Genomic DNA, 460765 nt, shown 5'->3' with positions numbered 1-460765 from the left:
CCTACGTGGTAAAACTTTTCTAAACTATATTTTGACTCCGCATTTCTGATTTTTCTTTTAAAAATACTTTTAGAACCCAAATTTTTACCATTTTTTTCAAAATTATTTTTAATTTCATCATCCATCACATTTTCTTCATTTTTACACTAAATTAAAATTAAAAAATTATATTTATAATTAATTTAATTTATAATTAAGTTAATTTGGGTATTGCAACTCTCCATCTCTTAAAAGAAATTTAGTCCTTCAAATTTATTTCTCTCACTCTCAATCAAACAGCTGAGGATATTGGGCTCTGAAGTTTGACTTTAGCTCCCATGTAGTATCTCTCGGTGTGTGATTCTGCCACATGACCTTAACGGAGAAAATTTTTCAGTTGCGGAGTAATAAGCTTTTTTGATCCACAATACCGACCGGTACTTCCTCGTAGGACAGATACTCCTAGAGTGAAAGATGCTCATTGGCCAAGACATGAGAGGGGTACGGGTTGTACTTGCATAGCATGTACACATGAAACACATTATGGATCCTAAAAAGTTCTAGAGATAGGGCCAGTCTGTAGGCGGCGGTACCAATTCTATCTAAGATCTCGAATGACCCAATAAACTAGGGGGCTTAGTTTCTCCCTCTTGCTAAACCTACTGATTCTCTTAAAAGGAGTGACCTTAAGGAACACTCGATCGCCTTTCTCAAATTCTAAATCCCTCATCCAAGCGTCTGCATAACTCTTTTACCTGCTCTAAGCCGTCTAAATGTTCTTCCTGATCTTAACTATTTTGGCTGCAGTCTCCTTTATAAGGTCTGGGTCCAACAATTTTCTATCACTCACTTCTTCCTACCAGATCGGTGATCTACATGGGCAGCCATACAATGCCTCATACGGAGCCATGTTAATACTTGCTTGGTAGCTGTTGTTATAGGTGAATTCTATCAGGGGTAAATGGTCATCCCAATGACCCCAAAGCCAAGAACATAAGCTCGAAGCGTATCCTCAAGTGTACGGATCGTCCTTTCTGACTGTCTATCAGTCTGAGGGTGGAATGCAGTACTAAGGGACAATTTTGTTCTCATAGCTTACTGAAAACTAGACCAAAATTGAGAAGTGAACTTGGGGTCCCTATCAGACACTACTGTCATTAAGACTCCATATAATTTGACTATTTTTCGGATGTACATTCTTGCCAACTTGTACAAGGAATCGGTTATCTTAATGGCCAAGACGTGGGAAGACTGTGTAAGCCGATCAATAATTATCCAGATATGCATGGCAAACTTTGAGCTATGAGTCTGTGTCATGATATTCCTTTTCAACTCATTATCACCTAGAACGCATACTCTGTCTTGAAATCTAAGTAACTCATCAGCAGAGACTCGAAATTCTGAATCAACTCCCTGTTCTGCATCTTTCTTGAGGGCTGCCAGGGTGGAACCGACGGATTGAGCTTCCTTTATTCTTTGGATTAACTCTGACTGAACAGTCAGGTGACTCAAACATGTGACTCTCTTCAGGTCCTGAAGTCGTACATGTTGTGCGGTCCCTATCTGCATGCATTCTAAAACCATCAAATGAGTTAATGTACATGTGATTTTCCTACTAAGTGTGTTGGCTACCATGTTGTCTTTACCTAGGTGATACATGATATCACAATCATAGTTTTTGAGAAGTTCTATCCACTTTCTTTGACGCATGTTGAGATCTTTTTGAGTGAATATGTATTTCAAGCTCTTATAATCGTTATAGATCTGAAAGATCTCCCCATACAAATAATGACGCCAAGTCTTTAAGACGTGAATAATTATGGCAAGTTCTAAGTCATGGGTGGGGTAGTTTTTCTCATGATTCTTCAACTGCCAGGACCCATAGGCTATGATCTTTCCATACTGCATCAAAATATAATCCAACCCTAGGTAGGAGGCATCATTGTAAACTGTATATCCACCCGATCCGCTCGACAAGGCCAACACAGGTGCAGTAGTCAGCCGCTTCTTTAGTTATGAAAAACTTCTTTCACAGTTTTCGTTCTACTCAAACTTGACATTCTTCTTTGTGAGCCGAGTTAGAGGAGTAGGTAGACTAGAAAGCCTTTCCACAAACCTGCGGTAATACCCTAGCATCCCTAGAAAGCTACGGATCTCATTAACCGATGTCAATATTTTCCATCCGAGCACTGCTTCAACTTTTTCGGGGTTCACTAACACTCCATCCTTTGATATGATGTGTCCTAGGAAGGTAGTCTGCTCAAGCCAGAACGCACACTTACTTAACTTTGCATACAACTTCTTCTCCCTAAGAACCTGCAAAATCTGAGTCAAATAGTGAGTGTGTTCTTCTTTCTTCTTTGAATAGACCAAGATATTATCGATGAACACAATAATAAACTGATACATAAATTGTCTGAAAACTCTGTTCATCAAGTTCCTAAAGATGACTGGAGCGTTGGTTAGTCCAAATGGCATGACCAGGAACTTATAATGTCCGTAACTAATTCGAAAGGCTATTTTGAGAATATTTTCTGCCCTAATTTTTACCTGATGGTAATCTGAATGCAGGTCTATCTTGGAGAAAACCTTGGCACCCTGCAACTGATCAAAGAGGTCATTGATTCTGGGGAGTGGATACTTGTTCTTGATCGTGACCTTGTTCAGAAATCTATAATCAATACATAACCTCAACGTCTCATCTTTCTTTCTTGCAATTGTGACTCCGGCACCCCAAGGGGACACACTATATCGGATGAATCCACTGTCCTGCAATTCCGTTATCTATTTTCTCAGTTCCTCTATCTCAACGCGGCTCATGTGGTAAGGAGTAACTGAAGGAGGCTGGGTGTCTTGCTGAAGGTCTATGGTAAATTCGACTTCTTTGTCCACTGGTAGTCTAAGTAGCTTATCCGGAAACATATCTGGAAAGTCTCGGACTAACAGAATCTCTTGAATACAAATTTTTTTCTTGGATTTGCCTAATTAGAGAAAACAGCTGAGTTAAAATACTTGATAATAAGAAAATTTACCATAAGGGAACAAATGTTAAATAATTTTATTAATTTGTAAATGATTCTTCATTAGGAGGGTTGAATACAAACTTCTTGCTAAATAATCTACAGTGGCGTGATACGTCGCTAGCCAGTTCATTCCTTAAATTACATCAAAGTTTCCCATGTCAATTTTTATTAGGTCCACACTAAATTTTCTATTTACTATATCTATGACACATGCCCTGTATACAACCTTCCCAGTAGTATTCTACTCCCAAGAGTAGACATAAACAAGATAGAATAAAGTTTTTCAGCTAATACATCTAATTTTGATGAAAAAACATATGAAATAAATGAATGCGATGTACCACTATCAATCAAAATATGAGTAAGATGGTTACATATAGTGTACATACCATGTACCACGTCCGGGTTGGCTTCTGTATCCTGCTGAGTGAGATTATAAGCCTTGCCCTAGATAGGAGGTCTGGCCTGGTTCTGGTTCATCGGGCACTCCCTTGCATAATGTTGGACGCTACCATATATGCGTCAGGTGTTGTTGCGGCGATAGTAGAGTCGGTCCCTATGATCCTTGTCGCAATGCTGACAGATCTTGCTGCGTTCTGCTACTAGAACTTGAGGGAGAGCCTGAGTCATCGGCCTGTGTCTCTTCTTCTGTTGAACAGGTGCAATAGGTGCTGGTCTGCGGTGTGGGGCTGAGGACCTGAGGTTCTCTGCTGCTTGAGGGAAGGTGCGAAGGCTCCTCTCCGCTAACTGTACCTTGGCTAGAATCACCGAATAAGTACTAAGCTCGAGCACAAACTGTCTGATCTTAGGACGAAGACCCCACTTGAACCTTTTAACCTTTTTGCATTCATCTATCATGCTCTCAGGAGAATATTTACCTAACTCTAAGAATTTGTGAGCATATTCTGATAAAGTTATGTTCCCCTGGACCAAATGTGCAAATTCCATCTCTTTCAGATGTCGGAGATGCTCTGGGAGGTATTCTGTATGAAAGGTCGTCAGGAACTGTTCCCAAGTGATTAGAAAGGGCAGGGTGGTCTGCTTGAGTTGCTACTAGCAGTCTGCTTCTCCCACTAACATGTAGGTAGCAAGGATAATCTTCTGTTCGGGGATCACCCCGATGGTTTTGAAGGCCTTCTCTGTCTCAGATAAACAAAACTGGGCCTCTTTAAAGGAGGATCCCCCTGCAAAAGTAGAAAGATTTAGTCTTTTATACCTTTTTATATAGTTTGGGTCCATCATGAGAGGAGCTAGGTCCCGTGAATAAGGGACTGAGCTAGGCTGAGGATGGACTGGATGACCCTGCAGTGGTACTTGATGATAAGGTGGAGGCACCAGATTATACTGTGGTAGTACTGGGTGATGCAGTAGTTGGGGCACCGAATCATATTGTGGTGGTGCCTGGTGGTACTGTGGAGGAGCGGAGTTATATTGGGGTGGTTCGAGATCATCCCGCTGCAGGGGCGGCTCAACCTGTGGCAACGAGAGAGGGTCAGGTAGCTTCCTCATTTCCTCCCGGGCCTATTGGACATCAATGAGTCTGTCTAACATCTCAAATAACCGGTCAACATCCTCTCTAAGCGAACCCTCCCGGGCTGCTCGGTTTAGTGGGAGTCTTCCTCTCATCGTCTATTTGTATCTGCATTTCACAAGGAATGGTTAAGTGATAATTTATTATTTTTTGTGTAAGGAATGGGTCCGAGGAACGCGACTCTGATACCAACTGTAATGACCCCGGAATGTCTAAGGAAATAAATTATAACTTAAGTGCGGAAGTGAAATAAATAGTTAAGGTTTACATTCCTTACACATAAACTTAAAGTCCCAAATAGTTCTACGGGAATTAACTAAAAATAAATGGAAAATAAATAAAACTGGTATCCTACTTGCAACCCTTTTGTGGATCGGGCTCTGGATCCTAGTCCTCTTGATCTAAAATTGTTAAATAAGGAATGAGTTAAACTAGCCCAATAAGAATATTACGTTATTCACTGACACAGAAATGAAGGTTAATAGAAAATCAAAACAACTAATAGAATACTTAATTAAACAAATATATTTCTTAATAATAAAACTATTTACCATCCACTTACCGCAGTGAGATTTATAAAAACAACCTATAGAGACAACAACATAGCACTTATCATGATTCCATATGCAATTGGTAACAAGCACACATTATAAATTCATATTCAATAAATCAAATAACAACCTTTTCTTTTCTCGGTCTACCAGTATCCATAGGGGTTCATAGCAATGTCCCCGCTACATATGAACAATTTCTTTCAACATTCTCAATTAAAGGGCCGTCTCTATACCTCATCCGATATGAGTGTCAAACCACTAAACCTCAATATCCAATTCGGTATGAGGGTAAAACAGACCGTTCCAATATCCCGTTCGGTATGAGCGCCAAATTACCAAGTCTTGATACTCCGTCCGATATGAGACAACGTTCACGGTAGGGTTCTCTATTATACCCAATCCGTCCACCATCTCCCAAGATATCTAGTAAGGCTGTTGTTCCATCCATTCACTTAATCAAACAATTTTTTTCGTTTTTCCTTAATCTCTATTTTCTAAATCAACCGTAATAACATAAACAAACAAACATGCATCAGGGAATGTAATCATATCTCGGTTTTTCAATTTAATAGTAGTCACGTAAGACAGCAATACATGCATTCAAATCATAAAATCGATAAATCAGATACTATCATGTATTTAAACTACAAAATAAATCAATAGAGAATAATTTTCAGTTTTGGCTCCATTAATAACCCGTAATTAATTATAGATATTTTTTAAGTTTCACGAAATACCATATTATTTAAAGTTAAGTTTCAATTTCATAACAAAGGATAGGGTGAGAGATTTTTACTCGATTTGATGCCCGAATGGCTAAGTTATGGCGTTATGCCTACTAACGACCCCCGGGTTCTCTGAATTTTTCTTCGGGGATTAAAACGTGCTACAAGTACCTACAAATATCCAAAAAAAAAATCATAAAACAGTGTCAGGACCCACTTTGGCCAATTCCAGCATGACAAAATTCTGAAATTCTGTTTTTGGCTTAATTCGGCCGATTTTGCATCAATTACTACGAGAAAATACGTTAAGGAACCTCGATTGGCCAGAAAAATATAAAAAACTGAAACTCACTGGCGGCGGGGCTCTCCGGTGCGGCGACTCCTTCGGCTCACGTTGTGGTTGGGTGTTTTGCTCTGATCAACTTGTAGAGAAGGAAACGATGATCACAACAGTAGAAAAGTTACGTCGAACGAGAATCAGGAAGGGCCTCATCAGAGGCGTTTTGTGAAATTCTCGGCGGCGGCGCTACCGAATTTTGCCTGTAATTTTTGGCCAATTGGCTGGTTCTTTTGCTCTGATTTGATCATGAAGGTGTTTAAAATTGAATTCCGAGCAAAGAGAGAAATTTTTACTTTTTTTGGTGGTCGAAAATAGCTTTGGTGCGGCGGGGGGTGGCGGTGGCTGGGTCTTTTTCTCCAGCGAGGGTGGCTGGCAGCTAGAGTTAGGGTTTGGTGTGAAGGGGGGTATTTATGTCATTCCCTATTTAATCTAGGCCGTCCATCGCGCCTTATCTGAACCGTTTGATTGCGATTAAATAGGAAGTGAATCTGCACCGTTCATCGCGATCTAACCTGCCCCGTTCATCGTGATCTAATCTGAACCATTTGATCGCGTTTAAATTTGGCTATTCGATCGCGTTTGGAGAGTAAACGCATCTAGGCCGTCCGTGCGCGCGAGAACAAATCTGGGTTATTCGATCGCGGGTATGCGGATTGCCTGCATGGCCTCCCACGTGGCACCACGTCAGTGTCTGTTGCCAAGCAGAGCGTCCTAGTTCGTCGGGGATACTGACCCGACATCCTACGTGGCAAAATTTTTTTAAATGGTATTTTGACCACGAGTTTTCAATTTTTTAAAAAAATATATATATCAAAAGAACCCAAATTTTTACTTATTTTTTCCAAAATTGTTTTCAATTTCATCCTCCATCATATTTCTTTCATTTTTACACTAAATTAAAATTAAAAAATTATATTTATAATTAATTGAATTTATAATTAAATTAATTTGGCATTACACATGTCAAACACGTTCTATAAATTCTCCAATAATACAAATTTTTTGTCAAGCTTAAAAATGTGTGTTTGGCCAATAAGAATTTGAGTATTTAGGGCATATTATTACACCACAAGGAGTAAAAGTGGATAAAATAAAATTTAGGCAATGGAGTAATGGCCTCATCCGACCAGTATTACCGAACTCCGTGGATTTCTAGGACTCACAAGCTATTACAGAAATTTTATTTGTAATTATGGCATCATTGCTCGAGCCTTAACCAATCTCTTGAGGAAATGACAGTTTGGATGGTCCAACAAAGCCAAACAAGCTTTTATTCAAGTTAAGCAAGCCTTTTCATCAACTCCAACTTTAGCTTTACCTAACTTTAATATTCATTTTCTGATTCAGACTGATGCTTCAGGTGATGGCATTATAGTAGTTCTTTCTCAAAATAACAACTTATTGCATACATAAATAGAACTTTAGGTGTTTCTAAACAGGCCTGGTTCACCTATGCTAAAGAAATATTGGCTATTATTATTGCAATCAAAATGTGACGATCGTACCTCTTTGGTCACAAATACAATATTTAAACTAATCAAAGAGGCTTGAAATATCTGCAACAGCAACACACTTACACTATAGAGTAACAGAAATGGATTATTAAATTATGTGGTTATGACTATGAGATTATCTATAAGTCAGGAAAAGAGAATTTTATCGCCGATGCATTGTTTAGACAAGAGGATGATCCAACTCTTAATGCCTTTTCCATTCTTCATACACAACTATGGGATGATATCTATCAGTTTTTGGTAACGAATCCCTATATGGAAAAAATTGAGAAATTAACTGTGGACAATCTTGGTCAACTATACAGTAAAAAAAAGGGATTAATCTTCTTCAAAGATCGTATTTCCATTATCCCTCACTCCAGTATCATGCATAAGCTATTATAGAAATGTCATGACTCACCTAGCGGTGAACATGCTGGTATTGAGCAAACATTCAAGCACATTACTTAGCAGTTTTATTTGACACCAAGCATAAAATCATTCGGGAGTATGTTTTCTTTTGTGATATTTGTCAACAATCGGAGATAGATACCTTTAGTTTGGCGAGACTTTTGCAACCATTGCCCATTCTTGATCAAATATGGGAAGATATTTTAATGGATTTCATTGATGGGTTGCCTATTTCCTATGTTAAAATTGTAATTTGTTATCGTGGATCGTCTTACTAAATCAGCTCACTTTGCTGCTCTAAGTCATCCTTATATTACCAAGATTATTGCCGAACTCTTCATTAATACCATAGTTAAGTTACATGGTATGCCTCAGTCTATCGTCAGTGATCGGGATCCTGTCTTTATTAGTAATTTTTAGCAAGAATTTTTTAAGATGTCGAGTATCAAACTCAAGAGTTCAGCATACCACCCTTAAAGTGATGGTCAAACTGAAGTGATTAATTGCATTTTGGAATAAAATCTCCATTTTCCTTGCCACGAACAGCCCCGTAGTTGGCATTCTTTTTTATCTTGGGTCGAGTTCTAATATAATATGACCTATTATTCTTCTATCAAAATGACTCCCTTTCAGGCATTATATGGTCGACCTTCGCTTACTGTTCCTTCTTATCATCCAGGTGCTTCTTTGGTGAATGAAGTTGATGTTCAATTGACCAACCGCGATGTCCTACTACAATAATTCAAAATTAATTTATAGAATGCAAATGATCGCATGCACCAATAGGCCAATACCAAGCGCTAAGACATTGAGTTTCAAAAGGTTGATTGGATCTTTCTTAAATTACAGCCCTATTGGCAACACTCCATCTTCAAAATGGCTTTTTAAAAGCTCGCATATCGCGTTTATAGAATTTTTCAAATCATTTAGCGAATTGGACCGGTAGTATATAAGCTTCAGTTACATGCAAAATCCATCCGATTTTTCTTATTTCAATGCTTCACAAAAAACTTGGAGGCGTCACAAACCACACAAATATCCTACCACCTACAACTGAAGATAGTGTTCCTATTCTCCAACCAGAATCTATCCTTGAACATCGATGGATTAAACGCGACTCCAAAATCATTGAAGAAAGTCTTATTAAATGGCGTAATCTGTCTAACCGATGATGTTTCTTAGGAACCTACTTTTACCTTGCAAGAATAATTTTCTGATTTGAATCTTGAGAAAAAAGTTCCTGTAAAAAGGGGGAATAATGATACAATTTGTCCTTCACAAAGACAAAGGATATCCAAGCCCCGTTACTTCAACAACCAATTGATGTGAGCTACTGGTTATCAAACATGATTTCCAGCAATTCAAAATCAGATAAACTTAAGTAGTTAGCTACAGTTATTTATATATACAAATTAGTAGGGAAGCAGTTGTATTCTACTTTCTGTTTTAAGTATGTATACAAAAGAGAATGCAAGTATGAATTATCACTGATAAAATCAAGGTTGTTTCTCATCTTAAAAAAAAAAATTACAAATTTATCTCTGTTCCACATTATATATATATTAGCTATGAGTAAAACAATCACTTACAGGTCATATGTGTATAAATATATATTTTTCATATACATCAATAGATGAAGATGGGTAAGCCCGACAAGGAGAAGAGATTAATCATCGGTCAATATAGCAACAACATATATATATATATACTTATCCTCTAACGCCAATCCCGCTGTTGGCAGCATCAATATATATATATATATATATATGTATATGCGCAAGCAAAATTTACTCTCGTGTATGCACGTCATCTTCCTCCCCCAAACTCCAAATTATGCTCACCAAAGTGCCCTTCACTTCGTCTTAGTGCTAACTACCTGTGCATTCAGCACAGTACAGTGTGCCGATCCACGGAGCAGTACATCGGCGTATATATATATACATAAAATATACATAAACTTATATATCTTTACCATCAATCACAATACAATGAAACGCAAACTAAAAACGGATAATTCAAATCTACAAAGTTTTATATAAAAAAGGCATAATAATCATTAAGAAGTGGAGTTAGTGATTAGTATATACACACATATATATAAATATATATTAACTTACAGGTTGATGAAACTAGGAAGAGACAGACAATAAATGTAGAGATTAGACATCGTCCATCATGAATAAAAACAATAAATCCGACGTCTTACCATACGGACTTCCCTACTAAGCAGACGAAAGATATTACTGCTGGCTGTATTAGCATGTAAAAATCTACGTGTTAGCTTCATATACCACCTTCCAAAACTAAGCTAGCCACCTCATGTTACACGTTCTTTCCATGCAAACGCCCTATCTCTTCTATATATATATATATATCCCCATATTCATACATCCCCCATTTTCAGTACGTAGAATCAAACGATCTTCCTACTCAGATTAACTACAGCAATGGTGAAGTTGACTCTCCTTCTAGCTACCCTCACTCTCTTCCTCCTCCTCGTCAACGCCTCCATCTACCAACTCGAAGAAGACGAATATGAAAACCGATTAACTGAGCAACAAACATGTAGACAGGAGTTCATGAGGCACGACCGTCTCAGGGCTTGCCAGCGATTCCTGATGAGACAAACCAAGAGGACGAGACAACTGGAGGTGGAGGAAGAAGAAGATGAATACATCAGACCTTTTAATCAAATGCTTTTCCAACGGTGTTGCCAGGAGCTACGTGGTGCGCATGCTCAGTGCCGGTGTCCGATGTTGAAACAAGCGATGAAGATTCAGCAGCAGATGGGTCAGCTCCGGTTTGAGGAGATGAGACAGATGTGTTCCATGGCTAGGAATCTTCCCAACATGTGCCAGTTGGAGCCGATGACTCCATGTCCCTTCCGGGAACGTAGATCGGAGTAAATTAAAGTGATGGGTTGGCCATGCAAGAACGTACGTTCCATGCATGGATATGTACGGGGAGAATAAAGATTTCTGTTCTTGAGTTTGAGGTTGAGATGAATGAAGTTAAGGGTGAACAAGCAAGATAGTTGTACTATATAAAAAGCACACAATCGTGTGTCCCTAGCTATGTATTTATATGTATATATAGAGTTTGATGCAAATGAATAAAAGTTCGCCCCCGTGTAGATAGCAGAGAGTCTTTTGGAATTTTTGAAGAAATTCCTTTAAAATAGGAATAACTATTCTTAGGCCCTCTGAATCACAGACAAACTGGTATAATTTAGATTAATTTATATTTAACTTTTACGTAATAAAAAAAATTATACAAATAAAATTTAAATGCATAAATACTTCAATAGTTAATTCTGTCTAGTTTAAATTAGGTTTGTACTTTGAAAATCTATTCAAACAAATTCTTATTCCATACTTTTCTAGTACAATTTTTGGTTATTTGTTTTTAATTGTATTTCTCGTTAACTCAAGTCTCTCCTTTCGCAATGACTTTCTATTACTGTTTTAAAATTTCTTATCTTATCCTGCATGAACACAAACATCAAATGTCAAGAAGAAATCAACACTGTGTAGACAAACATCGAAAGCATGTGCTCCGGTCATTATAAATTTTGATTTATAGTTATACGTCTTATAATCACAAATTAGAATAACTTTGTCGTGCATAAATAAAATGAAAGTATCACATAAATCAAAATAGTATTCATCTTCCATATGTTTGCATGATTCAATATGATAACAACAACAATGAGCTATATGGATATATGATTATATAAATAACAAATAGTTAAAAAATATTGCGATAAATTTATATGGTATTATGAAAAAAGGAAAAAAATTTCTATTTCTAAAATAAATTGTGTAAATATGTAGCTAGATTCTTTACTTTGTTTAATAAGTACTTCTTTATATGTCTAGGACTTATTCCTTGGTAGTTATCAATTGAACCTAATATAAATACTTCACCGTAGTCTAAATTCGAATAGACATGACCACTCAAGAAAATCCTCCATAGGTGATTGACTAAATAAATCAAGAGGCCGATTTCCTTACGCAAAAGTAAATAATTTTGCCTCTAAAGTAAGGATTCAATGGGATTGCCTCCTAACTAGAAATCTGCAGGAAGCAAATTTTTATGCTAAATCATGATTTCCTTGTGATTCGTGTTAAATTATAATTTTGAACCAAAAAAAAAAAAAGAAAAAGAAAAAAAATGACTTCATTTTTCTTACATAAAAATAATAACTTAAAAAAGTTGAAAAAAGTAATTATTTTTTACATTGACCTCTGTCAATTTAAGGTCCATGGGTAAAATAAGCAAGATATGTAAAGGCTCAAACTAAAAGAAAAAGATTTATCATCTAAAGACGGAAGCAAACAATAAATTAGAGTTTATATTCTTTATATAGTAAATTAAAATATTCAATAAAATTACGAGAATGTTCCTACTACAACAGCTCGTAAAAAAAAGTAAATAAATGATTTAAAACAAATAGATAAATGTCATACCAGTTAACCTCTACTAGTTCTTGAAGGGGTCCCAGAGGTAAACTAGTTACAACTTCCTTACTTATCGGGATCTATGTAACAGCCCGCGTACTAGGAAGGAAATAAATTATGAATTAAATGCGGAAGCAAAATAAATAGTTAAGGTTTACATTTCTTACACAATAATTCAAATTACTCGATAGAATTACGCGAATAACCATTTGAAAAAAAAAATAAAAAATCAAGGAAATAAATAAAAAATAAACGACTGAGCATTTTAGTCGCAACTCTCTTGTGGATCGGGTTCTGGATCTTGATCCTCTTGATCTGAAATAGTTAATGAAAGAATGAGTTACATTACCCCAATAAGAATATCACGCTACTCACCAATACAGAAATAAAGGATAGTAGAAATTATAAAAATAACTAATGGAGCTCTTAATTCAAGTAAATTCGTTTATCATGAATAAAAATCATTTACCACATGTTTACTGTAATGAGATTTTCAAAACCAACCTGTATAGTCAAGAACATAAACAACACCATAATATCATATGCAATCATTCGAAACAACAACTTTTCTCTTTTATCAGCCTACTAGTATTCATAGGGTCCATATAGATATTTCCACTACACGTGAACTTTTATTCAATATTTTCAAATGACAGATCGTCCCCATAATCCATCTAGTATGAGCGCCTAATTACCAATTTTCGAAACTCCGTCCAGTATGAGGCAACATTCACAGTAGAGTTACTTATGTACCCGTTGTGTCTACCATCTCCCAAAATATCCAATAAGGCTGTCATTCATTCATCCACTTAATCAAATAATTTTTCGTTTACCTTTAATTTACAGTTACCCAATTTAACCGTAATTATATAAAACAAACAATCCATGCATCAAGAAAATACAATTGCATCATCATACCAATTCTAGTGTATTATCATGCATTCAGAAACTGTAAAATCAGACAATAAGTTAAACATAGCAACAATAATAAGTAACCAGTTCCGGCTCCATTAGTAACCTGTAATTAGTTACGAATATTTTTTAAATTACACAAAATATTGTATTATTAATAATTAAATTTCAATTCTACAACAGGGAATAAGGTGATGGATTCTTACTTGAACTTGTGTCTTAATGCTAAGTTTTTAACTGCACCTACTAGCGGTCCACAAGTTCTCTGAATTTTTATTTAGGGATTAACATACGTTTCAAGTACTTAGAAATACCCCAAAAAACTCAAAATCAGTGTTAGAAACCCTTTTTAGCAATTGTGAAATTTTAGTACAGCGACTTTGCCGTGCTCCGGCAACAGCACCGCCACCCACAACGGCAGTTTGCCTTGGGTTGGCTATTTTCGGTATTTTTCGTCGGTTTTTACAAATCCTTGCTAGAAAATATGTTAAGGGGTCTCGATTTGCCAAAAAAAATTGAAAACCCGAAGCTTACCGGCATACAGGTTCTCTGGTACAGTGGCTCCGCCGGCTCACCTTTGCGATTGGGTGTTTTGCTTCAGTCAACCTGTAAGAAAAAGAATGGTGATTACAATGGTGAAAAAATTACACGAAACGAGAATCAGAAAGGATCTCGTCGGAGGTATTTTTGTCTTTTTCTGCGATGGCACAATGGGGTTTACCCACAGTTTTCGGCTCATCCCTCGATCTTTTTGCTCTGATTTGGCTATGGGGGTATTCAAAATTGAATTTTGAGTAACTGAGGAAAATTTTACCTCTTTTGGTGGTCGGAATTGGCTCCGGCATGACAGCAGGTGGCGATCAGATCTTCTCCCAGCGATTGGCTCTTCTTCTCCGGGGAGGGTCTGGCGGCTAGGGATTAGGGTTTGGTGTGAAGAGAGTTATTTATATTCATCTTCTATTAATATGGGTTGTCCATCGCATTTGATCTGAATTGTCCCATCGTATTTAAATAGGTAATGAATTTGGACCGTTTATCGTGATTTGATCTGAACTGTCTAATCGCGTTTAAAGGAGGAATAGATCCGAACTGTCCGTGCGTGTGGGAACAAATCTAGATCGTCCAATCGCGGGTACGCGGATCACTAGCGTGGCCTCCTGCGTGACACCGCATCTGCGTGCCTTGCACGTGGCGTGCTTCAGTTCATCGGGGCTGCTGACTGGGCGTCCTATGTGGCATAATTTTCTTAAATTATATTTTGACCTCCGATTTCTGATTTTTCTTTTAAAAAATCTCCAGAACCCAAATTTTTACCTATTTTTTCAAAAATTATTTTTAATTTCATCATCAAATTAATTTTCTTCATTTTTACATTAAAATAAAATTCAACAAGTAAAAAAAAGTATATTTATATATAAATTTTAATTACATTAAATTAATTAATTAAGGGTATTACAACTCTCCCCCTTAAAAGAAATTTTATCCCTCAAATTTGTCTCTCTCTCACTCAATCAAACAGTCAGGAATACTGAGCTCTGAAATCTGATTCTAGCTCCCATGTGGCCTCTCCTGCTGTGTGATTCTGCCATAGGACCTTAACAAAGGAAATTTTCCAGTTACGAAGTACTCTGCTCTTTCGGTCCACAATACCGACCGGTACTTTCTCATAGGACATATCTTCCTGGAGTAAAAATGGCTCGTGGGCCAGGACGTGAGAGAGGTCCGGATTGTACTTGCATAGCATGGACATATAGAATACATTATAGACCCTGAATAGTTCTAGAGATAGTACCAGTCTGTAGATGGCGGTGCCAATTCTATATAAAATTTCAAATGCCCCAATGAACTGGGGGATTTAGTTTCCCCATCTTGCCAAACTTACTGATTCCTTTGAAAGGACTGACCTTAAGGAACACCCGATCACCTTTCTCAAATTCTAAATCCCTCATCCGGATATCTGGATAACTCTTCTGCCTACTCTGAGCCATCTGAATGTTCTTCCTAATCTTAACTATTTTGGTTGTAGTATTCTCTACAAGATCTGGGCCGAACAATTTTTTATCACTCACTTCTTTCCAACAGATCATCAATATGCATGGACGGTCATACAACGCCTCGTGCGGAGCCAAACCAATACTTGCTTAGTAGTTATTATTGTAGGCGAACTCTATTAGGGATAAATAATTATCCCAATAGCCCGTGAAGTTAAGAACACAAGCTCGGAGCATATTCTCTAGTGTGTGGATCGTCCTTTCTGATTGTCCATCGGTCTGAGGGTGGAATGCAATACTAAGGGATAGTTTTGTTCCCATGGCTTGCTGAAAATTAGATTAGAACCGAGAAGTGAACCTAGGGTCCCTGTCGGATACTACTGTTTCTGGCACTCCATGTAACCTGACAATCTCCCGGATATACATTCTTGCTACCTTATCCAAGGGATCGGTCATCCTGATGGTTAGGAAGTGGGAAAACTTGATGAGCTGCTCAACAATTACCCAGATGGCATCATATCCTGAGCGTGCCCTAAACAACCCTATCACGAAATCCATTGTGATATTTTCTCACTTCTATTCTGAAATTGGTAACGACTGAAGTAGCATGCTTGGGCATTGATGCTCTGCCTTGACTTGCTGACATACAAAACATTTGGAAACAAAGTCGCCCACATCTCTTTTCATCCCGTTATACCAAAATTGGAATCGCATACTTTGATACATCTTAGTGCTTTCGAGATGCATGACAAACTTTGAGCTATGAGCCTCTGTCATGATGTCCCTTTTCAACTCACTGTCATCTAGCACACACACCCTATCCTGAAATCTAAACAACTCATCAGCGAAGACTCAAAATTCTGAATTAACTCCCTGTTCTGCATCTTTCTTGAGGGCTGTTAGGGTGAAATCGGTGGACTGAGCTTCCTTTATTCTCTGAATTAACTCAGGTTGAACAGTCAAGTAGGTCAAGCATGTGACTCTCTTCAGGTCCTGAAGTCATACCTGTTGCGTGACCCCTATTACTCTGCATTCTGAAACCATCAAGTGAGCTAATATGTCTGCATTTTTTGTGTTGAGTGCATCGACTATCACGTTGCCTTTACCCGGGTGATACAAGATGTTGCAATCATAGTTCTTGAGGAATTCTATCCATTTTCTTTGTGTATGTTGAGATTCATTTGAGTGAATATATGCTTCAATCTCTTATGGTCGGTATAGATTTGGAAGGTCTCTCCATACAAGTAGTGCCAAGTCTTCAAGGCATGAATAATTGCGGCAAGTTCTAAGTCATGGGTGAGGTAGTTTTTCTTATGACTCTTCAACTGTTTGGACCCATAGGTTATGACTTTCCTATGTTGTATTAGAATACAACTCAACCCTAAGTAGGAGGCATCACTATATCGACTCGACCTGCTCGACAAGGCCAACACAGGTGCAATAGCCAACCGTTTCTTTAGTTCTAAAAAACTCTTTTCACAATTCTCGTTCCACTCAAACTTGACATTCTTCTTTGTGAGCTAAGTTAGAGGAGCAGTTAGGTTAGAAAACCCTTCTACAAACCTGCGGTAATAGCCTGACATTCCAAGAAAGCTACGAATCTCTTTGACCGATGTCAGTTTTTCTCAACCAAGCACTGCCACAATCTTTTCGGGGTTCACTAACACTCTATCATTTGATATGATGTGCCATACGAAGGTATTCTGCTCGAGCTAGAACCTACACTTACTCAGCTTTGCATACAACTTCTTTTCCCTAAGAACCTGCAAAACCTAAGTCAGATGGTGAATGTGTTCCTCTCTATTTTTTGAATAGAACAGGATATCATCGATGAATATAATGACAAACTGATCTAGGAATTATCTAAAAATCCTATTCATCAAATCCATACAGATAGTTGATGTATTGGTTAACCCAAATGGCATGACTAGGAACTCATAGTGTCCGTACAAGGTTCGAAAGGCTGTTTTAGGAATGTCTTCTGCCCTGATCTTTACCTGATGATAATCTAAATATAAGTCTATCTTGGAGAAGATCTGGGCTCCCTGCAATTGATCAAAAATGTCATTGATCCTAAAGATGGGGTACTTGTTCTTGATCGTGACCCTGTTCAGATCTCTGTACTTGATACATAACCTCAACATTCCATTAACTTTTCTTGCAAATGTGACTCCAGCACCCCAAGGGGATACACTATGTCGGATGAATCTACTATCCTGCAATTCATTGATCTATTTTCTCAGCTCCTTCATCTCAACACGACTCATGCGGTAAGGGGTAACCGAAATAGGCTGGGTGTCTAGCAGAAGGTCTATGGTGAATTCAACTTCTCTGTCTATTAGCAGTCTAGGTAGTTCATCTAAGAACATATCCAGAAAGTCCCAGACTACTGGAATCTCTTGAATACAAATTTATTTCTCGAATTTTCCTAGTTAGAGAAAACAGTAGGGTTAAAGCACTTGATAATAAAAAAATTTCCATGAAGGAACAAATGTTAAAGAATTTTATTAATTTGTAAATGACTCCTTATTAGGAGGGTTGAATACAAGCTTCTTATGAAAACAATATACGGTAGCGTGATACGTCGCTAGCCAGTTCATCCTTAGGATTACATCAAAGTCCCCCGTGTCAATCTCTATTAGGTCTACACTCAATTTTGTATATGCTATTTCTATAATACAGGCTCTGTATATAACCTCTCCCAGTAGTGTTCTACTCCCAAGAGTAGACATAAATAACACAGAATCAAGTATTTCAGATGATACATTCAAGTTTGATGTAAAAATATGTGAAACAAATAAATGTGAGGCATCGGTATCAATCAAAACATGTGCAAAATGATTACAGATAGTGTACGTACCCTCCCTGTACCACGTCTGGGTCGGCTTCTGCATCCTGTTGGGTGAGGTTGTAAGCCCTGCCCTGAATAGGAGGTCTGGCCTAATTCTGGTTCCTTAGGCACTCCCTCGCATAATGTTGGGCACTCCCATATATGCGGCAAATATTGTTGAAGCGATAGGAGGGTTGGTCCCCATGATCCCTACCACAATGTTAACAAATCCTACCGCGTCCTGTTGTTGAAATCTGAGGGGGAGCTTGAGTCACCGGTCTAGGTCTCTTGTTCTGTTGAACAAATGCAATAGGTGCTGATCTGCGGTGTGAAGCCGAGGGCCTGAGGTTCCCTACTACTAGAGGAAAAATGCGAAGGTTCCTCTCTACTAGCTGTGCCTTGGCCAGAACAGCCAAATGCGTACTAAGCTTGAACACATACAGCTATTGTCTAATCTTAGGACAGAGATCCCATTCGAACCTTTTTATCTTCCTGCCTTCATCCATCATGCTCTCAGAGGAATACCAGCCCAACTCTAGGAACTTTTGAGTATATTCAGATACAGTCATGTCACCCTAGACTAGATGTACAAACTCTATTTTTTTCAGATGTTGGAGATGTTTGAAAGGTACTTTACATTGAAAGTCGTCAAAAATTGTTCCCAGGTGACTGGAACAGGCAGGGTGGCTTGCTTGAGTTGCCATCAGCGGCCTCCCTCTCCCACCAGCATGTAAGTGAGAAATATGACCCTCTGTTCGGGAATCACCCCAAGGGTTGTAAAGACCTTTTATACCTTAGTTTATCAATACTCGGCCTTTTCAAAGAAAGTTCCCTCTGCAAAAGTAGATGAGTTTAGTCTTTTATACCTTTCAATATAGCTTGGGTCCATCATGGAAGGAACTAGGTCCCGTGGAAGAGGGAATAAATTGTGCTAAGGATGGACTGGATGACTCGGTGGTGGTACTGGATGATATGACAAAGGTACCAGATTGTACTGTGGTAGTACCGGGTGATGCGGTTGTGGCACCTAGCTATACTATAGTGGCGCCAAGTGGTACTGTGGCTGGGGCACTGGATTATACTGTGGTAGTACGGGATGGTATGGTGGAGGAGCAGAATCGTACTGGGGCGGCTAACAATCTTCTCGCTGCAGGGGTGGCTCAACCTGTGGCAGCGGAGGAGGGTCAGGTAACTCCCTCCTTTCCTCGTGGGCCTGCTAGGCAGCAATGAGTCTCTCTAGCATTTCAAATAGCCAATCAACATCCTCTCGAAGTGAACCCTCACGGGCTGCTCGGTTTACTAGGGCTTCCTCTCCTCATCTATCTGTACCTAAATTTCACAAGGAACAGTTGAGTGATAATTCATGATTTTTGGTGTTTCTTAAGGATTTTATGCAAGAAATGGTTTCGAGGAACGCGATTCTGATACCAACTGTAACAGCCCGTGTACTAGGAAGGAAATAAATTATGAATTAAATGTGAAAGCAAAATAAATTGTTAAAGTTTACATTCCTTATAAATGACTAGGCATCTTACTCGCAACCCTCTTGTGGATCGGGTTCTGGATCTTGGTTCTCCTAATTTGAAATAGTTAATGAAAAAATGAGCTACACTAGTCCAGTAAGAATATCACGGTACTCACTGACATAAAAATTCGTTTATCATGAATTTATAAAAATAACTAATTGAACTCTTAATTCAAGTAAATTCGTTTATCATGAATAAAAACCATTTACTACATGCTTACTGTAGTGAGATTTCCAAAACTAACCTATATAGTCAAGAATATAAACAATACCATAATCTCATATGCAATCATTCAGAATAACAACTTTTCTCTTTTATCAGCCTATTGATATCCATGGGGGTCCATAAGGATATCCCCACTACACATAAACCTTTATTCAACATTTACAAATAACGGGCCGTCCCCATATCCCGTCTTATATGAGCGCCAAAAGATACTATCCCTCAATACCTCGTCCGGTGTGAGGGTGAAATGGACTGCTTCCATACCTCGTCCTGTATAAGTACCAAATTACCAATCATCGATACCCCGTCCGGTATGAGGCAACGTTTACGGTAGGGTTCCCTATGTATCCGATCAGTCCACCATCTCTTAAGATATCCAGTAAAGCTGCCGTTCATCCATCTACTTAATCAAACAATTTTCTGTTTACCTTTAATTTTCAGCTATCTAATTTAACCGTAATCACATAAAACAAGATATCCATGCATCAAGAAAATACAATTGCATCATCATACCAATTTCAATGTATTATCATCCATTCAGAAACTGTAAAATAAGGCAATCAGTTAAACATAGCAACAGTAATAAGTAACCGGTTCTGGCTCCATTAGTAACTTATAATTAATTACGAATATTTTCTAAATTACACAAAATACTGTATTATTATTAATTAAATTTCAATTCCATAACAGGTAATAAGGTGAGAGATTCTTGCTCGAATTGGTGTCCGAGTACTAAGTTTTTTATTGCACCTACTAGCGGTCCCCAAGTTCCCTTAATTCGTCTTCGGGGATTAAAACACATTTCAAATACCTAGAAAAATCCCAGAAAATCCAAAATCAGTGTTAGAAACTCTTTTTAGCCAATTTCAGAATTCTGGCACGGCGGCTCCATCGTGCTCTAGCAACGGCACCGCTGCTCGCGGTAGCGATTTACCTTGGGTTGGCTGTTTTCGGCCGTTTTGGACCGATTTCGGCCGCTTTTATATCAATTCATGTGAGAAAACACGTTAAGAGGCCTCGATTGACTAAAAAAATCAAAATATCGAAGCTTACCGATGGCGAGGTTCTTCGGTGCAGTGGCTCTGCCAGCTCACCTTCGCGGTTGGGTGTTTTGTTTCGGTCAACCTGTAGGAAAAGTAATGGTGATTACAATGGCAAAAAAAATTACATGAAACGGGAATCAGGAAGGACCTCATCGGAGGCAATTTTTTCCTTTCCCGCGGCGGCGCCGCAGGCTTTACCCGCGATTTTCATCTCATTCGCCGATTCTTTTGCTTTGATTTGGCCATGGGGGTGTTCAAAATTGAATTTCGAGCAATTGAAAAAACTTTTACATCTTTTAGCAGTCGGAATTGGTTTCAACGCGGCGACAGGCGGCGGTCGGATCTCCTCCCAACGACTGGCTCTTCTTCTCCGGCGGGGGGTCTGGCGGCTAGGGTTAGGGTTTGATATTAAGAGGGTTATTTATATCTGTCTCTTTTTAATCTGAGCCGTCCATCGTATTTGTTCTTGACCGTCCAATCGCGTTAAATAGAGAGTGAATCTGGACCATTCATCGCTATTTGATCTGGGCTGTCCAATCGCGTTTAAAGGGGGAACGGATTCGGACCGACCGTGCGCGCGGGAACACATACAGACTGTCCAATCGCGGGCACACGGATCGCCAGTGTGGCCTCCCCTGTGGCACCGCGTCTACGTGCCTTACCATGCAGTGCGCACCAGTTTGTCAGGGCTGCTGACTGGGCGTTCTACGTGGCACAATTTCCTTAAATTGCATTTTGATGCCCGGTTTCTGATTTTTTTTTTCAAAAACACCTATATAACCCAAATTTTTACCCATTTTTCTTAAAATTAGTTTCAATTTCATCCTCAAATTAATTTTCTTCATTTTTACATTAAAATAAAATTAAAAAACTAAAAAATATATATTTATATATAAATTGTAATTACATTAAAATTAATTAATTAAGGATATTACAATGTAGATATTGGTTCTCTTGATCTGAAATGGTTAATAGAAGAGTGAGGTATACTAACTCAGTAAAAATATCATATTGATCACTAATATGGAAAATAAAGGTTGGTAAAAATCGTAAAACAACTAATGAAACTTTTAATTTAAGTAAATTTATTTAATATCAAAACATTATTTCTATACTTACTGTTACGAATTTTCCAAAACCAACCTATAACACAAATACCTATATAACATTTATAATTTCATGTACAAGTGAATAAAGTCGGTCATTCTCCCCCTTTACCTGCTTGTTGAGACTCCTGGAAGTCTATAAGGATATCTCTCTACTCGTGAACCCAATATCTAGATTTGCCAATTTACTCGGTCGTCCTATATCCCGTCTAGTAATAGGTGTCAAATATACCATCGCCTCGATACCCTGTCCAGTAATAGGTGTCAAATACACCATCGCATCGATACCCCGTACGGTATGAGATTGAACTATATCTCTCAATCCTTCCGGTATGGGAACCCTTAGTCTCGTCTGGCTAAGGTATTATCTATGGTAGGGTTTTTCCTATGTACCGGATCCGTCCACCCTTTCCCAGGGTACTCAGTAAGCATTTCATATATTGATCCCCATCAACAAACAATCACCAATCGCCTACTAACATCTAATTTTATATTTACTGATAAATCAAACTACATTTAAGCAAATATTGCATTTTTTATACCTTAACAATTAAGAAACGTAATTACAGTCTCTATTTCAAATCAGTCAATCAAATAAAAATTACAATCAGACAATCAATAACAAAGAAGCAATTAAATATAATAATTTAAATCATACGACATAACAATGAGTAATTTATGCAGTATAGAAAAATAAATAGACATATAGACGACTTAGGGCAATCGTACACTAACCAATTTTCCGGGTCCACTAGTTCCCTTTAATTATTATTAGGATTTTTTTAATTTTTACAAAACACAAGATTACCGATTTATTAAACCCACATTTATCGTAACAGGGAATAAGGTGATAGATCCTTACCCTGAATTGGTATTTCGAAACACTGTGTTACCCACTACGCCTCCTGATGGGCCTCGGGTTTCTTTAATTTTCTCTGCAAAAATTAAAATACTAGTTACGTACTTAAAAATACCCCAAAAACTAAAAATTAATGTTGAAAACCTTTTTCGAAACAATTTTAGGGTTCTGGCATGACACCATCGCTGTGCTCCGGCACTGTCTCCGCCACCCACGGCGGCAATTCACCTAGACTTCGCCAGTTTTGACTAGTGTTACATGTATCTTTGTGAAAAAATACATTAGGAAGCATTGATTAGCCAGAAGAATCAAAAAACCAAACCTACTGCGGGGTTCTCGGGGTGCGACGGCTCCACCAGTTCTCCTTCGCGGCTGAGGTTTCTTCTTCGGCTAGCCTGCATAGAAAAGGACGATGAACACAATGGTCAAAGAATCGTGTGAAACAGGAAAGGGAAAGGGAGTCATCAGAGAGGGTTTTGGGTTTTGGCTGTGGCGGCTCCGCCGAACTTTACCCATAATTTTCAGCTCACCCACCATCCATTTTGCTCCAATATGGCCACAGGGAGTCTCTGAATTGAATTCTAAGCAGAGATGAGAAAATTTTACCTTTTTTGGTAGTCGGCGGTAGCTCCGATGCAATGGCAGCTGGGGTTCGACCTTCTTCTCCAATGTCTGGTTATTCTTATTTGGCGAGGGCTGGTGACTAGAGTTAGGTTCTTCTGCGAAAAGAGGTTTAAATACTCATTTCCTCTTCAATCCAAGCCGTCCGTTTAGGTTGACATAGGGCAAGGAGGACCATTCGATGATTTTCTGTTTAGGCTAATAGTGTGAGCGAATTCGGACCGTCCATCACGATCCATCTCGTCCGTTTGATCGCGTGTAAAAAAAATGCATCTTTATTATTCATGCGCGCGGGATGAAGTCTGGACCATCAGATCACCAGACATGCGGATCGCTCGCGTGGCTTCCCACGTGGTGCCGATGTCGGTCTACCTGCTACGCGACGTGCTCTATTTCGCTCGGATTGCTAACTGAGTCGTCCCACGTAGGCGAATTTTTTATTTATGTTATTTTACTCCCTGTTTTCAAATTTTCTTTAAAAAATACTCACCATATTTAAAATTTTACCAATTTTTCTTAAAATTATTTTCAATTTCGTCCTTAATTTATTTTTTTTCTAAAAAATTCAATAAAACTAATTTAAAATAAAATAAATTAATCATTTATATAAATTTTTTATAAACAACAAAAACTATCCCAAACTAATTTTCCAACCCAAATATTACAATATACTTAAGTTTTATTTAGATGACTTTCATGATGATTCACTAATATACAATATTATATACTAAATACAAATTACAATAATGTTCAAGTTATACCATTTTAAAAAAATTATATATTAATATACAGTAATAACATCTATATTTGTTTGAATTAACATAATAATATAATTGTATATTTTAATCAAATTACTTCACCGATATTTTATTGTATATAATAACAAATAAAAAATAAAAATAAAAGATAAAAAATATATTTATAATTAAATAATATATATTATATATGTAGATATATAATTAAATATATACATGTATATATGTAATTAAATACATTATATATGTATATACATAATTGAATATACAGATACATGCAAATATATATAATTAAATATATATATATATATGCAAATATATAAATGTATATCTATATATATATAATTAAATATATAGATATATGTATGCATATAATTAAATATTTACATGTATATATATAATTATATATATTATGTATATATATAATAAAATAAACAAATTTTATAAAAAGAAAATTAAGTGACAATACCTGTATGTATATACGTGTGTGTGTATATATAATTAGATAAAAAATTAAAGAAAAAGAAAAATAGTTATAAATGATAACAAAATCATCCATACATATTAGACCCTTAAACCACAAATTGGTTAGTTTGAAAAAATTATAAAAATTATAACTTTTGAATCATACAATAATCATAAAAAAATTATACACCATGCATCTAAAAATACAAATAATTACAATAAAATCATAAAAAAACTATCATATATTAATGTCTCATCATTCAAACGAAGTCTTAAAAAGAGAGAATATTTCAGTACATGCAGGTGAGCGATTAATAAAGGGACGAACTAGCTTATTCTATACCCTTCATGATTTTTCACGCTATATGGTACCCAACAAGATATGTATCCATTAAGGAGGGGGCTTTGTCCATTCATCAACGAAAAAACAAAAGAACATAAACCCGGATGCTATATCTATTCCCCTCAGCATAACTATTGTTTAATATCCTATTTATATAGAGATGCTCTGTTCAAGCAAGAAACCTAATGTCAAATATCAAAAATCCCAGTCTCCTCGAATCACATCCAACCTTAGTCAACGAATCCAGTCATATACTACTATAATGACCGGAACTACTGACATTGAGTAAGAATAGCACATAAGGAAATATAGAATTACATTCAAGAGACTATATACTCAGATCAGATGGATAATAGCAAACAGGACATACCAATATCACATTCATAAGTCCGAAAATATTGTTCAAATCAATGACCTTAAAGTCATGTAACCAAGCACAGTAAAGACATTTGTAAAGATACTTATTGGAGCCATTACCAATAGCTAGGCATTCATATAGAAGGACAACAGTTTAAAAACCACCACGAAGTCGGAGGACAAGATGCAGGGTGGACTCCTTCTGGATGTTGTAATCTGCCAGGGTACGTCCATCCTCCAGCTGCTTACCTGCAAAGATCAACCTCTGCTGATCAGGAGGAATACCCTCTTTGTCTTGGATCTTAGCTTTGACATTATCAATTGTATCAGAACTCTCAACCTCGAGAGTAATGGTTTTTCCTGTCAGCGTCTTCACAAATATCTGCATTCCACCACGCAATCGAAGCACCAAATGGAGAGTTGACTCCTTCTGAATGTTGTAATCAGCTAAGGTCCTCCCATCCTCCAACTGCTTACCAGCAAAAATCAGCCTCTGTTGGTCTGGTGGAATCCCTTCCTTGTCTTGGATTTTAGTCTTGACATTGTCAATGGTATCTGAACTTTCAACTTCCAAGGTGATTGTCTTCCCAGTAAGAGTCTTCACAAAAATCTGCATACCTCCCCGAAGTCTAAGTACCAAGTGGAGGGTGGATTCCTTTTGGATGTTGTAGTCTGCAAGGGTACGACCATCTTCAAGCTGTTTTCCTGCAAAGATAAGCCTCTGCTGATCTGGTGGGATTCCTTCCTTATCTTGGATCTTGGCTTTTACATTGTCAATTGTATCAGAACTCTCGACCTCCAAGGTTATAGTCTTCCCTGTCAGAGTCTTAACAAATATCTGCATACCACCACGAAGGCGAAGCACCAAGTGAAGAGTAGACTCCTTCTGAATGTTGTAGTCAGCAAGGGTCCTGCCATCTTCTAGCTGTTTGCCCGCAAATATCAACCTCTGCTGATCAGGGGGGATTCCCTCCTTGTCCTGAATCTTGGCTTTAACATTATCAATTGTGTCAGAACTCTCCACTTCCAGTGTGATGGTTTTCCCAGTGAGGGTTTTCACAAAGATTTGCATACCACCCCTAAGACGAAGAACCAGGTGAAGGGTGGACTCCTTCTGAATATTGTAATCTGCAAGAGTGCGACCATCTTCAAGCTGTTTGCCAGCAAATATCAACCTTTGCTGATCTGGTGGAATACCTTCCTTGTCCTGAATCTTTGCTTTGACATTGTCAATTGTGTCAGAACTTTCAACTTCCAATGTGATAGTTTTACCGGTCAGGGTTTTCACGAAAATCTGCATGCCACCCCTCAGACGGAGAACCAAGTGGAGGGTTGACTCCTTTTGGATGTTGTAGTCAGCCAGAGTGCGGCCATCCTCAAGCTGTTTGCCAGCAAAAATCAATCTCTGCTGGTCTGGAGGGATTCCCTCCTTATCCTGAATCTTAGCCTTGACATTATCAATAGTGTCAGAGCTCTCAACCTCGAGGGTGACGGTCTTGCCAGTAAGTGTTTTCACAAAGATTTGCATCTGTTGAGCAAGTTAGAAGATTAGGCCCTAATTCACAATACCCGTCAAACATCCAAAATTTCAAAATACCAAAACTTTCAACCTGGGGGTAATAAGGAACATATTCATCATAAAAAATTGAACAATATAATTATAGATCATGTTTTAGACCATAAATTATAACAAAGGACAAACTTTGATATCCCAAGAAAAGGCAACAAGGAAAAATGAAAAAAGGAGTTCAAACAAATCGTTGTTCTTTCACTTATGAAGATAACAGTAGATACCAATTAAGGGAAAAGTATAACCTAAAACTTCAAACAAATCAAGAAGCCCTAATCTATACAGAAGACCTAATCCATACAGAAGGAATCCTAATTAAGGTATGTCTATTACAATATAAGAACCAATCAACAAAAGATCTTTGCAAATGAAATTTTGGTTAATAGAAAACTGTAAATCAACATAAAAGAACAGATTAGTGACGATAATGAAAGAAACCCGTAATTTATAAAATCATTAATCAAGAAGCCCTAATCGATACAAAAGAAACCTCAATCCATACAAAAGAAACCCTAATCAAGGCACGTGTATTACAGTTTAAAAACCAATGAACAAAAATGTTTACAAACGAAATTTTGGCTAATAGAACACTGTAAATCAACATAAAAGCTTAGATTAGTGAAACCCGTGATCTATACACCGTAAATCAAGAAGACATAATCTATACAAAAGAAACCGTAATCCATATAAAAGAAACCCTAATAAAGGTACGTGTATTACAAAATAAGAACCAATCAACAAAAGATGTTTACAAATGAAATTTTGTTTAATAGAACACCGTAAATCAACAAAAAAGCACAGATTAATGACAATAATTAAAGAAACCCGTCATCTATACCCCGTAAATCAAGAAGCCCTAATCTATACAAAGGAAACCATAATCCATACGAAGGAAACCCTAATCGAGGTACGTGTATTACAATATGAAAACCAATTAACGACAGATGTTTACAAATGAAATTTTGGTTAATAGAACACCGTTGATCAACATAAAAGCACAGATTGATAACGAAAATGAAAGAAAAATCACTGCATAATATTAAAATTGAAAAGGGATCTGCTCAACAGTTATAACAAAATTCTCGTATGAGCGAAAGAGAAGCAGATCTAAGCAAGCAACAAGAAAATCCAGAAAGCAGATTCAGGACTTACCTTGAGTTGAGAATCGGAGAAAGAGATTTCGAAGGTAGATCGATGATTACCAGTTTTTGCTTTGCGAATATGAAAGGTCGAGGGGTCGAGCGCTGTTTATATAGCGAAACTAGAGCCTTAGTGATTAAGAAAAATCTAAAAGAAATGTCCAATAATATTTCGCCACGCGTCAATGGGCTTTTCTTGATGATTTCTACACGTCAAGATTGGGTTCTTTCCTTCCTCCAGATTCTTCTCGTGACACCTAACGCAAGCGCAAGCGCAAGCGCAAACGCAAACGCAAACGCAACGGCAGCGTATTGACTTTACAAAAACGGTGCGTTTTAGTGTTTTCGAGTTTTATTTCTTATCCCCGTTTTTTCTTTTAAATCATTTTCCATTTTCAGGGGATTCATATTTTATAAAGGTGACGGAAAATCATAAAAACCAAAGGCAAGTCATACTTCCCTTTTACATGAATATATAAATATATATGTTAAAAAATTAATATAAAAAGGGATGATTTCATAATTGTTTTGATGAAGAATGTTATAGTTTTTATATAAATAGAGGCGTTACAGTTACCACAATTATTGCTAGAATATATATAATATTGTTTTGGTTTATTTGAAATTAAAAAATAAAATTTTGTTTTTGTTTTGAAGTAATTATTTTATTTATATATTTAATATTTTAAAATTTTTATTTAAAAAATATAACTGTCGTAAAGTTACCTCAATTATTAATATATGTATACGCGCAGAATTGGATTCTTTAATTATTTTATGAATTTTTAGTTCCATGGATCTAACCGCAAAAACATAATTCATTCTCTCTTTTGCATAAATATATATTTATGCATATATGTTAAAAAAATTAATATAAGAGGCAAAGTTATTTTACAATTGTTTTGATGAGATATTTTGTGATTTTTATAAAAATAGAAGCGTACACACCGGATCCACCACAAATCATTTCTAGAGTATATATATTTGATTTATTTTTGAAATTAAAAGATAAACTTTTGACTTTTTGTTTTGAAGCAATTAATTTAGTCATTTAAATTATTTTATTTATATATTTAATATTTTAAGAATTTATTTCAAAAAAAAAAACTGACACACACACACACACACAGATGCAAGATATAAATAAATATTTTCTATCTAAACATATATTATTAATTAAAAAATTAATTACAATTTCAGCCTCCAATTTATGAAGTAAAAGAAAAAAAAAATAAAAGAAATGAAAAACAAGGTGTACAAGTAAAACGTTAAACATGTACGACAAGCGCTTGTACGACATAGACTATTGGAATTGAATTCCTAATTACTTTATGAATTCTCAGTTCAATGGATCTAACCACAAAACCTTTTCTTAATTACTTGAACCTAAACTCCATTCGATTCTCCAATAGCACAAAACTTTTTTCTCCTGAATTAAAAGAAAGATCTCAAATGCAGATACTACAGTGAACTGCATTGCTCTGATCCCTACAATGAACTTGATTGTCTATACGACCAGCAACTTGAACCTAAACTTCAAATCATCCAATGAAATTTGACAACCAAAGAGAGCTAAAAGCAATGGATGCCAATATGACATAGCATACTATAAAAAGATTAAAAAAAGAGAAAAGAAATGGAAGAGAATAAAAGATATTGTAAATAAATATTTATTCAAATAACTATTTTGCTTGCAACAGAGAGACTTTTAAAGTCTCCAAACATAACAAATCAACATCTTGGGATGACAATACAATAGCACTTGATAGTATCTAAGCCATTCATTAAAATGGCTAAAGAGTACGACATAACAGAAGTATAAGGACACCAAAGACAACCAGTTAGATATATAGCATTATCTCATCACACTTAGAATCCACCACGAAGACGAAGGACAAGGTGCAGAGTTGATTCCTTTTGAATGTTGTAGTCTGCCAAGGTCCTCCCATCCTCTAGCTGCTTCCCAGCAAAGATCAACCTCTGCTGGTCGGGTGGGATTCCCTCCTTGTCTTGGATTTTTGCCTTTACGTTATCAATGGTGTCAGAACTTTCCACCTCCAAAGTGATAGTCTTTCCTGTCAAAGTCTTAACAAAAATCTGCATGCCACCACGAAGACGGAGCACCAAGTGGAGTGTAGATTCCTTTTGGATATTATAGTCTGCAAGGGTTCTTCCATCCTCAAGCTGCTTACCAGCAAATATGAGCCTTTGTTGGTCTGGTGGGATACCCTCCTTGTCCTGGATTTTTGCCTTGACATTGTCAATAGTATCAGAACTCTCAACTTCCAAAGTGATGGTTTTCCCAGTAAGAGTCTTAACGAAAATTTGCATACCACCACGGAGTCGAAGCACCAAGTGTAGGGTTGACTCTTTCTGGATGTTGTAGTCAGCAAGAGTTCTTCCATCTTCAAGTTGCTTACCAGCAAATATTAACCTTTGTTGGTCCGGTGGGATTCCCTCCTTGTCTTGAATCTTGGCCTTAACATTATCAATGGTATCAGAACTTTCAACTTCCAAAGTAATGGTCTTTCCAGTGAGAGTCTTCACAAAAATTTGCATCCCTCCCCTAAGACGTAGGACAAGGTGAAGAGTAGACTCCTTCTGAATGTTATAATCAGCAAGAGTCCTTCCATCTTCAAGCTGCTTACCAGCAAAGATCAACCTTTGCTGGTCGGGTGGGATACCCTCCTTGTCTTGAATCTTGGCCTTGACATTATCGATGGTATCGGAGCTTTCTACTTCCAAAGTGATTGTCTTTCCTGTGAGAGTTTTGACAAAAATCTGCATCCCACCCCTGAGGCGTAGAACAAGGTGAAGGGTAGACTCCTTCTGAATGTTGTAATCAGCAAGAGTACGTCCATCCTCAAGCTGTTTACCAGCAAAGATGAGCCTTTGCTGATCTGGGGGAATGCCCTCCTTGTCCTGGATCTTGGCTTTCACATTATCAATTGTATCGGAGCTTTCAACCTCAAGGGTTATGGTCTTTCCAGTCAGGGTCTTAACGAAGATTTGCATCTAATAGTTCAAAATTTTAACCAATTTAGATGTAAAATACTAATCAAAATAACTCAAAAACTGATCAAATTCTTTCCCCAAACAACATTAGCCTCATACTAGTCATACAACTTTATGAGATCAACCAATCAACACAAATTCAAACAAAGAAAAATCAATTTAAAATTCTTAAGTTACCAATATCACTGGCTTTGGAGCTTTTAACCTCGAGGTTGATGGTCTTCCTTTCAGGGGTCTAATGAAGAGTTCCATCAAATAATTCACAATCCAAATCAATTCAGAAAAATAAAAATAACCAAAATAACTAAAAAACTCATTCAATTCTTCCGTCAAACAACATCAAGCTCTGATAGTCGTACAACTTATACAAGATCAACCAGTCAATAGAATACGAAACAACAAGGAAAATCAAATTTAAAATTCCGAACCACACAACGCCCAAATTACCTCAACAATCGATGATCAACCAATAAAATCATAACCCTAAGAATCTCATACATCCCAGATTCAAAATCCCTAAATCTATATGAAAATTAAATATACAAAATACAACTAAAACATTCAATCAGATCGAAAGAATTAACCACTAGAAAAAGAAATCAAATCAAATAATAAAAAAAAGAAGATTACCTTAACGAAGAATACTCAAAGCGCACAACAAGGACAAAAGATATTTCTACAAAACAAGGAAATGCTCTTCTTGATGCTAAGAGATGCTTTTCTCGATGCCTGTATTTATATCGTTTTGAGAAATTGTCAAATGACGAAACTAACCCTAAAACAGAGTCCAATTGGATTGGATAATACCGAGCGTTTTATTATATATATTCAGTATGTGAATGCTTTTGCCACGCGCCATCTCGCGCGTGCACAACGCGCTATATTTTAAGGCTATAAAAATGGGTTCCCAATTATTTTTTTCCTGTAGAGTGCAGCCCAAACGAAGTAGAATAGGCCCATTTCAAGCCTCTGTGTACCTACCTTGTTCTTTCTTGCTAGATCAAATTTTAATGGAGCATTGAGCAGCAAGTTCATTTTTGGGGGCGAGCAAATCATAGCAAAATTGGCCTAATCGACACAAGGATTGTGTATTTCGCGATTTCAAATAATGGCTCCTGCTGGTCCTCGATCCGGTGATGCAATCTTCTCCAGCATCGAGAGAGTGGTAAGCGAATAAGAGTATTTTTTTTAGTATTTACTTTCCTTTTCTTCTTTATGTTCGGTTGCTCAGAAAGCTCGGGGAAACAGAAGCGGAAATAACTGAAAAGTAGTTCTGGAATTATTGATGGTTTTATGAGTTCACGCGTGGTTTTAGTTACTTAGTACCTGATTCGATAGTTTTGAATGGTCTAAACGGCTTGAAATACGAGTTGAACTGGATTTAGCTTTCTGTTTACTTTCCTGGAATCTGTGCTGCTGAAGTGGCATGATACCGCTGTTCGATTGAGAGACTGACATTTGAAACTGATTTGACTTTTCCATTTTCCCTTATTTTAGTGTGTACGACTTAAGACTGGGATATAAATTTGACTGTTGAATTGTGTTGTAAGGCTTTCGATTGAATTATTTGAACTAGATTCAAGTAGTTTTTGTTAGTGGAACATTATTGATCCTTATAATCTAATCTGTGCAGAATGCTGAGTTGTTTACCTTGACTTACGGGGCAATTGTTCGTCAATTGCTTACAGATCTGGAGGAGGTGGAGGAAGTCAACAAACAGCTTGATCAAATGTATGATCTCTGTTACTGCTTATAGAATTCTATAGATACGTAATGGTTTTTATTCATTTTTTTTATTTGCTTATTTGTTGTTATTTGGAACGTATTGATATGCATTTTGTGCTTCGTCTTGATTGCTTGGTGCTGCAAAGAGAACGATCATGTATATTCTTTATCTAAATTTGATAAGAGACAAGAACTCTAGCTGCTTTAAAGCAAAGCTCTATGAAGAGAAATTTAAGTTACTAGAAAGATTAGCCTAAGTGTGTCTCGTGAAGTCTATTTATGTTCAGAACTTCATCCTTAAATATCCATTAATTATGGCTTTATCCTCGTTATTTCATTCTTATACGATCCACTTGTCATGATTATCTAGTTTTTCTTCTCGATCCCTCTTGGAATCCCCTTCCTCTATTACTTTTACCTGTCACAAGCAACCTTCTCTTTTAAAGAGTGCAGAGCTTTAGCATATGAATAGGGATATAAGATTAAGGGACTTGAGCAACCAAAAGAATTGTTTTTATTCTCAAATATGTTTGAGATCAAATTCCCAGGTTGAACTTGGATGTTATCTCAAAGTCGAACATATCCTAGCAAACTTACAAGCTGAATTTTTTGAGCTTGCTTTATCATTTGGAAAAGTTTACACCTCCTTATGAGATAGCCGATAGACCTATCATCAGTCTGTACCTGTAAGCAAACTAAGACGCCACATCTTGGACCTCAGAGGAATTTTCTTTTGAGAAGGACCTCAAAGGATATATTAATGTGGAGGATAATTATAGAAACACTAGTATTTTAAGTATTTTAAGTATTATATTCCTAAATAGGTCAATATTTTGCATGATTTTTTATCATATTTCTGACTTAATTATGATTTATTTTCTAATTAGTTGAGATTATTCCCTATTTAATTTAAGGATTATAATTAATTAGTTAAGTGTTGGATTCTTTTCTACTAATTATCATTCTTTTAGGATTGCTATCAAGAACACTATAAATGTATAAGCCATATGAGTTGTGCAGTGGATAATTCAATTTTTAATAAATTTTGTATTATTCTTCAACGAATATTTTCTTATTGGTGGATTGCAAGAACTCTTAACTTCCAGATGGATTATAGTGAGACTGTAGTAGATTACAGTGAAACCTTAGTGGATTCTAGGCTGTCTATCTAGCTCGGACATTATAGAAGCATTTTCATAAGTTTGAATGACATCAAACAGATATATCCTGCTTTCATGTGGTGTCTTATATAAAAGTTCTATCTAGAAAAAAGATATATCAAACTGATGTTTGACGGAGCTTTTATATGTGGGGACGTTCATGGAGAGAGGATCTCATTCTCTTCTTATCTTGTTCAAGCAATTTTGGATTCCTTTAAATCCTACATGTATCCCAGTCCACAGCTAAGAAAATGGTAAAGGGGACTTCTCTTCAGAAAAGAAATTGAGTACCTGTTGTTATACAGGCTCCAATAGAAGATATCTGCTGGTAAACTGGCAGATAAGGTTATTGGACAGGTTGTTTAACTTATACTCAATCTTTTTATGGGTTATATGGAGAGAAAGGAATAGAAGAACATTTAAAAGTGTTTGAGATATATGGCTTCATTCTCTTAAATATGCTTTAGTAGCCATCCCATTTGTGATTTTTATCAGCTATTGGATTTCTAGATACTTTGGTCTGTACTTAATGTACTTTCTCTCCTTTGTACAGGGGTGACATCCCCTTAGTGCCTCGAGTATCAATTTTATTCTACTAGGTAAATGTATTACATTTTGAGTAAGGATATTTGAGGGAATTGAGCAACCAAGAGAATGGTTATTCTCAAAATTCAATTGAAGTACTAACTAATCTCTGCTTGAACTTAAAAATTCTCAGCTTGAACTTAGATGTTATCTCATATTCAAACATATCTTGGCAAACTTAGTCGCTGTATTTGGAGCTTGCTTTATCCCTTGGAAAAGCTTAAACTGCTTCCTTATGAGACATCCAATAGATCTGTCATCAGTCAATGTCAGTAAGCAAACTAAAACGCCAAATTCCTTGGATGTCAAGATCTATATATTTTTCAAGAAGGACCTCAAAATGTGTATCAATTTTGATCATGGAGAGGAGACCTCATTCTCTTATTCTCTTGTTCAGGCAATATGAGATTCTTTTGCGTCCTAGATGTATCCTAGTCCACAACTAAGAAAGAGGAAAATGGGACTTTATCTCCGCGAAAGAAAAGGAGGACCTCTTGTTATACAGGCAGATCAGGCTATTGGAAGCGTTCTTTAACTTACCACCCTTTTGGGTTATTTGGTGAGGGGAATAGGAGGTTGTTTAAAAAATCCAATTCTCTTTTTGATAGTTGGAAATATATGGCCTCATTCTCTTAACCTATGATTTAATGGCATGCTATTTCTGATTTTTGTTAGCTTTGGGGCATCATGATACTTTAACTTGTGTTAGGACTAGCATCCCTATGGTGCCTTGAGTGATAGATTTTGTCCTACTAAAAAGGTGTCTTATAATTTGAGTAATAGATTACACCATAGTTTCTAAGTTGTTGTTAAAGCCAGGTGGTTCTAGAACTAAGCTTTATTTAAGCCAAACTCAAAGTTCACAATCAATTGACAACATCAGTGATGACTATTCCTTTTTTTCATGCAAAAATAAGGACTACGGAGGAATTCTGAGCGCTCATTAGGGGAAAAACAAGGACAAAAGAAGAGGTCAACATAAAGAGTCAAATTATTGTGTCAATGATAATTTTTTTGAGAGAAAAAAGAATGTGTTAATAGAGCACCAAGGGGTTCCCACCTATGTACAACTTGTTAATGATAAGTGATTGCCTTGCTTTCTTTTTTGTACTCTTTTTGGGTCTTTCTCACTGACTTCCATTCTATAGGCTTTGTTGCTTTTCTCTTCCTCTGAATCCAGATTGTGTAGGGACGTTGAATTTGCTGTTCTTTTTGTTTACACCTTATTTTTTCTTCGAGTGCCTGCTACTTTATGTTCAAGCTTGATATTTTTAGAACTTTCATTTGTTTGTGTTTCTTGTATTTATTAATGAGCTTCTGTTGTTCAGATGATTAGACAACAAGGAAACAAGATCATGGAGAATTGACTATTCAATTACCTTGCAGGGGCTATAATATTGGAATTCGACTGATTGATGAGTTTCTAGCAAAATCTAACATCTCCAGATGTGTTGACTTCAAAGAGACCGCTGAAGTTATTGCAAAGGTCATTATTTGTCTAATATGAATTCAAACAATTATACATTTTCCTTAACAGCTCTAAAGCCATTAGGTAGTGTTGCTTGGCATAAGTATTGCTTATGCAGATCAGTTAACAGATTGTTTCCTTTCTTAGTTGATTTTTTGGTATTAGCTCTGCTAGGATTATTGTTGCTATCATTGTTATTATTGGTTTCTTTTGTTCTCGTTTTAATTTTTAAAGTTGGGCTGACAGATAAAAAGATATATTTTGTATTAAACTGTATCTGTACATATAACCAACAAAAATGAAGATGAAGACATGTAGACTTGAGCATAGCAGCAAATGCACTGGTAGGATTATTCTCTTTTGGAGATAAAAGGAATATCATTGAAAGGCACCAAGAAGATGCCGCCCAATTTATAAGGGATCACAGAAGATCCAAAACTAAAATGTCTGTAAGGTTTCCGAAACCTCACCATTTAAAATAGGATGCTTTGTAAACAAATTACTGGCGTGTGGAGCTGCTACTCTAATTCTATCAAAAGGAGAGCAAAGCAATTGAAAACTCTCTCTCTCTCTCTGATCCAGAGTATGGACATAGGAATAAAAGCATAATTTGTTTCCTAGATTTGTGTGCTTTAAGTACTGGACCAAGTTCAACGTTTAACTGCAGCCTACCTTAAGCAACTGAAGCCAAGTTAAGTTGGTCTAAATCAGAATTCCACTGTCTTCTAACCTACAGACAATAAAAAAGATGTTGGGGGATTTGCATTCATGAAGGCACATAGAGCAACAGTTTCTCAATTATCTGTGGTTTCTTCCTTAAGTTGCCCATGGTAAGAATTCTATCCATGCCACTTCCCAAAAAAGAGGCAATCCTGGGATGCCTTAATTTTCCATATTTGCTTTCATGGGAACCTAAAGGCTGCTCCTGTCGAGCTACTCACACAGTAATAGGTAGATTTCACCAAAAATTTCCCATCTCTTTTCTTTGAGAAGAGAAGATGTATATAGCTGCTGCACCAAGAGGTTGCAACCCAAATACAAGAAATTATAAAGATCTCAAAGACAAGTAATCGAACAGATTACAAAATCAATCCAATCTTGGATTGGCTTGCCTTTTAGCAAGATACTGAAGATCCTAATAAAAAATCTCTAATATAAGAAAAAGACTACATTCTCAAAAGCTCTCTTATTTCTCTCATTTCAAATAACCCAAACAATATACAAGGAAATTAAGGTCACTATACCAAAGTCATCTAGTCTTAGACCAAGTGTGGAGTGGATGATTTGGGGATTCCCACCCATTCAAACACAAAAAATGATTGTCAAGTGTAGTTCTACCTCATTTCACCAGGTTGTCCAAGGTAAGAATCCTCGCCAACACAGCTTACCATGCAAAAAACACAGTGTGAGGCGAGGCTTTAGTCTTCTTCACTTGTGTCCTGGGGAAACAATCCAAATCTGATTAAAGTGCTAAATTAAGAGTATGGTTAGAGAGGTCAATGGTTCAATTATTTCAAAAAAAAAAAAAAAAAATCCAAATCTGATTAAAAAAATTAGGATCACCGAAAGATTTCACCAAAAATTTGCCACTTTGTCTTATCTTCTAAACAAGCGTATATTCATGATTCGGATGTACAATAACATCACCCAGTACAAAAAGAAGATTAATCTTATTTCAAAAAAATAAGAAGATTGATCCATTGGTCATTCTCCCAATCATATGGATCATGAAGAAGAGAAATATTCCATTGGATTGCACTTGCATTCACCTCATAACACTCCCTAATCTTTGCATTTTCTAACCTTGCAATCAAAAAAATTCTGAGGTTAGCAGTCTTTCGGTGATAACAGTGATCAATCCAAAACCTGATCCTTCACTCGCTGCCTACAAAGAAATTTGTGCAACTCAAAATGTTGAATCATTTCCTATTAATCCAGCTTCATGGACTACAGCCAAAAGTGCCTGTGCTTCAACTGCTGGTCCAACCATTATCTGCACGACTGAGTTGGCAGCAATAAACTTTCTCCATAGATCATTAGAGGAAGACAGGAAGTGCCATATCCATTTAGTGAGAAATGCCTTGTTGAAGGTAGAAATGGACCTTATGCCTGGATCTTCCCGGGACTGTGGCTATTCTCAGGCAACCAGATAATACATTTTGCTGTGCACTATTACCCTGCAATATCTGCACTATAAAAACTCAAATCTCTCATTGTTTGGAATAAGAAAAGGAGAAAAAGTAAATGGGAAGATTAGACAGTGCTGCTTTAATCAGACTCACAACTCCCCTCCTGCAGTTCGGATAAGATAGGGCCCTGTAACTCAATATCCCTTGTTTCATAACCGAGTGGAAGGCCAATTATTAATATGACAAAGAGGCAACCTTGCAAGCAAGAACATTAACTATCTCGTTAGCTCTAATGCCATTCCCCATAGGAACCATTTTGCAACTTATTCAATTGAACTTTGCGACTCAAACAGCTTGGAAACAAAGGAGAATAATCTCAGGTTCATGAGCGACTCGTCCCATGGCATTAAGGATAAAGTTTTCATCTGCAGTTTTTGAGCTCCATCTCCTGATTCTTCCCACCAAATTTAAGGCTGTGAAACAATTTTACCTTTCCAGCTCTTATAAAGAATATGGTTGAAACCTTCCATAACAAGGACGACTGAAAATTTTCACTTTTTCATTAAGGCCTTCATGGGGCAATCATCCTCAGAATGTTCATCTCAGCACTTGGATAATAAGGCCATCAGATCCAAAAATTCATCTACATTCCAATCATTGAGGCTTCTAGATAGGTAGATATTTCATATAAACTTGTTGGCTGGATCAGATTCTACCAGATGAAAGTCTGTTAGACATTTGGTCCTGGAAAATAAGAAACACTAGGGAGAAAGGACATCATATTTCTCTCATCAGCTATTTTCAGTCTAATTGCATGGTTTTGTTTTCATCTAGAATCCTCTATGCATCTGTGTTGGATTTTATAGATGAAAAGTCATATACATTCATCAACTAGGTAGGCAAACAAAAAACTAAAGGATATTGTTGATAAAGAATCTGGGAAATCTTAGAAAAAAGGAATGTGAGAGTTTATTTCTTGGATGCCTTTCCTTTGTGATTTTCTGGAGAATATATGCCAAAAAGATCTTAGCATCAGGAATTGCCAGCTTTTTGTACCATGAATTTCGTCTGTAGGAACTCTTTTGCATTGTCATTCTGGAGCTGGACTTAATAAGCTCGATGTAGAATCTTGGTCAAACAGTTGCTTTGGGTGTTGGGTATGCCAGCTTTTTGATGTTTAGACATGAGAAGACACAAATGTTTATGGTAATGTTGACTGGCGAGATGCATTTATATGTGTCTGAGATAATACATTCTTGTTTTGGGAAATAAACAATCTTAACCGTCTTTTAAGGTTGAGTACATGCCAAATAATTTAATTCATGGGATTTTCGGAGTGTTTTGGCTATAACTATCTTCCTTATAACATCGTGAGCTGTGTTAGAATCTAGGAGGTCAATTTCTTAATTTTGCAATTTGCTTCGTAGAAGAATTTCGGGGCCTACAGCCCATGCTGGACCACTCGTTAAATTAGATAACGAATCTTTTGAAACTAGGCCATGCTTGATGTACTGGTTATGATTGAAATGTAAAGTGTTGCCTGGGTAATATTTTTGTGCTGTGCTTGAATTGCCAACTTTTGAAATATTTGGATAATATTATGTGTTTTCGGACTGCTTTGACGTATTTGGTAAATTTTTTTAGAACTATGGGAAAGGCCTTATTCATATATCCTCGTAAATATCTTCTTTGATCAGGTGGGTTTCAAAATGTTCTTAGGGGTCACTGCATCTGTGACCAATTGGGATGCTGATGGGACTTGTTGCAGTATTCTTTTGGAGGATAACCCTCTGGTAGACTTTGTAGAGCTCCCTGATACATGTCAAGGTCTATACTACTGCAACATCTTGAGTGGGGTCATTAGAGGAGCCCTGGAGATGGTGAGTATTCTTTATGGCACATCTTTTAACATTTTTCTCTTAATTTCATAACATAATGTCTCCTTTTCTCTTGTTTCAATGTCCTGTAAACAGCAACATGTATTCTTGTAACTGGTCTTTGTTGTTTGTATCACATAAAAATAAATAGCTCTTTGTTTAAAGAGTTAATCACATTGCAATGCCGAAGAAGCTAGTCCTATGATGGAGTTTCATGGTTCAAACTTTAAACTTCCTTTTTTTCTGTGTTAATTGATACTCTGTGTACTTCTAAACCACCTCATGTTAGCAAGTCATGAGTGCTCAAAAATGTGTTTTGTGCTTAATGCCTGCATATCTGTCAGTAATTTTGATAATAGACGAAGATGCTGTTCATACGACTTCTAGTATCCTGCTTATATTACAAGATGTCTGGTTCATGAATACTGTCCTCTCCAAAAAGTATCTGCAACAGGGGTTAGGAAACAGCAGATTCTTTTTGCCGGGATTATCTGTTGCTCATCTTGACAAGGGAGTTTGCGCAGCTATTACTTAGTTGTCATAAATTGTCCTTGTCCTTCTTGAGATGGTATTGCTTAATTCTAATTTTGTTTCTCTTTCTAAATCGTGCTCAGGTGTCAATGAAGACTGAAGTGACATGGATCCGGGATGTGCTGCATGGTGATGACGCATATGAATTACAAGTGAAACTTTTGAAGCAAGTTCCAGAGGAATATCCATACAAAGATGACGAGTGATGGGAAAAAAAAGAAACACTTGCCTTCAATATATGCCTTCAATTCCTCTTGTAACATCTGTTTCTATTTAATCATCTAACAGTAAGATTGATTAGATATTACATGTTCGATTTATGCTGTTATGATTTATGGTGTTCTTTTTTGCCGTCCTTAGTTTATGTATTCCCGTTCAATTACTGAAAGAAATAGGTTAGTGGACATTTTCTTCTAGAAAATATAAGGGTATGTTTTCATTCTCTGTAAACAAAATGAAGATGGTACCATAGAAACGTTAGTATTCAAACCTGTATCTTAGAAAATAAAAACAGGTCATGAATCTGAACATAATAAAAACAAAGTTACAAGTTGACTTTGAAGTTTTAGCAAAGGGGAAAAATTCCGGTGCATTGGAGCCATATTGACGAAGAGCAATGGCCACTCAGAATATTCAAGAGATAACATATTAAAAGGTCCGTTAAGTACACATAATGTTTAAGTGTAAATATAATTTGTGTTTTTAAATTTTTATCACTAATAATATATCTAATATAATTAGACAGATACTAATATAGTAGAAGATCTGTTCGTACAGACATTAAAATTTAAAAATATTGTCAGTATAACAATCACGTGATTAATTTTCTCATTGTCAGTATGTTCTTTTATAATACTGTATTTATAAGTATTGTTAGAAGAAAATTTGAGTGGCATTGTTGTAAAAGATTTTTTTTCTGTTTTTATGTCTATTTTGTATTTTTATAAATTTATATTCGATTTCTAATTGTTTGGAGATAAAAAAAAAAAAATAGAAGAAAAAGGAAAAACAAGAGGAAATATTTGCTAGTATGGTGGCCACACGATGGTCACGTGACTGTTATGTTTGTAATTTTTTTGAAACATGATAATTACTCTGTTTTATGGTATTTGATACAAATATTTAAAATTTAAATAAATTGTATTTAAATGGGAATTTTTTTTTTTTTTGGATGTATTATCAGGAGAATGGTTGTTAAATTAAGTGCATGTACATAAGAGTAATTATGATAAATATCTATCTAAATTTAGTGGCACAGAAATAATATGCTCCATTACATTTTGTCTCCATGAAAGCAACTCTTTCTATACCTGGTCCAAAAACAGTAATTTGACGACGACATTTTTATAGGATCTGTTCTAATCGGACAAGTGGCATTCTCTCTTTGGTGCCGACACCCATGTATTCCTCCCCAAACGTTTCTTGGTTACAAATTATCTACTCGTTGCAAAATGTTACAGACTCCTATATTTCAATTATGCTCAATCATATGTAACGTATTTTATGGGTAGAATCTATAGATATCTAATTTATTTTTCTTTATTGCTTCTTCCAAAGACAACAACAACACAAGTACAGAGAAAGATGTCGACCCACCCAGAATATCTACATACTTTTATACGAACACACACACATCAAATTTTTATATAGTTATGCTTTTCATGGAGTCATGGGATCTCACAATATATATAGTACAAACTTCTAAAGAAGATGTGGTCCAGATTGATTTATTGAATTAATTATAGTTTACAAAAATAAGCAGATATAAGTTTATAATGAAATATATAATTTACCTGTAATAGCAAATTAAATGGAATGAGATATTTATTTCCTCTGAATTCTGTTTTCTTTTTTCTTTTCTCTTTTTTTTTTCTAAACATTTGAGATTATCCTATGCTTATGTTACTAGAAGAAAATGCATATAAAAGTTAGTCATTACATATGCAACGATGCTATAATTAATGACTCTGTTTTCTTCCCCCCTAAAGCTAAATGGTTTTTACCTCCTTTAGGATAAGTGTTCCCATGGAAAATTTCTAATATTTTAATTAAAATTTAAAAATATAATTTTTTTATAATATTTTTTTTTTATCTAAAGTAATTTAATCTGAATTAAAATCGATAGGTTTATTTTTATATAAAAAAAAACAATTTTTCAAGAACTCCACAAACAATTTTTTTTTTATCTTATTCAATCCTTGTGGCTCAAGTCTAATTTTTTGGTCCAGTTAAAAATTTGATACGAATATGAATAAATTTATTTGATACTGAGTATATATGTTTTGATAAATTTAAAATTTATTAGAATTTTTTCAAATTTATTAAGAACAAAAAAAATTTAGAATCATCTGTGAAAAAAAAATATTTATTCAGATACGTAATATTTAACATTTTGGTTAAATTTTCAAATCATCAGGAAGATGAATTATGTATGGATTGTTGATTTACCTACTCTGGCATTAAATATTTTGAAATATTTCAGTTTTCCTATGAAATTTGTAATTTTATATTTTCAAAATATTTTCAAAAATAAGGAATAAAGAAGAAATAAGAAATAACCAATTTGAAAAGAAATCTAAAAAACTGGGGTTAAAGTAAAAATAATAAAAATTTAGTCACGTGAACCGCCACGTCAGCAGCGCGGCCGGTCGCCATGTGCCGCGTGGCAGACACGTGAACACGCGTCCACGCGGGAAGCCACACAGACGATCACGTGCCAATAGATCCAACAGCCTAGATCTCCTCTCGCGCACACAGACAACCTAGATTTGTTCCCTCTTCAGGTGCAATCGAACGATCAGATTTAATCCGATCGTACTATCTAGGTTTATTCTCCAAATAAGAGCAATCCAACATATGGGAGAGGGCTACGTGTCCCTGCACAAATGGCCTAGATCGACGCAAGGGAGGGGGGGAGATATTTAAGCGTTGCATCCCAGGAAGCTCTAACCTTAGCCGCATATGCCCTCGCCGGAGAAGAAGAAGAAGGGTGGTCGGAAAAAAACCTATCATCGTTGATGTCGCATCGAAGCCACCGCCGACATCGGAGAGATAAATATTTTCCCCTCTTTCGTTTGAAATTTGATTTTAAGCCTCCCCACAACCATATCAGAGCTAAAAATTCAAAAGAGAAGCCAGAAATCGAAAGCAAAGCTTGGTCAAGCCGCTGCGATCATGACTTAAAAACTGCTCCAGTGAGCCGTTTTTCGTTTTCCATTCCCTTTGATTTTTCTACTGTTATGCTTATAATCTTTTTCTGGTGCAGATCGACCGAAGATAACCCTTAGCTGCTAGAGAGGAAAGGCAGAGTTGCCGCACTGAAAAATTTTTCGCCGTTAAAGCTTTGATTTTTTTCTTTTTTCGGTCAGTATAGGCTACCTAACCCCATTTTTTACATGTTTACGTACAAAATAGGCAAAAAATAGGCTAAAACTGGCTAGAAACAGCCAAATCAAAAGGAGACATCGTCGTGCTGGAACCCTAAACCAGTCAAGAAGTTTAAAAATGCCTTTTTTTGGCATTTTTAGGGTATTTTGGAATAAGTGATGTGTGTTTTTTATTTTCACAGAAAAAATTCAGGAAATTCGAGAACTACTAGAAAATGTAATGAAAAAGCGGTGTTTCAAACACCAACCCAGTATAAGAATCTCTTACCCTTTTATCCCATTATAGTAAATTAAAGTCTAATAATTAATAACAGTATATTTTGTAAATATTTAAAATCTCTAATTAATTGAATACAGGTCATCAGTAGAGCTGGCAACTGGTCAGTGTATGATATCGCCCTAGTTGTGGTGTCTATTTATTCCTATACTGCCTAAATTACTTATTGTTATATCGTGTGCTTTTATTTATTAATTTTAATTGCTTTCTCATTTATTGATTTCTTAGTTGTTATTTCCATCTATTGGCTGATTTGAAGTAAATGTTTTAATCACATTTTCTTAATTATTTATATTGTGTGTTTACATGTCATACTATTAATATGAGATGGTTGTGTATAATTAGTGACTAGTTGATGATGTGGATATGTGTAAAAAAAGCTTATCGGGTATCATGTGAAAGGTTGTACGGACCAGGTGCATAGGGCAAACTCAATAGTAGACATTGCCTTAGTCGAATGGGGCTAAAAAATCTCATATCGGAAAGGGTTTGGAGATATAGTTCACCCTTATACCATACAGATTATTGAGACGGTGGTACATTCGGCACTTATTACTGGACAGGGTATGAGGACAGCCAGTTAATTGATAAATTCAATATTAGGTCTGTACGTAAGAGAAACCCTATGGACTCCTAGATGTACCGGTAAGTAGGTAAAAAAATAACATTTACTATTATTGTTCCTTTAAAGGTATAATAAATTGTTATCCTAATTATTACTTTCATAAGCCAGTTTTGGAAACTTAAAAATGGTAGGTATGAAACTTATGTTTTTATATTATATGAATTTATTAAAAAAGAAAATGGTTCAATTGGTTGTTTTAATATTTTTTTACTAACATTTAATTTTTCGTATCGATGTTAAGTGTTGACATTTTTACTCGGCTAGTATATCTCATCCTCATTATTTAATCATTTAAGATCTGGAAGACCAAGATTCGAATCTTGAACAGTAAAAAAGTTGCAACTAGAAGTTGCCTCCTGCATCCCATCAGAGTTGTCTAGCTGAGGTTGACTCTATAAGAATTTAGTTACGTATTTATTTATGTTATTTTAAATTTTCTAAAAGAGACATTCTCATAACCCTATTTGGTATCCCAATTTACTGTGTAAAAAATGTAAATTCTAAACTCTTAATTGCTTCTGTTATTATTTTACTAATTTAATATTCTCGTTTTCATTAAGTTTTGGGTATTTACAGTTGGTATCAAAGTCACGTTTCTTGAAACCATTCATTGTATAAAAGTTAGAATCGTTTAATGTAACCCAACACTCAACCATTCATTGTGAAATACAGGTACAAGGACATGAGGAGAGGAAGACCCCCACTGAACAGAGACACCTGGGATGGGTCGCTTCGAAATAGATGTCGGTTGGTTCTTCAAGATTCTGGAGAGACTCGTCTCTGCTCAGCTGGTTTGGGAAGAAATGAGGGAGCTGTCTGACCCTCCACCACTGATACAGTATGAGTCACCCTTACAACGAGAAGATCCAGTGCTACCTCGATACAACTTTTCTCTTCCACTGTATCATTCAATACTGCCATAATACAATCTGGTGCCCTTATTATTCAACCAAGTGCCACCACAAGGTCACATGGTTCCTCCTCAGCATAATCCAGTTCCTCTTCAACATGATGTAGTTCCACCTATGATGGACCTGAGCTATATTAAGTGGCACAAGAAACTTAACTCATCTAATTTTACAGGGGTATTCACGTTCGAAGAAGTTGAATACTGGCTGGCAGGGACAGAGAAGGTCTTCGTAACTCTTAGGGTAATTCTCGAATAGAAGTCATATTTGTTACTTACATGCTCGTAGGTAAGGCAAGTCGTTGGTGGCAACTAAAGTAGGCCATTCTACCTATTCCGGTCATCTGGGAACAGTTCCTAATAGCTTTCAATATAGAGTACTTCTCAGAACACTTTCGGCATTTTGAAGGAGATGGAGTTTGCACATCTGGTCCAGTGTGATATGATAGTGTTTGAGTATGGCTGAAAATTCCTTGAGTTGGGTCGATACTCTCTGAAAAGCATGATGGATGAAGGCAAAAAAGCAAGTAAGTTTAAATGGGGCCTCCGTCCTGAGATCAGATAGTAACTGTATTTATTCAAGCTCAGTACCTACTCAGTAGTTTTAGCTAAGGCACAGCTGGTAAAAATGAACTTTCACATCTTTCTTCCAGCAGTGGCCAATTTCAGCCCCTAATTCTATATCGCAGATCAACACCTACTGTACCAATTCAACAGAACAAGAGACCTGGACCTGCGACTCAAACTCCTCCTCAGACCGCGACAATAGGACGCAGCAGGACTTGCCAACACTATGAAAAAGACCATGGGGACCGACGCTACTATCGTCTCAACAATATATGTTGCATACCTGGAATTGCCCAATACTATGTCAGAGAGTGTTCACAAAATCAGAATCAGAGCAGATCTCCAATCCAAGGTAAAGCCTATACCCTCACTCAGCAGGATGCTGAAACCAACCCGTACGTAATACATGATACATACACTATTTGGAGTCACGTTTGCAAGAAAATGTGATGGGTCCTTGAGGTTGTGTATTGACTACAGGGGATTGAATAGGGTTACAATCAAGAACAAGTACCCCCTCTCAAGAATTGATGACTTTTTCGATCAGTTACAGGGTGCTCAAGTTTTTTCCAAAATTGACTTGCATTCAGGTTACCATCAGGTAAAAATCAAGACAGCGAAAATTTTCAAGATGGCATTCAGAACCCGGTATGGGCACTATGAGTTCCTGATCATGTCATTAGGGTTAACCAATGCACCTACTATTTTTATAGACTTAATGAACATGGTCTTCATGCAGTTCTTGGATAAGTTCGTCATAGTATTTATTGATGATATCCTGATCTATTCAAAGAATAGAGAGGAACATGCTCACCATCTGGCTCAAGTTTTACTGATTTTTAGAGAAAAAACTATATGCAAAACTACATAATAGTAGGTTTTGGCTTGAACAGACTACCTTTATAAAGCATATAATATCAAAGGATGGGGTGTTAAGGAATCCGGAGAAGGTTGAGACAATAATGGGTCGGGAGAAATTGACTTCGGTTAAAGAAGTTCGAAGCTTTTTGGGTATGACAAGCTATTATCGTAGGTTTGTGGAAGAGTTTTCAAGCCTATCTACACCCCTGACCTGACTTATGAAAAAGAGCGTCAAGTTTGAGTGGAATGATGAATGTGAAAGGAGCTTTACAGAGCGCAAAAAGCGATTGACTATCGCGTCAGTTTTAGCTCTACCGAGTAAAATAGGTGAATATACAGTATACAGTGATGCTTCCTACCTAGGATTGAGTTACGTTCTGATGCAACACAAAAAGGTCATAACCTATAAATCTAGACAGTTGAAAACTCATAAAAAGAATTATCTCACCCACGACTTGGAACTTGCTATCTAAAGGTACCAGTAAATAGGTAAAAAGGTAACGTTTACTATTATTATTCTTTTAAATGTGTAATAAACTGTTATTCTGATTATTGCCTTCATAAGCCAGTTTTGGAAACTTAAAAAGGGTAGTTATGACACTTAAGTTTTTATATTATATGAACTTATTGAGAAAGAAAATGGTTCAATTGGTTGTTTTAAGATTTTTTTACCAATATTTAGTTTTCCGTATCGGTATTAAGTGTTGACATTCTTACTGGGTTAGTGTAGTTCAACCCCCCTTATTTAACCATTTCAGATCATGAAAACTAAAATTTGGATCCTAAACAGTAAGAAGATTGAGACTAGAAGTTGTCTCCTACATTTCATCAGAGTTGCCCAGCTGAGGTTGACTCTATAGGAATTTAGTTACGTTTTTATTTCCATTCTTTTAAATTTACTAAAAGAGATATTCTCGTAACTCTATTAGATATTCTAATTTACTGCGCAAGGAATGTAAACCCTAAACTCTTAATTATTTTTGTTATTATTTTACTAATTCAATATTCTCATTTTCATTATATTTTGAGCCTTTATATATTACCTCTTATATTATATTTTTCGCAATATAGTCAAGATACTTACCAATTATTTCTTCTTGTGTATAGTTCTGTTTTTGGAATGACCTGTATTGTTTGTGTACTTTCTATTCATATATAACTTTAATATTGGAACTTAAAAAAGAATAAAAATAAGAATAAAGTTAGAGAATACTATAAGAAAATTGGATATTGATATGAAATTTTCAACCAAATTATAGTAAAAAATAGACACAAATTTTTATAAATATTTATCGTCTTCCTAAATAATAGATGAAAATTTTGTAAATAAAATTATCATTTATCAACTCTCTATATATATAGGTAATTTAAATTGAGTAAAATTTTAATAAAGAATATAAAACATTAAATTTATTTCACAATTTATGCATAAATATAAATAAATATATAGCTATTATAACACTATATTCTACAAAACAAATGTACATTATAAGTAGTTCAATTCCACTTAGATACAAATACTCTAAATATTAAATGAACACGTTTAATTAAGTAGATATTGTAATAATATTATAAAAAATATATATAATTTATCAGAAAAGATGAATTGGTAGTGGTGCACCAAAATAGACATTGATTTTTCAGAAAAAGCCAAGCGGAGGATGCTGGAAGTTTGCAATGAAAAGATCCATGAAAAGAGAATAGAATTGGCGAAAAGGAAAGCTCATTGAAAATGCATATATAGGGTAAAGCAGGTGGGGCCATGGGGTTTAATCGTACGAGTTAACAAATAGACATATGTATATATATATATATATACATATCCAGAATTATTGGGTTTTTCTCATTCATTCAAGGGATCATTTACTATTATTGCAAGTGCTCGACCTGTCCTTCTCATCGACTTTCCTTTCTCTGATAACACATACAGCCGCGTGTTCTTTGCTTTAGCCATAAATTCTAAATCTCTGATTCCATCCAACTTTTGTTGTTACTCCCCTATCCACATACCATCTCTATATATACCCACTTCCCACTTCTCTTCTTTCCCAAATCCCTCCAAACCCTACCTAGCTACCTACTCTCCCGTGTAAGTTCTACGCTTATGATTTTCACTTATGAATCTCATTGTCCTACAGCTAATAAAAGCCCTTCTCTCATTTTTCATTACTGTCTCCATGCATCTCTCACTCTATATATATACACACACACACACACATATAAATCAAATTAAGCTGAGTGTTTTGCCATATATATGGAAACTAACCAGGATCACAAGCTACTTGGCAATTGTACTGTATGATTCAAGTTAATTTGACTAGTGATGCATCGCTTGAGTTTTAGTTATCAAATCTTTTTGAGAAAAATCAACCGATGACTAAACCAGAGTACAACCGCTGATAATCCACTTGGTATTATATATATATATATATATATGATATTGAAATTAATGAAGCTCCCTGTCGTAAATATATACTAACATCAAAGCAGTAAATTAGCATGTTCATATATGTAGAATTAGAGCAATGTTTACTTTTTTTTCTATAATTCATGGTGACTTGGTGTGTGAGATGGCTTCCATTTATAGTATAACAATACCCATATGTTCACTATAGTTAGTCAACATTTTTTAGTTTTCTCCCATATATATACACGCACACATGCATATACGTGTCTTTGTATATATTACTGCATAATTAAAAGAAATTTTTTTCTTAATTTAACGATTTTACCAAGAGAATTAGCGATTGCACTTCATAACCAAAATCTTTCCTCGCTATCTCCTTTGGTATTCGGCATGAAAATTAATTAGTGGTTGTTGCTGTTTTGAATAGAGATACATATATACATTGAGAGGTGAAAAGCGTATATATATATATATATTATAAATGATCTCAGAATATAAAAATCCATGCATGATTTTTGCTGTTTTAAACTCCTGCGTTCAGGTTTCAAGATGGAAATGGAACCTCCATTTGAAGATTTGTACAAGGCCCTTTCCAACAAGAGATCTAGCATTAATTATGATCAATCTCTTCTAAAACCAAAGGATGATGTTATTGTTACTGAAAGTGTAGAACTGCCTCTGATCGATCTCGATCGTCTGAATTCTGGGCAATTGGAGTACGAGAATTGCTTAAACGACATGGCTGAAGCTGCAACTCGCTGGGGTTTTTTCCAACTCATAAATCATGGGATTCCAGAGGACGTTTTAAAGAGGATAATACACGAGCAAAAGAAACTATTCCACCAACCATTCTCCAACAAATCTCAACCTAATTTCTTGAATTTATCTGCGAATAGTTACCGCTGGGGTAACCCTAAAGCTACTTCTTTAACGCAGTTTCACTGGTCAGAAGCATTTCACATGTCTATCTCTGATATTTCAAGGATTGATCAATATCATTTCAGCAGTCTCAGGTACTTGATTTAGTAATTTTTATTAATTTTAGAGATTTTTTAATTTGTTAGGATTGGTTTGTTTGGAAGTGCATCTAAATTTATTATAATAAACTTTGAGTATATAAAGCTTTGATATATGAAAATATTGAACATCTCTTTAACTTTTAAATTATAATACATAAAATTGTCAGAAAATATGTTGTTAAGTAGTAGAAGTAGAATTTTAAGACCAACATTTAGTAAAACGACTAAATTATGTATAAATTGCTAGTTACCGTTTAGCAACACTTTTAGCGACAACTCTAAAACTATTATTTAAATGCATAAATTAGATCAAATAGGATACCAACTGTAAAAAATGTTGCCGAAAGAGGAGGTAGAAATCAGATCAAATTAGCATCAAAAGAAACTATTTAGAGTTTGGTTAGCTCTTATTTTGCTAGTTGATTTTCTAAAGAGCTTTGATACTTTGAAACTTTTGAGAAGATGACAATATCTTTAGTTATTTAACTCAGATTTCTCATTAAAACTAATTTTAATTGTATCACCATGAAATTATATAAAATCTACTGTAACCCAAGAAAAAACTACAATTAAGCTAGTCTTTATAGTGATCATTATAAGCATGACCAAATATATCTAAAGCTTTTTAAATTGTTAAGAACTGAGCTAAAGTCAACTCTTCAAAGCCAACATTTAAAAAAGATCTGAAACATATTACCTACCTCATTTTTTATGATATCTTTATTTTTCAGTAGACTTGATTTTTTTAACAGTAGAGGTATGAACATTAAATTTTCACCATTTATCTAAAGGTGAACTAAAGTGAATTGTTTTAAAATTTTTGATTTTTTTTATTTTTGAACAAACAAGAAAGTTACCATGTCTGGACAATGAAAAAAATAAAATTTTGCAATTCTCATTTGTCTTTAACCCACCAAGGAGTTTTTACTTCAATTATATTATTAATCAATCCTCATAAGACTAAAATTTCTCTTGAAAAATAATTTTGTTCATTTCTACCTAAATTAACTAATTAGTTAAGTAGAATAATATCAATCAAACCTTGCTTGAGTTAAGGAAAAATGTAAAAGATGACCATGAGAGAAACAACTACTTGATAAAACTTGGAACGACGATTTAAAGATCTACACTTTTTAAAAAAAAAATTTCAAAATTTTCTAAAACGAAAAACAATCCGAAGAAAAAATGTAAAAAAAATAAGTGACAATAAAATTCAATAGAACTTGATAAAAAAATGACTATGATATCTTCCCTTGTAGCCTCTAGCTTTTGCTTCAATTATTGTCAAGAAAAAATCTCCATCTTATGAGAAAAACAACAAAGGTCTCGTAAAAAGATATATTTTTTCACATGTTATAGAAAAAATATATTTTAAATTCGATTTCTAAATTAGTTTATTGGCATCATTTGGATTCACTATCACATTATTTAGACTATTTAAAAAAAAAGTCTAAATATTCTTTTTTCATCAAATAAAGGTCTTGTGAGATTTGTTTTACATATTAAATATGAATATCTTTAATTTAAAAGACATCATATTACTTAAAAAAAGCAAGTTTAATACTAACTTCTATGTAAGAAAGATACATATATGAAATTTATATTAGTAAAAAGTAAGAAATATTTCTAAGTAAATGTATTATGAGATCGTAACTTTTTTTAAAAGACGAATTTTTTTCTCTATGCTAAAACTCTAAATCTATTCAATAGAGAATAGATGTATTCAAAATTTTATCTTGAATTGATGTATTTGCCTCTTATAGCCTTAGTTCTACCTTTCTACAAGACAAGTTTATCGTTAAAGTTTTGAACTGTTGGATTCTAAGTGTTAGCAAAACTTAAAGAGTTACACCCAAAAGAACACTAAAAGAATACATATAAAGAGTGCTTGTCCAATATTTCACAACAAAATACAATTTTTGCAGAGTTAGTCTTTAATTCAGAAGCCAGCTAAAGATCTCAAGATTCACTTTACACTTGTATTTTTATCTTTAATTTAAGATTACAAAAAGTAAAAAATAACATCTGTAAATTCCAGATGAGAAATTTCTCAAACAAACACAAAAAATCTAACCCTTGTTAAATGCAGTAGTAAGCATGAGGGACAAATTATTCACAGTTAAATTATTAAGGCAAAAAAGAAAAAAAGAACATGACACCACTTTTGAAATTGATAAGACCTATTGATGAGCCATCAGACCAACTATTATATACATGTATATGTATATAAACTTTTCCCTTTTTGGTTCTTAATAAATTATTTTCTAAGTTGGTTTTTGTGAATGTAAAAAGTTCTTTTGTTTTTTTTTTTATGAATGATGAATTTATAAAGTTAAAATTAAATATCATTTTGGTAAATTAATCATTAAATAAAAAATTACAATTAAAGTAAATTAAATATACTCCAAACGAAAATTCTAAATTCTAATTCTAATTTTTACAGTTTAAAAAATAAAATATTATAAATTTAAATCAATTTTGGTGTTCCATATATCATCATTTAATTTTTTTAATATATATTATTTTTGAAAAAATTATTTAAATGATACATTTACAATATTGGTCAACATCATAGCATTGTAGTAATTATGTATGGTCATCAACGTGATAAATATTGGTCAACATCATATATATATGTGTGTGTGTGTGAGTGTGCGCGCGCGCATATATATATATATATATATATATATGATGGAAAGAGAAAATATAGTATGATATTGTGATGCCAAATTAAAGCAGTGGTTTTGTCGTACTACGCTTGTCTATCTGTGTTTTGGGAGTGAATACCCCACGGGGCATGGTTTTGTCACGTGGAAAGTTGGGATGCCACGTGACAATTCGTGAAGCCCCACGTGATATATCTCCTAAAATTTCCCACCTTTTGTCTCACTTTTTTCTCATTATTAGAAATAAACCTACCAGTGTTTTGTCTTTTCCTCCTCTTATCCATGTCCTACCCCACCAATATATATATATATATACATATCAATCATATTTTTTAAAATTAAAAAAAATCTGCTTAGTTAACTAATTAAACTTATTCATTATTTAATATTTTTTACACAAAAATATTATAAACTAGTTAAAATTTAATTAAATTTAATAATAATAAATTTTTTATTCTATTAAAAATTAAATATTATAAATATATTATCGTTAGTTCATAATATATACACAAAATGACGAATTTTAAATTTTTAGTAAAATTTAGATGGTCGTATTCTTATTATATATATACACTCATATTCTAAATAATATATTTTTTATGCAATATTATATAACAATTAGAGCAAGGAGAATGCTAAGTATAAAATTGAGGTTCAGCCCATAAAAATGTAATTTCTATGCAAGAAACTAAGTTCTAATCCATTTGAATATTAGTTTGTATGAGTTGGGAGAAAATACTCTTTTTTAAATTGGTAAAACTATGTAATTAGGTTTGGTTTCAAGAATTTTGAGAGAATAGAAAGGAAATATTTTTCTAGGGATTGCTATTTCTAATTTTAGATAGTTTTTTAAGATAATTATTTTATAATCTCTCAAAAGTTATATATATTTCTCAGCTCATGCAAGTTAATATATTTTAAGCTAATAAAGTTTCTAATAAATTTTTTCGACGTACCTATTAGACAGTCTCCAATAATCAAGTCTCTACCAAATCATCATTATATGTTTGCTATGTGGGATGTGTAGTTTCTTTTCAATATATGAGCTTGAATTTTGAATTTAAGAAAGTAAAAAACATAAAAATCAAGTATGTACTAATAAGTGAGAGTGAGTAACATATGCAGGTTGAATAGAGAACATGGTAACTGTGAAATTTGAATTTTTAATATTTATTTATCAAAAAAATTAAGTAACACGTTTAATTAATTGACCAAATTACATTCCCCCACATGTTAGAATTGAACTTAGAATCAAATGTTCACTTATTTCTAATAAGGAGAAAGTATTGATTAAGTTAAAACTTGTTTATCATGACTACTTTTATTTGAATGCAATTATGTTTTACTCATCTAACTATTTTTGAAAAAATTTCTTCGAGTAGTAATATTTGATATTTCATTCCACATGCACATTATCTCATCATTGTTGAATGTACTTCACCAATAGGAAAACAATTGAAGAGTATTCAGTAAAAGTTGACAACCTTGCACAAAGAATATCAGAGCTTCTAGCAACGAAGTTGAGTAGTATTAAGTCGAGTTATTTTCGAGACAATTGTAAGCCAAGCTCTAGTTATATTCGAATGAACAGATACCCCCCTTGTCCTTATTCTCCCAATAAAATTACAGGCCTTCTCCCTCATACTGACAGTGATTTCCTCACCATTGTTTACCAAGATCGTGTTGGAGGCTTACAATTAAAAAGGGACAATGGTTCATGGGTTAGTGTTAAACCCTCTACAAATGTTCTTAGTGTCAACATTGGTGACTTATTTCAGGTATGTACATATGTATATAATTTATTTTTAAAGAACTAACTTATCAATATTTTAATTAGCTAACTTTGTAGTATATTATTATCTTTAAAATTTCATCTCCCTTAATTTAATGAAGATAAGGTATGAGTTTTGGGTAATTATCATGAAATATCTTCATATTTTTACATTTACATTAAAATTGATTTTGGGTGCATGCAGGCATTGAGCAATGGTGTTTACAAAAGTATCGAACATCGAGTAATTGCTCCTCAAAAAGTAGAAAGGTTGTCAATCGCATACTTTTTATGTCCTTCCCATGATGTCATTATACAAAGTTGCAGTAACAAGCCACCCATTTACAAAAACTTCAGTTTCAAAGAGTATACCCTACAAATTCAACGCGATGTTGATTCAATTGGTGATAAAATTGGCCTTTCAAGGTTTCTCTTCTAACATATATATATATATATAGGTATAAAATTCAATACCCATATGTTCAATTAAAATTGTAGTCTTTTTTTACAGTTATGACTATAAAAGAAATGATATACAGTAATGACTATTTTTAGTAACAAATAATTTTTGTTACTATAATTAGATCTATTTAGACAAAATTTTCATTTATATAGTTCTTACCTTTATAAACGAATATTTTATTTGTATATGTCAACCTATACTAAAAGAAATTATGTTGACATAGGTAAAACCTTGTACTAATGGAGAGTTTCTACTTGTATAGCCCGAGAACCTATTCCTGCAGCAATTTAAAGCCCTTTGGAAGAATTTCACAAGGGGATGGAAGAGACTTTCGTTAGTATAGCTTCTATGAGGTTATACTGATGGAATTTAATGTATTGCAACTGTTTTTTCCGTTAATATAGTTGAATTTGTTGTAATAAAAATTCGTTTCAAATCCATAGATATGTAAAAAACTAAACACATAATCTCATACTGAATTAATGATAAATGTAAACGAAAACATACCTGAATCCATCGCAGAAAAAATTTTCGCGTCCGGTGATAAAATCTTCCGAATCAATACAGTGCTTAAAAACTAGTTTTTTCTGGTGACGGAATTTCAAAAAAAAAAATGGTAACCTTATGATTCAGGTACCATAATCGTATTTTATATTGATAAATTTTTACAATTTTTATTTTGTTCATCATAAAATAAGAATATTATTAAAAAAAATCATATTTAAACTTAATACATTAACGTTCAATACTGTTTAATCATATTTGATAATTTTTAAACGAATTTATTAAATTGATAGTTTGATATGTATATTAAAATTCATATTAAACCTACATGTTACGAAAAAAAAAAATCCAATAGAATTTCCTTCCAGCATGCTCTTAATTTGATTGGATAATTATTTTGACGACTAGAATCCTTTCTACTGTGTGGAATTTCGTCCTCTTTTGTATATATATCTTTGATAAAGCTTAAATTTTGAATCTACATGTATATATACATATGGCCGGAGTATAATACGCTGATTGGACAACTTGAGTCGTTACTTTGCGAGGGGAAACTGTTGTGTTCCCTGGTCCCCATTAATGAACAAAGTCCAGAAGCTTATAATATCAATAACTGGTTCCTGATTGGACATTATCAATCTTCCTCAATCAGTGGATTATACATACATATATATATATATATATATACTGATATATCTAAGCTAAGGTTAGTAGTGTATACACATGAAAACATACATACATATATACAGGAAAATACCAGAAATTTTAATGGTTTAATTTCAAAGATATGGTTTGGAATCTGATAGGTTTTGGTCTCGGATCCCTTTGATTATAATTATCTTATCTCATCTTCTTGGCCCTATGCTTAATTTGACCTTGAGATGTAGGGTAAAATAAAATGTTTTATGCTGGCAATATGAGGCATTTGGTGTACTGAAAATATATGGATCTGTAAAAAACTGTGCTTATATATATATATATATATATATATATATATAATAGGGCTTTGATAAAAGTTATATGTGTGGGCATTTGAAATATTCTAGACTAATTAATAAGTTAATAAATTATAAATCAAATTGCAGTAAGTGTGAGCCTCTTTCTTTCTCTTAAGAATTTGGGCTTTGTTTTAATTTCTTTCAGGTGGATATGGGCTGAAAAAGGAATGCGTATTAATAGTATTTTAGTTTATTTCTCGATAATTTTATAATAAGATACTTTTTATTTAATATAATTTATTTAAAAAATACATAATTTGAATTCGAAAAAACTAATCACATCAATTTTATAAAAAAAGTATCTTACTTTATTAAATTAAATAATGCATATATACATATAAATACACACACATAATCCCTTATATTATTGAGATAATATTTTATCCAATTATAAAATTAATATTTTCCGATATACTAATTTATAATCTTGTTATTTATTAAAATTTATTAAAAAAATAAACAGAAAAGTGAGAAATCTACCTCACATTTTTTAGAGAGGCACCAAACATAATTACCTTGAGAGAGAAAACCCTAAAAGAGTTTTGTAATTGGCTGATCGAATAAAGGTATTTACACCGTAGGCATAATAGGTGCACATATAGCGTATTTGTAACTTATCATTATCTTTGCTAGTTTAATGAAATATTGCATTTTGAACTCTTTTTTATTGCGAGTTTAGACACACAGTCTATTTCTTAATCAAAAGTTAATTAATAATATTTAAGAAAATATATGATAGCTGCAAACTTTAACATGTAGAATTGGCAATTGTCCAAAATGCCATATAATTAAGATATCAATATTAACTCTATAGCTTTTTTTCATTAATACGATATCTGAACCTTTGCTCACAAAAAAAGTGCATTTAAATCTAACTTGAAAAAGGAAAAAAAAAAACTAGTTTCTAATCAAGACAGTTTTCACAATGCATGTAAAATTCATACTTTTTCTCATAATTACATAAAAACTGATAATAACAACTTCAATTCCAGCTCGTGATTGATCAAATTGATCGATAAGGAGATGTATCGCTGTTTTGCAATTTAACGAATCTGTAATATGCTCCATCATGGCCTAAAGAAATCAGTTCATTATGTGATCCTTGTTCGATAACTTTTCCATTCTTGATAACAGCTATGGAATCCGATTTCTGTATTGTTGATAGTCTATGTGCAACAACCACACAAGTTCTTCCGACCATGACATTCTCAAGTGCTTCTTGAATTAAGCTTTCAGATATACTATCAAGTGCACTTGTTGCTTCGTCTAGTAGCATGATTGCTGGATTCTTGAGTATGGCACGAGCGATTGCAATCCTTTGTTTCTGACCTCCCGAGAGCTGAACTCCTCTTTCTCCACAATACGTGTCATACCCATCTGTCATTCCACTGCAAATAGTCACAAAAACAGAATCAGGAAACTAACTGTTAGAGTTCAAGTTCTTTTAGGCATGTTCACCATATCAAGTTTCAGTCTTTATGTATGGTGATGATATAAAATATCATTTGAGAATCATGGTTTCTCGTACCTTATGAATTCATGAGCATTGGCGAGAACTGCAGCTCTTTTAATCTCAGATTCTGTTGAATCTTCTCGCCCATAAGCAATGTTTTCACGGATAGTTCCAGCAAATAGTGTTGGCTCCTGACTGACTAGTGCAATGTGCGTTCTTAACATTTTCAAGTTATAGTTTTTAATGTCCTGACCATCTATCAAAACTGATCCCTTTAATGGGTCATAAAATCTCTCAATAAGTCCAATAATGGTAGATTTACCAGAGCCACTCTGCCCCACTAATGCCATTGTTCTTGCTATATCAATTCTAAGGCTCAAGCCCTTGAAAATCATCTGTTCAGGTCTGGAGGGGTATGCAAAGAAAACATTTTTTAAATCTACACGACCTTTTATTTCTTTCTTTATATCTAACCCCCACATGTGTTCCGGGTCAATCTCACTTTTCCTGTCAAGGATTGCCAAAACTGATGCAACAGCATTGCTTCCCTTGGATAAATCATTGGTCATGCTTCCAGCTTCAGCAATGATATATGCAGAGAATACCAATACCAAAAATGCTTGGAAAAGGTGCTCTGGTGATATTAGACCTTGCGTTAAGAGTCTCCCTCCGTACCAGTAGGCTAATGCTGTAGAAGCTGTGTTGAAAAATTGAGAGCTAAAAAGGCCAAGACCTGAGAGCCAAGAGTGTCTAACACTTTCTTGCTTCGGACCTTTGAGAGTCTCCATAAAAAGTGCCAAAATTCGTCTCTGAGATGAAAATGCGGTAATAGTTCTGTGATTAGTAACAGCTTCACTTGCTAACTGACTTCCTTCTTTTTGTGCTTTTTGAGCTTTGCTAGCCATACTCTTCGTCACCATACTTCTCGCGTAAAAGCTCCCGATCACTAATGGCTGCACTGCAATCATCACCAGAGACAACTTCCAATTTAGTATAAGAGCCACTGCATAAGCAAAGATAGATCCGAAAATGGCTTGAACCAACAATGACATCCTGTCCCCAACAAGGGACCTAACCATGTTGGCTTCGGTGGCTAGCCTTGTGCAAATGGCTGCACTTGTGTTTTCTTCTTCATCAAACCAACCTACCTCGAAAGTCATCAGCTTTTGCAGCATTTTCTCCCTTACCCTTTTGGTCAATTTCTCTCCCATAACAGCAAAATTGTAATGTTGAAGCAAGCTGGAGGTGAAGTTGAGAGCAGCAATTCCAAGGAAAACATATGATAAAGTTCTTGTTTCGGACTTGATTTCACTTTTCTTGGGGCGGAAGTAAATTGATATAAGTGATCCGACACAGTAGGCATTTATAGGCTGAACTGCTCCTGACCCAATTGCAGCCACACATCCAACTATGGCCCTTCCCCATTCGGGTGCGTTCATTTTCAGCAGACGCCATTGGGAGGGACGACGATTAGTTAGTTGTTTCAAGTTTTCGTCAAAACTATCAAAATTAGGATCATACTGTATGGAGTAAGAATAGGGTGTGCCAATTGATAATGCAGGGCTAAGGGGGTTTATCACTGGAGTATTTGGTACACTTGGTATAAAACTCATTGGACTCGCTGCAACACTAATTCTATACTGATTTCTCACTTCCATTTGATTACTGGTATCACTTGAAGCTTCATTTTGCAATGCTGCTTGCTGCAACTCTACCATCTTAGCATATTCTCCGTTGATTTCCATAAGCTTGTTATGTGAACCCGATTCAATTAATCTGCCAGCTTGAAGAACACATATCAAGTTTGCTGTTCTTATCGTGGAAAGACGATGGGCAATGATGATTGATGTCCTTCCTACAGATGCTTGATCAATTGTCTGTTGTACTAATCGCTCAGATTGTGCATCCAACGCACTGGTAGCTTCGTCCAGTAACAAGATTTTTGGATCTCTGATCAGAGCCCTTGCTATGGCAATTCTTTGCTTTTGCCCACCAGACATCTGGAAACCAAACTGGCCAACCTGAGGGATCCAAAGAAATTTGTCAGAAAGAAAATTTTCAAAAGCTTAAATAATATTCCTGACTTGACAAAGTTCATCAATTCATATATATCTTACTTGAGTTTCATATCCATCTGGAAACTTGGTGATGAAATCATGTGCATTTGCAGTCTTAGCTGCATTTATCACATCATCCATTGAAGCTGCTCCTTCTTTCCCAAATAGTATATTTTCTTTAATACTTGTGGCAAAGAGAATAGGTTCTTGATTAACCAGACCCATCTGAGATCTCAACCATTTTAGTTGAAGTCTTCTGATCTTGGACCCATCCAAGAATATTTCTCCTTCAATGGGGTCATAAAATCTTTGGAGCAAAGCAAAAGTTGTAGACTTGCCAGACCCACTACCCCCAACAAGACCTACAGACTTACCTGCAGGGATCTTTAAATTCAACCCTTGTAAGATTGGTGTATCGGGCCTTGATGGGTAACTAAAATGGACATCTTTGAATTCAATTTCTCCTCTCACATATGATAAAGCCTTTCCCTTTTTGTCTTCTGTATCTATAGATGGAACCCGGTCAATCATTTCGAAGATTCGAGTTGCAGCAACTGTTGCCTCAGTAATGGCAGTTAGATTAGGGAGTGCACCCAAGATGCTCCTGCAAGATTATATGTTGTTTAATTTTAATGATTTTTTTTATAATTTTAATAAAAATGTAAAGTCAAATTTTTAATTCATTGTAACTATTTTAATTAATATAATCATCAAAAAATATAATAAGTTTGCTGAAATTAAGTTCAACTTGATTTTTATAGTTCCGTCGATATATAAATGAACTAAATTTTTGATCTTACTGACTAAAATATTATAATCAATCGAAACATATTTGAAAGAAGAAATTACAGGGAGAAACTTACAATCCACCCATGATGACATTAATCCCAGCTACAAAGATAGAGCCTCCTTTTTCTCCTTTGTTAGTGACTAAGTAACTTCCAATCCAAGCTTGAAAAGCCCAGCCAAGGTAAATGGCTCCCATACTCCCCATCATCAAACCCTTTGCGAAACCTTGCTTAATTCCCAGTTCCAGTGTCTTCTCAAGAGCAGAACTGAATCTATTCGATGTTTGATTCTCTGCTACATATGAATATACTGTTCTTATGGAGGAAATTGCTTGTTCTGCAATTCCACCAGCAACCCCATAAGCTTCAATCATCTTCATTATCACATCCATCATGAGCTTCCCGAAAACAAGCCCCGGAACAATGAACAAAAGGGTGAAGGGAAGAGCTGCCAATGCAAGTCTCCATGACAAAATAAATGAAAATAGCAAGCAAAAGAAGAATGTTGACAAATATGCAAGGCAATCAGGTATCTGCATCCAAAAAAGAAAACATATTATAACCAAATCATGCCATCATTCAAATGAATATACATATATATATTGATATTTTGTGGGAATTGGCCTTTTCTCTGGGAATTTACATTCAATTATTCATTGTCTTGTTTTGCAGGCTACCTAGGCAGAATTTCATATTTGACAGCATTATGTTCTTACAGAAAATTTTTATTTTTATCGAAGGGTAATGATCTAACCTTCTCGCATATTGCAACTTGAATTGAATTGGCATCCGAAGATATGGTTGAGACAACTTTGAAAGTTGTGGAAGAATCAGCAGCTTGTGTGTCAAAGAAACTTACATCCTGTCTGAGAACAGATTTGAGATATCCCAGTCTCATTCTAGAAGTTTGTCTCTCCGCGGTTCTTGTCCAGCAAATTCCTTCTGCAACAAATACCAACACAGACCATATATACCATATATGTTAGATAATGGTGCATAAATAAGTTTGAAGTCTTCCGATTCATTTTTACTTTTAGAATACTCGAATTTTAAAGTGGTAACTTACCAACAAAGGAGGAAAATCCAACGAAAATCGCGACATAAAGCAACCTAAGTGCATGCTGGATTCAATAAGTTCGAAAACATCACCATTAGGATAAAGAAAATCAACCCATTTCACATAAGAGGACAGAACTAAATACATACACACATATCTGGAACTATAGAGATAAAAGAGCATGTATATACCATGTCAACTGTATGATTAGATAATGAGACAGTATTCGAGTTTCCATAATCATTGATCACATCACTGAGTACAAACATGGTGAGAGGGTACTGCATTCCATCTCCAATGCTGCCTAAGCTCCCGAAGAACATCAACAATTTATCTGCACCATCTGCAGACCTAAAAATGACATTTTTAATCCCCATTGTTCTTTAAGAAGCTGCCTGGTTTTTTTTCCTAATCTTCTTCAATTTATATGCAGTGAAATATGTGGTGCTGACAGAAGATTAATAATTTGCAGGCCAGTATCTCTCTTGTGGAATAAAGTTTTTACAGTAATGACAAATGGGGTTAATTCTTATCTTGTCTTCTTTTGTATATATACATATATATGTATATAACAGCTGCCGGCTCTGTGGGGATCTTTTAGAAAAGGAATGAATGTTGGTTTTCCAAAATTCCAATTAGACAAGGTGGCCAAGAACAGTTCTTGACCGTTGACTACTTCATCTATATATATATATATATATACACTTCATTGTCCATGAAAGTAACTAAAAACTGGCTTTGTATTAATCTGCCTTCTACTAAATAATATAATTAGTGGTGTTTGTGCGTATATGTATATATATAAATATATACTGTAATTTGCATTTGTTGTTGGAATTTGCTTTTCTAATTACATCTGTTAATATATTTCATTTCTTTAATTCATATTTATAATATCGATTATTCCGAAGCAGGTTTTATTCTCTTTTAAACAGTTTGGCTATATATATATATATATATATATTTGTATAACTATTAAACAATAATATAGAAGTGATGATAGTAACGTCTGAAGACAAATTTCAGGTGCCCTATGCGTTAACCAAAATTGTAAAACAAGAAGAATTAAATATATACATACATATGTGTCTGCGTCTATATATATATATATATATATATATATATACACAAATGATGACGTGGTTAAAACAAGATGTAAACTATTGGAAGTTTGTAATATATTTTGTGCTTTGGCCAAGAGCAAATTACGATAAAAATGAGAACGTTGTCCAGATAAAAGTTGACAAAATCTTAACCTGCCAGCTGCTTCTTTCATGAAGATTCTGTTTTTGTACAATTCTTATATCTCAATATACATAATTTTTTTCATATTTATTTAAATGAATTACAAGAAAAATAATATAATTGATGTGTATAATTTGTCATTTTATATAATATACTATCACCGTTTTATAATATTTCATTCAGCGAAATTAAAAATTTAGATCACTAAAGCATTAATGAAACTGTAGTAATCAAGTCGAATTTAGTTTCTACAAATTTATTATGTTTTTAGGTGATATAAACATTTTAAAATTTTTTAAAATATTTCATTCGGTGAAATTGAAAATTTAGTTCATTAGTATATTAATAAGACTATAACGATTAAATTATAGTTATTTTTTAAGAACCTATTATATTTTCATGTAATATAAATATTCTGTAACAATTAATTTTTTTTAAAATTAAAATAATCATAACAGATTGATATAATTATTTTTTATTAAAAAAACTTTTAAAATTAAACAATACATATAATATTTTATATAGATTTTTCCTATACGTGATGAATTGTTACAATAACTTATCCAAATATCTCTTTTTATTATTTAATATTAATTGTTATTACATCGATAAAATTTTATTTTCTATTTTTTTAATTTTTTATTCGTTAAAATCCTGACAGACTTCAAACGGAACTCGGGACGACCAGGTCAAATAAACCCAGTTGGCCCGACTTCGCACGGCCCAGCCCACCAGCAAAATGGGCGAGGCTCACGTCGCAGATGGGAGCCCAAATAGACGGGGAAATAGCTTCGCCATATGCTCTGGATTGCTGGCGGCGGAGCTGGCATGCTCAACGACGAGCTTGTAGGAGAGCGGGAGAGTGAAAGGGAGAGGAAGCGCATGGTTGATACTCCTCGTTTCAACTTCACTGTAGATCGACGCCAACTGTCGACCCTCCGTTGGCTGGCCTGCCGGCAGCTATGCCGCCATTAATCACGAAGGAAGGAGTCATCTTTTTCGTTGGTTAAACCTAATAGCTCTTTGATATCTCTTTCGCACTTTCAGTTCAACCTTGTTGTCAAGTAAAGAGCACAGAGTAGAAAGGGGAAAATCCACGGCCTGAATCATATCTTGCTGCTGTAAAGCTGAAATGGCGGCCTCTAAGGCTAAAAGCCTTAGTTCTCTCTTCCAAGAAGGACTCAAACTGAAAGCGGCCACTAAGTCTCCATCTTTGTCATCTTCTTCTACTGCTTTACTAATCTCATCAGTCGAGGACGGGACTTGTAGACAGGTTGTTTCATCTCCATCCATTAAATCCTCAGAGCCCAAAAAACTTCCTCAAACATACTATACTCTTCCAAGCTTGAACCTTGACCCTGCCTCAACTTCTGGTATGACTCAATTTCCCTTTTTTTTTTTTCTAATTTATTCTTTCATTTATTGGAAATTATAATCACAAATCTCTGAGACATTTCTCTGCTCAGTAGTAAATTTGTTTCATTAGTGAAAGTTTTCTTTTTTTCTTTTTTTTTGGGTAATTTGATCCTTTTGGAGATGGGCAGGTAATGGCAGAAGGAAATAAAAAACATGGGTGTTGCACTTTTTTTATTCTTTTTTTGAGTTAGTGGAGAAATATGTAGGGAACCGAGGAAAGGAAAGGAGAGGAAGTTTTGATTTTCTTGTTGTCTTTCAGTTTCTGGGCCTGGAGGAATATGTAAAGGATTTTATTTCGTTTTTAAAGCTTACCAATATATTTGATACCTCTTTATATGTCATGTCCGCAATGTAGGTGAATCTGCAAAGCCTTTATGTGAGGAGATATCATCCATGCTAGCTGGTATGTACCAAAAGTCTTGTTTAATATCAGCCACAATGTCTTAATTCTGTTTTTGTTATTGTATCAAGGAGAAAGAAGATAAATGGTGAGGAACTTGGGGTTTTGCAAATTTATTAAACTTGGATTAATTGCAGAAAATGGTATTCTCATATTGGGATTCTCTTATCAAATTGCAGGGTGATAATACAATATACTTTAGACATTACACTTGGATAGAATGGTACTCTAGTTGACAATTTCACAAAAAGCCTCCAATTGTTCACTGAAAAAAATTTGATGATGATTTAATTTTGAATCATAATATCAAATTCTCCATGACGATATTTCTTTCACTAATATTTTTTCCCTTTCTAGGCTACACTGTTCTATGTTGAGTTTTCACTTTATCTTACATGCAACCTGATGCTATTAACTTATTGTGTATTGTTCTTGTGCATTCTGTACTTTGCTTCAGCTGGTTCTCCTGATTCACTCCAGGACAATAAGGGGAATTCAATAAAGAAGTTAGAGATCCCATGGTTTCCAAGTGTGTCTTCCATTAACATATCAGTGAAACGAAAGGAAATATCACGTGAAAGGAAGCGAAAATTCATTTTCAATAATAGCCACGTAAATCGCTTTAAAAAGCTGGTTACCAGTTGTGCAGACAAATTGGGTACAGATGCTACTATTAAGATATTTGGTAAACTGGGACGAGAAACTGGCATAAAGGAGTACAATGCACTGATTGGAGTTTATATAAGAAATGCTAGGACAAGTATTGATCTAGAAGTTGCATTGGAACAAATTGGAAAGGCTTTTGAACTTCTTAAATTAATGAAAGAGCAGGGATTTCAAATAGGTGATACAACTTATGGTCCATTGCTAATGTATTTAATAGATATGGGCATGATAGAGGAATTCCAGGCTTTCTGTGAATTTATCAAAGACGGAACATCTGGTTGTCTTCCAAGGCTAGGTTATTATGAGATGCTATTGTGGATTGAAGTTGATAATGAACAGAAGATCCAGGAACTCTGCAATTGCATTGGCAGTGACATTGGGGAAGATATTTCAAACCTAGAAGGTACCTAACCCACCATCAATGTAGTTTCCAACTTATTTCTGCTATAAGATTTTCCTCTTTTATTCAATTCCCGCCACATCTGTCCCCCACGCCCCTTCCCCTCCCTCCCCCTGAAAAAAAAAAAACAGAATCCAACCCGCTTCTTTCCTTTCTTATTTGTATGTAATTGACTGTCTGGGTTAGTTTTCCCTCTGAAAAACTGTATCCCCCTTCAACTGCTATCGCTTTCTTTATGTAATTACTGGTACCCTTGTATGGAATTGTATCATAATTATCATGTCTGAATCAATTTCACTTTTAACCTTGAATTCCTTGTGGATGGACTAGGAATTGGAGACGGTTGAAGGTGGAACTAGAATTGATTCAGGCATGATATCAAGTAGAGGAATAGGATAGTAATTGACAGAGAATCAAACCAAATGGATCATAATTGCTGTATATGGTGCATATGTTGACTCAAATAACAGATAAATATTCGATTTTTGTTTCTGAAACCTTAAAGAGATCTGACTTCTGCTGCAGAAAACTATTTGGTTGCACTTTGTGAAAAAGACCGGAAGAGGGACCTTTTACCACTGTTAGATGTTATAGACATAACAAAGATTAAGTCACAGGATCATGTGGCAAGCATATTTAAATCCTTGGGGAGATTGTCGTTGAAGAGCAGTGCAAAGAAGTTCCTCCTGTCATTGAAGAATAGTGGTATGGTCATTTGATCCGTGGATTTCTTCTCCTTGATTTAGATTATCCTCTATTGGTGAACTAATTAAGGTTGCTGATCTTCATTTTAGAACAAAGTTTTTATTTAACCATTCTTCCAGTCGGGATTCTATTTAGACATGGTTTTTAGTTCTCACAGATTTAATTCGGAGAATCTGACAATTCTAAAGAAATTGGACTAAAAATCTCTTTGTTGTTTTTCATCCAGAGTTTTCTTGGCCTCGGAAATCTGTGATTAGTTGTGAGCATCTATGATCTGATCGAAGAACAAGTTTGCATTAATTAATACTTTGTTTCATACTTGCAAACTAATCTAGGTGTCTTGACAACTGCAGGTGCTGATGTGGAGAATATCTCGAATCTTATTTTTTGTTATGTTACTAGCATTCCAAACTTAGCGGTGAGGAACTTATCATGAAATTGCTGGTAATTTTCTTGAGGTCATGATCTCTATGAGGTGCTTGTATGTTACGTGCATTTTACTTCTTAAAATATGTCATGCTGCTTTTTACCTGAATGGCCACTAGAAATTTGTTTCCATTATTTGTGCTGGTTGAATAGTTGCATGGTTCTACAGATATTTTGAAGTAGTTTCTGCTTTAATATGCTCAGCTCTTCTCCTATAAGAGAGTAAGGTGCTAAGATGCTTCTACTTAAGTTTACCATCTTCTGTAGCTATCAGGAGCACAAAACAAAGCAAATCATTTATAATCCAGAAATTGGGCGGAATATCTTCTTTTAAGGAAAAAAATATTCATGTACAAAGGAAGAGAGAATTTACAAATTAGTCAAAATATCAATTAGGTTCCCTACATCCTCTGAACAAACAAAGATGGTGTCTACCTGATTTAGTTTCTTCTTTAGTAATGAGGAATATAAAAGAAAGAAGATCATTTTATTATCAAGAAATTAGGTGGATATTTTTTTCCTTTAAATGAAAAGGTATTTATAAACAAGGCACGAAAGGGTGCTGGCCATGTGCAAATTAATTAGAATCTCAATTAGATTCCCCATATCCTCCTCAAAAAAAAAAGGATGACCATTAAACAAAAAACAAAGAGCACGGAACCATTAGTTCATTACTCTCCCAAAAGGAAAGGCAACATCCTCAAAAGCCATATGATTCCCTTCCTTCCAAATAATCCACTAGGGAGCCAAGATTTCTTATCTTATCATCTCGAACACCTTAGCCGTGCCTGAAGCTTCTGCAAAATGACCTGAAAATTACCCATTTCAGAGTAAGGAGCTTAAAAGCAGCGCGCCAGTGGTTGTTAGTTCATTGTGTATTCTCTCTATTACTTGTTAGAAGAGAAGATCAATGAACTTGCTTTCTACCAACAGGATATAGGTTGTTGATTTGCTGAGAAACTTGAAGGACTAGGTGATTGACAAATATCTGAGTTTTTTTCCAGCACCTCTCTAATTTCTTCCATGTTGAGAGGGGATGATAAGCTTATATGGGTCTTAAAAGCTATTTTTTTTTTAATGTGAAATCTTTTTACTCTCATCTGGCTTAGGATAGTTCGATCCTCACTAACTTCCATGGAAGCTCAATTCACACCGTAGAATTGTGCTCTCTCTCTCTCTTCTTTTCTTTTTTTTTTTTTTTTTGCAGGGGAAGTAGTGAAAGGTAGGAACCTCTCAATTAATAATCTCTAATGTATTATGTTTTTGTTATATCCTAATTGTATTATTATTTATTGTATATTAGAACAACAATTAAAATAAAGAATGATTTTGAGGCCCATGAACTTGAAATGTCAATGGTTAAAAGGTCGGAGATGGGGAGCATGTGGAGGAGATTACTCACTTTTTTTTTACTAACTATACACTGCTTTTCTGTGATCCAAGTGATAGAGCCTTGCTAAATATTAGATATATTATGTTAAGCATCCAAGCAATATCGAACCTTAATATAAGTCTTGTCAAGTGTGAGTTGGTGAGACTAGTGGATAGGAGGGATACTAAAAGATTAGCTAGTACTCTTAAATCTAAGAGTGTTTGTTGATAAAGATTTCATACTAAATAGAATATTATATTAGTTAGAGTTCTAATAGTATAAATTATATTCTATAATCAGAGTACAACTAGAATAAAGATAACCATTTTATATATATCTTCTAAATGTAAACACAAAAAATAAGAAATAAAATTTAAAAATTTATTTTTTCCAAAAACTTTATAGTATCAGAGTCAAAAGAAGACTATTTTAGGATTTTGAAAAAAAACCATAAAATAAGCAAAGTAGGCCAAAGTTGATACTCAACTACCAAAGAAACCAAACCCAACATCACCCATATGGAGTCACTGCTCAACCCCGGCCAAAATAGCCACAGGTTCCGTGCACGTCTGCCACACGCGCTGTCGGCAGCGAAGGTGCGTGAGCCACACACGCCGCCGGCTTCATCCCATTCGGTCCGAAAAACAGTGGAATACTGCCAGAAAAGCCCGATTGAGACAAATCTGGTTCCTTTCCGCACAAAATCCGACTTGATCGTGATTATCCAGCTTTTTTTCATGTGGCTGCGCGCATTTGGATGATCTGCTGTTCTGCGCTCTCCACCGTTCCGATCCGGCCGATTCGCGTCTGGAGACGGGACAACTGATTCTCCTGCACACCACGTTGATCTGGTCGCGCGCTGAATCGCACTGCATTGACCGGGCAGAGCCCCTCCCTCGCGCCAGTCCGCTTTTCCACGCACAGGACGTTTGGTGTGGCCAGTCTGCACACCAGACCACTCCAACCTGGTCCGTTCGTGCTTGAGCAGAGCTGTCCGCATCCGAGCTAGTGCTAAGCCAAGCTTAGCCGAGCTGAGCCGAGCCAAATCTGGTTTCGGTTTTTTTTGTCATTTTTTTTATTTTTTAGATCCCTTTTAGCTCCTTGTTGCGGATAGGAGGTCTGTTTTCATTACTGGGTATTTTTTCTTCTTATTTTTAACATTCTAAAATGACATAAGCAAAAAAGGTAAGTGTTACTAGTTTTGATAACCCTTCATTACAAATCAGTTCTATAAAATTTGATGGAACGAATTATTTTGCTTGGTTGAGATCTTATTTATTTTTCATCAAATTTAGAGGATTGAAGGGTTACATTACTGGTGAGGTGAATAAACTAGATGTTGGTAGTTTAAAATATAATTGATGGGACTCTGAGAGTTGATTGGGAATGTCATGACTCATAAATTCCATGCAACCCCATATTGTTAAAACATATCTGTTGCTTAACACTTCTGAAAAAATATAGAATGCAGCATCTTTTACATATCCACAAATGGGTAATGACGCTCAGATTTATGAACTTCGGAATAAAGTTCATGACACAAAATAAGAATAGATGACTATTTTTCAATATTTTTCTGAACTGAATGGATTATGGCAGAAGTTAGATTACTATCAAGATTTTCAAGTAGAGTGTCCTATAAATTCAATCAAATTTTAGAAATTGATAGAAAAAGTGTGAATTTATAATTTTTTAACTGGTCTGAACATCGAATATGATCAAACATGAGTCCAAGTGCTTGGTAAGGATATTTTTCCTTCATTAGAACAAACTTATGTTTATGTTCAGTAAGAAAAGAGTAGAAAAAATGTCATGCTTCACATTGCAACAGTTGAGAAGGCTGGATTAGTGGCTCAGTCTGATCAATCCAGAGATATATGGAAGTGTGACTCTTGTGGCAAGCCAAAACACACGGAAACTTGTTGGAAGTTGCATGGAAGACCAATTAGAGGTTGGGGAGGAAGAAGAGGTAAAACCATAAGAGGTAAAGCAAATTTTGTTGAAGTTAGGGAAACAACTTATTCACTATCCGTTGGAGCATTTTCTACAGAAGAAATTCAAAATTTGAAGCGTCTTTAGAGTCAACATAACTCTCCATCAATTGTTGACACATCAAATATAGTAAAATTAGGTATAGCTCATCTTATTTCCACTTCTGGTAATTGGATTATAGATTTTGGAGCTAACAGACACATGACAGACTCTTATAAAGAATTTTTAACCTATTCTTCTTATACTAAAGGGGATAATATCCGTTTAGCAGATCGGTCTTACACCCCCATGTCGAGAACAGGTTCCATTAATTGTACTTTTACTATTACACTGTCTTCAGTTTTATATGTGTTTAGTTTTTCTGACAATCTTTTATCTATTAATATCATAACTAGATATCTCAACTGTAAAATTGAATTTTTTTTCTAATCATTACATCTTTCAGAATCTTCAAATCGAGAAGAGAATTGACACTGGTTGATTGCAAGATGGCTTATATGTCTTGAATAGACGTCTTAACTTAATTGGAAATCAAGCAACCATTGGAAATAAAGAAGCCAATATGTAGATAATAAAATACGATTGGGACATCTTTCCTTTTTTGTTTTAGAAAAATTATATCCTTAGTTATTTAAAAGAACTTTTATGGAGTGTTTGTTTTACGATGCATGTGAACTTGTTAAACATAAGAGAATCTCTTATCATTTAACTAATAATAGAAGTACTAATCCTTTTATGACTATTCACTCTAATGTATGAGGATCTACTAAGAATATCTCTCTTTCTAGTTATAGATGGTTTGTTACTTTTATTAACTGTTATATTAGATTAACATGAATTTATATGTTAAAAGCAAAATGTGATGTATTTTTATGTTTTCAATCTTTTCACCAAATGATATATACACAGTTTGGTGCCAAATGGGATAATTCATCAGACAAGTTGTGGCTACACCAGTGAACAAAATAGGATTTCTGAAAGAAAAAATAGACACATACTGGAGGTAGTTCAGTCATGAATGTTCGTCATGAATATACAAAAGAGTTACTGGGGAGATGCAATTCTCTCAGCTGTCTATCTTATTAATAGAATGATTTTGCGGGTCCTAAATTTTAAAAGTCCTATGGAAGTTTTTGAAGAAAAAAATTTATACATTGTTCCCCCAAAAATGTTTGGATGTATGTGCTTTATTCATACTAGAAATATTGGTAAATTAGAATTTAGAGCTCTTAAGTGTATATTTGTTGGATATTTTTCTACTCAAAAAGGTTACAAGTGTTATCATCCACCATCTAGAAAATATTTTGTAATTATGGATGTTACATTTAGGAATAATGAGTCTTACTGCAACTTAAATCCAACACCTCTTCATGGGGAGAGTGAGAAGGAAGAAGTGATACCTAATTGGGTAACAATTGAGGGTCATATCCATGAGGAGAATTCTATTGCAGAAAATCTTAATCAAGAAGATAATATTGGACATCTAGATAAACTAGACTTGAAAAGGTATTCAATGAGAGAAAAGTCTGAAAAAGCCATCATGTAGTCTGTCCCAGATCAAGAATCATTTTCTCTGCTTCTAGAAGATACTAATGAGTTATCTTTCTTTTGTAATTTATCAGATAAACCTATTGCTATTAGAAAGGGAATGAGAACTTGCACTAAGCACCCTATATCTAACTTTGTTTTCTATGACTCTCTATCTCCCTCCTAAAGAGATTTTGTCTTATCTGTTTCTTCTGTGTCTATTCCACAGGATTAGAGAGAAATTTTAGGAGATCCCAAGTAGAAGAAAGTCATAATTAAATAAATGAGAGCATTGATAAAGAATGAAATATGGGAACTTGTTTCACCTCCACAGGGAAAGAAGATATTTGGTTGCAAATGGGTATTCACCGTAAAACACAAAGCAGACGGATCGATCGAAAGGTACAAAGGTAGATTGGTGGTTAAAAGATTTACTCAGACTTATGGGATTGACTATCAGGAGACATTTGCACATGTTGCAAATATGAATACAATTAGTATACTTTTGTCTTGCGTAACTAATCTTGATTGGGATGTACAGCAGTTTGATGTAAAAAATGCATTCCTCCATGGAGATTTAGAAGAAGAGGTGTACATAAAAATTCCACCTGGATTTGAAGATGAGAGAACGCAAGGAAAAGTTTGCCAATTAAAAAAAACCTTATATGAATTGAAGTAGTCTCCAAGAGCATGATTTGAACGGTTAACAAAAGTTATGACTTTTTTAGATATCAATAAAGTAATGCGGATCATACCTTATTTATCAAATATTGTGAGAGTAAGGTCATTCTTCTCATTTTTTATGTGGATGATATTGTGGTGACTGAAGATGACATAAAGGAGATGATTCAATTGAAAGAACTTTTTACTCAAGAGTTTGAAATAAAAGATTTAGGAAAATTGCAATACTTCTTGGAGATTAAAGTTGTTAGATCCAATAAAGAAATTTTCATTTATCAAATGAAGTATATTATAGACTTGGTAGAAGAAATTGGTATGATTGATTGCAAGCCGGCAAAATCACCTATTAAGAGCAATCACAAATTGTAAACAGGTAGTGGTACATCAGTTGACTTGAAAAGATACCAGAGACTAGTTGGAAGACTCATTTATCTCTCACATACCAGACCTGATATAGCATATACAGTTAGTCTTGTGAGCCAGTACATGCATGATTCTCGTGAGATTCATTTACATGCTGTTTTCTGCATATTACAATATTTGAATTCTGCACTAGGAAAAATTTGCTCTTTTCTAAGTATAGTCACCTTAAAATAGAAGCATTTATAAATGCCGATTAGTGTAGGTTCTTAAATGATAGAAGATCAACTACAGGTTACTACACATTTGTAGGAGGCAACTTAGTTACATAGAAAAGTAATAAACAAAGTGTGGTTGTCTGTTCTAATGCTGAGGCAGAATATAGAGTAATGACTCAAGGAGTATGTGAATTACTATGGTTACAAAAGCTAATGAAAAAGTTAAAACTGCTTAAAGACGAGAAACTATCCCTGTTTTATGACAATAAAGCAGCAATTAACATTGCTCATAATCCAGTTCAATATGACAGAATAAAACACATTGAGATTGATCGATAGTTCATAAAAGAGAAGGTGGTTGGTGGTTCTCTATACTTATATTATTATCTTCTGACAACCAGGTAGCTAACATTTTCATTAAAGGATTATGTGACAAATTTTTTCAGAACTTGATTTGCAAGTTGGGCATGTGTGATATCTTTGCGCCAACTTGAGAGGGAATGTTGATAAGGATTTCATATTAAGTAGAATAGTATATTACTTAGAGTTCTAATAGTATAATTATATCCTATAATTAGAGTTTAAGTAAAATAAGGATAACTATTCTATATATATTTTCTAAATGTAAACACAAAAAATAATAAATAAAATTAGAAATTTATTTTCTCCAAAAACTTCAGTATTAATATGCCAATCAAGTATTCGAGTCTATTCCTGAGGGCTAAATACAAGGAAGTCTCAACTTGGGATTTGGTGGTAGCTTGTTTCGAACAACGTTGACCAAATGGAAAAGAAATGTTTTATTCAAGGGGAGAGACTCACTAAAGCATGTTGACCAACATCCCAATTAATCCCTATTTTAACTATTGACAAGCGGAGAGCAAGAGGTCAGATGTTGGTGAATGGCTGCTACCTTTATCTGCAGGTGAAGAAATCCTGCAACCACTTACTGTTGTGGTGTCCTACTGCGTACAGCTTTTGGTGTATGGTTTTTAGTTTATTGGGGATTAATTGGGTAATTGCCAGTTCAGTTGGTGGGAAAATTTGGGCTTGGGATGGCTTAAGCGTTAAAAGAAATGTAGCAAATTTAACTCTTTTGACTATTTTAGGATTTTTGGAAAGAGAAAAATGGTAGAGCTTTTGAAGGCTTTGAGGGAAGCATGTATAGATTAAGGTAGTTGGATACATTATTTTGGGGCTACTTTATTAGATTATAACATTATTAATGATGTGGATTTTGGGAATGTTACAAAGACACTCACTCTATTGTAAATCTTTTGTACTTGTATGGTACCCTTCGTTTTTGGTACCTTGTTAATATATATTTCACACGTTTTATTTTTTTAAAAAAATATCTCTATTTATTATGCGTCTCTCATAAAAATCCCCATGAGTATGGAAAAGAGATTAGATTTCATCTAGTGCAAATTTTTATAGGATGATTATGAGGAGAAGAGGAAATATCACCTTGTGACTTGGAACGAGGTTAAGATGCCTTTTTACCTTGGTGGGCTGGGGTTGAGATCAACGGTGGAGGTCAATAGGGCTCTTTAGGGGAAATGGATCTGGAGATTTATGAATGAAGATAGTAGTATTTGATGGATAGTAATTGAGACGAAGCATGGTACTGAGGAAAGAGGTTGGTTCACTAGGCTGACATCTAGACCTCATGATAAAAGATAATGGAAAAAGTATGCGTAGGAAGAAGACAGTTTCAAGTTGCATTAATTGGAGGATTCATATGGGTAATAGGGTCAGGCTATGGCATGATAATTGAATGGAGGGGGGCCCTCTCAAAGCTCAGTTTCCTCATATATAATTGCTCGTAACAAAGATGCCTTGATACAGGATGCCTACACTAACATTACAAGGTTTGGGGAATGATCTGTGGAGATTATGAGAAACCTTAATTACTGGGAAGTCAGGGAATATGAGACATTACTCCTTGCCCTTATGAGAGTCAGGATTGATGGTGTAGAGACTGACCTCTTTGGAGTCTTACTGCTAATGGATCTTTCTTTAAGTTCTTTCTACGACCATCTGACTAATAGAGAGATTATGGGAAGAGGCTTTCTGTACAAACAAATTTGGACAGTTGATGCATTGTCTAAAGTTGCTTTTTCTTCGCTTGGGAGGTTGTTAGAGGTTGCATTTTTACCGTAGACAAGCTGATCAGAAGCGGCAGGGTTTTGGTGAATGGTTGTTATATGTGCAGAAGGGATGCAGAGTCATTTAACCATAAGTTATTATGGTGCCCCAATATAGAATTTGGACCTTGCTTATGACCTATTAGGTATTAATTGGTTGATGGCTGGTTTAATGAGGAAGGAAATTTAAGGATGGGGAGGGATCAGAGGTGAGACAGGACATGTGAGCCTTATTCCCCTTGCTACTTTTTAGCTGATAGGCAAAGAAAGGAACAAGAGAATTTTTTAGGGTGCATATGTCAACTTTGATAAGATTAAGAATAGTTGGTTTCAGATCCTAAATCTTTTATTAAGGGTCATCCTCTTTATTCTTTTACCTTATTGATATTTTGATTTATATGTAAATATTTTTGTTCATGAGTTTGCATTCCCTTGGTGCATGTGAATGAATGCACATATTTTTTATATTTAAAAAAAGATTAAAATAACGCAAAATAAAGAAACAACTTATTCTTGCCTATATGTTTTTAATATTTTTGTGTTATGAATTAAGTCCTTTCGCTGAACTTTATCAATATTCCTCCAACAAGAGGGGGAAGATCCTTGTTAATGGGAGCCCTTTGTGTATGAGGGCAGTAGAGACACCAGATCATCTTCTCTTGCAACACACCTTTTCTTACCCCCTATGATTCATTATTTTTGAGTTTCTAGGGTTGAGTTGGGTGTGACCAGGTTTTATGGCAAAGAATTTTGTGCTAGGAATGGCATCTGGAGAAATAAGGTCGAGAAAAAGAGTAACTTCTCTTATCCTCCTACCTACCATGTGGGCTATTTGAAAGGAAAGAGATAGAAGAGCTTTTGAGCGATCAAAATTTTCTTTTAGTAGAGTTAGAAGTATTGGTTCCATAATCTGGTTTTCTTGTTTAATGATTATCCTCATTTTGGTGGAGAATTTGGTGCATTTTATTGATATATTAATTAATTTGTAAAGTTTGTGTACACTGATGACACCCCCTTGGGCATTGTGTTCACATAACGTGGAATCTTTTTTCTCTTAAAGAAAAAAGATTTGTACACCAAAGACGATGTGAAAAGGGGGAGTCATAAAGCAAGTGCTTTGAGGACTCTGGTGCCCATTTACACATATTTTCCCTCTCTTGTGACGATTGTCAACAATAAGGATCTTCCCTCTTGCACCTTCTCAAGTCTTTTTTTCGGAAAAGAAAAAAAAGGCAATTTTGAGTAATGCATCCATCTTCAATTTTTGTTTCCAATACTTTTTCGGGTGGGGTGGGATCCGGGAGCTATGGCCATATGAGGTAGGCAAGAGCATATAAGGGAAATGCTAAATCCAGTTTTACCCATACAAATGGTTTCACGGTTTGACTATTAAGTTATTTAGGTAGCATTTCTTTGTTCTCTTTAGTAAGCTATCAGTTAAAATCTCGATATCAAATAACCAAGTTGTATTTGAAATTTAATTCCTCAAGTAAAATATAGATTGTTTTCATGTGTTTGCTAGTTGTGTTACTTAGCATATACAATACATAACCATGGTAGACGCCTTGCTATATGTGACTTTTTTTTTCCATGTATTGTTTGCTATTGAAGGTAGAGGGTTTTGCTTCAGAATTCAAAAATTTGCATGAGAAGCTGGAAGTTACTCCTGCACCTACATCATATGAGAAGCTCATTACATACAGTTGTGTTTTACTTAAGGTATGAATCAGTGTTCTTAAGCTATAAGAAGTCAGTAAAAGGATGATTAAGTCAAGTTTTTCCAGATTGATTGATGATTATACATTTAATCACAGGTCCATGTCGCTCTTGATATAATTGACCAAATGTGTGAAGCAGGATTGACGTTGTCAATAGACATGCTACACTCCATATTGCATGCCAGTGAGCAGAGTTATGATTTTAATCTGGTATGTGACTGATCCTTATACTTTCTTAATTGATATCACTTGATCTTTGGACAAATACTTATTTTCAAGAATGGTTGTGTGTGTATTTTATTGAATATCAGAGCCCTATATATACAGGTTTTCTAGAATAGAAAAGAAAATAAACAATTAACTACATTAATTATATAGGATATATTTTACCCTAATGCATTTTGACTTAATTATATACTCTCTTTAACACTCTTCATCAAATTAGGGAATAGATATTTGTCGATTTCTATCTTGCCAATGAAAGTTTGGAATATTGGATTGCTTAAGTCAACACATCTGCAAGTTATAAACTGATCGACATGTATATGGAACATATTAAAACACTATCTAGTTTTTCTTTGATGAAGTGTTTATTAATCTCAATATATTTTATATAAAGTTGCACTGGGTTATGAGTAATGTTTATGGCTTATTTATTGTTACAATATAAGCACATGAGATTGTCCTAATTAATTTTCATATCTTCTAAATTCTATTTATCTATAGTAATTCACGTACTTCTTGATCTATTGCTCAAAATTCTGATTGTATATTCGACCTTGCAATTATATTTTACTTCTTACTCTTCTAAGTAAATAGGTTATCCTCAAGGAAGGTAAAATAACCGGTGGTAGATCAATTGTCGACCATTGACCTTGCGTAGTCTGTATCAACATAGTCTTCTAGGAGCAAAGAACCTGAGAACATTGGAAGGAAGCTTTTCCTTCCAAAAGGTTCAAGATAAATTCATGATCTTTTGTTAAGGATCCTATTCTTTTTGGTTCATGATCGCTATATACTTCTTTTAGATCAGATAGATTTTGAATTGTAAAGCTTCTTTAATCTGCTGTACATGGGTGGCACCCACTTGATGCCTTGCCTACAATATACTTCTTTTTCTATAAGAATAATTATTCTTATCTGGTAAGAAGAAGTCACCTCCTTGACTGAGCAATCCATAACCTATTTGCTTGGTTGTGTAATAAAATCTCTTACTTTGCTTGTTCATGTGATCATTCATGTGAACCAAGTATTTAGGTCAAGTGGTTAGATACCTAGATGCTTGACTGCTTTTTGCCACCAGATATGTTTCCTGAATTTGAATAAGATAACATGTGTTTAGATAGTCAAAGAACAGTTAAGCTTAGACTTATAAATGTTTAATCATTAGTTTTCTCATTCTCTTTCATGACGAAGCAACTGGAGGCAAATTGTTGATTCAATATGCAAGGCAGATATATGCTATCATTCCTGTACTCATTCTTGTCCGAAATTCCCTAGTTTGTGTTTTACTAGATTTGTTCTCCTTATTGCTGTCTGTTTGATGTTAAGGTTCGACAAATTCGTTCAATTATTTCCCAACATGACTTGAAGCCAACTAGTGAGACCTTCAGGAGTATGATAAGCTTGAGTGTGAAAATGAAAGATGTAAGTTCCTATCTAGTCCCTATTGTTCTCTCTCTGCAGTCCCATTTTTATTCATGTGTGGCCATATGCATACATGGTTTCATGTGGTCATTTCCTCTGCTGCTTTCTTCTTGTTTGTGATCGACTGATGAACCACAATTTCTTTTTCTCATTAATGCAGTTTGAAGGTGCATATTCTATGCTTTGTGATATGAAGGAAATGAATTTGACACCCACAGCTTGCATGTACAATGCTATAATGGCAGGATATTTTCGAGAGGTACCATTTTCTCTTCATCAGCTTCTCTTGCTGTGTGTGATTTGGATTATTTGTCTCTGGATATCGTTTCTCTATTTAACAGTTAACACCAAACATTCAACTCAGCTCCTTTCTTTTTGATGACCGTCTTGGATAATTTCATTAGAACTGTTCAAGACGATCTCTTGTTTGTATTATTGTACAAGATATGCTGCTATTTCATGAAACTGGTTAGTTGTCAACTAAAGCCAGAATAATGTCCTGATCAAATCTGCACTCTTTAGTATGACAAAATTCAAAATTCTGAACAATACTAGAGTGTCCCATGTTATCTTCTCAATTTTATTTGACTGATTCTAGTGCTGTATGGTGCACAGAAAAACATAAAATCTGGATTAATGGTTCTCAAACAAATGGAACTTGAAGATATAAAGCCAGATTCTCAAACCTTCAGCTATCTAATAAACAACTGTGACCGTGAAGAGGATGTTGTTAAGGTATGTTTTTATTTTGGTCATGATTTCATGTCTTTTCTGCTGCCTGCAAACCACTGTGTGGCTGCATCCTTCTCTTTCTGACTTTTAATATAATACAATATTGCTGTATCTGAAATATGTGGAAGCATAAACTTCCAGATAACAAAAAGATATAACAATTCTTTTATTTCTGGCAGTACTATGAAGAACTGAAGCATTCTGGACTCTCCCTCACTAAGCAAGTTTTCATGTCACTTATTAATGGATATGCAGCTTGTGGACAGTTCGAGAAGGCAAAGGAGGTATTTATGCTTGCAAGATATCTCTTCGGCTAGATTACTATTTTTTTGAAAATAAAGTGTGAATTATATTCACAAGCACTAAGGAAATGCAACCCATATACAAATGCTAAAGCAATTTCTGTATACTTCCCAACAAGAAGTTTTACTATATCCCAATTATTAACTGGTATCTGGTAGAGGAAATTATTTTAGGTTTTTTGTTTTGCTCTCTACTTGAGAATCATGTTGACTTGCTACAATGAGATTGTGCTTTCAATTGTTTTCTAGACGGCAAAGATTGGATCAATATTTTTGGAAACTTTGCTGTTGGAATCATTGGTGTTTAAGCCAATTGCATAAAAATTTTATATGCTTAAATTTTGGCATCCTCTTGATTGGTTTCTCTAGGAAAAGAAGGTTCTTTACTCGTCATACTAATGAAACAAAATACATAAGTGGTTCCTTAAGAATTTCATTTTGGCTTACTTGTGATATAGGTAATCTTGGACAAAGGGATACCTGTTAAGAGCTTAAACGAAATCAAAAGTGTCCTTGTCTCAGCTCTTGCAGCAAATGGGCAAATGTCTGGTGCCCTTAATATATATGAAGAAATCAAGCAAGCAGGATTCACTCCGGAGCCTAAAGCTATCATATATCTGATTGTAAGTTTTTAATTATAGGACCCTGGTTTTGCATTTAACATCATCTAAAGATAATTTATTTTCTGTCCTTAGGAGAACCTTCAATCTGAGGGGCAGTTGGGTAGATTGCTTCAGCTACTGGAGGAACTGAATGATCCAGATTATTGGATTGATGGTTGCTGCAGAGTTATCTTATATTGCATCCGACATAAGCATTTGAGGTCAATTAATACAATATTTCTTGTTTTTGTCAGAGAATCCATTTTTTTTCTTCTGTTAGTTAATTTCATTCTTTCTTTGATCTAGTTCTGCAATTGATTTGCTGAGGAAACTCAATGAGAAACGCTGTGATAACGAGTTGGCCATGGAAGTTCTTTTTGATGAGGTTTGTTCTTGTTCTCACTTTCTTGGAATATGGGCATTTTGGTTAAAATCATAACATTGAGATCCTCAAACCTGGTTGGTCGGATTAATTCGCTTTGAATATGTAAGGACAATGAAAGATTTTGATCAATCAAACTTTCTGCTTTTCTATCTTTTATGATTTATATAATCAAAGGATGAACTGATAATAGGCTTGTGTGATCTTCTTTTTATCTAGTTGAACTGACTTGCATGAACTTTGAATGTCTAGGTATTTTCCCTAGTTGCAGAGACAGAGCCTGTCGATTTGGAGATTGGCCTAGACTTGCTTCGATTCGTGAAAGATGATCTTGGCCTTTCCCCTTCACGAAAGTGTCTTGATTTTCTTCTCAACGCATGTGTCAATGCCAAGGATTTGCAGAACTCTCTTTTCATTTGGAAAGAATATAAGAGAGCCCACTTGCCTTACAACATTCTTAGTTTTTTAAGGTAGGCAATGGCCTGACAATATGTGTCTATATTGCCTATATTAGTAATAGATTTCATTTATCTGGTGGTGGTTGTTGGCCATCTGCAGGATGTATCAGGCACTTCTCGCTTCAGGTGACCATAAATCAGCAAAGATTTTGCTATCAAAAATTCCTAGAGATGATCCTCATGTGCGGTCCATTGTCGGTGCTTGTAAAGCTACTTACAAAAGAGAAAAGAAGATTGAGGAACAAAAATTAGATAGAACATTTATTTGCAACAAAGAATGAAGCCAGATTAAAATGGAATTTACTGAGGGCATAGGCAGAAATGCATGTATCTTGATATTCAATTCATTTGTAAGTTTAGAATGATGATATGTTTCTTAAAAAAAATAAAAAGTGTGGAATATGTATTAATATAGGCATACGGTCATAGATGCTCTCCCATATATAAAAATGTATAATTTAATTAAGTTGCCTAACAAAGTTTTCTCAACTCTCTGGATGCCTAAGAAGGAAAAATCAAGGGTCTAAAATCACCTATTCTTGAATAGGTGAAAATCATCTAATATTGTAAAAGAACGAATACTGTGATGTTCCATAAGTCCGTGCATGCATACGTACATCCAAACATACAGAGAGAGAGGCAGTCTTAGGTGAATTTACAATATATATAATTAAATTTCATCTATATGACAGAACAAAACAGAGTACTGCTCAAAAGGAATTAGCAACTAGAATGGCCTGCCTGCATCTTGCCTTGGCCTGTTCAAGTCTCTGATTCAAGGTCTCTTCTTTAACTGCAGCTTTAACCATGGCCAAATCCATCTCCATCAACCTCAAAACTCTAAACAGCTCTGTGACCATCCTCTCCTCTACGTTCCCTTCATCTCTCAGCACTTCAGCCTCCTCCCTTGCCCTCTCTGCCACTATTTCCCCTGCTTTCGCCAACAGCTCTGTGGACCCAAACTCCTTTCCCATCAACTCCTCAAGTTTCTCCAAGAAATCCATTATCACATACCCTTTTGGCTTCTCAAAGTTTATCGGCTTGGTTCTCCTCCAACCAACCTCGAAATTTGGTGGGTCAGGCTTTGCAAGCTCTGTCGATTTTCTCTTCCTGATAATCTCGGACCTTCGTCGTTTTTCAATAGGGAAATTCTCTGCACTGGTTGTGGTGCTGGTTTCAGAGCTTGGAGTTGGATATGGAAAATCAGTCTGAGGAGGAGGAGAAGAAGAAGAAGAAGAAGAAGAAGAAGAATCTGAAGTGCATTTTGGGGTGAAGGAATGTGATTTGTGGAGAGTGTAGATGAGTGGGTGTGATGGGATTGTGGTGGTTTGGTTGTTTATAGGGAGAATAGGGTTTGGAGAGGAGAGGAAGGGGAGGAAAGTGGAAACCATTGATTGCAGCAGAAGGTTTGGTGTCAAGAAATGGAGGAAGAAGATAAGGATGTTTGTTTTGATGAAAAGGAGTAAATTTGCTGCAAAATATCCCAACTTTGATATTGTTCAAAAAAAAAAAAGTAACAAATAATAAACATATATAAAACATTCTCTCAAATATATACACCTTAAAAAAACAATAAATTTTTATTTTAAAAAATACAATAGAGTATAAGATATATTTTTAAAATTAAGATCGTTATAGGACAAACTCGCATATGTAAACTTAAACTCTTCCTCATATCTAATTAATAAAAATTATTATTTTGATTTTATATTACTATTTTAAATAATTTTATATTAATGTATTAAGAGAAAATTAATACATTTATCATTTATTATTTAAGTTTTAATTAATTATTCTAATAATTATTTGATTTATAAAATTGAGATTTTTTAATATCATTTTTAAGAATAAGTTGAATTTTCAAAAAATATATATATATATCATTAATTTGATGAGAAATAAAAAGGGAAAATCGAAAATTGAAACGGCTACTTGTGAAATAATAAATAAATAAATAACAACTGGAGTGAGAGAGTTAATTATTTATTATAACGAATTAAAAACTCGGGTCTTAATGAATCTTCTACGAATATTATTTTTTTTTTAGTTAAAATATTTATGACGGGTTAAAAAATCAACCTAATTCTTTTATTTAAAGAAAAAAGTAAAAAAAAAAAAAAACCCAAATCTGAATATAAGAGAAGACGTTGTAGTAGGTGTTTCCCAGAACAGAGTAATCATAAGAGAGAATCTAACATGGCCAGAACAGCAATAGGGTGCGAAGCAGTGGTAGGATCACTTACTCCATCAAAGAAGAGAGAATACAGATTCACCAATCGACTCCAAGAAGGCAAGCGTCCCCTCTACGCTGTCGTTTTTAACTTCATGGACTATCGCTACTTCAATGTCTTTGCCACCGTTGGGGGCAATCGGGTATCCTCTTCCCTCACTATGCTCATTCCTAGCTTCCCGTTTGTTTCTTGGAAAACCTCTTGATTCTCTATTCTTTGGGTTTGTTTGAATGCCAAATTTGATGGCACAATATAGTGGTTTTCGTGCTTTCTTTACATTAATCATTAAGGGTTATCAAGCTGCTTCTGGTTGTGTAAATGAAGCCTCTTGGGTTGCTTAAATGGAGGATATGCTAATAAATTATTCTTATTGATTTTAGGTTTTGTGATTTATCTATGTAAAAGATACTGTTTTGTCTGAGCCATTTACTTGTTTTGCGTTTTGAGCTTATGCTCGGGTGAGAGAGAAGATGATTTAGAATTTCTGTTCCTGGACTTGCGAGATAAACAAATTTTATTAGTTTCTATTCAAGCTAGTTCAAACCTCAAAAGGATTCTGCTGAAAAGTTGTCTCTTTCACCTGTATATGTTGTATATGTTTTGAGAACACTGAAGTTCTATAGAGAAATTATTTATTGTTGCCTGTGAAGTTTTTATTTTTGTTTCCTTTATCAGGTAACGGTTTACCAATGTCTCGAAGGGGGTGTTATAACTGTCTTGCAGTCTTATGTAGATGAAGATGTAAGGACAAGATAATCAGTTTCATTCTCTCTCTGTGGAATGTTTTTACTAATTGTAGTTTTTTTGCGTCAAACCAATGAGCTTTCTTAAAGAACCTTTGGGGTGTCCATGTGCTTTTTAGATCAGAAGGATGAGTCTTTTTACACTGTAACCTGGGCATGCAACATTGATGGGTCCCCATTTCTTGTGGCTGGAGGCATCAATGGCATAATTCGAGTTATTGATGCCAGCGCTGAGAGGGTACACAGGGTATATTTGCTCAATTATACCTTTAATTTTTATTTAGACGGATTCACAAGTTGTTTCCTTTCCATCGGATCACATGCTCATGTATGTGCAGAGTTTTGTTGGCCATGGAGATTCAATAAATGAAATCAGGAGTCAGCCACTGAAAGCATCACTTGTGGTGTCAGCAAGCAAAGTAAGTGTCATGATTTGTCTTTTGTAATTTTTGTTTGATTAGATCATGAAAAATTTGTTCATTTTTTGAAATTTTTGCTCGATTAAGACAATAAAATTTGTTAAGAATGAACCAGGATGAATCAATTAGGCTATGGAACGTCCACTCTGGGATTTGCATTTTGATATTTGCTGGAGCAGGGGGTCACCGCAATGAAGTTTTAAGTGTGGTAACTGCAGACAACGTTATGAACTCCGATTTAGTTTCAGCTTAGCATCTTTTGTGCATTAAGTAACATTGTGGTGCTTTTGTAGGATTTCCATCCTTCAGACATATATCGGGTTGCTAGTTGTGGTATGGATAACACTGTCAAGATTTGGTCAATGAAAGGTAGGACTCTGAGACCCTGTACCTATTTGGTTTTCTTGTTAAATCCTTTGATACACTTGGCTTGCTTGATGAGGAAATCATTTTGCCATCAATTTTGCTACAGAGTTCTGGACATATGTGGAGAAATCATTCACGTGGTCTGATATTCCATCAAAATTCCCCACAAAATATGTACAATTCCCTGTGAGTAGCTACTTATTTTCCTTGTCTTTAAACATAAGGGACAACTGGTTGTGGGTCATTGTTTCTAAGATTAGTGATTTTCAGATATTTATAGCTTCAGTTCATTCAAACTATGTGGACTGTAACCGGTGGCTTGGTGATTTTATTCTCTCAAAGGTATTTCACTGCTTTAGTCTATTAATTTTTTTTTTTTAGATAATTTAGTCGATTAATATTTAATACGTACTCTTGCCTTGACCCAAGGTTCTTTAAGTTAAATGCTTATTTTCTTTCGATCACTTTACTCAAACAATTTATTTTAGAACCAAAATTTGATGTACTGCTTATGGGAAACAGAACAAAGCAAATTTGTCTTTGGATTAAGATAATGAGCACAATGGATAACAATTATGCCTGCTTAAAATTAATAGAAACATTGTTAATGCCATTCTTAGTGGTAGCTTATGATTTATCGATGTTCTGATCAGACAACCTAAATGTACACGATTTTCTCTGATTCTGGAAATCCGTACTGTATGTATGCTCACAGGCAGTTTTGTTGCAAAATTGCAGAGTGTTGATAATGAAATTGTGCTGTGGGAACCAAAAATGAAAGAACAGTGTCCTGGGGAGGTTAGAGCTTCCTAATTTCTGTGTCATAAGTTGTATCTGTAACCAGACAAGAAAAATAGAATTTATTTTTTTGCATATCTTGTAACGAGCCGATTTCTTTTTCATTCTCCTTTTTTGGCTGGTGTTCCACCATGCATGACGCACACTTGCCATATGCCAAAATCCACACCAAAGAGCTCAGTAAGAAGCAATTGCTTATTGAGCCAGGAATGCTCTTTCATTCTTTGGTTTTGGAGTTTAGTATTTATTCTTTCTACCTGTTGCTTCCTCATTTAACTTTTTTTTTTATTAGGGTACTGCTGACATTCTGCAAAAATACCCTGTTCCGGAATGTGATATTTGGTTTATCAAATTTTCCTGTGACTTCCATTATAATTCAGCTGCTATAGGTATCTCAACAAAAACTAGGACTTATCTGCATGGTTTTTCATATTATAATCAACTTTATATACTGTCAACAAGTTTGGAAGTTATTGACTATGCTGATTTGTGTTCCAGGAAATAGAGAAGGGAAAATATATGTCTGGGAACTACAAACTAGCCCCCCTGTTCTTACTGCAAAGTTGGTTCCACTTTTTTCTTATTATGTCAACCGCCGTTTAGCCTTATTTGTTTGAGCTTATCAAAATACTTGCAGTATCTAGAAATTTCTCCATTACAGTGACCTTCACCTTGTTTCTCTCTCAGGTTGTCTCATCCTCAGTCAAAATCTCCTATTAGGCAGACTGCCATGTCCTTTGACGGAAGGTAACTCCTCTGTAAACTGTTGTATTTACTGTCTCGCATCTATTATCTACTTGACGGTAAAACAGGAAATCCTTTGAACTTACCATATGTTTTGCTTGTCGTAGTACCATTCTTAGCTGCTGCGAGGACGGGACAATATGGCGCTGGGATGCAGTAGCGACAGAAACCTAATTTCATGATAGCATGTTGAGTAAAAGAGCTTTATTTAATTTCATGGGGATTCTATTGGAGAGTAATACCAGTTAAATTTTGTTGCCCTTGTATTTATTTTAAGAGATGAATCCATTTTATCATCTTTGTCAAATCGGCAGTGCAGTAACCACGTTGCAACAGATATTACAAGGAAAAGAAAAACACATTTGTCTCGTTGCTCTCAGCACCATCTTGCTAAGACAGATATTCAGTAGTGTTGAGAAGTGGATATTTTTCTCCAAGTTCTTTGGCTAGGGTACAGATGGTCTACCAGAAATGGTATGCTGCTATGCAAATAACCTCTTCCAAGTGAATGCATTATGAGTTACGCCAGGGTTGCAGCGTACAAAACATTCTCTTTCTTCTTAAGAAATATTGAAATCTGTATAGGAAAATTCTCTTTTACAATACAAAATTTCCAACTAAACATCAATGATTCTCAGTTTCGCCTGGATGGGTGGATACGCTCAACATGCTTTCTATATAATTACTATATACAGAAAAGAATCAACAGATAAAACTATATGATTGGGAATCATTCTTTATCCCAAGGTTGTACAGGAGTATTAGCAAGAAAAACATCATTGAATCCGAGACCTTAACTGCATCAATAGATTCTGCATACTCTCAAGTTTCTGGCTGATCTGTTTGATACTATCAACATGCTCTATTGAAGCTTCAGAAGTAGCCAAGTCAGAGATAAGGGCATCACATTTGGTCTGCGTATCTGACACAGTCTCCTCAAGTAAAATCACAGTTGATTCCAATTTTGTTCTTGGGGCTTCATTGATCAGATTTGCTGATGGTGAGAACCCAAAGCTGGCAGGACTACCGCTCTTGGTAGGTTTTGGGGAGAAAATCTTGTCAAAGCTCTCAGTCCCTGCAAGTCACCAATTTATTAATTCCAAATCTGAACTTGGAAGTGATAAACCACTAATTCATTGTAAATTTGAAAGAGCTTTTCAAATTAATCATACCAAGGTTGTTAAGTTGGTATAGAGCTGCCTGGCCAATTGAATGTTCTAGCTTGAGGATCCGTAACACCCCAGCAGCCACCCGACCCATTGAATCAACTTCTGACTTGCACAAAAGAGCAAGGTGTTGTAGCTCGTCCTTTGTCACAGCAGCCTCAATCTACCCCAAAGAAGCACCATTTAAACATGTTTTAAAAAAACTAAAGTAAAACAAAAAAAAAGGACAGGGCATCAATACTTGGGAAGTTCAGCGATATACTTACAGGCTGTTTAACAGATAATTTCACATTTTCTACCACCCAGTTCACCATATCTTCATTAGCATCGTCCGCTGATGTCACTATATGAGCTTCCACATTGATCCCTCCGGTCATTTCAAGACTTCCTTTCACTCCATTTGCAGGAAGAACTGGCTGAAGATTGGTGCCTTTTCGGGCCTGAGGCTTCAAGGTCTGCAAGCCTTCCACACAAACCTACAAGAATTCCCAAGTGAAAAAGACAATTAATGAAACTGGAGACATGAGAACAACCAAATCTGACCCGAAGTTTAAATTCTTGAATGGGCATAACAAGTATGATAACCATACAATACAAGATTTAAATCAAAAAGCAGTTTCCTCACCCAAGTTTCAACCTTCTCCTGCCACACTTAATTAGACAAGAAAGAAATGCAAATCAAACCTCAATAATATGTTTGATTCCTTTACCTCTGCCTTAAACAAGTTGGAACGCCAAATTGACATGAGCTAACATTTAGGAAGGTAAAAGGTACTACTACCTAATAATGTCTTGAAGGGTATAACTACCTAATGATGCCTTCCCTTCCTTTATACGATATATCAAGTATACCAATAACATCCTTCAGAATTATAACATACTAGGTTTGATATAGGTAATATCAGTTATACTGCTGCCACCCTAAAAATAAGAACAAAAACTAGGTTTAATATAGGTAATAACAGTTATACTGCTGCCATCATAAAAATAATAACAAAAACTAGGTTTTATTGATTCTTACCGTGATGGATTCCACTGGGTATCTTGGCATAGCATGTAATCCTCCTTTACCATTCAGAGCATCCTTTGGATTACTTTTTGCCTTTACCTGCAAACTCCTGAAAGTTGTGTGCCAGCATCTCTCTTCTCTGTCCATATTTTCATGATCATGAAACCACCATCTTTCAGCCATTTCTTGCCTCCCTTCAAGAGCAAATAACCAATCTTTCAATTCTATAGATACATCCACATCATCAGGCTTTCCCAATTGTGAAAAACCAATGTCTTGCCCGACTCCTGAATTTCCACCTGGATGGAAATTTAAGAGAAATATAGAGTCAATACTTAGTGCAGAAGAAAGGCAACAAACAGCGTCACAAATAAAACATAAAAAGCAATCATGCAAAATTCCAAAAAGACTTCACTCCGTACCCTCTGCTAAGTCATCAACAATGGATGTCTTGAAAAGTTTTGACAGAGGTCCGGCTGATAAATTCTCCAAGCCTTTAGATAGTCCTTTCCCAGGACCGCCATCAGGCCCAAGTATCCCAAAACGATGCAGTAGGGCTTCGGCATAGTTCATTCCTCCACCTAAACAAATACCTGAAATACAAGCTGAAATGCTTAAACTATGACATTCTCTATCCCGTTCACTTAAGGGAATAACATGCACCGTGCTTATGTCCAGAAATGGAGTAACAAAAACACTGCCATTTGTTTGATGCTTCCTTTGGTTGTGAACCCAAAAGACAGGCCTCAGTTGAGTATATCCATTCCCAATCACCAGAGCACCATTGTCTCCTGAATTTAAAATTGAGCCATTCTCATGTGCAAGATTTTTCTCAGTCTCTACACAATCCACCTCAACACTCTCCCAACACAAAGTGAAGGATACAGCAACAGCGCCACCGAGGGTTCTATGAGTAACCTTCACATAGAGATCTTTACCATTAAACTGAACAAGAGGCATCTCCTGAATGTTCAAAGATGAAGATTCAAGAAACCTAAGCTGAAGGTCCTTCATATCTAAACTTACAGCAGTATCACCAGGAACCTTTTCCATGAACTGTCCACCCAAAGAATCATTCCTAATGGTCTTCGGTACTCTAGTTTTTCCAACTAGAGCAATCTTCTCACTGACTCTACCAAAGTACGCATAAATATCCAGGACAAAAAATAACTGCTCAACTGAAGTGTTGGACAAATACTGTCGACAAGCAATCCCTATTCTTACAACACCACCAGGGGGAGGAACGACTGTTAGTGGACTCCCATCAGCAGAGACCATAGCTACTTCAACAGAGAGGCCTTCCATTTCAACGCATCTCCATAAGCCTGATGTCCAACCTGAAGTATTCTGAAGTTCAATTAAGCTCGTGGATGTTTCTAAGGACAAAATAAAGTTTGATGCTCCAGCAGTCCATTTCCTCTGGCTAGCATCAATTGGTTGACCTTCCCAAAGAGAGAAGCAAGCAGGATCTTTCTCAAGATTTAGAGACCTGAGTTTTAGTAAAGGTGACTCAGTGAAGAACAACTTTTCAATATGAAGACTAGCTCCAGCAAATGAGTTCTGTGAATTAAGGTTCCCTTTGCTGGAACAATTATCTAGTCTACTCATGTCCAATGGGACAATGACATCGAGTTCCTTGAGAACAAATACAAAGGAATTAACTGAAGAATCTGACAAAATGGAACCAGGATTTACAACTATTCCATCAGCTAAGAAAGAAGATATCCTCAAGCATGATTCTTCCTGCAGATGAATCTGAGCAAGGAATAGCAAAAATAAACTTAAAAAGTGATACAGTTGGTCGAAATAATTGAATAATATAATCTTCTGAAATAATTGAAGCTTACCATAAGAGGCTGGCAGCGAATAACAGTTTTTGATGCAAAATATGGAGGATCAGGGGAAGGCTTTAGCTGAAGAGAGTAGAGACATATTAAGGGAACACCCTCAATTGAGTGGTTTTGAAGGTTTCCTAGGGGATATATTGGAGGACAAAAATTCTGGCCTATTCACAGAATTAGAAAGATAGCAGTCAACTATAAGGGATATACACCAAATTGCCAAATCCCAATTAAGATACATCCACACAAGGACTTTTAATTTTAATAATAAGAATTAATTGAACTTGTACCAAAGTCAGGAATGACCAGAAGATCCTCTGTGACAGCATGGACCGATGGTTGCACTAAGGTGCATGGAGGATGCGAAAAGGTATTCCTGCATTCCAGTGGTCCACGTACTAAATAAATGACAGGTATATGGTAATAAAAGCGGCAATCATGTTTCTCTCTTGTTTCAGAAAAGAATGAGAATAGGTAAAAAGGAAACCCCAATTAGTGAAATTCCATAGTTAAGAAAACCTAATGTACTTCCTACAAATAGAACAGAATACTAAGTTTAACATGAACTTAAAAGTTTTGAGCTACAATCATAATGAGCCATGCATCAACATCTCCTTAGAAACAAAGTTCACTTCTTTGTGATAGTTGCCAATTGACAAGTCTTCCTGGTTAAAAGGGAAAATATTATAAACAGGGAAAAGTAATTTCTATAGAGAGTTTGCGAAGAAGTTATGTGGTGCTTGGACAAAAGATAGAAGTACTAAGAGAATAATTGCTCCAACCTTCAAATGTTCAAATCAAACAAATTATACATGCACCAGTATGAAAGTTCTATAGGTATAATACACGGGTATATCAAGAATATCCCTGCCATATGACAAACATCCCCCCCCCACCACCCAAAAAGAAGTGGGGGAAGCATGGAAAGTTTTAAAAAGACAAAACACAAAAACAAATTGTAGCACTTATACCATGACATTAGAAAGATTCCCAAAGTTTTCAAAACACATTTTAACTTAACCACCATCTGGAAATCTTAAAGAGATCAATATATTTGATAGCTTTGTTGCCAAAATTTCTGAATTTTAAATTTTAAATAGCATGTTTTAGAGTTGCAAGGTAGAAGACCAAGTTTTTAGAGTTGGATTTATTAAGCATACTAAGTTCTTTGGCTGAAGTTGGATTCATTTCTGTATTTTTTTTTGTTCTTGGACAAGATTTTATCCTCCGGTTTTCATGCTAATTATCTTTCTAACAAATCCTCTTTTCGTACTTAAAAAAAATGAAAACTCTCTTTTCCATAAAAGATAACAGATTAGTATAGAATCAGCTACTTGAAATTATGAAAGACAAATAAATAAGGTTTATGAATACACCAGCGCATACTCCATGAAAAGAGCAATTCACCTTAAAAACAGCCCCCCGACCATAACTTTGGTCAAGTATTTCGCATTTTCTCCATCGGAAACACAGGCCTATTAGAACAAGATGCATTAGGATGAGAGTCTAATTGCTAAGAGTAACATGATAGTATACATAAATGCAGACAACATGATATTGTAAGAGTGGAAAAAAAATCTAGAGCTTCAAAGAGAAAAGAATGCAAGCAGCAGAGTAGACTATTTATTGCAAATAAACTGAATAATGGGATTAGAACTCTCCATATAACAGAAAATTGTTGTATAAGAATTAAACTGAGGAGACTGAATCATCTCTGAAAGATCTGATGCATTAAGACTACTGATAGTTCTCCTCATATAGGTTTACATATCTTATCACACTTTGCGAACTACAACAATGAAAGTTCATGTTCCTCTATATATTATGTTGATTAGATTTTCATGAACCTGGGATATTGATAGCTGCTGATGAATACACTGACTAAAAACATTTAATCATTTCATGATGATGTTAAGTTTCTCAGGACCATTAATTGTTTCTCTTAAAATATGATGGCTTTCCAGTACTGTAAATAGAGATCAGAAAAGCAAGATGATAGTAGTAATTAACACAGAATTTGTGTGTCATGGTAATATACCCGAGAAAAAAGAAGTGATTGCATCAGTAGTTCAAGCCGGAATTCTGCACATAAAATTAAATCAGAAACTGTAGCTAGCTTTTTCAATGAATTAAATAAAGCATAATCCTTTTAAGCATTTCATAATATTTGAAATAAAAAAATAAAATCAGCCTCCAAAAATTTCTAAGACATTCAAACACTGACATCAAGAAGGAAGGATTAACAAAAATTATAACCTATAAACAAAGTCAGATAAACAAACCAGCATCTTTAATGCAGAGAAATATATGGTCCACAACAATCGAAACCAGAGAACGCCCAGCTGCTTCGGTAGATCGCTGACAGGATTGCACATGAGAGAGAGAACTCAGATTTATCCTTTACAGATAAGCCACATCATGTTAACTATTATGAAAAAGACTGACTAGACAATTTTAAACCTGTTGAGCCTTTAAATCCACATCTCCTCTATTTAGGCATACATATAATCCCGTCAAAAAGCGAAGAAGGGCACGCAATCCTGCACACAAAGTTATAGCAAATTCATCACGAATTTTATTTGTCTAAAGATGAAATTTATCAGAAATATATACATCCGCACCTGGTTCACTTAATGCCGGGCAAACAGCTTCATTAATATGCAACTGAACCTCAAGCCCTAAGGGACTGTTTTGCTCTGTCCTCTGCACTGTTATCTGAACATAATTATGAGTCAGATTATAAATATAGTGTCCCAGATACCCAAAAAGAAAAGAGTTCGCCCATGCACCAACTTCTATTTATAATAAAAACAAATTTATCAAGGTATGTAAAAAAGTGAATTTTGTGCATCTTTTGGAAACTAAAAATATATCTGTGCATTACATGAGCCTCTCCTGAGATTCCTTCTAGAAAACGTTCTCCACCAAAAAAAACCCTTTTTGCACCATCATCATCTCTCAGATTTGCTCCCTCTTGAGATCTTGCCAAGTTAGCATCAGCGAACATATCAGGATGAGGCAGAAGATCAACAGATAAAGCTCCCCACTCAAGTTTCTGGCAAGAAATGATAAAGCATCACTAAATACTAATGCACAAATCAGCAACATATTAACAAAGTAAAAAAGAAGCCAAAACCCAGACACTTACAAGAATTTCTGCGAAAACCAGAAATACATATGTCAGTAACAACAATTTCATTCAGCATGTTACATCAGACATGAAGATCTAAACCTCCAAACCCCCAACCAAAAAAAAAAGAAATAAAGAAAGAAAACAACTGATTAATTTTGTTTCCGTATACAACCTACCTTGAAAACATATATAAACCCTTTGTTAGAAGAATAGTCCCTTGCCTCCTTAAGATTAACAACCTGCAATGGAAAAAAGAGAAGAAAGCGAATAAGCAGTTGTTCTTAAGAAAGCTTAATGAGATAATATCAAAATACTCTTGAGGAATTACCTGCCATTTTTCATTTGTTGTACACAGAAAAAGGTTGCGGATGGTGATAGACGCTAGAGGCGATGCCCTAAAAGTAGAACACAATTAGATGTTCACGTGGACTTTTGACCGTAGAAAAAGTTGCCACATCAACATACAACATCCATACAAAAGGGGTTTATCTTTGCAAATGGGAAATTTTATCCAATAATAAAGATCAATTTAATACAGAAAGCCCAATATCTAAGCCGAATCAGGGTTGAAATTCTCCAAACAGCAGAACATTAAAAACTAATTGCCATGAAGAAGGATGTGAAAAATTCAATAGAGTTTAACCACAGAGATATATTTTTGGTCATTTTGGTAATATTTAAAGGTTGCATTAAATAACTACAGAAACCATATAGCAAAATGGCAGCAGGGAAAATTTTAATACTTCAGAAAGGCCAGCTAGAGCTTAAAATGCTCATAGAAGATTGCGGGTCCAACAAACTCCTTCAATCTATTCATTTCAAAAGGAACCAAACATGAAATGTAAAACAAAGCATCAATTTAGAGAATGATCTACGACTAAACATACAAGATCAAACATTGACTAAGAAGAAGAAATCATATTTAAGTGAATTAAAACAGCTAATATGCAGATAATTATGTTTCGACACTGCATGTAAATAGATAGCTCGATACAAGATATTTGCTTTAGGCAAACACCTAAGGAACTTACCAAGCTGCTCCTCCTTTCCTGTGAGCACCCCCACGAGTTTCAAGAAGAAGGTTGACTGTGCCAACCTGTAGACTCATTCCATCTGCAATCTGATAATTGCAAAAATTAAATGTATAATTGCGGCATCCGAATATAGAATATATAATAAACATCCAAGTAAAGGTTCATCCACAAATTATATTTTGTAGTACCACATCACTTTTTAAGTAATAATAACAGGAAGCCCATAAAAGTTGTAAGCACAAAAATTAAGACAAGGATGGAACAAGAAATCCCCTTTCATCTGGGAAAATGAATTTACATAAAGTAATTCTAACTTACGCTGCTTGATACTGGGCCTAAAACATGCATACAAACAACACAGCTGATATTACAATATCATACTGGAAATTCTACATAAATAAATCTACGTCCATTTACCTGATTGTATCAATAAGTATCACAAGAAATTTCACGCTGTGGTATGTGATATGAACTTGCTCTTAGATGCTTCCCTGGGTTAGAGGTGGATCTATTTTATAATGAAGATCTTTTAGAATTCAAGGAATTTCCAGAAAGAAAACTTTCTGCAGTTCTGCATAACTCTATTTTTTTCTTTCAAGGCAAAATCATCTTCTAAAACGTATGTTAACTCAATTCGATAGTTTGCAGCTAGCACCACAAAGAGAATAAAACTAACAAACAATCACATGATAAGTTCTTAATTTTCTTTTTCATCAACAAATACTATAGCTACTGAATCTTACTACAATCTGTTGCATAGCAGCAGCCTGAGCAGAATCTAACCTTATCAGCAAATCCATAACCACTACTCTTCCCAGAGCTTGCAGATGATTGGGCACTGCAAGTGAAAAATGAAAGCAAAAGCTGTCAGCTAAGACCACAGGCATTACTTTATGCTTAAATAAAATGATTTATGAAACTTAACCTTAAGATAGTAAGTTCCATTACCTGCTGGGACTCTTACATGCTTCCATATCTTGGTTCTCCTCCAAAACCAAATCAAGCTTATCAATTTGCACAACTATTGGCTCGACTTGTACATTGCTTACATAAGGAAGCTATAAAGTAAACAAGTTATCTTACATAAATTTGACAACAAAGAAGGGAAGAAACCCAGCTCTATAGCTAAAATACAGAAATTAAAGAAAAAATAAGGACCATCTTAACCATAACGTGCTAACACTTTATTTGCAAGTGATAGAACATAAACCACTTGATTCAGTCATTTATAACAACCTCGATAACTCGAAGTTCCAATTTCGCAAGAAAGAAGCAGATGGAGAATTTAACACTTTCTCCTATCATTGTATTCAATTTTTCTGGTGAGCTAAAGATTTGAACAAGAGAATTAATCAAAAACAAAAAGAGAAAAGGCTACGTGTGAATTTTCTTGTTGTCGAAAATAACCACCGCAATCATTTTAGTGTTTTGCAGGTTCCTAAAATTCCTTATTCAGTCGAATTTTCCACTTTTTGGAACTGAAACAAAATACCACATTTAATTCCTTTCTTTTTAAATCACGATCCTAGTGTTTTTCAGCAACCATAAGAAACATCAATTAACAAAAGCAAGTGAAGAACTCTCCCCAAAATCCTAGTACACGCCAAAATTATTAAAATAATTCCAGAAATGATTAAAATGATCGGCTTAATTTTAGCCAAAATCATCTACTCGACAACTCCACACTCCACATTCGTCTTCTTGTAATTGCCTCACTCCTCTCAGCAGCACATTCAAGTAAACTAATTGCCACTGTAAGAACAACCTGATCATCCACTACGATCCAAAATTTCAATTTTTTTTTTAAGAGAGAGAGAGAGAAGTAGAAATAACCAACCATAATCTCCAATTTTCCAACTCTTGCGGTTGTGACATTTAACGCCGGCGGTAGTCCCATACTCGCATGCAACGCGTCCCCATTGATGTCTATCAAACGATTTCAACAAAATCACCAAACAAAAAAAAAAATCACTATATGCACCACTAGAACAGAAATATCACGAAATTTAGACAATTAAGCCGGAATCTACCCAAATTGGAAAGTTGTACAGTACGGCCTTGCAGCTTGAACTGATCTCTGGAGAAGGATTTAAGCCAGTACTTGAGAGTGTACTCCAAGGCGCGTGCCAGTATCGACTCCATTGCTCCGTCGTGTCCCGAACCTTCCTCGACACTAGATCCGCGATCACATCAAAATCTGAAAAACCGTTTGCCTAAACTTGAAGTAAGAAATGCAAAACCCTAACGTAGAATTGGAGAATTTGGGAGCGATAGCAATGAGAGCATTCCTTCTGGTGGGGTTCTGCCCGAGTGTAAAATACTAAAATTAGCCTCCCTGTTTCAGGTCGGAAGGAATCTTAGGACAGGGAAAAGGATGGCAGGCTCGCACGTGCGATGTCTTGGCGTGGTTTGATTGAAACGTGTGGCACGTGCGAGAGAGGGAGAAACGGTGATTTGGTAATTATGGCTCTGTGCGTCGCATTGGATCTTGGCGCTGCGTCAGTAGAGGATTTGTCAGTTTGTCTTAAGGTCCAATTTTTCTTTTCATTTGTTTTATTTTCTTTAAATGAAAATTCTTAAATTAATAATTATGAATTTTAAGTAATAATAAAGGTAAATAGGTAATTATACAGAATACTTTATTATATTTTAATAATTAATAATTAATATATCATTTTTAAAAATAATAATGATATCCGGTAACTTTCATCATAGCCAAAGTTGCATTTCAAAGATATCTATTTGAGTGAGTTGTTTAAATGGATCGGATTGAATATTTGGGCCTGGGGTGATCCAAGGCCCACGGTCCATTCGGGTATGGTCCATGTGACATATTACAATGGGTTGCGTTTCGGATTCATAAAAACCACAAAAATAGAAAGAGAGAAATGTGAAGCAAGAAATGAGCCATTCCCCACAAGAATCAATTAATCAAAGAATGAGGAGGCTTGGATTTTTTTTTTAACAATAATTTCCTATTAATCGCTAAACAAATTTTGATTAAAAAATATTTTTAGTAAATAATTATTCTAATAATATTTTTAAAGCTTATAGTATAATTTACGATCGTTCTAAATACTCGTTTATTAGTTTATGTTTTGACCGACTTGCTAAGTTTATAATGTTTTAAATTTTAATTATATTAAATAACTTATTTTTTGTATTTAAAAAAATAACTTTATTTTATAGCTTAAAAGGACTTAAATATTTTTAATTATTGAAAAAATAATTAAAATTAATATTTATTCACATTTATTTGAAATTACTTATATTTGTAATTGGTATTTTTACTTTGAGATAATTCATGGTAAAAATAGTAAATTTGATTTTTGTAATTAATTTTTTTAAAAACAAAATTGGTGATTATAAAAAATTTCCAAATAAATTGTAATACCCGAAATTTTATTTGTAATATTTAAATTAATATATATAATTTAAATTTTATTTTTTATTTTTTTAATTATTATTTAATGTAAAAAATAGAGAAAATTAAACTCGATGATAAAATTGAAAACAAATTTGAAAAAAATATGTAAAAATTTGGGTTCTGGAAGTATTTTCGAAAGAAAATTCAGAAATTGGGGGTCGAAACATAATTTAAAAAAATTGTGTCACATAGGACGCTCAGTCAGCAGACCCGACGAACTGAAGCGCGCTGTGTGGCAAGGGACGCTGATGCAATACCACGCGGGAGGCCACACTGGCGACCCACCTGCCCGCGATCGAACGGTCCAGATTCGTTCCCGCGCGCACTAACGGTCTGGATACGTTCCATCCCCATACGCGATCGGACGGTCAGATTTTAACGTGATGAATGGTCCAAATCCACTTCCTATTTAAATGCGATCAGACAGTCCATACTAAATAGCGATGAATGGTTCAAATTCTCTCCCTATTTAATCGCGATCAGATAATCCAAATCAAACGCGATAAACAATCCATATTAAAAGGAGAATGATATAAATAACTTTTTTCACACCAAACTTTAACCCTAACCGCATGACCCCCCCCCCCCCCCCTCCCCCGCGCTGGAGAAGAAGACGTAGCCGCCGGGAAGGAAGCCGACCGTCATCGCCGCCACGCTGGAGGCACTTCCGACCGTCAAAAGAGGTAAAAAAATTTCTTTTACTTGAAATTCAATTTTAAACACCCTCATTGTCAAATTGGAGTAAAAGGACCAGCGGATTGGTCGGAAACTGCGAGTAAAGCCCCTCGGCGCAGCAGCGACAAAATAAAAAAAAAAACACCTCCGATGAGGCCCTTCCCGATTCCCGTTCTGCATAATTCTTCCACTATTGTAATCATTGTTTTCTTCTCTATAGGTTGACCGAAGTAAAACACCCAACCGCAAAGGTGAGCTAGCGGAGTTGCCGCACCGGAGAACCCTGCCGCCGGTAAGTTTTGATTTTTTAATTTTTTTTGAGCCAACCAAGACCCCTTAACGTGTTTTCTCGTAGGAATTGATACAAAATCTGCTGAATTTGGCTAAAAACAGCCAACTCGAGGTAAACCACCGCCGCAATTAATAAGAATACGGGCATCAATTTGAGTAAGAATCTCTCACCTTATTCTCTTTTATAGAATTGAAGTCTAATTAATAATAATACGATATTTTTTATATTTTAAAAAAATCCATAATTAATTAAGATTACTAATGGAGTTAGAATCGAAAGTTATTTACTGTTGATCCTGTTGATTAATTTTTACAGTTTGAATGCATAATAATACCTTATTGATTGATTTTGTAATTTGAATGCATGTATTGCTTGTTTTATGTTATTACGGTTGAATTGGAAAAATAAAAATTAAAGATAATCGAAAAATTATTTGATTAAATGAATGGATGAAAAAGCAGTCTTATTGGATATCCTAGGAGATGGTCGATGAACCGAGTATATAAGGAACCCTACCGTGAACATTGTCTCATACCGAACAGGGTATCGAGATTTGGTAATTTGGCACTCATACCGAATGGGGTATAGAGACGGACCGTTTCACCCTCATACCGGATGGGGTATTAAAGTTTAGTAATTTGGCACTCATATCGAACGAGATATAGGGACGTCTCGTTAATTATAAATGTTAAAAAAAATGGTTCACGCATTGTGGGGACATATGTAACTGCCCCGGAAATGACCAGATAAAATATATAATAACTTAAGTGTGGAAGCAAAATAAAAGGTTAAGCTTTACATTTCTTACACAATAACTTAAAAGTACTAAACAGTATTATGGAATTCATTCTTTGAAAGAAACACGAGAAATAAGGAAACAAACGAAAAATAAAAAATATCTAGCATCTACTTGCAATTTTCTTGTGGATTAGACTTTGAAACCTGGTCCTCTTGATCTGAAATAGTTAAATAAAGAGTGAGCTACACTAGGCCAATAAGGATATCACACTATATCACCGACACATAAGTAAATATTAGTATAAAATCAAAAACTATTAATTGAGCATTAAACTTAGCAAATTCATTTATCAATCATAAAATCATTATCGTTCACTTACCATCGTGGAATTTATGAAAACAACATGTAAGAACAATAATATCATACAGACCAATATCTCATGCATAATCAATCATCATAATACATGTTATAAATTCATATCCATTATCAATAAACTAAATAATAACTACCACTTTTTTCACCAGTCTGCTAGTATCCATGGGGGTTCATAGGGATGCCTCCACTACACGTGAACCCTTTCATTTATCATTCTTAATTATGGGTCGTCCTCATACCCCCTCCGGTATGAGCGCCAATTTACCAAACCTCAATACCCCGTCCGGTATGAGGGTGAAGCAGGTCATCCTCATACCTCATCCAATATGAGCGCCAAATTATCAAGTCTTTATACCCCGTTTGATATGAGACAACGTTCACAGTAGGGTTCTCTACGTACCCGGTCCGTCCACCATCTCCTAGGATATTCAGTAAGACTGTCGTTTCATCTAATCATTTAATCACACAATTTCTTTACCGTTTAAACTTCATTTTTTTTTATTCAGTAGTAAACATGTAAAATAAACCATATATGCGTTGAAGCCATAAAATAAATAAATAAAATACCATCATACAGGTAAACTGAAAAAAATAATCAACAACAACAGTAGATAATTTTCAGTTCCGGCTCCATTAGCAACCTGTAATTAATCATGCATGTTTACTTAAATCGCATAAAATACCATATTATTATTTATTTAAACTTCAATTCTATGATAGAGAATAGGGTGAGAGATCCTTACTCAATTTGACGTCCGAAAAGCTAAACTGTTTACTGCGTCTACAGGTGATCCCTAAGTTCCCTGAATTTTTCTCCAGGAACTGAAACACATTAATAGTACCTACAAATGTTCCAAATAAACCCAAAATCAGTCACAGGGCCCACTTGGCTAATTTTGAAAATTCGGCACGACGGCTCGGCCATGCTTTGGCGCCGATCCACCTCGGGTCAACAGTTTTTGACCATTTTGGCTGAATTTGGCAGATTTTGCATCGATCCCTGCGAGCAAACATGTTAAAGGGTCTCAGTTGGCCGGAAAAATACGAAAAATCAAAACTCACCAGCAACAGGGCTCTCTGGTGCAGCGGCTCCTCCAGCTCACGTTACGGTTGGGTGTTTTACTTTGGTCAACGTATAGAGAAGAAAATGATGATCACAACGGTGAAAAAATTACGCAAAATAGGAATCGGGAATGGCCTTATCGGATGCATTTTGTGAAATTTCTCGCGGCGGTGCCACCAGGCTTCACCGGTGTTTTCTGACTAATGGCCAGTCTTTTTGTTTTGATTTGGCCATGGGTGAGCTTAAAATTGAATTTCGTGCAAAAGGAGAAGTTTTTACTTTTTTTAGCGGTCGGAAAGGGTTCCGGTGCGGCAGCAGGTGACGACGGCCGGCTCTCCGGCAGTTGGGTTGTCTTCTCCGGCGAGGGGTTCTGGCGGCTAGGGTTAGGATTTGATATGGATGGAGGTTATTTATATCCATCTGCTTTTGATTTGAACCGTCCATCACGTTTGATCTTAACCGTCCGATCACGATTAAATAGAGAGTGAATCTAGACCGTTCATCGCGATCCAATCTGGACCGTCCGATTGTGTTTGAATCTGGTCGTTCAATCGCGTTTGGGAGGGAGCGCATCCAGGCCGTCCGTGCGCACAGGAACGGACCTCAGTCGTTCGATCACGGGCATGTGGATCGCCCGCATAGCCTACCGCGTCAGTGTCTCTGCCACTTGGCAGGTCCTAGTTGGTCAGGGCTACTGACCGGACATCTGACGTGGTGAAACTTTTCAAAATTATATTTTAGCCCATGTTTTTTTATTTTTCTTTCAAAAATACCCAAGAATCCAAATTTTCACCTATTTTCCCCAAAATTATTTTCAATTAAATCCTCCATCAATTTTATTTCATTTTTTTACTCTAAATTAAATAAAACAAAATACAATAAAATAAAATAAATTAATAAAAATTATATTCATTAATTATTTAATTAAAACAAAAAATTTGTGGGTGTTACAACATATCTATGGACCCCCATGGATACCAGTAGGCTGATAAAAAAAAAATGTTATTCTAACCGACTGCATATGAAATTATGATATTTGTTATATTATTGCCTCTATAGGTTATTTTTATAAATCTCGCTATGGTAAGTAGACGGTAAATGATTTTATTTATGATAAATGATTTTACTTAATTAAGAATTTTATTAGTTATTTTTATGATTTCTACCAACTTTTATTTCTGTGTCGGTGAGTAACGTGATATTCTTACTGGGCTAGTATAGCTCATTCTTTCATTAACCATTTCAGATCAAGATGACCAGAATCCAGAGTCCGATCCACAAGAGGATTGTGAGTAAGACATTCAGTTTATTTACTTTTAATTTATTTCCTTGGTTATTAGTTGTTCTTTTAGAATGATTATTCCCGTAAGCTATATTTGATACTTTCAGTTATTATGTAAGGAATTTAAACCCTAACTATTTATTTTACTTCAGTACTAAATTTATAATTTATTTCCTTTATAATTTCTGGGGTCGTTATAATTGGTATCAGAGTCGCGTTCATCGGAACCATTCATTGCACAAAATCTTTAATAAGCACAAAAAATAATGAATTATCACTCAACCGTTCCTTGTGAAATGTAAGTACAAATAGATGAGGAAAGGAAGACCTCCACTAAACCGAGCTGTGCAGGAGAGTTCGCTTTGAGAGGATGTTGACCGATTATTTGAGATACTTGAGAGACTCATTGCTGCCCAACAAGCCTAGGAGGAAATGAGGGAGCTACCTGACCCTCCTCCGTTGCCATAGGTTGAGTCACCCCTGCAGCGAGAGGATCTCGAGCCACCCCAGTATGACCCTGTTTCTCCATAGTACCACCCGGCACCACCTCAATATGATCTGGTGTCCCAGCCACAGTACCACCCGACACCACCACAATATGACTCGGTGCCCCAACTGCATCACCTGACACCACCATAGTATAATCTGGTGCCTTCATCGTATCATGTAGTACCACCACAGGGCCATCCAGTCCATCCTCAGCATAGTCTAGCCCCTCTTCCACGAGATCCAGTTCCTCCCATGATGGACCAAAGCTATATTGAGATGTATAAAATATTAAACTCATCTACATTTGCAGGGGGGATCTTCCTTTGAAGAGGTCGAGTACTATTTAGTTGAGGCAGAGAAGACTTTCACGACTCTTGGGGTGACTCCCAAACAGAGAGTCATACTTGCCATCTACATGCTAGTGGGAGAGGCAGACTGCTGGTGGCAACTCAAGTAGGCCACCATGCCCATTCTGATCACTTGGGAACAATTTTTGATGGCTTTCAATGCAGAGTACCTTCTAAAGCATCTCTGACATATGAAGAAAAAGGAGTTTGCTCATCTGATCTGAGGTGACATGACTGTATCAGAATATACTCGAAAGTTCTTAGAGTTAGGTAGGTAGTCTCCTGAGAGCATGATATATGAAGGCAAGAAGGTAAGAAGGTTCGAATGGGGTCTCTGTCCTGAGATCAGACAGTAGTTGTATGTGTTCGAGCTCAGTACTTACTCGGTTGTTCTGGCCAATGCATAGTTGGTGGAGAGAAACCTTCGCATTTTTTCTCCAACAGTAGGGAACCTTAGGCCCTCGGCTCCACACTGCAGACTAGCACCTACTGCACTTATTCAACAGAACAAGAGACCCAGGCCGATGACTCAGGCTCCCCCTCAGGTTCCAGCAACAGGACGCGATAGGACCTGTCAGCACTGTGGCAAGAATCATGGGGACGGACCCTACTATCGCCTCAATAACACTTGCCGCATATGTGATAGTGCCCAACATTATGCAAGGGAGTGCCCGATGAACCAGAACCAGACCAAACCTCCTATCAAGGGCAGAGCTTATAACCTCACTCAGCATGATGCAGAAGCCAACTCGAACGTGGTACAGGGTACGTACCCTACATGTAACCATCTTGCACATGTTTTAATTGATACCGATGCCTCGTATTCATTTGTTTCACATATTTTTGCATCAAAATTAAATGTATTCATTTGTTGTATTATTCAACAGCCTTATTGGATATCTGATAGATATTGGACGAACTGAGTACATAGAAAATTCTACCGTGAACGTTACCTCATACCGGACGGAGTATCGAGGTTTGGTAATTTAGCACTCATACCAGACAGTGTATGGGACGGCCCGTTTTACCCTCATACCGGATGGAGTATTGAGGTTTAGTAATTTGGCACTCATACCGGATAGGGTATGAGGACGGTTCGTTAATTGGAAATGTTAAAGGAAATGGTTTACGTGTTGTGATGACATACTTGTGGACCCCCATGGATACCAGTAGCCTAATAAAATAAAAAATTGTTATTCCAACCGATTGTATATGAAATTATGATGTGTGTTATGTTATTACCTCTATATGTTGTTTTTGTAAATCTCGCTACGATAAGTAGATGGTAAATGATTTTATTTATGATAAACGATTTTGCTTAATTAAGAGCTCTATTAGTTATTTTTATGATTTCTACCAACATTCATTTCTGTGTCCGTGAGTAGTGTGATATTCTTACTGAGTTAGTGTAACTTATTCTTTCATTAACTATTTCAGATCAAGATGATTAGGATCCAGAACCCGATCTACAAGAGAATTGCGAGTAGCACATTCAGTTTGTTTACTTTTAATTTATTTCTTTGGTTGTTAGTTATTCTTTTAGAATGGTTATTCTCGTAAACCTCATTTGATATTTTCATTTATTGTGTAATGAATGTAAATTCTAACTATTTATTTCGCTTCCGCACTAAATTTATAATTTATTTCTTTTAGAATTTCCGGAGTCGTTATATAAGTTAAGTTAAATTCACAAAGACATAAAACTATGTCAATATCATCATATTTTTTAAATAGATTTTAGAAAAATAAGTGACCCACATTTTTATTATTATTATTGTAGAATCTATAAAGTATTAATATTATAAGTATAGTTGGCATGTTGTGGTGATATCATCAAACATGGATGCAAGTATTCTTCATGTTGATCCACATTATCAAGACGGTATTTGTTTGTCTCTTTTTTAAATGGGATTTTGTATTTTCTAATATTTTAAATATAAGATTATTTTTATTTTATTTGTATTTGTAGTGAATATATATAGTTTTAGTATATACAGATGAATTGTAATATTTAAATTATAAGCTACAAAATTTTAATAGTAATAATTCAAATATTACTATAGTATTTTAATATAATTATTTAATTATACATTATTTTTTTATTATAATATAATTGATAAATAATATATATAAGTCTGCTATCAATTTGTTTTATTTTTTAAAAAATTATGTTGTATTTAATATAATAATACGTAATAATTATTTATTTAAATATTTTTTAAAAAATAATTATGTAATTATAATAATATTACTATACGATTAATTTATAACTGAATATAAACTCTAGAATTATTCACAATATAAACACTTAATCATTTATGTTCTCTCACCATTCTAATCATTATATAAATATTTCACCAAAATTAGTGATAGTAAATTTTTTTATATTTTAATTATAATTTTACTTATTTTTGTATAAAATTTATTCATATAAAATAATATTATATTATTTTTATATAATTATAAAATTATTGCGTGCAAAATACAAATGTACAAATTTAATAATATAAATAATTCAAATTCAAATTCTAAACTATTCATCTGGGTAACAAGTGACACCCACCCAGATAAAACCTAATCATAAGCTAATATATAGATAAATGAGTTAATATATTTATTAATTAAATAATATATATTAATTATATTATAATATAAATAAATTTTAAAAATATCACACGTTTAAAATTACAATCTATTATAAAAGAAAGAGCTTAGATCTCATCTAACTTAAGCTGGCAGCTATAATATATTCATATACATAAAACATATGTGTTTGTGCATGGCAAAAGTTGCAAGAATAGTATATAGTACATACTAAATATATGCTGCTTTTGTTGGGTGTTTCATTTTAATCTCTGCTTTATTTAATGATTTCCAGCTAAATGATAAGAAAGCTTTTGTTTAGGAATTGAGATGTGAAAGAACCACACCTCAAAAGTTGATAGACAACTGCCACATCTATACGTGCTTTATGTGTTCAAATTATAAAATTTTTATACCGTAATTTACCAATTATTTATTTAATAAATAGTTATTATTTTTTATTATAAATTTAAATGTTAAATTATATTTTTTATTTTTTTAAAAAAATTATATTACTATTATTATTATTATTATTTTCTGTGTAAATATTATTTAATCTTTATACTAACATTTTATATCAAATCAATTTAGAAATTAATTTGTTTTTTTTTTAAAAAAAAAAAATTCTTCATTGCCCGGTGACCCAGCGAGAAGTCGACGACAAGAAGAAAACGGAGTCATATTTTATCGCAAAAATATCGGGAGAAACTGAATATTGAAACTAGTCATGACTGACAAGAAACGTACAGTTTCCCGACGATCTAATTCCCTCGTCATCCACGGAACATTTAATTTCATGATCAGAAGATCTGGACCGTCCGATCTTCACCAAATCGTCACGTATCTCGAATTTCGCACGCATGATTGGAGAGTCGTTACGCGCTTTGTTTACCCAGCACGTGCGCATGAGGAAATAATTTATTAATATTTTTATTAAATTTATCGTTTCTGTAAATTTTTTTGTTTATATAAAAAATATTTATATTAATTTTATTTATATTTGATGTAAAAAATTTTAAAAATTAATTTCACTTGGGAGAAGACGCGAGGGGATGTTTGGTTCAACAACAAGTGAACCAAAACCAAACTGAAAAGCAAAGAAATTAAAAAATAATAAATAATTATTTTAAAGAAAAATATGGATGCAAACAGTAGAGACGTAATGGGAGACTCTTTTTTTTTTTTTTTCGGCGACCGAAATATGTTTTTTTTTTAAAAAAACACAAATATTTTTCTTTCTTCTTCATTATCCAATCTCTCTCCTTCTCCTCGGATCTCTCCTGAATTTACGTTTCGAAAACCCTAAACATCCTTCGTGATCATCTTCATTCAAATTTTTTCAGATTAATTTCCTATCCCAATTTGATTCAAATTATTTGTTTTTGTAAAATTTTAAAATTATTTTATTGCAAAAATTACGATAACTAGCTTGGTTTAGTAGAGTATCAAAGCTTTAATCCTTTCATTTTTAATTCTTTCCTTCTTTTTTTTTTTTTTGGAGTTGGATTGTAGCTTCAATCTTTTGATATTTGATCATCTGTTCCAGTGTAGAAGGTTTTTCTTTTTTGAATTTGTACTTTCCCAAAGCAAGTTTGATTGCGTTTGTGTGGTTTTTGTTTTTTAGAATCAGCAGCACAAAACGACGGGAAGTAAAATCAAAGCAGCTTTTGTTTCGATTTAGAACTTTGTTGGTTCCAAAAAGTTTGTGCGTGTTTCTGACTTCGATGGAGACACTCATAACCTAGAATTTACTGGAATTGGGGCTTTTGTTCCATTTTTTTTTGGGTTTTTTGATTGACAAGAAAACCCCTAAGAGAAGCTTCTGAACCAGAGGTTAGAAGAAGAGAGAGGAAACAGCCTCGTGTTATGCTTGGAGGAGAAATTGGAGAACCAGTCTTCCTGTTTTGGATTTTTGGTTTGGTGATTTTTGTGGTAATCGGGACTATGAAGAATAGTAGCGATGGGCAGCAAAGAGCGCAAGGAGGAGGTGTTGTTTCAAGGTCTGCCCGCAGCTCTTTTCGAGCAATTTCGAGTTATCTGAGGATTGTTTCCGCCGGGGCATCAACGGTGGCAAGGTCTGCCGTGTCCGTGGCCTCTTCGATCGTTGACAGAGAGGACGACTCTAGCCATGACCAGGTACGAGAAGGGGTATTCTGTTTCTTATTTTTGTCAAATGAAAAGATGAAGAGTATTTTTGGGATCCCCGCGTTGATTTGTTGTGTTTGTAGGTATTATAGAGAGTTTTAACGGAATTTGCTTGTATAGTCAGGCACACAATTGTCATGAAATTTGGTCCTACGCAAGAATGATTATTCTGTCAATGAAAGTTAAAACGATATTGACATTTATGATATTTGAACTTACTTTTGGTATGTGGTTAAGAGCTCTATATGGTTCAAAAAGTTTCCACAGGGGTTGAAATTTCAGGTTCAGGGTTTGGACATGACAGTATTAGAATTGCCTTTCTCGATTCCTTTGCAGGAGAAGCTAGGTATTCGTTTGCTTATTCTGGCATTTGTGTTCAATCTAAGGAATTAAATATCAAACCAACGCTATGATAGAAAAATAACCTGAGTCACACCTAGGATCCCTTAAGCATCACATTAAGGTAATTTCTTAGCTTGTTCGGGAGCTTTATTTTGAGGATAAGTAGAAGAAGTTAATGTAGACAGCATATCAAATCTTGTTTTGGAATTTTTTTAAGAGAGCAATTGAGAGTAAAGTTAAGGAAAGAAAGACTTATTGTAAACCTTCCTAGCCCTTGAAAAATTTTATTCAACTTCCAGGATTGGTGGATAGGAGCTGACAGAGTTTTATTAATATTTTTCTATTCACTTTCTTAAATATCCCCACCTTATACGTAATAAAACAACTTTCTTTTAATAGTAAGTGTGTTTTTAACTGGCTTTTAATAAATAAGGGGTATTTTTAACATATTAGCTAACTTCCCACTCTATTTTGTCCTTCGACCAAACAACACTGGAGTTGAAACATTCTTTTACTCTGTTATAATTAACTCCTATCCAGGATGTCCTAAATATTTGTTATCATGAGCTACCAAATTCTTCTTCATGCTCCTCCACTTGTTCCTTTTTGATAAAATCAAAAGGTTCAAAGTTTGTTACTTGTGTAATTTGGAGATTTTGAGCAGCTTGTTCTAGATGAGTGTTTCAAAGTTCTTCCACTAGTGCGTCAGTTGTGCTTGACATTATCTTCAATTTGCCATTTAGAACGCCATGCCTTTGTTTAAGATCGTCAAATTTCGCACTTGTTTTGGCATGGTCACAATTGTACTTGATTAAGCTAGCTGCAACCAGAAACATAGCATGGAAGCTTCAAAAATTTCAGTTTGAAGTGGTGAACAATTGTGTGGCAGAGGCTTGAAGCAGTCTGGTTAAATCCAGTTGTAAAAATGTGAAAACGTAGGAGATATGGTGAACCTAGTGAGTGTTGGAAATTTTGAGCAGCTTGCCAAGCTTATCCTATATGCAAATTCTAAAGTTCTTTCACAGTTGCATTATTGTGCTCGAGATGACCCATTTGACGTTTAAAACTTTATGCTCTTTGTATAAGAGTGTCATATTTTCTTCTTATTTTGGCTATGGTCACCATCATACTTGATTAAATAGGCTGTAAGTCAATAAATACCATAAAAGCTCTGAAAATTGGTTTAAGTGGTGAAAAATCCAGTGGAGAGTTGAACTGGTCTGGTCAAATTCAGTGGGAAAAATGTCAAGCAGATATCTGAAGAATCTTCTGTTTGTTGGTTGCTAGTAGATGTCTGGTCCGGCGAGCAACTCAAATTTATTAGAAGTCTTACTGTCCCAAGTTTGGGATAGCGTTACACTTATGTTGGCTGGAAAGTCCAGTAGGAAGCGCATAGCTTCCTTGTTAGATTTGTGACCTTGACGGCCTATATGATTTAGGGTTGTATGGCAGGACTCTTGATCTAGAGATTAGGTTAATTTAATGTTTTTTTGGATAAAAAGTATGGAAAGTTTTAGTTGTCAGATTTCTTTATTCATGATAGATGCAAATATTTATTGATAGCTATTGCTCCTATAACCTTGGATCCAAAGAGCTACTTCCATAACCAAATCCAAACATAGGCTATACTTGGAATTCTAAAGTAATGCAGGAGGTATTCTTAGGTGCGCTTGTGCAAATGATTAAAGTGAGAATTTAAGGCTTTGTTTGGTATGTGGAAACGGTTTCTAGTTTCTATTTCCCAAATGTATGTGTATTTCGTCAATAAATTATATATATTAGTTACAACGAAGAGAATGATAATGAAAATAATAATGGAGTTTGAAAATCTTAAAAACATTTTTTTAGTGCTCTCTAGAAAATTATGTTGTTTGTAATTCGATTGTTCTACAATATACAACTTTTACATACTTTCGTGTTTCACATGTATAAACACATGAACTTAGAAAATAAAAATTAAAAACTGTTGTCATACACTAAAGGAAGCCCAAGTTTCTTAAAGGTTTGGTAGGTTACTCTACTTTGTATTCTATCTTGTTTATAGATAGAATGTTTAGTTTGAAAGTGGTGGATGCTATTACAGCTTTTCTTATTCAGCTTGCAACTCTAGAGAAATAGAAATATCACAATTTTCAAATTTTTCAGAGAAGTTAAATTCTTAAGGGAGTTAATTTGTTTATCATTTGGCATGTTCAATATGGATTTAAGTGTCTTTAGCATAATCTATAAACTTATGCTAATTATTCTAGCATTTAGAGAAATTTAAGGGAGACTACCTTTTACTTAGGCAACTGATTGAGAAGCAGAACCATTCTGTAAATTCATGCTTTCAAACTTTAGAAATTAATGTGAGACCAATTGCCGATGCTCTACTTGAGTTGACGTGCCTGTTTTGCTTTTATACATGCACGCATTTTCTTTTTTTGTTTGAGTAGAAATATCCATGCATCTTCATTGGAAGGATGGAATGTGAATATGTTCAAGCAAAGTTTTAAGTCAGTCATCATGGTGGTATGGGTTACCTTCTGTTTGGCATTTGTGGTGTTTCTTGTGCTCTGCTGAAATTTCACATTATATATTTACCATAGCACAAAGTCGGCTATTCTAACTGATAGGTACACATAATAATAATTTTGGTTGTTTAGCAAAGGTCGCAAATACTTCATATCCCAGGTTAAACAGTTATTTCGCTCTTTTCTATTACTGTATATCTGTAGCATACTCTGAATATATGAGACAGCTTTTTGTTAGAATCTCTTGGGTAAAAAATTACTTAAAGGCATTTCTAAAATTCCATAAAATATTATTTAGTTTGGTGTTATTAGCATGTGCATGTGCATTTACATTAAGAGAGTTAATTCATGAAAGAATTATTATTTTCATTTAGATTTCTTCAGTCTTAAGAGCTGGGAACGGAGATGACTCAATATATTCTATATCTATGATGTAAAGGTGCTCTGGGCTGGGTTTGATAAATTGGAGGTTGAGGGAGATATTACTCGGAGAGTTCTCCTTCTGGGATACCGATCAGGTTTCCAGGTCTGGGATGTTGAGGAAGCTGATAATGTTCATGACCTAGTTTCCAAACATGATGGCCCTGTTTCATTTATGCAAATACTACCAAAACCAGGACCATCAAAAAGGTCAGGAGACAAGTTTGCAGGCAGCCGTCCGCTTCTGGTAGTTTGCACTGATGGTGCCCTTCCTGGAGGTACAACACGGGATGGGTTAGGCAACACAAATGGGAGCATCCCAAACTACCAGGACCCGGGGGATGGTGGTTTTGCTCCAACTGTCATCCATTTCTATTCCTTGAGGTCTCAATCTTATGTACATATGCTGAAGTTCCGGTCAGTTATTTATTCAGTAAGGTGCAGTTCTCAAATAGTGGCTATATCACAAGCAGCTCAGGTATATTCTCTTTATATATAATAAGTCTTTTTTATATTAACCTTCTGTAGAAAGTTTGATAACTAAGGACATACTTGCAGATACACTGTTTTGATGCTGCAACGTTAGAAACAGTATATACCATACTCACAAACCCAATAGTTATGGGTTGTACTGGTCCTGGAGGTGTAGGCTATGGGCCTCTTGCGGTTGGCCCGAGGTGGCTAGCTTATAGCGGGAGTCCAGTTATAGCATCCAATTCTGGACGTGTTAGCCCACAGCATCTAACACCCTCTGCAAGTTTTCCTGGTTTTAGTTCAAATGGGAACTTGGTTGCACATTATGCAAAAGAATCAAGCAAGCATCTTGCAGCTGGGATTGTGACTCTGGGAGACATGGGATACAAGAAGCTTTCTAGGTACTGCTCTGAGCTTCTACCTGATTCCTATAGCTCTCTGCAGTCGGGGAGTCCTGGCTTGAAAGGAAATGGAACTGTTAATGGGCATCTTGCAGATGCAGATAATATTGGAATGGTACTTACTAACCTCCCTAAGCATTTTTTTTGGGAACTGACATTTGGTTTTTCAGTTAAAGTTTCCCTTATATTATCGAAAGCAACCTTACATATAGGACAGAATTATGTTTGTTTTCCAGCATTGAGCCATTTGCCAAAAGGAGTTGATCATAATTCTTGATGTCTCTTATTTCCTGGATTTATCAGGTCATTGTCAGAGATATTGCGAGTAAAGCTGTCATCACTCAATTTAGGGCACACAAGAGTCCTATTTCAGCATTATGCTTTGATCCTACTGGGACACTGTTAGTGACAGCTTCGGTTCAGGGGCACAATATCAATGTCTACAAAATCATGCCTGAACTCTGTGCAAGTTCCTCTGCAAGAGATACTTCTTCCTCTTATGTACATCTTTACAGGCTTCAACGTGGTTTAACTAATGCTGTAAGAGCAATTACCTTCACCAGTTTTTTGAATTTTAGGATTATGACGTGATCTAATTGGTTTTTTCTCTGGAGAAATTTCAGGTTATACAGGACATCAGTTTCAGTGATGACAGTAAGTGGATTATGATCAGTTCTTCTAGGGGTACAAGCCATCTGTTTGCCATAGATCCTTTGGGAGGAGCAGTGAACTTTCAGTCTGTGGAGGCCAGCTTTACTGCTAAAAATAGTGGATTGGGTGTTACAAATAAGCCAGCCGTTCGTTGGCCTCCTAGTTTAAGTTCCCAAACTCCTAATCAGCAGAATTTTTGCGTTCCTGGTCCTCCTGTTACACTGTCTGTTGTTAGCAGAATAAGGAATGGAAATAATGGTTGGAGGAGCACTGTAACTGGTGCAGCAGCGGCTGCAACAGGCAGGATGAATTCACTTTCTGGGGCCATTGCTTCGTCTTTCCATAAATGCAAAGGAAAAAAAGATTTTTCCACTGAGAATAGCTCTTTGAAGACAAAATACCACCTTCTAGTTTTCTCTCCTTCTGGATGCATGATACAATATGCATTGCGAATTTCCAGTGGTCATGATTCTATGGCAATTGGATTAAGCAATGGTTACGAATCAGTTTCAGAATGTGATGGTAGATTAGTAGTTGAAGCAGTGCAAAAATGGAGCATATGTCAAAAACAAACTAGAAGGGAGAGAGAAGATAATATAGACATTTATGGTGAAAATGGAACATCAGACTGCAATAAGATATATCCTGAAGAAACAAAAGCGGGAAATTACACTTGTCCTGTAGCTCGGGAAGCAGTTAGGAAAACAAAGATCAGTAGTGAGGAAAAATATCATCTGTTCATTTCAGAAGCTGAGTTGCAGATGCATCAACCTCGTTTGCCATTATGGGCAAAACCAGAGGTATGCAATCTTGAGTTGGGAATTATCCAAATTCTTTGCTTTTAAGTCTGACATGTATTTGTTCTTGTTCTATTGCTTGCCAGATAAACTTTCAGTCAATGGTGCTAGATGGTAAAAAGGTAGATGAGGCTAACAGTTTGGGAGGTGAAATAGAAATTGAAAGGATTCCTACTTGCACCGTCGAAGCAAGGTCGAAAGGCCTGATACCAGTTTTTGATTATCTTCAAACCCCCAAATTCCAACAAGCAAGGTGTGGCGGCATTTAATGTGCTTTTTGCCCTTGATGTGTGTTCTTGATATCATTCTACTTAGGGAATGCATTTTGTATTTAGAGAAGATAGGAATTCATAGTTCCTTTAGTTCTTTTTGGCTTTAATTCACTTCATGAAACACTCTTACATTTTCTACAGGCTTCCTTCTGTAGATAGCGATGGCAACGGGCAACTGCAGCATCAGAGATCTGGGGATTCTGAAGATAGCAAACTTTCACACAGGAGCAGCTCGGGCTCCCTTGGGTCCATATCCAATAGTAATGCTGCAGGTGCTGGATCTCACAATGATCTTGCAGGTACTGGATATAATGGCCCACAGACACCAATAGAAACTGTGGGCTTTGTGAATAATGGTAGAGCTAATCGCAAAACTCAGCTTGAGATTGTAAATAATAGAGAGAGCTTAAGGATGGAAGCTCAACTCAACTTTGTAAATAACAAGGAAGGCCTGAAGATAGAGAATCATTTTGAAGATGAAGGCGATCAATTTGATTAGAGGTAATTCTCTTATCCCAGTGTCAATTGTTTTGAGATTTCAAACTGGGCTTATCTATTATCATTTAAATGCCCCATCTAATGCATTTGATCAAGTTATATTGCTTTGTATTTAAATGCCCCATCTAATCCCAGTTTAAATTGTTTGTTATGTTAGTGAGGTTTTGAGATTCCCAATCGGGCTATTCTTGACTAATCTTCTGTCTATCTAAATGCCCATCTAATGCATTTGACCAAGTTGTTGCTTTGCATTTTAACTAGTTGTAGGAAAGCAAATATTTCAAGATTGCACAACTTACATAATTTTAATTAATTTTTTTTTTTTCTAAATTCAGTTTTTATTTTTATGATCTTAAACTAAGACATGCATAAGTTCAAAGTTTTAGTTATGTCTTGGTTATATAATTGTGATTAAAGATATGCACAGGGGAAATTTAGGTTGGCTGTGCAAACAGAGCTTTGAGTACTATATTCATGTACCATGTTTGTTTCATGTGGTAGGGTAGGGGAAGGACTTACCCTACTTGTTTTATATTAGTATTCTATATTTAGGGCTTTATGATTGTTTTCTATATATCTATTCTCTTGCCAAACTATTGCAATGAAAAAATCGATTTCTCACTTACTACATACTACCTTTACTCGGTTCAACTACCAAATCAATGTGGGCGAGGTTTTCTACCCAAATAGAGAGGAGAATGGTAGGGCCATATCTCTTCAACCTGCCATTTCTTATTCATCGTGGAGCATTGGAGGCACTGGCAGTTTAAGAAATAGTTCTTAGCTCTTCCCATTTATTTTATATACACGCACACACACAGAGTTATATCCTTATGATCATTTGCACCAAGAATACTACAACCTGATGCATTTGGTAACATCTTACGACAAGAGGTGATAGAAACTTTTTTGGTCTTTCTAGGGGTTGAATGGTTGGGGGTGGTTTCTGGCTTTTGGAGCCTTAGCTCAATTTCTCATAGATTTTTGCTATGCTTCTTCCCATTACCTATTGCAGTGTTGAACTAAAAAAACTGTGTTTCTTTCTGATTCAGGTGTTCAGTTATTCTTTCATTCTGCTGGAAGGTTCATTAACGGTGTGATACCATGAGTTTGACTATGAAGCGGAATTGTGAATATTATGTTGGTTTTCATCTGTGTTGAGTTTGTAAATAACAAGCCAATATATCCCAAATAATCAGTCTAATATGTAAATAATAGCATCACCATATCACTCACGGTTATGAATTATTCTACTCTACGAATTTTATTTTTTTTTAAACTTCCCATTCTTATGGAACGCAAGTCACTGGTCTTTCTGGATGTTCCGACATTCCCTTTTTTATTTGCATGGTAATACGGTCGGGTACAAACATTTTGGTCAGCTTCTCAAAATGTTCGCTGAATGAATTGTCATATATGCAGTTTGAGATGCGGATTTTTTTATATTTGAGATTTCTCTCTAACCGAATTGATGTGATAATGTACAATTGAGGTTTCAATTGGAATTTGGATGAGACGTGTAGAATCTAGAAAACATTCATGGTACTTAATGTATCAAACCTCTTTCAGTTACTAGAAGAGAAAAACTTACTCTCCTTTCTTTTTATACCCCCTACAGTCTCTCCCACCCAAACCTAACGTAAAACATTTTAACAGCTGAAGAAAACAGGAAATTTCAACTAGGAATATGCTTAGACTGTTTGTAACACCCGCCAAAACTTTTTTTTTTTTAATTAATAAATATAATTATTTATTTATTTAATTTAATTTATTATATTATATTTTATTTTAATTTAATAAAAAAGAATAAAATTTATTAAGAAATAAATTAAAAATAATTTTGGAAAAAAGGGGTGAAAAATTAGGTTTGGAGAGTATTTTTTAAAGAAAAATTAAAAATTGGAGGTCAAAACGTAATTTAAAAAAATATTGTCACGTCAGACGCCCGGTCAGCAACTCCGACCAACCAGGACGCGCCAAGTGGCAAAGGCGCTGAAGCGGGAGGCTACGTGGGCGAGCTGCGTGCGCGCGATCGAACGGTTGAATTCCGTTCCTACGCACACGGACGACCGAGAGTGAATCGCGCATGGATGGTTCAGATTGAATCGCGATGAACGGTTCAGATTTACTCCTTATTTAATCGCGATCGGACGATCCAAATCAAAAGCGAATGAGTATAAATAATCTCATCCGTACCCAAACCCTAACCCTAGGCGCCAGAACCTCTCGTCGGAGAAGACAACCCAGCCGTCGGGGAGCCGACCGCCACCACCTGCCGCTGCACTGGAACCCTTTCTGACCACCAAAAAAGGTAAAAATTTCTCATTTTGCACGAAATTCAATTTTAAACCCACCCATGACCAAATTGGAGTGAAAGAACTGGCTAATTGGCTGAAAAACATCGACGAAGCCTAGCGGCGCCGCTGTTGGAAATTTCACAAACTGCCTCCGATGAAACCTTTTCTGATTCCTGTTTCGCATAATTTTTTCACCGTTGTGATCACTGTTTTCTTCTCTACAAGTTGACAGAAGCGAAACACCTAACTGCAACGTGAGCCAGAGGAGCCGCCGCACCGGAGAGCCCTGCCGCTGGTGAGTTTCGATATTTTATATTTTTTGGGTTCATCGAGGCCTTTTAGCGTATGTGCTCGCAGGAGTTGATGCAAAATCGACTGAATTCGGCCAAAAACGGCCGACCCGAAGCGGACCGCTGCCGTACTAGATTTTCAAAATTGGCCGAGTGGGTCTTAAGACTGATTTTGGGTTTATTTGGAACATTTGTAGGTATTATAAGCGCGTTTCAATTCCTGGAGAAAAATTTAGGGAACCCAGGGACCGCCCGTAGGTACAGTAAACCGTTTAGCTTTTCGGCGTCAAATCGAGTAAGGACCCTTCACCCTATTTCCTATCATAGAATTGAAATTTAAATAAATAATAATACGATATTTTATACAAATTAAATAGATGTGCATAATTAATTACGGATTGCTAATAGAGCTCGAACCGGACATTGTTCTCTGTGATTTATTTTACAGTATAAAAGCATAATAATATCTGATTTATCTATTTTATGGTTTAAATGCATGTATTACTGTCTTAACTGACCACTGTTTGATTTGAGATTTGAGACATGATTGTATTATCGGATGCATGTTTATTTGTTTATGTGATTATGTTTGATTTGGTAATGAAGACTAAAGAAAAACAGAAAAAGGGGTGTGATCAAATAAATAGATAGAATGACAAACTTCCTAGATATCCTGGGAGATGGTGGACGGACCGGGTACATAGGGAATCCTACTGTAAACGTTGTCTCATACCGGACGGGGTATGGAGACTTGGTAATTTGACACTCATAACGGACGGGGTATAGGGACAACCCGCTTCACCCTCATATTGGACGAGGTATTGAGGTTTGATATCTTGACATTCATACTGGACGAGATATGGGGACGACCTTGTAATTGAGATTGTTAAGGAAAATGGTTCACGTGTAGAGGGGACATCTCTATGAACCCCCATGGATACTAGTAGGCTGGTAAAATGAGAAATGGTTATGATTTAGTTTATTGTTAATGGATATAAATTTATGATATATTCTATGTTGTTGGGTGTTCATAAAATTATGATATGTATGGTACTATTGTCTCTATAGGTTATTTTCATAAATTCCATTACGGTAAGTGAACGATAAATAGTTTTATGATTGATAAACGAAATTGATAAATTTAGTGCTCCATTAGTTGTTTTGATTTTATACCAACATTTACTTCTGTACCAGCGATATAATGTGATATCCTTACTGGGTTAGTGTAATTCATCCTTTATTTAACTATTTCAGATCAAGAGGACCTGGTTCCAGAGTCCGATCCGCAAGAAGATTGCGAGTAGATGCTAGATACTTTCTATTTTTTATTATTTTTCTTATTTCTCGTGTTTCTTTCAGAGAATTCATTCCGTAATGTTGTTCAATACTTTTAAATTATTATGTAAGGGATGTAAGATCTTAACATTTTGTTTCGCTTCCGCACTTAAATTATTACATATTTCTTTTTGGATTTCCGGGGCCGTTACACTGTTTCTGCTTGATAGTTCTTTATTAATTATCACCAGACTAAATGGAAAATAAAATTCAAACTCGAGTTGATAATTCTAAAATAAAAACATTATCCGACATGCTTTTGGAAACAAACTATATAAATTAAGAAGAAATAATATTAAATTATTATTAAACAAAACAAAAATCTAAATGTAACACAAGTTGAGAAGCAACAATAACACGATTTTCAGAATCTTCATTGGGTTTGGAATCTCTCTTAGAAACAGAATTTAGTTTCATCATCTTCCCATCCAAGGTTATTCCACCTTCTAACTCTCCTCTTATTTCTTTAATGGTTAATAATATATTGTAAACAAAGCGTTATGGACAAATTTATAAGATTTAAATAAGATATTAAAGTTCAATTAAATACGAAATTCTAAGTAGCATTAAATTTTTAAATAGTAAATATGAAATCCTAATTAATATTATATTCTTAAATAGGATATAATTTTTTATTAATATTAAATTTCTAAATAGTGTAGAATTTTCAATATTTTAGTAGGATATTCTTAATTAAATTAAAATTTCTAAATAAAAATTATAATCTTTATATAAAAGGATATGCTTACTATTAATAAAATAAGTCAGAATATTATTTAAACTACAAGATTGGAGCTCTTTGTAATGAGATCCAAGATAGTAGCTCCATTTGATGAGGCATAATATATTTTCACAAACTAGATCACTCTTACAATAAGAACAAAAATGTTAACAATTTTTTAGAAGACGACTTTATTGTTAACCGCCCGGTGACAAGATCATGATTTCAAGAACATAATAAATTGGTATCAGAACCTAACATAATAGGCGACTCTGCAACAAAAGAATATTTGCAATTGTTGCTCCAAGAAGCCCTAATCGCAAACGAAGCATGGACCATAGAGATTGAAAGGTGATTGAGCAGCTAGTTGCAGGAGTTATCCAAACAAATCAAAGGGATACTAGTCAGCTTTAATCATGATAGACAAACAGAATCAGAAGGAACTGCAAGCAACAACCACCTTCGGGAACAACCACCTCAAGCACTTCACACCGAAAGTCAGTCGCAAAATGCAAACAATCATCCAGGTAATGGAGTCGTTGCCCGCTGCACCAAATTAGACTTTCCAATGTTCGATGGCTCTGAAGATCCTCTAATATGGTTGCATCGATGTGAGTAGTTTTTTGCCAATCAACACATGCTGGAAAGAGGTAAGGTGGGATTGACCGCCTTCCATATACTTGGAGAGGCATAACTGTGGTACCATCAGTTAGAATCTGAACAACCTACATTCAACTAAATTGAATTCAATAACTAGTAAACTTTAAACAGACGGGATCGGTTGCAGACTACCAGAGGCAGTTCTAAGAAAAACTAGCAAGAACAAATAAGTTCATTTAGATTGATCAACATGTAAGTTTGTTCACAAGAGGATTGAGAGATTTCCTCTGTTTAGATGTCGAGGTGCAATCACCCATATGGCCAGAGGTTTTAAAAGGAAACAACAATTGTAGGATATGACCGAACATAATTATAGTGATCATTCTCAGTTCATAACCAAGCTTAACATTTCAGTTAAAAAAATCGACTCCATAGAACAGCAACGTTACAACACAATCTGGTAACACTTCATCTCTATTTATAAAAAAATTAATAATGACAAAGATGATAGAAATGAGGCTAAAGGGGTTGTGCTATAACTGGAATGAACTATTTGTTCAAGGTCATTAATGTAAACGACTGTTTTGTCTCGAGATGAAATGCGACCTTGGTCCTGAACAACAAGAAAAGACCGAGAAGAAAGCTATATCCACATATCAAGCTTGTGGACAAGTTTGAAGAACAGAGGGAGTAATATTATGAACGAATTTATAAGACCTAAATAAGATGTTGAAATTCAATTAAATATGAAATTCTAATTAGTATTAGATTTCTAAATAGCATATTATTGTTCATTAATATTAGATTTTTAAATAATATATGATTTTTAATATTTTAGTAGAGTGTTCCTAATTAAATTAAAATTTCTAAATAAGAATTATAACTTGTATATAAAGGGACATACTTGTTATTAATAAAGAGAAGTCAGAATATTATTTTAAATTAGGAGATTGGAGTTCTCTCTAACAATGTCAAAGGTAGCAGCTCTCTTTGATGAGCTGTAATCTATTTTCACAAAATAAATCGTTTTTGCAATAAAAATAAGGGTATTAACTATTTGTTAAAAGACAACTTTATTGTTAATCACCTGGTGACAAGATCCAGATCTCAAGAATATAACACATATATTGGAAGTTTTTTCAACCTCGTACAATTGCTCACCTCAATCCTCTACAAAGTAGGCCAAGATGTTGCCCTGAACAAACAAACCTCAATTTGGTCAACTTATATAACTTTCAAACTTGCGAGCACCAAGTTTGGCACTTTACCTACAATAAGAGATCGAATCCTTCTGCAGCTACCAACCTTGGTCTCCTCAAGATTTGGCAGCTGTTGAACCAAAGCAAAAGATATGAGGTTCTTCAGTTTGGGGGAATCCATTACTTCGATGTGGTTTTTAGCCTCCCTAGGCATCCTCCTTGAGGGACCATTCCTTCCAAAATTATATCTAAATTTCCCAAGCTGCTAAGTCTTAAGTGCTCCAAATTGGGTAGCATGCTTCTTATGGTATCCCAACTTAGAAGATTTGTGATGCAATCACAACTTGATATATTGACTGACTCGAGGCTTGGCAGGTCATAGGCTGCTCTTGGTAATTAGCTTAGACAACCCACTTAGGCCATCATAAATAACTAGGTCCACGACATTTACAGTGCATAACAACCTTTTAAGGCCTCTTATTGATGAGGTCAACTCCTTTGTGAATGACCCTTTTTCCATCATGTTAGGTGAATGACTCATCCAAATCACAGCTCCTTAGACTTTTATATGTTGAACTTGCTCAATCTTCTCAGCCAGGTGATATTTGAAGTAAGATAATCAACCTTATATAACCTTATGTATAGAAGGGAGAGTTTCTCCAAACTTTTAATCACATGGAATAAAGCTTTTCTTTCTTCTACGTGATACTTAACCTCTCATTTGCATGCACTGAAAGACATGTCCAAGGCCTCAAGATCAGACAATACTGACATGGTTCCAGGTTCGATCTTTTCTAGGTTGTATGTATAGGACAAGTCTAGTTCTCGGAGAATACTTAATCTAACCATATCTTTTGGTAGTTTTCGGAGTCTAGTGCCAGAGAGATCAAGGAATTGGAGTTTATTGAGAGATCCAAGTTGAGGCAGTCTCTCAAGTGACTAACAAGTTCTCAGGAGAAAATAACGAAGCTCCCCTAATTGAGCAAGTGTTGTGACAATGAAGTGATGAAAGTTTTGCCTAAGTTCAACACTTTAAGTGCTCTAGCTTCTAGAAAGAAGTTACCATGTATTTTATAATAGGGTTGCCTTGGAGGAAAAACACTATCAGCTAAGAGTATCCCGAGAGTTGATTGGGAAACTTCCTAAGTTTGTTGTTCATATATGAAATCCTCTTGAAAGATTTCTGCAACTTCTATGACATTTGAGATAATGCAATACCATATTAACAGAGATATCCATATGGCTAAATCCCTGACTAAATCATGCATTTTTATAGTTCCAATGTCTTCACCTTGTTCTAGTAAGCAACAATCCTCCAAATTCTCAACAAAAACAATGCCATAATTGAAAGATTTTTCCAAGTTTTGGTGTTTATATGTGATTCCATCAGCTATCCAGGATTTTATTAGTTCACTCGATTTAATTGAGCAGTTTTCTGGGTATAAAGAAGAAAAAAGAAAACACCATTGAAGAATCATATTCAGCAACGAGTTGTAGCTCAACCTTAGGTGTTGATAGACCTTGTCTTTAATGCTCATAACATGAGGCAAAGAGCAATGCAATTGACTAAGTGCTTTCATCCACAATTCCACCATTGTTTTGTTCATCATTGAAGAAAACAAGGAGAGACAGTTTGTGTGACGAAAAAAAATCCCCTAATTTTCTTCAATCTTACGTGGGTACAAATGTGCCAAATATATAAGCCTTTGGCCAAGACAAAAAACGGTTAAAAGATGCTAACAAAAAACTAAAAAAGTTAGTGGAGAGAGCACCTAGTTGTCCTAACAATACCAGCTGTCCTTAATGTAAGTATACATGTATATATACATTCCTACATATGAACATTCTACACTCTCCCTCAATTTAGGTTACGTATATGTTAAGTAACCCTACATTGAATACAAGATTATTGAACTCCCTTTTTGGTAGTGCCTTGATGAGTATGTCAGTTGTTTGTTGACTAGTCGGGATGTATAGGAGTGACACATCCGAACTTTTAATTTTTTCTCTGATGAAGTGACGATCAATTTCAATATGTTTAGTTCTGTCATGGTGTACAAGGTTCTTGGCCATGCTAATAGTTGATTGATTATCACACCAAATTCTCATTGCAATAGGAGCAGAAAATCTTAGTTCTAGTAGAATCTTTTTAAGTCATACTCCCTCACATATTCCATGTGCAAGTGATCGTAATTCAGCTTCAATGCTGCTTCCTGATACAATATATTACTTCTTACTATGTCAAATGACTAAATTACCCTAAACATAAGAGGAGTAACCATATGTAGATCTTCTATCTGTTACAGATCCAGCCTAATTAACATCAGTATAGATCTCAATATCTCTGACCATATTCTTCTGAAAGAATAATTCATATCTAGATATCATATTTAGATACCTCAGAATACGATAAACAGCACACATGTGTTCTTCAGTAGGTTGAGACATGAACTGACTCACAATACTAACAGTGAAGCAGATGTCAGGTCTTGTATGAGTTAAGTACATAAGTTTACCTATAAAACTTTGATACATTTCTTTATCAAAGGTTTACTGTCACTTTTGGAACCAAGTTTAGTGTTTGTTTCCATAAGAGTCTCAGCAGGTTTACAACCAAGTATACCTGTTTCATTCAAGAGATCTAAAATGTACTTCCGTTGAGATATAGAAATTCCTTTCTTGGATATAGCAATTTCCATTCCAAGGAAATACTTGAGCAACCCAAGGTCTTTAATTTCAAATTCTCTAGCTAGAAAGTCTTTCAGTTTTTGAATTTCTTCACTGTGATCAACTGTAAGGATAATATCATCCATATAAACAATTAGTATAGCTCTTCTCCCTGTGATACAATGTTTGACAAACAAGGTATGATCGGATTGACATTGCTGATATCGCATGTGTTTTACTGCCCTGGTAAATCTGTCAAACCAAGCTCTTAAAGACTATTTGAGGCCATACAGTGCCTTCTTTAATTTGCATAGCTTTTGAGGATTCATTTTGAGTCCAAGTGGGACTTCCATGAACACTTCTTCCTCTAGGTCACCATTAAGGAAATCATTTTTTATATCAAGTTGATAGAAAAGCCAATCAAGATTAGATACTAAAGAGAATAATACCCGAATTGTGTTGTGTTTGGCAACATGAACAAAAATCTCTTTATAGTCGATGTCATATGATTGAGTAAACCTTTTAGCAACAAGTCGAGCTTTGTAGTGGCTTACACTACCATTAGGATTGTACTTGGTGGTGAAGATCCACTTGCATCCAACAGGAGCCTTTCCTGAAGGTAGATTAGATAATTCTCATGTCCTATTTTTCTCAAGGGCTGAAATTTCTTCTTGGATAGCAGCATTCTATTCAAGAATCTTGAGAACTTCATGAACTGTTCTTGGTTCAGGAAAGATGCTATCAAACTTGCTAACAAATGCATGATACTTCGAAGATAGCTTGCCATAAGAGACATGATCCTATATGGGACGCATAGTACAAGAACGAATACCCTTTCGTAATACAATAAATAAACCAATATCATCAGTAGAGTAAGAAATCTCATTACCTGTGTTATTATGGGTGCTTGGTTCAGGAGTTCAGTCATGACAGAATATAGATGGTTTAGGTACTTTATCTTTACCTTGAGTTTTGTTCCTCCTTATATAGACACGCAACTCACTAACTGCAGGTAATGTGTTATAAGTCTCTGTGATAAGTTCAAGTTCTTTGGTGGTTTCAGGAACATGATCTTTTTCTGAAGTTGTCAATGGAGTCTATAGAGGAAGGATATTCACATCCTACAAATTGATATTTCTGAATTCCAGATGTCTCCCTCTGAATATCAAGAGTGAGATAAAAATGTTGGTTCTCAAAGAAGATAACATCTATAGTGTTATAGAACCGGCGGGTTACTGGACAAAAATATTTGTAATCTTTTTTAGAATTGGAATACCTGACAAAAACACATTTGAGGGGTTTTAAGATCAAGTTTTTCTCTAAGATGACTGTGAATGTGAACATAAGAAGAACAACCAGAGACTTTAAACGGAATTGTGTGAAGGATGTGCGATGTTGGGAATGCTTGAAGTATTGAATTATAAGGTGTTTTAAACTTAAGGATATGGGAGGACATTCTGTTGATCATATATGTAGCTGTGAGGATAGTCTCTCCCCAAAGATACTTAGGGATATATATGGTAAATATGAGTGAATGGGATACTTCAAGAATGTATTTATTTTTCCTTTCGACCACACTATTTTGTTGAAGGGTGTAGGGACAAGAACTTTGATGGACAATACATTGGCAAGAAAGGAATTTGACTAGGTTGGATGCAAAATATTCACATGCATTATCTATTTTCAACACTTGTATTTTTGTTTGAAATTGGGTTTGAATCATAGTGTTGAATTTTTGAAAGATTTCACTAACTTTATATTTTTCTTTCATCAAATAGACCCAAGTTATTCTAGTGTGATCGTCAATAAAGGAGACAAATCATTTTGTGCCAGTAATAATTTTTACTCATGCCGATCCCCATACATTATTATGAATTAATGCAAAGAATTTTGAGGGTTTGTAAGCAATACTGGGATATGAATTGCGAGTATATTTAGAGAATTGACATACTTCACATTAAAATGAACTTGGATTTTTATTTTTGAATATAGCAGAAAATAGTTATTTTAAGTACATATAGTTTGGATGTCCTAATCTATAATGTCATAACATAATAGATTCGTCAATATTAGAACATCCTACAGATACTAAATTAACACATACTGCACTTGAAGTTTGTCTATTAAGAGGTGAAATTTTGACTAACAGAGGATAAAGTTCTGAGTCCTTCTTAGCACTATCAATCATTGTTCTCGTGGTCAAGTCCTGAAAAACACAAAAATCACTGTCAAATTTAACAACACAGTTCGAGTCGTTACATAATTTACTTACAGATAGCATATTGCAGTCTAGATTAGGCATATAAAGAACGGACTGCAATATCAAATTTGGTGATATAGTAGTTAATCCAATTCCTGCATCTCTAGAACTTGTTCCATCAGCAATTCTGATGGATGAGATTTCCTTACATTCACTGTAACGATGAAGGAGTGTAATGTCTCCGGTCATATAATCATATGCTCCTGAATTAATAATCCACATTTGCTTTTTTACAGAGTAAGCAGATAAACTGAGTAAGCAATTACCTCTCTAAGCAACGGAAGCATTACGGAGAATACCCTAATGAGAAAACATTTACATGAGGGCCTCTAATTGGGTTAGACTGAAGGGAGAGCTCTCGGTAGTACTGGCTGCAGGGGATAATTCTTCTAAAATTACCATATTACTCTAAATGTCATTTTTATAATTTTTCCTATATGCTGGCTTGCCATGTAATTTCCAGCATTTATCCCTAATATGACCCAATTTTTTGCAATAATCACACCAAGGTCTCTATTTATTTCCTCCAATTTCAGAAGTACGCCCGACGAAAGCATAGGCGTGCTCGTGATTTAGGGCACTAGGCTAAAGTCCACCGAGCAGCGGCTTCCTCTGAGCAGCAAGGGCAGAAGTTGTGTTCGTCGGGTTCGTGACAGAGTAAAAATCACCCATCATGATCTTCTTTCTACTCTCTTCTTGACGGACTTCAGAGAAAGCTTCTCTGATATTCGGCAGCGGCTTTGTACCTAGAACGCGACCACAAAACTCATCCAAGTTTTTGTTTAGTCTCATAAAAAATTTGAAGATCCTTTTATGTTCAGTGTGAGTTTTGAAGAGTTTCGAGTCTTCAGGACAATTCCACGAGTGTTCCTTGAAGATGTCAAGTTGCTGCCAGTACCGAGAGAGTGCATTGTAGTACTGTGTTACATTGAGCTCCCCCTGTCGCAGGTCGTACAGCTGAGTCTCGATCTCGAAGGTGGCAGAGATATTGTCTCGGCTGGAGTAAAACTTGCGTGCGGCTACCCAGATGTCGTATGCGGTTTCATACAACAAAAAATTTTCTCCAATCTTTGTTGTCATTGAGTTGACTAACCATGACATTACCAGATTGTTTTCGGCCTTCCATGAACGAGCACTTGGATCATTCACTGGTGGTTGAACAGCTTCTCCCGTAAGATATTCATCCATGTTCCTCCTTCGGATGAACATGAGAACGGATGAAGACTATTGGAGATAATTACTTTCATTCAGTCTATGTCCAATGACAAATGAAGGTGTCTGATCAATGTGAGAATGGTCGATAGGTATTGGATTGAAGGAACCCGAGACATGATCAATGTGGGAGGAGTTTTGCTCATCCATGCCCATTTCAGCTTGAGTTGGATGATGAAAGATTTTGGATTAGAGTTGCCGCTCTGAAACCATGAAGAAAACAAAGAGAGAAAGTTTGTGTAACGAGAAAAAATCCCCTAATTTTCTTCAATCTTATATGGGTACAAATATGCCAAATATGTAGACTTTTGGTCAAGACAAAAAACGGTTAAAAGATGCTAACAAAAAACTAAAAAATTAATAGAGAGAGCACCCAACTGTCCTAACAATACCAGCTATCCTTAATGTAAGTATACATGTATATATACATTTCTACATATGAACATTCTACAATCATGTATAGTCTGGATTGCTAATGACAGGCCACAGCATTCCTAAGCAACTAATCTTGCTAGCGGGTTTATCTTTTCTAACTCAACCACACTGCCCACATTCTGTGCAAACGATTTGCAGGAAACCTTTTCATTTAGGACATGACGCCTGATATGTGTGTCCGTCATTGTCTCTCCACATATATCAAGAGATCTAGTTGTCAGCAGGATCTCACAGCTTCTTCATTGTCGCTTCTAGGAATACCCACAATGTCCAAATCAATTTTCTGCCAGATATCATCTGGAATGAGCAGAATCTTCTTCCTGTTAGTTAATCTTTCAAGCAGCATCTTACCCTTTTTTTGATGGTCTAATCCGCATCTAATTCTACCTTCAATATATTGGCAATTTGAGATTGAATTTTCTCCAAATCCAAGTCCTTCGAGATGGTGAACCAGATGATCAATTCAAACAGATTATCCATCAGAGAAGAGGCCTGGAGCTCATTGTTCAAGTTCTTCACCAGTGTAGTTTTACCAACTCCTCCCATTTCCCATACACCAAATTCGTTTAATCTCATCATCCTCCAGGAGTTCAACGAGTCTTTTGGTCATGTTCTGTAGTCCCTCTTGATCAACGAGGGATGGGCCTTAACAGCTTTTATGGGAGACTTCCTATCAACAATCAAAATGTGGAAACTGGATGAGTCTATTAGATGCTTTACTGCTTCACACTTCTTTGCAATACTCCTGCTGAGTTGGTAATGCAAATAAATATTACAACTCGCACTGCATTCTTGGACAGTGAGTCTATCAGCCTCCTCCAACATGGTTTGTTCTTCATGACCAGCCATGAACTTGTGCTGTTGGTCATTTGCCTTCTGTTTCAGCTAATCCAACATCTTCTTCAATTTCACTCTTTCAGCAAGTGAGCCTCACCAATTCCTTCTGCAGAGCTTTGATGTTACCATGAGATTTGAAAAGGATGCTCTCTTTGACAAACAGAGCTTATTCATGCAACTATTGCCAACTTCAGCAATCACAGCAGCCGAAATTTCCATGGCTAGAGAATGAAACTGTTGTATTGGAGTAGTCCTTATAGACTTTTTGATACAGACAAAAAGCAAACTAAAAGCAGATCAACAGAGGAAGAAAGGTAAAAAGGACAAGAGTTTGAATATGCTTTTGTCACCAAATCCAACCCAAGAAACTAGCATGAATTTCCTCAATCCGGCTGCTTACTTGGGTTTTGCCTAACAAGTGATGGCTTGGTTAAAAAACTCCTTGGAAAGCACTGGACAGTTAAACTGCTCCAATGGCTGAAGCTCTGTGGGGAAATCCAAAGTTAAGGAAATGACAAATAAACAAGAACCAGTACTGGACATTCCTTGTTGATTTGGGCTTTTTGTCTTTAAGTTCAAGACAAAATCTGAAAACGTTTCTACACCAGAAATGGAATTACTTTTGATGTCAATCATACTTAAACACTCTTGTTCCGCCTTTTTGTCACTCTAGATCTATACCTACAAAGAAAAATAACTTACACAATCATCAACTGAAATTGACTTTACTGAAATTTTCAGAAATTTTCATGATTTCTGTTTAGCATTGAAACAACCTAAAAAGTGTATTAACTTAATCGAACATGGGTTCAAGATATTGTCAGCAGGATTTAGTTTAAAAATAAATATAAAATAGAAATAAAAATCTCAAACGGATTAGAAATTTGACCAAAAGCCTTTAAGTGATAGATAGTGATTTGATTCATGTTCCTTGCCAGAACGCTCAACTCATTCATTTTTCCCACAAATTAATTCATTATCACTTCAATGAAATTGAATTATGTGTAATTTAGTTTTAGGAAACTTTAGTCATCCAACAAGTCATTATGTTTCTTTATTACCAAAAAAAACCATTATATTACTTTCATTTTTTAAATTAAAATAAAAAAGTTTCCTTTTACATCAATTATTGCTTAATTTTCTCAGGAAAATTTAAAATTATGTAATCCTATTCATGGGTCTTTCGACTTACTTGTTCTTCTGAAGTACTGATTCTTACTCCGAGTGACAACATTTCTACTCACTTTCAAGCTCAGTTTCTTCACTTCTTGATCTTATCCTTCCTTTATTACCTCTCATTGCATCTGCCAGCTCCTGTATGGAAGAAGAAGAGCTATGCTCCATCTTCTCTGCTAGAATCTCGACATTGTCCCGCAATCCTAGCCCTATCAGTCTGTCCCTCAACAGCTCAATAGTAGAAGAATATGGTGGTATTCCTTCATCAATCATCATCTCAAAGTATTTACAGGCTTCCTCTAATTTACCTTTCTTCTTACATAGGCCATGAACCATCACTGCATATGTCGAAACAGAAGGATAAAATCCATTATTCCTCATTGATTCCCAAACCTCGGTTGCTCTGTCGAACCTCCCAACCCTAATAAGCAACTTCAGCACCATATTGTAAGTATGCTTATCAGCCAAGCAATTATATTTCTCCATTCTAGAAATTAATCTAAGAGCTCTATTGACCTCACAGTGATCACAATGGTAAGCTAGGACGGCATTGTAACTCCATGTATCCGGGCCCGCTCCCCTCTCAATCATCTCCTCTAAGAGTAGGTAAGCATCGTCCACCTTTTCGTGCTGACAAAGTTTCTTGAGAAGATAATTGTATGTATACACATTAGGCACAAGATTGTATCTCCTCATTCTGTCAAGAACCCGAAAAGCCGAATGGATATCATCTGCTTCACAGTATGAACGAATGAAGATTGAATAACTACAAGCATCCGCCTCAATTCCATGAGAACGCATTTCTCCAAATATCTTGTATGCTTCATCCACATTTCCTCCTTTGCATAAAGCCTCCAACAAGCTATCATACGCAGGCAAGTCAACCGAGAAACCTCGTTCGAGCATTTCATCGAACAGCTTGCGTGCTTCATTCGATTCTCCTATATCCCCCCACCCACGAATCAAAATGCTGTAAGTTTTTGCATTTGGTTTAAATTCAACCTTAACTCTGTTAAAAAATTCTTGGGCATGCTTAACATGCTTCCTTTTGCACAGAACATATAAAAGCTTATCTAGATCATCAACACTAGGCTTAATCCCAAACTCAATCATTTTATTAAAAGCTCTGATGGCATCCGCTGGTAAATTAGCTTTGCTATAACCTCTGAAAATAATCCAGAAAACCTCTGGGCTTATAAGGAAGTAGTTATGTTCTCTGGCTTCAATCAAAAAATCCCACAGTATAGCAAACTGCCGGCTACTACTCAAAATATCAACCAAAATGTGATAGCTTTCCAAACTATGTTCAAAACCCGGGATTGTTTTAGCCCAAAGAAAGAATCTGTGAGCAGAGAAGCCGAGATTTTTGCAGCGTTTCAACACCTGCTCAACCAAGGTTGTGGATAATTTGGAAGAGTAAGGACTAAGAGGGAGATCCAGGTCATGATGGGGGTATCTGTGATCGCTCAGTACGCGGGAGATTTCGTTCACAAGGTACAGTAATGGCGGGTCTGCGAGTTGCTGCGCGCAAGAAGAGAAAAAGTGAAAATGAGTGTGTGAGTTGGGTTTGTGGAGAGAGAGTAAGATTTTCCTGGGTTTGAAGAAAAGTGATCTGAAAGCCATGGTTGAAGACTGAAGAGTGACACTTGATAAAGAAAAACGATGGCTCATAGTTATGTTCCCGTCGAAGAACTGTCTGAACCGGGCGGAGGAAGCTTGCCGGCCCGGTTCTGTCAAGGATTTTAATGGGTTGGGCGTGAACCGGTGGTCAGTCTTAATGACAGATTCTTTTAAATTTTTTTTTTAAAATAATTTTTATTTAACATATAAAATTAATCTAAAAAAAATGTTATTTAAATTTTAATTGTAATCTACAAGTTTGACCGACGAAATCCGATGACTTTAGGGTCAAACTGAATTGACAAGAGATCTGTCAAATAAAAACTCACCATATTTTTATATTAATGATTTCAAATTATTCTCTGCAAGCCAAGCATGTTATAAACTCTTTCCTCATTTTTGTTTTTTAAACAAATATAAATTTAGAGTTAGATAGTTTGATTAGGAAATTCAACCACATAAATCTTATTCTTTTATGTGTGTGTGTGTGTGTGTGTATATATATATATAGAATGAGACTATTTATTTTTTTTATGAGAAGTAAATAAAAGGCTTATTTGTTTGTTTATTTATTTGAAGAGGTAAAGTAAGAGACTCAATATTAAACTTATTTTGGTTTTTAGTGTATCAAACAAACAAGAGCACATATACATACATACATATATACATGTAGTATAATTTTTTTTTGCAATATTTAGTGCATCAAACAAATAAGACTACATTCAATTTAAGAAAACACAAATAAGACTACATCTATGTATATGTGTGTGGTATAACATTTTTTCAATATTATAATATATCACATCTAAGTACACTACCTATAGATTATTACACAATATGATAAACCCTTTTTATAGAATTGATAATTTTTAATTAATATATTATATTATTAATTTTCTGTCTTTTTCACTCCAACAATAAAATTCTTCACACAGATACCCTACTTTGGAAGTAGAGAGAAAGAGTCATTTTCCATTCAGAAACCCTGTATGTATCCATACAAGTCTCAGAAAGAAACCCTGTTTTGTATTCTACACCCAAAAAAAAAAAAAAAAAAAAAGAAAGAAAAAACTTCATGTGCAGGCAAAGCTAAGTAACAACCAAACAAATCCTCTAATCTTTCCTTTTATTTTTCTCCAAAGGAAAAATAATAATAATATGTAAACTTCCCACCTTGAAAACTCACCCAAATTACATCAAACATATATGATATATATACATAATAAGATAATGAAGCTACATGCCATGTCCTGTAGAGGTTCTAAGTCTGAAGTCTCTTTCTCCATTAACAACTTCCTTCTTCCTCCATGTATCTTGTTAATAAAACCTCCTCAAGAAACATGATATCTAACCTAAACACAAAGCAAGGTTAGGTGACTGATAGCAACTTTCAACATTTCCTTCCTTTTTTTTACAACTCTTCACCTCTGCTTCTTGCAATTCCATACTCTTCTCTTTCTTTCTAAATTGAGGAAGCTGATAATCTCTCTCTGGGTTTTCTTGGTGAGTTTGTTTTCAGGTTATAGGAGAGAAATGCAGCTGCATATATCGCCCAGCTTGAGGCATGTCACGGTGTTTCCGGGGAAAGGAGTTAAAGAATTCATCAAAGTAAATGTTGGGTCGAGAAGGGTTTCATATAGAATGCTCTTCTATTCACTTCTCTTCTCCACTTTCCTCATCCGCTTTGTGTTTCTGTTAACCACTGTCGATGACATTGATGGAGATGTCAAATGCTCGACAATTGGTAACTTTCTTGATTTCACTTTACATCTATCTTTTTTATCTATCTATCTATTTTTATCTCTCATTATATTTCACATAAGTATGTATAGTACATTTAAAATGAAACAACCACATTTGTAAATTCTTCCAACTCCCCAAGAGAACTCAATAATTTGTCATATAACAAATATATATAGATATGCCACATTCATGTATCTAAATACTTTCACATTAGTATGTTTCAGTACTCTTAGTTTCATTTTAAATTACTAACATTTCTATTACAATAGCACTTCACCTCAAAAAAAAAAAATTTACAAATAGCACTCTTTACCCAGAAAAAAACAAGGTTTACGGTAGTACTGTATCTTTTGTTATTATTATGTCAAGAAAGTTGAGACCAACAATATGATATCATGTCAAAAGTTACTAACACAAATTAGATTCATTGAGACTTGATTAAATATTAAGTTTATCCATGTAAACTACATGAAGGTACATGCATCAAGTTTTAGTTTTGTATAGAGAATATATCAAAAGTTTATCATTAAAATAAAAAACATCGATAAAAAGTAAGCATCTGGTTTATTATAACTTAAAAAGTTGTCTGCTTTTTCCCTTGGGAAAAGTGAACATGTCAGTTTAAGTTTTTCTTGGTTTGGTAATTCCTTCAATTGGCTTTATCCCCTGCTCATTAGTAAATAACCTATAATATATTATCTACTTAGACTGGATATATAATATTTAGTGATTTGAGTTTTAGAATAAAATCCAAATGTCTCTTGGCGGTTAATTTTTTTGGTAAAAGAAAGGGATAGATTAGAATATTGCTGACATAATTAAAAAAATTGTTTCTGATTATGTATGTTTTTGGATTCATGTGAATGCACCGACCATAACAGAAGATGTGAATCTCAAATCTGAAATTATGAAAAAAAAATAAATAAATAACCAGGAAGAACTTCAAAAACAATTGCTATCTAATCTCTTGGTTATTTGTCAATATCACCTTAAAGTTCAAGCTACAAAATATTCACGTTTAAGAAAGATCAATTAAAATAGATGAATAGTTAATTTACTTGGTGTTTGGTGCAACAGCAACTCTGTTATCACCACCTGGCTATATCTTCTTAATTACTAAAAACAGTTGCTATAGATAATAAATAGTTATGATGACATAAAAAGTTATTTTTTTTATTGGTTTGATATTGATATCTATAATGGTAATGGTAGGTTGCTTGGGAAAAAGACTAGGACCAAGGATTCTGGGGAGAAAGCTGGAGTCAAATGTAATCTACCAACCTGTAAATTTGCTACCCAAACATGACTTAATTGATTTATTAAGAGCTTGATTTAAACTAACGTGGGTTTTCTAAATAGGTCCCGGAAGTTATGTACCACGTACTAGAAGAACCGCTTAGCCAAGAAGAACTAAAAGGAAGGTCTGACATACCTCAGTCACTGGAAGAATTCATGGCTGAAATGAAAGAGACCAAAACAGATGCAAAGACATTTGCGGTCAAGCTTAGAGAAATGGTACATCCTTCTCTTCTTCCTTTCATATGATAACTGAGGTTGATGAATATATTTATCTGGAAATAAATTTGGCACTTCCTCAGGTCATCCTTCTTGAACAAAGAACAAGAACAGCCAAAATCCAAGAATATCTATACCGCCATGTAGCATCAAGCAGCATACCTAAACAGCTCCACTGTCTGGCTTTGAGACTTGCCAGCGAACACTCCACCAATGCAGCTGCCCGCCTCCAGCTCCCGTCCCCAGAGCTTGTCCCAGCCCTTGTTGACAACTCGTACTTCCACTTTGTCCTTGCCTCAGACAATGTCCTTGCAACATCTGTGGTTGCTGCATCCTTGGTGAGAAACTCGTTACACCCCCAGAAAGTAGTCCTGCACATCATAACAGATAAGAAAACTTATTTCCCGATGCAAGCATGGTTTTCGCTGCATCCTTTGACGCCTGCAATCATTGAGGTTAAGGCACTTCATCATTTCGACTGGTTGTCCAAGGGTAAGGTGCCTGTACTGGAAGCAATGGAAAAAGATCAACGTGTTCGGTCACAGTTCAGAGGGGGATCATCTGCAATTGTGGCAAACAATACTGAGAAGCCTTATGTTATAGCAGCAAAGCTTCAAGCACTTAGTCCTAAGTACAATTCAGTAATGAATCATATCCGTATACATTTACCAGAGGTGATCAAGATTCTTATCCATTCTATTTTTGAAAGGAAAACACAGTAAAGAAAAGGGCTTGACCCATCTTTCTTTTAGTTCACAGCCCTGATACAATTTCTTCTGCAGTTGTTTCCCAGTCTCAACAAGGTGGTATTCCTCGATGATGACATAGTGGTGCAAACTGATCTTTCACCTCTATGGGACATTGACATGAATGGGAAGGTTAATGGAGCCGTGGAGACATGTAGAGGTGAAGACAAGTTTGTGATGTCAAAAAGGTTCAAGAGCTACTTGAACTTCTCCCACCCTCTGATAGCAAAGAATTTCAATCCTGACGAATGTGCATGGGCTTATGGCATGAACATTTTTGATCTAGAAGCTTGGAGGAAAACCAACATAAGCTTGACATATCACTCCTGGCTTGAAGAGGTAATTCCTATTGCCAACCACATTGATCTTATTTTCTCAAAACAAGATCTATCAGGTTGGCCACTGCAGATCACCAAGAGACTTTCAATCATCACCCATATTATTGCAATATCCTTCAAAAAAGACCGGCCATATTTGTGCTATAAACTGAAATTGACTGTAAAAGCAACATCTTTTTTTCTTACCTTGCAAATTGAAGTTATTAATTACACTTACCAATCTACGTACTTCTTTTTCATGCAGAACTTGAAATCAGATCTGAGTTTGTGGCAACTTGGTACTTTGCCTCCTGGTCTAATAGCATTCCATGGTCATGTTCATGTTATAGATCCTTTTTGGCACATGTTGGGGCTAGGATACCAGGACAATACAAGTCTTGCTGATGCAAAGAGTGCTGGCGTCATCCATTTCAATGGCAGAGCAAAGCCCTGGCTAGACATAGCATTTCCTCAACTTCAGCCACTGTGGTCTAAGTACATCGACTTCTCGGACAAATTCATCAAAGGCTGTCATATCAGAGCATCTTAACAAGGAATTTTCAGAGGAATATACTCATCTTACAGTGATAAAGCATATGTCTATATGAGAAAATGAAATGAGAAGAGTTCTTCAGACTCTGGAGGTCTTCAATACCGAATGTAAAATGAAAGCAGTAGCAGTCTTTGCATTTTTGGAACTCCTCATGGTCAAATATACCGGATCCCATCTTTCCCCTTGACTCTCTATTTTCTTTTTTCATTTCTTCTCCTAATGGGAAGAGCATGCTGTAGAGTTTAGCTGCTAGTAATTATGAATGTAGAAGAAGTTTTCTCGATATTCAGATTACTCTGAGATGCAAGCAGGTACAAATTATTAGTAAAAAATAAGAATTACATCAACAGATAGCCTGCTCAGTTGTCCAACTAAAGCACAACATAAAAAACTGCATTTGGGTCTAAAGAGAAAGAAAAGCTGCATGTCTCCAGAATATTTGTGCTACCTAGACAGTTTCCTAGGAATGATTCCCGCATGTCACATTGACAGGTAAATCAAATTCAAAGCTCACGGGTCCAGCATCTTGCAGTCAAAGCCGTAGAGACACAAAGCTCGTGTTTACCAAAAATGAAAACATATTGCTCATGTTCTGTGCTAAATGCAAGTTAACAGTGCGTTTATTGCTTAATCCACACAAACAAGAAGAATGCTAAACCAAGGGGCAGTAATAGTACCTGGTTTCCCAAATATGACTAGAAAGACAGTAGCACTTACCTACCAATGTGCCTCGTTTCTTCCTCCCAAAAGATCAAATAAAGAAGACAGCTTAACTTATCAGATTCTTTCAAGAAAAGGGAAACCATTTGGCCAGTATCCAAACAGCATTCATACAACGAAACATTGTGAATAAACCTTACCAAACATAGGTCCTTTCAGGGAAAATCTATAATACATCATAGGCATGATGCTTGTGTTAACTTTCTAACATTTTATAATAATTTGTTAGCCTTGCGCTGTACTAAGTTAGCAAGCAATATTAAGCAATTGCATCACGCAGTTGCTAAATTATTATGAAATATTAAAAGATTAGCTTAAAACAAACTGCCTCCAAGGCATCATAAAAGAATCCTTCAAATGCTACGACTAATGGGTTTTCTAAGCCTTACTGCATAGTAAATTTATGGAAAATTGTGTCTCAAAATATTAAGTGGAAAATAGAGAAACTAACTGGAGAAAAGCTCAAACTTGGTGCTGTTTATGGATGAATTGAACCACGTAAGAAACTGAAACTTACATATCCCATTTCTTGGTAGTTACACAGAGTCAAGATTCTAGATTTAGCCATAACAGAAAAACATTTCATTTACTTACCGTCATTATATTATAAAAGGAACAATAGCTTAATTCACATTGATGATACCAATACATCTGAACAAATCTCTAGAGTTTCCCACTCTCTCTACTGACTTACCTTTATATAAAAAGTGGGATACTCCTTTGGATGCTATGAGAGCATGGTTGTTCATACTTACGTGGGCAACATGTTCTCCCGGCAAATCAACAATCTTCAGTGGTGATGAATGGATATTCTCCATGATCTACAAAGATATCATTAGTAAAACTCGATGGTTCAGCTATACTTATTTTTTCCCTGTTACATTTGAGACCAAATCCCTCAGGAACTTAGCGGACTTGGCGATCGGTGAATTCATGGCCATCAAGTTATACAACACTGTCTCCACTTCATCTATGGAGGGTCGAGCCTTGAAACTCGATACTGTTTTCAGCTCTCCACCTTCTTCTTCAACAAGAACATTCCATCTCTCGCCGCTCAAAACTCCATCTCTTACACATTTGAAGATCACCCCCTTTCGCCTGCTCAAAACACCCTTAACCTCCAATCCCATGAACGAGTAAATCACCTCGAATGACTCAACAAACCCACCAAATTCTCCAAACCCACCTTCCTCCTCAAACCCCCATCTGGGATTGAAAATCACCACCGGCTTCGGGTACATAGCGTCGGTGACCATTTTCATAGCCGCCAACTGCGAGCTCTCAGGCGCCGAAAACACTGCCACATCAAAAGAGTTCCAAATTCCGGTATCACCACCGGAAACTGAAGAGATATCCGTGTGATCGAGACGGTTTGAGGGGAGTGACTCGAAAGCTTGAATTGCAGCTTGTGTTAAGGCGATATTAGGCCAGAGGATGAGAATGTTAGCAGGAGAGCCCTTTCTTTTAATGGATAGGTCTCTGAAAATGTCGTAAGCGAGACGAGAGAGGGAAGAAGGTGAATCATCGCTGAGGGGAATCTCGACGCGGAACCTGGGTTGTTTTAGTTTTTTGAGTTTGCCTGCAAGTTTGGGGTTGTTGAGGGGTTTTTCTAGGGAGGTGGAAATACAGGTTTTGGCTTGAAGAATGGCTTCTTCTCTGGAAGAGGGAGGAATGGAGGAGGAGGAGAGGGAGAAGTGGAGAGTGAGAGTGGGGATTCTGGGCTTGTGGGAGAGACTTGGAGGTGTGGAAAAGTGGTTGTAGTAATGGCGGAATGCAGGGAATTGAAGAGATGGGAGGAAGGTTTTAGAGATGGGAAATGGGGTTGACAGGTCTGTGATTAAGAAGTTTTGTGATTGTACGGGAAAGTTGACAAGAGGGGAAGCCATTTTTGGCAAGAAAGTGGAGTAGTGATGATTTCAGAGACGATCTCCGGAAACAGATAAGGCTATTACAAGTACCAATAACGAAAAAACAAAAAACATTTTTAAAGCACTGTTCTTTATTGTTCTATACCAGGCCAGGCAATACTTGTTGAACTAACTCTGTTTGCCTTCAGAATGGAACCAGCTTAAACTTAAACAGAATGAAAGTAAACAGCTTTAGTTACCTTTTAATCGCAAACAAATCTGCACTTAACCTTTTTGGGAAAGTTGTATACTTTTTCTCTTTATAAAGTTTAAAGCTTGAGTGCTCTGAAGAGTTTTTGTAAGTTAGGCTTGAGTGTCCAATAACCAAACACAATGGTCACGTGTTCCAAAATCTCATGACTTCCATGTTACAAACTAAAAGCTCTACACACACTATTAGTCCACTGGAAAACTATGAAACTTCCCTGCATACATAGACAATGAGTGGTGGCACACAAGAACACGAACCTATTTGTTTCAAGGACACTGCCAGGGGAGGAGGGAGAGCAGTAGGCAGCTGCAAACTCCCAATTTAGGTCAACCTAAGAGATCTACTTATTGAAATTTACATGTAAATCCCATCTTCGAATACCATAGTACACAAATTCAAAATACAGTCACCCAGCAAATCCAGTTAGAAAGGTTCAGCAAAAGCAAAAAACTACTAAGGTCAACAACAATGATAAAACAAATACACTTGCTTGGGCCAAAATTCACCCAAATCAGATTATGTTGCTAACTTAAGCAACTGGGGGTCGAAGGACATGATCCTGCGAGGTATCCACTGCAGCAGGTGGCATGAATTGCCACATAGCAACGCCAGGATAACCAATGAAAGGCACCAACTTGTTACCAGGTGCTTGACCTTGAGCAGCAAATGCTGCAGGAATTGCAGGAGCAGGCAAGAAGCTCGGTTGAGAATTCATGGTCTTAAGTTGCTGCTCCAGCTTCTCCTTCTCTGCCTTCAGCCTCTGCTTCTCATCACGAAGCTCATTCTTCTCAGTCTACACAGTAGCATGTCAGGAAAAATACATTATTACAGAAAATTCTTAATATGAAAGTGTTAGAATAGTTTTTCAACTGAAAGCAATTAAGAGTAGATAACCTTCAACCCTTTAATCTTTTCTTGAAGACTTGAATTTGCCTCCTTCAACTTCTGAGCTTCACCCCGTAACTGAGTCACTATTCGGACAGCATCAATCAAAATGGCAGCCTTGTCTGTTTTAGGAGGCCTTCCAGGCTCTAGGATTGAACCCAATTCCATAAACCTATTATTTACACCAGATTTTAGAATTAGTTGCCCAGAGAGAGAAACAGGAACAGAGAGGAAGAGACTACTTGTCATTTAGCCTATCCCGGCGCAACTTCTCCCTACATGCTTTGGAGCTTGAGCCACTGCATGATTCAGATCTACCCCTGCGGCAGGACAAACATGTGAGAACAGGGAAAAGATAGATTCCTCTAATGTGCCATCCTTGTAACTACATATGTACCAACTGTAGCAAACATAAACATATTGTTGAGCAAGAACATAATGTCTATGCTATCAAATCATAAGCACTGAATGCGCTTATAATAATTGCACCTGTTATGTATATATCTTTTTGAAATAAACAAGGAATGGAAGAAACATGTAACCAACAATCCTAGCATGAAACCATAGATAATTTAATGCTATCTTCACAGGTAGAGTTTCTGTGGGCTCCAACCAGCAGACAAGGTACCATGGAGGCGGCACCAGCTGTTGACTCAAATATAAAGCCATATTTAATGTTCTTTGTTGCCTCCTGCTAATAATTTTTTTAAAAAATAAATAAAAGTATAGTATAGTATTGTATTAACAATTTACCAAGGGAGTACCGCTCATATACAAGATATTTACAAGTCAATCAAATGGTTAATGACATTTCCAAAATCTTACATCCTATTAATGTCATGACCCCAAATCATAGAACCAAAAATATGAATCCATCTATCTCTAATGTTAACAACCTCCCTCTCAATATCCTCAATAGTTCTAGCATTTCTGCCCTTCCAAACCACCCAAAAGATAGATAAAGGATATTGCTTCCTGCTAATAACGAGTGATTCACAATCTTAATTCACTTTTAAAAATTCAGTTCAATTCCTATTCTATTCCTTACTATACTTTTTATCTCAAAAAAAAGAAAGAATATAATTCCTTATTCCAACCCTTATCATTTCTATTGCGTTCCTTTTCTACAGTCATCTGCAGTGTACTCCTATTCCTTTTGAAATTAGCATTTTAAACCAAACCTAGCCTTAATGTACATCTACTTCGGTTCCATATCTACAAATAACCTTGGGAAACGAAACTAGTTTACCAAAGCACAAATACACATGTTAGGAATTTTCAATGATGATGCAATCTGTTTCCCGATCAAATCATAGAGAATAAAAGTCGAAAAGCATACCTCTTTTTTGTACTTGGTTCCTTAATGCCCTCTGAATCCCCAAATGAGCCCTCAATCTCCACACTTCGAAGAGATCATACAACAGAACAAGAAAGAGAACAGAAATTAAAACAGGCACACATAATAGAGAAATCAAAAGAACATTACAACCGAATCTCAAAAGCTAAGCAGATGGACTTTGTTCATTAATGGAAAAGTGCAAGAGGGTTGACTCCAGCAGTCCACTCAATGGTAACCAGTCCCAGGGTCCAGACCCCCTCAATCATATGCCTAAGAGCCAATAAGACCCACACAAAAAAAGTGCAATAGGATGCACAGTTCAAAGAAAATAAGTTTTCTTTTTCTTTTTTTTTTTGTGAAAACTAACAAATATAATAAATGTAACCTATAATTGTTTCTTTGAGACAATCAAACATAACCAATAATATGCGATTTCTTCTTTTAAAAAATGTGATTGCCATCAATATGAAATCAAAGGTCATAGGGAAGGCACAAACTTAAATTACTTTCAGTCTATTTGCAAAAGAATCATATTCACCTTGAAGGTCTCTAGAATACATATAAGAACAGGCCAGCATGCGGGAATGTAGTCTAAGAAAGCATCAAACTTAAATTACTTTCAGTCTATTTGCAAAAGAATAATATTCACCTTGAAGGTCTCTAGAATACATATAAGAACAAGCCAGTCTATTTGCAAAGGAGATTGTTTTGTTTAATGCAGATGAGGCTGACATAAATTGGTATACTGATATGGTGGAATCTGGAAGAAATAAGGATAGAATGCTGGTTGAAGTTTGCAAGGTGTTGCCTCAGCAGGTAAATGACTCTGTGAGTCACTCAGCACGGGTTAAATCAAATTTCCAAAAAATTAGTAGGTTGCTTGGAATGTCATTTTTCGGTTTTGAAGATAGAGTGATGGAGTTGATGGAAGAAATGGAAGCAAGGAATGGATCGGATCATCAAAACGGGATGCTTGCTATGAAAGGGAAGAAAAAACCGGGGAATAGCTGTAGTAGGGAACTTAAGAGGTTGCACTCAAATATTAAGTATGATTGCAGAAAAAGGATTGAGAAGAGAGGCGAAGGAAATGGTTTAACTAATTAAACATGATTGGAAAAATAATTTCATGGAATGTGAGGGGGATGAATGATAGAAGTAAACAAAATGTCATTAGAGGGTGTATTAAAAGGTGGAAACCGAATGTGATTTGTATTCAGGAAACAAAAATGGAGATTATCAAGGAAAAGGAGGTACGGAGTGTGTGGGGGGAGAACAACATTTGTTGGAATTTTCTGTCGGAGGTGGGAACAGTGGGAATACTTGTGATGTGGAGGGGGAAGAAATATAAATGCAAGGAGGTAGCGGAGGGGAGAACATCAATCACATGTTTTTTGAATGTTGTGAAGAAGAAATGGAGTGGGCTTTTACTGAGGTCGATTGCAGGCTTAGGGGGGAGGAAAAGAAAAGACTATGGGAAGATTTAGATAGTTGCAGCAGAAGATGGGGGAGAAATTGGGTGGTGAGGGAGAATTACAACATGATTCTTAAGAAAGGGGAAAGATCAGGAAACAATAGCCGTGTTAGTCAAATTGAGGAATTTACGGAGGCTGTGAATAGTCTTAATCTGGTTGATTTACCTTTGAAGGGGGGGCAGTGGACATGGTCGAATATGCGATGCAATCCTTCATGTTCAAGAATTTACAGGTTCTTCATTTCACATAATTTTTTGTTGAAGATTGCTGGGGCAAAACAGTCAGTACTAGAAAAACCAATCTCGGACCATTTTCCAATCTGTCTTTCCTCAGATGGAATTAAATGGAGACCCATACCATTTAGATTTGATAACAAGTAGTCAAAAGTTGAGGGGTGCAGGAAATTGATAAAAGAAGTATGGGAGAAGAATGGGGTGCAGGGAAAGGCTAGCTTTGTATTTACGGAAAGATTGAAGGCCGTTAAAAGTGAAATAAAAATATGAGCCAGAGATGAGGATGAGAGATTGGATATGGAGTTCAAAAAGTGGTTAATGGGCATTGCTGAAATTGATAAACTTGAGGAGTGCGGTACTGTTGGGGTGGCAGACAGGATTAAAAAGAGAGGAATTGAGGAGGAAGGTTGCTTTCAAACTGAATCTTGAGGCAATTTCATGGTGTCAAAAGTTTAGAGAAAAGTGGTTAAAAGAAGGGGATCGGAATACAAAATATTTCCATGGGTTAGCAAATTACAGAAGAGGAAAAAATTATATTGACAAATTCGCGTGCAATGATAGAATTATAACAGGAAATTGGAGATGAGAGAGAATGGAAAAGACCAGTTTTGAACAACTGTATAAGGAAGGTATGTCGAACAAAGTTCACATTAGAGGAAATCCATGAAGCACTTTGTTTGAGTAATGGGGATAAGGCTCCGGGACCAGATGGATTTAATATGAGGTTTCTTTAGGAATTTTGGGAAGTACTTAAAGGAGACATTGCTGCTGTTTTTGAAGAATTTTATGATTTAGGGTCATTTGTCAAAACTTTAAACTCTACGTTAATAACCTTGATTGCAAAAGTTGATGGGGCAAAAAGCATGAAAGAATATAGGCCTATTAGTCTTGTGGGTTGTTTGTATAAACTAATATTGAAAGTTTTGGCTAGAAGATTGGCAAAGGTGCTTGGGAAAGTGATCGAAGAGAGTCAAAATGCTTTTGTTGAAGGTAGACAGATTCTTGATACCGTTTTGTTGGCAAATGAAGTGGTTGATGAATTTGTAAACAACAAAAGGGAAGGTATTGCGTGCAAACTCGACATGGAAAAGGCTTATGATCATGTAAATTGGAATTTTGTGGACTATATGTTGGGCAGATAGGGTTTTGGAGATCGGAGGAGGAAATGGATAAAACAGTGCATTTCTACTAACTCGTTTGCTGTGATGGTTAATGGGGGAACTTCTTCCTTTTTTAAGGCTTCCTGTGGGATAAGACAGGGTGATCCACTGTCTCCGTTGTTGTTTATTATCGTCATAGAAGCTTTTAGTAGATTGTTGGAAAGGGCTAAGGAACTTAATATGGTAAAAGGGGTATTGTTTGGCAAAAAGAATACTAAAATTGAGGTATTGCATTTGTTTTTTGCAGATGATGCCATCATTTTTTGCCAACCAAGTATTGGGACCATGCTTCATCTTCGATGTATACTCCTGCGCTTTCAAATAATTTCGGGATTAAAAATCAATATGGCAAAGTCGGAATTGGTAAAAATTGGGGATAGGAGAGAGGAGAGACAGCTGGTGGATGTGCTGGGTTGTAGAGTGAGTGATTTGCCTTTGAAATACCTTGGTCTTCCTTTGGGTGCAAAATTCAAAGATTCTAGAACTTGGGATCCGGTCGTTGAGATGTTTGAGAGGAGATTGGCGGGCTGGAAGAGGAATTTTCTGTCAAAGGGTGGAAGACTAACACTAATTAAAAGTACTTTAGCTAATTTACCAATTTATTATCTTTCGATGTTAGCTATTCCATCCAAAGTTGCAAAAAAGCTGGAAACAATACAATGCAGATTTTTATGAGGTGATGAGATAGATAAAAAGAAATATCATTTAATACAATGGGGGAAGGTAAAAAACCCTATGGAATGTGAAGGATTGGGGCTAAGATCTATTTTTCAAATGAATAATGCTTTGTTAGGAAAATGGTTATGGAGAAACTGTAGGGAAAGGTGACAGATTATGGTGTAAAGTGGTGGGGGCTAGATGGGGTGCAAGGGGTGGGAGAGATGGTTGGAGTGTGGATTGGAGAGCCCATGGCTGTAGTTTATGGAAGAATATATCAAAGGGTAGGAAAGTTTTTGAGGAATGTACTAGATGGTGTGTTGGAAATGGTTTAAAGATAAGGTTTTGGGATGATATTTGGGTTGGAAATGTTAGACTTTAAGACAGATTTCCAAGAATTTTCGGGATTGCTCAGAACAGAAATATGACGGTAAGGGAGGCGTATGTGGAAAATGGAGACCATAGCTGGTGGGATGTGCAGATCAATAGAAATTTGAATGATTGAGAGATTGATGATTTTTAGCAACAATATATATTATTATCTGAATTAAAAGTGGGGGGCCGGGATGATTATAAACAGTGGACGATGGAGAAATATGAGATTTTTTCTGTGAAATCCCTATACTGTCACCTTCAGGGTGGAAAGGTGAATGCAGATTCTGTGTTTCTGTTTAAGTATGGAAGACTAAAGCACCTCCAAGATTGGCTTTTTTTGTATGGGAAGCGTGCAGAGGAAGTGTTTTAACAATAGATATGCTCATGAGGAAGGGGCGATGCATGGTGAATAGATGTTATATGTGCAAATGTTATGCTGAATCTTGTAACCATCTATTATTGTGGTGTCCGCCTGTTTATGATCTATGGACTTCTATTTATGGAATGTTAGGAATCAAATGGGCTATAGCGGGGCTGGTTAAGAATGAATTGTGGGCTTGGGCTAGATTGGGGGAGAAGAAGAAATATCTAATGCTGATTCCATTATCTCTAATGTGGGTTGTGTGGAAAGAGAAAAATTCAAGAGCTTTTGAGGGGATAGAAAATGATTTTAACAGCATCAAGGATAGATGGTTTCATCTTTTTGGTTCTTTATTCTTGGGACATAATATTCAGGATCTTTAGGATTTGGGAATGGTTTTACATCATTTGATTGAACTGTAACTGTTGTATATTGGACGGCACTCCCTTTGTACCTTTGGAATGATACCTCTTTTTATTTCAAAAAAAAAAAAGAACAGGCCAGCATGCTGGAATGTAGTCCAAGAAAGCGCCAAAGCCCATCCGTAAACCCCTGTAATTCCCCAGCCAATCAAGTTTCATCTCAAATCATTAATCACATTAATACCAAATTTTTTCAGACCCTGTTTCCAGTTCCATTGTATATTTCTTCTGCAAACCATATTAAGGGGCAGAAAAAAAGAAGCTTGCACTTTGAAAGCCATTGCCATGGCACCCACCAAAATGTTAAAATGAAAAGGGAAGAATCAAGGGACACAATGATGTAGCACATGTAAGAGTGAATACCTACTTATGGATTTGGGATGAATTTAGAAATTGTTAGACATTAAAATCTAAGAATTAGGATGGAAATACCACAAAATTAAGTAGGAAGTACACCTAATATCCCTTAAACATGAGACACGCATTTGAAGTTTCTTAAACAATAGCTAAGAGTTGATTGTATTACACAACCAAGATGTTGAAAGAACCTCACAATATTTATTTCACTCAAGGCTTGATCTCAAAAGTGAAATTAATAAAGTATGTATAATCTTAAATATAAAATTCTAAATCTAATTATAATAAAAGAATCCTAATACAAAACTTAAAACTTAATTTGACCTGTAAACAAAATTCCGAGATCCCAAAAGACCTAATTTTCTCCATATTATTACATTAAGTTATTGATTAGCTAAAAGTAAAATTTCTGATCTATTTAAAAGTTCTACTTCATATCCATCCTTCATCATCCTTCCATTCTTAAAGAAAACACAACCTCGAGTTTTAAAGCATCAAAATGTCCAAAAAACAAGATCTTGCAATATCCCAGAAGATATTTCGCAAACTACCAAATTCGTCACCCTCATCCACAGACAAAAATAAGGTAAGGATACTTGATAAGGAGAGTGAAATTTTGTAGGTAGAATAAAATCAACATATTGAAAAATTGGCGTCCAAGTCCCTCGTTGCATAGAACATCAGTAAAGTCAATCTACGTATCAGGTTCCTCCATATATTGAATTACTATAGAACTCTCTTTAGACGGAGCCTTGAATAATCTTGAAATCTAGAGTCGGCAATTCTTCTTTTTGCTCCACTTATTCATCTGTCAGGAACTCCAGACATGAAATCTGACTTGTCAGTGGTATTCTAATTTTATGACTGAGATAAGAAGTTGAGGAGATGAGAAAAGACACAATAGAACTAGGCTGAAAGAGAGAAAATGAGAGAGTGTAATTGTACAGTATTATTAAGTCTGCAAAAATTATCCTCGATCTTCTCCTACAAATTATTTATAGTTGACTTAGTACACTTAACAACCTGATAACAGTCACAACAGATTCTATTCAGCTACTAACTAATACCGTTCAACCGTCATAATACTTAAAGTTTCAACAGATTCTGTTCAACTACTAACTGATACAGTTCTTCTTCCCAAGTTGATGTTAAACCTTTAAATGTTTATTGACACCATCCATCACCTTCTTGATATCTAGGTCAAAAGTTAGTAACTTATGCAATTTGGAAATTTTGAGTAGCTTAGCCAACTTGTCTCATATGCATATTCCGAACTTCTTCCACAAGTGCATTATTACGCGCACTGTGATACTAATTGATGTAGGAAAAATAAGATATAATTTGCCTACTTAAGGATCTGGGAAAATTTTAAGTGATTCTTGGATATTAAACCTAGGATCTCTTAAGAATTATACTTGTAGTGGGGGTTTCGTAAGTATCAGACATAAGAGCTGAACGTACCACACAACCAAGACATTGCAAAAACTCTCATGATAATTTATTCGGTCATGGCCTGTGCTCAACGATAAAATTAAAAAGCTATTTATAATTTTTAAATAAAAAATCCTAATCTAATGATAACTAAAGATCCTAACAGAAAACATTAATCTTAACTTAAACTATAAATATAAAATCCTAAAGTTACTAAAGACATAATCTTTTTGAAAAAAATTACTAAAGACGTAATCTTATCTATGCTATTACACAAAATTGTAGACTAGCTAGAAATAAAAGTCTTAATTACTTAAAATCTTTGGTTCATGTTCATTCTCCACCATGCGATATACATATTATTGGCTCTACTTGCCTATTCTATCAATATAATAAAAATCATCCAAATTACAAACTATGACAGACCATAAGAAATTCTTCCTTAAAGCATGTGCTAACTGCTAAAAAAAAACCAAATTAGACAAAACTTGCACTTGAACATAATATGAATAACAAAAGATGATCTTGAGTACGGTGCTTTAGGACAATTCCATAACAAGACATTTCTCGTTTGATTCAACATATTCCCATCTGAATTGAAAGCTCTAGGCCGAGCTACAGCTATCAGATTGGAGAAAAATGAACTCGCCGAAGCTTAAAAAGAAGTGTACATAAAACTTCTCACTATGAAATTACTTTAATTCCAGATATTTTTCTGATTTAATCCATCAGTCAGAAAGAAAGTAGAGCTAATAACAATTATGTTGTGCTAACCTTGTAATATCATATAAAAAATCTGGAAGATCCTGAAGTTGAAATTTGGCGGAGAATGAAGAAACAATTTTCACTCACTCCAGCGGACTCATTAGATATAATTGAAGTCAACTACCCAAAATTTACACTAGGTCCTATACTATAATAAAAGACCAAGCTTTTCCCCTCCAACCCTTCCACACCATTTACACCCGAAGCTATTCTAAGCACTAAAAAAGTACCTTTGATGGAATCTTCAGCTCCTTCTATTTTCCTTTCAATCCAAGGATATGGAGTAAAAAATAGATAAAAAAGTATGCTATCTAAGTGAATTTTGAACACCAATTTCAGGATGTACCGAACTTTTCCCCTTATTACGTATCTACATAATATGAAAAACTGAATTCGCTGGCACAAGGAAATCCAATTCCGAAGCAAAAGCAGAAAATCTACCATTACAATTTTTCTTACAACTTGAAGTAAGTAAATACAAAAATAGCACCCCCAGTCCCACGATAATCCAGCGAGAAACTGATAAAACCCTAAAGCAGGGATACATAGATTACAGAGATAAAGAAGGAGAAGAAAAGACAAAGTGTTTGGTACCTGACGTTAGAGGAACCATTCATGGGCTGAACGGGCCAAGAGAAACCCGAATTGGGGACTGAGAAACTCCCATCCGGGACAGGGATATCGTCGATCAAGGGGTAGTCGTAGAGCCAATTGGTGTTTTCAGGAGACACCATTCTGCGACTTTCGTCGAGGGAGAAAACTTGGGAGGGTTTCTCCAGCAATGATCAGATTTTCCCGGAAAACAAATAGGCGAAAGAGAGAAAATTGGGGGTTAGAGGGGAGAGAAAACGAGGTTATTTTCCCCGGAAAATGGAATCTATGGGCGACGGGTGGAAAATGGAAAAGGGAAGGATGGGGTTGTGATTGGTGGCAGCTGGTGGTGTGGTTTTGACGAGGTTTCGTCATTCTGCACCCAATTACGGTCGGGTTTTTTGTGGGTAATCGGGTGGGCTTTTTCAGCCCAGTACCCGAAAATAATCGGGTTGTAGGCCCAAAAACCCATTAATAGCAATTAAATAACTACGTAGTAAAATTGACATTGGATTCCTTTTTTAAGTTTTAGAATATATATATATATAAACATATATTATATATAATTATTATGGCAGTAGAATGAGAATCGTACGAAAAAGACACGTCTTTTCTATAGTTATGTGTGTGTGCGTATGTATACTTATGGCAGCATGAAACATGCCAACATCGTTACTTTCAAGCAAGAATATTTAATTATTCTTAATTAAATATTTTATAGAATGAAAGTAAGTTTTATCTCCAATATGCACTTTTTTTCTATTTTAATGGGCGCACTAAAAATTTTATTCATTTAATTACTTAAAAGAATGGATTGAAAATATGGTTATAAGTGCATTAATTTAGTAATAGTGTTTACAAGAAATTAAAATGTTACTATTTTCCAACTCCTAATCAAGAGAAGTAGAAAATGGGTCCAAGAGAATTAGGAATGGCAATATACATATATATATATATATGTGTGTGTGTGTGAATATATATATATATATGTGTGTGTGTGTGTGTGTGTTAAGTGGTAAAACGGTTTATATTGTTTGAAATTATTGTGAATTTAAGATAAGATTAAATTAAATTGAGTAAATTAAAATAGATTTTTTAAAATTGTATAATCAGAACAAAACTGTAACGGCCCCGAAATTTAAATGAAATGTATGTATTAAAAAATTTCAAATGCGGAAGCGTAATAAAAATTTTGATTAACATCTCTTAAACAATAATCAAAACGTACTCAAAACATGAAAGAACAAACTGACTAAAAGAGATACTCGAAATAAAAACTATAAATATAACTATAAAGTCTTTAGGCGTCCCCTTTGTCGTCTTCCTGCAGAACGTGCTCGGGAACAACGTTTTACTGATCTGAAATAGTTAAATAAGAGATGAGTTACACCAGCCCAGTAAAGACATCACACTATCTCACCGCCACGAAAGTAAAGGTGGGTAGAAAACAAAAATGACCAATGGAGCATAATTTATAACAAACTCATTTATTAACATAAAAACCTTTATTATCCACTTACCTCGGTGAGATTTATGAAAACAATATATGAAAGCAATAACATTATCATCATCATGAAATCATATAAACTTTATAACATAACACTTACCACGCCTTTGCATTTCGATCATTAAACAACATATTTTCCTCTTTTACCAACCTACTAGTATCCCTAGGGATCCATAAGGGGTCTCCACTACCCGTGAACTATTAACATTACAACCTGATTCTAGCACCGTCCCCATAATCCGTCCGGTATGGGCGCCAAAATACCTAAAGTCTCCATACCCCGTCCGGTATGAGAGATCACGTTCCTGGTAAGGTTCCCTACGGACCCGGTCCGTCCACCATCTCTCAGGATATCTAGTCAGGCTGTCCACATTATCTATTTATCAATTCACATAACCCTTTTGCCTTTTTCCTTAATCTCAATCATACAATTCAGATTTATATTATAAAAATATATCTATATTTGATTTGATACTATTTATTTATTAATATATGTATATAATAATTAAAAATATAAAAAATAATAAAATAAAAAATTCTAAAAATACACACACTGAAAACTCTATTTTATCTCTTTTTTATCTTATTCCTTTCATCTTCTTTATATTCCTTTATCTTCATCTTTATCTTTACATTCAATCGTTTAGTGAAAAAGTTATGAGCAACTTCGATTTCACAAATCGTAAAATTATCACTTTTTTTTGTAATTCCTCACTTTGTTATTCAACAGTAATACAATATCTTTATTTGTTAACTCGCGGTATTATTATCTCATTTGCGACTTCACACTCTAATATCACTCAGCAATAATACTGAGAATGATATTGCTGAATGATACTATTTTTCACTCAGCAAGTTTCACAATGGATCCACATGGTGCAAAAATACTTTTTTTCTTGTAAATTTATTTTGAATTTTAGATAATTTCAAAATAATATATTATATACATTAAAACAAATACGATTTTAGTAAAATTTGTCTCAAACTTACCCTATTGACGTTTGTAAATGAAATCATTGCTAAAAAAATCACATGTAAAAATGAGATCATAAATTTTTTTTTGCAAACAAGCTAATAAAGGAACTTAATTTTACTTAATTACAATAAATGAAATTGAGTGAAAATTAATTTATAATTAATTACATCATATATACATAAAACATTTAAATAAAAATTTATACACTTACTAATTATATAAATATAAATATATATATATATAGATCAATTACAACATAAATTCTTAATCACCCAAATGCTTCATCAATTCTTTTCTTAATCTCAAGTGGGTTGGCACCAACAAGCTTGTCAACTTGACTCCCTTCCTTCATCAACACAAATGTTGGCATGGCCTTTATCTCCATCTTTGATGCCACCTCCTAATTAATTATTCTTAATCAATTGTATTAAATCCTACAAATATAATTATATATTTACCCGTATAATTAATTAGTTTGTATATGATTCGATATGTATATACACATTGAAAGAATGAGAATAATTCATATTTAACACATAAATTAAAGTAGGATAATCTACGAGGGACATGAACATTTTTTATAATTAGAATAATTATTAGTTGGGGTTTATGTGGATAAGATTTAGCCTTGATTTTTATAATACATACACCCATGGAATATATGTATTTGTGTGTCTCCATATGAGAATAAAAAAAGACCCATGTGACATAACCAGCTTATAGAGAAACTACAAATTAAAATATTTTAATTTTGACTTAAGGTGCATAAAAATTAAATTTAATAATAAAGAGAAAATACCCATGGAGACAAATTATGTAATCCCCCCCAAATTAATTACTTATTTATTAAATTTAAGAAAATAATAATAATGATATAATAAATTATGATCGTACGAGTAAATAAATTTTCATTAATGGCTAAATATATCAATATATATATATATATATAAAATACCGAAAATTGATACATAATAATTTTATATTTAATATGATAACACATATAATAATTATCTATTTATTTTTATAACATAGAAATAATTTTAAATATATTAAAATAAAATTAATATGATGAGATGAGTAATAATCATCCATAAAAATAAAATTTAAATATAATCAGATTTCCATATTATTTATTACAAATTCTAAAATAATAGCAGATTTTTTTCGCTAAAAATTAAATCGTAATAACTTTTTATATATTTTTTTTTATTAATTTTTTATTTCTATGTAAATTTATTTACATGAGATAATATTTTATATAAATATAAAAATTATATTTTATGCATAATACATTATAGTTATATGTTACCTTAATTTCGTCGACATCAACAAGGAGAAACAAAATATTTTTGTAGGTCAAAGCCAGTTCTTCAAAGAAAGGATTCATGGCGACCGAAGGCCTGCACCATGATGCTGTAAAATGCACCACAACCTGCGATTTCAACCTTTTAATTCTTTATTTACGTCTACAAACTCTTAGTACTAATTAAAAAAAAAAATTATAAATACTGACGTTGACTAAATAAATATTTTTTAAATACCAAAATTAATAATCTATAAATTATATATATTTTTTTAAAAAATACGAGAAATAAAGTAAATAGAAAAAGGAAGAAGAAGAAGAAGAAGAAGAAGAGTTACAGAGGATGTTTGAGTGACGAAGGAATCCCAAGATTGTGCAGAGGCTACTTTGAAAACTCTCGACTTCATTTTCTGTCTTTCCATTCCCTCTTCTTGCCATCTACTTCCTTTGTTGATTTGTTTTTATAGAGGGTTTTTGGTTTACATGGTGATTGATATTAATATTTATCTGCTTATATATATATATATATATATTATCTCAACTGGGATTGGAATGATTGGAATTATATGGCCCAGTTTTTGGTGGCAGACTATTATTACATATCTTGAAAAGAGTTTTGCATTATCCAAATCTATGGTTGCCACGTACAATCATGAATATATCAATTTCATCTTATTCACTCTGCAAATATCACTTTATAAATATCTTGAACTCTATTACAAAAATTACGACTTTAAACTTTAGTAAAAATTTTAAATTTTTTATTTTATAAATTTATTATAAACTTACGAATCATAATATTTGATTTAATAAATTTAATATTTAATTTATTAATAAAATTATAAAAATATAAAATTTATTATTTTATATATGTATTATAAACTATCGGGGTGCCACGGGTAGGAACCAGGAGACAAAAGAAACAAGTTCAAAATGATCATATTGCCCTCAATAAGGATAAACCCTTTTGCTGGTGGCATCCTAGACTTCTCCTTCTCTTATCTTTCTCCTCTTATCTCTTCTTCACTCACTTTCCACTGCAAAAACCAATGGCTCATTTAGCTAATGTAAATGGTGTCTCAGACACCTTATTAAAGTTCCCAACCATTCAAAGAATCCCTAGAATATTGAAAACAAATGGAGTTGTCTGCAACGGAACAGATGAATCTCAGCAAGTACAAATCACAAGGAGGGTGGCCATAGGCCTTGCCTCATCCTCCATACCTCTTCTTGCCAATTCCATCAACAATGTCTCTCTTGCACAAGACAATGCTTACTGGACCACTGATCTTTTACGTATTCCTCCTGTACACAACAGTAAGCAATTTCATTCAAGCAAACTTAAACAATGTTGCTGTTCCATTAAGCAAACTTCTTGTTGATTACAGATATCGCAAACGAGAAGACGGGAACCCGTTCTTTCTTGAAGAAAGGAGTTTACATAGCTGATATTGGAACAAAAGGAAGAACATACAGGATAAAGAAATATGCATTTGATCTATTAGCCATGGCAGATTTGATTCGACCTGATACATTGAATTATGTTAGGAAGTACTTAAGACTCAAGTCCACTTTCATGTACTACGATTTCGACAGCCTCATCTCTGCAGCACCAGTCAATGATAAACAGCCTCTCACCGATTTGGCCAACAGACTGTTCAACAATTTTGAACAGGTAAAAATTTCTTGGCAATAAGTACCCACTATTATATAACTGATTCAGTGGAAGTTCAACTGGAAATGTTCAGAAATATATTATGTATTAACAGCTTGAAGATGCTGCAAAGATGCAGAACCTGTCACAAACAGAATCATACTATAAAGACACAACAGTTCTTCTCCAAGAGGTCATGAATAGAATGGCATAAATCTGGCTGATTGCCACATTCAATCATCAGGGTATGTTGCTGTTAACTACATTCGCCATTTGTTATAATTCAAAGTTGTAATCTCAAATCTGCTTTCGATTTCAAGGTCCAATTCAATTATAGAGACTAGAAGAGACAACCAGATGCATAGACATTTATGATATACCATTAGAATATGACAAGGGAGACAAAAACCCTCATATATTAAGTGACTCAAGTGCACCAATTCGTTCACTATACAAACTACAACCTGCTCATGTTAGGATCACTCTGTGTGTATCATCAATACTAGTGATATAGATACAGATTACTTAGAAAATTTGGGAGGAGATAAGTGAAGAAACAACTCTTATTTTGGGATTCATCCAAGGCTCAATCGAGATTCTGAGGGACGCATGTTGGTTTGACGTCTAGGTGTCCCTATCTCGCAAGCATTTACCCGGGCAGCAAAACGAAGTGAACATAGGGACTCATTGACTGAAGCATGTTCGGGAGAGATATTTACAAACATCAGTGTCTTTGAGTCACCACCTAAACAAGGCTGATTAATCATGCAATAAAAAAGAAATTAGAATATCTTGAATGACTGAGTTCCGAAGACAAGAAAATTGTGAAAAAGATTTCAACAAACTTGACTACCAGAGTATATGATTCGATACAATTACCTGAAGAAGATATGTAAGCTTTGAATTCCTAAATGGTACATGGTCCTCTTTCTTTGCCAAGGAAAATATGACATCACTTAAACATGATAAACTTTTATTGATAGCCTGATTAAGATCAAGAAACAAAAATAGTGATCCAGACGCATAAGGAACATCTTATATACATAAAGAAATAAGTCACAACAGCTTTGTTAGCATACTTGAGTTTCTCTCAATCGATCTCCAGTTGAACCACTCTTGGAAAGACGCTCACTTCCCGCAAGATCAATGAGATTCAAGATACCTTGCACTTGTTGCTCAGTGCTCTAATGAACATATGATAAATGGTCAATTAACTGAAGTACAGCAAAGCTGCAGCAAAAGGACATTAACACAAGGGGAGGGGAAGAGAGGTCTATTTATGATTTATATATGGATATTTGCTCAAATTACAGGAAAGAATTTGCATAAAATACCTCGTTAACCCCAGATATCCGCAGGGTGAAAACAAAATGGCTTCTAGATGACTGCTCATTCATCTGGGTCTTGCCTACGGACCTGCATAAAAATATTAAATCAATCATCTTTTTTGTTTGTGCTGAATTTTCATACGTAAAAACTGCTACAAGAAACACCTCAACATTAAATTGTTTACTAAAAGAGATTTAAAAGATGAACAGTAGCATTATCTACTCACCTATTACGAGCAGCATGTTCCAAAAGAAAGGAGACCTCTTTGGTACTTCGAACATCCACTACAGTAAGATCAGAGACAAGCGTGTTCCCATTTGCGTCATGTTTGATTGCATGCTGTTTTGCAGACAGACAATTTTCTCCCCTTGATGTATCTCGGTTTGTTGACAACAAATCACGAATTGTTTCATTATATATTTCTAACAATGACACCTACAGAAAATTTATAAAACATAGAAGCTTAATGTTTACTTATCATGTAGGATAGCAAATTAATTAAGCTAACCAAGGAAAGCTAAAAAGAAGAGGAGAATATTACTTCTCACCTGCATTTCATATTTCCACCCTTGAGATTGAAGAGCTTGCCTAGTTTGAAATATTTGTTCTAATGATCGCGGGATTAGTCCCTTTTCCTCTGGGTTTCCAGGCCTACCCATCATGGTATAAGTTTTGCCTGACCCTGTTTGCCCGTAGGCAAAAATGCAAACCTGGAAATTGTAAAAAAGAATCTTCTTTTAAGTGACAAGTGCTGCTGATACTAGTGAATCAAGACTAGTTAAGTAGAAGAATGCATTATGCATAGAATAATTCATTTACTAGCTATGAAAAGCTTTAATCAGATTGTGGATACCATTAGAAACAAATTAATTTAAGCAAAGTGTTAGACTACAGATATCAAGTTGGAAATTTAAATACTTGAATGAACACTCGTCAAGCTTATCCACCAAGTCCTTTTGCAGGACATTCACACACTTATAAACTGATTTCGATAAAATAAAAGTACCAGAAACTTAATAAATTACCTTATAACCATCAAGAGCACTTTGCACAAGCTGTGAAATTTCTACAAAGACCTCCTCTTGGGATTCATCAGGAGTAAAAACTCTATCAAATGTAAAAGAATGCCTTTGCCCTGATGACGATCAAACATGACATAGCTTCAGTGTGAATTGAATAAAAAATAAATAAATACATATTGCATGTAGCAAATAGTATTTACAATATGAAATCTATTACTAAGTTGCATGTAGCAAATAGTATTTACAATATGAAATCCATTATTAAGTAAATACCATTTTGCGTGATATCAATTCCCCGTCCAAGTGCTTCTGCTGATGTAGGATAGGATATAACCTTCCCTTCCGTGCTGGAACCATCATCAGGCAATAGGGGGCGCACTCTACAAAATACTCGAATATTTCCTTTCAATTCCTGTAACATAAAGAGAACTTTATTAGATGAAAATATGGTGGTGATGGTAAAGTTTACAGTAGAAGAGATTTACCAAAATGGTATTATGCAACTTTTTACGTAGTTTTTCTCCTTCAATAAGTTTAAATTCTGCATCTCCTAAACGATTTTGCAGCTCACTTATGAGTTTTCTTTGCTCTTCGAACTCAGTTTTTGTCTCCAGTGCAGATAAATCAGATACCTATCAAAATGTCAAAAGTGAATCTGGATGGTATAATGATCTTTACTTTGCAAATTACTCTGCCAGTACAAAGACACTAATTTTAGTCTACAATCTGCCAAAAAATTATGTGGCAAACCTGCAACTTTCTCTCCGCAGCTGCAAGCTGATCTTGTAATGTCCTAATTTGGTTACTCTGTGATGAACATCTAGCCTGCAAAAGAAAACAGCATACCTTAAGAAAATTATTGAGTGAATGCATGAGATGATTAATGGAAGAAAGAAGTAAATAAGAAGGTGAAAGAAAGCCTACCTCTAGGTCACGTGAGTTTATTGCCAAATCTTTATATTTAGCCACCTCGGCTTTTAAAATTTGAAGCTGCAGGAGCTGTTGATCACGGTCATCTCTGACCTGTTGCACTTCTACCTTAAGAGAAGCAACTTCATTCACCAATGTATCTTTCTGTTTCATAACCTCCTCCTGAGCAGCCTAACATACATTCCAACCATATACTTTGTGAGAACTCAAATATGCGTAACAAACACCAAAGAAAGAATCCACTTAAATGGTTCAGGATTAGAGCAACATACTACATTCTGCGAAACGTTTTAAAAAACTCTTTACAGTACACAGACAATTTAAGTTCGTAAAAGACTAGAAAGAAAATAACTTGATATGCAAATTAAACTGTTGAGAATCCACCACTACTTCTCACAGAGTTGACAATATGACAAGAAAGCTATAATATGCTTTATAACCTTTTGAAGCAAGAAGAATCTATGATGACTAAAATCCAAGGAACAATAGCTCTTAAATGCTACCTATGCCTATATCAGATAATGCCTCGTGCTAAAAATCCCTAATTCTTCTTCCTAATTTCAGTTTCACCTTTATGCAACTGTGTTCCCGTTTAATCTATAAACTTCACTTTCAACAAAGCATAAAAACTTACCTTAGATGCAGCAAGTTGATCTTGTAGGGATCTGAGCAGGTATGGGGATTAAAATCCAAGAAACAATAGCTATTCAGTGCTACTTAGTCACATGATATCCCACAATCAAATCCCTAATCTTTTCTCCCTATTTTCACTTTCATAAATTCCCATTTGATCAATAAACTTTTTCGACAAGGCATAGAAACTCACTTTAGATGCAGCAAGTTGATCTTGTAGGGATCTGTTTTGACCCCGGAGGATGCCGAGGTTCTCCACTATCGCAGCTCTCTCTTTCTCTCCACGTTTAACTGATTCATGTGCTGCATCAACATCTGTCTGGAGTTTACTATTGTAAAGTTGTAAGCTTGAGTTGTACTCTTGTAGCAGCTTGTACATGTCATTAATTGATTGTATCTGCAGAATTCAAGAAACAAAAGTTGAATATCTAAATTGAGAATTATTTATATTAATGAATATTGAGGGGAAAAAGGTAGGGAAATAGGAAGTTTAACAAATGCAAATAAGATTTGCTTCTTTATTACCCTTTGATTTGCCCCTTGGAGTTCTGCTTGAGATTTTCCCAGCTCTTCCAAGAGAGAAACTTGTGACTTTTCAATACTAAGTCTAGTCTCCTTTTCTCTGGCGAGAGAATCCATTGCCGCCTAACCAAAAAGGATAATCACTAAAAACTAAAGATCAAACATCACTGACTGAAAATATTGACCGCGGAATAAGATTTCTTAGTTCTTACCAACTTATCCTGTTCTTCTTTTCCAAGTTTCTCTTGCAAAGAAGAAAAGCTCCTCCGCAATTCCACAATTATCATATTCAACTCCTCTTCTTTGTTTTTCAAAATTATCTCTGTGATTAAATGCATCAGAATACAAACACACCAGGAAAAAAAATAATTTGCTACAAGAAAAGCAATTGTTCGATCAATCCTACCCATATCAGCACAGTTCCTCTCTGTCATTTCCAGGGCATTCTTCAAATTCTCTTGCTCAAATGCATAGTCTAACTCAAGCTCTTGAAACCATTTGATACAAAGCCTAAGCCTTTTGATATACTCTATCATATTCTCACATCTCTCCTGAGAAAAACACAAAGAAGAAGCCAATTGAAATTACTTTCAACTTTACATCACACCTCAAAAACCCCACTTACACTAAATTAACTATTGCATCTCCTTTGCTCATCCAAAAAAAGCAATCAAAATTGAAGAAAGAAAAACAAAATAGCTAACCTTGTAGTTAAATTTGTTCTTATACTTCATTCTTTCACTCAACAACGCCTCAACATCCTCTCTCGTGAAGTCAATGCCACCGCATTCAGATCCCACGGTACTCGCCGGCGCGCTATTCGGGCCAAGATCTTGCGCCCCATTTACCACCGAAAACGCATGCCGGAATCTGCCATTGTTTGGAGTCCCCAGCATTTTTTTCACTTTAGAATTTTGTAGCGTATCTCCACTCAATTCATCACTGAGACCCTTCTGGAAAAACCCCGCAAGAATTCACCAAAAGGAAGACTTAAAAAACACATTTTTCTATGACCCAAAAGAGAGAAAAAAAAAAACTAAAAATTCCCAATAAAAAAAAAAAGCATCAAGATTACATTTTCAACGGGAAGATACAATCTTTGATCTAAACGAAACACACCCACTATAAATTTAGCATGATATCAAGAAGCCAAAGATTCGAACTGGCAAAGAGTGTAAGTTCACATACACATAAATAACACTGACTGTTATAAACAAAGAGAAAAACGCTTACATTCAAGGAGAGTCTTCGTATGTTGTTGAGAAATGGAGGGTTGTTCTGGTTCAGTGAACCCATTTTGAAGAGGAGAGAAAGAGAGACACAGAGGAAGGAAGACGAATAGAGCGAGCTTGGATACAGTAAGATTGGTCTAGCAGAGTGGGGCCATAGATTGCATCCGAAGCTACCGATTGCAATCACAGCCGTTGCTTTTACGAGCAGGAAGATGGAACATGGAGACAGAGAAATGAATTGTTTTAAGAGAGAAAGAAAATGAAAATGAAAAACCCCAAAATTAATATTATTATATTTTGGCCTGTTTAGGAAATTTTTAGGTTTTTAATTTACCGTTGCGAATAGATTTGAATATTTTTTGTTTGAAAATGGGATCTGGCGGTATGCTAAACACAGCAGATTCCTTCTGTTTATCTGTGATTTTCCTATTTTGCCCTTGACTTATGTCCAAAACTTGATATTTTGCATTCAATTGAATCTCCATTGGAGGTTAGGGGTATTATTGTCAAATAAACCCATAAAGCCACTAATCTTCTAGATTCCTTATATATATATATATATATGTATGTATCATCCTAGCAGTCAAAATTTGCAGAAAAAATGAGAAAAGATGGAGAGAGAATGAGAGTTTAATAGCAAAAAATGATTTACCCATCTCAGTTATTAATATTATTTTTTCTATAATATATCCATATATATATATATATGTATATATGTGCGCGCAATATATAAAGAAAAAGTATGTGGGAGTGTATATAATTTCTCCATTACCAATACATGCTTACATAAAGATTGCTTGATTGATTATGTAATCATGATCTAATTAAATTTTTTAACTCATAATGAATGCTTAGTTAATCTAATTAAGTTTGGTTTTCTTTCCTTAATAAGAAGATAAATGAACATTTTCTTCAAGTTACATTTAGAAGGCAATTGGGTCAATCATAACCTGAATTTCAACTACCTCTCTAATTCTTTATATATTTTTTTTATTATATATACATAAGAGAATAAAACTTAATTTTTTACCATAAAATTATGAGAGAAATATAAAGAATAATATAATTTAAAATTAAATATATAAAATGTGGACTCTAAAAGTAAAACATATCTTGCCACCCAACCTTTTTATTTAATTATGTAAAAAAATAAAAAAAAAATAAAAAAAGGAAGTTTGTGGAGCTTGCGTCGAATGGGGTTCAAGGATATATATATATATATATATATATATAGATATATGTGTGTGTGTATATGTGAGCTGAAGAAAACTTGAAGATTACTTTGATTTGGCAAAAAGTGCATGGAGAAGAGAAGAGCTCATAGCAGTTAGTTGCCATATCCATTTTATATTTTGGTTCTCATCTTTCCTACCACATTTTTTCTTAAAAAAATTATGGTAATAATCATTATTAATATACTTTAATATAATATTATAAGTTATTTTTATACATCTTTAAACCAACAATTTAGTTTATAAATGACTAATCAAATTAATAAACTAATAAAATAAATTTTGATTAGTTCAATAATCATTTGAAGTACAGTAATTCTGCATATTATATTAATTATAAATAAAAAATTATATTATAATTATTATGTATGTGTTGTATAAATTTTTAGAAAGTGTTATATGCTAAACGTGTCCGGGTAAAACTTCCACTAAAAAGGGTGATGTATCATATAGCATGGAATCATCATACAGTTTCTGTTTGTGTATATAATATAATATAATATATATATATATATATATTATAAGTGCATGGTCATTTTCCTACTTGGTTCGAATCCTCTTCACCTAATGGAACAAAGGAAAAATGATATTTGTTTATATATATATGTATATTTTATAAGTGCATGGTCACTTTCCTCCTCTGAATTTGAATCCTCTTCACCTAATGGAACAAAGACCAGGCATCCTCCCTTTATTCACACCTCTCTATAATTTTATTGCCAAAGCCCCCCTAATTCAGATTTGTCTGAATTTTATCTAATACAATTTTTTTTTTTGTTATATATAAATTTTTGGATTGAATTGAATCTAGATTGAAGAAAAATAATAAGATAAATTATAGAAAATTTAATTTAATATTTTAAAATTTATATTAAATTCGTTCTGTTATTATTATTCTATAAAATAAAATAAAATAAAAATATTAAAAACTATACAAAAACATTTTGATTGCATAAAATCTTTTGTAAATATGTAAGTAATTAGTGAAGATTTATATACAAATCAAACATATTTTTCACAAATATAAGAATTTCCCAAAAACAAATCATAAATAATTATTTTTTTTTGCTAGTTTTGTTGGGATGTTACCATTTTAATATTTTTCATATATAATTTTTTATATAGATATTAGAGTTTATAGATATTAAAATAAAATAAACTCGTCGATATGTTTTATGTTCTTATTACAATATGAGTAAAAATTTATTTTTTTAAAAAATAAATATTTTAAAACATTTGCAATTCAGTAGTAATTTTATCTTAAAAGAAAAGAATGCCCTCGAACATAGATGGTGTACAATTATCGTCAACTCGTGTCATAAGATGTTCGATTAAATTTCATAATGAGCAAAATTTACGTGTTTAATTTTAACCGGACTTTCAAATGATAGACCGAAAGACAGGTGAAGCTACAATAGCCCGGGGCAAAGGGGGAACGGTTGTTGGGTGTTGCAAAAGAATTTGGCAAAGTACGTAATTAAGAAATAATTGGAAGTACACAACTAAAAGTTTAAGAGTTAAAGACCCGTATATCATCATTACAACTCTTCATAATACTTTAATCCAATAACCCCCCTCACTAGATGCTATATACATACATATATATATATATATAGTTTGTCCTGTTTTGGCTTGAAGATATATTATCATCTTGATTAATTTTGTATATCGTTGTCAGTAATCACATTGGTTTAATCAAATCATATTAAACTCCCTTTCTGTTTCCAATTTATTAAGCCAATATTAATTAATATAAGTCAAGACAAATAATTAAGATGTAGTAAACCATTGGAGGCTGTAGAAAAGGGCCTGCAAAAACTTAGATATAATTTATATTATTAGTACATAATTAAATAAAAATTACTTTCAGCAATGATATATTTGCATATTTCCTTACTAATAATAAAAATTACAATCTCACTTACTTTGGGCCAGAACCCAAAGCCCATAATAGGGGAACAAAAAAGGGAGTGGAGATGCGGGGTATCGATCCCCGTACCTCTCGCATGCTAAGCGAGCGCTCTACCATCTGAGCTACATCCCCCACATGCTGACTGGCATTCCTATTTTCAAATTTGATGGGAAGATGTCGAATTCAGGTAATCCATTTTGGTTTCTTCTCCGTAGTTTCTAAGATTCAAATCTTCTTCATCGTTACACTCGCAGAGTTTTGCATTGTTGTCTACGGACAAGTTCTCTGCATTCCTGATTGTTGCCAGAACATAGTTGTTCATTGTTCTAAACTAAGTCGGACATTTTTTTTATGTTCTTTCACGAAGTCCAATTCTTCACCGTTGGTTTTTTCTAAATACGAAGTCTAAAGTTATTTCTGGCATTTGAGTTTACTGCGCCAAGATATTACAATCTATATTAGGCTTTTTCTCAGCAGATGATAAACTATTTTATGAGATTTGATGTATTATGGCTCGGGATTAGAAAGATAATCACATTGCAATTTCCAGAATTCTCTCTCCGTCGGAATAAGTTGCTTTCACTCAATTCAAGTAACTTTCTGGAAAGCAACTCCTCTGGTATGAATTACTTGCTAACATATCGTATTCAACAATTTTAATTTCTGTCTCCGTTGATTTGTTTTCAACTCATCTCTTTTTTACTTCGCTTTTGCAACTTGTGATTGGTATTCTGTATAATTATCATAAACGATTTCAGATCTGTCTTTTCTGCAGACAGTATTTTATGATTTTACTACAGATAATTATTTGTTTCAGGCGAATTTCTAAATGGGGTTAAAGCCGAATACTCTGATCAGATCAATAATTTGACTATGTTATGATTAAGGTGAAGTATTTTCTGGTGATTATATCAAGAATTTCATAGTGTTATGGTTAACATGTGACACAGTCATCATATTCAATTTACATGAGCTCAGAATTTTTTCCTGCTGCATCGCTAGCTTGAGTATCAGAAACCAGATTGCTGTTCTTTGGAATTCTGATTTCTAAGAATATGTCATTGTACAAGTATACCTCCATCTTTTTGCAGTCTGCATCTTCTGGCAACTCAAGCCTTCTGACATAACCATTTTCCCACCATTTCCCACTTCTCCAATCCTTCGTTTTATTCTCTCTCTGCTGCTTCCACTCTCCACTAATTTCCATCACCTTCCAATTATCAACATAGATTTGTACATTACTTTTCCCACTTCCTGTTTCCACAATCAAATTGCTTGATTAGTACTCTGCAACATAAGTTTTTAACTTGTTAAATCGAACCTGCCAAACAAAACTGATGAAGGGCACCCCATAGATTCACTGGTACCACCCTGTTCAATTTCAATCTTGACAAATTTTAGCTGTAAAAACCCTTGGTTGTGTGATATTAAGAAGTTAGGTTTTTCACTATTGGTCTAGCTTCTGAGATAACCAATTCAATGACTTATTGAAGAAATTATCATTGGACATGATTAAGAAGAGGTTTGAGCAATCCTTACCTGGAAGTTGTGCTTTTAGTACATATGCTTGATCTGTCTGAAACCAATCGACGCTGCAGTGACCCGAGCTCCGAAGACTTGACAGTAGGATATCCGACTCAAACTCCCATAGAGGAAATGCATCGGAAGGATCAAAATATTTTCCAAACAAGAATGGACTGAACAATGATCCATCCCCAAATACCTTATGAACTGCTGGACTACCCTGAGCCAGAAACTTCCTGAACACGTCTTCGGTCAATGCCACACTCCATTTCTGAGGCGTTTTATCATTAGTATGAATTTCAAGCTTAATGGTGTTACTTGTCATTGCAGCCTAGGAGAAGAACTTTGTTTTGGAGAGAGTTTGGGGGCTGGTTTTAATTCTTTATAGGGTAAGCAAAGCAAGCAAGAAAGTAATTTAGGACAAATTCTCCGGGAATATTTGGAGGCTGTAAAGCAAATGCGAATATATTTTTTTCTTCTAGACCTTGTTCAAATACACATGAAATGATGCCATGTGGCCACTCACTGATCTTTATGTGTATATATATATATATAGCCTGTGTTAGAAAAAGATGATGATGTCCAAACTTGACTTAGAATATTGAGTAGGAATTTGGTGAATACTTGCTCAGCATCTGGGCCTTTGCTGTTCACTCATCATGAATATAACACTTTACAAGATATGTCTGCAGCCATTGGTTTGCTTCAGAGTTGACACAAAACAAGTGTCAAGCACTAAATTTAACCCCATCTGATTTCACCTTCTTCTTTCTGCAGCCATAGAAGCATAAGAACAGAATCTGGCGTGGAAAATCAATGTGTGTGAAAGGAATAATTTTTGGTTTGATTCTGTCTTCATTCTATATTATGCACGTACATCAATCCTTTCCACATATTCCTTTCTGGGGCCATAGATTTCCTTCTGACCAAAATGAAGCTCTGGCTGTGTTTAGCAAATTAGCACTAGGGTATATATATATATATATATTTTTTTTCGTTTGGAATATTTGCAGAGCAACTTTTCTGTAAGAACAAAAATTGGTGTTTGAATTTTCTGGTAGAGATTGAAACACTTTTCATAGTGGTGGCAATAGGTGGGGTATAATCCAAAAAAAAAAATACATATATAATACGTGTATATGTGTATATATGGATGTAAATATAGTTGCGATTATATCACAGAAAGCCCAGGTAAAGTCATTTGCTTAAAATGTTTAAAAAATACATATACGTATGTGCATGTGTTAATACATGTATGTATGTATATAAAAGAAAGATGATTTATTATTAATAATATTACATTTGAATCTTAAATTTCTTTCAATCGTTATAATTTAGTATTTATAATTTTTATAAGTAAGTAATTTAATAATTGATATTTTTAATATATTAATTTTTTTTTTTGGTTTTCTTAATTTAGTATTTGTAAATTTTACGAACGAATTGTTTTAATAACTAATATAATTAATTTTACATTTAAATCTTAAATCATTTTATTTTTTATGCTATAGTATTTAGAATTTCACATTAAAATATATAAATTATTTTAAATAATATTAATTGGAATAGTTTTTAGGAATTTATTATTACATTAAATAATCAATAATTATTGTATAGACTGTAACAGGAATTATATTTCGATTATATCAATTATTTAGTAATTTGAACAATGTATCTAATTCTAATATGGCCCATCAAGTTTATTTCTCAACATAACTGAAAATTTTTGTTTAAAATCCTTAAAATATAATGAGCTAAATCAGTATAAATTCAAGTAGTAATTTGCTTCATTACTTTTATTTGGTAATTCATTAATTATATTAAAAATTTATTTTAAATATAAAATAAAATTCATAATTAAAAGATTTACTTAAAATTATAATAAATTTATGGAGAAATTATATATAATTAATTTAAAATAATAAATAAAAATCTTAAAATACTATGTTTTAGTACCAAAAAATATACAAGTTTTATGAATGCAAAATTAAAATTCGTATAAAAATAAAAATGAAAAGGGGGCCCATAAGCCCATAAAAATAATCTGGCCCATTAGTGTGACAGTGTATATGCGTTGTTTTTCACCTTCGGCTTGCAGGAAAATTCTCTTCTGTTCTTTCTTTCGGCTGGCAAAGAAAGACACTTTTTCCGGGATTCTACGCAGCAGGCGTTTGGATTGCAAGAAAATTCTTTTCCTTTCTTTCTTTCGGCTGCAACAGAAGAATGTTTCCCCCATATTTAACCCGGCACGCGTTTGATTTGCAATTTTTTTTTTTTTTCACTTTCTTCCTCTTTCGGCTACAAGAAATAGACGTTTGGATTGCAAGAAAACTCACTTTTTTTTTTCTTTCGGCTACGAGGGAAAGAAATTTACCGGGATTCAACCGAGCAGGCGTTTGGGTTGCAAGAAACTCTTCCTTTTCTTTCTTGTAGAAAATATTTTTGCTTTGTTTCATTCGGCTACTATGTCAACCTTCGTCGTGCTGGTAGGATCAAGATTCAATCCGAAAGATTGGGGAGTTTATTTCGTATTACCTTCTGGGTTTAATCCGTGTCGAATCGGGACGAAAATGGTGGACATTGTAGCGGAATGGAAGAAAGGAAACGAATGTTTTGTAGTTGAAAGAGAAGGAAAGGGAATTTCTTTCAATCCAAACTTCTGCTATGTTGAAGGAAAAGGGCTAAATTTAATAAAGCACAAACCTTCTTCTTTCTGAAACCATTGAAGTACAAGAACAGAATCTGGTGTGGGTGAAACACTTTTCTGTAAAAACAAAGATTGCTGTTTGAATTTTCTGGTACTGATTAAAACCCATTTCCTGGAGGTGGCAATAGGTGGGATATAATCCAAGAAAAAAGCTTACAATTAGACATATATATATATATATATGCATGTAAATATAGTTGCAATTATCTCAAAACCAAGCCCAGGAAAAAGGAATCAGCTTGAAGTGTTGGAAAAAGATCATAATAGGGCTCTATCCTACACTGTGGAAATATTTGCAATTCACACATAAATATATATATATATGTATCTATCGGCCGAAGTAACAGCAACTGAAAAGTGTATGTATATATATTGAAAAGCTTGGATCATTTCTGGGGAAGGAGATTTATTAGCACAGCAGTTCTGGTTTGGGGTATAATCAAGCCTTCTGTAGATTGAAAAGAAAAAGAAAATCAAAAGGAAGATGATGGGTGTCATGCCCATACCCTGTATTATCTTAAAGGCATCTGCAGAGTGCAATCTTTATTATTATTATTATTATTATTATTATTAAAAATTTAAACATGAACTTAATTAATGTGTGTATATATATATACATATATACTGAAGCTATAAACTAACTCTATTAGCCGCTCTAAATTGATGAACAAGAGTGAATTAATGGATAACCTGGTTGCAAAAACTATTTTATGACTTAATTGTATTTTAAATAATAAAAATACTATTTTAATCGATTATATCTTGTTGGAAGTTTAAAAGATATTATTTTAAAAAACACGTTAATCAATCGGTGTATTATATGATAAACAAATTTTTTTTTTTTTACCAATAATATGCAAATTAATTTATCAAATATGGTGAAATGTAAAATCCATTATAGAAAAGTCATAATAATCTATCATCAATAATATTATAATTTAATAATTAAATTTTTATTTTTTAATTAAAAATATAAAATTAATTATTTTATAAATATATTATGGATAGATAATATATATTTATAATGTTTAATTTAATAAAATATAAGATTTAATTTATTAATATATTGATAGAAATATTGTGATAGTATTTTACTGAGTTTATTATTATTATTTTTTTTAAATATATATATATATATATATATAGAGTGTAAGTATTTAAATTTTTTTAATTAGAATAATTATTTTTTAATATAAAATAAAAATCGATGTTTACTCATGACAGCTACAGTCTGACCTGGTAATTACATTATTTATTATTTGTTTTTGCCTGCAAAAAGTCCCCTGCTTTCTCTCTCCCATTCCGCGTCTTTCCTTCTCTTTCCTGGACAAAAGTACAGAACTCTTCAAATTTTCATTACCTCCCTCATAAAATTTTTAAATTAATATATGAAAATATAAATTTCAAATCCTCCATTACCACTTTTCTACGAAGCTTTGCCGAAAGCAATAAATTTCTCCTTTTAGGAATTGCGGTCAACTTTTACATGCATCAAACACCCTATATTCTAAGCTCTTGTTGATTGGATCTGGTCGTAACTAAATACCCATTTGCCATTTTCCTTTCTCTTTGATTTCTTCTTATTTTTCTCCGGGTCTCTTTGATTTTGAATTTAATTCCGATGTTAATTTGGTGTTCTTCTAAGCTCGATTTGAGCTCCCTTCCTTTCTAGATTCCCTCTTAGATTTCTTTTTCCCTCAAAGGGGAAAGTCGGGTTGTCGACTTATCTTTCATTTAATCCATTTTCTCTCCTAAGTTCTGATTTTTAATCAGAATTTTGAGGTGGGTCTTTCTCTTTCATAAGTTGTGTTGGTGATTGGGTTTTCTTAGCCTCTTTCCTTGGAAATTGGATTGTATTGGGTTTAACGTTTAGTCTTAGGTGGTCTTCGGTGGTCTTAGGTGATAGAGAATTAGTAGGGTTTTGCTTGGCTAGGGTTTAAAGTCCTCATGAGATGAAAAGGATAACATACTCCGGTAAAGCTGATGAGTTCTCGAGAAATGGGTGCCATAAGAACAAAGTTTTTCACTGTCTTGGTAATTCTGCTTTATGCATTGGTGACTAGCGGCTCGGAATATGAAAACAGGGTAGATCAAGTGATTCTTGACCAACTCGTTGATCCAGCAACTGGGAAGTTCGATGAGAACATGGTAGGAGAGTAAAGATCGTTTTATTTCAGTATACTTCGTTTTTCTACAGTTTCTTTGAATTATTTTTACTGTTATTTGTTTGGGAGATGACTTATGTCGGGATTGTTATAATATGGTCTTAGTTTCTATGATCAAGAAGCAGGACAGAACCAACTGTAGTTTCAGCTTGGAATCCAATACCTTTAGCTTCTTAAGTTATGCAGCACAGGCTAGACAGGAAAATAATGATATATAAATGATTTTCTCATAGGAGTATAAATGTCTGGAGAGGATGGAGTATGGAGTTGATAATTGTTTATGATGCATCACCTAATATAAGGATAAGCACTGGAGATTGTTTTGAACAGCCTGTTATCTTGGGCATTCAGTGGACATTATGCACCTATTATACAACAACCCCTCAGAGGCAGGTCCAAGCAGGGGGGGCAGCGAGTTGGAGAAATGGAGGTTTGAGCTCTGGAGGGATTTGGGTTTATACTAGTTTCTTATTCATTGTAAATTACGCTGCAATGAGTCATTTCACAAGATGTCATTGTTTGTCATTGCTTTATTGGGAAAGGATATAATTGCTTCAAGGATGTACCATCAATCGGATATAAGTGTCATGGTATATGTTATTCATGGAGTTCAAAGTGAAATACTCCCATGTACCAACTGTTTTTTTTTTCTCTCAAGGACTTTGTGTAGTGGGAGACTTGCAGCTGATGGTGCAGTAGCATTGGTTTTGCATGTATGGAATTTTTTGCTTGTGATATATACTACCTAGTTTTATTTTATATTTTTCTTTTTTTTCACTTTCTTTTTTATTTAAAAAATATACATATATATATATATATACACAACCAAGTTTCTCAATTTAAAAGAAATCTTAGGAATTGGGATTTAAAATTAATTATTTCTGTAAGTTTCTGCTATATGATCCTGTTATGAATATTAGGTTATCATGTGCACATCATCCTTACAAGCACTGTGCCTGTTTTGTTGAGAACATATATTTATTTCCTTAGTTTTCAACATTGCCAACTTCTACAGCTTGCTCTTCAGTTTTCTCAGTTTCAACTTCTCCAATTACTCTTCATTTTCCTCTCTGTTTTCATGTGTGCATTGATGCGATTTCACTTATTTAGTTCATTGTCCTCTCAAGCATTACCTGGAGTTGCATTTAAACAGCATTAATTAGAAATAAATTTCTCTTGTTGCAGGCAGAGTTATTATGGGTCCATTGTGGATCAGACATTATCCATTTGAAGAAAGCTGTTGAAGATCTCAAATTATGGTTTCCCCAAAGAAGCACCAGTGATATCAACAGAGGAAAGCAACCAGGGGCAAAAGGAAACATTGAGAAACTGATTAATGAACTGAATCCGCAGTTGAAGCAAATTTTTGTAGATTGTATAAGAAAAAACAAGCTTCCATTACCTGTAACGGGAGAGGAAGGTGCCTCAGAGGCTTGGTACATGGAGTATCTTAAGTTGTTATTTTCTTGGCATGATGCTCCTAGGAGGAAGTTGGCTACAGAAGGGCCTCAGAGCAGTTTAGGACCATCTGCCTCTGCCCCTTCACCTGGCCCTGCCTCTGCCCCTGGCCCTGCTCGAGCTGCTGGATCAAGATCTCAGTCACCTGCACCGCTCCCTCCTGGTCGCCGACGTCGCGGTTCAAGTCCCCCTGCTCCAACTCCTCAGAATTCTTTTTTCCCACCAATAGGATTAGAACCTCCACCACCTGGTCCTTCTGGAAGTTCAAACTCTGGTCCAGATGTTCAGCCAAAAGAAAGGAATGACCATAAACCAGTTATTATTGCTGTTGCTGTAACTGCAGCAGTAACATTTATAGTTGCAGCATTATTCTTCTTATGTTGTAGTAAGATTTGTAAGAAGGGTGGAGGTAGGCGAAATGATGAGAGGCCTCTTCTCAGCTTAAGTTTAAGCGAATACTCTATTGGTACATGTTCTTTGCCCCTTCTTGCTGTAATCTACAGTGTTCAAAAAATTCCTCTAATCTACAGTGTTCTTTCAGGTTCATCTCTCGTGTTGGGAGATTCTATTAAAGAAGAGAAACTTGGTCATCAACCATTTGGCAATAACACAGACCACAACAAAACTCCCTTATCCTTTTACTTGGAATCTGATGTTCAACCTAACTCGCTTAATGAAAAGCTATCGCTAGAAGCTGTCGGTACCACTACCAAAACTACAACAGAATCCTTCAACTCCTCTAGCAATATAAATGGACAGGGAATACCTCCTTTGAAGCCTCCTCCTGGAAGAATGAGTAATGCACTTCCAGGACAGCCTCCTCTAAATCCACCTCCTCGTCGAGCACAACCTCTCCCACCCAAACCACCTGCTTCTCTTAAGCCTCCCCCCAGCATGGCTGCTCCACCACCACCTCCCCCTCCAGCACCACGTCCTCCCCTAAAATCATCAGCAGCTAGTGCAGGCCCACCACCGCCTCCTGCACCACCTGGTCCTCGTCCACCACCCCTACCAAAGAGTGGTCTTGCTCCGCCTCGACCACCTCCACCAATAGCCCCTGGTGCAAAGGCACCTCGACCGCCTTTTATGCCAAAACCTCCATCTAGCGAAGGAGCTGCCTTAGAGAATGAAACTGATGCTACTAAAGCGAAGTTAAAGCCATTTTTTTGGGACAAAGTCCTAGCAAACCCTGACCATTCAATGGTTTGGCATCAGATAAAATCAGGATCATTCCAGTATGTCACAAGTTCTTCATCCTACTTCTAGCATTGCATTCTAATTATTAAACAAATCATCTGAGTATGCTTCCCTCTGGTTTGCAGGTTTAATGAAGAGATGATAGAAACATTGTTTGGATATGCACCTAGTGACAAAACTAAAGTTGGACAAAAAAAGGACTCTTCTTCACAGGATCCTTCTCCTCAGTTCATTCAGATCCTTGACCCAAAGAAAGCACAGAATTTGTCAATTCTTCTGAGGGCATTAAATGTTACAACAGAAGAAGTTTGTGATGCACTTCATGAAGGTGGTTCCTCATCTTTGTCTATTTGTGGTGTTCGATAAAAATTGACTTAAACTATTGGATGTTTATGTTTTGCATGTTTTCATGCCTTGTCTGTGGTGGTAGGATTTAGTAATTCAGGACATGGTTCTGTAAAATTCACTGCAACGCTATTGTCCAAGATAAAAGGAGTTGATGCTTTAAATAATCTTGTGCTACATTTTTCTTCATCAAGAAAGAAAATATGTAGAGATTTTCGTATTTCTAATATCACTTATGTGCTAAGACCCATCAGTTTTCTAGAGGAAGTTCTATAACCTAGTGATATGGAACAACTGCATTCTATTCAAGTATATAGTATCATCGACTTGATTAGTTTCTCATTAAAAATGGTGGAATAGATGTGTGAATGTGTTTGCGTGTGCGTGTGCGTGTGCGTGTGCGTGTGTGTCTGTATCTGTGTCTATGCATGCCTCTCACATACTATTTCATCCTCAAATAGTTTTTCCACCATATAAATTGAAATTAGTAAATAACGGAAAACATCTATGAAAGAGAACATTTTTAGAAATAAAACATATGGTATAAAAAAGGCTATTTCCCCATCTGTTGGTTCTGATATGTTAATGTGCTTGTCATTTTATGCCATGCTCCATGTTTCTCAGTTGATGAATTTAATTACTAATTTCTGGCCTTTGAACATCATTGCACTAATGTGTTCTAATTAAATCAGCTAATGAGCTTCCTGTGGAACTCATCCAAACTTTGCTGAAGATGGCACCGACATCTGATGAAGAACTGAAGCTCAGGTTGTTTAGTGGTGAACTATCTCAACTCGGACCTGCAGAGCGCTTCCTAAAAGCCTTGGTTGACATTCCATTTGCTTTTATGCGACTGGAAGCACTACTTTTCATGTGCACTCTCCAGGAAGAGGTTGCCACGACCAGAGAGTCATTTGAAACCTTAGAGGTAGGCTGTTATATCTATTGTTTAATGGGACGTTATTTTCCTTTCTGGGAATGGAATTTTTGGTGTTTTGTGACGTACCCAGCTTAAAATCCAACATTTCACCCTTAAGCTGATATCCAACTTCAAAAAATCTCAAGTTTTATATTATTTGTCCGGATTAGTGGTAGCTCTTCCACCGATTGGTTGACGTATTTTATGTAATTCACATCCTATTTTCTAAGGAATATTCTGTACTTTAGGAAATATGGTACATGTTTTCTGTAATAGTTGATGAATATATCTTCTGGACTCTCAGTCATGTGGTTATCTCGGGAGTTTATACTATGGCAGGCTGGTGGGAATTGTGGTGTTAATCAAGTAAATTTAATTCTTTTTTTCCTGTGGAAGATTATAATCTATATGGCATAAGCATGGTGTAAAGTGATGTTATAGTCATTGAATAGAGAGGGAGGTGTTAATCCTCTATAGAACATTCTATTTGGGACTAATTTTTTGGACATACTGGGAGCATTCCATAACATACAATTTGTATGTCATGTCCTTATATATAGTTCTTTCATCCAAAATTATTTGTTGATGCTCAGATTTCCAATTTGGAAATTTTCTGAAGGCTACCCATTCTCTCCGGGTTTTTTAAGTTCCATTTATTATATAGAAAAAACTTTACGAAGTTGATATATATCCACTACTTTACATTTTAGCACTTTAAAGAAGTGGGGGAACATACAGGCTTATAATTCAGTTTGTAGCTAAATAAATAGATAACAGATACTCATTGATTGGTAGCAGTTTATTCAAATGTTCATCTTCTTGTATCAAATTATGTTGATATAATATATATATATGTGTCCGACACAATGGCATACTGACATGTGTTCATGTACTATGACATGTTTTCTGTACACTCAACTGCCATATGCATCTTCTATGACAGATTGCTTGCAAGGAACTCAGAAACAGTAGATTGTTCCTCAAACTCCTAGAAGCTGTTCTTAAAACTGGCAATCGGATGAATGATGGAACATTCCGTGGTGGTGCTCAAGCATTCAAGCTGGACACACTTTTGAAATTATCAGATGTCAAGGGAATAGATGGGAAGACCACCCTCCTGCACTTTGTTGTCCAAGAAATTATTCGCTCTGAAGGGCTGAGGGCTGCCCGTGCAGCTAGAGATAACAGGAGTTTCTCCAGTGTTAAAACAGATCTTTTGCTCGAGGAAGTTAATGAGGGTTCTGAGGAACACTATCGTAGTCTTGGTCTTCAGGTGGTTTCAAGATTGAGCAGTGAACTTGAGAATGTCAAGAAAGCAGCAATTTTAGATTCTGACAGTTTAACTGGAACTGTTGCCAAACTTGGCCATGCATTGTTGAAAACCAGAAATTTCTTGAACACAGACATGAAGAATTTACAGGAGGAAAGTGGTTTCCACAAAACATTAAAAAGTTTTGTGCAGGATGCTGAGGTAGATGTCATGTCGCTGCTGGAAGAGGAGAAAAGAATAATGGCTCTGGTGAAGAGCACTGGTGATTATTTCCACGGGAATTCCGGGAAGGATGAGGGATTACGTTTATTTGTCATTGTGCGGGACTTTTTGATAACTTTAGACAAGGCATGCAAAGATGTGAGAGATGCACCAAGGAAGACAGCAAGAGCACAGAAGAAAGAGGCTTCTACTGCATCAGCTTCTGCTGATCATCATCGTCAGACACCTTCTATTGATCTTCATCAGCGACTCTTTCCAGCAATCCAAGAAAGACGGACAGATGATTCAAGCTCGGATTCAGATGACTAGACTCCATACTTTCACTTAGAAAGGTATTTTTTCAGTTTCCTGAATCCTGGTTAAGCAGATCATTTCCCAACATTAGTGTCTGCAAATGTTATAAACTAGTCTTTATTGGATATTCTACTCCAGTTTTTGGTGTCTGAATTACATTGACATATAGATTTATTCAGATGGCTGTGTAGATGGGAGTTTGAGGACGATGGTTCCCACTGGTCTCACTCACGGTTGTGGTGATCTTTCAACAAACAAGACGTTCTTCGATTCTGATAAATGGAGAGTGAGGCTGAGTTTAGAGCCGGTATGACTTAAAAAGTTTAGAGAGCTGTCATGTTCGGGGAACTACTGTATATGCACTCATGTTGGAAGAGAAAGGAATTTATTCATAAAATTCACTTGATTCTTGCTTTGTGCAAAATCCCAGATTGTGCATTAGCAGTTGTATAGGAGTGATGTACTTTATTAATTTTTGATACCTTTTAAAAAGAATCACGTCTTGTTCATAATTTTAATCAAATGTTGCAAGTCAGAAATATAGGACAAGTTTCTTATATTGTACGTATAATTATTTCTGGTAGATAACCCTGAATAAATTCCACGGTCATTGGAGATATGCTTTGAACGCTTTGTGCAGTTTCCATTTGTGGAAAACAAAGGAGCTTTCCTAGTCCTTGGAACTGACAATTACCTACCCGTGTAACACACCAATCCCAAAATCATTAAACCACACGAACACCATCCCAATTTTTGTCTCGAATTACTATTCATATTAGTCAGCATGGGTAATTAAATTTTCAAAAATTACAAATTAGAACATGAAAATTTGATGATAATGTAAAAATGTATTATTCCTATCATAGCCAAAATGCTAAAAAGCTAACTAGAGTGACTTATTATATAGTCTACTAAAATGTCATGTTGACTGAACTACCTATTAGAAAATTACCAAATCAAAATATCATAAATCATGAACTCAACTCTCAATCCTTTATGTAACAGTTTCAAGTAAATTTTAGTTACTGCAATTAATGAACTCCAACCAAGGAAATACATAAATAACCCTAATGATGAGAATTCTACACATATTTCTACTTTCTTCAAGCATTGAAGCCAAGATGCAGAGCCTTCCAAATCTGTATAATCCAGAACAGTTGCATTCTCAAGTGGTGCATCAGTTAATAAAGCCATTAATGGAAAAAGGAAATGAATTCCACAATTCTTCTATTAGTAACTAAAAGAGTTGAGATTTACAATCCACATGAACTACCCTGAAAGATCCTAAATTATAACAAGCTACAGATTCCACAACGGAGAGATCCCAACACTATCTCCCAAAAATCTACCCCAAAAAAAAAAAAAAAGAAAAAGAGCAAGCAAATCATCAAGAAATAAAAAACACTACTGATTTAAATCTGCTCGTGGATGCTGATCCATCAGCAAAAGAGACCATCTTTGTCTCTGAACCTCGTGTCATCAAATATTTAACTGTCATCGTCACCACCAGAGGCCTTGGATCCTGAAGTTCCTGTCTTTTTGGGGAGGAGGAGGTTATGGATGTTGGGCATGACACCTCCATTAGCAATTGTAACATCTCCCAGAAGCTTGCTCAGCTCTTCGTCATTCCTCACAGCTAGCTGGATGTGGCGGGGAACGATACGGGTTTTCTTGTTGTCTCTTGCGGCATTTCCGGCCAATTCCAGAACCTGTAAATACAATTACGCAAATAAACATCAGCCGCCGAAAACCTATTTAGCGCACAGATAATCACTAACCCTAATATTTACAGAAATGATCCAGAAACCATGAATCCAACCTTAAAGATAACGAAACAGAAAAAACAAGATTCGGAAGGGAGAGAAAAAGCGAAATCCCTGTTAACTACGGAAAGAAAAGATGGAAACCCTAAATTTGGTAGAAGAATAAATTTCCCAAAATTACGAACACACATACAACCACACACCGTAAAGCAAACGCAGATACTACCTGTACACAAAAGCAGCTCTGTTTTAGCTTCGAATTAAATTCGAAGAGAACAAAAATAAAAGAAACGTAGATTTTGAAACCCTAGACAGATGCGAGGAAACGCCAACACACACGCAAACAATACATCAACGGATAAAACTTCAAAAAGAAAGACGTGAGAAGACGATAAGTACCTCAGCAGCGAGGTATTCAAGAACGGCGGCGAGATACACCGGAGCACCGGCTCCAACTCGCTCGGCGTACTTGCCGGCCTTCAAGAACCTAGCAATACGACCGACTGGAAACTGGAGCCCAGCCTTGCTACTCCGCGATGTTGCCTTCTTCGCTGCGCCTGAACCGAGAGTCTTGCCACGACCCGCCATTTCAACAGCAAATCAAACCAAAATTTTCAGGAGAAGAAAATAGAGTGAGGAGGAGTAAAGAGGGAGGGAACTATTTTAGGAGAGTGGTTTGTTATAGATCGGTTTTTATAGGTATATATAGTGGAGGAACATTCGGGAAGTAACCAATGATATGCGAGTACGCGGATCGATCAGTTAACCGTTAGATTTGAAAGAATCGGACGGTTAAGATTTGATATCGTGAATATGCACCGCTTCTGCGTTTTGTTTTTGGGGGGTTTTCGATTTTGATCGCGTGTGGAGGCGAGGGAATCTGAAATTTTCGAAAAACAAGTTCTTGGGATTTTCTAATTGACGGAAATGCCCCTTCTGTATTTTCCTAATTTGTTTTTCTTTTTCGGTTTCCTAATTTAGTTACATAAATAAATTTTTTTCCCCCTATAATTCGTAATTTCTTAATTAGCATTTAAGTTGTTAATATTTTTGCAATTAAATCCTTTAAGTGTTTAGACAGCAAAATAAGAAAAATTATTATTTTCTTTTATGTTCTTTTTATCTCCATTCATTTACTTAAATTTATCCGAACATAATATAAAATACAAGTTAAGGGTTAGGGTTGTATTGATAATTCGATTTGTCATATAGTATTGTTGTTTAAGAATATTGCTACCCAATTTCCTTAAAACTCAATTATAAATAAATATGATATTAACGTACTTATATAACAATCATGATTATCTATCACGCCAAATAAGTAAATAGTTCAGCACTCTTTATGATTTTCGATGTTATTCTACTATTATTTTTTATATTAGCACCACCATTATTGTGAAGTTAATAATAATTTCATAATTGAAATTCATTTGACTTACATCTTGATAATCTTGTTACTAGTTCCAAATGAAATTAAAAAATTAAGCAATAAGAATATACATAATCTATAATGATATAAAATATATTTATAATAAAAATATATATATAATTGTATGATATTAATTATAAATAGACATTTGTTTGATCAGTATGAATCCCTAATTCTTGTTATTAAACACTAAAAATTGTTTCAAATAGATGTTAAAAGTGCATTTGTTGGTAGAAGACTTTATGAACAAGTTTGCTTACAATATCCTTCAGGTTATGATTATTTGACTCATGAAATTTGCTCAATACTCTAAACCCTACATGGCCTCAAATAAGTCCCTCAAGCTTAGTTCTTCAAATTTAGCTTTGTTATTATCTAACTTGGCATTCAGTCTAGCCTTATAATCTTGTCTTGTTTATTGAAAAGCCTTTTTAGGCTTCTATTCTTCTTTTACTCTATTTTGATAAATAATTATTATTATATATTACGTTTTAAAGATTTATACATTAAAATATTTTATTGACCAAAATATTAAAATCAAATATTTTAATTTATTCACTTATTTCTAAGTTGGTGTCTTATTAGACTCAATCTAAATATGACTAATTTCATTTCTCATATAAGTCTCATTTATAACAAGATAATTAAAACTCTTGTCTATCATTGTCACACCCCAAAACCTAATAATGAGGCGCAAATCTATTCCTACCATTATTCCTACAATGGACCCACAAAATATGCATATATACATCTCAAATATTTAACATAAAATCTAACATCTCATGTGATATATACAGTAGTTATATATGTAGAACATGATGTCAAAATTTAAAGCTTAACAAAACAAAACGAAATTTTGTAGAATATTAACAAAATATATATGCACTGGAACCCTTTCACAAGTTTTACTTGTCCAGCAACAGTTATGGCTCTTCTTTTTTTTCTGAAAAATATCAGGATAAAATTTAATGAGTTTCACCAACTTAATAAGTGTTTTCATTCTTCCAAAATCCAAATCAGACATCATGCAAAATACACAATATGTGGCAAATGCAATAATAATGTTTTCAATACTAAATTTACTTATAATTTTTACCATTTTCTAATTCAGAATTTACTTATTAAACATAACTGTTTCAGACAATCTAATTTCACATTTTTTCAATTGAATTTCTTAATTACACTCAAATATCATTTATAGTCTCGAAATATCACCACATACACTCGAAAGGTTATCTCAAAGGTTTCATCGCGCAATGTCATTTATATCATCGTCGAGAATAAGCGAAATGGATCCTTTCATCACATGAATAGCACACACACAAAATCTCACACTAGTCACATCAATTACGTATGTTAGGTGATCCACGCTCACAAACCCCTATCTATGTTTGGATTATGTTTCAAACTCTATTCATGTACAAGTTTACCATCCCCTCCTCGATTCAAACTAAACGAGAAAATATACAGGATCCATACACTATTCACTCACATTCGCTCCTTTTTCAATTTCTTATTTATTTTCCTTTTATTCTATTTTTCTTTTAAATATATTTAAGTTAATTTGTTTTGTAACCATAATTAACTAATTTTCTACTTTTATTTATTTTTTTATGTTATTTTTTTTTCTCAACCTTTCACTTTATTGGTGGTTTATTTTCACTTATAAATTTCATTCATTATCACACATTCAAACATTTATCAGTTCTTAAATTTTTCTGGTTTTCATATCTTCATGATTTCTAAATAAGTTAGGATTCACTCATCATATGTTCAACAATCAAATGAAACCATGTCCAATGATACAAAGACCAGGAAAATCAAGTGTCCTAAAGTCATTTATGGCAGTGGGACCAGGTTTTATTTTTCATCAAGGAATCGAATCGGTATCTGTTTTATACTAAAACATACAAAAATTTAAAAATACACATGCATAAGCTTTTAAAATCTCAATCCAAGTTTGGAATGAGGAAATACTTACCAAAATCCCTCAAACAAATTATATTCCACTTGATCAACAGCCTAGAATCACTATACATGCATATAATCATATTTAATTAACGAAATGAATTAAACCTAAGAAAAACTACTAATAGTGGCCGTTTTAGGAAAACTACTAACAGTGGTCGTTTCACACCTACATGCCCGTTAAAGTGAAACACGAAAAATGAATCTCAAAAAGACGGAAAGGGACGAAACTCACCTATTTTCAGAACATTGGTGTTGCGTGCAACACGACTTCAGAATCCACCAGCAACACGACATTTCTCGATCGCGGTTCCCATCCCCTTTCCTTCCTTCGGCCTTCCACCTCTGCGATACTCCTCCTTCCTCTTTGGTTGCGTTTCCTTCTCTCCTTTTGGTTTTCTTGCTCGTCTTTCTCTCGGGTAGTGTTCTTTTCTCCCTATCAGCCTGACTCTCACTCAATCTTGGCCTCCTCTCTCACCCACTCGACTCATGGATCCTCTTCTCTCATTTTCAGCTCTCATTTGCTGAATTAAAAAAATCCTAATTGTTTTTTTGAATACCAATTTCCCTAGCCACCTAATCTTGCAAGACTCAGTCTGGGCCATTCAACTAAATGAGATTTCAAGCTGTTGGATCTCTCAGACGGTGCGATCATGACCGTTTATTTCTTGATTTCTTTTTGCCTCCCTTTTATTCTTATTTAATTAGGCATCTGACCCTTTTTTCTCACATATTTTTATTTATATCCTTAAAATTTATAAAAACCCTGTAATTTTTTTTTTAAAAAATATTTAAACACTAAGTTCTAATTTAATTTATTTATTCACACACTCTTTATTTTGAAAACCGGATATTACAATCATAGTGTTTCACTGCTCAGCCATAAATGACACTCCAATTAAAGATTTTATTCTTTATTTGCACTTAGTTGAAAGTTTTATTTGTCTTATTATTTTGCTTATCTTACTATAATTCAGTACATATGTCAATAAGTTCATCATGAACGTATTCATTTTGTTTCACATTGTTTACTATGCTAAGGACAATTATTTCATAAACTTCACCCCTCTAGATCCTCATATCTTGCCTCATAAGCCTATTACGGTGTTAATTGGTTTGGCGATATTTTAGATAGACAACGTACTAATATCTAATGCTTCTTTTTTCATAATTCTTTTACCTCTTAAAGTAATAAAAAACAAATAATTCTAATATGAAAGTTGATATCATGTTTGTACTCATATCGCCTTTGAGTTTCTTCTCTAAGATAATTATCTTACCGCACTAAGAGTCAATGACTACCATTTTATAAGATGTGCGTGAGTTACTATCTACTTTATTTTCATTTCATCTCGATACAAGTATCTAACAAAACTCACTTAGTAATATTTTATTAGACTTATTTGTAAATTCTAATTGACTAATAATTTGTTATCTAAATTTTAAGGAAAATGCTAAGAAAATTAACGAGATTATAATTATTATATTAGTAAAACTGTGATTAAATATTTTTTTTTGTTATATCATTAAATTAAGCTTAATATATATCATTTAAATTTCCTCATTTGTACCTAGTAACTAGTATGAATAAGTTTTACATGCAAAGACAATCCACAAATAAATAACACCGAAAAAAGGTATATTCTTTAAATTTGTGTTTTAGATGTATTGCGGTTCATGAGTAAAAAAGACGATTCAAGTAGAACCAACAAAAAAAAATGGTTAAGAGGGCATGTAAAATACAAAGTATCCCTCCAATGAATAGAAAATGATCATGTTCTCCCTCTAACGCTCCGCATGATTCTTTTGATTTCGAGTTTCTGTTCTCTAACATTCCCACCGTCAACATTGGAAATCCAACGGCTACTACAATCCTACATCCAATGAAACGAAATAAATATTAAATTAATTTATGTGCTATTTTTGAATATTTAAATTAATTTATATACTAATTTTTTATTTTGTTAGTCTCTCTATTATTCATTAAATAGTAGTTGGTTACGTGAATATTTATAATTAGATAAACTTTCATATTAGATATTATATGTCATTTAACGTATAGAAAATAATTTAAATTTAATTATTTTTAATAAAAATTAAAACATAAAATTAAGAAGAAAAAAAAAAAAGCTTCCTCCTTCTCCATTTTCTCCCAAACCACCATTAGACATCCAACTTCTCTTTACAGACATTCACCAATTCTCAAACTCATCCAACTCCCACACGAAGCACCTCTCCACCTACCATCATCAACCTCTCATTCCGCCATGTCTCTCCACACCCATCACACTATACACCCTTGTAGAGGCTGTCTACTAAAGATCCTGAGTGAAGTACATGCTCTCGTTGGGTGTCTACACTGTTAGTCTCATTGCAAAATTCCATTGGCATTAGGACTCATTATCGCTCATGTTTTGTTTCCCATTTATTTTTAATTTTTATTTAAAAATATTTAAAAAATAAAATTATTTTAAAGGTTAAATATTACATAATATTTAATATAAAAATTTATTTAATTAAAAATAATAACTTATCTAACTTACTGTCAGACGATAAAAAAATTAAAAAAATTAAAAATTAATATGAAAAATCAATTTAAATATTTTAAAATAATATGAAAACTAATTTAATATTTAGAATCTAAGAAAACTCATATAATATAATTATTATGAAAAGTATAAAATAATCAAATTAAAATGCTAAATAAAAAACTAAAAATACCCAATTTATTCCTCCGAACTATGCACTATTTCAAACTAAAATATAACATGAAATCAGGTATTTGTTCAATTAAAAATTACCAGGAGAGTATAAGGCAGGCAAACAAGAATTGCCTGTTAGCAGATGATGTTTCAAGCTCTGGGGCGTAACAAATGCAGACGCAGCCGGCCAGCAGGTTGGTGACAAGGTGAGATACGCCCAGCAATGCCGCTGCTGCTAAACCAAGCCTGAATACTTCATCACTTGTCTCCTTATCCTTGCACTTTATCATCATCTGTAAATTTCAACAAAACCCATTTACCCATTTTTAATTTTTTGGTTTTCTCTTCTATATATGTACATATATTGTACGTACCTTGTTTTCAGTAATTTCATCACAACCCATTTACCCATTTTTAATTTTTTTTTTTTTTGTTTCTGCTTGTTTTTCTCTTCTATATATGTATATATATGTATATGTATATACCTTGTTTTTAGTGATTTCTGCTTGAATCCCGAGCATGCCAGCAGTAATATCCATAGCCACAATCACTAAGCACATAGCAAAACCTACTCTTGCCATTACTTATTTCTGCAATAATTTTGGACAAAACAGGGATGGTAAAAAATTATGTTTCTTTAGTAACCGAGAGAGGGAAGAAATCATGAATTCCAGGGTTACCATATTATATACACACACGTATATGCGCATATATATATATATGTGTGTGTGTGTGTGTGGGTGGGAGTATATATACATATAAACATAGAAAATTTAACTGACCAGGATGAGATGAGTAGGACACTACTTGTGCCAAAGCTAAACTAGGTATTATTGTGAATCTGTGAAAACGAAATGCCAACCATACATATGTATGTGTGTGGGGTGTGTACATTTAATTCTTCCTTCTCTGAATTTGGTTTCAACTTTTTTTTTTTTATAAATCAAGTTTTTCATATTTACGGTATCTATATAAACTCCATATGAAATATCATAAATCAAAAAGTGGTAAAGAGGGGGGAGGGGGAGATGTTCGTCATGATCGGACGGTTGTGACTTGATGGGAAGTGAAGATTAAGGTGTATGTAACCGAGTTTCTTAAATCATTTTGTCAAGGGGGTAAATGCATTTTGAACGGGTTAATTGGATTTGGGTAATGAATGACGATTGCTTCTTGTTTTTATCATCATTTTCAATTATTCTACGGCTGAGTTGATAAATTGAAGTGAATGTTATTTGTTTGGATATTTTCCTTTTAAAGATACTACGACAAAAATATCAATTAATATATGAAATTTGATACTTGTTACAGATTGAATATTTTTCTATTTGATTTAGATGTTTAGTTTTCTTTTTTTTTTTCTTTAAATAAAAAAAAAACTAATATATATATATATGAATTATATTAATAAATTAATAACAGTAAAAAATATATCTAATGGTATCAGTTTATTGATTTATTAACTTAAGTAATTAATTAAAATTATTTTTTAAGTTTTTTCAAGTATAATTTTTTCGTTAAAAATAAATAAAAATTGTTAGTTTCAAATAAATAGAAAATATTAAAGTTAAAAAAAATTAAAAACAAAATTATAATAATCCTGAATAACTACTTAAAAATGTACTCAAAATAATATACCTGTAGTAAAGTTTTTAGAAGCTTCTAAAATGGAATTAATGAGCTTTTATTATAATTTGGGCCTCAAATTTTTAATAATCCAACAGTGACCCACTGAAAATGTTGATCCCAGGGGCTCTGCACAAAAAGAGCATGTTGTTGTAAAAAAAAAAAAATGTAAAGCTCTTTTGTCACTTTGGGTAGATGGGTAGGGCCTAATAATGTGTTTGATAAGAAAAGGCAGAAAAATAAAATGCTGATAACTTCAATTTTTATAATAATAATATATATATATATATATAATTTTTATTCCGTCGGTTTTTGCTCACTCCTACCAACTACATATTTGCATGAACACCAATGACAACTTACATCATAACATATTGTCCAGCATACAACAAAACTCAAGCTAAGATTCTAAAGGTCTTCTCAATTGCAATGAATGAAGAATATAAGTAAACCTACTTTTATCTCATACCCCACAAAAAATTAGCCCTAAACTGAATTTAGAGCTAAGTGAGCATTTATCAATTTATGTAATCTAATTCATGGTTTATCTGCCATAAAATTGAAACTAAAACTATTAGGGTGACCTGGCAACTTGAGGCAGTGTTTTGAGAAGCGCCACTGATGGCTTCCTAACAGTGTGATTGAGCAGAAGCATGAATGTCAAAAGAGTCAAAGCTCCAGCTTGATGTGCAGTGCCAAGTGATACCGGTACATAGGACAGAAGGGTTGATATCCCTAAAGTCACCTGCAATGACAATGTAATCAGTAAATGGGAGAGATACTCGGAATTCAAAGGAGAATATCAAACTGGTCAACGAAAGAAATGGGATAATCTACGGCCAGCAGCCACCTGAAGACCAGCCATGCCTAGTGTGCTCCCAATCAAAGTTTGAACAGCCGGGTGTATGTCCAACTTTCTAGTGAACCACCACATTGTTCCGATAGAGATTAAGCTTGCAGCAGCTAGAAGACGGTGATCAAGCTGCAAACAACCAACAAGAAATTGCATTTTACTTCATATATAGAGTCTGAATCCTTTTCAAAAGTTTCATACACATTTGGTTCTGTGAAAGATTCAGCTTGTCTTTGAGATTTTGAATGGTAAAAGCAGGCATGCCTCTGGAAAATTAAAGTTAAGAAACAAACTCTAAAATTACCTGCACAGTTGATGTATTCTCGAAGAAGTTGCGAATTAGTGGCTTCATTTCAAATATATCCTCAGGAATCCATGCGTCCCCCATCTTGGGAAAAGTATTATATGCATGCCCCTAGAATTTAAACACATAAACATAAATTATAAATTTTCGTACCATTATTTTTTAAAAGATAAAACCAGAAAGTTCTTGCGGCACTTATGAAAGAATTTCAGTTTTCACTTACAGCATCATTTCCTGCCACAAATGCCCCTGAGACAGCCGTAAGGCCCACAACTAAGCCCACAGGAAGGGCAAATCTCTTAACTTTTGCAGCCCCACCGACCCAAGCTATTGACTCGGCAGGAGGCTCAGGCATAACCACAGAAAGAGCAGTCCAGAAGAGGCCACTATAAATTACAAAGGCCGAGGTAAGATGAGCAGCAAGACGGTAAGGACTTACTCTTGGCTGAGCATATTCAGATGCTGGCTCCTACGTGAAGAATATGTTTATGAGGTGAATAATTTTTCATTCATTAGAATCCAAAGGAAGAATAAGAAAACAATGTTCTCACCTCTAAACCACTTTTGACCATCCACCATCCGATTAGACCCTGACCAGCACCAAGGGCAAAGAGAGCAGACAGTCTAAGTCCAAGACCTAGTGTAATATATCCCTTACGAAGAAAATATGAGAATGGTAATGCAAAGATGATGCCCAATCCCCTTCCCCACATACGGTGGCCATACTCCATCCAATATATGAATTTGAAGTCTTCTATCTTCATCCCTTTATTTACACTGCAAATGGTTAAAAAACTCAGTAGGACTGTCAAAATCACACAAACTTCCACCTCTATCGGAAATGAGAATAATTTTCAGTATACAGATTTGACGGAAAAAGTGTGCAGCCGTACACAATCACACCCATTCGTGTATATAAGCATCTTGACTATCAATATAAAAATTACCAACAGAAAATTGCTTTTTAAAGCAAATAACTTTTTTCTTGCCACTTTTCATTAATGCACAATAGAGACATAAGAAACTACACCATGTATCTGGATGAAGCTATATGAGAGACGATTTAAGTTATGAGCACAAATTAAGGCCTGAAATACAATTTATAAGTTCTTATTAGACTAAAAAGTATTGCAGTTTGTTAACTTACCGCTTATACTCAGGTGATTGCATGTATTTCTCAAACTCCTGATCCCACTCCTCATCTGATAGAGGAGGAAGGCTACCTGTAAATTTCCAGTCAGTCATTGAAAGACCAGACCGTGTTAGGCGGGTAAGACCCCCAAGGACCACCATACTAAAAACCCATGCAGCAGAACCAAAAAGCCACATCCCTACCACTTTCTGAGCACGAGGTCCTCCAGTGACTAATAATCTCAATCCTTCTTTACTTCCCATTGTATTAGATGCCACAGTACTGGACATATTCCTCAAGGTAGACATATGATGGCCCTAAAGTAAAGAAGAATTTTCATTTTCATCAGCATTACAAAGAATCCGTACAAGTTAAAAATTGCTTGAATATTCTGTAACACCGCCATCAGCACCTTTTGTTATTTCATATGTTTACAAGGTCCAGAAATCAACAACAAAATGATGTCCATTAGGCAAAAAAGAAATTTTCTTTTTTCCCAAAATACTAAAACCAAACTCAAGAACATCATGTACTCCCCTAGCGAACGAAACAAAGGCATCTAGATGTTTCATGGCATATATCCTCACTTGAATTGCTTGTCCCTCACTTTTTCTCTTTTCACTTTTCCTTTCCAATTGAAAATTCATTATTATTCATCAAATTCACACCTTCCATCCTTAAAAAAGATACCGAATGAATCGTGCCAATAGGGGTGTGCCTCAATATCACCCGTGGATGAATTTAGTTGGCGCGTGAAAGCTGTACCAGGATAACATTATCGCTAAACCCAGGATAACATTATTGCTAAGGCATCTCTTCTAGCTCTACAATAGTTAGCAACTAATGAAAAGAAAAACTTTTTGTAAGCAAATTATGCTGAGTTAGGTTGTGAGTTTACAAATTGTACAAGAATTCTGATAGGTATACTTCCACCGAACAATTTTCATCAGCATCAACACCATTATTTTATTGAGCCTTTAAAACTGAAAGTGGAATCATAAATAAGTTCTCTGGCAATATTCCCATTTTTGGAATAAACAAATTCTAAAAAAAGAGTTCATTTGGAAATTTTAAGTTTTTATTCAAGAAAAATGATGTTTAAAATGGAGAGTAATGAGAGAAGGGTAGGAAAGGGTACCTTGGGGAGAGATCTAAAGCCATAATAAAAGCCCCTAACAGTTGCAGTAGTAGTAGCAGCAAAAGAAGAAGTACTACTAGTGAAAACTCGATATGAACTATTTCCAGAGAGATTAGATACGATGCCACTGACAGCTTCTCTTTTACTTTTGAGAATTGAAGTTATTATTCTGCACTTGAACATGGTCACTCTGTCACTCTTCAAAGTAGAACAAATTTTGTTCGATTTTAGGTGAAGTTTTGACTTTGTATACAGGAGAACAGAAAGTGGCAGACAAGTCACGACCAGAGTTCTTGTATGGATTAGATTGTGTCAGAGCAAGTTACCTGCCTACAGATTTCCTGATAAAACAACAAGAAATTGCATTAGTATTATTGAACAAACATACATAAATATATATGTAGAAAATAGTTTGCTTTTGTGTTTATTATTACTTAAAAATTAGAAGATTTCATGCACTAGGCTGCAGGTTTTTTTTTTATAAAAAAAATTAAATAAATATTTTAATTTGAAGAGATATGAATATGGTTCTTGTTTTCTACGCTATCAATATAGTAAAGTGAATCAATTAAAAAACTAAGGGCAAAAAAAGCATAATGCAAAGAATATACATTTTGAAGCTCCCCTATCTGACATGATCTTCACATGTGGTCTAAATAAATAATAAAAAAATCAAAATCAGGAAAATGAACATTTGAATTTTGACAACTATTGTCACCATATACACCAGTACTATGCGGATCAAATGTGCCAAATTTGGTAATAGAAAAGGAACCAATCAAAATTTTTTTATGCCACCGAGACTTAATAGATTTAACTTGGTAATGCCTAATTCTAAAACAAATGATAAAGCCAATACAATGAAGTCTATAATGAAACAATTGTAACTTACATAATAATGACTATAAATGATTGTCTGAGGCACTGTAGGGAATCAAATAAGATCTAAAGTTTGAATGTGTTTTACTACTCGAAGGCACTGCTAGTTGGAATCAGATCTTGAGAAGGCAAAAACAAATTCAACCAAAAGAAATAATCTAAAACATTCAAATCAAAAAAAAAAAAACCCAAATAAAAGGAAAAATACTTCAAACTTGAATTATTATCATTAAGTTCAAAAATCATCAAATTCTTAGCGAATTATATCAAAAAGAACTACATATATACACACATATAATAGATCTTCGAGTTTTAATTTGTAGTTTTCCTCGCAAACACTACCGGTTGAAATCAAGTTTCCTAATTGGCATCTGTCTATGCCAAAAATCATTATCATCCTTTTACTTTTGTCGTTTAACAAATGGGTGTAGAACAAACTGATTTCAAGAGGTGCATTGACTCAGTAGTTATACAACTAAAGAGAATCCAACTTAGTAGTGCTAGAATGAATGTCCGAGAGCCTAATCAAGTTAGTATCTGAGGGTGCACAATTATATTTCAGGTTTGTAATTCTATTACCAAGTCATTCAAAAATATAGAGAGATGAAACCCAAAGTTTAGCTACGTAAATGAGAGAAAACTACTCAAAAAATCTTTTGGACAGACTCATACATCCAATCACACACCAGCCAGTTTTAGCCCTTCATTATCAGCTTTAGTTCACAACATACAGTATCCTTAAAATGTTTCGACTGGATACATATGTGCAATAGCAAGTTACCACAACTCATGCTTCTCAACCAAAGAATCAGATCCACAGTATGTATAGATCCAAGATTTCGGGCCATAGAAAAACAATACTTAGCAGTTCATTTAATCAAGCACGATGGCTGACAAGGTTTGAGAAGGCAGAGTAACTAGATTGCAAAATTGTCTATTAATCAATTGCATTCATTAGCACTGGTTTCCAAACATTTCTTATCAAGCTTTCCTGGAGCCTTGTGAGGTCTTTTCGTTTAAACAGCTTATATGACTTCAATAGGTGTATGCTTGGTCAAAATGGAAAGCAAAAAGTTTATCCTTCTGTTAACACCATCAGACCGCACAGTAAACAGAAATGCTAGCTCCTAAATCACAACAATATTCAAGATAAATCAATCAAAAGATTCAGTCATACAATACAAGTATTCAATTACAAATAAAGAGATGCCAATCACACAAAATCGTCACTGTCTCACAGGAATTTCAACGAACAGGTTATGTGCATCCCTCTTCACATTGAGAGAAAAGTAGAGAAAGCGACCAAGCCTATCTACATTTCAGACATCCATTGCATGATCGAGCATTCTAATCCTGGAAATGTTCTTCCGTAGCTCTAATGCTCATTAGAGAAATCAAATAAGGACTCAAGGTATCCTAACCTGTTTGTGAAGCTACTTAAAATTCAGTATGAACAGAGGAGGGTTTACTTTGGTAAGCCTCCGACTTGGGAGGTGAACGACATTTTCGTGGTCTGCCTCATGAATGATCCCTTATCTAAGCATCCTGATAAGGAAATGAAAAGGCGAAGAAACTTACCGCGAAACCAGTCGGCTTTTAGTTTATCGGGATACAGCTGTTATGGCAAGTAACAGCCTTGGGTCGCAACTGAAAGAGGGACTCAAAGATTGGAAGATGCCGGGTGAGAAGGAATAAATGGCGGTGAGAAGTGAAGAGACAGGATACAGACGATGAAAGGGGCTGCCGGGGCAGATGGGTGAACCGGCGAGCGGCGATGCTGAGTTGTGAGGAAAGTAGCCGAGACAGGGAGAGGGGAGTTGTGAGAAAGTAATTTTAAAACTTATTTATAATTTATTATTAATTTTTTATAAAAAAAATAAACTTATAATTTTTTTATATTTATACTAATGAGAAAACCGATATAGTAAGAAATTTAATAATTAACCAAAAAACTTTATCCCAATAATTAAATGGGTAAACTTACATAATTAAATTAATTATATATCATAAACATATTTATGTTTATTAAAATATTAATTAAATACATAATTAAAATATATAAATAAAAAAGTAATTAAATTAATTTATATACTAATTATTCTATTGATTATGTACCTTAATATGGTAACACTTACATCAAATTTTGCATAAGATTATACAAGATTAGGTCACTTATTATTATTATTATTTTTTAAAAAAAGTACCTTATTTTATCTCATACATAAAATTTCGTGTAAATTTTATCAAATATCATATTATTAATAAAATATTAATTATTTAATAAATAATTTAATATAAAATTTATTTTTTAAATTTCAAGTATGTATTTTAATTAATATATTTTAATAAATATAAAAATACTAGTCATATATGATTGATTTAATTATTTACTGTCCCAACTGAACTAAGTTAATTAATATATATTGTGCTTCATATGTTCATTTAATCGATACATATTTAAGTAACATATAATTGATTTAATTAATATATATTATGTATTCTTTATGTAATATTTGAGTTTGAAAATTGGTCCATGATAAATTTTAGCAATTTAAAAATGTCTAAAAAAATATTTTATAATTTAATTTAATTTAATTTTTATTATATTTTAAAAAATTAATTAGGGACGAGACTAAAAATAATTTGAGAAAAATGAATAAAAATTTGGGTTATAATGATGTTTTTAAAAGAAGAATTAGAAATAGGAGATCAAAGTGCAAATAGAAAAAGTTCGGTCACGTAGGACTGTCAAGTCAGAACCTCCACGAACTAGAACGCTGACATCAGTGCCACACGAAAGACCACGCTAGCGATTTGCGTGCCCCGCGATCGGACGGTCCAGGATCGATCCCGCGCGCATAGACAGTCCGAATATGTTTTTCCTTTAGACGTGATCGAACGGTTGAAATCAACCGTGATGAAAGGTCTAGATTCGTTTCTTCCTTAAACATGATCGGACAGACCAAATCGATCGCGATGGACAATCCAAATTAACACGGGATGGGTATAAATATTTCGCATCATACGGAACTCGAACCCTAGTCGTCAGCCCCCCCCCCCCCTCCCGGTCTGTCGGAGAAGAAGGATTAGACGCCGGAGAAGGAAGCTGACCGCCGCTGCACCGGAGCCACCTTTAACCTCCAAAAAAGGTAAAAATTATCTTACCTGCTCGATATTCAATTCCGAGCACCTCTGTGGCCATACCGAAGCAAAACAAATGGCGGATGAGGTGAAAACTACGGGTAGAGCCCGGCGGGATGGTCGCGGTCCAAAACTCGCAACCTCCTCCGATGAACCCCTTCCCAGTTCTCATTTAGTGCTATTTTTCTACCATTGTGTTCACCATTCTGTTTTTTATAGGTTGACCAAAGAAGGAATCCCAGCAGCGAAGGAGAGCTGGCAGAGCCGCCGCACCCAAAAATCCCACCACCGGCAGGTTTTAGTTTTTTTATTTTTTGGGCCAATCGAGGCTCTCTAACATATTTTTTTCGTAGAGGTACATGTAAAGTCGGCTGAAATCAGCTAAATTGGCCAAAAACAGCCAAGCCGAGGCAAACCGCCGCTACAAGTGGCGGCACCGTGTCGGAATTCTAAAATTGATCCGAAAGGATTTTTAACACCGATTTTAGGTTTTTAGGATATTCTTTAGGTACGTGAAACGTATTTAATCTCCGCAGAAAAATTTAGGAAATTCGGGGACCGTCAGGAGACACGGTAGAAAGTACAGTGTTTCAGACATCGATTCGGATAAGAATCTCTCACCATATTTCCTATTATGGAATTAAAACTTAATAATCAATAATATAGTATTTTGTGAAATTTAAAAAATTTTGGAAATAATTACAAGTCACTAATAGAGCTGGAACCGGTTAGTTATTTATTTGTCACGTTGAATTGATTAACTTATAACGCTTTAAATACATGATAATATATTGAAATAGTTAAATGATTTAGTTGTGTTTCCTTTATGCATATATCGCTTGTTTTGCGTGATTTACAGTTGATTTGTTAAATGTGAAATTAATATACAAATGAAAAATTGTTTGATTATGTGAATTAATAAATAATTGTCTTACTGAATATCTTGGGAGATGGTGGATGAACCGAGTATATAAGGAATGTTATCGTGAACATTACCTCATATCGGACGCGATATCGAGATGTGCTATTTTTTGCGCTCATACCGGACAGAATATGAAGACGACCCGGTTCACCCTCATACCGAATGAGATATTAATAAATGACATTTTTTGTCATCATACTAAACGGGATATAGGGACAGTCGGTTAATTAACAATTTTATATATTAGGTTCACGCGTCAGGGTATATCCCTATTGACCTCTAGAGGTACCAGTAAGCAGATAAAATGTAACGGTCCAAAACTTAAAAAGAAATAAAGACATGAATTGAATGTGAAAACGGAGTAATAGAGTTAGGGTTTACATTCTTTACACAATAGTTTAAAATACCCAATAGGGCTACAGAAATATCTATTCTAAAAAAATAAACGAAAATCAAAGAAATAAACGAAAAGTAAACAACTGAACATCTTAGGATGACATTCACTAGCGTTTGAATGGGTCCGGGTAGTGAACTATTCATAATCCTTCTATTGATCGGGATCTGGGTCTTGATCCTCTTGATTTGAAATAGTTAATGAATGAGTGAGCTATACTAGCCAGTAAGAATATCATACTACTCACCGATACAGAAAATGAAGGTTGGTAAAAATTATAAAAATAACCAATAAAGCATATTTATCGTTGCTAGATTTTCAAAACCGATCTATAGAGACAATAGCTCAACAACATCGTAATCTCATATTTAAGTAAACAATAATAACAACTTTCTCTTTTTATTTGTCTACTGGTATCCATTGGGGTCCATAGGGATGTCTCACTGTACGTGAACCAACATCCAACCTTATTAACTAACCGACCATCCTCATACCTGGTCAGGTATGAGTGCCAAAAATACTATCCCTCAGTACCTCGTCCGGTATGAGGGTGAAACGAGCTGTTCCTATACCCCGTCTGGTATGAGCGCAAAAAATATCAATATTCGATATCCCATCCGGTATGAGACGACGTTCACGATAGGGTTCCTTATGTACCCGATCCGTCCACTATCTCCTAGGATATCCAGTAAGGCTACCATTCATTCATTTACTTAACCAATAAATTTTTTATTTACATTTAATTTTTAATTTCACGATTTGATCGTAAATCAACGCAAGACAAATAATACATGTATCAAGGAAACACAATTGAATCATTTTACCAATTTCAGTATATTATTATGCATGTAAAGTTGTAAACTCAAATAATCAGTTAAACAGGACAACAATAATAAATAATTAGTTCTGACTCCATTAGTAACATGTAATTAACTCTCGAAACTTTCTAAATTACGCAAAATACCATATTATTGATAATTAGACTTCAATTCCATAACAGAAAATAAGGTGAGAGATTCTTACCCGAATCGATATCTGAAATATCAAACTTTCAACTGCGCCTACTGGTGGTCTGCGAATTTCTTGAATTTTCCTGCGGAGGTTAAAACACATTTCATGTACCTAAAAATACTCCAAAAACCTAAAATCGGTGTTAAAAACCTTTTCCAATCAATTTTAAAATTCCTGCACAGCGGTGGTTTGCCTCGGACTGACCATTTTTGTCTAGTTTCGGCCAGTTTTATACTCATCCTTTCGAGAAAATATGTTAGGGAATCTCGGTTTACCGAAAAAAGTTGAAAAATAAAAACTTACTGGCAGCAGAATTTTCTGGTGCGACGGCTTTGCCGACTCACCTTTGTGTCTTGGTGTTTTTCTTTAGTCAACCTGTAAAAAATAGAATAGTGACCACAATGGTAGAAAAATCGCACAAAACGGGAAAATTGGAAGGGGCTCATCGAAGGTGATTTTTTATTTTGCCTGTGGCACCGCCGCCGAGCTTTACCTACGATTTTTGGCTCATCCGCCGTTCTTTTTGCTTTGATTTGGCCATGAGGGTGTTTGAAATCAATTTTTGAGTTTTTAGGAGAATTTTTACCTTTTTTGGCAGTCGGATGTGGCTCCGGTATAGTGACGAACGACAGTCGGCTCCCTTCTCCGGTGACTGGTTCTTCTTCTCTGGTGGGGGGCTAGCGACTAAAGTTTGGGTTCAGTGTGATGAAAGATATTTATACTCGTCTCTCTTAAATCTGGATCGTTCATCGCATTTGATCTCGATCATCTGATCGCGTTTAAAAAGAAAAAGAATCTAAATCATTCATCCCGATTTGATCTCGACCGTATGATCATGTTTAAAGAGAGAACGAATCTGTACCGTTCATCACATTTACATCCGATAATACCTGAAGAGGGAATGGATTCAAACCGTCCACGCTCGTAGGAACGCATATGGGCCGTCCAATTACAGGTACGCGGATTGCCAGCGTGGCCTCCTGTGTGGCATCGAGTCAGTGTACCTTGCCACACGGCGCGCTCCGGTTCATCGGGGCTGCTGACTGGCGGTCCTAAGTGGCGCAATTTTTCTTAATTACGTTTTGACCTCCTAGTTTCCGATTTTTATTTTAAAAATACATTTTGAACCCAAAATTTCACCATTTTTTTCCAAATTTATTTTCAATTTCATCATTCACCTATTTTTTTCTTAATTTTACATTAAACAAAAATTATGAATTTTAAAAATTATATTTATTTATATATTTTTTAATTTTAAATTTAATCTCGGGCTAAATTTCGAACTCAGGTATTACATAAAAAGAAAAGTTGTTGTTTACATAAAAAAGAAAAGTTGTTGTTCTTACTCACTTATATAAAAAATTATAATATTATTTGAATTATTGTATTTATAGGTTGATTTTGAAAATCTCATAATGGTAAGTATGTAATAAATGATTTTCCGTATGATAAATGAACTTACTTAAATTAAGAGGTCTATTAGTCGGTTTTTTTTTTTTTACCAACCTTCAATTTCGTATCGGTGAGTAGTGTGATATTCTTATTGGAATATTATAGCTCTCCCTTATTAATCATTTCATATCAAGAAGATTAAGATTCAGATCCTAATCAGCAGGAGGACTGTGAATAGGTGTTCCCTATATCTTATCAAGAGATAGTGGAGGTTAACCTTCATACAACATTTATTTACTATTTTCATATGTTTATTTCGTTTTTTTATGAATCAATATGAAAAGGACATTTCCGTAATCCTATTGGACATTCTAATTTATGTGTAAAGAATGTAAACCCTAATATTATTATATGTTTCCGTATCTTTAATTCAAATTTATTTTACCCAAGGTTTCGGGTCTTTACACTTTAATTATTACAATTTTTTATAATTATTATAATAAATATTTTAATTAATAATAATTTAATTTAATTCTTATTTTTATAAAAATATGCATTCAAATTTATAATTATCAATACTTACATTATATATTATTTTCATTTGTCATATATTGTTATAAGTGTATACAATTCATTTTAGATTGAAAAATCAAATTGAACCAAACATACTATATCTAGTCCTTTATAGGATAAATTTTTTTTGTTCAAATTTGTTTAAATTTTATATAATCTCAGTCTAAACTAAAAGTAACCCTAAATCTACTAAAATCAAGTCTTCACTTTATGTCTAGTACTTATGGCCTATTATGTTTCATTCATTTATATCAAACGAAAAGTAACTCTATATATACCATAATTAAGTCTCCATCTCATGTTTAGTGCTTCTTACCACTTCTTTTCTATTCATTCACATAAAACTAATGCACTTCTCTTGCACGCATGTGTTTCCCTCCTACTAGCACTAGCATAAGCTCTCCAACATGCATGTAGCTAGTCTACTTCCAACCATGTAGCATCAAATGCTTTAACCCTCACGTATTGTCGCTCTAACCTCGAGCTTCTCCAATAGACAATAGTTGTTTTTCTTTTGTATATGTGAAACATATATATATATATATATATATATTCACGAGATAAAAGATTCATCAAAACAATAATTTTAATTTTAAAATAATTTTCTGAAAGTAGTTATTGATCATATTATAAATAACATTAAAGTTTAAAAAAGTTTGCACGAATCTTAATTTGAGATTTTGAGTTTAAAGAGATACGAACTAAGAATGTGTGAGTCATAGACCTCGTGATATAAGTTAATCATCAATTAAATTCGTATTTAATTAAAAATCATAACAATAGTGTACATACATATGTGACATTCATTTAAAATTGAATTCACTGATTAAAATATGTACAAAGTATAGGAGAATAGTGAAATTAAAATACATCCAAAAGAAAAAATTAAAACAAATAAATCATATGACATCCTCCGAATGACCAATTCTCCCTCATGTTGTGTTTTTGGTGATCTTCATAATATGCTTCTTTTATTAAAAAGTCTTCAATGTTGTGCAATTAGCAAATTTGATTTATTTAATATTTTTTATTGCATCATTTTAGAAGTCATTTTTATCGTCATTTTTTTTAATTCCTGTTACATTTTAAAAGAATTACGATACTAAATAAAGTATTAAAAATAAACACTATGTAATGGTCCCGAAAATTTAAAAGGAAATGCATATAATAATTTAAGTGCGGAAGCGAAATAAATGTTAAGGTTAACATATCTTACACGATAACTTAAAAGTACTAAACAAACATCACAGAATAAATTCTCTGAAAGAAATAAAAGAAATGAAAAAAAATAAAAGAAACTATAAAGTATCTAGCTTATACTCGCAGTCTTCTTACGGATCGGGCTCGGGAACCAGGTCCTCCTGATCTGAAATGGTTAAATAATATGTGAGCTGCACTAGCCCAGTAAGGACATCATACTATATCGCCAGCACAGAAATAAAGGTTGGTAGAAAATCAAAAACAACCAATGGAGTACTAAATTTAAACCAATACATTCATTAAAAGTAAAATCATTTACCCTTTTACTTACCATTGGGAAATATGTGAAAACAACCTATAAAGACAATAATATCATACAGATCATAACTTCATGCACAATCAGTAACATAGAACATATCATAAATTCATATTCATTGACAATAACTAATCATCACCGTTTCTCGTTTCACCAGCCTATTAGTATCCATGGGGATCCATAGGGGTGTTCCCGCTATACGTGAACTATTTTCCTTAACAATCTTAATTCCAGGGCCGTCCCCATACCCCGTTCAGTATGAGCGTCAATACATTAAACTTCAATATCTCGTCCGGTATGAGGGTGAAATGAGCTGTCCTCATACCCCGTCCAGTATGAGTGCCAAATGACCAAGTCTCCATACCCTGTCCGGTATGAGACAACGTTCACGGTAGGGTTCCCTATGAACCCGGTCCGTCCACCATCTCCTAGGATATCTAGTGAGGCTGCCATCTTATCTGTTTATTAGATCACATCATTTTCCTGTTTATCCTTAATCTTCGTTACCAAATTAAACACAATCACATAAACAATGAACATGCACCCGGTAATACAATCATATCTTATGTCCCAAAATCACACAGTGATTAAGTAATACAGTAATACATACATTTAAAACTCTAAAACTAGATACCATCATGCCTTTAAACTGTAAAATAAATCAACAGAAATCAACAGCGAATAATGTTCGATTTCGGGCTCTATTAACAATCCGTAATTAATTATGCATATCTATCTAACTTGTACAAAAGATCGTATTATTATTTATTCAAACTTCACATCTATGATAGGAAATAGGGTGAGGGGTTCTTACCTAATTTAACACCGAAAACTAAATGGTTACTGCGCCTACGGGCGGTTCCTAGGTTTCCTGAATTTTCCTTCGGGAACTGGAACGCGCTTACGATACCTACAAATGTCCCAAATAAACCCAAAAATCAGTCCCATGGCCCATTCGACCAATTTTGAAAATCTAGCACAGTAGCTACGCCGTGCTCTTGCGACGACACCGCTGCCTGCGATGGTGACCCACCTCAGATTGGCTGTTTTCGGCCGAATTCAGCCAAACTTGCATTGCTTCCTACGAGAAAACACACTTAAGGCCCTCGATTGGCTAAAAAAACGTAAAAAATCGAAACTCACCGGTGGTGGGGCTCTCCAGTGCGGCGGTTCCTCCGGCTCACATTGCGGTTGGGTGTTTTGCTTCGGTCAACCTGTAGAGAAGGAAACAGTAATCACAACGGTGGAAAAATTACATCGAACGGGAATCGGGAAGGGCCTCATCAGAGGCATTTTTCGAAACACCCCGCGGCGATATTTTTCGGCCAATTGACTGGTTCTTTCACTTTGATTTGGCCGTGGGTGGGTTTAAAATTGAATTTCATGCAAGAGGGAAAATTTTTACCTTGTTTGGCGGTCAAAAATTGCTCCGGTGCGGTGGCGGGTGGCGGCAGTCGGCTCCTCGGCGGCTGGGTTGTCTTCTCCAGCGAGGGGCTCTGGCGGCTAGGGTTAGGGTTTGGGTGCGGATGGGATTATTTATACCCATCTACTTTTGATTTGGGCCATCCATTATTTTTAATTTTGACCGTTCAATCATGATTAAATAGGGAGTGAATCTGTACCATTCATCGTGATTCAATCTGGGCCGTCCATGCGCGTTTTGAATCTGTGTCGTCCGTGCGCGCGGGAATTGATCTCAGCCGTTCGATCGCGCGCACGCAAATTGCCCACGTGGTTCCCTCCGTGTGGCCTCCCGCGTCAGCGCTTCTATCACTTGGCGCGTCCTGGTTGGTCGGGACTGCTGTTCGGGCATCTGACATGACGTAATTTTTTTAAATTACGTTTTGACCCCGATTTCCGATTTTTCTTTGAAAAATATCCGTAGAACTCAAATTTTCACATCTTTTTCTCAAAATTATTTTGAATTAAATTCTTAATTAATTTTTTACCATTATTATTATTATTATTTTCGTTAAATCAAAATAAAATAAAATAAAATAAAATAAATTCAATTAAGAAATAATTATATTTATAAAAAAATAAAAATAAATGTTGGGTGTTACACACTAAATATCAAATGCTAAATGAAAGAAAATGACAATCACCCTCAGCTACTTAAAATACAATTGACATCTCATTCATTCAAAGAAAAGTAGTGATGGAGTTGTTCTTTCCACAATTAAAACAAAATTTTTCTTTACTAATATTATAATAATCAAAATGTAAGAGATTATATCTGTATATAAATTATATTTTTAAAAGAGTTTAACGGAGAAAAAATATTCTATCAATAGAAATAGAAATATATATGAATTAAATGACACATAATTATTTATAATAACATAAATTTTCATCAAATACATATATATATATATATATTTTCAAACCCAAATATTTTATTTTATTAAAAAGAAAAAAAAAAGATGTATTGACTAAATAATTATAAGACTAAAGAAAATTGTGGGGTTCTCAAGAAAACTGAAAAATCTAAAGGGAGCAATCAATAGACGGACCAACCTCCTTTATTTGAAGACCCCGAGACTCACGCACTTGCCGTCGTCCCTCTTAATACTATTCATCCATATCATTATTATTTTTCACATTCTTAATTAATTAATTATTTATTTATTTACATATACATATATATATATAAAAGGGTCCAATAAGGTTAAAGTATTTTATTAGTCCCTTTATTAAAAAATAATAATTATAAGATCCTCTTTTTCACCGCTTTCTTTTGGTTTCTGAAGCCATAAAGTTGCACTGAGATTGGTTTTGGGTAAATTTTGAAGTTTGGGTTTCATTATTGATTTTCCTCCTTTCTCTCCGTTCCACACCATTAATATTTCATTAATTAATTTATAAATCTCTTATAAAATAGTTTTTTTTATATTTTATTTTAATCATGATCTAATTTAAACGAGTAACGTATAAACTATAATATAAATTTTATATTTTAATACATATTTTTTGACATCGCATATTTATAATTTATTATCTTGTATTATTATTAATAAATTGTTTAATAATTGACGTAATGAATCGTATACATACTAGATTGGTTTAAATTTATTTTAATTATATGATTTTAAAACATTTCTACCAATAGTATATTAAAAGTTTGCTTTTATTTTATGTATAATCTTATTTGTTAATCCAATTTAGGATTCAATTAACACTTAGTATGTATATTTTGTCTTCCATAAATTTATGAAGCTTTCGTTTTATCTTTTATACAAAAATAATTGTTGGTGACCAATAACTCGTAGAAACTTATATTCCTAATTCTCTGCCTCTACCAAATTCCTCTTCTTTTGACTATTTTTATTTCCAATTCTAAGGAATGGTATAAATGCATCATTTGACACTTTGTACCGAGTTTGGAATTTCTTTTTTTTTTTTAATTAATTAAATTATAATCACTAAATATGTTAATTTATAAACATATTATGAATCGTAATATGCGGAATTATAATTTTTAATTTAATAAATATAAAACTTAATTCATTAATATATTTATAAAACTATAATAATAAAGTTAAAAAACATTATAACAAGATATTATAAATACGATAAAAAAAAAATTATCTTAATTATTACTAAATTTTTTTAGTTGATGTATAAGCCTACCAACCAAAAAATAAAATAAAATAAAATTATTTATTATTCTTAATCTAGATAGTTGGTACTTCAATTTATACAAATTCAAGTTGGATTATGTGTTTTGTATATTTTCTTATTAAGAGTTTTTTAATAGAATTTTTTTAATAATGTTATTACTAGTGTGAAAATAAAACATAATTAATAAAATATATAATTTTTTATTTATAAACTAAGCTTCAACGAATTTTGTATTTATATGTAATTGAATAAATTTATGTATTGAGTTTAGAAGTCATTCACTTTTTGAGTTCAACTTTGAATTGGCTTTTAATTTTCGAAGTCTATTCAATTGCAGAGGAGAGAGTGATGATAATGGTATGTATGTTCATGAAAATGACAATGCGTCCTGCATATTAATGTTTTTATGGCAGAGTTCCTGTAGCTGGACGCCCTACAAATTTTTTCTTTTTTACCTCGTTCATATTATTACTATTTGCATTTACCAATTCCAATTTCTCCTTTCCCACTTCATTCATTTGACAGGCAGAGTAATACATCATATACATTTGCATATACATATATAATCTTCTGGACTTTTTTAATTTCAAATTTTGAATACCCATATAAAATTAAGGGTAGCCCACAACTTTTACCGCAAAAAGTTTGGATCTTTTTTTTTTATTTTAACACCGCATCATCAATGGCATTGCGGAAAACAGACACTCCTGATCTACTAGTTACGCAGTTTGGCTGGTTACTGGTAGCATTCACTGGTTTTTTCTATTTCTTTTTTGTTTTGATATAGGGTTTAGAATTAGGATAGATAATAATAAGCTAGCAATCTTGTGAGAGGACATGGCTTCCTTTCAGTTTGGTTGTCATGTTCCCCACACAAGAAAAGATTCTCTTCCACATTCAAAAGAGAACAAAAAGAAAGAACACTAATTTTTTTTCTTTGGTTAGTCAAAAAAAAAAAAAAAAAAGGCTACTTATGTTGGTATTTATGTACCCTCCCTTTATTTACTTGTTTTTAGCTTTTTTTTTTTTAGCCTTTCTGGGGATACCCATCTTGTAAAAAGCTCCGGGACATGTTTACTGTGATGAAGCTTCTTCTGGGTGGCTAAAGCTTTCACTATACACTTGCATATAACATTACTTGAATCCTTGGTTCTGTTGAGCTGCTTTCTGGAAGCTGCAGAGGAATTAGTGTTCAGAAAACTTGAGATTCTTCTTTGTTTCTCTTTTCAGCTTTAGGGTAAAAATGGGTAGGAGACGCCATTTTGCTTTTCAAGATCGAGAATGGAAGGGTACTTAAAGTGAGAAGCTTTGACCTTTGAAGCAAAACAAGAAGCAGAGAAGAAGGAGGAGGAGGAGGAGGAAATATGCCAACAGTGTGGTTTTCTTTGAAGAGGTCTTTACACTGCAAATCAGAGCCATCAGATGTTCATGACCCAAAAGCAAGGAAGCATTTGAGCACAATCTTGACAAGAAAAGCAGGAAGGTCAGGTTGTTCAAGGTCTATAGCCAACCTCAAAGATGTTATTCATGGGAGCAAGAGACATCTAGACAAGCCGCCTAGTTGCAGCCCAAGATCCATAGGGAGCAGTGAGTTCCTCAACCCCATAACTCATGAGGTTATTCTCAGCAACTCAAGGTGTGAGCTTAAAATCACTGGCTATGGCGGTTTCCAAGATGGGTCTGTCAATGGCGGTGGTGGGAATGGTGCAGGTAGTTGTGGAAGTGGAGGGTCAACTTTTGTGGGTACATTAAGGCCAGGGACTCCGGGGCCTGGAGGACAACCTACAATGCATTATTTTAACCCTTCCTTTAGGCCATCTTCTGCAACTCCACCAAGAAAATCTCCTTCTCTTCTATTCGAAAGAGAAGGTTCTGGTTTTGGAGGATCTGGGGCTTTTGGTGGTGTTCATTCAAGCAATAGAGTCTCTTTACAACAAGATTCTAATGGGTCTTCTACTGTGACCTGCCATAAATGTGGAGAGCAGTTTAGCAAATGGGAGGCTGCTGAAATTCATCATCTCTCTAAGCATGCTGGTCAGTAAAATTCTTACTTAGATTCTTCAATTTTCTTATTTCTCTGGGCTAATTTCATTTGTTCTTTAACTTCTTTGCTTCCCTGCTTCTCTTTGGAAGCTTTTAGTGAAGTATCTTTTGGGAGGTTGCTTTATCTTCACTACTTTCTTATCCTCCCGCCACTAAAAATCATTCACAGTTCTCTGTCCACAAAATCTAGTAAACCCACTTTTTGAAAGCAAATATACAGAATTTTGGATCCCCTCTTGTAATTTACACTTTCACTTTTAGGAACAAGATTACTGCTTTTTATTAAAGAACAATTATTATGTTTTATAAAATTTATGTGCTTTTGGACTTTACAGAATGTCTTCTTCTTTTTCTAGTCAATTTGAAGAAATTCTTCATTTAGAATTTTAAAATAAAGTGCCCATGATGTTCTGCAGAACTTTTGGTTTGCAATCTCCAAATCTCATTGAAGCCAAATCTAGCTATTTTTTGACCAAAAGGTCTCTAACTGCTGAAATGTGGGGCATGTCCTGGGACTGTGCCAACTATTTTTAAGTTATTCTGGTTCTTGATATCTTAAGCAAGTAGCTTTAGCTTCTTATTCCTCAGTGTCTCACAATTTTTGTCTGTTCAACAGTAACTGAACTTGTGGAGGGTGACTCGTCTAGAAAGATTGTGGAAATTATTTGCAGAACAAGTTGGTCAAAGTCTGAGAATCAGTGTGGCAGGATTGAGAGAGTGTTGAAAGTTCACAACATGCAAAAAACTCTAGCTCGATTTGAGGAATACAGGGAAATGGTGAAGATCAAAGCCAGCAAACTCCCCAAGAAACATCCCAGGTGTATTGCGGATGGGAATGAACTCTTGAGGTTCTATGGCACAACTGTGTCATGCTCTCTTGGCCTAAATGGTTCCTCAAGTCTCTGCATTTCTGAAAAATGTTGTGTCTGCCGGATCATTAGAAATGGATTCTCCACCAAGAAGGAGCTAAAGGAAGGCATTGGAGTATTCACAACATCTACGAGTGGAAGAGCTTTTGAATCCATTGAAATTTTTGAAGACAATCCATCTGTAAGAAAGGCATTGATAGTATGCAGAGTTATTGCTGGGAGGGTTCACAGGCCTCTGGAGAATATACAAGAAATGGCTGGTCAAACTGGGTTTGATTCTCTGGCTGGTAAAGTTGGTCTCTATTCAAATATTGAGGAGCTTTACCTTCTCAATCCTAGAGCCCTCCTTCCTTGCTTTGTGGTAATCTGCAAACCTTGAAGAATTAATGTGAAAATTTTAGATTTATATTTTCGTGGGAATTCTTTTCCTTCTGTGGTAGATTCTTTCTTCTGTGAGGAGAATTCTTATCCAAGTCCATGTTTTTTGTTGTCACTTCCCTATATATCTGATTTTGTGCATTTTTTTTTTTTAAATTCCATCCTCTTCTCCAACTTGAAGGCTTTTGTTGTTGATAAGAACATTTGTAAGGATCTGTATATTTTGTTGGCTGTATTGGAAACCATACATTTCTTGTGACGAATTTGAATCTTGATTCTTGGAGGTTGACATATAACAGAGGACAATCCTCTGTAATGTTGGATAACATAATTACCATGTTGATTTCTAAGACCAAACATCGAAAGATTAAAGATGAAAACTAAATCCCATAGACACCAACAGATTAAACTCGAATCATTCAAGACATGTGAGGAGCATGACTCCATCTTGATGAAGAAGAAAAATTATAGGATAATTATAAGTAGGTGTTTTGTTTTCTAGTATGCATTGTGAAAAAAGGGCTAATGTATACAGCAGGAAGATTTAATTATGAAAAGAGCATGTGGTCCATGTTGGAGGGCTGATTCAAACAAAGCTTAATTCAAAGCAGAGGACAAAAAATCAAGTAGGATTTCCCATGTGTTCGCTATCTAGGCTACAATTATCTTGTCTTCATCTGTTCTCACACTAACTTTCACTTGAATTTGTGCTGTAAATGCATTGTGTTACTCCTTAAATTGTCAGGTTTTGGTTTTCTTGTGGAGCTGATGTATTCTCTTGATGCAAAAGCAGCTAATATTGAAGATAAGGTCAGGGATTTCTCTCCCTATCTTGAATTTCAAAATGGTAACTTTTAAATTTTTTTTGGTATATTTAGATGAGTTTTTACTTTTTAATCAAGATAACTTTTAAATTTTTTTTTGATGAAATATTTAAATGGGTATTTACTCTTTACAGCATCTATCTAGTTTATATTTCTCATCTCCCTACTGCAACATCTGTACAGCTTTTTGTGCCCTCTGGCACATGCACCTCATAAATGTACACTGCTGACCTTCATTACAATCCAGGATAGAATAAATGTATTTGAATGGAGTAGTTTGGGATTGGATAAAACCCAAATTAAGATATTTAGCACAGTCGGCATGGCCCTCTGATTTAGACTGTTCCTTTTCTGGGCTGCAACTTGCTGATCAGCCATGTTCAGATGATGTTAATCCTTTGATTGGTTTGACGAGCATTTTTTATGGAGACTGGTTGTTGATGAAAATAATATAAACAAGTTATAAGCAGAAAATAAAAAATTATACCCAAACCTTGAAATTTTCCATGGATTTTATATATTTTTTTCTTCTACCCTGACTTTCTGCAATTAAATAATAATCTCTTTTACATGTGCTAATTTAAGTAATAACAATAGCTTCATCAACCGAATAAAATACAATTCTTGAAGTCACACTCACATGCATCTCAGAAAAAAAAAAAAGAGGTCAAACTCACATGTTAATCAACTATGGCTTCAAGAGAGCAACTTTTAGGGAAGCAGCTTTTGCTTTGAAACCCAAATAGCCAGTTCCATTCATTCTGCGAAAAACATTCTCTCAAAATAATTAGCACTTGTTTATTGCTTAGATATTTTAGTTGGTAATGGCTATAACAAACCATCATATGCTACAATCTGCTTTTTGGCCCCAGCTTGCTGCAGAAGTAACTACTTTCTGGGTCCTTTCTATATATAAATATAAAGAATGCTTTAAGCTGTTAGATAAGACTGCTTATGGTTATTAAAAACTCAACTTTCACTTTTTGATTCAAACTGACATGGAAATTTCAATTAAGCTTGGTGCCTCAATTGACGCCTTTAGATCAGTCTTGCCGCTGATCCTGCTTGGTTTGGTTGGTGATCATGTCACAGCATTGATGATGAGTAAGAATTTTTGCACGTTGAAGATTTTACCAAACATAATGTACAACTGAGATAAGCTAGACTAAGATCCTCATTTATTGCAGGCAGAAGATATTATCAGAGCTTAGTCTATTTAAGTTAGTTAGTACTTTCAACGATTTTAGGCATTACTTTGTAATTGGAGGTAGAAAGCCATGTTCTAGACAAGCTTCAATTGTTTGACCAATAATAACTTGTAGGCCATGCTTGAAATTAAAACCCAAATCTCTTAGCTTCTTTGAGGAAATCACAGGTGGGGATAAGTTTTGACTCTTCTCCTCCAGCCTGGAACACAAGATAAAAATAAAAAAGATGAAGGCATGTGATGAAAGTTATCTTATTCATTGTTAACTAGTGATATAAAATATGATGAAGAGAATTTACCCCATTATTTTTTGGTTGGATGGTCAGTATTTCCTTCACTCTATAAAAAATTGTGAATTCGAGTAAAATTATGTTTTTTTATATATGTATATATTATGGCGCATACACACTATATATAATCAACTTAGAAAATGAAGGAAACTTACTTGTGTAAATTCTGTTGTCCATAAAAATCTCGAGTTAGATGATTAGTGAAGTCAGATATAAGAGAAGTGCAGGCACAGCAAATGTATTGACCTTGTGCTTGAGGCTGCTCCATAAGAAAGATGTGGGCATTGCATATATCGTCAATATGAACTAAAGCAATTGACCCCATTCTTGCACTAACAGCAGACAGGATTGAGAAAAATTTAGGGTCACCTATCAAAAAATCAAATTCACAAGTTGATCATACTTGTTTTGTTTGCTACTGGGCAACATGTTATATACTCCAGGTAGAGCACTTTACCCACAGACAACTACAATTTAGACTTGCATGCTGTGATTAGATTAGAAGTTTGGTAGTTAATTACTCTGATTTACAGACAGAGAAATGAAATTTGCAAGATTAAATTTGATCTTTTAGTTACCTGTTAGTGGTGACAAGAAAACTTGAATGCTTGATGGAACAGTAGAAGTTAGAAGTGGTCCTGCAACAGTTGGTGTTATCACTGAAACAAGATCTATGCCATTTTCCTTTGCAAATCTAAATGCTGCTTGTTCTGTAAGAAGCTTGGAGAGCACATAAACCTGTAAAATTCTAGGGTTTTTTTCTTAGTTTTCAACACTTTCTCTCGTATGAAAAATATATTACATAACAAAAAACGAAACTAGGAATGAATAAATTCATTTGGTGTAAATAGACTAAACTATATACGTACACAATCTCTACCGCTAACACATTAATTTCACTAACGCACTAACTTCTCTACTAACAAATTCATTTATCTACTAATACACTGATTTCTCTATTAATATTCTCTTGGCTAAAAAAAAAAAAAAATCATGTATTCTTTGGTGTTGTTTGTTTGATTCTAATTTTCTTTGTAAATGAAATATAATTATAGATTTCTAACTCTATCATCACCTTAAATAATATAACAAAATAATTATTTTAAAAATTTAAATTAATAAGAAAGAGTCCAAACTAGTATTTTATATACTAAGAAAATGGAAGTAGAGGCTTCTAGTTTACCCATCCTACTGTTCTTGTCTCCCACACATTGCCAATAGTTGTCTGGCAAGATTCGTCGACGAGTGGCTTCCACTTTCCAGTGCTATCTTTGGCAGTGAGGGTGCTAATGGAGGATGTAAAGACAACCCTTTTCACAGACTTGGATTTCAAGCAAGAATTGAGGAGATTCAAGGTACCCTTGATTGCAGGATCTATGATCTTTGATTGAACATAACTCTCTTTCAAATTGAAGAAACAAGCAATTCAGAGATGTTGAAGAGTAGAGCTAGGGTTTATTACAAAGCTTTAAATGAAGTAAAAAGAAATACCCAGATTGTGTTCGTCAATGTGAGGAATATCAAATTGCATAGAAGCTGCAACATGGAATACACCATCACAACCCTTTATGGCCTCATCAAAGCTCCCTTCTTCTTCTAAATCAGCTTGGAACAGTCTCAATTTATCTCCCCCATTCCATGATGATAACAGATGCAATGACTTTCCTGAGATAAATTTAATCTAAAACTTTTATTTTCAGTCAATTACAGTTTTCAGATGATATGTCTATACATACACATCGTGAAGATGAAGTTGTATGCATACCATCAATAAAAGGTAGTTAATTCTTCGGCTGAAAGTTGAGGACTTTCAATCAATCAAAATGGTGAATTTTTTGACTAAAATATATATATATATATATATATTCATTTGCTTTCAATCAAGCCCAAGACAGGTGGAAATAGTAGAGGTAATGGCTGATGGGCCTGACTGAGCCCAGATTGCTGATTTACCGTAATTAACAAAGTTATAAAGGGAGAAGAAACTAAATTATTTTTCTTTAATCTTTTTTAATGAATATCCCAAATTGAATAAATGAAAATATCATTTGAAAAATAATGGAGTTACCATTACTTTTAATTTTCCAGAGCTACCACTAATTTTTTGATTAGTTAATATAAAAAATTTAATTATTTTTTAACTAGATAATTAGTATTGTAAGTACGAATGGAACTGTAAATTTAGAGTATGTGTGTCATCTAATCAAGAAAACATAGAAAGGATTATTTAAAAAAAAAAAAAAAAAAAAAAAGAAGCATTTTGAGGAGAGAGAGAAAGAAATTAAAGAAAGAAGAAGAAGAAGAAGAAGAAGAAATGAGTGGACAAACCAGGGTCCCTGAGAGTGGCATGAACCTTGTAGCCTTTTTGAAGCAGAGACTTGACCAACCACGAACCAATATACCCAGTTGCCCCTGTTACACAATATCTTCCATTACCACTCTCATCATCTCCCTTCACCAATTCCTCCATGTCCAACCTCTCAACCCAACCTATATATATATATATATATAATATAAAATACGTACGTATTTAAAATTGCTTATGGCTCGCTGAAAGTACTGAACGCGAACGCGCAGGCATAAACACACACGTGGATATGCATAGCATGATATGTAAAGAACGGAGAGCGGTGTATGTATATAAATGCGTGTATGGTTTTGTAGACAGATTTTGTTTGAAGCCGTTTTTATACTGTGACGTGTTTGTTTATGCGATGAAAACGAATTGATGCGTACGCCATTGCTTTTAATTGATAATGCATGCTTGCCAAATGCGCCTCTCTCTCTCTCTCTCTCTCTCTCTCTCTCTCGCTCTTGTCATCATCCATCTTTTTGCATTTTTAGTAAAAATTTAATTAAAGAGAGAAAAAGTATCACCAGTGCAACTAAAAAGTAATCTACGTTCACGTCCTACTTCTTCATGTATTTATTATTAAAAAAAAGGTCAATTACTTAATTAATTGCGCTTAATCATGTGGGTTCGTTTCTAGACTCTTCCCAATTGCCACAGTTTGGAAGGGGTGCGCAGTGCGCTACTCTTATCATCATTTGAGTCCCTTTTTTTTTTTTTTTCCTCTATTCCTCATGCGGGTAGTGGATGAATTAACATTATTATTTCTTTATTTTTTTTTTAAAAAAAAAAAGAAAGAAAAATAAATTAGCATCGTTAGAGAAAAAAATAAAAAAATAAATATAAGTTGGCTGATAAATTGGACTTTTTGACATGCTCTTATTATGAATTTTGTGGTTTGTTAGTTGGATTCTTATTTTAAATTTTAAATTTGAGTTCAATATTCTGTAAGAATTAAATTTTTTTAATTAAAATAAATATAACAAATTAAAACTTTAGTTTTTTCCTTTTAGATATAAAAATAGTAATCAATAAAAATTTATTTGTAGATATCATACGGATATTAAGAGTGTCGTGAAAAAGACATCCACAGGGTATGTGAAACAGAATACGGAATTATAAATTATATTGCTTTCCTTGTAAATAATTAATTATTTTTTAATAAACTGCTACTGATGATGTTTTTGTTTACGATGTTAGCAACTTAGGGAGTTTTAAGAAGCCAATATAAATTTTCCAGACTTTGATTTCCTTTTTCTAGAGAGTCTCACACGAACAACGGCGGGTACCTGTCTTCTTCAGGTCATCAAATCACCCAATCTCGAACGCCAAATATGCACCATCATTACCCTACCCTCCGAGGTAGTTAACTGTCCTATCAAACAATAATTCAATCTTGCTCCTTATATATATATTTATAAAAATTCATATATTTTAATAATTACGATCGTTCCTAACAATACAATTAATCTCAACATAATTAACTTTCTAATAAGAACACATACGAATGATCGGTATAAAAAAAAAGTGAAAATACCATCAACCCAACTAAGGAATGATCGGTCGTTATATTCAAATTCAACACAATCCTAACCACTCCAAGTGATCATAGTAATCCGAAACCAAAGAGATAAGTTCAGAATTCGGTTTGCAAAATGACCAGTACGGGTGATTAATTTGCATTATATAACAACGACAAAGAGCTTAAGCACTTGATCTACATACCCAACATTCTTGATCACCTATAAATCAATGGACAACTTGGAGAAACTACATTAACTCTGTTGAAAACAGTAAAAAGATGGACAAGAGGACAGAAATTTACCTATATTTTCAGAAAATGCATTGACGATCTACTTCATTTGGGATTACTAGGATGTAGCAGCTACTTCTCTCTCTTTGCTCTTTGCTTCCTTCAGTTTCTTCCAGTTCTCCGCACTATCAATTATTTCTCCCGTTTTTATGAGGTATCGAACTCGTTTCCCATTATCAAGGATCTTGTGACCCACCCGGCTTGCTACATCCTGTTCTTTCGAGTAGAGCATCACATTTGAACTGTGAATAGGTGCTTCAATCTAGGATACCATGCCCAACAGCATTCATCAATCAATTAATACAGCAGGCAAATGAAAAACATACATAAACTCAGAAAAAAAGGTTCTACTAGTCTTGCAATTATAGCTTTTCTTATAAATTAGTCTCCGGTTTCCGGGTTACAATTAGATCTCTTAATTGACAGATACGTTTCAAGTCACGTAGAAAATTGTTACCTAATTTAATTTTTTTAAAAATGGTTAATTATAATACAAGTGATGCCACGATTAATTTGTAATAAAGGTTATAACACAAAATCGATAGTTAGCCAAAAAAGGTATAGAAGCCCAGGCACGGCTGGCAGCAATCATAAGTTCACGACTAGCAGTGATGCTATTGATCTGAAAGGAGGCAAAGGAAGATGTTACAGAGCAACAAAATGCGATTAGCATGGCAAATAAATCTGCCCTCATGATAGTCCATTTATATAGATCTAGAACGTACACACTTAATGGCAATAAACAAGAGCATTGATAAAACTTAACATCAGTGAGTTCATGAACCAAAATGAGTTTAAACCAACCTTAGTTATCTGACCAGGTTCACCCTCCCCTCTGCTCTTCATGTGCTTTGTCTTCAGGTTTATCTCTTTCACAACAATGGTGCTGTTGTGCTTGAAGATCTTAGTTATCTCTCCAATTTTACCTTTATCGCGTCCAGATATTACCTTGACAGTGTCCCCGACTTTAACATGCATTTTCTGTAAAGTTGGAAGGCTGTTTGGTTTACATTCTTTTCGTTCCCATTGCTTTAGCTGCAAAAGGAAAGAAGAACAAATATTGACCCAAACCCCATGCTTAGCATTTCAAAAGAAAAGTGTTAGGTTATGTAATATCAAACATCAAGACAAACTGACAATTTCTGGGCTTTAATCTTGGTTACAAGAAACTCATTTATTGAGCTACTAATCTCATTCATTATGAGCTGAACAATTGGAAACCCCATTGCCATCTAAAATCTTTGGAGGAATACCCTTTTCCTTACATCATTATCCAAGGTTCAGATACCATCCCCATAACAGAGCTAGCACAGTAGGGCTAGACTAAAGGATGTATATATATTCCATTCTATCTCTTTGCTCTCATGGTGTCAAGTTTTACACTATTTCCCAGTCCTGTTATCTTATGCCCCCGGATTTCTTGCTATAAGGACCGAAAAAACCGACTACATCAGATTAAAAAACCATAAACACTGACCTTCACAACAATTTGGCATGGCTTTCCCGTCAGCTTGGCCTGCATGTAACCCAAAACAGCAAGACCTTATCAGTAAATAAAGTAGTATCTATCATCTGAATTTTTCAATTAATTACAAGACTTTGAGAAAGAAAGTTGTCAAATCCACTTACGATAAATGGCTCCACAATTTCACAGACAAACAAGGACATATAGTCAACAACAATTTAAAGTATCTAGAACAGTCATAACAGTTAAGGAAATAACTACTTTAGAATGTGGTCTATTCATAAGAAATTTAGTACTGTTTGGCACATCAAACCAACAAAGCATATTTAAGTTACTGGAAAAGCTAGTCATTTTGCTTACATGGGTAACGGGTATTAGACACTCCCCCTGTATTTTCATATTTACATCAAATTACTAATTTACTTTTTAATTGAATCAACCACCTCCATGTACTTTTACCATGTAGCAAATTGATAATTTACAACAGCAGTCATTATCTTCAACAGAATTTTGTTGCAGAGAAAATGTAAGGGCACCAAGGGGGTCCAAATGCAACCAGTATGTAAAATTACAAAGAGAAAGTAACAAAAAGATCAATAATATCCACATTACCCAACAATGACAAAACAGACACAGATACCAGATAATGGAGCTTCGTTTCCCCAGAGCTTCCAGAGGCAACATGCATTAATATAGTTAAAGAAACTGGGAAAGGGATAAAAAATCAGAGAACAAATTCTTCGTCAATGAAGTCAACACAAGGTCTTCTTTAATTAACTGACAAAACATCGTCTTATTTAACAAACAGGAAGCCATCTCTTTTACTTCATAATGAGAAATTCTAGCATACATACACTCCAAGTGGGAATATCTCTTCAACAGCTCAACATAATGTGATCAATAAAAAAGGCAGCAAGTAAATGGATGTCTGAAACCTATGAGAAAGTGCCCTATGCCAAACAAGAAGTTCTTAATTTAACAACCAGATGCCAACTTCCTCCCCCAGAGGTGTGAATTGAATACTTTCTTGTTCAGTTAACCACTAACTACAAATTACCTAAGTTTGTACAAATTCATTAACGCCGACCTGGAATGTTTCAGTGCCAAACAAAAGAAATATCAATTTCATCAAACTCCATGTCAATAATATGGAGAAAAGGCAACACACACGACGTAGTTTCTTCCTCAGTGATGCAACTAAACTAATTACCCAGAAAAGTATATTGCCATTACCAACCAAAAGAAATTGTTCCAATTTGTAACAACTATGATTCGTTTAAGAAAACTAAGAAGTTATTAATCGAAGCCAAATCCATTTCGGTATCAAAATAAATAAATAAATCAGAAGTATGATGAAGCTGAACCAAAGTTACTTGCATGTATAGCTGGCTCTTAACTAGGCACTAAAAGAACAGTTAGTCAAATCTGGCATTACAATCAGTTTCAAAAAGCATTATCTGAACGAAACTAACAAGGAAGTTACAAGTTTAAATACAAAACTAATGAAAAGGAAAAATCTATAATACGTGCTCCAGTTTCTTTTATGCTGAAAATGTGCTCGAATTAGACCAGAACAAAGTACAGTTTCTCCAATTTGAAACAATCGAATTTGAACATAATGAAAAATCGATTTATAATATACATTTAAATTACAAAATAAAATAAGAGCAGAAAATGTAGTAAGAGAGAATTTTAGTCTGCAAGAAATTGGATAACATACGGGAACGGGGCAGAGAGTGGGTGGAGAGAGACGTTGACCCAAGAAGGAGTTTGAGGAGAGAGAAAGCGAAGTAAACGAGCTTTGAAGAGCAGCCATGGCTGCCATTATGGCTTCTTCTTCTTGAGTTTCTGTTAACTTTTGGTGAGAGCGAAGGTCTTCTCTGTTGAGATATATGGATAAAGCTGAGCTACAAGGACGAGGAGCTCAGAGTGGTTGCGAATCGAATATGGGCCGGGTCGGATTCGGCCTTTGCCGTGGGGAAGCAATTATTTTTTTCCCTTACCCTAAAGGGCTCATCTTATTGAGTTCAAAGCATTTCACAAGTTTGATGAAAATCTCCTTTAAGACTTTATTTTATTAAAAATTACGAATATATTTAATATATAATTAAATAAATAATCTATAACGTATATTACATATTATGTATTTTAATAAATATATATATATAAGATGTAATTTATTAATAAACAAGCAAATAATTTTGAGCTCAGTTTTGTTTGTTCAAGAAAAGTTCAAATTCGAAGCGTAATTTGAGTTTGAGCAAATCGAATGAGCGAGCTTTAACTTAATCGAAACATAAACCATTAACAAATATGTTTTGACTCATTGTTTCTCCGAGTAATATTTACCTAATTCAAAACAATAGAAAAATTTAGTACCCAATTAATCAGCCACAAAAAATATTACAATGATCCAAGTATTTAAAAGTAGTAAAAGATAGAGTATGCAATTTACAGAGAATAAATTTCTTTCGTTTCCATTTCTAGAGTATTAATATACAAATCGGGGTTCTGCCATTTCAACCAAACAGATGTAAGGGCCAGAAATAAAAAGAAGCAAAATTGGAAGTGACCTATGTATGTTACATTATGGAAAACACCCCTCTTAAGCCTAACTCACTTGAACAATCAGAAATTGCTGATGAACTATAGAGCTCTGTTAGTTTCTTGAAGAGGCCTATATAGTTCACAAACACAAAAAATCAAAACCAAGGAACCAGACAAAAATAGCTTCACATGTCTAGAATCCATCCTCTAAACTTCACAGGCGTCAGTCATGCTGCTGTCAATGGATTCATCTCTTCGGTGTTGACTGATTTGGATCTTTGTTTCTGGTTGTTCAAGATCAATTGAAACCTCATCTGTCGCAGAAGGGGACTTCTTGTGATGTTTCCTACTGTGTCTTAATTTAATGATTCTTGACAGCACTTGCACAATATCTCTCATGGCAGGTCGTTTTCTTGAGACACGGTTCACACATTTGTATGCAAGAGCCGCCACTTCGTTTAGATCTTCCATGTCAAACTTCCCATCCAAACGGGAATCAACAATTTCCTCCCATCCAACTTTTCCTTCCGTGTTCATTGCTGCCTGTTCATATTATTTATATTAACAAACGGTAAGCATATATGCAACTACTTTGTACCTGTCTGTGAGATGGGAGACAGAACGAGTATGAAAAAGCTTACTAGTTCTACGTATTCCATAAGACCCTGTTGAGGATTTCTGCCTGCTATAAGTTCAAAGAGCAACACTCCGAAGCTATAAACATCACTTTTTTTAGTGAAGGTCCTTGTTGATATATACTCAGGATCAAGATATCCGAAAGTTCCCCGGATATTAGCTGCATGACTATCGACCATTTCTTCTCTTGAAAGGCCAAAATCCGCTACCTACTTGGATCCACATGATCAGATGCAATAATTTAAGAGCCAAGCCATTTCAGTATATATATACAGGAAACGATATGATCAAGCAAAGCAGAAATATCCAGGAATCAATAAATCCTAAGGACCATTTGTGCATCATTATGTGCTACCCCTCAGACACAAACATAATTTGCAACAAATGAGAAAAAAGGACATACCCTGGCCCTCATGGATTGGTCCAACAGAATGTTGGAAGATTTAATATCGCGGTGTATTACAGGTGGAACTGCCTGGAATAGGGATAACAATGAAAAAATCAGATATTAATCTTAAGTATTAGAATGCATACAGATCCAAGAAACTACATGCAAATGCACCAGCAACAAAAAAAAACATCGACTGGGTAGTCCAATAAGATCCATATGCCTTACCCCATCATGGAGATACTCCAAGCCCCTTGCCACATCCAAAGCAATATAAACCCTCAACTCCCAGATCAATGGTTCATGCTTCTCACCTGCAGTGAAAAGCTAATGACATTACCATATAGTAGAGAAGTGCTTAACTAGAAATAGGGCCTTCTCAAATGAAGAAGCTCTTTTTTTTCTTTTGGAAAAACTTTAAAGAAAACAAAAGAGAGGACTAGACATTATCTTCCTCAAGAATTTATGACTTTACCAGATTCGGTACAATCTGTAATTTCAGCATGACAAATGAAGGATATAACTAATATTGCCAGGAATAAATTATTTTCCTATAAAGCCTATATCTAAGAGTTGAGAGCTATCTTACTGTACAAATGGGAAGCCAAGCTGCCTTTACTCATATAGACATACACAAGCATATGCTGGCCCTTTTCTGCACAATATCCAATCAAATTCACAAGGTTTCTGTGATGCAGCCTTCCCAATAACATCACCTGAAAATGGCAGAAAAATTAATTTAGACTCCAAAATTTCCAAAGAGAAAAACAGAAGTAATAAGACACTGCACTAAGTCAATTAGATGACATACAATCAAATTGATAGTGCTGCTTACAGGAGCTAAATAATACACGTTGCTATTAAGAACTGAGTAAATTTCATAACCACGATTTTGTGCTGTGAAAACTGGCTAGCAAATTCCTATTTTTCAAACCCAGCCACTCCCTAATTTGTAAATCTTCAGTAAGTTTCTTTTCTTGAGATCAATCATAAAATGGTTCCCTTTTGCTCAGATCTTCAGCCAAATCTATGCACCGATGCCTGAGGCAGTAAACTCGGGGTTCCTCCGCTGCAGTACTTTAGCTTACAGGAGGAAAAAAAAAACATATATTCATTTGTGAAGTCTAGTCTTATGTGCTATGTATTGTTTCTTTTGAGAAACCCAAAAGTATGGCAATTGCCTAGCAAGCACAACGGTGAGAGTTAGAACCCAGAGATAATGTTGTTACGCCATGTCAGTGCAGATACATTGCTTATAGTTATATAAAAGTTATGATAAGTTATAGATCAATATTTTTCCAAAATATTGAAAGAAGCAACTATTAAGAAATGTCTACCTCAGTCTGGAACTCTCTCTCCCCTTGCTTGGAATCAGTAGCGAGAACTTTGACTGCAACAGTCTCACCGGTTGACATCTGAGCTTTGTAAACGGGACCAAATGCTCCTGATCCTATTAATGTAGTAAAATTACAGGTTGCTTTTTGCAAATCCCTGCATAAGTGTAAGGGAGAACAGCAATAAGCAAAAGGAAAAGCAGGTCAAAAAAACTTCAGCTTTGCAAGATAGTATACTTTAAGAACTGGGAAGTACAACATATATTATCGATATAGTTAATGGCGTCAAGATTTTCTTTCAGTAGTAATATTCATATTAATTGCCACAATGGCTATTCAAGTCATCCTCCTAGTTCTGAATGAGTCATCACCTGACACTAAGAAATATTGAACAACTTGATCTCGTTGACTAACTCAACAGAAGTTTCTCCCCCTACCATTTGGTTCAACTGCATATTATATTGATGCAGAGATTCTCACACTTGAAAGTCCTATTTATATGTTTACTAAGAATTGAAAACCTTTTTACAAATTATCTATAAGACCTAATACATACTCAAGAAAAAAGCATGAAGCTGTTACATGATTAAACCAACCCTGTTCAATTTGGAATACCCAACTTCGGTACAAATATAATTTACGTAACAAAATTGATCCCGATTATGCTAACACCCTAGTCACATTAAATTTTTCATTGTTGTCTTCTATAAATTGGAAGAAAATACTTGTTAGATGACATCTAAATCTAAAACAATTTCTACAATGTGTTACTACTTAGGTTTTCCGATAAAAAGTCAGCATCTTTAGTTATAAAGATTTAGGAAATCTTATTGATGTTTGACAGACTCATAAAGGTCTATAAATGCCTTGCAAACTCTTGATGCCAATATATAATATGCTAATTTAAAAAAAAAAAACGTTTTAAGAGCATACTTGTAAGAATATTCCGGTATGCCAGAGGCTGAGACCACATTATTCCTCTTAAATCCTTCAAGCCACAGAGACATGCCACTTCGTCCAGATTTCACAGGTGACTCTGGTCCTATTGTCGAGTCTGATAATATAGTACAAGAATCAGCACCATTTGTACGGATGGGGATAGTAACAGCCCGCCTAGAACTGCTATTCCCGATCTGTGATCTCTTTCTGTGGTATCTGATACAGAACAAAGCCGAAATAGCCAAAAGCACACCAATCACCACCCCTATTGAGATACCAATGATCAACCCTGAGGACTCTCCTTTCATCTCTGTGCTTCTGCTATTTGCTATTCAAGCCCCCGGCCCATTTACACAGCTGCAACAACAATACTTGGTCAAGAAATGTTACTTATATTCTTTGAGATTTTAATAATGTGAGGTCAGAATATTTGAAATTTTTTATGAATTTGATTTCCATGAAAGAGGAGAGAGATAAAGAGAAAAAGTCAAATGGAGATTAACACCAAAGGCAACAACAACTCAAATAGAATAGTCGTATTGTGAAAACGATTGAAGATAAGCTTGCAGTAATCAATTTATATAATAATTTCCAAAAAACTAGTAATCGTTAATAATTTTTCTCCCCGTATAATGAATTCCATTAACATCTAATCTTAATGAAAGATCAGAGAGAAACATGACTCTTCAAAAGGAAGAAACGGTAACAGCTGTTTCTGATAAACAATGCAGTGGAGATTGCTGGCTTAACTCAAGATGGAAAGATATATTTTATCCGGTCTAGCCCGCATTAATTGGATTTATTAAGACGAGATTATCTAAACCAGTACTCTAAAAAAAATTATATATGAATTTTACATATAAGACTGAACAATATTCTTTGCGGCCAAAAGGCTAACTGATGTGAAAAGAAAAAAATCAGTATACAATAAAAGCATTCAGGATCTGTTTGATTGCTAAGAAAACAGGGGAAAAGCAGAGAGCAAACTGGAATTTTAAATCTTAAAAAAGTTCCGGTAATAAAACGTTACACTTACACCTTGCTAAGCAAAAAAAAAAAACAATTTAAAATTTCTCTTCAGTTTTTTCCTCTTTTGACCATCTGAATCCACTTTCTTTTCCTCAGCCTTCTCAGTATCCAAACAGAATGCAGAGATAAACCAGTCAAACCAAAAACAAAAAAAAAAAACAAAAAAGTAGCTCACCTGTTAAAATGAGAAAAGCGAGTTAAAGCTGAAACAGCTACATGTTTCCATGGAAGCAAACGAAACAACCAAAAAGAAGAAGAAGAAGAAGAATAAGAAGAAGAGTGAGAAATGCACGGGAATGGTTTTGAATTTTGGCAGAGATGAAGAGAAAGGAATCTGGAAAATCGAAGAGAAGAAGCAAATGGTGATCTGCTGCAGAGAAATCAAACCGAAAAGGAAAAAGGAAGAAGGAAAAGCAGAGCGAAATGATTTCAATTTTTTCAACAGTTACTTTTAGATTCGGCTACTTTAAACTTCCGTGAGCCGCCGTTTGTACAATAAAACGCGCCGGCTCGGCTGGCTTCATTGAAGGAGCTTGCTTCTAAATTGACGAATATGCCCTCCGTGCAGAAATTAAGCTGTAAACTTTTTAAACAAAAATATTATCAATTTATTAATAACATAAAAGTAATTAACCCTCCTCACTTACTGCCCTTCCTACGAGACTTATTCATTAAAAGCATTAATTATTCCACTACTTTTTCTTTCTTTCATAAGTGAAATATGTACCATAACTAAAACTACAAGTTCCCAAAAATATATATATATATATAAATTATTCAAATTTAATAAATTTTTTTGTACATATATAAATAAATGAATTGTATATTATATACTAAAATATGTATATATACCCCACATATATTATCCTTAACTCTCATAAAATATTTTTTTAATTTAAAAATATTATAAATTAGTAAGATTTAATTTAGTATATTATTTATTAATAATAATTAATTTTAACGAAATTGAAGTATTAAATTATATTTAGATAGTTAGTTATGTATTGATAATTAATGGAAGAGAAATTAAATTAATAAAGGTTTAAAAAATAAATAAATATATATATATATATATATAAGTGGAAAGTGAAGCGGTCGTTGAGATTGAAGGTTGCCATGTATGAAGAAAATACTTGACCAACTGTCAACCTAACTTACCAAATCTTAATAATAAAAAATTCACTTACCATATAAATCAAATTAATTTTTTTAAAACTCAAAACATAATTTTTTTTTGTTTATAAAAAACAATAATAATAATAATAATAATAATAAAATTCTAATATGATTTATATTAATATTTTAAACTCAAAATATAAATATAAATATAAGTACATGTGATATATATATGTGTAGGGTTAAATTTGTAATTCTACGATAAGCTACCTTGCACGACCCAACAAAAGAAAGCATGTGACATTAATTCAGCAACGTTCACACGAAACATTTAATGATTTACCAAATAAAAAGAGTTGCTGACATGAAAATTCACAGAATGTTTTTGACATTTTTGGTTTCCTGATAAATAAATTGTCCACTTGAATATTAGAGTTGAGAAATTTATATTTTCTGAAGTCAATTTTTAAGACTAATTTTATATTCTCATTCCCACAACAAAAATAAAAAAAATAAATAAGACAGAAACACACTTGCGATTGCTTTAGTTGTAGTCCTGTGGAAAAACGGTGTCGTTTGTTTCACCAGCCCAACAACTGCAATGCCCCCAGAAAGTTAAGAATCTTAAGAATTTATAATCCATCACACACATACCATGCACGTAGGGTTTTATTCACTGGTCGCCATTTGGGTGTCTGTTATACATACATACATACATATATATATATTGTATAAATATAGGGTTTTATTTATTGGTTGCAGGGCTCTATGCCATGAAAATAAAGTTTTTTATTCAAAGTGGTATAAGAAAGACAAAAGGGTAATCAAGAAAATATGGTTTTGGCAACTTGTGTTTGGACTTTTTAACATTATTAAATTTTGAAATCATCAAGGGGTTTGATGATTCACAGGTTTTTGGTAAGAATTTGATATATTTATCTGATTTTGAAGGAACCCAAGTAAATAAATATATATATATTATATTATATTATAAAGGTCAGTGTGATAATTAATGAGTTTGGGCTACTATTTAAGAGAGCGATGCATGTATAGGAACCTAATGATATGACTAATGAGGGAGAAAAAAGACAAATCTTGGTGTAATCTCATTTTTTCCAAATCATTTTGTGAGAAATGGTAATATGAAATAAAATTTACGAAATTATATATATGTATGTATGTATATGGTGTTTGGAGTTCGGGACATGGATAGATGTATACAGGAGTAGTGGAGCAGCAGTAAAGTAGCAATACTCGGGACAGCATTGACCATTTATTTGGAAGCAAAGCCATGATTTGAGTGGCACATGCAGTGCATGTGCTTATATGTATATGTGTGTGTGTGTGTGTGTATTATTATTAAACTCTCCAAATCAAGATTACCAGAGTAACCCGCAAAGACTATCTAAAGGCTACATATTATAATATAATTGTTTAATACATCATTCATACATACATAGTTAGTTCTTCACATTTTTGTTTGTTGTTTTAAGATTATTATATATACCTGTATATATATATATATATATATATGTCGTACGTGCCAACATCAAACAAACAAGATGAATATTCTTGCCATTGTCCCTCTCATGACATTCATGTCTACACCAATGAAAGCAAAGACAGTCCCATAAAGAACAATAATGAGGAACAAATTCATAGCTCTACGTACTCAGAGATCCATACATACATACATATATATATATATATATATATATATATAGAGAGAGAGAGAGAGAGAGAGAGAGAGAGAGGGAGAGTGATGCGTAAGTGGGCCTGGGTAAATTGGTCCATTATTAAAAAAGGCGGTCCAAAATTTATAACGAAAATTATTGACAATAGGCCTTTTACTAGTCAAAGCTTACTTCAAGTACACAAACGAAATCCTCTTAATTGAAAGTTTAAACTCATATTTTTATAGAGATTTAATTTATTTTAAACTAATTATGTAACAATCACCTCTACATACATTCTAAAATGTTAACACACTCAGACACATAAGTACTAAACCATTCAATCATAAAATAATTTGTAATTAAAACAAAGAAAGAATAAATAACCTTTAAAAAAAATTCATTTACCTTAACTGCATACATTCTCGTTTCTAAATCTCTATTAAAGTCTTAATTCTTTCTAAGTAAATTATAAAAAAAATATTAACCAATAAATTTAACCCAAATTATAATTATTATAAATTCTTAATTTATATATATATATAATCATATCATAACAAATTGGTCGACAGGGTCCCCTCCCCGTCCAACAATTACTTGATGGTCAGAACTCCACCAATGTTTGACTATCCTACGTGTCAGCGTATAGGCGAGTTCACGGTCAAACGGGCCCAGCCATAACTTTTCAGAATCAGAGGTCGAGATGAAAGCATTATGTGGGTCCCATGGATGGCTACGTTGCGCCGAACCGTACGATTTCCAGAAACGAGCCGTGATTGAGGTGAGGAATGAGAACGCAATCACTCTTTTCGGCTCTTCAATCCCACGTGACAAATTTAACACATTAATCAAAACTAAATTATTACTTCGATTATTAGTATTTTTTTTTTATTTTAGCATAGATTTATATTTACTATATTACTACTTGTGAATAATTTTTAAAATTTTAAATATAAGATATATATTTTTTTATTTTACAATCACAAATATATCCAAACTAATAAAAATTAATTAAAAATACTTTATTATCTTGATCATATTTCTTTTAATAATTTCAAAAAATAAAAATAAAAATAAAAATAAATATTTTTGTCTCTCTTAATCTTTATACAAGAATAAAAACACTTTAATTTTTTTTTTTATGAACGTGGAGATGTAATTGATATGGGATTGTATTATTATTTTTTTTCCGTTTAGAAATTATAAAATATTATTTTTAAACAATTATTTATATTAGTAAATTTTAAAAAATAAAATGGAATTCATTTCTCCACGAAGTGGAAAAAGGACAAGAAATAAAAGGAGAGATTCTTCGTTGGAATTGATCGGTCGATGTGCGCATAAAGAATATATATATATATATATATGTATATACATCACATATATCCAAATTGACATGTAATGATTTTTAACCCATCAGAGAAATTAACTTATTAAAATAGTGTAAACTATGAGTAGGTTCAAAGAATGTTGAAACTTGAAAGTGCGCTTATATCTATATACATATATATATATATTAACCTCTCAAAAAGTATTACCCTCATTTTTATTATTTCATTTTTTAGTAATAAAAGTATATATACTCCTTTATTCTTTAATTAGATGCATGGTTTATCTTTTTTAATAAAATATTAGGAGTATATTTTGTTTGTGTATTGTTATGAAATTATGTCATATAGTTATTAATGTGAATATATTAACTAAGTAGTCAAGAAATATATGTAAAATTTGAAACTTAAAAAAAAATAAATTATAAGTTCAATGAGGAAACAAAATAATAAAATTAGAGTTTACATTTCTTATACAATAATTTAGAATATCCAATAGGGGTATAATAATGATCATTCTAAAAAAATAAATGAAAAATCAAAGAAATATATAGAAAGTAAACAATTGGGCATCCAATTCACAATCCTATTGTGGATCGGGATCTGCATATTGGTTTTCTTAATCTGAAATAGTTAGCGAAAGAGTGAACTACACTACCCTAGTAAGAATGTCACACTACTTACCGATACAGAAATGAAGGTTGGTAAAAATCATAAAAATAACTAATGTAGTTCTTAATTTAAGTAAATTCATTTATCATAAATAAAATTATTTATTATATACTTACTGTAGCGATATTTTCAAAATCGACATATAGAGACAATAACACAAACAACATCATAATCTAATTTTCAATTAATCAGAACAATAATTTTTTATTTTTACCTGTCTACTAGTATCCACGATGGTCCATAGGGATGTCCCCACTACACGTGAAACCTTATTCAACATTATCAACTAACCGGTCGTCCCTATACCCCGTCCGGTATGAGCGCCAAAAGTATCATCCATAAATACCCTATCCGGTATGAGGGTGAATCGAGTCGTCCCATACTCGATTCGGTATGAGTGCCAAAAGCATCATCCTTCAATACCCCGTCTGGTATGAGGGTGAAACAGATCGTTCCCATACCTCGTCCGGTATGAGTGCTAAAATACCAATTCTCGATAATCCGTCCGGTATGAGGCAACATTTACGATAGAGTTTTCTATGTACCCGATCCGTCCATTATCTCACAGGATATCCAGTAAAGCTACCATTCATTCATTCACTTAATCAATCAATTTTTCGTTAATATTTAATTTTCAGTTTTACAATTTAACTGTAAATCATGCAAAATAAGCAATACATCCATCAAGAAAACATAATTGAATCATCTTACCAATTCCAATATACTATTATTCATTTAAAACTGTAAGATCAAACAATCAGTTATAACAAGACAAACAATAATAAATAATTGATTTCGGCTCCATTAGCAACCTATAATTAATTATCAAAATTTTTTAAATTATGCAAAACATCATATTATTTATAATTAAATTTTAACTTCATAACAGGAAATAAGATGATGGATTCTTACTCGAATCGGTGTCCGAAACACTAAACTTTCAACTGCGCCTACTCACGATTCCCTGATTCCCTGAATTTTTCTTTGGAAATTAAAACACACTTCAAGTACCTAGAAATATCCCAAAAAATTCAAAATCGGTGTTAAAAATATTTTTCGGCCAATTTTAGAATTTCAGCACAGCGGCACCGCCGTGCTCCGGCGACGACACCGCCGTCTGCGACGGTCATTTGTCTCAGACTGGCCGTTTTTGGTCAATTTTAATCGATTTCGATCGATTTTATACTCATTCCTGTAAGAAAACACGTTAAGAGGCATCGGTTAGTCGAAAAAATCGAAAAATAAAAACTCACCAAGGGTGAAATTTTTCGGTACGGCGGTTCCGCCGGCTTACCTTTGCAGTTGGGTCTTTTTCTTCAATCAACCTGTAGAAAATAAAATGGTGATTACAATGGTGAAAAAATTGCACAAAACGGGAATCGAAAAGGGGCTTATCGGAGGTTTTTTTTTATATTTTTTCCACGACGGCATCGTCGGGCTTTACCCATGGTTTCCGGCTCATCTACTGATCATTTTGCTCCGATTAGGCCATGTGGGTGTTCAAAATTAAAAATTGAACGAATGAATTTTTTTATACCTTTTTTGGCAGTAGGAGGTTGCTCCGGTGTGGCGGGGGGCGATAGTCGGCTCCCTTCTCCAGTGAATGGTTCTTCTTCTCCGTGGGGGGTGGGGGGGGTGGGGGTGATGGCTAAGGTTAGGGTTATGTGTAAAGTGAGACATTTATATCCGTCTCACTTTAATCTGAACCGTTCATCGCGTTTGATCTCAACAATCCGATAGCGTTTAAAAAGAAAATGAATTTGAACCGTTCATCGCGATTTGATATGGACCGTACGATCGTATTTAAATAGAGAATGAATCTGGACCGTTTATCGTGTTTAATTGCAACTGTCTGATCGCGCCTGAGAGGGGGACGAATCTGGACAGTCTACGCGCGCAGGAATAAATTCGGATCATCCGATCGCGGGCACGCGGATTACTAGCATGACCTCCCACGTGATACCAAGTCAGCGTGCCTCGCAACGCGGTGCGCTTAGGTTCGTCGGGACTACTGACTGGGAGGTCCTACATGGTACATTTTTTCTAAATTACGTTTTAACTTCTAATTTTTTATTTTTCTTTTAAAAATACCCCATGAACCCAAATTTTCACCCATTTTTCCTAAAATTATTTTTAATTTCATCATCCATCTATTTTTTTCCTATGTTTTACATTAAATAAAAATTTATAAATTTAAAAATTATATTTAAATATATTTATTATTATTATTATTATTTTTTTTTAAAATTAATCCCCAGCCAAATTTTGGGCCCAGTTATTACAATTCTCCCTTATTTAAAAGAAATTTATTCCCTCAAATTTGTCTCTCTCTCACTTAATAAAACAGTTGGGGATATTGGGTTCTGAAATCTGATTCTAGCTTCCATGTGACCTCTCTCTGTGTGTGATTTTGCCACAGGACCTTAACGAAAGGAATTTTCCAGTTGCAGAGTACTCTGCTCTTTTGGTCCACAATACTCACTGGTACCTCTCGTAGGACAATCCTCCTGGAGTGAAAGGGGGTTATGTGTCAAGACATGAGAGAAGTCTGGGTTGTACTTGCGTAGCGTGGACACATGAAATACATTATGGATTTTGAATAGTTCTGGAGGCAGTGCTAATCTATAGGCGGCAGTGCCAATTCTGTATAAGATTTTAAATGGGCCAATAAACCGGAGATTTAGTTTTCTCCTCTTGTCAAACCTACTGATTCCTTTGAAATAAGTGACTTTAAGGAACACTCGATCACCTTTCTTAAATTCTAAATCCCTCCTTTGAGTATCTGCATAACTCTTATGTCTGCTATTAATTGTCTGGAATTTCTTCATGATCTTACCTATTTTGGCTGTAGTCTCATTTAAAGATCTAGACTGTACAATTTTCTATCACCTACTTCTTTCCAACATATTGGCGCTGCATGGGCGGCCATACAACACCTCGTATGGAGCCATGTCAATGCTTGGTTGGTAGCTGTTATTGTAGACGAGCTCTATTAAGGGTAAATGATCATCCTAATGGCCTCCGAAGTCAAGAACACAAGCTTGGAACATATCCTCCAGTGTGCAGATCATCCTTTCTGATTGTCCGTCAGTCTGAGGTTAAAATGCAGTACTAAAGGATAGTTTCATTCCCATGTCTTGCTAAAAACTATACCAGAACCGAGAAGTGAATCTGGGGTCCCTGTCAGACACTACTATCACTGGCACTCCATGTAACCTAACTATCTCCCAAATATACATTATCGCTACCTTGTCCAATGGGTCAATCATCTTGATGGCCAAGAAGTGGAAAGACTTGATAAGTCAGTTAACAATCACCCAAATAGCATCATGTCCCGAGCATTCTCTTTTTATCTCGTTCTACCAAAATCGGGATCGCATACTTTGATATATCTTAGTGCTTCCAGGATGCATGACAAACTTTGAGTTATAGTGCTCAGTCATGATGTCCCTTTTCAACTCACTGTCACATGGAACACATACCTTATCTTGAAATTTAAGCAACCCATCGGTAGAGAGTCGAAATTCTGAATTTACTTTCTGTTCTGCATCTTTCTTAAGAGTTGCTAGGATGGAATCGGCGGATTGGACTTCTTTTCTGGTCAATTTCAGAATTCTAGCATGGCGGCACTGTCCGAGGTGGCAGTTTACCTCAGACTAGCCATTTTCGGTCGGTTTTATACTCATCCCTGTGAGAAAACATGTTAAGGAGTCTCGGTTGGTCGAAAAAAATTGAAAAACAAAAACTCACCAGCGGTGGAATTTTTTGGTGTGGCAGCTCCACCGACTCACCTTCGTGGTTTGACGTTTTTCTTTAGTCAACTTGTAAAAAACAGAATGGTGATTACAATGGTGAAAAAATCGCACGAAACGGGAATCAGAAAGGGGCTCATCGGACGCAATTTTTTGTTTTTCTCGTGGCACCACCGCTGGATTTTGCCTGCAGTTTCCGACTCATTCGTCGATCCTTTTGCTCTGATTTGACCATGGGAGTGTTTAAAATCAAATTTCGAGCGAATGAAAAAATTTTTACTTTTTTTGGCGGTCGAAAGTGGCTCCGACGTGGCGGTGGATGACGATCGGCTCCCTTCTCCAACGACTGATTCTTCGTATTCGATAGGGTTGGGGGGGGGGGGGGGAGGGACTGGCGGCTAGGGTTAGGGTTAGGTATGAAGTGAGATATTTATATCCGTCTCCCTTTAATTTGAACTGTTTATCGTATTTGATCGCGACCGTCCGATCACATTTAAAGAAAAAATAAATCTAGACTGTTCATCGTAATTTGATCTGGACAGTACGATCGTGTTTAAAGAGAGAACGAATTTAGGCCCTTTATCGTATTTAATCGCAACCGTCCGTTCGCGCTTGATGAGGGAACGAATCCGTACCGTTCATGCATGCAAGAACAAATCCGAACTGTCTAATTGCGGGCATGCAGATTGCCAGCATGACCTCCCGTGTGGCATCGAGTTTGCGTGTCTTGCTACGCGGTGCACTCCGGTTCGTCAAGACTACTGACTGGGCGATTTTACATGGTACATTTTTCATAAATTACATTTTAACCCTCTGTTTCTTATTTTTTTTTTTCAAAAATACTCTCGAACCCAAATTTTCACATCTTTTTTCTAAAATTATTTTCAATTTCATCCTCCACCTATTTTTTTAATTTTAACATTAAATAAAAAATTATAAATTTAAAAATATTTATTAATATTATTATTTTTTTAAAAAAAATGAATCTCATACCAAATTTCGGACCAGTTATTATAATATATATTTTTATTTGAAAATAAATATTATTTAAATCAGTTTTATGATTTAGAAATGAAATTTTTCTCCAAGATTTTTACCTTTTTAGTTATTTTTTGTTTTTGAATAATTAGTTTTCAATTTTTGTCATGCACAAATTCTATGTACAATATTTTATATAAAAAAAATTGAATATATTAAAATTTGAACTTCTAAATTATTATTTGAAAAGGTAAACCAAAACAATAAAATTATGAACAACATTAGTTACTCTATTTAATTAACAAAAAAAAAAAAAAGTGTGTATATACATATATATATGGTTGATGTGAAACATCATTCAATATATATCCTCCACTAAATAATCGTTTGAATTGGTTATTATTATTCTCAGTTTGAACTCGGACTAGATACATTTGCTTCTAACTCCTAACTTTAGAGATCCACCAATATTTGTTCTGCTTCTTCTTCTTATTTTTCCCATTTAATTTATTTTTTTAATAAAAATATTGAATTTTTAATTCAATATATTTATCTCAACTAAAAAATATATAATTGTTATGATTTTATTAACATATTAATATTAAATTAATTATTATAACTATAAGGTACAAAATAATGATTTCTGTAACCCTAAAGATCGTTACAAATATATCCAACTGCTTTCTAAGTGCAACGTACATAAGAATGCGTGCCACATTGAGTCAGCGCGGTCTATGATGAGAAATTTTATGCCACGTGTCACCACTAAAGCCATATTATCTTGCGCGTGGTGTTGTAACTCCCCACAGCTGACCGCATCCCTAACGCACTGTACAACTACAAACGCAGTGGATAATACGTGCTTGACACGCGGTCATTTTCCGTCAAACACGTTAAACCTCGCCCACGCTCACCACGCTATCTCCTCTATCCTTCAAGCACGTGCGCCCTGATCTGTCACGTGTAAAATTATTTTACCACCATATTTTCTTTTTTTTTTTTTTTGTAAAAAAAGAAAGGTACAATCTGAATTAATATTTAAAATTTCAGTATTAATTAATATGACTTTTAATTAGGTATATTTTTAAAAAATTATTTTAAAATTGGACACACTGGTATTTAAAATTTTACTAAATAGTTTATACGATTTTTATATTTAAAAATAATTTTTAGAAAATAGAAAAAAAAATTTGGTGAAAAAATTGTATTGAGTTGAGATTCAATATAATTAAAAATTATATTTTAATGAGACAAATACATTATATAGATCTAATTTTATTAAATAATTTACAAGTTTATCAGTAAAAAATATTTAAAATTTAAAATGAGCGCGTGAAGTACGAACAGCCGGGATTGTTAGAGATGATACGGGAGAATGTCCAACTTACAGGTGGGAAGATGTGGTCGGCGTGGCCATCCGTTATAACGTCGTTATTCAAACGCCTCAAACGCAGTACAAAAAAGACCCGTTTCAAAGTTCCAGTCCCCCACTCTTGCCGTTAAAAACCCGATAAAGAACGCCGCTACCGTTTATGTCCATACGGTTATAAATGCCGCTGTGAACTGCCATGTTTTTCTCTGTAAACTCTTCGCAAAACATCTCCAACCAAAATTTCAAATACGAAGACCAAGGATTAGGAAGAGAATTCTCTGTAGAAAAGAAGAGACGTCAGGTAACCAGAAAGCAATTTGTTTCTGCTTCTGACCTGGGAATTTCAGGTAATTGCAGAAATGATCACCCCCTTTTTTCTTTTCCTTTTCGAAAAATTTTACTCGTGATTCGTTGATAATGTTTGGTGTTCATTTTCATGTTTTTTTCCTATTCTTTCAATTTGTTGGTTTTAAATATTTTTAATGGATATCTTTGGTGGTATTATTCTGTTTGGTCTCTGAGAAATAATTATAGAAACAGGGTAGAATAGTAAAAGCCAAGCTTCTGATGCTGCTTGGAGATTAGCTAAGCTCATTTAATTGTAAGTTTTCGAGTAAGACTTAAGAGCTAAGTGTTTTTTCTTTTGTTTTTGTTTGAACTTTCGGGATAGAAAGTTTAATTTAGAGAGGAAAAGGAAAGTTATCAGCAGATCAACGGGGTTTAGATGTTTAATTCATAGTTTCTTTTTTTTAATGCTTTAATTTAATTTTTTGGGGGTCCAAAAGAAAAACTAGTGATAGAATAGCTTGGGCTTTTGAATTCTAGTAATTTTATTTATTTCCTTGTTTCAAAGTACTTTTAATTTTCCTCTCTTTGTTTTCTAAATGATGTTTAAGGATGGTAATAAGCTGCTGGTTTTTTTTTTTTCTTTTTGTCTTTTTGGCTAAATCAAGTTCAATATACCATCGCCAAACAGGTCTAAGAGCTAAGATTTTAAGCTATGGCTGTGGCTTTCTTAAGATTGGGAAGAGTGTTTATATGTTCTTTTTCTTTACTGATTTTATGTGTGTTTAAGACGTTTAGTTATTTTCCTAGATTATCAAAAAGAATTACATAGGATAGGTAGCAGAAATATTCAGTGATAACGTTTTGTTTGTTTTTGGAGGAGTTTTCTTTTCATGCTGATGAATCTGATTCACTGAGAAAATTATTAGCAAAAAAGAACTTTGTACTTTTGAGGTATTTAAATCTGTATTTAAGTATGAGGAGGATGAAGTGGAATAAAGAACATGAGTTTGTTAAAAGAAAAGATTCAATAGCTGATGAAAGAATGTAAATCTTCTACTTCACATTGGGTATCAGTACTTTTTTTTTCCTCCTTTATTCCTTTCCAGGCAAAAAAAGGGGGGGTTGCTTGGATGTTGACAGTTCTTTTAGATCTGAATAAAACTTGTCTACCCTAAATGAGTTACTGATCATGTGATGTTCTTTAGATGGTAGCAAATGCCCTTTACATGTCAGAAACAAATAGTTGTTTAATGAAGTTTTATTTTTCCTCTTAGACTTAATCCTAATTTATTTCATTTGGGTTGATATCGTTGATTACCGGGGTGTGAAAGCATAAATTTCATAGAAAAAGGGACAAACTTTTTGTGCAGTTGGTCATTCATAATGTTGGTCAACTTACTTTCTATCATTTTCATACAAATTGTCAACCAAGCTATAGTGGGAAGTGAGTGGTTTTCAATATTAAGTCATACCAATGACTTGGACTGCTCTCAAGCATCTTTAATAGCGCGGACAAGGCCTTTGAATATGCTTCTTGAATCTTGTTCTACATCTCTTTCTACTGGGATGTCTACCACTATTACTTAGTTCTTGGAATTTAATAGTTTGATTATTGGTAGAGTTTGTTGATTTGATTGCAAACCTAGAGCTTCAATTGAACTCATGGGACATGAAATGAACAGTTCACCGAAAACTATTCTTTCATAATTTTTCCTGCAGGTTGACTTTGTTTTGGTTTGAAGATTGACAAAGTTTACATTGCGGAACCTCATATCATACAGATAAGATAATGAGTCTACTGATAATTGCTAACAGAAGGTGAACTGGCTATTTGTTTTCTGGATCACCTGTTTTCTGAGAACTTGCATATATTAGGCCATCTGATGCTAAACTAAAGCATGGACTCCCACCAGATTTTTGGATACAGTGTCACTGGTGCGGGCCTGTCGTACTCTCCTTCTCATTCTCACACTTCTTCTCATCCCAGCTGTCCTTCAATTCCTAATAGGCTCTTTGGGTCCATAAAAATTGACATAGGAAACTCACCACCCTCTGCCTTCTGGACTCAGTTTGATTGTGATACTGTAACTAAATTAAGTGACAGCCAAGAGCAGAACAGCTCCACGGAGAATCTCTCAGGAGTCAGCCATTCTTGTAACTCCTCCTTTGCATCCAGTAGTTACTTCTGCCAGTTAAGCCCTTCTCCGGACTGCCACCAAGACAGCCTGCCATTCAAGTCCAGTGAAATTTCATACACAAAGGATGTCAGTTGTAGTCAGAAAATAAAACACGTTTTAAAAGAATTAGAGACTGTACTGATGGCTCCAGATGAAGATGAAGTAACAACACCAAATCCATCTTATGGAGGTAATACCAGACAGCAAGCACCTGGCCAGATATCTAGGGCATGGAACCAGGATCAGGATCACCAGGGATCACAGGTGATTTATCCTCAGCCATCTGTTGTTTCAAGGTATAGACAGTCAACTGAAGTTGCACGTACAGAAAAACGTCAGAAATCCTTGGGTACTCCACCGAGTAGTCTAAAGCAGTTACTGATTGCATGTGCTGAAGCTCTCTCTGAAAACAGGATGGATGATTTTGATGAACTGATTGAAAAAGCTAGAGGTGCTGTCTCTATCACTGGAGAACCAATTCAGCGTCTAGGTGCTTACATGGTTGAGGGTCTAATAGCTAGGAAGGAGGAATCGGGTTCCAAAATATACCGTGCTCTTCATTGTGGGGAACCTGAAAGCAAGGACTTGCTTTCTTATATGCAGATTCTTTATGAAATTTGCCCCTACTTGAAGTTTGGCTACATGGCAGCCAATGGGGCCATTGCTGAAGCTTGCAAAAAGGAGGATCGGATCCATATCATTGATTTTCAAATTGCTCTAGGAACACAGTGGGTAACTCTCTTGCAAGCACTTGCAGCAAGACCGGGCGGACCTCCTCACGTTCGAATCACAGGCATTGACGATCCTGTTTCAAAGTATGCCCGCGGTGAAGGACTGGAGGCAGTTGAAAGGTGTTTGGCAACTCTATCGGAGAAATATGACATCCCTGTTGAGTTTGATGGAGTTCCAGTTTTTGGTCCAGACATCACCCAAGATATGCTTGATGTCAGGCCAGGTGAGGCTCTAGTTGTGAATTTTCCTTTGCAGCTCCATCACACCCCTGATGAGAGTGTTGATGTGAACAATCCAAGAGATGGTCTTCTCCGAATGATCAAGTCACTTTCTCCTAAAGTAGTCACTCTAGTGGAGCAAGAATCAAACACAAACACAGCTCCTTTCCTCACCCGGTTCAGTGAAACTCTTGACTTCTACTTAGCAATGTTCGAGTCTATCGATGTCACCATGGGAAGAGACCGAAAGGAGAGGATCAATGTGGAGCAGCACTGTCTGGCCAGGGACATCGTAAACATCGTTGCATGCGAAGGGAAGGAAAGGGTGGAGCGTCATGAGCTGTTTGGCAAGTGGAAATCTAGGTTGACAATGGCAGGATTTCGACAATACTCGTTAAGCCCTTACGTAAACTCTGTGATAAGGAGCCTTTTAAGGTATTACTCTGAGCATTACAAGCTAGAGGAGAAAGATGGGGCTATGCTGCTTGGATGGAAGGATAGGAATCTTATATCAGCCTCTGCTTGGCACTGAAAGACTAATTTGATATATTGTAATAATAATCATGTAGCCTGATATCTTATATATAGAATTCATGTTCTTCAATATTTTGTAACTATGATGTATATCATAAAGATATAATGTTTGTTCGTTTATTCAATTCTGTTAAATTATTTTTCTGCTTTGCTATTTTACGATATATATATATATATATATATATATATATTGGCGATCTGGGTTCATAGAGCCACTTTCAGTTAATAAGGTCACGTGATTAATTTTATTATATTTAATAAATTATAGCGGTGTGTGCACATACATTGTCAAATGTCATCAATATTTTTGTTGATTTCTTAAATTAAGGGAAAAACTATGTACTTTTTTATATTTATTAAATATAGTATGTTGGTAATATATTTATTTATTATCATAAATATTTAACACATTTTATTTATTTTAGGTAAAAAATTGTATTTTCTTTTATTTTTTTTAGATCTTTATATATTACCGTACAGATTATATTTCAATGTAGATGGAGTAAATTATAGAATGTAACATCCGTAGTAAAATCTTTTGATAGTAATTTAACTGCGGTAAAATCATATTTATTTTTTAAATTTTAAAACAAAAACTAAAGATATCAACTTTTTAGAGGCGAAATTGAATACAGAAGTCAAACTTGAATAATTGGTTTCAGCAAAATTGTCATAATTATATTTCTCAATTTTTATTTTCTAAATTCATAAATGTTTATATAAGGTCTCTACATTCATAGTATAGTTGTAAAAAAATTATATTATACATTTAATTCTTTTTTTTAAAAAAAATAAAAGAATATCTTTATATACCAAATGGAGCCTTAGTGTTTATACTATACACTTATTGTATTAATTTATTTTATCAATACTACTTTATCATTTATTATTATTATCTTGTCACTAATTTTCTTATATTTTGAGATGATAATTCTTTATTTATATTTTATTAATAAAATGATTAGATTACGCATTAATTATTTGAAAACATGTTTGTTTCTTAAAAGTTAAATTAAAGTAAAATCGTCTTAAAATAAATTAATATTAAATATTTTAAAAATAAACGGTATGTTATTAGTATTACGGACTTCAAGTTCACAAAAGTTCCTAGATATTAAATCTAAATACTTATACAAATTCAACAATTTTGTTTGAAATAAGCTTAAAGGACAAAATGATCAATTTGTGTATACTTAATTTAATAATTAATAATGTTCGCTCTAAATTAATCGTTCGATGATTGATTCCAAATACCTTATATAGATGTTATATTATTTCTGAAAATAAACATAGTTAATAGATAGTTATTTAAAAAATAATTAATTATTTTTGAAAGAATTAATATAAAAATACAGTAAACATTTATGATGTGAGAGATATGAATAAACATTGATTTAAACCTCTAATGAATTAAATTTAACGGAATTAGACTAAAACTAAATAATTTTTTTTTTTTCTGAACCAACAACTAGACTAATGTAATTCTAATATGAACTAGACCAAATAGAAAATTTTGGGTCGGTCCAATCTTAAACCAAAGTTGATTAAGATTTATTTAAAAATGTAGTTTTTAAATGTATTATTTATATATTACTATTTTAATTTAAAATATTAAAGAATATATAATATTTATATATTTAATATTTTAATGTTATATTTACATAATATATAATATGCATGGTAAAAATAAAAAGCATAAAAAGATATTGATCCGAAATTGCTAACCGATAGCAAATTGCATGTAGTGTTTCTTAATATTAAAAATTTATAAATTTTTATGTCGTGATTATAAGAGATACTTATACCTCTAATAACTAACAAGTTATATATATATATTAATATGTAAATTCGTTTTTCTCTTTTTATATGGTCCTATGAACTATCAAATTTTAAAAACAAACATATTCATTCTATATTTAACTTTGATTAATTTTAAAATTACACTTATATAATTTAGTAGGTAATCTAGATATATATATATATATATATAATGTGTAATAATTCATTTGAATTTTTTTTTCCATTGACTTCTCTTTTTAGTAGATAATTTGAACTTATCATAAAAGTTGATATAATAAATTTAGCAATAAATATCATAATCATAACTAGGTAAAATATCATATAACATTAAGTACATATATTAGTATAAGCTTATATGTTCTTCTTGCAACGTTTCTTCGTGCTACTTACGTATACATATATATATATATATATATATATATATATTTTTTTTTTCTAAAACTAGAAATTAATATGATATAAATTATATACTATATAAAAATAATTTCTATATGATTAAAGAATGTAGACTAATCAAAACCATTATATGTAGAATATAATTTATTATAAAACCCATGTATGATTTGAATATGTTGAATACTTGAGTATGACCATTAAATGTGTATCCACATATATAGATATAGAAATCACAAAATAAATATGTACAAATACAGAGGATTTAGTGTATCATAAAAAAAAAATCCAGCTACACAGAGAAGATAAAAAGGAAAAAAACCCAGGTTTGGTAAACCTTCCAAAATTAAGCATGGGAAATCAAAGGGGCTACTGTAATCCGCGTTCTATATGTTGTTTCGCAAAGAAAAAAGAAGGGGTAGAGAAGACAAATGGACAAAAGTGGAGTGGCCTGAAGGAGGAGGGATAAACGAGTAGTAGTACATAAAGATTAAAGCTTGACAAGGAGGCACAAATGGAGAAATGTTGAGAGAGAGAAAGTGAGAAAAGGGAGTTACTTACATGACATCTGTAAACCAGTGAGTGAAATTCGGGACTTTCTTCTAAGCCCTCTTTACTTGTTGGTTTTTCATGTGTAGCTTATGAAACCGAATAAAACCCCATTTCTTGCTTCTTTATATCTCACTTTCTTTTCCCTCCATTTCATCAGGTTTCAAACCCTAGTCACTGATTTTCTGGTCCTTGTTCTTCTTCGCGTTTTGATCGGTACATGCATTTGGTGAGGTGAGCTGCCGTCTGGGTCTTGTTTTTGTTTTTGAATTTTTCTTTTTTGTTTTCTAATTTGATCAAATGGGTTGGAAATGTAGGTTTGGAGAAGGGAATGTGCCGTTGTGAATGCTTGTTTCTTCTGGGTTTTGATCCGACTGAAAGGTGAGCTCCTCCGCTGTGGTAATTCTGGGTTTGGAGTTTATCAGTGATTTTTTTTTGAATGATGGTGAGCTGATTAATTTTTGTTCAATTTTCACGAATTCTCTTGATCTCCTTCTGATCGACTAACTGGTTGGTGTTTTGTTGGTCATTTTTTTTCTTTGAGGAATTCAGCGATTTCTCTCTCTTTCTGTATCCAACATGAACGCCATTAACGGATTTTACAAGCTTTGTCTTTGTTTAAAGTATTCATCAGATTCAAAATTTCAATTGAGTGTTGATCTTGGTCATATATTTTTGAGAAATTTCAAAGTTTTAATCCATCTTACTGTTGTTTTTCTTTACTGTGATACTTGTGAAGGAATTGCAGTGGAGGAGTATAATGTTTAGTGTGATAATGGGCGCTTGGTTTTAGATGAAAGCATAATAGACAAATGCATACTTCTATAGATAGGTTAAAACTTGTCATGCATCTAGGTTTATTGGGTATTTCTTTGCTACTTGTTTACTGACATAAACGTGATTTTTATCTTAGCTTTTTTCCATTTCTGTCGTCAACGTTGATGCTTGCCTTTTCCTGTGCTAATGAGGGCTTGTTTTTATTTCAAACTGGTTAGAGTAATTGTTTGTATCCATTTTGAATTGAATGAGTTTACCGTTTCTATGAAAAATAAGGAAAAGGGTGTTAGAACTAAGAGAGAGAGATATGAAATGGGTAACAGTTTGTTTGGAATATTGAATAGATTACATGGCTGTTAGGGCTGACGGCACGAGTAAGTAATCTAAGTTTTCTTTGTTGCATTTTAGGAATTTGATTGATTACTCTTATGTTACTTTTCTTTCTTCCTTTTTAGATTGGGTTCCAGGAATATTGCTTGGCTGTTGTTGTTATTAGCATAGCTAAGCAGATTCACCTTACGTGGGTACAGATGTTTGTCGTTTCTTGTATTAGAAGAACTCCAAAATAAGAAAAACACTAAATCAGACATTTTGGGAAAGTATCCAAGTACTGTAATTATTCTCTTACGTTTTCAACGAGAAAATTGGTCAAGGCTTTAAATGTGCTGTAAATTTGAGTATACATTTAAGGATCTAAGTTCTTGAAATATTAGAACGATAAACTGGTTATCACATGAACACTGGGTGCTGTATCTTATTCAAATAATTTTAAGGCTATCTTTTGATGGTTGATGATCTTTGCATGATGAAATCATTCTGTCAGAACTTTACAATACTATTTCCAGAAATTCTTACTAGTCGATACAATCTATGTCATATAAAGTACCTCTCTTAATCTTCCTTGTATAAAAGGAGACTGGAAAGAAAATATTTGAGGTCAGCCGAATTGGGTCTAGCAGTGATTGGCTCCTCACCTTGATCAATAAACCATAGAACAGAAGGGAAGAAGAAAAGACAACCATATAACTCCTTTTTATAAGAAACTCCCTGTTTTACGGGCTCTTTGTACTTTAGTAATTTAAGGAAGTCAAGGACAAGGACATCTTGTCCTCTGTGGGTTCGTTCTTAATATAAAATTTAAAAATTTAGGCTTCGATTTCTTGTTCCTTGTTTTCTTTCTTAAGGGATGATATCTCATCCTCAAAGGTTCTGTTTCTCTTTGTCTTTCTAATAATTCTTATTTTCTATTAGAAAAAGAAAGAGCTTCTGTATGCAGATGTAATAGTTGGCAGCGGTATTTGTCTCCTAAATTCTTGCTTCTGAGATAAACCTGCTAAGATTCTGTCATGAGGACAGCCTAATGTTAGGATACCGCCCTTTCTTTTTTTCAAGAAAAAGAAATGTCCAAATACTACTGTTTATGGCAAAGTTAGGCTTTTGGTTTCTTTTCTTCTCTTTTTTTTTTTAAATTTTTTTATTCTTTTTAAAGCTGTCATTAAATGTATTCACCAACTTCTACTTTTTTGGGCTTTTATTTCCAAAAGTATAAGAATAATCTTGGCTATTTGGCTTAGAAGTTTGATCTCTCATATATTTTAGGAGATAGGCATTATATAACACTGCTGCATGCTCATGGGATGGTCGCTTGTTTGCTATTTACAGTTTTATCCTCTATGAAAACGATGTGGCTGTTGTCTCATTTTTTCCCTCCAAAGAATTGGACTTTTTTTGGCTATCATTTGCTAAGATAGTATGTCCAGGGATGTTAGGATTCTCAAGCTTTTATCTGATGCTAAACTTCTGATTTTACTTTTATTTCTTCTCGGGAGCTTTGTAGATTGATTCCACATACTGTGTTCACATGCTTATGGCTTAGTCATTTGCATATTGTGTGATTTCTTTATGGAGTCATAAATTTCCTGTTCACTCTTGTAAGTTTGATATTTTTCTTTGAAATGGATATTCAGACACCAAGGATTTGTATAGTGGCTGGTTAAGTAATGGTTTGCTCACTTTTTCTTTTTTTATTTCATTTCTATGGTTTTTTCTTTACCCTTTCTTGTTTGATTGTGTGTGTGTGTGTGTGTGGAGTGGGGCAGGGGAAGTCACTTTTTTTCTTTTTCTCAAATAACATATTTGATATTGTTTTACAGGAATGTCGCTGAATAGTATTACAGATACTACACTCTATGGTGCATTGTCCATTTATGCATGCAATAACGGTAAGATACCATGCATACGACATGGATATAATGATGTGGAAAAACATTCCGAATTGGACGTATGTTAATCTGTTTACTTTTCTGATTGAAAGTTAGTTTTTGGAAGCTATTGAAAAAGTTAGCCTTTCAAGTTTGGTAGTTCTACGTATATTACGTGTTATTTTCATCTTCTTTTGCTGGGTAGCCTGGTGAGTAATGGTAACCCAGTTTGTCTTTCCATTATTCCCTGACGGATTTAGGAATAAAAACAAGGTAAATGGCATTTTAGCTCTTTTGGAATGCTTGATTTTATATTTTAATCCTAGAGAATTCCATTCTTTCAATAAAATCAGCCAAGATAAGTAGGTTATGAAATTTGGTAATACTTTTTTTTAAAAATAAAAAGTATGGTAGGATATATTAATTCACAAGCATCAAGAGGATGCTAACCGATGTACAAAAAGTATTTATATATCAATTAAAATATCAAATAAAATCCTGAAAATCCTCCATTGTATAAAGAGAATGGCCCTAAGAAAAAATATAGGATTTGGAACCACCTATCTCTAACCCTGTCAAAGTCATTTTCCATGCCCTCAAAAGCTCTCATGTTCTTCTCTTTTCACACTACCCAACAAACAGTAGGAGGAATGAAACTCACATGTTTCTTCCCTCTGCCAATACCTTTCTAAGTCCAAATCTCTTCTCTCATTGATCCAGTTATCACTCAATTGATTTCTAGTAACTCGTAAGCCATGATCCATAATTTTTATACTCAAGCGAACACCAAAGAAGGATGTGATTACAAGACTCCGCCTCCCTCTTGCATAGAAAGCATCAATTGATCAATATTTTCCCCTCCTTATATGCTTATCAATAGTAAGGATACACTCACCACCTACTTACCATGCAAAGAAAACAATTCTGGGTGGAGCGTGAACTTTCTGTATTTGCCTAAAAGAAAAACTGGTGGGATTATTCTTAATCAGAGAATTATAGAAATACTTGACCAAGAAAGACCCTCTAGTATTGAATCTCCAAATTGGTTGGTTATTAATCCTGTTAATTGAGGCAAACAAGAGTGTATGGAGGAGAGTCTCATAATCGGTAATTTCGCAATCATTGAGGTTTCTCTGAACTTCTACATGCCACTCCCTTCCCCTCCCACTATCTCTAAATGACTCATAAACCAAGATACTTTTGTTCCATGCAATAGCATAAGTTAGATGATTCTTATTTTCATTTTATTTTGTTTGATATGATATGGGTACGAATGGTTACAGGACAGCCGTGTGAGTGTCATGTCAGATCATGTTACTCTGTATGAACTGACCATGTGGAATAATTGTCAATAAAATTTTAAAAAAAGATTTATGCATAGAATTCACGGGATTTCAAAGGGGAGAGTATGTGAATTCCACTCCTCCGATTTTTTTTTTTCAATATCTGGAATCTTCTTTTTGTTTCATATCACTGTCTTATATGGATCAGTATCATCTAATATGGTGCCTATATAGCTTTCAAATAGTCAGTGGCAGCCAATGATGGCAACAGAAACAATCTAAAGAAAATAAGTGAAGGGTCCTAAGTGAACTTCATATCTTGGCTGGCTTATTGAAAAATATTATTTTCGTAAGGACCAAAGGAAAACAGGACTCCAAAGTACCTAAATGCTATTTGCTTGAATATACAGCATCGGGGTTTTACAGTGTTCTATCTGCCACATTCGACTTTCATCAAATTTTTTTCACTAAATTTTCCATAAGAGCCTTTGTTTAACATATCTTATTAGATTAACAGAAGTTTCTAAGTTTGAAGTGATAGAGATATATGCACGAGTGCAGTATAGTGACTGAAATGCAAATTTGCTATTCCTGGCTTCTCTTTGCATGGTTATCTATTCTTTAACAAGAAATGTTGCGCAGTTGTACGTACTAGGACATGAATAAAACTCTAAGAACAGAAAATAGAACTGTGCTCGAACAAGCTCATTGTTCCCAGTTGAATTCATCAAATCCCATGATGTCAAATTTCCATATATTGTTATGGTCCCTAGTTTAAGATCCAGGTATGGATTTAGCTACTGGAAAATGTAGTTGGAGGTTAGAATGCTTTTGAAATTTCATTTCTTTATGAACTCTCTTGGATTAGTAAGGGCTCGTTAGATAGAAACCTAAAATCTTTGAGTTTAGTAGGAACTCAAATTGTGCGATAAACTACTGTTTACCTCTTCTTTCCTTAACTAGCGACTTCGGTACCACATAAATCTTAGGTAACTAATCATAAAAATGGAAGAAACTAATACCCATTCTTAGCTGTAACTGTAATAAACTAATTTCCATATTCTTAGCTACTACCAAAAATTCTATAATTACCCTAGGAAAACCGAATTAACATAAAACTACTAAATGGTTTGTAGACTTTTTCTATTTTTGAAAGCGAAAGTGTAGTATCAGACAGCACTAAGGAGGTGCAAACCCATGTACAAAATATTTATAATTGTTTGGTAGAGTCGCCTACAAAATAGGAGCCATAACAGATTTTCAGCCAGTTTCAAGAAGCAGGGTAGAAACTTTGCTATCTTGTGTGCATATGTTTTCAAAACAAGTTCACCATGAAGAGAAGATATAGATGGGTCCAAATATGTGACCGTGAAAGGAGGGAGCATCAGGGATTTGTAGAGTAATTCCTCTGAACCTCCAGTCATCACACACATACACACCGATACATAAATAGACAGTATATCTAAGCGTAATTAATAAAATTTGGATCCTCTGGCAGTTTGAAAGTCTTACATTTGAAAAGAGGGGCCTTTTGTTATTCATATGATCATATCTATATCTGTTTTGGATACACATTTAACTATTTATTTTTGGTTTGTTGATGCTTTTCCCTTAATTCTGGATTCTATTTATATATATATTTTTTAGATAAAAGTGTGCTGGGTATATTGATGTGCCGGTGCTAAGGGTGTGCCACCTATATAGAAAAAATTTACAAGTCGATAAGTATATCTACAATTGAACCAAAATCATCAAGGTTGACAAGGTTGGGATTTATATCTTGTTTATGACAAGTTAGGTATTTCCTTAGTTTAACTAAATGCTAATATTTTTTTCCTTTTCTTTCCTTGAATTCTAATTCCCTGTTTCATAATTGTTAGGATGCTAGTATTTTTTTTGCCTATTCTTTCTTTGAATTCCTATTTCCTATTTTATGATTTATAGAATGATTAATAGCTACTTTTCAATCTTATGGTGGTTGCCTTTCCTTTTAAAAACATCAACACATAAGGGAAAGTCTGCTTCTTTACCTATTTGCAGGCTTCTGAAGGTTAACTTAATGTGACATTTCAGTTGGTAAAGATGTTGTCGGAGACAAATCTTGCAAGTCTTAAAGATGATGGTTTTCAGGCATCACATAACAACTTTCATATTTTTACAGAGGCTTTCTTAGGAAATGATACTGGTGACACAAGATGCCTTGTTACTGGAGCCATCAATTTTGAAAGTGACTCCAGCAAGAATACTGATACGTCATTATGTTCTAATAGCGACACCTCAGCCATAACAAGTCCATCTTCCTCAAAAACTTTATGTCTGGAAGATTCTCATATTGGAAATGAGAATTCTGGAGAACCATTTGCATCAGGATGCTTATCAAGGTTTGCTTCTGTAGATATCCATGATCAAGTCGAGGGAGGTAAGAGAATGAAGTTTTCAGTTGATGAGCTTTGTGATGCAAAATGTGAAAGTGGAGGAGTTTCAAATCCACAATCACAATCTGAAGGAAGACTAATAGGTGCTCCTAGTCCAGCTATGGACTCTGTGTGTCAAACAGTTACTCTTCATTTAGTTGAAGCAGCCAATCAAGGGGTAACATCTAGTTGCTATTTGTTAAAGCAACGTGCAAATATGGACAGAGAAGTTGCTGTGGACAGCCTAGATGTAAAGGAGTGCAGATTGCAAAATACAGACGAAGATGATAAAAAGAAACTAGTTGCAGTTGAAGCTATTGCTTCTCCCATTTCCCAGGAGAGCTCTGCAACGAAGTTGGTGGTTGCAAGTCCATCTATCAATGTGGCAGAGAAATCTTATTCTCCTCAAAATTTTGAGAACTGCTCCATTGGGTTCAATACAGAAGGACTAGAGATATCTAATCTTTTACCAAAGACAGATCCTAAGGAAGATCCCCGTCCTCTGCTCTACATGCATGTTGTTCAATTACTTACTGGAGCTGGCTGGAGAGTTGAGAAACGTAAAAGGCCATGTCGAAAATATGTGGAAAAAGTTTATAGGTCTTCTGGGGGTAATTTATATCGTGAATTCCCTAAAGCTTGGAGGGCATTTATTAATCATCTGGATGCCAATAGATACATTTTAGTGCAGGAGGCTGATGGCAAGCAGTGGACTGATATTCATCACTTTTGGAATGATCTATCAGGTGCGTTGTTGGATATTGAGAAAGAAGTGAATAATGCTGATCTTAGTAACAGCTTGGCACTTAGGTGGAGTCTACTAGATCCCTTTGTGAATGCTGTGTTCATTGATAGGAAGGTTGGCTTCCTGAGAAAAGGATATGGAGTTAAAGTAGGACGGAGTTTAGTGATTGACAAGCTTGAGGAAGGTAATACTAAATGTCCCCTCAAACTTGTGGATAGTGCTGAAAATCAGTTTGCTCAGAGGCCTTTGCTACCTCAGCTTTGTGATTCTTCTATTGCTGCCAAAAGTGGATTGACAGTTTCTGAGGGGAGTCAATGTGCCTATGATGAGCAATCTGGCACTGGAAGCTTCTTTAAGCATGGGGAGAGTAGCAAAAATATGGCTGCTAACTGTCTTACAGGTGCGTGTACTCGTACAGTTGATGAAGAAGCAACATATGTTGTAGACACTGCTGTTGGAATAGAAACTTGCTTGGTAGACGCTGCTGCTGGAACAAAAACTTGCTTGGTAGATACTGCTATTGAACCAGAAATTAAGTGCTGCACAATGTCTAACAGTAAAACAAGAAAGACGGATTGGGCTTCATTATCAGCTTGTGGGTCAGATAACCCTTGGATGCAGTCAGGTGCTTGCCTATACAGTGACACCAGTGCATTCGTTGATGCTAATTATGTGTTTGGGGGGTATGAATTCGGTGCTCTCTATCAACACAGTAATACAAATTCCTCAATCAATGGTAGACAATTTTCTGAGATGCCCAAGGAAATTATAGGAGATATATTGACGGGTTCTTGGGAGAAAGACAAATTGATTGAAGTTCCAAAGACTGATAAGGAGAGAAGTCAAAATGACCCCAAACAGGATGAACCAATTTCACTTGGTCCTCTAACTTCAGGGAGTAAGAAGAATTCCAGACATGATGAACATGAGGTTGGAAAGGGCATTGAAGCTCCAGAGGTCAAAGCTGATGATGGAGATTTTCCACCAGATGTTAATTTGAGAAAAAAGACTAGGAGGAAGTCTAAAAGGATATCTGAAATAAAAATGCATACCTTGTATGAAAGCAATGTTTTAGGTTCAGATAATGCTCATAACACAGGATGGCCAGATATAGATTCAAATGGGTTTCAGTTAGAATCAAAACAAATTCAGGAGTGCCTTGTTTTCGATCAAGCTTCTAAAGAAAGCCACAGAAATCTATCATCTCCTATGCCTCTCCTGCATGAGGTGGAGAAAAAATGCTTGAAGGTTGATAAGGTTCAAGATAGTAGCAACAGTTCTGAAAGAGCAAGAAAGAAACCAACTACATGTGCTATAGAAGATGATGACTTGTTGGTTTCTGCAATAATAGGAAACAAAGATAGTAGAACCCAATCAATTGCAAATAGGGAACCCCGCAAAAGAGGTCGACCAAAGAAGAGGAAGGGCGGTTGCAGGTTGCTTCTCCAGAACTTGGTTAAAGGGAAGAAGCATTTTACTAATGGTAAATGGACTGGAATAGGCTCGAGAACAGTATTGTCCTGGTTGATAATGGCCGAAGTGATTGCTTTGAATGATATCATTCAGTATCGGAAGCCAAAGGCTGCTACTGTCATCAAAGAGGGTTTGGTTACCAGGGATGGCCTGATGTGCAAGTGTTGTAACCTGGTGCTGTCACTTTCAGAATTCAAGAAACATGCTGGTTTCAGGCAAAACCATCCATGTTTGAATCTTTTCACGGAGTCTGGGAGGCCTTTAACATTATGCCTGTTGCAAGCCTGGTCTAGTGAGTACAAGAACAGGAAGAGTGGGTTTCGGAAAGTGGAATCTGATGAAGATGATCAAAATGATGATTCTTGTGGAATTTGTGGCAATGGGGGCGAGTTGGTATGCTGTGATAACTGCCCTTCTACTTTCCATCAGGCTTGCTTGACTATGCAGGTTTTTTCCCCCCTCATTTTGCACTCTTGTTGCATTATTTGTTTCTATCTGTCTTTTATCTTTTTTGCTCCTATGATTTTTTAATAAATATCTTATATTGCCTGTTGCAATAGATTCGTTTTTTTTATTGCCTCCTGTCCAAATGCAATACCTTTGTCTCAATTCTATTAGGATGTTCTAATTAGATTTCTTTTGTAAATTTCAGTCAATGTTACATATGCCTCCCAGCTGTAGCTTGTATTGAACAAACATATTCTTTTTCTTAGTTCGTACTTCGTAGTTATAGCTCGGAAATGTAGATTGTCTTTGTAAGGACCACAAATTCTAATATTTTGATATTATACTTTTTATTGAAAAAAAAAAAAGAAAAATTCTAATATTTTGTGGGTCACTCTCTATAACCAATTGTAATTGTTTCTAGGTTTTCTAATAAAAATTTTGTTCACATAAGACTATCACATTCAGATTTCTCATGGTAGGAACAGATTTCTCATGGAGCAAACCATGTCTGAGTAAAAGCTTTTTGACCTAAAAATGCCAGAAGGTGGAAGAGTAGCTCCTTATGAACCTGGACTTCATGTCTAAAATTTGGCCCATGATCTGGAAATGAAGAAAACATTGATTTTTTTTCTTTTCTGTTGGGGAGTTGAAGAAGTATATGACATAATGAATCCTTATGATGTATAGTGAGCATTTGATGGTGTAGTTTCTTTTCACTCTGCTATAATTTGACCATGCAGTTTCTTTTCATTCTTGTATAATTTCATTTGTGCTATATTTTTGTAAATCTAAGGAATTTGACTGTCCATTCTTCTTGCTTTTGCTTGAATAGGAAATTTTCATGCTTTGATACTCAACTATATTACTTCTTCTTTTGTGGGGATTGATATTTGATACAGGAACTCCCTGACGGTTGTTGGTATTGCTCAAATTGCACCTGTTGGATATGTGGAGAATTAGTTAATGTTAAAGATGCTCCGACTTCTTTTCACGCATTCAAATGTTTCCAGTGCGAGCATAAGTGTACTTCTCTATCCTTATTGGTAGCTTGATTATTCTATTTGGTTTTAAAATACCATAGATCTTCAATCACTTAAAGATTTCAGATTTAAGATACAGAAGTTAATTATGACACACAAAGTAATCCATGTTTGATTTTTAGTTGGATTCTTTTCTATCCAATTTCTCTTATTTTGGATGAACCCTTGCTGAGATATGACTGGAATTCTAAGTTTGGATATGTAAGTCAAAACATGCATATAAAGTGAGATTGGATTTGGATTTTAAATTCAAATGTCAGAAGACACATATTCCAGATAATTCTGAAGAGTGTTACTGGGAAGTTTGTTAGAGTTAGAAGGAATTTGTTCTGATATTTATTTTTCTCGCTAAATTGAATTCGTTCTGGTATTAATAGGATACTTTGTTGTCATCTTGACAATTTTGCTCCATTTAGGAATTGCTATTTCAAATGGTAATCTATTTGAGATGTTAACTAGTTTCCTATCTCCAAAGGTTTTTCCACTAAATATCATGTATTTTTTTTTTTGTTTTTTCAGTGTTTAGACTAAGTTGGCTCGTACACCATGCTTTGAAAAATATTGTAACTTTACTACAACTTAGAAAGGAATCTCTACACCAAGAAAAGGAAAAGTATGATAAGGAAACTTAACTGTATAAGAAAGATCTATAGTTAAAAATAACTACTAAAAATATTCTATATGTAAAGAGATAAATTTATTATAGTGTTGCTAAACTCTCTAATACAATCTTCAGTCAGTTATTTGCGAAATTGTAATATTTTCTCATTATTTTTTTTGTATTGTGAGTTTTTTAATGGTGTTTTCTGTTTCTAATTTACTAAATAATGTTGCTAACAGATCATGAGGTGTGCTTGAAAGGAAAAAACATACTTAAAGGAATGGTCCCTGATACTTGGTTTTGCAGCGCAAGCTGTGATGAGGTACTTAAACATGAATTTACAATGTTCTTAAATTTTAGCTCCAGCTTTTCTTTTGAAGTAGCTTTTTGACCTAGTTAATGGAGATTCCATTACATTAAAAGAGTTTCAGTGTTTGTTTCCTGAATTACTGACACTTTTCTTCAGCAAACAGGCAGGGTGCAGTTTGGACTTGTTTTCCAACCCTTGCCTGAGAAGCTTGAGCTTCCTAGAACTGACTGCACCAAAGTGAAAAGGTTTTGGGTAATGTTAGGTCAAGCCTGAGTTCAGTCATACAAGTTTTGGGTCTTTATCATAACATTTGTTATATACTTTCAGCCTTTTTTGGATTGACATCCGGCATTTATAGGAGAGAATTTCCTCCCTTAGAAGTTGTTCATAGAACTCCAATGGTTGAAGCTGAAGATGCATATATGCTGGACAAAAGGAACAATTCTTAGACATAATAACTATCGGTTCCCATGTTGAAATGGATTAAATTGGCCCTCCCAATACTGCCTTCACTGACAGTTTAAGGGCCATAAGACTTGGAAACTGGTCTGCCTCTTTAGTACATAACCTTAAAAATAAGTAATCATTTTAATCTATTCTTGGAATTCCTGAGCCTTGTACCTAATTTTGATTTTACCTTGCATTGATTACCTTGCCTTGTATAAATGGTTTTATTGGTCATACTTAATTCTCGTATTACTGATCCGATTACCTCCTTTTGCATTCTCATTTTAAGGTTTGCAATGAATGCATCTTTAATAACCCGTTTTAGTAAACTTCATGGACATGAACAATCTTAGTAAGAGGAGTAACACACTCTTTTCTTCGACTGTTCCCAACAGTCCTGCTCTGCTGTTTCCTCCCTGTTCAAAATTCTTATCGCAGAAATATTCTGCCGTGGTTTCCCAGCATAATTGCTTTGTGCAAATCTTACAAGTCTCAAGATCTACCTTATCATATCGAAGCTAAATTAGACTTAGTTATCCCCTTTAAAAAAATGAACTTATTTACCCCAATAGTTGGCAAATTTAGTGGTTACTTTTTCAAATTGCATGAATTATATATTTTTTTTCCGGTGATATTCCTTCTATGTTGTATGTGTAGGAGGTTGCTACTACTTTCCTCTCTTGTTTCATTAATGCCACAAATTTAAGGAAATGGCAGTGTGTATTATCTCTGATTTTTTATCACCCAATACACGGTTCTGTGCAGATTTATTATGGTCTTAGTTCTCATGTTGGAGTTATTAATTATATGGCGGATGGATTCTCTTGGACGCTTCTTAGATGTATTCATGAAGACCAAAAGGTTCACTCTGCACAACGGTTTGCCCTGAAGGCAGAATGCAATTCAAAATTAGCTGTTTCTCTTTCTATTATGGAGGAATCTTTTCAGTCTATGGTGGATCCAAGAACTGGAATAGACATGATACCTCAACTTGTATATAATTGGGGGTAAGCTTCAAGTTTCAAATTCTCAGATTTTCATTTAATATATTTTCTTTTCTTGCATCCATGCCCTTGGTTTTTTGTTAAAGATCAACTTCTTTGTCGATATTATGGAACTCATTCTTTTGTGATTGGGTGGGACCCCTGGTGCATTGTTAATACCATATCTTTTTTTTCTGAAATTCATGTATATATTTTCTTTCTCTAGTCCCCATATGTAGTGGATTTTGATCATTTATTGTGTTAGATTTGAAAAAAAAATAATTTTTTGTGCTAGAGTTAGAAATTGCAAAGTTATATATTCGAGAGGAATATTGCCATGAATGTGATTTTGCTTTTTTAGAAATTTCAGTTAATATTGAATCCTTGCTGGTTTCTTCTGTCTGTTTATTGAATACCTTAGCTTATGTAAGTTATGTTGTTTAATCGACTGTTCCTCAAACTTATGTGAACTCTTAAGTTTATTCTAGTTAAGTTTAAATAATTGTTTAAACTTCTGCTGGACAAGATTTTAAGTTTAAATAATTGTTTTACTTTTCTGCATTGATCAGGTCAAATTTTGCTCGTCTAAACTTTCATGGATTTTACACAGTGGTACTTGAGAAGGATGATGTGCTGATATCTGTAGCATCCATCAGGTATCATATAGCTGGTGCTCTTTTGAACTCTGCATGAGGATAGCTCCAAATCAGTCACAAGCTTAAAACCAATTGATCCTATATTCCTTTTTGCATAACCAGCAAAACCCAGTAAAGCTAACCTCATTAATGTGCAGTATAGGCCTGTATGTTGTTTTTGGCTCGTAAAACTTGATTTTACAAATAGTAGTAATGGCCCTTCTGGTGTAGAACAGGAAGAGTTAAACAGGAAAAACAGAAGAGAAATATGAAATAACCGAAGGTGAAGACCTTGGATCTCAAAATAACTCTGAAGCTCTTAACTGCATGCAATAATTATCATAATCTATATAAAACTGCAATATGTATCTCTTTGCAGGTGCACACCAATGTACATTCAATTAAAACTAAACGGTCATATAAAATAAATCCGAAAATGATTCTTAAAGTCCTAAAGCTACTAATATTTCTGTTCTAAAGAAAAAACTATTGATATTTTGTAAATAATCAATTAGAAGACAGTCTGAATCCACAATGTATGTAGATAATTCTTAAACTTCCTAAAAGAACAATAATCAAGATCTAATTGTTGAACTGTCAAGAAATTTTTTATGGTTAATTTTCCTTTGGATAATTAATTATCTATCTTAATGTGTCACTTACTATAATATTAATTCCAGGGAATCCTCCTTTTAATATCTCTATACCAACTTTGGGATGGTTTAATATGTTGAAAATATTATTCCTTCAGTAACTTTCCTGTTGAATCTTATCTACTGACATTTGTGGCAATTGTGCTACCTTCTGTGTTTCTTTAATACTTATTTACGCCCAAACCTTTAATCTTTACAGGGTGCATGGGATGACAGTTGCAGAGATGCCTCTCATTGCAACTTGTAGCAGTTATCGTCGGCAGGGAATGTGCCGACGCCTTATAACTGCTATTGAGGAGGTATCTTGTTGTATGGCTATGCTTAGATCTGTTTAATTTATAGCAAGTGGCTGTAATTTTATGTGCAAGAGATTTTTGTACTTTGAATCTTCTAACTTCCCTGTTTCAAATGGTTGAACATGTTTTCTTGTGAGAAATTTGTCATTCATGCAGTTACTTATTTAGTCACTGGATGTTGATCCTAGCATCATATTTAAAAATTATTGTATTTCTCATAGGTTGCCTTCATAGCCGACCTGTAACTTACTGTTTTCCTCTTTCTTTGTTTTTTTGTTCTCAATGGTGGTTCTAGATGCTTATCTCTTTCAAGGTGGAAAAACTTGTAGTAGCTGCCATTCCAGCTTTAGTGGAGACCTGGACAAAGGGATTCGGCTTCGAACTTGTAGATAGTGAAGAAAAGAAAAGTCTGAATAAGATCAATTTCATGGTGTTTCCAGAGACACTAATGCTAAAGAAATCCCTTTACAAACCTCCATCAGGTAATCTCCGTTCCCTAATGGTTCTGGCTTATTATCTTTAAATTTACTGAAGAACTTCTAACTCTGCTGGTCAGGTGACAACTTACCCTGTGAAAAGGACAAATCAATTAGTATTACTTGTCTGAATGGGAATCCCGTGGATACATCTATTCCTGGATTTGGTGGTGAATTGGGCTCCTATGAAGTTGGTAAATGGATGGAAGACAGACCTACAGAGGAGAAAGATTTACAGGAGTTTGAGATTGGCAATCAAATGGAAATTGCTGACAGTGATGATGAACCACCTCCAGGTTTTCCAGTGCCCTTCAAGATTAAATAAATGAAGTGTAGATTTTTTTAAAAAAAAAAAAAAGAAAAAAAAAAAGAAAAAAAAAAGAGAAACTGAAGTATATACCTTTTCCAAAGGTAAGTCTGCCATTGTCTCCGTACTTACAATCAATGGAAACTGTTGCCATAAACTGAAAATTAGATTGAACCTGGAATGAAATCAGAATTATTTGGAGGGAAAGAGTTGTCTGAGAAGTTCTTTTATAGCTATTTCATGGTTACTGTTTAGTTAGGAGAGCTGGTAGCAGAGTGGACATCTGAATCTTTGCAGCAAGCTGGGATTGACCAACTTGAACATGTAGATGTTGAATCTGAGAAGTAGAATTTACAGATAGGTAAAAACCGAGAAGCCGGTTTGCAGAGACAGTTTTCAAAGAGGTCCTGCAAAGATCTGGTCTCAACTCCAGGGAAAAGTTAATTGTTTCTTGATGTTCGATCTTTTCTGTATCTATGATGAAACAAAAACGTTTTTCAGATAAACAGCTATGGTCACCCTGTTGGGTTGGATTAGATATAGAAATGAAACTGTATATTTCGGAAAATTGCAGGGCCATTTTCTTGCATTTTCTTTTTGGTCATTTATATGGTTAACTTATCACCTATGATCATGTGCTTTCTTCCATTCCCATTCGTATACGAGCTCCATCATAGGACAAAAAATCAGCTTTTGATCCCGGTACTAGTAGTGCTTATTGTCTACTGGTGAGTTTAAAAAGTAAACCTTAGCTTGCTATATATATATATATATGTGTGTGTGGGTGTGTATAATAGAAATATATGTATATGTATACACGCACATCCACAACGACTCGCAATCTGTCATAAGTAACTGAACTGTAGGGGATAGAGGCCCCTTAGTATAATTTAGGAAACTCTTCACTATCTTCGAAAGAATTGTATTAAGTATACATGTATATATATATGTATAAAACTTATGTTTTCTTCAAACTTTTTTAGTGGATGTTACAAGATTAACTTTTCCGGCAACGAGTAGCTCACAACTCAGAACTTAAAATCTTGATGAAAGTGGTAATGGATATAGTTCTGATATAATAATTTAAAGTTTCTTTATAGAAAACTTACTTACACAGTCGCTTCAATTTATTAAACGTAGGTGAAAATATTTTTAAAGGTAAAAATATTTTCTTTAAAATTTTAAAAACCTAAACTGTTTTATATGATTATAAATAATAAAAATAGTTACTTTTTTTTTATTATTTAAAAAATCCACTGTTGTCACTTCATTTTTAAATTAACCTTTAAATTTTCTATTTTTAAAGAAAAACATAAAAACTAGTTTTTTAAAAATTTAATTTATTTATTTATTTTTTTTTGCAAACTAGAGTTCTGAAATATCATATTACAAGCAACCGGCGTCACTGATCAGATTTTGCGCAGTAAAAAACCATAGCCATCAACGACGAGCTGCGGAAGCTCAACAACTCAAAATCCCAGCTTGACTCACTGAGTCTCCCCCCTTTCTCCTCGCTTCCTCTCTACACTGCAAATGAAGTGAATGAACCCTAAGATTTTCACTTTCATCTCTAGAACAATGCCATCATCTCCTAAATTCTTCCACGCCCGCTCATCACCCTCCACGCGCAGATCAACCGTCTTGGTTGTCTCCGCCTGTCTCCTCATCGGAATGGTTGGATTCGCCGTCGGACTCGCTACCATCCTCTCCGCGAGTTACCGGCAGGGCTACAACTGCCTCACCAACCGCCAGCCCACCTCAGTACGCGTAATTTGGGACTCTAACAGCAACTATAAGCTTAACAATGGCATTGTCGATGTTGAAGTGAAGAGACACAAAGTGATGGCGTTTGTGGGCATTCAAACCGGGTTTGCATCAACAGGTCGCAGACGGTCCCTTAGGATGACATGGATGCCGTCCGATCGGCAAGGTCTTCAACGGTACCGATCTCTTCCCTTACTCACAATCACTTAGCGATTCGTTGGTTGATTTGTTCTCCATTTAGGAGTTGATTCTCATTTATTCATCTCTATGGGAAAATTCCGAGCTAATGTAATAATAGAATTCATTTCTCGCTCTGAACTAATTTGTTAAGGAATGAGGTAGGGCGAAAGGAAAATTCTAAGGATTCTTATAATTGAGGGCTTTCTTTCCAATTAACTAATCATTCATTTGCATAGTTCTTAGTTTTGCTGTTGCCATAATTTGTTAAATTGCTTTAGCCAAGTGGTTACTGCTTGCAGCTTGGAAGAGTCTACTGGTTTAGCTTTCAGGTTTGTTATCGGTAGAACAAAGGATAAGGCAAAGATGGAAGAACTCAGAAAGGAGGTTGCCGAATATGATGATTTCATGCTACTAGATATTGAGGAAGAGTACAGTAAGCTCCCATACAAAACGTTAGTAGTAACAATGATATTACAGTGTAATTTCTTTTTTGGTTGGATCTTGTAATTCTTTTTTGGGTAAAGTCGGATCATGTTTTTAACTGTGGATATGATCATTCACAGGTTAGCCTTCTTCAAGGCAGCATATGCTCTCTTTGATTCTGATTTCTATGTCAAAGCTGATGATGACATATATTTGAGACCAGGTGACAGAATTTACTGATCTTATACACCCAAATTTTGTGTTATATGTTGGTGCATGTGTATATGTGCATGCTGGCATTTGTTTTGATGAGGTGCATGAGTTGGGCGAGCTTTGTTGGACTTTTTCAGATTTCTCATGGTTCACCGTATTTTCTTGTTTTATTTATTTTTAGACCGCCTTTCATTGCTATTGGCTAAAGAACGTCCTCACTCTCAGACTTATCTTGGATGCATGAAAAAGGGTCCAGTTTTTACTGATCCAAAGCTTAAATGGTTAGTCTAGCTATCCACATTTATATTATATAATTTTCACTCTCCCTTTCCTTTTCTTTTCCTCTCCATTCAACTTCTTTTTCTAATATCTCTTTAGTTGAATCATAGCTGATGACTTAAAACTTCGTTTAAATGCTAATTTTCTTGTTATCTTTGATTGTATGATACAACTACTTTTGTTAAAGACATTAAGTCACTTTAAATGGAAGTTTATTGAAGGGTTACATTGATGCAGTGCCAATTTGATCATTCTTAGGGTTAGGAGATGATAAAAAATATTTGCTATCAGATTATTGCATATAATCTGATATATAGATTTATTTTAGTAATTACTAAGACATTGTTATTGTGTAAGTAACCCTGATAAAACAAAAATTATCCTCAATCAAATATCACCAAGAAATCAATTTTTGTGTGTCTTTCTCTTATAAGAAAGTAAAGGTGTACCCTGCATATTCGTTATGGAGGTCTTGATGTTCAAAGAAATATGTATTTGATGAATTTACCAGATCATGTTTCATACAGGTATGAACCTTTATCCCGTTTGCTGGGGAATGAGTACTTTCTTCATGCTTATGGTCCAATATATGCTCTTTCTGCTGATGTTGTGGCCAGTTTGGTTGCTCTCAGAAACAACAGGTGAGTTATTTTCCCTCAACAATTAACTACCCTAAATCATTTGTTATCATCTAAATAATTATTGGTATTACATTGTGGCTTTTATTTATGGATAATAATTTACCTAGCTAAATCAATTTTTTCATTTTGAGAGATGATGGCATTTAGTGGAGTTAGCCTTGATGTTTCTCTTCAGTTTATGTACCTGGTCTGCACCTTTAGTTGGACCTCCGTTTGAGACATTGCCAGCCTACACTTGCAAATAGCAATTCTTTTTTTTTTTCTTTTTTGCCCATTTTTCTCTCTATTATTTAGCCTCTTCTGGTGGCTTGGGGATAGTCGGCAGGCAAATTGGTTGTGAGGAACTCCATTAGATTTTATATTGAGATTGGACAATGATTTCAAGATTTGCTATCCAGCCTGTGCTTGGCAGGAATTTCTTAGACTATGAAAGCTCTTTGCTTGACAAAGATAGAGAAGGTTATCAAAATTCATTGCTATTATGGAATCCTTGCTTGCATATGACATTTATATGTTTTCATTTGGGACTACAGTTTCCGGATGTTCAGTAATGAGGATGTTACAATTGGTGCCTGGATGCTTGCAATGAATGTTGACCATGAAGACAATCGAGCACTATGTGAACCAGAGTGTACGCCATCTTCTATTGCTGTTTGGGATATTCCCAAATGTTCAGGTTTGTTGGCTTGTAAATTGACAATATAGGCAAATTGGTCCCTTAGATAACTATAATTGTTCGTTTTCCTGGTAATGTACTTTTCTTCCTGAAGTCTTAGAACATCCTACTGAAACCCTCTAAATTGCTGCGTATGCAACAGAGTAGAATTTTGGAAGAACATAGAAAAGCTCAACCCGGTTGTATTTAGTAGATTAAATCCAAAAGAGAGGATTTTGTACTTTGTAATTTAATGCATACCATATAATAGCAATCTATTGCAACAGAAGGTAGAGCATCTCAATTGTCTAAGATTTTAGCTCGCGATTCCTTTTAACTTGAGAATAGCTATTCCTTGAGTGAATTACGTAAAAATACCTTGTCCTTTTAAGATTTAAACTTTTAATTGCATTTTTTTAGGACTTTTAGTTTTCAATTGATTAGGACCTTCCTATCACTTTTTGGGTACACCCACAAGAAGGGAACATAACATACTGTTAGCTAGAAAGCAAAGGATTGAGCTGATTAAATGCCTTTCTTATAAAATAAAACGGAGCTGATTTTCATGGGATTCAGTATTTGGAGAAAATAAGTAATGAATCTAATTAACTCATTATGAACTAGATGTGTGAAGTTTGTGAGAGAAATTAAAGATTGCAGGTCCGAAATAAGCAATTGGAAGCATAAGTTGCAATTTGATACATTTACATGACATTTTTGCATGATCTAATGGTATCAATGCTACTACTTTCTCATTATTAATGTCATGAAAACTTCGCTTTAATATGAGCTTTTTATCAAATAGGAGGAATGTTTATTTATTTCTGTTGGAAGTTCCACTGATTGATGCATTTTGTTGTAGGGCTTTGTAATCCAGAAAAGAAGTTGTTGGAACTCCATAAAATAGAGAGCTGCTCAAGTAGCCCAACTTTTGCATCTGACGATGAATAGTAGTGCTGCTAAACTTTAATTTGGTCAAACAAACAAGGTAACTCAGGAAATTGTTCTTTCAACTACAGTGTAACCAATTCTTTATAGTCCCAAATCCCCAATCCGCAATTATCTTTTCCTTTTTTTGTATGTAATATATTATTTCTTCGGATGATATGCAAGTTGGGAAAAAATGAAACTTTTACACTAATTTTCTTTTGTCAGAATTTCAGTTTTTTTTTCATTTTTTTTTTGGTGGGGGGGAGTGAGGGGAGAGGGGGGCAAGTGTCTCAAGGAAGCCGATTTCCTATGTAAACTAGTTTCTTTGCAAGAAGCAGTTCTCAGCTATAACAGTATGTTGATTTAAATAACTTTTCTCAATTTGTTTGCTGGAAAAGAGAGAGTTAAGATTGTTTATTTATCTGATATCATGGGAAGAATTTGTCCTCCAGATCCCTTTCTCTTCTATCAGGTCTCAATTTTCTTTTCTTAAAGCCTCCTCAACATCTGACCTGTGTTTGTACGGAGTCTGAGTAGCTCTTAGGATGTGCTTCAAGTGCTTCCAATCTTCCCCGGATATAACCCAAATAATGGAAGAATTTTCCCTTATGTAGTAGTAGTATCTGCTTTATAATTACTGAAAATTGTGCTGGGGGCTAAACTAATAATTGTGCTAATCAATAACCAAGTGGTAACAGGTTGTGGTTTAGGTAACACCTCAAAAGCCTGTGTCTTTAGTGTAGGCTCCCTTTGGGATACAAGAGCATGTGCTAACTCAAGCTTTTGTACAAGTAGGGTATGATTGCCCTGATAAATGCTCTGCTTTTGTGGAATTTATTAGTCATCCAAGTGCCAAAAAGAACAAGGTACCCTCATTAAGGACAAACAGGGAAGAGAAGGAAGACGCTGTATTGGAGGATGTCTGTTGTCATGTTTTCCAGCTTATCTACTCTAACATTGACCATGCTAAAATGCTGTTCTGCTCCCTTAATTTTTTCTTTTTTCAAATTGCTGGGCATCATTTCACCAGATGGCTTAAAAGTAGATAGCAACTGTATTTACATGGTGATGGGATAATTTGTGCAAGGAAACAAAATTCACAGAAAAGGACTATTTAGTTAAGCAGTGGCATAAATGCAATTACAAGTGCCACTGCTTTGAGGAAATCTGGTTTCTCATTCTATCATCAAGCCCCATGTGACCACCTCTCTCTCTCTCTGATCCACTTAGTTTGATGGTTGTTATGGGTGCCCATGTGTGTTATGGCAGTCCAGTAGTGCTTTCTCTGAACAATGCATATACATATATATATCTATATGTGGGCTTGCCAATGCATGTGGTTGACGTTCTTAATAGTAGCGTTGTTGCTTTGTCGTGCCTTTGATAATGTTGTTGATTTATATGCTTGCAAAGTCATAGTTTGCTATACTGGCATTTGCCATTTCATGGAGTCATGGTCCCACCCCTAAAAGACATGATCCATTGGTTTGAATAAGAAACCTTCTATGTTTTCTGCTGTTAAATAATTGACATTATTTGATTTGATTAGATTAGCTTGAGGATCTCGTAGAAAATCATTTAGGTTTAAGGTTTATCTTCTTTTAGGAGGGAGAGAGAGAGAGAGGTGTCAGTGACTCGAATTCAAGTTAACTCTATTATGGTGATGCCTAAACAGGGTCTTTTTTTTTTTTTTTTTTTTAGAGATACCAGAAAGATCATATGTAGAAAATACATAACCCATTACTTTAATTAGGGTTGAAACGAGAGATGATTTTGGAGGGCATTAATAATATGTCTGGTGAAAGAAACAAGATTAGTTAAATGAATTTGAAATTAAGAAGCATCTAGGTTCTACCAAACAAAGGAGTAGATTCAAAGCCAAGGTTTACTTTACCCACACCTCATTATTAACTTAATTAGGATTAATTAGAATGATTAAGAGGGAATTAAGGGTAGTATGGAAGGCAAATCGATGAGCAAAATTGGTGTTTCGAATGATTGATGATTTGATTGGACATCTCATGAAGTAATAATTATTTTCATGGCCCTTCCCATTTTGTTGTTACTATTATTAAAAAATTATTATTTAGAATACATTAATATATATATATATATATATTTTTTGAAATATGTACTTATTTTGTTTGTTAAAATTATAAAATTCTTTCCAAAATGATAAAAGTTGACAACAATAAAATAAAAATATATTTCTTCTCTCACCAACAACACACGGGGTTGCTACTAGTTAAAAGACAAGTCTTACACTTTAGTGAAAATTATAAATTTAAATTTTACTTTATAAATAAATATATTATAAATTGACGGGGTTGATTAATAATATTTAATTTAATAAAATTTAAAATTTTAATTTATTAATATATTAATAACACTTCAGTTACCGAACGAAATAAAAAAATATGTATATGTTTCCTATCTCAAGTGGAAGTCCAATGATGTTTTCTTGTATGTATCATGATTATATGTACGTCCAAATATGTATATAATTCAATCTAGAGTGCATATAATATAATATATATTATTGTGGATGGTGGTAAATTAGGTTTAGTCGGCTAACTATATATAAATAATTATATCACCCTGTAAATTCAAACCAGATTGTATAGATAAGAGTACTGCTGATTAAAATACATATTTATAATTTAGAAAGGCTGAGGAAAAACTTGTAATTACAAACCATATTTAATTATGAATTTCTTATCCATCCAAAACATATTATTTTTGGTGATCAAAATGTTGTCATGCGAGAACATCATCCTCATTTCAAGGGAAGTAATTAACAACTTATGTATATTTATATCATATATCTATATATATTTATATCTAATCTATCTTGGAAGTTTATAATAATTTCAATGGATGGTGATGTTATATGTTTGTGTGTGTATATATATATATATATATATATATATCCTATATGCATATATATGTATGTATAAAGATGTTTCCCCCTTTATGAAAAAAAAAAAAAAAAAAAAAAAAGGAAGGAATCCATGTGACTGCGGCAACATAATGATTTCTCACAACAAAAAATGGAGTTTGTAACAGCATATGATCACAATATTCATTATTTCTCAAATCTAAACAAAATGGGCATCGCTCGCCATTACACCTCCTGAATTCCCTCATTTTTATGTGTATACGAATGTATGTATACAGACACACACATAGAACAACGATAATTATGAGAGCAATACAGCTACATGATTAATATGACTCTAAAGTTTAACCAAGTTAGTTTTTTATGAGAGGATATATATATATATATATATGTATGTATGTATTGGGTCTATCAGAGACAAATACATATATATGTATATATAGATTATGAATGATAAACATATTAATAAAATAATATTAGAGAGGAATGTAAATAAAGCTAATAAATAGGAAACAAAAGAAGGTGGAGTAATGACAAAGTACCAGCCTAGCCATGGAGCAACTTTTCATTCATCATCCAAATCTCTTTCGTTCAGGAATCCAATGTCTTCCCTCATCACATATATAATCAATTCCATATATACAGTAAATTTCTTAGACAGCTTAATGAAAATAAAACAAATTTAATCAATTATATATATATATAGAGAGAGAGAGAGAGATAGAGAGAGAGAATAAATTAAGCACTAAAATCTGTGCTTCTCTTCCATCATATATCCATATATCTACTGACACTTGTATACTTTATACACCCATATAAATGTATGTATATATATGTGTACATGTATGTAGAAGGGTCAAGTATAATAGTACCGTGACAGCCATATTTGTTTTGGGATGATGATGATGGATGACGATGCATGGCTTAGACTGGAGGTCTCCTTTTCAGCAAGAGTGTCAGTACTGGTTTTGGCAGGCTCTATACATATATTATATATACGAACTCCCATATACTTATTCCTTCTTTTTCTCGAGTGACTCAAACCCAAAAATTAATAATAACACCAGAAATATTTTTCTTTAATTCCAGGCTTTAAATCTCTTCATCCAGCTCAGTCAATATCTATATATTGCTAATTTTGTATATAAACATATACACATTGAAGAATAATTCTATATATATATATATATGTACACTACAATGTACATATAGCTAGGTTAAGGACAAGCTGGCAGCAACACCCAAGAGAGGAAATGAAAGTTCATCACCCTTACCCATCAGCTTAATTCTCCAAAATCCTAATAATAATTAATTATATATCAATAAAATTAGAACTGCTCTTTATATATATATATATATATCTCTATCCATTATGTTAACGTCATAAAGATATATATAGATATAAAACACAGATATCCATGTGATGAAGATGATGCGTGATTATTGGCTGGGTGGCCTCTGCTCGCTGCAGTGTATATAATATGTATGAATGCGGGTGAGTGTATATATATACGCGTAAGAATACGTATATAATTATATCTACGTATATGTATGAATGTGGGTGAGTCTATATGAAGTACAGAGATATTGTATAAAATAATTAATTATATATTACCCATTATGTTAACTTCATATAGATATATTATATATATATATAGATATAATACACAGTTATCCATGTGATGAAGATGATGGATGATTATTTGCTGAGTGGTCTCAGCTCGCTGCAATATATAGATAATATGTGTGAATCTGGGTTGGTGTATACGTATATGTGTAAGTATAGGTATATATATATATATATATATATTAATCCTTAAAATATCTTGTGAAAGTCCGTACAGAAGTCACAGAGCATCCAAAGTTGAAGACATTCTAAGTTGTAGCAGCTGCTTCTCACATGTCTACTTCACTTCTCTTCTATTCTTTGGAAATTGAGCGCATCTTCTCTCTTACCCTCTGCAACTTCTGTAATTAAGTGATTAACAAATTCTCCCAAATATATGTTTAATTTAATTAATTCACTTATTTACTGTAGATTTAATTAATTCACTTCATGTAAATAAGTTAGTTTTAAGTATATACATACTGTACACCAATAGTATATATGTATTATTAGATATACAAGATGGGTCTAGTAAAAAAAAAAAAAAATTTGCATATCCATTCATAGAGGAAAGTCCTTAATTTATATATGTGTGTGTGTGTGTGTGTATGTATATATTATATAATATGCATCTTGTCAAGTTTGACTTTGGATTCAACTATACATATAATTGGTTCTAAATATCATTTCATTCACACATTATATACATATTTCTTATTTTTAGTACCAATTAATTGGAGGTAGCAACAAGAGGGGAGATATATATATGTGTGTGTGTGTGTGTGTGTGTAAATAGCCTATAGCAACATATATATATATATATATATGTATTTTTGAAGGCATGAAAGTCTAAAACTGACACCATAAATATAATGGCAGATGAAAACCCTAAGAAGAATTGTCTATATCCTAATTCCCCACTAATAAATTATTTTTGACCAAGTAACTATTCAAGATCTAATTCAAAATAAAAATTTATTCGAGAAAAAATTAATATATATTATATTTTCTAGTACGTTTAAATATATGTTATTCTTGATTTAAGTAAGAATTGAATTCTTAATCTTTAATTTAAACCAAGATTCAAATAACTACATAATTAAAATCTGTTAACTAATATATATATATACTATAATTGATATATGTATATTTATTATGTTGAGAAATACTATAAAATAGGCATACAATCTCTGTCACTAACTTCAATATTAGTATACTTACTTTTCTACTAAAATTTAAACGAAATTTTAGCATCTACTTTAATAAATTAAACTACAATGAACAATAAATTCAGTGCTTGTTGGTGTTAAAAATTAAACAAGTTAATTAATTAGTAAAAAGTAGACGACGGTTCCGTACACATTCCTCCCAAAGCAACTTCTTCTTTTGATGTTTTTTAATGGCGTTATTCTCCTGAGAAAGAGCACCCAACTACATTCATCAAAAAAGAAAACCCAACTGTGTCCTGTCTTTCTCCGTGGCATGGATTTCGCTGCAGGAGGAGTCTCTCCCCCGATCCTCTGCTGCCAATGTAAAGACTTCAGCTTTTCTCTTCTTTTTGTCTTTTCTTATAATCTTACTACTGTTTGCGTATTGTTTATGAATCTATCCTTCATCTACTTGCTCCGAAAATGTTTTAGGTTTAAATTCAATGAGAAATACAGAATATGTGGGGGTACTGGGTTCTTTTTTTTTTTTGAAATCAGATTCTGTTTTTTTTTTTTTTTTGGGTTTGTCTGTTTTTTGAATGCTTATGTTCTTGTCACCACAAAGGAAAGTTTGTATAACAGATTCTGACTTGATATTCGGCATGTACTGTAGCTTAATTAAGTTGGTCTGACCAGTATGTATGTAGACTTTGATGATACTGATTGTAAATCCAATTCAAGTTAGATAAGGTGTTAGAGGCAAAATGGCAAGTTCTGAGATGGAGGGTTAAGGGTGAAAAATGTGATTTTGTTTCGTTTATCTTTGCTCTGAATGAGGTTAAACTGTGAGATGGTTGAAAGGAGCAAGAGCTTTGGTTCGTGATTCCCTATGAAAAAGCTCATCAAGCTTTTATTTGATGTGTTTTGGTGGGAGGGGAGGTTATTGCACGGGCCAGGAACTATGTTTCACATGGTCGATCTATGAAATTTAACTGGTCCAACTTATAATTCTGACAAAATCCCATCTGTAATTGGATGAGAAAATGTTGTAGTCAACCATGTTAGTGTGGACCAGACAATGCAATAACGTTTCATGAGGAAAAATATAAGAGAGCTGACATCCGAGAGAGATAGCAATAGATGGTTTCTCAGGTTGAGTCTCTGCCTCACAAGCTTCTAAGAGGGCTTTTTTGTTTAGAGGTGTATCTTTGATTTCACCTACTTCTTTTTTTCTCTTTTCTGCACATACTAACCTAAAAGTCTTGAAATGGTTAGATTCTCATAAGCTAGTTTTGAAATTCATAGTGTTTATGATAAAATTGATGAGAGTTCAATCAAATCTGTGATTGGAATTGAATTTGAGAAACCACCTTAGATGTCCATTCTATTTTGATTTGTCGAGTTACATATGGTGTTCGAACCAAAATATACGAACTATTGCATATGAGGAAATTGAAACTCTCAAAGTGATTGCAGGATGTGAAAAAGGGTTTGTGTGGGGAACTAGACATGGAAGATCCAAACAAATCCCTTCAAGACTAAGTCTACCATATTGGTCCAATCATGTTCCCTACCGTTATATTGGGTCAATATATAAGTTATATCCCACTTATGACTTTGCTGTTCCTTTGTTGACAATATAGAAAGTGTTAAACAGACGATCCTGCAAGGCAAAGTTTGGTTCGTTCACATTTATTTGCATCTGGCCAAGGCGCAAAAAGACAGGAAGTGCTGGAGGGAAGGCCAAAATGTACATGAGAGATTATGAATAGATCAGACTAATGGAAAATTGACGCAGTAACATTAATGTACTGGGAAATGCTTTAGAGAAAGAAATTAGGAAAGACTAGGATGGAAATCTCATGCAGTTGACACGCGATTTTGCATCTTGAAGAATATGTCTTATGTAGCTGAAGTTCACACGCGATCAACCTTGTCTGGATAGAATTTATCTATCTAATGACAGATAAGAATGTAATTCCTACAGGAATTGTAAATTTTTCATCATTCTTTCCTTTTATTTCTGGAGTACATGTTTTAATTAATGGAGTGAATTCACTACTGCTGGACTACATTCAATTTGTGTTTTTTATACATGCCATTAGGATTAGGAGTATGTGGGAGGGAGAAGTCGATTTGCAACCGTCAGTTCTTCTGATCTAAAAAGGATCTGGCTTAAGGCCCTATTATTTTGAGTTTTGTTGACATGGAATTTGTTGTAATACTTCCACTTTTCTTGATATAAACTGAGAAGTAAGGATGATTTACACGTGGATTATGAAATCTTTTACAGATCAGAAGTGTGCCATGGATTTAATTTCATTGAGCTGTAGTATCTTTCACATATTAAGCAGTGAGGTCGATCCTCGCGATTGTAGCCGGAGAAAGATGGTTTGTCTTTGGATTTGCTGAAGGCATGCATAAAAGGAGAAACTGCAATTCTCAAGGGATTCAAACATGGAAAACTTGAGCACAGACAGATAACTTGTTAGAGAAAAGAAACTACTTCCTGATATTCAGAATCTCTGGTACTCAAAATCACAGTTCCATGAAGTGTTGGCGTCCAACTTTTTTGTATACTACTTCCCTTTTTCTCTTTTTGATTTCGTAAGGTCTCATTATTTGGTCTCAGACGAAATACCAATAAAGGTATTCGATAAAATCATTGCTCGGTATGTTAGGTTCTATTTGTCTCGAGAATTGATTAATGGTGGAGAAGAAGATATGAATGTTTCAGGTTAGGCTTCAAATCAAGAAGTCATTTTCAATCTATTTGGAATTTGTATTTTAACAACTAATTTGATATATATATATATATTTTTTTCTGTCAAGCTTTTGGTCATTTAGTGAACTAACTTATGCTTAAATGAGGATGAGGGTTGGATCCATGACATTGTACCTAAAAGGAATTTAGAATATTATTCTCACACCATTTCCATTTCCAAAACCTATTTACCTTCTCTTATTAATATAATTTCTAAATTATTTTTTAAATATAAATAAATCGAACAGAAAAAAAGATAATGTTTTTTTATTTTTTATATTTAATAATTTAATCTTCGTGTTGTTTAATGCTTATAACACAGACAATTTATGTATCACTTTTTATTTTTATTCTATATTTAATTATGAAGTCAAAAATAAAGTACTTAAATCATATTCATACATATAGTCTTGACGTTAAAAAAAAAAAAAAAAACAATAATTTTTTTAATAAAATAAAAATTAAATCAGGTTTTTAATTCATTTTAATTACTTCAATTAATAAAATTTTATCATCTTAATTTTAATAATATGTTAATGAAATAAATTATTAATTATTTAAAAGTTATTTATAGTACGTGTGTATATAATTTAATTAATAACTATAAACATTATCTTTTAAAATTTTTTATAAAATTAAAAAAAAAAAAACTTTTTTATTAAAGATGTCACCATAAATCATGATATATTAAAACAAAAGAGGTGAAATTACATCTGTAAAACAAATAAATCCAGCTCAAAACAAATTTATAGCTTCATCATTTTTTTATTTTCCTGGTCAAACCACCTTTTGGACAGGGTTGAAACGGTAAAGAGCAAGAACTAAATTGATGCCACGTGGAGATCGAAGGTTGTTCTTATGATGAACCGCGAAGCAGAGGATCACACAAGCTGCTTACCTGGCACGAATTGGATCGCCCGGTCATCATTCCCCTTCTTCTCTGTGCCACCACTGGTTTATGGCGCTTCTTCTCTGCTGTCACCATCCCGTCAAAAACTACCTTTAACCATCCATCTGCGTGTAGCGTGGAAGTCCCGACGCCGTTGTCCGTCTCCGTTATCTGCTTAGCTGGATGCGACTGTTGTTCCTACCTCTCTTCTGAATGGAGCCAGCTGGCAGGCCACTCTCTCCCGCACATGGCCAGCTATTCTGTCTCAGACTGGTTCTCTTATTTTACCAAACCACCCTCAATCCTCCTCCTTAGTTACAATAATACCACTGCGACCCCAGTCTCTGACTTTGGTAATAAACGGCACGTTCGAAGGGTATTGATGTCAATGTGTTTATTATTAATTTAATTTAATGGAGAAAAAATTCAAGATAAAAAGGTCGTGTTGCGGACATAATGGACCTACTTTGAAGTGGGGCCAAAAACAAATCTGTTTGACACGTGGATTATTAGTTAGCTTATTAGAAACGGTCGCCCTAAACAGCTTGGTCAAATCTTGTAATCTGAATGTATCAACAAATGATGTGGGAGGTAAATAATTATTGAAGATTTGGGATTAAATGAATTAAATTCAATTAATAAATAAAAAAATGAATTATTTAATTAATAAAATAAATAGGAATAAAAAAAAAATTATTGGAGGAGAGTGACGACGAACATTATATAAACCCAATTTTACAAATGCAGAAAATTTATTTTTAAATTAATTAAAAAGATGGAGAGAAGAGAAACCTGTCTCGTGAAGCACCAGCTGAAGAACGAAGAAAAAAAAAAAATTAATTAAATAAATAATTTATTAGTCTTCTTCTTCTTCTTCTTCTTCTCCTTCTTCTCTCTCTCTTAAAACCCCCTCCTCTCTCTCTCTTAAAACTCTCTTACCTCCTCTGTCTCTCTCTCTCTCTCAACACACTCACATTCATTCTTTGCTTCCTCCTTTTATATCACGAGATCCCCATCTCTTTCTTTCTTTCTTTCTTTCTTTCTTCCTCTTCCCTCTCTCGCTTAATGTCTTCTTCAAAGTCCTTGAGTCTCAGTTTTTCCTCTTTCTTTGCCTTTGTTTCTTGGAGCTTTCTTTCTTCTACTTCGATTGACGGATATTGCTGATAGTCTAACATTCTTTAAACAAAGTGAGACAGCAAGGCGGAGAGAGGGAGGGGAAGAGTACTTAAAGTGCCCTTTTCTGTCGGTTGGTTGTTTGCTTGTTCAGAAAATGTCGCATTCTGGAAAACCTATTTCGGACCCAGGGTTAACTGAACTTTCCGATCAGCTCCGTGACTCACTCGGTTGGGATACTAACAAGCCTGATTTCCGTGAACTCGATCTGGGCTCGCCGGTTTCCCCACTTCGGACTCGTCAGACTGGACTTGCTCCAACTACCACTACAACTACTACCACCACCAGTAGCAGCTCTAGCTCATCCGGATCTGTGACTGGTCGAAATGCGGCCAATCAAATTCCGAAAAGGCCCGAATCCTCCCGTAACAACTCCGGCGAGCTATCCGGCTCTAGCGAGAATAGTCCGACAGCCACGACCCGGAATCCTAAAACTGGTCAGACCAGATCCGATTCGGGGACCACCCAGCCGTTAATCTACTCTGGGCAAGGCTCTGTTACCTCCCCGCCGGTGAATGTACTTCCCACTGGAAACATCTGTCCGTCAGGGAAGATCTTGAAAACCGGCATGGCAACCAGCCGGAGTCCAAGAAGCGACATGCTGGGATCCGGGTCGGGACTCTACGGCCACGGCAGCATAATGCGAGGGGGCGTCAGTGCAGCCAAGACTTCGAATCTTGAACCTGCGAACCCCGCGGCTAATACGCGAGGAATTGGCAGCAGTCATAGCGGAATAGGTGGAGATACTTGGCTGAAAAGAGGAATGGCGAGTATGGACCCAGAGACGGTGAAGAGAGCGGGGAATGAGATGTATAAAAAGGGCCATTTTGGGGAAGCGTTGAGCTTGTACGATAGGGCTATAGCTTTGTCTCCGGCCAATGCGGCGTATCGGAGCAACCGGGCGGCTGCATTGACTGGCTTGGGACGGGTAGCAGAGGCGGTAAGGGAGTGCGAGGAAGCAGTGAGATTGGATCCGAATTATTGGAGGGCTCATCAACGTTTGGGATCTTTGCTTCTAAGGTGAGAATGTAGAAGATGAATCACCGTTTGGTTACATGGATGGCTTAAGTTGATTCTTGTGTTTTGGCTTGCTTGATTGCTGCGGGTTCATGCTAAATTTAGTGAATTATATTTTCACCTTTTTTTTTTTTTAATTCTTGGGCTAATGTGAGTCTTTATAATGTTCTTTCGATCTACATTGATGAGAAACAAGGTTGATATTTTCTCTTGTTGTGATGCTCTTCACTTGGTGGTGGTTACTTAATATTTGGGAGGTTTGTGAATTATCTATCTATTGGCAGACTGGATTTCTGAGAATTTCTCCTAAGTACATTTTCATAGTATTCTTCTTTGTTGATGTGTTAGATTTGTTCATCTTTCTTTCTTTCTTGTGGCTCTACTTACATGGCTTTTATCCTTAAACATTTTGTGTGGGGTTTTTATTTGGAGTTCATTTGATCTTGTAGTCAATTATTTTGCTTCATTTGGAATATAGATTGTGTTGTTTAGATTTTGGTTTTGGCACAGAAGCATGTGATGGCCAGTTCTCAGTTAGGTCTTTCAAGGACAAGTGGGTTTCGTATGTAGCCTTCTTAGTGATTGATTTTGATTATTGAGAAATCACAGCAACTCGGTTCAGGAGGTTAAGAGTTGAATGTTTATATTCGTGCTATATCCTAAGGTTCCCTTCCTCATTTTAAGGCCACGAGGTTTTTATCTATCCTTTGTTGGATGGTTTAGATTCAAAGATCGACTTTCTTTCAGTTTTTCCTAATGAATTTTAATATGGTTTGGGGAGGTTCTTTGATGCCAATTTTTGCTGGTTAGTATGACATTAGGTTGCTTGAACTTTCTGTTGTACTATGCCACCTTAAGCAGTTAATAATCAAATTCTTTAGATTTCTTAGCCATATTTACTCAAACTCTATCTTATTGCAGATTAGGACATATTGACGCCGCCAGGAAGCACCTTTATTTGCCAGGTTTGCAGCTAGATCCCATTGAGTTGCAGAAGTTACAAGCAGTGGAGAAACATATAAGCAAATGTGCAGAAGCCCGGAAAATTGGTGATTGGATAAGTGTATTAAGGGAAAGTGATGCTGCTGTTTCTGCTGGAGCTGACTCTTCCTCTCTGGTAAAATCCACATATAAGATTTTCTCTTTTTAACTTTTCCAATGTTGAAGCATGACAGTGGCTGAACTGGTTCATATTGAATTTACAGCTCTTTCTGTGTAGAGCAGAGGCCCTTTTGAAGCTGCACCAACTTGATGATGCTGAATCAGCCCTATCAAACATCCCAAAAGTGGAACCACCCTGTTCACAACTGACCAGGTTTTTTGGGATGGTTTCTGAAGCTTATCCTTTCTTTGTCAGAGCCCAGATTGACATGTCACTTGGAAGGTAAGTGCGAAAATGCTCTTCAACGGAAATAAGATAGCATTGAGTTTTTGGGTAGAGTGAGGACAGATGATGGATGTCTTGCAGGTTTGAGAATGCAGTTACAGCTGCTGAGAAAGCTGCGCAGGTAGATCCACGAAATGCTGAAATTGTGGCACTTCATAAAAATGTGAGATTGGTGACAAGGGCTCGTGCCCGTGGCAACGATCTCTTTAAATCTGAGAGGTTCACTGAAGCATGCTCAGCATATGGGGAAGGGCTCAGACTTGATCCTTCAAATTCTGTTCTGCACTGCAATAAGGCAGCTTGTTGGTTTAAGCTTGGGAAATGGGAGCAGTCCATTGAAGACTGCAACCGTGCATTAAGAATCCACCCTAGTTACGCAAAGGCTCTTCTTCGAAGGGCTGCTGCAAACAGTAAGGTAAACTGTCTGGTGTTAGATGCATTTGTTGCATTGCTTCTATACCCGTTAGATAGCGGACTCTAATGGATAATCTCACTGGAATGCAGCTAGAAAGGTGGGCAGATGCTGTGAAGGATTATGAGCTTCTAAGAAAGGAACTTCCAGATGATAATGAAGTTGCAGAATCTCTATTTCATGCCCAAGTTGCTTTAAAAAAGTCTCGTGGGGAGGAGGTTTATAACTTGAAGTTTGGTGGTGAAGTGGAGGAAGTATCAAATCTTGAGCAGTTCAGAGCTGCAATATCGTTCCCAGGTAAGTGTTTCCTTCCACATTCTTAGCTTACCTGCATTTCATATTCAAATTTTTAATCTGCAATTCTGTTGAGATGCAACTTCAAATTTCAGGCATTTCTGTTGTCCACTTCAAAACAACCTCTAACTCACAATGCAAGCAAATATCTCCATTTGTGGACACACTGTGTAGTCGTTACCCATCACTTAACTTCCTCAAGGTAAGTGGTTTACTTGTTAATCACGGAAGTCCCAAAGCAAACAGATGCCCGGAATTTCTTATGTGCAAATAATGTTGTTTTTATTAGGTGGATATTGATGAATGCACAGCAGTAGCAAATGCTGAGAATGTGAGAATTGTACCAACATTCAAAATATACAAAAATGGGAGCCGAGTGAAGGAAATCATCTGTCCAAGTCGAGATGTGTTGGAACACTCGGTGAGGCATTATAGCTGTTAGAAACTCATGACTGTATTGTAATTCTTCTTCTTCTTCTCTTCCATAATTTGTGCATTTCTTTCTTTCTTCCTGCACAAATTCTCTCCCATTTTGATGGGAATTCTTCCACTTCCTTCAAACCTTTTTCTCCCACCACCATACGAGGATTACCTGATACTTGTGACATAAGTCGAGCTACAAAATAATAATTAGCACCAATGCCAGAAGGAACCCCAGAGAGGTAGTTTAGTTTACTTTTTGCAGTTTCTATTAATTCATTCATTCCTCATTGCTCTGTGGTTCCTTGTTCTTCCTCCGTCCTTTTGTTATTCTTTTTTTCCCTTCCGTTTCTTTGTATTTTTCCATACCTCCGCATAGGCCGGCCAGCCTGTATCTGCGAGAATTTTGGGAGAGAAAAAAAAAGAATGGAGGACATGTACAATTTGATTAAAGTTGGGTTAGTTAGCTACAAATTAGAATGAAGGGATGAGGAGGGAGATGAAAATATTGAATAAAGAGAGAGGAGTGGGAGAACAGGCTGGTAGAAGAGGATCTTTACATGTATATATCTGTGATGATATTGTTGCAATGCAAGAACATTGGAAGGCATGAGGAAGACATGCTAGTTTGGTGGGTACTTAGTTACGGGGTTAGTGAAAGGAGGATGAAAAATGTTGCTATTAATACTGTTGTTTCTCTTCTCAACCATTTCATCAATAAAAATTCTCAATTTTTTCTTTCCTTGTCTTAACCTTCCCCTATTTTTGTTGTTTGGTGAATATACGTATATGTGTGTATCTGAAATCTCAATCATGAAGGTGGAAAATTTCCACGGTACAAAAGGGTTACACTGGTCTTTTCGGGTATGTAGAGGTGGGTTTTGGATGTTGATGAAAGACAAAAGGGATTTGATTTGAATAGAGACGGGAGATAGAGAAATATTTTTGTTAGTTCATCATGTTTATGTGGGCATTTAATAAATAAATAAATAATTGAAGGGCGCATGTGGGCATTTAATTTAAATTGAAGTATCTTATTCTTGCAAGAAAGAAACCACCAAAGTCAATAAAGAAAAAGGGCAGAGTGGCCGGTGGTCTTGGCTCTGTTTTGACGGTGACCTGCCACCACCCTCTTCTCTTCTTACATTGATTGTCCTTCTGCCACCCAGCTTGTCACTTTGGTAATTGTCCAGGGATAGTCTTGGTAACTCATAGATTCCCTTTTTACGTATCTTCTATGGGTTTGTTTTTATTTATTTATAATATATATATATATATATATGTTCTACAATGAACATGAAGTTACAGAAAAGCACAAGAAAATAATAGATAGCAGCAAAGCCAGGCCAGAACTAGAGAAAACATCCGTTGCCAACCCAGTTAAGATAAGAACAGCCAGAGAAATCGTTCTTTGACGTTTTAAATAATAGTCGAGAAGACCTATGAAAATTGTAGGCATTCGCACAAAAGCAGCTATATACTCCGAGGCAAGAATATAAGCCTTTAACTCATCATGCTGGTCTTAGTTTTATCAAGTCTAAAAACTCCCAAACCTCGTCATCTTTTGTTCATCCCCAAAGAACCCCAAACACTAAACACACCCCTAACTGTTTTAGAAGCTGTCTAAACTACCCTCCACTTTAAAAACAAGTCACCTACACTTTCCAACTCCACTTACAAAGCAAGAAAACATGGTCAACTAAACCAGCTCCCTAATCACACAAACCACAAACATTAGCAGCCTCTAAACGTGTAGATATTCTATAATCAGAAACTCTCTCTTTTCAGTGAATGCTAAAAGAACTTCTATTTTATGCGTTACATTTATTTTTCACACATTAGTTTTCAAATTCCTAAGCTCTCCAACCTACAAACTATAACCCTAACCAATGAACGAGATGATTTTCATTTCCTTAATGCCACTTAACCCTAACTCTTCCTCTCTTTTTGGCAAATAGATTGGCTTTCAAGATATTGAATGCACTTTACTATGATCTTATAAATTGCCTCATAAAATTTTTTTAATAATTGACACAATTCATACTATCCGCACTCGTTTCATACAAACTTTTAATTCTCCATTTTATCAAAAATCAAATACCATGTCACAAAAGATGATAGATTGGCTCCCAATAGAGATGGGCACAGAGGAGTATGAAAGGAGTACATCAGTTATCATCAATTTTCATACTTAGCTCTGCTAATAAAAATATAAACTTATATTCACTCCATATCCAAAGTGGGTAAAAATTTATTTTCCTAAACTCACCCCACAAGTAAAACTTTGTACCTGTTTAAAAAATATTATACACAATATTTAAATAATTTTAATTACAAATACTAATATATTTAAAAATAATATTTAAATATAATCCTCAATAGTAAATATAAAATAATATTATAAATATACAACATTAAATATTTATCAATCAAAATTTAATTAACTTAAAAGTAAAATTAAAAAATTTATTATTATTATATATGGAGCATAACATATATATAAAGTGGATAAATTATAAAATTTATATCTAATTCATACTTGTTTCCAAGTTTTTAATTTTTTTACCCACACTCATCTTATGTTTGGTTTACTTACAAGTTTTTAACTGATCCTATCTATCTAGAGCTTAAGACAAGAACAAGTTAGCGACTGACTTTTTCCAACATCTCAAAAAGAAACCAAATCATTTTTATAAGGCACCACTATCAACCCCAATTCAAAAAATTTTGCCTCTTACAAAGGCTATCTTAAAAAAGATCATTTCCCAATATTAAAAAATAAAGAGAGAAAAAAGTTAGAAAAAATATATCAGTTAAAAATTCTAAACAATTTAGCCAAAAAATTAAAAAATATAATATATATATATTTCCAATTTTATTTTATAAAATTATTAATTTCCAAGGTTTTTATATATTTTGTTTACATTTGCATTATTTATGTTCATTACGTGCCACCGTTAATGCATGGAGAAGAAGGGATGAGCAACAGAAACTATTTAATCCATAAAATAATAAAGTTTTTATTTTTTAGAAAAAACAAAAAGTAGAAAGCGAAATGATGTTACGAAGAAAGTACAGTAACATCGTGCATAATTAGGAGGGGGGCGTACGGCGTACGATAAAAGATGTAATTTAAATGATGATTGGACAAAAATCAAATGTAGCCGTTGCCGATCAATTTTGGCCTTACACACACACACACATATATATGTATGCATGTATGTATGTCTAGATAGTAAATATAATTCAAGTGTTGGGGTTTTATTTATTCAAGACGAAGTTGCTCTGCTGCTACAAGCTTTTACCGGCCGCGACCATTCAAGCTGATTATCATTTTATAATATATATATATATATATATATATGTGTTTGTGTGTGTTTACAACATTTGAAAAATGATAAGGTACTTGGCATGCAAGGTAAAATTATACTTTTGGAATTGACGGGGACGTAGTGGTCATTTTCAAATATTATAAGTGGGAGAAATTAGACTGGAAGTTTCGTCCTCAGTCGTTTTGAGGAAGTAATTATCATCCCCTCCCACATGAGAATCCCAAAGCTCTCATGTTGCGTGCAGAGGAGATTCCTTATAAGAAATTCAAATTGATCAACTGTTAACACTAGGGTTTATGTTCCCACTCTGCTTAAAGACATGAATGTAATGAATTTAGGGAACCACGACTCAGAGAGATCAACCACCACAAGTCATACAAACCTCACAACTCCGACGTTAATTAAAGTAAGTTTCATACCTCAGAATCATTCACATAACAATGAATAACAACAAGTCATGGCCATTCTTTGTTTTTTACCTGGAAATACTCAATAACCAAAGATCCTAGTGGTACTAGCTCAGCCATGAGCTGAACCAGGTTTTTTGGTCTAAATAAAAATCTGAACCATAGTTATAACAAACTAGACCAGCTGATCCAATTCCGAACCAGGTCCTTAGGCAGTTTCATCCTCAACTATATCAAATAAATATAAACTTTGATCAGAATTCGGACAAACTTGTATTCATCCTTCTATATGTGACTAAGAGCAGCATACACGCACAAAAGACTACTCTCTACATGGTCATAAGATGGTTCCACTTCGAGCGACATCAATAATTAAAGAGAAGGAATAAGAGGCAGCAAGGAGTAGGAGATACTAACTTATTCACATTATACCACCAAAAAACAAAACTTATTCACAACATTCACACCATGGTTTCACAAATTCCATAGTTACTATATGGTTTTAGAATATTCCGTTTAGCACTGAACTATACGGAACAACTTGTCTCATCTAATCATAGTATTCAATGACAAGACTTCCAAGAGAAGAAAACAATTAACAGGCGGTAAACCGGAAGCTTTTGAAAATAAAATTCTGTTTCAACATTCTTCTACTTTGCATTTGAAATCCACATGGAATACAATACATTGCTTGAAATGTTTGTAAAGACAAGAGTTCCAACCAAGTTATCACGCGCCACTTGCATATAAACGGGTCCATTCCTTTGCTGCAGGATTCAGTGAGCGTGTATACATGGCGCCAATTAAAATGGACAGCAGAATTAAACTTGTTAGTTGTGACTTCTAATATAAAGCAGCCAGGTAATAACGTTTAAGAAACTTACGCAAAAGCTAATTACAAACTTTACCTGTTTCAACAGCCTCTGCCTCATTCGTCTTCCAGTGCTTAGCAATGTTCTCAGACAGTGGATCATCTGGGTTTGGAGCACTTAAAAGCGCTTGAATACTTGAATCACAAAAAAGACAAAAAAGGTCAACCAGGAAAAGATCAAGTACGAGTAATATTTCTTATTTTCTGAAATAAAAAATATAAGTATTTCACTAGTTACAGGCATCAAGGGATGTCAACCCATATACAAAAGATATTTACAGTCTATACAGATTTCATTAAGGTAACCAAAGTCCTCAATAGAGATTAACAAGTTGCCAGTTACCAGACAACCCAAGAACGAGTAATATTACACTGAAAGTTGTTTGTGCCATACTAGACATTCCTTCAGCAAATGAGTTTTTATGGCCACATCGCTTAAAATCAACTTTTTGCTTTCCCACATATATAAAAATGTGACTCTCGTGAAATTTTTCTAAAACCACATAAACACAGTCCTTTCCTCTTCAGTCAACAATTACCATCTTAGAGAAAATAAATTAAGACATAAATTACACTCTACTACCATAAAATTACATCTAATGATACCTCAAAAGCACAGTCCGTATCTGGAGTGCTGGGCTCCACTTGTCTTTCAGAATATCCAGGCATATCCTTCCAAGCTGCATGAAGAAACTCATATTATAGAAGGCAAGAACCATGAGTTACAAGTGAAGATTAAATATAGAATACTTAAGGATCATAGCAAACCTTATCAATGTTAGGATGATATATCTTGGTCAAAAATCGAACCTGTTACAACTAAAATAATTAGAAAATAAAGTACTACGTACACACTGAGGAAACAGTCAATCAAATTATGGGAGAAAACTTAAATGCAAACCTAAAACCAGAATAAAACACACCGGTGGAAAAAAACATAACTAGGAAAGAGATGAAGAATCAGCCAAAGAATCACTTCAAATGCTGTTCTAAGTGAACTACCAACTCTGCTCAATACCTGCCCCAGGCCTAAGTAGATTTTCCTTTACATAACACCTAAAAACCCAATGCCTTAAAAATGCCAGACTCACGAGAACATGACAACTCCATAACAAGCTCAAGCCATTTTTGCCCTTTCCACTTAGACATCTTGAGTTTGATAATGTTTTAGGATATATAAAACAGATCCATCTATATTCTACAATGCTAGATCACGGCTTGGAATCACCCAAATCAGATACATTTAGAAACAAATTTTTAATGACAAAGCAAACGCATCAACCCATGCAAAAATTTGAAAATAAACAACGGTTATTGGAAATGTCAATTCCGGAGATCATTTTCTAGGATGAAATACGAATCATTTACCTAGGCAACATTTAAAAAGGTCCAAAGATTCATTTTCAATTCAATTTGCCTAGGAAAAATGTATTTTATTTTAAGTGCTTCTAAAAGATCTTTTAAAAAATTCAACATCATAAGTCAAGTTTAGAAGGATGTCCCAATCTAAAAGACAACCTAACCAAATTCATAATCAATGCACATAACAGATCAGTTTTTTGTTACCACATCATGCCTCGTATGGTACTATGTCTTGCAATATACGAGAATAAACATGCTCATGTTAGGATCAAACCTAGATATCACACCTATGATCTTTTTTAAAAAAATAAAAAGTGTGAACTTTATATTGATATAGGCACAAAGAGGATGCTGTCTATGTACAATACTTACAAATCAATTAAGGTTCGCTAAATCCTCCCTAGAATACTTAGGATGACCCTTTAAAACAAAACCGAAGATCTGGAACTATCTATTCTTAAGAATATCAAAACCATCAACATCTTCAACCTCATAAAAAACCCTTCTATTCATTTCCTTTCACACCATCCAAAGAATAGTAAGTTAAATAACCTCCACTTGTTTCTTGGTACCAACAATGCCCTTCCAAGCCTACAACTCTTCCCTCATTGATCCTGCCATCACCCAATTAATATCAAGCAACCCATAAACTATGCAAGAAATGATTGCAAGTCTCTTTCGCCCTCTTACACAGATAGCAAGCATTGACCAGTACCTTACCCCTTTTTCTCATGCTTAAACAGCTTCTTGTAGAATGATTTCACTGTGAAGACCAACTTGATACCAAGCTCAACTGAGGAATGTCAAGAACACCGTCCAGCATAACAGGGGAGAGGATGTGCAATAATTCATCATATTCACTGATCTCCCAATCATTCAAGTTTCTTGACACTACCACTTGCCATACTTTTCCCCACATGCCTAGGATCTCCTAAGCACCATGCTTAAGGTGAGGATTTGATTACATCACAAATCATCCAGAAGTCCTGCTGAGAAAATTCTTTCGATATAGCTCTCAGTTGTCGTGAAAGAAATTAGAGTATCTATTCCCTATTTAAACTAACCTAAACATGAATAGAAACCCTAATAGGAAACATAAAAGAAGCGATCACAACAAACTGTACATTAGCAAAAACATAAGTACACAAAATCTGCCAACCCCCAAGCTACAGTTTACTGTTAAAAAGTGTTAGCACAAAAATTAGGGCTGCAGTCAAGAAGGCATAGCTCATGTCATCTGATGCAGATTTGTCTTTGGGTGAGATGTGCCAGACGGGCTGATTCAGGTTAAAAGCCAACTGAAAAACATACTTGAGAATGTTGAAAATTTCAATTACATGAATACATCCAACAAAAAACAAGACTATGAACAACACAATTTATTTTACTTCAAAAAAAATGAACACCCCAATTTAAACACAATTAACGGAATTCCAAAACCTAAAAGAATTGACACTACAAGGCTTTCTCTTGGAGATAGAGGGTTTTCTGGGCGATTTTCCTGGCAAAAAGGCTTTGAGGCAAGGTGATCCTATGTATCCATACTTTTAATAGCTATGGAATTGCTTTCTTTCTTCACTTCTAAACAAGGCTGCCAAACAGGCCAAACATGGGATATAACATAACTTGACAACATAACCTATAAACATCGGTAGGATATGTCATGCAATTTGAATAGGTGTGGGGAAGTCAAATTGGATAGAGTAAACTACTTATGGCTAAGACTTTTTTTTAATTGCTTATTTGGTGTACATTTAGTAAAAAGGTAAGTAGGACAGCATAAAAAAGAAAATAACTATTCTACTAAAATAAACTACCTATGGCAAAGACACTTGTTTTATTACTTGTTTGGTTATACAATTAGTAAAAATGTGAGTAGGACAGTATAAAAAAGAAAATAAATATCACTCTATGCTCATGTATAATTAATATAATACCTATAAAATATAATAAGATAACAAATCAATAATATAATATATACTAAATTTATTAGGAGAGTAGAAAAGAAAAAATAACTGTAATAACATTTATTATATACTTGTGTATTGATGTGATACATTATAATACTAATAAAATATAGTAATATGATATGTTGAAAATATTTTCCAGTTAAAATATTAAATTTATTACATTATATTAAGGAAAATACATTTAATATCTATACTAATAAAATGAGTAGAAGTTCAATCTCATCTCCACCCCAGAGATTACATGACAATAATCCTACACTATTGTTAAGAACCCATCAGATATTTATGAAACCAAATGACTAACACAAGAAGGAAAAATCATTTGGCTGTCAAAATAAGGATCCAATTATTGACAATGAAATTGAAAATGCAAGGATGACTGTGGCAACTAAGAATTCTAGGGGAGGCCTAGAATCAGTGGTCATGAGGCAGTATCAATGGGGGTTAGGGGAAGGCTTAGAACTAGTGGTATTGGCTGCTTAGGAGCTGGGCGTGAGGTCATCTGGTGACTCATATAGCAAAAAAACAGGCTGAAGTTTGAGACATGGGTTAGATATGTGGCTGCTAATGACAGAGGTCCAAATCAGGGGTAGCTCCTCATAGCTTTTAGTGGGGCCAATTGACACAGTTAATTTTTCCTTTAAAAAGGGGTTTTTCCAAAATAAGGTTTTTCTTCTGTAACTCAAGATATTTTATTAAGGTACCAATACCTCACAATTTTCGGAAATATTTTGTCACCAATTGGCTATCATTTTGTTACCACTTTGGCTATTGATTGTCAGCCAGGGGCTTTGTGTCAAAAGCCAATAGTAACAAATGATAACCAAAACAATAAAAATATAAGCAAATAATGACAAAATAAAGCCAAATATGCTAGTACTGCTGCTTCCAAACAGGAGAAAGTACTTCAAAATACCCAATATATATATATATATATAATATGTGATTATTTAATAAACAATAGTTTCTATAATACAGGTTTGGTAATTTTATTATACTGATCATAATAAAATGTATTTTGACCCCAGCAACCATGATAAAAATGATGTTGACACCACAATAATTTTAATCATTCTAACTCATTTATCGTTATAAATTAATTATTGACCCTACGTCTAAAGAAGTTTTGCTCCACATCAGGTTTCAATATATTATTTGAAGCTCGGGGATGATGTCAACCCACTTTGTCTTCTCTTCTGGACATTAAATGGATAGGTAAGTGATGTAGACATGGGTCCAAAAGGCATCAAAGAGAAGCTTGAAGAAGATATTACAATGTCAGCTGGTCTAATTACAAGATTTCAAACCAAGAAGATAAAACATACATTTCAACACTTTGTACAAAGATAGATACAACAAGAACTTAGCACATGTAAACTATTTGAAGAATCAAATAAGCCAAAGATCATTAATTTCGTCCAATTGTGTGGGCAGAATTTAGAATGAATGTTTAGGATCATTTTGGTAATTTCCTAAATAATTAAATTATATTCATGTTTCCTTAGTTCATTTTTCTCTAGGTTATTTAATATTATGTTCCCCTAAATCATTTAATACTATATTCTTCTAAGTCATTTAATACCATGTTTTCCTAGGTCATATAATACCATGTTTCTCTAAATCATTAAATTACGTCATGTTTCCTTAAATCATCTAATTATGATCATTTGACAAAATCCAGATGTTTTAGCCTATAATATCTTTTTTTCAATGTAATATAACACACTTCAATTATTTGAATGAATTTCATTGTCTTTGGTAGAACTTTAACAATTGAAAATTCTTATTTTTCTTGTTGCATCAAGAATTGAGTCAACTTATCAAGTTATCTTGTTGTGTTTATTCATTCTTTCTTCTTTCGTCTCAATCACTCAATTTCTCAATTACAGATTAGTTGCGAGTTTGGTAGAGAGGACTTGTTTAGGCTTCTAAGTTATTTATGCTAAATGTATATGTGGGGTTCTTTATGTAATTTTTGATCCTCAGATTCCGCATCAGTAAGACTCTATTACGCTACCCAAATAAATCAATCAACCAACCAAACATCCTCATAATGTATAATGTAAGCAAAAGGGCCCATAATCAAGGCAGGTCTGCCATCGTCTCCATGAAAAAGTATTCTCTAGATTAATTGGTGATTTGTGTTCATTCTCTAATAGAATATGCAATTATTTAGTGAAAGATAGTTTTTTTATTACAGGTTTGGTAATTTTATTATACTGGACATAATAAAATGTATTTTGACCCCAACAACCATAATAAAAATGATGTTGACCCCATAATACTTTTAATAATTCTAACTCATTTATCGTTATTCTTAATTTGCACTTTATTGACCCCACATCTATAGTAATCTAGCTCCACATCAGGTTTAAACAGATTATTCGAAGCTCGGGGGTCATGTGAATCCACTTTATTCTCTCTTCCAAACATTAAATGGATACGGTAAGACTCTCTTACCTATCCAAATCAATCAACCAAACATCTTCAAATTGTAAGCAAAATAGGCCCATAACCAAGGCAAATCTTGCCTCGTCTTGACAGAAAGGTATTCTCTACAATTAGTAAATGACCTGTGCTCATTTCTGATAGAAACTTTGGACAAACAGCCAGACAAAAACAATTTTAGAAGTTACAAGTCCTTACCAAATTAAATAACAATTAATGTGGGTTTCATATATAGATAAGGATCACAGACCAGTGATGCACACAAAACATAATTTTGGATATCCTAGGAATGCTTCATAGATCTTTCCTTAATTTACACAAATAAAGTATTAGAATAACCCAGCATTACTATTGACCACATCCCAAGAAAGCTGCTCTGTCACTTGTACTCTGGATAAACTTCAGATTAAGGTTTAACTGACCCATTAAAATACAAGTGTCCCTAGAGACTCCACCCCTTGCTTCTATATGCTTAAAGGCCAAAGTAACTGAAACTCAAGCAAACAAAAATATATATCCAAGTACTAATGAGCACATCCACCAAATATTTTAGAGCAAATATTTCATGTTAAAAGCAAAACCAAATAAATCAAAATAACTTCCCAAAGCCAAAATAGTCAAATTACCAACAGAATGTTCTTAAGTTCAAGTACCTTGGGAGCAGCCATAGGATATTCCTCAGGCAAGAAGAGTTCCAATTTGAAAACCCCACCTAAATAAAAGAAACATGCAAAAACAAATATATGCATCAGAAAACGAAACATAGCTAGCCAATTAATTATAGAATAATTTTGAAAAAGCAAGAGAGAAAGGAAAAAGGCACATTTCACTCTAAAAATCCTAAAATATAACGGCCAAGTAACAAGAGGACACAGAACAGTGCCTAACAACAGTAAGAATAATCGAACTTGCATGCCTCAGAAACTACCATAAAAGAAAGCAATTGGACAATATCATCCCTCTTATCAAAGTTCCTACAGACCATTCTTCGCCGAAGCAGTTTCTAAAAGTTAAGCGGTCTGGATTTCATAATATAATACACTCCACACGGGCCTAAAGAAAATAGATTACTTGGCTCAGAGGTGCATTTCAGCATCTTCCTGCATCCTATTAGTCCTTAAGATATATTAGGTGATGCTACCAAAACCATAAAAATGATTGACATTAGTCCATGTCCTTTAAAAATGAATTAATAGAAAATTAAGAAGCCCCGCGACACTTTTTATTTATTTTTCCTTAACACTATAAAATGTAGGCCAATTAAATTAAAACTGTAGTGTGATAAAACATGGATTACTAATGAGATTATCTTCGAAGAAGTTGAGCAGACAAATGACCAGCAGGAGAATTTTCTTAGAGCAATAAGATTCAAAACTCGTATAGAAAAAAATCAATAAGGTGGAGTATGCAAATATATGAAATCTAACTACCGAATCAAGATGAGATAATCTGTTTTCTGATTTGTCAATATTACCAATCAACAACAAGATTTATACCTCTGTGACTAAGTCCGCGTCTTCCACACCACAGAAGGAGAAAAAAGAATTGACAGCATGAAGAAACATCTACTTAAATTTTAATTACCCCTCACGAATCCTACATATTTGCCTTTTCATCTTTGGTTCCCATTTTTGCACCAGATATATCAAACATTTACTTTCAAGCCGTAAGCTCATTGAGTTAAAAATATACATATATACATACCAGAACAAAACCAGCCGGTTCATTTTTTTTAAAGGAGGAAAATGGAATAAAATGACAAGAAAACGTGCTTTAGGAACAATGTTCTCAAAACATGTTGCATATTATATGCCTATATACTCTTTTTCAGAAACAGAAGTACAAATCATTTTACAGCTAAAAATAGCGATCCCGTGAATGATACAAACAAAATGAACCATAAATTTCAAACTTAAAATAGATGAAGCAAGGTAAAATCCATCCATAGATACGCTACCTTCATATGGTGATTGTGTAGGACCAAGTATCATGACATTAAAATATCGCATGTTGTCCTCTGATGGAGAAGCACTTATTCCCGGTGCTGTATTAGCGGATCAAATAATTTATCAAACCCCTTCTTTCTCAAAAGAGATTTTAACGTTGAGAAAACCCCAAAAGAATTGCAAATCCAAGTAAATTGTGACATGTAAAAATCGTACTTTTTTAATGAAATAACTTAACGAAAACAAACAAAGCCCACTAAAACCCCAGACAAAGAGAAAGAATAATACCCGGCTCACTGAGGAGACGTTGAGTTTCCTGTTGGATCACAATAAAGACAGAGTTAACAAGAAAATCGCGGCATAAAAATGAAAAAGTGGAACACGAAATGACCCAAGAAATGATACTATTAGTCCCTGACAACGATCCTCGCGCTGATAACTTAACGAAATTCAGTGATAAACAAAGAGAGAGGCGGGGAATCAAATAAGTACGTTTTTGTTGTATCGATAATCGTCCGATTCTCTTCGGAACCAAACAGGACCAGCGATCAAAGGAAAATTGTGCAGGGGATCGAGAATAAGAATGACGATAGAGAGAACAAACCTTGATGATTCTTCGAGGGAGATTACTGTTTGCCATTGTTGAGTGAGATTGATTGCAGACAACGGGAAGTTAGGGTTTTTAAGAGAGAGAGAGAGAGAGAGAGGGAGAGGGGGGGAGAGGGAGAGGCTTTTATCCCGGTGAAGAGAATAAAACTACTCCCAATCTGTTGGCTTTTATTACTTGTGTTTTAAAATGCCCAAACGCAACCATTTTCAAAAAGTATTTAATTAAATATAATTTTTAGAAATGCAGAAACTGTCTAATTTTCCAACTCACAAGCAGTTTAGATATGGTTAGTTATTTAATAGTAATAATAATTTTATTCTTATAACTCTCATAATCATAATAAATTGGGTTATTTTAAATTAATATTGTTTTCTTATTTAATCATTAAACCGTATTCTAATAAATTGTTTTAAAATCCAAACTTGTATGGATTTATTTCTTTTTCCCTCAAAATCATAATCACATCAATTCATATAAATGATTAAAATATTTATAATACGATGAATGGATGGACCGAGTGAGATTAAGAAATTCGGGGGCCTCTTCTAAATGAATAGATTTAGCATCTCGATGTAGTATTTTTTTTTTAATTGCGGCTTGATTATACGATTTGAGAATAGATGAAAAACATGTATAATTTAAAATTATTTTTGAAAGAAAACCTATTTCAAAAATAGAAAAATATATATATATAATTAAAAATTATCTTTATATATCATTTCATTATCGAACATATCTTACTTGTTAGCTTTTAATCTCGATTCATAAATCAAAGTTATACGTTCTGCAATAGTTTCATCACTTGAATTAAAAATTCTTATTGTTAAAACCCTTCAATTATTTAATAAATATTGTTACTTTTGTACTCAAATTGAACATGTTATATTTATGAAATTCTGTATGTCACTTTAAATATTATTATATTTTACTAATTTTTCTTACATTAGTTTTTTGAGAATATAAAAATGTTATCAGTTAACTATATAAAATTATATCAACAACAATAACAAAACAACTATATGATAGTTTTGATCACTAAAATTAATAAGTAAGGCGAAGAGCTAACCGTAATCAACCACCACAATTAATAGTACATATAAAGCTAAAAGGTAATCCTCTACGCACAAGATGAATTCGAAACAAATTTTTCTAAAATTAGAATCCAATTTGTTGTTGTAAAAAGTAGACTCGAACCTACTCTAAATAAAAGATGAGTTAAATTTTTTGAATGTTTTATTTAATTTATAAGTTATTCAAATCAAATTCAACCCATAATAATATATGCTAATTATATTTATCTAATTTATTGATATAATATATATATATATTTATTAATACTTTAGGTATATTATTCTAAAAAATATCTTAGGTTTATTACATTTGTGTTGTCGGGTAATTCATCCAATCCATAATAACGATAATAATTTATCATTGATAATAATAAGAATAATAGAGACAACATGGTTTTGAAAGTCAAGATAGGAGGCAGCTCGGGCTCGCGTTGCTCTAACGCCAACTCCGAGAATGGTATTTTGGGATGGTAGATGTGGCCCACAATGCCACCATCCTATTTTCTTCATATATATATACATACATACATGTATTATATAATACATATACGTATGCTATTTGAAACCTGGAATTAGGTTTCCCCAGTTAATTTTAGTCATGATAGTAAATATATCATATCAAAACCAGGATATGGCTTCATTCATTATTAGTTTAAAAAAAAAAAAAAACTTGAACTGGTGCAAGTACTCCAAATATGTTTTAATATTCCAAGAATTCCCCTTACATTAGTACAAAAAAATGGGCATCACAATACATAATTAATCATAAATGCCAATACATGTCTGAAGATATTGAAGGTTAAAGAGAACCCAAATGGAATATAATTATATATGTATGTATAGAAGATGATGGAGCTTAAAAGAGAACGTCAACAGGAACAATGTCCATTTCTTTGAGAGCTTTAACACAGTCGGGTGAGACATTCTTAGTCATGAACCCAAGAGGATTTGCATAGCGAACCGGCTCCACCACACCCACATTGTTGGTCAACACAGGCCTGTCGCCAGGAACTCCTGTCATGATCTCACTGCACTCTGTGTTTCCACTAATCACCGCCTTGATTTCGCATATTTCGTCTTGGTGATCGCCTTCCACCGCCAGTAGGTACTTCCCGTCCTTGTCCGTTGCTGCCTCTATCGAGTAGCTCACCGTGTCATTTACCGGGTTTCTGCATTCTAGTCGAACCTTTGACCCTGCATGTCACGGCATGTACTTTTTTTATTTGTTATAATTCAATTTTTATTTGTATCCATATAAAATTAAGATTTAACAGATATTATAGGAGAACATATATGGATCTAACGTGGGTTATGATGAGATTATGATTGGTCAATTACCAGCGATGTTTTGGCTGAGTTTGGTCTCGAACATGACACGACAAGGATCGCAGTAAATCCTACCTTCCACGAAGAGATAATCTTTAGGGGTGGCAAAAGCAATGGCGAATAGGGAAGAGAGGGCAAAAGCACCGGCAATGACGATGGCGGGGACCGGCATACGCTTTGCCATTTCTTTTTCTTGTTAACTTAAAATTTCCTCTTGGGCTCAAGAAATTCCTTTACATGTTCTGTCTCTTCTTATAAGAGATATGCTTTTTACTAGAACCATTCAATTTTTACTATTAACAACGATGAAGACTCGTTCTTTAAATTTTATTTTGATTTGTATTGCATTGTTAATATAACTAAATTAATTACTTCTACTAAAAATAGAATCAATTAAATAGTTAAAGCAATAACTGATAAAAAAAATTTAGTAAATCGATTTTATTAAATACTAAAAAAATCAAATCAATGTTTATAAGATATAAATTTAAATTTACGTGGAACATACTATTTTTGTAATCAAATTGAATCTCATTTAAATATGAAACAATCAAAATCTCTTTTCTCCAAAGTCTTCGAAGCAATTAAACTTCACATATGCAAAAAAGTTCACGATCAAAACTTACCAAGCAATCAAGTACACAGCGTTCTTCATGATTAAAGCAACCAACTTACATGAAAAATCAAGTGTTCAAACCCCTTAACAAGGACAAAGTTGGTCACACTTCAAATGTACTTTAAAAAGAAAAAAAAAAAAAAAAAACAAACAAGTCTCTGAACATAACATTTTTTTATCATTAACCCATCATGATTCAATCTTTTTAAAATTAAGTGAGTCCATCATTTAATAAACGAATATATTTAATTCAATTATATTTTATTTTTAAGCAAAAATATACAATATTTAATATCATTGTTAAATAATAATAAAATAAAAAACCCTTATAATTTTATTCATTATCGACAACAGTTAAATAAATAAAAAGATGTATATGATCATACCTACCAAATTGTCTCTTACGAACAATGGGATAAAATAGTAGTATGAAATAGAAAAGCTTTTCGAATAAAATGTGTTTCTCATTTTTGTTAAACAAGATGGTTCGTTGCTCATTGCTGTCCTAAACGACATGGTCTCTTCGATAAAACGAATTTTCTTTGAAGCTTCACTTTGTGTAATGAACGAGATACCAAGATGAATATGGGAAGTGGAGTACTGGATCCTGCTCGTGTATTCAATACATATAAATTGGATAACTTCATTGTATTTCTTCAAGGAATTGAAGCACATGAAGGAGCACAGGTTTCTGCAGATCCATTTATTTTCTGAAAGTCTTGTCCTTTGCCCTATACTCACCAAATCTCTCTCCTCCGCCACTGTTCTCTCACCCATGGCTTCTTCTCTCAACACAGCAAAACCTCCTAAACCCTTTATTTCCTCTCTTCACAAACACATTTCTCCACATTCCAAGACCCTAACGCCTCCCCAGCAATCAAATATCAACGAGCCAAAGCTCATTATCACCGGACCCTCCTCTCTTTCTGGTCATGTCACCATCAGCGGCTCCAAGAACTCCTCACTTTCTATACTCGCCGCGACCCTTTGCTGTTCAGGCATGTCCAAGCTTCAAAATGTGCCTAATATATCAGATACCAAGGCCATGCTAGCCATCTTGAGCTCACTGGGGGTAAAGCTCGAAGTAAATAAAAATGAAGTCTTGGTGAATGCCGATGAGATTTCGTCGGTTGAGCCGGATTTAGACGAAGTTAGTAAAATCCGAGGTGGGTTTTTCGTTCTTGGACCATTGATAGCTCGGTTTGGGAAAGCCATTGTGCCGTTGCCCGGAGGCTGTGATATTGGGCTGCGTCCTGTTGATTTGTACATACGAGGGTTGGAAGCTCTTGGCGCTGTTGTCGAAGTGAGGAAAGCATATTTTTAATTTTGATCTAGTTAGAGATTGTGCACATAATTCTTTCATTTGATTCATTGAAATATCTCGTTTAAAAGTTGATTTTGAGCGTTTTTCTTGCTTGTGATTCGTTTGGATATGGGGAAAGTGGAGAGTTGATAAAGCTACAAACTTCCTTTTGCTAAACGTTAAAAAAACTATCTTTGTGCCACTAAAACGTTCTTGTCTGAGAAAATCAGATTTGATTCAATAAAATATCTCGTTTATAAGTTGATTTTGATTGTTTTTCTTGACTTCTGATTCTTTTTTGGATATGGGGAAAATGTAGAGTTGATAGAGCTACAAACTTTTTTTCCGCTAAACGTGGAAAAAACTAGATTTTTGCTACTAAAACGTTTTCGTCTGAGAAAATCAGATTTGTCGTATCTGGGTCTCTCTTGGGTTCTATAAGAAAGGACATGATTTTCTTCTCTGATGATTGGTCAATTGCTTTGTTGTCTACTGGTTGCTCTAAACTGTGAATATAATATCATGAATCCACAATCAAACAAACAGAATGGGAATCTTTCCAGGTTAAATATTATTTGTGAATAGGCAACTTCCCTTGATTAATAAAACTCAAGTTAATGCGGATGGGATGTCTTTATGTGTAGAAGTTCAATTTGCTGAGATGTTACTAAGGTTGATCTTGTACATCATTACAGGGATGGGAAAGTCCTTGCTCGTACTGCGAACGGCAGAGGATTGGTTGGTGGACGATTCCGACTTGATTACCCGAGTGTTGGGGCAACCGAAACACTTATGATGGCGGCATCTATGGCTGATGGTATAACTGTGCTTTCAAATATTGCCAAAGTATGACTTGTGAAATCACATTGGATTTTCTAGTTTCTGATTTTTTGAGGGTAGACGCTTAAAATTGCTTTGTCTGATAAATGGATTCGGTTTTGCCACTTGTCTTCATCACAGGAACCAGAGGTGATTGACCTTGCTTGGTTTCTGAATAGTAGTGGGGCATGCATCGAAGGAGCAGGAAGTAACAAGCTAATTATTAAAGGAAAGTGCTGTTTACATGGTTCTGAGTTTGTTATAACACCTGATCGTATCGAAGCAGGAACCTTTCTGCTTGCTGCAGCAATTACTCGCTCGTGCCTCTCCATTTCACCTGTCATCCCATCCCATGTGTCATGTTTAATCGACAAACTCTCAACTGCTGGCTGCAAAATCAGAAAGTACGAAGATTGCACAATGGAGGTATCTAATGAATTCTTAGAAGTTTTCTCTCATTCGTTTCCTTTGCTATTTAAAGTGTGAGTTTAACCATTAATTGGCATTCCAGGTCTCAGCTGTCCCTGCAAACATTGGTTTCAATTTGCTGGCATTCGATGTTAAGACGTGCCCATTTCCTGGATTTCCAACAGATCTCCAACCTCAAGCCATGGCATTACTCAGCACTTGTAGGGGTTTAAGTGTAGTGGAAGAATCTGTGTTTGACAATCGAATGGGCCATGGTTCGTGGTGAATCAATCAAATAAACTTGCACTGGAAATCGATAATCATTTTCCCGTTTTGATATATCTATTAGCTGTCAACATCTTGAGTATATCAAATTAGTACTTCCTTTTTCTAATCTTTTTCCGTGATCTATAATTATGTCTTATACTTGTCTTCTCATTGGAACAGTAAGAGAACTAAAGAAACTTGGAGCAAGAATTCAGGTGCATGGAAGAACTGCACTGATTCATGGAAGTGATAAAGGAAGGTAGATTATATTTGCAACAAGGTGTTTTTCATATTTTTCTTTAACTTAGAATTATATTCATCATCTCTAAGTTCTTTTGCCAGTGCATTATATGGTTCTCGCCTTCTTGCAAGAGATTTGAGAGGCGGGATAGCATTAGTATTAGCCGGATTAGCTGCAGAAGGAACTACAGAGGTCAATGGCGTTGCTCATATTGACCGAGGTTACGAGAATTTAGAAGAGAAGCTTCAGTTTCTTGGAGCTGATATTAAAAGGGCAACTCCAGTTTCTTGAATTTGATTATGTTTCTCGTTAACATGGAGCCATATAGGAGCATATTACGGTACCTTTCCTCTGCCCTTCCTGATTACCTCCAACAAGTGGACATATAACCGGATATTATTGTAGCACCCAAAACTTGTAATGATGTGATATGAATATGGACCCTGTCCTTTGAGGGAATTCATGTAAATTTTCTTTGTGAACGTTGTTACTCAGCTAGCTCCTTTTGGTTACATTACCTTGATAGATGTCAGCGAGTATAGAGAGAAATGGTGCATTTACTTGCTATCTGGCGCATCTGTATGGAGGAAGAGAATGTTAGTTCTCTTCTTTTATGACCTCCTGAGCCAACAACTATATACACTAGTTTTTATATGCTTTTCAGTGTCAACTTGAAATGAAGATACACTCTGTTCCTTTTACTTGTGGTGATGATTAATCACGTTATAGTTTATGCATCATCCATTCTCCAGAAAGCATGATACCACCTTATCAGAAGTCTTATGATTTTGGACCTGAGAGAAAGAAAATAGATTTCTTGAGGTAAATATGATTTTTGGATGATATCATTTATGGAGAAAATGTCTATTCATAGGTTATAAATTGAAGGGAAGTAGGGACCGATTGGAAGTTGCAATGGCCGAATGGTTGGCAGGAAAGGCTCATTTTCTATTAGTTTCAGTCGGTTCTTCCTTGTTACAGCAACAAATATTAACCCTGATTGGTTATAGAGGGGAAAGGCTCTTTCGTCCCCCGCTTGCAAATTTCTTTTTGATGGGACAGTAACTATCTTCAATATCGGCAGAAATACACAGATCAAATAGAAGATATCACGTATTGTCAAATTTGGCATATAATCCCATAATGACATTAGCTGCTGGTTAAGGGAATGGACTAAATCAGAAATTTTTTCAAAACTACAAAGATTAACTTATCAAAATTAATAGTACAAAGATCAAATTATTATTTTAACCATTTATGAACTCATCTCTCTAAAATTAAGGAATAGAAGTATAAACTCAGACTAGAGTTAAAAGACAAATAATGTGATCAGTAATATCTTACATTAGTAATCCTCAAATGAAGTCCACTATTATTGATGAGAACAAAAATTCAAGTTTCATGGTATCTATAATGGAATGTGTATCAAAATATGCTATTAGTTTCGTCATCATCAATAAAATTTCGCAATCAAACACGTGCTTTATCAAGGCAGAGTACACCCATTATTACTTTTTCTCAAAACTAGAATTAGATCTCATTGTGTACTCAGCTACAAGCTGTGCAAAAGATGAAGACTTGTCTTCCAATAATCTGGATGGAGAATTATATTCCTCAGTAAGACCTGCATGAAGATCAAAATTGTCAAGGAATGCTGAATAATAGCGACAAACTCCAAATGAGAACTAAGAAAGAATATGGCTTCCTAACCATTACTTAGAAGCAGAACCATGTCACTGTCAAGTACAGAAGTTATTCTGTGGGCAATGGTTATGAGGGTACATTCAGAAAAGTATCGATGAAGGGTATGCTGAATTAGATTATCAGTTGCAGTATCGACGGATGCAGTGGCTTCATCAAGTATCAACACCTTACTTTTCTTAAGTAGTACCCTTCCAAGACAGACCAGTTGCCTCTGACCCATACTCCAATTCTCTCCATTCTCAGTTACTGCAAAATCATCCGATAACATGCATAAAAAAATTAACTTTGTAAGGTTTAACATTTTTGGTTAGCCTAGCATGTCTAGATAGAAAAAAACAAACCTAGTGAATCTAGCTTCCTTTCCTTCTTCCTAACTTCATCTCCAAGCTGGCACTTATCTAGAGCCTAAAACAACCGAACATTTGTTAGCAAGTGATAATGATACTCATTTGCTAGCCAAAAAGGAATGTAGAATCTTGAAGAATAATAGAAAACCAAACTACCTTCCAAATCTGCACATCTGTGTACTCTTCAAGAGGGTCCAGATTGCTTCGAACAGTGCCTTCAAACATGGTTGGATCTTGAGGAATAATGCTCAGCCTTGATCGTAGATCATGCAATCCAATAGTTGAGATATTTATGCCATCTATCGTAATAAAACCAGCTGAAGGTTCAACAATTCGGAAGAGTGTTTGAATGAGAGTCGATTTACCACTTCCTGTCCTTCCTACAATTCCAGTTTTCATCCCTCCTTGAAAAGTGCAAGTTAAACCTCGTAACACAAGTGGCATATGTGGGGCATAACGAACCTAAATGGTATCCAAAATAATGATTAGACAAAGGAAACAAAATTTAGCAACATTACCTAATAAAAAAGGAAGAAAATTTACCTGGAGATTATAGATACCAACTTCTCCTTGTTCAGGCCAGGAATGGCCAGGTTGATTTTCTTCTATCAGAAGAGGTGGCTCACTAGGAATGTTCATGTATTGCAGTACTCTTTCAACTGATATAATTTTATTCTCGAGATTACAAAGATTCCATATCAGCGATGCTTGATAGATATTTAAATTGAGTCCATAAGTCACAGCTAAGCCTGCAAAGCCTTTAAAAGGAGGAAAAAGAAACACATGGTTTCACAAGTCTCATTTTCTCGGTGATTTGTTGTCAACGAAAGGGAGTAAGATAAGAAAAAACAGCAGCCCAATCACTCACTTGGATCAATAACTCCATCTGGAATAGAGATCAAGAAAATCAAGGAGAACAAAAATGTGATAGAAGATAGCATGTTCAGGCGGAGGCATAGCCATTCCATTGCACCTGCACTATGGAACAATGGCCGAGAATAGGCATCAACGAGCTTCATATTGGTGTTGCAGAATCTTGTCTCTTGATCAAAGCTCCTGATAGTTGTTGATCCTGAAATCGTTTCAGTAAAATGCTGTATCACAGGAGCTTTAGATACTCCAACCAATCGCGAAAGCTCTCGTGCTGAAGATATGTAATATTGCTGCATGGTTGTAAGCTTGTAAAATTAGCAGTTAAGTATGATATGCTTAGAAATTAAAACTCTCAAAGAGAGTGAATCCTCAATTTAAGCTGTCTAAGGAGGCCATGAAGATTACCTGGTACCAGATGCTAGTAGCAATGACAGGGATAAAAACAAGGAAAACCTGCCATGCAACCTGAGACATCACTGCGATGATGCCTAGGAGCTGGATTGTAGCGAGGGCAAACCCCCCAACTTGATACGGAATGGTCATATCTAAAGCACTTTGGTCCGTTGAAGCCTATAATAATAGAAAAAAAATTGGGACAAGTACATGAAAGAAAAACAGACTATTAAGTTATCATACACTGCAAAACAAGGTAGAGGTAAATGATCAATATAAACATATGGGACAATTGAAGAAAAGACCTATGTTAAATGATCAATATATAATTCACTTACCCTGCTCAGGATTCGTCCACTTGGGGTGGCATCAAAGAAAGACATGGGGGCTCGGAAGATGCACAAGTGCATTTTATTAAAGAGTAGAGTTGCAGCTTTGTACCCAGCTGTTACAAGAAGAGTGGTTCTTGCAAGGCTGCAAAAAGAACTTCCAACTGCCAAACCTATATACACAATTATAAGCGTAGAGTTCTTAACTGCGGGTTTCATATCTGCAGAAACCGGAGTTGCCCAGGCCATCCAATAGTTGCTTCCTATTTGAAGAGCCAAAAAGAGAATCTGTGCCAACAATATAAAGGGCACAAGAGCTCCTCCATATGCTGTTGTGATATATTTCCAATGAACGGAAAGCCCAACTCTACCTTTCTCTCTCTCTTCTTCTTGAATGAGCTGTCCTTTTGGCCCAGCTGAATCAGCTGTTTGGCTACTCTGAGTTTCATTATCTTCATTCTGCATATTTCCATTAGCAATACTCACACCGCCATCGTCTTTACTGCTATTTGCATTTTGGGAGACGGATCCTTCCTCGACGGAGTCAAAGGCAGACATTGCTTTCTTATGTGCAGATACTAGTTCAATAAAATCAGTTCCTGAACCAAGAAGATCTTGATACATCCCAGCCTGGGTAATCCTTCCATCTTTCATAACCTAACAAGAAGGTTCAAATCAAAATTCCACTAGATTGATACTTTGACATTGAAATAAATAAAGGAGAAAGTTTGATATGAACTACTTACCAAGATTAGATCAGCAGCAGGTAAGAACTCAACTTGATGAGTAACATAAACCACTGTTCTTGAACTCAAAAGACCCAGTAGAACTTCCTACACCAAAGTAAATAAACAAATATGATATAGGAGAAAACTACTCATTTGACAAGCAATAGGAATACAATGTGAAGCAGGAAGAAAAGTAAAAACAGCACTACCCCTGATAATATTTTACCTTAAATAGATGGGATCCAGTATGTGCATCAACAGCACTGAAAGGATCATCAAACAGATAGATATCAGCGTCTTGGTAGAGAGAACGAGCAATCTGTATTCTTTGCTTCTGACCACCGCTTAAATTTATTCCTCTTTCCCCTATGATTGTCTGGTCACCAAACGGGAGAACCTCCAGGTCCTTCTTTAGGGAACATGCATCAAGAACCTTATTATAAAGTCCCCTCTCCAACTCCTTGCCAAACAAAATATTCTCTTGAATCGTGCCACTTTGAATCCAAGGAGACTGAGCAACATAAGCTTTTGTTCCGCATACCCTAAGAGTACCTGAAATTTTTGGTACTTCTCCCAAGATAGACGATAACAAGCTTGACTTACCTGATCCAACAGTGCCACAAACAGCTACTCTCATGCCATGAAACACTTTGAAATTTATATCTTCCAGAGTTGGATTAGGGGACAACACATCCCAGGAGAATTTTCCATCAACCATTTCTACTGCTGTCTCTGAAAGACCTCTAGGAAGTTTCTCTACAACATCAGCCTGTAAGTCATCAAGACGAAGGAACGATGCAATTCTATCAAGAGAAACCTTGGTCTGAACCATCATTGAAATTGTGTCAGGAAGATTATAGATAGGCTGTTGAAGAATTCTGAATGTTGCAAGTGCAGATAAAATCTTTCCTGACTCAAGTGGGATTCCCAAAAGGATACAAGCACCAAATGTGGATACAGATACAAAAATTGGTGCACCCCAGAAAACAAAATTTGTAAGAGCCAAAGAGTACAGAAATTTTTTTAGCCATCCAGTCTCAACATTCCTCAGCTCTACAATCTTAGACAAGAACTTCATTTCCCATCCCTGAAGCTTGAGAATCCTCATGTTCCTTAAAATTTCGGATGTCACCTTCATCCTTTTATCTTTTGATTCCATCAAATTATCCTGAAACTTCTCTTGAAATCTTCCCAATGGCAAATTCAACAACATAACAATTATGGTTGAAATTAAAGCCGCAATTGATGCTAGCCCAAGATTTTTATACAAGATCGCCAAGGCCAAAGCAACTTGCAAGACCACTATCCATGAATCATGCACGTACCAACTGAAGTCACCAACCCTCTCTGCATCAACTGTCATGAAATTAATGATCTCCCCACTAGAGTGACCTTGCTTTGACTGGCACGAGAGGGCCAAACCCTTGTTGTAGACCATTGCAACAAGTACAGCACGCATGGTAATTCCAACCTTCTGCAACCTAAAGAGCCAATGTCTTTGGCATAGAGACTCCACAAGCTTTGCAACAAAGAATGTTATGACCAAGACATACCCTTCATTTTTGTATCGCCTACGCCCATTGAGGTACTGAACAAAAGTGTCAATAAGATAGGGGCCAACATATGAAGCCACTGTATATACAAACGCTAAGAAAGCTGTCAAAAGAATTTCTTTCCAAACCGAAAAGAATAGTGCCTTGACCAGACTAAATATCGTAAATCTGCTCCCTTCACCCCTATCTGATCCAAGATTATCCCTAAAAACTGGAAATGCAGCAACCACACAATTACGGCAATCAAGTTGAGGAACATCCTCGAGGTCTAAAGTTTTCTTATTCCCCAAGGCAATCAAGGGAGTCATCCAAGAGAAAGAAAGATTACTAAAAATGCTGGCATTCGAGTAAGGGGTTACAGTAGCATCTCCTCTAGGTTTGTTTGACTCTAGACTAGTACCTCCACTACATGTACTACCATTCAAAAGGGGCTCCTCCAGAAGGGTATCCTCACCCTCAAGTTTCCTCAAAAAGCCCACATAACAGAGAAACAAACCGGTGAAAACAGAGACGATATCAGATACTAGATATTGAATAGATAAGGATATATGCTTTATGTAAAGAATAACGTCTATAACAAGGCAATAGCATGAAATGAAGAAATAAAAAGCCCACCATGTTCTCACCCAAAGTGGGAACTTTCGCTCATTAGAACTGAAGAACTGGATGTGCAAGTAAGCAGAAAATGCACCCCACGCGACTGTTCTAAGGAAAAAATCCAAAAGGGTCACTATCTGATTATTCGACCAGTTATTTCCATACCAGTAAAAGTAACTCCATAAGAACAACACTAGGTTAAACATAGAGATAACTGAGCAGCCAAAAAGGATCTGTTTTTGAATCTTCCTAATCCTGAAACCCTCTTTTGAATCCTCGCCATCACCCACTCTCAGTTTCTTGCTCACCCATGAAGCAAATCCAACTACCAGCAGAATAACCAAGTGTAGGAAACCAGAAGACCCGCGTAGAAAAGTGGGTTGAAGAAGAAAAAGTTCACCTGAAAACATGGGTGAACCCAGATGAAAGAAGAAGGCTTTTAATGTGCCATGCACTGTCGTCGAATTTAGCAGCTCCATGTTTTGGATTGTTTAGGTTGTTCCTTGAAATGGTTGTTCGAAGAATTTCATCGCATTGTTAAAAATATAGATTGCATGTTGAAGAATCTTATTGTGGAGTCAAGCAAGGAGAGTGTCAAAGTCAACGTCGATGGCGTAGAATAACGTGGCGAGCAAGATTCAGGAGACAGAAAAGCAAAATGAAAATTGAGAACAACATATATTTTTCAAAATACCGTATCTGTACATTTATAGATATAAATATATAATTATTGTAAAAATCGAAAATTGAATATGTGAATCTCTCATTTATTAAAAAATATTTTACATTTAATATAGTAATACATGATAATTAAATTTGTCACGTATTACATATAAAATACAATTTTTAAAAAATTAATCATATAGTACATACTTAAATATAAATTTTATTAATATTTAAAAAATTTAAATCAATAATGATTGCATATATTAAAAATTATTTATATTTAAAAATTATATAATAGATATTTTGTAGTCAAATAAAAATAAAAATTTATTTTTCTATTTAAAAAATTTAAAAATATTATTATATATATCATCACATTGATCTCATGTTTGTATTTAAAAATTTGAGTAGATAATAATGTCAACAAAATTTTATCTTTGTATAATATATAAAATTATGATTGATATTAACACTATCTTTATTTTCTTTTTCAAAAGTACAAGAAACATATCATGAAACGTTTTTAAATATTACATATATATATATAGATTATCTATTTAAATTTTTTAAATATAAAAATATTTTTTAGATATCTCAAAATAAAATTAATATGACAAAATATATAATAATTATTTATCTATTTAATATAATAATATATAATAATTATATAGCTAAATATAAAAATAAACTATAAATAGTTTATTTAAATATTTTTTAAAAATACTAAAATTTTATATAAAAAAATATATAAATAGTTTAAAGGTTATTAAAATCTTCATAGCTGATTTTAAATTTTAAGAATCTGCACTATATATAAACTCTTCATCATATATTTTTTCTTTAAATTTTATTTGTCTTATAAATTTGTTATCAAACATTAAAAAAAGTATGAGAATTATTTTATATTTTTATTAAAAAAAATTATTTATCGCATAAAGTAATATTTTTATATTATTTTTTTAATTATAAAAATTATATTATGTGGATTGTATAAGGAAGAACCTAATTTCATTAACTAAGTGATCCATATGACACACAAAAATGCAATACTAATTTTGTAAATAAACATTAATCAAACTCAAGATCAAACACATGAAATGAAACAATAATATACTCTAGTTCGTGGGATAAAACTTTTAACTACAGTTGATATCAATAACTTCGAGTATAATTAGATTAACTAATGCTTATGTCATGAGTAGCTAAAAATATTGATGTCAGCATGAATAGTTTGGATTTTTCAAGTAACCAACCAAGTCAAAGAAAGAATAGACCAATAAAGAGTCCAAAATTCCAAAAAAACTTGAGAGTAACACATGGAAAAATCTCCCTTGCCGGTGAGAGATTTTTTCTACTCAAGAGAGATTTTTTCTCAATAAGAAAATTTTTATTTTTTTCTCCATATCCTTTTCAAATAGTTAAAAAAAAATTAAGATAAAGGAATTTCAAAAATCTATTCAGGGATAATCAAGATGGTATCTTTACAAGTTTACTAACCAAGTTCATATAAATAAATTAATATTATAAATATTTATTTATTATAAAATATTAACTTTCCTAAAAAATCAATAAATCTTCTTTAAACTAAGAGATATTCAAAAGATTTAAATTAAGAAATCTTCAAAAGATCTTCTCACTATTTAAGAATTTCTCAAATGAATGACATATTTATACTATTTTGATTGTAATTTTTCTAATTACAATTTTATTCCTATTTTAGTTTTGATTTAATTTCTTATATAATTTAATACAATTAATTTAAGAGATTTATTTTCTTATATTTCACATGGTCTACAAGTATAAATAAACTTTTAATTTATAATTCTACTCATTTAAGTTTAAAGTAAATAAAGTTTAAAACTTTTTAACTTTTCAACTAACAAGATTTTCTTCAACTTTCTTGTTGAATAAGGAATTGGTATTTATTTATCAAAATAACTTGTGACAGTAATGTTTTCATCAATCTCTTTTCTTAAATTAATTTTAACTTATTAAAATTTTTCTTGTAACATTCTAATTAATTCATTAATAATTTATTATCTTAATTCTAATCACAAGTTGATTGTACGTTATGTATATAGAGTTTATTCCATGTAACACCTTGTTTTTTTTTTTAAGGGCATAGTCTAAGACAATTCCGCAACCACACACGAAAACGTCATTCCAAATCCACCACAAACATAAAAACCTTACCGCAAATTTATTACTCAAAATCACAATAAACCTGCAACCCTACATGAAATATCACAGTGAAGAATAATTTCACCAACTCCCAACAGACCCACTATCTACACTACTACTAGTTATTACACACTCATTCATGCCAAATAATGAAAATATTATTGCCATATTCCTCTATCTGCTAGGCTCGTAAATCAGCAACTCCGATCCCGACTTCATCCCTACTCCATCTGTAAATGATACGGAGTGAGTATATACAACTCAGTACAGTAAAAATTAAGTTACAGACATCATATACAACAATAGGGAACTTAGAGGTCCTATATGTACTCCACCTACTTAACCTAATACCTACCCTTGGTAATTTTAAAAAATAATGCATGTTAATTGTGACCGCCCCTCGACATCCTCTAACCGTACAAATACTCTCACTCGTCACCAGTATCGACGATCACCAATAAATCGTCTATCTCTCGACCCCTAATAGGCCACACACACATATAGATACCATTCTCACCCGTCACCAGTGTCAGCACTCACCAATAAATCGCCTATCTCTCGACCCCTAATAGGCCACACACACACATACACACACACACACACAAATACCATTCCCACTCGTCACCAGTATCGGCGACTACCAATAAACCGCCTATCTCTCGACCTCTAATAGGCCACACACACATGCAGATACCATTCCCACCCGTCACCAGTATCGGCGACCGCCAATAAATCGCTTATCTCTCGACCCCTAATAGGCCACACACACACACAGATACTATTCCCACCCGTCACAAGTATCGGCGACCGCCAACAAACCGCCTATCCCTCGACCCCTAATAGGCCACGCACACACCCATATACCATTCTTTCCTGTCACCAATATCGGCGACCAAACCCCTTCCCGTCGAAGTCCCCCGACCATCACCAATATCAGCGATCAACTTACTTTTTCTAAGTAGCGACAACCAATATCGGCGTCCCCCAATGCTACCAACTCAACACAATATCATCCTGTCCGTGCAAAAGGCACACACTAACACTTCACACACTCACACCTGTAACGTTCCCTTGCCAACTGTCACATTTACAGCAGCTATACCAACCTATATACAGCCCATATTCTCACACCACACAGCTACACCACTCATCCCCTCTCCCTACACAGAGAACCCCCACATCTCTATTCCGACACTTCATTCCCACGGTCTACGACCTCTTTTTCCTCCTCCCAAATCTTCTACATCCACACACTCTACTTCCTCCCTTACACATATCCACCTCACTAGCCAAATCTCTTCTTCTCTCCCCCTCCACGGCCTACTCTAGTTACTCCACTCTCAAATCCTGAAACCACCTCTATCTCCTCCCGTGGTCCCCTCCGCAAACCTCCATTCGTACTCACACCACATCCCCTTCCTCTCACAAACCTCACTCACACACCACACATCTCCCTTTCTCTCCTCCCGCGGCCCCCCCTCGATAAGCCTCCATTCGCACTCACCAACTCCTCTCCCTCACAGCCCGCACTCACACATACCGCACTCATTCCTTTCTCTCCTCTCGTGACCCAGCCTCCTCCATACGCCCCCGCTCTCACACCACATCAGCTCTCCCTCACAAACCACACTCACACACGTCGCACACCTTCCTTCCTCTCCTCCCGCGACCTAATCTCTTCTATGCGTCCCCGCTCACACACGACCTCACCTCTCCCTCACAGGCCTCTCTCCCATGCCACACTTCTTCTTCTTTCTCCTTCCACGGTCTCCTTCGCACACCTCCACTCACACTCATACCAACTCCTCCACCTACGACAAGTTTTCGAATCCACATCAACTAAAAGGAAACTTAAAATCACCGTACCTCCCATTTCCATCTTCCTTCCTCCCGCTGATCGCACCGTCGCCGTCCTCTTTCTTCTTCTCTCTCCCTTCTTGTTCCTCTCCGCTTCGTCTCCTCTCTCTCTCTTTCTTGAACCTTTTTTCCCTCCCTACTCTCTCTCTTCTCTGCTTTTTCTTTTCTTTTTCTTTTTCCTCCCCGTTCTCTCCCTTCTCGTTCCTCTCCGCTTCGGTTCCTCTCTCTCTCTCTTTCTCGAACCTTCTTTTCCCTCCCCACTCTCTCTCTTCTCTGCTTTCTCTTTTCTTTTTCTTTTTTGTCCCCGTTCTCTCCCTTCTCTGTTTTCTCTTTTTTCTTTCTTTCTTTCCTTTCCCTCCCTTTTTCTCTTTTTCCTTTTTTTTTTCTTTCCTTCCCGTCTCTTCCTTTTTTTTTTCTTTCCTTCCCGTCTCTTATTTATACCCCACCTGTATCCCATCCTGTCCGTCCATCCTGCCTCATCCCAACCGTTCACTCCCTCTCCTCCAAACAGCATCGTTTGCTCCTCCTCATTATCACCAAACGACACCATTTCTTTCAAACGACGTCGTTTTCTCTTCCTCTTCTCCCAAACGACGCCATTTGCCCCTCCCCTTCTCCAAACGACACCGTTTCACTCCAACCCTCTCCACATACCCATATATACATACACGCCAGGATCTTCTCTCCCCCCTTTTTTTTTTGTTTTTTTTTTCTTCCAGTTATCACATTCCAGAATTAAGTTTTTGGCATTAATTGAAATTGTATAAATTTTTAATTACATTGTTGATCCTAAGTCTCCGCATTAAATATTATGATAATGATTTTTAGTAAAATCATCATTTAAAATTTAATGTGAATATAGCATAGTGGTTGATAAATTTTGATTTTAAAAGTGTTATCAATTAAAAACGTATTATTATAATTAATCAATCATATTATAAAGTTAAAAATAAATGTTAATAAGCATCCTGTTTCCTGTAGTACTAAATGAATGATACTTATTTTTACTGTTGGTAAGCATTGAATAAGCATTCCAAAACACTGCACTCGAGCAGCTTGAAGGAATGGGAAGAAGAAACAAAACCCAGCTGCCCTTCCTAAAATAGACGCGTAAAGGTGTCAAATAGAAAGAATACACGTAAAGATTCAAAAACGGTAATGAGCAATCACAAGGATCTACTTCGCAAACGACATGTATTGTGCGTTCAAATGCTGCATTGGAATTCAAATTGGAGGGTTTAATGCTACACTAAAATCTTAAATCTGACATAGACCAGCCTCCCTTCCACTGACCTCAGTACTCTAATGGACACCTGTATCCAATTTTTAGAATGGCACATAATGTAAATGCCAAAGAAAGTAATTGGAAGAAGGCAATTGAAACGACCAAAGATCAATGCTGCAGGTAACTCACTGAATAGCCCCACAGTCTCTGCCTAAATGAAGACTAAGAAACAGACTGATACCACCACATGATGGAAAAGATAGCATCTAGGGAATTAGACCAACAAAAACAGAAAAGGAGAGCCAAAATCGTATCTATCTTTCTTCAGTTATTCATACATCAGGTTCTTATAAGGAGGCTCCCTCAGGTCACTGCATTATAGGTTAAAAGATTAAGGTGTTAACAAAAACTGAAATTCAAAACATTAAGCAAAATCCGTGATAAATATCGGACACATGAAGTACCAACCTCTGCATCTTTATCAGAATTTTCAAGATTGGGATCATCTGCAGTGATTTAAAAAAAAAAAAGTTAAGTCACTTCCACCTGCAATGTCCTTTTTTTGCCAGATGCAATCAAAATCCAACTAAACACGTGCAACCCCTTGCTAGATACTTCTTAGCAAAACGCTTAAAATTCAGAGAAAAAGAATAAAGGTTAAACAAAAATGAGATTCTGATTTCTGATACTTCTCGTGCTTAAGCTGACCAAGATGTGCCATGATCAGAGTTATCACAAATGGTAGTGCACTGTGCTAGCCTAGAGTCTCTTTGAATTACCTCCATCCTCTGGGATGTCAGCATTCCACAAGGTGAGATTGTCCCTTAATAGCTGCATAATCAAAGTGCTGTCCTTGTATGATTCTTCGCTCAAGGAATCCAGCTCCGAAACAGCTTCATCAAAAGCTTGCTTTGCCAGGTGGCAGGCTCTATGTTATAAATTGCTGTAAGATACAATATTTCATATTGCAAAGAATTTTCACTCAAATAGTAGCTATTTCTGCCTACCGCTCAGGAGAGTTCATGATCTCATAGTAGAAGACAGAGAAATTAAGAGCCAAACCCAGCCGGATAGGATGAGTAGGAGGTAAATCTTTCTCGGCCATTGTAGAAGCTGTCTGCAGATCGATCCATAACCCAAAAGTTAGTACACAGCATTTGAAATATAACCATCTAGCCATTTTCAGGAAATTAAAAAATAAACTATTGAGAAAAGATGCATTCCTATACAACGATGTCCCACACAAAGGTCCATAAAAGGCACACTTGAGCATTGACTAGGGAGTTAAAACACTTAGACAGGAGACACAGGAGTAGGAAGGGAAATGACTGCCAATTCAGGAGAAAAAACATAACTTAGAATGCAAACAGTTTCCTCAAATGATGTCATCCAAATTGATTCGTAGTTCCAAAAATATCTATAAAAAATATATTGCATATCTTAAAACCAACTCATAGAATTCATGCCTCAGTGCCCTTCACAATTAAATTTGAAACAGCCATCAATAATAGCCAGAAGAAGAATCTCAATATCTTTTTTGATACAAAAGAGAATAAGGAATCTATGGAAGCTAGATATTTCAAATAGCATGGTGCCTTAAAATTTCAGAATTCAGATATCACCACATAATGAAGGAGTGAAAGACCTCATCTCACAAATCAAAGTCCTTTGAATTCTGAAATTGAGATCCATACTGATAAACTACTCAACAAAGAACACCGTTACAACAAAAGACTGAGTTCTTAGTTACTTCTCCAACTGCATGCGTGGGGATAACAAGCACCAAAGAAAGGCCATATTCACTGCAAATAACCTTTCAGTAATGACCATTAAAAAACACTAAGGAGAATAATTTCCTAATTTCCATATCAACAGAAGCGATGTATGAAAAATTAAGATTAATTTGCCTATTTACAAATTTTAAAAATTAAGATTAATTTGCCTACTTACAAATTTTGAGTATATTTAGGGATTTATAGATATCACACCCAAGAATTGGCATAGGAAACAGAAAAATAATGAGTCACACCTAGAATCCCTTGAGCAACATATTTAAGGTATTTATAGTATAAAAGGTGTATCTAAGGTTTTTGTAGTGCTTAAATATAAAATCCAATCCGACTACAGAACTCCAATATACAACTTAAAAATAAAAAGAATGTAAACCATGACCTATATCCTAAAGTTAAGGACAATACTGTCCATACTCCTACAATAAACAACAAACTAGATAGAAATATGATTCACAATCTATTTACAAATTCTAAGTCTAATCCATTTTGTGTCAATATATTTAGAAATTTGAATTAAGTAGATGATTCTCAGTCAACCAATGAAACTATCAATTGTCTCAGATGCAGGCTTAACGTAGCAACAGCCACATATCTCTCAACTTGGACATTGACATAAGTTCAAATCACCACTCGCCCACATTACATCCTATCAGAATATAGCTGCTAGCTACACGAAGATACTAATAGTCCCATCAATGAAACACAGTAACTGAATCAACATTCACAAGAACCATAGCACAAATCAAACCATCAAATGATATATAGTTGGCAGTTTGATTTCAAAATGATCACGCTGATGACATGAAAGTAGTATATACCTGATATGCTTTTAGAGACTGATCAGCAACCTCTTTCTTCTCATCACCAGCCTTAAATTCTGCCAAATACCGGTAATAATCTCCTTTCCTAGAAACAATAACCTCATTATAAAACCTTGAAACCATCAACCAAAATAATATTGCACCACAATCAAGAAACTGAAACACAAAGAAAATGAAGGAAAGAAAGAGCAAAAGATAATATGATCCACAAACATTTTATAGTAGAAAACAGTTGACTCTCCGGCCGTGGAAGATGGTATTAGATGCTCATCAATTGCTACTATAACATCACTGCAAATTTTTGATAGTTCTGACTCCACCTTCTCCCTGTATTCCTGGATTCGTTGGCCATTTGCTTCATTTCCTTTTAAATCCTCTTTCTGCTCAATTGACGACAAGATCCTCCACGATGCTCTCCTTGAACCAATCACATTCTTGTACGCAACAGACAACAAATTCCTTTCCTCAACAGTCAATTCAACATTAAGTTTCGCAAGTTTCTTCATACAATCCACCATATCTGTGCACCATTCAATCAGCATTACAAAGACCACGAACCAAGAGTATCATATCAACAAAACACTAGTCACAATTAAATAATCACGACAAAGTAAACCGAATCCCTCCGTCTCACACACCGTAGAAAGAAGCACAACTTTGATATGAAAAATGAGGATGCTGTTCGTTTCTTGATATTTTCTCAAGATTAAAATGACTAAACAGTTCAACTCATAACGGACAAAAGATTCATTGCATGAACATCACGATACCAATAAGCTGAAATGGAGATCAAATTTTTCCTTGTTAAGAAAAACAAGATTCGAAAAAGGACTGAGAATAACAAATCAGAGAGAAAAAAAAATGTTCAAGGAATAATATCGTCACCGCTTGGACTAAACTAAATCGCAACAAGATTTATGAAATGAAGCCTTGGAAAGTGAAAATGAGCGTCAAAATCACAGATCTAGAGAGAGAAAGCGTGGCATTATACATGAGCAAATAGGTGTGTGTATAACACACATAAACACACACACAGACAGGAACCTACCGTCATAACGTTCGGCTTGCTCGGCAAGCTTGGCAATGTATGCTAAATTCTCACGATCCTTAGAGGAAGCCATGATCAATCTTGCTCGCCAAAGAATCTTGCAACCTTCAGAGTCTGCACTTCCTAACTTCTCTTGATTCGTGCAGTTGTACTTTCCCTCTGCTCTATTTGAAAGCTTTATGTGTGGGATGAGAGAGAAACCTTTCTTCTGTAGTTGGTTATTTATAGGTGACCTGCATTTACCGGTGCCGGTAGAAGGCGAGGGTTTTTTATGGGCAGTTAGTAGAGAGCATGGTCCAATCAGGAACTGTCACCTGGCCAGCGCCTTGGCCTCTTAAGAATGTTGTGACCGCCTGACAATTACAGTACTCTTGCTTCTTTTCTTCTAATTAATTAATTAGTTTTTAGCTCTAAGAAGGATTTTGCACTACTCTGTAGAAATGTAAGCAATATTTAATTAGTCACATAAAAAATTATTGATAATCAGTTAACTGATAAATAATTAGACAAACTTGTTAATTAATTAGACTTAATCTACATTTAAAAGATAAAAGATATTGAACTAAATAAAATATTGGACCAAATAATTTTACTATGTTTTGGCCACTTAACCAAAAAATCAAAATTGTAAAGAAATTTTTATATTTGAATTCAACTAATTTCATGAACTTATGAATTTTCTAGTAACTTATAAGTTGTCTAGAATTTTTCTATTGAAAACGGTTGAATTGTTGGACTAACTCAAATTTATAAATACTCTGGGATATTTAGTTCAATTGAAAAATAAAGATAAAATAAATAAATACTATAATTTAATTCATAAATATAATAAATAAATATAGATACTAAAATATATTATGTTACTCTCCGATCTACTGCATAGTACTTAAAAAAAGAAACATCATTTCCTCCACATAACTTATCATACATATACAAAATACATGGCATATAATTCACTAGCATGGTTTAAATCAAAGATATCAGTGCTAGCGACGACTTGGTTTTATAAAGCACATGGTGTACCAATTGCTTAAAAACTCATTTGTGCAAATACCATGGTTTTGAAAAGGATAAATTTAGCTGCTAATTAAAAATAAAAATTGTTGCATTTTCAACTGAGATAACCTAGATTGTTAAGGTGTTAACCATTCAGGTACCACAAACTTTCTGATCTTTAGTGAACATGCGGAGTAATCAATTGAGATGAGAGGAAAGAATAACTGCACTAGATCTCCATCGAATACACTGTCTTTCTGTCAAAGATCGAAAACTTCAAACAGAGGAGACTTCTCTCGAATATTTGCGTGTTCACTAGTCTTGAAAAGGGAAACTCACTGGTGTAAATTGGGTTCATAGTAATAGTCAGGTCAAACCTTCCGGTCCAAGAGTAGGTTAGCATCACCTACCTTTTTGTTTCCTTTTCTCATTAAACTTCTGTTTATGGAATACATTAAACTCCCAACAGTCGTCACAGTACAGAAATGGAGACTTTTGATTTTGAGTAGATGATTCTGTTGATTATATCATTTGGGTATTCTTTTGAGCAGTTGATACTTGCCAAAGACATTTTTTGCCTGCCACTTGTGAGGGATGAAAAATGACCTATATAGGGCAGGTGAAAGTTCTCTATCCAAGAAAGGCAGTACTGCAAGAGGCTGAAGTAGATATTGATTTTAGTATACAATCATGCAAGGAAAGTGAAGAGAAACTGCTAGATTCAGAGATTTTACCTCCCACTTTGACAAGTCACTTCCCCGATAAGGGTAAGGCCGGTCAAGTTGCAGCTCAACAAGCAATGTGCAAGTTTCAATATCCCGGAGCTGAGATGTGGACGGCAGATCAACCAATTAATAAGAATACTCAAGGCCAGAAAAGAGATGTTAAGGCATTACATATGAGCTTCTTTAGAAGGGAAAGGTAAATTTACATATTGTTCATCTGATGCCTTATTCTTATTGTTGAAGTATGGTGGTGCAGCTGAAGTCCCGCCTAGAGAGGAATTAAATGGGAGTGGAAGAAGCCCACGGAACCCATCATCAATCCACCGTACTTCACCCACATAATTAGGAACGATAAAAGAGGATGGGTAACGGTGCCACTCACTTCCAACACATAGTACAGCATCTGCAATACAAAGAAAATACAAGATAAGGAAACAAAATAGGGGACCAATAGTTAAGATTTTGAAACAAAGTGTAGGTAGCTTTATCTCAATGCTTTCCACCATGAAATCAAACATGATCATACACCACCCAAACAGCAATACGTATACCTCTTCCTACATCATCATGGTGCTCCAAAAGCTTGTAAACCTCCAACGGGGCAGAGTAGCCATTAAGCAAAGAAAATGTACGGCAATGTGAAGCAGCTAATATGAGGCTAAGAGCAATAGGTCTAAGACTTTTCGCAACCTGCATATGCAAGAAATAGTGACTTTGAGAAATTGATGAAAATCTAGTGAGCCAAAAGAAATATAAGAAGCTCACCTTAACCAACAGAGTGCTATCATAGAAATTATACTTATCCTGTAATAGATCAGGAAAGCTCTCAATAACAGCTGAAGCAGCAACACAAATAAGAGGGTATATGGGATAAAGGAACCTACAATAAGTGAGCAACATATTCTGGTAAGATCTCAAGGATTTAAATTCTGGAAATGGTAAATTACTAAATTAGTTCTCAAAGTTTGACACTTATAATAATTTAGTACAAAACTTTTTATTACAATTTGGTTCATAACCTTTTCTGTTTGTTCTAAACGTTTAGTGCATTTTCTAACATAAAAAGATAAAATGATTAAAACATATGTGGATGCTTTAAAAACCAGATAAAAGAATGACTTTAACTAATTAATTAAATTAATAGTGATAAATATATTTCTTATTTTGATTAATTTATTAATTTAATTAATTAGTCAAAGTCATTTTTTTAAGTTATTTTTTAAAGCATTCAAACATAGTCTGACAATTGTAGCTTTTTTCATTAAGAAATAGAAGGAGAACAGGCATTTGAAACAAATAGAAAAAGATAAGAATCACATTGTAATAGAAAAAAAGTATCAAATTTTAACAAGTGTCAAACTCCAAGGACTACTTAGGTAATTTGTTCCCCTGAAAATGCCAAATTATGATAGAGGTTTTAGGAAACAATTAAATCTTCTTGTTTTTTCTCAAAAGAAAAGAAACTGTACTCATGAGCATCAAGGTGATGCTGCTACTTAAGTATCTATTGTTTGGTATAGTTCTTTAATCATACATGCTAACATCCAACATTAAGTAAAATAAAGGCATGATATCCTCAAGGATACTATAATAGAAGTAACTTTAAAGAAAACTATAAAGGATAGGTTTCAAAAGAAAAGACCTTTCTTCCTTATGTGGCTGCAAGGACATAAATGCCAGCCAAATATAAAGAGGTGAGACAACAATCAGCAAGTCCGGGGCATATTTTTTCCTTGCAATGGGCAAGATTGCAAGGAAAAGTAGCGCAAGAACAAAACAAAAGTTAAAGTTGTTAAATCCATTCCTCAGATAAAATGATAGCCCTTCAGTTCCATACAAATGGCTCTCACCACCTCCTACGACGTTATAAACCAAGAGATTCAAAATAGATGAAGTCCATCTTCCATAGTAATAGTAATCAACAACTACTGAAAGTGCCTGAAAAAGAATTCTAATTCAGTAACTTACACAAACGAACAAAAAAAAGGAAAACAAGAATCTCCAGGGTCAATTGATACTATAAATCAGAGCTTGAAAAAGAGGTCAGAAGGGACTATTTGGATTAACTCACGATAAGAAAAACAGATGTGATAGCACCAGCAAGAAATGCTTGTTTGAATCTTCTAGCTAAGCAGTAGAAGGTGATTGGCAAAAAGGCCAAGATGGAGAATGGCCAGCCAAGGATCACTCCAACAGCTGCAACTGAAATAGCCATGGCAGGTTTCTCAAGGAGAAATAATCCTGATGAGAGACTCATTGCATACATAGAGAATGAACTAGGCAGAAAACCTGGGAGTAGTTTGAAAACAAAGATATTAAGAAAATCACGAGGAAGAATAGATGGAACCACGATAAACATAGGAAAATAAAGAAAGAATAATCATACTTAACACGAGAAAATAAAATAAAATTCTAGATAAATGACTTGACTAACTAATAAAGAATGCATAATATACAAGATATCCCCAGTCCCTGTTCTTGTTTGTATTGTGGTTTTCTTTGCTCTTAGTAGGACACCTTATCCTCTCCAAATTCTATTTCTCGTTTAATATTACCTTTCTTCTTTTCTTCTAAAGAAAAGACTAATCTAGTAAAAGGCACTTTGCAAAAGCAGAAAAGAAGATTTAACTAACCCACTTACTTGTGCTAGCGAAGAAACAACCACTGGTTAAGCAGAGCATTGCAAGTGCATAAGAAGCAAGACGCTTTCCATACTTTCTGGAAAGTGCAACCACCAGAAAAGCATCTGAAATAACAGAGATAAGACCCAAAAATAGCCTCACTGCATAGAAAACTCTGACCTGGGAGTATGATAAGAATGCACATATAAAAATAATGCCAAATCAAGAAACCCACAGAAGTACAGTATTCCTTAAGGAACAAAAAATTTCTTACTTTTTCATCATGAAACAACCATGAAGCTGGTAGACCTACTAGTTCATGCAAAAGAATATATAAATATGACCTGAGTGCGAACTGGGAGCTGAAAAAGATATAGAGGAATGATTAATGTTCAGTTAGCACTCTCTTAACGAAATTCGGGGGCAACCATCTAAGTATCTGACTAATAAAGATATATTTCATGTCAGCAACATAAGTAACAAGAGCTACTAAAAGAATATCTACGAGAACAATGGGTTCAAATTTTTGTTATCTTCATCAAGAAAAGAAAACAACACTGCTTCAGAGTCAAGTTTCAGTGGAACAAACCTAAAGCTCCATTTACCTAGGAGTCAGGTTTTAATGGAGGACCAAGCTCCATTTATATTTTCAACACCAAATATAACTCTTAGTATGACCAACTGAATCAACCTCGAGCTACATTAAAGAATCAGCTAACTAGAAATTTACAGCTAAAAAAAAACTCAACTCAACTATAGCATCAACTGTAGGCTTAACAACCAGATTCGGTTAAGAATTCCAAGAAAAAATGAAAAGAAATCAAAATTTCATATATTAGATTTCTCATATCAGGAATGAATTAACCTTAAAATCCTCCAATCATTTAACTCAAATTTCACTTCCCAAAACCAAAAACCAAAAAGAAATGACATTTCCTTCTTCTCTTCACTTCTTTTTCTCCAATATAACCAATTCATCTACATCCCAAAAACAATACATAAATTCTATTAAAAAAAAAAAAAAAGAACAACACACATAACCTCTTATCCTTCAAATTCCATACAGCCTCCCCAAATGGAAAGAAAACCTACACTAAAGGATCACAAAAGCGAAACAGCAGTAGCTAATGCCATTCCAAAAACATAAAATAATAGCTAGAATATTTTTACATTCTGTACACACAAACAGATATACATATCTAAAGCAACTCGAGCATGTACAAACAGTGTGTAAATGTACGTAGGGTTACCTATATTCCCAGGTCTGGAAGCCGGTTTTATAGAGAAGGTAGTGGAGAGGCTCCCAGTAATTGAAGACCTCGTCACAGTCGTGTATGATATTTGATGTGGCGCTCATGTATCGTAGCATTCCTAGGGCCAGCAAAGGCAGAAACCATCCTAATCCGCGCTCGGGTTCCTCCCCCTCCGCTCCACCTGATCTCCGAGGCTTGTCAAACTTCGAGTAAGAGGATGACGTTGATGATGATGATGAAGGAAGATCGGACGGCTGTGTACGCCTCTGCCGCGTCGCTAAAGCCATTTCGGCAGTTCGTCTGAAGAAAATGACTTGTCTAAGCGAGAGAGAGAAAACTGCAAAGCGAAGTTTCAATTTTCAGATGCAGCGATGAATTATACTTTTTATTATTAAAATGTCTTAATGGGCTTTTCGTGGGCCGGAGAATACTGGATTATACCTTTCTTATTGGCAAAGCATTTGACTCTTTTTTGTACTTTAAAAATTAACGTCGTTAATTTAAAATATCAAGTATTAAATTTATTAATATATAATATTTTTTATTAATTCAATAATTAATTGAATGAGGAAGAAGAAAATGGCAGCTAGATATTTTTGCATTTTATTTTATTTGAACTCTTTTAATAAAAAAGATTGATTTAATTTTTTAAAAAAATATTAAAATTAATTTAAATAAAAATAAATAATACAAAAAATCAAATCATACGTCAGTTCCCAAACTTTCTTTTTAGGTACATTTTTTTATAATTTTATTATAATGTTTTAATCTAATATATGTTGTAGGAGTGTGAAAGTTTAATCATTATATATTACAAAACTAGCTTATGATTTTTCCTACAAGTGAATATTCCCTTTCTAATTCTCTTTTTAAATTGTTCTTTTATACCCTGAGTCAAACTATATAAAACAACCAAAAAATCCCACACAAATGGCAGAGGAAATTACTGAATCAGATTCGGGATCATATCAGTATTAAAGAACAGAGTAATGAGTCACAGATCTTTGCCCGAGAAGATGATATAACTGGCATTTGATAAGTGTATTCAAGTACAAGAAACCGATAATACATTTAAAAAAAGGATCACCCAGAATTTAATAAGCCTTATGGTGGATAAACTAAAACATATATTTCCACTTAATAAAATTATTGGCTTTCTGGGTAGAACCTATATATATATATAGAAAAGTACTGTAAAGAAAAGAAGAAGGTAGAAACTGGATTTTCAGCCAGTGTTTTGCATGCCAGCAGCTATACCCTTCATGGTCAGGATTAAGGTGTCTTCCAGTCCTGGTGCATATTCACTTGACAGGTTCAGCTTCACCAGTTCATCACCTGGTTTGCTTGATTCCGTTATCTCCTTTGATATATGTGGCCTCACCGTCACGTGGTAGTTTGGATCTCGGATACGTTTCAACGTGTAGGCTTGGCAAACATTAAGTGTTGTGATGTAAGAGTCTCGGAGTCGGAGTCTCTGCTTCAAGTAGGGATCTCCTTCGAGAAGATCCTTGTGACCGGCAATCTGCAAAAGAGAAGACATGAATATATCCTTCTAACCTATCAAGACAATATGCATGAAGACTAAAATATTTACCTGAAGAAGAAGGCTCTTGGTTTCTTCATAGTTAGCCCTCAACTTTTCTCCAAATGACCAGAGATCGTCCGAAACAAGAAGTTTATCGTACAAGGCGGCAATTCCTGGGTCACCCTTAGCAAACACCATTTCAACTAAATCAATAGTGACCCTGAAGAAAGGCCAGTTGTTGTACATCTCCTGCAACACAAGTAGATTTCTGACATCCTTCTTTAAAATATGTCTGAATGCTGCTCCAAAGCCAAGCCAAACCGGAAGATGGAATCTTGTTTGTGTCCATGCAAAGATCCATGGGATTGCACGAAGAGATTCGATACCACCACTTGGCTTTCGCTTTGATGGGCGGCTTCCAATGTTCATCCGACCATACTCCAACTCCGGTGTTGCCTAAAATAAGCAGCAGAAAAGGATTATTTTCCTGAAAATGTGTTTCCTTATTCATTTGGCATCAAGGAAGAAATTAGCAGATTTCGTTTACTTACGAGACGGAAATATTCGACAAATCGGGGTTCTTGGAAAACAATAGAGCGATATTCCTCTGTTGCAACAACAGCCATTTCATCCATGAGAGCACGCCATTCCGGTTTTGGTGAAATAGGTGGGCGCATTCCGTGCTCAAGAGTGGCAGCAGTAAATCTCTGAAGTGTTCTAAAGCACAAGTGTTCCTCTCCAAATGATTGCTCGATAACTTCACCCTGAACAGTAACACGAAGTGACCCGTGTATTGTATCTGGTGGTTGAGACAATATGGCAAGATGGGTAGGGCCACCACCTCTTCCTACTGTCCCACCACGGCCATGGAACATAGTTAGCTTGACACCAAACTGCTTGGCAACCTTTACAAGCTCTTCCTGAGCTTTGTACAACTGCCAAGCAGCCGAGAGACGGCCTGCATCTTTACCAGAATCTGAATATCCAATCATAACTTCTTGCTTTCCATTGATACGATTTCTATACCACTCTATTGAGAAGAGCCTGCCCACGGCAGCAGGAGCAGCTTCCAAATCTGCCAGCTTCTCAAACAACGGAACAACTCTTAATGGTTGTTTCACATGGCATTCACGTTGTAGGAGCTCAACAGCTAGCACATCAGATGGTGCAGTTGCCATTGAAATGATGTATGCTCCAAAGCTGTCCGCTGGAAGCTCTGCTAGAACGTGAAATGTGTCTAAAACATCAGCAATTTCTTCAGTTTTCGGAAGATCAGGACCAAAGAGTGGACGCTTCCCACTGAGTTCAGATAAAAGCCATTCCTGCCTGCGCTCTTCAGACCATTCCCGATAGGAACCGATTTCCAAGTGTTTGGTAATGGCATCTATGACATCAGTGTGACGATCTGACTCCTGCCTGATATCAAGTCTTACAAGAGCGAGTCCAAAGGTGGAGACTTGCCTCAAAAAGTCAAGAAGGCTTCCATCAGCAATTGGTCGGTCACCACAAGCGCAGAGTGATCTATAACAGAGCTCCAGAGGTTCCAAGAACTACAGAAGATTTACAATCCAACTGGTTAAAATTTAACTTACACAGGGTTACAAAAGGAGAAAAAGAAAACCAGAAACAGATTCCATTTGCATCATTAAAGAGAATAAAATCGAAATTGACTCTCAAATTATATTAGAGAAGGAAAGAAAATAAAAGAGACATAAACTGAAGGAACAGATACCTGCTCTACATTGGTGAATGTGGCCTCCTCTGAAATGTCAGAGATTCCATGGGCCAACAACTGACGTGAGCGTTCACGTGTTTGATATAACTTGTCTCTCACATCACCAAGAATGACACGGTAGGGCTCATTCGGAGGGACTTGTTTCCAAAACTCTGCCACATGCAATATCGGGAATCATTTAGATCAAATACAAAATTAAGTAATAGTAATGAATACCATATCCATTTAGAACCTCTTTTTCCACAAATAGAATTCTCGGGTAACCTCTGGCATAGTTTAAGTGTTTACCTATGTAGTGTTTTGCATCTCTCTTTGAGGACCTATGGAGTTCTTCTGCACGAACACGGAGTTCATCAGTGCATCGCCACATAGACAACTGCAACCAAAGATCAGAAGCATATTAGCATATACTGGATATATAAAGAGAGGGGAGCAGCCAATCAACAAAGCCTTGTCCACAGGAAAGACGAATCTATACAGCAGCTTATCAAATACCTCGAACATTAGGTCCTCAATTCGGGAATAGTACAAGTTGGCAGCCATCATCCTAGCCAACAAGCAAACATCTCTTGTGACTTCAGGTGTTACCCTCGGGTTACCTGCAGTCCATATAAGTCGATTATTAAAGACAGACAGAGAGAAACAGGAAGCTAAGGAGATAGACGTGCAATACTAGAAAATGCAGTAAACAAATAAGATCATCATCCCAATATTGCTGACTGTGGAAAGTTAAGCAAAAAAAGAGTGTTTGCCTACCATTCAAAGTTACGAGAAATAAAGATCAAATTTTTGTAATCCCCTTAGTAAAAATTCCATTTCATTCACGAAAAAAACTGAAAAAGGTGCATTTTTCAATGAAGATAGTTCATACCATCACGGTCACCACCCATCCAAGAAGAAAACTGAATTAGAGGTGCATTGTAAGGAACACGTTCATTAATCCCAATATTCTTTAATGCTGTGTCGATGCGGCGCAAGAATTTAGGAACACCCTTCCAAATTGTTTCATGGAAGTAACTCATTCCTGCCCTCATCTCATCTTGTGGAGTTGGAGGTGTCCTTCGGATCTCATCTGTACGAAATGCAGCTTGGATCTATAGGGAAAAGAAAAGGAACAAACTCCCTAGTCACTACTTCCTTTTCAGCAACAACAGAGTTTAAAGACATGACATGGCCAAAAAAGAAGTATTTTCTTCACTGAGTACTACCAAAACGACCAATTTGGAAGAGAAAATTCTAAAGTTGATGTGCCATGCCATCCCTTTGACCCACATAAAGGCAGCATCAAATAAACTAGGAAGCTATATTACCTCTCGCTGCAGAGCTTCATCAAGCTCCTGCTTGTCATCAGGCGTAATGTCTTTGGCATACAGCTGAGCTAAGCAATCTCGAATCCTAAAAAGAAGAAAATGGGAAATAAAAAAGATTAGATAAGAAACAGTGGGACTCAAAAATCATTAATGTAAGTGAAATAAACCTTCACATTATAGAGCATTGAAGTTTGAAATGGAGAACTAAAGCCCTTAGAATTCCAAAAGAAAGCAAGCACAACATCAGATGCATGGCAAACCAACCTTCCATGCTTCTGAAGCAAAGATCTACGGACTGACTGGGTAGGATGGGCAGTAAGGACCAAATCTACAGTCTGATTCTTCAGAGCATCAAAAATTCCCTCAGGAGACTTCTTCAGATCCCCCACAAGTCTCTTGAGAGTTTCTTCAATGTCTGATTCAGTTGTTGCAGAACTCTCATCAGATAAATCACCCCTTTTCACGTTCTTGATCCTCCGACGATACGCAATCTGGACCTCCTCAGCCAAGTTGGCCAAGTTAAGCATGTTAGAGAATGATTTAGCAATAACAATGGAGTCCCCAGGATCCAGACTTGTCAAGACACTGCCAAGCTCCTCGAGTTTCCTTGGATCATTCTTTCCTTCATACTCAGCAGAAAGCTCATAACATTCTTGAACCTAAAGATGCAGACAAAACAACTTCAATATCCATAGTAAACATTTCAACTTTTCTCACCTAGCATCTTCTATATTGTTAATTACCAAACAGACAAACACGAACAATGCTTATCAATGGCAGAACCAATCAAATTAAAATAGATCAGAACCATAAGTATATACTACTTGTGGAGATCTCAAGGAAGAGTAACCATTCAACTGATAATAAAACTAAATTTGCACCTAATATTATTTGGAACAAAGATTAATCTTGGAAAAAGGACTATCATTAAATTTCTTAATCACATTCTATAAGTATGTACCATAAGTATACACAACAGATCAGAACTATATGTATGTACTACTTGTGGAGACCTCAAGGAAGACTAACCAAACAATTCAACTGATAATAAAACAAAATTGTACCTTAACAAACTTGTGATCTGGGTTCCTTAAAAGTAATCATTATGCAGAGTTAGGATTTTTTTTAATTGAAAATAAGGATTCAAGAGTGATCAAGCAGATACGTACAGTTTCCCTGAGATCCTCTCCGTGCAAATCCTGAAGAATATCAAGAAATCGATCCAAAAGCAAAGCATCATACTCCACCAGCTTGTCATCCTCACTGACTTTTGAAGGAACCAGAAGCCTCAGCTGAGCGTCAATCGACGCCATCTTCTCTATATTCCTAGTCGTCATTGTTGTTTCCTCTCAAACTTCTTCCCCGTTCTATATTCTCTGCATCATCACCCAATCAGAACACGACGGCTTAAAAACCGTAAGAACAAAATCCAAAAGGGAAAGCAAAGATCATGGTTGCGCATATCACGATAACCCAAAAAATTATATCCCGACCCACCAAAATTGAGTCTATCAAATCAAATATCGAATCCGGATTTGACAGAAAAAAAAAAAAAAGACGAGGATAGAGAAAAAAAGACGAAGATTAAAAAAAAAAAATTCCCTTCATTAGAACTTTGTCAATGCAATGCAATAGAAAAAGAATGATTGATTCGTTGAGAAAGAGACCCAGATGGTGATAAGTTAACAAACTTACAGAGAACGAGGTACCTGTGTCTGGATAAGCAGGAATTAACAGTGAAAAAGATCCAAGCTTTGGATCAGGAGAGAGATGCAGAACACGTTATCAGAAGCTAGGTTGAGATGCCCACATATATATAGAAGAAAAAGAGTGAAAGAACTGAGAAAAAAAAAAAAGTCCCTCTCCGTTTTATTTTATGATTTTATCCATCAATTTCTCTACTTTTTTAATTGAATTTGGGATTTTCCGACTTTGAGGCGAGATTGATGTAAGGTTGAAGAAAATGTTCTCTCTCCAAAAGTCTTTCTCTTGTTTTTCTCAATTTTTCTTACGTTTGTACCAGTAGAAGGAATATCCTCCAAAGATACTTACAATCAATTCTTTTCTTTTCTTTTCTTTTTTTTTTTCAAATAAAATTAAGGATGTTCACAGCCCCAAAAAAATAGTTAGTCTAAATTAGAAAATTAAATTCTATTATCTAATTTTAATTTAAATTAAAAAATTTAAATAATTAACCAATTATATTAACTACATTCATTATTTACATAACAAATATACCAAGTATTCTTATATATAATACATGAATATATTTATATAAATTTAATTTTAATTAAAATTTGTTAAATTTTTAATATAAATAAAAGTTAATAATTTTTAAAATTGACACATATAAAAAAAATATATAATTTGACTTAGAAACTACAATTATTTTTATTAATTTTTACTTATTAACCCGTTTTATATAAAATCTTAAAAGTCTAAAAAATTTACGTTTTAAATTTGGACACATGGCTGATACGATATTTGAGGCACCATCTCTTATCTCCTTTTGAGTTAACATTCTCTCCTCTTATGTGCAAGTGGATGTAGAATGTGAATGTATGGTTTGTAATGCATGTTTTATCAAGTTCATGCTTTACACATATACATACATCTTTATATATATATACATATAATATTATATGCTCTTCTTTGAGCTTTGGCACCTCAACAAAAATATAGTATATATAAAAAAGGCAAGTTCAAGTGGATGTAGAATGTGGTACGCTTTGTAATGGATGCTTTATCAAGTCCTTGCTTTACGTGTATACACACATCTTTATATGTGTATATTATATATATATATATATTTATGCTCTCCTTTTCTCTACTTGGAGCTTTGGCACCTTAACAAAAATATGGTATATATGAAAAAGGCAAGTTCCTAACTCTGTCCCAAAAAAGGAAAGTAACAAACAGAAAAAGGCAAATAGAAATTGGAATCAAATTAAAGCATAGAGATTGAACTTCCCATCTTCGGTTAATTGCTCTGATTATGAAGATGTTATGTGAATAAGTTTATGTTTATGTTAATATTAATTATTTAATTTCTTAAAACAGATTATTTATGTTAAATTTTTTTAAAAAATAGAAAAATTAATTGTTATTGTTGAGGTTATAAATTGTAAAGAACGACAAATAAATTTTTTAATAAATTTTAAATTTAAGTAAATGATTTAATATTTTTTAATAATCATTTAATATTTACTTTAGTTAAATTTTATTTTTAAAATAAAATCTATTAACTAACAACTCGATTTGAGACAGTTAATAGGTTACTTGTTTAATTACGCATAAAAAATAAATAATAAAAATATAAGATTCACAAGTCAATTTTGTGTGTGCAGTCTAAAAATCAAAACTAAAAAAACATTATAAATTTAATTATAAAATTTTATAGATTAATTTAATAATTTATTCTAAAATTTAAAAAATAAAAAAGGAAAAAACAGCATGAATTTAACTACCTTAAATGGAATATGCCGAATGGAAATTTGAAAATATGCTTTTTCTACTATTACAAAATCATTCCAATACGTCTTCTACCAAATTTGCGGTCGTTAAGAAAACCCCCAAACAAAAGCAATTTTAAGACTTACAAAGATGTGTCGTGTCGGCTGTACGACACACAGACATGTCGTGTCGGTGGCACCTTCCACGACTGCACATATATGACGCCACATTCATGCCATCCCAATTTCACTTCCAACTTCAACACTTTTGACTTTTATTTTTTTGTTTTTTAAGAAAAAAACAAAAACATATACATACATATATATCCGTTAAAATACTTGATTCTACCCTTAAATTTTTGTACAGATTAATTCAAACCCCCCTCTTATATGCAAATCACTTTATTACTGTTAGAAAAAATTAACATCGTTAATATCAGTATGCATATGTGTCATGTTATTTATTTTAAATCATATATAAATAATATTATTGTCAATATATATTTATTTAAAAATTATTATATTTATATCTATACAAAGATAAAGAAATATTATTTAAATCGCTATGATTTTTTTAAATATTATTTAAGTACTTTTGTGTATAAATATGAATGAGCAAATGAAAGGTAATCTTATTTTTACCTTAAATGAAAAAGAGAGAATCCAAAAACAGTTGTAAAATATTTATATATAAACTAATGTCATGAGTTTGAAACTAACGATAAACTATTTCAGTATCTTTATAATTGATAAAGATATTAATATATATATATATATATAAGAAGTATAAATTAAAATATATATATATATTTTCTTTTAGTTTTTGAGCTACTAAATCTCCATCAATGTACAACGAACGGCACTTACTCGCTTGCTTGTGAAAAGTAAGAGAGCAATGATAAGCCGCATGTGATAAATTATTAATAAGCCACTCTCCTTATCTTATTCATTTCAAACTTCAACTAACTTATTAATATAATTTTTTTATTTTATATATATATATAATTATAGTCAAACGTCAACGGGTGTTGATAAATCTGATCAGTGTTACTTGTAACACCCACTTATTTTTATTTTATTTTATTCTTATTATTTCTATATAAATATAAATATGTATTAATTAAATTTAATTTATTTTAATTTGATTAAATAAAAATAATAGTAATAATAATAATAAAAAGAATGAAAAAAATATTTGAGGATTTAATTAAAAAAAAATTTAGAAAAATAAGTGAAAATTTAAGTTCTGATAGTATTTTTGAAAGAAAAATTGAAAAATAGGGGTTAAAATATAATTTAAAAAAATTACACCATGTCAGCTGCCTCGACCAGCCAGAACGTGACAAGTGGCAGTGACGCTGACATAGGAGGCCACGCCAGGGGTAGCCACGTGGGCGATCCGTGTAACGGCCCCGGAATTTCGAAATGAAATATGTGTATTAAAGAGGTCAAATGCGGAAGCGTAATAAAAATTTGATTAACATCCCTTACACTAAAACCAAAGACGTGCTCAAAGTATAAAAGAACAAACTAACTAAAAGAGAAACTCGAAAATAAAAGCTATAAATATAACTACAGAGTCTTCAGGCGTCCCCTTCGCCGTCTTCCTGCGGAACGGGCTCGGAAACAATGTTTTCCTGATCTAAAATGATTAAATAAAGAATGAGCTACACCAGCCCAGTAAATACATCACACTATCTCACCGTCACGGAGGTAAAGGTGGGTAGAAAACACAAAAAGACCAATGGAGCATAATTTACAACAAATTCTTTTATCAATAATAAAATCCTTTACTATTCACTTATCTCGGTGAAGTTCATAAAACAACATACGAAAGCAATAACATTATCATCATCATGAAATCATATTAACTGTATAACATAATACTTATCACGTCTTTTGCATTTCAATCATTACACAACATATTTTTCCTCATTTACCAGCCTACTAGTATCCATGGGGATCCATAGGGGTCCCGCTACCCGTGAACCCTTAACACTTGTAATCAGATTTCAGGGCCGTCCCCATACCCCGTCCGGTATGGGCGCCAAAACTATAAACCTCAATACCTCGTCCGGTATGAGGGTGAAACGGGCCGTCCCCATACCCCGTTCGGTATGGGCGCCAAAACACATAAGGTCTCCATACCCCGTCCGGTATGAGAGACCACAATCTCGGTAGGGTTCCCTATAGACCCGGTCCGTCCACCATCTCCCAGGATATCTAGTCAGGCTGACCACATTATACAATGATCAATTTACGTAACCTTTTATTCCATTTTTTCCTCAGTCAGCATCATCAAATCACACACAAACAAGCAAACCAGTAATTTATGCCAAACAAGACAACATACAACATCGGATTCTCGGTCATTCAACCCATAATCAATAAAACAGTGATATATGCACACAAAACTATGAAATGAAAACATCATACCTCATACTGCATTTAAAACTGTAAAATAGGCCAAACAACAGCTGACCAACAAACACACCAGACTCGGGCTTCATTAGCGACCTTAAACAATTTCACACATCCATTGATTCATGAAATACCGTTTTATCATTTATTGAACTTTAATACCGTGATAGGAAATAGGGTGAGGGGTCCTTACTTGTTTCGGGGTCCGAATATGGCTCTACAGAGCGCCTGCAGGCTGTCCCTAATTTTCCATGATTTTTTTTCGGGGAACTGAAACGCATTACTGGTACCTGCACGTGTCCCAAAAAATCCCAAATTAGACCCAGGGCCCCTTTCGGCCAATATCGCAATTCTGGCACGGCGGCGATTCGCCTCGGGTTGGCCGTTTTCGGTCGAATTTAGCCACACTCGCATCGGTCCCTGCGATAAAACGACCCTAGGGCCCTCGGGGGGGTAAAAAAATTATGAAAAACTGAAGCTTACCGGCGGCGGTGCTCTCGGGTGCGGCAGCTCTCCGGTGAGGTTCGTGTTTTGGTGATTTGGCTCCGATCAACCTGTAGAGAAAGGAATGGTGATCACGGTGATATAAAAATTGTATCAAATGGAGGCCGGAAAGGGCCTCATCGGAGGTAAAAATCGAGGAGGGGCGCGGCGGCGCTGCTGGGTTTCGGCCGTTTGGCCAGAATTTTGGCTCCGATTTGGCCACAGGGGAACTCAGCATTGAAAAACGAGCCGGGGGTATGAAATTTACCTCGATCGACGGTCGAAAAACTCTCCGGTGCGGCGGCGGGTGGCGGCGGCCGGCTCCTCCGGCGTCTGGTTCGTCTTCTCCGGCGAGGGCAGGCGGCTAGGGTTTTTGTGATCAGGTGTGGGGGTCTTATTTATACCATTTTGCCTTTTAATCACAACCGTCCATCTTGATTAAATCTGGACCGTTCGTACTTGATTGAATATGGACCGTCCGTGCGCGTGCATCTGGGCCGTCCGATCGCGCGCACGCGGATCGCCCACGTGGCCCGTTCCCGGGTCGATGTGGTCTTGCCACGCGGCAAGTCCTGGTTGGCCAGGGCTGCTGACTGGGCCGCTGACGTGGCTGCTGACGTGGCGCTGACGGGGCACAATTTTTTCTAAATTGCATTTTGACCATCGGTTTCTGACTTTTTTTTCAAAAATACCTCCAGAATCCAAATTTTCTCCCCTTTTTCCCAAAATCAATTTCAATTAAATCCAAATAATATTTTTACCCAATTTTATCATTATTATTATTTTTTTATTTTTATTAAATTAAATTAATCAATTAAAATTCAAAAATTATAAAATAAACTAAATAAAATAAATTAAAAATTAATAAAAATAATAATAATAATGACAAAATTAGTGGGTGTTACAATCCGCGTGCGCGGAATCGAACAGCTGAGATCCGTTCCCGCGCGCACGGACGACCCAGATCAAAAACGCGCACGGACGGCTCAGATTGAATCACGATTAACGGCCCAAATTCACTCCCTATTTAATCATGATCGGATGATTTAGATTAAAAGCGATGAACGGCCCAGATCAAAAGCGGATGGGTATAAATAACCCCATCCGCACCCAAACCCTAACCCTAGCTGCCAGAGCCCATCGCCGGAGAAGACAGCCCAGCCGCTGGGGAGCTGACCGCCGCCACCCGCCGTCGCACCAGAGCAATTTTCGACCGCCAAACGAGGTAAAAATTCCACCATTTGCTCAGAATTTGATTCCAAACCCACCCATAGCCAAATCGGAGTAAAAAAACCAGCTAATTGGCCGAAAAACGCCGTCGAAGCTCAGCGGCGCTGCTGCAGGGTGTTTCAGTTTTCTACTCCGATGAGACCCTTCTCGATTCTTGTTCGATGTGATTTTTTCACCGTTGTGATCACCGTTTCCTCATCTACAGGTTGATCGGAGCAAAACACCCAACCACAACGTGAGCCGGAGGAGCCGCCGCACTGGAGAGCCCCATCGCCGATGAGTTTCAGTTTTCTACGTTTTTTTGGCCCACCGATGGCCCTAAGTGTGTTTTCTCACAAGAATCGATGTAAGTTTGGCTGAATTCAGTCTAAAACGGCCCAAAACAGCCAACCTGAGGCGGATCGCCGCCGCGGACAGCGGTGTCATTGCCGGAGCACGGTGGAGCCGCTATGCTGGATTTCTGAAATTGGCCGAGTAGGTCCTGGGACTGATTTTGGGTTATTTGGGACATTTGTAGATACTGTAAGTGCGTTTCAGTTCCCGAAGAAAAATTCAAGGAACCTAGGGACCGCCCATAGGCGCAGTAACCATTTAGCTTTTCAGTGTCAAATCAAGTAAGGACCCCTCACCCTATTTCCTATTATGGAATTGAATTTTGAATAAATAATAATACTGTATTTTGAACAAATTAAATAGATATGTATAATTAATTAAGGTTGCTAATGGAGCTCGAACCGGACATTATTCTCTGTCGATTCCTGCTTGATTTATTTTACACTTTAAATGCATTATGGTATCTGTTTTATCTATTATATGGTTTTAAATGCATGTATTACTGTCTTACTTGACCATTGTGTAATTTTAGAATTTAAGATATGATTTTATCACCTGGTGCATGTTTATTATTTATGTGATTATGTTTAACTTGGTAATTGAGACTAAGGAAAAACAGATAAGGTGACAGTCTCACTAGATATCATGAGATATGGTGGATGGATCGGATTCATAGGGAATCCTACCGTGAACGTTGTCTCATACCGGACGGGGTATGAAGACTTGGTCATTTGGCACTTATACCGGACGGAGTATGGGGACAGCCCGCTTCACCCTCATACCGGACAGTGTATTGAGGTTTAATGTATTGGCGCTCATACCGGACGCGGTATGGAGACAGCCCTGGAATTAAGATTGTTAAGGAAAATTATTCACATGTAGCGGGGACACCCATATGGATCCCCATGGATACTAGTAGGCTGGTGAAAACGAGAAACGGTGATAATCAGTTATTGTTAATGAATACGGATTTATGATATGTTTTATATTACTGATTATACATGAAATTGTGATCTGTATAATATTACTGCTTCTGTAATTTGTTTCCATCAATTCCCCGATGGTATGAAAAATGGTAAATTATTTTATTTTAATAAATGTATTGGTTTAAATCTACTACTCCATTGGTTGTTTTGATTTTCTACCAGCATTTGCTTCTGTGACGGTGATATAGTGAGATGTCCTTACTGGGCTAGTATAGCTCATTCCTTATTTAACCATTTCAGATCAAGAGGACCTGCTTCCCGAGCTCGATCCACAAGAAGACTGCGAGTAGATAATAGATGCTTTATAGTTTCCTTAATTTTTCTCATTTCTCGTATTTTTTTCAGAGAATTTATTCCGTGATGTTGTTTAGTACTTTTAACTTATTGTGTAAAAGATGTTAACATTAATCTTTTATTTCACTTACGCACTCAGATTATTATATATATTTTCTTTTAAATTTATTGAACCGTTACATTACTAATACCAACTTTTATCAATATCATAAAATTTTATAATTACTTAAAATTTTAAAGTAGATTAGTTTAATTTTTCTTGAGAATGTAATTTAGATTGATAATTAAAAAAAATTAAAAGAAAAAGATTTGGTCACCGATGATGCATTATATGACAATTAAGAGTTTTTAATTTCCATTAAAATTAAAAGAGGAGTGGCGTGGTGCATGATGCGTGAGGATAAGTGGCGTGTGATTACGTCGAGACTGGCCATTTGACTTTCTTATTTTATTATTATCTAAATATTAAATCAATAGTTTAATTTTTTTTATTTATTTTCAAATTTAAGATTTATTTTAATTTTAATAACAAAATTATAAATTATAAAAAATATAAATTTATTTATAGATTTAATTAATTTATTTTTTCACTTTTTTTAATTATTACATTTTTTGGATAATAAAATGAAATTATTCATTTAAAATAAATAAAAATATCACAAATTAAATTATAAAAAAAAATATTTAAAATTAAAATGTTATAAGTGTTAATTTCGAAAACGAATTTATTTATATGTCAATTTTATTTTTTTTCTTTTTGTTTCTTGAAGCAAATTGAGGTTGCGCAGGGATTACGTGTAATTTGTCTGCTACGAAAAAAGTTAAGACTAAATTTCATATATAATATTTTTAATTTGCATTTCTCATTCTTCGAGGAATATTTAATGTTTTTTCATTTATTTTAAATATTAATCTTCTTTCTTTTCTATTTTTAATAAAAGATTTAAAATAATTAAGTTATTATTGTATGATTTATAAAATAATTCAAAAAAATGACTTTCACTCATTATTAAAATAATAAATTTATACTATTAAATTGTTATTAGTTTATTAATTTCATTAATCAGTTAAGATCATTTTTTTGAACTGTTTTTTTAAAGAATCCAAATATAACTTAATTATTTTTATTTTTTAATCACTAAATGAAAATAAACTGTACATTTTCTTTAAAAAATAAAAATATTAGATATTAAATTATAATAAAAAATAAATACTAAAGTTGTAATGGCCTAGAACTTAAAATAAAATAAATTATAAATTTGAATGCGAAAGCAAAATAATAACGTTAGGATTTACATTCTTTACACAATAATTCAGAATACGTAATAGGGTTACGAGAATGACCATTCTAAAAGAATGACGAAAAATAAAAGAAATAAATGAAAAAGTAAACAATTGAATATCCTATTCGCAACCATTTTGTAGATCGAAATATGGATCTTGATACTTTTGATCTGAAATGGTTAATGAAAGAGTGAGTTACAGTACCCCATTAAGAATGTTATACTACTTCCCGATACAGAAATGAAGGTTGGTAAAAATCACGAAAACAACTAATGAAGCTTTTAATTTAAGCAAATTTATTTATCTTAAATAAAATCATTTATTGTACATTTACTGTAGCGAAATTTTTAAAACTGACATATGGAGGCAATAACACAATAATATTATAATATCATATTCAATTAAACAAAATAACAATTTTATCTTTTAACCAGCCTACTGGTATCCATGGGGGTCTATATGGATGTCTCCATTACGTGTGAACCCTTATTCAACATTATCAATTAACCGGCCGTCCTCATACCCCGTCCGGTATGAGCGCCAAAAATACAATCTCTTAATACCATGTCCGACATAAGAGTGAAACGGATCGTCCTCATAACCCGTTTGGTATGAGTGTCAAAATACTAATATTTGATACCTCGTTCGGTATGAGACAACGTTCACGGTAGGGTTCCCTATGTATCCAGTCCGTCCACCATCTCACAGGATATCTAGTAAGGCTACCATTCATTCACTCACTTAATCAAACATTTTTCGTTTAATTTCCAGTTTCACAATTTTACTGTAAATCATGCAAAATAAGCAATACATGCATCAAAGAAACACAATCAAATCATCATACTAATTTCAGTGTATTATCATACATTCGAAACTGTAAAATCAACTAATCAGTTAAAATATAACAAACAATAATAAATAACATGTTCCAGCTCCATTAGTAACCTGTAATTAATTATGAATATTTTTTAAATTATGTAAAATACCGTATTATTTATAATTAAACTTCAATTCCATAACAGAGAATAAGGTGAGAGATTCTTACTTGAATCGATGTTCGAAATACTAAACTTTCAGCTGCGCCTACTGATGGTCCCTGTGTTCTCAGAATTTTCTTTTAGAGATTAAAACACGCTCCAAGTACTTAGAAATACTTCAAAAAACTAAAAATCGATGTTAAAAATCATTTTCGGCCAATTTCAGAATTTCAGCACGGCGGCATCATCGTGCTCCAGCGACGACACCACCGCCTGCAGTGATGATTTGCCTCGGACTGGTCGTTTTTGACCGGTTTTATACTTATTCCTGCGAGAAAACACGTTAAGTGGCCTCGGTTGGCAAAAAAAAAGTCGAAAAACAGAAGCTTACCAGCGACGGAATTTTTTAGTGCGATGGTTATGCTGGCTCACCTTCGCAGTTGGGCATTTTTCTTCAGTTAATCTGTGCGAAACAAAATGGTGAAAAAATTATATAAAATGGGAATCGGGAAGGGCCTCATTGGAGGCAATTTTAAATTTTTCCCATGATAGCGCCACCGGGCTTTACCCATGATTTTCAGCTCATCCGCTGATTTTTTTGCTCCAATTTGGCCATAGAGGTGTTCAAAATCAAATTTCGAGCGACTAAGAGAATTTTTTCTTTTTTTGGCAGTTGGAGGTGGCTCCGGCGCGGCGGTGGACGGTAGTTGGCTCCCTTCCCAGCGACTAGTTCTTCTTCTCCGTGCAGGGGGGGGGGGACTGGCGGATAGGGTTAGGATTCGATGTGAAGAGAGATATTTATACTCGTCTCCCTTTAATCTGCACCGTTCATCACGTTTGATCTCAATCGTCCGATCATGTTTAAAGAAAAAATGAGTCTGGACTGTTCAACGTGATTTGATTTGGACCGTACGATCGCGTTTGAAGAGAGAAAGAATTTGAACCATTTATCGTGTTTAATCGTGACCGTTCGATCGTACCTAAAGAGAGAACGGATCCGGACCATCTATGCGTGCAGAAAGAAATTCAGACCGTCCGATCGTGGGCACGCGAATTGACAGCGTGGCACCGAGTTAGTGTGCCTTGCCACACGGCGCACTCCGGTTCGTTGGAGTTGCTAATTGAGCAGTCCTACGTGGCACATATTTTTAAATTGCATTTTGACACAGTTTTCGATTTTTCTTTTAAAAATACCCTCCGAATTCCAATGTTTACCATTTTTTTCAAAATTATTTTTAATTTCATCATTCATCTATTTTTTTAAATTTTTATATTAAATAAAAATTTATATATTTAAAAAATATATTTAAATATATTTATTTTTATTTTTATTTTTAATTAATTCCGAACCAAATTTCAAGATCGGGTATTATAATCGGAGTCCAAAACACTGCTTTTTTCAATTATGGTTCGTGGTGGTCCCTGACTTTCAGATTTCTTAAGTTTTTTGGTAAACTTTTGAAACATCTATCAAAACGGCATGAAAATACGTAAGGAATGGTGAAAAGGGGGAAAAAATTACTAGGGTCGGGTTGGAGTTTCGACACGGTGACGCTGTTGATCTCCGCCGCCTGGTTCTCCTTCTTCGTTATTTCTCCCCTCAGTCAAATTGATTATGGTGGGTTTGTGATGAAATTTTGCTTAAATCGTGGAAAGGAGAGTGTTTTACGGAGAAAAGAGGGAAAGTTTGGCCTTATTGATGTTGGTTCGGTCTCCGGCATAGAGGTATAGCCAAGCTCCGCCGTCTCTCTCTCTCTCTCTCGGGTTATGGATTTTCTTGGTTATTTGGTATCAGGAATGGCTTAAATAGCTTAGGACGAAAAAAGGGGAAGAACGAGAAGAAAATTTAAGCTTACGAGCCCATTTTGGGTCTCCGGCACCATCCTAGCTCCAGCGGTTGAGCTTCTCCTCCGGTCGCCCTTTTTCTTCTTCTCTGGTCAAGATGTCAGCTAGGATTTTGAGAGTCGACTGAAGAGAGGTTTAAATACCTCTCTTCGATCGATCTGGACCGTTCAACTCGGGATATGTGGAGGCACGCAGGTTGTCTGATTGCGCTTATTTAGGAAATTCATCTAGTCCGTTCAATTCGAGGAACATAGGGATGCGTGTGGAGATTCATTGCGCTGCTGACTTGGCGTTCATGTGGCTTTTTTTTTTTTTTTGCAAATTGACCCATGTTTTCTGAATTTCTTTTCAATTAGGTTCTTCTTATTTTACAGTTGTGCCCAGACTTCTGAATTTATTTTCAAATATGTCTAAAATTAATTCTTTAATTATTATTTTTTTGTAACTTAGTGATAAATAAATTTTTATTTACTTATTCAGCGATAGAATTGAAAACAAAAGAAGATAAATGAATAGAAATTTATGAAATTAAACGAAATAAAAGTATTTTTATTAATTAAAAATTTAAATGATTATATCTTAAATTTGGGATGTTACAATTTCAAACTTATAAAAAAATACATAACATAGTTGAAAGTGTGTACTAATCCCGTGCTGTTCTGTGCCAACAATTCAGACTTTCTTTGGAAAAAAATTAGGTTTTTTCTGGGGATGTGTTTATGCATGGACGTTGAATAACCGACACTTGATTTTCCTTTGCAATCAAATCAAATGTCAAACATCGTATGGTGTAAAATTAAGGGGAAAAATAAAAAGTGGACAGAGCAAGTAGTCAATTATATATCTATATATATATATATATATCAATATAAATGTGCGCGCGCGCGTGTATATATGTATATATATATATATGAAAGTCGGTGATGAGTACTTCATATGACTTGGATAAATAAATCATTGAAATTTTATAATTGACAATAATATAGCAATTTTCTATATGTAGCGATGTGATATATCTATATATATAGATATAATTGTCATATTGACTTCGAGTTGGAGGAGATAAGTTGCATCAATTATTGGTATTATTTAACTATCACAAATCACTTATCACTATTAATTAAAATAATAGTAATGATTAATTAAGTTAATTTTATATTTAGGTTGAGTTTTGTTTTTTCAAATTTTAATTTCATGAATAGTAGAAATATGAATACAAATAGTATTTTATTTACAAGCAAGTCAATTTTATTTTTAATTTCAAGGCAAACCTTTTTATAATTCATTATTTAACATGTGGAGATATAAATTTATTGTTGTGAAATAAAAAATTTGAGTGAAATTGATTTAGTTACATACCATATACATATACATGGATGATAACTAACGTCTTTTATATATGTATATATATATATATATATATATCTCAAATAAATAAAATCTAGAAAATAAATAAATCTAAATCAAGTATAATGTTATTTCGACTTTTTAACTCAATGTATCTACTTCAATTAAAGAAATTTAAGTGTCTCATTATTAAAAAATATAATAAATTTGTTGAGATTTAGTTTAAATTAGTTATTATAGTTCTACTAATATACTAGTAAACTAAATCATTAATCTCACTAAATTAAATGTTATATACCGATAATCCTCAACTTATAATATATTTACAAAGTTTCAAACTTTATGTACTCAGTAAAATTCAAACTCAAACATAATGTCAATTCAACTAAAATATACCACTAATCTAAAGCTTAATTTATATATTATCTATATATTTTATATTTTTAGTAGATTGTAAAAAATTTCTCGTAAAATAGTTCGCGTAAAATCTACATTTGAGTAAGCAAAAGTTTTAAGTTTTAAAATAATTAGTTTTATTGGATAAATTTTGGGTATTTGGTTATATTTCTTAAAAGAGAAGATGAATAAATTCCATGCAGCCCGGAAGTTGTAGAGCGGATTTGCAGATCCAATTATCTTGGAGAATGTTTCATGGAGGGTGGCAGATAGCCTTTGGGGATTGAAGAAATTCATTTCTTCACATAAACTCATTGTTAAGTCACTCGCTATAGCTATCTATAGTATCATGATATAGTGATTAGCATTTTTAGTTGATAATCATTCTTCTTATTTTTTAGAAAATTAATTAACTTTTCTTTTTTGATATTTTTGTAATATCGAAAAACGATTTGAGATGAATTTTTTATTTTTTAATTATTAATTTAAAATAATTTATTAATTTTTCTTATTTTTATTTAAGTACAATTTTGAGAAAAAATGAATTAAGGACGAGATTAAAAATAATTTTAAAAAAAATGGATGAAAATTTGGGTTATAAGGATGTTTTTGAAAGAAAAATTAAAAATATGGAGTCAAAGTGCAAATAAAAAAAGTTCGGTCACATAGGATCGCTCAATCAGCAGCCTCGACAAATTGGAGTGCGTCGCGTGGCAAGGAGCGCTGACGTTGCTGCCACGCGGGAGGCCAACCGTCGACCGATAGAAAAGGTAAAATTTTTTCCTACCAGTTCGGAATTCGATTTTGAGTACTCTTGTGGCCAAATTGGAGCAAAATGAGGATGAATGAGCTAGAATTCCAAAATTCCTTCGATGAGCCTCTTTCCGATTCTTGTTTCATATGATTTTTTTATCATTGTATTCACCATCCTTTTCTGTGCAGGGTAGCCGAAGAAAGAACCTTAGCTACGAAGGAGGATCAACAGAGACCCCACACCTAGAGGTCCCCCCCAGCCAGTAGGTTCATTTTTTTGTGATTTCCCGGCCAACCGAGGCTCCTAACGTGTTTTTTTCCAGGGATACAGCTAAAACTCACAAGGCCGAGGTGAACCATCGCCGTGGGCGGTATAGCCAGAGCTGGAGCACGGGGGCGCTGCTGTGTCGGAACTCCAAAATTAGCATGAATGAGTTTTGGACACCAATTTTCGATTTTTGGGGGTATTTTTAGGTATGTAACGAGTGTTTTAAATTCTGCAGGAAAAATTCAAGGAATTCGGTACCCGTTAGGAGGCGTAGTAGACAGTTTGACGTCTGAAACACTGATTCAGATAAAGATCCCTCATCTTATTCTCCGTTATGGTAAATTGAGGCTTAACGATGTATAATTTTGTATTTTTGTAAAAAATTAGAAAATTCTAAAAATATTTACAAGTTACTAATGGAGCCAGAATCGGTTAGTTCATAATTTTCTTGATTTTCTGTTTATTTTCCTATACTGTCCTACTTGCTTGATTTTCGTATAGTACATGTTCTTAATTTATAGTTCAATAGTCTTATCAACTTCTCTGGTTATTTTGGTTATATATCGTCAGCATGAATATAGTTTAATTGATATGTGAATACAATATGAGATATTGGTATGAGTTTGTTGATAAAAATCTGTATGTAAAAGGCTTGTTGGTTACCCAAGAAAATAGCAGACGGGCCCGGTACATAGGGAACCCTACCGCAAATGTTATCTCAATTGGACGGGACTGGAAAGTCCCTTACCGGAAATATTTGGGAGATATGGTTCACTCTTATACCGGATGAGGTATTGAGGTGATGGAATATTTGGCGCCCATTATCGGACAGGGTATGGGGACGACCAGTTAAATGTAAAATTGGATATTGGATTCACGAGTAGGGGGAACACACCTATGGACCTCCATGGGTATCAGTAAGCAGGTAAGAAATGAAAGTTATTATTTCTCGTTCTCTTATGCGTGAAAGTAAAAAGTGATATGTATATGGGTTTTCATGGGTTATCTTTGAAAAACTCGTTATGGTAAGTATTAAACAAATGTCTTCAAGTTTCCAATGTATTTAAATAAAGTAAGGGCTCCATTAGTTGTTTTTCTGATTTTTTTACCAATATTCAGTTTTTCGTATATGTGATTAGTGTGATATTCTTATATGACTAGTGTACCTCACCTTTTTATTAACTATTTCAGATCAAGAGAATCAAAATCTAGATCCCAATAAGCAAGAGGGTTGTGAGTAGTTCACTATCTAGACTCCCTTCAAGTGTTAGTAAAGGTTGTCATAGGATGCTTAGTTATTTATTTTTTATTTTATTTCTTTAATTTTCGTTTATCCTTTAGAAGGGACATTCTCGTAGCCTTATTGGGCATTCAAAATTATTGTGTAAGGAATGTAAACCCTAACTCTATTAATCGTTTCTACATTTAATTTATGAATTTTTTTTTTTTTAAGTTCTGGACTTCCACAATTTTGGTGTTATATAAAAAATTTATAATATTGTGAAGTTGTGCTATATCATAATCAAATCACTCACAATAATTTATCAAATATTGTTCGTTATTTAAAAGTTATAAGTTTGAGCTTTATTAAAAATATAAATTTCATCATTTTACTAGTGTAGTATTAGCTAATAGTAGGTAACTTATAATATTTGATTCAGATGAGTCTATGGTTTAACTCAGTATTGTGTCGATAAAATACTTGTGACTACTATAGATTAATGATAACCAATTTATAATATTTGATGAGACTGTTGTGATTATCATAAGTTAATGATGTCTGACTTATAGTACTTTATTAAGATGTCGTCAATAATTTAATTTATTAATGTACTGATGAGAATATTGTGACCAAATTAGATTTATCGTGTTCATTTTATAGTGGATAGTTTTTTTTTTAAGTGTAGTTTGACCTTTTTTTTTTCTTTTAAACACTCATTACAGTTTCCATTAAGTATAAAATTGTTGAATCATCACAACTTCACTTCATATAAATTAAAATATAGAATATAAATTATGTATATCATAGAAAAACAAACATTTACACATATAATACATATATATAATTAGTATAACATTTTTTCTAAGAGTAATTATATAGACTTGTTGGTGATTAATCCCTGAAGCATGCACAATCATACAAAAGTAAAAGTATAAGGAAAAAACATGAGTATCCACAGGCAAGACCGATAAGAAAAAATTGCACTATGTAATCTGAGAGTACAACACTATTAGGTTAACAAAAATATTTATAGAGAGATTAGCAGAGTTCATCACAAATAAAAACTCTATAGAATATACATCAAATATTCTCCATGATAAATATAAAAAAAATTCATATAAATTATCCGTAAAATACAGATAAATATTGCCAAAATTCAAAACACATCAATAAATCTTCCGTTGGCTTGAATTTCCTCTATCATTAAGGCAACTAACCATCTTGTCGCACCGTTTTGTCAACATGCCTCCACTTGAGCGCTATTGAGTATCACATATTCCAGCTAAGTTTATGTCGCACCTAAACTTGCTATCTGATCCCTGAATAAAGTGACATCTGCCATCAAGTTCTTCACACACGACAATAATCATCTTATTAGCATCTAAACTCCCTGATTCCTGCAAATTAACTGGTCTTGAAACTGAAAAATTATATACAACTAGATTCTCATATCTTTGTGGTCATCTAATCTGTCTTCTCTGCCTGCTTGTTGCAATACTATATGGTTGTTGTTGATCAAATGCACTATCACCTTCTTGATTAAGATCATGCACTTCATTCCCTGAATCATTGGACTAAATTTTTAACTTAGCTTGTTCTCTGACACCGTGATCTGATGTTGCTATTGTTTTCCCATTCTGACTGTTTAATGAAGCATATTCATTAAACTGCTGATAATTAACTCTGGAAACTTGAGATCACTACACTAGCACTTATAGCCTTTCACTCCATATACATACCTAAGAAATATGCATTTATTTGCCCTCGACTTAAGCTTACCATTCCTAACATGAGCATAAACAGAACAACCAAACACTCTCAACTGAGAGTAATCAACATGTGACCTAAACCATATCTCAAAAGGAGTCTTACTCTCAATATTGTGAAGGGAGATCAATTGTAAAGACCCAAAACTAAAAGAAAAATAAATTCATAAATTTAATGTGGAAGTGCATAATAACATTAAGGTTTACATTCCTTACACATAAATTTGAATGCCCAATAGAGATACGAAAATATTCCTTTCATAGCGGTTCATAAAAAAAATGAAATAAGGATATGAAAATAGTAAGTAAATATTGTAGAGAAGTTAATCTCCACTAACTCTTGACGGGATCCGGGGGACACCTACTCACAGTCCTCTTACTTATTAGGATATGGGTCTTGATTTTCTTGATCTGAAATGGTTAATAGGGTTGAGCTACACTAGTTTAATAAGAATATCACACTACTCACTGATACATAAACTGAATGTTGGTAAAAAAATATAAAACGATTAATGAAGCTCTTAATTTAAGTAAGTTCATTTATCACAAGGAAAACCATTTATTACATACTTACCGTTATGAGATTTCCAAAATCAACCTATAGAGATAATAAATTAAATAACATTATGATTTTTTATACAAGTGAGTAAGAACAACAACTTTCTTTTTTTTATCTGCTTACTGGTACCTCTGGGGGTCCATAGGGATGTTCCCCTATGCGTGAACGTAATATCTAAACTTATCAATTATCCTGCCTTCCCCATACCCCGTCCGATATGAGCGCTAAAAATGTCATCCCTCGATACCCTATCCGGTATGAGGGTGACCCGAGCCGTCCCTATACCTTATCTGGTATGAGCACCAAAAAACCATCCATCGATACTCCATCCGGTATGAGGTGACATTCACAATAGGGTTTTCTATGTATCCAGTCCGTCCACTATCTTACAGGATATCTAGTAAGACAACCATTTATTAATTCACATCATCAAGCAATTATTCATTTGTATATAAATTTCATGTTTTATAATCAACTGTAAATTACACAAAATAAGCGATATATGTATCAAGAAAATACAACTGAATCATTTAACTATTTTAATATATTATCATATATTTAAAGCCGTACAAGCAAATAATCAATTAAACATGACAAATAAATAATTAACTGGTTCCGGTTCTATTAGTGACTTGTAATTATTTCCAAAGTTTTTAAAATTTCATAGAATACCATATTATTGATTTTTAAGCTTTAATTCTATAACAATGAATAGTGTGAGGGATTCTTATTTGAATCGGTGTCCAAAATACTGTACTTTCTACCGCGCCTCCTAGCGGTCCCCAGATTTTGGGAATTTTTCTGCGAAGATTAAACACACTCTACATACTTAAAAAATACTCTAAAAATCTAAAATCGGTGTTAAACATTCCTTCCGACCAATTTCAAAATTCTGGCATGGCAGCACTGCTGTGCTCTGGCGACGGCATCACTGCCCGCGGCAGCAATTTACCTCAGTCTGGCCGTTTTCGGCCGGTTTAGGTTGGCTTCGACCAATTTTACACATGTCCCTGTGAAACAATCATGTTAGGGAGCCTCGGTTGGCTAAAAAAATCAGAAAATCGAAACCTACAGGTGGTGAAGTTTTTGGGTACGGCGGCTCTGCCGGCTCTCCTTTGCAGCTGGGATTCCTCCTTCGGTCAACCTGCAAAAAATAGAACGGTGAATACAACAGTAAAAAAATTGCACGAAACGAGAACCGGGAAGGGGCTCATTGGAGAAAGTTGCGGGTTTTGGCCCACGGCAGCCTCCCCGGGCTTTGTCCGTGATTTTTGGCTCATCCATCATTTGTTTTCCTTCAATATGGCCACATGAGTGCTCAAAATTGTATGTCGAGCTGGTAGAAATTTTTTTACCTTTTTTGGCAGTTAGAGGTGGCTCCGGTGTGGCGGTGGTCGACGATCGGCTTCCTTCTCCGGCGTTTGGTTCTTTTTCTCCAGCGGGGGGCTGGAGGCTATAGTTCAGGTTCTGTGTAATGCAAAATATTTATACTCATCCTACGTTAATCTGGACCGTCCATCGCGACCGATCTCGTCCGTCCAATCACGCTTAATGAGGAAACGAATCTGAATCGTTCATTACGTTTGATCTCGATAGTTCGATCGCACTCAAGGAAGAAATGGATCCAAACCGTCCACGTGCGTGAGATCGATCTTGGGTCATCCGATCGCGGGGCACGCGGATTGCTAGCGTGGCTTCCCGCGTGGCGCCGATATTAGCACATTTGACCACGCGGCGCGCTCCGGTTCGTCGAGGCTGCTGACTAGGTGGTTCTAGGTGGCCAAATTTTTTCTATCTGTACTTCGACTTTCTGTTTTAATTTTTTTTTTCAAAAACACTCCCTGAACTCAAATATTTACCCCTTCTTCCCAAAATTATTTTTAATTTCATCTCTAATTCATTTTTTCTAAAAAATTCAATCAAATCAAAATAAAATATATTTTTTTAATTATTAAATATATATTCGTAATCCGTAAAAATTATTCTGGGCCAATTTTTGGATTCGGGTGTTACATTTATTAACCAAGAAACTTGTAGTATTCACAGCTTCAGCCCAAAATTCCTGTCCCACACCTGAATGAGACAACATACTTCGTACCCAATCACAGAGCATCCTATTCATGCGCTCTGCAATTTCATTCTGTTTTGGTGTCCCAACACAAGTGCGGTGTCTCCCTATACCTTTCGTACTGTAGAAGTTATCAATCTCATGATTGCAAAATTATAACCCATTATTAGTCCTAAGACACTTGATTTTCCTCTCTGTCTGATTCTCAATCATGGTCTTCCATGTGATAAATGTTGAAAATATCTTTTCCTTGGATTTCAAAAAATACACTCATACATTTCTAGAGTAATTATCAATTAATGTCATAAAATACCTGACACCACTCTGAGAGAAAACTCTGTATGGACCCCATAAGTTAGAATGAACATAAATTAACTTATATTTGGTATTGTGCACTGCCTTTTTGTTGAATTTCGCTCTAGTCTGCTTGTCAAACACACAATGTTCACAGAAAGCAAAACTCTGTTTTTATACCCATTCAACAAATTCTGCCTGCTCAAAATAGATAACCCTTTATTACTAATATGACTCAAACATAGATGCCACGATTGATTCTGATTACTATATTTTCCTGAAGAACATACAATATAGATTTTAAATTACCTTTCATGAGTACCTCAGAGATTTTATACATTTTAAGAGTACCATTCTCTGCATGATATTTGTAATCTTGAGTCACCAATGTAGAAAGAGAAATCAAATTCCTCTTCATCTGAGGAGCATGCCAACATTCAATAGTTTTGATGATACCATCAAACATTCTTAATATGATATTTCCAATCTCAGGTACAGATAATGAACTGTCATCTTTCATATACATGGTACCGTTCATCTACTTATAAGTAACAAATCAATGCATATGTGCACACATGTGGAATATAGTACCAAAATCAAGAATTCAAGAGTTATTTCTATGATCCAAATTCACAGATAGAACTACCCCAACATTGCTACTATCACTATCATCAGAATTATCCCTATCGACTATATTAGTAGAACTCTCATGCTCTTTTTCTCTTTTTAGTATAGGATAATCTCTCCTAAAGTGACCATTCTCTCCACACTCAAAGCAGTTTTTCTTTTTACCTCTAGATTTTGATTTGCCCATTCTATGTGTCTTTTCCCTACTTACCAAACCTCTTTTTTGTTCTATACTCAGTGAAGTTCTTTTATAACTCTTTCGATTTTAATGTGTTGCTAACATCATCTAGTGAAATACTAGCTTTTTCATACAGTAGAGTATCAACAAAAGTCTCATAAGAAGATGATAATGAACATAAAACAATCAATACATGATACTCATTTTTAATCTTAATATCTACGTTATTCAAGTCCATAATTAAAGAGTTCAAATTATCAAGATGTTATTTAACGGGCATACCTTCACTCATTCTGAAATTGTACAACTTTTTCTTCGGATAAAAGCGGTTTGTCAGCGATTTTACATAGTATAAATCTTTCAATTTCTTCTATGCAATTGAAGCTGAAATCTCTTCAGTAATTTCTCGCAGAACATTGTCATTGACACTCATAAAATTGCACATAAGGTTTTATCCTGCATACTTATCTTTTTCAACTCTCTCATACCCTCATGATATATTTTTTCAATTGTCGCCCACAAACCTTGAAGTACCAGAGACGATCTTATTATAATATTCCACAGACTGAAACTCGTACCATCATCAAACTTCTTTATCTTTTACTTTATGAATGTCATCTTGAATGCCTACACTGTGTATCAAAAAATCAAATAGAGAAAAAAAAAAACACTGTGAGAAAACAAAAAACCACTCACAAGGAGTCACCACAGGAAATCACCAAACGCAATCACCAGAACACCGCACGCGCCTCCACCCGCCTCCACACTCCTCCACGCGCCGCCACACACTCCTCTACGCGCTGTCACATGCGCGGCCGCCAGAACTGTCATGCGCCGTCTTCGGCAGCCTCTCGCCCCCCGTTGGAAAACACCAAAAAAAGATACAGGAATGTGGGCCTCGATAGATCCGACACAGATATGGTAAAAATACGCTAAAATATTGTCTGGAATGCCACAAATCGGGTGCTGCGTGAAACGGGTGTCGTTGGGCTGGTTCGTCTTCTAAGCACGTTCTCCCTCACTGGCTTTGGTGTCGCGCACCGACAAGGCTGACATCGTGAATTTGCTTTCATTTTCTCTTTTTCGGCCCTCCTTATGTGGACCCGATCTATTTTTCTTCCAATGGCCGCGAATCAGTCGTCTTCTCTAAGCCACACAGTCCCTCTTCTCGATCTACTCTGGTCGTGCCGACAAATCATCCCGCACCATGACACCAACCGAGCTTCTTCCGTTGTTGCATGCAGGAAATGCGCAAATTGAATATAATCTGGTCGCACTTTGTTTTCTTCGCAAGAAATTGCCGCGCCAGAGACTGTTTGTGTAACGGCCCTGGAATTTTGAAATGAAATATGTGTATTAAAAATGTCAAATGCGGAAGTGGAATAAAAATTTGATTAACATCCCTTACACTAAAACCAAAAACGTGCTCAAAGTATAAAAGAACAAACTAACTAAAAAAGAAACTCGAAAATAAAAGCTATAAATATAACTACAGAGTCTTCAGGCGTCCCCTTCGCCGTCTTCCTACGGAACGGGCTTGGGAACAATGTCTTCCTGATCTGAAATGATTAAATAAGGAATGAGCTACACCAGCCCAGTAAAGACATCACACTATCTCACCGTCACGGAGGTAAAGGTGGGTAGAAAACACAAAAAGACCAATGAAGCATAATTTACAACAAATTCTTTTATCAATAATAAAATCCTTTACTATCCACTTACCTTGGTGAAATTCATAAAACAATACACGAAAGCAGTAACATTATCATTGTCATGAAATCATATGAGTTGTATAACATAATACTTATCACACCTTTGCAATTCAATCATTACACAACATATTTTTTCTCATTTACCAGCCTACTAGTATCCATGGGGATCCATAGGGGTCCCGCTACCCGTGAACTCTTAACACTTGTAATCAGATTCTAGGGCCGTCCCCATACCCCGTCCGGTATGGGCACTAAAACTATAAACCTCAATACTCCGTCCGGTATTAGGGTGAAACGGACCGTCACCATACCCCGTCCGGTATGGGGGCCAAAACTATAAACCTCAATACTTCGTCCAGTATGAGGGTGAAACGGGCCGTCCCCATACCCCGTCCGGTATGGGCGCCAAAACACATAAGGTCTCCATACCCCGTCCGGTATGAGAGACCACAATCCCGGTAGGGTTCCCTACGGACCCGGTCCGTCCACCATCTCCCAGGATATCTAGTCAGGCTGACCACATTATACAATTATCAATTTACATAGCCTTTCATTCCCCTTTTCCTCAGTCAGCATCATCAATTCACACACAAACAAGCAAACTAGTAATTTATGCCAAACAAGACAACATACAACATCGGGTTCTCAGTCATTCAACCCATAATCAATAAAACAGTGATATATGCACACGAAACTATGAAATAAAAACATCAGACCTCATACTGCATTTAAAGTCGTAAAATAGGCCAAACAACAGCTAACAGACAAACACACAAGACTCGGGCTCCATTAGCGACCTTAAACAATTTCACACATCTGTTGATTCATGAAATACCGTTTAATCATTTATTGAACTTTAATACCGTGATAGGACATAGGGTGAGGGGTCCTTACTTGTTTCGGGGTCCGAATACGGCTCTACAGTGCGCCTGCATCGGTCCCTGTGATAAAACAACCCTAGGGCCCTCGGGGGGCCAAAAAATTACGAAAAACCGAAGCTTACCGGCGGCGGCGCTCTCGGGTGCGGCGGCTCTCCGGCGAGGTTCGTGTTTTGGTGATTTGGCTCTGATCAACCTGTAGAGAAAAGAATGGTGATCACGGTGATATAAAAATTGTATCAAACGGAGGCCGGGAAGGGCCTCATCGGAGGCAAAAACCGAGGAGGGGCGCCGCTGGGTTTCGGCCGTTTGGCCGGGATTTTTGCTCCGATTTGGCCACAGAGAAACTCAGCATTAAAAAACGAGCCGGGGGTATGAAATATACCTCGATCGGTGGTCAGAAAACTCCCCGGTGCGGCGGCTGGTGGCGGCGACCGGCTCCTCCGGCGTCTGGTTCGTTTTCTCCGGCGAGGGCAGGCGGCTAGGGTTTTTGTGGTCAGGTGTGGGGGTTCTATTTATACCCTTTTGCCTTTTGATCACAGTCGTCCATTTTGATTAAATCTGGGCCGTCCATGCGCGATTAAATCTGGGCTGTCCGTGCACACGCTTAATCTGGGCCGTCCGTGCGCGCGGGGATGCATCTGGGCCGTCCGATCGCGCGCACGTGGATCGCCCACGTGGCCCGTTCCTGGGTCGACGTGGTCTTGCCACGCGGCAGGTCCTGGTTGGTCAGGGCTGCTGACTGGGCCGCTGACGTGGCTGCTGACGTGGCACTGACGGGGCACAATTTTTCTAAATTGCGTTTTGACCCCCGGTTTCTGATTTTCTTTTCAAAAATACCCCCAGAATCCTTATTTTCACCCCTTTTTCCCAAAATCAATTTCAATTAAATCCAAATAATATTTTTACCCAATTTTACAATTATTGTTATTTTTATTTTTATTAAATTAAATTAAAATAAACTAAATAAAATAAAACAAATAAAAATAAAATTAATAATAATAATAATAAAATTTTAAAATTATTGGGCGTTAAAACTCTCCCCCCTTAAAGAAATTTGGTCCCCCAAATTTGCATCTTACTCTTGGTCGAACAAATGGGGATACTGGGATCTAAATTCTGATTCCAGTTCCAAGTAGCCTCCCTGGGCGTGTGGTTCTGCCACACGACCTTTACAAATGATATTTCTTGGTTGCAGAGTATTTTGCTCTCTCGGTCCGTGATACCGACCGGTACTTCTTCATAAGATAAGTCCTCTTGGAGTGGAAGTGGTTCATGAGCCAAGACATGAGAAGGGTTCGGGTTGTACTTACGTAGCATAGATACGTGAAACACGTTGTGAACTCGGGAGAGCTCGGGAGGCAGTGCTAGTCTGTAGGCAGCGGTACCAATCTTGTCTAAGATTTCAAAGGGTCCAATATATCGGGGGTTTAATTTTCTCCTCCTGCCGAACCTACTAATTTTCTTGAAAGGAGTGACCTTAAGAAACACACGGTCGCCTTTCTCAAACGCTAGGTCTCTCATCCGGGTATCTGCATAACTCTTCTGCCTACTCTGAGCTGTCTGAATGTTCTTCTTGATTTTAACTATCTTGGACGTGGTCTCCTCTATCAACTCCGGGCCGAACAATCTTCTATCGCCCACTTCCTCTCAACAAATGGTGACCTGCACGGGCGCCCATATAGATCCTCATATGGAGCCATGCCGATACTTGCTTGGTAGTTGTTGTTGTAGGCAAACTCTATCAGGAGTAGATGGTCGTCCCAATGGCCCCTGAAGTCAAGGACACAAGCTCGGAGCATATTCTCAAGCGTACGAATTGTCCTCTCTGATTTTCCATCAGTTTGGGGGTGGAAGGCAGTACTAAGAGACAGCTTTGTCCCATAACTTGCTGGAAGCTATTCCAAAACCGAGAAGTGAATCTGGGGTCCCTGTCGGATATCACTGTCACTGGGACTCCATGCAATCTAACTATCTCCCGGATATACATTCTTGCCAACTTGTCCAACGAATCAGTCATTCTGATGGCCAGGAAGTGGGAAGAGTTAGTGAGTCGATCAACAATTACCCATATAACATCATGTCATGATCGTGCCTTGGGTAGTCCCGATACGAAGTCCATGGATATATGTTCCCACTTCCACTTTGGAATCGGTAAAGGCTGAAGTAACCCACCTGGGCGCTGATGTTCTGTTTTGACCTGCTGACATACCAAGCACTTAGATACAAAGTCAGCTATATCTCTCTTCATCCCATTCCACCAGAACCGAGGTCGCATAGTTTGGTACATTTTGGTACTTCCCGGATGCATGGCAAACTTTGAACTATGGGACTCCGTCATGATGTCTCTTTTTAACTCACTGTCGTCTGGGACACACACTCTGTCCTTGAAACGAATCAATCCGTCGGCAGAGATCTAGAATTCTGAACTCACTCCCTGTTCTGCATCCTTCTTGCGGGTTACTAGGGCGGGGTCGACTGACGGAGCTTCCTTTATTCTTTGGATTAACTAGGGTTGGACTGCTAGGTGGCCCAAACATGTGGCCCTCTTCAGATCTCGCAGTCGAACCTGCTGCGTGGCCCCAATTGACCTGTATTCTGAAACCATCAAATGGGCTAGGGTGCCTGCACTTTTCCTTCTGAGGGCATCGGCTACTACGTTGCCCTTACCTGGATGGTATAGGATATCACAATCATAGTCTTTGAGGAGTTCCATCCACCTTCTCTGACGCATGTTGAGATCCTTCTGAGTGAAGATGTGCTTCAAACTCTTATGATCGGTATAGATCTGAAAGGTCTCTCCATACAAATAATGGCGCTAGGTTTTCAAGGCGTGTATGATTGCGGCAAGCTCCAAGTCATGGGTAGGATAGTTCTTCTCATGATTCTTTAGCTGTCTGGACCCATATGCTATAACCTTTCCATGCTGCATCAGGACACAACCCAGGCCCAGATAGGAGGCATCACTATAAACTGTATACCCTCCTGATCCACTCAGTAGAGCCAGCACGGGTGCAGTAGTCAGTCGCTTCTTCAATTCTAAAAAACTCCTTTCGCAGTCTTCATTCCATTCAAACTTTGCATTCTTCTTTGTGAGTCGGGTTAGAGGAGCTGCTAGGCTAGAGAACCCTTCGATGAACCGACGGTAATAACCTGCCATCCCTAGAAAGCTGCAAATTTCCTTAACTGTTTTCAGCCTTTCCCAACCAAGTACCGCTTCAACATTTTCAAGGTTCACTGATACCCCTTCCTTCGATATAACATGTCCCAGGAAGGCGGTTTGCTCAAGCCAGAATCCACACTTGCTCAACTTTGCATACAACTTCTTTTCCTTGAGGACCTGTAGGACTTGGGCAAGATGATGAGCATGTTCTTCTCTACTTTTTGAGCAGACTAAGATATCATCGATGAACACGATGACAAATTGATCCAAGAACTCTCTGAAGATCCTGTTCATTAGATCCATAAAGATGGCCGGGGCGTTGGTTAGCCCAAACGGCATGACCAGGAACTCGTAGTGTCCGTACCTGGTTCGGAATGTCGTCTTGGGGATGTCTTCTGTTCTTATCTTTACTTGATGGTAACCTGATCGTAGATCTATTTTAGAAAAGACCTGTGCACCCTGCAACTGATTGAAAAGGTCATCAATCCGGGGAAGAGGGTATTTGTTCTTAATTGTTACCTTGTTTATCCCTTTGTAATTAATGCACAGTCTCAACGTTCCATCTCCCTTCCTTACAAAAGTAACTCCGGCACCCCAAGGGGAAACGCTGTGTCTAATGAAACCACTGTCTTGTAACTCAGTGATATGTTTTCTTAGTTCTTCCATCTTAATGCGGCTCATTCGGTAAGGAGCAACCGAGATGGGCTGGGTACCTGGCTGTAAGTCTATGGTGAATTCGACCTCTCTGTCCACTGGTAGACCAGGCAATTCATCCGAAAATACGTCTGGAAAGTCTCGGACTACTGGAATCTCTTGGATACAAACTTCTTTCTTGGGTTTACCTAGTTAGAGAAAATACAAGATTAAAGCACTGGGAATTAAGAAAACTTGCCATCAAGGAAAATCAATACTGAATGATTTTATTAACTTGTAAATGGCTCCTCATTGGGAGGATTAAATACAACCTTTTTATTAAAGTAGTCTATGGTGGCGTGGTACGCCGCTAGCCAATCCATTCCTAGGATTACATCAAAATCCCCCGTGTCTAACCTTATCAGGTCTACCCTCAGTTTCCTATCTGCTATCTCTATGGCACATGCCCTGTAGATAACCTCTCCTAGCAATGTCTCCCCCCCAGCGGTAGATACAAGCAATAATGAATCAACTCTATCAGGTGATACACAAATTTTGGAAGCAAGAACATGTGAAACAAAAGATGTGATGCACCAGTGTCAAACAAAACATGAGCAATGTGGCCAGAGATAGTATACATACCATGTACCACGTCCGGGTTTGCGTCGGCATCCTTCTGGGTAAGGTTGTAAACTCTGCCCTAGATTGGAGGCCGTATTTGATTTTGGTTCCTCGGGCATTCCCTTGCATAGTGCTGGGCACTACCGCATATGCGACAGGTGTTGCTGAGGCGGTAGCAGGGTCGGTCCCCGTGATCCCTGCCGTAGCATTGGTAGATCTTCCCACGTGCTGCCCCTGTAGCCTGAGGAGGGGCCTGGATGGCGGGTCTGGGCCTCTTACTGGGTTGGACAGGCGCGGTAGGTGCTGGTCTGCAGAGCGGGGCTGAGGGTCGGAAACTCCCCGCTAGCTGAGGGTGGGTATCAAAGCTCCTTTCTATGATCTGCGCCTTTGCCAGGACTGCTGAATATGTCTCGAGCTCCATTACCAGTAAGTGCTGTCTGATCTCCGGGCGGAGACCTCACTGGAATTTTCTGGCCTTTCGGCCCTCATCCATCAATGTCTCCGGGGCATGTCGGCCCAACTCCAGGAACTTACGGGCATACTCCGACACTGTCATGTTTCCCTGGACCAATTGAGCAAACTCCACTTCTTTTAGGTGTTGGATGTGTTTAGGGAGATACTCCGCGTGGAAGGCCGTTAAGAACTACTCCCAAGTAGCTGGTGTAGGCAGGGTGGTCCGCTTGAGCTCTCACCAGCGTACTGCTTCCCCTACCAGCATGTAGGAGGCAATGGCAGCCCTCTGCTCAGGAACTACTCCCAAGGTCTCGAAAGCTCTCTCAGTCTCTGCCAGCCAGTATTGGGCCTCTTCAAAAGAGGATCCCCCTGCAAAAGTAGAAGGGTTCAGTCTTCTGTACCTCTCTATGAAGCCGGGGTCGATCAAGGAAGGTGCGGGGTCCCGAGGTAGAGGGACTGGGGCCGACTGAGGGTGAACTAGGGGACCCTGTGGTGGCACCTGCTGATGTGGTGGGGGACTGGAATGTGCTGTGGCGGTGCCTGGTGGTACCGTGGCTGTGGTACCGGGTCGTAGTGCGGCTGTGGTGCCGGGTGGTACTGTGGAGGAGCAGGCTCCTGCCGGGGTGGCTCGGGATCAGCCTGCTGTAGCGGGGGCTCAACCTGCGATAGTAGAGGAGGTCCGGGTAACTCCCTTCTCTCCTCTCGCCTTTGCTGGGCAGCTACGAGAGCTTCTACCATCTCAAATAGTCTGTCTAAATCCTCCCGAAGCGAATTATCTTGGGCCGCTCGGTTTAGTGGGGGCCTTCCTCTCCTCATTTCCGTGTACCTGCATTCACAAGGAATGGTTGAGTAACGATCTATCGGTGAGTATTTCTCTAAGGCTCTATCGTGTAAGGGATGGGTCCGAGGAATGCGGCTCTGATACCAACTGTAACGGCCCCAGAATTTTGAAATGAAATATGTGTATTAAAAAGGTCAAATGCGGAAGCGGAATAAAAATTTGATTAACATCCCTTACACTAAAACCAAAAACGTGCTCAAAATATAAAAGAACAAACTAACTAAAAGAGAAACTCGAAAATAAAAGCTATAAATAAATATAACTACGGAGTCTTCAGGCGTCCCCTTCGCCGTCTTCCTGCGGAACGAGCTCGGAAACAATGTCTTCCTGATCTGAAATGATTAAATAAGGAATGAGCTACACCAGCCTAGTAAAGACATCACACTATCTCACCGTCACGGAGGTAAAGGTGGGTAGAAAACACAAAAAGACCAATAGAGCATAATTTACAACAACTTCTTTTATCAATAATAAAATCCTTTACTATCCACTTACCTCGGTGAAATTCATAAAACAATACACGAAAGCAGTAACATTATCATTGTCATGAAATCATATGAGCTGTATAACATAATACTTATCACACCTTTGCAATTCAATCATTACACAACATATTTTTCCTCATTTTCCAGCCTACTAGTATCCATGGGGATCCATAGGGGTCCCGCTACCCGTGAACTCTTAACACTTGCAATCAGATTCCAGGGCTGTCCCCATACCCCGTCCGGTATGGGCGCCAAAACTATAAACCTCAATACCCCGTCCGGTATGAGGGTGAAACGGGCCGTCCCCATACCCTGTCCGATATGGGCGCCAAAACACATAAGGTCTCCATACCCTGTCCGGTATGAGAGACCACTATCCCGATAGGGTTCCCTACGGACCCGGTCCGTCCACCATCTCCCAGGATATCTAGTCAGGTTGACCACATTATACAATTATCAATTTACATAGCCTTTCATTCCCCTTTTCCTCAGTCAGCATCATCAATTCACACACAAACAAGCAAACTAGTAATTTATGCCAAATAAGACAACATACAACATCGGGTTCTCAGTCATTCAACCCATAATCAATAAAACAGTGATATATGCACACGAAACTATGAAATGAAAATATCAGACCTCATACTGCATTTAAAACCGTAAAATAGGCCAAACAACAGCTAACAGACAAACAAACCAGACTCGGGCTCCATTAGCGACCTTAAACAATTTCACACATCTGTTGATTCATGAAATACCGTTTTATCATTTATTGAACTTTAATACCGTGATAGGAAATAGGGTGAGGGGTCCTTACTTGTTTCGGGGTCCGAATACGGCTCTACAGTGCGCCAGCAGGGTGTACCTAATTTTCCTGAATTTTTTCTGGGGAATTGAAGCGCATTACTGGTACCTGCACGTATCCCAAAAAATCCCAAATTAGACTCAGGGCTCCTTTCGGCCAATATCGCAATTTCGGCACGGCGGCTCCGCCGTGCTCCGGCGAGTGGCGGCGATTCACCTCGGGTTGGCCGTTTTCGGCCGTTTCCGGCGGAATTCGGCCACACTTGCATCGGTCCCTGTGATAAAACAACCCTAGGGCCTTCGGGGGGCAAAAAAATTACGAAAAACCGAAGCTTACCGACGGCGGTGCTCTCGGGTGCGGCGGTTCTCCGGCGAGGTTCGTGTTTTGGTGATTTGGCTTCGATCAACCTGTAGAGAAAAGAATGGTGATCACGGTGATATAAAAATTGTATCAAACGGAGGCCGGGAAGGGCCTCATCGGAGGCAAAAACCGAGGAGGAGCGCGGCGGCGCCGCTGGGTTTCGGCCGTGTTTTCCGGCCATTTGGCCGGGATTTTGGCTCCGATTTGGCCACAGGGAAACTCAGTATTGAAAAACGAGTTGGGGGTATGAAATTTACCTCGATCGGCGGTCGGAAAACTCCCCGGTGCAGCGGCGGGTGGCGGCGACCGGCTCCTCCGGTGTCTGGTTCGTCTTCTCCGGCGAGGGCAGGTGGCTAGGGTTTTTGTGGTCAGGTGTGGGGGTTCTATTTATACCCTTTTGCTTTTTGATCACAGCCGTCTATTTTGATTAAATCTGGGCCGTCCGTGCGCGATTAAATCTGGACCGTCCGTGCGCGTGCATCTGGGCCATCCGTGCGCTTGCATCTGGGCCGTCCGTGCGCACGCTTAATCTGGGCCGTCCGTGCACGCGGGGACGCATCTGGGCCGTCCGATCGCGCGCACGCGGATCGCCCACGTGGCCCGTTCCCGGGTCGACGTGGTCTTGCCACGCGGCAAGTCCTGGTTGGCCAGGGCTGCTGACTGGGCCGCTGATGTGGCTACTGACGTGGCGCTGACGGGGCATAATTTTTCTAAATTGCGTTTTGACCCCCGGTTTCCGATTTTCTTTTCAAAAATACCCTCAGAATCCTAATTTTCACCCCTTTTTCCCAAAATCAATTTTAATTAAATCGAAATAATATTTTTACCTAATTTTACAATTATTGTTATTTTTATTTTTATTAAATTAAATTAAAATAAACTAAATAAAATAAAACAAATAAAAATAAAATTAATAATAATCATAATAAAATTTTAAAATTATTGGGCGTTACAGTTTGGTTGTACAGGTCCGGCCGAATAAGTTCACAGTGACTTTTCAATTTCTTCTAACTTTCTCTCACTAACCCGCGTTCAAATCCGAGCTCTGATATCATTTGTTGGTGAAAATTAATCCCTGAAACATGCACAATTACACCAAAGTAAAAAGTATGAAAAAGAACGCAAGTATTTTTCGTGGTTCAGTAATGTGCTTACATCTACGGATAAGACCAACAAAAAAAAAATCTACTATGTAATGTGAGAGTACATCACCAATAAGTTGACAAACCTATTTATAGATAGATTAGTAGAGTTCTTCACAAATAAAAACTTTATAAGATATACATTAACTATTTTTCATGATGAATACAAAAAAAAATTCAAATAAATTATTCATAAAATACAGATAAATATCGTCAAAATTCAAGACACATCAACATAACCCAGAGTGATATATATATATATATACACACATTAACGTCGTCTTTTGTTTCTAGCAATAAAGAAGTAATTATATTGAATTTTGTTTTTCAACTTTACTTGAACATCTAACATGTAATTGCCTAAACAATAGTTAGAGTGTTTGATTTTAAATTTATTTTATTTTTATTTAACTCTTAGATTTTAGGTTAGTACATTAATTGACGTTAGTGAAAATTTAGATATTTGATGCATAATCAAATTAAATTTTTTAATATCTTATTAATTTAATAATTAAGGGTTTATATTTCACAAACTTATTTTTAAAATTTCCTAATTTGAACGTAAAAGGAAAAGGAAAGGAGGCATCAAGTTAATGGGTTAATATTCCAAACTCCCGTCCATTTTCAGGTGCAATGTAAGACAACTTGTGCAGCCCAAGAAATTTGATCCATAAAAAAGTATTCTTTTTGTATAAATAAATTAGAGGTTAACTAAGTTTTTTAAGACCGGTGTTACTATTTAATTAAGAAAATTTAATTATTATAAAATATTATTTTTATATAAAAATATAATAAATTTATTAAAATTTATTTTAATTTAGTCAATGCAACTTCACCAACATATTAATAAATTAAATATGTAATTCCAATCACTTACAAAATAATAAAATTTATATTTATAGTAAAATTTGAACTCTTAACTTATAAATAATATACAAAAATCTCAATTAGTTGTAGGTATCAAAATTAGACCATACCATTATTAGAAATAACATTATCGGACATTATTAGCTGGTAATTTGGAAATTTGTTCATATTCTTAACACTCTTTAACTTAAGAAGCCACAAAATTAGTAAAAAGGTAATTATTTAAAAAACAATAATTTCCATAAAATTCATTTATAAAATTTGCATTAATTTTAGTATAAAAAAAGTTGCAATTATTTAGAAAACTATAAAATCAACATTATATAAAAAATTTTAATGTAAAATTCAAATAATATACTATAAATTCTACCAAATGAGATAACATAAAACAGAGCAAGTAGAAGAAATTCACTCTTTCAAAATTAATACAATTACAAATTGATGAGATTTTTCTCATCTTATTACACCAATCCAAATCGACATATATATCAATAAACATAGATCAACCAAAAAATAAAAAATAAAGGAAAAAGAAAAACCCAATTACAAATTGCATGGAACATAAAACCTCAATTAATTATAGATTATTTTAAGTTATTAGGCTCATCATTTGTTGGGTGTTTTTATGAAACCCACATGTGATGAGTTAGAAACCTTTGTAAGGGTTAGCAGATCATTAGCAGTCCAGCATCTTGAATCTTCTCTGTGGTAGAAATACCCTAAACACTTGCAGTCTCTGCTACATTTCTTCTCACAATCAGCCTCCTTGATTCTATCTCCCTTGTTGAATTTGCTCATGAAATGGTCAACTCCTTCAATTTTATAGTAATGGAAATCACTCCGTTTGCAAGAAGTCAACTTCTTGGCCTCACAGCTCTTGCTCCAACCCAGCAACCCATTGGGCGACGGACAGGCGACGCACTGGCTCTCCTCACAGACTCCGAAACTCCCACATCGTTCAGGTAATTGACACTCGGTGTCCCAGAGGAAAGAAGGCTCTCTTTTGAACATCGTGAAGGTTTCTTCCCAGGCGCCATTGTCGACCTTGTCGTAGAAAGTGAAGAGCTTTACATTCCCGTCAATCCCAAGTCTGAGGAATGTAAGTGTGCTGTTGTACTTGGGTCTGGCTAAAATAACACCGCCGCCGAAGTCTGTGTTGGATTCTTTCAAATCGAAGTTTAAAACCCAAGCGAAATTCTCATCTGTTTCTGGCGAGCTGGTGAGTGTTGCGTTTGCCAAGATGCCATTTTTAGAAGCAGAGATGAAAGATGATGTGAAATAGACGAGAGATTTAGCAGAGTTTGGACTCTTGAAATACAGAGCTACTCTTTTGGGTTCCAACACTAAACTATACGCTCCATTGGCGTTGACTTTTTCTGATGCGCGGCTGACCAATTTTGTGACACCACCGACACGAAGAGATTGACCCACTAAGAGAGTATCAGTTGGGGAATCAAAGCTCTGCCAAATGAAATTACCCTTTGAGTCGTGGAGCACCATGTTGCCATTTGAGAGCAGTTTGAAACCCACAACACCTTTGTTGGCTGTGTTGGTTTGCCAGGCGATTGTGCCGTCGGCGTCGGCGAGGACGAGGTTACCGTCGGTGCCGAGAGAGAAGGTGGCGTTTTCGCCGACGGGTCGGCCTCTGTTGGCTTCCCAAACCCAACGGAACAAGGATTCTGATCGGGTGGTGGCCATTCGAAGAGCGAGAGTGTAGGCATTGGGAGTGGTGTTGTAAAAAGCGAGTTGGAACGGTGAGTTGAAAATGCTTAGAACTCGGTAGTTTCCATCGTATTCGACAATGAAAGGCCCGAATTCTCCTTCGTTGACAAATCTGAAAGTTTCAGAAGGAGGAACAGCGGATTGAGCAATGCAAGAAAAGGCTGCTACAAGAAAAACAAAAAGAAACGAGGGAGCCAAGGAAGAAGAAGAAGAAGCCATGTTTGGGCGAGGATAGGAAATGCAAGAAGCAGAGAGGAGTGGATTGTTGGGAAAATGGAGTTGCAGCCATATTTGTAGAGGCCAGATCCTGATGTTTCAATAAATTATTTGTTATGTTCTATAATGTGATACAAAATTGACCTGATCTGATTTGGTCAAATTTATCAGATAACGTGTTTTTGTTGTTTCTTGAAATGTAAAGTGTTTCGTGTGATGGGGTTCTTTGTGTTCTAATAATTTAAATTAGTCTGGAGCCTTGGCTCTAAATATTTTTGTAATTATTTTATAGAAAACGGATTTCTTATGCTCAAAATCTAGAGGAGTGATATTAAAAATAATTATTTATTATTTTAATTGTTTAAATAAATTTTTTAGTAAAAATAAATAATTAAACTACTTTAACCTGTAATTTAATTATAGATCTATAATTAAATTATTATGTTAAAAAGATAATCAGCCCAATTATAATTATCAAACCTATATTTGCACCATTAATTATAAAAGTATCCAAAGTCTAAATAATTTATTATGTGCAAACATATTTGTTTAATTATTGATATTTTGTCAATATGTAGACTTTTCTTTCACTATAACCATAATAATATTATAATGTAATATAATATATGAAAATATATAAATAATCACAAAGATAAAAAATAATATTACAAATAAAATAAGAAATAGATAACATAGTAGATTTCAAATTTGATTTGACTTTTTAATACATATTAGAGTTAATTAAATGAGAATTCTATTTTGGTTTACAATTTTCATTGTATTATTTTTAATTTAGAAAGTATTTTAGAAAAATAGGAAGAGAGGCAAAATACTATTTAAAATCGAGAATAATATCAACGAATTGAGTCATATTAATCCTAAATTATAAAGTGATAAAATAATTACAAATTCTTATAAGTGACATCGTTATTAAGGTTCCTTCCTCTAAGATCTCTCATAAGAGAATCAAATTAATTTTACAAATAATTTGATGCACTATCTAAATTTAATTTTTTAAATAAAAAAGTAAAAATAAAAAAAAATAAAAATTTACGGATCGACCCAATTGTTTTTATTTTGTAGAAACTTTAAAATCATTCTAATGATCAGAATTCAAACTATATTCAATGAGTTATTTTTATCGCAATTTTAATATTTTTTAAAAATTTATTTTTGTATTAAAATACTTTTTTAAAAAATATAAATTTAACAAGTGATATTTGGTGATGATCATTTATATATATAGTAGAATGAGAATAAAAAATACCTCTTTGACTATCAATTAGATTAAACTCTTTACGCATAAGATTGAGTATTATTGAAGATGATGCATAATCAAATGTGATTTATTTTGTAGGTATATATATATATATTTATATATTTTTCTCATAGAATTATAAAAATAATTCATTCCCTTATCCTTTTATACACCATCATTATAATATCCAAATATGTTTGACCCTACCATTATCCAGAGTAGGTGTATGCTCTAAATTCGTCACTTGCTTTATTTTTGGGATAGCTTTAATAATTTTCTAATATTATTTCATCCATTCTATAATCATACTTTAATGATTTTATTACTTGATATAATCCAAGAGTTAAAAGGGTTTTTTTAAGATGTTCATACAAATATTCATACACCTTTAACTTTATATATATATATATATATATGTATTGAGAACTATATTACACACAGGTACAAGATGCACCGACCAATCAAATGTTTTTTCATTTGTCATATTTTATGTTTTTTTTCTCTTACATACATATTGTTTATAAAACTTCCCACTATATACGTTTTAAGTGGTTAATTTTATATTATGATATGTATATTTAATGTTTAATTAGTTTATGTTTAAATGATAAAAAGTTATATGTATATATATATATATATATTCGAGTTAGGGAATATAATTGATTAAGGTTTATATAACAGCTCTTATTCATGTATTACAGCTCTTGTTCATGGCAGCCGGTTCACCGTTAATAAAAAGAGTCTCTCTTGGGGGCTATATATATATATACATACATAGGACATATAACAAATGAGTGAGTTGGTTTCCAGCACTTTACAGCTTCCTCCTACCATCATGTAAAGCTTTAGCAAATGCTCTCGCCCGCTTCAGGAGACTTCAAATATATTCTTTACTTAGATAATTGATATATATATATATATATATATATTTATGAAATGTCATATATATTTTTTTCTGTATTATTATTAGAAAATTATATTATTATTGATATGCATATATTATTTAATTAATAAATTGAATGAATTTTTATTAAAAAAAAAATCACGCTCTACGTTTGCAAAAATGCTTAAAAAAAGAATCTATTTGTTTGAAATTTGTGAAAATTTTGTAATAATAATAATTTTATGTTGAGTATGGATTAAATTTTAAATATACATATGAAATCAGAATAAAAATATAATACACATACAATAGAAATATAAAGGAAATAACAACTATTTTTTTTTTGTCTAATTCAAATTATATATTTTCATAATTCTTTACTTAACATGTAAAAATATAAAACTTACAAATATGTAAATAAAGATAAGAACAATTTGATTATTTTCGGAATAAGTAAAATTTGAGAATTGGAAGAGAATAAAATACATTTTTATTAAAAGATAGTGTTAAAATGAATTTGGTAAAATTTTGGATGTAATAAAATATTATTACCATTCTCATGTATATATATATGTATATATATGTTCATGCACTTTATATACTATGGCACATTGACATGAGATAAAACAAAAAGAAGAGAAAAAGTCTTCCGAGGCCCCACAACATCTTTCATTGTCAATCACAAACAACAAAGATTTATAAGACAAACAACATTTCCTGTGATTATATTTTATATTATGAAATTAAATAAGAATAAAATAAATATAAATCAAACATTATTTTTTTAAAATGTTACTTCAAGGTCTCAATTAAAAAAATTTAATCACTACCTAACATTCTTTTTGTTTAAAAATATAATAAGTTTATTAAAATTTAATAAGACTTGGTCACGTAACCCATCAATACATTGATGAGTTAAATTATCAGATTTACTTAATTAAATATTATATGTTGGCAACTGCAAATACATGATACATTCACTATTAGAGGAGTTAATTTAATTATGTAATTATCATCAATTAAAGTAAATCTCATAAATTAGATGATTGGTAACCAATCAAATTAAATTCCACAAATTAAGTGATTGATAGTCAATCAAATTAAATTTCATAAATCATTTAATTGATTAAAATTAGAATATTTGATTGACCGTTAATTATATTTAATGAAAATTAAGCTATTATTTTCACTTTCATATAGTGTCAGAGCTATTATGCTTTTGACATGTTTCTTCCATTCTCTTTTTTTTTTCCTCACAATTCTCTATATTCTTTTTTAACCATAATGGCTTCCAAAGACATCTCTGCATCTTCAACTGCTCATACCATTATTCAAAATACCCAATCATCATTGGCAACACTTCCATATGCTCCATATCCTGCTTTTTCATAGCTATCGCGTGCACATTTTGTATCTCTTGAGACCAACGACACCCCCACATGGATACTTGATAGTGGGGTACCATATCATGTTACCGTAGACTTGAATAATCTTTCATTCCAACCTCTTTATGCAAGGTCCTATGACATTATGATCAGTGATGACTCGAGTCTTCATATTACCCATACATTTTTTACCACTCTTTCTACCCCTACTCGTATATTTAATTTACACAATTCCTTTGCATACCTAACATGAAAAACGACTTTATTTCTATTTATCAATTTTGCAATATTAATCATGTTTTTATAGAATTTTTACCTATTGTCTTTCATGTGAAGGACCTTAGCACATGGATAATTCTTTTGATAGGAAACACTAAAGATGGCGTCTATGAGTGGCCAACCTCCTCTCCAAATTGACTTATCCACTCGTTGCCTTTTTCAGCGTTAAGACCACTTCCTCTAAGTGGCACTCAAAATTAGGTCATCCATCCTCACCTTCCTCAATATATTATGTCAACATTTTCTTTACCTTACTCTACATCACAAAACGCTCATTGTAATGTGTGTCTAAGCAGTAATAGTCATAAACTTCCTTTACAACTATTGTTGTTTCATCTCATCCTTTACAAATAATATTTTCTGATGTTTGCACCTTCCTCGTTTACTCTGTTGATGATTTCAAGGATTATATTAGTTTTATTGATCACTTTACACGTTATGTATGGTATTACCCCTTAATAAAAAATATTATGTTTGTGATCTTTCCTCATCTTAAAGTATTAGTAAAAAATTACTTCAAACACTTTATTTTCACTCTTTACTCCAATAATGGTGGGGAATATCGAACATTAGATCAATTTGTATCCCTTTATCGAACCTCTTATCTCACCTCTCCCCTACATACACCTGAACACAATGGTCTCTTTGAACGTCGACATTAGTATTTTGTTGAAATCGATCTACCTATACTCATTCACGCCTCACTTATGCTCACATACTGAAATTATGCCTTTATAATTATTGTCTCTCATTAATCGCATGCCCACACCCACATTTTCTTTTTCTTTTCCTTATGAGTCTATGTTCTGCTTTCCACCAAACTACATAAAATTTCATATTTTGGGTTGTTTATGTTATCCATGACTTCCTCCCCATTCTAGTTACAAACTTAAGTCTCGATCCCTCCTTTGTGTGTTTGTTGGGTGCTCCTTTATCCAAAGTATCTATCTCTCTCTTAATCCTTCAATTTCTAAAATCTATACATCTCGTCATGTCAAGTTTATAAAATCTTTTTTTCCATTCAAATCCATTCAAAGCCATCTTAGGATTCCAAACCCAGAAACACTTCCAAATTGGTTTTCATCAGCGTCATTTGTTCCTATTAAGGTTGCGCCACTCAACACACTCTCCACAACCTTACCCCAAAGCTCAAATCCATCTTACAACCAATCTCTGGTCAACTATTTCACATCCTCCAACTATAGCGAACCCTCGAAAACTCCATGTCCTATACCTGAACCCCCACGTCCTCTCAACCAAACTTCGGTTGACCGAGCCCTACCATCCAATCGACCAGAATATTTAACTAACACCAATCATAACTCAAATAATCCACCCTCTAATTCTTTATCTCTCTCTCCAGACCCCTTTCCTCCAAACCCAACTATCAGCACGCACGTACCAAAAATAAAATTCATAAACCCATTCAAAAACTCAATCTTATTACTATTATCACCTCAAATCATCAACTTAAGCCATACACATTGACCCAAATCCTAAAAGATCCTATACGACTTTAGGCTACGTTTGAGGAATATGATGCTCTTGTGCGGAATAAAATATGGGAACTTGTCCCACCTGATTCAACACAAAGTCTTATCAATTGTAAATGGATTTTTAGAATTAAACATTTACCTGATGCCTCGGTCGGAAGGTATAAAGCTCGACTAGTTGTTAAAGGGTTCCATCAGCGTCTGGTATTGATTATCATGACACATTCAGTTCAGTTGTCAATCCTACCACTATTTGATTGGTTCTTAGTCTTGGTGTTAGCCGTAGGTGGTCTCTTCGTCAACTTAATATTAACAATGCTTTTATATAAGGTCATCTATCTGAAGATGTTTTCATGATACAACCACCAGGTTTTCTTGAGTGTGATAATCCTACGCAAGTCTGTAAGTTATGTAAGGCTATATATGGTCTCAAATAAGCACCACGAGCATGGTATAATGAATTAAGGCAATATCTTGTCACCTATAGGTTTACAAACTCTCATGGAGACACATCACTCTTTATCATCAACATTAGTTGTACTCAAATCTATCTCTTTGTGTATGTTGATGATATAATTATTACTAAAATAATGCCATTGTAATTCAATAATTTATTGATATTCTTAACAAAATATTTTCTATCAAAGATCTTGGTGATTTGATTTGTTTTTGTGTGTGTTGAAGTTGCTACTACTTTCACTGGTTCACTTCTCTCTCAGTGAAAGTATATCACAGATCTTCTCGCTTGCACAAATGTGACAAGAGCCAAATTTGTCACTATTCCACTTACCACTGAGCCAACACTTACAGTTTTATCTGGTTAGTACTACATTAATTGATCATTCTTAATACAAAGCAGTTATTGAAAGTCTCCAATACTTGTGTTTAACTCAATTCATACATCGACCTACTGCTGATCATTGGAATGTTGTCAAGTGTTTACTTTGCTATCTTTCTAGTACAGTTGGTTGTGGTTTTGCCTTGCACCACCATATATCTCTATCTCTTCATGCTTTCTTAGATGGTGGCTGGGTTGGTAATAAAGATGACGACACCTCCACCAATGCTTATATTGTTTACCTCAATCACGTTGCATGATTCTCTACTGAAGCTAAATATTGTTATGTTGTTGCTATAACTGTTAAGTTATGGTAGATTTGTTCTCTTGTAACTAAGTTTCATAAATATATTCCTGCTGCTCTAGTTATCTATTATGACAATATTCGTGCAACTCATCTTTGTTCCAATTCTGTTTTCCACTCACATATGAAGCATGTTGTGATTGATTATCATTTTATTTGGGATCATATTCAAAGTGGAGCTTTACTTGTCACTCATGTATCCTCAGAAGATCAATAAGTAATGTATTGACCAAACCTCTTCCATGCACTTACTTTCAAATTTTGAAGTCCAATATTGGACTCTCCATAGCAGCTCCATCTGGAGGGGGCATATTAGAGGAATTAATTTAATTGAGTAATTACCATCAATCAAATTAAATTTCACTAATTAGATAATTGATAGTTAATCAAATTAATTCTTACAAATTAGGTGGTTGATAGTCAATCAAACTAAATCCCACAAATCAAGTGATTAATTAGAATTAGAATATTTGATTGACCGTTAATTAAGATTGTACGTGTATATATACTTCATCTTTATTGAACAAGTCAATTAAACGAAATATAATTTTAACAACAACTTTCATCATTTTATTAAAGTTGAAAGAAATATAAATTGGATGAATAAACTCTATGTCCCTCAAATATAGCATTAGTCCATACAAGGAGTCAATTGACTAGTAAAGCTTAATCATATTGTGTATATATTTTATAATTTTACTTCATCGTACAAATTTCTCGTAAAATTTTTCAATATAACATGTTTTCTAAAATTAATTATATAGATACCCATAGAGATATATACATATATATATATTAACATTGTTTTTTTTTTCCAGCTTTACTTGAACGTCTAACATGCAGTTGCCTAAAAAATTGTTATAGTGTTTGATTTTAAACCTGTTTTGTTTTTTATTTAACTCATCTATTTTAAGTTAATACATTAATTTACGTTAGTCAAAATTTACATACATAATTCATAATCAAAGTAAATTTATTATCTTATTAATTTAACAACTAAGGGTTTATATTTCTATATGGGAAGAAATTATAAAAATATTTTATTTGAATTGAATATAAAATTTACTTGTAGAATATTAATTTATTTTTCTTTTAAATCTACATGCTATCTGTATTATGTTCATATTTTCATTTTATGAACATTGAAATTGAATCAAAGTATAAACTTAAGATTAAAAAGCTTATATATATATATATATATTGTAACACCCAAAATATGCTTTTTATTTTTATTTTTTTTAAATATAATTATTTATTTATTTAATTTATTTAAATTTATTTTATTTTAATTTAATGAAAAAAAGGGTAAAAATTTGTTAAGGATTAAATTGAAATCAACTTTGGAAAAAATAGGTAAAAATTTAGGTTCTGGTGGTATTTTTGAAAGAAAAATCAAAAACCGGGAGTCAAAACGCAATTTAAAAAAATTACACCACGTCAGATGCCTGGTCAGCAGCCCTGACCAACCAGGATGTGTCAGGTGGCAGAGGCACTGATGCAGGAGGCCACACGGGGGGGAGCCACGTGGGCGATCCGCGTGCAGGCGATCGAACGGCTGAGGTCTGTTCCTGCGCGCACGGACGACCCATATTGAATCGTGCATGGACGGTCTAGATTGAATCGTGCACGGACGGGCCAGATTGAATCCTAATGAATGGTCCAGATTCACTCTCTATTTAATTGCGATCGGACGGTCCAGATCAAAAGCGATGGACGGCCCAGATCAAAAGCGGATGGGTATAAATAACCCCATCCGCACCCAAACCCTAACCCTAGCTGTCAGAATCCCTTGCCGAACAGCTCAGCTTTCGGGGAGCCGACCGCTGCCACCCGCCGCCGCACCGGAACCTTTTGCGACCGCCAAAAAGGTAAAAATTTTCCCTCTTGCATGAAATTCAATTTTAAGTCTATCCATGGCCAAATCAGAGTGAAAGAACCGGCCAATTGGCCAGAAAATGCCGCCTAAGCCCGGCGGCGCTGCGAAAAATTTCACAAATCACCTCCGATGAGGCCCTTTTCGATTCCCATTTCGCGTAATTTTTTCACCTTTATGATAACCGTTTTCTTCTCTACAGGTTGACTGGAGCAAAACACCCAACTGCAACATGAGCCGGAGGAGCCGCCGCATCGGAGAGCCCCGCTGCTGGTGAGTTTCGGTTTCCTACATTTTTTGGGCTAACCGAGGGCCCTAAATGTGTTTTCTTGCCAGAACTAATGTAAATTTGGCCGAAAATAGCCAACCCGAAGTGGATCGCCGCCGCTTGCCGGAGCACGGCAAAGATGCCGTGCTGGATTTTCGAAATTGATCGAGTAGGCCATGGGGCTGATTTTTGGGTTTATTTGGGACATTTGTAGGTACCGTAAGCGCATTTTAGTTCCTGAAAAAAAAAATCAGGAAACCCAGGAACTACCGTAGGCGCAGTAAATCATTTAGTTTTTCGGCGTCAAATCAAGTAAGGACCCCTCACCCTATTTCCTATCATGGAATTGAAGTTTGAATAAATGATAATACTATATTTTGTACAAATTAAATAGATGTACATAATTAATTACGGATTGCTAATGGAGCCCGAACCGGACATTGTCCTCAGTTGATTTCTGTTGATTGATCTTACAGTTTAAAAGCTTGATGGTTTTTGGTTTATCTATTTTATGGTTTAAATGCATGTATTATTGTTTTACTTGACCACTGTTTGATTTTGGGATCTAAGATATGATTGCATTACCGGATGCATGTTTATTTATTTTTATAATTATGTTTGATTTGGTAACGGAGACTAAGGAAAAATAGGAAAAGGGTGTGATATAATAAACAGATAAGATGACAGCCTCACTAGATATCCTGGGAGATGGTAGACGGACCGGGTTCATAGGGAACCCTACCGTGAACGTTGTCTCATACCGGACGGGGTATGAAGACTTGGTATTTTGGTGCTCATACCGGACGGGGTATATGGTCGGCTATGTAATTAAAACTGTTAAGGAAAAAGGTTCGCGTGTAGCGGGGACACCCTTATGGATCTCCATAGATACTAGAAATAATTATGATTTAATTTATTATTAATAAATGTGAATTTATGATATGTTCTATGTTGTTGATCGTGCATGAAGTTATAATTTGTATGATATTATTGCTTCTATAATTTGTTTCGTAAATTTCCCAATAGTAAGTGAAAGGGTAAATGGTTTTATTTTTAATAAATGTATTGGTTTAAATTTAGTGATCCATTGGTTGTTTTTTATTTTCTACCAACCTTTACTTCTGTACTGGTGATATAGTGTGATGTCCTTACTGGGCTAGTGTAGCTCACCTCTTATTTAACTATTTCGGATCAAGAGAACCGGGTTCTTGAGCTCGATCCGCAAGAAGATTACGAGTAAATGCTAGATACTTTATATTTTCCTTTAGTTTTCTCATTTCTCGTGTTTCTTTCAGAGATATCATTCCATAATATTTGTTTAGTACTTTTAAGTTATTGTGTGAGTGACATAAACCTTAACCTTTTATCTCACTTACGCACTTAAATTATTATATATTTTTTTTTGAATTTCCATGATCGTTACATATATATATAAATTAGTAGGGATTTGAATTAATTTTTGAAAGAAATAATGCTAAAGTTTAGAAATTTTAATCACGTGCACAAAATGTTAATATATATATGTATAAATTCTCACTTAAAAATAAGTTATGACAGAATAATGGGTAATAAATGTTAAACAAACGTTTACGAAAAGTGATATAACTTGAATTTATTGTTTAATTTAATATAAAGTCATTTTTCATCAGTGTTGGAATATATATATATATATATATATATATATTGAAATTTCAACTAAGAATTTCCTAATTTGAACGAAAAAGGAAAAGAAAAGGAGGCATCAAGTTTTTGTAAGACAACTTAAAAAATGTAGTTTTTTATTTTAATAAATTAAAATATAAGTCAAATTTTTAACCTTTTGTCACCTGTAATCGTCATAAAATATTATTTTTACGTAGAAACATAAGAAACTTGTTGATTCTTATTTTAATTTTATAATATCCGAATCTAAAATTTAGCCCGAAATCAATTTTGATATTTTAAAAATAAATAAAAAAATTAATTTATAATTAATTTTATTTAGTTTTATTAAATTATTGAAAAAAATAAATAGAGATGTAATTAAAAATAATTTTAAAAAAAATGGGTGAAAATTTAAATTGGGAGAGTATTTTTTAAAAAAATTAAAAATAATGGGTTAAAATACAAATAGAAAAAATTCAACCACGTAGGATTGCCTAGTCAGCTGTAATGCCCCGTTTTTTTCTTTATTTCTATGGCATAGTTTACAACAAATCCATGATCATATACGAAAATTTCATTTCAAATCAGACATGCACATAGAAACACTATCACAATTTATTGTTCAGAGTCAAAATAAACTTGCAATCATACATGTAACATCACGTGAAATACATTCGTATACACTATCAACAGACACACTATCTACTCTACAACCAATTTTTACACATTTAATTCTGCCAATAAAGATCCTTATTCTGTTGCTCTATACGCTAGGCTCGGAAATCAGCAACTTCGATCCCGACTCCATTCCTACATTATCTGTGAATAGTAGAGAGTGAGTTCATATAACTCAGTACAGTAAAAATTAAGTTACAAATATGATATGTACAAATATGAAACTCAGTATTTCTATATGTACCCCATCACCCAACCTAAATCCTACCTTGTTATCACTATGGAACTACGCAAAACTAAAACTTACCCCAGTATTTTAAATATCATGCGTACCATGTGTGACTGTCTCCCAACGTCACCCCAAGCGTACAAATATTCTCACCCGTCACCAGTATCGGCGACCACCAATAAACCACCTATCTCTCGACCCCTAATAAGCCACACACACACACAGATACCATCCTTTCTCGTCACCAATATCGGTGACCAAACAACTTCCTGTCAGAGTCTCTCGACCATCACCACTATCGGCGATCAACTTACTTTTTTTAGGTAGCGACAACTAACATCGGCATTCCCCAATGCTACCAACTCAAACACAATATCATCGTGTCCTTACTCCCTCACCTTATCTTGAAGCTTTCTTATACCTTTAACCTGTATACCTAAACTACACGCGTCTCCCCATACTTGTAACGTTCCCTTGCCAACTACCAAATTTACAGTAGCTATACTAATCTATATACAACCCATACTCTCACACCACAAAGCTACACCACTCATCCCCTCGCCCTACATAGAGACACCCCTATACCTCTATTCCGACACTTCTTTCCCACGCTCTACGGCCTCTCTTTCCTCCTCTCAAATTTTCTACATCCACACACACTACTTCCTCCCTTACACAAATCCACCTCACTCACCAAATCCCTTCTTCTCTCTCTCTCCATGACCTACTCTAGATACTCCACTCTCAAATCCTGAAATCACCTCTCTCTCCTCTCGTGGTCCCCTCCGTAAACCTCCATTCGTACTCACACAACATCTCCTCCCTCTTATGAACCTCACTCTCACACTGCACATCTTTTTTTCTCTCCTCCTGCGGCCCCCTCCATACGCCTCCATTCACGCTCACACAAGATCTTCTCCCCCTCACAAACCTCACTCATACCACGCACTCCTTTTCTCTCCTCTCGCGGCCTAGCCTCCTCCATACGCCCCCGTTTACGCACAACATCTCCTCTCCCTCACAGACCGCACTCACACACCGCATTCCTTCCTTTCTCTTCTCTCGTGGCCTAGCCTCTTCCATACGCCCCCGCTCACACACAACATCTCATCTCCCTCACAGACCACACTCACACACTGCACTCCTTCCTTTCTCTCATCCCGCGGCCTAGCCTCCTCCATACGCCCTGCTCATACTCGACATCACCTCTCCCTCACAGACCTCTCTCCCACACCATATTTCTTCTTCTCTCTCCTTCCGTGGTCTCCTCCACACACCTCCACTCACACTCACAAACTCCTCCACCTACGGCAAACTTTCAAATCCACATCAACTAACGTATGAAACTTAAAATTATCGTACCTCCCATTTCCATCTTCTTTCCTCCCGCTGCTCGCACCGTCACCGTCCTCTTTCTTCTTCTCTCTCCCTTCTCGTCCCTCTCCGCTTCGGCTCCTCTCTCTCTCTCTTTGTCGAACCTTCTTTTCCCCCCACCCCGCTCTCTCTCTTCTTTGTCTTCTCTTTTCTTTTTCTTCCCTCCCTTTTTTTTTCTCTTTTCTCTTTTCTTTTCTTTTCCTCTTTTTTTTTCTTTCCCTTCTTCTATTTATACCTCACCTGCCTCTTAAAAGGACGTCATTTTTTTTTTAGTTACTACATCAGCAGCCTTGACAAACTGGAACATGCCGTGTGATAAGGTACACTGATATCGGTGCCACACGGGCGATCTGCGTGCCACGTGATCAAATAGCCTAGGATCGATCCCACGCGAGTGGACAACCTAGATTTATTTTTTTCTTAAGCGTGATCGGACGGTCGAGATCAATCACGATGGATGATCTATATTCGTTTTCTCCTTAAGTGCAATTGGACGGACGAGATCAATTGTGATGAATGACCCAGATCGACGTGGGATGGGTATAAATACTTCACGTCACACGGGAATCCAAACCCTAACCGTCAGCCCCTGCCGGATAAGAAGAACCAGATGCTAGATAAGGAGGCTAACCGTCGACTAACTCCGCATCGGAGCCACCACCGACCACCAAAAAAGGTAAAAATTCTTGCTACCTGCTCGGAATTCGATAACAAGTACCCTGTGGCCAAATCAGAGAAAGAAAGATGGCGGGTGAGCCAAAAATCGTGGGCAATGTCCAGTGGAGCCGTCACGGCTAAAACTCCAAAATTCCTTCAATGAGCCCCTTTCCAATTCTCGTTTTATACAATTTTTCAATCATTGTGTTCACCGTTCTTTTCTGTGCAGGTTAACCAAAGAAGGAACCCCAACTGTAAAGGAGGATCGACGGAGCCGCCACACCCGGTGACCCACTGTCGGTAGGTTCAATGTTTTTGGTGATTTTTCGATTAACTGAGGAATCCTAACATGTTTTTCCACAGGGATATGTGTAAAGTTTGCCAATACCGGCCAAAATTGACCTGACCGAGGCAGACTGTCGCTGTGGATGTCGAAGCACGACAGCACTTCTGTGTTGGAATTCCAAATTTGGCCGGAAAGGATTTTGGATACAGATTTTAGATTTTTGAGATATTTTTAGGTACATGACGAGTGTTTTGAATTTTGCAAGAAAAATTCAGAAAATCTAGTATCCGTTAAAAGACATCGTAGATAGTGTGACGTCTCGAAACACAGATCCGGGTAAGGATTCCTCACCCTATTCTCCATTATGATAAATTAGGGCTTAACGATTATATAATTTTTTATTTTTGTGAAAAATTTAAAAATTTTAAAAATAATTACAAGTTACTAGTGAAGTCAGAACCGGTTACTTCACAATTATCTTGATTTTCTATTTATTTTCTTGTACTGTTTTACTTATTTTATTTTCGTATAGTAAATATTTTTAATTTATAGTTCAATGGTCTTATCAACTTATTTGGTTATTTTGGCTATACACCGTCAGCATAAATGTAATTTAATTAATATGTGAATGTGATATGAGATATTGGTATGCGTTTATTGATTGTTTGTTGATGAAAATCTGTATGTGAAAGACTTGTTGGTTACTTAGGGAAAGGACGGACGAACCCGGTACATAGGAAACCCTATATTGAACATTACCTTAGTCGGACGGGACTGGGAAGTCCCTTAATGAAAAGGTTTAGAAGATATGATTTATCTTCATATTAGACGAGGTATCGAGGCGATGGAATATTTGGCGTCCACTACCGGGCGGGGTATGGAGACAGCCGGTCAATTGTAAAATTGGATATTGGGTTCATGAGTAAGGAGAACATTCTTATGAACCTTCAAGGGTACCAGTAAACAGGTAAGAAATGAAAGTTATTGTCTTGTATTCTCCTATGCGTGAACGTAAAAGGTGGTATATATATGGGTCTTCATAGGTTGTTTTTAGAAAACTCGTTACGGTTAGTATCAAACAAACATCTTAAAGTTTAAAGGTATTTAAATAAAGTAAGATCTCTATTAATTATTTTTCTGATTTTTACCAATCTTCAGTTTTTCGTTTATGTTATTAGTGTGATATTTTTACTGGATTAGTGCACATCTCCATTTTATTAGTAATTTCATATCAAGAGAATCAAGATCTAGATCCCAATCAGCAAGAGAGTTGTGAGTAGTTCACCAATCGGACTCCTTTCAAGTGCTAGTGAAGGTTGTCTTATGGTACTTTTGTATTCACTCTTCTTTTCATTTCTTTAATTATCGTTTGTATTCCAGAAGAGACATTCTAGTAACCACATTGGACATTCTAAATTATTGTGTAGGGAATGTGAACCCTACTTCTATTAATCGTTTCCGCATTTAATTTTATAAATTTATTTCCCTTTAAAATTTTGGGCCTTTACAAATTTAGTCGCTCTAACTGTATTAACATACTAATTGGTTAAATCTACAGTTATACTGAATCAAATATTGCATACCAACTATAGCAGACGTAATCTATTTACAAAATAACAGCTATTATGTATTGAATGAAATTTAATCTTGTAATTTTTAAATAAAATAAAAATATTTTAACTATCACACCACCATATTGTTTGGTATCAACATTAGGCTCCATCACTATTAGAAATATGTTATTGAGTATCTATAGTTGGTAATTTCGAAATTTGCTCATACCCTTAACCCTCGTTTAATTTCTAAAATGAAAAAATGAACTAAAAAGTAATTATTTGGAAAAGAATAATTTCCATAAAATTTATTTGTGAAATTCACATTGATTTTAGTTAAAAAAAAAGCAATTATTTAGAAAATCACAAAACCAATATTATATAAATTTTAATGTAGAGTCAAATAATACATTGCAAATTCTATCAAGCTTAGTTAATATAGAACAGAGAAACCAGAAGAAATTCACTCTTCCAAAATTAATACAATTACAGATCAATGAGATTTTTCTCATCTTATTATATCAATCCAGGGCTATATATATCAGTAAACACATATGAATCACAAAAAAGAAAAAGAAAAAGAAAACCCAATTACAAATTGCAGCGACATGAGCCTTAATTAATTATTTTAAGTTCTTAGGCTCATCATTTGTTGGGTGTTTTTATGAAACCCACATGTGATGAGTTAGAAACCTTTGTAAGGGTTAGCATATCATTAGCAGTCCAGCATGTTGAATCTTCTCTGTGGTAGAAATACCCTAAGCACTTGCAGTCTCTGCTACACTTCTTCTCGCAGTCAGTCTCCTTGATTCTATCTCCCTTGTTGAATTTGCTCATGAAATGATCAACACCTTCAATTTTATAGTAATGGAAATCACTCGGTCTACAAGAAGTTAACTTCTTGGCCTCACAGCTCTTGCTCCAACCCAGCAACCCATTAGGCGACGGACAGGCGACGCACTGGCTGTCCTCACAGACTCCGAAACTCCCACATCGTTCAGGTAATTGACACTCGGTGTCCCAGAGGAAAGAAGGCTCTCTTTTGAACATGGTGAAAGTTTCTTCCCAGGCTCCATTATCGACCTTGTCGTAAAAAGTGAAGAGCTTTACAGTCCCGTCAATCCCAAGTCTGAGGAATGTAAGTGTGCTGTTGTATTTGGGTCTGGCTAAGATCAGACCGCCGCCAAAGTCTGTGTTGGATTCTTTCAAATCGAAGTTTAAAACCCAAGCGAAATTCTCATCTGTTTCTGGCGAGCTGGTGAGAGTTGCGTTTGCCAAGATGCCATTTTTAGAAGCAGAGATGAAAGATGAAGTGAAATAGACGAGGGGTTTAGCCGAGTTTGGACTCTTGAAATACAAAGCTACTCTTTTGGGTTCCAACACTAAACTATAAGCTCCATTGGCGTTGACTTTTTCTGAAGCGCGGCTGACCAATTTTGTGACACCACTGAGACGAAGAGATTGACCCACTAAGAGAGTATCAGTTGGGGAATCAAAGCTCTGCCAAATGAAATTACCCTTTGAGTCGTGGAGCACCATGTTGCCATTTGAGAGCAGTTTGAAACCCACAACACCTTTGTTGGCTGTGTTTGTTTGCCAGGCGATTGTGCCATCGGCGTCGGCGAGGACAAGGTTACCGTCGGTGCCGAGAGAGAAGGTGGCGTTTTCGCCGACGGGTCGGCCTCTGTTGGCTTCCCAAACCCAACGGAACAAGGATTCTGATCGGGTGGTGGCCATTCGAAGAGCGAGAGTGTAGGCATTGGGAGTGGTGTTGTAAAATGCGATTTGAAAGGGTGCGGTGCCAATGCTTAGAACACGGTAGTTGCCATCGTATTCGACAATGAAAGGCCCGAATTCTCCTTCGTTGACGAATCTGAATGTTTCAGAAGGAGGAACAGCGGCTTGAGCAATGCAAGAAAAGGCTGGTAAAAGCAAAAGAAAAAGAAACGAGGGAGCCCAGAAAGGAGAAGAAGAAGACATGGTTGGATGAGGATACGAAATGCAAGAAGCAATGAGTAGTGGATATGGGTGGAAAATGGAGTTCCAGCCATATTTATAGTGGGTAAAGGAGGCTACTCCATTGTTGAAGACGCTGCGAAATGGTTAGATATGATGTTTCAATGCCGTCACGTGTATAAATTATTTGTTTATCTTTCGATAATGTGATGCAAAATTGACGTGATCTGATATGGTCAAATTTTATTTATATATTTTTAATTTCTCATCACATGTGGGTTTTATGTTGACCCATAAAGCAGATGATGCCTTTTTGTCGTTTTTTGAAAATTAGAAACATGTAAAGTGTAATGTGATTATTTCTTTACATTATCTGTTTTTCTCTCCAGTTATTTGGGTTCTAATTTAAAATAGATATATTAATTCGACTTTTTAATTTTAAGTATAATTATAAAAATATTTATAACATAAAAAAAAATTTATTTAAAACTTAGATATTTTTGCGATTATTTTTACTATTTGAACCAAATATGACAAAAGAAAGAAATATTCGTGTACTTTAATTATCTTATTATTTTATTTTTTGATATAATCCAAAGTAAAAAGAGTACTTTGTACATTAATATAAATATTCATATATTTTTAACGTTATATATATAAATATGTTGAGGACTATCATACCCATGGGTGCATGATATACCAACCAATCAAACCTTTCTTCATTTGTCGTACTCTGTTTTTTTCTCTTACATACATATTGTTTATAAAGTTTCCTATTATATATGTTTTATATAATGCCCCGAAAAATTAAAAAGAAAATAGATAAAAATTTAACTATAGAAGCGAAATAAAAGGTTAAAGTTTACATTCCTTCCACAATAACTCAAAAATACTAAACAATCTTACGAAATTCATTCTTTGAAAGAAAAACAAGAAATGAGGAAACAAACAAAAAATAGAAAATATCTAACATCTACTTGTAATTTTCTTGCGGATCGGCCTTTATAACCTAGTTCTCTTGATCTTAAATAGTTAAATAAATGATGAACTACACTAACCCAGTAAAGATATCATACTATATCACTGACACAGAAGTAAAAGTTGGTATAAAATCAAAAACAACTAATGGAGCATTAAATTTAGCAAATTCATTTATCAATCATAAAATCATTTCTCGTTTGCTTACTATAGTGGAATTTATAAAAACAACCTGTAAAAATAATAATATCATACAGATCAATATTTCATGCATAATCAGCTATCATAGTACATATTATAAATCAATATCCATTATCAATAAACTCAACAATAACTACCACTCTTTTCACTAGCTTGCTGGTATCCATAAGGGTTCATAGGGATGCTTCCGCTACACGTGAACCCCATTTATTATTTTCAATTATGGGCCGTCCTCATACCTCGTTCGGCATAAGCGCCAATTTATCAAACCTCAATACCCGGTCTAGTATGAGGGTGAAGGGGGCCATCCCCATACCCCGTCCAGTATGAGCGCCAAATTATCAAGTCTTCATACCCCGTCCGGTATGAGATAACGTTCACGGTAGGATTTTCTATGTACTCGGTCCGTCCACCATCTCTCAAGATATCCAGTAAGACTGTCTTTTTGTCTAATTATTTAATCACACAACTTTTTTACCGTTTAAACTTTATTTTTTCTGATTCAGCAGTAAACACGTAAAATAAATCATGCATGCGTTCAAAATCATAAAATGAATAAATAAGATACCATCATGCAAGTAAACTGTAAAAACAATCAACAACAATAGTAGATAATTTTCAGTTCTGGCTCTATTACCAATCCATAATTAATTATGCATATTTGCTAAAATCGCACAAAATGCCACATTATTATTTATTTAAACTTTAGTTTTATGATAGAGAATAGAGTGATGGATCCTTACTCAATTTGACGCCCGAAAAACTAAACTATTTACTGAGCCTACAAATGTTCCAAATAAACCAAAAATCAGTTCTGGGGCCCACTCGGTCAATTTTAAAATTCTGGCACGGTGGCTCTGTTGTGCTCTAACAAGTGGGGGTGGTCAGTCTCGGGTCAGCCGTTTTCGGCCATTTTTGACTAAATTCGGCCGATTTTGCATCGATCCCTGTGAGAAAACATGTTAAAGGACATCGGTTGGGCAAAAAAATACGAAAAACTGAAACTCACCGGCGTCAAGGCTCTCCGGTGCGGCGGCTCCTTCAGCTCACATTGTGGTTGGATGTTTTGCTTTGGTCAACTTATAGAGAAGATGATGATGATCAGAACGGTGGAAAAATTACGCAAAATGGGAATCGGAAAGGGCATAATCGGAGGCATTTTGTAAAATTTCCCGCGGCGCCGCCGCCAGGCTTCGTGTAACACCCTAATTTTAATTATTATTATTATTATTGGAATTGTTATAATTTTGATTTATTTTAATTTTTTTAATTGATTTATTTAAGTAATAATATAATTGTTTTAATTTAGTTTAATTTAATTTAATAGAAATAAAAATAATAATAATGATAAAAATGGATAAAATTATTTTTTGGGTTTAATTGAAAATAATTTTGGAAAAAATGGGTGAAAATTCGGATTTTAGGGGTGTTTTTGAAAAGAAAATTAAAAACCAGAGGTCAAAATGTAATTTAAAAAAATTACGCCACGTCAGCAGCCCGGTCAGTGACACCGGCCAACTAAGACACGCCGCGTGGCAGAGACACTGACGCAGGAAGGCCACGCGGAACGAGCCACGTGGGCGATCCGCGTGCGCGCGATGGAACGGCTGAGATCCGTTCCCGCGTACACGGACGACCCAGATCAAACTCGCGCGCGATGGCCCAGATTGCACGCGTGCAGACGGCCCAGATTGAATCACGCACGGACGGTCCATATCGCATTGCGATGGACGGCCCAGATTTATTTTTAATTTAATCGTGATCGGACGGTCGAGATTAAATCGTGATGGATGGCTCATATTAAAAAGGGAAGGTTATAAATAATCTCATCCACACCCAACCCCAAACCCTAGCCGCCAGAGTCCTCGCCGGAGAAGACAACCCAACCACCGGAGGAACCGACCGCCGCCAACTACCGTCGCACCGGAGCACTTTTCGACTGCCAAAATTTCTTCCCTTGGCTCGGATTTCGATGCTGAACCCCCTGTGGCCAAATCAGAGCCAAACCACTGGCCAATTAGCCGAAAAACGCCGCCGAAGCCCAGCGGTGCTGCCGCGGATTTTCTCAATTTTTGCCTCCGATGAGGCCTTTCCCGATTCCCGTTCGATGTAATTTTTACACCACAGTGACCACCGTCCTTTCCTCTACAGGTTGACCGGAGCAAAATGCTAAATCACGACTCGCGCCGGAGGAGTCGCCGCACCCGAGAGCTCCACCGCCGGTAAGTCTCAGTTTTTTGAGTTTTTTCGGCCCACCGAGGGCCTTACGTGTGTTTTATCACAGGAACCAATACAAGTTTGGCCGAATTCGGCCGGAAACGGCCAACCCGAGGCGGATCGCTGCTGCAAGCGGCGGCACCGTCGCCGGAGCACAGTGGAGCCGCCGTGCTGAAATTCCGAAATTGGCAGAGGAGGCCCTGTGTCTGATTTGGAATTTTTTAAGGACATGTGCAGGTACCGAAAGTGTATTTCAGTTTCCAAAAAAAAATTCAGAGAATCTAAGGATTGCTCGTTGGCACAGTAAAAAAATCGATTTTAAACTTCAAACCAAGTAAGGATCTCTCACCCTATTTCCTATCACGGTATTAAAGTTTAATAAATGATAAAACTGTATTTTATGAATTCATGAATATGTATAATTAATTAACGTTGCTAATGGAGCCCGAATCTGATATGCTTTTCAGTCAGTCCCTGTTTGATTTATTTTACAGTCTAAATGCAGTGTAGTATCTGATTTGTTTATTCTGTGGCTTCGTATGCATGATTCGCTGTTTAATTTATTATGGTTTGATTATTATGAACCCAATGTTATGTTTGCGTGGTTTGGTATTCGTTACTGGTTTACGTATTCATGTTTGATTGGGTAATTGAGACTAAGAACAAATAGGAACGGATTGAGTTGATAAATGGATAGGTTAACAGCCTCACTAGATATCCTGCGAGATGGTGGACAGACCGGATCCATAGGGGACCCTACCGGGAACGTTATCTCTCACACCGGACGGAGTATGGAGACTTTAAATATTTTGGCGCTCATACCAGACGGAGTATGGGAACGACCCTGGAATTAAGTTGTTAAAAGTAATGGTTCGCAGGTGGCAGGAACCCCTATGGATCCCCATGGATACTGGTAGGCTGGTGAATGAGGAAATTTGTTTCTTGATGATTGAAATATTAAAAGTATGACATGTGTTATGTTACAGAGGACGTATAATTTCATGATATTATAATGTTATTGTTTTCATAAGTTGTTTTCATGAATCTCACCGAGGTAAGTGGACAGTAAAAGATTTTATTATTGATAAATGAATTTGTTATAAATTATGCTCTATTGGTCGTTTTTGTTTTCTACCAATCTTTATTTCTGTGACAGTGAGATAGTGTGACATTCTTTACTGGGTTAGTGTAGCTCATTCCTTACTTAACAATTTCATATCAGGAGGACTTGGTTCCCGAGTCCGTTCCACTGGAAAACGGCGAGTAGATGCCTAAAGATTTTATAGTTTTTATTATAGTATTCACTTTAGTTAGCTTATTCTTTCATACGTTAATACGTTTTGGTTATTGTGTAAGGGATGTTAATCATAATATTTTATTTCGCTTCCACACTTACAATTTTACATATGCGTTTCCTTTTAATTTCCGGAGCCGTTACACTTCACCAGTATTTTTTGGCCAATTAACTGATCTTTTTGCTCTGATTTGGCCATAGGTAAGCTTAAAATCGAATTTCGTGTAAAAAGAGAAGTTAAGGCGATCGGAAAGGGTTCTGGTGCGACGGCGTGTGGCGGCGGTCGGCTCCCCGGCAGCTGGATCTTCTCCGACAAGGGGTTCTGGCGGTTAGGGTTAGGGCTTGGTGCAGATGGGGGTTATTTATATTCATCCGCTTTTGATCTGGACCGTCGATCGCGTTTGATCTGAACCGTCCGATTGCGATTAAATAGGGAGTGAATCTGAGCTGTTCATCACAATCCTATATCGACCGTCCATCATGATTCTCTCTGAACTGTCCGATCGCATTTAAATCTGGCCGTTCGATCGCGTTTGGGAGGGAACGCATCCAGACCATCTGTGCGCGTGGGAACGGACCTTAGTCGTTCGATCACGGGCACGCAGATCGCCCACGTAGCCTCCCGCGTCAGCGTCTCTACCACTTGGCGCATCCTGGTTGGTCATGACTATTGACCGAACGTCTGACGTGGCGAAATTTCCAAAACTCAAATTTTCTCAATTTTTCTCTAAAATTATTTTCAATTTAATTCTTTATCAATTTTATTTTATTTTTATCTTAAATAAAATAAAATAAAATACAATAAAATAAAATAAAATAATAAAAATTATATTTATCTTTTGTTTAATTTAAAAAAAAAATTTGTGGGTGTTACATTTTAAGTGTTATATTTTATATTATGATGTTTATTTTTAATGTTTTATCAATTTATAATAAATGATAAACAACTATATATATATATATATTCGGGAAAAGTGATAATGATTGATTAAGGTTTGTATAACAACTCTTGTTCATATATGACAGTTTTTGTTCATGGCGGCCGGTTCAACATTAATAAGAAGCGTCTTTCTTGGGGGCTATAAATATTTATACATAATATAAACAAGTGAGTTTAGTTTAGGAGACTTTACACCTTTGTCCTACCATTATGTAAAGCTTCAGCAAATGCTCTCGCCCACTTTAGGAGACTTCAAATATATCCTCCGCAAATATTATTTAATTAAAATATTGTATCTTTTTTTGTATTATTATTGATGTATATTTATTATTTAATTAATAAAATATAAAAAAATTTATTAAAAAATATAGTTTACTTTTATAAAATAATTTAAAACAGAATTTTTTCTTTTGAAATTTGTGAATATTCAATAATAATAACAGTTTTATGTTGAGTTTGAATTAAATTTTAAGCGCATTCAAAATATAACAGACGTAGAACTGAAATATAAACTAAAATAATAATTATATTTTTTTTACCTATTTCAAATTTAAATATTTTGATAATTCTTTATTTAACATGTAAAAGTATAAAACTTACTATTATTTAATTAAAGATAAGAACAATTTGATTTAATCATGGGCAATATATATAAATTGTGATTCTTTTCTGAATAAGTAAAATTTGAGAATTGAACAATAGTAAAATACATTTTAATAAAAGACATGTTAAAAAGAATTTGGTAAAATTTTTGAATATAATAATTTTTTTTTACCATTCTCATGTGTGTATATGTACATGCACTTTATATACTATGGCATATTGACATGAGATAAAACAAAAAGAAGAGAACAAGTCTTCTAAGGTCCAACAACATCTTTCATTGTCAATCACAAACAACAAAGATTCCTGTGGTTGCATTTTATATCATGGAAATAAATAAGAATAAAATAAATCTAAATCAAAAATAACTTTTTAAATGTTATTTTATTATTTTATCTCATTCTATCTATTTTAATTTTTTTTAAAAAAAATTTAATCACTATAAAATATTTTTTTTAATAGAAAATAAATTTATTGAAATTTAATCGGATTTGATCACGTAATACCACATACGTATTAGTGAATTATATGCCGTTAACTTTTAATTTATAATACACTCGTAAAACAAAATTTAAATTTTTATTTAGATAAAAAACAAATATCTTAATTATTAAACTTCTGTATTAGCTTTAAATCATTTTTTTTAGTTGATTAATATATAAATTTGAGAAATAAACTCTATAAAAATCATGAATTTGTCTCCAAAATATATCACTAATCAATACAACGAGTCAATCTACTAGTAAAGCTTATGATCATATATAAATTTTTGGTCATGCAGCCTCGAAGTTCTATATCCAATTTGCAGATCCACTCATCTTGGAGCTTTTTTCGTGGAGGGTGGCAAATAGCCTTTGGGGAATTAAGAAATTCATTAGATTAGATAAAGAATATTTTAATCATATATAAAAAGTTTATGTTATGATCGGGTTTCATATCATAGTTAAATCACACATGTACTTTATTTAAAAATCATAAATTTAAATATATAAAATTTATTTGTTAATAATATATTATGAATTAATAGTAATTAATTCATAATATTTAATTCAGTATAATATAAAAAAATCAATTAAATTAGGTTCGTTCTAATAAGTAATGATATATCTGGACTAAAAAATAATATTATGTGATGAATAACTTAAATGATCACAACAGATAAAAGAAATCCGATTTAAGTTTTTTGGAAATTAGTAGTTTGGATTAAAAGTTGTTAGGCCAATTTGTTACTGTAATTTGGGAGAACATTTTTAATGATTTATAGGAGTTATAATATATTAATTTCAATTCAGAAACATTAATATAATTAGAATTTAATATATTTTTTTATAAAATGTATATATATATTTGAAAATTCAACTAAGAATTTCCCCATTTGAACGGAAAAGGAAAAATAAATGGAGGCATAAAGTTATTGGGTTAATAACCCAAACTCCAGCCCATTTTCAGGACAATATCCGGCCTTTAGATTTCCAATTCATGTGCAGCTCAAGAAATTTGAACCATCTAAAAAAGTATTTAAAAAATAAAAAATAAATAAATTAATTAAAAGTTAAGTGAAAATTTTAATCCACTGTTACTACTTAAATAAAGTAATTTAATTGTCATGATGTATTAATTTAGTTTAGAAATGTAATAAACTCACTAAAATTTACTTCAACTTAGTTATTGCAACTTCGTTATAACAGTGAGTTAAGTACGTGAATTCACTGAATTGATAAGTTAAATATATAATTCTACTAAATTAAATATTATAAACTGATTATCACTAAAATCATATTACGCTCATAATGTTGAATTGAGTAAGATTTAAAATCGTGACTATTAAATAAAATACAAATATTTTAATTATCAAACTATAATTTCGTTAGAAATCAAAATTAGAAATGGCATTGTTGAATATATGTGGTTGGTAATTTCAAAGTTTTTTCATATTCTTAGCCCTCCTTTAATTTATGAAATGATAAAATGAGAAAAAAAAAAGTAACTGTCTAAAAAATAAAAAATTTTACATAATTCATTTGTAAAATTCACACTAATTTTTTGAGTAAAAAATGCAGTTATTTAGAAAATCATAAAATCAATATTACATCAATTTTTTAAATGTAAAATTCAAATAATATATTGTAAATTCTGTCAAATGAAAGAGAGCAAGTAGAAGAAATTCACTCTTTCAAAATTAAAGCAATTAAAAACTAATGAGATTTTTCTCATCTTATTACACCAATTCAGGGGCTACATATATAATAACTCTTTACAAAGATCAATCAACCAAAATTTAATATAAAAAGAAAAAGAAAAACCCAATTACAAATTGCAGGAACATAAACATTACTTAATCATAGATTATTTTAATTTTTTAGGCTCATCATTTGTTGGGTGTTTTTATGAAACCCACATGTGATGAATTAGAAACCTTTGTAAGGGTTAGCAGATCATTAGCAATCCAGCATCTTGAAACTTCTCTGTGGTAGAAATACCCTAAACACTTGCAGTCTCTGCTACATTTCTTCTCGCAGTCAGCCTCCTTCACTTTATCTCCCTTGTTGAATTTGCTCATGAAATGGTCAACTCCTTCAATTTTGTAGTAATGGAAATCACTCGGTTTACAAGAAGCCAACTTCTTAGCCTCACAGTTCTTGCTCCAACCAAGCAACCCATTAGGGGACGGACAGGCGACACACTGGCTGTCCTCACAGACTCCGAAACTCCCACATCGTTCAGGTAATTGACACTCGGTGTCCCAGAGGAAAGAAGGCTCTCTTTTGAACATGGTGAAGGTTTCCTCCCAGGCTCCATTATCGACCTTGTCGTAAAAAGTGAAGAGCTTTACAGTCCCATCAATCCCAAGTCTGAGGAATGTAAGTGTGCTGTTGTATTTGGGTCTGGCTAAGATCGGACCGCCGCCAAAACCTGTGTTGGATTCTTTTAAACTGAAGTCTAAAATCCAAGCGAAATTCTCATCTGTTTCTGGCGAGCTAGTGAGTGTTGCGTTTGCCAAGATGCCATTTTTAGAAGCAGAGATGAAAGATGATGTGAAATAGACGAGGGGATTAAACGAGTTTGGACTCTTGAAATACAAAGCTACTCTTTTGGGTTCCAACACTAGACTATAAGCTCCGTTAGCGTTGACTTTTTCTGATGCGCGGCTGACCAGTTTTGTGACACCACCGAGACGAAGAGACTGACCCACTAAGAGAGTATCAGTTGGGGAATCAAAACTCTGCCAAATGAAATTACCCTTTGAGTCGTGGAGCACCATGTTGCCATTTGAGAGCAGTTTGAAACCCACAACACCTTTGTTGGCTGTGTTGGTTTGCCAGGCGATTGTGCCATCGGCGTCGGCGAGGACAAGGTTACCGTCGGTGCCGAGAGAGAAGGTGGCGTTTTCGCCGACGGGTCGGCCTCTGTTGGCTTCCCAAACCCAACGGAACAAGGATTCTGATCGGGTGGTGGCCATTCGAAGAGCGAGAGTGTAGGCATTGGGAGTGGTGTTATAAAAAGCGAGTTGAAAGGGTGCGGTGCCAATGCTTAGAACACGGTAGTTGCCATCGTATTCGACGATGAAAGGCCCGAATTCTCCTTCGTTGACGAATCTGAAAGTTTCAGAAGGAGGAACAACAGATTGAGCAATGCAAGAAAAGGCTGATAAAAACAAAAGAAAAAGAAATGAGCCAGCCAAGGAAGAAGAAGAAGAAGAAGAAGAAGAAGAAGAAGAAGAAGAAGAAGAAGACATGTTTTGATGAGGATATGAAATGCAAGATGCAGTGAGGAGTGGATTGTGGGGGAAATGGAGTTGCAGCCATATTTATAGTGGCCAGATCCTGGATGTTTCAATACGACGACGTGTGTATAAATTATTTGTGTTGATCTATAATGTGATGCAAAATTGACCTGATCTGATATGGTCAAATTTTTTTTTATATTTTAATTTATCATCAGAAACCTGTATAACAGGCTTGACCCATAAAGCACATGGTGTCATTTTGTTGTTTTTTAAAAAAAAATTAGAAGCACGTTTTTATAAATAATTATTTATTATTTTAATTGTTTAAATAAATTTTAATTAAAAATAAATAGTTAAAAATGCTTTACCTATATAACTTTATTATAAAAAATTAAATTAATTTTTAAAAAATAATCAGCCCAATTATAATGATGAAATTTATATCTACACCATTCATTAATACGTACTGAAAAATTGAAGAATCATAAGATAATGGACAGGTGGACCGTTCAAATCAATAACCTTTAATAAAAAGTTAGGATTTTTTTTTCTGTTTTAAAATAGTTAGGTTGTTATGGTGGACAGCTGTAGGTCTTAATACATTTCAGAGATCACTTTTTCATTTTTTTTTTCTTTTTTCCTTGCATGCATAAATACACTCAAGGTCCATTTGGCATAATACACAAGAAAAAAATTAAAAGAAACATTAAATTTAATCTCTACCCCACTGGGTTAATTTTCATGATATTAGAGTTGTGTCTGTGATAAGCACCAATTTCTCTGATTTCAATATTACACCATTATTCTATATCATTCAATGGCAAACCCTAATACAAATGTGTTGACACCCCTAAACTCAGATCAACTTGGAATGCAGCTTGTCACAACTACCATTAATGGCTCCAACTATTTGTCTTGAAGTCGACCTATGATGATTACATTAAAAGCTAAGGACAAACTTGCTTTTATTGATGGCAGATGCAAGAAGCTCGAACTTGATGCAGTAGAGTATGAATAATGGCGCAAAGCAGACATCATGGTGGTGTCCTGGATTCTCAGCTCAATGAACAAAGAGTTGGCCAATGCCTTCTTATTCACCACATCTGCAAAAAATCTGTGGGATGAAATAAAAGAAAATATGAAGAAAGTAACGGGCCTTTGCTGTATCAATTAAAGCGTGAAATAAGTTTCATTACACAGTCAAATCTTTCCATCACAGTCTATTTATAAAACTAAAAAAGCTATGGGATGAGTTGACTCACCTAAGGCCCTCACTTGCTTGCACTTGTCATGCCGCAACACAATATAATGAGATCGATAACACCAACAACTTGATTCAATTTCTAATGGGTTTTAATGACTCATATGACCATGTCAGAAACCAAATATTAATCATGGAATCCTTACATGCTGTGAATAAGGTTTATTCCATGGCAATTAGTGTTGAGAAATAAAGAAAAGTACACGATATCAACTTACCTGAAGGGATGCCCGCTGCATTTTATACCAACCTGAAAGACAATCCAAAACTCTCGAATTGAAAAAAAAAAAAGATAGCAGAATATGTATTTACTGCAAAAACACAAGGCACACAAGGGACACATGGTTCAAGCTCCATGGCTACCCAGATTGGTTTGCAGTAGCAAATAATGTCCCTGATGACACTAAAACTGAAGCATTCAACGCAAATTGGGGCACAAAAATAGCCACATTCATACAAAAAGAAATCAAAAAGTATATGAAGAATTAAGGAGCAAACATAGTAGAATCAGCAGGATGCGTGGGCTACTCTAGCCCCACTAGTAAGCAACCTAAATGTTATTTTTTACATATCTCCGATGATACAGTTACCTGGGTAATAAATACAGGTGCTATATCACATATATGCCAAGATTTTAATATACTTTTGAAACCCGTAAAGCTAGAACCTATAATACCTGTCTCACTACCAGATGGAACCACAAGTCACTCAACCCACAAAGGAACCGTGAGGTTGTGTAATAATCTGATACTACAGGATGTCCTTTATATACCAAAGTTTGTTTGTAACCTGATTTATGTTAGAAAACTAACCCAAGCATCAAATACCTATATTTCCTTTTATCTCAACTATTATTTTGTGCAAGATTTGACAACTAATAAAATATTGAGGAAGGAAACAATAATGGAGAGCCTGTACACCCTGAGTAAAGACACAGATCCCGATAAAATATACACCAGCCACACCCAAGAAAACAACGTACAACTATGGCATAAAAGATTTGGTCACACATCTATAAAAAAATGACTTACATTCCTAGCCTAAAGTTATCAAACAGTGTAGCTTCCCATATTTGTGAAATATGCCCCTTGGCAAAACAAAAATGCTTATCTTTCCCTAAAAGCTCCATTAACACTAATGACATTTTCAGTTTGTTAAATGTTGATCTTTGGGGACCATACCCTATTAATTCTGCTTCCGGTACATCATATTTTTTAACTATAATAAATGATTTTTCACAAACTATATGGACTTACTTATTAAAAGAGAAAATAAGTGTACCGAGCATCATAAAATATTTTTGCAATTTGATACAAAACCAATTTAAAAAAACAATCAAAATTATAAAAACAAACAATGGCACTGGGTTCATGAACACCTCATGCAAAAATATTTTTCAAAAAATGGGCATCATGCATCAAACAACCTGTGCATACACACTACAACAAAATGATGGGGTAGAAAGGAAACATAAACATCTACTGCAAGTTGTTAGGGCACTGATGTTTGAATCAAAGTTACCAAAATATTTTTTGGACAGCTATATTCACAGCCACACACATAATAAATATTTTGCCAAGTTCTGTTTTAAAGTGGAAAACTCCCTATGAGGTTCTGCATAAAAAATAACTAGAGTACTCAAGCTTAAGAGTTTTCGGTTGCCTATGTTTTGCTATCAATATTAACCCTCAATAAAACAAATTCGATCCTAGGGTTTTAAAATGTATTTTCTTAGGGTATGCACCCAATGCTAAGATTTATAAACTATATGACCTATCAAATAGAAAAACGGTTTTGTTAAGAGATGTCATATTTCATGAACATGTCTACCCATATCAAACACAATACTGTCAACTAGATTATCATGACACACCATTACCAGTACCAAACATCGACACACCAAACATACGCGAAAGCCAGTTACAAATTAGAGAAGAAATGTCGTCACCAGACATAAACCCCCAAGAGCCCGAAACAAAGAGAAGCACCGGAGTGAGAAGCAGGCCCACCTAGATAGAAGACTTTGTTGCCCATGTCATTTAATAACTTGTGCTCGAATCTCTCTTCCTTATGTCCACATCACCTACATATAATCATGGTTATGTTAATTTCATTACACAAGTGCCTATTATAAAGGAACCAAAATCATACAGAGATGCTAGAGATGCTAAAGAAGACAACAACTGGGTTGAGGCCATGCAGGCCGAACTGTCCACAGTAGAAGATAACAATACTTGGGAATTAATTGTACTACCTAAAGGGAAGAAAGTGATTAATTCTAAATGGGTGTATAGAATAAAATACAATGCTGACGGTTCAGTTGACAAATATAAAGTAAGGTTCGTTGCTAATGGCTACAATCAAGAGTTTGGCATAGACTATCATGATAGTTTCTTACCGATGGCCAAGATGGTCACGGTTCGATTACTTCTTGCTGTAGCAGCCGCAAATGACTGACCAGTGTACCAATTAGATATCAACAACACATATTTACATGGGTTTGTGGAAGAAGAACTATACCTAAAATCCTCAGAGGGCTACTCTAAGGCTAGTGAAGGGCAAGTCTACCATTTGACTAAGAGCTTATATGGCCTAAAGTAAGCTGGACGCCAATGGAACAAGAAGCTCACCTCAAGGCTCTAGTCTATCAGAATCACAAAATCAGAAGCCGATCACTGCCTATTAACAACAGGAACAAAAGAAAACTATGTTGTAGTCGTAGTATATGTGGATGACTTACTCATTACAGGTTCTGATGACAAAGAAATCCGTAAAGTTAAGAGCGCCCTGGATGAAGCCTTCATAGTAAAAGACTTTAGACAAGCAAAATACTTCATTGGGGTCTAAATAGTCAGATCAAAAGAAGGGATCTATATCAACTAAAGGAACTATATCAAAGACATTTTACAAGATACAGGGATGGAAGACGCGAAAGGAAGCCATGTTCCTTTGCTTTCCGGACTAAAGCTAAATGTAGAAGAATGAAAAATCTTACTTGATCTAGAGAGATACAGGCATCTAATCGGTCACTTGCTCTACCTCAACTTTACCAAACCTGACATAACATACTCCACCCAACATCTAAGTTAGTTCATGCAACAGCCTAGACGACCATATCTCGACGCTGCACTACATGTTGTCAAGTACCTAAAACAATATTCAGAACAAGGTATTTTCTTCCCAATAAGGAATGACTTTAAAGTCCAAGCCCTTTTTGACTCGGACTAGGCATTATGCCCGATGACCCGCAAATCCCTCATGGTTTTTTGCATCATTCCCGGGCCGACATTAATCTCCTGAAAAATAAAGAAGCAAACAACAGTGAGCAAGCCTTCCGCATAAGCTGGGTATAGAAGTATGTCATCTACAATGTGCGAAGTTCAATAGATAACTTATCTCATTCGAGACTTCCAATAATACCTCATCTACCCCTAATACTGAACTGTGACAACATAGTCATCGAGCACATTGCAGCAGACTGGCCTTTCATGAACGAATGAAGCATCTTGATATCGATCGTCACATAGTCCGCAATCAGGTACAAAAAGGTTTCGTCAAGACAAAACACATTACCTCGAGAGAACAACTCGCCGATCTGCTCACCAAACCCTTAGGAACTTCAGCACATCACCGACTTCTGTTCAAGATGAAACACCTGCAATAAAATAACACAAACAGATAAGAAGCAATGAGGAGCTCGAAGAGTCAGAAAGTAAATGAGCTTCATCTTAAGGGGTGGGTGAAAAATTGAAGAATCATAAGATAATAGACATGTGGATCGTCCAGGTCAATAACCTAAAATGAAGAGTCATGATTTTTTTATATTTTAAAGTGGTTAAGTTGTTATGGTGGACAACTGTAGGTCTCAGTACATTTTCGTTTTTCTCTTTTTTCCCTGTATGTATAAATACACTCAAGGTTCATTTTGCACACTACACAAGAAAGGAAATTAAAGAAAATATTAAATTTAATCTCTACCCGATTGGGTTTCTTTTCACATGCAAACAGATTTATTTAATTATTTATATTTTGTCATTATATAGACTTTTCTTTCACCGTAATTTCATAATGATCATGTTACTCTTTTCAAATTTATTGTTTTCTTACTGTTTTAATGGATAAACATGTATATACACTGTTTAAAGTAATTTAGAAAATCATATATAGAAGTATATAAATAATAAAAATCATAAAGATAGAAAATAATGTTAAAAATAAAATAGAAAATAGATAAAGGAATTGATTTCAAATTTTTATTTAAGAATTTTGAATTTGTAATGTTATAATATTAGAATTAATTGAACGACAATTCTATTCAGTTTAGGATTTTTTTTATTCTCTTACTTTTAATTTAGAAAAATATTTCAGAAAAATAGGAAGAAAGGCAAAATGCTATTTAAAATTGATAATAATTTCAATAACTTAGATTATCATATAAGTGATTAAATAAATACAAAATTTTATTAATAATATAATTATTGAAATTCGGTAGCTTTCTCATCTAAGATAAGAGGATCACGTCGTTTTTTTACGAATAACTTAATATACTATTTGTTTTTAATATTTATGAACCAATTTTATTATAAAAAATTAAAGACGTAAATATTTATTTTTATATTTAAATTTTTTTCAAAAATATAAATTTTGTTTTTATCAAAAATTGGATCTATAGAGTTTGTAGGTAGAAATTGTTTTATATATATATATATATATAAATTTTCTCATATAACTATAAAAATAATTCATTCCCTTATCCTTGTATGTACCACCATTATCATATCCAAACATGTTTGACCCTACCATTATCCAGAGTAGGTGCATGTCACAAATTCATCACATGCTTTTTATTTTTTATTATTTTATTATTTGGAATAACTTTAATAATTTTCTAACATTATTTCACCCATTCTATAATCATACTTTAATAATTTCATTATTTTATTTTTTGATATAATCCAAAAGTTAAAAGAGTGTTTTAAATATTAATATAAATATTCATATACTTTTAACTTTATATATATATATATACATATATAAATCCACCGAGCACAATCATACACCTACCAATCAAATGTTTCTTCTTCATTCGTTAGATTCTCTGTTTCTTTTTTCTCTTACTTACATATTGTTTATAAAACTTCCTAGGATATATGCTGTTAGTGATTATATTTTATATTATGATATATATGTTTAAGTGATAAAAAATTATATGTATGTATATATTCCATAAAGGGAATATGATCGATTAAGGTTTGTATAATAGCTCTTGTTCATGTATAACAGCTCACATTCGTGAATGACAGCTCTTGTTCATGGCCGCCGGTTCACCATTAACAAAAGGAGTCTTTCTTGGGGGCTATATATAGATATTTATACATCTAAACATACATAATATATATATATATATATATACACATATAACAAGTGGGCTAGTTGGTTCCCAGTGCTTTAACAGCTTTTCCTACCATTATGTAAAGCTTCGGCAAATGCTCTGCCTTTGTGATTCTTGTTTATAGATATTCATTATAGAACATTGTGAATTTTTTTTTAGTTCTATTTTTTGGTATCTTATCATTAAGATATTAATATGCATATGTTTGTTTCATTAATAAAATATATAAATAATATCATATTTTAAGTTTGGAATCTCTTCATTTGAAATTTGTGAAAATTTTGTAACAATAATTTTATTTTAAAGATTAAATTTTAAATCTATGTATAAAATCTGAATAAAAATATAACAAAAATTTAAATAAAAATAATAACCAATTTTTTTTAATCTAATTTAAAATAGAATTTTTTTTATTTAATTTATGATTCTTTACTTAATAGATAAGAATATAAAATCTACGATTATTTAATTAAAGAAAATAGAAACTTTGATTAAATTGTGCTCAAAATATGTAAATTATGGTTGTTTTCTAGAAGATTTGAGAATTGTACAAGAATAAAATATATTTTAATAAAACACAATGTTAAAAAGACTTTAGTAAAAGCTTTGGAATATAGTAATAATATTATTACATTCTCATTCATATACATCTATATGTGTATATATATATACATATATATATATATATATATATACTGGGGCATATTAGCATGAGATAAAACAAAAGAAGAGGAGAAAAGTCTTCAAAGGCCCAATAAACATCTTTCATTGTCAACGACAAACAACAAACAACAAAGATTACACAAAGACAAACAACATTTCCCGTGGGGAATTGAAACTTACAATGCTTTTATTTGCTTATTACTATTAATCCCACATTTAAAGATAAATTTTAAAAAAGCTTAGACCCAAAAAAATATTAAAAAAAAAAACAAATACAGAGTATAGTTTATACCAATAAATTCCCATCTTTTTCTATATATATATATATATATATATATATTAAATTCTTCTACTTATTTGGTACCTTAATGTAACCCAAATGAGTAGAGTTAGAGACCTTATCAAGGGTAAGCAAATCATAAGCAATCCAACACTTCGAACTCTGTCCATGGTAAAAATACCCCAAACACTTGCAATCTTTACTGCATTTCTTTCCACACTCATCCTCTTTCAATCTTTGTCCATCATTATACTTGCTCATAAAATGATCAACCCCTTCAATTTTATAGTAATGAAAATCATTAACCTTGCAAGAATTTACCTTCTTAGCTTCACAATTCTTGCTCCAACCCAAAAACCCACTTGGAGATGGACAAGCAACACATTGATTCTCTTCACAAATCCCAAATTTACCACACCTCTCTGGTAATTGACACTCTGTTTCCCACAATGAATCTTTAGAAAATAGAGTAAAAGTCTCCTCCCATGCTCCCCAATCCACATTATCATCAAAAGTGAAGATTCTAAGGTTTCCATCAATCCCAAGCCTCAAAAATGATAATGTGGTATTGTATTTAGGCCTACTTAATATGACATTTCCACTAGTATCAGATTTCGCTACACGAAAATTTAGAGTCAAAGTGTAAGCATGGTTTGCATCAAACTCAGGAGAAGAATCAAAAGTCACATTATCTAAATACCCTTTTTTGAAACTAAACCATTGGGCCAATGAGGAGTAGAGAAGTGGGTTAGGAGAGTTTGGACTCTTGAAGTACATTGCCAATCTTTTGGGCTCCATCACCAAACTATATGGCCCATCTATATTGCTCGTCTTAGAAGCTCGACTCATAAGCTTAATGGAACCTCCAACGCGAAAAGATTGACCAACCAAGAGGGTATCAGTTGGGTAATCAAAACTTTGCCAAATGAATTTGCCCTTTGCATCATAAAGCACAATGTTGCCATTTGAGAGGATTTTGTAACCAACAACACCTTTGTTGGCAGTGTTTGTTTGCCAAGCAATTTTGCCATTTGCATGAGCAAGGACAAGATTACCATTAGGACCAAAGGTGAGGGTAGCATTTTCACCAACAGGGTTGCCCCTGTTGGCTTCCCACACCCAGCGCCTGAGTGACTCGGACCGCCGAGTGCCCAAACGAAGGGCTAGTGTGAATGCATTAGGTGTAGTGTTATAGAAACATAACTGAAATGGTTGATTGGAGCGTGGTAAAGCACGATAGTCTGCACCATATTCGTGTATGTACGGACCAAATTCTCCTTGGTTGACATACTTGAATGTTTCTGAAGGTGGGACTATGGATTCAACAATTGAAAAGAGGAGAGAAATAATGAAGAGAGAAAATAAGGACATGGCTATAGAAGAAGAAGAAGAAGGCATGTGAGTCAAGTGTTTTTGTGCTTTGATCTACCAATTATACATCTATATTTATACTATGTAAAAAATTATTGATGAAATTAATTTAGAATATTTTGCCTCATGTTTTTCAGAAAACAATCATATCATCTTTGATTTCGTTTTTCTAATAATTACAAAGCAACAACGTTAAACAGGGGTGACAATGAATCTAGCCAAGTCAAATTCTACTCGTTTGATCATTTTTATTTTTTTTTTTGTAAATACATTTGCTATAGACTTAACTTGTAATGTTTTTGAAAACTACTTTGTATATTTATTAGTAGATAAATGAATATATATATATATATATATACGATTATAGGGTGATCATTTTATTTTTCTTGTGAAGAAAAAAACATAGTTCGAGTGATCAATTACGGGTTGCTGCAAAACAATGTCACCAGAAAGTCAAGTGGGCCCCATGAAGATTTGACTTTCCAATTGGATGTAAATCTTCAACTTCCGGGTGATGATTAACGTTCAACGCTTGTAATCTTATATTGATTAAGTATAAGAACTTAATCATTATTTATTAGAAATACTAAGTGTTTTGTGTTAGAATTTAATATAAAATAAATTATTAAATTAATTTTTAAAAATTGACATTTATTACAATTTAATCACACTTTTTGTTATAATTTGATTCGTAAAGTTTTTTTATTTACTTCAAATATCAGTTGCTTTTCAATTTTTAAAGAAAAAAAGTTAAAATTATTGGGAGATTTCAACTAATTAAGTAAATTGATAAATTTGCTAAAACTATTTTTTGGAGTTATTCTTTTAAAATATTTAAATATGACATAATTATTTTAGTTTTTTTATTAAAAATAAAAATAAATTTAGTGTTTAGAACAAATAAAAAAATATTAAAAATAAATTATATTAAGTGTCTAACCTTAAAGACTAATTTAATATACTGTCAAGAGTTACTATTATCCCATAATTTCATCCCCATTGAAATTGTTTGTATTTCCAAGGGTGTTTAAGTAATATAATTCTATAAGTATAAGAATTTGTAACATCTAACATAGTATTATTTTTAATTATGAGTTTAATGAATAAGTTTTCAATAAAAAAAATATATATATATATATAAATATACAAAATCTATGTACTAATTAATTTACAGCTAGTTCTCAATCATGTGGTCAACTTTATACATTTATTTTGACTTTTTTGGCTGCAAGATTGCATCTAATTAATTGCTCACACCTTCCACTAACAAAGCACACGGTTTGCAGAGTCAAATACCAGCTGAGGCAAAGAATAGCCTAGAGCCAAAATTTTCTCAAGTTTTAGCTGTTAGATTATATGGGTGGAATTATCTTTCAATTGAAAACTTTTATATATATATATATATATAATTAATTAATTAATTAATTAATACATATATAGTTATCATAATATAATTTTTTAATAAATATAAGTGAAACATTTAACTTACTTCAAACTTACAGTTCCTTATAAAGAAAATAAATTACTAATAGTCAAATGAAAAAATAATTAGTATAATGGAATTATATTTGATCATATATGTAGTATTTAGTAATATACCCCAAAAAAAAAATTTACTTGGAAAGAATCTGAAGTAAAATTAAAGAAGAATCTCGTACCAAAAGGTAAAAGGAAGTTAATTTATATATTTTTAATACTCAAGTGATATGTAAACTAGTTCACACTATATTTATTTTTTAAAAAGTTATGCCAAACTTCAATATATTATGATTATTTTAATGTAAAAAATTTAACTATTCTAAAATACTTCTTAAACACCTAATTATTTTTTATTATTTTTGTAACGTACCCGGAAATATTAAAATGAAATGGGTATTTAAATATATCAAATGCAGAAGCGAGATCAAAATTTCAGTTAACATCCCTTACACGAAAAACCAAAAACGTACTTAAAATATAAAAGATTAAACTAACTAAGAGAGAAACTTGAAAATAAAACTATGAGTATGACTACAGAGTCTCTAGGCATCCCCTTCGTCGTCCTCCTGCGGAACGGGCTCGGGAACCATGTCTTCCTGATCTGAAATGGTTAAATAAGGAGTGAGCTACACTAGCCCAGTAAGAACATCACGATATCTCACCGTCACGGAGGTAAAGGTGGGTAGAAAAACACAAAAAGACCAATGGAGCATAATTTACAACAAACTCGTTTATTAACATGAAAACCTTTACCATCCACTTACCTCGGTGGAATTTATGAAAAACAATATAAGAAAAACAATAACATTATCATAATCATTGAATAATATAAGCTGTAAAACATAACACTTATCACGCCTCTTGTAATTCAATCATTGTACAACATATCTTTTTCTCATTTACCAGCCTACTAGTATCCGTGGGGGTCCATAGGGGTTCCGCTACCCGTTAACCTTTAACATTCATAATCAGTTTCCAGGGCCGTCCCCATACCCCGTCCAGTATGGGCGCCAAAACCATGAACCTCAATACCCCGTCCGGTATGGGCGCCAAAACCATAAACCTCAATACCCCGTCCGGTATGAGGGTGAAACGGGCCGTCCCCATACCCCGTCGGGTATGGGCGCCAAAACCATAAGATCTCCATACCCCGTCCGGCATGTGAAACCACAATCCCGGTAGGGTTCCCTACGGACCCGGTCCGTCCACCATCTCCCAGGATATCTAGTCAGGCTGACCCCCATAATACAATTATCAGTCTACACAATCTTTCATTTTCCTTTTCCTCAGTCAGCATCATCAATTCACATTTTAACAAACAAATCGTAATTCGTGCCAAACAGACAACATACAGTATCAGTTTTTCAGTCATTAAACCATAATTGATAAAAACGTAGTATATGCACACAAATATGTAAAATGAACACATCAAACCTCATTTTGCATTTAAAGCTGTAAACAGGCCAAATAACAGTAAATCACCAATCACACTAGACTTGGGCTCCATTAGCCACCTTAAGCAATTTCACACATTCGTTAATTCAAGAAATACCGTTTTATCATTTTGAACTTTAATACCGTGATAGGAAATAGGGTGAGGGGTCCTTACTTGTTTTTCGGGATCCGAATACGATTCACAGTGCGCCTGCAGGCCGTCCCTAACTTTTCCTGAATTTTTTCTGGGGAACTGAAACACACTAACAGTACCTGTACGTGTTCCAAAAAAAACTCAAATTAGGCCCAGGGCCTCTTTCGGCCCAAATCGCAACTCCGGCACGGCGGCTCCGCCGTGCTCCGGCGACGGCGAGTCGCCTCGGGTTGGCTATTTTCGGCCGTTTTCGGCCAAATTCAGCCACACTCTCATCGGTCCTTGTGAGAAAACCACCCTAGGGCCCTCGGGGGGCCAAAAAATTACGAAAAAACGGAGCTTACCGGCGGCGGCGCTCTCGGGTGCGGCGGCTCTCCAGCGAGGTTCGTGTTTTGGTGATTCGGCTCCGATCAACCTGTAGAGGAAAGAATGGTGATCACGGTGATATAAAAATTGCATCGAACGGAGGCCGAGAAGGGCCTCGTCGGAGGCAAAAACCGAGAGGGGGCGCGGCGGCGCCGCTGGGCTTCGGCCGCGTATTCCGGCCGTTTGGCCGGGATTTCGGCCTCGATTTGGCCATAGGAGGAATCAGCGTGGAAAAACGAGTCGGGGGTATGAAATTTACCTCGATCGGCGGTCGGAAATTTCCCCGGTGCGGCGGCGGGTGGCGACGGTCGGCCTCTGGTTCGTCTTCTCCGGCGAGCGGCGGGCGGCTAGGGTTTGTGGTCTGGTGTGGGGGTTCTATTTATAACCCCTTGCCTTTTGATCTCGGCCGTCCATTTCGTTTTAATCTGGGCCGTTCGTTTTTGATTGAATATGGGCCATCCGTGCGATTGAATCTGGGCTGTCCGATCGCGCGATTGATCTGGGCCGTCGGATCGCACCCATGCAGATCGCCAACGTGGCTCTTTTCGGAGTGACGCGGTCTTGCCACGTGGCAGGCCCCGGTTGGCCGGGACTGCTGACCAGGCCTGCTGACGTGGCCCTTTTTTTTTTTCCCCCTCCTTTCCGGGTGCTACAACTCTCCCCCCCATAAAGAAATTTGGTCCCCAAATTTGCCTCATTACTCTTGATCAAACAGATGAGGATATTGGGCCCTAAATTCTGATTCCAGCTCCCAAGTCGCCTCCCTAGGCGTGTGGTTCTGCCACAAGACTTTTACAAATGATATTTCCCGGTTACGGAGTATTCTGCTTTCTCGGTCCGTGATACTGACCGGTACTTCTTCATAAGACAAGTCCTCTCGGAGTGAAAGCGGTTCATGAGCCACGACATGAGAAGGGTCCGGATTGTACTTGCGCAGCATAGATACATGAAACACATTGTGAACCCGGGAGAGCTTAGGGGGCAGTGCAAGTCTGTAGGCAGTCGGACGGTCCAGATCAAAAGTGGATGGGTATAAATAACTCCATCCGCACCCTAACTCTAACCCTAGCCGCCAGAGCCCCTCGCCGGAGAAGACAGCCTAGCCGCTGGGGAGCCGACTGCCGCCACCCGCCACCGTATCGGAGCAATTTCTGACCGCCAAATGAGGAAAAAATTCTACCCCTTGCTCAGAATTTGATTTCAAACTCACCCATGGCCAAATCGGAGTAAAAGAATCGGCTAATTGGCCGAAAAATACCGCCTAAGCTCAGCTACGCTGCCGCAAGGTGTTTCAATTTTTGCCTCCGATGAGGCCCTTCTCGATTCCCGTTCGATGTGATTTTTTCACCGTTGTGATCATCGTTTCTTCATCTACAGGTTAACTGGAGCAAAACACCCAACCGCAATGTGAGCCGGAGGAGCCGCCGCACCGGAGAGCCCCACCGCCGGTGAGTTTTGATTTTTTACATTTTTTCGGCCCACCGAGGGCCCTAAGTGTATTTTTTCATAGGAACCGATGCAAGTTTGGCTGAATTTGGCTGAAAACAGCCAACCCGAGGTGGATCGCCGCCACGGTCAGCGATGCCATCGCCGGAGCATAGCAGAGCCGCCGTGCCGGATTTTTGAAATTGGTCAAATAGGCCATGGGACTAATTTTGGGCTATTTGGAATATTTATAGGTACTGTAAGTGCGTTTCAGTTCCCGAAGAAAAATTCAGGGAACCGAGGGACCGCCCATAGGCGCAGCAACCATTTAGCTTTTCGGCGTAAAATTAAGTAAAGACCCCTCATCCTATTTTCTATCATGGAATTAAAGTTTAAATAAATGATAATACTGTATTTTGTACAAATTAAATAGATATATATAATTAATTAAGATTGCTAATGGAGCCCGAATCGGACATTATTCTCTGTCGATTCCTGCTTGATTTATTTTACAGTTTAAATGCATTATGGTATCTGGTTTATATATTTTATGGTTTTAAATGCATGTATTACTGTCTTACTTGACCACTGTGTGATTTTAAAATTTATGATATGATTGTATTACCGGGTGCGTATTGATTGTTTATGTGATTATGTTTAACTTGGTAACGGAGATTAAGGGAAAACAGATAAGGTGACAGCCTCACTAGATATCTTAGGAGATAGTGGACAGAACGGGTTCATAGGGAACCCTACCGTGAATATTATCTCATACCAGACGGGGTATGAAGACTTGGTTATTTGGCGCTCATATCAGACTGGGTATGAGGATAGTCCGCTTCACCCTCATACCGGACGGGGTATTGAGGTTTAATGTCTTGGCACTCATACTGGACGGGGTATGGGGACGGCCATCGAATTAAGATTGTTAAGGAGAATGGTTCACGTGTAGCGGGGACACTCCTATAGATCCCCATGGATACTAGTAGGCTAGTGAAAATGAGAAACGGTGATAATCAGTTATTGTTAATGAATACAGATTTATGATATATTTTATGATACTGATTTTGCATTAGATTATGATCTACATGATATTACTGCTTCTATAATTTGTTTCCATCAATTCCCCGATTATAAGAAAAAAGGTAAATGGTTTTATTTTAAATAAATGTATTGCTTTAAATCTACTGCTCCATTGGTTGTTTTGATTTTCTACCAACCTTTACTTCTGTGACGGTGATATAGTGTGATGTCTTTACTGGGCTAGTGTAACTCATTCCTTATTTAACCATTTCAGATCAAGAGGACCTGTTTCCCGAGGCCGATCCACAAGAAGACTGCGAGTAGATGCTAGATGCTTTATAGTTTCCTTAATTTTTCTCATTTCTCGTATTTCTTTCAGAAAACTTATTCCATAATGTTGTTTAGTAATTTTAAGTTATTGTGTAAGGGATGTTAACCTTAATCTTTTATTTCGCTTCCGTACTCAGATTATTATATGTATTTCTCTTTGAATTTCGGGGGCTGTTACAACTTCTTTCATTTCGAAACATAATAATTTTACTGAGGCGACTCTAATTTAATTAAAGTATTGTGTAGGTATATATATATGTGATGGTCCGCAGTTCTCCAACCGAGAAACTATGACGCCAAACACAACTGAATCAGAAAATACAACATAAAAAATTTAAATTTAAATTTAAATACAATAAAAACTATTCATCCCTTATACAACATGTAACAACATAAATTATATTATGAGGTTACAAAATCTGTAGAGTCCATAACTGAACTAAAACTCACCTGATAAAATAAATATTAAATTCCTGATTTGGCTCTATAAATTATATTTATGGGCCTAATTTGAAAAAGATTAGAATTTAAATAAAATGAGCAAAAGGACAGACTTAATAAGTATATCAAATAGACCACACCCTAAGAATGCGACATACCAACATACAGTCAATAAAAAATGTAAAATTTTTATTTCCCTTTATGTTTGAAAATCATGAAATGCAGAGAAATTCAATTTCTTAACTTCTCCCTCATCTCTTTCCTCCTAACTCCAACCAGTAATTTCCCCTCTCTAGTTGTTTTCTCATTATTCTCATAATTTCTTTCCTCTCTTAATTCCTTAATTAGTAACCACTTTATATCGCACACTATTATTACATCACATCTAGTTCATAAACTATATTCACCCATCAGTTTTTCTCTAATCCATACTTATTCCACAATTTCATATATTAGAATTTCCTGCAAGCTTCCGGTCAAATCGAGACATCCGTAACCTCATAGTGGGTATCCTCTATTCTCAATTTGCCCTAACACTATCATTATTTAGAATTTTTTTTGAGATTGAACGAGTGAATGTATTATCTAATTAGTACTATTATGTGATCAGTATTCTCACTATCATAAGGGGATGTGCACACACAACCAAAATATACACATTGCTCACAACAGTCCGTCACTAGGTGGCCCAAAACATAGCATACACCTCAACCACGTCTGGAAGGGTTTCCATCCACCCAATTATATGGTTCACCATACCGTTGAATTTCAGTCATACCAATCTTAAGCAGGTTAACTCTAAATTTTCGCTTCTTCCAAGTTTTTATTTTATTTTTTTTTTTTTTTGTTGTTCTAGTTAAGATTGATATTTTTATTTTATTTAACAGACTAATTATTTTTCCTAGAGATTTTCTATATTTTCTTAGTTAACCTTACTCTATATCTCGCACTATTCCAATTCTCCTAGTTTGTCTTTTCTTCATTCTTATTCAACTCACTAACTCCTTGTAATCATACACTTTTCTGTTTATTGTATTTTTTTTAGTTATTATTTGTTTATTATTTATATTTTAGTACTTTTATTATTTTTAATTTGTAGTTTTATTTAGAATTTCTAATTTTATTCAAAAATGTGTATTTTTTTGTTGATCTTATTTTGTTTGTGAGAGTTATTTTATGTATTTATGATCTTATTGGTGAATATGCACTACTATTAATATTCTACTCACACTATTCAACTCATTATATGATCAACTTATCATATAATATTTAAAACATGCAATCTTCATTTAACAATCAAGCAATAAGCAAATGACAAGTTAAACATTTAGTATTACCATTTTTCAATTTCTTCAACTCACGTGATTATCAATCTCGATTTTTTAATTTTATAAACCTTACTCAAAATTTAATTAGGTTTTTGTTTGAAAATATTTTTAAAAGACATGCAAATGTGGCTTCAGGATAGCTACTAGGTATATTTACCTTCCCCAACGACTAAGGCATCGAGTTACACTCTCCCCAATTCCAAGGCCTACAAGAAGCTATATATCGATTACTAGATACTTTTTTTTTACCAAAATAACTTTAATAATTATTAAATGACTCATCTAGATTTCTATGTCTAATTACTCAATTTATCTAAAATTAATCATAAATCTAACTTAATGAAGTAGCACGAACAATGGGTTTTTAAGAATTTACCTTCAACAGGTTCGGGATTCTCGAAGAAGATGCACCCCGCTTCGTCGTAGGAAGTGGTTGGCTCAACATGAACCTCGTGGTAATCCAAAATGGTATCGGGTTACGATTCTCTCCACATCCCGACTACCGCTCCAATATTTTCCTCCTTCACAACCAGGATACATATGTCATTAAAGATAAGTAATAATCGAAACGCTACGAAACAAAAGAAAAATGATTTTACCTTCAAATTCGGAGTCCCTGGATGCTGGAGCCACCATGTGCCACCACACATGTGTCACCTAAATATTCACGCACTACCATATATGCCGTTGTGATTAGTTCATGCCTCCGTGCGCACCAATAGTAGATCTAGTTGTGCTATGCTTCTTTCTTCTCTTTTTTCTTTTTTTTTCTTTTTTTCTTTTATTTTCTTTTTCTTTTCTTTTTTTTTCTTTTCTTTTTTTTTTTTCTTTCTTTTTTTTTCTTTTCTTTTTCTTTTTTTTTTTCTTTTTTTTTTCCCTTTTTTTCTTCTTTTTTCTTTCTTCCTTCTTCTCCATATGGTTGTTTCTTCTCTCCTTTGATGTGTCCACAATGGCCACTATGTCAGATTCCTCTATTTCGCAAAGCCGCCGCATGCGAAGTCCTTTCTTCTTGGTCACACACTTCGCACACTTATCTCCTCTGCAGGATCACTACACATCGTGCTGGTTGTTCAAATCTACGTCTTCTCCCAGCTTCACTGACCCTCAGCCGTACATTGTGCACAATGGCCGTCACGCTTTTTTTTTCTCTCTTTCTGTGATGTCACCCCTTCTGCCGTATCTTCCACCTTCGCGGCCACCGCACACTCCTCCACCTCATGCGAACAAGGCTTCTCCCCTCTCTCCTCTCTCTCGGCCCCGATGCCGTTTGGGCTTCCCTGACAGCTAGGGTTCTTCTTTCCTCTCAAAGAGCTGAAAGTGAAGCTCTTATATGGGCTTTTGGGAGCCGTAAGATCTGCAAGACAAATATGGGCCGTTCGTTTTCAAATCTCGCCACATGTACGCACACGTGTCCAAATGGCCTGGCCCGCCTTGACACCTCTTCCAAAATTACATTTTGGCCATATTTTTAGTATTTATTATCATTTTGGTCCTTATTATTCATAAAATGTCACCAAAATTTAATTTTTTTCTTTATTTAAACCCCTAAAATTTTAATTCATATAATTTTATGCTTAATTTAATTTTTAAATATATTTTTTCAAGTCTGTAAAATTGCGAGTGTTATAATATATTTCAATTTTTAGTGTTTTTTATTTGTTATTATAAGTACGAAGAACAATGAAGTTTGTGTCATATTCTTACTAATATTGTAATTACTTAAATAAACGATCACTTGAATAAATAGTTTTAATTAATATCTCTTGTGTTTTTTTATTTAATTTACTACAAAATTAATTATTAATACAAGTTTTTTTTTTAACTAGAAATTTTACATGTTGTCTAATAACTCCGGTTCAAGTACTACTAGTTCAATCATATTTTAAACTCAATTTATTGATGGTGTGTGATTGAGCATTTATATAAAGCTTGTATTACAAGAAAATATCTTTTAGTTTCGAAAGAAGTTTCTCAATAAAATTAGATCTCTATTAACGAACAATTGTTAGTATAAGTTATTTTCAGTTGGTATTGTTACATTCTTAATTCCATTATTGAAAGTGTTTGTGCACTGTTTATCTTTCAATAGCAGTTTGTTTATAATGCCAATAATTACATATCTTTATGATGTGATATTGAACTATTATAATTTTTACGATTCAAATTTTTAATATTTTCATCAAACCCGTACATTATAACATCATAAATCATAATCCAAAAACTCATAAGGTCTAAGATCATGCTAGACATAAAATATTGAAATGACATGTGCTTTGATACTGTTTATAATATTTCAAATCTAAATACTACTAATTCAATAACCTTTTGGACTTAAATAATGGATCTTTAAAAAATTTATGTTCAAATTAGTGATAGTATGTAATTTAAATATTTATATAAAATTTAATAATTACATAAACAATATGCTATCACACTTTCTCATAATTATACCCATACGTGTATATCTGTACAAACTTGGAAGAATATCGTGATGATGGAATAATTCACAATAAAAAATGCAGGCCGAGCCATTATGATCACTGGCTCTTTACATTTAAACTTTCCAGAAATGGCGAACCTCCATTAAAAACCTCCAAAATATCAATGCACTATTCACAACATTGGTCCCAATGCACTGACATTGCCAGTTCAATCCTCCAAACATCCAAACCAGACGCTGCCTTCTTTGACTTTTCAACCCATCATCATCTTTATATACCTACCCCATGACATTGGACTCCAAATCCTTCAACCATCCAAAAATGGCTACTCTGCAACTCCCTCATCTTCTCCTCCACTTCACTCTCCTCACCTTATTCTCCATCAATGACATCATTCTAGCCCAAGTCCTCCCAGCTTCCGAAAACTTCACCTTCGTCAACGAAGGTGAATTCGGAGACAGAATCATCGAGTACGACGCCAGCTACCGTGTCATCAGAAACGATAACTTCAGATTTATCAACGAGCCATTTCGTCTCTGTTTCTACAACACTACTCCCGGTGCTTATATATTCGCCATCAGAGCTGGTTTCCCCGGCGACGAGAGTCTCATGCGCTGGGTCTGGGATGCCAACCGTGACCATCCAGCCGGCGAGAACTCCACTCTCAACTTCCGACCAGACGGAAACTTGGTTATAGCGGAGGCCGACGGCCGGGTGGTGTGGCAAACCAACACCGCCAACAAAGGTGTTACAGAACTCGAGTTATTATCAAATGGGAACTTGGTTTTACGTGATAAAAATGGGAAATTTATTTGGCAGAGTTTTGATCATCCCAGAGATACTTTACTGAATGGTCAGTCACTTAAGATCAACGGCCCGAATCGGCTCGTGAGCCGAAAGTCCGACATGGATCCTTCAGATGGACCTTACAGTATGTTGCTGGATCACAGAGGATTCATAATGTACGTGAATCAAACAAGAAAACCTCTGATTTACGGAGGTTGGCAAGACAAAAACTTTGGCGATCTTGTTACATTCAAAGTCGTTCCTCATAATGATAACAAAACAGCTTACGAGCTTGTCCTCGACACAAACCCAATTCCCACACCAGCTTCTTCCCCGGGAAATAATAGAAAGCTCCTTCAAGTCCGGCCAATCGGCGGCGGCGGTAAACTTTTTCTCAACAAACTCAACTACAACGCCACAAGCTCTTTCTTGAGGTTAGGATCAGATGGGAACCTCAGAGCTTTCACTTATTACGACCCAGTTGAATTCTTGAAATGGGAAGAGAGCTTTGCTTTCTTTTCAAGCTTCTTTGTTCGAGAATGTGGTCTGCCGTCGAAGTGCGGCTCGTTTGGGCTCTGTGACAAGAGCATGTGCGTGGCTTGTCCAAGTCTAAAGGGCCTCTTCGGGTGGAGCGAGAGCTGCTCGCCGCCGAAGTTGCCGGGTTGTGGAAAATCAGGGAAGAATACGAAAGTGGATTATTATAAGATTGTGGGAGTGGAGCATTTTCTTGGACCGTATCTGGATGGGGGAAAGGCGATGAAGCTGAGTGAATGCAGAGCGAGGTGCGATAAGGACTGTAGGTGTTTAGGGTTTTTTTACAAGGAGAAGACGTCCAAGTGTTTGCTGGCGCCATTGCTTGGGACGCTTATTAAAGATGAAAACACATCTGTGGGGTATATTAAGTATACTTTGTAGGTTTGGTTGCAGAGCAAGCAATAAATAAAATATGATTTGGGAGGGAGATAATAAATTGAATATTTATTTATATTGTAATGCGTGGAATTAATGGATTAAGTAAAGATTTATTCTTGGATAAAATTGTCACTAAATTTATGCAAAGAATAAAATTTTCGTAATTTAAATTGGATACTTTCACAAAGAAAAAGCATTTCGAGGATAACATATTCAAGATGAGTTAAATATGTAGAACAGATTTGATTTTTTGAATAATATAAGAATAAATGTATATTATATTGTGGTAAGAAAAATATATAATTTTTTTGTGTTATGGTAACAAGATGAAATTGAAAAAGAAAATCAATAATTTTGGTAGTGGTATTTTGCATTAATTAGTGTGTTATAAAATTTTCTTTTTCCATCTTTAGGCGTAGGTCCAAAGAATGTATTCTGATGGTTTGTAAATATAATAATCTTAATCAGATACAATTGAGATATAATTATAAAAACAAAAAATTTAAATATTAAATTGCTAGTCACACTTTCGTACCCACAGAAGAGACATTTGGGTTTCGGGCCATATAAATTTGGGCCTCTCTTTATTTTACTAAAGAAGCTGGGAATGAAAAAAAAATTGGACGACCATAAATTTTTAAAAGCAAGAACGAATGAAGTGAGATATCATGACGTGTGCGTATATAATAAGATCATGGATGTGTGTGTATATTATATAGAACATAGATTTGAGAAACCCATTTCCTTAAAAGTGAAAAAGGTTTAAATAATTTTGCTTTTTCAAAACTAAAAATGTTTTAACTAACGAAATTTATCTATCATAAAATATTTCTTTTGTATGATTCGTTAGAATTTCATACAATTTGATTATTGCATTTCCATTAAGATAAATAATTAATTAATCTTTGAATTTTATTAAATTAAATATTATATATTAATCTATAATACATAAAGATTAAAAAAAAAAAAAAGTGATTGTAAAAATATTTTGAGATTATTTAAACAAATTAATGATTGTGTTAGTGGTAAAGTTTCAATAATTAGATGCTTAAGGCATTTTAATTAAAAATTAATTTTTTAGACCAATCTCAATCTTCCTAGGATTTGGATAATAAAGATAGATCGTTTACATCTTAATGACTTTTAGCCATTAAATATTTTAACCCTTCACCGCTAAACTGTTGGATCATCATGGTGTTAAGATGTTTTTAAAACCCTAAATAATCTCACTCCTTTAGATTCTTTTGATTAATAAAATATTAAATTCCCAATAAATTGCTACACACCATCATTTTCTTTCAATTATTGATTACGGTATATTATATACATATAGTCTACTTCCTATTACACACATATATTATATTATATTAGAATCGACCATTCAACAATATTAATGGTGATATAGCATCATATAATATAAACTAAGCTTAATTTCAAATAGTTAGATTCATTTGGGATCTTGACAGCTTTGGATTGGATGCTGTTGCTGGTAGGGAAACCATTCATTAAATGATCAATCTACCACGCTTAATTACACAAAAACACACATGCACAATACAGTATACATACATATACATATATATATATATATAGAGAGAGAGAGAGAGAGAGAGAGTCTACAACAAAAGGTTATTTATTACAGTTATAATAAATTAACTAAACCCATCTCCTATTTGATACGGGTTAAACAGCTTAAACAGGAAAACACATTCATTATGTACATATATATATATATACACAATTATATTCGATACAAATATAATTGGCTTAAACAGGAAAAGTCCTATTAATTCAATTTAGTTTCCAAAAAAGGTTGTCTTACCGGTATTAGTGCATTAGAATTTTGTGGAACTTGTCTGATAAATAGTAATTAATAATTATAATCTATAGGTCCTATGGCTACGATGCCGTGTCGATACAGGAAGCCTAAACCTACTAAACCTCAATGGTGTGGGGGTGTGTATGTGTATATAATATATATATATATATGTAGATATTGGTGGTCTAATCAACTATCTAATTGATTTTATGCCATTTTCGACAAAATAATTTCGTGTTTGCATAATCCATGTGGTGTTAATTAAAAAAAAAAAAAAGATAAAACAAGATGCAATTCAAGATTATGAATTCGAATTGATCCTCACAAATTGCAAGTGATTGTGATCAAAGCTAGTTATTATAAGAGTTTGTTCGTTCTTCAACTATCGTTACCCACATGACATTATTATTACCAACTCTTTTGCTCAATTGACTTGTATATATATGTGTTTGTGTGTGTATATATATTATTATTACCAACTCTTTTGCTCAATTGACTTGTATATATATGTGTTTGTGTGTGTATATATATGTATGTTTATCATGGTTATATAATCAATTGAGGTATGAAGAAAATTTGATCCAAATTTTATGTAATTGCAAATTTTGATTTTCTCCCCTATATTTTTTTTTGGATTAATATTCGAGTTTCTTCAATTAATAAGTTACAACTGATACCAATACTATTATATGATTAATTATAATGATAAATATTTTATATATCAATTTAATATATATATATTTAACAAAAATTCAAGAAAGATAAATGTCATATAATAGGTAAAAACACGAAGTATGGCGGATCCTAATTTTAAGAAAAAAGTGGCCAAACAAATGATAGGAAAAAGAAAGCTAGCAAGAAAAAGAAAACACTGATTCGAAGCAAGATATCTAACAATTGAGATCAACAAATTCAATGCTTGGAAGTTCGAAATTCATCTTTATAGCATTCAATAGAAGCACAAAATCAACAGTTGTTTTCTATATTATTTTGCTTTTAAAGAATTATATCACATATGACATTCTTTATTGGTTCGAAACTGAAATAGATTAAATTACATAAAGAGTTTTAGAACAATTATTAAATTATTTAAGTTTAAGTTTAGACCAAGCTGAATTGATATTTTTATTTAAATTAATTTAAAAATAAATAAATGAATTAAACTTTAAAAAATTTTATATATTTTTTATAATATTGGTCCAAACGAGTTCATTCGCTTTGAATTAAAATACATTAATTTTTTTTTTTTTCAATTCTTGATATCTAAATTGAATATCAGGTAAACAATATTGATTCTTTTCATCAAGATAAGAAAAAGAATCATCCCTGTTCTTAATTGACAACCACCTTTTGAGTCACTCTCAATTTCTTAAGACTTCACAACCTCATTATTGAGGTTCCTCGTATTTGGAAAAAATGATCACTAACTCTATGACTATCAAATAATACAATTGAACCGTTACTTTTTTTTTTTTTTTTTTTTTTAATAAAAAAATTTAAACTAATAAAAAAAAATAATGTAATTTATCAATTTTTTTTTTTTTTTGTTTAGTGTATTATTAACTTACACAACAAGTTATAATTTGTACACCTGAATAAAATAAAATTGGGCTTAATGGTTGGCTTATTTTGAATTGGGTTTTGAAAGAAGAAAAATGCATGAACACCCAAAAAGCTTTCATGCATCATGACATGCATGCAATCAAAACAACTTCTACTTTTTTTTTAAAAAAAAAAAAAATTTTATTTTAAAGAAGAAAAGCAAAATGGAATGTTAATGGAATTGTTGAAAGAAGACAGATCTGATATTGAACAGTTTGTGTGCACGTTTGTTGGAAAAAGTCAAAAAGTAAAGAAAGATAAAAGCAAAACAAACCACCAAACAAAACAACAAAAACATCACCAACACTCTCTTTTATACATACATACATATATATATACATTCCTCATATCAATTTGCATTACCAATAATTCCTCATTTGGACTCTACTAACTGATCATTATGCTACTGGTCATTGTCATATGAGCAGGGCAGGTTATTCATTTCTCGAGTTATGATATAAATATCATAACTTATTTCGGATCTGAATCATACAAAATATTCGTATTAATTTACTTTGAATCTGTGTTATATAAGAAATTCATAATTAACATTTTTTTTTTTTTAAAAGTAAGAAGGATGATGAGTAAATATTTTTTACCTATTTTAGACGAAATTTAATTTTTAATTGCGAAATAAATAGACACACAATCTCATCTCTATGTCATTCTCATTTCCCGTTCAACTTGTTAAGGTTACAAGCCTGTCCCCAATTCATCTCTAACTATTCCTCGTTGCTTGCCTTTCAGAATCTTTGACCTAAATAAACCTGTTACATTATCATCATCTCACTGTTTTACACTTTACTATTTAATCCTAGTATTAGCATGATTACAAATATATATATATATATATATGTACATGTGTGTGTGTATGCAGACATATATATATACACACACACACCTACGGCCGCCAATGGAATTAATCTGGCAAAGGGAGTCACTGTCGAACAGTTGATATTGCACAGAGGATAGAAATAGAGGAGGAGTTTGGCTCCACGCTTGAAATAATTACTTAAATACATGGGTTTTTTGTGTGTGGCAGCCATTACCCTGTATAGAATTGACGTGAAGCCACCAGAGCAATGTATTAATTATAACCTAATTTTACATGTTTTAATTAAATTTAAATTAAGAGAAAAGTCATGATTTTTTACCCATTTATGTAATCATATTAATGGCTAATTAATGAATAATTTAAGGGTAAGTTGGAATCACCTGCTTAATTTGTTTTTGTTGAATTGGACAGTACAAGATCTGGTGATTTCTTTTGTAACTCTGAAGGTAATAAAAAGCAAGTTGATTAATTAAAGAAATGAAAATTAACAAGCGAAAAATTAAGAACAAAGAAATCAAAAGTGTAAATTGACATTTATTTTATGAGGTATAAGAAATATTATTGGTTATATTACATGTTCCAATAACATAGATATTTAATGATATAATTACAATTTTAGCCAGGATTAAAACAAAATTGGCAAGTCTGAGTATCACAAAATACCCGTAATTTGAAGTTCGTACCAGAGATTAAATTATGTTGTAGTTAAACTTGAGTTTTCTTTAAGGTATAAATTTATTTGTTTTAAGGTATAAATATATTTTAGGGGTTGATGTTTATTCAAATATGTCTGTAAAAAGTAGTGAGATATACAAATCGTTTAAAAAGTCACCCCAAATACAAGAGGAAAAGAGATACGATCAAGTTTTTAAGTAAGTCGTAAAACGTATTTATGTTGTGTTTGCAGGATCTGTATTAGTGCTTAAAAGTAGTAGAAGAAAACATTGTCTTGTTTAAAAGATGATTTACATTTTTCTTAAATCAATCTATGATTGTTTTTCTTATTTGAATGAATGAATTTTATTGAACAAATTTTATGTATACTTTACACCTCATGCAAGATAATTGGCGTACGAATAGGTGTGTCATATTTTGATTCCGACTAAAAAATTAAATATTATTTAGTTTAGTGATCAATTCATGAATAAGATGAACGAAAAATTTGGTATGTTTCAACTTCAATTGGAGTAGGTTACAAAAAATATCAACTTTTTGCAAAGAATTTGAAAAAAAAAATAAAAAAATAACAAAAAATCGAAAAATAACAATCTGGTCTACAAATGATCAAGTCTTCAATCTATTTCCTTATTTGATTATTAGCTCATTTTGGTACAATCTAATTTGGTCTGGTTTTGAATTAATGAATACTTTTATGTATTGAGTTGGACTAAAAAAAATGAGTGAATTAAGCTAAGCCTCAATACGCAAGTATCCTTAATTTTGGTGATCACTTAAGAGAATTAGATTTTTCAATTGATTGGAGGTAATTTTTCTTTTCATACAAAAGTGATGGTCTAGCTTAATATATTTAGTATATGTGTCAAATAGTATACAATATGGGAATATCGTATGAAAGAAATCTTACCTACAAAATAACTTGTTTGATAGAAAACGACTCAAGAGTTGTAGTAGCAATTATCTTATATTCATCTTCAATGGAGCTTTTTATGATAATTGATTGTTTCTTCACCACATCTAGGAGACGAGGGATTTGCCAAAATTTATAATATATCTTCGGTACTCCTATGGTCATTAAGATCAAGATTTTAATACTAAAAATACTAGAAAATGAGCATAGTAGAATATGAGTAGAATAAGTTATTTTCTAAGCTAACTTTAAAGTAGCAAAAACAACCTATTGTATCAATATACTTTTAAAAAAAAAAAGTAGTAGAAAATATGATTTAATGTCTTGCAATGATCATTCTGATTGAGTAATAGTAGAGTATTGTAAAGTGCGTGCTAATAAATTATCTATATAGTTTACCATCTCGAAATGATTGACTTGAAATCTTTGTTAATGGTAGAGGCAACCATATGAGTATATGTATTATTGTCACTCACATATTTATACTAGGAGAGAAGAATGTCATTTTATGATAATCAACTTCTATACCCAAAAGTATATCAGACATCCTATATCATATATTAGAAATCTATATTAAAGACTAATACGAAAATCATTTATTTTTGTTGAACTAATTCCATAATAGTAGTAACAAAATTTATTAGTCACAGGATTTTAATAAGAAGAGAAGTATCAACCACTAAAGAGAAAAACCATATCCTCTTTTTAATCACAAACTATATAGAGGTACTTGTTTAAACCACATAGTGATTTATGAAGTTTGCATATGTAATAAATAAAATCAAAATGAATAAAAATTGGTGATTTTTTTTTCAAATTGACCTCCTCGTCAAAATGGTAATAAGGTATTAGAAACATTAAGTTGGCACATAGGCAAACCATGTATGCACCTATTACAACAAATAAAAGACAAATAATAATGTCTTGAACCACATGAACAAAGGTCTTATAATAATCAAATCAAGATTGTTGGTTACAATCTTTTGGTAGTTAATTGTTCTTTATAGTAATCAATATCACCATTAAGCTTCCTTTTTGTATGGAATACCTTTTATTGCCCAATAACGAGACATGGATGAATAAAACTCGATATGTTATAGCCAAAAGCATTTTAATTTCATGTGTCTTGTCCCTTATATTACCCAGGCCCAGAATTTAGTTTGAGATTAATTTTTACATTCGAAAATTATATAAAAATCTAATTTTGAAATTAATAAAATTTAGTTTAATGTAAATTATAGAAAAAAATAGGTTGAGAATGAAATTAAAAATAATTTTAGAAAAAAATGGTAAAAATTTGGGTTCAGATAGTTTTTTTGAAAAAAAATCAGAAACTGGGGCTCAGAACGTAATTTTACATTAAACTACATCATGTAGGATTGTCCAGTCAGCAACTTCGACGAATCGGAGCGCGTCGTGTGGCAAGGTGCGGTGACTCGGTGCCATGGGGGAGGCCATGCTGACAATCTGCGTGCCCGACGATCAAACGGTTCAGAAGCATTCCCGCGCACGTGGACGATACGGATCAGTTCCCTCCTCAGACGCGATTGGACAATCGCGATTAAACGCGATGAACGGTCTAAATTCATTTCCTCTTTAAATGCGATCGTACGATCGAGATCAAATTGCGATGAACGGTCCAGATTCATTTCTTTTTTAAACGTGATCGGACGATCGAGATTAAAAGTGATAAACGGTCCAGATTGATCCGAGACGGCTATAAATATCTCATATCACACTGAACTCAAACCCTAGCCGCCAGCCTCCCGCCGGAGAAGAAGAACCAGTTATCAGAGAAGGGAGCCGACTGCCGTCCGCCACCACGCCGGAGCAATCTCCGACCGCCAAATAAGGTAATCCTATCCGCTCGAAATTTGACTTTAAGCACCCCCATGGCAAAATCGGAGCAAAAAGGACGGCGGATAAGCCAGAAAACTGCGGGCAAAGCCTGGTAACACTACCACGGACAAAACCTGAAACCTCCTCTGATGAGCCCCTTCCAATTCCTGTTTCGTGCGATTTTTTCACAATTGTAATCACTGTTCTATTTTCTACAGGATGACCGAAGGAAAATATATAGCCGCAAAGATGAGCTTGTGGACCCACTGTACTTGAAATAATGGGTATGAAACTGGCTGAAATCGACTAAAACCAGCCAAAAACGACCAAGTCAAGGCAAACTGCCACTGCAGGCGGTGATGCTATCGCCAAAGCACGGCGATGCTGCCGTGCTAAATTCTGAGATTGGCCAAAAAAGATTTTAAACACCGATTTTATATTTTTGGGAGTATTTTTAGGTACGTGAAGCATATTTCAATCTCCGATGAAAAATTCAGAAAACTCGGAGAACGCTAGTGGGCGCAGTAGAGGTTTTGTGTTTCAGACACTGATTTAGAGAAGAATCCCTCACCTTATTCTTTGTTATGAAATTGAAGTTTAATTATCAATAATACGATATTTTACGTAATTTAGAAACTTCAAGAATTAATTACAGGTTACTAATGGAGACAAAACCTGTTATTTATTATTGTTTATCCTGTTTAATTGATTATTTTATTTTACAGGTTTAAATGCATGATAATATACTGAAATTGGTAAAATGATTCAGTTGTATTTTCTTGATACATGTATTGTTTGTATTGCGTGATTCACAGTTAAATTGTGAAACTAAAAATTAAAATATAAACGAAAAATTGATTGGTTAAGTGAATGAGTGAATGGTTATCTTATTGGATATCTTGGGAGATAGTGGACGGACCGGGTACATAAGAAATCCTACTGTGAACGTTTTATCATACCGGATGGGGTATCGAGAAATGGTATTTTGGTGCTCATATCGGACGGGATGTGGGGACGACCCGATTCACCCTCATACCGAATGAGGTATTGAGAGATGATATTTTGGCGCTCATACTGGACGGGATTTAGGGACAACCCGATTTACCATCGTGCCGGATGGGGTATGGAGGGATGGTACTTTTGGTGCTCATATCGGACGGAATATAGGGATGACCAGTTAGTTGATAAATTTTGATATGGGTTCACGTGTAGTGGGACATCCATATGGACCCCCAGGGATACTAATAAACAAATTAAAAGAAAAAGTTGTTGTTCTAGCTAATTGAATATGAGATTATGATGTTGTTTGTGTTATTGCCTCTATAGGTCGGTTTTGAAAATCTTACTACAGTAAGTATGCATTAAATAATTTTATTTATGATAAATGAATTGTCTTAATTAAAGAGCTCCATTGGTTGTTTTTATAATTTTTACCAACTTTCATTTCTATATCGATAAGTAGTGTGATATTTTTACTGGACTAGTGTAGCTCACCCTTTCATTAACATTTTCAGATCAAGAGGACCAAGATCTAGATCCCGATCAATAAAGGAGTTGTGAATAGTTCACCACCCGGACTCCCTTCAAAGGCTAGTGAAGGTCGTCCTAGCATACCTAATTGTTTGCTTTTCATTTATTTCTTTGATTTTTTCCTCATTCTTTTAGAATGGTCATTCTCGTAGCCCTATTGGATATTTTAAATTATTATGTAAGCAATGTATATTCTAACTATATTATTTCGCTTCCGCATTCAATTTATGATTATTTCCTTTAAAGTTATGGGTCACTAAAGTTAATATTAAACACCGATTTTAGATTTTTTGGGATATTTTTAGGTACGTGAAGCATGTTTCAATCTCCGCTGAAAAATTCAGAAAACTCGGGGAACACCAGTAGGTGCATTAGAAGTTTTATATTTCAGATACTAATTCGGGTAAGAATCCCTCACCTTATTCCATGTTATGAAATTGAAGTTTAATTATCAATAATACGATATTTTGTGTAATTTAGAAACTTCAAGAATTAATTATAGGTTACTAATGAAGACGAAACCTGTTATTTATTATTGTTTATCCTGTTTAATTGATTATTTTATTTTACAGCTTTAAATGCATGATAATATATTGAAATTAGTAAAAAGATTCAGTTGTATTTTCTTGATGCATGTATTGTTTGTATTGCGTGATTCACGGTTAAATTGTGAAGTTAAAAATTAAAATATAAACGAAAAATTGATTAGTTAAGTGAATGAGTAAATGGTTGTCTTATTGGATATCTTGGGGGATAGTGGACGGACCGGGTACATAGGAAATCCTACTGTGAACGTTGTCTCATACCGGATGGGATATCGAGGAATGATATTTTGGCGCTCATATCGGACGAAATTTGGGGACAGCTCGATTTCCTCTCTTGCCGGATGGGATATTGAGGGATGGTACTTTTGGCGCTCATACCGGACGAAGTATAGGGATGACCAGTTAGTTGATAAGTTTTGATATGAGTTCACGCATAGTGGGACATCCCTATGAACCCCCCAGGGATACCAATAAACAAATAAAAAGAAAAAGTTGTTGTTCTGGCTAATTGAATATGAGATTATGATATTGTTTGTGTTATTGCCCCTATAGATCGGTTTTGAAAATCTTACTACGGTAAGTGTGCATTAAATAATTTTATTTATGATAAATGAATTGACTTAATTGAAGAGTTCCATTGGTTGTTTTTATAACCTTCTGGCTAATTGAATATGAGATTATGATATTGTTTGTGTTATTGTCCCTATAGGTCGGTTTTGAAAATCTTACTACGGTAAGTATGCATTAAATAATTTTATTTATGATAAATGAATTGACTTAATTGAAGAGTTCTATTGGTTGTTTTTATAATTTTTACCAACCTTCATTTCTGTATCAATAAGTAGTGTGATATTTTTACTGAGCTAGTGTAGCTCACCTTTTCATTAACCATTTCAGATCAAGAGGACTGAGATCCAGATCCCGATCAATAAGGGAGTTGTAAATAATTCACTACCCGGACTCCCTTCAAAGACTAGTGAAGGTCGTCCTAGCATACCTAATTATTTACTTTCCATTTATTTCTTTGATTTTTTATTTATTCTTTTATAATGGTCATTCTCGTAGCCCTATTGGGTATTCTAAATTATTGTGTAAGGAATGTATATCTTAACTCTATTATTTCGCTTTCACATTCAATTTATGATTATTTTCTTTAAAGTTCCGTGTCACTACAGTTGATATTAGAGCTAGATTTCTTGAAACCATTTCTTACACGAAGAATTAAAAACACCCAATACGAACCATCGTCCAACCATTCTTTATGAAAAAAAATAGGTACAAGGACATGAAGAGAGGAGGGTTCCTATTGAACAGGGCAGCTCGAGATGGGTCACTTCGAGAGGATGTCGATTAACTCTTCAAAATGTTAGAGAGACTCATATCTACCCAGCAGACCAGAGAAGAGAGGAATGAGCTATTTGACCGTCCACCACTGCCACAATATGAGCCACCCTACAACGAAAGGATTTAATGTCATATGGATATAATCCTATCCCTCCACCGTATCATCTAGCATCGTCATAGTACAATCTGGTGCCCCACCATACAACCAGGTGCCACCACAAGGTCACCTGGTCCTTTCTCTAGTAACATCCGGTCCCTTTTCCACAGGACTCAGTTCCATCCATGATGGATCTGATAGAGGTTGACATAGGAGACTTTGATGTAACTCTATGAATGAACTAGTTAGCAGCATATCACGTCACTGTAGATTGTTCCCATAAAAAACTTGTAATTAAGCCTTATAAAGATAAGTCATTTACAAGCTAATAAATATTTTTGAATATTATTCTTTCCTAACAAATTCCTGATTACATAGCGCTTTAACACGGTTGTTTTTTCTACACTATATAAACTTAGGAAAAAAATTTATATTCAAGAGATCTTGATAGCTCAAGACTTCTCAAATGTATTTTTTGACGAACTTCCCGGACCACCAGTGGACAGGAGTCATGTAGAAATAGAAGAGTTGAGCAAATAGATCAAGAAATTGAAGGACAGTGAGTTCATCCGACACAGTGTTTCTCCTTGAAGTGCTGGAGTCTCATTTGCAAGGAAGGAAAATGAGATGTTAAGATTATGTATTGAGTACAAGGATTGAATAGGGTCACGATCAAGAATAAATATCCGTTTTCTAATATTAATGATCTTTTTGATCAGTTGCAGGGTGCTCAGGTCTTTTCTAAAATAGACTTACGTTCAGGTTACCATAAGGTAAAAATTAAGGAAGAGGACATTCCTAAATAACTTTTCGAACCAGGTACGAACACTATAAGTTCCTTGTTATGCCATTTGGACTAACCAACGCACCAGCCATCTTTATGGATTTGATGAACAAGGTTTTCAGACAATTCCTGAATTAGGTTGTTATTGTATTTATTGATGGTATCCTATTTTATTTAGAAAGCATAGAGGAACACACTCACCATCTGACTCAGGTTTTGTAGGTTCTCAAAGAAAAGAAGTTGTATGTAAGATTGAATAAGTGTGGGTTCTGCCTCGAGTAGACTACCTTCCTAGGACACATCGTATCGAGGGATGGAGTGTCAAGTGAACCCTGAAAAAGTTGAGGCAGTACCTGGTTGGGAGAAATTGACCTCGGCCAAGGAGATTCATAACTTTTCGAGAATGACAAGTTATTACCACAAGTTTGTAGAAGAATTTTTTAGCCCTATTGCTCTTATGAGCTGGCTCATAAAGAAGAACGTCAAGTTTGAGTGGAACGAGAACTGTGAAATAAGTTTTTCAAAATTAAAGAAGCGGTTGACTACTGCACTTGTATTGGCCTTGTCGAATGGGACAGGTAGATACACAGTTTACAGTGATACCTCCTACCTGTGGTTGGGTTGTGTTCTGATGAAGTATGGAAAGGTCATAGCCTATGGGTTCAGGCAGTTGAAGAGTCATGAGAAAAACTATATCACCAATGACTTAGAACTTGCTGTGATTATCTACGCCTTGAAGACTTGACGCCATTACTTGTATGGAGAGACTTTTCATATCTATATCGACCATAAGAGCCTGAAACACATATTCACTCAAAAAGATCTCAACATGCATCAAAGACGATGGATAGAACTCCTCAAGAATTACGATTGTAACATTTTGTATCACCCAGGTAAAGGCAGTGTGGTAATCGATGCATTCAATAGAAAGATTGCAAATATGTTAGCTCATCTAATGGTTTCAAAATACAGGGTAATAAGGGCCGCACAACAGATACGACTTCCGAACCTGAAGATAGTTAAATGCTTGACTCACTTGACTGTTCAACCTAAGTTGATCCAGAGAATAAAGAAAGTACAATTCACCGATTCCACCCTAGCAATCCTCAGGAAAGATGCAGAACATGGGGTAAATTCAGAATTTCGAGTTTCTACCGATGGGTTGCTCAGATTTTAGGACAGAGTGTGTGTTTTATGTGATAGTGAGTTGAAAAATGACATCATGACAGAGATTCATGCATTCTGAAAGTACTAAAATGTATCAAAGTATACGACCCTGATTTTGGTAGAACGAGATGAAAAGAGAGGTAGCCGACTTTGTTTTCAAGTATCTAATGTGTCAGCAGGTCAAGATAGACCATCAACGCCCAAACGATCTACTTCAGCCATTATCGATTCTGAAGTGAAAGTGGGAACACATTACAATAAATTTTGTGACAGGTTTGCCTAGGGTACGCTCGGAATATAATGCCATTTGAGTAATTATTGACCAGTTCACCAAGTCTTATCACTTTTTGGCCATCAAGATGACTGACTTCTTTGATAAGTTAGCAAAGACGTATATCTAGGAGATAATAAGGTTACATGGAGTTCCGGTAACAGTACCATCCGACCCGGACTCCAGGTTCACTTCTCGATTCTGGTCTAATTTTCAGCAAGCCATGGAAACGAAACTGTCTCTTAATACCGCATTTCACCGTCAGACTGATGGACAATCAGAAAGGATGATCCGCACACTAGAGGATATGCTTTGAGCTTGTGTTCTTGACTTCGGAGGCTATTTGGATGATCATTTACCCTTAATAGAGTTCGCCTATAATAACAATTACAAAACAAGTAAGATCATGGAGAGCATTCAGACGGCTCAGAGCATGTATAAAAGTTATGCGGACAACTAGATGAGGGATTTGGAATTTGAAAAAGGTGATCGAGTGTTTGTTAAGATCACCCCTTTCAAAGGGATTAGTAGATCTGGCAATAGGAAAAAATTGAATCTCTGATTTATTGGGCCATTTGAGATCTTAGACAGAATTAGTACCGCCGCCTACAGACTGACACTACCTTCAGAACTATCTATAGTCCATAATGTGTTTCATGTTTCTATGTTATGCAAGTACAACTCAGACGCCTCTCACATCTTGGGTTACGAGCCCCTTTCACTCCAGGAGGATCTGTCCTATGAGGAGGTACCAGCGGGCATTGTAAATTGAAAGAGCAGGGTACTCCGCAACCAAAAAATTCCATTCATTAAGGTCCTATGGTAGAATCATACACAGAGAGAGGCCACATAGGAGCTAGAATCAGACTTCATAGTCCAGTATCCCCAACTGTTTGATTTAGTGTGAAGGAGACAAATTTGAGGGACCAAAGAAAAAAGGGGGGATAGTTGTATTATCCATACCCAAAATTTGGCCCGAGATTAATTTTTACATTCGAAAATTATATAAAAATGTAATTTTAAAATTAATAAAATTTAGTTTAATGTGAATTATGAAAAAAAAAATAAGTTGATGATGAAATTGAAAATAATTTTGAGAAAAATTAGTGAAATTTTGGGGTCGGATGGTATTTTTTTTTAAAAAAAATCAAAAACTGGAGGTTAGAATGCAATTTTAAAAAATTACGCTACATAAAACTGCCCAGTCAGCAACCTCGACGAACTTGAGCGCATCGTATGGCAAGGCGTATTGACTCGGTACCACACAGAAGGCCACGCAGGTGATTTGCATGCCCCGCGATCGGACAGTCTGAAAGTGTTCCTGTGCGCGTGGACGGTCTGGATATGTTTTCTCTTTAGCCGCGATCGAATGGTCGCGATTAAACGCGATGAATAGTTTAGATTCATTTCCTCTTCAAATGCAATCGTACAGTCGAGATTAAATCACGATGAACGGTCAAAATTTATTTTCTCTTTAAACGCGATCTGACGGTCAAAATAAGACGCAATGAACGACCCAAATTGACGCGAAACGGCTATAAATATCTCGCATCACACCAAACTCAAACCCTAGCCGCCAGTCTCCCGTCGGAGAAGAAGAACCAATCACCGAAGAATGGGGCTGACTGCCGACCGCTACCACGTCGGAGCCACCTCCGACCGTAAAAAAAAGGTAAAAAATATCTGCTTAGAATTTGATTCTGAGCACCCCCATGGCCAAATCGGAGGAAAAAGAACGACAGATAAGCCAAAAACTGAGGGCAAAACTCGAAACTTCCTCTAATGAGCCCATTCCCAATTTTTGTTTCATGCGATTTTTTCATTATTGTGATCATCGTTCTGTTTTCTACAGGTTGACCGAAGAAAAACACTCAGCCGCGAAGGTGAGCCGGTGGAGCCACCGTATAGAAAAATTTTACCGCTGGTAGATTTTTATTTTTTGACTTTTTTCGGCCGATCGAGGTTCCCTAAAGTATTTTCTCGCATGGATGAGTATAAAACTGGCCAAAATCGACCGAAAAATGGCTAGGTTGAGGCAAACCACCGCTATAAGCAGTGGTGCCGTCGCCGGAGTATGGCGGTACCGCTGTGCCGAAATTCTAAAATTGGTCGAAAAAGATTTTAAACCCAAATTTTGAGTTTTTTTAGGTACGTGAAGTGTGTTTCAATCTCTGTGAAAAAATTCAGGAACCCAGGGATCATCAGTAGGCGTAATACATAATAGAAGTTTTGTATTTCGGACAACATTCGGGTAAGAATCTCTCACCTTATTCCATGTTATGGAATTGAAGTTTAATTATTAATAATACGGTATTTTACGTAATTCATAAACTTCAAGAATTAATTATAGGTTACTAATGAAGCCAGAACTTGTTATTTATTTGATTTTACAGTTTTAAATAAATGATAATATACTGGAATTGGTAAAATAATTCAGTTGTGTTTCCTTGATGCATTTATTGTTTGTATTGCGTGATTCACGGTTAAATTGTGAAATTGAAAATTATAATATAAATGGAAAATTGAATTGTTAAGTGAATGAGTGAATGGTTGTCTTATTGGATATCTTCTGAGATGGTGGACGGACCGGGTATATGGGAAACCCTACTGTGGATGTTATCTCATATCAGATGGAGTATTGAGGAGTGATATTTTGGCGTTCATACCAGACAGGATATGGGAACGGCCCAATTCACGCTCATACCGGACGGAGTATTGAGGGATTGTATTGTTGGCGCTCATACCAGACAGGGTATGGAGATAGCTCGATTCAACCTCATACCGGATGAGGTATTGAGGGATGGTACTTTTGGTGCCCATACCGAGCGGGGTATTGAGGGATTGTATTGTTAGCGCTCATACCAGACGGGGTATGGGGACGGCTCGATTCAACCTCATACTGGATGAGGTATTGAGGGATGGTACTTTTGGCACTCATATCGGAGGGGGTATGAGGATAGCCGGTTAGTTGACAAGTTTTGATATGAGTTCACACGTAGTGAGACATCCCTATGGACCTCTAAGGATACCAATAAACAAATAAAAAGAGAAATTTATTGTTCTGGCTAATTGAATATGAGATTATAATGTTGTTTGTGTTATTGCCTCTATAAATAGATTTTGAAAATCTCACTACGGTAAGTATGCAATAAATGATTTTATTTATGATAAATGAATTTATTTAATTTAAGAGCTCAATCCGTTGTTTTTATAATTTTTATCAACCTTCATTTCTGTATCGGTGAGTAGTGTAATATTCTTACTAGACTAGTATAGTTCATCATTTCATTAACTATTTCAGATCAAAAAGACCAAGATCTAAATCCAAATCAACAAAGGGAGTGTGGATAGTTCATCACCCGAACTCCCTTCAAAGGTTACCCTATGATATATAATTAGGATACCTAATTGTTTACTTTTCATTTATTTCTTTGATTTTTCGTTTATTCTTTTAGGATGGTCGTTATCATAACCCTATTGGGTATCCTTAATTATTGTGTAAAGAATATATATGCTAATTTTATTATTTCGCTTTCGCATTCAATTTATGATTATTTTCTTTGAATAATATGAGTGTTGGGACGAGTGAAAGAAGGTTGTCTGAATGTGTAGGTTATTATTCACAATCATAGGAGGATGTGATCTTTGGTATGTCATCAAAGCAAGTATAATAAGAGATACTATATGTATAAAAATAAGACAAAGCTTATTTTATTGAATTATGAGATACGTAAAGATAAGATGAAATAAAATCTTTAAATGGAAAAAGAGACTATGAATTTTACTTGGCATGTGATATTTAATATGATCTAATTTAGGATATAAACAACAATGATCACGGTGAGATGAAGAATCAATTAGATAGTCTATACACATGGACCTAAAAGAGAATTTATGGTATTATAGAGATGTAAAAGAGGAAACTGTCACACCTTCACTGTATGAACTCCTTTTGTTTTTTCCTCTCTTCACCATATGAGCTCTTTTTCCTTTTTCCTCCCTTTCACCATATAACTCTCATTCATTTTTTTTCTCTTTCATTATGTAAGCTCTCCTTGCCCTAGTCCATTATCTTGAAAACTTCTTCCTCCCCTTCATCATATGAACTTTTTTTCTTTTTTCCTCTCGCATATATTGGCTTTCCAAAATCCCCCATAGTTAATTTATTTAAATTGTGTAAACTTTTTTCCCAAAGATAAAAGTTAGGTATACTCTATTGGCCCCCTTTGTTCACCTTTCCCTTGTTTCTACTTTTTTTTTTTGTTCATCACCTTATCTTGAGCCATTTTAACTTATTTGATTCTTTTTACTCTATTGTCATCAATCATTTTTCCCTCTTTCAGTGACCTATGGCCTTGTCTCTCCTGTTATTTCTCTCAAATCCTCTCTTTTACCTCTAGCTCAATCCATGTTCATTAGTTTCCTATGCTAACCTTAATGGATTATAAAGAATGCTTGTATGCGAGTATCTCAACACATAACCTCACCACTTCAAAGCTTTTTTTGTGTAGCTTTGTTAATTTCCACCAACTTTCAAGTTGAGTCACATAATTTTTCTGAAGAATTTATTTGTCCACATAAATAATGGTATACCTTTACACTGAATACAAAACTTCCTCATTATCTTCTCTATTTGTAATTCCCACTTTTCTAATTGTTCCATTAGATGCCCACTTTTTGCTTTCCAATTCTTCACGACCTTTCCCATCACTTCCTTATTATAGAAATTGATTAATGACTTGTTCTTCTTTAACTTTTTCGTGTCGATAATCTTTTTATCTCTTCTCATTGCCTAATTTTTAATTTTTATATGCCCATAATAAGTCATTATTGTCCTTTAAGCCACCTTTTAATATCTATTCTTTTGTTTGAAAACTGAGAATTTTAATTAAAATCTCTTACAGGTGTTCTATCATATTCAATTTTTCAAAAATCTCATATAAAACTTTTGCATATGATCTTCTCCTACCCCTCACTATTATTGTCTCAATTTGCTCGCCCCTTTTTACTTCTCTCTTAATTAAAAGTTCCTAGGTCTTTGTATTTTTTCACCAATATGCTTCAGTGTGCTTATACCTCCTCTAACATTTTTGTAAGTCCTTTCCCTAATGAAGCTAACATTATTTGCTTTCTCAATTTCTTTTTTTGCTTTTGTTTTAGAAATACATCTTATAAATCCAACATGGTTCACATTGTCTCTTCTTATTTTCCTTGAAATAAAAACATCTATCACTGCCCTAAAGTTATTGAAGAACATCTTCAAATGTTTGTTTTCAACGAATTGACATATGTTGTTAATGGGCACTCAAACATGCTTCCTTTATGCTCATGCATTCTGATTACTTGTATATATCCTATTTCTCACACTAGCTCCACTCACCTTCCATCATGCTCGAGTATGAGTTTATTTGTCAATATAAGAGTATAAATAGTTGATTTGGTTGTTTTATATAAACTTAAGCTTTTAATATAACTATTTTAATTATTTATTTAAAATGGCAAATGAGTTAAAGCTATAGTTTTGAATTTTTTGTGCTATATTTATGTTAAAAACTAATTTTGCAAAATATTTGATGGATCTATGTTTGATCCATGCCTCCCGCATAGAGGGTCTACTGATATATCGTGTTAGAGTATAAATAACTTATTTGAGCATTTCTTACAAAGTTGAACTTTTAGGATAATTGACTTAATTCATTATTTAAAAGTTAATGAATACAACAAAGTATCAGTAGCCTAAGGATAAAATCATATACGTTAGCCCTGAAACCCCAAAATAAATTAATTTATGCCTTAATTGTGTAAATTGCTAATTCCAAGACTTATAACAGAACTCAGGTAATATATTCATACGAGATAAAAGGTAGATGGGAGAAGGAAAAAAAAGGAGGAAATGTTAGAAATTTATAAATTTTGACCATTGCAAACTTGAAGTTGATTGGTATCCTTGTAGTTATTATAAATTATCGTGTTCACATGATTTTATATAAGATGGATTTTGATACATTTATTGTCTATATCCTTTACAATTTTTATTTTGGATAATCTAAGTATAATTGGTAGATTATAATACTTCATGTGTTTAATTCTAGATGAGTTAGAAGTATGTCTTTAAGGCATTTAATTGAAAAAAATTTACTCTCCAGATTATTTTGTGTTGTGGTCAATAAAAGGCCATAAATGGCCCATGTACTAACTTCTTCTTATGAATATTTAATTAGTACTTAGATAAGGGTTGTATTTGTTATATATAGTACTCGTATTATAAGTCTGGTTACTTAAGTTTTATATCCATATTTTTAGAGTTTAAAAAGGTTGGATCATATCTTTTTAACTTATTGTGGTTAACCTAATTAAAAGAATCTAACTACAACATAATATTTCTTTTACTCAGAGTATCACAATTCACTAGAATAAAACTTAATTTTATTAATACAACTCATCAACATACTAAGGAGTTAAACTTTAACATTATTGAATTAAATATTTTGAATCAATTACATCAATATATAAGACACCCATAAAGTGATGAATTTTACATTTTAGTGAAACTCGAACTCATTATTTATGTTAAAAATGAAAATATTAATCACTATATTATCATGTTTGTGGCACTCTATATCTTTTAGTGGAGTTGTTTTGTTTTGTTTTCTAAGAAAATATTCTTCTTTCTTTTCAAAAAAAGGAAAGTTTTTGTTTTGACATATAAAGGGTGTATGGTTGATCATTCCAAGAGTTGTGTTTTGCTTTGATACTTCTCTCGTTTAATTTGTTTTAAGGTCAGCTTGCTAATCTATACACGAACCATGTTGTGTTTATAAGACTTTTGTTTTAGTCATCGATTTCGTTGTAAGTTTTCAAACATTTGCCTAACTCTTAACAAATTTGTTATCTTTATCTTAAAAAAAATCTCGAAAATTAAATTACTAAAAGATTAAAATATTAATATTTTTAATTTTAATTTATGAATTTCTATAAATTTCTCATACCTTGTTACTTTTAACTTTCAAATAACAGAAAAACATCTTTATGAATCTACCAGGAAACCTTGTCCATTCTTTGCTGAGTGGTGCCCATCATAAGGAAATTAAATAATGAAAAGGAATATATGTACACGTACATATACGATATACAATAAATATTCCTCCTCTCTCTAGCTCATTTAAATGAATCTATATACATAGATCTTATGACATGGATTAACCTAGCTTCCCAAATTCGTAAACTATATATATATATATATATATATAATATGGATTAGTACGGTAAACCCACCTACTAATTGATTAATTATTTATCTCAGGTAATTCACACAGTCCAGCTAGTAAGAAAATTTTAATGGTTAGTGCTAATTACGCTAAGGAGCTCAATAATGATTGCTTAGATGATGGAAGCACAATTATAATTAAATAGAAAATTTATAAAAAAAAAGTATTAGTTAATGGTAATAGTACAATATTAAAGGGAGAAAAATAATGCGATAGGAAGAAAAAGAGGAGCTAAAAGCATTTTCATAGGACCCATCTCATGTCTCCTCATTTGATGTGATCCTTTTAATTTTCTCTCCTCTCCAAATTCTCTTCTCTTCTCTCTTCTTCTTCCTCCTCCTCCTCCTCCTCCTCCTTCTTCTTCTTCTTCTAATCGCAGACTTCATGTGTCGAAGATCATGTCAACCAACAAGGGAAAAGACATAGTAGAAGGCTCCTCTTCAAGATCAATATCTTCTGACCAGCAGCAACAACAAAACCCACCTCCGCTTAGCCGCTACGAGTCACAAAAGAGGCGAGACTGGAACACTTTTGGTCAATACTTGAGGAACCAGAGACCACCGGTTGCTTTGGCTCAGTGTAGCTCTAACCACGTGCTTGATTTTCTAAGGTACTTGGATCAATTTGGTAAGACCAAGGTGCACTTAAATGGGTGTGTCTTCTTTGGCCAACCCGAGCCACCTGGTCCTTGTACTTGCCCTCTAAAACAAGCCTGGGGCAGCCTTGATGCACTCATCGGCCGACTCAGAGCTGCTTATGAAGAAAATGGTGGGTTACCGGAGACAAACCCATTTGCCAGTGGTGCTATTAGAATCTATTTACGTGAAGTGAGAGATTTACAAGCGAAGGCAAGAGGAATCCCTTATAAGAAGAAGAAGAAGAAGAGGAATCCAATGAAAGCCAATGATGATAGCAGTACCTCTACCTTTCCCATCCAGTAATCCTTCATTAATTTCCTCTAAAATGGTAATTATTAATCTTTTATTCATTGATTTCTCTCTATTTATTCTTTTCTATAATATCCTTAATTATTTTTATCGGCCTGCTCATTGGTCATCCAATATTATACAATAGCATCTACTGTATATATAGAAAATAAAAATAAAAAAAGTTGGACTTCATGAGATAATATTGCATAAGAGATACAAATTGAGCACTTAATAGACTTATTATTATTAATTATAAGGCTAGGTTTATATTTATATATGTATAGATATATTTATATATTGGGTAAACCCAACTGGTCCAACGCAGTCAACCAATCAGGAAAACTTGCAATTGGAAGCTTTTACTGATCTGGGTATTTAGTTATTCATGATTCCCTTTACAATAAACCCTAAACCAGAGGCTCCAAAAACCCTAATTTGCTTTAAGAGAGACAAGACATGATCATCACACAGTAATCAGTAACTTTAATTTACCTTAACAACAAACACTAAATAATTATTTACGGAAAATAATTACATAGTAAAAAATATTTTTGTGGTTTCCAAATTTAATAATTATGATTACATTGTTGCTTTTGTCCAGTCTAAGCTCTTTTGGAATTCTTTGCAATCTCGTGTGCCCGCCATGAATGGACATAACGTTGCGTATGACATGTGTGTATCCTTGTTGTTAATTAATTATAAAGAAAGAAAAAGAATCTTTAGAATTAAATTAGAGTTATTAAACTAATTAATTAATTCATGTAATTTTCGTTTCTTTCTCGTAGGTGTAAATGAGTTTGGCTGTTACTTGAACCATCTTATACAATATTATGCTATAGCTATAGCTATAGCTATAACTATCCAGTATTAATTGTAAATCTCATTAGTTAATTCATAATTAATTTGTCTTTGGTTATATATATATATATATATATACACATATCTCTTAAAAAATTTAATTCCCATCATGTACATGTCCTTTTCTTTAATGCTATTATCCTATATGATAATTGACCTTTGTACCTGAATCTAATTGTTTCTTGTCTTCATCAAAGATTAGTGCTATATTGCTATTTTGCTAATTTAATCGCTATTGCTAAATTATTCCCTTTTATATATTAACCCCTCTCAAATTTGTGGTTGTTAGTGTCTTAATTAAGCCTTGTTTGGACAATTCATCTAATTAATACATTTAATGCTGTCAATTGTACAAGACTTTGAACTAATCAATTACACCATTTTACAGTAGATGAACCAGTTGAGTTAATCTTCTTTAAAACATTTACTCATATGTGTGTGTGTATATATATATGAATCAATTCACTTTACTTGATTTAATTTTTGGGTCTGCTAATTTGTACAGGATGTTAATTAAATAAAGTCTTGAAATGGATGAGGAAGTTCTTGAAGAGCTCTCCGATCTTCCTTGTTGGAAATCAAACTCTTCGTTTCGATATCATGGAGTTTCGTTGATCATTTTTAGGCGATAGTTGATGAAGCACTTTATTTATTGTTTGAATGAGAATTAAAACGTCAAGTTGGTGAAGAGGGTAAGTTGTTTTTCTTCCCTACTCCTCCTTATGATATATTTCCCTAGTATATAATTAAGGGTAGTAATTATTGATTAGTACATAATTATCCACTTATAGCCAAGATGTCAACAAGTACTATATATTCTTATTATATGAATGTGAGATATCTATATATATATATATATATATGAGGTCTAACGTACTGCAAGAGTATCTTTCTTGGAATTTTATTTCATATATTATAATTGCAGGGAGAAAATATCATCTCCCACTCCACTATATATAGGATTGGTTTTCTTAATTTTAAAAATATTTGTTGCTTTTGGTTGTCTAGCATTACATAATTTATAATTTTTTTCTAAATCTTTGAGCAATACCAAATGTATACATGATTATATCTATATGTTTATATAATTAGCTAAGATTAATATGCTTACCTTTCGCATTTATATATTATCATTTCTGAGTTATAGGAACAATGCTATGTATACTAATAATTAGTATTTTTATTATTATTACGTACATATACATATATATATATGCATAATATCAACATATATATATATATATATATAAAGCAAAAATTTTAATGGAAATTGTTCAGTTCCTCATCAGAATCCATGGTGGTATCCCCCACTTGCATAATATATATTACCCCACATCTTGATCATAATGTTGTCTAGTGTTAAACCAATATGCCTTTGGATTCCCTCTATAAGAGTGTTACCAGCTAGCAAGTAATTACATTAATTACTTTACTTATGAATCTTACTTCCCTTCCTAATTATTACCACAATATAATTCAAAATTTACAACTAAATTCATATATCTTAATGTGTATCTCAAACTTTTATATTAACTATCATTTGCATACCCTTTCTCTTTAAACAACTAGTATAGTCTTTCTACCTGAATATGCAACAAAAAGTATTTTGCGGTACTGCTAACTAGTTAATATATTTTATTTACTCATAATATATTTTTCTCTTTTTCAAGCTAAACTTGAATTAAATTTGGTTTAGATCTATATATCATGAACATAATAAGTTTGATAAACCAAATATTCGTAAAAATTTGGTTTAGTCATAATATATTGTATACATACTATATGTATGTAGATATATCAACATATTTATTTCAATTTTCTAGCCAAGATTAAATGTGAAATGTTTTTGTCTTTTTTGAATTGTGGTGTTTCTAATATGAAGATTCTTAGTGTTTTAGGTTAGATGTAATAGCTAATATCCTAATCAATAAAGTTCATCTTATTTTTTTTTTTCAAAAAATTAAGGACATGGTTTGTATCAACTTTAAATCTATGCATCAAATATTTTTATTTTTATATGTGGAATACAGTGATAGATTTACTTAAAAAAAAAATAACCGTAACTCAAATTGACTATCATATAGTAATAAAAAGTATTTAACGATCCCACTCATGAAAAATAATTTTGTAAGAGATGACTTATCTTTTAATTTTTCGTTTTTATTAACAACTACTATCAAAGGTTTAAATGTATTCTATCATTATTCATACTATGATTGTAATGTCATGAGAAATTCTCTAAACCCTTTAAGTTTTTTAAGCAACTTATATTCTTTGAATTTTTCATAGATCATTTATGTATCCCCATAATCAAGCTTTGTAAATTCGTAAAAAAAAACACATAAACACAATATTTTTGCTAATTTTACTCTCTAAACTCTCTCCGTCTATCTCATTTTCTCTCGCTTCTCAAGCTTTCTTGTCTCTCCATTTTTTATTGATTTAATTATTTGAGGATTCATTTTGGAAGAAGTCCTGATATGTAAGTGACCTTGCTCATTTTATTTTACAAGTTGATGAAATTCAAAACCTCCATAAAATAACACAAATAAATCTTTAGAATAAAGAAGCAAAGAGTTCATAGTAGTTCTGCACATCCTAATTAAAAGAATTTCTATTAGTAATAGGCGCAACACTCTTAGCACAAGAATTTAAACAATGGTTGTGGATAAGTATATAGGAACTTAGGTCCTAAAGAGACTTACCATTTAAGTATATATGATTACATAAAAAAGAACCTAAAGTTTATAGGAATTGTTTCAATAAGTTGTTTATATTATAATATGTAACTTCATGTATAAGTCTATTAAGCTAAAATTGTAGATTAAGTGAGTAGCTACTAAACCTTGTGCGAAATTAATGTTTAATAGAAATAAAACAAAAGTTATTCAAATGTTGGACATCCAGCTTCAGTACCATCTTTCATGACCTTGCCCCCGACCTCTAACTAGTAAGTTTTTTACCAACTTAAGTTTGAGAAAAAATATTTGTACACTAAATGAGATTTTAATTGATCATAATATAATTAGATTGATTATTATTATAGTTTTACTATAATAATTTTATATTATGATATAAATATGATATAGTTTTACTATCAAGTTAGCCATAATACAATTAAGATGTAATAAGATCTTGTGTAAAAGAATACAAGTATTTTATACTTTAAAAAGTGTACTTTTTTAGGAGAAGATTTTGAAGAACAATTTAAGAAGATTTCTTTTGAAAAATGTGCGACGAACACTTTTTATTTGTTATTATTTAAAAAGAATGAATTAAAAAAAGTACATAGTTTAAAACTAAGAGTCCAAAATTTTCCTCAAATTAATAAGATTTTAAATATGAGATGGAAGTTTGTTGAGTTAAAGTTGGGACAATGAGAATATTTTTGTACGGCAAACATAAAAACAATTGGTTTGGTTCTTGGAATGGCAAATTAAATTACAAAAATAATATATATATATATATATAATTAATATTATGATACTAATTACTAAATGGGTACTGATAAAATTCTATACACAAATTAAAATGAATAAGAAGCTACCTTGTCTTGTTCTTGTTTGAAATTCGAGTAAATTAAGAATACTGCTGATGAATCTCTCTCTCTCTCTCTCTCTCTCTCTCAATCATAAAAATTGCAGAAAGATCAAACTTATTTGTTTAAGACCATTAGAAAAACCTATGGGTATGTTATAAATTCAGTAAACGAAGGTCTCTATATATATATATATATATGTATGTATGTGAATGTATGAGTGGGTATACCTTATGCGATGCTGCAACAGAAAAGGCCAGGGAGTCAGCATTTATTAGCATTTTAATTTGGTTTTAGTTGGTATTATACATATACATACATCATGTAATTAATGAATAATATATTGACAATGGAATAATTAGAAGTTATAGGTTGCTGGGATGCATGCATGCATGCACGGTAACAAGTTTCATCCATGCGATTTCATTTTTCCATTATCAGATTTTTGTTAGAAACTTTGTAGGTATATTTTCTTATAAAAATTTGAGACAGACCACTAAAATTACAAATGGGTAAATCATGTGCAATTGTTTTATGTATAATTTTTCAATTTATAGAGATATCTAATCACCAAAGTTGGTACCAATCTATGTGTCATAACAATTTCAATAGGGCAAAAAAACTTTATATTAATTGGTGAAATTATGTGATGGGTTACATCAACAATTAGATTCAATTCAGATAATTTAGAGTTGTCTTAATTGAGTCTATTAAATTACTACTAAAATAAATTTTTATTTTTATTTTAAGAATAATATAGACATCGATTGAAAGAATTGAAAAGATTTAGACTTAACGTATATTAAAAATCTATATCTTTTATTTTACGTGTCGAGTTTCTATTATTAAATTTATTTTATTTTTTTGAAAAAAATAAATAAATTATATTTGAAATGACATGTACTTCTAAAATTCTTACGAATGTAAGACATCATTGTTCAAAATATCTCTACAAATATACAATGTAAGTATAATTATTAACAAAATATTTTTATCGTTGCGTCTTGAATAACATATAAATCTATAAGAATATTTATAGAATCTTTTTTGTGAATGTCATAATTAGATAATGACTTTAGTACATTATTTAATATATAAAAACACTATATTTGCTTCTTCTTCTTTTTTTTTTTTTTTTTTTTTATCTCTTGAATATAAATTTATTTTTATATTAAAAATTTGCCTTCAAAGATTTCTGATAATTCAGATAAGGATGAAACTTTATAATAATTATAAATAGAAATGGAAAGGACATCCTTCAATCTCAACTTGCAATTCTACAGTGCTGAAAATTGAAGGATGATCCTCCAGTTTTAAAGCACGAAGACGATTTTCATAATTGTATTAATAATTTAATTTTAAAAAATAAAAATAAAATTTTTACTGGTATGTTAAAATTTGATTAATTAATTACTTAAAAATTGTATTATTAATTATTTAATTATAATTATAGCGTAATAAGTACTTATCACCATATTCTATTTATTATTGATTATTGATTATTAATTATCAATTTATCAAAGTTATATATCTGAATTATTTATTTGAGCATATATACTCTTCAATTATCTAGCTTAAGCAACAAACTATTACTTAATTTTAACTATTAATTTTTTTACTACACAAAATTAGATTATTCAAATTATTTAGGTAGATTTCTATAGTAAATTTTTTAATCTATCTACTCAGATACTTTTTTTTTTTTTTTTGTTCTTCTTTAACTTTTTTTAAGGTAAAAAAAAAAATATTATATTGAATAAAGATGACATTTACGGGACTAGTAGATTATTTACAACCCTACAGAAGCCTGTTTTATCATATTGTGTTAAAGAAATTAATAAGAAATAAAAAGTATAATTCACACCATTATCATCGACACGAGACATTTAGCAAGACTGAGTCAACTGCAACATGTGAAAATATGTGTATGTCTTTACATATATATAATGTAATATATATCTCTTGTACTTAAGTAAAAGTTCGAACTTATAATTTATTTGAGATAAAAAAATATATATAAGGTACGATATCGGGTGTGTGATTTATACGTGTCCTCATCACTACACCATGCCACCTCTTTTCGGAAACACACGCATGTGTTGGAATTAATTTAATAAGTCTAAAACACTAACCATTTTTTTATTATTATATGATTTTTTTTTTTTTTTTTCTGAACGATAGATTGTGCATTTCGTATATTTTTACTAAAAAATTATGTTATTTTTTTATATTTATATACTATCAAATTAATAAAATAACTATATTGAATTAATAAAATGACTATATCCACATAAATGCGCCTCTCCCCATAAGTCTAAAAAGATTAAAGAAACAATTAAGCACTGAGAGAATCTAAGCAATCTGTCTCAACACCCAAAACCAATAGGATTGGATTATGGAGGAACCCTCTTTTTTTTTTTTTTTTTTTTTTTTTTACTGGTTTTCATCTGAAATGGGTATTGTCTGCCATTCTTGCCTGGACTTTCATTTTGACACACTTTAAATGCACTTTCATTTTAATAAAGGACAGCACTTTGTCAATGAATTAAAAGACAAGGGCTGCCAAGAGGAGCAATGCAAACCCACAAGCCCGCAATAGCACACTAAAAAACATCAACCAAACACTTCTAAGCCTCTGGTTTGTCAATTGTGCAGGCACTTGCCTTTTAAATGCACTATATATATATATATATATATAATGGTCAACATCTTTTTGGTTGACATTTGATATTTTTATTGTTACTGAAACATTAAGCTTTTTTAACGCCATGAATTGGAACAAGAGAATTTTGTTTAGGAATATCCATTTATAAATCAATAAATACTTCAAGCAATATAGATATATATATATATATATACATATACAAACTTAAAATGTTTCTGAATTATTACAAGTAAAATTAGAATAATATATTTCCATCCTCTTACAGTTTAAATGTGTAAAATTTCCAAATAAATTCCACAGGACCACAACAGAGCTTATTCATTCCAAAGATGGCCCAATTCCTTTCAACAAGAGCCGAAGAGTAACCGTTTATATATCTGAAGCCACTGACCTACCACTACCTCACCATGACATACAAGAAAACAACCTAAAAGTTACCGGACTACCTCTCATTATGAGCAAAGAAGATAAAATGACAGAATTCAAGACATACGCTTTTGAACACGTGAACTAAGATTTAGAATGCATTTGGTAAGGATACAAAAACACACAGCAGAAATTTGACTATAGCAGTGTTTTGGGGTAGTTCACAAATCACTAATTTTGTAGTAATGACTATGCGCATTGTACCCATAAGCTAAGTAGAACATATTTTTGGGTAAATAACAAGATTAACAATCTATACTGATAATGGAAATATGGTCCATGAAACATCTAATTTTCCACCATTTTTCAGTAACACATCTCGCGAGAGGATATTTTCTTGCTCCTTCTCAACCAATCTGCTTTTTTTTTTTTCTACCACTGAATCTAGCTCCTGATTATTAAAATAAATTAAACAAAGAACATAAATTGCAACCTAGATTTTCAAACCACAAGAGACACAACATTTTCCCCATCAACCTCTTCTGTTCTGAATCAATGTTTGTTTCTAACAGTACCTTATGCCAAGAAATCACCAGCAAACCCTACAACCAAGTACTTACACCAGGAGGGAGATGAGTCATAGTCAGAAGAAGGTATCACAGAATCCCTCAGTCCTTCCCTTCACTGCATGGGAATTTTCCTGAATGTTATCTTCAACATTCCAACTAGCAAGAATCAAGATCTGTAGATAACAGAAATTTGCATGTGATTTAATCCATCATGAGACAACCAGGAATTCGACATCTGGAACTTTTATACACTGTTAAATGCATGTGGTAGGATATAATGATGGGTGTTAGCTTCTACAAAGACAAAACAAACAAACAGTGGAAAAGCAAATGAACGTGCACAGGAGATCTGAATAATGCAAGCCAGGAAAGATTGGATGATACCTTATACATTCTAATAGCTCTTTTTTTTTTATTGAGAAGACCTATGCTATAGAAGTTATTAATACAATACAGAGACAAACATTAGCACCAAAAAACTCTAAAGCAATGTGACTATATATATGAGTGAGCGTGAGAAAGGTTATAGGAACAAATAAATGACACTGTAGAGGCTATCCCTTTTTTTCCTGGAGCACAGTCGCTCGTGAATGCTGAAGCATACACCAAGCCAAGCCTGACTGGATGGCAAAAATGGATAAGATACATGCAGTTGCCATGCAAGAACTGAGATAATAGATAGATGTCATAAGAGCGACGGTGTAAGATATAGAGTTTACTCAAGCATTCAGGCAAGCACAATATACAATGTAGGCATTAACAGGAAATGCTCCAAAACAATATGGCAATTACAATATGTATGCTCATATATAATAGATTATTAGAATGCATGCTCCTATATAGTAGATGATTAGAACACTGCAACCTGCTAAACTTTTAGGAAAAGAAGATGTTAATAAACTGTATTTTTTAAAAAAAGATACAGATGCAGATAACTGATACTGTGGAGGCTATCTCACCTTAAATGCAAAATGGTGATATAGGTAAAAGTCAGGCTTGATTATCCAGATGATTAAAAGAGATGAAATAAACATAGATGTCATGCAAGAAAATAAAATGCACATCAAAAGAATAGAATTGCTTAAATTTTCTTTCACAAAATAAACAAGTATATTTTCTATAGTAGAAATAAATAGATAATAAGGAAATTGTAAAAATCTGCCTATGTTATGGGAATGACGAATATATCTGCTTCACCTATTCAGTAAAACTTATTTGTAACATAATTCCACCAGATAATATGTGAGCAATAAGAAAAATAGAGAATAAATCAAAGTGCTAGTGCATCACCATTTTTAGATTCCAATGATTACTGTTTTTTCAAATAAAAAGTGTGAAAATTAGATTCAAATGATTACTGTTACTAACAATAACCTAATAAGCAATTCCACAGAAAAGCAAAAAGAAGATAATCAAAATTTGTGTTCGCTTAGTTCTTCTTCCTCTTTTGTTTGGGATGAGGGAAAAGGGATCATGTGAAGGAATTGGGAGCAACTAAAACCATAATAAAGGAATGAAAAGTCAGAAACTATACATCAAACCATTCACCCATATGTTTTTTACTTACAACCAAAGATAACTAGTTAGCTCACCTGTAAAAACACTTGAGCTTCAAGTTAGCTTGCAGCCAACAACCAATTTCTAAAAATTTGATATGACTGATACTTAAACATTACGCCCTCATGCAACCAATTCAGTTTTTCCCACTACATCTTGAAAATACCTTCATACTTCAAGCTTCTTGCCGTTTCAAAGAAATGTGCAACAGCTTCTTCAGGTGTCCCAACTAGAACACCATGACCTAGATTTAGAATGTGTCCCTGTGGCCCTGCACACTTAACAACCCTGAAAAGAAAGCATATCAGCTTATTCAACTGACTAGTTTAGGATTTTTTTTATTTTTTTTTTAAATAAAAGTGTAGAAGTTTGTATTGATTAATAATGCCAAGGGGGCACTGCCCATGTACAAAAATTTACAAGTTGATTAGCATATCAACAATGTAGCCTAAGTCATCTAGATAGTTAATGGTATGTTCCAAAATAATTGATCCAAAATAATGAAACCAGTTGTCTAAAATGACGTTGAAATCAACTTCTTTTCCTTCAAAAAGCCGGTGGTTTCTTTCTTTCCAAATGACCCAAAATCACTATCCAACGACTAATTTAGGATATAAAATCACTATCCAACAACTAAGCAATCTGTATCCACCTTGTACTAAAAACATGCCACACTCAAATATTTCAGACCATGATCAAGTTAGTCAGACACCTTGTATCCATTGTGAAAGGATAACAATGTCTTTCCCCTTAGGATACACCAGACAGTAACATTGATCTTGTCCTTTTTAGTTTAGGGATTGACTATATATAGAATACTAGTTTGGCCAGTAGAAACTTAACTCTTGCAAATCTATAGTTAAACATCTCCAAAGTAAGAAAATTTTCAACCAACTAACAAATTTTAATACCAACATTGGACTATTCCTCACAAATTCCCATGGCTACTCCAATCAAACTATCATTAATAGGCAGTTAGAAATCTTATCAGTCTAACTTCATAGCTTGAATATTGAAAACAAGTCAAAAAACCTTCTAATTTCATCAGTCAATGCAGGAAGAGGTGAAAATAAGCAAGCAGGATCCACATTTCCTTGCACACTAATCCCGCTCCCTAACCGCTTCCTTCCATCTGCCATGTCTACCGTCCAGTCAAGCCCAATCACATCAACTCCGGTTCCTTTCATACGCTCAAGAAGGCCACCATTTCCATTAATGTAGAGAACAATTGGTGTTTCAGGACATTTATTTCTAACCGTACGCACAATCTGCAATTTAAGCACACCACAGAAGAAATTTTCATACTAGAAGTACATATCCTACGTCAAGTGAGGTAGAAAGAAGTATAGGAGCACATTAACATATGAAACTGGAAATGAGTTAAACAAACAAGACTCCAGCAAAACAATAAGGTTCACCACATTTAGAAATTTACCTTCAGTAATTGGAGTAACACAGCATCCCTTGTTCCCTAAGAATTTTCAGTTTGAAAGAAAAAAATTTGATGGTATTGCCATTAAAACCATGGCATAGATTCTAAAGACTTGTCGTTCATGCAGCAGATCATGGTGATCTAACTTAAAAAAGAAAGGCATTTAAAAAACAAAAAAACAGGACACAGCTTGGAACAAGTCAATTATGTATGAAATGCGTTCAATTATGAACCTAAAAGTTGAATTTGGGTATATTTTAAAGCCAGAGTACGACAATCTTAGTAAGCAATTGCATCACAATTTGGATTTAAGGTTCTTCTGCCAAAGCAAAAATGTCCAGATCTAATCACCTCTTCAATATAAGGTTTTGACCAATGCTCCCACATGTCTGGAGTTAGTTGTCCACCCCATGAATCAAATATTTGAATGCAATGGGCACCAGACTCCACTTGGAAAATGACATACTCAGATATCGCTTGTGTTAGATGAGACAGAAGAGCTCTCAATACATGTGGCCCAGTATGGCACATACTCTTTATGGTAGTGTACGTACGAGTTGTTCCCCCTTCTACAATGTAAGTGGCAATTGTCCAAGGTGCTCCAACAAAACCCAGAATTGCAGCATGCTCCCCAACCTTCGCAAGAAGAACCAGTTAGAAGAAAAAGGAAGTGATATTTAATCAAGTAATCTGTGTGGCACAGATTACATTCGCAAATTCAGTGCCTACTCCAATGCATAAATGGAAAAGATAAACTACCTCCTGTCGCAAAATTTTAAGGGAGTCCCCCACAAATTGCAACTTCTCCAAGTCAATGGGATGCAATGCCATCAAGCCCTCTTCAGAACGGATAGGTGACTGAATGATGGGACCTCTCACTTCTTCTATGTCAAATGGGACACCAAATGCTGGTAGAGGGGTAAGTATGTCAGAGAAAATGATAACGCCATCAGGACGGAAAGCTTCCCAAGGTTGCAAAGAAATTTCTACAATGAGATCTGTTGTCTCTGACCTCTCTCTGAACGATGGGTGTTTCTCAGCAAGCTTTCTGTAAACAGCCATGTACCTTCCCGCTTGTCGCATCATCCAAGCTGGAGGCCTACTAACAGCATGTCCCCTAGCAGCCTTAACCAAGAGTGGATCTAAACAAAAAGTTTTTAACAAAAATGAAAAACAAGAAAATTCCATGAAACTCCAGAAATAATCTATCACACTCATAGCAAAGCTGAGGAATGTTTCTTATATTACTTCTTTACTGTTTGTAAGTGGTTGAAGTACATATTTTAATCTCTGCAGTTTAGTAATATAAAAGGTAGAATGTTTATTAGGTTCTTGAAAGTGATTTTAAAAATGTAAAAAATAAGCACTTGATTCTTAATCTTTCATATCCTTATCTTTTATATAGCCAACTTACTTGGTTACTCATTCTTTTAAGATTAACAATATATATAGAAAAATTTAAGTTACAAAATATCTATAATCAATATTTATTCTATTAACTTTTTCCACAGATACAATTGTTTAAACTTTTGCAATCAGAATATATTCAAACTTGTGATGAAATATGCAAGTTCTTGAATATAACACGAGTGAAAAGAAAAACAATGTAAACGTTCCCTTAACCATATCAAAGAATGCAGCTCATTCCAGAATACTCTTCCAGGCTACCATGGCAGGGGCAAGAACATTAAAACAATACATCTTGCAAGTTCCCTCCAGCAAGGATGGTCTAAAAGTTTAGAGTCCCTTCCATGGACTTCTAAAAACTTAATTTATATCTTCCCCCAGGTTACTTAGAGGCTGAATGGGTATTCAGCATCAATAGAGTAAGTAATCTATTTGGGGTTATCTTTGAAGGTTTCAAGGGGCAAGTGCTGGAGCTATTCAGAAGGTTTAAGGAGAGGAATGCAGTTAATGGAAGTGCTAAAAAGAATGAGGCAGATTCGAAGAGGAAGTCTAGAGAAACGATAAGATTGGAGCCTTCTATAGATCATCATAAAAGAGGCAAAGAGATATGACTGTTAAGGAGGGAGGAGAAGATATTGCTACCAAAGCGAATTCTTGGCAGGGTGATGTCTTGGAATGTCAGAAGCAGCACTGACACCTGCAAGAGACCAGTCATCAAAAGGATTTTTAATAAATGGGTGCATGTTCACAAAAGCAGAAGTTATAACAGATAGCTTGGTTAAAGGAGTGGGTTGGGTTTCGGGGGGCGGCTACAGATGCAAAATGGTCCGAGCTTCCAGCAGTAGGTGCTGCAGGTGGCCTCTTATGTGAAGGAATGGCAATCTTGAATACATTCATGGATCAGGAGATCCGTATCTATCTCAAGTGAATTTAAGGTGAGGGAGTTGAATTGTCATTAGAATTTGCTTTCGCATTATAAGAACAGAGACTGGTTTTTGAGGATCTTATTCTTTAGACAAAGATGATATTGTCCTTGGATTGCTGGGGATGATTTCAGCATGCCCTTACCTTCATATGATAGATCCAGTGGTTTGTTTCAGTGTGTGTTCTCAGGAATTCATGCATATGATCAACAACCTAAGTCTCATTGATTTGCCCCTATTGGTTTGTTTTCCAGTGCATGTACTCAAAAATTCACAAATATGATCAACAACCTAAGTCTCATTTGCAATAAAGGGCATAATGTTTTTCTGTCAGCACCATATAAGCAGATATGGAGGTCAAAAGCTCCTCCCAGAATATTTTTTTTTGCCTGGGAAGCTGCTAGAGGCAGTATCCTTACTATTGATATGTTGAAAAGGAAAGGCAACATTTTGGTTAACAGATGCTATCTTTGCAAATGTGCTGAGGAATCATACAATCATCTCTTACTCCATTACCTGTTTGTTTACAATATTTGGACTACAGTCTATGGGATGCTGGGGTTAAATTGGGTCAGTGCGGACGCTATTGACAAAGAGTTATCGACTTGGTCGGGTATATGCAAAAAGAAAAGACAATTATTCATAGTTCCACTTACCATTTTTAAGGTTGTGTGGAAGGAAAGAAAAATATAAAAGTTTTTAAGAATATAGAAACTAACTTTATAAAAATCACAGATAAATGGTTTAATACTTTTGGTTCAATATTATTGGGTCATGACATGAAAGATTGGAACAATATTAGAATGGTCATCGACCATTTGATTGAGATGTAAATCTATTTTGTATACGGACGGTATCCCCTTGATACCATTGTGCTAATAATATTTCTTTTTATTTCAAAAAAAAAAAAAAAACCTAAGTCCCATGGTTCAATCATGGAGATTCTCCCTTCTCTAGAATGATAGGTTTTTTAATCTCCCCATGAATGGAAAAATAAGTGCCAATTGTCTCTCAGGTTTCACTGCCCCAGGTAATTTCGGATCCTGCATCTGTTTGTCTTGGTTTGGTCATATTCAAACAGGGCAATGTGCCATTCAGATCTAAAATATGTGATTATGGATGGAGAGATTTAGTGACTTCATTAAATTTTAAAAGAATTTTAAAAGAATGAGGTGAAGGCGGTGGGAGCTACTAGCTTCGGGGTTGCCAAGCAGCTTTCCGATATGAAACATCAGGTAAAATTGTGGAGCAAAGAGGTATTTGATAGTGTGATCGAGAGGAGGGAAAGGCTAATTAACTGAGACTAATGTTCTAAATTGGAAAGAGGTACAGAAGTGTCTATTGGAGGATGAAAAAAACAGAAGTGTGGCTCATGTGGAGCTATCTAACTTATTTGTTGCCGATGAGATTGCTTAGCATTTGTGTTCTAGAATGATTTTGATTAAGGAGGGAGGTACGAGCTCAAAATTTTTCTGCCAAATGGGTAATGCTTGCCATAGGAAAATCTTAGTCCTACGTGCTTGTGCCGAGTTCGAGTTTGGGAAGAGCAATGACAGGAGATTCATAGCTAAAGATTTCCACAAGAATCTTTACAGTGGGATGGAGAAATAGAGACTGAAGTTGGACAGGTTAGATTTCTCACATTTCATCTTTGGAGCAAACCCTTCGGGTCTTGATGGATTTTCTATAGCTTTCTTGCAACAAAATTTCAGGGATTACGGATGAGGTGATGGAGGTCTTCAATGAATTCCATGTTAGTGGTAAATTTGTGAAACGCCCTTATTCCTCTTTCCACATTCTTAGCGAGGTAGAAAGGGTTGTTGACCTGAGGGTTCTCATACCCATTATGCTTGGTTGGGAGTATATACAAGTTGATTGTAAAGGTATTAACTAGAAGATTGAGCACGGTTGCGAACCCCACGTGGGAAAGGTTCTCCATACTTCTGTTAGGAGAAGATAGATTCTAATATGCATCTTTGGTGGCAAATGAAATGCTAGATACTATCCCAAGAAATAGGAATGTTGGCCTCATGTGAAAGTTGGATATGGAGAAGGCATATAACTATGTTTTTTAGTTTTTTCAATTGTGTCTACCCGAAAGGATAGGCTGAGAGGCCAAATGGAGAGGCCAGGTGGGAACTGTATTTCCCCTGCCTCTTTTGTAGTTGTTGTCGGGGCCCCATCAGAATTGTTTTCAACGACAGAAGTCTGAGGAAGGGAGATCCACTCTCATCATTTCTCTTCATTCTTGTTATGGAAGCTAACTCAAAAATTATGTCTCATAAGTAAGAGCTTGTAAAAAGATGCATCGTGCATGTATCCAAAAAATTAAAAAAAAAAAGTAAAAGAGGAACGAGATTTATACTTTCTGCAATGAGAAGATGATGTTGGTGGCTAGAAGGAAAAGAAAAACAGAGAAATCCCCAGGAAAAGCAGCAAAATAGAGGAGTACAAGCAGAATCTTGGGTTCTAAACATCACTAATAATCCAGTAAATATAAGAATTAAATAAAAAAAGCTTATAAATGCGCGTACTGGAAGAAGAAGAGCAAGACACATTTAGCTTTTTGAGAGCAAACTTCCTTCTTTTGGGAGGGGAAACAAATCTTCCATTAGAGCAATTAAATTGGAACTGTAACTGTACGCTCGAGCCCAATGAGCTTGATTTCAAGGAACTGCACGCACTGCACATAAACGAATTTGACGAAAAACTCAATGGAGCTCAACGGGTAAGAGAAGAAATATAAGGAGAAAACCTGTATGCACATGTAATATGTGAAATGAGAACCTGAAAAAAAGACGGAGTGAAAAGAGTAGAAGAAGAAGAAGAAGAAGAATAAGAGAAAACCTAGATATTTGAACTGACCTAGTTAGTGACGACAAGCTCATTTTCAGGTATGGATAAAGATGGGGATTTGGGGGAAGCTCTTCTCTCTGCTTTTGCTCTGTTTCCTTATCCCTACCCGCGCTGGGAGATGAGAAGATTCCTCGGGGTTGACTTCTTGAGACACAAAAGTAAGTGGCAAAAACGGCTTTGATCTCGCCACGTGTACACACCGGATAATTAGAACCCAATGAACTGATTATTCGTCTTTTTCATTCATCTCGCGTATATAATTTTTAAATGCAAAAATAATTTTTAATTTTTAATTAAATTATAATGTGTATATTATATAATTAATTTTTAAAATAATAATATGACAGAAATTTAGTGTTACTAATAAGAACACATTATTATCCTATATGTTAATTAATATTATTTACTCCACATTTTTTTGTATTTTATTTGTACCCTTTTATTGCTATTTATATTTAATAATAAATTATATTTTCTATTTATTTAAAATATTTTAAAAAATAAATAACGATATATTTCACCTACTGGTAGTTACATTTTTCTATTTACATATATATATATATATGTATATATATGTGCTCGACATGGTTTTTAATAATTATTTACACATATACTTTTGTTTTGCAACTTCAACAAAACAAAAAGAAAATGCATTAAAATGAAATAAAAAGAAAAGGAATGTATATTTCTTGTATATAATCTCTCACATGCTGTAGCTTATAATTATATCTTTTCTCAATAAAAATTTCGAAAATTTGGAAAAATAAAATTTGCAGATTTATTACATATTAATTTTTTTAAATATTTCTTATTTATTACTTTATATATTGCAAATAATTATGACCGAACTTTTTTTTTATGAAGATTAAAACTTATATCCTTCAATATTATATATATATATATGGTTTTGGCTCTTGTTTATAGTCATATCAAGGCAAACTACTAAGTGATAATAATTGAGGAATTAATTACTAATTTTGCATCATTACACAAACAAGATGATCAATTTATAATTCTAATTGAGAAATTAGAATAAACTTAAAGAAAATGAAAATAAAATCAGATATTGACATAAATTTTTTGATTTGAATTTTCAGCCAACTATCCGAGTAAATTATAATAAAAAAAGGTGTATTCGAAATCTTTAAATTAGATTCAATATTTATCGTGATCTTAAAAAATAGATGTAATATTCGAAATTAATTTTAAAATATTTAAAATTAATATATAAAATATAATTTTTAAATTTATAAAATGTTATTTAATGTAAAAATTAAGAAAAATAGAAAAATAATGAAATTGAAAATAATTTTAAAAAAATTGGTAAAAATTTGGGTTTTAAGAATGTTTTTGAAAGAAAAATCAGAATCTGGATATCAAAATGCAATTTAAAAAAAATGTACCACGTAAGACTGCTCAGTCAGCAGTCTCGACAAACTGAAGCGCGTCGCGTGCCAAGGCACGCTGACGCAGTATCACGCAGGAGGCCATGCTAGCAATTCGCATACCCGCGATCGGACGGTTTGGATTTGTTTCCGCGCATGGACGGTCTGGATTCGTTCCCTCCTCATGTGTAATCGGACGGCCGCGACTAAACGCAATGAACGGCTCAGATTCGTTTTCTCTTTAAACGCGATCGTACGGTCCAAATCAAATTACGATAAACGGTTTAAATTCATTTTCTATTTAAACGCTATCAGACGATTCAGATCAAACACGATGGATGACCTAGATTAAAATAAAACGGATATAAATACCTCACTTCACACCAAACCCTAACCCTAACCGCTAGCCCCCCTGCTGGAGAATAAGAACCAATCGCCGGGAAGGGAGTCGACCACCGCCCGCGGTCGCGCCGTCGCCACCTCCGACAGCCAAAAAAGGTAAAAAAATTCTCTCAATCGCTCGAAATTTAATTTTGAACACCCTCATGGCCAAATTGGAGCAAAAGGACCAGCGAATGAGCTGGAAACTACAAGTAAAGTTCGGCGGCACCGCCATGGAAAAAATCAAAAATCGTCTCCAATGAGGCCCCTCCCGATTCCCGTTTTCTGCAATTTTTTCACCATTGTATTCACCATTTTGTTTTCCACAGGTTGACCGAAGAAAAATGTTCAACTGCGAAGGTGAGCTGGCGAAGCCGCCGCATCGAAAACTACGATGCCGGTAAGCTTCTATTTTTCAATTTTTTTCAGCCAATCGAGCCCCCTTAACGTGTTTTCTCACAGGGATGAGTACTAAACCGGCCAAAATCAGCTAAAAGTTACTAAAAACAGCCAGTCCGAGACAAATCGTCGCCCTGTGCCGGAATTTCAAAATTAGCCGGAAAGAGTTTCTAACACCGATTTTTGATTTTTTTTGGGTATTTATAGGTACTTGGAGCGTGTTTTAATCTCCAAAGAAAAATTTAGAAAACTTGGGGACCGTCAATAGACACAACTGAAAGTTAGTGTTCGGACACCGTTTGGGTAAGAATCTCTCACCTTACTCCCTATTATGAAATTGAAGTTTAATTATAAATAATACAGTATTTTACGTAATTTAAAAAATCTTGATAATTAATTACAGATTACTAATGGAGATAAAACCGATTATTATTCACTTTTAATCCTGTTTGATTGATTTTACTATTTCAAATGCATAATATTATGCTGGAGTTGGTATGATGATTCAGTGGTGTTTTCTTGATGCATGTATTGCTTGTTCTGCGTGGTTTACAGTAAAATTGTGAAACTAAAAATTAAATGTAAATGAAAAATTGTTTGATTAAGTGAACGAATGAATGATAACTTTACTAGATATCCTGAGAGATGGTGGAATGAGCAGGTGCATAGGGAATTCTACCGTGAACGTTGTCTCATACCGAACGGGGTATTGAAGATTGGTATTTTGACATTCATACCGGACGGAGGTATGGGGACAACCTATTTCACCTTCATACCGGACGAGATATTGAGGGGTGATATTTTTGGTGCTTATACTGGATAGGGTATGGGGACGGTCGGTTATTTAGAATTGTTAAATAAGGGTTCACGCGTAGTGGAGACATCCCTATAGACCCCCATGAATACCAATAGGCAGATAAAAAGAGAAAGTTGTTGTTCTGGTTAATTGAATATAAGATTATGATATTGTTTGTGTTATTACCTCTATAGGTCAGTTTTGTAAATTTTGCTATGATAAGTATACAATAAATGATTTTACTTATGATAAATGAATTTATTTAAATTAAAAATTCGATTAGTTATTTTCATAATTTTTATCAACGTTCATTTTTATATCGGTGAGTAATGTAACATTCTTTCTGAACTAATATAACTAACTTTTTCATTAATTATTTCAAATCAAGAGAACCAAGATCCAGATCCCGATCTACAAAAAGGTTGCGAATAGAATGTTCAGTTGTTTACTTCTATTTATTTCTTTAATTATTCGTTATTCTTTTAAAATCGTTATTCCCGTAATTTTATTGAATATTCTAAATTATTGTGTAAGTAATGTAAACTTTAAAATTATTATTTCGTTTTCGCATTCAATTTATAATTTATTTTCTTTAAAATTCTGCGTCGTTTCATATTTATCGTCATCCTAAAAGATAGATACAAACCTTATGATAAGATTCATAACTTATTGTCTTTGTTTTATATAATAGGCAAAATTCCTATAAATGAAGTTAATCATTTATCAATTTTTTTTAAATAAACGATAATTTAAAATAAATAATAATATTAATAAAAATAAATATTAAATTTATTTAACAATGATATTAAGAGTTAATCATGTTTTTCCCAGTCTTCCATAATCATAACTGGTTGGCATATGAAATCAATTTCTTTTTTCAAATCAAAGCAATCAAACCAACCAATCAAAGCTAGAGGCTTGAACCATTTCCAAGTCATTAGGTTTAATAAGCTGTAAAACATGCTGCCCTAACAATCCCTCTTTGAATTTCCTGCTTCATTACCATTTCCATTGGAATCTGCACTTTGAATTATACAGGAACTCAGCAAAGATACCATCAAATACAACAAAAGTTTAACACCAGGTCGCCATAGGATAAACCTGCAAAGGTCATTCCCTCATCTCATCTTGTTACAAGTAACTGACCCTACAATCCTTGAACAAATAATCTAAACACAACAAATGCTTAAACCCAGAAGCAGGATCAAGGTATAAATCCACTACTAAATGCTAAATTATCTATGTTTAGGGATGACTGGTGCCTGAATTAAAAATTTATATATATACAGAGTTCATTTGACAATAACACTCAGTCCAGATTACTGCAACAAATAAGTGAGCAAATAAATAAGAAATAAAAATGATGAAGTATATCCACAAAGTCACTGGTGTTAATTTTGTTCAGTAAATAAGATAAATACGAACTTACAGTTTGTTGGGTGTTTTCACTGGTAGCAATTCCATGGAAAAAGCAGAGAAATCCTAGTATGAAGCAACTGAGAAGTCAATTAACTTGAATGACTATTTTCCTTTTCTAGTCAAGTAAATCAGATGCTAGAAAAGCTGTGTGAGATGGAAAGGCCATTTGTTTGGGCCGAGTCAGAAAGAAGAACTCGTGCTTTACCACAACTTTTTCGTACTTTATCATAAAGAATGGTATAGTTTGAGCTGCTAACGTTTCTAAAGTAGCAGAAGTCATTTCCATGATATTTGTACACTTGTTGTGTACTTCCCTGTCCTCTTGTTACCAAGTTATTCTGTACAACCATCAGACCCTGTCCATCCTGCTTATTTTTTAGAATGCTCTTTGATAATCCAAAACTAGCATTCTTAGACTTCTTCTTCTCGTAAAATCCCATTGTGACATTTGCAACAGCAAGATAAGTTCCATTTCCTGAATCTAAATAGTCAGAGTATAAGTACAAGGGAAAGGTTTTGGATGATTTCTTCGAGAGAACATGTGATGACAATTGCTTTGCATAAACACTGTCATCAAAATGGATCAACTGATTCACAATCTGCAAATTCCCATCCTTGCGTAGGATCATTGAGTTACTGTAACTGAAGTTTTGGACAGAATAAGTTGTTATCTTCCCATGAGAAGACTTGACCCACCCCGTGGATGATATAGATCTGCTTACATTTGTCAAGAATTTTCCATTCAATCCCTTAAAATCCGCCATCAAAGAAACATGAAGAGGCAAACTACTGTGTTTCAAAAGCTTCCCTTCCACATTTGTGCTCTTGCTATCCAACCAAAGGTGCAAGTTAGCATCTATATACCACACATTTGAAGCATTAGTAACACTGAAACCTAGCTTATGGGTTTCTCCATCTAACAAATTCCCTAAAAATGTAGTAATTTCAATATCATAAGCAGGTAAATCAAATGAACCAATGGCACTGATAGGTCTCCACAAGAGGGGATTAATTCCTCCGGTATACACAACAGGAAAGGGCCAAACTGCACCAACCACTTGATTGTCAAGACTAACCACAACTTCCCTGAAAGGTCCATTCCCCCCAACACCACTTAGATTATTAGCAGCAATGTATTCATTAGGAAAGTTCCCATACCAGAACTCGTCATTCTCGTGAAAAGAAACATAAACCTCAAGCACAGCCCTATAGACATTTTTGGGAATCTTAAATTCCTTGGATTCAGTATCAGTGGAATTCTCAACTTCAAACCACAACCCATCATTCAGTGGCAGATTCCTCGAAATGGGTAAGATCAAATCAGCATTAGAACCATACGCAGGAACCAAATTACCCAAATCATGGCCATAACCCAAATCCGCTTCAGCAGGGTAAAAATGAAAAGTTATATCCACGTGATAAATACCGGTATAAGTCTTATCAATCAGATTACCAAGGTAAACAGCAAGAGTCTGTGTATCATTCTTAGTAAGCAAGGAAGAGTACCTGGTCACATCTTTTTCAACACCCCATAGAATCCCAGTGGCAATAGGCTCAGCAGTGCAGCTCCTAAGAAGCTCTACACCTCCAAGCCAAACTCCAAAAATGCGGTCAAATTGTCTGCCTCTGGAAGTAGCTTTCCATTCTAGGACAATCTTGGAGAAACTCTGAGAGGTGCAATGAGAAGGAAAGGTATAATTGGCAAGAACAGGGGATTTGCCATATGTGTATGCAAAATCATGTCTGAGGACATTGTGGGAGCATGGCTTGACTTTGGATAGTTTGATGGATTTGGTGACTTCAAAGAAGAACTTTGGTGGAGGGTTGATTTGGGATTGTGTTGTGCTGAGTTGATTTAAAAGAGTTGATTTAAGAAGATTGTTTGCTTTATGGAGATTGGCACGTGCGAAGGGTTGATTTAAGAGGAAAAAAGAAAAGAGGAAAAGAGGAATCACAGAGGATGCCATGAATGCTGGTTGGAAGGTCTGCTGCTTTTGTTGGAATCTTGGGGTTTTAACCAGAAAAAAGAACAGCATGTACTTTTGTTCTTATCTCAATTTACAACTTGTACGTTTTTAATTTACACCATATATTTTTAGATTGTCTTAAATTATACCTTCTGTTATGTCAGTAACTTAGGTTGAACAGAATGTATGAGAGAGGTTAATGACAGCAAAGAATTGCAATGCAATAAACCTGAAAAGCACCTTCTATTTACAGAACTTCAGTCCTTTTCCTTTCCATTTAGACACCTGAAAAACATGTATGTTGGCTTATAGATTTCTACATTAATTTCTACTCCTTCCACTAAGCTAAAAAGAACAAAAGGTGATACAGCATTTCTTTTACTAGAAAACCAAAGAACTGAGAAATAAAGGATAAAAGAAAGAGAAAGAGGACAGAAATTACAAAAGTAACTCTGCCCTTAAATCCTAATGATAATGGTTCTAATATAACAGAATGTATAAATTTAGACAATATGGAAGGGCAGGGTATAAGTTGACTAAATTATAAGTTATCTAAATAAAAGATATCAATAGATAAGTTGTTTTTTCATAGAAAGTGAAGAGAAAATGCAGGATTTTTGAGATAAATATCACAAGTAAAATTTATTCGTTCAAAATAAAATCCTAGTTTTATTACGAAACGATGAAAATCTCATTCACGGTGATGAAATTTGAGAGAATTCTAAATGAAACAGAAACAATGGATTCTGATGGAATTTAGAATGCTTTCTTTCACTTCCAATTGAAGTTTCACAAAATGTCATTTTTCTATTATTTTGAATGGAAATTTCGCATCTCTTAGTCCTAATTAAATTAAATATGGGTTCCTAAATAAATTTCCCAAATAAAATTTATTTGTTCTGAACATAGGTATAGTTTCCAATATTACAAGTCAATATGTTAAAACATAAAGGAGCACTAATTGATGTATCTAGTGAAGTAGTTCGCAGTTATAAATAACTACAAAGGGATTTCCTTATTAAAAAACTAGTGTAAAAACCTGCAGCATGAAGCAGAGAGGGATGCAACCTAAATGATTAAATGCAGCAATGCTCTAAATACATATAATAAGTTGCAAAACATGGCGACCTAACAACTCTTTGAATCTCCTGCTTCATCTAGCATTTCCATGGGAATGAACAGTTTGAATCAATAAGAACTTGGCAAACATGCATCAAATACTACAAAAGATCAATATCCAGTACAATCTTATAGAGGTAATTCCCTCATCTTTCTTGTAGTAACTAACCCTGTAACCATAGCAGAAAATCATCTAAGACAACAAATGCTTCAGCCCAGAACCAGGAGGATAGGTATTAAATTAGCAACCAATTGCAATCAAAAAACACATGAAATATGAAAATATGGAGACCACCAGTTGCATCTTAAACTCATAAACTTGAGATGGCCCAAACTTCAAATTTGTAAACCAAAATTGCATTAGGTTATTTAGATTTAAGGATGAATTGGTGCATGATTTCAAGGAAAAAAAAGTAATTCATGGAGCCCAAGGCACTGGAATAAGTTGACATAAAAAGATATAAACATATCTACAAGACCAGAGGCTTTCCACACGAAAGAAAACTAGCTTATAATTTATTGGGTGTTTTCACTTGCAACAATTCCATGGAAAATCTAACCTGGAAAGCTCCTTTCATGAAGTAACCGAAGGGCCAATTAACTTGAATTACTAAACTCCTTTCTGATCATCATGTAGATTAGATGCTAGAAAAGCTCTACGAGATGGAACATGCCATTTGTTTAAGCCAAATCCAAAATAAGACTTCGTGCTTTTATCACAAGTACTTCTTTCTTCATCATAAAGAATGGTGTAGTTTGAGCTGCTAATGTTCCTAAAGTAGCAGAAGTCACTACCATCATATTTGTATACTTGTTGTGTACTTCCCAGTCCCCTTATTACCAAGTTGTCCTTTACAACCATGAGACCCTGCCCATCCTGCTTATTTTTTAGAATGCTCATTGACAATCCAAAACCAGCACTCTGAGACTTCTTCTCATAAAATCCGATAGTGACATTTGCAACAGAAAGAGAAGTTTCATTTCCCGAATCTGAGTAGTCAGAGTATAAGTAAAAGGGAAAGGTTTTGAGTGATTTCTTAAAGAGAGCATATGAGGACAACCGCTTCGCATAAACACTGTCATCAAAATGGATAAACTGATTCACAATCTGCAAATTCCCATCCTTACCCAGTATCATTGAGTTGCTGTAACTGAAGTTTTGGGTGAAAGAAGTTGTAACCTTCCCATAAGAGGACTTGACCCAGCCAATTGATGATACTGATCTGCTTACATTTGTCAAGAATTTTCCATTCAAGCCCTTGAAATTATTCATCGAAGAGAACAGAAGAGGCAAACTACTGTGTTTCAGAAGCTTCCCTTTCACATTTGTGCTCGTACCATCCAACCAAAGATGCAAATTAGCATCTATATACCACACATTCAAAGCATTAGTAACACTAAACTCTAATTTATGGGTTTCTCCATCCAACAAATTCCCTAAAAACGGAGTAATTTCAATATCATAAGTGGGTAAATCAAATGAACCAATGGCACTGATAGGTCTCCACAAGAGAGGATTAATCCCTCCAGTATAAACAACAGTAAAGGGCCAAATTGCACCAACCACTTGCTTATCAAGACTAACCACAACCTCCCTAAAAGGCCCATTCCCCCCAACACCACTTAGATTATTAGCATCAATGTATTCACTAGGAAAGTTCCCGTACCAAAACTCGTCATTCTCGTGAAAAGAAACATAAACCTCAAGCACAGCCCTATAAACGTTTCTCGGAATCTTAAATTCCTTGGATTCAGTATCAGTAGAATTCTCAACTTCAAACCACAACCCATCATTCAATGGCAGATTCCTCGAAATGGGTAAGATCAAATCAGCATTAGAACCGTACGCAGGAATCGAATTACCCAAATCATGGCCGTAACTCAAATCCTCTTCAGCAGGGTAAAAATGAAAAGTTATATCTACATGATAAACGCCAGTATAAGTCTTATCAATCAGATTACCAAGGTAAACCGCAAGAGTCTGTGTATCATTCTTAGTAAGCAAAGAAGAGTACCTAGTCACATCTTTTTTAACACGCCATAGAATTCCAGTGGCGGTAGGCTCAGCTGTGCAGCTCCTAAGAAGCTCTACACCGCCCAACCAAACTCCGAAAATGCGATCAAATTGTCTGCCTCTGCAAGTAGCTTTCCATTCAAGGACAATCTTGGAGAAACTCTGAGAGGGGCAGTGAGAAGGAGGGGTATAATTGGCAAGAACAGGGGATCTACCATAAGTGAATGCGAAGTCGTGGCGGAGGACACGGTGAGAGCATGGTTTGGTTTTGGGTAGTTTGATGGGTTTGGTGACTTCAAAGAAGAACTTCGGTGGGGTGTTGTTGTGGGGTGGTGTTGTGGTGAGTTGACTCAGAACGGTTGATTTAAGTAGATTGTTGGTTTTGTGGATATTGGCGAGGGTGAAGAGGGGATTGAGGAGGAAAAGAGAAAAGAAGAAGAGAGGAATCGCAGAGAACGCCATGAATGCTGGTTGAGAAAGGTTGCTGGTTCTGTTAGGATTTATGAAGATGAAGTTAACAATGCGGGATGTTTTCAAAATGGCGAGGAAATCGATGTTTTTAATGATTGAAGGGCTGGTCAACACTGTTGAGAGGACTTTGCTTTGAAGTAAAACAAAAATATATATATATATATATATATATATTATGTGAATCCAAATTGAATGTGTGTTACATTCTACTTAAATTACTGTTTATGTGTTTTTAAAATATGAGAATTCATATCCATCTGATGAGAGAGAGAGAATTTAATTTTATGAATTTAGATTTACAAGAACTTTGTTTTTTTTTATTAAACTAGATTTTGTGTCAAAACTAAATTTACGTGACATTTTTACTAACAATGTTAGTATCCATTAACAGTTAATCCTGGATTATGTTAAAAAATTTTAAAATTATAAATTAAAAAAAAAAGTTGACTATCCAATTTAAATATTTTTAAAAAATATGAAAACAAATTTAGTATTTTAGCCGAAAAATATATCTTCACCTTTAATTTTCTTTGTAAAAATCCTCAAAAAAAAAAAAAAATCTTTGTGGAGACACCTATTTTCTATCCATTTAAAAAATAATTGATTATAGATCTTACTTTCATGATGAACTTTAAATTTTACTTTATACTTTTTTTTATCATTTTCTTCTATTATTATTTTTTTATTTAGCACTTCATATAAATATTTATTTTTTATATCATCACTACTAATTACTAAGATTTTTAAAATATAAAATATAAAATTGAAGATAAATTATAACTTTATTTTTGGCTCAAATTTATTCTATTTTCATTATGTAATACCCCAAACTCGGTATAAGGTATCAATTTCTACTCATGTCATTTTTATACAATGGGTCCATAGAATATACATGTGCATAGTTCAAAAAATTTAATATACAATCTAACATTTCATGTGATATATACAATAGTTATGTATATAGAACATGAAGTCAAAATTTAGAGTTTAACAAAATAAAACAAAATTTTTTTAATTATGCACAAAATATACATAAAAATGAACCTTTTCACAGATTTTATTAGTCCGATAATAGTTCTAACTCTTCTTTTTTCTCTGAAAAATATTAGGCTAAAATTTAATGATTTTTACCAATTCAATAAACATTTCTGTTATTCCAAACTCAAATAAGATCTCATGCAAAAATACACAATGTGGGACAAATGCAATAATAATATTTTTAAAGCAAAATTTATTTATTATCTTCACCATTTTCTAAACCAAAATTTGCTTATTAAATACAATTATTTTGGACATTCTGATTTCACATGTTTCTGATCGAATTTTTTAATTTCACTAGAAAATCATTTATAACTTCAAAGTATAACCACATACACTCGAAAAAACATATATACACTCGAAAGTTCATCTTTAAGGTTTCATCGCGCGATACCGTTTATGTCGTAGTCGAAGAGAGGCGAAATGGATCCCCCCATCGCATGGATAATACACACACAAAATCTCACAATGACCACATGAGTTATGTTTATTAGGTGACCCACACTCACAAACACCTATTCACATCTAGACTATATTTCAAACTATATTCATGTGCAGGTTCATCATGCCCGCTGAACTTCAGCCACACACACACATTCTCTTCCTCGATTAAGATAAAATGAGATGGTATTCCAGGATCCATACCTAATTCGCTCACATCCTCTCCTTTTTTAATTCTTATTTACTTCCCTCTTATTCTATTTTTCTCTTAAATTTTATTTAAAATAATCGTTTTATAACTATAATTACTTTCCTTATATTTTAATTCATTTTCTTACATTATTTTTTTTTTCTCAACCTTCCGCTTAATTGGTATTTTTTTAAAAATTTAAATTTTATTTCTTATCACCAGTTTAAGTATTCCTCAGTCCTTGAATTTTTTTCTGGTTTCTATCTCCTCATAAATTCTAAATAGATTAGGATTCACTTATCATAGGTTCAATTTATGTTTTTCATCAAGAAATCAGGTCAGTATCTATTTTATTTTTAAAACACACACAAAATTAATAATATACATACGTAAATTTAAAATCTTAACATAGTTTCAGAATCGAAAATACTTACAATTCCTTTAGTGGAACAACTTTTCCATATCTGCTTGAACCTTCCTAGATATGCTTGAATGTCCTGTTTCATGGTACACACACACGACATAGATTAATTAATGCAATTTAAATATTAAACAAAGGCTAAATTCGACCAAAATTACAGTTTTTAATGACAACTCAATGGATGTTTGGCTCACCGCCTAAGGGTGAGCAATCTGCTCCCCAACAGTCCCTATTCCCAAACCTGGGAGCATCGGGGTCTCGTACCTGAGGAAGAGTCTTTCATTTTTGAGTTAGCAAGTGGCTAGGCCGAGCTCACGTGGTCAGCCCGACATCGACTACCCGTCCCCATCGCCCTAACAACCAAACAATCATAGAAAAGGCTTACATGTGCCGGTGTGGTGCGATTTAGCCTCGGGTTCAACTCTAAGGATGGTCTTCTTGGTTCCCCGTGACTCTCCTTGCCTACTTCGAAGTTTAGACGATGGATTTCACACCTATATGCTAGTTAGTGCGAAATAGGAAAAAGATTGAAAGAAAATAGAGATGAAAAGATGAAATGGACAAACTTACCTTATTTGCTTCAGTTTATATCGTCAGCCGGTGCTCCTTGACCCGATTTCCCTTCCTTCCCCTTCCCTTCGGCATTCGGCTTGCACGACACTCCTGACTCTACTACTTTTGCTTCTTTTATTCCTTTGCGATGGCTGTTCTCTGCTCTTCCCCTCAGTTTCCCGTTTGGTTACATACCCTTCTTCTCTCCTTTCCTATTCTCTGACTTCCTCTCTCTCACCCAAGCTGCTATCTCTTTCATTCTCTCAATTTCAGTTTCTTTTTTCAAAATGAAGAAGAAACCCTAAATTTTTTCGTATATAATCGTCTCTCTGGGTTATTGGATCTTGCAAGGCTCGATTTGGGCCATTAAACCTGAATAGAATCCCAACCGTTGGATTTCTCAGACGGCTCGATCAGGACCGTCCATCTTCTGATTTTTTTTGCCTTCTTCCACTTCTATTTATTTACACTTTTACCTTCTCCCTCTTTCTTATATGTTTTCATTTAAGTCCTTAAAATTAATAAAAAATCTCTAATCTTTAATATTTTTTTCATTGAGACCCTAAATCCTAATTTGATTATTTATTTACATATCCCTATTTATTTTATTTAGGGTCCAGATATTACAATTCTCCCCTCTTTATAAAAATTTGATCCTTCAAATTTGATGTATCTTTAAAGTAAGTGAGGATATTGAGCTCGCATCAAGTCCTCAATTTTTCAAGTAGCTTCTGCTAGTGAATGATGTTGTCAGAGTACCTTGACAATCGGAATAGTCTTGTTCCTTAGTACTTGCTATTGTCTATTCAATATGCCCATTGGTATCTTTTAATAGGACATGTCTTTCTCGATAGGAATATCTTTATACTAAAGTACATGAGATGGATCAGGATGATACTTGCGTAGCATGGATACATGAAATATATCATGGATATTAGCTAACTCTGGTGGCAATACCAATCGGTAAACAATAGTCCTAACTTTTTCCAGTATTTCTAACGGTTCAATGAAGTGAGAGCTCAATTTGTCTATCTTTTCAAATCTCATAAAGCCCTTCATTGGTAATACTTTTAAGAACATATGATCCTCTGTCTCAAATTCTAAGCATCTTTTACCGTTGTCTAAATAATTTTTTTGTTTACATTAGTCGGTTTGAAGATTTTTCTTAATTAGAACAATATTTAATGTAGTTTTTTCGACTAATTCAGGTCTAATTAATTTCCTGTCTCCAATCTCTTCTTAACATATAGGAGATCTATAAGGTCTATCATAAAGTACTTCATACGAAACTGCACTAATACTGGATTGATAACTGTTATTATAAGCAAATTTGATTAATGGTAGATGGTCGTCCCAATTTCCTTCCATCTCTTGTACACAAGCCCTAAACATGTCTTCTAATATCTTGATGGTTCTTTTCATTTGACCATTTGTTTGTGGGTGAAATATCATACTGAAAGAGAATATGGCGCCTAGAGCCTGTTGAAGACTCGTCCAAAATCTAGAGGTGAAACAAACATCTCGATCTAAAACTACTGATACTAAATACCATGAAGCCTAATTACTTCCTTAATATATAGCTTGACAAGTTTGTCTAAAATGTCTGTAGCTTTTACTGGTAAAAAATGGGCTGACCTCGTTAATCTTTCCACTATCACTCAAATAGTATTATGGTTCAACTTGGTTCTAGGCAAATCCATCACAAAGCCCATAGTGACATGTTCCCACTTCCATTTTGGGATTTGTAGAGGTTGGAGTAATCCCCCCTGGCTTTTGATGTTCAGTCTTGATCTTCTGACATGTGAGACATTTATTAATAAATTTAGATGTCTTTCTTCATTCCATTTTACCAATATCGAGGTCACAAATTCTGATACATCTTGGTGATGTATAGGTGTATAGTAAACTTAGAATTATGTGCTTCCTCTAAGATGAGTATCTTCAAGTTCGAGTTATTAGGAATGCACAGTCTTCCTCTAAATTGAAGCAATCCATTGAAACGGCCCCGGAAATTTAAAATGAAATGTGTATTAAAAATATCAAATGCGGAAGCGAAGTCAAAAAAAATTCGATTAACATCCCTTACACTAAAACCAAAAACGTGCTCACAAAATATAAAAGATCAAACTAACTAAAGGAGAAACTCGAAAGTAAAAGCTATGAATATGACTATGGAGTCTTTAGGCGTCCCCTTCGTCGTCCTCCTGCGGAACGGGCTCGGGAACAATGTCTTCCTGATCTGAAATGATTAAATAAGGAATGAGCTACACTAACCTAGTAAAGACATCACGATATCTCACCGTCACGGAGGTAAAGGTGGGTAGAAAACACAAAAAGACCAATGGAGCATAATTTACAACAAATCCTTTTATCCATAATAAATCCTTTACCATCCACTTACCTCGGGAAAAATTCAGGGAAAATTAGGGACAGCCTGTAGGCGCACTGTGAAGCCGTGTTCGGACCCCGAAACGAGTAAGGACCCCTCACCCTATTTCCTATCACGGTATTAAAGTTCAATAATGATAAAACGGTAATTCTTGAATCAACGAATGTGTGAAATTGCTTAAGGTCGCTAATGGAGCCCGAGTCTAGTGTGTTTGTCGGTTAACTGTTATTTGGCATATTTTACAGTTTTAAATGCAGTATGAGGTCTGATGTTTTCATTTCATAGTTTCGTGTGCATATTTTACTGTTTTATTGATTATGGGTTGAATGACTGAGAAACCGATGTTGTATGTTGTCTTATTTGGCATAAATTCATGTTTTGCTTGTTTGTGTGTGAATTGATGATGCTGACTGAGGAAAAGGGGAATGAAAGGTTATGTAAATTGATAATTGCATAATGTGATCAGCCTGACTAGATATCCTGGGAGATGGTGGACGGACCGGGTCCGTAGGGAACCCTACCGGGATTGTGGTCTCTCATACCGGATGGGGTATGGAGACCCTATGTGTTTTGGCGCCCATACCGGATGGAGTATGGGGACGGCCCGTTTCACCCTCATACCGGACGGGGTAATGAGGTTTATAGTTTTGGCGCCCATACCGGACGGGGTATGGGGACGGCCCTAGAATCTGATTTCAAGTGTTAAGGGTTAACGGGTAACGGGACCCCTATGGATCCCCATGGATACTAGTGGGCTGGTAAATGAGAAAAATATGTTGTAATGTCATATCTGGTTCTAAAAGTGGTCTTTAGAATATATTCAGGTTTAATTTTCACCTGATGCTAACTAGATCGTAAATCAATTTTAGAAAAGACTTAGGTCCCTTGCAATTGATCAAAAAGGTCGTCAATCTTAGGCAAAGAATATTTATTCTTGATGATGACTCGGTTAAGTTCTCTATAATCAATGCACATTCATTTGGTTCCATCTTTCTTTTTTATGAATGTCATAGGAGCGCCCAAAGGAGAGACACTAGGGTAGATAAATTCCTTTTCTCGGTATTTTATCAATTGTTTCTTTAACTCTTCCATTTCAGCTCTTACTAGTCTATAAGCAGCAACAGAAATATGTTGAGTGCCTAATTATAGATCAATAGAGAATTCTATTTCACGGTCCGGGGGTAACCTTGGAAGTTCATTAGGAAATACATCTGGATATTCTCGAACTACTAGCACATCATAAAAATCAATCTCTTTGTTTTTATTACCTACCATGTCAACCTCTACACATTAGGTTTAATAAGTTGTATAACTTAAATAATAATATGCTATCAATAACACCATTTTATTATGAAGTAAAAGCTTCTTCATTAGGAATATTAAATACAACTTTTTTATTACGACAGTCTAGAGTTGCATAGTAAGCTATTAGTCAATCCATTCCTATAATTATATCAAAATCCCCCACATATAAAAGTATTAAGTCTACCTTTAGTTCCCTCCCATCTATCTCTATTTTATAATTTTTATAGACAATATCAGAAAGTAATACATTCACCTCTGATGTGGATATCATTAAAATATGCTCCAAATAAACAGGTGCAACACCCAATCATGGTGTAAAAGTGTGTGACATGAATGAATGTGTGAAACCAGGATCTTTTAATACCTTAGCTAAGTTTTTAGAGACAGTAAATATACCTTAAATGACGTTTGGATTTGCTTTAGCATCTGATGCAGTAAGGTTATACACTCGTCCCCGTTTTAGAGCTTCTGTCTATTCCTTCATAAGTGGGCAATTGCGAATAAGATGTTGTTGGCTACCACATTTGAAATAGGATCGAGTGACACGATGGCATGGCTGATTACCATGATTCTTCCCATAAGTACGGCAGGTCGACGTCTTACTGGGTGCTGATGATGGTCTAGGAGATATTTCTATTGTCATTTTAGGCTTTTTGTCTTATGAACCAAACACTAGAGTCGGCCTTCTCGGAGGTACAGAGGGTCTAGAACTGTCTGCTCCTGAGGATGAACCCTTAAGTTTATTCTCCACTATCTCTACTTTTTCCAAGAGTTCATTTACTAAGTCTAAAATTGCAAGAGAATCCTTAGTTTCTGGGCGTAGCCCCACTAGAACTTTCTTACACTATGTCCGTCATCAGTTATAATTACCAGAGCAAAACGAGTCAATTCAGTAAACCTTCAAGCATACTCAACTACTAACAAATTTTTTCCAGTTAGCTGCATAAATTCCAACTCCTTCTGATGTCAAAGTCGTGCAGGAAAATATTTAACATTGAACACCCCCAGAAACCGTTCCCAGGTGATGGGAGCAGGTAAAGTTGTTTGTCTAAATTTCCACTAATGGTTAGTTAAACCTACAAGTAGGTATGTAGTAAGAATCACTTTCTACTTAGTAGTCATCCCTAAAACTCTGAATGCCTTTTTAATTACCTTTAACCATTCTTCTGCTTCAATAAAATTCTTTGTACCAACGAATGTAGTAGGATTAAGTCTCATAAACTTCTTATGACAATCTAGATTCATAACGGGTGGTTCTAGATTCTGTAGAGTCGGTACTGGGGAAGGACCAAGTATCCCTTCCCTAGGCTAATTGACAAGCTCCTCTACCATGTGGTACAACTAATTAATATGTTCCTATAAGGACATATAATTAGGATGTTGCCCCAGTGGAGGTTGTCCACGTCTCATTTTTCAACCCTACATCCACAAAAGAAAAAAGGATTAGAACATTCCAATATAACATTTCCTACCCTTCAACATCCCAAAAGTTATAAGAAATTACAGTTAAACTCTAAAACCTCATGCACAAATGATGATTCTAGGAACGTGGGCTCTGATATCACTTGTAACATAACTCTATATGAGGTGCAATTCCTACTTATGCCATTTTCATACATGTGCATAGCTCCAAAAATTTAACATACAATCTAACATCTCATGTTATATATACAGTAGTTATATATATAGAACATGAGGTCAAAATTTAAAGTTTAACAAAACAAAATAAAAATTTCTTGAATATGTACAAAATATACATAAATAAGAATCATTTCACAAGTTCTACTCGTTCAGGAGTGGTTTTGGCTCTTGTTTTTCCTCTGAAAAATATCATGGTGAAATTTAATGAGTTTTACCAACTCAATAAGTATTTTCGTTCTTTCAAACTCAGATAAGATCTCATGCAAAAATACACAATATGGAACAAATGCAATAGTAATGTTTTTGAAGGAAAAATTTATTTATTATCTTCACCATTTTCTAAACCAGAATTTGCTTATTAAATACAATTGTTTCAGTCATTCTAATTTCATGTGCTTCTAATCAAATTTCTTAATTTTACTCGAATATCATTTATAATCTCGAAGTATAAACACATACACTCGAAAGAATATATGTACACTTAAAAGGTCATCTTTAAGGTTTCATCGCACGATGCCATTTAGGTCGTCATTAATAAGAGGCGAAATGGATCCCCCCATCACATAGATAATACACACACCAAATCTCACAATGGCCATAGCAGTTACGTTTGCTAGTGACCCACACTCACAAACACTTATTTACGTCTGGAGTAGGTTTCAAACTTTATCCATATGTAGGTTAACAATGTCTGCTAAACTTTAGCCACACACACACACTCCCCTCCTCGATCAGACAAAACAAGAAAATATTCCAGGGTCCATACACTATTTACTTGCATCCTCTCCTTTTTAAATTCTTATTTACTTCACTCTTATTCTATTTTTCTCTTAAATTTTATTTAAATTAATCATTTCATGACCATAATTATTTTTCTTCTATTTTTATTAATTTTCTTACGTTATTTTATTTTCTTTTACTTAACCTTCCGCTTAATTGGTGATTTTTTTTAACTTTAAATTTTATTTCTTATCACCAGTTCAGGTATTCCTCAATCTTTGATTTTTTTCTGGTTTCCATCTCCTCATAAATTCCAAACAGATTAGGATTCACTTGTCATAGGTCCAGTTTCTGTTCTTCATCAAGAAATCGGATTAGTATTTGTTCTATATTTGAAACACACACAAAATTGATAATATACATGCATTAATTCAAAATCCTAATTTAGATTCAGAATCGAAAATACTTACAACTCCTTTGCGCAACGACCTTCCCAGATTTATTTGAACCTTCTTAGATATGCTCAAACGTCCTGTTTCATGGTACGCACACACACAGAGATTAATTAATGTAATTTAATATTAAACAAAGGCTAAATTTGACCAAAATCACATTTTCTAATGACAACCTGACGGATGCCCAACTCATCGCATTAGGGTGAGCAATATGCTCCCCAATAGTCTATATTCCCAAACACGAGAACATCAGGTTCCCGTACCCAAGCAAGACTCCTCGATTTCTGAGTGGGTGAGTGGCTAGGCTGAGCTCGTGCGACCAGCCCAACATTGACTACCTGCCCTCGTCGCCCTCATAGCCAAACAATCACAAAAAAGGCGTACCTACACCGACGTGGTACGATTTGGCCTCGGGTTCAACTCTGAGGATGGTCTTCTCAGTTCCATGCGACTCTCCCTACTTGCTTTAAAGTTTAGACTACGAATTTCACGCCTACATGTCGGTTAGTGTGAAATAGGAAAAGGGATTGAAGGAAAATAGAGATGAAAAGATGAAATGGATGAACTTACCTTATTTGCTTCGGTTTCTGCCGTCATCTGGTGCACCTTGGCTCGATTTTCCTTCCTTCCCCTTCCCTTCAGCTTCGACTTACACAACACTCTCGACTCTGCTACTATCTCTTCTTTTCTTCCCTTACGGCAGCCATTCTCTGCTCTTTCCCTCACTCTCTCGCTCAACTATGCACCCTCCTTCTCTCATTTCCTCATCTCTGGTTTCCTCTCTCTCATTCCTTCTCTCATTTTCGGTTTCTCCTTTCAAAATGAAGAAAAAACCCTAAATTTTTCCGTATATACCCGTCTCTCTGGGTCATTGGATCTTGTAAGACTCGATCTGGGCCGTTGAACCTGAATAAAATCCTAGTCGTTGGATTCCTCAGACGGTTTGATCAGGACCGTCCATCTCCTGATTTCTTTTTGCCCCATTTTACTTCTATTTATTTATGCTTTTACCCTTTTTTTTTCTTACTTGTTTTCATTTAGGTCACTGAAATTAATAAAAACCTCTTAATTTTTAATATTTCTTTCATTTAGACCATAAATGCTAATTTGATTATTTATTTACATATTCCTTTTTATTTTATTTAGGGTTCGGATATTACACATTGAATTTTAAAATTTTTAATATTCACGTGTCGATAAAAATTTAGAAAAAAAATAATTTTAATTGGATGTAAATTTAATTTAACTATATTGCTACATTTAAATTTCTAAAATATTTACACTGAATTTTAATCTATATTTTTATGAAATTGAAACGCAAAGTAAATTTAAAGTTAGAAAATGTTAAAATTATTTTGTTTAAGTATTTATGTGAAATTAGATACTGCATTTAACTTCCGTATAATCCTAATTCTCATCATTTTTTATATAAGTTTTATGATATTTTAGTAAAAATAAATATATATTTCTAAATAATCTTCAATATGCATTGTAGAGAATTATCCAATTCTAGTTTATGGTAGGGGTTACGATGTGCTAGAGTCTTCAACTTGGAAGGAAAGATATTCGCTTTGAAAATAAACTCCCAAACAAAGAGAAAATGTTCATACAGAATATTGATGCCCAAATATTTGGATTTTAACTAATGGCAGATTTGCCAGGTAAATTTAAACTATGTTTGGAGTAAATCCAGA

General features: G+C 34.7%; 42 protein-coding genes, 4 long non-coding RNA genes, 1 other non-coding gene and 5 pseudogenes across 79 annotated transcripts; 20 read left to right on the top strand and 32 right to left on the bottom strand.

The window, feature by feature from the left end:
- Positions 1–10503: 10503 nt before the first annotated feature.
- On the top strand, positions 10504–11061 carry LOC110810906 (2S seed storage protein 1 pseudogene; annotated as a pseudogene).
- Positions 11062–22768: 11707 nt separating this feature from the next.
- On the bottom strand, positions 22769–24378 carry LOC148266503 (uncharacterized). The gene is made up of 2 exons (XR_015818626.1): positions 23615–24378; positions 22769–23403 (listed from the first exon to the last, which is right to left on the bottom strand). It is a non-coding gene; the product is annotated as an uncharacterized LOC148266503 (long non-coding RNA).
- A 1164-nt stretch (positions 24379–25542) lies between these two features.
- LOC110810892 (polyubiquitin-like) lies at positions 25543–31273 on the bottom strand. Of its 2 annotated transcripts, none has more exons than XM_088218557.1 (2): positions 30128–31273; positions 25543–27077 (listed from the first exon to the last, which is right to left on the bottom strand). In XM_088218557.1, the coding sequence occupies exon 2, from the start codon at positions 27075–27077 to the stop codon at positions 25704–25706; it is 1374 nt and encodes a 457-aa protein (XP_088074683.1). In that variant the 5' UTR covers positions 30128–31273; the 3' UTR covers positions 25543–25703. The 2 variants fall into 2 exon arrangements, with proteins under 2 accessions (XP_088074683.1, XP_088074682.1); XM_088218556.1 differs by lacking the exon at positions 30128–31273 and adding an exon at positions 28272–28429.
- Positions 29913–32039, bottom strand: LOC110810894 (polyubiquitin). The gene is made up of 3 exons (XM_088218558.1): positions 31904–32039; positions 31451–31508; positions 29913–31273 (listed from the first exon to the last, which is right to left on the bottom strand). Exon 3 carries the CDS (start codon positions 31271–31273, stop codon positions 30128–30130), a length of 1146 nt encoding a protein of 381 aa, XP_088074684.1. The 5' UTR covers positions 31451–31508; positions 31904–32039; the 3' UTR covers positions 29913–30127.
- A 169-nt stretch (positions 32040–32208) lies between these two features.
- LOC110810893 (Transport protein particle (TRAPP) component) lies at positions 32209–41107 on the top strand. Its single transcript, XM_022037203.2, has 5 exons — positions 32209–32438; positions 32907–33004; positions 36130–36229; positions 40038–40220; positions 40832–41107. The coding sequence occupies exons 1-5, from the start codon at positions 32382–32384 to the stop codon at positions 40952–40954; spliced, it is 561 nt and encodes a 186-aa protein (XP_021892895.1). The 5' UTR covers positions 32209–32381; the 3' UTR covers positions 40955–41107.
- An 8296-nt stretch (positions 41108–49403) lies between these two features.
- On the top strand, positions 49404–56156 carry LOC110810948 (gibberellin 2-beta-dioxygenase 8-like). 3 transcript variants are annotated; one of them, XM_022037271.2, is made up of 5 exons: positions 49404–49460; positions 50320–50791; positions 54911–55020; positions 55141–55241; positions 55440–56156. In XM_022037271.2, the coding sequence occupies exons 2-5, from the start codon at positions 50328–50330 to the stop codon at positions 55671–55673; spliced, it is 909 nt and encodes a 302-aa protein (XP_021892963.1). In that variant the 5' UTR covers positions 49404–49460; positions 50320–50327; the 3' UTR covers positions 55674–56156. The 3 variants fall into 3 exon arrangements, with proteins under 3 accessions (XP_021892963.1, XP_088074681.1, XP_021892960.1); XM_088218555.1 differs by having other exon boundaries at positions 54911–55241; positions 55440–55660; positions 55921–56153; XM_022037268.2 differs by having other exon boundaries at positions 54911–55241; positions 55440–56155.
- Positions 56157–57946: 1790 nt separating this feature from the next.
- Positions 57947–62940, bottom strand: LOC110810908 (putative multidrug resistance protein). Its single transcript, XM_088218554.1, has 7 exons — positions 62746–62940; positions 62564–62618; positions 62252–62439; positions 61573–62030; positions 60770–61313; positions 58728–60673; positions 57947–58587 (listed from the first exon to the last, which is right to left on the bottom strand). Exons 1-7 carry the CDS (start codon positions 62929–62931, stop codon positions 58203–58205), a joined length of 3762 nt encoding a protein of 1253 aa, XP_088074680.1. The 5' UTR covers positions 62932–62940; the 3' UTR covers positions 57947–58202.
- Positions 62941–64596: 1656 nt separating this feature from the next.
- On the top strand, positions 64597–82368 carry LOC110810910 (pentatricopeptide repeat-containing protein At4g04790, mitochondrial-like). Of its 2 annotated transcripts, XM_088218552.1 has the most exons (17): positions 64597–65172; positions 65571–65618; positions 66073–66684; positions 67207–67386; positions 67613–67645; positions 67740–67804; positions 77721–77828; positions 77924–78037; positions 79379–79474; positions 79635–79733; positions 80090–80209; positions 80386–80490; positions 80967–81131; positions 81204–81331; positions 81417–81495; positions 81745–81962; positions 82051–82368. In XM_088218552.1, the coding sequence occupies exons 1-17, from the start codon at positions 64932–64934 to the stop codon at positions 82229–82231; spliced, it is 2592 nt and encodes an 863-aa protein (XP_088074678.1). In that variant the 5' UTR covers positions 64597–64931; the 3' UTR covers positions 82232–82368. The 2 variants fall into 2 exon arrangements, with proteins under 2 accessions (XP_088074678.1, XP_088074679.1); XM_088218553.1 differs by lacking the exon at positions 67613–67645.
- Positions 82049–83464, bottom strand: CRR41 (potassium/sodium hyperpolarization-activated cyclic nucleotide-gated channel protein). The gene has a single exon (XM_022037228.2). It carries the CDS (start codon positions 83339–83341, stop codon positions 82661–82663), a length of 681 nt encoding a protein of 226 aa, XP_021892920.2. The 5' UTR covers positions 83342–83464; the 3' UTR covers positions 82049–82660.
- Positions 83465–84080: 616 nt separating this feature from the next.
- FIE (Transducin/WD40 repeat-like superfamily protein) lies at positions 84081–87630 on the top strand. Of its 3 annotated transcripts, XM_022037263.2 has the most exons (13): positions 84082–84323; positions 84857–84922; positions 85049–85171; positions 85263–85343; positions 85459–85551; positions 85637–85712; positions 85816–85895; positions 85980–86051; positions 86448–86507; positions 86800–86896; positions 87006–87069; positions 87195–87254; positions 87359–87630. In XM_022037263.2, the coding sequence occupies exons 1-13, from the start codon at positions 84147–84149 to the stop codon at positions 87423–87425; spliced, it is 1116 nt and encodes a 371-aa protein (XP_021892955.1). In that variant the 5' UTR covers positions 84082–84146; the 3' UTR covers positions 87426–87630. The 3 variants fall into 3 exon arrangements, with proteins under 3 accessions (XP_021892956.1, XP_021892957.1, XP_021892955.1); XM_022037264.2 differs by lacking the exon at positions 84857–84922 and having other exon boundaries at positions 84081–84323; XM_022037265.2 differs by lacking the exons at positions 84857–84922; positions 85049–85171 and having other exon boundaries at positions 84081–84323.
- A 152-nt stretch (positions 87631–87782) lies between these two features.
- On the bottom strand, positions 87783–97900 carry LOC110810912 (amino-terminal region of chorein). 2 transcript variants are annotated; one of them, XM_088218550.1, is made up of 20 exons: positions 97465–97900; positions 97272–97360; positions 96383–96492; positions 96218–96272; positions 95432–95520; positions 94729–94795; positions 94577–94639; positions 94152–94322; positions 93889–93982; positions 93728–93807; positions 93550–93625; positions 93306–93349; positions 92675–92742; positions 91558–91643; positions 91274–91431; positions 89849–91181; positions 89439–89725; positions 88684–88893; positions 88424–88580; positions 87783–88326 (listed from the first exon to the last, which is right to left on the bottom strand). In XM_088218550.1, the coding sequence occupies exons 1-20, from the start codon at positions 97574–97576 to the stop codon at positions 88028–88030; spliced, it is 3648 nt and encodes a 1215-aa protein (XP_088074676.1). In that variant the 5' UTR covers positions 97577–97900; the 3' UTR covers positions 87783–88027. The 2 variants fall into 2 exon arrangements, with proteins under 2 accessions (XP_088074676.1, XP_088074677.1); XM_088218551.1 differs by lacking the exons at positions 97272–97360; positions 97465–97900 and having other exon boundaries at positions 96178–96272.
- A 10006-nt stretch (positions 97901–107906) lies between these two features.
- G18F (autophagy 18 F-like protein) lies at positions 107907–116539 on the top strand. Of its 2 annotated transcripts, none has more exons than XM_022037198.2 (8): positions 107907–108842; positions 112146–112604; positions 112685–113116; positions 113305–113541; positions 113625–114452; positions 114536–114702; positions 114863–115222; positions 116272–116539. In XM_022037198.2, the coding sequence occupies exons 1-7, from the start codon at positions 108573–108575 to the stop codon at positions 115218–115220; spliced, it is 2751 nt and encodes a 916-aa protein (XP_021892890.2). In that variant the 5' UTR covers positions 107907–108572; the 3' UTR covers positions 115221–115222; positions 116272–116539. The 2 variants fall into 2 exon arrangements, with proteins under 2 accessions (XP_021892890.2, XP_021892891.2); XM_022037199.2 differs by having other exon boundaries at positions 108703–108842; positions 112081–112604.
- A 9756-nt stretch (positions 116540–126295) lies between these two features.
- On the bottom strand, positions 126296–132009 carry LOC110810953 (Pentatricopeptide repeat (PPR) superfamily protein). Of its 2 annotated transcripts, none has more exons than XM_088218546.1 (2): positions 130265–132009; positions 126296–126534 (listed from the first exon to the last, which is right to left on the bottom strand). In XM_088218546.1, exon 1 carries the CDS (start codon positions 131917–131919, stop codon positions 130309–130311), a length of 1611 nt encoding a protein of 536 aa, XP_088074672.1. In that variant the 5' UTR covers positions 131920–132009; the 3' UTR covers positions 126296–126534; positions 130265–130308. The 2 variants fall into 2 exon arrangements, with proteins under 2 accessions (XP_088074672.1, XP_021892972.2); XM_022037280.2 differs by lacking the exon at positions 126296–126534 and adding an exon at positions 128647–129753 and having other exon boundaries at positions 130265–132008.
- Positions 132010–133326: 1317 nt separating this feature from the next.
- GAUT12 (galacturonosyltransferase 12) lies at positions 133327–137089 on the top strand. The gene is made up of 6 exons (XM_022037278.2): positions 133327–133612; positions 134824–134879; positions 134971–135126; positions 135210–135800; positions 135909–136211; positions 136455–137089. Exons 1-6 carry the CDS (start codon positions 133402–133404, stop codon positions 136737–136739), a joined length of 1602 nt encoding a protein of 533 aa, XP_021892970.1. The 5' UTR covers positions 133327–133401; the 3' UTR covers positions 136740–137089.
- Positions 137090–137913: 824 nt separating this feature from the next.
- Positions 137914–139525, bottom strand: LOC110810913 (plant/protein (DUF1995)). Its single transcript, XM_088218547.1, has one exon. It carries the CDS (start codon positions 139346–139348, stop codon positions 138326–138328), a length of 1023 nt encoding a protein of 340 aa, XP_088074673.1. The 5' UTR covers positions 139349–139525; the 3' UTR covers positions 137914–138325.
- Positions 139526–139685: 160 nt separating this feature from the next.
- On the bottom strand, positions 139686–149977 carry LOC110810914 (transcription factor ILR3-like). The gene is made up of 5 exons (XM_088218548.1): positions 149632–149977; positions 141805–141867; positions 140708–140785; positions 140475–140637; positions 139686–140373 (listed from the first exon to the last, which is right to left on the bottom strand). The coding sequence occupies exons 1-5, from the start codon at positions 149769–149771 to the stop codon at positions 140110–140112; spliced, it is 708 nt and encodes a 235-aa protein (XP_088074674.1). The 5' UTR covers positions 149772–149977; the 3' UTR covers positions 139686–140109.
- Positions 149978–152207: 2230 nt separating this feature from the next.
- On the bottom strand, positions 152208–153911 carry LOC110810947 (thioredoxin-like protein CXXS1). Its single transcript, XM_022037267.2, has 3 exons — positions 153753–153911; positions 153421–153543; positions 152208–152511 (listed from the first exon to the last, which is right to left on the bottom strand). Exons 1-3 carry the CDS (start codon positions 153834–153836, stop codon positions 152380–152382), a joined length of 339 nt encoding a protein of 112 aa, XP_021892959.1. The 5' UTR covers positions 153837–153911; the 3' UTR covers positions 152208–152379.
- A 424-nt stretch (positions 153912–154335) lies between these two features.
- Positions 154336–155499, top strand: PNSL3 (PsbQ-like 1). 2 transcript variants are annotated; one of them, XM_022037285.2, is made up of 4 exons: positions 154336–154731; positions 154803–155089; positions 155184–155313; positions 155389–155499. In XM_022037285.2, exons 1-3 carry the CDS (start codon positions 154464–154466, stop codon positions 155280–155282), a joined length of 654 nt encoding a protein of 217 aa, XP_021892977.1. In that variant the 5' UTR covers positions 154336–154463; the 3' UTR covers positions 155283–155313; positions 155389–155499. The 2 variants fall into 2 exon arrangements, with proteins under 2 accessions (XP_021892977.1, XP_021892976.1); XM_022037284.2 differs by having other exon boundaries at positions 154337–154731; positions 155184–155421.
- ATK3 (kinesin 3) lies at positions 155459–160980 on the bottom strand. Its single transcript, XM_088218544.1, has 17 exons — positions 160738–160980; positions 160209–160457; positions 159911–160055; positions 159717–159826; positions 159508–159627; positions 159176–159379; positions 158344–158520; positions 158170–158244; positions 157905–158051; positions 157693–157831; positions 157423–157532; positions 156946–157107; positions 156624–156832; positions 156403–156484; positions 156148–156252; positions 155948–156052; positions 155459–155823 (listed from the first exon to the last, which is right to left on the bottom strand). The coding sequence occupies exons 1-17, from the start codon at positions 160798–160800 to the stop codon at positions 155644–155646; spliced, it is 2382 nt and encodes a 793-aa protein (XP_088074670.1). The 5' UTR covers positions 160801–160980; the 3' UTR covers positions 155459–155643.
- Positions 160981–163939: 2959 nt separating this feature from the next.
- TRNAA-AGC (transfer RNA alanine (anticodon AGC)) lies at positions 163940–164012 on the bottom strand. Its single transcript has one exon. It is a non-coding gene; the product is annotated as a tRNA-Ala (tRNA).
- LOC148266502 (uncharacterized) lies at positions 163999–165013 on the top strand. Its single transcript, XR_015818625.1, has 2 exons — positions 163999–164499; positions 164698–165013. It is a non-coding gene; the product is annotated as an uncharacterized LOC148266502 (long non-coding RNA).
- LOC110810879 (HSP20-like chaperones superfamily protein) lies at positions 164763–165729 on the bottom strand. The gene is made up of 2 exons (XM_022037181.2): positions 165420–165729; positions 164763–165134 (listed from the first exon to the last, which is right to left on the bottom strand). Exons 1-2 carry the CDS (start codon positions 165727–165729, stop codon positions 164845–164847), a joined length of 600 nt encoding a protein of 199 aa, XP_021892873.1. The 3' UTR covers positions 164763–164844.
- A 3661-nt stretch (positions 165730–169390) lies between these two features.
- Positions 169391–176538, top strand: FH5 (formin homology5). Of its 4 annotated transcripts, none has more exons than XM_088218539.1 (7): positions 169391–170259; positions 171462–172200; positions 172276–172969; positions 173057–173259; positions 173969–174204; positions 175139–176019; positions 176161–176538. In XM_088218539.1, the coding sequence occupies exons 1-6, from the start codon at positions 170095–170097 to the stop codon at positions 175994–175996; spliced, it is 2895 nt and encodes a 964-aa protein (XP_088074665.1). In that variant the 5' UTR covers positions 169391–170094; the 3' UTR covers positions 175997–176019; positions 176161–176538. The 4 variants fall into 4 exon arrangements, with proteins under 4 accessions (XP_088074665.1, XP_088074666.1, XP_021892898.2 ...); XM_088218540.1 differs by lacking the exon at positions 169391–170259 and adding an exon at positions 170569–170706; XM_022037206.2 differs by lacking the exon at positions 169391–170259 and adding an exon at positions 170729–170989 and having other exon boundaries at positions 176151–176538.
- Positions 176539–177178: 640 nt separating this feature from the next.
- Positions 177179–178435, bottom strand: RAT5 (Histone superfamily protein). The gene is made up of 2 exons (XM_022037305.2): positions 178144–178435; positions 177179–177690 (listed from the first exon to the last, which is right to left on the bottom strand). Exons 1-2 carry the CDS (start codon positions 178330–178332, stop codon positions 177469–177471), a joined length of 411 nt encoding a protein of 136 aa, XP_021892997.1. The 5' UTR covers positions 178333–178435; the 3' UTR covers positions 177179–177468.
- A 4329-nt stretch (positions 178436–182764) lies between these two features.
- LOC148266501 (protein VASCULATURE COMPLEXITY AND CONNECTIVITY-like) lies at positions 182765–184856 on the bottom strand. 3 transcript variants are annotated; one of them, XM_088218541.1, is made up of 4 exons: positions 184626–184850; positions 184329–184433; positions 183943–184136; positions 182765–183015 (listed from the first exon to the last, which is right to left on the bottom strand). In XM_088218541.1, the coding sequence occupies exons 2-4, from the start codon at positions 184422–184424 to the stop codon at positions 182817–182819; spliced, it is 489 nt and encodes a 162-aa protein (XP_088074667.1). In that variant the 5' UTR covers positions 184425–184433; positions 184626–184850; the 3' UTR covers positions 182765–182816. The 3 variants fall into 3 exon arrangements, with proteins under 3 accessions (XP_088074667.1, XP_088074668.1, XP_088074669.1); XM_088218543.1 differs by lacking the exon at positions 182765–183015 and adding an exon at positions 183053–183500 and having other exon boundaries at positions 184626–184856; XM_088218542.1 differs by lacking the exon at positions 184626–184850 and having other exon boundaries at positions 184329–184608.
- An 858-nt stretch (positions 184857–185714) lies between these two features.
- On the bottom strand, positions 185715–191610 carry COX15 (cytochrome c oxidase 15). Its single transcript, XM_022037286.2, has 8 exons — positions 191354–191610; positions 188897–189237; positions 187774–188075; positions 187178–187403; positions 186850–187095; positions 186627–186737; positions 186320–186451; positions 185715–186214 (listed from the first exon to the last, which is right to left on the bottom strand). Exons 2-8 carry the CDS (start codon positions 189077–189079, stop codon positions 186044–186046), a joined length of 1371 nt encoding a protein of 456 aa, XP_021892978.1. The 5' UTR covers positions 189080–189237; positions 191354–191610; the 3' UTR covers positions 185715–186043.
- An 11411-nt stretch (positions 191611–203021) lies between these two features.
- On the top strand, positions 203022–205898 carry LOC110810954 (uncharacterized). The gene is made up of 2 exons (XM_022037281.2): positions 203022–204379; positions 205005–205898. The coding sequence occupies exons 1-2, from the start codon at positions 203710–203712 to the stop codon at positions 205634–205636; spliced, it is 1302 nt and encodes a 433-aa protein (XP_021892973.1). The 5' UTR covers positions 203022–203709; the 3' UTR covers positions 205637–205898.
- Positions 205899–206169: 271 nt separating this feature from the next.
- On the top strand, positions 206170–207131 carry LOC148266500 (uncharacterized). Its single transcript, XR_015818622.1, has 2 exons — positions 206170–206261; positions 206381–207131. It is a non-coding gene; the product is annotated as an uncharacterized LOC148266500 (long non-coding RNA).
- A 489-nt stretch (positions 207132–207620) lies between these two features.
- LOC110810967 (NAD(P)-binding Rossmann-fold superfamily protein) lies at positions 207621–210648 on the bottom strand. Of its 5 annotated transcripts, none has more exons than XM_022037295.2 (7): positions 210285–210648; positions 209448–209621; positions 209140–209357; positions 208535–208694; positions 208112–208325; positions 207966–208005; positions 207621–207866 (listed from the first exon to the last, which is right to left on the bottom strand). In XM_022037295.2, the coding sequence occupies exons 1-7, from the start codon at positions 210424–210426 to the stop codon at positions 207795–207797; spliced, it is 1020 nt and encodes a 339-aa protein (XP_021892987.1). In that variant the 5' UTR covers positions 210427–210648; the 3' UTR covers positions 207621–207794. The 5 variants fall into 5 exon arrangements, with proteins under 5 accessions (XP_021892987.1, XP_088074664.1, XP_021892986.1 ...); XM_088218538.1 differs by lacking the exon at positions 207966–208005 and having other exon boundaries at positions 209448–209637; positions 210285–210368; positions 210483–210643; XM_022037294.2 differs by lacking the exon at positions 207966–208005 and having other exon boundaries at positions 210285–210646.
- Positions 210649–211855: 1207 nt separating this feature from the next.
- On the bottom strand, positions 211856–215485 carry RPL24 (Translation protein SH3-like family protein). Of its 3 annotated transcripts, XM_088218535.1 has the most exons (5): positions 215305–215479; positions 213597–213635; positions 212924–213154; positions 212132–212381; positions 211856–212048 (listed from the first exon to the last, which is right to left on the bottom strand). In XM_088218535.1, the coding sequence occupies exons 1-4, from the start codon at positions 215407–215409 to the stop codon at positions 212178–212180; spliced, it is 579 nt and encodes a 192-aa protein (XP_088074661.1). In that variant the 5' UTR covers positions 215410–215479; the 3' UTR covers positions 211856–212048; positions 212132–212177. The 3 variants fall into 3 exon arrangements, with proteins under 3 accessions (XP_088074661.1, XP_088074660.1, XP_088074662.1); XM_088218534.1 differs by having other exon boundaries at positions 211856–212381; XM_088218536.1 differs by lacking the exons at positions 211856–212048; positions 212132–212381 and adding an exon at positions 212471–212741 and having other exon boundaries at positions 215305–215485.
- A 549-nt stretch (positions 215486–216034) lies between these two features.
- On the bottom strand, positions 216035–220900 carry CRLK1 (Protein kinase superfamily protein). The gene is made up of 8 exons (XM_022037309.2): positions 220633–220900; positions 219423–219785; positions 218493–218646; positions 217745–217871; positions 217384–217469; positions 217171–217242; positions 216773–216976; positions 216035–216674 (listed from the first exon to the last, which is right to left on the bottom strand). Exons 2-8 carry the CDS (start codon positions 219734–219736, stop codon positions 216339–216341), a joined length of 1293 nt encoding a protein of 430 aa, XP_021893001.1. The 5' UTR covers positions 219737–219785; positions 220633–220900; the 3' UTR covers positions 216035–216338.
- A 10608-nt stretch (positions 220901–231508) lies between these two features.
- Positions 231509–235417, top strand: LOC148266499 (chitin-inducible gibberellin-responsive protein 1-like). Of its 2 annotated transcripts, none has more exons than XM_088218533.1 (2): positions 231509–231649; positions 233356–235417. In XM_088218533.1, exon 2 carries the CDS (start codon positions 233535–233537, stop codon positions 235293–235295), a length of 1761 nt encoding a protein of 586 aa, XP_088074659.1. In that variant the 5' UTR covers positions 231509–231649; positions 233356–233534; the 3' UTR covers positions 235296–235417. The 2 variants fall into 2 exon arrangements, with proteins under 2 accessions (XP_088074659.1, XP_088074658.1); XM_088218532.1 differs by having other exon boundaries at positions 231515–231695.
- Positions 235418–237762: 2345 nt separating this feature from the next.
- ROS4 (Acyl-CoA N-acyltransferase with RING/FYVE/PHD-type zinc finger protein) lies at positions 237763–253695 on the top strand. 4 transcript variants are annotated; one of them, XM_088218531.1, is made up of 12 exons: positions 237763–238068; positions 238200–238273; positions 238357–238420; positions 240970–241038; positions 244462–247379; positions 248279–248402; positions 249260–249342; positions 250543–250784; positions 251330–251416; positions 252248–252347; positions 252640–252826; positions 252901–253695. In XM_088218531.1, exons 4-12 carry the CDS (start codon positions 240972–240974, stop codon positions 253143–253145), a joined length of 4053 nt encoding a protein of 1350 aa, XP_088074657.1. In that variant the 5' UTR covers positions 237763–238068; positions 238200–238273; positions 238357–238420; positions 240970–240971; the 3' UTR covers positions 253146–253695. The 4 variants fall into 4 exon arrangements, with proteins under 4 accessions (XP_088074657.1, XP_088074654.1, XP_088074655.1 ...); XM_088218528.1 differs by having other exon boundaries at positions 244374–247379; XM_088218529.1 differs by having other exon boundaries at positions 244341–247379.
- Positions 253696–254510: 815 nt separating this feature from the next.
- On the top strand, positions 254511–258423 carry LOC110810971 (putative beta-1,3-galactosyltransferase 14). Its single transcript, XM_022037303.2, has 7 exons — positions 254511–255067; positions 255371–255523; positions 255635–255717; positions 255889–255988; positions 256514–256627; positions 257161–257303; positions 258145–258423. The coding sequence occupies exons 1-7, from the start codon at positions 254670–254672 to the stop codon at positions 258231–258233; spliced, it is 1080 nt and encodes a 359-aa protein (XP_021892995.1). The 5' UTR covers positions 254511–254669; the 3' UTR covers positions 258234–258423.
- Positions 258424–264028: 5605 nt separating this feature from the next.
- Positions 264029–266696, top strand: LOC110810938 (uncharacterized). The gene is made up of 2 exons (XR_002539053.2): positions 264029–264248; positions 266159–266696. It is a non-coding gene; the product is annotated as an uncharacterized LOC110810938 (long non-coding RNA).
- A 1692-nt stretch (positions 266697–268388) lies between these two features.
- TTL1 (tetratricopetide-repeat thioredoxin-like 1) lies at positions 268389–272959 on the top strand. Its single transcript, XM_022037258.2, has 7 exons — positions 268389–269711; positions 270630–270825; positions 270914–271092; positions 271177–271510; positions 271600–271804; positions 271897–272003; positions 272091–272959. The coding sequence occupies exons 1-7, from the start codon at positions 268789–268791 to the stop codon at positions 272241–272243; spliced, it is 2097 nt and encodes a 698-aa protein (XP_021892950.1). The 5' UTR covers positions 268389–268788; the 3' UTR covers positions 272244–272959.
- A 3473-nt stretch (positions 272960–276432) lies between these two features.
- Positions 276433–285323, bottom strand: LOC110810891 (ubiquitin-conjugating enzyme E2 36). Its single transcript, XM_022037202.2, has 8 exons — positions 285162–285323; positions 284846–284873; positions 284569–284655; positions 283265–283323; positions 277600–277641; positions 277438–277511; positions 276869–276966; positions 276433–276727 (listed from the first exon to the last, which is right to left on the bottom strand). The coding sequence occupies exons 1-8, from the start codon at positions 285195–285197 to the stop codon at positions 276690–276692; spliced, it is 462 nt and encodes a 153-aa protein (XP_021892894.1). The 5' UTR covers positions 285198–285323; the 3' UTR covers positions 276433–276689.
- A 1599-nt stretch (positions 285324–286922) lies between these two features.
- Positions 286923–287798, bottom strand: LOC110810916 (anther-specific protein LAT52-like). The gene is made up of 2 exons (XM_022037233.2): positions 287576–287798; positions 286923–287431 (listed from the first exon to the last, which is right to left on the bottom strand). Exons 1-2 carry the CDS (start codon positions 287745–287747, stop codon positions 287094–287096), a joined length of 510 nt encoding a protein of 169 aa, XP_021892925.1. The 5' UTR covers positions 287748–287798; the 3' UTR covers positions 286923–287093.
- Positions 287799–288636: 838 nt separating this feature from the next.
- Positions 288637–291918, top strand: LOC110810882 (uncharacterized). The gene is made up of 6 exons (XM_088218527.1): positions 288637–289488; positions 290179–290328; positions 290443–290727; positions 290813–290984; positions 291157–291235; positions 291319–291918. The coding sequence occupies exons 1-6, from the start codon at positions 288853–288855 to the stop codon at positions 291506–291508; spliced, it is 1512 nt and encodes a 503-aa protein (XP_088074653.1). The 5' UTR covers positions 288637–288852; the 3' UTR covers positions 291509–291918.
- Positions 291919–292526: 608 nt separating this feature from the next.
- LOC110810886 (ABC transporter C family member 3-like) lies at positions 292527–298405 on the bottom strand. 2 transcript variants are annotated; one of them, XM_022037196.2, is made up of 10 exons: positions 295818–298401; positions 295610–295696; positions 294873–295520; positions 294547–294711; positions 294137–294431; positions 293812–294026; positions 293425–293730; positions 293263–293326; positions 292928–293167; positions 292527–292841 (listed from the first exon to the last, which is right to left on the bottom strand). In XM_022037196.2, the coding sequence occupies exons 1-10, from the start codon at positions 298218–298220 to the stop codon at positions 292726–292728; spliced, it is 4539 nt and encodes a 1512-aa protein (XP_021892888.2). In that variant the 5' UTR covers positions 298221–298401; the 3' UTR covers positions 292527–292725. The 2 variants fall into 2 exon arrangements, with proteins under 2 accessions (XP_021892888.2, XP_088074647.1); XM_088218521.1 differs by lacking the exons at positions 292527–292841; positions 292928–293167; positions 293263–293326; positions 293425–293730; positions 293812–294026 and having other exon boundaries at positions 294129–294431; positions 295818–298405.
- A 5217-nt stretch (positions 298406–303622) lies between these two features.
- LOC110810887 (14-3-3-like protein D) lies at positions 303623–307762 on the bottom strand. Its single transcript, XM_022037197.2, has 7 exons — positions 307333–307762; positions 306498–306804; positions 306282–306369; positions 304678–304787; positions 304450–304598; positions 304139–304176; positions 303623–304041 (listed from the first exon to the last, which is right to left on the bottom strand). The coding sequence occupies exons 1-7, from the start codon at positions 307403–307405 to the stop codon at positions 304039–304041; spliced, it is 768 nt and encodes a 255-aa protein (XP_021892889.1). The 5' UTR covers positions 307406–307762; the 3' UTR covers positions 303623–304038.
- A 629-nt stretch (positions 307763–308391) lies between these two features.
- Positions 308392–313298, bottom strand: EBS3 (Alg9-like mannosyltransferase family). Its single transcript, XM_088218526.1, has 10 exons — positions 312925–313298; positions 311949–312036; positions 311695–311854; positions 311125–311342; positions 310696–310991; positions 309819–309933; positions 309605–309743; positions 309260–309456; positions 309063–309152; positions 308392–308987 (listed from the first exon to the last, which is right to left on the bottom strand). The coding sequence occupies exons 1-10, from the start codon at positions 313212–313214 to the stop codon at positions 308856–308858; spliced, it is 1725 nt and encodes a 574-aa protein (XP_088074652.1). The 5' UTR covers positions 313215–313298; the 3' UTR covers positions 308392–308855.
- A 632-nt stretch (positions 313299–313930) lies between these two features.
- Positions 313931–319494, bottom strand: PPC3 (phosphoenolpyruvate carboxylase 3). 4 transcript variants are annotated; one of them, XM_088218523.1, is made up of 11 exons: positions 319193–319494; positions 318667–318873; positions 317762–318156; positions 317498–317582; positions 317059–317281; positions 316683–316786; positions 316476–316563; positions 316185–316339; positions 315004–316002; positions 314522–314908; positions 313931–314449 (listed from the first exon to the last, which is right to left on the bottom strand). In XM_088218523.1, the coding sequence occupies exons 2-11, from the start codon at positions 318832–318834 to the stop codon at positions 314153–314155; spliced, it is 2901 nt and encodes a 966-aa protein (XP_088074649.1). In that variant the 5' UTR covers positions 318835–318873; positions 319193–319494; the 3' UTR covers positions 313931–314152. The 4 variants fall into 4 exon arrangements, with proteins under 4 accessions (XP_088074649.1, XP_088074651.1, XP_088074648.1 ...); XM_088218525.1 differs by having other exon boundaries at positions 318667–318864; XM_088218522.1 differs by having other exon boundaries at positions 319207–319494.
- A 33144-nt stretch (positions 319495–352638) lies between these two features.
- Positions 352639–354253, bottom strand: LOC110810942 (epidermis-specific secreted glycoprotein EP1 pseudogene; annotated as a pseudogene).
- Positions 354254–369685: 15432 nt separating this feature from the next.
- LOC110810920 (epidermis-specific secreted glycoprotein EP1 pseudogene) lies at positions 369686–371212 on the bottom strand (annotated as a pseudogene).
- Positions 371213–379521: 8309 nt separating this feature from the next.
- Positions 379522–381158, bottom strand: LOC110810931 (epidermis-specific secreted glycoprotein EP1 pseudogene; annotated as a pseudogene).
- A 7312-nt stretch (positions 381159–388470) lies between these two features.
- On the bottom strand, positions 388471–390122 carry LOC110810921 (epidermis-specific secreted glycoprotein EP1-like). The gene has a single exon (XM_022037238.2). The coding sequence runs from the start codon at positions 390085–390087 to the stop codon at positions 388759–388761; it is 1329 nt and encodes a 442-aa protein (XP_021892930.2). The 5' UTR covers positions 390088–390122; the 3' UTR covers positions 388471–388758.
- A 10644-nt stretch (positions 390123–400766) lies between these two features.
- Positions 400767–402305, top strand: LOC110812569 (EP1-like glycoprotein 2). The gene has a single exon (XM_022039382.2). The coding sequence runs from the start codon at positions 400767–400769 to the stop codon at positions 402180–402182; it is 1416 nt and encodes a 471-aa protein (XP_021895074.2). The 3' UTR covers positions 402183–402305.
- A 20806-nt stretch (positions 402306–423111) lies between these two features.
- LOC110812535 (protein LIGHT-DEPENDENT SHORT HYPOCOTYLS 7) lies at positions 423112–425554 on the top strand. The gene is made up of 2 exons (XM_022039331.2): positions 423112–423834; positions 425161–425554. Exon 1 carries the CDS (start codon positions 423267–423269, stop codon positions 423807–423809), a length of 543 nt encoding a protein of 180 aa, XP_021895023.1. The 5' UTR covers positions 423112–423266; the 3' UTR covers positions 423810–423834; positions 425161–425554.
- Positions 425555–431396: 5842 nt separating this feature from the next.
- Positions 431397–440135, bottom strand: HEME1 (Uroporphyrinogen decarboxylase). Of its 3 annotated transcripts, none has more exons than XR_002539288.2 (7): positions 439978–440135; positions 439647–439795; positions 435542–435924; positions 435134–435418; positions 434383–434618; positions 433386–433638; positions 431397–431966 (listed from the first exon to the last, which is right to left on the bottom strand). XR_002539288.2 is itself a non-coding variant. In XM_022039281.2 (7 exons), exons 1-7 carry the CDS (start codon positions 439998–440000, stop codon positions 431950–431952), a joined length of 1215 nt encoding a protein of 404 aa, XP_021894973.1. In that variant the 5' UTR covers positions 440001–440135; the 3' UTR covers positions 431397–431949. The 3 variants fall into 3 exon arrangements, 1 of the variants encoding a protein (XP_021894973.1); XR_015818615.1 differs by having other exon boundaries at positions 439647–439867; positions 439978–440106; XM_022039281.2 differs by having other exon boundaries at positions 433517–433638.
- Positions 440136–443750: 3615 nt separating this feature from the next.
- LOC110825511 (peptide-N4-(N-acetyl-beta-glucosaminyl)asparagine amidase A pseudogene) lies at positions 443751–447676 on the bottom strand (annotated as a pseudogene). Its single transcript, XR_015818614.1, has 2 exons — positions 444359–447676; positions 443751–444030 (listed from the first exon to the last, which is right to left on the bottom strand). The product of XR_015818614.1 is annotated as a peptide-N4-(N-acetyl-beta-glucosaminyl)asparagine amidase A pseudogene (transcript).
- A 244-nt stretch (positions 447677–447920) lies between these two features.
- Positions 447921–450023, bottom strand: LOC110825512 (peptide-N4-(N-acetyl-beta-glucosaminyl)asparagine amidase A-like). Its single transcript, XM_022055977.2, has one exon. It carries the CDS (start codon positions 449908–449910, stop codon positions 448045–448047), a length of 1866 nt encoding a protein of 621 aa, XP_021911669.1. The 5' UTR covers positions 449911–450023; the 3' UTR covers positions 447921–448044.
- Positions 450024–460765: the final 10742 nt, after the last annotated feature.

The sequence above is a fragment of the Carica papaya genome, chromosome 4 (assembly GCF_054855325.1).
Source record: "Carica papaya isolate Zhongbai chromosome 4, ASM5485532v1, whole genome shotgun sequence".
Lineage (NCBI taxonomy): Eukaryota > Viridiplantae > Streptophyta > Magnoliopsida > Brassicales > Caricaceae > Carica > Carica papaya.
The sequence above is the reverse complement of the archived record's forward strand: the minus strand, read 5'-3'. Positions and strand labels throughout refer to the sequence as shown.

Bases quoted from the DNA above. Each gene is read 5' to 3' on its own strand.
- LOC110825512 (XM_022055977.2), bottom strand. From the start codon at position 449,910: ATGGCGTTCTCTGCGATTCCTCTCTTCTTCTTTTCTCTTTTCCTCCTC.
- ATK3 (XM_088218544.1), bottom strand. From the start codon at position 160,800: ATGGGTTCACTGAACCAGAACAACCCTCCATTTCTCAACAACATACGA. The intron at 156,053-156,147 runs GTATGCTAACAA...GATCTTAATCAG, and splicing joins ATCGATTGAGAGAAACTCAA to GCTATCAATAAAAGTTTATC. The intron at 155,824-155,947 runs GTAATTGTATCG...ATGATTAATCAG, and splicing joins AGCTTACATATCTTCTTCAG to CCTTGTTTAGGTGGTGACTC.
- EBS3 (XM_088218526.1), bottom strand. From the start codon at position 313,214: ATGGCTTTAGCGACGCGGCAGAGGCGTACACAGCCGTCCGATCTTCCT. The intron at 311,855-311,948 runs GTAAGAAATTTT...TCATACTCCCAG, and splicing joins GGTTGTTTCATGATGAAAAA to GTCAGAGTTTTCTATGCAGT. The intron at 308,988-309,062 runs GTAAAATCTCTG...TATCTACTTCAG, and splicing joins GTGACTTGTCAAAGTGGGAG to CCTCTTGCAGTACTGCCTTT.
- LOC110810953 (XM_088218546.1), bottom strand. From the start codon at position 131,919: ATGAGCCATCGTTTTTCTTTATCAAGTGTCACTCTTCAGTCTTCAACC.
- HEME1 (XM_022039281.2), bottom strand. From the start codon at position 440,000: ATGAGCTTGTCGTCACTAACTAG. The intron at 439,796-439,977 runs GTCAGTTCAAAT...GTTTATGTGCAG, and splicing joins AGCTTGTCGTCACTAACTAG to TGCGTGCAGTTCCTTGAAAT. The intron at 433,639-434,382 runs GTTTTTTGACTT...CTTTCTTTTCAG, and splicing joins TTGACTGATGAAATTAGAAG to GGTTGTTAAGTGTGCAGGGC.
- LOC110810967 (XM_022037294.2), bottom strand. From the start codon at position 210,426: ATGGAGGAATTGGTGAAGGGAGATGATGAGAGTGGTAATGGAAGATAT. The intron at 208,695-209,139 runs GTAAACTAGAAG...AGAATTTTACAG, and splicing joins AGACAAGAACAGTAGGATGG to GTTTATGTGCTCTCCAAGCT. The intron at 207,867-208,111 runs GTAAGTTTCCTT...CTTGTGTTCCAG, and splicing joins GGACAACAGAATTTACACAA to GCTGGAGGAGAAGAGTCAAA.
- TTL1 (XM_022037258.2), top strand. From the start codon at position 268,789: ATGTCGCATTCTGGAAAACCTATTTCGGACCCAGGGTTAACTGAACTT. The intron at 269,712-270,629 runs GTGAGAATGTAG...ATCTTATTGCAG, and splicing joins TTGGGATCTTTGCTTCTAAG to ATTAGGACATATTGACGCCG. The intron at 271,511-271,599 runs GTAAACTGTCTG...ACTGGAATGCAG, and splicing joins GGGCTGCTGCAAACAGTAAG to CTAGAAAGGTGGGCAGATGC.
- LOC110810893 (XM_022037203.2), top strand. From the start codon at position 32,382: ATGGCTCCTGCTGGTCCTCGATCCGGTGATGCAATCTTCTCCAGCATC. The intron at 36,230-40,037 runs GTCATTATTTGT...TTCTTTGATCAG, and splicing joins CCGCTGAAGTTATTGCAAAG to GTGGGTTTCAAAATGTTCTT. The intron at 40,221-40,831 runs GTGAGTATTCTT...AATCGTGCTCAG, and splicing joins TTAGAGGAGCCCTGGAGATG to GTGTCAATGAAGACTGAAGT.
- LOC110810892 (XM_088218557.1), bottom strand. From the start codon at position 27,077: ATGCAAATCTTTGTGAAAACACTTACTGGCAAGACCGTCACCCTCGAG.
- LOC110810879 (XM_022037181.2), bottom strand. From the start codon at position 165,729: ATGACAAGTAACACCATTAAGCTTGAAATTCATACTAATGATAAAACG. The intron at 165,135-165,419 runs GTAAGGATTGCT...TTGTGGAAACAG, and splicing joins ACTAAAAGCACAACTTCCAG to GAAGTGGGAAAAGTAATGTA.
- RAT5 (XM_022037305.2), bottom strand. From the start codon at position 178,332: ATGGCGGGTCGTGGCAAGACTCTCGGTTCAGGCGCAGCGAAGAAGGCA. The intron at 177,691-178,143 runs GTACTTATCGTC...TTGTATTTACAG, and splicing joins TTGAATACCTCGCTGCTGAG to GTTCTGGAATTGGCCGGAAA.
- LOC110810954 (XM_022037281.2), top strand. From the start codon at position 203,710: ATGCCAACAGTGTGGTTTTCTTTGAAGAGGTCTTTACACTGCAAATCA. The intron at 204,380-205,004 runs GTCAGTAAAATT...TCTGTTCAACAG, and splicing joins TCATCTCTCTAAGCATGCTG to TAACTGAACTTGTGGAGGGT.
- LOC110810912 (XM_088218550.1), bottom strand. From the start codon at position 97,576: ATGGAGTCGATACTGGCACGCGCCTTGGAGTACACTCTCAAGTACTGG. The intron at 94,796-95,431 runs GTAAGTTCCTTA...TTCTACTTTTAG, and splicing joins AGGAAAGGAGGAGCAGCTTG to GGCATCGCCTCTAGCGTCTA. The intron at 93,350-93,549 runs GTTTGTTTATCT...TTTTATGTGCAG, and splicing joins TCTCTGCATTAAAGATGCTG to AATTCCGGCTTGAACTACTG.
- PNSL3 (XM_022037285.2), top strand. From the start codon at position 154,464: ATGGCTCATTTAGCTAATGTAAATGGTGTCTCAGACACCTTATTAAAG. The intron at 154,732-154,802 runs GTAAGCAATTTC...TGTTGATTACAG, and splicing joins TATTCCTCCTGTACACAACA to ATATCGCAAACGAGAAGACG. The intron at 155,090-155,183 runs GTAAAAATTTCT...ATGTATTAACAG, and splicing joins TGTTCAACAATTTTGAACAG to CTTGAAGATGCTGCAAAGAT.
- PPC3 (XM_088218523.1), bottom strand. From the start codon at position 318,834: ATGACGACTAGGAATATAGAGAAGATGGCGTCGATTGACGCTCAGCTG. The intron at 316,787-317,058 runs GTATGAACTATC...TATGGACTGCAG, and splicing joins GATGGGTGGTGACCGTGATG to GTAACCCGAGGGTAACACCT. The intron at 314,450-314,521 runs GTAAATATTTTA...TCTCTTTTGCAG, and splicing joins CCAAGAGCCTTCTTCTTCAG to ATTGCCGGTCACAAGGATCT.
- LOC110810948 (XM_022037268.2), top strand. From the start codon at position 50,328: ATGGAAATGGAACCTCCATTTGAAGATTTGTACAAGGCCCTTTCCAAC. The intron at 50,792-54,910 runs GTACTTGATTTA...CTTCACCAATAG, and splicing joins TATCATTTCAGCAGTCTCAG to GAAAACAATTGAAGAGTATT. The intron at 55,242-55,439 runs GTATGTACATAT...GGGTGCATGCAG, and splicing joins ACATTGGTGACTTATTTCAG to GCATTGAGCAATGGTGTTTA.
- RPL24 (XM_088218534.1), bottom strand. From the start codon at position 215,409: ATGGCAGCCATGGCTGCTCTTCAAAGCTCGTTTACTTCGCTTTCTCTC. The intron at 213,155-213,596 runs GTCAGTGTTTAT...TTCCTTTTGCAG, and splicing joins CATGCCAAATTGTTGTGAAG to CTAAAGCAATGGGAACGAAA. The intron at 212,382-212,923 runs GTTGGTTTAAAC...ATGGTATCCTAG, and splicing joins AACCTGGTCAGATAACTAAG to ATTGAAGCACCTATTCACAG.
- LOC110810887 (XM_022037197.2), bottom strand. From the start codon at position 307,405: ATGGCTTCCTCTAAGGATCGTGAGAATTTAGCATACATTGCCAAGCTT. The intron at 306,370-306,497 runs GTTTGTGGATCA...TATTGTTTCTAG, and splicing joins ACTGTTTTCTACTATAAAAT to GAAAGGAGATTATTACCGGT. The intron at 304,788-306,281 runs GTATATACTACT...ATCGATCTGCAG, and splicing joins AGTCTCTAAAAGCATATCAG to ACAGCTTCTACAATGGCCGA.
- LOC110810921 (XM_022037238.2), bottom strand. From the start codon at position 390,087: ATGCCTTCTTCTTCTTCTTCTATAGCCATGTCCTTATTTTCTCTCTTC.
- LOC110812535 (XM_022039331.2), top strand. From the start codon at position 423,267: ATGTCAACCAACAAGGGAAAAGACATAGTAGAAGGCTCCTCTTCAAGA.
- LOC110810882 (XM_088218527.1), top strand. From the start codon at position 288,853: ATGAAGGAGCACAGGTTTCTGCAGATCCATTTATTTTCTGAAAGTCTT. The intron at 290,728-290,812 runs GTATCTAATGAA...TTGGCATTCCAG, and splicing joins ACGAAGATTGCACAATGGAG to GTCTCAGCTGTCCCTGCAAA. The intron at 291,236-291,318 runs GTAGATTATATT...TTCTTTTGCCAG, and splicing joins CATGGAAGTGATAAAGGAAG to TGCATTATATGGTTCTCGCC.
- LOC110812569 (XM_022039382.2), top strand. From the start codon at position 400,767: ATGACATTGGACTCCAAATCCTTCAACCATCCAAAAATGGCTACTCTG.
- LOC148266501 (XM_088218541.1), bottom strand. From the start codon at position 184,424: ATGGCAAGAGTAGGTTTTGCTATGTGCTTAGTGATTGTGGCTATGGAT. The intron at 184,137-184,328 runs GTATATACATAT...TGAAATTTACAG, and splicing joins CAGAAATCACTAAAAACAAG to ATGATGATAAAGTGCAAGGA. The intron at 183,016-183,942 runs GTAATTTTTAAT...CATTGGATGTAG, and splicing joins GCCTGCCTTATACTCTCCTG to GATTGTAGTAGCCGTTGGAT.
- FH5 (XM_022037206.2), top strand. From the start codon at position 170,786: ATGTCATTGTTTGTCATTGCTTTATTGGGAAAGGATATAATTGCTTCA. The intron at 172,970-173,056 runs GTATGTCACAAG...TCTGGTTTGCAG, and splicing joins ATAAAATCAGGATCATTCCA to GTTTAATGAAGAGATGATAG. The intron at 174,205-175,138 runs GTAGGCTGTTAT...CTTCTATGACAG, and splicing joins AGTCATTTGAAACCTTAGAG to ATTGCTTGCAAGGAACTCAG.
- LOC110810908 (XM_088218554.1), bottom strand. From the start codon at position 62,931: ATGGGGATTAAAAATGTCATTTTTAGGTCTGCAGATGGTGCAGATAAA. The intron at 61,314-61,572 runs GTAAGTTTCTCC...ATAATCTTGCAG, and splicing joins AATGTCATCATGGGTGGATT to GAGCATCTTGGGTGCACTCC. The intron at 60,674-60,769 runs GTAAGATATATA...TGGATCCCTCAG, and splicing joins CAGATGGATATGAAACTCAA to GTTGGCCAGTTTGGTTTCCA.
- ROS4 (XM_088218528.1), top strand. From the start codon at position 241,006: ATGGTGCATTGTCCATTTATGCATGCAATAACG. The intron at 247,380-248,278 runs GTTTTTTCCCCC...TATTTGATACAG, and splicing joins AGGCTTGCTTGACTATGCAG to GAACTCCCTGACGGTTGTTG. The intron at 252,827-252,900 runs GTAATCTCCGTT...TCTGCTGGTCAG, and splicing joins CCTTTACAAACCTCCATCAG to GTGACAACTTACCCTGTGAA.
- FIE (XM_022037263.2), top strand. From the start codon at position 84,147: ATGGCCAGAACAGCAATAGGGTGCGAAGCAGTGGTAGGATCACTTACT. The intron at 85,344-85,458 runs GTAAGTGTCATG...AGAATGAACCAG, and splicing joins TTGTGGTGTCAGCAAGCAAA to GATGAATCAATTAGGCTATG. The intron at 87,070-87,194 runs GTTGGTTCCACT...TTTCTCTCTCAG, and splicing joins CCCCCTGTTCTTACTGCAAA to GTTGTCTCATCCTCAGTCAA.
- GAUT12 (XM_022037278.2), top strand. From the start codon at position 133,402: ATGCAGCTGCATATATCGCCCAGCTTGAGGCATGTCACGGTGTTTCCG. The intron at 134,880-134,970 runs GTAATCTACCAA...TTTTCTAAATAG, and splicing joins GGAGAAAGCTGGAGTCAAAT to GTCCCGGAAGTTATGTACCA. The intron at 135,127-135,209 runs GTACATCCTTCT...GCACTTCCTCAG, and splicing joins CGGTCAAGCTTAGAGAAATG to GTCATCCTTCTTGAACAAAG.
- CRR41 (XM_022037228.2), bottom strand. From the start codon at position 83,341: ATGGTTTCCACTTTCCTCCCCTTCCTCTCCTCTCCAAACCCTATTCTC.
- CRLK1 (XM_022037309.2), bottom strand. From the start codon at position 219,736: ATGAAAGGAGAGTCCTCAGGGTTGATCATTGGTATCTCAATAGGGGTG. The intron at 218,647-219,422 runs GTATGCTCTTAA...ACACTTATGCAG, and splicing joins ATACCGGAATATTCTTACAA to GGATTTGCAAAAAGCAACCT. The intron at 216,675-216,772 runs GTAAGCTTTTTC...TAATATGAACAG, and splicing joins TTATGGAATACGTAGAACTA to GCAGCAATGAACACGGAAGG.
- LOC110810947 (XM_022037267.2), bottom strand. From the start codon at position 153,836: ATGGAAAGACAGAAAATGAAGTCGAGAGTTTTCAAAGTAGCCTCTGCA. The intron at 153,544-153,752 runs GTAACTCTTCTT...TTGAAATCGCAG, and splicing joins TCGTCACTCAAACATCCTCT to GTTGTGGTGCATTTTACAGC. The intron at 152,512-153,420 runs GTAACATATAAC...ATAATTAATTAG, and splicing joins TTGATGTCGACGAAATTAAG to GAGGTGGCATCAAAGATGGA.
- LOC110810971 (XM_022037303.2), top strand. From the start codon at position 254,670: ATGAACCCTAAGATTTTCACTTTCATCTCTAGAACAATGCCATCATCT. The intron at 255,068-255,370 runs GTACCGATCTCT...TACTGCTTGCAG, and splicing joins GATCGGCAAGGTCTTCAACG to CTTGGAAGAGTCTACTGGTT. The intron at 255,989-256,513 runs GTTAGTCTAGCT...TGTTTCATACAG, and splicing joins ACTGATCCAAAGCTTAAATG to GTATGAACCTTTATCCCGTT.
- LOC110810910 (XM_088218552.1), top strand. From the start codon at position 64,932: ATGGCGGCCTCTAAGGCTAAAAGCCTTAGTTCTCTCTTCCAAGAAGGA. The intron at 81,496-81,744 runs GTTTGTTCTTGT...TTGAATGTCTAG, and splicing joins TGGAAGTTCTTTTTGATGAG to GTATTTTCCCTAGTTGCAGA. The intron at 81,963-82,050 runs GTAGGCAATGGC...GGCCATCTGCAG, and splicing joins AACATTCTTAGTTTTTTAAG to GATGTATCAGGCACTTCTCG.
- LOC148266499 (XM_088218533.1), top strand. From the start codon at position 233,535: ATGGACTCCCACCAGATTTTTGGATACAGTGTCACTGGTGCGGGCCTG.
- G18F (XM_022037198.2), top strand. From the start codon at position 108,573: ATGCTTGGAGGAGAAATTGGAGAACCAGTCTTCCTGTTTTGGATTTTT. The intron at 112,605-112,684 runs GTATATTCTCTT...ACATACTTGCAG, and splicing joins CTATATCACAAGCAGCTCAG to ATACACTGTTTTGATGCTGC. The intron at 113,117-113,304 runs GTACTTACTAAC...TGGATTTATCAG, and splicing joins ATGCAGATAATATTGGAATG to GTCATTGTCAGAGATATTGC.
- LOC110810894 (XM_088218558.1), bottom strand. From the start codon at position 31,273: ATGCAAATCTTCGTTAAGACCCTGACTGGAAAGACCATAACCCTTGAG.
- LOC110810914 (XM_088218548.1), bottom strand. From the start codon at position 149,771: ATGGTGTCTCCTGAAAACACCAATTGGCTCTACGACTACCCCTTGATC. The intron at 141,868-149,631 runs GTACCAAACACT...ATCTCTTCGAAG, and splicing joins AATGGTTCCTCTAACGTCAG to TGTGGAGATTGAGGGCTCAT. The intron at 140,374-140,474 runs GTTATCTACTCT...GCTACTGTGTAG, and splicing joins AAAAGATTAAAGGGTTGAAG to ACTGAGAAGAATGAGCTTCG.
- LOC110810886 (XM_022037196.2), bottom strand. From the start codon at position 298,220: ATGGAGCTGCTAAATTCGACGACAGTGCATGGCACATTAAAAGCCTTC. The intron at 294,027-294,136 runs GTGAGTGATTGG...CTCCTTTTAAAG, and splicing joins AGATGGAGTTATTGATCCAA to GCTTTGCAGGCTTAGCTGTG. The intron at 293,168-293,262 runs GTTTGTTTTTTT...ATGATTTTGCAG, and splicing joins AAGGAAGCTAGATTCACTAG to TAACTGAGAATGGAGAGAAT.
- LOC110810916 (XM_022037233.2), bottom strand. From the start codon at position 287,747: ATGGCAAAGCGTATGCCGGTCCCCGCCATCGTCATTGCCGGTGCTTTT. The intron at 287,432-287,575 runs GTAATTGACCAA...CGTGACATGCAG, and splicing joins ACTCAGCCAAAACATCGCTG to GGTCAAAGGTTCGACTAGAA.
- COX15 (XM_022037286.2), bottom strand. From the start codon at position 189,079: ATGTTCAAGTGCAGAATAATAACTTCAATTCTCAAAAGTAAAAGAGAA. The intron at 186,452-186,626 runs GTAATTTTAGAG...GGTTGTTTGCAG, and splicing joins AGAATACATCAACTGTGCAG to CTTGATCACCGTCTTCTAGC. The intron at 186,215-186,319 runs GTGGCTGCTGGC...TTGTCATTGCAG, and splicing joins TAGGCATGGCTGGTCTTCAG to GTGACTTTAGGGATATCAAC.
- LOC110810891 (XM_022037202.2), bottom strand. From the start codon at position 285,197: ATGGCAAACAGTAATCTCCCTCGAAGAATCATCAAG. The intron at 277,642-283,264 runs GTACTTGAACTT...TAGTTGTAACAG, and splicing joins ATCCTATGGCTGCTCCCAAG to GTTCGATTTTTGACCAAGAT. The intron at 276,967-277,437 runs GTATCATTAGAT...TTGTGATTCAAG, and splicing joins ATACGGACTGTGCTTTTGAG to TATTCAAGCGCTTTTAAGTG.
- LOC110810913 (XM_088218547.1), bottom strand. From the start codon at position 139,348: ATGGCTTCCCCTCTTGTCAACTTTCCCGTACAATCACAAAACTTCTTA.